Source organism: Columba livia, chromosome 4 (genome assembly GCF_036013475.1).
Source record: "Columba livia isolate bColLiv1 breed racing homer chromosome 4, bColLiv1.pat.W.v2, whole genome shotgun sequence".
Classification (NCBI taxonomy): Eukaryota; Metazoa; Chordata; class Aves; order Columbiformes; family Columbidae; genus Columba; species Columba livia.
This window is the reverse complement of record NC_088605.1, coordinates 2,365,613-2,883,119: the sequence shown is the minus strand read 5'-3', so window position 1 is coordinate 2,883,119 and position 517,507 is coordinate 2,365,613. Positions and strand designations below refer to the sequence as shown.

The following is a 517,507-nucleotide window of genomic DNA, read 5'->3' as shown; positions in this document are numbered from 1 at the left end:
AGAGGAAGACACAAGTTTATTTTCTCTTAAAGTTGGAATATTTATTTTATTCTATTGGATGAGTTTTGATATTCTTAGCAGGGAACCAGAGATAAACCACGTGCTGGGTGAGAGTTTCTATAAAGCATCTTTCATAAGGCAGCGAGGCAGACGTTAAACAGGAAGTGTTTATTGACTTTATACTCACTTCATAAAACATTTACATGTTCAGAGGAGAAACAGGAGCTCTCAACAACCCAGCCTGGGTTTCAGTTAAAACAAAGATGAGTTCATGCATTGTTCTGGCATGCAAGTGACCTCAAACACTGAGCGGTCTGAGCTTTAAAGTTGCAACATGCTGCTGGAAAAAGCAAGATAAACTGAGCTATCCCAGTCAGGGCTTCTTACTGCTCAGCCACTGAAGTGCCGTTATCTGCCATTATCCTTTCAATAACTTAAATCAGCATGGAAAAAAACCCCGCCATTATCGCAGTACTAAAGCGATAAATAAATATTGCAAAATGAGGTGAACTGAGAAGCAGAAAGGCAGCACAGCTGCCCATTTGCAGCTCCCCAAGCTCCCATCACACCAGTTATCCTGCAACTTCAGGCTTTGTGCTGGGCAATAAAGACCAGAATTCATTGCAGGGATTTGCCCCACCATCCTGAGATGACCAGCATCCTCCAGCCCCACATCAGTTGCCATCAAGCTCATGAGCAAAGAAGCAATAGTTGAAATTGTTTTATAAAGAAGACACATTAAGCACTTTTATGTGTCACTGGAGCAACTTCTTAGTTCAGAGCAGGTTCATGCAAGGTCAATTTTGGCTCATGACTCCAGAAAATCGGCACACATTGCAGCTCACACAAGGTCAGGCTGGTGGGACAGATAAACCAGATCCAGCACCATGTTCACCAGATGCAAGAACTGCAGGTCGCTCAGCTCTCAACCCCCTCATCCATCCATCCAACAGCAAGAAGAAACTCAGATACAGGAGCTGCGTTTCTCCAGCTGTGACATATCTACCCATTCACTTGAGGCTTTTCAAAGACTTTTGAGGGAAGATAAAGCTTCTGCTTTCCTTCTGCCCTACAAGCAAGCCAGGAAGGCAATTAAAGCCAGCCTCCATGCATTTTGGTATTGGATCAGCACTGTGTTTAACTGCCAGAACCTGAATCCTCAGCTGACATTAACCATTAAGTTGTCACAGCCTTCAGCCTCCTTTTATATTACTTACTCCAATATAAACCAACACTCTGGGTAGGAAAACCACCCTTCATCCTGCCCTCCTCAAAAATATGGATGCAGCAGCCTCATGCTGTAAACTACAGGGATTTTTTTCTTTTCATTTCCAATTATGAATGTATTCTTGCATTTTAAAGAAGATACCTTGGAATGAACCAGGAATACAGAAGGCCTTGCCAGGTAAGTGGTTTTTGTTTGTTTGTTTTTAATTAATTGGACAAAGGAGAGATTCCTTACTAGCATCAAGCTGAGCAACCCACTCCCAGTCTGGTGAGGAAGCATGGAAATATCCAAACCTAATTAAAAGCATTTCCCATGAAATATGACATTCTAGGAAATGCTTCAAATGCTCTTTCCTACCGCACAAATCGCATCCCTACCTCCTTCTGAGGTTGCTGACAGATGCCACATATCAGATGCCTCTTTGTTTCAATTAAATTAGGCAACGAGCTTGATTCGATTAGCATGAGGAAGCGAGCAATCAAGATGTTCTCGCAGCAGGAGCGGTGGGTTCTGACCAGTCCCTCTGCTGATGGGCTTGGACACACGTCGCATCGTCATCATAGGAGCAAGAGCAGGACAGCACGAGTCCTACCCGCAGAGTTACCATCGGCAAAGATGTTCCGCACACGCTGAGAAAGGGTGTTGAAGACAGAATACCTATAGGCTATTTTAGATTGGTCTTACAGGCACCACTCATAGCCACCATGTGTTATTAATATACCCCTCGCCTAGATGGATACAGCCACAAGCCCTAACACACCCATGTCAACATGCATTACGTTTTTAAAGACACATTCATTTCTTTATAACCCAGTGCAGATTTCTGCATTTTGTTCTATTCATTAGCCGCGAATTGTTAAGGAAGAGTTCCTATAGTCAAACAGAGATAAAAAAACCCCAATGCGTGACATCTGGAGGCTCTGGCCTTAATTCTGTTTATGGGAACGGCTGATGTCATTTTTTTTGTTCTGGGAACATACATCCATTAGTTCCAACTGCACAGAAGTTTTAGAAAGAGCCACACAGAGATCAGAAAACCCCAGAAGCAAGAATGACTCAGCCCCTTGCCAGGGCTTGGGGGAGATGCGAAGGGCTCTCTCCGAGCTCCAGCAGACCTTTCAAGCTGCTCTACCATAGAATTTACGCGACAGACTCAATTCCCAAAAGCACTACATCATCTTGTCTACACACCAAGCATGTGGCTGGAGGCTCCCACACCCACATCACTTCCTCACCAAGGACCAACCCACATAGCACTGGTGCTGCTGGGATGTGATACAAAGTCCCTCTGTCCCTGCTCAGGAGGTTGGTGGGGGACAGCAGGTGCTGGTTGCAACAGCCTATGACACAACAACCTTCCTTCCACAAAAAGATAACGCCCTCCTTGGGAGTAACCCACTTCAAAAAATTAAGAGACATCTGTGAACTCACTTCCCAGTGCTAAACAGTAGGATGTGGCTTGTTTTTCCCCTGAGAACCATCTATTTGAGGTCTCATGAGAGCATCATCTGCCATTTTTACCCATACAGGCCACCGATACCCCTGACCAGAGCCTATCAAGCGTTTCCCACTATATCCGGCAAGGCAAAACATCCTGCCCCAGTTTCCCCCAAGCTGATGTCAAGACACCACACATCAGTCCAAGGGATAACACCAAAGGTGTTAAGTGGACATGAGATAAATAAGAGTAGCCCCAGGTACTGTTTCCACATGATGGTAGCCTCTCTTGTCCTCTGTATTATGCAGTTCTGTCCCCTAACCAGACTAGGAAAAGCCTCTGGCTAAGCTGGAGTTTATCCCCATCCTGTCCCTCCGTTTCCTATGTTAGCATATGTATTGTATGGTTGAGGATATCAGCATGTCCCTTACCTCAATTCCTGCCATGAGCATGCAGCTGGGATAATTACATCATACTCCACCTACTTCTGACCCTGCACTGCACCAGAACAGCAAGACTCGGACAGTCAGTTCTATGTCAATACCAGCAAATTATGGAACTCCAGAAGGTTTGGCAAAGCAGCTCACTACAGCTCTTTCTGGGCAAGGCTTTAACCAAGCTGTATGTGGATGAAGACTCCAAGGCACTGTCTGACTAGGAATTATATTTTGGATTGGTCACCAGGATGAAGGGTGGGAAGCCCAGTTGCATGGTATTGCAGGAAAGAAGGGTCATAGCACCCACCCTTGGTTCTGCCAAGGGAAGGCTCCTTCCCTGGGTTTACAATCAAGAAAGAAACAGAGGAGCCAGCTCCACTTCCCTCCCCTTTGCTGACAGGTCTTGGGGATTAAAGATCCCCACTTTAGTAGAAATAATAATTACAGAAGTATTGGAATAAGTCATCACTGAATATGGCGGAACCCAAATGCCTTTGAGCTGTCTACTTCCATCAAATACAGTTAAGATTGACTGGTGGGTTAAATAACAGAGGATTTGTGATTTGGCTTTTTGGGGCTGAGTGACAATCATGAAAGCAGGAGTGGAACCAGCAGACAAATGATGCAGAGGCTTTATGCCATTGAGAAGGCAAAGATTATTTTAAGGTCTGAGTTTAAGTCTGTTTTTTTAAAAGAAAACTCTTACAGTAGGCTAGAGTTTAGCTAAGGTCACCCTCAAATACCATATAACTGTGAAGTTCAGAGTTGAAAGCCACCCTTTGAAGCGAGGCTTCTACAGGAAGGGGAACCCAGCTGGGCACTTAATTAGAAGGTTCCCAACCACTAAATCCCCAAAGGGAGCTCCTCTGTCACAGCCAATTGACTCATGAAAGGGAAATGTCTCCTTTGCTGCCCAGAGCCTCCCTTGGGGGTCCCCGTGACTCCCACCCCCCAGCTTGATCTGCTGGGACAGCACACAGCACCAGAGGAGACACGCGTTGGGATGGGTCATCCATCACAGGAGATAACAGGGACCTTCGGATTTTGAACTGTAGCACCTCTTCAGGGCAGGGACACAATTTAGCATCCTGGGTTAGTTCCATATATCATAGCTCTTCAGCAAATTAAATTGTTGCTTTGAAGATTAAACTGTGGGGAAGTTCAGTTTCACATTTTCTGCTAGGGCCATGCGGAGAGTTTATCGGCTCCTATTGGGAAGAAGATGGTTTTCTCCTCTATAGCCTCTCCCCAGCAAGAGTAGAAAACACATGGACAGAATGAGGTTCCCCAGGAAGGAGGGAAAGTGCCTCTTTTCACAGCAGTTATCCTTTAATCAAGTCCTAAGGAGCTGGTTTGCAGAATGTAACTGAACCACAGAGCAAGAGTGACAGGCAGGTGGGTGCAGCAGATAACTGAATTACACACTATTTGATAACACACACCTGAGTCTCTTCCCAAAGATCAGTCCACCAGCTACAACACACCCTTTTAGGGAGGAGAGCATCCCACATCACCAGTGGCTTCAGGGGTTGGAGACATTTTCCCAGACATCCAATTGCATGCCTGGGAACACCTTCCATTGAGCTCATCTCACCTGTCTGTACTTCAGACCTAATTCCTTAATTGAAAAAGGGACCAAACTTTCAATCTCCTTCATGTCTCCTACACACAAGTTCCCACCTGGTGGTTACCCACATCCTTCATTCTTTCCTTTCAGGAACAACCTGGTCCATTAAGATCAGTCAGAAGAAACCTTGAGTAAACTAAGAGAAATCACCTCTGGAACAACAAGTCTCCCCACTGCCACATTACCGGCATTTAAAGCTGGCATTGTAGCCAGAAGTAACAGGCAGAACTTAAAGCTGCTCTCATAAATGGATGGAGGAATAACCACTGCAGAGGGTCCATCCCTGCAGTTTCTTTGTCTCTCACACCATCTCCCAAGGCAGCTGTGCCAGCTTGCTCAGAGCAGCAGTACAGATGTTGTGGCCTCGTCCCTGCTGACAAAGGGACTTACAGCTCCTTTCACGCTCAGCTTATTTCATCCCCTTCCAGCCCAGGCTCTCATTAGGAATTAAGTGAAATCCCTAGACACTGTAATTGCCTGGTTTCATACCCATATGCTTCTCTTCTCCTGGGGAGGAGAAAATCTTCCTACATTAGCTCAAATAGCTCATACATCACCCTGTCCACAAGCCTATACTGCCACAGAAGGCAAAAGAACTTTCTTGGCTGTTTCTCTGGACAATAGCAAGGAAATTTCTTCCCAGGAACTATTGGTAGTAGCTGTCTTTCCTCCTGCCTCTTCTCCTGAAGAGCAGAGTTACAGATGCCACCACTTAAGGGAGAAGAAACACAGCCTTTCATCACCTTGGCTTCCCTACTACCCAGGCAGTGGTAGTGACTCTCTGCCAATAGCTTTTTATTAGCTAAAAGTACAACTTAGTTATGGGATGCATAATAAGTTGGTTTTTTTTAATAGCATCTTAATATTGGAAGACTTTTCAAGCAACATCCCCCCCTACATCAGCCATTGTATTCAATGGCAAAAGTTTATTCCTCAGCTCTGTCCTTTTCATTGTTCCACATCATCCCACAGCTTTGCTCATTCACCCTCTTCTCTTTACAGCAAGACCTCTACAGTCATCACCCCTGAGAATTGCTTTTTCTCAGGACAGGTACAAGACACAAACAGAACTCCTCAACAACAGATTAAAAAGCCAAAAACACAAATCCATTTAAAAAAATTAGAAATCCACCAAAGACTAAAACCAGATGCCTTTTAACCAAGCCCTTCAACAGCTTTCCACTTCACTTGCTTTACCAGCCCCACACAAAGCTCAACCACTCACTGCATCATTTGCATTCTCTCCCTTCAATACAAATAACCTCAAAAAGACAAAAAAACAAAAACAAAAAACCAAAAGACAAAATTCACAACTTACCTTGCTGGACAGAGAGCCCATTTTCATTATTCAGGACCTCCTTTGACTCAGAATTCATCTTCCCAGGGCTCAGGGAATGGAGGACACAGTCCCCTCCTTCTCCTCCCTTTCTGCTGGCTCCTGGAGGGGTTACCCCATTCATCACCCCCACCACAAACCCTAGAGAAACAGCTTCTCTCTACCACTAGAGAAGAAAACAGGGCACACAATAAGAAGGTCAGGTCTTCTAATGAGGGTGGGGAGGAAGACGACCTCCCCGCCCACTCTATCCTTTACCCTCAGCTATTTCCTATAAACTCATTTACACTTTGTGGTGGGAGATGCTCCTCTGCTCACTGAGTTAAAGCCAAGTGGTCCAGCAACCCAGGCTTGACCCACCTGGGGAGCTAAATATTTAGGACACCAGGCAGTGTCGCATCCAGGCAGGGAGATGGATCAATGAGGAGCAGCTGGAGATGTCCAACTTGGTGATCCATTGGTGCAACAGGGGTGATCATTTAGCTGCTGCTTCCAGGAATCTTCCTGCTGTTTGAAAACACAGCTGGTGCTGGGGTGGGGTGGGATAGAGGTATTGCACAGGTGATGCTGGGCAGCCTGATGAGGAAACTTGGTTCACTTCACAGAATCCCAGAATGTCAGGGGTTGGAAGGGACCTGGAAAGCTCATCCAGTGCAATCCCCCCATGGAGCAGGAACACCCAGATGAGGTTACACAGGAAGGTGTCCAGGCGGGTTGGAATGTCTGCACAGAAGGAGACTCCACAACCTCCCTGGGCAGCCTGGGCCAGGCTCTGACACCCTCACCAGTAAGACGTTTCTTCTCAAATTTAAGTGGAACCTTTTGTGTTCCAGTTTGAATCCATTACCCCTTGTCCTGTCATTGGTTGTCACTGAGAAGAGCCTGGCTCCATCCTCCTGGCACTCACCCTTCATAAATCTGTAAACATTAACGAGGTCATCCCTCAGTGTCCTCTTGTCCAGCTCCAGAGCCCCAGCTCCCTCAGCCTTTCCTCACACGGGAGATGCTCCACTCCCTTCAGCATCTTGGTGGCTGCGCTGGACTCTCTCCAGCAGTTCCCTGTCCTGCTGGAACTGAGGGGCCACAACTGGACACAATATTCCAGGTGTGGTCTCCCCAGGGCAGAGCAGAGGGGCAGGAGAACCTCTCTGACCTACTGACCACCCCCTTCTAACCCACCCCAGGTACCATTGGCCTTCCTGGCCACAAGGGCCCAGTGCTGGCTCATGGTCACCCTGCTGTCCCCAGGACCCCCAGGTCCCTTTCCCCTACATTGTTTTCTAATAAGTCATTCCCCAACTTACACTGCAACCTGGAGTTGTTCTGCCCAGATTCAAGACTCTACACTTGCCCTTGTTATATTTCATTAAATTTTTCCCCGCCCAACTCTCCAGCCTGTCCAGGTCTCTGATGGCAGCACAGCTTCCAGTGTCACCACTCCTCCCAGCTTGGTGCCACCAGCAAACTTGCTGATCGTGCACTCTTCCTCATCCAAGTTGTTGATGAATATATTGAATAATACCGGCCCCAGTACTGACCCCTGAGGCACTGCACTAGATACAGGCCCCACTTGGGGACAGGGAAGGGCGCTTCACCAAAAGTTCCTCCCAGTAGCATTCCATAGGGATTGGAGAGGCTTAGAGAAGCTGCAGTGAATGATAAGTAATGTGAAAGATCTCCAAAAGAATTGGGGTTTGTGTTTGTGAGATGTTTTGGACGGCCTGATAGTAGAGCTTAGATCACATGGCTGAGTTTGCTTTTGGTTCTTGCTCATTTCCCTGCTTTTTCAGTGTTATTCCTGTGATGTGTTTTTGTGGGTTATAACTAGGGTTCCTCATACGACCCCACAGTCCTGATACTTCTCCAGAACAACTGCTTGCCCTGGTATCAGAGCACTTTTCTTTATACTTTATCTCACAATGCTGTGCTCCTGATAGCGAAGATGGGAAATGTAAAGGAACCATCTAAAAAAAAAAAGAGATCGACTGCTCAGTATCATTCCAGACCTCTTATCTCAGACAGGGGCTTTAATCCCAGTTTCTGAGGAGAAACAAAAAATATACACCCAAGCACCCACTCAAGTGACAGTAAATGACACACTATCTCATTCTTTTGTATTAAATGACCTAGGGCTGTATTATGCAGCCCTCCTGTTACCAGGTGCAAGTGTTCATCACTTACTGCTTATGTTGGGTCTGAAAAAATAATCTAAAAACTTTATTAAAGTTGCAAAGTTGTGAGCTTTACCACAGCTGTATTTTCTTCTGTCTCTTCACTTTGATTTGCTCAGCTACAGATATTAGGGGTTCCTCCTCTCATCAGAGTCTTTCAGAAGAAGGGAAATTATTTGCTATTTCTTTGTATCTCCCATTCTTGGTGTGAAGCTTTTGGTCTTATTTAAAGCCCATCATTCAAATTTTGCTCTGAAGATGACACCACTTTTCTCGGAGAGCGAATTCCATGTTGGTTTTTATACAGTCGTACATATGGATTCGCAAAAAGCTCTGAAATGGGGAGACAATGTTATTGTCCCCTCTGCACAGCTGCTAAAGGGAGATGTTCGGTTTGAGCCCCTGTTTTCTGAAGGTGACCCAGTTTTGTGGCAATTTGATGCAGGGACTGATCTGTGCCTTGATGGGCTCAGTGCCCTGACTGCACCTCTCTGCCCTCCGGCCCAGGAATGGAGAGCGGACATCATCCAACCCATTTGCTTTGCAAAATAATCCATAATTAATGAAATGCAACAATTCCACTGTGAAAATAGTTTCCACCCAGCATGGAAATTACCTCAGCTCTCAAACATGTTGTCCCTGATGACTAGGTTATGCTATACATCACAACTGGTGCCAGCATTTCGCGGCAGCATGATTGGACTCAAATCAGAGATCAGGTCACCCATCAAGAGGGATTTCCTCTGGCTGGTCTCATTTATGAACACTAATTGGGATCTGTCTTGCAGTTTTCAATAGTAACATCAATAACTTCATGGAGAGGCTATTAGTGTGAAAGATGGAGCATCTTCCACTCAAGAGCCTCTTTAATGAGGACATGTAGCACCTCAGGAAGGCAGGATGATACCATCTCACACCTCTCAGTAACTGAGTACCTGAGCTGCTCTTGTGTGAGCATCTACATCCATAGCAAAGTCTTACAGCCTTAATCCCACTTTCTCACACAAAACCAGATTGAAAAATAAATAGTTGTGGCAGTAAATGAACACAGATATTTGCTTCCCTACAGGTTTGTGGGGGGAAGTGGTAGTTTCTATCCACATGGATGTGAGAATTTCTGTGGGAGGGAGGGTGGATAGGAGATTTCTGAGGTTTCTCACCTCTGCTCAGCTGCCTGTTTTCTTAAAAACTACAAGAAACCAGTAGTTTTGTGGCTCTGTCAATTTTGATTGGCATTAGCCAAAGGGGTAAAAAGCAACACCAGGGAGGAATGGGGTAAGAATAACATGTACATTCACACATGATGCTCCTATATGCCCCAATTGCATTAGAGAAGTAGGCTAATAATGTTTTCTATTTTCCATTTTTGACACCAGAAACACCATTGTCTCCTGCTGGAGATGCCTAGAAACTATTGATATTTGGTCCTGTGGTGTGGAGGAGAAAAACCATTGCTGCACAGAAATGGGGGTGAGGTGGAGGCACATTGTGCACCCCCAGCAGTCACCCTTAGGGGTGAATCCCAGCTCCAGCCCAGCCCAGCTCTCTGCAGGGACTCTGCCTTCATGAAACACTTTCTGCTGAGGCTGACATCATCCTTGCAGTGATTTAATCCAAAAAGTAAGGCAGGCTTTATGTTCATTACTATTTTTCATTTGGGTGGGGAGGAGTCCAATGGTTCGGCTCAAATCTGTGATCAGGGGAAAAATACACTTTTTTATTATCAAGGAAGGAGAGAAAAAAGTAGATTTTTTTTTTTTTTTTTCCTAGAAGCCAGTTTCCTAAGGAAATGAGGCTTATTCCATTGAGCTGAGTGTAGAGGGGGAGGTCAGACAGTCACGCCATGAGAGACTGACGTCTGCTCAATATTCCACATTTTTGAGGTGAATCTGGAAGCCTGCGGTCGTGATCTGAGGATGAGAACAGACAGGGTCTCACTTTCCTCTGCAGCTGAGGATTTGTGGGACATGGTCTGAGGGTATGGAGCCAAAGTTGTCTGAAACCTGTAGGTTTCAAAAATATAACATTCCATACAGACAAATAGGGGTGACCAAGATATTGAGGAGCTCAAGCCTTTTAGAGACACCCAAGAAGCCACACGGAGCAACGTTATTGTCAATCATAGGAAGAGCTTCCACTGTAGTTAGACATGAGAACTCAGCCATGAGAATAATCCATATGATGAGGACACAGGTTGATCTTTCTGCTCTTCTCTGAACTCCTCATTTTCTTCTTCGGTTTCACCATACTGCCCTGGAATGGATACACTGAGAGAGCTAACTGAAGGATAGGGACTCAAGCACTTAAGAGCAATGCACATTTACAATAACTGAATCATATAATAGCTACCCATGCATCCAGGGGCATATTCTCAAATGGCAACAACAGAAGACAAGATAATAATAGTCATTGTTACATGATTAAATTAGGTAGACAGGAATAATTTTTGCAGGATTCATAATGGTTTGAATGATCCTATTTAGTTACCAAGAACAATATATCTTCTCTATTCATAAGTTCCTGGAAATCAAGGATGTTGAGCTACAAACTTTGTTTTTAAAGACAAAGTTGTGAGTTACAGTCTGTCTGAAAGCTAGTTATACACTATATTGCAGTTCTACAGCTCTTGGATTGTCCTTATCCAGTAAGCAGGAATAAGACTTGCATGGAAACCCTGAGTCTGTGCATGACAGTTTGGGCAAGTTTAGCTTTTGAACCAGGCTCTATGGAGGGATTTCAGATTGGGTAAAAGCCTAGAGATCACCTGCATCCACCTTGTCTTCATGGCTTTAGAGGAAGTCATACCGTCATAACGCAGTTTGATATTGATGTCCTGCTGTATGGCTGCACCATATCCTGGACTGATCCAGCAGCTGACCAGCCCCATTTGGATCTCCCATGACATAATGTGGTTGTGTGGCTCTCAGAATACCTTACATGATGTGGAACAGCTCGGCTGGGAGGACAGGCTGAGAGAGCTGGGGTGTTCAGCCCAGAGAAGCTCCGGGGAGACCTTAGTGCGGCCTTTCTGTGCTTAAAAGGGGCTGCTAAGAAAGATGAGGACAGACTTTTCATCAGGGTCTGTTGTGATAGGACAAGGGGTGATGGTTTTAAACTGAAGGAGGGGAGATTGAGGCTGGACATGAGGAAGAAATTGTTGTCCCTGAGGGTGGTGAGAGCCTGGCCCAGGTTGGCCAGAGAAGTGGTGGATGAACCATCCCTGGAGACATCCCAGGCCAGGCTGGACGGGGCTCTGAGCAACCTGAGCTGGTGAAGATGTCCCTGCTCATGGCAGCATGGACTGGATGAGCTTTGAAGGTCACTTCTCACCTAAACTATTCTATGATTCTGTGACATTTCACCTCGGCTGATGTGGTGGCAAGATGGGCTCAAGGCTAGAAGTGAGAGAGGAGCCTGTTGCACACAAACTGGACTTGCTTTGGACCATGAAAACTGGGACATGCTGAGTACACTGCGCCCAATAAAACATTTATTTCTTGTGAATTGTCAACAGAGACATTTTCCTAGAAAGCGTTTTCAGTTTTGCAGTGTGCATTCTCTATGAACCACATAAAACACACAGAAAATCTCCAGCTGTAGCGACGCCGCTCTGTCACCGAGCTGGCATTTGTCAGCATCTTCACACTGCTGGGAATTATTCCACAGGGCAGTTTGCTGTGGAAGCACAAACTGAAATCAGGGAGGCCCACAACAACAACAAAAAAGTGGTTATTGAAGTATATTAAAATAGACCTGATAGCTTTTCCCTCACTCTGGTCCCAGTGAGAGCCAACAGCTGCATTCACGGTTGGCTTGAGCTGGACTGCACCAGCAGGCACAGGGGGTGTTTGTTGCTCCACCAGTATGAACCCAGTGGGGTGAGAGCAGAGAGAAAAAGCAATTGGGAAGCAGAACAGAAAGTGTGGAAGAGCAACTCATCATGTATCCCAAGAATGGGATCAACTCATGTCCCTTGATGGGACAACCAGGTCAACTTTGCGACCTGACTTCAGAAATGCTATCAGGAGGCCAAGATGACACTTGTGCTGAAAGACTAAGATTGTGCAGGTGAATTTGCTGCAGTAGATATATTTAAGCAGCTGAATATCCATTCTTAAAAATAAAAAAGAAAGAAAAAAGCAGAAGGGAAGCGAAAACTACAAGACTGACAATGGCCAAGGAGCACAGGAGACATACGTCATGATTTTGGAGTAAAGAAATAATATCTCCATGTGGTTTGGAGAAACAGTGAACGTCAGAGAAACATTTGTGGCTCCCAAAATCTCCCTTTCATCACCTTTTAGTAAGACTATATTTTTGACATTTGTCCCAGTTAGTAGCCCGGTCAAGGCTACGAGTGAATACACCGGGTTTTCAGCTCGTTATGTGAACTCATACCTTCTCCCAAGAGTAAAACCAACTTGCTTTTGTTATATTAACCCAAACAAACATTCTCTCATGGAGCAAGGCTGCTGACTGGATGTGTCAGTCTGGACATCTTCTCGTGGTGGCCTTCAATGGCAAACAGAAAGAAAGTCATATAAGGCTGTATGTAGATTTGTCATCAACTTCTAATTAGGATAACTGTTTTCCTAATTTCTTGATTAGATTTAAGCATGTCATTCCAAAGATGCTGATAGTAGGAAAAAAAAAATCAAAGGGAGGAAATGGCAATGAAAACGTTGTTCACAAACATTTGCAGACGTTTGTTGCACAGGAGGGTGTCACCCTCTCCCAGTGTCACCTGCAGAAGCTTATGAAGTAAAGGGTGAGATCCCATCAGCAACAGTTTGCAAATTAAGAGTATCCAAATACTGTTAGTTAATCAAGGTTACAACATAGAGCGTGGGGGCTTTTTTTTCTGCATTCAAGCATTCTGCATATTCTCAATAATCAAAAGATTCGTTTCTAAGAAAAAGAGAAGTAGCTGTAGCCATCAGCAGCGAAGTTCTTGCAGTATAGTCCAAACCAAGAAATTTCAGCTGTTTTTCTTTTTGACCGAATACCATTATCTGTGCATTTTAAGAGTTTCTGCTTTTCTCAATGACGAGTAAGCCCCCAGTTTCACCGGATAATGTTCTATTACATCGTAGAGAACACATAACAATTTACAAGGAGACAACAGTCAGTAAGCACTGGTGTGAATAGTCCTGTGATAACTCTGCCCCTGAGTTCACCGGTGCCTTTTGAAATGTTCGTATTGGAGAACGCACTGGAAAGGTGAAGGCTCTCATCCCAGAGAGGTTCACAGGGTGGATGGTAGAGGAGAAAATGGGAAAGCTGGCTAAATGTAACAAGCACCTTGTCCCACCACACTTGCCCCATCCCATACTGGCATGAACTGGGGACACAGCTGGAGCTGAACTTCCAACCTGAGCTCTGCAGCCATGACCTCTCTGTGCCAGATCCCTCTGTTATGCTGAATGAAGGTTATCGTGCATTGGGTCCATTAAGCGCTGTTGAAAGAAACCACTTATCCCTAGGAAAGAAAGAAAGAAAGAAAGAAAGAAAGAAAGAAAATAAAATAAAAGAAAGAAGCAGAATAAAGAAGAATTTGTCAGGCATTTTTGGATCAGTCATTGCAGTCCTTTCTTGAAGAGACAGCTGGAAACCCTTCAGGTGTTGATGACAAAAGCTCTTTTGTGATGTCCCAGAAAGCAGCTGCCACAAAAAATGTTACATAAGGTTTAGAAATCTGGCAGCTTTTCTGTTTGAAGATGTATTAATCTTTCTGCAAACAATAATGGCATTTCATTTCTCTCCACTACTTTTCTGTCCCTGTTAAGGCTCTTACTATGCTTTTCTTATCTTTATATTAATCTGGTCAACAAATAAAATCCAGTGTTGTCCTGTTGGGGATGGAAAAAAGCAGTGAACATTTCCAGCATGTGCTCTGGTGATAGAATCATAGTCTCATTTTGGTTGGAGAAGACCCTCAAGATCATTGAGTCCAACCATACCTAGCAGGTTAGCACAACCAGGTCTAACACCTACTGCCCTCCACAAGGTCATTTCATAGACTTTGGTGAGCTTTGGGTGAGCCCTTATTTTTGAGATAATGAAACATAACTGCTCAGTGATATGAGGATTACCCAGCTCCAGCGGGTCGGAGGAGTGAAAGCATCTTCTTGGGGCAAAACCCACAAGTTTGTCCTTGCTTTACACAGTCAGGCAATGAGGCAGTAGATGCTGTGCTGCATTTTGGGTTGTGTTTTAAACCCACTATCAGAACTAAGCTGGAGCAACCAGCCCTTGTGGCCATATTATGATTTTGGGTAAATCTAGGGCTTTCTCATTGATTCTGCTGGAGTTAAGTCATCTTCTGGAGTTTGGGGGCCATCAGCCCTTTGAAGGCACAAGACTGAACTTCAGCTTGAAGTTGTGGGTTTCTGTGCCAGAACTCTTCTTGGCCAATAAACAGGGTTGTTGTCATGCTCACTTTTGTGCTGATGTGAGAGCATGTTTTGTTGACATAATCACTTTTTGCCCTCTTTTGCTTTATCTTTACTAGCTCACCTAGGAAACACGTAGGAGAAAAGAGCTTCCCAGCAGCAGGGCCTAAGAAGACCAGAAGCAGCTTAAGTTGAAGGGAAATGACTTTGCAGCACTTACTGTCCCTTCAAATTTGGGCTTCCTTGTAGGGCACTTACATCTCTCCATTGTGGCATCCAAAAAGAGCCAAGGACAAGTTGTTATTCAACATCAACCCACAAAAACATCCTCTTGTACCTCCCAACCCCTTCACAACCTGCTTCATGGCCATCATGTGCAGGGTGAAGCTCTCCTCTCGAGACAGAGGACAATAATTTCTGTCGTGACTCACATTGTAGTTGGAGGTCACAGTGTCCGATGCAGTTCCCACACCACCGCCTCTGAAGCTCAGCAGGAACCACACTGTGTCTAGGAAATAATATCTCCACCCCCTCATTCTGAGGCCATCTCAGACGGAAAAATCACAAATGCCATAATGAATAACCACAGGGCTGAGGAAACCTCCCAGCTGAGGCAGGCTCCACTGCTTGTTAATTAGTCCAATCATTAGGGTGATGTTAATGCTGTTTCTGAAATTCTATTCCCTGATACTCCCAGCTTTGTTTAACTGAGAGCTCAACAAGACACGCTTCTCCAGATGAAGAAATTGAGATTAGGCTTCCTTACAAAGAAGTTTCCTATGTTAAGGCATATGTGCTAATTATGTTGTTTTGTGTTAATGGCCTTTGCAAGAGCTTTCTTACTGAGGGCAATCCCAAACATGCATATAGGCTGAGCGATGAGTGGATTGAGAGCAGCCCTGCGGAGAAGGACTTGAGGATACTGCTGGATGAAAATAAAAGAATAAAGGTTGCCAGTTTGGGGGGTTTTGTTGGAAATAGATATAGAATAGGCAGCTCTCAAAGAGCCTGGGCAGGTCTTGAACATAGTTTTAGAAATTAATGGAATCAGATTAATTTCACAGCAAAAGGTCATGGAGAGCCCAGGTGAGAAGAGAATCTGTCAGAGAAAATGTACCACTTCCCTTGTTTATCCACTGCCTCTTTGATGTACATCAGCCATCTTCAGGAAAGCTTGTGCAACCTTGACAACAGCGAACTGAGACTAGATGAAGAGGGTTAAAAGACCCTGCTTTTGATTGTGCTTGTTGTCAAGCCACTTTGATTTCCTAATGCATTAGCAGCGCCACTGACACTGAGCAGCTGATGCTGCTAGGGCTTCCCATCTCCAAGTCTGTCCAACCCTCCAGGGATGGTGACTCCAGCACTGCCCTGGGCAGCCTGTTCCAATGCCCCACAGCCCTTTGGGGAAGAAATTGTTCCCCAGATCCAACCTCAACCTCCCCTGGCGCAACTTGAGGCCGTTTCCTCTGCTCCTGGCGCTTGTTCCTGGGGAGCAGAGCCCGACCCCCCTGGCTCCAAGCTCCTTTCAGGCAGTTCAGAGATCAGAAGGTCTCCCCTCAGCTCCTGTTCTCCAGCTGAACCCCCAGGTCCCTCTCCTGCTCCTCTGAAGTCTTGTTGTCTAGACCTTTCACCAACTTTGTTGCTCATCTTGAGATCAGGGGGCCATTCTCTTTGCCTAAATTTAGGAACAACTCTGGAATACCTCATCTAGGAGGCTCAGACCCTCAACAATCACCAGAGAAAACAAAGGATTATCAGACAGCCCACTTTGTGGCCCACATTTGCTGAATGCCTGGAGTGCCAAAAGCATGAAAACTCCCTGTTTGTTCATTCAAAGTTGACATCCTGCAATCTCTGATGGTAAGGCATGTCTCCCGTGAATCATCGCATGACTCTACCAACCCTTTCCAGCTGTCAATGCTTTCTGCAAGCTGTGGCTCCCTGAACTGCAGGCCGTCTTTCAGTGCTGGTCCCAGGAGGACTGAGCCCATGGGAAGCACCGTCATCCCATTTCTACTTCATGTTTCCATACCACTTCTGCATACCACGGTCACATCAGTCCTCTGGTCACCGACCACCCATGGGAGCCCACATTCACATTATTTCCACCACACTCCAAAATTTCCAAAGCCCATGTCCATAGATCGTTGCTGTCTACCTTCATACTTGGCCACATTCACATGCATCCTGATTGTGTAGCAATAAAAGAATCAATTCTTTTTTTTTTTGTATTGCAGAATTCCTTCCATCATCTTTTATGACTTCCCTGCTCTTTGGGTCATCTGAAAGGTTTTATCAGCAGTGACTGTATGTTTTCTTCAGGTCGTTAATTCAAATGTTAAATAGCATGGAAATGTTTTCTGCCCAACCCCAGTGGAAACACAGCCAATACATTTATTACTGCATTTACAATTACCATTTGAATCATATTAATTAGCTAGTTTGAGAACTATTTAATGTCTTCTGTATGTGTTGCATACCATTGTAACACTAACTCAAACTAAAACCAGGACTAACTCGAAGCACCACTTTCTCTAACTATCTGACAAAACCTGTAAGATCAAGCCTGTTACAATTATGTAAAAACTGGTGATCTTATTTTAAAAAGGTACCAAATTCACTTGACAGGATTACTGCTTGGCCTTAGTTTTGTTACCCTCCTTTAATTTCCTTCCTCTATTAATTATCTTCCCTTAATTTATTGCGTCCTGTGTGAGATTCTGTATTATTTTGCCTGGGACTAATGCCAGACTAACGGACTTGCACTTTCCTAAGATATCCCATTTACCTTTTGAAAAACATCGTTATGACATTAGCCAGACTCTCATCTTTCAGAACCACCCAAACCTAGTGAAAAAAAAACATCATTAATGTTCCAGAGACCTCCTCAGGCGTCTCTTTTAAAACTCTTGGGTGCAGTTATCTAGACCCAGCCGTGTCAAGAATTAATAGCTGCTGCCCAAACCCCCCTTAGGGGGTTACTGTTGGAATGGAAAGCATTTCACCATCTAGGCGGTGATTACATTATCTGGCTATTCCCAACTACAGAGCAGAAATATTTAGGGAACTTTTCTGCCTTCATCAACACTTTATTTTTTTTTCTTTTTTCCATTTCAATCTGGTAATGGCTCAATACAATTGTGAAAATTCCTTTTGTTTTTAATGTCATTTTAAGACTCCCCATTGTCCTCAGCCTTCCTGGCCACAGATGTCTCCTCGCATCCTTTCTCTCTGTGACCATAGGACTTCCTCAGTTTACTCTGAATTTGCCGACCACAAGAATGATGTGCAAGGTATGTGAGTGGCATCAGGACTCCCATGAGGAGTCATAGAATCATTTTGGTTGGAAGAGACCCTTAAGATCATCAAGTCCAGCCATTAACCCTGTGCTGGCACTGCCCCATGTCCTGAGAACCTCATGTCCATCTGTCCAACCCTCCAGGGATGGTGACTCCAGCACTGCCCTGGGCAGCCTGTTCCAATGCCCCACAGCCCTTTGGGGAAGAAATTGTTCCCCAGATTCAACCTCAACCTCCCCTGGTGCAATTCTGGGATCCATAACAGAGGGGATCATTATTTGCTTTCACCACAGACACACACTGCATTTGTCACCTTGCCCTGACACCAGAAAACATTACCTAAGCTCCAGAAGCAACTGGGTAGCTCAATGTTAGAAGCTCCCTTACACATTATTAAATACAAAGACATCATGGCTGAATGAAGAAGTTAATTGCAAGTCACTGGATGCAGGAGAGCAGTATCTGTCCTTGGTGGCCCTGCTGTGATGGATGCACCTCCATAAACATCTGCTATGGAGCAGAGTTACCAGCTGGAGCATTGGACTTGCTGGGTGCTTGCTCTGCTCTCATGGAGCTGGTGTGCGTCTGGACCCAGAGTATCTGTCCAGAGTAAATACCTGAAATGATTACTTTTTTACATTCCAGTTTGGAAAGTGATATATCAGAAAGCAATCCGGTAGAACTGCTTCTCACTCATTGTTCAACACTTAAGTAGACACGCTATGAGTGAACAAGGTAAGACCACGCATGTTTAAAGGAAGGGTTTGTATGTGTTCAAGGAACATTTGATCAAACGAGCAACCAAATTTTCTTCAAAGTGCTTTGAAGAATTTGAAGTAAAAATCTCTTTTTATATTTGGACACTGTTCTCAAATAATAACTCAAATAAACAGATTAGCTGCGCTTAGTTCATATACATATTTTTTTAAATAATGAAGTACTCTAAGTAATATGTGATAAGCCAAATTCTTCATTTAGATTAGAATTCCCTAAAACTTTCACGAAAGGAAAAAGCACTACAAGCTCTTGTTTCAAATCCTGTTTATGGTTTTTTTAGCCTGTTAATGGTGCAGAGCAGCCTCACTTCTTGCACAAACACTTCAGCCTACTCATCCCCTCCCTGGCTTGCATTAAATCAGTCTAAAGCCTCCCCTAGCAGTATCCCTCACCCAATGCCTTTACTAACATAAAGGGAAGAGATGCTAAATAAAAGGAGAACAATACAATGGCCAAAGACAAAGTCACGTATCCCGCTAAGGGTTCTGAAGAGGTTGTTTGGCTGAAGCAGCTACCAAAATATTCCCTACAAACCTTAAGATGACTGATGCACAGGGAACTTCAGCTGGGTGAGAAAACAACCCTAGACACTTGAAAAATAAATAAAAATTAAAGAAAGGATAAGTAATGTTTAATTCCCTCTCATATTAATTTGGATGTATATAATATATTTTAAGTTTTTGTGACATTTTCTACATTTTGTTGCACTTGCTGCTCTTGCTGTTACTAGTACACAGTATGGGGCTTCTCAGCCTTGTTTTTGCTGTAGTTTCTTATAAATTAGGGCAGTTGTGAAATCACAACTGAAACAAGAGTGAAACTGTAATAAGAAATTAGAAGCAATTTCTCTTCAGAGTATTTATAAACCTTTGTTTCAGCTGGGCCTTCATTTGCTCGGAAGTCTCCTTTAGGAGAAAGAAGGCTTTTTTGGTAACATAACAGTTCTACTTTCACCTTAGGGACTAGAACACTTTCAGTCCACATCAAAGCTAGATAAGGTGACTGGAAATGTATTCTGGGTCCTGTTCCTAATGCTAAACAACCAACAGGGGAAAAAGAGATGCACAATACAAAACCAACAGAGAACAACAAACACAGTACTAATACCATACAAATAATGAACAATACAAAATGCAAAAATTCTGATCTTTGACTAAATAAGCAGAAAGGAAAATATGGAAGGGGAGGGAAGGCTTCAGCTCATCTCTCTTGAGGTCTTTGCAATGTATTTTCAATGCACTTGTAGAAGCTGCATATAAGAGCAGCCATGGCAGCTCAGAGCCGAGGTCCAAGTGACCCCATGTCTTATCTCCTGGCAGTGGCAATAGCAGCTGATGGTGAAGGATGAGCACAAGAAAAGGGACATTATGGAGCAAACCTTCCCCACAACACTCAGCCTGCAATTTGCAGGCCAGGGACTTCCTGAACCAAAAGTGAGGTCTTTGTGTTTAAGCCTTCAATGGATTTTTTAATTCTTCTATTAATTTGAACTTTTGTTCCCCCGCTCCCACCCACCCCAAAAAAAAGCTACAGGGCAAGTGGTGGAGATTAGCACTCTGTCAGGACCTCTTGCCCATGGGGAGAAGCTGACAGACAACCAAGTGGGAAAGTTTCTCAGTGGGAGAAGGTAAGTCAAGGAAAATATTTCTGTTGGCTGGCACAGTAATTGCTGCAAATCCCAGAGGGATGTTTGGTGGGGAGTCGGCTGAATGTGTCCAGGCCAGCCAGGCAGCAGAGAGAAGAGATGGGGAGGACGTCTCCATAAAGTGTAGATTTTGGTCTGCCTGTGAAGTCAGGCTGCAAAATAGATGGTCTGGTACAGGGAGTGACTGCCTGATGGACCAGACTGACCTGGTGACTCCTGCCCTCAGCATGTGGGATTCACCTCTGGTTGAACTAGACACACATCTGGACCTTCCTTTGCTGGGCAGGAAAACCCAGCAAGGAGAAGGGTTCAGGGATTCAAAGATGATGTGCAACCTGCACGTCTGCTGAGGGTATGGCGAAGTTTCCATCTGATTTAACTCCTTGACCCAGGGTGAGGATGTCTTGTGCATCCAGGAGGACCATGGTGACCAGCATCCTCCTATGCTTGTTTTCATACCTCTCCTAAAGGGAGCAGGCTGGACATGAGGAAGAAATTGTTGTCTCTGAGGGTGGTGAGAGCCTGGCTCAGGTTGGCCAGAGAGGTGGTAGATGAACCATCCCTGGAGACATCCCAGGCCAGGCTGGACGGGACTCTGAGCAACCTGAGCTGGTGAAGATGTCCCTGCTCATGGCAAGGGTGGCACTGGATGGGTTTTGAAGGTCTCTTCCCACCCAAACTATTCTATGATTTTATGATTCCATGGTTCTATGTAATTGCAGGCAAAAAGGATGTCCCTGGCAGACAGATGATGATTCAGCACTCTATCTACAAAGCTTTTCTAATGTAAAAGCAAATACTAGGCTGGTAAGAAACCCAGAGTACAGAGCAAGTTCTTCCTCCTTTTGACCTCACCACCAGAGAAGCTGAAAGAGTAAAACAAAACCACAGCTATGCAGGTGCTTGCTCCTTTTTTTAGTATATCAAGATGAAAGAGGCAGTGAGGCTGGAAACACAAAGCTTGGCAATGAGCTGGTTGCTTAGAGCAATGAGCAAAATCAGGAGACCTCATGCACATGGGTCTACCAGCCCGAAGAGTGAAAAAACCCCATGTAGATAAAACTCAGCCTCAGAAAATGGAGAATTGGTGTGCAATTGCCCCATGATATATCACTACCCACTCACTGCAAAGGGACAGCTGGGCTTGAAATGAATGGAAAGGATATTAATGCTCAAAACCCTTTGCAGTCTTTGACTGCCACGCTGTCTCCAAACCTCAACATTGATGACTCTGCAAACCCTTGTCAAGCCAAGCAACACTTACACTGTACCAATTATGCTTTTAAAGACTGGTCAGGGACAAAAGAAACTCGGAAGACCTACTTTTTCTCTGCTTCATACTATGAGAATCATTGGTGGGGCTGGAGCTCATTCCACCTCAGTTGAAGAAAGAGGGCTACATGGCAGGGCAATGTAGCCTTCACTGAGACTGTAAATCTTGGTTTTTCTGTGCTGTCCTCTGGATTTGAAACCCTCTGTGTTTGTGGATGTTCTGGGAAAGTGGCAAAAGACATTTATTCACAATGGGATTGCTGGAGACAGCTCAGGGGCTGTTTCCTGGAATGATGGAAAAGGCTTCTTTGTGGATATCTGGCTAGACTATTTCTATTTGAGTGATGATTTGATTGCTCCTGGGGTTTTGCTGAAATACTAGTTGTATATTAAGACATGCTGACCCTTGTATGAGCATGTTTTTAGTATTATTTGAATAGAAAGAAGCTGGTGAACACTTGGGCTGAATAAAAGCAGCAATATGTGGCTGAAGGCGAGTATATTTAGGTTGGGGAAGGGCCCAGATCAGAAGTATCCAGTCATTCTTCTAATGGTTGACTTATGAAGCTCCAGCCTAGGGTTTTGTTACAGTGATGTGTGTTCGAGATGTTGTTTTTGGGGTGAGATGGAAAATGCATCCCGAGCCTCCCTGAAGGACATATAGGCAGAGCCAACCCCCCAGGCAGGTGCTCTGTGTGTGTAGGTACTGACTGTGGTTTGGCCATTGGGGTTTCTCTCATCCCAGAGAGTTTCAAGCAGGCTGCTCAAAGCAGTAAACCTAAGTCTGAAATTGGGGAATTCTGTTTGCAGGGAAGATAGTCAAGTGCTCAGTTGTAGACTTTCCCATGCCACCTGCTTCCCTTTCTTTACCTTCCTTCCTTCCTTCCCTCACCCCATCTCTTGCTCGTCTCATCTTCACACACAAGTGTGTCACATCCTACCTCCCTGCTGCAAGCAGGTCTTGCACTGTTCCATCCTTCCCCTTGGCTCTCATTGAGCAGTTCAACCACCAAGCCAGGCCCAGCACAGCCAAACCCAACCTCAACAGGATCAGTCACTTCTCTGCAACCTGAGGTCACCACCCCAGCATCACCATACACCCAGTTCTCTCAACCACCCACTCAGGCTTTGTCCAAATCTTACCACTTCTACATCTAGCTACCTCAAAACAAAAACCTGAAAAAAACAACCAAACAAAAAAACAGACTTATCTTTATGTTTGCTTGAGGAAGTAGTCAAGGCCTTGCTGCAACCCTTCTCATCCTGCAATGCATCTGCTAGGAGTTGCTTCTTGTCTGGCCTCAATGGCAACATCTTGCTCCTCTCCACTTGGTCTTTCCAGGAACATGCTTTTCCCTCAGCCCTACCACTCCCTGTTTATGGCCCTCCATGGACCTCCTCAGCTCATGCTTCTTGCCTGGGATGACAAGAGCACTGTTGTCCATGTTGGGTTGGACAACCTCCAAGCTGTCCAGCTCTGTTCTGCCAAAGATGGCAGATTTGGGCATCATCCCCTCACTTGTCCATCTATGTTCTCCCCACCCATGTGTCCCCTCTTCCCTTCCCCACCACCTCGTCCACTAGGATCTAGCAAACAAACAACCCGTTTAGGAAAGCAAAGAGGGAAAGCCAACAGCAGCTGCTTTAAATCTGCTGTAATGCTGGCGGCAATTGCATAAGGCAGAGGTTTTGTTGATGTCTCCACCCCATTCCTGAGAAAATATTTGATTTATTTTAGTGTCACTATGCCCGCTGCCCATGCCCTCAGCACATTTGTGGCGCGGGAACCACCAGTCCACATTTGCAGCATGTTGCCAGCAAGTGGCAGCATCAAAGGCTATCTCTGGATTCACTTCTCCCCCGACACAATCCCACAAGAAAGAGGCAAGATTCAAAACAGCCTCCCCGACCCAACCCAGCCAAGTTCCTTGTCATACCCTGGACATGCAGAGCTCAGTAAACAGATGGGTCTTACCATGCCCAGGGGATTGGTGGCTCTAGGCCCTGACAGAACAGCAAGTTTCAAATTAAATGACCCTTCAGCAAGACGGACCAGCTCCCAGAAGTTCTCGTCTGCTAGCAAGACGCATCGCTCAGCCCGAGGCATGGCAGAGCACAGACCTGTCCCACAGCTCTGGTTTGCATTAAATATTTCAGAAGAAACATGCCTCCATTCGAAGGTCCTGCCCCGACCGCAAAGCCAGGTCTCACATCTCAGATCTGCTGCCTCCAAGACAAGCTCGCGCCTTGGCTTGCTCTCAGCAGACAGGAGTGGATCGAGATGCTGTCCCGGACGCGGCGCCTGGGCTTGGCCATGGCACCCCTCCACAGAGAGAAGGAACAAGCTGGCCATGTCGCGGTGGGAGAGCGGTCAGATTTTCCTTTGCTGTCCAACTTTGCAGATCATCTTTCTGCCCCAGAATATTTTTCCAGTATGCAAAAGCCACCACTGTAAAAAATAGTGGTAGCACTTAGAGCCTATCTGGTATTTTTATATATATATATATATGAGGGTGGTGGAATATTGGAACAGGCTCCCCAGGGAGGTGTCCCAGCCTCAAGCTTGACAGTGTTCAAGAAGAGACTGGACAACGTCCTCAGACACACGGTGTGAACTGTGGGGTGTCCTGTGCAGGGACAGGAGTTGGACTTGATGATCCAAAGCAAATGACATCCTAGGGTGTGTCAGAACGGGGTGGTCAGTAGGTCAGAGAGGTTCTCCTGCCCCTCTGCTCTGCCCTGGGGAGACCACACCTGGAATATTGTGTCCAGCTGTGGCCCCTCAGTTCCAGCAGGACAGGGAACTGCTGGAGAGAGTCCAGCGCAGCCACCAAGATGCTGAAGGGAGTGGAGCATCTCCCGTGTGAGGAAAGGCTGAGGGAGCTGGGGCTCTGGAGCTGGACAAGAGGACACTGAGGGGGGACTCATTCCTGGGGATCAAGATGGAAAGGGGGAGTGTCAGGAGGATGGAGCCAGGCTCTTCTCAGTGACAAGACAAGGGGCAATGGGTTCAAACTGGAACACAGGAGGTTCCACTTAAATATGAGAAGAAACTTCTTCCTGGTGAGGGTGGCAGAGCCTGACCCAGGCTGCCCAGGGGGGTTGTGGAGTCTCCTTCTCTGCAGACATTCCAACCCGCCTGGACACCTTCCTGTGTAACCTCATCTGGGTGTTCCTGCTCCATGGGGGGATTGCACTGGATGAGCTTTCCAGGTCCCTTCAACCCCTGACATTCTGGGATTCTGTGATCCTTGTGCATCCCTTCCAACTCAGGACATTCTATGATTCTAAGACAAGCCCAGGTACTGGGGACTTAAGTCTGACCAGGTCTTGTCTTAGTGTGTTGTGACCCCTTCTTTACAGTAAGGTGTCAGTTGGGCCAGTCTCAGACTGCCTGATCTCTATGATTTCTGTAGTGTGAGCTGCAGGGCTGAGTTTGTGTGTGCTGTCCTGTAACTATGTGTTACCTCCCTTTTGGTCTACAAACTGTCTACAGAGAGGTAGGACCCATATTCCTGCGACATTAGCGCAGGGAAAATCATTCCATCATGAAGTGTAGTTTGCAATTTTTTGAACTTGGAGTGGTGATACCTGCAGGAATCACAGAAGAAAGTCAACAAAAAGCCCCCAAACACTAAAAAATCCTATAGCAAAGACACTCGCAAGATTTTCTGTGTTTCAAACCCCATTACAACTGCAGGGCAAAACACTCTGTTCCAGCATCTCAAATCTCTGTGCACACACAGATTATACCTATCATTGCCATCTTAGAACAGATGAAGAATGCTCAAAGAGAAAATCTGGTATACTCTGCTGTTCCCATATGGAGGTTTTCCCTGACTTGCATCCCCTTTTCTCTGGGGACTTCAGTCCCATTGCAGGCACTAAACACCTCAAAAAAGGGTAATGAAGCGCTCAGGACTCTGATGCTTAAATCCATAGTCAGATTTATTTCCAAATGGCTTGTTCAGAGCTACAGAGGGGATCTGTAACCCTGCCAAGAAATAAATCCACATTCCCTGAGCCCCAATAAGTTTTCTTAACCGCAGTATAATTCATCCTATCTCCCGACAGGGATATTTGGAGGTTTTAGTCTGAGCTTCCTGAGCATGAGGGTATTTGTTACTCTAAAAAATTTAAACTCTCTATCAAACAAAATTAATTTCAAGCTGGAAGTTTGAAATGTCTCACAGATTTTTATTTTTTTTTAATCTTGTCAACTATTGGGATTTAAAAAAAAATATAAAAAATAAAAAATAAAAATCAGTTTTTAACTTCACAACATCTTGCTTCATCCTGTTTTAGCTCAGTTTAGCCCAGAAGTCAAAATAAAATAGGATGATGAATTCTGAATGCAGCTTCCCTCTCTCTCCTCCTTTTTCAAAGGAAAAAGCCGAAAGAAATGGTGAACACAGTCAAACCTGATGTGTCCCCATTAAAAAACACCACTCCTGCAGAACTCGTCCTGCTGAAGCACACTTCAGATATTTTCTCTGTTTTTCCCAGCATTCATGTCACTAACAAGAAAGGTGGATTTTTCTGCCTGTGTTTCAAAAGGATTTCAGATCAGAAAATAGAGAAAGGCTTTCCTCTGCCTCGGGGGATTCACAGCTCATTGAATGGAGAGGGAGAAGAGGTGACATCAAAGAATGGCACAGACTGATGGATGGTTCTGAGACACCGGGTTGGGAATCCCTTATTTCACTGTTTTCATCATAGCTAGGAAATAAAAAACGTACTCACTCAGTTAAAAGGCAAAGAGAGCACCTCGTCAATTTAAAATGCGTGATTACAATGCTTAATTAAGCTGTGGAACTCATCACCAAGAGCTGTTGTGCAAGCTCAGGGGTTAGAAAGATTGCAAAAAGAAAGCGGCATTTATCTGGCTAGTGGAGCATCTTCAGCTACGTTAGTTTGGTCTGGAAAAGGATATAAATTCTCATAGCGCGGAGTAAAAACAAGCTACCAACAGCCCATTAGGATGAAACTTCCCCGTGGGAAAATTGCATAATTTATCAAGCAATGCGCTTCTCACATCTTTCTTTGAAACAGCTGGAAATGATTACTGTCAAAAGCAAGATCTGGAGTAAGGCTGGCCACTGGTTCTGGCACACTCGGGCTATGTTTGCGTCGCTAATTAAAGCTCGGAGAACTTCAGGAGGCCAGGACAGAGTTAAATTGTTCTCCTATAGTTTAAGGACTTCCCATCTGTGCATGTAGAATTGCGTTCTGCAGAGGCTTATCCCAAAAAAACAGACCCTACTATGGAAGTTGATCGGAGGCAGTTTTACTAAATGTTTCAGAGCCAGAAGACAAAGCTAAAGCTACATGCACCCGGATTCCCAAAGTCAATGCTGAGGTTGCCTTGGTGACACGATGATGTGGTGATTACAACTCAAGAGGATTTTAACCCAAGGGAGCAATCTGACAGCAGAAGAGAGAGGTTGCTCTTAGTCATAAATATAAGGAACTGTGACCACCTTTGTGTTTTCCAGGCCATAAAAGCCCTATAAATTGGGTAAAGGAACCCGTGACATCTACCAACAAAGGTGCCATCCTCATTATCAGCGGTAGCAGTCAGGAACCTTGCTGGAAAACCATTTTAGTGTCTCTTGTCTTGCACATCACTTGTAAGCAATTTGGAACAAGGGCTGTCTTTCCATCCTACACACAGCACTTAGCACAGCTCTAGCTGGGTCCAAAAGTGGTACTTTTGAGTTTCTATAATAATACAAATAATAAAACTGGACACAATAAATTAACAACTCTTTCTCTTTTTACATTTCCTGGAAAAAAAGTCGTTTACTTTTCATTGCAAGGTCTTCAGATGGAGAAAAGGTTCCCTTATATACCCTGGCCACAGAAACTCATCATGCACCCTGAGGGGACCCAGCATGGGATGGGAAAAGTCGTGAGCCTCTGCAGTTGGATGGTTCAGAAGGCCCACAAAGGGACAACTTTCAGTGATAGTCCCAAAACTTCTGAGTTTTCCATTTAGAGTATTTTTTTAATGCAAAATATTAAGCTTTCCATGGGAGTAAAGTGTTACACTAAGCCATGAACAAGATACTACTGCCCTTGTTTTAGCTGGTTTTTGAAAACTAGGGTACATGTGGATTAAAGCTGCCTGCTATAGTTATTGATTCCAGTTGTCACAAACCTACATCTCATGGAACTGATCTTTTCCTCACATCTAAGTGAGAACACAGACCAGGAGCAACACATCAGGTTCACTACCAGAGCTGCAATGGATGTAGAAATCCATACCAACTTGCAGTCCTTAACCATGAACCAGTGTCATCTAATGCATAAGGGGGAAACATATGGACATGCACTCAGTTCTGGGACCACAACGACAGAAATAAAACAGTAAGTACCAAAACCCTTCCAGAATAAACAGAATGGTGCCCTTGTAGTGTTAGGGGAGATCAGTAATGCCTCCTCAAGTGACAAGTTGTCACCAGGAGTCATCCACCCAAGATGTAAGTCCACAGCAAAGTGGGCAAATGCTGGTTTAATTTTGTTCAAAGATGCTGAAAGTGCGACACTGAGCAAACAGACACGAGTCGATCACTATTTTCACGTAAAGTGTGCTGTGACCTGATGGAACTCAATGTCTTGGATGTTGAGGAGCACAATAGGCTCCTGGAGGGACTACCAAATTGCTGGAGGATAGATCGAATGCTGGCCATGAAACGTGATGCTCCAGCTGACATCTCCGACCCAGGAGCTCTGTTGGTTGCTGCAAACCTGAAGAGTGCAGCAGGGGATGGGCCTCTACTTGACATTTCCACTGCTTATCTATCTTATCTATCCTTGCTTCCTCTGTGCTATATGGACCTTGGGATAACCAAGATTTGACAGCCTTTTTTCCCTGACCCCTTTTTTGGTGCTACCCAAGACTTCCTCAGGTGTAGTAAGTGCTTTTTTCACATCCTCTTGCAACCTCCTCCAGCCCCCAAGTCATTCCTTCCACTTATCCCCAAAACTTTGATAATAAAGCCAAGTGTCACGAGCCTGCTGAAACCCCCATCCTTTTCTATCGCCTTTCAGTTTTCCAGAGCCACCACTGCTCCTTGAACATGAAGGCAAAGCCACATGAAAGCTTCTGGTGCCTGCAGGAAAGTCCAGTTACACATGGAATTTTGGACTCCTCAAGAAGGAGAGAATCACTCCAAGGTGCTGTTTCCCACTGAAGACCCCATGCTCAGAAACACCAAATGCAGCTGACTGCACTGAAAACATTAGCATGGGCACCTACTAGAGCTAAATAGGACACTTAATTCCCATTAATGCTGAACTAATTAGAGCATGGTGAACAACAAAAGAGAAAACACAATCTTTATATCTGTGTAGAACTATTCATGAACGTCATGCAATATATAGGCCATCTTTTCCTTCCTCAAACTCAAAGAAGGGTGTATATTCATTGATTAGAACAACCAGCAGCAATCCTCAAGATTTCATCTTTCATCTTTCATTTAGGGATAAATTTATCTACAAAGAAAAATCTGTAGATATTCATGAATGCAGGCAAAGACAGTCACATTAGTCAGAAAGGCTGCATTGCTAAATACAGTATGTGCACTGTGAGTGACCTAAATATCGGCAAAATTACCTTACCTAATTTCAAGCGAGAAAAAGCTACTCAGAATTACTTTAATTAGCTCAAAAGAACGCTGTCAGCCACTTTCTCAAAGCAAATTTAATGTTCTATGCTATTTGTTGCACACTGAGCATCCTACAGTAGGAAAACAAAATACTTGTCTACTCGTCATTGTTAATACTACCATTATTTATTCTTACCCAAATCTCCTTAGGAAATGCAGTTTGTGCTCCATGGTGTGCTACGTCTGTTTCCCCCAATGTATTTCAAAGCCACTTGTCAGTTCTAAGAAATGGGAGAGCTAGCGCTGATTGAATTCCACATTATCTTCCAGAAAAGTCTGGATCCTCTTGACCACTCAGCACCACAATGGATTAAACCTCAACATCCCAAGCTGTGTTCATCGGTGGCAAGAACCTGTGGGCAAAGCTTGGGCTTACTTGCCTGACATCGCTGAGGAAACCTATGGCAGATGTAGGGGCATAATTTGAACACTGCCGGTTTTCAAAATGTGTTGGGAGAAATTCAGGGAAGAAAAATGCATTATAAGATACAAAACATAAAGAGCCCCAGGGTTCAGAAAGACCTAAACAAATCATTAGAGGCTGGGAGAGTGTCTGGGGAAGTATCACTACAACCTCCCTGTATTTTCACTATTGTCCACTGTCAGAGAATGGGCAAAGTGACATTTTAGCTCAGGACAAATGACTAATTTTATGTCCTCATTTTCAAACATAGAATCAAAGAATCATTGGTTGGAATAGACCCTCAAGGTCATCTGGTCCAACCACAACCTAACTCTGGCACTAAACCATGTACCTGAGAACCTCATCCTTTAAACCCCTCCAGGGACGGTAACTCAACCACTGCCCTGGGCAGCCTGTTCCAGTGCTTAACAACCCTTTCTGTAAATAATTTTTTCCTAATATCCAATCTAAACATCCCCTGGTACAACTTGAGGCTGTTCCCTCTCATCCTATTGCTTGTTACTTGGGAGAAGAAACCAACACCCTCCATGCTACAATGTCTTTCATGCATTATTCCTTTTGCGTGTATTAATAGCATTTCAATAGGCTAGAGCTGGGCCTTTTTGGGGTGTCAACCCTTTTAGTAAGATCTGTGATCAAACCCAGTAGTTCTTCCTCAAAGAAATCCCTCAAGGAGGCAGCAGGTGTTTCAGCAGCTCCCAGCCTGTGATCTACATCATGAAGCTCTTGACAACTGTGGGCAAACAGGGAGAACCTCAATACCATCCACGATGTGTCATTTCTAGTTCAAGTGTGCAACAGCTCAGTTAGAAGCCTTTTCATTTTTGAGTTCTGGAAGGAGAAGGGATGGCATGTCCTGCTTTCCCCTCTGGCTAAGGAACGGATCAGAGAAATTCCTGAAGTGCGTTTGGTGGGGGAGATGAGATGTCACACTGATCAACAGCAAACTGGAAAAGGCTGGAAAAACAAGCCAGCTTCAAAGAGAAAACGTAGCCTTCAGTGCTCCAGAGATTTGGAGCATCCTTCCTATCTTGGGTCTGTTTCCTGAAGTCCAGCACGGTGAGGAAGGCAGAGAAACTGAGCTTGGAGCACACGAGGCAGCAGAGAGGCTGAGGAGGTGTAGATGCTGTTGAAAACAGCAGAAGTAATCTAGCCTGAGCCTCCCTCTTCGTCACTGGAGCTGCATTTCAGCCGAGAGAACAAGAGAAACCCAAACCACAGTCTCCGCCAACCGGACAGCCCAGCGGGACACGGCGGGGGAAGGAGGAGAACTTAATCTCGTTAATCACTCCCAACTGTGAGAGACGGGCTAAGTGCAGGCGCCTCGCCAAGGCATCGACGGGTTTCCCAATCTGATCCTCTTCTCCCCGCTCTTTCCTCCCTGCCAGCTCCCTCCTGCCCCGGGTTCAGACACAACAATGCCCAAAGTCAGACCCAAATAGGGGCAGAATTTGACCGTCAGAATAATCCAGACCAGTGGCTATCCTGGTCAGGGGCTGAGATAACGTCCTTCAAGCTTTCTAAAGGTGCTCGCTGGCAATTAAACCTGTCCCAGAGCTGATGTTAGGGATACACAACCCAGCAAGTCCCTGGGGAGCACAGTCATGGTGAAGACATGGGATCATGGCACTAAGCTCACCATGCAATATGCAGATGGAGGAGAGTTTCAATCCTGACATAAATAAATGAAATACCAGGTTGACATGCCCTGTCTGGGAGGGTAAGGGACTCACTTCTCTGCGTGCATACCAGACTGCTTGTTTCTTATTACACTTTAAGGACTAAAATGCATTTAAATGGGAAATAATCAACTTATATAGTTAAGGACAATGCTGTAATGAAGGGTGACTTTAAACATTGCATATCCCTATCACTTGAATCCTGAAGCTGGTTCGGTTCTTCTCCCATTCCCTAAATTTGGCTAAAAGCTCAGGAAATGGGAGAGGAGCTGTGAGACACAAGCGGGACCAGAGCCCCACAGAGCCACCCTGTACCCACAACATCCCTCCACTTCAGGATTAAACCTGATAAGGGCTCCTTGCAGCAAAATATGTAGTTTTAAAATAATAAATAACAACCCCATGCTTTGAAATCAAAGCTCCTCGCTCACCAAGACCGACACATGTTTTCCCTCTCACACCTGGTCTCTGTGACTTGACAGGAGCATCCAGCAGAGCTGGAACACCAAATGGGTCTGAAGTGTTTTTTGCCCCATTGCGAAGATGAGTTTGCCATAACCTAAGCACAACGCCTCTCTCGGGAAGGTTTTGGGGAACGACTCAATTCTCTACCAGTCCCCCTCATCCTTTGCTTTCCTACTGCTCCCTCCAGAATTAGGAAAACTTCCAAATGGAAATGTAAGGAATGTAAATTGATGTATTCTCTCCAACATGAATTATCTGACTCCTGCGGCTCTCTCTGCGAGATTATTTGAGCTGAACTTGACTGTTGCAATAATTAATTTCCAATCAAGCAAATTTGCGTAAATCTTCTCTTTAGAAATCTGCCTTAAATCAAGGGTTTAGGCACCACATTCCAGCTTGGTTTCATTAAAAATAGATTGCTATTGAAAGCTGCCAGCACTGTAAATACAGGCACCACGCCACCCTGCAGGACAGCTTGGATACACACTGGCCGCATAATGAAAACCTGCCTTGAAAGCCATGTCCACAGCAAATATCCCATGTAACTGGGGGTTGCTGCATTGCCATCAGCAGCCCTGACAGCCTCCTCTTGTTGACATATCTAGTCTTGCAAGGATGGCTTTCAAGCAACCAGAATAAGTGGAACAAGGGTTCTAGGAGAAGGAGACAAGAGAGAAATCTTCTCAGAGACATTTTGTGTATGACCCACAAGGCAGAGAGTCTACTGTTCTGAGAGAAAAGGAATCATAGAACAGTTTGTGTTGAAGGGACCTCCCCAGCTCCCCCAGTGCCCCCCCTGCCATGAGCAGGGACATCTTCACCAGCTCAGGTTGCTCAGAGCCCCGTCCAGCCTGGCCTGGGATGTCTCCAGGGATGGTTCATCCACCACCTCTCTGCCCAACCTGGGCCAGGCTCTCACCACCCTCAGGGACAACAATTTCTTCCTCATGCCCAGTCTGAATCTCCCCTCTTTTAGTGTAAAACTATCACGTCTTGTCCTATAACTACAGGCCCTGAGGAAAAGTTGGTCCCTGTCTTCCTTATAAGTCCCCTTTAAAGAAGAGAAACCCTTCTCTGTAGGACAGGAACACCATGAAGGCCAAGTGATGAAAGACATTGTCACCGGTGACACAGGCTGAAAGAGGAGAGACAGAACAGTAAAGCAAGAGCCCTCCAAAGTGGGGTGATTTGTGAAGGGTATGGAGTCACAGCTGCCCAGCATTGGGAGGAGAAAGGTGGAAACCAGCACCCCTGGCACCTATGCTGAGCTTGCAGCAGCCTCCATCTCAATAGGGTGCAGTTAGGGAATCTCATGTCCTTGGGAAGGAATGATAGAATTATTTTGGTTGGAAAAGACCCTTGAGATTATCAAGTCCAAACATAACCCACCCCGGCACTGCGCCATGTCCTGAGAACCTCATCTCCATCTGTTCAACCCCCCAGGGATGGTGACTCCAGCACTGCCCTGGGCAGCCTGTTCCAATGCCCCACAGCCCTTGGGGGTAGAAATTGTTCCCCACATCCAACCTCAACCTCCCTGGCGCAACTTGAGGCCGTTTCCTCTGCTCCTGGTGCTTGTTCCTGGGGAGCAGAGCCCGACCCCCCCTGGCTCCAAGCTCCTTTCAGGCAGTTCAGAAGGTCTCCCCTCAGCTCCTGTTCTCCAGCTGAACCCCCAGGTCCCTCAGCTGCTCCCATCACACTTGTGCTCCAGCCCCTCATCAGCCTCATCACCCTTTCTCTGGGTGGAAGATTTCTCTTTGTTCCCTATGCCTGACCCTACCTGTCCCAGGCTTTACCTGTATGCATTTCTCTTGGAAGACGTAATTCCCCAGAGGAGAAGGTGCTATTGACCAGCTCTGGTGGTTTTAAAGGACCGTGGGCATTCACAGCATACAAAATCGTCCTAGCAAAATGAAGTATCCATCCCAGCCATTTCTGGAGCCTGAGGCTTGAATCATAAAAAGATCCATTCCATGACACACCAAGCAAGGCCAGCTCTTTTTAGAAGTGCTGAACCATTCATAAGACCAGGCTGTTTTACATAAAAATTCAGCAAAATGCCCTGGAAAATAGAAATTCATTCTCCTATTGCTGTCCAAGTCTTCACCAAAGTTTTAGAGATGAGGTCTTCTTCTCCACACAAGCTGTCCAGCCAACACTGAGGCCCTCACCTCTGATTTATCTCCAACCAGCTCGGAGGGTTGTTGTCTCTAGTGATGGTGCTTTTTTTAAAGGAAGAGGTTGCTGCAGGAAAGGAATGGGAAGATTTGGAGCTGGGCAGAAGAATATCTAGTAATCGTGATTTCCAGCTTCCTCAGCCGCTAAAGCCGCAGGGAGGAATGAAAGCTTGACAGTACAAGCCTGGCTGGTGGTTAAAGCACGCTGTGTATTCTAGGCCTGTGAATAAATGAGAAATCTACCAGAGAAACTGGTGTCTCAGTGTGCTGTTCTGAGACCAACCACTGGTATTTCGTCAAGAGAAAGGATTTGTTGTCCTTTATCAACACTGGGATACAAGAGAGGAACCAGCTTGTTTCTGGAGTGGTCCTTCTTCTTTTTTTCTATTTTTTCCTCTCTTTTTTTTTTTTTTTTTGGTTGATAATTGAATGATCCTGTTGCTTCTGTGTTGTTTAAAAAATGGAGGAGAAACCAGGGAGAAAGGGAAAGGAAAGGAAAGGAAAGGAAAGGAAAGGAAAGGAAAGGAAAGGAAAGGAAAGGAAAGGAAAGGAAAGGAAAGGAAAGGAAAGGAAAGGAAAGGAAAGGAAAGGAAAGGAAAGGAAAGGAAAGGAAAGGAAAGGAAAGGAAAGGAAAGGAAAGGAAAGGAAAGGAAAGGAAAGGATGTCCTGGAAGAGGTTATTTTCCCAAAGTTATTCACCACATTCAACACTTCCCCAGAAGCAGCATTGCTCCAAAGAGATATTTAAATCACTGCTCTGAGAACCGGGACTTCTCCTCTGCCATGTGCTGCTCTAAACCCACTGTCAATACTTAATAAATAACGGAGATGTATATTGAAGACATTCCTGCCATTAATCACCAGCAAACCCACAATCCCAGTAAGTGCATTGATAGCACATCTACAATCCAATTTCTGTTTCAAGACACTAGAAAAAAAAAATCAAACTATAAGGTTTCTTATTTTTCTGGCTTCTGCCTGACTGGCTGGGTTAGGGGATGCTAAAGAGACTGCTGCAAAATTACTTTCATCAGCTACTGTTCAGTTGGTCTCAGAATCTATTTTCCAGACTCCAAAGCAAAATTACAGTCATTCAATATTAAAGTATTTGCAGAGTGGTATTAAGCAGGGGTGCTGCTGTATTATTTACCATGGCAACTCAGGATGCTAATTTATCTTTTCCTAAATGCGGAAGAGCCAAGACACTCAGAAATACTTTGCCCTTAATGTGACAAAAAAGCATTTGTGTTGCATAAAGCATTTTACTTCACCAGAGAAGCCTCTCTGTCACACCAGGACAGGCAGAGCTGGGGACGGGAAGGGTGTTTGTCCCCTGATTAGATGACACAGGACTGCCTGATGGAATCAGGCCATGTCATTCATTATCTTTGCTCTAGGACTAGGTGGAGAGGCCTCTAGGAGGTTCTGGATATCTTCTGCAGAATAACATGGGTCACTCCTGCAGGGAAACTCTCCCCAGGTTTTGCTTCAAACTGGGTCATTCTGAGTATTTTGCAGTGGGCAAAATGTTTTTATGAGTTCTCCTCAGCTCAGGCATGTCCCGAAACAACATGCTCCAATGCCTAAATTTCCTTTCATTTGATTTAGCTCTACCACCTTTCAATTGCACCAAATGATCTGCCGTTCTCCATGTTTGCTGTCATCGCTTGTGATGTACAGCAGGACTTGTACACATAGCAATGCTGACAGTCTCGCTGAAGGAGGCAGTAACGTCCGTGTTCTACTGAAGTGACAGAGCGTTAAATTATTTATTCAAGTTTGCATGAAGAAACCTTTGAGTTCCAGCCTGGTGGTGAACCAGCCTTGTGTTGTCTAAACATGATTTACAATTGGCCTATGCATTGTTTTGGACCCAACAAGCTTCCTATTACTTCTGCATCCTAAGCAGTCTTAGTATCTACAACATCTTCCCACGATGGGCTTTTCCCTGCTCTTGTCATTCTGGTTGCATCTATGTTACAGGACAGGAACACATCTCAGACGTGTCCCAAGCATCCTTTAGGTTATGTCCCTAGGTTCTCCCCCTAAAAAACCCTGCTGGAGGATGAACTGCAGTGCACTGTGTCTTGTTCCATATCCACACACCAAGATGTCACTTAAAAACTCATCCAGACAAGGCCCTGTCTTGTGACACAGAGTCAAAGTGTGGCCAAGATGCACTGAGGAGGCTGGGGACTTCCATGGACCACTGCTGCCCCGTAGAGTCAATTCAGTTTCTGTTCACCCCTCCCAAGGAAGGAGGTCAGGACAGCCTGTTCTGTGGGAGAGAAACACATTTTGCAAAAATAGCATGATAATATGTGCTTATTAGCAGAGATTTTGTCCATTCTAAATATTTGGTGTGGTTTGTGTGGTGTTCTCCTTCCCTTGGCCACTGGTGTCTGAGGATTAGGCTGACATGCTATTCTTAGCCTAATTCAACATTTACTTTGGATTTTCATTGTTTATTCAATGCATAGACAGACACGTATCTACAGCCAAACAGTTCATGGCACTGAACCTTGCATATTCCTCTGACAAAGCCCCTGCCAACTTCTCAGCCCTCCCTTGCTGTTTCAACCCAACATCATCTGCTGCTCTAATGATCCAACCACCACCACCATCTTGCAGCCTTCTGACCAGAAGCAAGACACACAGGAGCTGTCAAATCACATTGGCTTCACCAAATCTTGGCCTTACCCTTCAGCCAGGACCAACCACAGTTCCCTGACCAAAAGATGGTCCTTTGACTCTCCTGCAATGTTGGTGGAGTTCCTTGTGGTCATGGACACACTGGGCTCATCACACACTCTTGGGAAACTCATTATATCTTGTTCATCAACATAAAACTCAATCTCTTAAGAGTTGTTCAGCTAATTACCTGTCATCCTGCATTAACCCAAACACCTTATTCCTTCCCTGATGTCCTCAAAATTTTGAGATGTAGGGGAAAAAGAAAAAAAAAAGACCCTAGAGTTTACTTGTTCTGCAGTTGTGAAACACAGTCTGGGTCTGGAGGGTGGATGAGGGATGGGTTTGGACAGCTAAATGCCAAACAAATCAAGAGCCCATTGTCATTCTCCTGGCTTTGGAGAAAATCTTAAGGAGAGAGGAGGAGTAGGGTTGGTGTAGTAGTAAGGTCTACTGTGCACCAGAGCAACTGCTGTAGGCCCGAGCAGAAAGGACAACCTCTGCCCTGAGAGTGAAGGGCTGCTCTCTCCAGCTCTGCAGGAGGGAAGAAGTCTGAAAGCAGCATATCAGCAGTGCTTCTGCAGCATTCAACCCATCTGCTCTATTTAGATTCTGTCCCATGCTGGCCATGTCAAACACAGATGCTTCCCCAGCTCCGTTCTTTTTCCACTCTCCCTTCATTAGCCTCCAGCAACAAACAGCCCAGCCCTTCAACCTGGAGGAGAGAAGGCTCCAGGGAGACTTTATTGTGGCCTTTCAGTTCTCCATCCCTGGAGCCATCCCAGGCCAGGCTGGACAGGGCTTCGAGCAACCTGATCTGGTGAAGATGTCCCTGCTCATGGCAAGCGTTGGACTGGATGAACTTTGAAGGTCCCTTCCCACCCAAACTATTCTATAATTCTATGTTCTTCAACACTTCTCCTTCAGTCTCCACATCCATCTCTCATCCAGCTTTTCTCCTCTTCTCTGAGGACCTTCATCTCAAATTCATTCACCTCCCTCTCTTTGCTGTAACACCTATCACTTTGACATCACAGCCTCTCTCAAACCCTTCTCCTCTCCTTACTTCTCTTATCCTCTCTGGATCTTTACTCAGCTCTACTCACTTGCTCTTCTTCATTTAACAAGCAACCCTCCTTCTACTCTGCCTTTTACCATTACTTTCCCTGAAGGCCAAAGCACAGACCTTGTCTCCTGCTCTTCACTCCACAGATAGACCCTACGAGCCTGCAGTTCTTGGGAAACTGCATGGAGTCAGCTTTATCCTCCACTGGGCTCTAATTGCAGCTCCATACTTCAAATACACATAATCTAGCTGAGACTGGTACTTTTTGTCAGGCATGGGAATAGGTTGCCCAGAGAAGTGATGGAGCCACCATCCCGGGAGGTGTTTAAAAGACGTGTAGATGAGAGTCTCAGGGACATGGTTTAGTGACAGTGTTAGGTTAACAGTGTGATTCAATAATCTTAAAGGTCTTTTCCAACTAAAATAATTCTACTATTTTATGATTTCACTCGAGAGTTCTTCCCTGCTCCTTCTCCACCCATTTCTATTAGAGTCCTTCTTGGTCACACTTGGGCACATTAATGACATCTCCCCCACCACAAACCCGAGCCTTTGGCTCCTTTGACATTCTCAAGCATCACAATCAACTCAACCAGCCCTGTCTCACACCCCATATCCATCTCTCTGCTATTGCCTTCATGCCACCCTTATTGCCTTAATCCTGCCACCAACGTGGCTTTCTTCTCAGCAAATCCACCTTCCTTCCTCACTAGACTGCTCCTCTTCCAAAACTTCTTTTTCACAAGTCACACTTTAGACCCACTTCTTCACTAGCCTAAATAGCAACCACCTTTGCACTGCTCCTTCTCACTCTGTACTGCGTACCCACCTCATCCGTGCCCTTTTCAGTCTCAGCTGGAGCGTTCTTGCTGACAAGTAACACAAAGCCGTTTTACATCACTCCATGTGGTGGCCAGGAGGGACTTGCTTGGGAGAAAGGCAACAAAGTCCTTCTTTATGGGATCTGCATACACACGGCCCTCACAGCACTGCCAAGGGAGTGATCTGAATGGAGATGCCCCTCGCTGAATTACAACGGCACTACCAACCCCAACCCACAATGTATAATGTAGTATAAATGTAATCGTCTGTGCAGAATGAAAGGCATGTTGCCAGGCCGCACACGGCTTGGCCCTGGACAATAAAGACATAATTATGGCTTCAGTGGGTTTGCTTTGCTTTGAGGTTGCCACCAGTGGTGAAATGTTGTTCCATCCTAACCTTAGGGAAGAACATGATCTCATGAGTTGAAACTGCACAGGCCACACTTACCAGAGAGCCTATTGCAATGGGAGAGCTGGGAGCTCCAGTCCCCTTCCAGCGGGCTGGAGGAAGGCAGCCTGTGATACGCCTTGACCTATGGAGAAGCCTGTTTAGTCCTGGATTTCTTTGCTATGGTGCAGACTTCTGGCTGTGTTTTTTTATTATTCACCTACCTGAAAGGTCACAAAAGTCAACTTCCACTCTGCACAGGAATAAAATCAGAGCATGGCTGCAGTTTGCCAGCAGTGTCATTGTTAAGATATCTCTTTGAACATGTGTGCTTTCCCATAACAGTGGTCCCCTGACCATGATAGGACTGCGGTCCCATCAGATGATGTCTCCATTAAGCAGCAGGTCCATGCTCACACTGGGCAAGGCACCCAATTCTTGTCTCCGATTGCCCAGTATGTGTCCCTTTGCGTTTCTGTGCCCAGGCTTCCCTTCTCCATAGAAAGAAAGAAAACACACTCAGGATGCATCAGGAGCCAATCTTCATCTCCCAGGTTAAACAAAGACTCTCTGCTCAAAGTCAAACCCTGCTGATGAGGAACGGCATTGAGAAGTTTTTCCCTTTGGAGGGAACAGGGGAACGCACATCTGTGTCCACTCAAACTCTTTCCAGGCACCACTCAGATCAGCAGCCTGCTCACCACCTCATGGTCACGGTGTTAGGAAGTCACCTTGTAAACCTCATCCAGAATATACACCTCCACACTTCATAACACCAGTGCTTGTGCAGACAGCCTGTTATCTTCTATAACTCTTCTCCTTCCCAAACATGCCCTCTCAGTTCAACCCAAGCTCTATAAAAACAATACGTCAGGCAGGGCAAAATGTTGATTAGCAAATTAAACAGGGCCAAACCCTCGTCTCTGGCCCTGGAGACAGGTGGAGCATCAAGGCTCGTGATCATAGTCTTCCCCTTTATTGCAAAATGGAACAGCTTTTCCATATTTCCTACAGGTGACAACCCCTGACTCTTGTCCCTTGCAGTGTTTCCAGGCTTTGTTAGGGAGGGCACTAGCTGGCACAAACCTGACCAAAACCCATTGGGAAGATGAAACCATTTGGGTGGTCATTTGACAGTTTCTAGACCCATTGTCCATCCTATTTTATGATGCCTTCTTAGTGGTGCAGCACACCTTGCAGACCAGCCAGCTGCTGGGATCTCTCTCATGGCTTTCTGTTGGCCAGCAGATACTCTTGTCTTTTTTATTTGTGGAGGTTTTCTGAGCTTGGTTTCATAGAACAAGTTCCCTTTAATATCATCCTATTACTTCCTTTCTGTGCCTCTTTCCATTTCAGGTCATCTTCCTTGAACAGGGAGAGGAGGAAGAAAAAGGAGGAAGCCAAACTCTATCCAGACTGAATCTCTGCAGAGCTTTGCCAACTACCTGTCTTGGCCTGGTCAGCTCTCATTATCACTTAAATGCTGCAAATTATTTATGATTAATTGCTGTTCTCTGCAGACCTACCAATGTTTCAGGGAGTCTTAAACGTTTTCCCTGTGCTTCTCTTAGGTTTGCAAAGGGAGAAGTTATGAACTGATGGCTTGGAGAACTGTGAATTATGCTGTTTGTCTTTACCACAGCTCAGACTACATTTTGCACTGTCCCAACATATCATGGCGTTCAGCTGAGCTTGACTCCACTATATCACTGACACCTTGAGCTTTTGGTCCCTGCAGCTGCTGTGACCTGCCTTTCCACAGGGAACACTAGAGAAATTAGTTAGATTGTATTGCCTGATCCCTAAAGTGTTGCATGGAACTGATGTTTTGAGTCCAGAGTCTTCTGCTGTGTAAAGATCCTGAAAAGCACAACTGTGTGACATGCTGCATGACAAAAGTCATGGTTCTGTAATCCAGTCCAGGCAACTCCAGTTTATTTCTAAGCTCTACATTCATTTTCAACTCTGCCCTAAAAGATGTGTTTTGTTGTAGTAAAGCTCTTTTCTTTGTATGACATTCGAGGATTTTAAGAGACTACAATTAAACACAGCTTTTAACAACAGCAATCTATTTCCAACAGCGCATTTATATGCTCCAAACATTCCCCAGCTCCAGTCCTCTCTGGCTGCTTAAATTTGCTCTGAAAACAATGTATTTGCCATGGTCAACTATTCCCATGCTCTTCCCTTTCCACGGATTTCAATACTCAAAATAACAGCATCAAAAGCCCCAAACACAAAGTGGGCTGAACAGAACATTTTAAGACCATCAGTCTAATCAGTATATTTCCTAACAAGAAAATACCTTATTTATTTTATTTATTTTATTTATTTTTTCACAAAACTGACTTCACATCTAAACTACCTATGTTGGTGAGGAAGAAACCATGGTAACTGCACATTTTAATAGGATGTTTTTTGGCAAGAGAGAATGGGCAAGATTGTATAATTGGTGCTTGGGAGTCTACATAAACATGACATGGTTTGGAGAGCCGAAGGATTCTGCTAAAAGGGAATGCAATACAACACATCTGGCACTGGGGTATATTTATTCCATGTAACACAAAATCAGAGGGTGTCAGGAGTTCTGTACGGTTCCCGTGAAACAGCATGATGCCTGATGAGTCAAGCAGCCCTCACCACTCCATCAGCAGCCTAAGCCTGGAACCAGGCTGGGGAACAAAAAAACAGCAGCTTCTCCCAAGTCCTCTCCTCTGCTCTGGGCCCTACTAATTTCCCAGGGCAGGGAGGAATGGTACACTGGGCAGCCCCAGCACTTAAAATGCATTTTTGGGGGGAGTTTGATTTAAATGTGGCCAACAGACCTCAGATTTCCCACCTCTACAGGATGAACCAACAAACTTTGGGCTGCCTTAGTGCTCAGGATGACCATGAGCCAGCACTGGGCCCTTGTGGCCAGGAAGCCAATGGTACCTGGGGTGGGTTAGAAGGGGGTGGTCAGTAGGTCAGAGAGGTTCTCCTGCCCCTCTGCTCTGCCCTGGGGAGACTGCACCTGGAATATTGTGTCCAGTTGTGGCCCCTCAGTTCCAGCAGGACAGGGAACTGCTGGAGAGAGTCCAGCGCAGCCACCAAGATGCTGAAGGGAGTGGAGCATCTCCCGTGTGAGGAAAGGCTGAGGGAGCTGGGACTCTGGAGCTGGACAAGAGGAGACTGAGGGGGGACTCATTCATGGGGATCAATATGGAAAGGGGGAGTGTCAGGAGGATGGAGCCAGGCTCTTCTTGGTGACAACCAATGGTAGGACAAGGGGTAATGGGTACAAACTGGAACACAAAAGATTCCACTAAAATTCGAGAAGAAACTTGTTCCCAGTGAGGGTGACAGAACAATGGAACAGGCTGCCCAGGGAGGTTGTGGAGTCTCCTTCTCTAGAGGCATTCAAGACCTGCCTGGACACCTTCCCGTGTAACCTCATCTGGGTGTTCCTGCTCCATGGGGGGATTGCACTGGATGAGCTTTCCAGGTCCTTTCCAACTCCTGACATTCTGCGATTCTGTGATTCTGCGCTTGCTTCCTATGAATTTCTTTATTTCTTTTTCTCTCCCAAATTTCAGGCTTCAGCCCATATTTCTCATATTTGGCCCCTGAATAATATCTCATTGCCCACATGGCTAAAATACAGCATTTACCCATCACAGTAACAGTACTACTACAATTCTTCAGCAGGAGATGGCAGCATGTGGAGCTCATAATGGAGGAATGGGGGAGTGGATGGACTAGATGAGTAGATGACCTTTAGAGATCCCTTCCAACCCAAACTATTCTATGATTCTGATGTGATCCATTCATGCTGACCTTACATATCCATCTTGGTCTTCTCAGAACAACAGCCTTCACAACCTGAGCTGCTGTTTTGGCTCTCAGGGTCTTTACTGTAACACTTTGGTTGGACAATTGCAACCTAATGCTGACCCAGAAAAAGTAGAGAGAAGAGCAAAATGAAATGAGGTTTATATGAGTCAACAGATACCTCCAGAATTATAAGTGGAACTGACAAAGGGGAGTTGATCATAGAATTATAGAATAGTTTGGTTGGAAGGGACCTTCCAAGCTCATCCAGTGCCCCCCCTGCCATAATCAGGGACATCTTCACCAGCTCAGGTTGCTCAGAGCCCTGTCCAGCCTGGCCTGGGTTGTCTCCAGGGATGGTTGATCACACCAAGAAGATGAACTACACCACATCTCTGACCTTGACACAAGAATCAAGCCCATTCCAGGATATCTTGCATGCTCTCAACCACCCTTAAACCTGCTTGTGACTCTCCTACAGCTCTCGTTGTGCTCGAGAAACCGTCAGAAACAAGCCGGAGAGCTCATAGCCAAGCGTTGCGTGTTTGGGGAGTGAGCAAACCCTGCTAAGTGGAATCTGGCTGTGCTGTTTGTGTTGCTAAAGAGCAGCACATGGGCACGGATTTGCTCAGCTTCACCATTTGGTGAGGAAAGGCTGGAACCCAGCTGCATTTCGAAACATGAGACGTAAACAATGATTTGCCAATGAGAGTAAGAGTTACTGCCTCTCAGCAGAGGCCATAAACAGTCTTGCACATTGTATCTGGAACCATAGGGCCATTAGCCTTGCTATCGATACCCCAATAATGTGAACTGGGGAGAAATTGCTGCCAAACTGTTCTCCTCCACGGCTGTCCTTGTACACCTTTTCTTGTAAAGGCTGTGCTTCTCTTCCTTGCCATCAGCAGAAATTGCCCTTTTTTCTGCTTTCTCTGGTGCCTGCGGTTGGCTTCTCCAATGCAGTTAAAAACTCATTGCAAGGTCTTATTAGATATAAACTGAAACTGAACCAAGCAGAGGCACCCAATGTCTGTCAGTGGAAGATCTGTCTTATGTTGGAGAGGAGGGGGCTGAACACTTTCATGGCACAGCAGATTTTAAGACAAATTCTAGTCTTGCACAGATGTCCAGGTACCTCCTGCAGCAATCACACTTAAATCCCCACATTGCAGCCTTATTTATTCTTGCACTCAGCTGTACAGGACAGATGGGCTTCCCAAAACTCATTGATCTGTCCATGAGGGTAACAACATGGGAGGGGATTAAACAATCAGACATTTCTGGTTCATTTCATTACTTATCTTTTGCATCTGGTCCCGCATTTTGAGGCAGAACGGGGAGCAAATGAGGCAAGAGCTGCTGACGGGGAGATGTTTGGCTGACGGGAGACCACCAGCATGGTGCACCTCAAGGGATCCGGCTGTCCATCTCCTGCTCCTTCTCCAGCAGGTTCTCCATCAGAGCTGATGCGTTTCCAAGCCTGGCAAAGTGCACACAAAAACAAAGGGCTGAAGATGCTTTTAGGAGACAGAGGAGCAAAGACCAAACTTCTAATAAAGCAGCTCAGTGCAGAAAGACACACAACAGTAAATCCCAGAGCTCCGAGCAGTTCTGAAAGGGGTGGGTAAATCTCACACAGAGATTCAAAAAAGTTTGCATTTAATTCTTTACAGCAGGTCTTCAGTTAAAGAAGAAAGAAAAGTAAACAACAAACCTGAAATGTCTGAGGATTATCATCCAAGAAGAGGGAGAGCTGCACAAGTGCTTCACATCACTGCAAGCTTTAAGGCTCTTTTACCTAGCCTAGAGGGCAAAACCGATTACAGAGAAAAGCCACCTATTTCCCATGAGAGGAGAGGTGCTTACCCTTTGCTGAAATCCCATGGGCTTTGGTTGGTTCAGTCCCCTGGTGGCTCCTTTAAAGTCCTGTTTGGCAACAAAACGTTTATGTTGCATCAACTCTGAAAGTATAGGCCCTGCATTTTCTTGGAATTTATAACTCAAAATTAAGTTAACACAAGTGTTGCACTCACAACTGATACTCCAGGGAGATATGGACTGCATCTGCATGGGATGAAAAGAGTGTCCTTGAAGGCTGTTTGCATGATGAAGATACTTTCTGTCCACATTGCTTGGTCTGTCCTATAGATCTGTCTTGAAACAGCCATGTCAATCCCAGGAAGACCTTGGGATGCTGGTGGACAGTGAGGACCACCTATATGAGAATGACCTGCAAAGCTGGTCCTTCACATCCAGGCCATTGTATGTCCTTGTCACAGGACCATGTAGATGCTGACTGCCTGTGTGGCTCATAGGAAAAACAGACACATTTACAGAGGAAAAATTAAACGAGAACTGCTAAATGCACAAAGGCCGCTTTCAGCTCAAGAAGTGTCAAGACAATATGCCTGTGGACATTGGGGGATCTTCCTTGGAATCACATCCAGTCTGTTTAATGTCTTTATCAATTATCTTTATATTAAGAGTCTCTTCCAACCAAAACGTTTCTATGATTTTATGATCTCTAGTTCTGTTTAACATCTTTAATACCTTAATATCTACATCAATGATCTGGATGAAGTGAGTGACTGCACCCTTAATGAGTTTGCAGATGTCACCAAAGTAGGTGGGAGCGTTGATCTGCTCGAGAGTAGGAAGTTTCTACAGAGGGATCTGGACTGGCTGGATCATTGGGATGAGACCAGAGGAAATGGCCTCAAGTTGCACCAGGGGAGGTTGAGGTTGGATCTGAGGAACAATTTCTTCCCCAAAGGGCTGTGGGGCATTGGAACAGGCTGCCCAGGGCAGTGCTGGAGTCACCATCCCTGGAGGGTTGGACAGACGGACATGAGGTTCTCAGGAATGAGTGGTGGACTTGGCAGTGTGAGGTTAATGGTTGGACTTGATGATCTCAAGGGTCTTTTCCAACCTAAATGATTCCATGATTCTATGAAGCAGCAGGCTTAACTCTTCTATCTTTCCATAAGATCCTGCTTTTGGCCATGGTCAGACACAAGGCATGGAGTTAGATGAATGTTCTGTCTGACCCAGCACAGCCCCTCATATGCTCCTGCATTACATAGTCCTGTCCCTGACTGGATGGCTCAGGTAGGACAAATTAAAGTACAGATCTGCCTGGGCTTTGCTTCTACAGAAGTCTTCAGAGATTATAATACAGATAACAAACAGCAGGACAGAGAGAGGGCTTAGGACTGCGTTTATCCAGTAGCACAAACACAACCCCTAGGATTATGGTATTGAGAGGCCTCAGAGACAAAAGACAATTGCAAACGATCAGTCTTTGGCTGTTGGTCAGGAAGCAAGTCATTTGTCAGCTCAGTGAAGGCAGGAGCAGGCTCGATGCAGAGCACTCTTTGCCCAACAGATATTTTGCTATTAGCAGTGGCTGGGCCACGGGGAAGAGTAAAGCAAGAGGTTGGTTTGCAAAATGTTGGAGGTTTCCTTCAAAATCCACATGCAAAGAGAACTCTGTTCATTTGGAGGGTTATCTCTGTGTCTGCAGCACAAGGTGCCCTGTGTCCACTCCCCTGCCCCAACCCAACTCTGCTCACCCAGCTGCTGTCATAGAATCATAGAGTAGTTTGGGTGGGAATGGACCTTCAAAGGTCATTCAGTCCAACACTTACAATGAGCATGGACATCTTCACCCAGATCAGGTGTCCCTCAGCAGAGCTATAGTTCTGACTTTGGGCAGTGGTTTTTGGTCCGTAAATCAGGAGGAGAAGCCCTGAAGGGAGAGGGAGAGGGAGAGGGAGAGGGAGAGGGAGAGGGAGAGGGAGAGGGAGAGGGAGAGGGAGAAGAGAAGAGAAGAGAAGAGAAGAGAAGAGAAGAGAAGAAAAAGGAAAAGAAAAAAGGAAAAGAAAAAAGGAAAAAAAGAAAAAAGTAAAAAAAACAGTAAAAAAGAAAAAAGGAAGAAAAAAGAAAAAAGAAAAAAAAGAAAAAAGAAAAAAGAAAAAAGAAAAAAGAAAAAAGAAAAAAGAAAAAAGAAAAAAGAAAAAAGAAAAAAGAAGAAAAAAGGAAAAAGAAGAAAAAGGAAGAAAAAAGAAAAAAGGAGAAAAAAGAAAAAAGGAGAAAAAAGAAAAAAGAAAGAAAAAAAGAAAAAACAACTACAAAAAAACACCCATGTATCTGATGTATCTGAAAACTGCATTTTCAGATCTCCACTTCTTGAAGCGAGGATGACTCAAGCAATCCTTGGTCACCAACCTGATCCCACCTTCACACATGCAAAACCTTGCCAGCTTTTTTGGTCATAGCATCACATTGTGCACTGGGACTTAACAGCTCAAACCCCAAATCCTTTCAGCCCCTTCTTCCCAGGCAGCAGTCCTCACCACACAAGCATGGCTTACCTGATGTCTTGCTGAATGACCAACATCACAGCTGACGATGTGGAAATTCACATTTTTCAGCCATAACCTTGTATTTCAGTGGCTTTTCTGAGATCTCAGAAGCAAATCTTCTGCACAACTTCACCTACTGCTTTGCAGGACACCAAACTCTTCATTGAAAAAGCTTGTTTCACTCATTTTGTAGCATGCACCTTCTTAGGCTGGCACAGGAACCTCTTGGGAACAGTAGGACCACTACACAGATGCTATGGAAGTCCAAAATGCCTCATGGTCATTATATATTTCTTCTGATTTTTTCCTTCTGGAGTGGAAGTAAAGAGAACAAGATAGAGATATGCCCTTCAAATGGAAAAAAATGATGAATTAAGGGTTGGTTAATAGTGGAAAAAAAAATCAAATTAACAAAACAAAATAAACAAAAAACCAGCCCAAAACAACAACAAAACACCAAAACCTACCATAAATGGCAATTGCTTCTTTTATACCCGAGCTCAGATTATCTACTGCACATACAGAGCACGTGCTCACATTTCCTTCCCCTTCGACGTGTTTTCTCTTTGCTTATCCTTTAGCAAATGTACCTCCTGCTCATTGAGGGCTAAAAGGGTTTTCATTCCCAAAAACATGCAGCCAGAAAGAGATTTTCCCAAAGCCACAGCTATTCACAGAGAAGCCTGACATCTCCCGCTCACAACGGCCTTCTATTGCCAAACCCTGGGAGATGCTCATTTTGGTACCCCAGAAGAGTGAAAGGATTCCACAAGGAATGAAGGTCAGGGAAAATCCATTCATTTATTTCTCTGCCTGAAGTATTCAAACCTCTGTGGCAGCTGGGCTGTAGAAACTCACAGGAAAGGGAGAACTCCAAGTTCCACTTGCTGGAATCTTTAATCATTTGTTCACAGTAAAAGAAAAAAAAAAAAAAAAAAAATTTAAAAAAATGTTCTTTTCTTGTAAGTGTTCAACCTGAATGATTACAGCTCTGGTGTACGTGCAAGCCTGTCTGTCCTGAGCGGAGGCCAAGGAAGCATCCTGCCCTTTGTCAGGGCAACAAAGATGCTGAAGGGAGTGGAGCATCTCCCGTGTGAGGAAAGGCTGAGGGAGCTGGGGCTCTGGAGCTGGACAAGAGGACACTGAGGGGGGACTCATTCATGGGGATCAATATGGAAAGGGGGAGTGTCAGGAGGATGGAGCCAGGCTCTTCTCAGTGACAGCCAATGGCAGGACAAGGGGTAATGGGTTCAAACTGGAACACAGGAGGTTCCACTTAAATTTGAGAAGAAACTTGTTGAGGGTGAGGGTGGCAGAGCCTGGCCCAGGCTGCCCAGGGGGTTTGTGGAGTCTCCTTCTGTGCAGACATTCCAACCCGCCTGGACACCTTCCTGTGTAACCTCATCTGGGTGTTCCTGCTCCATGGGGGGATTGCACTGGATGAGCTTTCCAGGTCCCTTCCAACCCCTGACATTCTGGGATTCTGGGATTCTGTGGATTTTCTTCCATTGTTTTTTGATACCTGGGAGCAGCAACAGTGGTGGGGGAGTACAACCCTAGGGACAGCTCTCTCTCTAGCATGGATGCTGCAGAAAACTCTCTGTTCTCCACCTCCTGTTGACAGCAGGTGCCCAGGAGAGTGCTAACACCCCGCCGACAGTGGCACAAATTCATCAGCGGTCTGTTAATTAACTGACAACCAGCCAAATTCATTCCCTTATCTCGCAGCACACAAATGAGGCTGTTGGAGCAATTCTGCCTGGGAGTGGGTTTTGTTAATGCGAAACGAAGAAACCAGCCCCGGAAGGAAAGCATCCAAGGAAATAGAAAATATAAATTCTTAGTGGTGTCCGCATCCTTTCCACCTGAGGTGACAGAACACACCTCGGTTTGTGTCTGGAAGATTTTACAGTACAAGAGACTAGAGATATAGGAAAGTTCCTCTGTCCTGGGGACCCTCACAAAGATGTCATTGTGGAGAAAATGCCAATTAAAGAAAACTCAGTTCTCTGAGAAATTTAGCAAGTCTTCCCTAACTCTCATGTCACCTTTAGCAAGGGGGGTCTGACCCTATAAACTGGTTCATTCCCCAATGAACATTTTACCAGCATTTGACACACACGCTCAATATTTTCTTTCTGGGGGTACGGAGCCTTTTGGGCAACTTTATGTGGGACCTTTGTTTAAGTCTCGAATAGCAGTAGAAAGACAGAGGTAACATGTGGCTACAAACATTGAAATTCTGTGGGGATGCAGAAAAACATAAAACTACAGTACACATTTTATAGGCATTATGTTCGTTTGCAGTGGGCGTCAATAAAACCTACAGGGTTTTTAATTCCTTCATTCGGAAAATAGGCTGGATGAAGAATCTGAACAATTGGATGGCACAATTAATCCTCCTAACCATTAAAATGGGAATTGGTTCATGTGAAAAGAAGCCAGGGTTACAGAGAAGGCTCCATTTTGATAAGGACAGTGACACTGCATGGGCTAGGCTATGAATATCTCCAGCAGTATTAAACTCTGGTTTAGGGTCCAGGCAGGGCTTTTGCAGCACAGGTGTGATCTGCTGAAGAGGATGTGTTCTGTCAAAAAGACATCTCTGAGCATATAACAGCTGGGGAAGAGTCAGCCAGAAGACAGATGGCTGAGAAGTGGTAACACTGCACAAGCTTTTAGAGGAACTGCGAGATCATCACAACTCACAAAATAGAAATCACAGAATCCCAGAATATCAGGGGTTGAAGGGACCTGGAAAGCTCATCCAGTGCAATCCCCCCATGGAGCAGGAACACCCAGATGAGGTTACACAGGAAGGTGTCCAGGCGGGTTGGAATGTCTGCAGAGAAGGAGACTCCACAACCCCCCTGGGCAGCCTGTTCCAGTGTTCTGTCACCCTCACTGGGAACAAGTTTCTTCTCATATTTAAGTGGAAACTCCTGTGTTTCAGTTTGAACCCATTGCCCCTTGTCTTGTCACTGGTTGTCACCCAGAAGAGCCTGGCTCCATCCTCCTGACACTCCCCCTTTCCATCTTGATCCCCAGGAATGAGTCACCCCTCAGTGTCCTCTTGTCCAGCTCCAGAGCCCCAGCTCCCTCAGCCTTTCCTCACACGGGAGATGCTCCACTCCCTTCAGCATCTTGGTGGCTGCGCTGGACTCTCTCCAGCAGTTCCCTGTCCTGCTGGAACTGAGGGGCCACAACTGGACACAATATTCCAGGTGTGGTCTCCCCAGGGCAGAGCAGAGGGGCAGGAGAACCTCTCTGACCTGCTGACCGCCCCCTTCTAACCCACCCCAGGTACCATTGGCTTCCTGGCCACAAGGGCCCAGTGCTGGCTCATGGTCACCCTGCTGTCCCCAGGACCCCCAGGTCCCTTTCCCCTACGCTGCTCTCTAATAGGTCATTCCCCAACTTATACTGGAACCTGGGGTTGTTCCTGCCCAGATGCAAGAAGCTGGAGATCACTCTTTATTTTCCTCCTGCCTTGAAAGACAGATACCCAAAAGGGAAACCCTGTAAAAACCACTCAGAAGAACTTGTCAAAGCTTAAATCTGGGTAGCAGCTTCCAGAGGCAGAACCACAGCAGCAGACTCCACAGGAAAGACAACGAGATATCTCCCTAGGAGTGGCAGGGAAGAGAGATTACAGATATTTCCTTTGTTTGTTACTCAAACAATATAAAGAGAGTTGGTTTCACTCCCAGCAGCTATGCACAAGTGCCCTCTATTTATGTGTGGTGTGCACCCCGCTGTCCTCTGGTCCCCGGTTGTCCCTTGGGGACAACACTGAGCAGGGATGAAGATGGCTTAGTGGCTGCATGGTGACTTATGGCCATTGCTGATTCAGCAGGGAGGGACACAGAGCCCTCCGGTGATAACAGCTGCCCTGCAGACACCAGCACTCATGGGCTCAGCATCCTACAGCAAACCTGCCTATATCCGTCAGACCTGTAGGAGCTGTAAATATAATAAAGCCCACTCAAGGGAGGCAGGAAAACTCACCTCCTACAGAGGAAAGCTCTCCAGCTGGCATCCCAGCTTCTCACAGAACTTCCAGCCAAGCAAAACACATCTGTGCTGCTTCCTCCTACCTTTTTTTTTACCCAATCTGTGATGTTAAAAACCCTCTGACCCTTGCTGCCCACATCCCCTGCACACAAAGGTAGAAACTGTCACAGGTTGGAGTAGATCAGAAATCCCTGCAATAATTCTGGTTAGAAAACCATGGCTTGCCCAAGAATAATTACCTGGGAAAGTAGAGTGCTAAGCAGAAAGGTTGTCAGGCTGTGGGAGCATTTCTGAGCCTTGCTAAAGGTCCACCCTCCTTCTCTTTGGCAGGGTCAGCTGGGATAGGACAAGGGGTGATGGTTTAAAACTAAAGGAGGGAGATTCAGGCTGGACATGAGGAAGAAATTGTTGCCTTGAGGGTGGTGAGAGCCTGGCCCAGGTTGGGCAGAGAGGTGGTGGATGAACCATCCCTGGAGACATCCCAGGCCAGGCTGGACGGGGCTCTGAGCAACCTGAGCTGGTGAAGATGTCCCTGCTCATGGCAGGGGTGGCACTGGATGGGCTTTAACGGTCCCTTCCAACTCAAACCATTCTGTGATTCTATTCCATGTTTCTCTCAACTCAATCCAGAGCCATCTCTGATGGCTGGAGAAGTCCCTGGACACCAAGGTTCAAGCTCCATCTCCAGAGCAGGAGTCCAGGTCCACCTTAAACACACATCTAAGTTACTGTCTCAACACAGTCTCTACACTATTATCCTGTTTTACACATTTTCCACAGCTGTGTTCCAATAAGAATGGTGTCCTGCTTGTCACCTTAGTGACTGTGTGCAAGGTTTAGAGATACACTGACGTACCTAATTCAGGAATACCCCTCGAGTGTTAATTCATTTGCTTGCCCTCAGGGAATGATGCTGCTTTGTACACAAATTGTGCTTGATTTAATCCCTATGTCTAAACTCTAACTGGGATTTCTTTTTTAACAGTAGGGATTGTCCCTTTTGAGTGTTTAGAAGCTCATGTTCCATAGCAGGAACTGCAGTTGCTACAAGCCAGTGATTAAACATGGATGAAAATTTGGACCAAGTCACACCTGGCTTGTTTCTTTGTCCATAAAATGGGCAGAATATGGTCTTATCCATCTCCTGGGGATCTGCAGAGGATCTGCATGTACTCCACTGCAAATAGAGTTTTAGCCTTGGCTGCAGGTTTATCTGGACTGCAGCTGCTCAAGAAAACGTAGGTTTGGCAAGATTTAGATTTTCTCTTGGAAATCAATCAATTTGCCAGGAAAAAATAATAAAAGAGAAAAGAATTGCACCTAATGGTCTGTTTGGGAAAACGACTGGGTGCTAGCTTCATCTAGGATTTCTGCCTGCCCGCTAGTCTGGCTCCATATTTTTCTGCTTTTATTTTAGCCTGCGATCAGTTTTCCACAATACTGAAAGCAGCTACTAATGAAACATCTTATCTGCTTGTCCGAGGTGTGTCTTGCTGCTGGAAAGGAATTGTTTGACATTTTGAATTAGATGGTAAAAGAAGCTGGTTCACTCAGTGCTAATTAGAGTAGCAGCTGGTTTGCAGTTTGGGTGGTGTTTTTTTTTAATATAACACTAAGAGTAAATTAAAAGAAAAAGAGAGGCTGACCTCTCTTATAGAAGCTTAACATGCAGAAGGTTTTTGAAATAGCCAAGAAAGAAGATTCTGAACTTTTATTTCAGGGTTCCTATTTTCCTAAGAGCTGGTAATTCTGAATCACTGTTTTCCAGACAATTGGGCTTTCCAGCAAACAGGAATTTCTGAGTTTTGCCTGGTGGTAATTGTAATGCATAGGCACTGCTATTAATTTTCATGTTCTCCAGGGATCCTACAGATTACAATGGGGTTTAATGTGTCCGTGGAGATCCATGAAGAACAAGAGTTATGATCACAGTGCTTCTTGTTACACCAGCAACAATAATTAGCCCTATGAAAATAGTCCTGGGGTGTGTATATTGGATCCCCAGTCAATGCCAGCTGGAATCAGTCTACTGCCTTCAAGCACGAAGAACACACATAGTCCTTCTAAAGGGGGCAAAACCCCTGGAAAAAGTAAGCAACATCCATGGGTCCCTACAAATCTTGCATGACCCATGAGGAAAAAACAAGACACTATGATAAACTGAACCTTATGCCTGTATGAACAGTAAAAACACCCCTTTGCTTGGCTTGTTGGCCGCGAGTTCTCTGTCCTGTATCTCCTGGATGCTGGTGGGACCATCAGGAGAATGTTACTTTGAACACATTGCTGTCCTGCACCTCAGGCCCACATTGTCAGTAGCATGTATCCTGTCCTTGATCACCAAACCAGGAGAGGAGCAAGTCTCTGGTTTTTGACCAAACAACAGCCCCCAAACTGCTGAGCAGAATCAGCCATGGCCTTTGCTCTTCTCATTCAACCAGACACAGCACCAGCAAACCACCCACCACTAAGAATTTATTCTGTTTTGTTGCTCCATTCCCTGAGAGGGTTTGACTGAGATGATGTTTACATTGAACAACCCATACCACAGACATTGCCTTATTGCTGTACAACAGAGACAAGACGCTTTATTACCCACCTACTCAAGATGGAAGTGAATTTTTGAGCCAAAACAACCAGTCTGTTTGCCGTGGTGTATCACCCACGCAGATGAAGCCCGCTTGTCTTCTCCCTTCCTACACCTCTCCAATAGATGGCATCCAAGGTCCCTTCTTGGTTAATTTTGGACCACCAGGCCACGAAGGAAACTGTAAGTCAATGCCACAGTCCAAGCACGGCCCACACCTGCTGTGTTGATGGCCAAGCTCCTGGGGAAGGTGAATCTCTCTTCTTAACTCTTGGAGAAGGACTGGCTACCTGTCTCAGAGCTTTCTTCTGCTTGGCAGTCGTGCCAGGGACTGGAAGATGCCCGTTTTCTTAGCAAAGTCATCTCTGAGCCCAGTCAAGGACTAAAATCCAGGCTTGCTGGTTTTCAAGCACAATCTTGCATTACAATGTTGTTTATTTTCTCCCTCCCTTTGAATCTGCATGGATAGATCATTTGTTCTTCCCACACACTCCATCCTTGCAAAGCAGGGACGAGTAAAAATAAACAACAGCAGCACATTTCTGGGAGTTCGTCTCTTGTAACAGCCTACCCTGTCTGCTTTGACGCAAATATGACCCATAGCAGATGAAAAGGAGACAAGAACCAGTGCAAAACCAGAAGGCACAATACAGTAAATATTGCTAGTGCGATCTAGGACCTGGTGACATCGTGTGGCCTCTTCTGCTGACAGATCTGCTGCAGGTGGCAGTATGGGCAATTTTGTTTTACAGACTGTCACAGCCCACTACCGTGTTTGGAAACCGGCCGTGGGGTCTACATGGACGCCATGGACCCTCTGCCTTTGTCTGGCAAACAGACCTCAAGGACTCATAGGTTTGGTCCATAATTTTCCCCAACGCTCACAGTTAGAATCATAGAATCGTTTAGGTTGAAAAAGCCCCTCAAGATCAATGAGTCTAACCATTCCCCCACCCCTGGCACTGCCCCATGTCCCTGAGAACCTCATTTCCATCTGTCCAACCCTCCAGGGATGGTGACTCCAGCACTGCCCTGGGCAGCCTGTTCCAATGCCCCACAGCCCTTTGGGGAAGAAATTGTTCCCAGATCCAACCTCAACCTCCCCTGGTGCAACTTGAGGCCATTTCCTCTGGTCCTGGCGCTTGTTCCTTGGGAAAACAGACCAACATACTCCATGCTACAACCTCCTTTCAGGCAGTTGTGGAGAGTGATAAGGTCTCCTTTTAGGGGAATTTGGAAATTTTCCCAGTGCTGAGAGGGATCCCAGAACATCTCAAGTCTTTCGGGATTTGGTGTAATCATGAAGTCTTTCATGGTGTACCAGTTCCTGACTGGGACCTGCAGCCAGAGTTGAAGGACAGTCATTCTACCTGGCAGACCTACATGCAACCTCAGCATGTCCCTATGTGCCAGCTGAGCCACGAGGACTTTTCACATCACCAGGCAAACAACCACAGCCCAAAACAACCCACTTGCTGTGTGTATTACCAGATCATCAGGAAATCCTATGGGCCATGGTGTGCCCTGCGTGGTAAGACATGCTATAAGGTAGCAAAGCATGAAAATGCACCAGGGAGTGTTTTCTGTGATCCTTGGCTGTGCTTCCACACTACTCCAGCCCTTTCTAAACAAAAAAGTCACTTACATTGCTCCTTCACTTTGTTTGCAGCAGCCTAACAGTTTCAGCATGATGATACTAGGCCAGCTCAGGGATGTCAATTAAATTCTTGCCCAAGTTTCAAACGTTTTAGTGTCAGATTGATGCCAGGAGGTGGGCTTCAAGAGTGGACAACTCTTTGCAGTGTTTCTAGGAGCTCATCAAACACACCGTTGTTGTTGTGAGATGCCAGCGCCATGAGTTCAGAAAGCAGAATGTGCCCAGTCTCTGTGGGACATTTAGTGCTTTTGATTAAAAAAAAAGAGTTGACTCATTTCTGGTTCAAGTATTCACCTGAAAGAAATAACAAAACAACATAAAACAAAGAAAAGCAAACTATGATGGAAGGGAACTGTCAAAAGCCCTGTGTTCTTCCTCAGCCTGCGAAAAATAACTATTCATTAAAAGAAAGCACTTGAAAAAGGTCGTCAAAGACAGTGATGCATAAGATGAGGCAACTCAGTGACAGACCCAATATATTATTCCCCGTGTTGTTCCTTAAAACGTACCTTTGTGCCACAGCAGCTCCCTGCTGTGGATGGGTGAGCTCTATCAAGCAGGAGCTCCCATCGAGGGGTCTTTCCACAGCGCTGTAAATCTGTTCCTGTGCTGCAGCAGTGGGGAAAGGTCCCACCTGGGATCGAGGTCTCGGATGAGAAAGCAGGAATTCCACTTCTCCATTTCTTTTCTTTTTTTTCCCCTAACCTTCTAATCTCTTATTTTCATGAATTCTGAGGGAACAGATTGCACTATCAGCAAGTTTGCTGATGACATGTAGCTGGGAGGAGTGGTGACACTGGAAGCTGTGCTGCCATCCAGAGACCTGGACAGGCTGGAGAGCTGGGCAGGGAAAAATTTAATGAAATATAACAAGGGCAAGTGTAGAGTCTTGAATCTGGGCAGGAACAACCCCAGGTTCCAGTATAAGTTGGGGAACGACCTATTAGAGAGCAGCGTAGGGGAAAGGGACCTGGGGGTCCTGGGGACAGCAGGGTGACCATGAGCCAGCACTGGGCCCTTGTGGCCAGGAAGCCAATGGTACCTGGGGTGGGTTAGAAGGGGGTGGTCAGTAGGTCAGAGAGGTTCTCCTGCCCCTCTACTCTGCCCTGGGGAGACCACACCTGGAATATTGTGTCCAGTTGTGGCCCCTCAGTTCCAGCAGGACAGGGAACTGCTGCAGAGAGTCCAGCGCAGCCACCAAGATGCTGAAGGGAGTGGAGCATCTCCCGTGTGAGGAAAGGCTGAGGGAGCTGGGGCTCTGGAGCTGGACAAGAGGACACTGAGGGGTGACTCATTCATGTTTGCAGATATATAAAGGGTGAGTGTCAGGAGGATGGAGCCAGGCTCTTCTCAGTGACAACCAATGACAGGACAAGGGGCAATTGGTACAAACTGGAACACAAAAGGTTCCTCTGGAATTTGAGAAGAAACTTCTTCCTGGTGAGGGTGTCAGAGCCTGGCCCAGGCTGCCCAGGGAGGTTGTGGAGTCTCCTTCTGTGCAGACATTCCAACCCGCCTGGACACCTTCCTGTGTAACCTCATCTGGGTGTTCCTGCTCCATGGGGGGATTGCACTGGATGAGCTTTCCAGGGCCCTTCAACCCCTGACATTCCTGGATGCTTTGACTGGAGTTGGGTCTCCCTCCTGAAAGGCATGGTGTCCTTCAAACACAGCTCACCACGGGCTGAAAAGCCAACCTAGACCAGTGTTAGGTGAAGGTGCTTGTCTGGAAGGTTTTAAAATATTGCTTTTGCTTTATTTCTGTGTAATTCATCCCCTCTTTCCAGGGAAATAAACTGGAGGAGCGACTTGCTGCCAATATCTGAAGACTGAGCAATTCTCTCTTGTCTCTTAAATTCTGGATTCCTGCCGAGTGCTTTATGAAATAAAAAATAATAAAAGATAACCCAAAAACCAGCTCCTGGCTTTCGAGCCAAGAGACTCCCTGAGTCTGGAAGGCTTCACAAGTAAAACAAAAGATTACAATGAAAATTACTTTCTCAATCACACTCTGCATGAGAAGGCTGCAGAACTGTTGCCACGATCCGTACGCCGCGGTCGGGAGCCCACGGACAGCACTGCTTCGGATCCCCGTCCTGCAAATCCCAAGTTGCTCGTGGCTCTGCAGAACTGAAGCGAACAGCACGAGACAAGCCCCAGCTTAGAGTTTGATACTTGCCTGTCTGAAATTTCTCCTTACTCTGCAGTGTTAGTAATGTCACGGGATGGGTATGGTCTGGAGGCTGCATCCAACACAACGGGGTGGTTTTATCTGCTCTCCACCATGCCATGTAACCAAGGTGGGGACAGGACGGCTGGATTTACCTTGGTTGGATCTGCAAACGCCCACCTACAGCTACAACTGGATATAGAAACTGGCCTTTCGTGCCATACGTGGATAATTAGGATCAAATCAGTAGCAGCTTTAGTTGGTGTGGGCAGGTTTTCTCACTTTTCTGGAGCCTGTGTCACTCCCACCTGGCAATTTGAAGCATCCACACAGCCCACCAGCTCATCAAGGCCCTTGTCTCCGCACAGGGTTACTGCCACAGCCCTTCCTCTGGGCTCATCTGATGAAAATTTGCCTTCATTGCATATGCAACATACCTCTCTGCAAGAGTATCTTTAGCTCCTTGCACTGGTCAGGTCGACTGTTTCTTTATCTTGGTTTTCTTTGCGCTGTTTCTCTCTCTGGAAGGAGGAAATAAGTGATTTGCTTTTGTTATACAAGGTGTCTATGCCCCCTCTTGTCTCACCTTTGATCCCAACCCCATCTCCAGGCTCACCTGGTACATCCTCTGCTAGCTGCTGAATCTCCAAATGAGTGATCTGGTGCCATTTTACCTGTCTGTCTTCACACTGAGAAAAGCTCCCAAATACAAACCACAGCAACGCCTCATCCCTCTGCTTCAAACCTTCCCTGCAAGTTCCCCTTTTCCTACAACACCTGCAAAAACCTTGTTAGATGGTCAATAAAGCTGCTCAGCCATGATGAGTCATATGGGTTCATCACTTTTGGTGACTCCCTCAGTCTGTCTGGCATGGTTTTTTTCTAATATTTCAATTACAAAAGCTTTTATTTGCCCTTCAGATGTCATCTAGAGAAAGAGTTCCACAGCAAGGACAGCGACAACTTGCTGACCAATGTTCAATCTCATCTCCCTTGTCTCACAGATGAGATGAATCTCTTTCTGTAGCCAGTGGAAGGGATGTGGCCAGCACCCAGGTGAGATGTCACTGATTTCCTGGACTAAAGACCCAGGGTTCCATTGATGGTGAGCTCCACCATGGCCAGACTGCTGTCCATAAGCCTGCCTAGAGGCTTGAACTCATACCTTGCATCCAAAACTACCTTAGCCAGAGGGGTGTAATTCCTTCCAGAGTCTTTTGCAGTGTTACAGTTGATCTCTGGACTGGGTGGAGACCAGTACAGGGTCACTAATTGCAAAACAGACCTGTTAATGGCCACACACAACTGGAAACACCGTTGAGTTATGGCATCTCCTACTCTCTCCTCAAAGACTCACAGAGTTCCTTTGCCAGCCTCCCACCACCAAAATCTACTCACTGGGAATATTTCATCTTTAAACCATCTTCTATAAGTTTGGAAGGACTCATTGCGAGGACCCAACTGATAAGTTGTGCTCTCCCATAGCTGGGTCTGGTGTCTCCTGGTGTCCCAGGTAAAGGGACAGAGCCTGGCAGGGTAAGATCTGGGGGGGACTTTAAATGAAATGTTGCTTTTCTTTTCCAAAGTAATCTTCTTCTCCTTTATTTTTTTTTTCCCTTCCTACTTTCAGCCAAAAACTAGGAAAAATTCTTCCAAAAAATACATTTCCATTCAGTTGGCAAATACTTTTCCTCCCTTATTATTTCCTGTCTGTTTGATGGAGAAAATTTCCAATATTTGGAGACAGAGTTAAGATGAGTGAGCAGAAACAAGGGATATGATGCCACTTAGTGGAACACAGTTAGATAATAATAAAGAATGATACTCCAGCACCGGTGCTTCAAATTTTTTGGTTACCTCTATGAGATGGTGTTCTTAATCCTGATATGCACTGGGGACTTCCCAGGGTACTAGGCTAAGGACAAGGGCTTCCAAGTAGCCTGTGCTGTGCAAAGCCAAGATAAAATATTCCCCCTCCAATTCTGAAGATGCAGCCTCATGGCACAGGGAATTTTGCAGAAGAGTGGGAAAATCAAGGATGCAATAAGGTCGAGGCAGATGGAGATGATGCAGAGGAGCTGTGAATTGCTCCATGAGGATCTCACAAGCAAGCAAGACCTTGTGCTCTCCAAGCAGTGCTAATGAGAAGAAAGGGAGAGAAAAAATGCCACCAGCTTGCTGGATAACTCCGCTCTTGACACAAGCCAGCCGGGCAGAGCCAGGGCTGCCCTGCCAAAGCTTGGCTGCTGATAAGGGAAAGCCTCTTGTCTCTTCCCTACCCCTCCTGTAAATACAATCTAGCCTGGACGCTCTGCACAAGTGCCAGGTCTGCAGAGGCTTTGGTTGGCAGCAGCAATGTTAGCGTGTTCGCTTTGCAGTATTTTTAGCTCTCCTGACATTAGCAAGGTGCAAAAAAGAAAAAAGCAAAACCAGATGACCCTGATTTGGCCCATGTATAAAAGGGATGGGGGGATGCTGGGAGTTACCGGCCTTTCGCAAACATCGGAGAGCCACAGCTGTGTCGCGAGCAGGGTGAGTAGGAACAACCCCCAATTTCAAGGGCTTTGCTAGTTCTGCCGTTAGCACGAGATGCTGTGGGTCTCTCCAGGGACACCCGCCACCGCACAGACTCACTGGAGAGCTTCTCCCAGGGTTTTGTCATCCCTCTGCTCTTATTCCCTCAGCTCCTTCTACTCCCTTGTCTGTACCACAGCAGGACAAAGTGCCACATCCCCACGTGGGGTGGCCGGGGTCCAGTATGGCTTTACTTTGGTGACCTCTTTGTGGTCCTCCCCCAGTCTCCTTACCACCTCCACCTCCCTCACCCAACAGTTCTTTTGCCAACTCATCATTCCCCATGTAATTTCCCTTCTCCATCCCCTGCAAGGCTCTTTACCATGAGGGGGGATGCTGCAGAGATGTCAGATGTTATCTCTCTCTGCATGATCATCAGAGAGTCACTATCCCTGGAGAGGTTTAAAAGATGCATAGATGAGGTTCTTATGGACATAGTTTAGTGCCAATGTTAGGTTAATGGCTGGGCTCGATGATCTTGAGGGTCTCTTCCAACTGAAATAATTCTATGATTCTATGATCTTGTGGAGGTTTCCCATTTGACCCGTTACAGCTTATAGAGGTAAAGCAACTCCTCTACTCCCAACACTGAAACTGCACAGACCTGCCGGCGATAACGTTGCCTAGTGTACTTTAAAATTGCATTTATCTGCTCGGAGCGTGGTCAGGGCAGACTGAAATGCCTGCTCAAACAGGAGTCAAGAGCCTGCTGATAGCACAACCATCCCTGGGAAGGCACGGGGTGCTTCTCCTGTTCAAACTGCAGCAGGAGAAAAACCTTCTGGGATTTCATACATTAACATGCTACAATCTCCAGGGCACTCTGGGACATGGGGAAGGAGTTGACCACCCTGTGGGTGCAAGCAGGGATTGCACTAAGATCAATGTTCTAAAGACCTGTCCTCTACAACCACAGATGCAATTTTTTGGGGAAAGTAAGAAAGCAGCAGTCCTCCATTATCCTCTTCTCCAAGTGATTTAGGGGCTTCTGAGCTAGAGGTTGGGTATGAAGCATCGTGTTTAATGCATTGGGAGAGGAAACTGTTTAGGCTAAAAGTCTAAGTGATGCTTTTGCTTAAATTTCTTTTAAAGCCATAAAAGCAGAAGTGATATGGAATAGAAATCAAACATTCAGTTTGAACTCAAGAAAAAGTGCTCAGATTAAAAAAATAAAACCAGGCAAGGGAGCATTTTCGTATTTTAGTCACTTAGAGATAAATTAGTTTTTCCACTATTTCTAAGACCTAATCACCAAGGGACATCATCTTCCAGCCCATTCCCAGGCTACTCACCTCCCAAATGCAGGAGAGAAAAAACAGCTGTGGAAATCTTGGGCTTAGATCCCCCCCAATCCTTCTGAAATAAGGTGCATTTGGCAGGAGTAAGGCCAGCTGAAGCACATGGAGAAACGCTGGGGTTCCTGGCATCCGCTGGGATTTATTTATTTTTAAGTTACCATGCCCTGGTTCACATCAGGTAACGACTGTGAAGGATTCAGAAGTGGCCTCTTGTTGCTCACTTAGAAAGTGGCAGGAAAAATCCCTCTGTGCCTGTGACAGCGGGTGTCTGTGCCTCGGGATGGGAGAGGAGCCCAGCAGCGACTGTATCTCACATGCACAAGGACAACTTGAATGTATTTTCATCTCTTTGTGCTCAGGAGTAAATAGAGAACATGCAGCCTCAGTGGGATGTGCAAAACCCCCATGGCAGTAGGGTGGTTTGGGCTCTGGTTTGGTTGTCCCATAAAGAAAAACATCCTACAAGCTCAGGACCTATCTTGGGGGCACCTTCCATTGGGGCATCCTCTGATTATTTGAGCATCCAACACTGGATTAACTCATTGGTGCTGTTTGCATGCTCCCAGTGTTTGTATGTGCATGCATGAAAAATAAAATTGACAAGTCTGGAGTGGTCATGATCTATTATCCCTTCTGGATGAGGCTGTTCTACCTCTGCAAGCCTCAATCCCAAGCTGGGAGGGAAAAAATAGGGTAGCAGAGAGAGGGATGAGTGACATTTTCTCTCTTTCCTAGAAGACCGAGGCCAGTGCCCCAGTGCCACTGCTGAAAACCCAGTCTGCTCCACATGGGAGAGGGTGGAGGGATACAGAGAGTGACATTTCTGGGCTACGTTAAGTGGCTCTCAGCAGGATCTGCTATTTGCCTTGCACAAATAGTCATTTCATGATTAAAAACAACAACAGCAAATAGAAGCTTAACCAAGATAAAACTAGTGAGTGCTGTGTAGACATTAAGGGCATGCAAAAGTTGGGTCTACCAACAGCTTTGACCCCCAAAGCCTCATCAATCCTGGATTGCACCTTTCCTTCCACTTTTTCATGTATTTTCTCCTGAGGTTTTCTCACTCAACAGACCTACATTGCAAGTGTAAAGCAAGAATAGACAAAAAAATGACATTTTTTTCAACAGAACCTGAGTGGTAGAAGTGAATTTGAGCAAAAAAACCCCACACACTAGGTATGAGGTGGGAGTCCTCCTAAAGAAAACGTTTTCTGGCAGATGTACCTCTCTGGAGCAACAAAACATTAAATCTACTAAGACTGGATACTTTTAAGATTCAGCTGGACAGGGTGCTGGGCCACCTTGGCTAGACTGTGCTTTTGCCAAGAAAGGGTGGAAGAGATGATCCCTGGAGTCTCGTCTCGTCTCCTCTCGTCTCCTCTCTCCTCTTCTCTTCCTCTCCTCTTCCTCTCCTCTCCTCTTTGATACCTAGCTCTCAGGATGAGGAGAAATGCTAGGTGATTAGCCCTGGTTTCATACAGGAAAACTGAGGTGGCCACTCGTTCCCTGTGCCCACTTGCAGACCCTTCCAACACACACAAATGTCTCTTTGCCATTTCTTTGCAAAAGGAATAAGCCTGAGTTTTCCATTCCCTTCCAGTGCAGAGATGTAAGTGCTGATAACCCACCACTGAATCTCCAACAAACCAGAAAAAAACCCACCAACCTGTATTTGCACTTGGAAACTGGCCAAAGGCTTTTCTCTGTCATTGCCATCCCTCCTCACTTCTGGAATTAGGATAAAAAACAGTACTTTTGGCTAAACCCAGCCGAACAAATCCTGGTTTGCTGTAATTAACCATACAGATAAGAAGGCTCTGAAGTAATCAGTGCAGAGTACATTTTTCTTTTGAAAAAAATAATCTATCTTTCCATCAGCAGACCTCTGTGGTTTCTTCACCCCCTTATCCACTGCACGAATGAAGACCAGCTATGACAGAGACAAGCCATCCAAATCTCAGACTGTCAAAGCAAATGAGACAATTCCCTCCCATCGCCCCAAGAATGCCAACCACCATGAAAAACAAACCACTCAAAGCGTATCAAAAGCTCATCCCAGGAACCACAGAGAAAACGCAATGCAATCCCGAGCAGAAAATGTCTTGCCTGGCTGGAGGGGAGCTCAGATGTCAGATGTTTGTAATGGCAACTTTCCCCTGGAACATGTTTCTGAAGAAACTGGCTACAAGACCTCAGAGAAACTGTCTCACCAGGTCACTAACGTGAACAGGAACAAGGAGGGGGGGCTAAAGAAAGTCCCAACTACACAAAAAGTCAGAGATGAGCCCAAGGATTCCACCTCCAAGGCTGTTTTCACATTTTGGGCCAACAAAGTTAACAACAGCAGCAAAACGACTACCTTCCAAAAGCCACTGCAGAAGTCATCCATGACAGCGAGAAGCTCATTTCCAGCCCTCCTTCCCAATGAAGCGCTAAGCAGCTTGAAAGAAGAGAAGCAGGCTAAAAAATCCCAGAGAAAGACCAGGAGACATCTCTTCTCTGACTCGAATGTTTTCAGCCACGTAGACGCCCACGTCCTACATGTGAGCCAGCAGGTAGGTCCTGGTGTCCTTCAGCAGGAACAGATGGTGCTGTCAGCAAATGGTACCAACAGCAGATCCACATCCCAACATTCAACTTCTCACCATATGCTCTGCTGACAGCAGTGACAAGGTGTTGCCTTGCGGCAAAATCAGAGGATTTGCTTGTGAATTTGTCCTAACCATGGCCAAAGATCACTGTGCAACCTCTGAGGATCTGCTGCCCACCCAGGACCCACTGCTGCCTGTTTCCATCCCTCACTGGTGTGTAGCTGCAATATACAGCGTTTGTTGCAGCTCACCATGCAAAACTGGGAAGAAGGGTTGGTGTCATCATGGGACAGAATGATTTCGGGGTCTCAAACAAGATCTCAGTGGGGTAGAGGGATCCTGGAAACCCTTCTAGGAAAGGTGTGAGGGGGAGACAAAGGGACTCAGACCACAGGATGCCCCAAGGCAGCACGGTCTGTGTTTAGTTATCCTGCATACGTGCTGCCTGCATAAAAAACACATGGAGACAACCACACTGTCTGGCCATATTATACATTCAATACTTAAAAGGGGCCAATAAGAAAGATGGGACAGACTTTTGAGCAGGGCCTGTTGTGATAGGACAAGGGGTGATGGTTTTAAACTAAAGGAGGGAGATTCAGGCTGGACATGGGGGAGAAATTGTTGCCCTGAGGGTGGTGAGAGCCTGGCCCAGGTTGGCCAGAGAGGTGGTGGATGAACCATCCCTGGAGACATCCCAGGCCAGGCTGGACGGGGCTCTGAGCAACCTGAGCTGGTGAAGATGTCCCTGCTCATGGCAGGGGTGGCACTGGGGGAGCTGAGAAGGTCCTTCCAACGCAAAATATTCAATCATTTTATATCCATCAACCCCTTCATATCCATGCCAGCCCAAGTCCTGCTTTTTCTCAAGCAGGAGGCATCGGTTTTATCCTCTTTTCAGGCTGTCTGACATCATACGATGCTCAGAAGCCCAGAAGAGAAGCACTGAATTTTGTAAATCTTTCCTGTTACCTGAACCACACGCTGTCGGTGCAATTTCTCCCCCAGGCTCAGCACAATTTGCCTAAGCAGCGAATGCTGGACCAATGCAGCACTTCCAGCTTACACGTCAACTTGTTAGTGAGAGCAAAGAGGCAGAAGGAATAATTGTGCTCTCTGTTATTGTGGAAACCTGTAATTTGTACCTAGCCTGAGGCTAGTCTCTCTTGAGAAGAAGGTTGCTTGAGGATGTCAGAGTCTACCTAGTCTATTAAAAAGAGATGAGAGAGCGAGAAAGCTGGAAGATAGGAAAAATAGGGTGATAAACAACCAAAAATACCTCCAAGGCAATGGAGGAACATAAAAACAACTTGTTTCCCTGCTTATTCAAAGTGTTACCTGCGCTAAAACCAGGTGGGCTTCATCTTTTCCTCCTATCCGTGAATTACTGGTGTCAATAGCAGCAGTGGAGCAGTTTATTGACCCCCTGGTGAGTAGGTTATTGCACCTCCGGTGATGGATTCTGCTTGGCCAGTGGTGCTGTGGGGACACAGACAGGATTGTCCCCTCTCCCCATGCATCAAGCCCTGGTGACAGTCCCTGGGACAAGGTGGTTGATGGGAGAGCCCCAGGTAGTGCAGGCACAAACCCAAACCTGTTTACTGGCCGTTTAGTAGCAGCCTTGACAGGATGGTTTCCTGGGTGTTTTTGGAGAAAACGACTCCATCCATCACCTCCAAACCCTCCAGCAGAACCAGCAGCTACCACAACACAAGATGGTCCAACCCATTTCTCCAGGGTCCTTAGGAGGACCAGGATTACTTCGGAACATCACTACTCTCAATCCAAGTCCGACTTTTTACCATCCCTGACTTGAGCAAAGAATAGCACTGACTTAGGCTGAATTTGCACCAAGATGTGCCAGCAGCGAAGCAGGCAGCTAGATACTTAATGGCTATTATCTTTTTTCCATAGGAATAATTCACACTATTTGTTGGTCTTGCAGCTTCACGCTCGTAACAACTTCATGACAGAAAAGCAAGAGGCCAGCAGGGGCACCATCATTTTGAAATAGGTGCTTTCCTGGCTGCATCGTCGTTTTTAAACCCACACCCCAAGGAAAATCTTCAGCCATTGCAAATGCAACATTTTCCACAAGCAAAAAGAAAGAAATCTCCATCTGTGTGAAAATATCTTACAGATGGTTGGGGCAGGAAAGTCATTGAGGAATGAAAGAGTAAGGATGGGAGTTTGGAGAAATGAGCTGGGCTAAATTTAACTCGGTGAAAGAAAAGCCTGCTCCTAAAAATGCTTGTGCTGGCACAAAGGAGGGAAGAGCCCAGAAATGTGAATGTGTGAATGGGAGGAAAGGGGCAGAAAGGCTTTCTTTGGGGTCAGGGACAGATTAAAAAGTTAGGGAAGTTTTAGTGATGGGCCAAAAAACTTATTTCTACCTATTTTGGGACATGGGTTTTGAGTGAGGTTCTGGAACCTCAAGGTCTGAGCCACAAGTCTGGTCCTCTTCTGCATAAATACGTGGAGATGTTAATCATCCCGCTGTCCCTAGTGAAGTCTTGCAGAGTAACACTGCTGGAGACACCCACCTGTAGGACAAGACCTTCTGGGCCAGAGGACACATTGAACTGGACAGAGAGGACACCAGAGCAATGACGCTGTATGTCCCAACCAGCTGCTCCAAAGGAATGGGAAATGTCACCTTCGTTTCCTCCAGCTTTCAACTCCAGCCCTCAGGCTTTTACAAATCCATGCCTAGGAAAATGGGGAAAACACCCGGTTCTACCACAAACAGCATTTTTGCATTTTAAATTTGAGGCGGGGAGGAATGCAGCTTTGAGGTTTTTGTGGTGTACATTTTCTCTCCAGCAAGCCCACCATGTGGAGCAGTGGTCACCCAGTCACACAGCGGTGACTTCCAAATTCCCTTTAACTCACCTGTCCTCTCCATTGCAGCTGAAGCCTGGGCACGCCGGGTTGTCCATCCAGGCCATCGTCCCCCTGATCACGGCCAAATCCCAGAGCAAACTGGAGACAGTGCGGGCAATCTGGTTCTGGCTCTGCCACAACATCGGTAAGTCTGGTCCCGCTGTTTTGCAGAGACGTGAAAAGCCCTTTCTTCATATGCCATCTCCTGGATGTTGACTCTCCATGCCCTGCAGATTAAAGACTCCATACTACTCGTATTGCAGTCATAAAATCATAGAATAGAATCATTTTGGTTGAAAAAGACCCTCAGGATCTTCAAGTCCAACCTTCAACCCAAAACTGGCACTGCCCCATGTCCTGAGAACCTCATCTCCGCCTGTTCAACCCTCCAGGGATGGTGGCTCCACCACTGCCCTGGGCAGCCTGTTCCAATGCCCCACAGCCCTTTGGGGAAGAAATTGTTCCTAATATCTGATCTAAACCTTGAAATGTATCCTTTGACTTCATGAAAGTGCCTGCAGTAGGAACTGGTTCCCACCATGTGGCCCTCCATCCTGGAAATGACACCTGCTTCAGGCCAAACCTACACCAGCGCTGAGGTGGCCAGACCCCAAGGGACACTGGTGGAGCCCACCCACCTCCCGTGCATCAGTTGCAACACATCTGAGGCTATTTCCTTGATAATGTAAATTTGATGAGGCTGAGTCATGCCTGGCAGGAGTCATCTGGGGACACAGGAATCTCAGCACAATGCAGCTGCTTTACCCTACTACATCCATGTGTGTGAGACAATATGATTGTCCCTGTACCTCACTTGGATAGCACAAGGGCTGTTTACATGCACTGGGAACCCAACACCCCTAAGGCTTTGGCAATTCTTTCCCCATATGCAGAACTGTCAAACTCTACAATAATGATGGGTAGAAGAGCTGTCATGGGTTCCAGGGTGGGTAGGCAGAGAAAGAGGGTTGGGCAGGAAAAGGAATGGGATCAGTTTGGAAATAATAAGCCCTTACATTGGCCTGAAATTATATAATATTCTCCCTTTCCTAGAATATGATGTGGATGGCTTCTTGGGGCTGTCTCAGAAGATCCACATGCCGGAGCAGGTCCTACAAACGGGGAGGGCTGTGTGTTCCGGTTATGCCCATTTATGCCAGGAAATGTGCAGGTAAAACTCACCTTGGGCTTTCTCCTCTTGGCCCATCAAAGATCTGAGGTGGGGACATTCATCTGGCACGGGGCTTGCTACACAACCAGCATAGTTTACCCACCACATCCCTGGGCATAACAGTTGTGTACCTTCTCTTCTACTTGAATGGAGGAGTAGATATGGCTTTGACAGATCAACCAGAACCAGTGAGGGATGAGGGTTGGGAGTAGTTGTAGGGGGAGCAGGGGTGTAGATAAAAGCCGAATTTGGCAAAGAGCTTGCATGAGGACCTGGCTTTAAGGAGAAGGAAGTTCTGCGTACCATGCAGGTCGGGTTGCTCCCAAGCACAAAGGCTGGTCTGTGGTTATCTCCTCTGTTGGCTGTCCCTGGACAGGGAGGCGGGTTTGAGCTGCGTGGAGGTCCCGGGGTTTGGCCGGAGCCCATGCTCCCGGGGAGGCCGGTGGTGCCAGCAGCAGAAGAGCAGCCACATGTGGAACGCGGTGGAGCTGGAAGGACAGTGGTGCCTCCTGGATGCTTGCTGGGGTGCAGGGACCGTGGATGCAGAGAGCAGGTTGTTCCTGCCCAGGTGAGACACAACTTCCCCTGCCATCACTGGAAACATGGTTCCCAACACAAATGGACAAGGCTCAACTTTGAATACACAATGGAACACTCATCCCAACCATTCCCATATACTCCATAAAGACTGTTTTCACCCGACCTTGAGCCCCTATTTTCAGGTGCAGCCCCAGAGGCTACTTGCAGAAGGTCCAGATAACTGTTCTGCTCATCCTCAACCATGATGGGTTCTCTGGGACCTCATCCAAACGTGGGCCACCTACATGCACACATTTGCATTAAGTGCCTTATTCCCTGAGCTGGGGCAGTAACTTTTCAGATTATAACTTCCCCTTGCAGCTTATTTTTAATGTGCAATGAGTGTCACTTATGAAGTAACAACTCCTCATTTTCAGAGCAACTTTGCTCTTATGTGGTTCCATATGTAATTACTTGAGATTCCTCAGCCCATGCTAAGCAAAAAATGACTCTCATGAAAGTTATTTGTACAATTTAATTTCCATTAACTGCATTATGGGATGGCATTTTTATTTTTTTCTCTAATAATGCATAATGAAATAATTGTGGAATTTCTAATAGGTAATTATCTTGCTGAGAACAGTTTAAAACATCAGTGAGTGTGGGTTGTTTTTAGCTGAGCATGGGGAAGAGAGGAGAACGAGAATGAAAGCAACAGGCAGAGATAATAGCTGCTTGTGGGTCCAGCTCAGTGTCCTCAAATCCTTCAGGTCAACAGATGAAACAGGACTTCACAGGGTGACCCCAACACAAGGTTGAGTGTGTATCTGCAGGTTGACTCACACAGTAAACATCTAAGCAGGGGTGACGTTTAGAATGTCAGGTTAGGCACATTCAGATCGGAACCAAGATACATTTTGTTTCTTAAACCATCCATAAATTCTTGGAATAGCTTTAAACCAAGATCAGATGGCATATTGAAATAAATCCTCAAGTAACACAGGCCTTGGTAGAGGAACCACTCAGTAAAATTATCTTCTCTACAGCTCATAAGGTCATCTCAGGTGGTTGCTGGAAGAGGTTTGTGACAGGGCTGGGAACTGCAGATTCAGCTCTGGGCATCTCCACAGGAAAAAACAGAGAGAAAATGAGGGCTGCAGCAAACAAAATGCCAAATGAGAGCTCGGTCCTCCCATACTGAAGCTGGTGAAGCTCGGATGGTGTGGAGGAAGGTCCCTTCTCTTACCACTCAGGATGCTGAGGGCTTTCTTGCTCCTTCCATGGTGTCTTCTCCTCTTACCTTGCAGGCATGATGATTTTTTCTTCCTCACTGACCCCGAGCACTTCATCGAGACCCACTGGCCAGAGGACCCCCAATGGCAGCTCCTGCAGCCCCCCGTCTCACGGGAAGACTTTGAGCAGAGAGTTTTTAAAACTTCAGAGTTTTTCAGGCTTCAGCTCTCCCTCCTTTCTCCAAACACTTCCCTCCTCAAAACAGGTAAATGCGAAGTGAAGGCTAAATTCTAGTCATATAAAAGCTCACACTCTTTTGAGAAACAAGATTGGGTTGAGGAAAATATTTCTCCTCCACAAACGGTCCATCTGTCTAATTTTATGTACACGTTTAGAGTCTAGTAGAGCAGAGTCACATATTTAAGGAATTTCTGAAATGACAGCCATTGTGTGATACTGTGATTGGTAATCTGGGAATTAGGATTCATAACTTATGGTTAATGGAGCCAAATCACTTAAGCTCTTTTGTGCCTGACTTTTCCCATCTAAATCTACCAACAGTAGCAAAATAGCTTCAACGTACCTGAGACACAATCCTCATTGTGTTCATAAGCTTGGGAGGGAGACTCCCAGATAAAACATGGCTTGCAACGTTCATGTTCCATCTTTTGAAAATGAAGGGGGAAGGAGGGAGTGTGGAGTTGGTTTTCCTTGATTGTAGTTATATAATGATTTTTCGGGTTGGATACAACACGATCTTCTTTTTACCTGGATACACTTTGTACATCCGTTCCCCTGGGTGGACACCTTCCTGTGTAACCTCATCTGGGTGTTCCTGCTCCATGGGGGGATTGCACTGGATGAGCTTTCCAGGTCCCTTCCAACCTCTGACGTTCTAGGATTCAGTGATTCTGTGGTCCCAAGAGTATATGGATATATTATTGTATATTATTTTATCAAGACAGCAAGCTAGGAGATAAAGCAATCTCAGATTAAGGGGAGTTGTCAGGCTTACAGAAAATGGATGTATGGCAGACATCACCCAGTAAAGCTTTTGACTGAGAGAGGTTGTTACTTACTCAGAGGTGGGTTCTCATGCACCTTTTGAGCAGCAAGTAGCCTGTGCAAATCAAATTAAATTGGGAATAGCTGAGAGGTTGATGCTGTCTTTTATTCTGCCTTTGTGCATCTCCATCACAGCACCTCGGAGCATCTGCCACCCAAGGGCACACAGCACCTACGTGGCAAATGAAGGAATGGAGACTTGGAGAAGCCCTTTTCAGGTCCCGGCCACCAGGGAAGCTCCAAGTCATAAAGCCAAAAAGCACAATGTTTGCGGTCTGAGCAGAAAAAGAGGAGATCAATGGTCCAACCAGTCCCTTCATCTGTGTTGCAAAGCAATAAACTGCAAAACATTGACTCCTACCCAATATCATTAGTGGTGGTGCAAAAGCCCAAAGGGAAAAATGAAGAAAAAAAATAAGTAGTTCATTATTCTCTCCCCTCCTTCCCCCAGTTTTTGATAGCCAAAAGACACGGAGATAGAGCCCAGAGGTGGCTCAGGCTATTAGATCCTCACTGGCCATTAGCTGCCGTGAGCCAAAATGGACCTGGGGAGATGCTGGGGAACCAATTGCTCCTTCGCACCCCCTGGGCTGGAGGAACTCCTGTCGCTCAACCACAAAACTCACGGTGTGACTTGGGCTATAGGCACCGTTTTCTTTTTTCCTCCAAAACTGAGATGGAAGGAGATTTTCTCATTAGAAAATAAAAAAAAATGCTAACTTCCCCCCCCCCTTGTGAATTTCTCATCTTGTGGAGGGAAATAACTGTATTCTTGGACCCAATCTGAAGAGTTGAACCACTTCAGTTAGCCTCCACAGCCAGCCCCATATCAGAAGTGTGCTTAAAACACCAAATTGCAAACCCAGATTATGAACCAAACCAGATGTCTGGTTTTGTTGATGCAAAATTATGGTTATGTTGATCTAGGTTGATGGAAGTAAGCCATTGTTTTACAGGGTACACTTAAGCATCTAAGGCAAACTCAGTGCAAAAATACTCAAGATATATAGTGCAAAATCTGCCTATTTTCCTGCTTTGGTTACTGTGGATCTGTTCCTGCTCTATTATATTTAAGCAGCTCCCATCTGTTTAGAAGCTTTCAGCCAAGATTCCACCTACAAATCACTCTCTGGTGGGAGCTGAAGGAGGGATACCTTAAAAAGGGATCTGACTTTTAGGAAATACCTGGCAGTCACCCTCTGAAAACACAGCCCTTTTAATTGCTAACATGGCCCAGGCATTAGGGTTGGTAACCACAGCGATGAAGGGCATTCAGTCCTATGGAATTAGGACTTTATATGATTATTTTTTGTTGTTTTATAGAATGGCAGTCATTGGTGGCCTGTTGTAGACACAATGGCAAGGGTGGGAGAGGGAAAGGGAAGCATTTTAAACAAGGCTTTGGGAAATTGGAAACATGCCTGTACTTGACCGGTGGGGTTTTTTCCCCAAAAACAATTAACGCAACATGCATTGACCTCCTGTAGCACTGAACATGCTGACATGGGAACGCATCCCCAGCTTCACCTGGCCTCCCCGAAAACCAGCAATCGTTAATGCATGGCTTGAATTATCGCAATAAAACAAACAAATGTTTGTTTTAAACGTAGCCGTTAATTATCTCCTTGGGTCTCCCTTCCTGAAGCCAAATGCATTGCTGGCTTCCCTATCTCATCATCTCTGGCTCCGCTGCATACAATGTTCTGTTCTTTGCTTTCTTCCTAAAGATCCTAATACGATGCAGCCGGCCAGGCCAGCAGCTTCGGAAACTAGCATAGAGCAAATTTAATAACAAGCAAACCTGCAGTTAATAAAGCCTGTCATCAGTAATGTCTCCACTGAACGCTTGCCAGGAGAGAATTGTTTGCACTTACTGTGTGAGCCAAGTCACAACTTTAACAGGCAAGGCACAAATAAAACCCAGCCTTCCCATTCTTTTCACATCTCTGTTTCGACCTACCAACAAAAACTGCGGGGCAAACAATGAAAAAATCCAAATTCAAACGGGGTGGGGGGAAAAAGAAACTAATTCCCCCCATTATTCATTAGATTATGAAATGCATTTCATAATCTAATAATTAGCAACGGACAATTTTTTTCAGCATGAATCTGGAGTCTTTTGTCGTTTCACGTTAGCACCCGAAACAAATGGGCATTGTGCACAGCGCGGGTGCCGATACCAGCCGCGGGCTCCCATGGTGCCATTGCCTCCCCTCTTTCCAGCAAAAACGTGGTGAGGATGGGACGATGCAGAGCAGCCGCGCTCTGGACGTGGGACAAGCCACCCTTGGACACTTGGGAACCCTGGGTAATGAAGAGCAGGCTTAATTTCCACAGACCTTGAGTGTGGTGGGTTTAAGCACACACCTCAGGACATCGGTGTGCCGGCATCAGGCTGTGTGAAGCACCCTGAGATCCTTCAATGCCACCCTGAGATCCTTCAAGCTCCTCAAAGTCTTGCTCCCTGTGGCCATTTTTCTCATGCTTTCATCTATGCCTGGAGAAAAATAGGTATATTAGTAAAATACCATTAAACCAGGGTTTTCTAATCAGGCTGCCTCAGTACCTGTGGCCTCACATGGGATGATGCAGCTCACCACGTGTTGAGAGCAGCCTGCTGTCTGCTGGTTAGATGGTCCTGTCTTCTTCAGGGCCAAGACGTGAGGGATTGCAAAACCTTGCCATGCCTCCATTGCAAAATCAACCAACCATCCCCTTCTGTCCATGAGCAGATGGAAACCCTTTGGGTTCTTGCTGCACCGAGAAGTGCTCTGTCTTACTGCTACACGGGTTTACAAGCAGCAAGATGTGGCACATGGAGGGTGGGGGTGAAACCAAGGCCACCGTGACTCTTCTCCTCTATGGTGACCTGCCCCGGAGGTGCTTTGTTTCTAGGTGTGAAGGTGGGTTCACCCTGGCTTTAAAGCCACCTGCTGCAGCCTGCCTGGGGGAACAGGTTGGTTTGCTGCTGGGGAGGTGCTGAGTGGTGTATGGTAGCCCTGAGAAGGTCCACCAAGGAGTAAAAGTCATTGGGAAAGACCCTCAGCACTTATCCACCAACCATGGTACCACCACGAGATACCCATACCAATGTACATCTACTTTGGACCTCCTGCTCTCCCCAAGTCCCCAGTTAGTGCACAGTCCAAGCCAGAAACTTGTGGATTTTTCATGATTTGGTGAAGCCAAAATTTAAAAAAGAGATTTTAATAAAAATAATGGGAAGAACTCAATTAGTTCCTAAAATGTGGCAGTGATGTGGGAACTCCTAGCAGCCAGGCTGGGATATTTCAATCCTCCCAGCTGCTTTACTGGTTTGACACACCTGCAGCTCGGAGAAACGACTCCAGCTCAAGGAGCCATGTAACAATTACCCCCATATGCAACACCATTAGCTTAGTCTTGGGTGTCTCATGGCCCAAAGGATAAGTATTTGTACCTGTCCCCTTCCACTCTAGATCCAGCGGTATCATCCTTTCTCTTCCAGCAAGGGAAGAAGAATGGTAGAAGGTGAAGAAGGGTCTTCCTAAGGTCCTTCAGCAGGTAGAGGCAAAAAGAGAAGGAGAATCAGATCTCTGTCTCTCATATGACCGATCTGGGTCAACACTGCAAAAATGCATGCGTGACACTGATGATAAAAGGCTTCTAAAAGGTGTTTTATTCACCCTTCTGCAGCCCATGGGGAGGTATCAGTGATGCTGGGGACCACCCATCCAACAGAGTTCACCTACCAGCTTTCCAAACTCCAGGGTACCACAACCGGAGAGGATGTAGGAGCAGTTCATGGGATGATGACTGTGTCTGAGAACAACGTGACCATCAAGGTGACTCCACCAACCAAGGGCTTGTTCGACCTCATGATCTTCGCGCGCCACGCTGACTCTCAGGACCCTTACAACTGGGTGTGCTCCTACCAGATCCAATGTCTGGAACCACACAATGGAGAGAAACTGCCTGAAAACCCGTTTCATTTCTGGGGTCTTCATCAAAAGGTGAGAGATTTCGGTATCAGGGAGAGCAACCACAAAGAGGAGATGCTTGTTGCTCCACAGGGAACTTTGCTCTTGACTCTCCAGACATCCCAACGCTTGCTTGCCACGTATGAGCTGGTTAATAAAGATTTAGATGCCGTTCTGAGCAAGAAATGCCTGGCTGCTCAAGCTGAGGAGGAGAAGCTGAGTTGCCACGTGCTCTGTCCTTTCCAGGGTTATTACCGGCTGTCTGTGTTTGTGAAGGATTTAGGAGGGAACACCTTCAGGAATGCGGCCAATTTCCTCATTCATTGTTTGAAGCCCGTCAACCAGAACGAACTCTTCCCCTCAGGGCTGAGCATCCACTGCGGGAGCGGAATCAGCTCCAGCAGCCATGGCCTCTCCAACCCCAGCCACACTTCCCCCATCATCACCACCAAGGTGGGAAAGTGCAACATCACCTTCCACACACTCACCGATGTTGAGGTGATGGCCAACCTGAGTAAGGACAAAGTCATCAACGCCAAGTTCCCCTTGGAGAGGTACGTCCTGGTCACGCACCTGAGGACCAAAGTCAGCGTGTGCGTTGTGCTCCCTGAGTCGGGCATCTACAAAGTGGCGCTTTTTGGGAGATGCGAGGACCAGCAGGACTTTGTCCACATTTGTGACTATGTTATACGCTGCTTCTCCGACCCCAGCTGGCCTCCCTTCCCCAGGGTGTACAGCCTGTGGAGAAGAGGCTGCGTGTTGCTAGAACCGCGCACAGGGGTGCTCCAAGAGCAGAGCTGGGTCCGGTTTAGGGTCAAGGTGCCCAAAGCCTGCCAGGTTGTCGTCCTCGGGCAGGAGAAGATGGTGCTGCAGCAAACCCCGAACGCGGTCTGGGAAGGGGATGTGTTCACCGGGGTCGAAGGGACTCAGGTCAAGCTGGCAGCCAAGTTCAGCCAGCTCTGCTCCTCCATGGAGGTCATCCTGGCGTTCGAGGTGGAGGGTGGCTCACCTGCCACCATGGGGTGTTCAGGTTAAGCCACAGAGAAGTGCTGGGAAGGACTAAAAAAAGCCAGGGAAGGAAGCAAATGCTCTAAAACTGAAGGATACTGAGGAGACACAGAGAAAACTCCCATAACTTTATGGTATGTCGGGGGGGTCTGGGTGTTACCCACAGAGCTTTTCTTCCCGCAGGATATCCAGATACTTGCTGGGGCCTCTATCCACTTGGAGATGATGCCACTGTTTAAATCAGCACCAGCATATGGAAGGCTCCTAATACTTTGCTTCTGTCGAAGGAAACCATTGTTCAGCTTCTCTACAGGAAGGATGTCTCACTGCTTATTACCAGCTTGAATAATTGTTTGGAATGTTTTGTTTGACATTTATTCAAGAACTTGGAAACCCACATAGTTTCTTTCTCTTGAGAGGATAAAAACAACAACAACAAAATCCACAACCAAACTGGAGCCAACAGCTTCAGATCGTAGCAAGATATTTAAAATGTAAATGTATAGTACAGCAAGACAGACCTCCTTATAGAGGCCATGCTTGGGCAGAGGAAAGGGGAAAGGAAATAAAGATATGGTGTATTTTATAATCTATGTCTTTAAAATATCTTCCTGGACTTAATTATCAAGGATGACATGCAGTTATATACCTACAAGTATTGAGGTCTTGAAATGTAGAGAGGGAACTGTCAAGGAAGCATCTCTGTAGCCAAAGCATCTCACTGCTGAGCAAAAAGCACAAGCAGTTTTGCTCTTAAAACTCTGACACATGCTGCAAGGAACCACAAACATCAAATTATTGAAAGCAAAGTCAGCGTTCATACTTAGGTGGGCTCAAAGACACACAGTGCAAACACTTCCCCATGCCTGCACATGACTGTTGCTTGAAAGGGGTATTCTGTTCACAACAATGAAAAGAACAAGAACTGTGGATTATTCTTTGATGCTGTGCAAAAGATAGTAGGGGAACATGATCTACTTTCTTCCAATCTGCCAATTTAAATTTGACTCGTAGCAAAAATTCAAGATGATTTGAACTTTTTCTGAGCATGGAAATCAGTTAATGCAGCTAACATATAAAGGTCCACATTTCACACCAGGCTTGCCGGAACCATGCTGATGTGCTGGAAGATTCCCCTGAAGAACAAAGTACAGGGCTACCTTGCACTGAGGGAAGCACTTGCAGTGGCAAACATCAGCTTGACTCTTGTGTGTGGTGCTAGAAACAATTTAAGAAGTACAGATCCCCAGATCTTTCTCTTCTGAGCCATGTTCTGGCTAGTCCATATTGGGCCATACACTTGGATGGATGAAGGAAAGAGAAGCACGAGGTGACTCAGCTCCCTTGTGTGTCTTTCAGAATAACCATAGACAGAAAAACCTGCTCCCTGTGAGGCTGAGTAGATACTCAAGCCCAGCCTGCAAAGTCAGAGCCCATAACGCTGCTGGCAGTCAGTGTTGTCCTCCATACTGTCCCCATCATCTGAGCATCTTCCATGACCAAGGGTCTTCTGACCGCACTGTGCTCCTTGAGCAATGAGGATGTTGCTGTGCAGCTCTCCAGACCTCCTCGGCACTTCCCAACCCCTGTGTTGTCCACAGACAGCACCAGCAAAGAAATTATATCTGCAGACCCAGCAGGCTCCCAAAGACTATTTTTGTAAGTTTTTTTCACGGAAGGATTTTGGCTTTCCGAGCAAAAATGACTGACAAGTGAAACGACTCTCGGTTCCCACTGCCATATTCCCCTTCACATTTTTTTCCCTTCCAGTCAGTTTTGCCGTTAACTCTTCCCAGCTGTGCCCCTCCGACCCTCTTGAGCCACTCCACATACTTGTGTGTACACACACTTTGTTAAGCTGAAACTGTTCCACCTTTACCCAAATTTAAGCAGGCATTCATGATCACATCCCTCCAGGGAAAATCCAGCTTCCAGCTCAGTGATTAATTCTTCTTTATCCATCAGAATGAGGTCCAGATTAGCGTTATCTTGAGTTGGGGTCCAAACAACTTATGTCAGAGTATAATTACCTGGAGGTGCTGAGAACTTTCATGATACTCCCACGGGGGATTTTTTACTTCAAGGACCTGAAGTCAATCTGCTCGTGTTTCCTCTCTGTGCACACTCGGCTATAGCATGTACCTTATTTTAAATGTCATTCTTATTTACATTTACATATCTCAAAGCCTGTGCCCAGAGCTCTAGGAGCCTTCGCAATAAACACAAGCACCAGTGCTCCAAAAATAACAACCCTGGGCAAGCATCACTCACAAAAATACAAGGATAAACAGAAGAACAAACCTCTATGTCTCTCCTCCTCTCGCCCCCTCTGCCCAGTAGGATTAAATTAAGTACCTTCCTCCATGGACCCACACACAATGTCCACCAAATGTGGTGTCCAGACTCCTTGGCGTTATACATTTCCCTGTGCTACGTCTGTATTTGTCTTGTAATTAGCATAAATTATGTTAATATTTGTTTAGGTTGAGTTTATCCAATGAGTCTTTATCATTGAGATGTCCACATAATCTGTGTTTTCTTTGGCTTCTTCTTGCACTTCAGTGCTATTAAAACCTGAGATGACCATCCTTTCCAACCTATGCTTGGACTTCATTGAGTTTGTTGGCTGGGGAGCAAGGGTGTTGGAGTTTGCAGGAACAAATGAAGATGTGTAGTTAGCTGTCACACTGCAGCAAATGAACAGTAAGACAGGAGTTAAAGTTTTCCTGTTTACACGTCACATTTGGGATGAATTTAATACTCAGAGCACAGCCCTGTCCATGTATGTCCATGGGTTTTCTACACAAGGAGATCCTGCCAAGGCTGAAGTCCCACAAGGCACCATGGCAATATTGTTCTTGCACACCGTGCTGTTCTTACTGCTCAGGTTTCACCAGCTTTGAATCATAGAATCATTTTGGTTGGAAAACACCTTTAAAATCATTGAGACCAACCGTTGACCCATCACTAAACCATGTCCCTAAGAACATCATCTACATCTATGAAAGACCAGACCAGACCAAACCTTCCAATCCCTAACATGCTGTGATTCTGTGAAATGCCTGCATGTGGTCAAATAAGTCCCACAACAAGTATGAGAAGAGCACAAAAACTGCTGTACTTTGGTCAATCAGATCAGAGAATATGCCAGGAAAACCAGTTCTTACATTACCCAACTGTTTTCAAAATACAGAAAGATGGAAAAAAAAAAATCCTCTTCAAGTAGGAAATTAAGAAGATTTCAGACTTTTCTCCTTTGGTCTGACAACTGGGATTTCATGGCAAAGTTGTAAGAAAAAAATGGGTATAGACAAGAGGAGTATCTTTAAGAAACGTGTATCTGAAAGCAGAGCTAAGCTCTTTGGTGCAGTCAGAAGTGATGTGTAAGCAAGAACAATCTTGTGCAGTGAGTCCCTGGGGATCTGACAGGGAAGATGAGTGGGAGGGAGGAAGAGCAGTGTAGGGGAAAGGGACCTGGGGGTCCTGGGGACAGCAGGGTGACCATGAGCCAGCACTGGGCCCTTGTGGCCAGGAAGGCCAATGGTACCTGGGGTGGGTTAGAAGGGGGTGGTCAGTAGGTCAGAGAGGTTCTCCTGCCCCTCTGCTCTGCCCTGGGGAGACCACACCTGGAATATTGTGTCCAGTTGTGGCCCCTCAGTTCCAGCAGGACAGGGAACTGCTGGAGAGAGTCCAGCGCAGCCACCAAGATGCTGAAGGGAGTGGAGCATCTCCCGTGTGAGGAAAGGCTGAGGGAGCTGGGGCTCTGGAGCTGGACAAGAGGACACTGAGGGGTGATGTCATTCATGTTTATAGATACATAAAGGGTGAGCGTCAGGAGGATGGAGCCAGGCTCTTCTCAGTGACAACCAGTGACAGGACAAGGGGCAATGGGTTCAAACTGGAACACAGGAGGTTCCACTTAAATTTCAGAAGAAACTTGTTCCTGGTGAGGGTGGCAGAGCCTGGCCCAGGCTGCCCAGGGAGGTTGTGGAGTCTCCTTCTGTGCAGACATTCCAACCCGCCTGGACACCTTCCTGTGTAACCTCATCTGGGTGTTCCTGCTCCATGGGGGGATTGCACTGCATGAGCTTTCCAGGACCCTTCAACCCCTGACATTCTGGGATCCTGTCATTCTGTGATCTTTCAGAGAAAGCTTGGCTGTGGCTCATGTCTCCACAGGCTGTTGTACAAGAGGGACTGGAGATAGACACGTGCTGGAGGTAGTGCCGTCCGCTCCAGACCAGAGATGTAATAGTGATAATGCAAAAAAGATGAATAAAAAACAATCCTTAAAGAGGAATATGAGTATATAGCACGAGTTTGGTCGTGGGAGTCCTAATTTTCACAGAAAAAAAGGAGAAAATGATGAGTAGGCACTTCTGCACATGGCAAGAGAGACACCTTCAAGAGCCAAAGGCTGGTGGGAAAGCCTCAAAGGGCATTTCTAATAACAAGAGAACTCGGAGATTATCTCCTGGGTAGGCTAAGCACTGGGCAAACACATCTCCCAGATCCCACATTATTAAATGTTTAAGCCACAAACCCATTTAACGAAGCTACCCGACCATGGACACCTCGTTAGCGTTTTCATGACTGGAGCCAAAGATGTTTCATCTCCAGGGGCTGCAAAAACAAATCTCCACAGGATGTAAGCTGGGCAAGAATAAAAGAGAGAAGGAAAAGCTTCCTGTCATATTAAAGAGCCAACCTTAGGAGACACTTGCCAAGAGCACCGGAGTGGGGAGAAAACTGTGACATCACATTTACAATATTTTCCTTGTTTTACCAAAGTCTCCACTGTTTTCCATCCGTGGGTACACTGCGTCCTCAGTACCTACATAAGAAAAGGACTCGTGCTACCAGCCCTTCTGTTTACTGCGAATAGAAGCATGGTAACCAAGGTTACTTGGGTTTTGCTCCTGTGATTTTCTGTTCCCAGAGAAAGCGATGTTCCCCCTCCCTCTTTTGGTGGGTCACTGACAGCAGCTCCTCAGTGGAACAGGGCTCCATTGTGTTAAACCCCGAGTGCAGAAAGACGGGACCTCCCCAGCAGACCTTGGGGTCCTGGGACAGCAGGGTGACCATGAGCCAGCACTGGGCCCTTGTGGCCAGGAAGCCAATGGTACCTGGGGTGGGTTAGAAGGGGGTGGTCAGTAGGTCAGAGAGGTTCTCCTGCCCCTCTGCTCTGCCCTGGGGAGACCACACCTGGAATATTGTGTCCAGCTGTGGCCCCTCAGTTCCAGCAGGACAGGGAACTGCTGGAGAGAGTCCAGCGCAGCCACCAAGATGCTGCAGGGAGTGGAGCATCTCCCGTGTGAGGAAAGGCTGAGGGAGCTGGGGCTCTGGAGCTGGACAAGAGGACACTGAGGGCTGACTCATTAATGTTTACAGATATATAAAGGGGGAGCGTCAGGAGGATGGAGCCAGGCTCTTTTCAGTGACAACCAATGATAGGACAAGGGACAATGGGTACAAACTGGAACACAAAAGGTTCCACTTAAATTTGAGAAGAAACTTGTTCCTGGTGAGGGTGGCAGAGCCTGGCCCAGGCTGCCCAGGGAGGTTGTGGAGTCTCCTTCTGTGCAGACATTCCAACCCGCCTGGACACCTTCCTGTGTAACCTCATCTGGGTGTTCCTGCTCCATGGGGGGATTGCACTGGATGAGCTTTCCAGGTCCCTTCCAACCCCTGACATTCTGGGATTCTGTGAAGAAACAAGCAGGTACCCTGGGGTGAGATGATCCAGGGGCTGGCAGCTTTCACATGGTGGTTGTGGAGGCCAGTGCCTCCTGGGTAGAGTTACCTTCAGGAGAAGCTAAGCTGTCCCAGCTGTCACCCAGACCCTGCTGTGACATCTCTAGGAACAGTGTCACAGCCCTGGGAAAGTCTTCTCAGTTCCTCCCAGGACCTGCATTTGCAGGACACTTGGGCCATTACAGCCGTATCACTAATTAGCTTTTTGTCTGGAGGGGTTTTTGATGCTGCCTTGGATCAGACCAAGGGTCCATCAAAGCCAAGGCAGGAGCCAGAACCGGTGCCAGGGGAAAGCGATGGTCACCTTGCCTTACCCTTCCAGTTTCCAGCAATCTGCAGTCTCCATCCTGGCAGACACCAAATGAGAGTAAACGGCCTCAAGTTGCACCAGGGAAGGTTCAGATTGGGAACTAGGAAAAATTTCTTCCAGGAAAGGGCTGTGGGGCATTGGAACAGGCTGCCCAGGGCAGTGCTGGAGTCACCATCTCTGGAGGGGTTTCTAAGGCATATAGAAGAGGTTCTCAGGGACACGGGTTAATGCCAGTGTTACATTGTGGTTGGACTCGATGATCTTGAGGGTCTCTTCCAACTGAAATTATTCTATTTTTCTCTGATATTTGCCTCTACGCTGTTCTGCTTAATGGCTCTTGACGGAACATGTTTTCTGCAAAATGGGCTTTCTGGACCTAGTTACACTTTTGTAACGTCGTGAGTTGCTCCTGAGTTGAACCGCAAATTGCACAGAGGAGATCCCAAAGAGGATCCTGGTAGCTAAACCCAGCCTTGCTGGGAAACATTGCAGTGCTCGTACAGGCCATCTGCAGCAAGGCCTTCTGATCTGAAAGCATTCGTTCCGGCAAGGAACAGCAAGAGCTGGCTCAGTCCTTCTATATAATGATGGATTAATGACAATGTTGACTATCTGGCTGGAGAAGGGTATGTTGCATTCTCGTTGCTTGGCATAGCTTGGTTAGTGATGGCGTTTGGCTCTGCCCAGCCAAGTGTGATCAAGCAGCAAGGACCAAACAGCTGTGAACCTCATGAGAAGAAGCTGGTAGATCTCAAGTAGCAACGAGGGAGGCAGTGTTGAACAAACCTCCTCATTGCGTTCTTTGACCCCGATGGATCCTTTCTAAGCTCAGACTCCAAGGACATCCAAGCATACATTTGTTTTCCCCTTTCCAAGAGCTGAGAGAGGGCTTGAGGGAACATCCAGCCTCTGCCCATCGACCTTTGGTCCACCTGTGCTTTATAGACACAGAAGAAAGGACGTTTATTCTTTTTAATCATAGTTTTTCAGGTTTTCCTTCTTCAGAAATAATTCTTTCCTTGGAGAACTTGGTCCCCTGTGGTTAAGGTGGCATCACAAGATGGGGCAGCCAGGCTTGGGGGTCCATTTTCAGGCCATGTTATTGTCACAGTCCCAGCTCCTGTGTAATAACTTAAGTTCAGTTTTATTTCACTATCTCTTTGCTAGAAATGTGCTTAAACTCTATTTTCCCCCTGAGCCTTCCCCAAGGACAATCTGAATTGAAGATTTCAGGTCTCTCAAAATGGGAATAAAACGTAGCTCAGATCCCAAAAAATAGCTGCAAAGAAGGAGCACAGAAGCAAGGAACAGCTGTGTGCTTCGTTTTGTTTCTCCTTCCTTTTTTCTTTTATCATCACTCGGGAGAACAACAGAAGTAACCTCTGCTCTCGGCCTTGCGGTTTGGGGGAAGAGCTCCATGCAGGGATCTGCAGCCCCACATGAACTTCAGGGTCTCTCAGGTGCTTTGACCTGGTTTTATTACACGGGATCAAGGCTTCCCCCTCCTTACATCATCTGTAGAACTTCCCTTCAGGTAGTTCTAGAGAGTGCTGAGCTCACCTCTAAGCCTCCTCTTCTCCAGACTAAACAAGCCCAGCTCCCTCAGCCTCTCCCCATAGGGCTTGTGCCATAATGACCACTTAGCTTGGCAGCAGAGACCGAAAGGACTCAAAGCAATGCCCATCACTGCCTGCATGTTGGGTAAGACGAAAGACAAGGCACAGGGATGATGAGAAGGAGCACACCACGTTTCTTTCTGCATCCACCCCATCCTCTCACATTCCCCGCAGTGTCTCATCCACTGCTGCTGGCTTGTTCCTTCGCTCTGACCTCTCCGTGAGCCAGGAAATTTTATATTATCAGAGCTTGAACCCAAGTCACCAAACAAACAGCCACTAGCAGACAGGACACCCTTCCCAAACCAAGCCAGACCTGAAGTGTTTGTGTTTCATTTGCTTCGCAGCAGCAATTTTAGTCTGCAGAATGGACCAAGTGAGCGCAGCCACCCTTTTCCCGCTTCCCTCTCTCACTTTCATGGGACTTACTTATTCCTCCAGTCTGGTAGCCAGAGAGAGAAGAAACCCACAGGTCTTTGCTTTGAGAAATCAGCCCTATTCTAACATGACCATGTCCCACTGCCAGGAAACAGGTCCCTGGGCAGGTGGACAACACGGCCTTTTAGCAGATTTATTTTAGGGGAAAAAAAACATAAAAAGAAGGCATAATTCAAGGAGATTTATAACCCCATCTCTTGAAGAAACAAAGCTGCAGTGACCACCAGGAGCGGTCTGTGGTTTTGTCACCCTCCATTAACACCTTCTGAGCTTCTGGCTGACCTGAACTGGGTCTGAAGAGCTCAGGGTTCTTCCAGCTAAGCCGTTTCTGCAGAGGGAAGAGAACCAAGCCATGCTCACCACTTGGGACACACCGCTAAACATCAGAAAACCAGAACCGGCCACCTTTGCATCCCTGCCCCAGGCTGGACCAGCAGCCGGGATGCACAGGAAGACATGAAGATGTTTCTCTGCAAGGACGGCTCCTGCCTCCTCTTGTATCAGGACCAGCCAAGTCCAGGAACAGCAAGCAATTTCTTCATTTTCATCCTAAAATTAAAGCAGAAGTCTTCTGTGAGCATCTGTAGTCACTAGTGCACGTGAAGATGTGCGTTAGGTAGATGCACGTCATCCTGGTGAGCCATTCGGGATGGAATACGCTGAATAGGCACCACGTCTGGCAGCACAAGGCATGTAAGAGGCGCCATAACTTCTAATTCTGTTTTTGTGTTCTCCTTCTTGCCAACAAAGGGATGTGTCTGCTGGTACAGGATGAACTTCAGCCCTTAACTCAAGAGGTTCCACAGGGAAATACAACAGAATTCTGTATTGTTGCACAGGAAACACATATTTCAACAGGCTTCGGCATCAAACCTGCCCCTGGGACCGTCCCCGTCTGCTGGTGACATCCCTTCCGACCTCCAGAAAAGCCTCCCAGTTTACCCGCCATGTGGAGAAACCTGCAAATAGCCTCGGAACACTGGGAGGGCAAAATTCTGATTTGATGCCCACAAGCCACCTTAGATATTCTGCATCTCTCTCCAGAAGATCCTGCAGCCCATCCTTACCTTATGTCCCCTATAGCCTCTGCTCTTCGCCACTTCCTCAGTTATTTATTATTGGAGAAGCTGAGAGGGGATGTCATCAGTGGTGATAAATACCTCCAGGGTGGGTGTCAAGAGGATGGACCAGACTCTGTTCAGTGGTGCCCAATGACAGGATGAGGGGCAACGGGCACAGACTGAAACACAGGAGGTTCCATCTGAACATGAGGAGAAACTTGTTTCCTGTGAGGTGCCAGAGCCTGGCCCAGGCTGCCCAGAGAGGTTGTGGAGTCTCCTTCTCTGAGACATTCAAACCCCCCTGGACACGACCCTGTGTGATCTGCTCTGGTGACCCTGCGTGAGCAGGTGGGTTGGACTGGATGATCTCCAGAGGTCCCTTCAACCCCAACCAGGCTGGGATTGTGCGATTCTTTCTCCAGGGTTTCAAAAAGCAAGCGGAGACACGAGGAAAGTCCATGGACACCACCAGCTCTTGGACTGACAAGATAAAGAGTTAAAGCAAGCGAAGCAAAAGATTTGGAAGAAAAAAAAGGGTTATGTAATAAATCAGATATTAGAAGGCAGGAAGGTGCGCTGTATAGAGGAATCAAAGTCCGGAACAGGATGTATATAAAGCAAATATTGAACTAACTTTGATAACACAGAAAAATAGAAGATTCTTGGTGGGGTTAACCAAAGGCTCAATTTTAACTATTAGAAATTTCCTGTTTCACTCGTGTCGGGCGGTGTTGCAGTGATCTATACAATGCATTGTGTGCCTAATGATTTCCTAGCCATGAATGGGGCACTCCGATTTTACTTTCCATGCTTTTTTTTTTGTCTGTTCTGGAGCAACAAAGCTATTGAAATCCTCCAGGCCTTGCCCATTGGGTGTTTTCTTTCCTACCAAGACATCAAACTACCCTGAAGGTTTATTTTAAGCGAATTCAATAGGAGGGATCACACAAGCACCTTGTCGAAAGCGTACAATGGGAGCCGAACCCAGGGCTATTCAATTAACAAGTGCTCTATTTCCATGAAATTCCTGTTGTGAATTCATTACCTTAATTAGGTTAGCGATTTATGAAGCTAACAAGGCACCATTTGTCTGTGGGACACGTAGGCAGAGAAATTCCAGATTAATTCACACTGGAAGGAAGAGGAGCTCATGAGAAGCGAAGCAGAACTGGAAACCTTGGCAGATACCACCAGACTCCCCAAAATGAAAGAGATAATCAAGAGTAAGGAACAGGAATAAAAGCCCCTGACTCAAGGGATATGTTTGGATTTACCTAGGAAAACCCAGCGCATCTCCCTTAGGAATGAAACTCATACAGATCCATAGAACCATTTTGGTTGGAAAAGAACTTCAAGATCATGGAGTCCAACCATTCCTCACCCCTGGCACTGCCCCATGTCCTGAGAACCTCATGTCCGTCTGTCCAGCCCTCCAGGGATGGTGACTCCAGCACTGCCCTGGGCAGCCTGTTCCAATGCCCCACAGCCCTTTGGGGAAGAAATTGTTCCCCACATCCAACCTCAACCTCCCCTGGCGCAACTTGAGGCCGTTTCTTCTGGTCCTGGCGGTGCTTGTTACTCAGGAAAAGACAGCAGGGATCTCCACCATCTACTCCCTTTCAAAGCATTTTAAGCTTTACATTAGCTGAGGGCTTTGCTCTTCAAGTACTCCTGTTAGTAAGGGAGCACAATGTTCCCACCATTCAAGACCTTCCTCCCAGCATTTAATCTGCATTTTCCCTTGGCCACCAAGTGCCCTAAGTGTTGTCAGGCCAAAGCAAGGCTCCTTTTCAGCATCCCTGGATGAGATGGGAATCTCCATCCACCCTGGTCCCTCTTGCTTATGTGTTTTTAGAGTATCTATCTTGCGAGCACAAGTGAAGAGAAAGGCACAAGTTATCCCAGTGATCTGTGAGGTTATCTCCCACCACACTGGCAACATGAGTCCCTTTCACATCACAGAACCTACTTGCATTTTCAGATGTTTTCCCACCAGCCTCACATATAGCTTTTCTTCCCTGGTTCTTCAAGTGATAGGAGCTCAAATCCCTCCACAGTATCTTCATTATTTGATTTTCAGTGCTACCTCCAAGTCCTCCACACCATTCTCCACCATTTCTTGACCCTCCTCTGTACATAACACAGCTCTGCTTTAGATTCTTAGTGAATTTTCTCTATAAAAACTCTTGTAACTAAGACGATTTACATAAAACGTCCACTGTGCACGTTCCTCATGAGATCCACCAAATAACCTCCTCTCAGCCCAATTCTCTTTGCAACACTGACCGCTCTCATCAAACCTTCAGCCAACTCCTGACCGACCTCGTGACTCTTCCATCAACCCCCTTGGTCTCCAAATTAACCACTTCTCATCTTGAAAACACACCAGATATACCGCCCAAGTCCAGGTAGATGAGACCTTCCATGTCTCCTTTACCAACGTTATTGGAGAAACTCAGGTTTAAAGGAAGAGTCTGAATGATAAGGGGGACAAAACAGTCAACCCCATGTGGTCCTTCCCAACCGAGACTTTGCAGCTCCCAGGACACCCACCTGCATGTCCCTTCCATCCCTGTTGGCTGCAAGAAGTTATTTTGGACCAGAAGAAAACAACCAACCGATCAAAATGAAAAACCTCAAATAAAACACAGAAACAAACTGAAAAAAACCCAAATAAACGCTTAAATCTTATGACTTTTAAAGCAGAAAAGATTTTGAGAGTCCCTTTCATGGGAAGGGGAGGAAAGAAGTCCTCAAGGTTAATTGGACTGGAACCACGATTTGGGGAGGAATGGGACCCACACCTTGGAAGATAAATGGCAGTGAGAAAAGATGAAATATACATTAGCTGGAAAGTTTGATTCTGCTCCACAGGAAGAAGAGTTTGATGAATGGGAGCACAATAAGCCACTTAAAACAAGTCAAAAAGGACGCACCTTCCCAGCCGCTTACAGGAGTTGGATCAGAGAAACCTTCTGTCACCTTTGTATTTTATTCCTAAAAAAAGGAGATCATAAAAACGACAAGATTCTAAGAGTGCTCACAATATTTTAAACATGTTGCATACTCTCCTTCTCCAGTTTTGGCTGCTAAAAATAAATCGGCATTTCAACAGCCTCAGCCTGAAGAAGAGAGGTGGAGATCAGGGATCAACGTGAGGGCAACGGGGCTGGGCAGGGAGAGGAAAATGCAGCTGGTGAGATGAAACACCGAGTTTTGAGCACCACTGGTTTACCCAGAGCCTGGTCGAGGGGTTTAAAAACGGGAATAGATAAAACAATCACACCTCTGAGCAACCTGAGCTGGTGAAGATGTCCCTGCTCATGGCAGGGGTGGCACTGGATGAGCTGGGAAGGTCCCTTCAACCCAAACCATTCTGTGATTCCATGATCTGGAAGAGTCAGAGGATGCACAAAATTGGGGGAATCGGTAGCCTGCAGAGCACATACAGAATAAATAGAGTGTTTGCTTTAAAACTTCCCCACAAAAGTCTTATGGTACACTACAATAAAACTGTAAAGACAAAATAGTTATTGCGAAGAAAAACAAAGCCAAACCAACTTGCCTTGTATTTGTAGGTGATGTTTTCTGCATTTTCCCCCCTTTTTTGCAATGTGCCTTTGTTAGCCCAGGGCTGAGCCTGCAACGTGGACTTGGACAGAGGCAAAGAAAGCAACAGATTTGGGCTCTTTGCTTGGTGAAGGGCCCGGCACAGGTGACCGCACCTCCAGGGTGACACCAAAAGTGTGTCCAACATCACACGGACACACAAGGAAACCGTCATTCATGTCTTTCTGGAGGAGAACAGCCTGAATTCAGCCCCAAACGATTGCTTGATACTGTGTCGTGCTCATGGAGGGGATGATCACACAGAATCAACTGTGTTGGAAAAGAGCTCAGAGATCATCCAGTCCAACCCTTGGTCCAACTCCAGTCCATTGACTAGATCATGGCACTAAGTGCCATGGCCAATCTCAGTTTAAAAACCTCCAGGGCCGGTGAGTCCAGCACCTCCCTGGGCAGCCATTCCAATGCCTGACCACTCTCTCTGCAAAGAATTGCTTTCTAATCTCCAGCCTCAATTTCCCCTGGCAGAGTTGAAGCCCATGGCCCCTTGGCCTATTGCTGATGCCTGGGAGAAGAGACCAATCCCCACCTGGCTAGAACTGCCCTTCAGGTAGTTCTAGAGAGTGCTGAGCTCAGCTCTAAGCCTCCTCTTCTCCAGACTAAACAAGCCCAGCTCCCTCAGCCTCTCCCCATAGGGCTTGTGTTCAGGTCCCTTCCGCAGTCTTGTTGCTCTTCTCTGGACCCGCTCCAGCACTTCAATCTCTTTCCTGAGCTGAGGGGCCCAGAACTGAACACAATGATGGTTGAATCAGTGCTCTCCACTACCAGATTTTCCAGCAGGTCTGGTAAAGGACAGGTCTCACTTCTAGAAAAAAAATACTCCAACACTTTAGTATTGGAGTAGTTTCTAGAAATTCTCAAATGACAACAGCTCATCACGGCTCAGAGGTCTTCTGTTTGCACTCAAGCTAAAGGGCTGCTATGAACAGAGCTCTAGAAATGTTCTCCTGACCAGAGCTCCAAGGAACTCGAAGCACTGAGCTGACACACTTCAAATTCTGTAGCCGTTCTGTAATAACCATTTCATTACCAAAAAAATCTCTTAAAATCCTAACACTATGACAGCTTTTACATTTTAATAAGCTACCGCATACCGATCTTAGGCTAAGTCTTTGTCCAAAGTGAATGGAAGGTGCAGAAATCAGGGCACAAAGGCAGCAAAGAGCAAAAGTCTCACTTGGAAGATAATCCAGGCGGGCTTCAAGGGAAGTAATAAAGAAGTTCCTTTTCTTTCATTGACCTTCAGGAACTCAGCTGCATTCAAAGAGTGTTTTAAGAATAACCGTATGGTGAGACGCGTTACTCAATGGTTCAACAGCAGCCCAAGTGCATTTATAAGCGGAAGAATCTGCACTTTCCAAAACTAGTGGCATAGCGAGTGAAAAATCCTGGATTTCGGTCAAAATTCCATGTATCGGAGGCCGCTATATCCTGTGGGCACACCTGGTGAATGCAAAACAGGTTGAATTTAACACGGTTGCTTGCACATAAGCAGTTCATAGAAATCAATCGAGTGTAAAAACTTCCTACAAAAAAAAGGGAAAAGCATCATCAAACTAAGGCAGAAATAATCTGCAGGTTCCATTTAATCTGACCCATAAACAACCGCAGCAGAAGGAGAGTAAGGTAGGATTGCCCAGTTTTAGTTTAGCTGAAGCTGATCTCAAAAGAGCATCCTCCTTTGTATAAATACAAGGAGTAGGATTTAGCTCCTGCATTGGTGTCAATGCAACTATCAACTTACGGTTAAGTACAGTGATGGTAGAAGTGAAGCTGATGAAGATCCTTCATGTTACAACTGGTTTTAAATTCTACCCAATTGGAAGCCCACAGTCTAAATATAAAAGAGCAGCTTAAAAAAAACTCACCCAATTTCCTTAAATTTTTACATCTCAGTTTGGATATAAACCAACCACCTTTCCGCTAGGTTAGAAAACTAATACATTTTAAAAGAAAACCTCTCAATGCTTAAAAATTCCAGTTTAGGAAATAGGGGGCTTATTAAAGACGCCAAGGACAGACAGCAGATGGATACGGTTTATTGGTTCTTCCCATCACATCTGAGTTACAAGTGTAAAAGTCACACAAACTGCGGGTATAAACATGTAAAACAATACAAAAATAAATGGAAAGGTAATTTTCTATTTACTGAATCAAGTTGTGTAATAAATACAGTAGGCAAAAAGCTTCAATCACACCATTCAGCTTAACTGAAGTTACAGTAGTGTTCGAAAAGGTTTTAACTTCAAGTTGCAAATATTAAAGCGTTGAGAACTAGTATAAAAGTGAATTTTGGCACATTGTAAAGTGAGAAGTGTTACATTAGTTTCTGACCGTTGTGTAAAACGAAGCTGTTTCTCACTAGCTTGCTGAGGTACATTTTTAAACAATCTAAAATTAGATCAACAATGCGGTTCTAACGACTCACAGTTGACAATTCACTATACTAGTTACAATTTTTCCCTTTTAAGAATACCAAGGTATTCCAGAGCTTAAATCTGTGCAAATTCAGAAAAGTTTCAATTAAAAAATAACAATAAGAACAAAACAAACTTATTAGGGAACTTTTGCATGCAACTCCAATCCTCCCCACAATCCCTTGTGTTAATTGCAAAGTGTAAAATCGGACTAATTGCACGGCTTAATATAAAATACTCGGAGATCGCAGCGCGGGTCAAGTTGCAAACGTTCCTCTATGTTTGTCCCATTTTTCTCCCTATAACTTCAGTAACTTCTGATCACACTCATTCTCGGTGAGGAAAATACAAGAATCAAACCACCACCACAAGGTCAGCAAAGCACATAAACCCCTTGAGGACTCTCAGCACTTCGCAATATCACAAATGCCTGGATACAGAGCGACTCTTTTCCATTTTCAAAATACAGTAAAAGATAAAGCAACAGTGTAATGGCACTTTTTTATTTCTGTATCCAAACATTTGTGGTTTAGAAACGGTGCTTTTTTTCCAATAGGTTTTACAGTAGGTACAAAACTTTCAAAACTAGAAGTATCTTAATCCTCGTCTTAACAGCGAGAAACCAGATTCCCCTCCAGATGGGGTTTAATTCAGTATAAACATCTCTGACCAGAGTACAAAAGTTACGTTCAGCTCCTAAAAAAACCCCACAAAAGTGCTGCTGATTGTTAGAATTAACTCCAAAATAATCAGCAACTGCTATTAAACTATCAGCAGCATCGGGCATTTACACATTTCAGTCCTCAAAGAGTTTTCTTTTAAATGGTTTAACCATTTGTGCTAATATTCTTCACTAGGTTAAGTTTAAGTCCTTTCACCAAAACTGGTTTTCCTTTAAAACGCGACGCCCATTTATTTAATACTTGGTGAATAAATGGTGTCATCTGCAAGGCACTACTATGTTTAAAGGATTCCATCGTCACAGTTTCACTATTTCGGTATTTTTTCTTCTGTTTTAAAGTCACAGTTAAAAATTACCAAAATATATTAAAAAAAAAATTGAGGTAATCAAATTCTTTCAATACCAAAATATATTAATTGGAATAGTACCAGTATGGTGAAAGGTCTTGATAATACACAGCTATTTACCATATAGCATGCAGTACAGTATATAAGTATATACTAGGCCTTTGTTCTTTGTTCTGCTTCAGTTTTTAAGGAACAGCTCCATTTGCACAGTAACATGCCCATTTTGAATATCTATTTCCTTCTTGTTTGCAGGGCACCTCGTTCGTAATTACAACGTCACCCCAAAACGAATTCACCCCGTCGACACTTACTTTTGAGCGCTGCACAAACTGGAGTTCTTAAAGAGTTCAGCAGAGCAAAATAAGCTACAGTATCTTTATCTATCGTTCCATCAATTGCACTTCAATCTACTTTCGCTGTTGCCTCACAGCATCAACAAAGCTGATGTTGACAAAGCATCAACCAAGTGTCTGTTGTCTCAGCCACCGGTATTAATTCTGGTATTACACCGTCAGAACCACTAATCTAGAAATATGGCTTATGCATATCAGGGAATTTATAGTGACAAGGAGCACAGTGGGTTTACACTAAGTTTATTGGCTGAGAACTAAAATCTGTTACGAATTTTCTAATGCCCCTTTTTATTTATTGCAGCGTTATGACCAGAATTTTGTACTCTACTAAATTCTGGTTTGATAAGTAAGTTTCATGCAACCAACTATACTTAGTTTGTAAACCCCCGCTAGCCCCAAAAATCCACCGCTAGCTACGTTTAGTCTACCAGGCACTACAGTATATTAAGACTAAAGTATAGCCATGCATAGATAAACTCACGAGCCTTATCACGATGCTCTATACCTGTAAATACGGGTTACTTACCCCCAAAAGCCTAGAAACACAAACTAATCGCTGGCTTTTATTGTACTTTAACAGGATACAAGTAGTTTATAAAGTCTCGTGGTGTGCAAAAAGAAAAGAATATTAAATTCAGACAGCTTTTTTTAAATCTAGTAACGAAACCTTATCAACGTCTATATCCCAACCCGCAGCACCTGGAATTTCAGAGTCCAAAGGTAAAAAATATGTCTCTTAAGTAAGGCATAAACTATCTATAGCCTTAGGGTTGATGGCAGGGGTTAAACCTCATTTTCCTGCCACAGAAAGAGACCCCGTGGTCACATCCAAATTATTTTAAGTGTACTATAAGACATTATATATGTGATTTCTTACTGCATTAGATGCGTCTGATGGAAAAGAAAAGCTGCAGTTATATTCAAAATTAAGCTGTTCCTAAGGCAAAAGAGTGTGAGGATAAAGAATTCCTCCTGGACTGTCTTCACTTGACTAAAGTCTTCATGCTACAATAATCTGCTTATATAAATAAGCTTCAATAGGCATCATTTAAAGAGCTGCTGGGGTACCTTATAATCCTTCAGTCAGTGACCTATGGAGTCTCACTTAAAATTGTACTAAATTAAAGAATGACTTGCCAGAGTTCCTATTATGATATCATTTAGTAAATGTAAAGGTTTTGTTGCAAGTACTTTAAACCGGTGTATCGGTTCAGTGAAATGTTACGGCGTGCAAATTCTTCTGAAAGCTTCATCAATATTTCAAGTATATATTTTGATATTTTTTACCTTTGGAAATCAGTTGTTTTGAGGAAAAGGAATTCTTCGGCTAAAGAATCTCCCTCCTCTCTTGCTTTTCTAGTACTGAAATAAGAATCCTTCAGAGATCATCTTTTCAGCAACAGCAAGTTGCAGATCATCGCTATTCACGTCAGATATTTCCTAGAATACCACTAACAACGCTGGGAAGAAAGCAAGATATCTCTGATTATCTCGTTTCACCCTGAAATATATCAACATTAACCCATTTCTCACTTTGGGAACACCCTAAAAGCAGTAGGATTAGCTACCTATCCGAGTTTCTGTATTGTTCCCCCATTTCTCGCTTTGGGAACACCCCTAACAGCTGTGGGATTATTTATTCTTCCCAGGTTTTTAAATGCTCCCCCATTTCTTGCTTTGGGAACACCCCTAACAGATATAGGATTAGGTACTCATCTGAGTTATTGAAGCGTCCCCCCATTTCTCGCTTTAGGAACACTCTAAAAGCAGTAGGATTAATTACTCATCTGAGTTTCTCAATTGTTCCCCCATTTCTCACTTTGGGAACACCGTAATATCTGTGGGATTAGACACTCATCCAAGTTTTCAAAGAGTTCCCCCATTTCTCGCTTTGGGAACACCCTAAAAAGCAGTAGGATTAGCTACCTATCCGAGTTTCTGTATTGTTCCCCCATTTCTCGCTTTGGGAACAATCCTAACAGCCGTGGGATTAGTTACTCAACACAGATCTTTAAATGTTCCCCCATTTCTCGCTTTGGGAACACCCTAAAAAGCAGTAGGATTAGGCGCTTTTCAGAGTTTTTCCAGTGTTCCCCCATTTCTCGCTTTGGGAACACACCAACAGATACAGGATTAGGTTCTCATCCAAGTTTTTCCAGTGTTCCCCCATTTCTCGCTTTGGGAACACCCTAAGAGCAGTAGGATGAGGTACTCTTCTAATTTTCTTAATTGTTCCCCCATTTCTCGCTTTGGGAACACCCTAACAGCAGTAGGATTAGCTACCTATCCAAGTTGGTTTCTTTTTCCCCCGTTTCTTGCTTTAGAAACACCCCTAACAGCTGTGGGATTAGTTACTCAACACAGATTTTTAAATGTTCCCCCATATCTTGCTTTGGGAACACAGCAACAGATATAGGGTTAGACACTCATCCAAGTTTTTGAAGCATCCCCCCATTTCTCACTTTGGGAACACCCTAAAAGCAGTAGGAATAGGTACCTATCCGAGTTTCTTTATTGTTCCCCCATTTCTCGCTTTGGGAACACCGTAATATCTGTGGGATTAGACACTCATCCAAGTTTTCAAAGAGTTCCCCCATTTCTCACTTTGGGAACACCCTAATATCTGTGGGATTAGACACTCATCCAAGTTTTCAAAGAGTTCCCCCATTTCTCGCTTTGGGAACACCCTAAAAAGCAGTAGGATTAGCTACCTATCCGAGTTTCTGTATTGTTCCCCCATTTCTCGCTTTGGGAACACCCCTAACAGCCGTGGGATTAGTTACTCAACACAGATCTTTAAATGTTCCCCCATTTCTCGCTTTGGGAACACCCTAAAAAGCAGTAGGATTAGGCGCTTTTCGGAGTTTTTCCAGTGTTCCCCCATTTCTCGCTTTGGGAACACACCAACAGATACAGGATTAGGTTCTCATCCGAGTTTTTCCAGTGTTCCCCCATTTCTCGCTTTGGGAACACCCTAAGAGCAGTAGGATGAGGTACTCTTCTAATTTTCTTAATTGTTCCCCCATTTCTCGCTTTGGGAACACCCTAACAGCAATAGGATTAGCTACCTATCCAAGTTTGTTTATTTTTTCCCCGTTTCTTGCTTTAGAAACACCCCTAACAGCCGTGGGATTAGTTACTCAACACAGATTTTTAAATGTTCCCCCATTTCTTGCTTTGGGAACACAGCAACAGATATAGGGTTAGACACTCATCCAAGTTTTTGAAGCATCCCCCCATTTCTCACTTTAGGAACACCCTAAGAGCAGTAGGATTAGGTACTCTTCTAATTTTCTTAATTGTTCCCCCATTTCTCGCTTTGGGAACGCCCTAACATTAGTGGGATTAGGCACTCTTCCGAGTTATTTAAATGTTCCCCCATTTCTCGCTTTGGGAACACCCCCCAATCCCACACAGTGACATGCACCACTGTTCATCGGTTGCTCCTGTGCAAGAAATTCCAAGGGACACCGAGGGATTAAAGTGGTTTGATTATCTGCACGACGGACCAATTTCACCATCACATTCCAACCTGCCAGGAAACAATAGTTTTGCTTCTTTTCTTCTTTTAAATAAGTTTCCAGGTGACGTTTTTTTACAGTCTGGAATTAAGGTGAAGTGGAAACAAACCCAACAGTACAAACAGCTAAGCAGTTACCATATTAAAATGCCAACCTTACAGGAATGATCTTAGTTTTAAAAGGACTGCTGAAAACTTGAGTTAATTTTCTAGTTAACCAGCAAGGACAAGAGCATTTTTGGTTACTGACAGTAGGTGGTTCGGAAATGCAAAGAACGCACGTGCTTATGTCTTCTGCTCAAAGAGATCATGATATTCTTGTTCTTCTAGTTCTCTGTTGTACTTCTCTATTTCCCTGTTGGCTTCTTCCAAGTAATCGTTCATGAATTGGTCCATTACTGAGATTGAAAAGCTGAGGAAAACACATTTGTGCTTCATTAGGAAAGAACACAGGGGTGTGAAGGATTGAAACAGAGAAATGAACTTAACAGCAGAGTCAATTACACTGGTAAGCGGCATCCTTTTATTGTATCAGCACTGGGGATCATCCTCCATAAGTGCTCCAACAACTGGATGCTCCCACGTTGCTTATATTCAAATAATTATTACATATGCATTACAATTTTGGGAAATTTTGACATACAATACACCTATACTAAGAAATAACTGATGATGTTACTTATTACTGTTTAGTTTCTTACTTACAATACATCTATTAATTATTAGTTAAATATTAACTAAGCACTCTGCTTCCACCCAATGTATTAATTAACCTTTTGTCTCCCGCTTGTCACGTAGAAGGATCTAAAACTTGAAAAATACCCCCTCGTTTTGCAGGTGGTTAGAAAGCATTTACCTCATGTCAATTGGTTAATGATGGGTATGTCTTTTATAACTTAATCATGGTATAAATTAATTTGGCAGCTTCTCTTCAGGGTGTGCCAGTTCAGAGACACTTAGAGAAAGCAGAAATTCAGTATATAACCTTCTGGGGATCCCAAAGTCAGCGTTAATCACAACTACTCTGTTACTGGGGAATAAGGAGTTGCAAAATAGCCATTTCCCAGTCAAGAGGAAGAACATAAGATCATAAATATAAAAGAAAAAGAATATAAAATATAAAAATAAGAATATCATCTAAAATATAAAAAGAAGAATATAAAATCAGTGCTTTACCAGTGCTTGTATCTTTTATTGTCAAACACAAGATGCTGGTAAAGGTTCAGTGAATAGTCAAGTCCAAGTTTGTCATTAGGCTATTTTCTGCCAGTATAACTTAATGAGGAGCTGACCCTGCAGACACAAGTCTTGGTTTCAAATTGTCCCACAGGGGACAGAAAACAACTGTTCGTTCTTATTCCAAAAGAGAATCACAGAACCCACTTGGATTTTTGTAAAGTTTGTTAAGTTAAAGTGAAAAGTAAACTGGAAAGATCAAACCAAATTCGCAATTTTGGTAATAAAACAAGAAATGCAGAGGCCCCTACAGCACCTGCGGTTTGTGTTCTGTAAACTGACACCAAATAAGACGAGCAAGGATGGTGCGTTTATCAACGTGTCTGTGTCACAGTTTGATAGGCAAGTCGTACTGCTTGCGAAGCTGAAATAGTTTTAAAATAAGGTTTTACTTGCTTAAATGAGTTTTAAAAGCGATCACAAAAATGCACCTAATTCTGCACGCCCCGTTGACATTACTGCGATGCATTCAATGAGGTTTTTCTTATACCAAGTTAAGAAATGAGAGCAATCATTTAACATCAGCTTCACGGCAAAATATGTCACAGAAAAAAAACCTGTGATGTAGTAAAACCTAAACCAACCTCTGGTTGTTTTTCCTTGAGTGTGTGCACGCACATAAAATTCTATTCCTTTGGAAGTTTTATCAGTCATGACCAGGCATTAAGCAATATTACAGCACTGTTTGGTTTGAAAAACATTCCTTTGACAAGCTGTGACCCATAAATTATTCTCTCCGTGAGCTCACGCGCAGTTTTGGAATTGTTTTGTTGGTTCTATTCTGCTCCTTAGATCATATCTCTGAAAAAGGGTTTAAATAGTACGTTTTAAATGGCAAATAGCCATGCACAGATTTAAAGAACAACACTCTTCCCTTCACATTAATACCTGCAAATCAAACTGGCGCTTCACTACTTCATCTGCTTTGACAGTTGGCATTTCTGATTCGCATAGCATGTTGCCTACCTAAAACCTTCACCAAAAACACATATATTGTAAAGGATACATGGATGGTAATCCATTTTGTCACCAAAAAAGTTCACAAATTGTGTCCCGTTGTAAAAATAACCAGCTGGAAGTGGATCCAAGTGGCGCTTCACCTGCATTAAGAAAGAATATAGTGTTCATGAAATATTTTAAATTCAAAACTGATTGGAGACGATCCTAACAAGCTTAAAAAGATCCAAGAAAAATTCCTTGTGCTGAATTTAGCAGTTAGAGAGCAAGGTACAGCTTCTGGCTATAAAGGAGTGATCCAAAAAGCCAGTATGACAAAGGACATCCATATAGAGTAGGGGAGTTAGGAACAGCAACACTAATCATAATCACACCAAATTTTTAGGAACCCAACTCCACAGACAGCACTTAAAACCCAATGGTAGTTGATGAGGGCAGGATTAGACATTTGGGATGCTAAATCCTGGGGTGGGTTAGAAGGGGGTGGTCAGTAGGTCAGAGAGGTTCTCCTGCCCCTCTGCTCTGCCCTGGTGAGACCACACCTGGAATATTGTGTCCAGTTGTGGCCCCTCAGTTCCAGCAGGACAGGGAACTGCTGGAGAGAGTCCAGCGCAGCCACCAAGATGCTGAAGGGAGTGGAGCATCTCCCGTGTGAGGAAAGGCTGAGGGAGCTGGGGCTCTGGAGCTGGACAAGAGGACACTGAGGGGTGACCTCATTAATGTTTACAGATATATACAGGGGGAGTGTCAGGAGGATGGAGCCAGGCTCTTCTCGGTGACAACCAGTGCCATGACAAGGGGCAATGGGTGCAAACTGGAACACAAAAGGTTCCACTTAAATTTGAGAAGAAACTTGTTGGGGGTGAGGGTGTCAGAGCCTGGCCCAGGCTGCCCAGGGAGGTTGTGGAGTCTCCTTCTGTGCAGACATTCCAACCCGCCTGGACACCTTCCTGTGTAACCTCATCTGGGTGTTCCTGCTCCATGGGGGGATTGCACTGCATGAGCTTTCCAGGTCCCTTCCAACCCCTGACATCCTGGGATTCTGTGATTCTCTAATTTGCAAGTAACAACATGCACAGGACAGAGCAGGGAGAAAAAAAAAAAATGGGGAAAGGCCCTAATGGTACCCAAAATCTTGTCCAATATCTTACACTCCCCCCTGCTTTTTAGGGCTGAACAAGATTTATATCTCAAATCCCCTCTGGCCAACCTCAGTTATGTTTCAAGTATAGAAAAAGACACTAAGCACTTCAATATTTGAGTACTCAGCACACTTGTTATGGCAGGTATGGGAGATTCGCTATCAAACTAATGGATATTGAAGAAAATGAGGCAGAAGAAGGGCTTGTTATTAATTAATTATGAAATTAACTTACGTGAATGTTCTTTATCTCCTGAAGGGTCAGCATGCCTCGGGTTTTCAGGGCTTTCCTCTGAGGTTTCTGTATGAAGAATGAGAACACAGTTATAAACTGAGTGACGATGTGATTATCACAGTTTAGTGACATTAAAAAAACCCCAAACCATATAAAATAAATTCTTTCTTGAAAATGTGGGTAAAGGCTGTGAAATCTCTGATCACTTCTATCATACTCAAGCACAGCACAGCATGTATTTTAAAAATTAAATTCTGGATAGAATTATTCAATTATATTAAAGTACTCACAACTATGTTCTGAAAACAAAAGTAAAAATTAAGTGTTTTCAAAAAGGCACCATTAGAGAGGACAAATCTAAAAGGCTTTTAAAAATACAACTTTAATACAGCTCTGCTGAAAGGAAAAAAAAGAATAACAGTCTAGTTTATAGTCTGAAAGTCTTATAATTCATTTATTTCATGCAGCACCTCTCAGGATTCTCTCTCATGAGGAAAGGCTGAGGGAGCTGGGGCTCTTTAGCTTGGAGAAGAGGAGAACGAGGGGTGACTCGTTCATGGGGATCAATATGGAAAGGGGGAGTGTCAGAAGGATGGAGCCAGGCTCTTCTCGGTGACAACCAGTGACAGGACAAGGGGCAATGGGTGCAAACTGGAACACAGGAGGTTCCACTTAAATATGAGAAGAAACTTCTTCCTGGTGAGGGTGGCAGAGCCTGGCCCAGGCTGCCCAGGGGGGTTGTGGAGTCTCCTTCTGTGCAGACATTCCAACCTGCCTGGACACCTTCCTGTGTAACCTCATCTGGGTGTTCCTGCTCCATGGGGGATTGCACTGGATGAGCTTTCCAGGGCCCTTCCAACCCCTGACATTCTGGGATTCTGTGATTAGCCAAAATCCTAAATTCACCATGAGTAGTGAGATTGTACAAAGACTATTCATAGTTTTGAACTTCTCAAAGAGGAAGCACTTCACATGTGTGGTACGTATTTGATTTGAAGTTCCAAGTTTTCAAAAAAGCAAAATAATATTCCAGGGAGTTCTATTAGCTAGGTGATATATACAGTGCATAAGACATCACCACAGAAGTTGTCGTGAAATAACAACCTGCCAGGACAACAGAGGTGAGAACCAGAACACCTTGGAAATATTAATAGCTCCAAGAACAGACTCCAAGAAACATTTTTCCATTCCTACACAACTTTTTGGAGATACTATGCAAATCTTAAGCCACAAAGCAGTAACTGTGAGTATTTTTAACTAACAAACGTCCTAAAACAGGCATCACAAAAGAGCACAGTTGGAACCACAGGCTCAGGTTCCAACTGGAGTGCTAAAATATCTAATTGATATGGTTGAGCAGTTTCTGTTGAAGTCCATTTCCAAATCAAACCTCAAGATTCACTACCTAAGACAACATGTAGCGCGGCAAAAATAATATGTGCTGGCATTACTTGGTTGTATAGCACTGAACCATCTTGTCCCACATTCCTAGTCAGGTTGTGCCAGTCCCTGTGTAAAATTAGCAAGACGCCACAACTAAAAATTGTGCCTTCTGGGCTTCTTAAGATGCACATGTTCCCTGTTCCTTACTCCAGCTTCTACTGCATAGGAACATCAGCCATGGAGAAATACATGAAGTCTCACATAGCTGAGCACTTAAAAAAATAAGCAAGACAAAAGAACTGTACCCTCCATTTCAGTGGATTACTTCCAAAGAGGTTTAATTTAGTGAATCAAAACAAGTTTTCAGCTTTGCAGCATTCAGGTACTTCAAGAGGATTTATTTAATACTACATTTTAGCTTTTGGCAATCAGGTCTCAGCTAAATCATCTTGTGTTTATTCTGGACAAACTCCATTTGCTCAAGCGTTCAAGAGCAGATCAATCCATGAACAAGCTGTAGCAGATATTAAAACAATACACAAATTAACATAGGCATTTACAAACGGTTTGTCTGAAATACATTTACACCCTGCAGTGCTAATACCTTGGTAGAAGAGAAAGGAGATTAACAAAAAAAAGAGCCACTTGAGAAATTCAGATTCCTCCTTTTGTTGTTAAATGCCAAACAGGTCGCACTGAACAAAAATAAACATGCCCACGGACCTGTTTTGCAGTTTCTCGGAGCCAGTCTTTGATATCCTCTTCCTTAAGAGAGCAGCCCACAAAGACGAGGAAACATTCCTGCTGATTGCTGCCATCTCTGTGCTCACTTCTGGCATCAGGAGGAGTCGGCCCCTCTGGAACGGGCACGAGGCTCAGGGAATTCGATGATGTGTTGTGACAGACTTCAATCACTTTATCAGATTCTAACAATGAGAAGAAGAAAGGAGGAGGAAAAGGAGAGAGGAGGAGGAAAAGGAGAGAGGAGGAGGAAAAGGAGAGAGGAGGAGGAAAAGGAGAGAGGAGGAGGAAAAGGAGAGAGGAGGAGGAAAAGGAGAGAGGAGGAGGAAAAGGAGAGAGGAGGAGGAAAAGGAGAGAGGAGGAGGAAAAGGAGAGAGGAGGAGGAAAAGGAGAGAGGAGGAGGAAAAGGAGAGAGGAGGAGGAAAAGGAGAGAGGAGGAGGAAAAGGAGAGAGGAGGAGGAAAAGGAGAGAGGAGGAGGAAAAGGAGAGAGGAGGAGGAAAAGGAGAGAGGAGGAGGAAAAGGAGAGAGGAGGAGGAAAAGGAGAGAGGAGGAGGAAAAGGAGAGAGGAGGAGGAAAAGGAGAGAGGAGGAGGAAAAGGAGAGAGGAGGAGGAAAAGGAGAGAGGAGGAGGAAAAGGAGAGAGGAGGAGGAAAAGGAGAGAGGAGGAGGAAAAGGAGAGAGGAGGAGGAAAAGGAGAGAGGAGGAGGAAAAGGAGAGAGGAGGAGGAAAAGGAGAGAGGAGGAGGAAAAGGAGAGAGGAGGAGGAGGAGGAGGAGGAGGAGGAGGAAAAGGAGAGAGGAGGAGGAGGAGGAGGAGGAGGAAAAGGAGAGAGGAGGAGGAGGAGGAGGAGGAGGAAAAGGAGAGAGAAGGAGGAGGAGGAGGAGGAAAAGAGATATCCAAATAATTGTTAAGCTACTTTAACATCGATGCATTGGTGTATAAACAATACAGTACCTATAATAAGTTTTCCAATACAGTCATAAGTAGTAATTTGCCCTTACCTGAAAACTTCACTTTGCCCATGATGTGATAAATATTTCCAGAAAAAGGACTTGGCTTGAGCAATGACTTAATCGCTGTTTGAAACAGAAGGCAAACAGATTATCTCACTTATTGTTCTCATCCTTGGAGAAGTTTCTGGTCAGACCTACGCTACAGGTCTCTAATCCACATCCTAGTGCTTGGGGGAAGAAGCCGCAGGGTCCCCCGCAGCCCCGCTACGGAACATTTCTAGATGTTCTCATTTCTTTGCTATGGGGTAGGTGGGAAATAACATGCGTTTGGCATAATGAAGGCTTACAGTGTGTGGAAAGTAAAATGGTGCTCCTTAACACTGCTTTGCTAAGGAAAGAAGGAGAGGCATGATTATGTATCTACTCTAGAAGCCTAACACGGAGCTGAGCCTATTTTCTGGTAGCTACAAAGAATTATTTGGCATAAAAGTAGAAGCTGACCGTCACTTATAAGCTGTATTTCAACACTACTAAATAAAATCAAATGGAAAATAAAAAGCAAACATATGAAGATAAGTGTCTTGGTCTCTAGAAACCAAATATTAAATTGGATTTTCATCTGAATAAAATTATGGGTCAATTTTCCAGAGCAGACACTAAAGACGACAATTTACTGTACTTTAAGGAAGGAAGGCCGAATTCTCAATTAAAAGTTTACTTCAGCAGTAATTAAATAACTCTGCTTACATCAGAGCCTTCCTTCCCCTCTATTCCTCAGTATTTCAAACTGGGATTTAAATCAAGTCAGTCAAAGTTCACTTGTACCTTTGCACTTGGTCACAAATCGTGTTTTTTCTAGAGGACGATTAAACCACACACAGATCTGAACCATTGGAGGGAAGACGGGCCCAGCTCTGTATTTACCTTCATACCTTCAAACAAAAAACACACAGGTTCAACATCTAGAAAACACACGTGCTTGTGCTTTTCATCTAACAGCTGAAACATCTATTATTTCACCCCAGCTAAGTCTTGCTCATAGGAAGAAAAACACGATGCTTTCTTCTCTAAGACACCCATGAAAATGTGATACTAACAGTAGGAGGTTGTTCAAAGAGCTCAGGGCTCCTTTTGAGGCTCTTTCTGCTGCATTTCTTTTTTTCTTACATACTACCTACAAATTATCCTTTCGTGCTATTAACAACTGTCCAAAGGTTTTAAATACTTTCTTTTCCTGCTTTCTCTCCCTTTGGTTCCACAGGCAGCTCTGACATCCCAAGCTTTGTGCCAGTTGACTTCAGGAGCTTTACTTGCGTCCAATTTAGAGCAAGAATTATGAATAAAAAGCTATACATGCAGAACTGGCAAGGTACGGTAAATACATCCTGCTTCTAACACCAGAAATGTGAGTAGAAAACAGTCAGACAGCATTTAGAAGGGCTGACAGGTTTAGATTTTCTGCCAAGGAGGTGCAGAACAGATAAGTGCAACAAGATGTTGTAAAGAGCCCTGAACCATGAAAACTATCCCTCGCTATTAAAGACAAAGCTTGGTACCGTGTGTTATTGTGCCCTTCGCCTCTGCCAAGACTGTCAATAAAGTTGCTGGGTTTTATGAATAATTGTTCTGCTAATAGCTAGACTGACATAGTAAGTTCATTCCAGTAAGGCTGAGTAGCTGTCAAAGAAATTACTCCGCTCATTATTGACCTCACCCATCCCAATCCTTCCCAGTTCATTCCCAGAGGGCTCTTGTCTATTCTTCTAAAAAGCAACAGTAATCTCGCCATTGATTTAAATGGTGTCCAGAAAGGATCCTTTTCCCCATAAAAGGATGGCAATCGTGTATCTACTACAAATACTCATCAGCTCTCTCTTAAAAATGATTTACAAAGCTATGGCCTGTTCCAAATGAGTAGTCTTGAAAAAATACATATATAAATTAAGTTAGTGAGACTTTTTAATCTTCACGTTAATTAGAAAAACAGTTTTAATATTTCTCAGTCTAGATACTTGCCAGCCAGGATACATCAAATATCGAGCTCTCATCATCTGAGGATTTGAAAAGCTGCTTTCTGAGAGAATTAATTCAATATCCTCATTCCTATAAAAAGATGAAGACGAAGATATTTAATTTTATAAGTTCAATAAAATAGCTACTATCTGTATGCTACTTACACCAACCAGAATGCATTGGTCACAGTAAAATTAAGAGTATTTTTCCCTTAGTGTGACAGCTACCGTAACATAAGTCATACTCGGCAAACAAAAATATATATTTCCTAATGCCTGTATTTATATGACCATAAACATCAAGGGAAGATTTCTTTACATGAGAAGCAATTACGAAAAATCCGCATCTCCTTTGTGTAAGTTAACAAACAAGAGAATACGAGTTCCTAAGTGCCCGTGTCCCACGTGCCCAAAATGACAGGTACTGGCCATGCCGAACGTTACCTTGTCACAATCCCGTTCTCGGCCAGGATGAAGGAAACAGCCGGATTTGCCGCTCGGATGAGGCTCTGCAGCTGCACAAGCAGCGGATGCTTCTGATCAGTCGCGTGACTTGTGAAAACCACGTTACTCACCAGTCCTGTGTAAGGAATTCAGAGGATAATTTACACGTCAGGTACGCACCAGTGGCTAATTCATGGTTAAGTGATATAACAGCCAGGAAAACAAAAAGGTGAACAAAAAGAATCACAGAATCGACTGGGTTGGAAAAGACCTCAGAGATCATCCAGTCCAACCCTTGGTCCAACTCCAGTCCATTGACTAGATCATGGCACTAAGTGCCATGGCCAATCTCAGTTTAAAAACCTCCAGGGCCGGTGAGTCCAGCACCTCCCTGGGCAGCCATTCCAATGCCTGACCACTCTCTCTGCAAAGAATTGCTTTCTCATCTCCAGCCTCAATTTCCCCTGGCAGAGTTGAAGCCCATGGCCTCTTGTCCTATTGCTGACTGCCTGGGAGAAGAGACCAATCCCCACCTGGCTAGAACTGCCCTTCAGGTAGTTCTAGAGAGTGCTGAGCTCAGCTCTAAGCCTCCTCTTCTCCAGACTAAACAAGCCCAGCTCCCTCAGCCTCTCCCCATGGTTCTTGTGTTCCAGTCCCTTCCCCAGTCTTGTTGCTCTTCTCTGGACCCGCTCCAGCACTTCAATCTCTTTCCTGAGCTGAGGGGCTCAGAACTGAACACAATACTCCAGGTGTGGCCTCCCCAATGCAGAGCACAGGGGAAGGATCACTGCCCTTGTCCTGCTGACCACGCTGGTTTGGATACAGGACAGGACACCATTGGACTTCTTGGCCACCTGGGCACAAGAAAAAACCAAGCAAAGAACCTTTCCTCTTTTGCCTACCCAGAAGCCAACCTAACTTCACACTGTGGAACAACCAAAGGCAGAATTATCATTAACTAATTACTTTGCATGTAGAGGGCAGCCAGCACAGACACCTGTTATTTGTCACGACCCATAGACGTGCGTGAGTGACATATCCTAAAGCAGACAAACCTTACAAGTCACTGGAATGACTCAAAGGGAAAGAGGCAGGATCCTGTAACCTGGGGGTTCCAATGAATTAGTGAAAATACTATTAAAAATTAAACACATGAGCCTACTGGTACAGCACCGGTCACTGAGGATGACTGGACTACTGGGGAAGGGATGCCATGGCAAAACGAGCTACACCAGGGCAAGATATTTCTCTTTCAATTAGGTTGTGTAACAGAAGTCATTTAGACTCAGTTAATCAAAAGAATCAATTAATTAAAAGAATAAATTCACACAAGAATCAATTTGAGAAGGAGTTGTTTAACCAAATATAATAATGTTTAAAGCCTCTTGGCAAATTCAACGTGTAGAAAGATAAATAGGTAAAAATAGGTTTGGACTCTGCTGCTGCTTCCGAAAACAAGAGAAGTCTGAACCCACAAGGCATCAAGAAAGGTAACAAACAATGAGGTAACTGTTTGTCCCAAGCCCCAACTCCCCAAAAGACTCAGCTGTGTCACCAGAAAAGCAAATCCTTCCCCAGGCCTAACAGGATCCCTCCGCTTTGCACCTGAAACGGTTCCTCTTGTCAAGCAAAACCTGTCCCAGATCTGCCGGTGACAACGCAGCCGTCACGTTACACCTGCTGTCCTGCCAGCTACGAGACGAGTTCCGTGTTAAATCACAACTAAGTGCTGCTACAGCAGATGTCTCCGAAGGGAATCAGAAATAACACACTGACCATCGCAATGGGCACCGGGAGGATCCTCATTAAGGAAAAGAACACGAGACGACATCGCGCACTTATCACCGCACTCATTTCAGTGTTTCTGCTTTCCAATTATATCAAGATGTTACAGCAGAATGAAATTCAGCCCAGTTCCCCAGAGACTGACGCCCTGGGATGTCACTGGTGTCTCGAATGCCTTAGGAACGTCAGTTCTTCGCTCAAGCTTTGCAGCTCATTTCAGACCCTTTCCAGGTACAGAAAAAGAAACTCTTTACTATCCTTAAATGATTGAACCAGGATGCATTACCCTGCCCCCAGCTCAGCACTATTTAAAGCAGAATATGACGCTCACACCGTGATCTGCTGCCTACAGGGATTCCTGATCTTTACAGAGTCTTTAAAGCACATGAATCCTTGCAGAGGCATCTTTACACAGACATTTCTGCTTCCACTTCAGCTTCAGAAAGATTTAAGTTTTCTCCAATACACAGTTACTCTTCAGAGAGACTGAAGGGGAGTACACATTTAAAAACTTAAGTCACACGCATGCTTGAAATTATTATGTAGATCATGCAATTAAGATGAAAAGTACAAATAAGCTAATCAACAGCCACCACATTGTGGGTGTGCTATGCATAGGGGTTGTTTTTTTTTCCTTAATAATCCCAAACTTGATATTGATGTAAAAGTCAAGTTTAATTAAAACACAGTTATAATTCCTGTGAAGTTGGCACAGACCAATAAAAAGGCTGTATAATACAAATGCTATAAACCATACATTAGTTATAAGCACTGTGCCTTGGAGAGAAGTGATTGTCAAAGATGAACCTGCCAAAGCTTAAAATTAAGAACGATTGAAGAATAAAATATCTTGCAAATCGGAGCTCTGTGCATCTTGTCTCATCCTCCTCACCCATCCCCTTTCCCCAACAATCTCCGCTTCATTTGTGCTTGTCTAAGGGGAATAGTGTTGGGCACCAGCTGTCACTCCTGCCTGTAAACTCCCACGCAGCCTTGAAGTAGCGGAGCCTGCTCAGAGCCCAGGGAGACCCTGTGAGCTCTGGCACAGATCTTGTAGGTGCCAGCATCATGTAAAAATCGGCCCTGGGTTAGGAGGCAACCATCCGCGACACTGGACTGACCCACAGGTACTGGAATCCAGGGGAAAAGTAACTTTCTGAGCACTGAAGATGCCCACACAGCTTCAGTAAGAACGCATTTTGACCTTTTGAATTGTCACTGCCATCTCCCTGTCTATTGCATTTTAAAGACCACCCAGTTTTGTTTAATTTCTTATTAATACATCCATCTAAAGAAAAGAAAAGTTTTGCAGCCTGGGGCATAGCATGTATAATAGAAGCAATAAAGAATTACAGAATAGTTTGGGTTGAAGGGACCTTCCCAGCTTCCCCAGTGCCCCCCCTGCCATGAGCAGGGACATCTTCAGCAGCTCAGGTTGCTCAGAGCCCCGTCCAGCCTGGCCTGGGATGTCTCCAGGGATGGTTCATCTACCACCTCTCTGGCCAACCTGGGACAGTGTTTTACCACCCCTGGTGCCAAAAATCTCTTCCTCATGTCTAAAGAATGATGAAGAAACAGGGATAGACTAAAAGTCTCTATGCTTTACAGAAATAATGGATCCTCTTTGCTCCCGAACATACAATGGGCATATTTAACAATGGCGGCGTCTTAATCTGTAAAACAACTTCATATACAACACAAGAGATGCAAACATGCACTTAGACTGGTAAGGTGTCATCTTACAGCTTCTGTGCAAGAAATAAAAAGGTATATTTGGAAGGAGACAGAAGGAAATTACAGCACACAGATGGCAGCAAGATATATATATATATATATATTAAGTTCAAACAAGCACGCAAGGAAGAGACACAACAAAACTGCTAATGATGGTCACTTCACTCAAGGCTTTATCTGTTCTCTCTGATCCTCATCCTTTTCTGTTAGTTCTGTGATTTTCCAAGCAGAAAGTGTCACCCATGTAAAATGATGTGGTGTCGCTAACGTGCACAGCGCCCTCCGATCACAGAGAAAGCCACACAACAAACCTGGAGAGCAGTTAACCCCACTCACTCCCAAAATCTGGAAGGTAATTACGTGGACAAGGTGAGAATCCAAAAGTCTAATGAATTCCTACTTGCCTATATCCATATTCATCTTTTCTTACACCCGTACTGCAAGTTTCTGCTTTCATATTTGTACAATCCCCAGACTTGGCCCACTGATGCTACAATAACACGAATAATAATATTGGGCTGCACGACAGAAAAATAGGATTAATATCTCGGCAAAGAGAATGTCTTGTTAAATATTGCTATTGTTGAGCCAAAACCAAAGTCTCAGTTATGTAGAAGCAAATGATTATACAATTCTGCATCTGGCTGGGAAGTGTGAGACTGCACCACATCTCAGTTCCAAGCACACTTTTCCTTCTAAAACCTTTTACACAAAAAACTGCCCCTATTCCTGTGAAACGATTTGCTTCACACGAACAGACCTCTAGGCTATCTAATGTCATGTGTTGTGTCTCAAAACTAGATGACAAAACGTTGCAACATGCAGAAACATTCGCTGCCAGAATATTCTTCTAACCTCTGGTATTTTTCCTTCTTTCGGTGCTTGGGCCATAGGAAAATCAGCTGTGCTTGTCTTCAGCATTTTCTAGCTCCTCCTCAAACAACAAATTCTCACCCAATGAGGTCTGTACAAATATACTTAAAAAAATAACAGTTTTGAGCTTGGTTTTTAGTTTTGTCATGAAATAAAAATGTATGCTTGCACTCTTAACTGCTCAACAGTTATTAATATTTCATTATAGCCTTAATTTTGACATTCTCCTGCTCTCTTAAATTTCACAGAATCCCAGGATGTCAGGGGTTGAAGGGACCTGGAAAGCTCATCCAGTGCAATCCCCCCATGGAGCAGGAACACCCAGATGAGGTTACACAGGAAGGTGTCCAGGCGGGTTGGAATGTCTGCGGAGAAGGAGACTCCACAACCTCCCTGGGCAGCCTGGGCCAGGCTCTGCCACCCTCACCGGGAACAAGTTTCTTCTCAAATTCCAGTGGAACCTTTTGTGTTCCAGTTTGAACCCATTGCCCCTTGTCCTGTCACTGGTTGTCACCAGAAGAGCCTGGCTCCATCCTCCTGACACTCCCCCTTTCCATATTGATCCCCATGAATGAGTCCCCCCTCAGTGTCCTCTTGTCCAGCTCCAGAGCCCCAGCTCCCTCAGCCTTTCCTCACACGGGAGATGCTCCACTCCCTTCAGCATCTTTGTTGCCCATGGCTATAGTCTATTGTTCAGTTCGCCAATTTGTAGCACCAACAGTTTTCCAAATAAAAATAAAATACTGACTTTTTATAATAGCACCTCCATGCTTTCCCGTTTGTTCACAACTTCATTCTTTCAGATTTCAATCTTTTGGGCTCTCTTCGCATGTGGATAAGAGGCGGCATAATTCTGGCAACAAACAGAGCACTACAGCCTAAATAGCCATGAGAAAAGTGCAGCATCCTACTTTGACAAGTATTTTAGTAATTATAAGCAAAACTAGAGTCCTGCAGTTCACTCGGGAAGACAGCAGTGTAAGATCAGAAAGTCACGATGCAGTAACTGTGGTCTGACAGTGACTTAAAGAAAAGCCTCAACTGTCTTTGGTCTATCCAATTTGAGACTGAGCTTATAGTGTGCCTAAAATAAAGATTATCCGACAGTAGAGAACTGTTCTCATATATAAACACGCCACATGTACTGGTCTTAATGTTGTAAATCAGTTGTACATCTGATTAAAAACAATTTGTTAAAAACAACTGTAAAGGTGCTATAGCCAAATTTACTAGGTCAGGATGGATGGTAACGCTTCTATGTCAACAGCTGCTCTAAGTTCTGAGCCTGACACGGAGGACGATGCGTTTCAGAGTCAGGATATAAAATTAAATATATAGGTAAGAAACAGTTGCGCAAGTGAATGTTTTCATCTGCTGCAATGTCAAACAAACCCTGCAAGGATCCCTCACATGGCGGAAGAGGATATGAAAAACACAGTGACAAGTTCATTTTTCCCTGTCTATGATATTGAAAAGGTGACGGAACTCAAATCTAATTTTGCTCCTAAATTAACATGAGTGACTAGAGTTTAAGATAAGCAGTTTAACTCCTGGTCTTAGGAAACCCAACCTCCAGATGAGGAAAGCCATAATGCCTCATGATCCACATTATATCTTCTCTAGGTGCTTATGATGTTTAATAATGTAGGCAGAGATTGTTCTGCACAGATGGTTCTTACCTCCAAGAATTTATCACAAACCTTTGACTACACGCATTTACAGTGTATTTCTTTGGCCATATGGATCAGCTACTGTTCTGTATAGCTCAAAGTCAAGAAAAGGGACACATACCTTGTGAACACTGGTCCAAAAACTTTGGAAAAAGCAGCCTAGAAAAAAAACACAAACAGAAGTTAATATATTAAGAAGAGACATTATTATTAAGTAAAGCATTTACATCCATTTAGACAATGACAGCTAGCGTCTTATTATCCAAACCATTTTCATGTTTCCTTTCTTCAGCCCACACAACTGGAACATGCCCACAGGTTGTGTCTTTCAGGAGTTCTTCCCCAAAAATGAGTTTTGGAGATGGTTTTAATTCTTTAATGGATTTAAGAGCTAATTCCCACCACATGATTTCTTCTGTATTCTCGGAAGTCAGGAAGGCTTCAACATTGCTTTAATTCCTATAGAAACAATAGGAATTTTAAGCTTGTCCTAAAGAACTGTGCCTTCCAAACACAGTGGGGGCTCTTCATGGAAGAACTGTATGTCTGTAATGCTTTCTGTATATATCACACCAATTTCTGGTAATGTGTCAGACAAGCAACAATTATTTTTATGAGCTTTATCGTGCACACAAAAGCTCCAGAGATAGTACTTTATCCGTCCCCCTTCAACATGGAGAAAAGCTTCATTCTCAGCTCACAGAAGAGCCAGATTTCTGCAGTAACAAACTTTGAGATATGGAACCGTTTGGATTTTCTTGACTGCAAAAGTTTCACGTTGGACATTAAAAGCAAAATTGTCAAAGCTTCCCAAGCAAAAGCCTCGTCATTGGCAGCACGTGGCTACTCGGTAAGTTCTTATCAGGAGAAACTTCAAAGCAAAACACAAAGAGTCTACGGCACCGGCTAAACCTCTTCCTTCAATTGCTGCTGCACTTCAGTAGACAAACAATGTTAGTCAAAGAATTGCAGGCTCCTGCTGCTATAAATACTGCTCAACGCCATGATCAGGAACACTTACGTTTAAAAAACCCTCTAGAAATGGAATTGTCTTTCCTATAATTATGGAAAGAACAAGTTTAAACAGCATTCCGGCATCAAATCACCGATATTATGTGTAGTCTTGATTATTAATTTACAGTCTTTGTCATGGAGACAAAAAGAAGCAGTAAGAATGTCAATTTATTGACTAGTGCAAAGCACAAGAAGTATATTGGTTTGTGTTTTAAAAACAGTAAGGAAGTGGAAGGATTGTGATTTATAGAATGATTGGGCATTCACCTCTAAGCTGTGACACAGTTTTATCACAAACAGCAGCAATGCTAAGAACTCTGAAAACTGTACCTGCTTCAGCTTTTATCGAATCATCTGCAAGGCATAACTGCAAAATTTAAGTATTACAATTTTACACATAGGTCTATGAAATTAGTTCCATGTCGGTTAAAGTGTGGAACACACACAAATACTATGAAACAGCAACCAAACCACACGATTTAAAAATGTCAGTGACTTGGCTTTGCTACCGTTTCCTCCCCACCCTGTGTTTGCAGTAACCCAGGATATCACATTTTAATACTTGCAATGGTTTTGCTTCCGTGCTTTGTCATTCTCTTCCACTACACTTGGGGCTGTTTCCCATAAGCTCTGTATTTTAGATCTGTAAAGTCTTCATTTCATATCCAAAAGCAGTGGCATAATCAATAACCCAAACTGAGATACAAGTCTCAGTTTTTAGACGGACTTATAAAAAGATGGTAAGAAAAAGAATGACTCAAAAAGCACATGAGAGGACGGTTGACTGTCCGGTTTTTACGAAGTCCTTAGCCAGAGCACATATATTTAAGCAGCATGCTAATGACAATCTCTGTTTATTCTTCCACAAGCTAAATTTTATTAATATTACATATAATTATATACCCAGTGGAAACCAAGTGTCATCCTTATAAACCAAACACCACTTCGAAGTTCAACCAAGCTGGATTACCTAGGAGTTTTATGAGACTGAAGACAGTTCAATGGCATTTAGCCATTCTCTAACTAATTTTAAAGTGATCTCATAAAACTCACATATCTATTTTCAAACCTGTAAAAATATTTCAAATTATACCTATGTTCCATATAGCAACTCAGTGGCTCTACACAAGTATTAACTGCTCCAATGGTGAAAGAAGACTTCACATCTGGGTCAGGATGAGTCTGCAGAGCCTCCACGACATCAATAACATCAGTATATCTGTAAGAAAACACAAAGAAATATGGTTTCAGAGAAACAGAATGATGTATTTCAACATCTAGTGAGAAGTCAATTGCTTGTAGAATGTCAGATTTCTAAAAGAGCCTACCAAAATACTAATAAAGCAGTTCAAGTCTTGGCAAACCCAGACAAGTTAAGCTGACTGTAACATTACAGAATCACAGAATCCCAGAATGTCAGGGGTTGAAGGGCCCTGGAAAGCTCATCCAGTGCAATCCCCCCATGGAGCAGGAACACCCAGATGAGGTTACACAGGAAGGTGTCCAGGCGGGTTGGAATGTCTGCACAGAAGGAGACTCCACAACCTCCCTGGGCAGCCTGGGCCAGTGTTCTGTCACCCTTACCGAGAAGAAGTTCCTTCTCTAATTTAAGTGGAACCTCTTGTGTTCCAGTTTGAACCCATTACCCCTTGTCCTACCATTGGTTGTCACCGAGAAGAGCCTGGCTCCATCCTCCTGACACTCCCCCTTTCCATATTGATCCCCATGAAGGAGTCACCCCTCAGTGTCCTCTTGTCCAGCTCCAGAGCCCCAGCTCCCTCAGCCTTTCCTCACACGGGAGATGCTCCACTCCCTCCAGCATCTTGGTGGCTGCGCTGGACTCTCTCCAGCAGTTCCCTGTCCTGCTGGAACTGAGGGGCCACAACTGGACACAATATTCCAGGTGTGGTCTCCCCAGGGCAGAGCAGAGGGGCAGGAGAACCTCTCTGACCTACTGACCACCCCCTTCTAACCCACCCCAGGTACCATTGGCTTCCTGGCCACAAGGGCCCAGTGCTGGCTCATGGTCACTTATTAGAAATAAATTACTGAAAACTACAGAGAAAAGCAGTATAAAGTTTGCAAGGAGCAACTGTAAAGTCCGGCTTTTAGGATGCACAAAAAGCATAACGTAATAAAAACACGTTATGCCTACTCCCAAAGCATATTAAGTACTAAGTAAAGGAAAATAACTTAAAAAGCAACACTTGCTCCTTATCAGCATTCCAATTTAAACATGCTTCTATAATTAACACTTAGATTATTTATCAGTACTCCAGACACTGCTCAATTATACTTCTGTATGGTAGCAACGTTTGGGTGAACCTGAGTTTTCATTGCACATCTTTACTTCTCAGCCAGTTCCAATCTTCTCTCCAAACTGCACTGTCAGCTATCAAATTAATGGATTATTCAGAGAACTCCAGCTACTTTAATGCTGTCTATATCAACACTCAGCTACCCAGAAAGAACGGAAAGGCTATAACTGGTCATTCCGAAGACAGTGTTGCTACCAGAACATCATTTTGCACAACAGTTGACTTGAACCGCTCCTACTAACTTTAAGAAAAATAAATAATCTGACTAACATAGTGCTAAAAAGCATGATTTTTTCCTATCAGAACGGGTCATAATGAAAAGGCTAAGCTCCATATATATGCCCTTAGTGATTATAGTCTTTATGTCACACCATATCACACTTTCTACAATCCATCTATATTCTGAGCCAACTCTAATTAAAATTTATCAAAAGGTGCCCAGTCATCTAATGCCTTAAATACAACAGATCTTCCCCTGAAAGAAACGGGGAGCTGCTCCACCCACAGTTTACATCAAAACAATTTCAACCTTTTAGCAAACTTTCAAAGAAAATAATACATGAAAGGCAGGATGAGAACTTGGCTAACGTGCTTTTCCATGTTCTCTACAAGGTGGTGCATTTATTCCACAGGTTTTTTTTGTTTGTTAGCAGCAAGACACAGGTCTGTTCGGCAAAAAGGAGGAATAATTCATTTGTGTGCTAATGGACTAAAACATGCTACACTCCCTCTATATATTAAGTTGACGATGAGGAGGATGATGATGATGATTATCATCATTATCATCATCATGCTATATCACATAATATTCTGTAATATTAATCTGCAGCTCCAGAGTGCAACTTGCAACACAATCTCAAGCTGCCTCTGCTCTGTTGCCCCCATCTAAATCTACATCTTTCAAGACAACCAGTACAACACTGGTCTTTAAAGACAGAAAACCAGCATGAAGATGCCCATCCACTCTTTGAAGTACAAATATCTCTGTCTAGAACCTACCCAGAGGGGGAATAAAACAAACCACACACAGGTGCATCAATAAATAAAGAGCCATTTAAAAGGAGTCTAAAATGCAGCTGGAAAGAGCAAGAAAACTTCTTTTGAGAAGCCAAAAAATCACAGCCAGGCTCCTAAATAAGGAAGATGACTCAAATGTAGTTTCCTTTCATTGAAGGATGATTTTGGACACCATTGTTTCAACGGAGTGTCAAGCAACAAAATTAACAGGTTGCAGATCACACAGAATCACAGAATGGAGTGGGTTGGAAAAGACCTCAGAGATCCAACTCCAGTCCATTGACTAGATCATGGCACTAAGTGCCATGGCCAATCTCAGTTTAAAAACCTCCAGGGCCGGTGAGTCCAGCACCTCCCTGGGCAGCCATTCCAATGCCTGACCACTCTCTCTGCAAAGAATTGCTTTCTCATCTCCAGCCTCAATTTCCCCTGGCAGAGTTGAAGCCCATGGCCCCTTGGCCTATTGCTGATGCCTGGGAGAAGAGACCAATCCCCACCTGGCTAGAACTGCCCTTCAGGTAGTTCTAGAGAGTGCTGAGCTCAGCTCTAAGCCTCCTCTTCTCCAGACTAAACAAGCCCAGCTCCCTCAGCCTCTCCCCATGGTTCTTGTGTTCCAGTCCCTTCCCCAGTCTTGTTGCTCTTCTCTGGACCCGCTCCAGCACTTCAATCTCTTTCCTGAGCTGAGGGGCCCAGAACTGAACACAATACTCCAGGTGTGGCCTCCCCAGTGCAGAGCACAGGGGAAGGATCACTGCCCTTGTCCTGCAGACCACGCTGGTTTGGATACAGGACAGGACACCATTGGCCTTCTTGGCCACCTGGGCACACTGTTGGCTCATGTTGAGCGTCTGTCCATTAGCACCCCCAGGTCCCTTTCTGCCTGACTGCTCTCCAGCCACTCTGTGCCCAGCCTGGAGCGCTGCAGGGGGTTGTTGTGGCCAAAGTGCAGGACCCGGCACCTGGCCTTGTTGAACTTCACCCCATTGGAATCAGCCCATTGTTCCAGATACAAATGTAAAATAGAATTCACAGAGCACCACACTTCACGACTGCTACAGAGTGATGGGAAAAATTAAAAACTCCCCGGAAATGGGAAGGGAACAGAAAATTCCTTATTTTATGTGACAGTTCAAACTGTTTCAAACACTTACCCTTGCAAGACCACCAAGAGCCGCTTGTTCTTTTTAGCGTAGCTGGACTGCCGGGCGCTGAGGTTGTGCTGAGCCTCCAGGACACTGGAGAGGTAACGCTGGAAATGGGCTGCGCTGAAACACTCCGGACTGTCCAGGGTTTGCCGATAAACTATCCACCTAAGCAACAGAAAACAACAAGTTAGTGTTCTATGACATCACTTCCCTGTTTTCTTTCTATTTTGAACCGATGACCAGAATATCTATTGGGCAACCCCTGAGATTCCACAGCTCTCACACCACATGGGGAAGAGGGATGTGCTTGGTTTTCTATTATCTCCAGCACAAGCACATTCTTCACGTGGCAGCCAAAAGGTTTTGTGGGGTTTTCTCATTTGTTGTCTTTTAATAAAACAATGGTCGACAGCTTCTTCATTGTTAGAGTAATTCTGATCTTTGTTAGCAATGAAGTACAACAAAAATAATATGAATCCAATTCAAAAGACTCGGGGCATGAAAACATTTCACTGCAAAAATAAAATAACGATGATATTTGCAGGAAAACATGATTAAATGTATTATTACAGACCATTCAGAAGTCACCTTGCATCTTTGCCCTAAAAACAGAACCACAAAACGGTTCTGCATTAACTTGCTAATATCAAGACACTGAGTCAAAAGTAATAAACAAAAACCACTGCAGAACATCACAAAGATTAAATACGAAGGTGTTTGGCTGTAAGATTTAAAAGGACAAGAATTTATTTTTTGATTGTCCAGACACTAAATCAACACCCAGAACGGCAAATTCCTACAGTAGATTTATCTTACTGCCATGCAATAGAAGCCCTGAATATACCTCCTGCTATTGCAGAATAGAAACCAGGTCAGATTAAAACCAATGTTGTAGGAAGGACTGTCAGGGCAGTCTTTTCTGCAAGAAAAATGCATTTTAGACTCACTATCACAAGGCAACAAATGGAACCTCCTCCCCATTTCTGATGACTTCCAAGGCAGGATTCATTTGGCCCTTTTAAGATGATTTTTAACAGTTTGTAGCATCAGCGATTGTTCCAGACACACGTCAGAGATCTACAGCGATACTTGTGATATTCTTAATATGGAATAATGACAAAGAAATCTCCTGGGCTGTTTTTCTTGTCTAAATGTCTAAAATCTATGGGCAAACCTACCGGGCATAGCACAGTTAAATGAGATACCTGAAGTAATGGAACTGGAATAATATACTCTAGTCTGCTGTGGAGAACTACTTAAGGTTGCTCGTAATATTTCATAGAATCGTTGAATCATAGAATAGAATTTCTGACTTTATTGTTATAAATAGATATAAATATACCTTCCATGCTCCTTGTTAAAAGTGACAAGAAAGCCACACAGATCGCTGCAGCGGCATCCGGGAAGACCAGTTATAATGGTGATAACCACCTAAAAAATGGGGAACAGAAGAGAACGGGGGCGACTTGAGGACTAGAAATGAGCTACGACAATTGCACACACATCGGGTTCTCTGTCTTGATAAAATCTTAAGTCTAAACACAAACTTAAATGACACTTAAGCACAGACAGTGTGGAACTCTAATTGTGTTTATGCAATGACACAGATACGCATCATTTTAGAAAGAGGAGTTTCCTCTTGGTTTTCATACTTTAAATATAGCGGAAGGATAATTAACAAATGCAGCAAACAGTATCATCAAAACCTTGACATGAAAGTGGAAGTATTAACACAAACATCAGGAAAAACACTGGAAGAGACACCAAACAGGTTACACTTCCTATGACAAGTGTATATTTAAATACACAGAGCAGTATTTGAGCAAATTGGTTCAAAAAGTGACGGTGTACGTCACACACAAAGAGAAACTCAGTGTTTCTATAATGAAACGAGCACATTATACACAAAATCTATTGCAAAGTTGCATTTTGAGTAGGATTGGTAAGAGAGTGCACAAGAAAAGCTGTAACGTATCACCAGCTTTTCCACACAAAGCGCCTCTGTTTCTATTGCATTTGAAGGCAAACACCCGCATACTGTTCGTATCCTATCCTCAAATCACTTTAGGATGCTCACAGAAAACAAGTATTTGTGATAACAGAGAAGTAACCAAAACACAGACACTAAGTTCACATGAAATTATACAATTTGGTATGAATGTTATTAACAGATTTTTTTTAACATACACAAAGACACACTGACCTTACAATGTGATTTTAAGATATTAATAAGCTATTATTAATTAATATTTAATTTAAGCATCAGTATGGTCTCTGAACCAGAGCCCAGGAGATAAGGCCGTCACCGTATTGCATTATTCAAAGAGAAGGACTATACTCCTGCTGCTTTGACTTTGTTGCTTACAGCAGATTTCAAATGCTGGAAGGCTACAAAGCCATATCTTTTTGAAAATGCTATTTAAAGCACTCCTTCGGTTTGACAATTGTTATTGCTCCTATAGAGAACTGAGTGTTCTACAGATAATATCAGCAAATGTTAAATATCATGTGCTGCCTCTATGCTATTTAAAGTACTTCTATGTTCCAGAGAACAATTCAGTTACATTATTCAGCAATTCATAAAAACAAGCTCCTGTTTTAGGGCTCACTCTCTCTGGACATTAGAGAAAACCATTCGCTTGATGATCTACGCCTCATTTTCTGCCTCTGTTTTATCAGTCTGAAAGGCCATTAGCACTTCTAAAAGATTGTTTAAATGAAAAACAAATAAGGTAATATAATCAGAACAATTTAACCTAGAAAACAGACTTGAAGCCAGTTCAGTGTGAACTGGTGGTACTGGAAAGGAGGCAGAGAACACAGTTAAACATCCACCAGTACTTACTGCGTTACCTGCAACAGAACTCATGACAGGCGGAATATTTGCTAAATATCCTATATTAGGGATAGGAAGTATCGTGCAGTTGCTTCCTCACCTTATCGCTTTGTGCTTTGCTCTCGGGAATGATTTCTGCCTGTTGCAATAAAGCTGGAAGATGTGCTCTCATGACCGGCTCGTGACTGACGCTGCTGACAGCAAAATGCCGCACAAACCTGCCCAAAAAGAGTAGTTTTCATCGCTTATAATCAAGACCAAAAGACTTCACAGTTGGGAAATTACTAAAATGAGATGATTAAAAGGACAAACAGAAGCTGCCTGGAGAGGAAATAATCTCAGAATAAAAATACCGAGTGTGAACGGAGTTATTAAATAAGCAATTTTTAGACAAGTATTACATATACCAAAGTATTTTTGCATTATTGCTGACAAAAAGGATCCCTTGCAAACAAAAACCATTTCTCACCTCTCTAATTCTGGAAGGGCAGCAGATAGTTGCAGCTCCCTGTATCTTTCCCCAGAAGGAAAGGACGAGGCATTAAATAGCTTCTGAACAACGGAATGCCTAAAACAAGCAGATTAATTAATTGGTTAGTTAAAAGAGACCGAGACATTTACTTTCTTTAAACCAGATGGCTATGTAGTAACTAGTACAAAAAAACCAAAGTGAATGTTGCACTTGGAGGCAGCGATTCGTTTTTGCCTCATTATTGTACTCTTGAATAAGGAACAGCAGTTTTCTGATTGTAGCACACGATTAATAGATAGTTACACTGGAGTAAGCAGCACAAACTTACAGTCTCTTTTGTTCCACAGACAGGAATTCTTCCTGGACAACCTTTAAAGATAATCCTGAGTTGGTCTGGTTTTGCCACGAAGAGAAAACCTGCAACCAACCAGACCTATGCATAAGTGCCGTTATTTTGCAAAATTAATTTTCAATTGATTTAGGAATTTTGTTCATTAAAAAAATAATAAAAGGCATTTTAACTAGCCATTAAATATTGCACAATCACAGAATCACAGAATGGACTGGGTTGGAAAAGCCCTCAGAGATCATCCAGTCCAACCCTTGGTCCAACTCCAGTCCATTGACTAGATCATGGCACTAAGTGCCATGGCCAATCTCAGTTTAAAAACCTCCAGGGCCGGTGAGTCCAGCACCTCCCTGGGCAGCCATTCCAATGCCTGACCACTCTCTCTGCACAGAATTGCTTTCTCATCTCCAGCCTCAATTTCCCCTGGCAGAGTTGAAGCCCATGGCCCCTTGTCCTATTGCTGATGCCTGGGAGAAGAGACCAATCCCCACCTGGCTAGAACTGCCCTTCAGGTAGTTCTAGAGAGTGCTGAGCTCAGCTCTAAGCCTCCTCTTCTCCAGACTAAACAAGCCCAGCTCCCTCAGCCTCTCCCCATAGGGCTTGTGTTCCAGTCCCTTCCCCAGTCTTGTTGCTCTTCTCTGGACCCGCTCCAGCACTTCAATCTCTTTCCTGAGCTGAGGGGCCCAGAACTGAACACAACACTCCAGGTGTGGCCTCCCCAATGCAGAGTACAGGGGAAGGATCACTGCCCTTGTCCTGCTGACCACGCTGGTTTGGATACAGGACAGGACACCATTGGCCTTCTTGGCCACCTGGGCACACTGTTGGCTCATGTTGAGCTTCTGTCCATTAGTCCCCCCAGGTCCCTTTCTGTCTGACTGCTCTCCAGCCACTCTGTGCCCAGCCTGGAGCGCTGCAGGGGGTTGTTGTGACCAAAGTGCTGTGGCCAATACTGGGTTTGAAAGAATTCAAAATATGGAAGACAACTCCACAGATCAAATTTTCTAAGCTTCTCCTTGGCTTGTCTGGAACTGGTCTAACAAAACTTGACTGAAACGGTCTCGTTTTCCTCCATCTTCATAACTGGGAAAATAAAGCCTAGGAAAAACATTTTCCCACCAAAACAAGAGTAACATTCACATCTATCTTTTATTTACAATGTATTCTAGATACTTATAATTCATCTGCGCTACAGCAGGAACTGAATTAATCTAAGTGTCCTTTAAGTCGTATTGTGGTTTTCATGAGGTAAGATTGCAGCAATCGTTTCCAGAAATTTAAGAAAACCCTGTTCCTTTGCAACAGAGAAGGGAGCCCTCGGCTCCTCCAGGGAACGGCGTTTGGCTCAAATCCTGCTGCTCCAGCCAAGTCCCATTAATATGAATGGCGCTCTGAACCTAGAAATCAGATTCAGCTGAATCACACAGTCATTGGAGTGTTCGGTATTTCCCTTCTTTTAATAAGGAAAAGCAACAGCCATTGTCGTTTTTCACAATAACTCGCTGCAAGACAAAACAACTGGGGGGGGAAAGACTGCTTTCCATTAACGAATGGGCATCCCAAACGCAAGGGCACTGAGATAAAAACCATCAAAACAAAATAAACTTTGGATATTAACAAAGACAGTATTGCCGGTGTAGAAGGATCCACGCGACTAAACAGAGAACCACTTCAAAACATGTATAAGAGACTAAGGGAAATGCCTACGAGGGATGGAAAGGACTGGTCAAGAGAAAATGGTATTTTAATAAGTCAAAGGGCTGGGGGTAAAGTGAAAACATTGGTCAGACTGAGACAGAACTCAAAGGAAATTAACTGAATGAACATTTTAACATAAAGAGCTGTTATGGCATTAGAGAAGGTGAAGAAAACCACGTAAATCAACACACTCCAAAGCCAAAGCACATTTTCCTGCACTACCAATTAAAGTGAGGATGTGAACTGCACTGCCCTGTCTTGGCAGGATCTGCAAACCAGACTCCAGTTCTGTGGGCTCAAAGTCTTGCAAAATCTCAGTTATGCGGGATGTAACACACCGGGATGTGGAGGAACAGGGAATTGCCGCTCCCTGTTTCAAGGAGGGTTGGAATAATTAAAGCTTAGGTCCAGTGAACGAGGTATCACATCGTATGACTGTAGAAGAGTAAAACCAGTACCAATATTTTGTGAATCTTTGCAACTATAGGTCTGTAGAATGATTACTATGCCTGTGAGACTTAATAGCATGCAGAATTTTAGAAAATAGAAATATCAATACAAATATCAATAGAAAATCAATAAACTTGATGGTAAATGCTAACAAAATACAATAATATGTTTCCTTGGCTTACACAAGCAGGTGCACACGATCTTAAGAATCATTTTTGTTTGTGAGATAACGTCTTCAAGACAAGAGACACATTGCATCTACTTGAACTTGGTGAAAGTACCTGGTGTAGTGCCAGAGGAGCAACTACGAAAGTGAACTGCAGCTCAGTACAAAGCTGGTTGATAAAATGGAGGAAAGATCTAAAGAGCACCAAAAAAAAGCAGCAGAAGGTTGGGGACATCAACCAGAGAAGCTCAGGGAACATCCCTGTGACACCCTTTGCAATGAATCTGGCATAGACTGAAGTGAATCGACAGCATTTTGGGGAGTTAAGTCGGGAGACACTCTACACAGCACTGAGATGCTTCATAGAAAGAGAGATCTAACTGTAAGAATGGAAGAAATGGAAAGAAAAATCGGAGGAAGGTACAAGTGGAAGCAAGAATGAGCACACAAACACTTGTAGAGTGAGCCGGAACATCAGTGCGAAGCAAAAGAGAAAGGACTTGAAGGAGCTTCTTAAAAAATGAGCATGATCTATTAAGTCAAGGCAGCAGTGAAAAGTAAAGGCAAACCAAGGGTAGCGCTGAACATTTTCAAAAGAGAGAACTATTATTGCCTCTGTCCGAGAAACAAGGACCCTCAAGTCAGGTACTACACACAGCCTGGATATCTGCAGCCAAAAATTACATCAAAAGAAAAGTATTAGGATGATCAGAGGAAAAGTGAGTTTTTTATAAGCAGGGATTCAAAAGCATCTGGTTGCATTTGATCAGGCCAAATAAGGCAGAAAGAATACAAGTAGACCTAATGAAACAGGCTGAAAACTCAAACCCAACCAACCATTCAAATAGTGGAACAGTGGGAGGAATCTAAACACTCAAGATAAAAGAAGGAGAAATGTTATGGTAACGTTAATACTACAGTGGGGACTGTACTCACTGAGCTAGGCAGCCTTTTCCAGTCCAGTGTCATGATCGATTACTAAAACCCTTGTCAAGTCCTAAAATCTCCAAGCTCGTTTCCTCAAAAGTGCTATTGTTATAAAGTTTGGTTTATTAAAAGCCTCTGCATTGTAATGCGTGAAGCCAATCTACATACAGAATATACAAGGCCATATGGGATACTTAAAGATTTTAACAAAACTTCCCTAAGGATCACAATCCGAATGCGTCTAACCACAAAAAAAACACAATAGAACCTCTGCCACGACATACAGTCGCTGTAGCCAATTAGACACCAGTGCTACATTTAAAATGCAACGACGAGAAAACAAGATTTTAGAGCACCCACTGGCTTCAGAAGACTAAATAAGAGCACATGGTGAACATTAAACTTAACAAACAATAGGTAGTAATGCATACATAAGTTAAAGTTTCTCACACATGCAAGTTTCTAACATTAGGAGCAGTCAGGCTGGACATGAGGAAGAAATTGTTGGCCCTGAGGGTGGTGAGAGCCTGGCCCAGGTTGGGCAGAGAGGTGGTGGATGAACCATCCCTGGAGACATCCCAGGCCAGGCTGGATGGGGCTCTGAGCAACCTGAGCTGGTGAAGATGTCCCTGCTCATGGCAGGGGGGGCACTGGGGGAGCTGGGAAGCTCCCTTCCAACCCAACTGTTCTGTGTTTCTATGTTCCTGGGAAGGTCTGCGTAGCAGGGCAGTTTGTGACAATCTCGTATCTGCAAGATCGATGTCATCGGTTACAGAAAGAATCAGCTTCTGGTTGGAGAAGAACCTCTGGAGGGCTCCAGGCCCACCTCCTGCTCCAAGCAGGGCTACTGCTGGCAGTACAGATCGGCTCAGCCATCACGTCGTCCAGTCAAGTTTTCAACATCTTCAAAGGTGGGACTCACTGCTCGGGTGAGTTGTTCCTGTCACTGCACCAGCCCCCTACTGACATTCAGTCTGAGTCTTCAAAGCTGCGATCTACAGTCATTGCCTCTTTTTACGCTATCTGCCACCACCGAAAAAGTTGTCGTCTGTAACAGTCCTTCCCACTGCAACGCCCTGATTTTATATAAAGGGTAAGCAGCCTCAAAATCACATCCACCATCTCTCTCAGTGCCCATCCCATCAGCTTCATGGAAGAGGTTTTCAATGTATTTCCAAACTTGTTGCTCCCTCAGTACTAACTGTCCCTTCTCCTTTCTAAATTATGTTTATTCGCTAAGATATAGGAAAAGGTTTTGCTTGTGAAAACTGATGCAAGACCGATCTTGAACTTTAACCTTTCCTATATTTATAAGGTGACAGGCTTTAGTGGCTCAGCTAACGTGAGAAATAAACCCCTTCATCTTCCCTAATTTAAATAGTTAAAACAGACATCAACCACCTGACCCTTGCCTCTCATCTGAAACACAAAGAACAATCGCATGGTTTTCCCTCCACTCAACTCAGTATTTTTACCTTTACCTGTGAATAAAAAGCTTTATAAATCTTTGTTTTGGGGAAAAGTGCAATCATCAAAAAGTTGTCTTGGGTATGGAACTCAATTGGTAGATGAGCAAGGAAGGACCTTTTGACGTCTATGAAGAGAGCAGCAACAACACTGTTTGAATCCTAGAAAAAGAAGAAAGAGGACAAATTATAATTAAAAGTTATTGAAAGTGAAAAAAAGGCTCAATCTATTAAATAGCAGAGAGCAGAAGAGGATTACTCATAGCTAGGCATGTGTAAAGACCTGAACATTCATTATCTTGCATAGCGCAGCTATGGAACAGAAGGATCAACTGCAGCCACTTACAGTATTTCTCATTTTCTAGTTCGCAGCTATTAGTGATATAAGCTTTAAAAAAGCATTTGAGGTTGTTCTAAGCACCTCAGCTTTGTCTCGGCTAGAAAAGAAAAGCTTGTGTTTTAATACCTGCTCTTTTCCCTCCACCAAAAACCCGACATTAAGCACTTTCCTCTGCTAAGGCTTCACAACAAAGCCACTTTCATCCATACCCACACATCACCTCTGACACGGATATTCTGAAAGAATGAGTTAAATGGAAGCTAAAGAGATCAGAAGGATGGCATCATGCTATTACAAACATTTATTATACCATGTTTCTGACCTGAAAGGAACAATGCTGCAACTATCAGGCCTGGAATTTAAAGCGTAGGTCACTTGTATGTTGGAAGCATCTGTTTTTCTCTCTGATTCTTCAATAAGCGTAAAGTTCTACTAAATCTGTTGTTGCTTCACCTGAATTATGTCTTCAGCAAATCAAAGCTGAAGCCCTCAGATCAGCCTCCCTCAAACACACCCAAGTCAGGTTGTTCAATTTTGCTTCTCCTAAAACAACACTGACCCTTGGCTTTCTGCATTTCAAGAATAGACATCTATGTACAACTTTGCAGGATGCTGAAGCATTTTATGCTCAAGCTTTGACTTGTAACACTTTTCACACTAAAGTATAAGAAATACAGTAAAATTCAGCAGTGTAAAATAACCCTGGAAAATAGGGATTCCATTGCTTAGGGCTTGAATCGGAAACGGAGCAGCATTCATCTCCCTTTCAACAGGAAAAGTGGGCAGAGAACCTCTACTTACTAATTTTCAAGAAGAAAAAGCTCAATTTGGGAAACATATAAGAATGGGTAAAAATATACAGACACTTGCAAACAGAATCTCTGCTCTTTGTTGACCAAGGGATTAATGGTAAAATGATCCTCTCAAGTCACTGCGATTACTGAAGAACATACAAACACGCTCTCCTGAAAGAGAATAATTTCTCTGAAGAGAAAATGGCTCTTGGAACACGGTCCACAGACCCTGGATTCTGCAGGACAGATGGTGGCCAAGTCACATATGCTGCAACCTACATGTAAAGTGACCACCAGAATGTGCTTCTCCTTCTGGAAAATGTTTAGGGTTCTGCAAACTGAAAAAAGCTGATAAGAAGCTGCAATAATCCCCACAGACATAAAGTTAAAAAATGTCCATTTTAAAGTTTTACAGGGTGTTAATGTTGTGAAAACGTTTTACTTAATATTTGTTCGCTTGATTAATGGCCAAAATAAATGCTGGGCTTGGGTACTTACAAGCTGAAATACTTGGTCTTAAATAAGAGCTTAAACCCAAGCACATGGCGTCTTAAAAGATGCCTTGATACAGCTTGAGACACTGAATGGCTACAGATGAAAAATACACAAACCTGGGAGTTTGGAGACTGGGTGTCAGTTTTCTTTTAGTGCCAGGATGGCGGATACTAAGAAAGAATATCAAAAATAGCGTGGTCAGCAGGACAAGGGCAGTGATCCTTCCCCTGTGCTCTGCATTGGGGAGGCCACACCTGGAGTATTGTGTTCAGTTCTGGGCCCCTCAGCTCAGGAAAGAGATTGAAGTGCTGGAGCGGGTCCAGAGAAGAGCAACACGACTGGTGAAGGGACTGGAACACAAGCCCTATGGGGAGAGGCTGAGGGAGCTGGGCTTGTTTAGTCTGGAGAAGAGGAGGCTTAGAGCTGAGCTCAGCACTCTCTAGAACTACCTGAAGGGCAGTTCTAGCCAGGTGGGGATTGGTCTCTTCTCCCAGGCATCAGCAATAGGACAAGGGGCCATGGGCTTCAACTCTGCCAGGGGAAATTGAGGCTGGAGATGAGAAAGCAATTCTGTGCAGAGAGAGTGGTCAGGCATTGGAATGGCTGCCCAGGGAGGTGCTGGACTCACCGGCCCTGGAGGTTTTTAAACTGAGATTGGCCATGGCACTTAGTGCCATGATCTAGTCAATGGACTGGAGTTGGACCAAGGGTTGGACTCAATGATCTCTGAGGTCTTTTCCAACCCAGTTGATTCTGTGATTCTGTAATAGAGATGTCTTAGGAAATAGATGCCTGACTCTGCTAAGATTGGGACTGTTTTGGCTTTAGACCTTGACGATACAGTTTGTGAGTAACCTACCCTGTCCTCCATGCTAAGGAACTGTGCTTTTCATCACTTAAAGCCTCTGCTGCTTTTATTTTAATCCTAGTGTTAAATCATCCTTTCTTTTCCGTCAATATTGTTGTTGCAAATACTTTTGGAAAAAGCCTCCTAACAATTACCCTTCTTCTCCTGTCACTTCTGAACATTTAAAGCTCTCCACCCTCACATTATGCCAAGCCAGTCAAACAATAAAATGCTCCCTGTCAAGGTTTAGCTTTACACAAAAAATCTGGCACCGGCTCAAGAATGATCGCCAGGTCCCATAAATAGCCAGTTTCATGAAAGTGAGTGTCTTGAATCAAACAATAGAAGGAAGGTCAGTGTTAAAATAGCTTCTTAAACTACCAAGGGGCAATCCATACGATATACAAGGCAGCTAAGGTAAGATTCTCTTCACTGCTGTGTTTTCACCTTAATTGTATCACATACTTTTATTGTATTTTACTGGTTTCCTCCATTATATGATGAAATCATAGCAACACAATGCTTTCTGGAGGTCACTAAACAAATGGGGAATACTGTACCTGAAGAAAATAGAAACCGAAGGAAACAATAACCAACCAAAATAACCTTTTTCCATTCTGAAAAAGTGATAGTTAACACAGAGTGTCTGCCTTGAAGAGGAAATACAAAGCTGAGTTGCCATCGTTAACCTAAATCTTAATTCCCACTAAACCAGAAGACCAAACCATTAGCGTGGCAAGTTGGCCAAGTGAAATGATTCAAGCTGATCACAGGAATGGCGAAGCTCTACGCCTGATATTGTGTCTTTTACTGCAATTAGTCAGAAATGTGTGTAATTACAGTCAACACGCCTTTCATTCTCACTTCTAGGCTTGGGAAACGCAAACCCGTCGTTCCCTTCACCCTGACAGGAGACAGACACCGCTCGTGACCTCTGCAGAGATAAGTACGACACTGCCACCAACGTTTGACTCAAGGTTAAATCTATTTTGAATAGAAGGCGGCATTTCACCCCCCAATATACCACAAGACTTCACAATGCCTTGAACTTTTCTCTGTCTGGCACTTAAGGCTGCTGGATGTTTTATGAATGCGATGTTCTGCAATTTTCCACATTATGAAGACATATTGATAACTTGGTCTAATACAAAATTCTCCCCTCCTTGCAGCTTAGTTAACCAGTAATTTGTTAAGCCAACGAATACCAAAAATGTAGAGATCTGCGTCACTTATTGCAGTTTTACACATGCGCTTCCAAAACTGCAACTGAAATCGAAACTCCGCACTCGTACCCTACAGAAATATAGTTAAAAATGGATTAAAAGCTTATGACAGTAGGAACGAACCAAATACTCACCCCATCATAGAAAGCAATGGAAGTCATGTGCTTCTTTGGGATGGAAATGCTGCCGTGGTGGGGATCAGAAAAGAGAAGGCCGTCTGAAAAGAAGTGCACTTTGCCTAGGATTTGAAAGACAAAAATCGTATTAGGTCTAGATCAATATTTCAGTATCAGGTGATGAATGCCGATGCTTTCTGATGAAATCCATGCTCTTGCAGAATTCTGTTATATTTAAGCTGCAGCACATTTGAGTGAAGGTTTGGGATAGCACGTAGACAGCATTCAGAGCACAACCATTCCATCTTTCCTGGATGTCCCTATCAAGGGCAGGAATCATGACCCTGATTGCATTTGACTTAAATCTTATCCTCTGAAGTCAATATACTAACACATGCAATGCAGACAGTAAAAGAAAAGAAAGAGGAAAAATACAATGACAATTTTCCTTTCACTTCCTGACCAAGACAATGTTTAAAACAGAAAAACCCTTTATCTGCAGGCTTGGATTTTCTTTTGTGTACAGAGACAACTGTTACCGGGCCCACAAATTCCCTAGAGGCCAACAATCTAGTGACAGCCAAGAGAGACGTGGCATTCATTCCATCTCTGCTTTTCTTGCCATCTTACGGACATTTTGGTTCTTTACAAACCTGCACGACCAGGGAAAGCAGCTGGAAAATGAGAAACAGCAAGGCTAGAGGGTGTAATGGATAAAAACCAAAGCGACATCAGCAAAAAGCTGATTTTTGACAGGCATAAATCCGTGAACGAATGACTAAGTGGCTGCCAGCTGGATCTGTGCTACCAGCGCTGGGCCAGGTATTAAAAGCAGGAGCAGATCTCACACAGGGAAGCACATAAGTCAGCAAAAGGAAAAGGTTAAATACCTTTGTGAAGAAAAAAAACATAAAAGGAAAAAGTGACATTATTCAGAGTTACGTCCCGCAAAAGAAGCCAAGCAGCAAGGTAACTAAAACACTGAGCTAAGCGTGGCCACACATGTAACACAACCTGTCAAACAATGCTTGGGAGAAGTAATAAAGAAAGATGTTTTCATCTTGAAATGCAACTTAGAAGATTTTCAAAAAAGAACTTGATATGAAATCAAATCACCACACCTAGACATGATTTCAGGCCTGTATCTAGTGCAGTGTCTCAGGAGTCAGTGCTGGGGCCGGTATTATTCAATATATTCATCACTGACTTGGATGAGGCAATAGAGTGACTGTCAGCAAGTTTGCTGCTGACACCAAGCTGGGAGAAGTGGTGACACTGGAAGCTGTGCTGCCATCAGAGACCTGGACAGGCTGGAGAGTTGGGTGGGGAGAAATGTAATGAAATATAACAAGGGCAAGTGTAGAGTCTTGAATCTGGGCAGAAAAACCCCAGGTTGCAGTGTAAGTTGGGGAATGACCTATTAGAGAGCAGTGTAGGGGAAAGGGACCTGGGGGTCCTGGGGACAGCAGGGTGACCATGAGCCAGCACTGGGCCCTTGTGGCCAGGAAGGCCAATGGTACCTGGGGTGGGTTAGAAGGGGGTGGTCAGTAGGTCAGAGAGGTTCTCCTGCCCCTCTGCTCTGCCCTGGGGAGACCACACCTGGAATATTGTGTCCAGTTGTGGCCCCTCAGTTCCAGCAGGACAGGGAACTGCTGGAGAGAGTCCAGCGCAGCCACCAAGATGCTGAAGGGAGTGGAGCATCTCCCGTGTGAGGAAAGGCTGAGGGAGCTGGGGAAGAGGACACTGAGGGGTGACTCATTCATGGGGATCAATATGGAAAGGGTGAGTGTCAGGAGGATGGAGCCAGGCTCTTCTCAGTGACAACCAATGGTAGGACAAGGGGTAATGGGTACAAAGCGGAACACAAAAGGTTCCACTTAAATTTGAGAAGGAACTTCTTCCTGGTGAGGGTGGCAGAGCCTGGCCCAGGCTGCCCAGGGAGGTTGTGGAGTCTCCTTCTCTGCAGACATTCCAACCCGCCTGGACACCTTCCTGTGTAACCTCATCTGGGTGTTCCTGCTCCATGGGGGGATTGCACTGGATGAGCTTTCCAGGTCCCTTCAACCCCTGACATTCTGGGATTCTGTGACAGAAATGGCCAGTTCGTGCATACTTTCAAATTTTATCTATGGAAAAACACCTCCCGGGTCTGCAAATCCTCATTGTCAATCATGTCAGAGTCCCACGTGCCTCAAAAACAAGCTTAGAGCTCTGACAGCAATCCTGCTGCTATGGCTGGGAGTTTCAAGGTTGGGGACAAAAAAAGAAAGAAGAGAGTTGTAAAGGCAAATGGAAAGATAGCTTAAGACAATGGCATAGGTACACTCACCACATGCATAAATCCCAAAAACTATGCATCTCTCACATATTTAAAAAAAAAGTGGACCAACTCCTTAAGTAATTGCAAAACCACATCTCACCTTCTGCTGGTGTGGCCTGGGGGTGGCTGGAACAAATATACACCCCATCGCCTCCGGTGAGTAAAGTGCCCAGGAAAGATTTGTCTTCCTAAACAGGAAAAACAAACACTAATATCACAGACTGCATCAAGGACTGTAATCCAGGCAAGAAGAGTTTCTCATGGTTTTGCTTCAAAACTAAAGGTTTTTAAATAGCATCTGTCAGACCTTCTTTTTTACAAAGAGTTTTAAAGTGCATCGATACAGAAGAGCCAGTGAAAGATACAGCATGGCGAGGATCATGTTTAAAAGCACTTCCCCCCGTTTTGGTTTTGCTGGCGGCTATAAAGTTACAAGTTATTGTCACAACCACAGGGCATGGCTTTTTGTTTTCAGATTGTCAGTCTACTCAACTAAAAGTATATGACAGGAAAATAAATCTATTCGTAATGAAGATTTCTGGTAACCACAAATTAAACCACAAATGTGAAACTCATGTGGTTTAATATGTTCCCAGATCCCAATTTTATTATATTTTTTTTCACAGTGCTTAAAGTGTTTGTCCTTTAGACATTCAGCACACTAATTAAGTTTAAAGAAAGTTGCATGTAGAGTGGCATTGAGTTTTGAGGTTGGTTTTGAACCATATGAGCTCCATGGGTAATACCCAGTGAGACTTCCATGAAATCGTAGCTTTATTAGAACTCTTTTTGCTCTTGGGTTTTGTCATTCTTTGAAATAAAGAAAACCTCAAACTTTTACACACAATGTTTTGGGTTTTGTAGGTCAATGTTTGAAAAAGACAGGGCAGAAAAGGCAAATCTTTCATAGAAGAGGAGCAACAACAGCCAGTTTTGCCAGCAGCTCAGATTTTTTGCAATACTGGTTCTTGAGAGTTTAAGAACAACGTCTAGTTTTACCTTCAATATGTGCTGTGCCTTTTCAGAGAGTTTCACATCACTGTCTTCAACCTGTAGCCAGAAACAGTTCCCATTTGTATTGTTAGCAGATAAAGCAAGTCTAACGTGAAATAAAAAAGCACAACCACAAGGCAATCACAGATAATAAAGACCAGAGTGATTCTAAGACGGATTTGTGCTCTTCAGTTCTGTGTTACTGAAGTAATTCCTTGAAAGGCATTCAGGGATACTCCCCATTAAATTGTTTTATAGACTAAAATGATTTTGTATAGTCACAAAGCAGCGTATCCCATTCAATCTCATATTTTATTAACAGTTTAATGTCCAAAGTTAAAAATCAGAATAATATAAATCTACTAATATACTGTTTCAATCCACAAATTCCATGCTTTCCCCTCACACATCCACACCCTGACAACAAGTTTTTGTTTGTGAATCTATATTTGTAAGAAAAATCAAAGTAAGTTTGTGTACTAACCAGCCAAGAAGCGAATCTTGGGATGGCTGCAGTCAGGATTACGTGGCTGGTTTCTGAACTAATGCTGCCATCTGCAGGGAAGTAAATGGAAAGCAAAGTGGTCTAATAAAATCCATGTAATTCAGACTGTTCAATGAGATACTTTAACGACTTGAAATGTCTTTAGGAAATATGAACATTTCCTCATTATTTTAAGGAATGATTCGTGTTTAAGTGAAGCTTTCACAGCAGATTAGTTCTCAGTGCTCCAACATACACACAATTGTTAAATAACACCAAAATACATCCCTGCTTTTATTCTAGCTTAGGGTGTGCCTCTTACACTTCCTTAGCACATCTAATATCTTTGCCTAAAGCTACAGATTTCCCTTTCATCCAACTCTTGTCTGTGAACTACCCCAAATTAGTAGCCCATGACTCCCACTGTTGAGGTCGGACTGCTAAATTTAAGCTAAAATCCCTAATATTAGTGTTGGTGTCATTAGCTTCTTCCTTTGCTCCCAAGTGGTCTGACTCCCATGGTTAAAAACCCACAGCCTGTCTGGATACAAGAAATGATAAATATTGTCCAGACAGCATCAATATCTGCATTTCTTTGTCACATGTAAACGATGTGGAAAACATGCACTTGTCTAAAGTTCTGGAAACTCCTCGGTATCCTGCATTTTAAATGTCAGGCTGTTCCAAAAACAAGCTGTCTACATATCTTATCCTTTCTTAGTTTTCTTTCATCACTTCCAAAGAGCAACTGAAATTAAAGCGTATCATATAAAATCAGTGTTACAAAAGCGATGAGCACGAGCTGTTCCATTTTCTTCATGCAATAGAAAACATTCACTAAGGCTTACGATTGCACTTGAATTCTTACACCTCATCCCTGCTGTATCACAAGGCTGCCATAAACCCCAAGTCCTTTCCATGAGATTAGAGAAACTGTCTTGATACTTAAGATACTAATTACTAGACAAGCTAAAATTTTTTGGTCTTTTAATTAACCCAAAGGCTTCTACTGGAAACAGTAGAAGCTCTTTTGCTCTTCTGTCACAGCAAAGTTAACAGAACCACAACATCAGTGTTAGAATTGAAAGTTATTACCTTTCTCTTTGACTTGTATCTGTGATGTTAGAAATGACTCCGAAAAGACAACGGATCCCAAGCATCCTCTTCCCGTGAGCAAGTCTGGAATGTCAAATACCATCATAGACGCCTACAGCAAAGAACACAAAGGAAGGGAAAGCAGAACTTGAAATATTTCACTTGAAGCAGCAAACTTGGCATCTTTTAAACCTCCTCAAACACAACAGTTCAACATCACGGCAAAAGTCTGAGATCATAATTTTATGTTAAGGTTTCATTCCAAAATCCACTGTCTGGCTTCATGTTCAGACTCAGTCTTACCTCGGTTTCAGCAGCTGAAATCTGTCTCATCCCTGCCCTCCCATTTGTATTTGTGAAGATAAAAATCTCAGCATGCCCCATAAAAAAGCCACTCGAGCTCTATTTTCTAATAAAATGTATAATCAGAGGACTGAACAGCTTACTCACCGTTTTAATCAAACACAGGCTATCCTCATTATCTAATGGAGTGATTCTAGAACAACAAAGATAATTAAATATTTAAATGTTAGATCATTTTGAGCGACTTCCTAACAGCCAAAAAAAGCGATTTCATTTGAAAAATCAGCTCTTATTTTCTGTAGTCCTTTTCAGTCAATTAGACAGCGTGGGGATTAAAGAAGCGCAAGCTCGTGAGATCAACTCAATTAAAACCACAGTTTTAAAAGAACCTCCTAATGGGCTCACGCTGCTTCTGCTCATTAACAGTTCACAAAATTTGTCTGCCCCGTTGTTTTAGGGTTTTTATAAATCTTTTAGAGATTCCACAGAATCACAGTATCACAGCATGTTTGGGATTGGAAGGGACCTGGAAAGCTCATCCAGTGCAATCCCCCTGCTGGAGCAGGAACACCCAGGTGAGGTCGCACAGGAACATGTCCAGGCGGGTTGGAATGTCTGCAGAGAAGGAGACTCCACAACCTCCCTGGGCAGCCTGGGCCAGGCTCTGTCATCCTCACTGAGAAGAAGTTTCTTCTCAAATTTAAGCGGAACCTCTTGTGTTCCAGCTTGATCCCATTACCCCTTGTCCTATCATTGTTTGCCACCGAGAAGAGCCTGGCTCCATCCTCATGGCACTCACCCTTTATATATTTATAAACATCGATAAGGTCCACCCTTAGTCTCCTCTTCTCCAAACTAAAGAGACCCAGCTCCCTCAGCCTTTCTTCATAAGGGAGGTGCTCTACTCCCTTAATCATCTTTGTTGCCCTACGCTGGACTCTCTCCAGCAGTTCCCTGTCCTGCTGGAACTGAGGGGCCACAACTGGACACAATATTCCAGGTGTGGTCTCCCCAGGGCAGAGCAGAGGGGCAGGAGAACCTCTCTGACCTACTGACCACCCCCTTCTAACCCACCCCAGGTACCATTGGCTTCCTGGCCACAAGGGCCCAGTGCTGGCTCATGGTCACCCTGCTGTCCCCAGGACCCCCAGGTCCCTTTCCCCTACACTGCTCTCTAATATGTAACTTCCCAACCTATACTGGAACCTAGAATTACAGATACAAAACCATTAAATGCAAAAGCACTTAGTACGTCTTGTATGAAATAATCGAATGTTTTCTCAGAAGTTCTGACACAGGAAGAATACGCTTATTACTGTATTAAACCCACTAATTAATAACGAGAAGTGTAAGGCAGCGATACGCACCTTCCGTGATTATTCACGGCCTGAATTTGAAAAACGATTTTGGAGCTGTAGAACAGAAATTGTATTGGTGAAAAAAGTGTTTCGTACTTCTCCTACACATCGAAAAATATGCAATTTTAGACTTAAAGGTAAGTAACTGCTGAAGTGATTTAAAAAAGGCAAGAAAAGACAAATGAAATCATGATAATGATTTTAAAGGTGTATTATGAAGTCTTAGAATTCAGCAGCCAATCAAGTTCACTTTAAAATTAACATTTTGTGTATTTTTCCCCAAAGAAACTAATACATCAACACAATCCATCCATACTTGAAAATACATACCGTAATGCAGATTTAAGTTGAGTTAAATGAAGGGTGTCTAATGCAGACACGAGCACCTGCTCTGCTACCTCCTTGGCCTGTAAAAAGAATACAGAGACTAAAACCTCTTTTCCCATAGTCCAAAATCCCAGCAACTACAGGAGATAAACAGGAGACCAAACACTAAACACGAAACACCACCACACTGATGCACCAGGCTAAAATTTGTTTCATGCCATGTCTGATTTTCCTTATTATAAGTTTAGGAAAATTCATGAACGATGGAAAAACAGCTGTAAATGGATTACGATTATTCTCTGGATTTTTTTTCAACCTAATTCAGAAAGACTGATGGAAGCCACAATATTAACTTCATTAATGTTATGTAGTTGACCCAATTTTTTAAATTTTGGTTTGTAATCTTATATTTCAAGAAATCCAAACCGACAATGACAATGTACAGAATGCGTGCTTCATTTACCTTGGATTCAGTGGAAGTTTTAGCATAGCACTCAATGCCAGCAAGCACAGCCTCTACAACAGCAGCATAGATTTGCGACAACAGCACACTGAAGAGAAATACAAACACAATATTTACTAGACAGACAGAATTCCTTCCTCCTTTGTTTAAAGGAGTTTTTCCCTCTCATAACACAACTGCCTTACACAGAACAGATCCTTGTTCAAAAGAGCATAGAAATAGGTTTATACTTAACCCCTCAGTTTCAAAAAATAAATTAGAGCGAGTAAATTGCTCGGATTTGTCCTGGATTTGTTAAAAACAAGACCGGTTCTCTTTCAGTGATGTTTCTTTCAGCTCAGTCCTCCTAGGTGCCTGTACTTCTCTGAGTTTTAACCTGCATATTTTACCTCGGATGCTGCACTCGGTGCTGATAAGAGACCAATGTGATGCTGAAGAAGCTCATGTGTAGATTTATTACTATGGTAGCTAAGAAAGACTGAACAGTTTTCCCACGTTCCGTTGTGAGGGGACGTGTTTGAGGAGGGGTGGATTGAACAGGTGACTAGAGCTGACCAGCGGAAGTATTCCATCCCATCATCGTCACACCCTGTCCTGGTTTTGCTAAAAACAAGTTTCTCTTTTAGTGAATTTGCCTGTCAGCTAAAGCCTTCATATTAACTGCATTTTCCTGGAGCACCAGACACGTGTTTTGGTAAACCTAGCAATGGAATGCAAACTTATTGATAAGCACGGATGGACATCTCGCAAGAGGGGCGACGAGAAACAAAGAGACCAAGAAACTGACCAACTGTGTATAACATTCCATTCACGTGAATACTTCATATAAAGTGGGAGATCACGAGGATCTCGTCCCTTTTGCCTTCTTTTCCCTTCTGCTTATGGCCGACATTAGAAGAGGACCTTGCTAGTCGTCCCTGTGAACTGAGGCCTAGTGACAGGCTGAATCCAGCTCCGGTTGGCTGCAGAGTCCAGTCCAGGACTTCAGGTGCCGGCTCTGCAGTTGCTGAGACTTTCAAGATTGGTTTTGTATATTTTATATTATTTTCTCTATTCTTATTAGTAGCATTAGTAAAACATCTTTAATTTTTTCCAACTCTCTTCACTCTGTGCTTCTTTTCCTCCCAATCGCCTCTCCTTAGTGAAAAGGGGGGAGAGGGAGGGGGAAGTGTGTGGGGGGGAAGAGGGGGTTAACAATACATCTGCCAGGGTTTTATTGTCACCCCGCAATCTTAACCCTCGACACACCCCTATATAAGAGGGTGATCAGAGGGTCACGTTCTCTTCGCCCATGGCCGGCATCTGGAGAGGCCCCTGTCTGTCTGTCTGTCTGTCTGTGATCCTCAGGCCCTGCATCCTGCAGCCAGGTTCCGCTTTGCTGTGCAGTCCCGCCCGGGACTTCGGGGCCTGAGCTGCAGCTGCTGGAGCCGCCAGCCCCGCACCCCCAGCTCTGCTGCGCAGTGACGCAGCTCCACATCCAGCACTTGACATCGGCTTTGTATAGTTTGTATATATATTCTCTGTTTATCAGTAGCATTAGTAAAACCCTTTGAAACTCTCCAACTTGAAGTCTAAGTCTCTCTTCCTTTCCTCTTACCTCTCCAATCATCTTTCCGATCTAAAGGAAGGGGTGGCAGGAAATGAGGGGATAACAGGGGGCGTCTGCCACGGTTTATTGCCGCCTTGCCTTAAACCGTAACAGGATTACATAATATTTTGGGGGAAAAAAAACATCCCAGCTTGGTCCAAGTCCCTTCTTCAAAGGGAATTGAAAAAATTATACAGAAATAACCAAAGATTAGAAGTGACTTGTAGCTCCAGAACTATTGAAAACCCAACTGCGCCCAACTAAGAAACACCAGCTAAATTGGAGCAAAAAACCAAATACTTCACCAAAACAGCCCTGTACCCCCAAACTTTAACTCCTCTGCAACTGTGAGATGCGGAGGGAGGACAGAGAAGGATGTGGCATATGAGCAAAACGCAAAGCGCCCCCCAAGGATGGGAATAAAAGCACCTGAAGCTCCCAAACACAACCCAGTGTGGGGGAAGCTCAACATGCACCAGACACCAGGCAGCTTCAACAAGCCCTGTCAATGCTCTGTTCTTTGAACTTCAGCCCAAATAGCAGGAAGATATTTTAAAACCAAACCTTCGTACTACTTTTTGAGGTTTCTTCTCTGTCATTTCATGTACTAACAGATGCATTTAACTTATGTTTTCCATACACACTCGTTACAGGAAATGTATAATTCTTTCTGAGTCTGTAATCATCCCTGTCTTCACTTAAATTCACATATATGTCTGCAAGACAACACTTCACAGTGGGCTGTGCTTCAAATTAATATGCTCTTCTTCCCATTTTAAAATTATAACACTAACTATGCAACACAGAAAAAGGTGGGGTTTTTTAAGAAATAATAGTATAAACATATTAAATATTTTCTTAATATTTATTATTTAAGCTAATAAAAATACAAATTTACCCCGGGATGCTTAAAGTGACACAGTCACTTCATGCAATTCAGCCCATCTGTGCTCTAGGTCCCAGTTCTGCTTCCTAAACACAGGTTAATTTGTACTAATTTCCACCTTTTCTTTCATTGGAAAATCCTGAGAAGTCAACAAGATTCAACTGCAAACTAATCCTGAAATCATGAGGCCAAGTTTGCCCCAAAAAGCTCATTTTACTGTTGTTGAAACTACACAGAGACCCTTCTAAGAAATGGATATTCTTATCAAAATACTGCTTTATCAATAGACCCCTGCTTGACTTAGAAACCCTCTAAAAATCTCAGTTAAAACTGTATTTAGCAAAAAGTCTTGGAAGTAGGACAAGAAATATTCTATATGCTTGAGGAGAACATAGATCTACACAAAAAATGACCTGTCGAAAGCAACTTTACAATAAAAAGATGAAAAATGTGCTGCTCAGTCTAGTAACTTCATATCATAATTATCAAAAGTCAAGAGTGCTTATAATGAAAGGTGATCACTGCAACATCTTTAATATCTTGCTAACGTGTCATGCACGCTTGCAACATGCTCCACTGCCGAAGCAAAAACAAGCTACTAAAATTAAAGATCCCAATTAGCAAGGAGGACAAAACCTCTATGGAAAAGTCTGGTTGATGAAGCTGGAGAGCGCTACCCAAGCAGACCCTCCGCTGTGTTCTTCAAGCTCGACAGGTACGTACAACACGTGGAGAAGTGGACATCAAAATGGATAAACAGCGTTATTTTGCGAAGCTCAAAATGTGCCGAAGCTTTGCAGACAACTAATAACAAATTTCAGAAGTGAACTTGTATCTATCCTTTAATATCGGGAAATTTCTTTGCAACTTTGAGTGTCCCCATTGGCACTTTCACTAAATTTCACTAATCTCACATGCTGCTCAGCTTAATGAAACTAAGTTACTTTAACTTCTCTATGGAACATGCTCCCATTCAGTTATAAACACTTTCCCTCTCTGTTTAGGTATATAAAATACATTCTAATTCAAGTAAGTGTTAAGATAAAGCTTTAGTAAATATAGGTTGTACAGGAAAAGGGATGTCATGCTAACAACCCCTAGTTTGGGCATCATGTGAAACCCTTTCATATTCACTTTATTCTAAATAAAACCGTAGCTTTGCAAATGCCAACAGCCACTAAAAGCGCTTGTGACCTACTAGCAAAAGGTAGAAAGAGTGAAGAAATAAGAAAAAGTCGGCAGCTTACACTTGTTCAGCTTGCTTGTGCGTCTCATTGTCGTTTCCTGTATTAAAAACAACAAAACGAGTCTGTTTAAAGCACTTTCGGAAGCGTTTACACACAACTTCTTGGGTATAACATTTCTGCTGTGTATCTTACACACGTATTTTATAGAAGTGCGGCTTGTTTGTTGGTTTTAGAAAGGAGCAAAGAGGTTAACTGAGTGCATACATAAGCCAAAACTAAAAGCTGCATCCCCTAAAACCAGCTGCGTTGGGTCAGAATAAACATCTCTTGTGCTGTATCTTGTCTCCTAAATTGGCCATTCCTGGATGCCCAGGGAAAAGCACAACTAGAACAAGCACAAGCTGTGATCCCTTCTGTTTTGCAAGCTCCAACCATCCTCTCATCAGGTACTTTCTGAGCTGGATGTGGTTTCAAGATATACAGTAACCCTAAGGAGAGAGACTCATGCAGCTGTTTCAAATGGGTAGGAAAATCAAGATAAAGGATAGAAGTTAAATAATTTTATCAATAATTTTAAAAATCCTCAGTTATTTTGTAAAAAACAAACAAAAAAAAGGCTGGCTTATGTGACAACTACCACTTGAATTACTATAATTTTGGGGACCATTTTTCTATAAACCTGTATGGAACAGGGACTCTCTACCTTCCCACTGAATTTTGATGCAAACACAAACCCTTCTTGGCCTTTGAATCGTTCTTTGCGAATATCTGACAGATATTTGCACATGAACGCATGTAGGATGTGCAAGGGAACAATTCTGCTACAGTTTCACGCCCTGGCTACAGAATTACACAGCATCCACCTCTCTGTGGCTGAATATTTATAAAGGGAATCAAAGCCGTGTTTAATTGCTACAATTTTTAAATAACCAAAGAGAATTGTTTGAAATCACTGCTTGGTACTCTGGATTTTAAATAAACTTACCCAGGAAAGGAATGTGAGTGGTTCCAAAAAAATAGGTCCTTGAGCAAGCCAGAGGTCCCTTTGGAGACACACACTGCACTACCTGGTTGTCGGTATTAATGAGATATAAAAAGGCCTTAGTAAAAGCACTCGGTGCAATAATTAACAATAAGTTCCCCTGAAGCCTTCTAACCACTGCCATACTACAGAAGGGCACGACACAGACTGAAACGGCTTCGAAAAAAGCGACTTACGTTTTCAAAGGTACATTTCACTTTTGACTTGACCTGAGTGGTTGAAAGGCTTTGGAAAGGAGTTGAGCTCTGACTTCCATTAGCGTTAAGCATGTTTTCAATTTCCTACGTCAACTGCTCTTTTCATGAAGAGGAAAGTGTGTCAGGTTCCCATAACTATGCTCGCACTCGGTCTTATTTACTATTTTCAGGACACCCTATTAAAACAGTGTCACCTTTACCTGTAAATAAACCACCTTTTTAAGAACAACGTCAGCATCCAACAGGTGGAGCAAGTACCACCATCAGGAAAATAAAAGTTGTATTATGAAAGATATTGAATGGTCTTAAAACAGCAAGAAAAGAACACAAAATTGAAAGTGTTTTTACAGAAATAGGGTTATGGAGAATGAGCCTTTCTCAGGCTTTTGACCCACGTCCAGAATACTCACATCCAACCATTCCTACAGCAACTACGCATGAAATGTTATCACAAGACCATAAAAACTCATTCCCTCACTCATACGCTCACTCCACGATGACCTGGACTCCACCACATCCATCTCCTCAGCAGCACAACCAACTCGGCGCCCGCGGAAACGGGGCGAACTCCACCAGGCGATCCGCACGCTACCTCTGCTCCTTGGCCGCGACTCCCTCCTCGGATCACCCGGAGGATCTCAAGTCCCCCGTTACGTCCCCTGCGCGGCAGCCCAACAAGCCATCGACCTCATCATATGTTTTAAAACTTAAGGTTTTTTTACTTGAAAACGGAAACAAGTTAATCTTACAACTTGAGCGGAACATTCTCGGAACACCCAAAAGACTTTTCAGTTTCACTTGCTAAAATGTGGATACAACTAAATATCCTTTGTCTATTCGTAACTATCCATTTCTTTTTAAGAAACAGCTAAGCAATTCTGATTAAAATAAAGTCTGTGTGTCAGAGTTAAGTACATCATATACAACCATCAGGAAGATTTGCACTTTACGAATAGGACAAATGTCCTTGGAAACAACGTTTCCCTCTCCCCACCCCACACATAGCATGAGTGTTAAAATAATTGTCTTTTTAAAGGGGAAAAATATTATAACTCATTCAGCAACTCCTGATTAAACATCCAGTACAGTTTGACTTTGAAAGAGAGAGAAAAAGGAAATTTGTTCCTTAAACTTGCTCACTCTTAAGATATGTTTTCTGATGTTAAACATCAGGTATTTAGCTCATGGAAGGTGAGCATTTGCTTAAAAATGTCAGATATTACTTCAAAGTCTTACCATGTGCTTCGCGGTGCTCCCACCAAGGCCGGTGTTGCGAACCAGATGTCCTTCTGATGGAAAGTTGAAGTTCCCAGAGTTCAAGTTGTCCTTGGTTGAGTGGCTACCAAACAGAACGAAGGGCTGGCGGCTCGGGCTGAGGAGAAAAGAGGGGATCACCACCAAAATACCTGAAGAAAACTGGCGAGCAACAAATGAAATCCAAGCTTTCACGTCTGATGGACCAATTATTGAATTTCTGACTAAAAGAGCAGGACAAAAATAATTCACTACAGCTTCCCATTGAGTTCCAAAGGAAAAAAACTGCTTAAATTAACAAGACTATCGTTTCTTTTACATACAAGAACATGTCTCCAGGTTGTTTTCCAAATGATATTAGAAAAGTTTTTTCCTCTCTTTTCAAGTAAATTGCCTTGAAAAGCTGACTAGCTTAAACCCTGATATTACTATATTGGAATTAAACAAACTTATTTTGGTTTTAGTTCTGGCTTTAGGCCCAAGACTCAGCTGAAGAGGTCAAGGTTTTTCTTTTCATGATTTAAATCCAAACAACATAGGATGCTGAAAACAATAAAGGACATTGAACTCCACTGTTTAATTCCAAATAAAGAAGAATCTGCGGAGACATTCAAGTAGCTCAGCAACCTTTATTTAGCTCAAAACAGCAGAAGGTTTGGGTTTGCAACATATGCCAAACAACCTTCCTCTCTCAGAACTCTACGCTAAATAAAATCAAACTGATCTGTATTATCCAGCTTATATTGGCAAAGATTTGGGTTTTCAACCACTCTGCTTTAACTGTTGGTCTTGTGCATGTCATGATTCACAAAATTATAATGAGATGTATAACCGTTATATTTTAATTGGTTTTGAGTAGCATATAAATAGGACCAGCATTTTCAAACATAGGTGTCCTGTGCAGTAAGTTAATGAGTCTGTTTAGATATCTGGCTATGAAGAAGTTGACTATATTAGAATGCACAAGGTGGATGGTTTCAAACATATTGACATTGTATATGTACTAATTACAGCATTAAATCCCATGAAAATTCGGCTTATCCTTCCCAGAAGCACCTTCACTTTTTCTTTTAAGATGAGACGTGATACACTGAGATGGTCCCAAAAGGAACTGTAAGCATTACAGCAGAGAAATATGGAAATAATACACCGAAATATGGAAATAATACACCGAAATATGGAAATAATACACCGAAATATGGAAATAATACACTGAGGTACTAGTGACACCACAGTTTCACAGGGAATAACGAGTAATACCTGTTATCTGTTATATGGCTTGAGATCATTCCGTGACTGAAATAACTTCTGAAAGGCTGTGAAGAATTAAAAACAAAACCTAATTAACAAACAAATGAACAGAAAGTAATTTATCATTACCAAACCCAAATAATCCTTCTCAGAGAAAACTCCTATTCAAAAACTACTTCCAGCCTCCATAAAGAAACCCAAAAACCATCATGTCTTGTATATGCTTAAAGAGCAACAGCTACTACCAAAAGCACTGTGGTATTTTCACTCGTGCTGTGTGTTACCATCAATTATGTTTGAGATTTGATGTGTACGTACTGAAGCTACAACCAACATGAAAAGTCAACCTACCTACATATCGGGACCTGTTGTGCAGATGTAAATTAACTAAGTTTGATGATTAGTGAAGAAATACTCAATGAATTACACCAGGCAGTGCCAAGGATCATGCCATGGATAGGAAAGGTGGATGGTGAGCTTAAAAAGATAGGTTTCTACTCCTCAAACATATAAGGTGAGATGGGGCAGGGAGGAAAAATAATAAAAGACATATAAAAATTGCCAATGCTGAATACTTATTAGTTCTGCATGGAATGGCAGTAGCAGTTCAAAGAGTTAGTGAAGCAGACGTACCTCCCCGGCCTGAGATTCTGACAGCTCCAGAATGAAGGGAACTTCCGTATCGAAGTTAGCAAAAAACTTGGTCCACTGGTGTTCAAAAATCGCTAAATCCTACCAAAAAAATCACACATTATTAGTAAGGTGTTACACAAGGGAAAGGAAGTCACAGATGGTACTGAATGACCCAACATAATTTACATTTCGGTATGCAGTATAGAATCCAGCCTGCCCAATAAACAATAGATACGAGAAAATCAACATCTTTTAAAAGGTAATGACTGCAGGATTTTCGGGGGTCTTTTGGGGGTGTATTTTTTGTGTTTGTTAGACATTTGGGGTTCTTTGGAGGCAGGAGAAGGAAAAGGACCAGAGCCCTTTATCTGCCTTTAACCTGAGGAAGCACCGTTTTGAGATCGCTCGTCATTCAGACCTCATCTTTCCCATCAGGCTTCCAAAATCAACACTTGGACAGGTTTAATTGTCAAGTTTTAAATCTGTACATGGTTCTCCAGTAATTGGTATCTGACATGAAGTAAGATTACGGACAGAAAATGAGGAGCGGGGTGGGGAATTTGGGAAGCTCATGATGTGCAAGGGGCAGATGATCCCTTCTTTATCTCTATTTGTATAAGTGGAAAAGGAAACATCAGGAACACCTCATTAAAGCAGAATAAAAAAGGAAGATGACTACAGGTAAGTGTTGCATTAAAATTAATCGAAAATAAATCAGGGAATCAATAAAAAGAGTGTGTCACGCAGGTAAAGCAGGAACCTTACAGAACCAGGCGATTTTCAAATGCTCTCAAGATTGTTTTCAGTTACCTGTCACATACAAACTTGGAAATTTTAGAGAGTGTGGATCTTCAGAGATACAACAGGCAAAACCTGAACTACGATTTTAGCAGAGGTATGATACAGTATTTTACTTCAGCCACTTCATTAACGCAGCAATGAATGAAATTCAGGGAGTAAAAGTGGATGAAATCTTACAAGCTTTCCAAAATCCTAATAAAGCCTAGAGGTTTAAAATGAAGGTTTTACATTTAGAGGGAAAAAAACGATTGTTGGAGAATATTCCAGGCTCAAATAAGCTCTTCATAGAAGCTACGAACTAACAAGTGCTTCTGTCAGTGACAATGTTGTACAGAACATCCTTCTAAATCCCAGGTAGAGGTCAAGTCAGAATGTTCTAAAATCAAAGCTGTGTTAACAAAAAGGTATCAACATATACCAGCTTCAAATGCTCTTCAAGACCTCCTAACTTCAGCCTCACTGAGAACACCATTTACAACATCACCAATTTTACGATACCGGAGTTGGATGACAACCCCATTCTTGTATTTTTTTCAGAAAATCTACAGCAAATTTAACAACAACTTTCAGGTTTCAAACTACAAAATCTGATAAATAAGACAGTTACCAGATTAAGAAAAATCGAGACAATGTCTCTCATTTCCGCAGGCAGAGGGAAGTGAAGTATCAGTTACTATTTAGATTGACAGCCCGTATGACATTTTAATTTTCATTACAGCAGCTGATTAAACAACTAAATTTTATTAATAACAGATACATACTGCTGAACTTGCTACAAATTAGGAACCAATTTTGCTGCCAAGCTGGAAACTGATGAAAAAAATCAGCAACAAAATAATATCTACTGATGTGTTGCTTTCTTCTCCAGCACTGAGATCAGAACGCATTAAATTGAGAAATGACTTTATACTGTGTTTGTATTTCACGAAGCGCCAGAGCAGCCACTGTGTGTCACTGTTTCCCACCTAAAGTAGTTCCAGAGTATTCCCAAAAAGTGCTTTTTTATTTCTCCTGGAATTATGGCTGTAAATTAAAGTGGATTCTTTTTCCCTGCCTTCCTGCAAAAGGAGGATTTCATGGACTCTGTGGTAGATTTGAGGAAGGGAAAGAGGCCCTGAGAACAACAGTGAACAGTCAGTAGATGAATTCTGTAAATTCTGTTAAAAACAAACCAAAAATATCACAACAATTTTGCTCTGTGGCTACCCTAACAGACTAGTCCTTGAGGATATTTCATCCACATTACCTCAAACAGCAAGTCCTCCAAGGAAACCGGATCCATTTTGCTGTACGTCTTCCACAAATCAACGCTGACATCCATTAACTGAAAAAGATTTTAAATGCGAAAAACATAATGAAAAACACCACAGATTCAGGTTTAAGCCACACTGAATGTCTGGCTTCAGCACATCGCCCAATGCAACAGCCCTTAACTACGAATTTGGAATATTTTTACACTGCTGGTTACAAAGGAACGGACCAGATTCAAGTGTTGTGGATGCTTCAGAGCCTCATTTCCTCAAGCGAGGCTTCAAAGCATGTGCGAAGTTTTACTTGCATCTTTCAAACAAATGTGGTGAGACCACACCTGGAATATTGTGTCCAGTTGTGGCCCCTCAGTTCCAGCAGGACAGGGAACTGCTGGAGAGAGTCCAGCGCAGCCACCAAGATGCTGAAGGGAGTGGAGCATCTCCCGTGTGAGGAAAGGCTGAGGGAGCTGGGGCTCTGGAGCTGGACAAGAGGAGACTGAGGGGGGACTCATTCCTGGGGATCAATATGGAAAGGGGGAGTGTCAGGAGGATGGAGCCAGGCTCTTCTCGGTCACAACCAGTGACAAGACAAGGGGCAATGGGTTCAAACTGGAACACAGGAGGTTCCACTTAAATTTGAGAAGAAACTCCTTCGTGGTGAGGGTGGCAGAGCCTGGCCCAGGCTGCCCAGGGAGGCTGTGGAGTCTCCTTCTGTGCAGACATTCCAACCCGCCTGGACACCTTCCTGTGTAACCTCATCTGGGTGTTCCTGCTCCATGGGGGGATTGCACTGCATGAGCTTTCCAGGGCCCTTCAACCCCTGACATTCTGGGATTCTGTGATTCCGTGAAATCATTTCACAAAGTTTTTCAAAATGCAGTTAATAGGCAGGAACAGTATCGGCTGGTACGGCCAAAAGGGAAAGATGAATTTTCTGAGACAAGACAGACAAGCAGATTCCAAGGTTACTCATCCTACGCACCAGCCAATTCTTGCTCTGAGCGTAATGTAAATTTAGGCAAAACTTGTCTAACTTAGTATCTTCTTCCAAGTAATAAGATGATGAATGGTATTCAAAAATATATTCTTAAGGGATGCTTGTGTCTGAACAACTTTTGCATTGACAGGGCTCCCCACCACTCAATAGTGCAACGCTGAATTTTCTTCAAACCGCTGCTTTATAGTTATCCCAGTTATTCATATCATTAGATATGGCAGTAATTATTTCCCAGACATCTTGTGCATTCACCCGTCAGTAAATTCTCTGCACTACAGCATCCTGAGCACGTGTGAATTCTGTAGTAAGAGCAAACGCCCTTAAAACACCAAAAAAATATATTAATATGTTATCACCATTAGATTATCTTCAAATTTAACAGCACAGAATGCACTGCAGTGAGAAAGTGAGGTTGAGGAGATAAAAATGTACAAGAACACCCCCTTTTACTATAATAACAGCAGAAGTATTCATTGATAGATCACTTCCAGTGATTCCATATGTACTTCCTCCCATAGATCTGGTTTTTCCCTCCCCATCAGTGACATACAGCAGCTGCCTGACAGAATTACACATAAACAGTAATGTCAAAAGTTAAGAATGTCGCTTTCCACTTCAAATCCCCTTAAGACTTGAAGGAGGAAGAAATCAAGAACTCGGGTTGGAACTGGCTGAACCGCCAGAGCTTAACAGGCTTCAAAACAGATACTGAGAATTTCCAGTGCTCTTTTCTAAGGCTGCAAAAGTGCCATAAAATCGGTATTAACTCCCACAATGAAATAGGAAATCACAGAATGGACTGGGTTGGAAAAGACCTCAGAGATCATCCAGTCCAACCCTTGGTCCAACTCCAGTCCATTGACTAGATCATGGCACTAAGTGCCATGGCCAATCTCAGTTTAAAAACCTCCAGGGCCAGTGAGTCCAGCACCAGCCTGGGCAGCCATTCCAATGCCTGACCACTCTCTCTGCACAGAATTGCTTTCTCATCTCCAGCCTCAATTTCCCCTGGCAGAGTTGAAGCCCATGGCCCCTTGTCCTATTGCTGATGCCTGGGAGAAGAGACCAATCCCCACCTGGCTAGAACTGCCCTTCAGGTAGTTCTAGAGAGTGCTGAGCTCAGCTCTAAGCCTCCTCTTCTCCAGACTAAACAAGCCCAGCTCCCTCAGTCTCTCCCCATAGGGCTTGGCTCTGTCTTTACAAAGTCATTGCCACACTTTCATGAATCCGGAGGGGCTTTGAGAAATTAATTGGCAAGGGTAATTAAATAACCAAATAAATCTTAAATTCACAGTCATTGACTAATTTCAGACGTGAGCGAGGGCTGCTGATACCTCCACAAGGATGCTCATCTATTTGCACTTGTATTTAATGGTTTTGACAAGTTCACACAATAAGATGATTAGAGGACTAGTGATGGAATGAATAAAAAAAAGCATGAGGAAAGGTGTCGGTGAAAGCAGAGAGAAGCGCACTTGAACTCATATAATAAGTGTTTGAGCAAGATGTACAGTACTACATGTGATGAGACTTTAATAACGGTACAATTAATTCCTTGGGCTTTTTTCAGGTGTCAGAAGTCAGACAAAGAACGTTCTGGCTGTAAAAAGCAAGAAGAAAAATAGGACATCTGCATTTCTGTGGCAAAGGTCCAGGAAAATGAAATACAAAGCAGCTTCAAACGAGTACATAAATACAAAGCTGTGCTCTGAAGATGCTGCTAGAGTAAATTTAATAAATAAGCAAATCAAATTACACAAGTTGCTCAGAGTGGAACAGCAAATCATTAAAACTAGGAGCGCCATCCAGAATCTTGAATGTTGCCCTATTGATGACTCAAGAATATATAATGTCTGTGGGTAAAGTAGATGCATCTCTTGTGTCAAAACCAGTGACCCAAGAAATAAAGTCACTCCTGATTTTCTCAGTTCAGTTCAAGGCATTTGTCACTAACCGGCTTCTCTTGCACTACTCTTGAAAGTCTATATCCATCTAGCGGAGTTTAAAATAAGTGTTTTCTGCTCTTGGTAGATGAGGGTCTAGAAGATAAGGAAAAAGTTCTAAAACACAACAGGGGACCAAACAATCATGGTTTATCGAGACCAGAGTGCTGTGTGCTCCAAAGAGTCTCTTGGCAAGACTGTGGTGTCTCCGTCCTCACACATTCGGTTTCATAAGATCCTGAAAAACTTGATCCAACTTAGCAGCTCTTTTGAGCAGTGAATCAGCACTGCATGATCTCAAAAGGTACTTTCCAACCAAAATAATTCCATGATTCAATTTCTGCTTCAGAACGGAAACAGAAGGAAATGAGAAATGTAACTACTCACTTCATATTTCATCGTAAAGAAGCCATCGCCTCCAATTCCTTCCAGAGCAAAAGCCTGCACTATTGGCCACTTTTCAACAATGAACATGTCAAATATCTGTAGATGACCTGCAAAAGAAACGTTTCACGGAAACATTCTCACACCAATAGCTTTAGAAATTCTTTTCTCTACACCCCAAATTTTGTTCCTTTTTGTCCAGCTATTGCTTTAATAAAGGGTATTATGTCTCCTTCCAAATGTAATTCCAAGGCTATTAGCAAAACTGTGCCCGTTAAAATCCAAGATAATAAACAGGGAGCTTTGCTTACTCCAGTTTCTTCAAATATTTGCCCTGAAGTAAAATCCTGTCACCATTATCCCCACGTTAATCAGATTTTTAATCCGGGGGGAGGACTGTTCAGTCTGGCCCTCATGGGTGAAGCTGTGAGCCATCTCAAGCGTGATTATTATCCTTAAGCTACACACCTTCCTTAGATAATTCCTAACAAAGACCCGCCATCCTTCCCCCATTAATGATTTTCCGGGCATTTAGAGCACATCATCCTTTCCTCGAGGGAAGCAATGAAGAAATAGGAATTTAAAACAAAATAGCTTGGTTTGAACTTACATGGTTCAAAATTAGAAAGCAACTTTCGAGGGGTTTTTTTTGCCTTTTATCTACTGTACTATGGATCCAAAACCCCATGTGCTTGTGCACGGCATTGCCTTGACTTTAATCGCTATTTTGGATACTGCAAAATACACTCTGGTGAACAATGTGAGATGACACTGTCCAGGCTGCTGGGTTGGCTGCAGATCATAACAGGAAACCACGCAGCCCCGTTTCTGCAGCGCTAAAAAAGGAAACTTGCATAATGAAATGTTTGTTCTTTCCTTACAGAAGGGAGTATTTATCTGGAGCTCCCATGTGAATAGAGAACGTCTGGCACGGCAGGACACGCTCCTCTGAATGCAAATTATTTCTCACACTCGAGCATTCACTCTTCAGATCGAGTCTAAGGGCTTCCATTTTTCAGTAAGAAACCAAACTCTTAAGGAAAAAGAAGCTGAAAGGAAACTACTGACATATTAATCCTTATTCCTTACCAGAGAAACCTTCATTCCCTGAAGTGCATTGACTTGCATGCTGCAAAACTATTTGCATAAGATGAGCAAACCCACCTTGGCAGCTGTACGGAATACCAATGCGGCTGCAATCTCGAACCATGTCTACAAAGCTGGAAATCTTGAATTCCTCTGCAGCTTCTTCATCTTCATACTGAAAGAAGCCATTTAAAATAGAATCTGGTTAGGGCAGGCCTAATTCCATCGTTAGTTTTGCACAAAAGAGAATATGTATTGTACAGGTTTAATTCTACAGCAAATGTCATGTAATCCACTACAATATTACCTATGGCTTCCAGAAGCTAAAGCATCTCTTTAGTCTGCATATTTTCTAAACTATATCATGGCAGAGATATTTTCAATCCAATGGAAATTGTCCTTAAAAAATCAAACTTCGGAGCAAGGTTTTTAATAAGGTTCTATGAAGACATAACTATACACTTCATTTTCAGCTTTCACTGATGTCTTTCAACATCATCTACTAGATTCTGGACAATTTTAAAGGAATAGAAGACGCTTTGAGAAAGAGTCAACGAATGCGCCACAAAATAAAACTTGTCACTGAGGGAAAAATAACATAAAAATACCAGTTTAACAACACTAAACCAGAAAATCCAACTGACAAGATACGCCCTGGGTCACAGAATGAGAACAAGAGATGTATGTAGGAAAAGGAGGAGACACCACGGTGCAAACACTGTTTTGCTGTTGCACGCTCGTAATGGGTTGAAGTCGCCTGAAGAACAAATATCATCATTCCAGCTCGGAAAAGCATAAAACTGGACTGGTGAGACAAATGACACAAAAACCACTTTAAAGCAGAACAAAAACCTAAAAATGCCCTCTGATTCTTACCTGAACAGGTACAGTTTAGTACCAAGCCTAAAACCAACAGGCTGGGTAATTCAAGAGTCGCTTTCTGGAGAAAGATCAGTAGGCGGTAGTGGTTTATTTGATTCTATTTTTTTTTAATATACACCGCTCTGAACTTAGTATCAAGGTAAATTACATAATCATGAACCTTTTGTATATCGCTCTTGTAAGCTCCAGTTCCTTATTTTAAGAACAAGTTCTTTGAAGACAAGCCTGAATTTAAGACATAGCCCAAGTCCTTCCATGTTCTTCCATCCCAGGAAGCCAGATCAAAGCCTGGGTTCAAAGCCAAGCCTCAAACAACCGCTGGCTTCTCAAGACTTAAAATGCCATTAGAATAAGAACGTGGGTTTTGGCAGGGTGCTAAAGGCTTGCTCACTATGTGCTATTGCAGGTATCCGAGACCGTTCCATAAATGGTACAGTCTTGACACCCAGAAAGCTTATCAAGTATGCACCAAATTTTGATATTTTATCACATTTGGCCATTTTGGAAATAGGCATTCTTGAATAATATGGTTTTTTTCTTTTGATAACGAGGGTATTCACTTCAATTCGTATGGTCTAGCTAAAGGTAAGTAGGAAGGGAGGAGAGGCTTTGGGTTTGGCCAGATTTATCTAGAGCTGTGCAGAACCAGGCATGACGTGGCTTTTATTATTCATAAAGCGCTGGAGCTTTTTTTTATTTCCTCTTCCTAAAAGCAACGAAAAGTTATTTCTATCACTGCAAAAAATATATATATATGCTTAAAAGTCACTCCAGGCAACCCTCCTGTAAACAGGATGCGCTTAAAGCCCGACACGGCAATGTTATTTTTACTTCTCTTTCCGAGGTTATCTTGGAAATGGGCAATTCTTACAGATCAGCAATGTGGCTGGAAGCGCATCGCTCAGCTCATTCCCATGAAACAGCAACGAAGTCAACCTCGTCTTTTCAACTTCAGAAATCAAAGTTTTCCAGTCATTTCCACAAATAGCAAAGCACGTGGTTTACCTTTCCTGCTTCAACATCATTTCAAGCCAGCACTGTGCGATCCAGTTTACTACTTACCACCAGAAATCATACAAAAGCCCATTAAGCAGATGCAGCTTAAAATCTGAACAGCTGAGACTGCGGTTTAGCCACCAAAAGTGCGTTAAAACCCCTCCAGTCTTTGTCGCAAAACGTGTGTGTTTTAGCACCATCAGGTACGCGTCAAGATTTGCCCTTTCAGTAGGGATCTGGCAACAGAAAAGCCTTACAAAGCCAAGCTCTAGGTTTTGCTAAGACATGTTTTAACCTATAGCTCAGCTGTTTACATCTCAACGAGGATTATCCCCTCTGTGCAGCACTCACGGGGCTCTATCTAGACCATCGCATCCAGTTTTGGGACCCATGGACAGGACAAACTGGAGCCACCACAATGATCAGTGGGTTGGGGCACTTGTCCTACAAGGAGAGATCCATGGCTGGACCTCATAGTTGCCTTTCAACACCCCCAAAAACGTTCTTGAGATGCTGAAGCCCCGTTCTCCCGTCTGCAGTGGCGGGATGCACAATAAAGAACATGATTTCAAACAAGAGAGGTTCAGACTGGGTAAAAGGAAACACTTTTTCACCATTAGGACAGCCAGGTAATAGAGCAGAGAGCCAAGAGAAGTTCTGCAGTCATCACCCTTGGAGGCTTTTCAACATCTAACTGCAAAAAAACCTCGAGTAACCTGATCTGATCTCATGGCTAACGCTGCCTGAAACAGGAGGCTGGACGAGATCATCTACAGAGGTCACTTCTAACCTGAATTATTTCATAATTCTGTGATTTAAACTACCAAACAGCCACACAAAACCACAATCAATCATAGGCCTCATCACTTTCCAGCTGCAAACTCAAGGGAACAAGAGGTTTCTCTCCCTGACCTGCCCCATTCATTCTCCCACCAGTTTCACCCAGAGGCATCGCAGGCTAATTCACTCCCTTCAGATTTCAGTATAACTCTAATTTAGAAAAGGAATTTACACAGCACTGAACAGAGGGGGAAGCGTCCCATGATGGCATTTAGGAAAAACCATTCCCAGTCTCAACTGGAATAAAAAGGTTCTTATTCTGCACCTAGACAAGCAATATTTTCATGTTTTTACTCCTCTAACAGGACTTTGCTATGATAAACACAGCTTTTCTAAGAATACATTGATTTTAAAATGCAAGATCAAACTCAAATCTAGTAACCACAGTCCTATGAAAGTGAGTGACACAACTCAGCTTTTTTCCATACTGAGGATAACAGCTCTTGCAAGGAAGAGTTGAAAGTTAAAATGAAAAGACATAAGGAAATTGATTGAGTTTAAATGGCTTACTAAGCAAGTATTTACTAATATTCTAAAACTATTGGCAAGCAATGCATTAAAACACTGCTTTGGTAGCAAATAAGGCTACCACTGGAAATGCTGACTGTAGTACTTGATTCAGACTCGGCATTTCTCACATTAAAGGTTCTTCCTCATTAAAGGTTCATTGACTTATGTCCAAGCAACAGTCATTAGTGGAAGAAGGGAATAATTTGTCTTCATGATCCAAAAAATACAAAGTATTCAAAACATTTTTCTTCTTGCAAACATAAGAAAAAATATTAATACCCATATATATATACACAGATCACCCCCCTTCCTGAACATGAAACAGAAGAAAAGCTTCTGGAAGGAATGTAAAAACAAATTTCACTTTGAATATCAGTTCATTAGCAAGTCCATTAGCAATGCTCATCTGCATTCATTTCACACTTACCTCATTTTCAGTCAGACAGTGAAAATGGAGGTTCCTCCAGTGTGCCACATAGGGCAAAAGATGATTATAATTCACAGGGTTACAGTACAGATGGACGCTGTCAGGTTTTATTAATATGATTATATCTGCAACAAGCAGAACAGATATTATCTCAGCATCAAGACTCCACGCACAGAATTATATGGGCACAAAAGAAAAGAACAGAGAAACTGAACAGAAAACATTTTTCCTATATTGTGACTCAATCAAAGAAAATGTTTCCACTATTTGAATACACACTCATTCCCCACTTGTTTAAAAAAGAAACATTTGGCAGCCATACCCGGTTTCAAGTAGAACAGTACTTGTTGGTGTTCAGAACAACTGTGGGTTTATTGGGAATTCTTGCACAGAACTTGCATCAGCCCGTCCTTTGAGAAGCCAAGAGGGTCAGTGCCCAGTCCTTACAAAAACGCTAAACTAGAGCTTTTCTTGCCTGATATTACATCAGAACGTTAGGCCAACTAAAGACTAGCACTATGATCTATGGGACAGATATTCAAAGTTTCATGCAAATAAAGGAATAATAATCTATGATCACAGTGAGCGGCCACCTTTTAAATATTACAGAAGTGAGTTAGTATGTTAAAGAAGCGCTCTGGTATTTTAGAACTCCAGAAGTTTGATCACACAGTCATTTGGAACACATGTACATTGATCCCATGGCTGAAATATGGTAAACTGCATCAAATACCTCAGACTAAACTAGGAAGATATATAAGAAAATGTGCACATTTGTCCAGAGAAGAGGAGGGAGCACAAGGTCCACGGGTACTTAAACCATCTCCTTTTAATTTCCTGTGATTATGAACAGCTTGTGTTGAAAGGGCTACAACCAACTCCAATATTGCTCACCCTGTGATGCACAGAACTTATCCTACCTTTTCACGGAACGTTAATACTTATTATAGCCAACAAGCCCATAGTCTTTCTATTTGGCACATAGTCTTTCTATTTGGAACTAGAAGCAGCGGGTACTCGGGTAGCAGAGTACGTTGGACTAGAAGAAATACTGGAATGGCAGTCATGTTTTCACCACAAGGCAAAGGAAGACTGTGCAGTAATGTAGAAGGCCATCAAATCTGGAAAATCTCTCTGTGATTCTGTCTGCAGGTACATCAGCTGGAACAAGCTGAGATTTGAGGTCGTGAATTGGGAAATTAAGTCTTTTCCAGGACAGTTAGTTTGTAAAACGGGCTGTATTTTACTCCTGAAAAAGCTAAATTATTAACAAGAAAACCTACAAGCAAATAAACCCAAACAAAATCGGGTTTACTCTTTTAATCAAAGCATCTAACAAGGCCGTTGCTGTTTCTCTGATCCTGAACTAAGATATTTTTGTTTTCTGAGCACAGTATCCAATGAGAGACGGAAAGGGCTGTGGGGCATTGGAACAGGCTGCCCAGGGCAGTGCTGGAGTCACCATCCCTGGAGGGTTTAAAAGATGTTTCGATGAGGTTCTTAGGGACATGGGGTAGTACTAGAGTCAAGTTATGGTTGGACTGGATGATCCTGAGTGCTTCTTCCAACTGAAATGATTCTATGATAACGGGCTGCATTTGTCCAGGTTTAGAACATTAGAGGAACATTTTGGACGTCTGCCCCTTTTTCTTGCTCACCACCCTCCCTCCAAAGAGACCAAAGAAATAGCAAAAAATGTTGAATATGTTACTCACCATCAAGAACTTCTTCAGGAAAGCCAGTTCTTTCAAAGTCATTGTTACTCTGGTTGTACAAGCCGAAGAGCAGATAGTTTGCCAGTTCCCTGCAACCTTCATTGTATCGACTGTCTATTCCTGCAAAAGCAAAACCACATGTGAAGTGTTGTGTCCTAACATTGTGCACCTAAAAAGTCTGTTTTCTTCCCTAACAAGAAAACTTTAAAGCAGCAGTATTAACTTAACTCACATAATTGGTGGGCACTTACATCTGTTGAACATATTGTGGAAACGGGGAAGTTTTTTTCGAGTCCATTGCCACATGCTGACATTCCACTCTTGACCTAAATCCACAGGCCTTGCTTAAAAAGCATTAGGTAAGTCTAGTTTTCCACAGTGCTTTGCACCACCAAAGTTCAATTCCATCTAGTAATTCAATCTGAAACATCTGTCTGTATGCAGCATGCATTCTAATTAATATGTTCTTGATTGAAGCTTCCTAACAAACTAATCCTGTGACCTAAATCTCCTGCTTTAGGATACATGATTAAACATTATCAGTATTACAGTGCGGTCCCTGAGTCACCAGAAAGCCAGTGCGGATTTCTAACGAATCATTAAAAGATACTCTGATAAAACATACGGTATATGAGCAGCTTCCAATGAAAGCCTTTTCTGGTCCTTAGGAAAATGAAATTAAAATAACTGAAGATCTGGAGCATGAAGAGATGCAAGATGAATACAAGAAAAAAGGAAACAAGTCACAGATTTAGAAAGTGTTTTCATCTCACAGTCATAACTCCTAATTCTACTGTAATACATCAAGTTTTTTCCACAAGTAAAACTATGCACAAAACAACATCCTCAACATCTACACTTGACAGAGGTCAGACTCTCAACCGCTACAAAATTCCTCATAAACACTACGGTCAGGTTTTCCTACCATGTTATATTAGGATACAGGTAGACGGCTGCCAGCAAATGAAGATTTGTTACCACTGGCCAAAGGAGATCAGTACACTGATAATGTCAGAACTCAGCCTGGGCGTCTGGGTTTCAAAACTTGCATCGGAAATCAAAATGCGCAGGAGTCACCTGAACGCACCAGAAATTTGCACAAACCCTATATTTTCCTAATTATATCCCTTTTTTAAAGCTATATTTCAGCTTTAAAGTGCAAACCAGATGCTACATCTGCATCCAGCTACGGAATCCAACATCTTAATTAACTCTTTTGTTTAGTAACTGGCCTTTGGATATGTTTGGTATATTCCAAGGCATCAGATATTTGGGGTGAGGCTACAGAAGAGACAAATTCAGTCACTTCACGTTGTCCTGAAGCTATGGATCTCTGTAATATTGCTCCTTGCTGATGGCTCCATGGTTATTATTACCAATAAAACACAACAGTGTTGCATTCCTTGAACTGTGTTGGGAAAGGGGAAAGCTCCACCACACTTGCCCTGGCTTTCTCAGCCCTCAAGAATCCTTCCAGCCACAGTCTTTGAATCCTCATTCCTCTGCTATCGAGCTTCTGGCACCAATCTGTTCATATACAAGTCCTTGAAGCATGGTCTTCTTACAACAAGTCACAATTCTGTGTGTTAGGAGACATTCCTTGACAAAGGGAGTCTCAAGAGCCTTAGCAGTCAATCTGTAACTTGCGTCACAGCATCGATAAGACTCAGCTAAAGGCGGCTCAAGGCCAATCACTCATTTTTTCCCCTCTGCTGCAATGCTCCATCTTTGCTGTGCCGATAATTTTCTGCATAGATTGCCCTGGATCTGGGAACTCAGAAAGAAAGCACAAAACAGAGGAGAGAGAACACACTGTGTCTTCTTATTTTATTTACATTTCCAGCCCCATGAAAGCAGGTATACCAATGCAATCAAGAATTCAGTGGGACTGAACACACTAATATTGGTGCCAAATCCCTTGTCTCTAGGTGGGATTTTAGTTAAAATCAAGTACAGAGACTCCCTTCTTCCAGGAAGGAACCATCCCATTGTTCCAGGGACCTCCGTTTAAACTTAATCCGTCTCCTTGAAACCAGATCTAGCATTGGAAAGCCAGCACACACAATGTCCTGAAGATAATCTCTTTTACTTGCCTAACTTTTGAAGGCCACCAGATGAGCACTAATCAGGAGTTGGGACAGTCCCTTTCAGTGGCAGCAAGCTGGTGGATTAGTTGTTCTGCAAGCAGCATTACTTGTGTTTCACCAGCAAACATCACCTATCAGATCAAAAGTTAATCTAACAAAACACCCTCAACTATAAGCCAAACAGTCCCCAAAAAGGTGGTGTGCTCAAAGACAGGCTAACACAAGAGTGGAGCAGAAAAGGGAACAGAGGATTAAAAAGTCAGGAAGATCAGAAGGAAAATGAGAAACTGTCCTTATCTACTATCCAGGTGCATCAGCTCTTCTTCAGGCTTGACGCAGATCTGTCTTCAAAGCTAAATACCAAAAACCTGCTTTTACAGTTAATGACAAAAGGGAGGGAAGACAAAAATGTTAACAAGGGGGACAGCTCATGCATTTAACTCTTGTAAGAAAGGACATGGCTGAGTTTATTGCCTGCAGAGCATTGACAGACTAGTGGGGAAGGAATTAGCGTGTTATAAAAAACACCAACTCCGCATAATATCTGCTTTTGTGGAAGTGGGTTTTTTTTTTAGCATCCAGAGGCTTTAATATTATTCTACAGAAACATATGGAGTTAAATGAACAGATACAGTTAGCAGAAGATAAACAGGAAATGAAACAATGACCAAGATAAGATACCTCCAGAAAGCATATCAAGAGTCCTCAACAGAACAATGGTGAAGGCCATTAATTAGGAAACCCCCACGCCTGTCTCCAGCTGAGCTGAGTTTAGTAACTCCCAGCCTGTTCCTAACCCATCACAAGGGTGTAGTTAGACAATGACTCAGTCTAAGAGCTGCTGCCCATGGAGCCAACCCTGCTCCTTCTCCTGCACTCAGAGCTTATCTGGCCTCTCAACAAGCTGATTCAGTTGGCTAAATTGGTAGAAAAAGTCTGGACAAATACAGGGGGAAAAAAAACATATATATATATATATATATATATATATATATGTATATGTATATGTATGTGTCTGCTTGGTAGGATGAACCAGGTGCAAGATATCAACCAACCACCAGAACTGATGCAAAATGCGATTGAGTAGGAAACAGAGGAAAGGGAAGAAGAGCGGTCTAGGGACAGGCTGAGACTTCTGTTTTGCTCAGCAAAAGGTATTCAGCTCCGCCATCTCATATCTGTGATTTCACAGTTGCTAAGCTGACATAAACACAGCCTACAGGTAACAAAAGTCCTGGGTTTTGTCCCAGCCGTGCACTCCTGGCACGTCCTTAGATATCAAAACAAAGAAGAGCTGTTCCACAACACATTAAACAGCCACGGGAGCTCCAGGGACACCAGGGAGGGCGCAGGAAGGTGAAGCTGGAGAGGGTGGACAGGGCACCTTTGGACAGCTGCCCAAAACCAACATGCAGCTGTGGAACTGCCCTCTAAAAGTAGCACGATAAACATTAAAATAGTCTCCACTGGGAAAGGGAATGGGATGAATAATCAATGTTGGTGAGATTTCTCCCACATCCTACAAGCAAGAGCTCTCTGCAGGTTAGATATAAAAACCAAAGTAAAATAAACTAAACGATTTACTGGTACAGCCTCTAAAGTGTTCTTGTTCTCTTCAGAGAGGATAAAAAACAAATATCAATGTCTGTAAAAGTTTTCCTTAGCTGTGCTGAGCTGCAAACCAGTTTGATCTACAATTAGAACAGCTACAACTACAGTTGGATGCGCAGACATACCCTACCAAAATGAAACACGTGTCCTCAGAAATCAGATCAGCTTCACCGTGACCTTCAAATCTCTGTTGGAAGCTCAGAAGCGAGAAAAAACCGACGTCAAGAAAAAAATACAGTATAACGTAAGTAGTTTGAGATACTGTTTTCTGAGCAGCTTTAACAGCAACACGCCCCAGCTTTTTGAAGATATCTGACGTGCCAACCTCCAAATTCCTTCTCCCTGTCACTTGTGGTGTCTTCTCTCCCCAGCAAAAAATGTCAGAATGCCACCATTCAATCACTTTGAAATTAGGTACCAGTATCCTTTTTAAAAAATTGGCTGTAACTATATTTAAATAATTTTATCAATAATTAGCCAGTAGTCATCTCTCTTTGGAATCCTACGATGCTGGTTTTAATTTCAGTATAAATATTAACCTACCCAAAGTGAAGCTGTGAAAGTTTATATTGTTTTTATCTCACCACCCAGTGTGTAAAATTGAAGTTGGAGTGAGGGAAATGCATTAACTCCAGTTCATTAAAGGCAGCCAAGTGAAATACAACACTGTGAAAAACACAAAGTTATAAGAGTATCTACTTTCCATACAAGCCAACAGGACTCGAACTGTAAGACTACACATTTTTTGCCATCTGAAGCTTGTATTTGAAGACAGATTTAATGCATTTACAACAGAGTGACATGCCTGCTTAATCAGAAGTTATGTGAGAAATTCAGCAGGCTACATTAGACAGGTCAGATTAGACAACAACAGCCCCATTGTGGGTGTTGAAAGAGATTAGGGCAAAGCATGAGTCTAATAACAAAATACTCTTCCTATATTTCCATAACAGAAATGCTTGTTTATTAAGAGGTATGGGCTTATGCATGGACTTTAATACCCCACGTTACACTGCGGATTACACAAAGCAATTTCTTTTGCCTGTAGAGTTTTCCCTAAAGCCGTACAATGTTTTGAGTAACTATTCTTTGCTCGGGCCTTACTGCAGCATCAAAAATAAAACAGGTATGAAATACCACGGTGTCAATGGTGAGGAATGAGAGATGGCACAACTTGCTGTATTTTATGAAATTATATTAGTATCAAGGGAAAAAATACAAGGATTTTATCCTGTATGATTAAGTTTCACTGGAAGGTTGACACAGTGACCTTATTAATGTTACTACCTAGCTAAATACTTCTTAAACTCTTACCCTGGAGAATGTGGGATAGGAAGAGTCACGTTATGCAGTCAGCACAGACTAAAACAGAATTAGGTTACACACATTTACAACACTGTTGTCATTCAGTAAATGAGCTTCTTCAAGTTTTCTTGTTACACCATTAAAAAACCCAAGCTGTTGTATTATTTCCTAATGCAAGCCTGTTACTATACACAGTTTCTTTACAGATACATTAGACATCTCCATCTTTAATGTAATACATTAGTTAAACCATCACTCCTTGGTCCTATTGTCTAAGGAATTTCAACCATCATCCCTGAATTTTTCCTTTAATATCTTGATGCCGATTATATAATAAGAAAGAAGAGCCAATGTTACATACAAAAATGAAATTAAAGCGGTATAAAAAAACCTGTTCCCTTCCTACACCACACTCACACATGTGGCTTTATTACTTATTATCCTTTTCCCCCAGCCCCAGAAGAAATAAAGCACTGAAATCACATGCTGGTTTATGCCACTATTTAACTCGTAACTGCTTCCCAGATTTCTCATGTGACTCTTTAAATGCATTTCAAATTACTCCTCCTGAGGCAAGACCTCCCTCCCTGTAAATTCAGGTTTTTATTAATTGTGTCAGTTTTCTGATTATTCCCCCAGTCCCCACCAAGCCCATTCTCAACCCCCACGCTCCACAGCTCTGTGTATCATGATCCCTTAACCTCGGTGCTCCTCTGCTCTTCTCCAGCCCCTTAATCTCAGCACCTTCTAATCCTTCCCTGCCAGCTGCAACGCATGTGCCTTCAGCCTTGAGCTTTTCTGCCAAGAAAGCAAACACAGCCCACACAGCCGAATATTTACTCCAAAGAGATACAGATTAAATTATTCCCATCTTTCCTTCAATTTGGACATTAACAAAGATTCTCCCTTCTCTCCTCATACTGAATTTTCACAAGGCTTGCAAGAATGCTGATTGTATTATTACTATTGTAGCAAGTTGGCCTGAAATTAGTAAATAGGCTTAAGAATTTACTTAGGGAGAAGAGAGTGTAACGGTCAGACAGCTGTCCATTCACTGCGAAACAGGGCTGGGGCTCGGGCCAGGAAGAAGATCATAGAATCACAGAATGGTTTGGGTTGGGAGCTCTAAAAGTCACCCAGTGCCCCCCCTGCCATGAGCAGGGACATCTTCACCAGCTCAGGTTGCTCAGAGCCCCGTCCAGCCTGGCCTGGGATGTCTCCAGGGATGGTTCATCCACCACCTCTCTGGACAACCTGGGCCAGGCTCTCACCACCCTCATCATAAGTCAAATACTTCCTCATGTCTATCCTGAATCTCCCTCCTTTAATTTAAAACCATCACCCCTTGTCCTATCACAACAGGCCCTGCTGAAAAGTCTGTCCCCATCTTTCTTATAAACCCCCTTTAAGTATTGAAAGGCTGCAATGAAGTCCTCCCAGAGCCTCCTCTTCTCCAGGATGATTGACCATCCTTCTGAAACTCATATTATCAGTGCAATGAGAACAAGGCCGGGGGAGGAGAAGAAAAAAAAAAGAAGTAAAACTAACCTAAAATGCAAAGGATTCCATCAGGTTGAGATTTGCTGCTCTGAGTCAGGATACTCTGAATGTTTCGAAGGCGGCTGCAGCTGCAAAAGAAAGAGAATTCATCCTTAAGGTCAGTGGTTTTACGGTGCTCCAATTTGGTAGGCTCTAGAGTTGACCTAGCTTTTTTCTTTATTATATGAACTAAGTGGATGCAATTCAACTCGTGTATCTGTTGTTTGAAATACATTTGGATCTCATATCAAACAATCCCCAGATTATTTTTTTTGGTCAACTAAAAGATGAAGTACACAGCCATGAGAGAAGACCAGAACCCCTAACTACCCCTTCTAACCAAGTGCCCTGTTAATCTCTAACCTCTAGCAAACTTTTCTGCTCAAGTTTCCTCCCACCAAGCCAGTAACACGTTTTTCTCTACCACAGGAATAGCAAGAGAAGCAACATGGGCTGCTGATGGTAAAAAGTTGCCAAGGGAAGGGACTGCGGTGGGTCCTGCACCCCAAGAGGAGTTTGCCAAAGATGATTTTCAACACCCCCAGCACCATTGGACACTCGCACTCTGTGTAACTACACAACACAGACACATCCCAGCCTCTTATTTAAGCTTCAGGTGCTATAGTTCTTCCTGGCACAACTCTCTAGAATTGTATTTAGTCCATAATGGGAAAATAAAGAGCCAATACTCTCATGGAACAAAAGAACAGCTCAACTCCAGAAGGGTATCACTTTTTAAACAGGGATTCTTTTCCTCTGCAAGACAAATTAACAAACTGAACTTATATTCGTGTGTTTCCAGTCAAAAAGCAAACCACAGCCCAAACCAACTCTAAACGAGTAATACTTCATGCCAACTATAAAAGCAGTAACGTTTTTCCCCTCTATACCCAAAGAAGTATCTAGATCATTTTCATGAGATGCATCTTACCTTTCTCACGACTTCTGTACTAAAACAATTTTTTCTAAAATGAACGGTTAGGGAAAATTGTAAGGCTAAAGTATAATTTTTGATAAGCCACATTAAAAAGAAATGAAATAGTACCAAGTCGTGCCAAAATTTTAATAAACTTTATAGAAGAATTCATTTTGTTTAATTTAGTTGTCCAACATACATCTTAAAGCCAGGCAAAAAATTCAGCTACAAGAGCCACACAGAGAGTAACAGAATTTGTGCTTCTAGGCAACATTTTGTGAGCTTGTTTTAATAGATAGATGGCAAGAAATGTCACCATGTTACTGAATGTGACTCCTTGTTTATATAACTACGAGCTGTTCAGCTCTAGGAAACAAATGCCTCCTCCAGCAGCACTGCAACACAGCTACATTTATCATCTCAAATAAACAAGAATTCCTCTGATTGTAGCTTCTTAAGCCAAGTAAAAACCAGATAGATCTACAATACTACAATTATCATGCTCTACTTTCTCTGAAAGACAGAATGAACACGAAAGGTTCACATTATAGCTAATGTAAGTACAATTCGAGCATCCGCAATAGAAGACAGAAAACATTTGAAGATGCTTTCACGGGAAGCACAAAATCAGTGCAAAACACTCCCGTTTTATTTTTCCCAATATTAGGTTCCCTAATTGAGTCTCAACCCCTCAACTATTTTTTTCCAGAAACTTTCCAATCCATTTTATATGTTGCACTGTATCACAGACCACCATCTGAATAAATAGATGTTTCAATCCATCCTGAAATACCAAAACAGAAATTAAACCCACCGATGACAGCAAAGACAACTAAACCAGGTACAACCAGATGTTGTTGCCCATGCAGGTGATGCTATGAAGTCCATGAAAGAAACACTGAACTTCATGTTGCACATTTTTCCAACTTCTAATTATTTGTTCTCTAAAACACAACCTAAAACTGAATTACACGGGTATCTGATCTTAAGATTCTGGATCTTATTGTGGAAGATTTTCATGCCGTCATTAAACAGGACCCCAGACCAGCTGGGCAAGATATTATCTCCTATGGTAAGATAAGCAATGCTCATATTTTTATACTTCCCAAGTCACAAGATCAAGAGGAGAAAAAAGATTCTAGATGCTTCACTGTGGGCACAAACAAATTTGCCTTATTTCATGTGTCAGTATGCAAACAAACCCACTGTTATTTAAGGAGCAGCTGCAGGCATGAAGAATTGCTAGAGCCCTGTAAAACACTAGGGAATGGAAGCGCTTCATGTATAGACAACGCCCGAATGATAACAAAACAGCTTCTTAATCTATTAATTCAAGAGAAATTCACGTTTCCCGAGACTATGTGAAGGACAGACAGAAAGCAGGACAGACACAAGCCCAAGGACTTGTGCAGTGACACAACAGCAGCTTCCAGACTGACTCCTATTAAAACATTGACCATATCAGAGGAGGCATCTTCCCAATGCTGCTCAGAGTGGGAAAAGAAACTGTCATTCAAAATAAATATGTTAGGAATGCTTCCAATCCAAAGGCACAAGAGGTAGAGCTTTTTAATCAACTCCTCTCATAAACAAGATGCAAAAATCCCTCTTCTACTTCTCTTCAGCTTTTACTCTCAAGGCAAATTTAAGCAATTCTCCAGGCAAAGACAGGTTTGTCTGCATTGTAAAATATTCTTTAAACCTCTTATGCATTACAAACACAGCATGAAAACATACCTTGATTTGGTTATGATTTTTTTCCCCTTCACCGATCAGTTTTGAAGGAATGGTTAGAACTAAATTTGACAAAGAACAAGTGCGAAACTCATGAGGAAAGATATTCCCATTCATTAACACATTCTTATCACACCAGGTAAGTCATTCCCAAAATCTTGAAATTTCACACTAACAGCTCTAATGAAAGGGAAACATTATCAAATATATTTATAATTAAAAAAAAATAGTGGTATGAGCCTGTCAAACGAGACCAGAGCAAAGTAAAATACACAAGGTTTTTGTCTTCTTGAGCTCCATGAGAGTTGTTTTCTGATCTGTAACAGTAAATTGAGGTGGTGAGAAAAGTTCTCAAATGAAGCTGCTACGAAATTTCTGCCAAGCAAAGCTGATTGTCAGTGTTACATTATCTTCAAGAGACAGTCCTGGCATAAAAGGAAAAAGCACAGGGCAAATTAAATGTTCATTATTTCATAATGAGATGTTTGACCATAAAGATGTTTATTTACATCTCAATATTAAACAGCCTCGAGCAGAATATTTTCCTCGCCTCATGTAAAGAAGTGGTTTCTATGAAAGAAAACTCTGAAAAAACTTCTTCATAGAAATATCTTCCATGTCATTCCAAGTGTGTATAAATCATGACATTCAAAGGCTGACATTAAAAAGAGAAGACTTCTGTGTCGGAAGAAAGATGTTATTCACAAGTTGTGAAGAGAATAATTAGAATTCTTACTACATGCTTTTAAACAATGCAAGTAAACTGTGTATAAAGGATTTATTTAAAAAATGGCATTTTCTGGCATTTTCTTGCATTTTGCATTAAAGAGTCATCTGACAAAAACAAAGAAACCACCCTGGGAACGACATTCCATGACTTTTCCTGCCTCCAAAGCCAGTGCTCTAGCACGGGGACTGAGTTCTGCTCCTTTTCATTTGACCATAGGAACACAATTTCAAACAGAAGCAATAAAGAACGCCGGTATAACCCTCCGGGCTTCAATACACTCTCCTGGAAGATGTGGCTCTGGATGCACCCACATGTGTAACTACAGCTGGATTTTAATAACTCGAGCCTGAAAAAAATCAGCATGAGGTGTGTTGAAAAAAACACAAAGCCTTTTTCTAAGGAAATGCCACATGTCTGAACTTCAGTGGGACTTGAAGATAGGAAATACTTAAACGAGGTCTATTCCAACCATATCCAACAAGGCAACCATAACCAGGCTGCTTGAGAAGTGGATAAGGAGTTAAAGTGTGAATTTTTTGAACTGTTGAGCAGAAGATGCGATTTCTACATCAGCTTCAGCCACTACAGGAGCCCACGGTGCCGCAAGGGACAATCCCACACTTCTCACTGCCTTTGTATCTACATTAACAGTCTCGAAGCCACGTGTCAAGGCACATCAGCTTATGGATCCAAACGAACGCTGGCCCAGGAATTAAAGAAGAAAATAATAATGCTTTCAAACAGCAGCAAGCTGACGTGACTGCTGACAAAGGCAGGTCAGAAGGCAATGCTGCATTTTGGGCTGGCATCTGCCAATAAAGCGCGCTCGGGCCAATTAAGAAACTATACATTGAGGTACTTGATATTCTGCTAAGCTTGGACTAGATCCAAAAAGAAGAAAAAGGAGGGGAAGATAATTGACAATCATTAACTTCTAAGAATTAGTGCTCGTCTGTTCACGTCTTCATACTAATTATGCAAAGCACCTCGCTTTACAACAGCCTGGCCTGTCACACTTTGGTAACAGACACGGCGCTGCAAGCCATGTGTGTTGGCAAATAAAGAGAATATTAACAACTCTGCCTTTCTCAATTGCAAAGAATAAAGATTTTTAAATAGCGCCACGCAGTATTTTAATTCTCATTTTACACGTTTCTGCAGCACGCTGCCTTTTTCTGCATCTTTTGTTGCTCGCTGAATTTATTCTGCGCACAAGCTTGTTGTAATCCAGTAGTACTAAAGCAGAGACAATATTAGCATTGATCGCTGATTGATTCCCGATGGATTCCCGCAGGCTGGGTCACCATATGTCTGGGATGGCCGTAGCTGTGGTTTAACGTGCAATTCAGCTGACAAAGGAGGCGATCTCACTGCATTGAGTAGGTTTTGCTTCATATTGGCAGATGTCACGCTCCTCCCCCACAAAGGCTGGGCAGCCTTAAAAACCCACATGGGGTAAAGCTTTGGTAGCAGGGAAATAAGGGGAAAGAATCTGAGACACCCGTGGCAGAGCTTGTGCAAATCCTCGTATGAATAAGGTTCGTCTTCAGGCAATGGCTTGAGGAGATTCATGCTGTCTACTTAAGACGCTGGTATTTAACATTAAGCACTTCATTTTTTAATAATAAATAAAGAGACCGGAAAGATATACCAGTCTATACTTCTTTCTAAATCTCATTTCTTCTTAACTTGCTGCTACCACCATCTGTTTCCACTCTAACCCCCAAAAAATCAAGCTTATTTTTCATGGGCCTTTTGTTGACCTGACAATTTCTAGCAGAAACATTATTATGGTCTGCTTATATTAGAGCATGGGGTTTCCCTGGATTTCCCATAGTCTGACATTATCACCGTCTTAACATATTTGTGAAAACAGAACCAGAAGTCAGACTAAGTTAAAGAGTCTCAAGATTTCATTAATTTCAAAAGCTGTTTATTTGAAATTTAGTATCTAGCTTAAGAGTAATATGCTTTCTCCATTTTATGTTTTCTTAGCTCATTCAAATAACTCTGTTTTGCTGCTTGGCACTCACAAAAGACAACGGCCCTCACCCATCTTAGAATACATGACAATTTTCCAGCTATTTTTGAAATTATTCTAGAATGAACAGAGGGAACTTCACTGAGAAAAGGAGATTAACGCCTTTAAAATCACTTAGCATGTTGAGGAACAGCGAGTAGCAAATATTAAAAGTGGACATAAATGAAGAAATTTCAACTCTGCGTGCATTTTACAAGACCAAAGTCCTCGCTTTGTGACTTGAAATGGACAGTAATTTTCAATTCTGCAATTCAGAGAGCTCAGCACACACAGGAACAGGCACAAATCTCTCCTTACCAAACATTTGGAACTACCCAATGCCGTTTGCAAACCACGAGCTTGTTCAGGATCTTCAGCATATCCAAACAGCAGCACTATTTATTAAAAATTCACATCGCTGTTCACGTTGGTATTTTCTACAACCGTAGCCCTTCCGCATAGTCGTTTACTGTAAGTAACCCACAGACTGAACCTCAACATTAGCGAATGGGCTGGAAACGAAGTCCTTCCGTGGAGGCAATTAAATTATAGGTTGCCCATCACCTCCACACACACGTGCCCGTTAGACCCACAGCCTCAACGCACTCTCTGTTTAACAGGCTGATTTACCAACACTTCACTTTATTAAATGGCAGCATGTTATAGAAGACGCCAACGATTCCCCCTCAAAAAACATTATCGCCTGAGAAAATGTTAATATTTGAAGAACTAGGAAAGAGTAGCAGCTTGAGTGTAATTATTCTGCCATCAGTCAGTTCCTGATTAGAAAGACAAGACAAGTGGCTGGAACTTGAGCAGAAAACAGAAGTTAAGCTACGGTGCCTAAATCTACTTTCAGAATCCATTACTGGACCACAGCCCCCACCACAGCCAACAAGACAGACAATTTACCAATAAACATAATAGCTCTGCTCCTCTCCTTGGCAACTTTCCCTTCTCAAGCACTTATTCTACCTTTTACACAGAATCCCAGAATGTCAGGGGTTGAAGGGACCTGGAAAGCTCATCCAGTGCAATCCCCCCATGGAGCAGGAACACCCAGATGAGGTTACACAGGAAGGTGTCCAGGCGGGTTGGAATGTCTGCAGAGAAGGAGACTCCACAACCTCCCTGGGCAGCCTATTTCAGGCTGGTAAGAAGTTTCTTCTGATGTTTAAGTGGAACATCTTGAGTTCCAGTTTGAACCCATTGCCGCTTGTCCCATCATTGGTTGTCACCGAGAAGAGCCTGGCTCCATCCTCCTGACACTCACCCTTTATATATCTGTAAACATGAATGAGTCACCCCTCAGTGTCCTCTTGTCCAGCTCCAGAGCCCCAGCTCCCTCAGCCTTTCCTCACACGGGAGATGCTCCACTCCCTCCAGCATCTTGGTGGCTGCGCTGGACTCCCTCCAGCAGTTCCCTGTCCTGCTGGAACTGAGGGGCCACAACTGGACACAATATTCCAGGTGTGGTCTCCCCAGGGCAGAGCAGAGGGGCAGGAGAACCTCTCTGACCTACTGACCACCCCCTTCTAACCCACCCCAGGTACCATTGGCTTCCTGGCCACACGGGCCCAGTGCTGGCTCATGGTCACCCTGCTGTCCCCAGGACCCCCAGGTCCCTTTCCCCTACACTGCTCTCTAACAGCTCGTTCCCCAACTTATACTGGGTTGTTCCTGCCCAGATTCAAGACTCTACACTTGCCCTTGTTCTATTTCATTAAATTTCTCCCCGCCCAGCTCTCCAGCCTGTCCAGGTCTCTGATGGCAGCACAGCTTCCAGTGTCACCACTCCTCCCAGCTTGGTGCCACCAGCAAACTGGCTGACAGTCAATCTAGTCCTTCATCCAAGTTGTTGATGAATACATTGAATAGTACTTGTTTCTATTCCTACCAACACTGTAGTCCCCCATCCCTCTTAAGTTTGGCCACAGCATAACACCCAATAGACCCTAAGCCATTTTACTTCCCTAACATGGTAGAAAAACATCCACATTTGTGGAATGGGCTTTGTTTCTTTTTTCCCCTCCTGTACTGCAGCAAGTTCAATTAGCTCCCTCTTTGCAGAGCTAAAATACAGTGCATTCCTTAAAAAAAAAAAAAAAAGAGAAAAATAAAATCAGTGAAACTGTGCTATTATAAAAACCTGAACCTCAGCATAATTACACAAGGAACACATGGCCGCAAACTGCTAATCTTTCAACACAGATACGTCCCCTGTTAAAACTGGTTGGGAAACCACAACAACTCTTTCGTCCCTGCACCACCATGTTCTCCAACTCCCCACTGACTGCTCCTCTGAAGCCAGAGGAAAAAAGCCACATACTTAACCACTACGTGATTAAAAACAGAATGCTTTAGAGGATGAGAATATTAGGCATATAGGCAGAGACAACATAAAAATGAACCCAAGTACTCATTTTGCACTTCCCCACATAGACACACAGTGAGAATATCTGTATTATGTTATCAACATGAGTAATTAATAATGAGGATTTGCCTACTCTATTTTACATAAAGGTAATGCAAAATTGGGTGAGTCCAGGGCCCTACTGAATAAAACAAATTTGCATTGATTTTTGATGGTGATATTTAACAAAAGCATTTTGTATTCTTAAGGAAAACACTCGTTCGCCACTAAACGCAGACACATGAAACATGACATCACCTTCTAAAAAGGCATATACTTTTCTGGGCTATACTCATCTCTTGCTTCGAGGATTTTTTGCTTTTCATTTACACAACTATTCTTTACATTCGTTGCTACAACGCGGAGGGTCGCTGTGGTTAACTCCAGCTCCCAACACACCACAGGACAGAGCGAAACTCTGAAGCATGTGGAAGAACTCCAAGAATTATCTCAGGCCGTTTCTCTCTTCTTTATATAGTCTTAAGAATTTTTCCATTCCTGTTTGGGACTTGGGGGTGGGGGAGGAGGGTAATGGATTGCTTTGTTTTAAGTTATTTTTATTAACTGCCCAGTATCTGCTGACTGCTTGGGAAATTTATTGCAAACACTGGCCTCCTTGCCTCCATCTGGCCTGAAAAAAAATGAAACTGCACCAGAACGAATGTTGAGGAGGAATAAAATTAACGGATGACATGGCTCCTGCAAACACGCCAAATTACAGATGCTGTCTGGATCTCCCAGTGGAGCTGGAAAGCTTGCAGATGTTCACAGAGAGTCTGAATGTTCTCATGACAACTCTAAACCGGGATCTCAGATTACAAAAATCACTCATACAGAGGCTTGAGTGGAAACCATTTTCTCTTTCAGCTCTTTCTTTTTACCATCTTGGTACTTGTTCCTATTCACGAATATTTAGATACTTTCCAGCTATAAATAAATACTAAGCTCTTCCTAAACAAGTAAGATTATTTACTCAGTGAAACAAATATTTCTAAAGGTCACTTTTCCTTTCCCCTTATGATTAATTTCATTTCTAACTGCAGGCAGGGAGGGAACACAAGCATCACCGAACAGCCATGTTCCTGTATTTCAAGCAAACACAACGACCTCCATTTCTCTCTCACAGCGCAGAATTTCTCATTTCACACACATGCTGCCTGAAAAGCAAAATTCCTTTTATTCCCTCCTTGAACAAAATATCAATTTATTTTTTTTTAATATGAAAGCTATGGCAAACATAACCATACCCAGGCAGCTCAGCCGTTTGTTTGCAATTTACATGCAATTCTGCAATTTACATGCAACGTCCCGGTTACTCTATTGTCCAACCGCACTGGTGAATACTTCCATGTATTGTGCTATGACTATTGAAAGCATCAGGCACTTCAGTTCCTGCTTGTTCTTTGTGATATTCGGACACTCCAGCTAATACGCCGTAGCCTAATACACACACGGGTGCACCTTAAGTCTTTAAAAGGAACTGGAGCTTTAGCAACCTGACGATACCTGAGCTGACACCCGAGCTCCCACAGAGCCCACGCTATCATCTCACATGTCCCCACGCCTCATTTCTTGTCAAGTTCCATCCTCCATATTTTCAAAGCTCAAAGAATGTTATTGCCTTTATGTCCTCGAGCAGGACGAGCCACCCAGCAGGTCCCCACACAAATACACCATCTCCTTTCTCTCCACAATCCCTCAGCCCCTCCCAAATCACTGCTGTCCCCATCCTAATTCAGGTTTCCCACTTCTCTCAAGCCCTTTTTCCCCGACTTCCAAGGTAACCCCACATTCATCCCTTTCCAAACCAGACCCAGGCTCAGTTTCCTGCAGTGACACTGCCCCAAACCCACCCCCTCCAGAGGATCCTCTCTCCAACGTCCCCAGATCTCTTTTTGTCCCCCAGTCCATCACAGCCTCCCACCCACCCTCCTCCAGCAGGACCCAGGATTCACCCACCCCTCCACCCAGAAGATCAAGCCAGACCCTGCCTGTCGTCCCATCAAGGCCATCAACGCTTCTCACCTGCAAAATCAACCACCCGAATGATGCTCCATCCCTTCCACCCACAGCCCCTCAAATTCTGCCCCTAACGCTCCAGCCTCCCAAAACCACCCCAGTGGCTCCAAATCCTCCTGAAATACCCTGCAAAACCTTGCACACTATAAAACCTCCCCTTAACGTCCTCAACCTTTTCCAGCCTGCCCCAGCACCTTCAAAGCCATTAGAATCATTTTGGTTGGTAAAGCCCCTCAAGATCATTAAGTCCAACCACAACCCAGCCCTGGCACTGCCCCATGTCCTGAGAACCTCATCTTTGCATATTTTAAACCCCTCCAGGGATGGTGACTCCAGCACTGCCCTGGGCAGCCTGTTCCAATGCCCCACAGCCCTTTGGGGAAGAAATTGTTCCCACATCCAACCTCAACCTCCCTGGCGCAACTTGAGGCCACTTCCTCTCATTCTGTTGCTGAAACATCATCACTCTGTCCGTGTGCTCATCCTCCACTGTTCATTAATTTGTGATTTTTTACGTCTTAACCTCCCCCCCTACACACCCCCCTCCACTTCCCAATGTCCTTAATGTCTTATTTTCTTCCCAGTCACCACCTCCAGTGTCCACAGCTCCTCCCCATCAACCCTTTGGGAAGGGGTTGCATAGGGGGTGCAATGCTGAAGGAGTGATGGGGGGGGGGGGGGGGGATGTCCAGGGCGTTTGGGGGGACAACGCTTTGGGGAGGCCAGGGGACATTAGCCCCGTGAGGTTTCGGGGTGGGGGCGGGCCGGGGTACATCGGCCCCGTGGGGCTCCGGAGTGGGGGTTTCAAGGGCACATCACCCCGTGGGGCTCCGAGGTGGGGGGGTCCTTGTCACAACGCCCCGTGGGGCTCCGGGGGGTCCCTGTCACACCCCCCCCCCCCCCGTGGAGCTCCGAGGTGAGGGGTCCCTGTCACAGCTCCACGGGGGGCTCCGACGTGGGGGGGGTCCTTGTCACATCGCCCCGTGGGGCTCCGACGTGGGGGGGTCCTTGTCACAACGCCCCGTGGGGCTCCGGGGGGTCCCTGTCACACCCCCCCCCCCCCCCCCCCCCCCGCCGAGCTCCGAGGTGAGGGGTCCCTGTCACAGCTCCACGGGGGGCTCCGAGGTGGGGGGACCCTTGTCACATCACTCCGTGGGGCTCCACGGGGTCCCCCCACAACCTCTGCATCACCCTCAGTGCCTCAGCTCCCTTAACGCCCCAGCCCCTCAGTGCCCGCCGGCCCCTCCCTGTCAGCTCCTCAGCGTCCACCCCTCAGCCCCTTCCACACCCGCCGCCTCCTCCCCGCTCCCCGTTACCTGACGAAGGCCTGGGCGGCCCGGGGGCGGCGCGGCTCGGGGCGCTGTGGCGGCAGGAGCAGCGGGGAGCGGCCGCACAGCGCCATGGCGACGGCGAAGCGAGCGCGGCAGGAGGGAGCCGGCAGCTCTGCAGCCGCTGCGCCCCGCCCCGCGCAGAACGCACCACTGCTGGGGGGGGGGGAGGGGGGGGGGCGCGCACCACCTACCCTCACTCTCCGCCTTCCCGGCCGAGCAGAACTCAACCTGGCTTTCTCATTACCTCACACGGAGCGGGGCCGGAAAGGTTTCTACCGTCAGCAACAGCTGTGTGCAAACACTGCGGCGGGTGCAGATGGTTTCCCCCTCCAGAATGAGTGGGCTCGTCCAACTCCTGCCCCCGCGCACACACCCCCGGCGCAGACCTCATTCCACACCACCACCCCCCTCCCCGCTCATGGGAGCGTCCAATCCACACTACAGCCCCCCCCTACCCGCCGTGGCGTGGGCTCGTCCGACCCCACGGAGCCCAACGCGTGGGGGTGATGTTTCGATCTTTTGCTTCCTGTCCTTTTATTTGAAATTCATAGAGAAAAGGAAAAATGGAGATGGAAGGGAGAAACAAAACAAACTTACCAACCGTAACGTTTATGTTTTCATGGTCCAGCTACACTAAAAGACGACATTTCGAAAGACCAATTTATTTTCATGTGGTGGATTTTTAAGGCTCCAAATAATTCTTATTGAGAACTGCCGGTGAAGTCCTAGAGACACATTTTTCTCTTATCACCAAATCACTTTCGGAGGCTGGGTGGTTGCAGGTATAAAAGTAATTATTTTGACAGTGTCTATTATAATGATGTGCATGTATGTTCATATATATATGTCTGTATGTTCCTGTCACACACCCACTCCCCTTACCTCGGAGCCCCGAGGGGGGTTGTGACAAGGACCCCTCCACCCCAGAGCCCCATGGGGCCGATGTACCCTGGACCCCCCACACTGAAACCCCATGGGGTGATGTCCCCATGCCTCCTCAAAGCATAGTCCCCCCAGACACCCCCCCCATCACCCCCTCAGCACTGTACCCCCATGCAACTCCTTCCCAAATTACCATTCCCCCCACCACCGTGCCCCAAAAAGACAGCAGCCGAGTCCAGGCGTCCCTTTGCGGTGAGTCCTCAGCAACCCCCTATCTCCTACGGTCCCTTTGTGCTACCCCCCAAAATAACCTCCCCAAAATCCCCCCATTTCTGCTAAGCATATCTGTGCCAGCCGTGTCCTGGGACCAGCACAACCACTCTCACAGACACCTTTTATTCCCTTTACACCAGAAATTGGGGGTGCGAGGAGAGCAGAGCCTGCGGTCCCCCCTGCAGACTGTCCTGCCCAGCTTGCCACAGGCTCTGCATTTTGACCCCCCCTCCCCAGTCTTTCCCATTTTACTGTTATTGCGTCTTTCCACCATCCCCTTGGGTCAGCGTGTTGCATCATCGCAGAAAAACTAAAAACACCCAGCACATCCAGCTTCCAGCACCGTGATACCAGAGCAGGGAGTCTAGGTCCCGCATACAAACACCCCCAAATACTCATAATTAAAGGACGAAGGTCAACACGATGTGGAGACAGGGTTTAATGAACCGTGGAGGGGCACATAGCTCGGAACCTATTAATCACGCATCCCCCGGCTGCGGGGAATGCGTCTTTCTCCCCGTCATCAAACCCTGGGGGAAAGGAAAGCTGCCCATGGCATGACAAACGGTTGAGGAAGCATTAAGGAAAACTGAATTTGCTGCTCTCATCCCCCATGCCGTGCGTTCCCCCCCTCCAGAAAGCCCAACGTCGATCTGTGATGACCAAACCCTTGTTGTCGTCCTTGCTAATCACCCTGGCTACTCATCCCTAGTGGAGAACGAGATAACGCCGCTTGTCTGCATCATATTTTGATTGTATTGCTATTTGCCAAGAGCAGTGTGAAGCCCTAAACCTGCAGCCGTTGGGTGTGATGGGGACACGGGCTGCTAAGAGCAACCTCCTTTTTGCTTTGCGATGGACCCCCCGATGCAAACGGGGAGCGATCAAGGACGCTTGTGCTCCACACGCACCTCGTTCTTAACTCGGTGCAAGTGAGAACATGTTGCAACGTGTTCTTTCTTTTTCCCCAAAAACTAAATTGGACTTTGCTCACTGCTGTGGAGCAGAGAAGACAAGATAAATACACTGGGCCATGACCCAGCTGCCCTGGGGCAACTGGGAAGTGTTTTAGCTGGTCTAACCAATAAACTCAGATGGGTGCGATGTACAGATGTCCCTAAGCCATGGGTTACACCACCCAGCCCCATCCCATGTGTTGGCACCACCTCCATTCTGAGCTCTCCCTGCTTTTTGAGCCCCTGGACTTGTTTTGAAATGAACTCGCTAAGGCAACATCAGCAGTGGGAAATGAAGCAGCGAGAGGAAAAGCAGATACCTCCAGTGCTTGTCAGCATTGCTAAAACCTCTTGGCTTCCCTCCAGAAAGCCCCTAAAATGTGGCCCTCACGCATTTCTGGTTGTATGCTGAACGGGGCAATCTCCTGCTGGTTGTGCCATCCTAGTCCATGGACCTCCAGCTTCCAGAAGGTTCTCCCAGGCTCCTTCCATATCCAGCACTCAGGTAGGGAAGGGGACATGTCCTAACAGAGTGTCTCTGTTGTCCTTTCCCTGCAATGAACATCATCCTCACCCTTTAGATGCTGTGTTGGCTCCTTCCAACTTCTCCTTGGCAGGCAACCAAACCCCTGATGGCCACGATCCATCACCACAGGGGTGTTCGTGTGCCTGCAGAGCTCCAGAAACACAGCAAGGACATGGTGAGAGACGAGAGGGGACAAGGATCTTTTCAGGACAGGGTTTAGTGCAATTTTGACCCCCAAATCTCTTCTTTCAGCCGAGAAGAGAAGGCACTTTACACTATAGGTGCATAGCACCAGGCTGTTACATGCAACCTGGCATTTCCCTTGGGTGCAGGATGATGCAAAAGCAAATCAACAGCCTGGAAAACACCCAAGAGAGAGGTCAGACTTCCTGGAGAAGGAGGAAAGTGGAAGGGGAAAGGGAAGGAGAAGGGGTGTCTGGCAGCGCGGCTGGGAAAGGACACAATGTCAACTGTTGTTCCTGCTCCCGGGCTTCCTGAGCTTTGCTGTCCCACTATTGTTCCATGGTTTGAAGGCTGCAAAAGCTGAATGAGATCCACAACAACTGCTGAAGAAAGGAAGAGGAAAGCAGAGTGCTCTGGAAGAGGGGGAAAGCTGCTGCTGATGTTCCTTGCTGAGTCCTCCTGACCTAGATCTTGTCCAACAGTAAACCACCAAATCTGGGTTAAGTCTCAGTTCACCTGACCTGGTAGAGCTCTCTCTCGCTGTGCTTTCAGCTTGGGTACCTCAACGTTGGCATCGCCTGTGGAAACAGCTGCCTTTTCATGCTCTGCCGTGAATACCTTTTTATTTTTAGCAAATCCCTGCTGCACTGATGGAGAAAACAATGTTGGATACACAGAGGCCAAAAATAGATGTTGTTCGCCCCAAGACATGCACCTGGAGAGCTTCTCCATTTCCCCACCCATGAGGGACACCTAAACTTCTCACTCTGGGCCAGCAGCTGTATTTTATTAAAAATTTAAAGTATTCATTCTATACTACTGACACACACATGTCAGCTGCGGGAAGGCTTTGACATCCTGGTACATGCTGAAGAGCCATCCATGAGCCATCCTGGAGGACTTTCCAGGATGGTGAAACCCCAGTTTACCAACAGGAAGACCCATCTCCATCCCTTGTGTTTGGTCAAGTTGGGGCAACCCCAGAAATAAACTCAGAGGTCCCAGCTCCAGCTCTCGTGATGGTGCCAAGCGCGGCTGAGATGCAGCTGGTCACAGCTACAAATTAAAACAAACAAAACAGCTTCAGGGCTCACACAAACCCCACACTCAGCTTCCTATGAGCCAATGATCCACCTTTTGGGGCTTCCATTTATATTTTCTTAGCCTGATGTATCATCAAAAATACAACAAGCCATTTTCCTACTGTAACAGGACTTTTAAGGAAATAATTCAGACTTATTAGAAAGAAACAAAACATGCCATACTTGCATTGTAAACAAACAAAACCTGCTGTGTATTGTAAGGGTTGTTTTTCCTCCCTTCTGCTCAGATTTATGGGATCCTGTTGTGTTTATGGGATCCTATAAATGTTTCAGCAGAGTCCACCCTGCGGGCAGTGTCCCCAGAGCAGCGGATGTTCATACCAGGGACAAACCTGCTGCCTACAGAGTTCTATGAAAAAGTTATGAATAGCACCGGACAGGGTTAAAACAAGACTGCAGGAAAAGTTTCCTACTTCTGACTTCAGGAGGGAAAACTGAATAATAAACGAGGGTGGTGATAAAACCCGCCTACTCCATTTATCCAAGTTCTCCAGGCTAAAAGATCTTATTCTCAAGTGCTATTTTGGGAGGAGAGATATCAAGATTTCCTCTACTCTTAAATTAGTTTTATCCTCATTGCAAAAGGCAGCCCCCAAGTCAAAGAAAATACAAAGGCAAGTGAGTTCTCCAGCAAGCTGAGGTCTGCACGTTTATACCACCATGAATCTGGCACGGTGCACCCATGAAACACAGGGTGGAGATGCAGGAGATGATGGAGACATGACAACGTGACACACCGAGATCCTTCAAGCACAGGAAACATATCGCAAAACCAGCAGTGCTGACCCCGAGTTATAGTCACTGGCCTTTGTAAGTGAAGAGTTTAGCTAAGAGGGAGAGGGTGACTATGAACTGGAAGGGGTTTATTAGATGTTCCGTTTGCAATAGCAAACCTCATGCAGGCAGGGAAATCTGAATTTGGGGCTGCTGGTGGTCATTGCTGAAGATGTCTTTGATTTCTTCAGCAGTGGTTGGGGCAGAGAGGTGTTTGCTGCCAGATGGGGGAACCGCCATCCCTGATAATAATGTAGCGTCGTTGCTTCCTAATCCCAATCGTGGCTTCTTAATCCCAACACAGTCCAAGACATCTCCAGGAGCTACAGTATCACGCTGCCTGATGAAAAAAGAAATATTATTCTATTCTAAATTTTTACCCAGCATCATTTCCACGGTGTCGCTCTGGCTGGCTCCATGGAGTAAAACTCAGATTTCATCAACCCACTCACCATGTGAGCTTGGAGGTTAAAAGCAGCATTTTCTAAAGCTGTTTGACAATGTCAAGTTGACCGGTGTGGGATTTTGTCTGATGAAAGACAGGCAATAATTGTCTGGAGTGACATGTTGGCTTCTCTCCTCTAACCCCCTGGATGTTCCGGAAAGGCTCTGCAAAGGGGGAACATCCTGGATATGCCTTAGGATCACAGAATCACAGAATGTTAGGGATTGGAAGGGACCTCAAAATCATCTCGTCCAAATTCAGGTGGGAGGGGACCTCAGGAGGTCTCCGATCCAACCTCCTGCTCAAAGCAGGGTCAGCCATGAGGTCAGACAGGTTGCTCAGGGTCCTCCAAGAATGCAGACAGTGCAAATGCCCTGGACCACACATCCCAGACCCCAAAGGTTTCCTTGAGACCTGCTCCTCACCATCTTTTTTCCCTCCCTTGGATAGAGTAATTTCAGCCTCAGATGCCTGGAGGAAGCCAGGACCTACAGCACTTGCTGTGTGGCCTCTCCTGCATCTTCTTATCTCTAGAAATACCTTCCCATCTCTCCCATCTCGCTTCCTCCGGGGCTCAAATCCCTCACCTCACTGTGCTTCACCCTTCCAGGAGCCTCCTCTCAACGCTGCCTGGGGATACACGTCTTAAAACATGATTTAAGCAAACAGCATCTGATTTTACAGCTCTCCAACTCTCTCTCAAGTCTCTACCTGTCAACCTCGACCATCAGGCTGAAACTCAGGCAATGCAACGTCTTCAAAGGCTGGATGTGTTGGCGAAGAGCATCTCTGAGGTTGAGCAGAGCTCCTCAGCTGGTGGTCCTGGAGAGCTCTGGGCTCCTCCTGAGGGGTTCACAGAAAGTGACTAAGATAGCAGATCTGCCATCATGCCTGTATTCACTTTAATTCCATTGCATCCCACTGGAAAATGTGCAGGGGTGCTATGAAGGTGTGAATGAGTCATGTTGCACTGGTGTACCTCTCCTCGCAGCTTTCCTCTCATAAATAGACTCCCAGAAGATGGTTTTCTCCCTCTCTGAGACCATTTTCCTTCCTCTCTCGCTCACCACTTTTCCCAGAAGGCAGCCAGAATTTCTGCTTATCTAGAGCTTTCACGCTCTTGGGCTCCTCGTTTCCAGCTCAAAGGGTTCCTGGCTCTGAAAGGCTGCGAGCCGGCAAGGCCAGGGATGCCAGGAAGGGAAAATCCACCTAACATTTTCATCTCCTTTCGCCAACATTCCCTTCAAGCAAGATATTCCTGCTGCCGATGCCAACGTCTTCAATGGCTTCACACTCACCTCCATGCTCAACCCAGTGTTGTCCACCTTCTTTGCAAGAGGAAGGAACCACCAACGGTGCAGCTGGAATTGGGACTTCATTCCTCTTAATTCCTTTCTCTCGTTTTTCTCCAAAGAAGGAGATTTATATCCTCAGACTCCATCACTAATTTCCATCCCGCAGAGTCACCAATGCCTTTCAGTCACCTTTCGAACCCCTAGCATAGCAAAATGCAGCTCCTGACCAGGTTCCCCATGGAATTTCCTGAACCTCTGATGAAGCAGTTACCTTGCTGACCATTTCACCGTGCACTCTGCTTGTTGGATCCAGGGGAAGGAAACAGCAGCGAGATCATTTGGAAAGCTATATTTTTCTGATTTGCTTTGCCCAGCTGTAAGCCAGGAGTCTGATCAGTGAACACCGATTACACTCATTTTTTTTCATTAAAATGAAGGTGATAATTAAAACAAGCATCACCCCATCCTCCTCTTCCATTCAGAGCAAGGAAGGCTGAGCCCTATTCGGCCAAGGGGCTGTGGGACATGTTGGGGACCCGCAGGTGGGACAAAACCAGTAGCCAAAGGACCACTCTGGGCTCAACTCCCAGGTTTTGTTCAGTGACGGATGGGGACAAACACATTGTCCTCCAAGCTGCTTATTCATGCATTTGATGTTCGGCACGGGGATGCGCTCAGCAAGCATCTCTGCGTGGCAGCATTCAGGGCTCGCGAGCCGCCGCGTCCCTCCGTTACCAAGACAAATTAGAGGGATACAGTTAATTTTATGGCTTGCTTTGAAGCCACTAGGCAAAAGGATCCTTTGCAAATCACATACATGATTACGGAGGTTTGGAAGGGGACGTGCAGGGAAAAATAATGTCAATTCATTGCCCTTCAGCATGTGGGATTTTTGCATCTGGAAGAGAGAAAAAGAAAACCACTCGCTTATGAAACAAGAAGCAGAGCTTAAAAGCCACCCTTGGGAAGGAAATCTGCTGAGAGCTTCCCTGTTCCCAATTATTATTGAGAAATACGCAGCTTGGCAAAGCACGCAGGCATAACCAGCTGTAATCTTGATTTACTAATAAACTCTTTCCTCTCTACCGCTAGAACAGTTACGGCTGGAAAGTCAAATGCTAAAGCCTGCTGCTTAACAGCTGGGGAAATCTCCACTGAAAACCAGAGCTGGCAGGCAGGCTTCACAAAAACCCTGTTCCAATACTGCTGAGCCACCTTTGCTGTGTTCCATGAGCTAAAAGAGTCTTAAGAGACTTAAGGGGAAGACTAGGACCTAGAAGTACGACCTGGCCGTGAAGAGCTTATGGAGAAGACACAACATTGATGATATGGACAGCCAGCTGCTGAGGCTCCCTGTAAGCTATGCTTTTGGCTCCATGTCTTAAGAGATAACGGCTAAAAATCTGCTTGTTGACCGCTCTCCGCTGCAGGACTAAACGCCAAGCGCCGGAGAGGTTGGGCTTTGCTGGATCTGACTTCTTCATGACTCAAGAAACTCCATGTCTTGCATCACCGCAGCCTCGTTCAGCAGCTCCCATGGGTTTTCTTCCCAGTTTACTGCAGAAAGGACAAGCACGAAGCGTTTGGGTAGAGATTATTTCAGATTATTTCACCTTTGCCAACATCATCGTGTTGCGTCAGGAGGATGGAGCCAGGCTCTTCTCAGTGACAACCAGTGACAGGACAAGGGGCAATGGGTTCAAACTGGAACACAAGAGGTTCCACTTAAATATGAGAAGAAACTTGTTTGGGGTGAGGGTGTCAGAGCCTGGCCCAGGCTGCCCAGGGGGGTTGTGGAGTCTCCTTCTGTGCAGACATTCCAACCCGCCTGGACACCTTCCTGTGTAACCTCATCTGGGTGTTCCTGCTCCATGGGGGGATTGCACTGGGTGAGCTTTCCAGGTCCCTTCCAACCCCTGACATTCTGGGATTCTGTGATTCTGAGACCAAAGATCAAACCTGTGTCTTTCACAAGAAAAAAAATCCCGATTTAATAGGGACAGCAGCCTTGATTTCTCATCCCTGGCCATGGGCAGGAACTGCGTCACTCCAATCCGGAGCATAAAAGCCTTTGTGGGCTCTTTATCCCTTGCACTAAACCCACACCAGCCTCTACAAGACCGTGATTTACTACTTTCTACCCACCCCAAGGGCTGTCCCGGCTGGCACAACAGCCGTTTGAGCACCAACGGCTTTCTCAGCGGGTGTTTGTAAAGCATTAGACGCAACGGGGCGATATCTCAGCAGGGAAGCCCATAGGCCTTAATTTATTGATTATCATTAGCAGTAATAATACTAATAGAGAAACAGAGAGATTAAACCTTTCCAGAGCTTGGTCAGCTGGCTAACGGGCTTGCTGGGAAGCGGTGCCACCAGTTCTTTAACCACACGGCATTGTCCGGGGTTTTTTGTGCGTGTATTTCGCCCCCAAGACGGCATCCATCTCATCGCCCTCACAAGAGGGGCGGTTAAATCCCACGGAGCGCACAGCGCTTGTCGCCGTCACCTCGGGTCACTCGGCTTGACGGGCGGCGTTGAAAAGAGGCGGCTGGTTTTCTGGTTCCCCCGAGAAACGCAGCGCCGAGCCAGCCGGGCAGCCTCTTCCCAAGGGGTTTTCCCACCGCTTCGGTTCACCCTTTGCCAGCTTTCCTTTGGGAAGGGGCATTGTCAGCCTGTTCCTGGAAGTCATGCGTGACACCCGGCGGTAGCAGCAGCTGGGTTATTTATGTTAGCTCTGCTTGTCAGCTGGAAATACAATGCGCGACAAGGGTCCCCGGTAGCCGCTCGCATAGGGATGCAGAGCACATAAGCAGAACTGAAATCACGGCTTTCATTTAAGGAAAGGATCTGCGTGCCTCCAAATACCAGGAGAGAAAGCAAACAACAAACACCTCTTTAAAAAAATCACATGCTTTTCTACGCAGCGTCTTATGAGCCTCCTTTAATGGGAGAGGGCAGTGAGTCAACTATAACCATTCCGCATGGAAAAGCTGCCATTCCTGTGGATATTTTAAATGAAAGCACAAAATTAATCTACCAATCTTTATTTTTTCCCCAACCATCCGATGCAGCTGCATCTGAGATGAAACATGCCAGCGTGCAGCCACCAGCTAAAAGTCCCCCAAAACACAGAATACAGCTTTTATCGGCTATTAGGTTCGGGGCTCTCTATGCAAGTACTATAGGGGAGATTCGTGGTGTCAAAGCACCTTTTGAGGTGCTTTTGGGGCAAAATCTGGCCAAGATTATGTGGATATGTTAAAATTGGTCTGAGAGGACAGAAAGGAGGAGGATGCCTGTGTGCCAGACCACAGATACATCTCCAGGTAGGTCAGGAAGGAACATCACAGTATCACACAGTATCACAGTGTGTTTGGGATTGATCCATCATCACAGGCTGATGAGAGCACAGCAGGGACATGAGTCCCCATGCTCTGGTGCAAAAGGCTCCGGATGCTCAAGCAGAGAGGCTGGTAACAGATTTTGGACGGGAAACAGTGTCCTATATGCTTCATTTGATACAGGGAATTGACAATTAACTAATTAACACTTAAAAAACTAACACTTGACACTTAAAGAACTAACCCTACCCCACATCACTAAAGACATTTAGAGAACTGACCCTTTAACCCACATCACTACTGCCTAGCCTTGCTTAGCTCTGTGTAACTTATTCTATGAAAAACAGGACTTCACTGATGCCTTGCAAGGATAATAATCCTTGGGTACATCCTTGATGCATCCTTGGGTGAACTAGATTACAGAAACTTGGGCACAGGACAGGAGATACGCCAGTTTTAACCAACTCAGAAGTCTGAGACCCAAACAACTCATCACACTGGACCAAAGGTGACCGTGTACAGAGAAAGAGGACCCGGGGTCACAATCACTCAGCTGCAACCAGGAGGAGACAGAAGTGGAGACTATGGAAATGGTCTCTTGAACTCATTGTAATAAGAACCACCTTCTCGGGGACAGGTTATGAATATGTACAGGCCTTCCTAAAACTTTCATGAATATGTAACACTTTACTGCATTTAACCAAGCTCACAGGTATTTTACACACGCATCAGGTGAAATGATTCCCCGTGTGGCCGGCGTCGTAAATAAATGCATACCTTCCTTATAACTTCAAGGGTTGTAAGGTCATTCCGCGCCTCACATTAGCCCACTGAACCTCTACGGTTTGCTGCCATGAATGAAAATCAGCTTTCTGCAGCTCCCATGTTTCCAGGGCAGTTCTGCTTCCAGCCCGTAGCCCCTCAGCACCCAGTGCAGAAAGGATGTTTAGTCCGTAATCCTGTTAAATATGTAACAAAATTTCTTAGTTTTACTGTACAGTAGGTTTTCTCCTCCTCCACTCACAAGGGGTAGAGCACGAGCCCTTTGTGAACATCTGTTGGCTCCAAAACTCATGGGGGGGTTGCAGCTGCAAATCAACACACAGAGCTATTAGCAAGCGATGTCTCCATTCCCTCTTCACCCTAAAATGGACTTATTTACTTCAATACTCACCACGGCACATGAATCACAGTCATGAGAACCGTCTGAGTCCCAGCATTTTAGGAAGAGACATTAACCAAAGCAGCCGGCTCAGCCCCCTGGGTCCACGAGCAGGATCGGGGAAAAGCCCCACGTTTGCCTTCCCCAAGAAACCAATTGCCCATCCGGGCTGTTAACTGGCACCTGGAAGCCACATGAGAAAGATATGAGTCCCCAAAAGACGGGCCAATATCTGTGCGCATCGCAGCCGGTGTGACGATGCTGCTCCTGTATCCCAGCGATGAGGACGGGGCTCAGCCAGGCTGGCATCTCATTTTTTAATGTGGAGATAATGAACATCATCCAGGAGAGCTGAGATGGAGCTGCAGCAGATTCCTGAAGAAAAAGAGCCAATTTTTGCACAAACCGACATCCAGGTTCCCATCTCGCCTGGTGTGAACATGTGGCACAGGCCGCACAAACCATATGGGGACGGAGAGACAACCCCGAGTGTCATTAACTGGGAAAATAAATACACGCTAGGTGTCTCGCCTCCGCTGTCCGGTTTTCTATCTGGAACTAATTTTGTTGTCACTCTGATGAGTGACGAGATAATTGCTGCAGCTGGGCTATTCAGCTTCTTCCAAAGAAACCCTTTTTTCATTAATTCGGGCGGTGATTACACACTCCCAGCCAAATTTCTGCTGCGTGTAACCCCATTAAGGCAGCGCCTTTACCCTGGGGATGGGCTTAGCCCTCGCTGTTTAAATAGCGTGTTCGCTTCTCTTTGTTCTACGGGAGACAAAGGAAAAGCTTTTTTCCTAAACAGAAAAAAAATAAGGAAATCTGATGTCTTCCTGAGCAGAACAGGATGCTTAAGATGATAATTAAGATAATTAGAAATTTGCCATTCTTGCCCCAATATCAGGAAAATGGGCAAAATATTGTTTTGTAGATAGCGCTGAGCAGGGGGAAGGAGGAGCGGAGATGCCGCCCTTGCATGGCGGATTTGGGGACAATAACCAGAAACTATTCCCTGAGCAGCTGGGACAGATTTTGAGTGGAGGAATGAGTTATGCAGAGGAGGGGAACTGCATAAAAACGAGGCAAGAGCTGAAAAGGGAGGAGGGGGGAAAGACATTTGCTGCGATGGCATCTGCAGCATCATCCGCAAACCCCTTGTGTTGATGCTCTGTGTTTTATTTCCATGCAAACAGTGCGATGCTCCTCCGATCTGCACTGGCAATATCATATAAAAATATGAAATAAAATAGAAGGTTTGAGGTCCAGTGATACAAAACGACGTTTCATTGCTGCTTCTGTTCACCAATTAATAACATGAGGAAATAGGACTGTGTGTTGAATAGGAAGTGTCTGCAAAATGCAAGTGAGGTTTGTGTGGGTACAATTCCTATTTAGCCAGCACAATAATACCCACTGTTCACTAGCTAAAGGAAGCTAAAATTGGGATATAAACCAGCATCCTCCACTGACAGCACAGAAAGCAAATTGCCTATTTGTCAAGGGAAGGGCGTGGGGAATGGCCCGTCTTTGACCTTGACTTTGACCTTGTCTGCCTTTCCCTTGTGTTACCCTCAGCTTCTCATCTGGCGTTTTACCTTGTCCCATCTTTATAAAGGGAATAATAGGAACCGAGCTGTCAAGTTCAATGGCAATTCATAGCTGTCGCCCACATGGGAAACAAAGGAGTTGGGCTTTTATGCTGCAGCCTCCCAGCAACACTAATTTCAAGTACAGCCCTTCAGCAAAGTGCTCTCTTGCAGCCCATTAAATGGAAACGAACCACTGATCTCATTAGCGAACGCGCTGGCAAGGTTCGGCCCTTCGGCTGCCGCGGGCTGACAGCTTTGGGATGCTCTGAAGGCAAAAGATACGAAGTTCTGCGAAGGCAAAGTGTCTTGTCTTTTATCAAAAGGGGTGTTTTCACAATCAGATGGCTCATTGGAGATGGGTTGTATTGTCACAGAGATGCGTGTAGCCCCACGGGTGAGGAAGGGTAATGCTCACGTCATGCTGATATTCGGTACAGAGGTACCTGCCTCTGCCTTGTCTCCATCAGGACTTTATCATAGAATCATAGAATCATTTCAGTTGGAAAAGACCCACAGGATCATCGAGTCCAATCATAACCTAACTCTGGCACTAACCCATGGCCCTAACAACCTCGTCTAAACGCCTTTTAAACCCCTCCAGGGATGGTGTCTCCACCATTGCCCTGGGCAGCCTGTTCCAATGTCCCACAGCCCTTTCCATGAATAACTTGGGAAGGAGGACATTTCATGATGCTCATTTAATTTTCAACACATACCTTACAGTTACCTCTGCAGCATCTCCACGGGCAGTAGGAGTGAGTTCTGTGTCATCCCAAGTCCCCTTGTGACAATCCCATCATTGCAAATGAGCATCTCCATGAAGGAGGTGGCATGGTGTCCGTGTCTCCATGAGAGCTTTGGGATGTGCTAGTTAGAGCAAGCGAGGTCACTTGGTGTAAAAGCATCCACTGATTTAGGAAACCCTTGGAGTTTTTAAAGCCTGGAGCTTTGCCTTTCCTGTGTGCTGTGGGGTCCAGTATATCTGTCACAACGTGGCGTCCTGGAAGAAACCTTTGCCAGAGTTCAAGATAACTTTGTTGTCATGGGTTTAAGAGTTAAACCAGAAATATAAAACAAATTGTTTCATTGAAGCATAGAACAGTTTGGGTGGGAATGGACCTTCCCAACTCATCCAGTGCCCCCCTGCCATGAGCAGGGACATCTTCACCAGCTCAGGTTGCTCAGAGCCCCGTCCAGCCTGGCCTGGGATGTCTCCAGGGATGGTTCATCCACCACCTCTCTGCCCAACCTGGGCCAGGCTCTCACCACCCTCAGGGACAACAATTTCTTCCTTATACCCAGACTTTCTAGTTTCATATGGGAAGATCTCACTGCTGTTGCTGAGCTCAGACAGAGGAGCGAGGCTGAGGAGATGGGATTTCAGTCCTACCATCTTGCTTCAGGGAAGAAGTCACGAAATCACCACACCTCGCTTAACCCACGCTAAAATACAATGAAGACGCATCAGCTTTTGTAAAGCTCTTGATGCAGATGAGTTAAAATTATCCAAGAGCATGTTGCTTGTGTTGGAATTGCATTGCAAACCTTCTCGCAACCAAACTGCCACAAAGAACATCCCCAAATTCCTCCTGGTATTCAAAAGCAGTTAGAAAACTTCCCTTGGATTAAAAGACAAAACAAAACAAAACAATAAAGAAACCCAAAACAAACCACAACAGACAAACGTAACATACATAAGGATTTTCTTAGGAAGAAGTCCCAAGGGAACACCATGATCCATGTCTTGGCCACAGAGAGGGGACTGCAGCAGTGAGAGGTGAGGACAACCCGATGGCACGATGGGGCATTCAAGAGCAGATCCAGAGGAGGTGGGGAGGCTTCAGGAGCAGATTACACCAGCCTGCCTGTTCCTCCATTTAATCGGGGGCAAGATTTCTCTCCGAATTTTTACTTTCCCAAAAACCACATTGCTAGGGGATGCACCTTTTAAATATCAGCAGTTTTGAAGGTGGCGACCGGTCATTTCTAGACCATGTTTATAATCTGAAGAAGACTCAGCCAGAGCACACGCCAGGGCAGAAAACGGTTCAGCAGGATGAGACTCGGATGCCCATCACATGTGCAAAACTTCTGCTGTGTAATTTTCCCCCCACCTGTGGCTGTGGGGAAGACGGGCTGCAAAAGACTCCTGAAATTCTTAGTAACATTCTTATTAACTTAGGCGTATCAGGTTGCTATTAGCTTAAATAACACCTCAGAAACATTTACACGCTTGAGAAAACTTTGCGAATGTAGGAAATGCTCTGCACTGGGAAGGTTTTGCCACCCACTATCGGAATTTATAGAATAATCCTTTGTCTGTAGCTGCACCTATATGTGCATAGGTGGGTGCGCTCCTGGTTTCTAAGAGCAACAACAACAGAGGCTGCCCCAAATTTGCTATTAAATAGCACAAAATATATTAGGCTGGATGTGTGTTGGGTCGTGAGCTGATGTTTCTATCTCCAGAGGCTTCGTGCCTCTCACCTTTGCTGCCTGCACCGAGATGTGCTGATCCAGCTCCTTGCTTTGCAGGCACCAGGAGGCAGCAAATACACAATAAAGGTGCAAAGCCAAAGAGAAAAATACATCCCGGCTGTTGATTTGCCTCCTGTCCTTGTTGCTGAGCTGGGGAAGTAGCAAAATGGATCACCATGTTCCTGGTTTTAATTGCGGCAGCTTCTTCTTTCTGGGTCTGCAGAGTTTTGCTGGCTCAGGCCATTCCCTTCCCTTCACCTCCAGGCAAAATCTGACATTTGCTTCTACCTGCAGCGTGAGGTGCAGCCAGATCCTGAAAGCAGCCCTTATGTCACGGTGCCAGGGCTGGAAACTGCAGGAAGGTAACTGCTCTCCTGGCTTCTGCATGGAAACAGAGCTTGCTTTGGGGGCAGAAAATACAGTGGCTGTTGTGTCGTTTCACGCTTTAAAATTTGGTGATTTGGTGTAACACAAGGCCTGTGATTTAATCCTGGGAATGCACGAATGGCTGCTCTGGACCAGGGGAGATTACAGAATCCCAGCCTGGTTGGGGTTGAAGGGACCTTTGGAGATCATCCAGTCCAACCCACCTGCTCACGCAGGGTCACCAGAGCAGATCACACAGGGTCGTGTCCAGGCGGGTTTGAATGTCTCAGAGAAGGAGACTCCACAACCTCTCTGGGCAGCCTGGGCCAGGCTCTGGCACCTCACAGGGAAGAAGTTTCTTCTCATATTCAGATGGAACCTCCTGTGTTTCAGTCTGTGCCCGTTGCCCCTCATCCTGTCACTGGGCACCACTGAACAGAGTCTGGTCCATCCTCTTGACACCCACCCTGGAGATATTCATCAGCATTGATAAGATCCCCTCTCAGCTTCTCTTCTCCAGACTGAACAGCCCCAGCTCTCTCAGTCTCTCCTCATAAGAAAGATGCTCCAGACCCCTGAGCATCTTTTTAGCCCTTTGAGAAGCTCTCAAATTAAGTCGAGGGCTAAGGAGCCTGTGCAAAGGAATCACCATGGCCAGCAAAACACAGCTGCAGCAGGAGAGATCCCTGGGGAAAAATCACCTTCCTGTGATGGCTGCATCTGCAAAGCAAGACGTGGTCATTTCTGAGGACACCAACACCAGGGCCTTGCAGCAGACTGTGGGGACCAGGAGATTAATTCTCTCTGCTATGTGTGAAAAGCATTTTTCCTGCCTCCTCCCCACGCCAAAGAAATACCCGGTTATAGCCGAAAAGCCAAAAGCGTGAGTCTAACCCCAGATGGGAAACCAGGATTCTTGAGAGATTGCCATGGAGAAGAGCACACCCATCTAGAGAAGAAAGAACTCACACCGCCAGGTTGTTTTCTTCAAAACTTCCTCTGAAGCGATATATATTTTGGGATGTTATAGTCCCTGCAGAAATGCAACAGTGGATTAGACGTATGAATTACCTGCACAGCAGATCTTTGATGTTGCGCAGCTCTTCCATAAGCCAGAGAAAGACACAACCAACACCTAATAAATAGTCAGAAGTTAATGACGCAATATTTATATGGCAAATAAAAAGGGGGTTTAACACATTTTCTTAAATGGAAAATGACATTAATTATCTGAACAGGTTGCTGAGGGGTGCATGGGGATATTGCAGCATCGGTTCTGTTCATTGAGATGCCTCCAACCACATGTGCTCTGGTTCCACCACCTGTCACTGCACTTGGTGGAGGGTTCCCACCTCCAGGTCTAGAGCAGAAGGGCACCAAGACGTGCTCTGTGCTCCCAGCCTTGCAACCTCTTCCCTGCTGTCCAAGAAAACCAGCTGGGGATATTTTGTGTCTTGGTTGGATTGGAAAGTGATGCAGCAAAGCAGCTATGCTCCTGAAAACCTCACAGTGAATCAGCTTATCCATGTTTTTATTGCTTCTCCAATGTCTCTGTGTTGTGTCATACTCTCTTGGACAGACTTTGGAGGTGCCGGGGCTGACAAGGTTGAGACAAATTCTTTAGGGCACTCCTTTGGCAAACAGTTAGACTGAGTCCTAAAAGTTGGTAGTGGAATAAAGAGACACAACTAAGCCATTGCACTTGCAAAGCGAAGTTCAGCTTCATGGCGTGATGACCATCCTCTCCAGAAATGGTCACGGTGACTTGACAATCAGTGAGCAAACCATCTAGAGGAACACAGACATAGGCATTTCAGCTGGTTGTCTAGAATCAGAGAATCAGAGAATGGTTTGGGTTGGGGGGGATCTTGAAGATTATCTAGTTCCAATCCCCATGCCATGGGCAGGGGCACTAGACCAGGTTGCTCAAAGCCCTGTCCAGCCCAGCCTTGGACACTTCCAGGGATGGGGCATCCACAATTTCTCTGGGCAGCTTGTTCCAGCACCTCACTACATGATACTGGATGGGCATGATTTGATGCCTATTGCATTTCTGAGTAGGAAACAGCTTGTCATCGGTAAAGGTAAAGAAAGAAATGTGAACGCCAAGTGGGTGACCTCCCCAAACTTTGTGGGCACACCTCACTGTAAGTTCAGCTTGATTTCCAAGGTTGTTTCTGAACCACTGGTGAAACCTAGGACTTAGAAAAGTAGGTGGCTACACTGGGTTTGGTTCTTGTATTTATTTTGAGGTGCATATTTAAGGAGGTTTTCACTTCTGGAAGGGCTGACCGTGCAGCACAAGACATACAGCAACACTTCGTGCCACATGTCCCCAACACGAAATCCTGCACTCCAGGTCCAGGTGCCGAGCTCCCTGTGAGTGATCGTGACATTTATGATGGGCTTCGTCAGCTACATGGGAACTGTGGCAGAAAAGGCATTTCCAAGAAAGATGGGAAGTCATGAACCTGGAGCAGAAGCTGCAAGTGCATCACTCCATCATGGCCACCGGGACTGTTCCTTCACACTGGTACCAGCAGGCAGGTGTGAATAAATCACTGGTGATCCAGAGGGCAGCGACCTGGCGTTTTCTTTTTTCTGCAGGAGATCCTGGGGCCCCTCTCTGAAATGTGCACAGCAAACGCACACCTGAGTGAGACCATACCTGGAATATTGTGTCCAGTTGTGGCCCCTCAGTTCCAGCAGGACAGGGAACTGCTGGAGAGAGTCCAGCGCAGCCACCAAGATGCTGAAGGGAGTGGAGCATCTCCCGTGTGAGGAAAGGCTGAGGGAGCTGGGGCTCTGGAGCTGGACAAGAGGACACTGAGGGGTGACTCATTCATGGGGATCAATATGGAAAGGGGGAGTGTCAGGAGGATGGAGCCAGGCTCTTCTCGGTGACAACCAGTGATAGGACAAGGGGCAATGGGTGCAAACTGGAACACAAGAGGTGTTAAATTTGAGAAGAAACTTGTTCCTGGTGAGGGTGGCAGAGCCTGGCCCAGGCTGCCCAGGGGGGTTGTGGAGTCTCCTTCTGTGCAGACATTCCAACCCGCCTGGACACCTTCCTGTGTAACCTCATCTGGGTGTTCCTGCTCCATGGGGGGATTGCACTGGATGAGCTTTCCAGGGCCCTTCAACCCCTGACATCCTGGGATTCTGTGAGATCTCTGGGTATTTGCAATTTATAGCGCTGGGACATTTGCTCTGAGCAGAGGATCAAGCTCCTTCTTCATCTCTCTCTCTAGGGATGTAACTTAACAGGTATTGACTCGGTAAAGCACAACATGAACTCAATGGCAGTGCTGTGACAGATTGGTTATTCCTCTCTGTACTCCTTGGTCTCACTGTGGACCTTGAGTGATGCCAACTGCAAACAACAGCATTGAAATCATGTCCGCTCACTCCCCAAATCTCCCTGCAGCACGTGCAAAAGCCCCATTGACCCAATCCCTTTCTTCTTTTGCTAATTTACATCCTCTCTCCTCCCCAGGAAAATGATTATCCTTCCAAGCCAAGAGCTGAGCACAGCTCTGGGGATCCCATCAGGATGGCTGAGTCCATGGCCAGAGTTAAGCAGGGCAGAAACTCTTTAGGATTCTGCCTGAATTCTCCCACCATGTAATTCAGCTTGTCGGCACAGGATAATACGAGTTGCACTAACTTGATGAATGTCTTAGATCATCTGCAGACTAAACAGATGCTGTGCGGAATAAATACACCTATAACTTATTAATTTCAGTAGACTGAATGACATCCTTCGTGCAGCCATGGAGGAGGAAAGCGGAGATGCAGCTTGAACAGGGCTGCCCTAATATTGATGCTGGATATTGCAGCTAGGCACACTGCATTTTTTTATCTCTTTAATATTTCAGCCCCGCTTCCAAAGCACAACACCTCACTGGGATAAATTACATCAAGAGGCAGAATTGAAAGCTAAAGGTGCAGGGAAGAACAACTTGCATTCATGACTCTGTTTCTAATATTTCTGAGGTCCTTGCAATGAGCTGGATTTGTCTACCCAATGAAGATGTGGTAGAGATGCTGTCACCCCCACCTTTCAGAGCTGGCTCAAAAGCTTTTGAAATAAATACTAAGTTTATTTACACTTCAATCTCTCACAGATTCCCTTAGTTTTGTACCCAAATACTTTAAAGCATTAGTGCTAAATGACCTGCTGCAGCTGGATTTTCATCCCTGGACTAGTTAGAGAACGAAATCATCTGTGCTGGAGCCATACCTCTGTAAAAGTGTTTCAGGGACTGAAAATCCCATTTCAAGTTATTCAAGCACTGTGAAGCCTTTAATGCTTGCAAAATTCAAGGTTAAAAAATAAATAAGAAAGAAAAAGAAATAAGAGCAACACACCATCAGCTTCTCTACCGGTGTGACAGGATAAACAAATCCAGCAAGGTGAAGTGATCAGGTACGTGTCTGACGGGTCACAGAGCACAGCATGCCAGAAATGCTCAGAAACTCACTTTTTGCATGGATTCCCCACAATTCCCTCAGGATTAGAGAAGCTTTTTGCTATTTTTGAGTCACAAGCCGTGGCACAGACACGCTTGTAGGGTTCAGAGAGGTGGGAACACCATGGGGTGGGCCGGAAGAGACGCGACCCAGGGTAGTCGGTTTGGGCGATCAAACGAGTAAACGATTGGACTGGTTGGAAATAACATGGGCATGCTTTTGAAAAGCACAAGTTCACCGGCGAGTTTTGTTGGGCCTTTCATCTGACACTCATAGTGAGTCAACTCTGAAGCGAAGGACCATGTTTCTGTAGAGCAAGACCAAGGGTTTTGGGAGCTGCCAAGTCTAGGGGCTTCAGCTTTCCAAGGGAGAGGAAGGGGAAAGTGGTTTCTGGTTTGGAATGAAAACTCAAGAAAACAGAAGTTCTCCACTTCTCAAAAAACAACCACGTTGCAGCCAGCCCAGCTAAATGATGTCAGCCTGGATTCTGGCTCTGCATGGACCTTCTTGCATTGGAGCTGCTCCTCTCTGCTGGATGACAGGCAGAGAGTCAGACCTCATGTTTGCGTCTCTTCTTCTCTCTGTCACGTTGGACTGGACCTCCATGGTGGCTGATCTGAGCTATCCTGGTGACTCCTGCACATCCATCTCCAGACTGATCCAAGAGGGACACCATTCTCTTGAAGCAGGAGAGTCTGCAGTTGCATCCCTCCACTTGGGAATGAATTTCTGATGGGTAGTGCCAGACAGCAGAAGGACAATGCAAGATCAGTTGTTCTCCACCTTGGTTCATTTGTATAGTTCCAAGATTATTTGTTATAGCTATTCCTGCAAAACAACATACAGGCACCTTGTCCGTGTCCTCAGCCACCCGGCCAGAAGGGACAACCCAACTATGCCTTGTCCCACAGCATCCCACAGACTGTGCTGAACACTTTCATTCCCACCGAGATGTGTAAAGGCCCCATAAAGCCTGGAAAGATACGATAGATTCAGGATTTGGTTCTGAAGCTCTGCTTTTAACAGGACATTGGATTCTTGCCTTATTCGCACTGGAGTTATCAGCGTTATGGTGGTTAATTCAGAGTTCCGCTGTGTTGGCTGGTTGTCACATCTACACATTTCTCACAGATGCTTTCCTTGCCACTCAAGCTCATGAAAAAGGGGATATCATTTTGAGGTTCAAATCACCTGATCCTGAGGACACTCCAAGAGCTTGTGCTTCGAGGTTTTTATCTTGATCTTGATGTCTCTTTGGGACCATCTTTCTGCAGAGATTTGCTGCATCTCCTCCTTAAACTACTTCTCTACAACAATGGTCCCACAGAGAGCCTTGGGCTGATTGCAAAGGTTGGGATAAGGCGGAGAAGCTCTGCTTTGAGCAGCCAAGTTCAGACCTGAGCTTCTGCACTGAGGCTTTGTCAGGAAGCACGAGCATCTGAGCAGAAAACGATCCACCACTGCAAAACACTCAGTCGGATTGCAGATACCTGGGGGTGGAAACCAAAACCACCCTCAGCGCAATGCAGAGTCCATCGATCCCATCTCGCGCTGCCGCGAGCTGAGTCCATGTCCCAACCTGCCAGACCTCTTTAGCCTCGTCACGGTGGTTAATGGAGACAATACTTCTGGCTAGCTTCCCTCTTGTGTTCTCCTCGGGCATCTCTGATTCCTATCGCACCACCTGGGTGCTTGACAAACCCCCGTGCGCTCTTAGAAGTTCCACGGTAGGCTTGTGCAGGAATCTTCAGCTTCTGCTGGTGATACCTGGATCCTGAAGAAAGGTTTGGTCTCTGCTGGACCTGCAGAGAAGGGATTGACTGTACCCTTTTCCTTCTGTGGGCTCAGGCAGTTCTTCTGCTTGGCCTTTGTCATCTGCCCATGCATTTCCCTTCTCTTCTGCTGCCAGGGTCTGTGCACCAATTACACCCAGGCTGCTGTAAGCTCTGTTCACAACTGACAAAACCAAAACAGGCTTCCCCTAGGAAAACAAAAGTCGTTAATAATAACCTGCCAGGAACTCATGATCCAGTGAATCAGCATTTAAACTCAGATCTTGCTAGGCTCTCTGCAGCCTGGCCGCGTAGGGCTTGGAAGCTGGAAGAAACAAGTTTCAAATAATTGTGTGTTCATGCCTGGATTTTAATTATATCCACATGCAGACACCATTTGACATTTTACGAGAATTTCTTTTAAAGGCATGGGTTTGGGATAACCACAAAATCCAAGGGAGGCAGTGAGTGAATTACACACTTTGCTTCAACAAGGCGTAATTACACCTATTTATTTCACATGCAGATGTGTTTAATGCTCTTTGTTTATCCAGCCAGCCAGCCAGCCATATATAAATTATGTTTGAACATGATTTCAAGACCCTGTCTCTCTCTTTCTCAGAGCCAGTTCACCCCAGCATAGTAAATCCTGCGTAAAGGCAACAGGAGAAAAGCCAGGCCTAAACTGCAAGGTCTGTAACCAGCTCCCCGACAGCTGCTCTGTAAATCAGGGGACTTGCATGACCCCATAAATCACAACCCCGGTTAGGGTCAGGGGTTGAACGTACTACACAAAATAATGCCCAGGACTGCTCGGATCACTGGGCTCCTGCAAGAATAAAGCCAGAGTTTCTCTCCACGGCAAATTGCAAATTACTGGGGTCCGCAAAGTCCTTGTCTCAGCACCGAGCGGCATAAATCTTGGTCTTGTAGGGATTCTGCTCTCACCTGATCTGCATGTCTGTCTCCAGAGGAGGAAGAGAAAGAGTTGCACTGCCAGACTTAATATCTTATAATGGCTCCACTTGGAAGCTGCTCAGAGATTTGCAATATAACAAGCAGTTCTGGAGGAGACGGATGAGCAGTCAGAGTGCGGGTGAAAGGGGTCAGCCACACAAAAGAAAAGTAGTTTATCCACATTTCTGAGCCCCAATAACTAAACAGAGCCATAAACCATAATCACTTCCACGTTAGCATCAGCCACCAAGAGCCTCAGCACGCTCGTCACGCAGCAAGTCACCGACACAAGGCCCCCTTGTCTGTCAGATAGAAATCACTTGGTTCATTTGAAGCCAAGGAAAGACGAATAATACAAGATTAAGTCAACTTCAGTCAGGCTCTCATTTGCTCAGCATCGTTTTCATGTCACTGTTTCTCTGCAGGTCACCAAACACGTCGGTGAACGTCGCCCATCTGAAGGCACAACCCGGAGGGCACAGACAACCAGAGATGCTGATGGTCCAGCGGAGAAGGGAATATGCAGCTGGACTTCACTTATTTGCACAAACACCGAGCGGGCACAGCTGGTGCAGCTGTGTTTCTGGTTATACTCATCTGCAGGGTTATCCTTGGGCCAGGCTTCATAGGCTACATGTGAATCAGAAACGTGCAGCTTGTTTAATATCTTTACTTTCTTGCTTGTTCAACACTCTACCAGAGGCAGCTGCAACTCCCTACATTTAATGTGCAGCAGGTTACATCCAGCAGTGTAATTTCATTAGCTTCTTCGGGTACGTGGAGCATGAATTTGATCGGTTTGAAGCTGCACTGTGTTTTGCCAACCACATAAACAAGGAGCGAAAAATCGATCCATAAGGTAGCACTGAATTTGCTGTGGCTGAATGCAAACTGATGCAAACAGTCTCTTAATTAGCTAGGGAGATAATTAAATCATTTGGTCATGGAAGCATGCGCTCATACACACACATATACACAAGTCATCTTTGGGAAGGTCTACCAAGGGCCAACAGTGAAAAACGTGGGGTACTCTACAGATCTGCTGTATAGGGGGCTAATTTTGGAGGAAGGAAGGTCCATAGGAGCTGCATATGGAGTTTCATAGACTCATAGAATCATAGAATGGTCTGGGTTGAAGGGACCTTCCCAGCTCCCCCAGTGCCCCCCCTGCCATGAGCAGGGACATCTTCACCAGCTCAGGTTGCTCAGAGCCCCGTCCAGCCTGGCCTGGGATGTCTCCAGGGATGGTTCATCCACCACTTCTCTGGCCAACCTGGGCCAGGCTCTCACCACCCTCAGGGACAACAATTTCTTCCTCATGTTCAGCCTGAATCTCCTTTCGTTTAGTTTAAAACCATCACCCCTTGTCCTATCGCAACAGGCCCTGCTCAAAAGTCTGTCCACATCTTGCTTATAGTCTCCTTTTAAGTACTGAAAGGCTGTAACAAGTTTAGCCCCTTCCAGTGCTTCCTAGGAGTAGCCGCTGGTGCTCCGATCCCTACTGAGCATGTGGGACCAAGCTGGAGGTTTGCAGAGGACCTGGGAGCAGCAGAAACTTCATCCAGACTCTCAGGACCTGCCTTGTTTATGTGCTACCAGCCCTCCTCAGCCTTTCATGTTTTCCTGCTCATAGTTCAGGATCTGCAGCCTCATGCGACAGCGCCGTGTCCCTGCACAGCTGAGCTGTGACCCAGTCGGTCCCATCCTGCCATCTGTCTCTCCTCTCAACCAGTCTCTCCCAGCCATGCCCATCTGGCAGCACTGTAAGCTGTTAGCTGGTGGAGACAGCTCAGCCTCACACCCTTTAACCATGGCCCGGCAGCTTTTACAGTGACATATATGACTGTATATTTACACATCAATCCTAAAATGAAAGGTGAAATCCCCTACAACTCCATGGGTCAATCCCACAGGTCTAAATTTCACCCTTTTCAAGCTCAACCCGTGTAAACTCTCTGCAACCCCAGCAGCGTGGCTTGGTGTATCAGTGCATGAACAGTGCAGACAGTGACCTGAGCAGATGTTTTGCCTCAGAAAAGCTTTGCAAAGCCAGCAGGTACCTTACACAGCTCCCCATCTGTGGATTTCAGCTCAGGAAACCTGGGTTGCTTCCTCTGGGGACGGGCACATCCCACATCAGGTCCTGTTCACACAGAGGTTGTCCCATAGCGATTTACAGCTCTTGGGTCTGCTTTTTGGGGAAGACCACTGAACCCTGCAAATATAATCAGAGTCCTGGAAAACAAGCAGAAATTCCCCATGTTTTGCATGGACAATGTACTAATTTTCTAATTAAGGTTAAGCGTTGAAAAAGTAGACTCATGGATGGAGGTTTGCCTGGGAGATGAAAAGGCAGAGCAGCAGCAGGGATAGGATGTTATTCTTAATTTCACCTGTTGCATAAAGAGTTACCACACATGGCACTGGGGAGGCCAAACCTCGAATCCTGGGGGCAGTTTTGGGCCCCTCACGCCAAGAAAGGCCTTGAGGTGCTGGAGCGAGTGGAGAGAAGGGAACGGAGCTGGTGAGGGGCTGGAGCACAAGTGTGATGGAGCGGCTGAGGGACCTGGGGGGTTCAGCTGGAGAACAGGAGCTGAGGGGAGACCTTCTGATCTCTGAACTGCCTGAAAGGAGCTTGGAGCCAGGGGGTCGGGCTCTGCTCCCCAGGAACAAGCGCCAGGAGCAGAGGAAACGGCCTCAAGTTGCACCAGGGGAGGTTGAGGTTGGATGTGGGGAACAATTTCTTCCCCAAAGGGCTGTGGGGCATTGGAACAGGCTGCCCAGGCCAGTGCTGGAGTCACCATCCCTGGAGGGTTGGACAGATGGAGATGAGGTTCTCAGGACATGAGGCAGGGACAGGGGTGGGTTAAAGGTTGGACTTGATGATCCTGAGTGTCTTTTCCAAACAAAATGAACTGATTCTATAATGATTCTACAACATAGTGGCATCATACAGGAGTAATCTCTTGTGACAGACATTGCAGGGTGTTATGTTGTGACATTAAGAAGAGATCATTCATAGTCATGATGAAAAGTACACTATCCAAATGAAGACACAAATGCAATTTATATCAAAGTTTTTCAGGATCTGAAATTTAAATTTAATATGTGAAATCAGTAAATTGGAGTGCCTGGGGTTTTCTGTACAGTGATAGCATAGTTTGTGTTGAAGGGACCTTCCCAGCTTCCTCAGTGCCCCCCCTGCCATGAGCAGGGACATCTTCACCAGCTCAGGTTGCTCAGAGCCCCGTCCAGCCTGGCCTGGGGTGTCTCCAGGGATGGTTCATCCACCACCTCTCTGGCCAACCTGGGCCAGGATCTCACCACCCTCAGGGACAACAATTTCTTCCTCATGTCCAGCCTGAATCTCCCTCCTTTAGTTTAAAACCATCACCCCTTGTCCTATCACAACAGGCCCTGCTGAAAAGTCTGTCCCCATCTTTCTTATCTGCCCCTTTTAAGTACAGAAAGGTGTCCACAGACCTTCTCTTCTCCAGGCTGAGATCTGATATTTTTCACCAATCTCAGCCAGATTCGGGTTATTCCGATGCAGATCATGCTCATCATGAGGGTTGTGTTGCAGGGGGCAAGAGGAGGAGGAGGAGGGTGGAACACAAACTGCCTCCCAGGAGGACGATGCATCACTCATTGCAAATGCCTCACTTCAAATGTCGATAGCGCAGTCAATTGGATGGGTGGTTTTATAAAACAAGAATTGCGCAGAGGAACAGACAGCATAAATGAGCAAGGAGAAGGCTTTTAGCAGAATTTGTGGATGAAGCAGGAGGGGGTGTATGCACAATCTGTATGACCCGAGAAGAGAATGGATAGTGTGTGGTCCAGAACCCTTGGAGGTGGCCAGCTATTAAAAATATCAGTAGTCTCCAAGGTTTCAGGTGATGGGACGCCTTCAAATCCCTCTGCTATTACTCATAGGCCAAGGTTTTGGTGTCCCACATCTACTTGATTTTCTAGGCAAAAAGGGAGCAAACTGTGACGGGTGGCACTTAATCACCCACACTGGGAAAGTTGTCAGGTTTGATGTAACAGTGGATGGAGGAGAAGACCAGATGAGGGAGGGTTTTTGGAGGACCTGCCTCTTTGCCAAAAGCACCGCGAAACACAGAAGACAGAAAATGAAACAAATACCTCTGCAAGGTCGGAGAAGTTTTTAAAACTTATTGTTTGGAGAGGGGGAATAAACCAGATCTTGTTTGGTTTGACTCATGCCGGGACCATCTGGGATCTGAGCACACCACCCTGAGCCACCACACACTTCGCATCGCCGGTGCCTACGGCTGTGAGAGGCTCCGGTAGCTTTGGAGACAGGTTGTTCCCGTGAGGCTAAAAGCTCTGGTAAACTGGGACAGCAGCTGAGAAGCCAGCACCTGTGCTTCAAGCAAAAAATAGTTCAAAACAGTCACAGTCCTATCGGGATGAGAGAGGGAAATGAAAAGGAAAAATGGCTTTTCCAGGCTCACAAACAAAACGGAGGTGGGCAGCACACTGCTTTCCCGAAGGAGGCTTGAAAAGGTGTTGCATATGACACCCACCCTCCTGAATGGTTCTTAGCAATTTAAAAGAAAACCTCCTCCCTAGCACCTTCTGTGTTATCCCCTTTGCTCCTTCCCATCCCTCAAAGCCTCTGTGCAATTTTGCTGGGCTTGCAGCATCTGTGGTCCAAGGAGGTTTGAGTGAGGGTGCAGTTCCTGGGCAGATTTAGGGAGGACCAGCTATTTATCATTCTTCTGGTGCTTATGAAACACAGACAAATCCACCCTCCAGTCAGGTTTATTCACAGCCTTTTATGTTGCATTGTGGAATGTGTCATTATGTATTTTTGCGGGAACAAGAGCAATCTTAAAGAAGCATTCAATAATGAATTGCCCTAAATAATAGCCCTGCTGATACTACTAATGACTGGAAATCCTGTTGTCTTTGGTCAGAGCTACAATAATACATGAGTTACTTGGGGATATTTTAAGCACACATCAACAAAACATCTGGATTTAAGTTAGTGATAAAATAAACTGCTGTGTGTCTTTTAGGGTGGTAGTTTTACAGAGTTACTGTTTGGGTAAATAACCCACAGACACAAAATAATGTTACATAAATAAACATACTTAATCTTTCATCTGCTGCTTTTTATGCCTCTTTCACTAGCTGTCATCTGCAAAAGCAAAACCACAGTTTTTTCATTCTCCCATTAATAACAGAGCATAAAACATGAAGGAAAAATAACTCCAGCGTCTGCTGCGTATGGAGGGACTGATGCCAGTGTGGAATCTGGGTCGATTTACATGTACTGAGATTATTTTGAGTGACAGATTAATTGGCTTGATAATAATCCACTGACAGCAGGGAGAGCTGGAGATGTCGCACTCCCCATACTCCTCCTTCTACGCATGAATGCCAAGGGCTGTTCCGATCACTTTGCTCAGGTGATTTCTGGGCTTGTCCCACCAGCTTTGGAGAAATAAAGGGGTTTGATATCACAGAATCACAGAATTGACTGGCTTGGAAAAGACCTCAGAGATCATCCAGTCCAACCCTCGGTCCAACTCCAGTCCATTGACTAGATCATGGCACTAAGTGCCATGGCCAATCTCAGTTTCAAAACCTCCAGGGCCGGTGAGTCCAGCACCTCCCTGGGCAGCCATTCCAATGCCTGACCACTCTCTCTGCACAGAATTGCTTTCTCATCTCCAGCCTAAATTTCCCCTGGCAGAGTTGAAGCCCATGGCCCCTTGGCCTATTGCTGATGCCTGGGAGAAGAGACCAATCCCCACCTGGCTAGAACTGCCCTTCAGGTAGTTCTAGAGAGTGCTGAGCTCAGCTCTAAGCCTCCTCTTCTCCAGACTAAACAAGCCCAGCTCCCTCAGCCTCTCCCCATGGTTCTTGTGTTCCAGTCCCTTCCCCAGTCTTGTTGCTCTTCTCTGGACCCGCTCCAGCACTTCAATCTCTTTCCTGAGCTGAGGGGCCCAGAACTGAACACAACACTCCAGGTGTGGCCTCCCCAGTGCAGAGTACAGGGGAAGGATCACTGCCCTTGTCCTGCTGACCACGCTATTTTTGATACACCTTCTGAGCACAGATTGCTTGGTTTCTCCCCAAGCCACTTAAATCCAGGAGTGCGGGTGCCTTCTACAGCAACCTCCCTTCCAAACTGCAGAGAATAAACGCTGGTAGCAATTATAAGAAGAAAACAGCACAGGAAAGCAGAGAAGCAACTGTGAAATGAAAATCAGTTGCTTTTTTTTGATTTACGTTTGCACAGACCCCCCAAAAAAATTGTGCCTGGTTGAGAACATGCAAAGGAAGATCCATCACAGAGCCACCGTCATTAGCTTGTGATGTTGAAATGCAGGTCGCACGATGACAGTAGCAAGATAAGCAGAACATAAATAATGATGTGCCCTATAAATAATCGGCAGGAAGCTCTGCTTCCCCAGCTCTGCGCAAGCTGCAGAGAGGAGATCTGGGCTGTCAGCATTAAACACACCAAAGAACCAGCAAGACTGGTCTGGCTGGTGGAGACACTGGCTTGTGGTCCAGCAGATGCCAACCCTGGCCATCATTGCATCCAGATTTGGATGCAGGGTGGATTTGGGCGAGTAGAACATGGACAGAAGGTAGAGGGGCGAGGCCAACAGTCCCCTTGGCTCCTCTTCCCCATCCTGAATAATTCACAGGTTGTCCCATGTAGGCAGTCTGGTGGCTCTTAGGGAAAACAAGTGTTGACAACTTCCCAACATTGTGTTACTTGCAATCACATTGACAGGAACCACAGGAAAAATAAAACAAATCACGAAGTTCTAGACTTCCAAGTTGGTGTCTGGGGTGTTCAGTTAATTCAAGTGAAATTGGGTGGGTTTTTAGAATAAGAATAGAATAGAATAGAATAGAATAGAATAGAATAGAATAGAATAGAATAGAATAGAATAGAATAGAATAGAATAGAATAGAATAGAATAGAATAGAACAGGAGTAGAATTATTTAGGTTGGAAGAGACCCTCAGAATCATCGAGTCCAACCATAACTTAACTCTAGCGCTAAACCATGTCCCTGAGAACCTCATCTACGTGTCTGTCCAACCCCTCCAGGGATGGTGACTCCAGCACTGCCCTGGGCAGCCTGTTCCAACGCTTTACAACCATTTCCATGAAGAAATTTTTCCTAGTATCCAATCCAAACCTTCCCTGGTGCAACTTGGGGCCGCTTCCTCTTGTCCTATCACTTGCTTCTTGGGAGAAGAGACCAACATGCTCCATGCTCCAACCTCATTTCAGGTGATTGTAGAGAATGAGAAAGTCTCCCCTGAGGGAGATCTTCATGTCTCTAGGTTTTGACTGAGTCTCTGATGTCTTTTAATGGAGGAGCTCTATCACATTTGTCTTCTGCTTCCCCAAGGCTGTTGGAGGACATGGGTGTGAGGACTGGTCCCTTTAGACCTTAGTGCTGAGCCCTCAGCTGAACTCTCCAAGGAGATCCAAGGTAGGAAGGCAGAAAGGTGCACACATGACATGGTGACTTCTGCTGCAACGCTTGTAGATATTAGCCCTTATGCACCACCCAGCATTGTCTCTAATATGTTCATTCCTTACTACATGGGGATTTTTGACCATGGGAAGCAGTATCTCCTTCAATTCCTTTCTTTGAACCTGATCTAATAGCAATCCTGACCACCTCCCCAGCCCCATTGCTGTGGTGCCTCCCCACAGCTGATTTTCCCATGGCCATCCTGATGAGAGATCCCTGGCATTCTTCCCCACACAATCATGCCTCCAAAAAAGATCAACCCACCTTTTTAATTTCCTTTGGTGCCAGCTCCACAGATTTCATTTTCACCGGCAGATCAATATCCAAATGTCTGTGTGATTATTGCAGCTTCACGAGTCTACAGCTGGAGGTCACCTCCAGGCTCGTTCATAAATAAATCATAAAATGCTATTATTTATATAGTGTCAACAGTGTGATAAGTGCAACATAAGGCAAATTCGACGTGGCAGCCAACTTCCAATCTGTTTTCTTCCCGCAGATTTCTGATCCAGCTAAATGGAGTGTTCTCTGTGCTTGGCTCCTCTGGGGAATGAGATTTAACCCCTGCCAGTCACTGGGGTCTCACCATTGATTTCCAGCCCACCCAGGATTCACCTTTTGTGCCTCATCTCCCTCTCATCTGTGAATGGACTGAGAGCACCTTTGCAATCTCATTTTCTCCCCTTCAGCCATCCAGCCACTGATGTCTATGATCACGGCATTGACTGATGGTCAATTTGCCTGTCTCAGACCACCACGCTGCAGCTGCGAGGATGTGCCAGTGATGGGAATGAGGGTTAGAAATAGTTTGAGACAGAATCACAGAATCCCAGAATGTCAGGGATCGGAAGGGACCTCAAAAGCTCACCCAGCCCAAAACCCCACCGGAGCAGGAACACCCAGATGAGGTTACACAGGAAGGTGTCCAGGCAGGTTGGAATGTCTGCAGAGAAGGAGACTCCACAACCTCCCTGGGCAGCCTGGGCCAGGCTCTGCCACCCTCACCCCCAACAAGTTTCTTCTCAAATTTAAGTGGAACCTCCTGTGTTCCAGTTTGCACCCATTGCCCCTTGTCCTATCACTGGTTGTCACTGAGAAGAGCCTGGCTCCATCCTCCTGACACTCACCCTTTCCATATTGATCCCCATGAATGAGTCACCCCTCAGTCTCCTCTTGTCCAGCTCCAGAGCCCCAGCTCCCTCAGCCTTTCCTCACACGGGAGATGCTCCACTCCCTTCAGCATCTTGGTGGCTGCGCTGGACTCTCTCCAGCAGTTCCCTGTCCTGCTGGAACTGAGGGGCCACAACTGGACACAATATTCCAGGTGTGGTCTCCCCAGGGCAGAGCAGAGGGGCAGGAGAACCTCTCTGACCTACTGACCACCCCCTTCTAACCCACCCCAGGTACCATTGGCTTCCTGGGCACAAGGACCCAGTGCTGGCTCATGGTCATCCTGCTGACCCCAGGAGCCCCAGGTCCCTTTTCTCCTATGAAAGGAAGTCTGCAGGCAGCTTCTTGCCCCTAGCATTGTATGGGAATGTCCAAACCCTCTGAGTTTGCACAGGCAGTGGAGCAACCCTGGAGAACCAGGGTTCAAAAGAGCATTTTTCTTCGTCTGCACCAGAAATGTCAGCAAAAATAGAGGTTCCAATTAGGCAGGGCCTCAGCTGGCCAATTAAACAGGCACTTCCAAGGAGGTTTTTTCCCACTGAATAAGTTATTTCCACTGCTGGGACAGTCTCCTGTGAGAGATAAGGGCAGCAGATTGCTTATTTTAATTGCTTCATTTAGTCTGTGTAAATATTATCAGAATGTGACCTTTAGCATCTACCAGCATGGTATGAAATTCTTCCCTGCCCCAGAAAAACCCATTTCACAGAGCCTCTGAACCATTTACCTTATCTTTAAATCACCCAGGAGATATTTCACCCTAAAAGGGCAAGCTGGGCACTTTGAAATAACTCACAACCAAACGTGTAATTTATCATAGAATCCTAGAATCATAGAATATTTTGGGTTGAAGGGACCTTAAAGCTCATCCAGTGCCACCCCTGCCATGAGCAGGGACACCTTCACCAGCTCAGGTTGCTCAGAGCCCCGTCCAGCCTGGTACTGAGAGACCCAGGCCATGCTTCACCTCCATTTTGGGTTTGCACCAAGAAATGAACCCAAAGAGTGGCTTGTACCCTGGATTTCATTACTCCAGCACCTCCCATGAGCAAACTTGTTGAATATCCCAGTAGCCCACTTGCTTCAAGTCCCAGTTGACTGATATCAAGAGCTGTTCTTCCTCCGTGCCTGCTCACATACAGCTCCACTTGCCCTCTGGCATTTGAAGGCACCAACCTCTGAAGGCACCAGGACCTTCAAGCAAGATGCGAGCATCTCTGGAGCAGAGTTTGCTTTGGTCCTGTTGCCTTTGGAGGGAGGACGGGTCTGTGCAGAGAAACTCTGCCTACGATGGCCTTGCCCGCAATTTGGAGGAATGGAAAAGCAGCCTATATCTGCAGGATGCAAGGCAAATCCTTCAGATCCGTATTCTCTACAGACAGTAGTTCTTAGAGGTCCAGGGTGAAATAATTACCGATGCATATCAAAGAGGTAAGCTTCCCTGAGCCTGAAGATTTAATTAAAACACAGCTTAAAAATACATATATATATAAGCAGCTTACGAGCGTTTTAAAGGTATCAAACCAGAACATTTTAACATTCAAGAGTGAAGCCTTTTCATTTTTCATTTCAGGAGGGTTTTTTATTTCAGTGTCTTACCTACCGAAATAAAAAAAAAGGAGTCAAAACAGAAACAGAACATTTTGACTGACCAGAAGGTTTGGGGGATTTTCAGTGGTTCTCTCCAGGAGCAGTTGCAATGTTTTCTCTGACTCAGAGCAAGAACCTGATTTGGAAGTGTGGCATTTTTCATGCTGAAATTGTCCCCTCCCTGTAACCACTGGTGATTAGAGATGATTTACATACTGGGCTTGAGTGAAACACAGTGGAGGAGCACCGCCCGGTCATTTAGGGCAGGAAACAAAGAATATTTAGACTAATTGAGAAAATGATGGGCTGGGAAGTGAGCTGAAAAATTGAGCTTCTCATCTATCCAGCTTTCGGAAATAACACGGAGATCTGTCAGTGCTGCCAAGTCATTGAGTCCTCAGCTTCATCCCCAACCAGTTCATCCCACCATGTTCCCTAACGTGACACCGAAGCAATGGTCCTGTATGGGCTGAGGGGACACAGTGTAAAATATCTGGTATCCCAGACTGGGTTAATGGGACAGCAAGTGTCCTCCCCTCTTCTCTCCATTGACTTGCTCCTTGGGCTGTTGGCAGCCACAGGATGATCCCGATGCCCTTTCTTTATAGAATCATTGAATAGTTTGGGCTGAAATCTAAATTTAACATCTGAAATTAGTAAACTGGAGTGCCTGGGGTTTTCTGTACAGTCATAGAATAGTTTGGGTTGAAAGGACCTTCCCAGCTCCCCAGTGCCCCCCCTGCCATGAGCAGGGACATCTTCACCAGCTCAGGTTGCTCAGAGCCCCGTCCAGCCTGGCCTGGGATGTCTCCAGGGATGGTTCATCTACCACCTCTCTGCCCAACCTGGGCCAGGCTTTCACCACCCTCAGGGGCAACAATTCCTTCCTCATGTCCAGCCTGAATCTCCCCCTTTAGTTTAAAACTATTAAAAACCATCTTCCTAAAAGACTGAGCTGGTAAGAAAAACAATTCTACAGTTCAGCAGCCCTAACATTTTTCTAGAACAATCTCATCGCTACCTGCATTGCAGTTCTGCAAATTAATCTGGTGGATGCTCACACACACACATCAGTATTGGTACCATCAGCACATTAAAACAAACCCGCCGTGCAGACGGCTGGTAGGAAGGGAGGCTCAGGGGGAAAAAATACAGCCAGAGAGATCGATATGCTTCAGTCAGTATATCAAAAGCACTGGAGAGAGAATCCCATCAATAAGATACAAATCAACCCACAAAACACCTTTATCTCCCCCCCTCCCTCCTTGCTCAAACATTTGATCAGTGGATATAAAAGTATTCAAAGGTCACGGAAGAAAAGCAGCTGGAAAAGGTGGCTGTGTGGTTGTTAGCAGGAAAGAGGAGAAACAAATAAAGCAGCAATAGGGAAGAAAACAGGGACGTCAAAGGGCCTTTGGATAAAAGAGAACGGCATTGGCGTTCTTAATGACAAAGAATTACAGTTTACACTTGCAGGGAGGCACCTACAGATGTGAGTGGGCACCTTCATCACTTGCGCTTCAGCTTTGTGCCTCCTGTTCTCCAGGAATATGATCCTTCCAAAATGTGGGGTGCCACAGAATCCCAGAATGTCAGGGGTTGAAGGGCCCTGGAAAGCTCATCCAGTGCAATCCCCCCATGGAGCAGGAACACCCAGATGAGGTTACACAGGAAGGTGTCCAGGCGGGTTGGAATGTCTGCACAGAAGGAGACTCCACAACCAGCCTGGGCCAGGCTCTGCCACCCTCACCCCCAACAAGTTTCTTCTCAAATTTAAGTGGAACCTCCTGTGTTCCAATTTGAACCCATTGCCCCTTGTCCTACCATTGGTTGTCACCGAGAAGAGCCTGGCTCCATCCTCCTGACACTCCCCCTTTATATATCTGTAAACATTAATGAGGTCACCCCTCAGTCTCCTCTTCTCCAAGAGGAGGCCAGAAACACAGAGGGGCTACAAACTTGGTGGTTGCGAAAAGAAGGTAGGGAAGGAAAAAGCAAGAGGTCTGTATTGTTGGGCTAAAAGAGGGTGAGCGTTTTTGAATCTTGATCACCCAAGAGAGAACGGTTGGGTTGAAATCCGCCTGTTGAATCCGCCCTGCCTAACGAGCTGATCACAGCCAACACCAATGAAAATTCAATTGCTTCCCATTGTTGACACTGCTTGTCTGCTGCTTGGCACATCGTTCAGCAGGGACACAGAATAGACACAAGAGTTTTTGAGCCTCGGTGCCTCTTCATCAATGCTATGAGGAGGCTTTCAGCCATGGATGGGACTCCCTTTGGTTTAACGTGGAGCAGAGCCCTTGGGCGCTACAAGCAACATTCACATCCACTGAGACTGGAGGAGGAATGACCTGAGGTGTGACAGGTGGCAAAGAAGGACCCGTGAAAGATTTGCTGCTGAAAGATGAGCAAGAAATACCAAAAGTGATAAACAAAGAAGGAAAAAGCTGATGAGCTGGGTGACGTATTTGGGTGAAAACCACAGCAACAATCTCTGTCTGTGTGTCAGGCATCAGACAGTCTCTAGGTGAGAAAAAAGGGATTGAAATGGAACTCGAACCAAGTAATTGCATATTTTATCTCCTGTCTTCAGTCTTGTTAGTTCAAAATGAAAAAAACAACACCAAAAAGTAACAACGACCTCCTTTGTCTTCCTGTGCTAAATATTTTGCCTCTCCAAATCAATGACAATGAAATTCCTCTTGCTCTTTCAGTCCAGTACCAGCTATTTTGTCTCCCGGGCAAGAAAGGCCTGTGAATACATTAACATATAGATGCACCTGATCCCTGCCTGAGCTAAAGACAAGGAGCTTTCTCTGGAGCAGACTGCGTGTTGCAGCTGGAGCAATTATCACTTTGCCAGTCTTGGAGACAGTAAAATTAGTCTGGGATATAAAAAAGGAGAAGGAAAAAAAGAGATTCATGTCTTTCATTTTAACTGGGTGGTGGCTCGCAATTAACGCACAATAAAGGTTTCTAGGGATTTCAGCTTTATCCTCCCCACCTCCCCAGTGCAGAGAGTGAGCAGAAGAGAAAAATCCAAGACACACATTTCTTGTTGTCCAGGTGTTTTTTGTTCCTCTTTGATGCTTGAGACTGGGGTGGTGTTTTTTTACCCAGGTAGTTAAATGAGAATATCTCAGGTTTGACTGCGTTTTATACGAAGATGTCTCATCTTCGTGGTAGCTTGTTCTTTTCCCCACCATGGGAGGACCATGGTTACATCAGTATCACAGATGCTACGCTAAGAGATACCGATGCTATGAGTGCTTGGGCACTGCTCCAGCAGCCAGGCACAAGGTTGGAGCCAGCAGCCCATAGAGCAGATTTAATGAAGATCTAATGATCTCACACGCAAGGGAGCGGACTTGAGCTGCAAAGTCAAGCGGACAGGAATGAAACCAACTTTGGCATCATCCCCTTGTGCATCCTACCTGGATATTGAATAAGGATGCTGCCAGGTAGAACAGGTTTTTTGCAAGATCCCTGTGAGTTTTCTCCTGTCCTGTCCCCACTCCGTTTCTTCCTCTCCTTGGGCCACAAAGGTTTCTTCCATGGCCAGTGGCCTCAAGATGCTCCTTAATCCTCCTCATGTCCTTGCTAGATGGGGGATTCAGCTTGTAGCCTGTATTAGGGGTTTTCAAGAAAGAAAACCCACAAAAATTAGCAAGGAATTGTATTTTAAGCCCTCCTGTGCTGACACAATTTGTACCAAGGGAGTTTGCAGATCTGGACAAAACAAAGGTGGTTTAAAGAAAGACTGAGCAAGAGCCACCTATGTTTCAACAAACAGGCGTCAGAGATGCTGCGGAATCGGACTAATTGATCAAATCAATTAAATGACTGCAAGATAGGCTGGTAGCATGACTCAGTTAAGGGAAGAGGAAGAGGGACAAGATGGAAATCGTGTGTCCTCTTTATAGAAAGATGCTGAATTTAGTTCCCCGTGCCTTGGTTCAGCCAGCCAGGTTTTAAATGCGACCTGCTCAGACCCGACCAGAAATCCTCGTACAGCCTATCTTTATTTACCCAGAAGTATCTATAATACACAAACTCTCTGGGAAGCCCTTCTTTAGGATTTAAGCCTTATTTTTAATGAGGGTTTGAATGCGGGCTGCAGAGATATCACACTGACGTTTCCTTTCACTTGTGGAAACAAGCAAGGCAGTGTGTCATAAATTAGTTAATTTTCCTTCACAAAGAGGACATTTACTATTAACTGTCCCTGCTAATATCCTGCACTGCCTGGTAATGAAATATTTAATGCCAAGGTCTTTATGCCGCCCTCCGTCTTGCCAAGACCACGAGGATGTGAATGAGGATATTAATTGCAGCAGAAGAAAGAAAAGGCCTGGAGAGGTCAGGGAAGCATCTCAGGAGCCCAGGAGCAGCAATAGCGAAACACTTGTGATGAGCACGGTATTTCCATGGAAATGAGGCAGCTCGCTGGAATAGTGAATAGATTCATAACCCAGCTTTACTGACTGTGTGCTGAGACCTGGGGAGCCCATTGATCCCTGGGGGACGTGGGAGAGACACCTCCAAACCAGCTCAACTGCAACAGCTGGTGCTCAATGGCATCAATGCTCTGGTGAGGGGCTGGAGCACAAGTGTGATGGGAGCAGCTGAGGGACCTGGGGGGTTCAGCTGGAGAACAGGAGCTGAGGGGAGACCTTCTGATCTCTGAACTGCCTGAAAGGAGCTTGGAGCCAGGGGGGTCGGGCTCTGCTCCCCAGGAACAAGCGCCAGGAGCAGAGGAAACGGCCTCAAGTTGCGCCAGGGGAGGTTGAGGTTGGATGTGGGAACAATTTCTTCCCCAAAGGGCTGTGGGGCATTGGAACAGGTTGCCCAGGGCAGTGCTGGAGTCACCATCCCTGGAGGGCTGGACAGACAGACATGAGGTTCTCAGGGACATGGGGCAGTGCCAGGGGTGGGTTATGGTTGGACTTGATGATATGAGGGTCTATTCCAACCAAAATGATTCTATGATTCCATGATTTGGCCACTCTTTTTTTCTCAAGCCACTCTACATGGCAGTGTGAGGCTCCAAGGCAGCCTTTCCTGGCTCTGCAGATACAGCAGCCAAAGAAGGGATGGCCTCTTGCTCTTGCTCTGCCCTCCAGCACTAAAAGCATCAGCTTGGACAGAGCTACACTTAAATAAGTTGATATGTAGGTGCAAAGTCTAAGGATTGCTTTTCCTATAGGTTTCTGCCCATGGAAGGAATGCTATTAAATTTTTTTCCATTGACCTAATCTGTCTGGTTTCCCCCCAGTCAGCTGAGCTTCTGAGTCACTCGTAACTTGGCAGAGGCAGTTGTGACCAGACATGCCAACCCAAGCCCAGCTTCAAAAAAACCCGACCTAACCTTCCTCCCAGACACTTCAATCTCCCTTCATTAAGAGAAGCCTCGCTCTTTGCCTCTTCCACTGGCAAGTGGGTTTGGGGAAAAATAATCATAGTTTTTTTCCCCTCCAAGTCCTGTTTAGTTTAATAAATTATTAATATAATTTCAGGCTTCTCTGAGCTGAAGCTGGCTCAATTTAAAGCAGTTATTACTCTCTGTGGGCCAGATCTTCGAGAAATAAAAGGGTGGTTCTTGTTGGCTTTATTCACAGATTTTGAGGCTGAAAGGGGTGGTTGTGTTTGTGTAATTGGACTCCCAGAACAATTCAAACCATGGCATTTGGCTGAATTAATTTGCAATTCATACCTGGAGATTCCAGAATGGAAGATGCTACAAATGGCCATAGTGGATCATCCTCCTGGGTAGTCAACCGCGTGCCCATGGGCTCCACAGTTTCTACTCCATAAGTGGCAAAAGGGATCCTTGTGTGTGCAAGCTGCCATCCCCCTCTGCCTGCAGGCTGTCACTTCAGGTCCTTCCTTATCTCTCAACTTGGATAAAACTGGACAAAATGTGGTGGTGGCACCTAAGGCTCAGTATGGAAACTGCTCCCATCTCCAGGAGCCGTGTTCAGCTTGGTCTTCCCACAGTACCTTCATCACCCCTGCCCGAGCCCTTGGCCCTCACACCCCTTCCTGCTTCTCATTAATTTTAGTTTCATTTTCTCCTAAAAAGAGGACAACAGACCCCTTTTCCTTGCCCAGCCCTGCTCTGTGCCTGCTGCTCTTGAGCACAATCGCAGACATCAAACAGGACCTCACCAGACCACTGGTGCCCCAACAAAACCCCATCTGCAGATCCCCTGTATGACAAGTGATGCTGCAGCATCACCAGCTGAGCCGGGATGACCAACTTACCCCACGCACATTCAGACCAAGATAATTTCTTCACAGCAATATCCTGCTCTCCACTTCACAGCCAGGATAATATTTTTGAAGGAAATGCCTCCAAACAACACAAAATGCAAATGGAAGGTGCTCTAGGCTTATTCATAGGACACATCTATTTTTCTCCCCACCTTTTGAACCCAGTATCTTCCCCTCCTACTCCTCCATCCGTCTAGGAAAGCTTTTCTTGTCTTTTGTGGTAAATCATCAGGTTTGTGGCATTGCAACATGGAGTGTGTTGGTCCCTTCGCCCAAGGAACAAGCGCCAGGAGCAGAGGAAACAGCCTCAAATTGTGCCAAGGAGGTTGAGGTTGGATCTGGGGAACAATTTCTTCCCCAAAGGGCTGTGGGGCATTGGAACAGGCTGCCCAGGGCAGTGCTGGATTCACCATCCCTGGAGGGCTGGACAGACGGACATGAGGTTCTCAGGGACATGGGGCAGGGACAGGGGTGGGTTATGGTTGGACTTGACGATCTTGAGGGGCTTTTCTGACCAAAATGCTTCTATAGCTGTAAGCAAACAGGATCGTATTGAAGAAACCAAATGCCCTGTCGCAGGAACTGCCCGTAAGGCACTGACATCCCAAGGGGCAACCCCAGACAGATGTCCATCCTTGTCGGTGCCAAAGGCCTCTGTAGCAGAGTCCTGCAGCGCTGCGGTGTGCAGCATTTTGGGCTCCGTTTCAGGAATCACTTAGGTACGTGTTTAGTTTTAAAGACGTGCTTCACTCCTTCCCCTGAGCAGGTTTTCCTTCCCTAGTGAGAGCCGAGGCAAACACCATCTTCGATTTCTAGGGTATTCACCTGGAATTTTTCATGAGCCCTGAACTCAGTAAAAGTGCTTTTAATTTCTTACCAGCAAGCAAGTTTCGTTGGTTAATAAAATATAACTTCACCTAGAAGGATTCAAAACCTCCTTTGATTTGCACTCCTTGAGCAGGAATGGAGGTGCTGTAAGTCATCCTTGAAGAGCAGCAGTGGAAGGGGACAGAATAACTCCATACAGCTGCTGGCAATAAATTATTAAAACCTTTATGAATACAACATATTATCTGTCCCAGTGCCTTCAGGCATTTTCTGTTCCTTTTGTGCTTTCAAAGCAATTAATCTCGCAACTGCTCATCACTTTCGGAGCCAGTCTTACAAGTCTGGAGAATGTGTGAAAATCGGAAAGATTGCAAGTAGCAAGAGGCAGAGGAGCCCAGGGTTTGCCAATGGGAGCATCCTCAGCGCGCTGTTTTCTGGGGTTGTGCCTATCAGAAATTGCAAGTTCCCCATGCTGGGACTCACGTCCCTTTCTCAGAAAGCTGCTCCCAGCTGTTAGAAAATGCATCTTCCTCACCAGCCTGTTCTTATATTAATCACATTACTCCCAGCTCTCTCATCTGTGCGCCCCCTGAATCGTTGATTTCTTGTTGGCAGTCTCTGGCTACTTCCCCAGTGCCAAAGAGAAAATTGTGCTGGTTTCTTTATTTCTTGTTGTGATCCAAAAAGTTAAAATCTTCATTTATTCCTACGCTTGTCAGGAATGTTTCACTTTGATATAAAATCACATGGGCCCCTATACAGCACGTAAAGAGCTCCATTCTCTGTAGAGTCCCTGCTCATGCAGGATCTCCCGCTGGGAGACATGGACCAGGGTGATGCTCCAGACCCCCACCCAGGGAGATCTGATGGCATCAGGCAATTTGGTGTAAGGAAGGAAAGAGAAAAGAGGACGATGCTTCAATTTTCTCTTTTCTGGGTGCACATCCTGCACTATCAGCTAGAGCTGCTCCCAGCACCGCCTCGGGAAATACTTCAGTGCTTCATACTCGGCTGAACAGTTCGATCAGGACAGACCACGAGAGCCCTGATCCATGTCAAGATTCAGGCTGGACACGAGGAAGAAATTGTTGCTCTGAGGGTGGTGAGAGCCTGGCCCAGGTTGGGCAGAGAGGTGGTGGATGAACCATCCCTGGAGACATCCCAGGCCAGGCTGGACGGGGCTCTGAGCAACCTGAGCTGCTGAAGATGTCCCTGCTCATGGCAGGGGTGGCACTGGATGAACTGTAAAGGTTCTTTCCAACCCAAATTTTTTTCTATAACTCTATGAGTCGATGACACCAGCCAGCCTTGTGGTTAGGGCAAAGGAGAAGTGGTTTAAATTAAACGGGTTGTTGGGACTCTAAGGCTGCCCCTTCAGACTGTAGCGTGGGGTTGATGGAACCCTATAGACCCACAATGTCAGTCCCAAGGACAGGCTGGTGCAGCCACCGCTGTCTGTACCAGTAAAACAGGGCTTCACCAGTCGCTCCAGCAACATCCCTGCCCAGATCCTGCAGTGGTTTCACCTGCCAAAATAATTTGGCTTGAATAATCTGAGATCCTAACTTTGGCAAGTTTAACCTTGCTGAGAAAGCTTCTCCTGGCTCCAGCACAGCACAGTGAGAGTTGGGCTTCTCCAAATGCTGTCACGGTGGGTTGCAAAGCCTCCTCCCGCCAGCATGGGAGGAGAGGCAGGGCTTCCCACCGCTGGAAGGCTGGAGCTGTCAGCCAAATCTTCTGGGGAACTGAAGGTCGGTTCAGCTGGAAGGTGCTACAGACCCATCCTGAGCAGTGAAGTATGGGGTGATAATATCCACCTACGAAAGGAAGGTCAGAAGGGGATGAGGGGGAGCTGATTGGTTTGCAACAGAAGCGCATCCAGGGGAAACCCCTGGCAACTGGGATGTGGTTCAACAGATATTTAGGGAAGGGACCAGCTGCAAAGCACGGCTGCGTGGAGCAGTGTCCAGGAGGGAGCGGAGAAGGTGGTGGTGGCAGCGCCTGCCCAGCTGGTCCTGTCCTTATTGGGATCCCGATAGTGCACAGCAGCAGGGCTGGGGCAGCGGGGTTTGCAGAGCAGCCAGGAGATGGAGCCCACAGACAACACACCAGGGATGGAGCCTCCTCTCACCCCTGCCAGGCCATGGTGACCAGCAGCTGGGTCTGGGATTGCTCTGGTGAGCGGTGGCCCTGAGCATCCTCACACAAAGGGGCTTGCGGGATGGCTCATGCCACCTCCCCATCTTCATAGAGTCACAGAATCAGAGAATAGCTTGGGTTGAAGGGACCTTCCCAGCTCCCCAAGTGCCACCCCTGCCATGAGCAGGGACATCTTCACCAGCTCAGGTTGCTCAGAGCCCCGTCCAGCCTGGCCTGGGATGTCTCCAGGGATGGTTCATCCACCACCTCTCTGGCCAACCTGGGCCAGGCTCTCACCACCCTCAGGGCCAACAATTTCTTCCTCATGTGTGGCCTGAATTTCCCCTCCTTTACTTAAAAAAAACATCACCCCACGTTTCTCAAGGTTCCCTCCAGGTACAAGCAAAGAGCCACTGATGGCCTCTGCTTATTAAGGTCTCAACACCCCTGACTGTCACATGCACCAAATGACCCAGACGTAGCCCCTTTGCATGGTGTGACAGGCCCACGCCGGGCCATGGATGGGCCCAGCCAGCACATCCGAGGAGAAGGACAAAACAGAAAGTCCCGCATTGTGTGGCCACATCCCACTTGTCTTGTGACAAGAGGGCTGGCATTGAGGTAGATATTGTCACGAAATCAAGGGAAGGAGGAGGAAGAGAACCCTTCCTCAGAGGCACTATGGGTTTTGTGGCCTCACCCTGGAGGGTTTGTGGTCCAGCACAGCTGGAAGATTCCCCACTGTGGTCACCTCCATCAAATGTACCCAAGGTTGGCATTGGCTTAATATTTATTTCTAGCAGTAAGTAGGAGTGTCTCTGCTTCTGCTGTGAGTTTGTCTGCAGAAGGAGCAGTTCTGGCTGTGGCTGCCACGTCAACCAACCTCCTCCTCCTCCTGAGAGGCTTGTTTGTTTGCACCACTGGCATGGAGAAAGGTCCTTCTGGTGTGACAAGCACACGGGCAGGTTTTGGGACTTTCTACATTATTACCTCCTGTCTGCGTTCCTTGGCTCAATGGGACACTCTGAGATACAGAGACAGAAGAACAGCCCTGACTTTTAGACCATCCTTCCTGAGGAGACCTGCAGGTGGGGTACAGAGCTGCCCTGTGTCTGCATCTCGGGCAGCTGGTCCTCCAGCCAGAGCGCCAAAAGCGGGGAATCCTCTCACAGTCTCACAGGTGCAAGTCTGGGATGAAGCCATCTGTATTTTATCATCTATAGCACAGTCATCCTTCCCTCCAGAGAGCAGCACTTCTTGTCTATTAGACCTTAGTCGTGGTGTCAAGTGACCAAAGGTAAGAAAAACCCTTTCCTCAGCCCATAGACCTGATTTAGGGTTGGGATACAGGTGCTAATATCCCATTAAGCAACAAGGACTGGATTTCACCTGGTGGTCTTTTTCCATTCTCTCAGGAAAGTGGGGTTTTCATGGTCCAGAACATCTGATGAATGCTGCTGAGATGTTCTGCAGAGGACCCAAACCCCTTCACCCCCATTCCAGCCGTTCCATGGTTGTGCTGTGAAGGGTTTCAGTGAAACTGTGCAAGTTGGGTCGCCCACATTGATTGCTCAGCTTCACAAACAGCTTCTCTATTGACCGGGAGGGTGTTGAGCAGGGAAGTGGGAGCAATGGTCCCAACCTCAGCACACGGGAGTCTGGGTCCAGACTGGATCCAGTATCAAACATCTCCTGGTGATTCCTGGGAGGATCGCCCAGGCACATCCCGCCTGTGAGGCCCCCGCTCATAATGCCCTTTTATAAAGCTTCACAAAGCCCTTCTTGGTTCATCTCCAGGCTGCTAAGAAAGGTTGCCAAGGGTGTCTCTGAAAACAATAAGGGGCCTCTGTTTGTAAGGCGGCTGTGGTCACAAACGCGCTTTTTTTCTCTGACCTCCAAACGAAAATAGCTTCTTCTTTCCCAGCAGATCTCCTTCTTCTGTGTCTTCAAGTCACATCTGATTGCTGAAGCACACAAGGGCCTTCCTGATAGCAGCAACAACACTCCCCAAGGGAAGCAAGTTCTCTCCCTTTGTGAACATCCTCGCCAACTGCATCCTTGCTGCAAGCTTTTTCATTGCTCGCGGAGCCCGAGAGCCTCAAAGCATGGTTGGCATGACCTGGAAATTCTCTTCACAATGTAATTCTGTCGAGTGATTCAGCAAGCCAGACGGAAATGTGGCTGGATTCCTTGTGATGGGGCTCCTCCCCATGAACACCAGCGGACCAGGCTGCACGTGTGCCAGGAGAGCTCCTCCCAGTTAAAGGTTCTCAGAAGATGCTCAGATAAATCTCACAGTTAAGGGAGGTTGCTCAGAGTCACATCCAGCCTGGCGTGGATGGGGCTCTGAGCAACCTGATATGCTTGAAATCATCCATGGATGATTTTAGGAGCTGCACCCAGCAGAAACGTAGTGTGCACTCAGCTGCAGCAAATTGATGCCACCTAAAGGATACTGGGTCCCCAAGCCTCTGACAGTGCTGGGAGGTATCAGAACTGTCTCAAACTAAGATGATGTACTATGCAAATGCATTTTAGTTGTATGCAATAAATGAAAGATTTACTATTAAATTCTTCACTGTGAGTGTTATGAGAGTCTGGCCCAGGTTCCCAGAGAGGTGGTGGATGAACCATCCCTGGAGACATCCCAGGCCAGGCTGGACGGGGCTCTGAGCAACCTGAGCTGGTGAAGATGTCCCTGTCATGGCAGGGGTGGCACTCGGGGAGCTGGGAAGGTCCCTTCAACCCAAACCATTCTGTGATTTCATAAGTTCCGTCTCCTAGAGGCCAGTAGTAAAAGAGTCTTGTACAAGTCGCATTTCTCCTTCCAACTCAAGCAGTTACGTGTGAAGTAAATTCTGAAAACTCACTATTATTTATTCTTTTATCTTAAAAAGCCCAAACACTTTTGGGGTGGGGCAGAAGGAGACCTGGTGTTGGGCTGGACTTAAGAACCCTCATTGTCACAGGCAATCCACCTTAAGAGCTCTGAGAACCAGGGTGAAGCCTGCACAGACGCGGCTTCTTCTCTAACCACAGCCTGACAGAGACTCCTCTGCCTAATCGCTGCCCTGCTTTGAAGGTGGTTGTTAGCATTTATTAAGCCACCTACAGCCAGTGCAGCACTTTTTGTTAAATTTGCTAAATGGCCCCTCGAAACATCTCTAGATAAGACTGTAGTTTCCATTGTGGCTGCAGAGGAGCTTCCCATCAGTGTCTCTTTGTTTGCCGTTGCCCTGTGGTCCATCAGAGGCCAGAGGGTCCCCCGATCCCGACAGATGAGTCCTGCTCTTGAAATCCCAGCTTTGCAGCAGGGATGGGTTTGCTGGGAAGAGTTTTGCCCTTGGGCTTTGAGGGAAGGACATCGGGGTTGCTCAGACATGGAAAAGGTCCCACTTGGAGCAGGAGGGTGTCCAGCTATCTGCTACTGTGCACCATTGACGTTTTGCCAACGCAGACTCACACGGTGGATTTGAGATAAACTCAGGGGTTTTATTTCCTTAGTTGAACTGCTAAAGCCCGGGAGAGTTGAGAACACCACCCTGCAGGCAGCGAGATCCGGGGATGTAAAATTGATGAGCACATGTTGTTGTACACTCGTCTGACTGATACTTCTCAACCCGGTGTGTATTTTCCCTGTCCCACTCCCCTGAGGAGCAACATCATCTATTAATTAACCTAAATGGCTGAACAGATGCTTTCCTCTTAGTGAACGATAAACAAAACCAGATGACCCGTGAATGAAAAATCAAGTGGTGACACTCCGAGCAGCATTGTTCCGTGATAAAGAGATGCCATCAAGGCAGGATGGATTGCGCTACCATAAAAAATTAGGCCCAGGGGTGATGGACTTGGCTTGTAGACCTGGCTCTTGAGCAACCCTGATATAGGCTTAAATAGATCACTGCAAGAAATCATCAGGGCTGAGAATGGATCAGATTCCACAAGGGCTGGGCAGTGACCAAGCATCATTCCCACCAGGTGACCATTAGCTTTGTGTGACGAGTTTAGTGGCCTTCCTGGACTGGACAGGCTGCTTCAGTGAAGCTGTTATGAGTAATTTTCTCCTTTCCTGCTAATATCAGGATGATTTGGTGGTAGAGACTAAACCCCCTCCTGATAAAGCACAGAGCTATGTTAGGCCAGGTGTGGGATGAACTGCTCGGGCTGAGACTTGTCCTTCAGGGACTCATATATAGATAATATAAACTCATTTATATTGGGAATATTCCCTCCTGACCCACGGCAAGGGGTGGCTGGTTTTCAGCACATAGAAGAGCACTGAGGCACAACAGGTTTTGTGCAAACCCTGGGAGCTCAGATGTGCCATATGTTCATTATCTTCAAGCTGGTCTGGCATGGAGAACTTACAGAGGAATTGGAAAGATTTTGGAGGAAAAAAGATCATCTGCCTAAGGAATTATATCCCAGCACTGTCAGCAGACATGGCAGTCCTTTCCTTCCCACTCTCCATAGTTACTTGAGATATGGATTTTTTGCTCAGGGTTCATGATGTTCCTTTGATGGACAGTCAGCAGGAGAAAGTCTGGGACGATGCAACTGCTCCTCATAAACTTTGAGTCACCTCTAAACTGTGCATGGAGGTCATGGATGACCACAGCGACCCAAAAATGTGCAGGTTGCCTTATCAACCCCCGTGCGACAGCCCCATGGGAGGGACACCCCTCTTCAGAGTGGCACAGCCAGCCCAGACCCGCCCGGATTCCATAGTTGCAGCCTCAGATGCTGCTGCAAAGCCAGTTAAATATTATTATTAATATAACTAATAACAAGTAAGAGAGATCAAGCTGCCCTTAAAGACAGAAATAGCCTCGCCCAGGGTAACCATCCTCCTCCTGGGTAAATTACAACCATTTGCTTTCATGCCAATGGTCCCCTCTGGCCACCTCACTAGCAGGGGTTCTTTACCAGCCCCCGAAAATCTGAAAATCTCAGCCCCTGCATTATTCTTTGCAGCTGTGTCCTAAATCTGGGCTCATCAGCCAGAGCCCCAAGGGTCTGTGCAGCTCAGCTGCGAGACAGGATAAACATCCCATCATTTCTATCAAATTTCAGAGCCCCCAGGGCTGAGACTGGGCTATTAGGAGAGACTACGCTTGGAGATAAGAAGTAAGAAGACCAAAAAAAATGTGGCCTCAGGGAGATGCAGAGAATAATGAGGGAAAATAGCGATATGGCTGAGGTGTCTGCAACACAGGGTCCTGCTGGCATCGTCAAACTAATCATAGGCACAGATGATAACAGCTCTGCATGCTGGAGATAAATCCCCATCTGTGGGCTGTGTTGATGTGAGACTGGATGTGGGACACACGCATAAGGGCAGGAGAGAGGAACTGTGCCCTTTTAGCAGTGCCAGGACAAAACTATGTGCAAGAACATCTCCAGTGAGAGGTCACAGGAGGTCACTCATCAGGACAGTCCTTGGTATCACCTACCACCATCTGATTCAAACCAAAAACCTGGGTATTGTGCTTAGAAAGGTCTATCTATATCTGTTGTCAGACATCATAAAGGATGCTTATCACTTCTGCACGGCTGAACAGGCCATAGGTGCCATCATTGCTACGTGGGTCTCCATCACGGCACAGAATCATCTGTGGGTATTTCAGGCCCCAGGCATCACGGGTGGCCCCAGTGACACCCTGTCACTGCCTCTTGCAAGACCTTCAGCACAACTGTGGGATGTCCTGGCAGCAGCCACTGCTGCTCCGTGGAGAAGAATCTCTGCTGGTGATGTCATTGGGACAAACATCCCAGAAACTCATTATATCCCCACCAGTTTTCTTTGGCCTCCTGGAGAACATAAGGCTGCAGGGAGACCTTATTGAGGCCTTTCCGTACTTAAAAGGGGCCAATAAGAAAGATGGGGACAGACTTTTCAGCAGGGCCTGTTGTGATAGGACAAGGGGTGATGGTTTTAAACTAAAGGAGGGAGATTCAGGCTGGACATGAGGAAGAAATTGTTGGCCCTGAGGGTGGTGAGAGCCTGTCCCAGGTTGGGCAGAGAGGTGGTGGATGAACCATCCCTGGAGACATCCCAGGCCAGGCTGGACGGGGCTCTGAGCAACCTGAGCTGGTGAAGATGTCCCTGTCATGGCAGGGGGGGCACTGGGGGAGCTGGGGAGGTCCCTTCCAACCCAAATATTCTATGATTCTGTGTTGCTATGTGAAATACACTCAATTCTGATGGTCAAGGATGCCAAGAGCAGTGTGGGTACAGGAGATGGGGAGGAGGATGGAGTCACGAGCACTTGCAGACACTTGAGGTTGGGAGAAACACATGGTCTCTTCTCCCAAGTGGCAAGTGATAGGACAAGAGGAAATGGCCTTAAGTTGCACCAGGGGAGGTTTAGATTGGATACTAGGAAAAAATTATTCAATGAAAGGGCTGTCAGGCGTTGGAACAGGCTGCCCAGGGCAGTGGTGGAGTCACCATCCCTGGAGGTGTTTAAAAGGCATTTAGACATGGTTCTTAGGAACACGGTTTAGTGCTAGAGTTAGGTTAGGTTATGGTTGGACTCGATGGTCCTGAGGGTCTCTTCCAACTGAAATGATTCTGCGATTCTATGATCTCTAAGACAAGGGATTAAAAAAACAAATGCACAAGTCTCCTGTTAATCCTGTAGTTAAGCTTTGGAAATACCTGACTCCAGGGTAGGAGAGGGTTAAGAGAAAGCTCTGAGCCAGGCCTGCGCTCTCTGACTACACCGGCTGCTCTGAAGGACAAGCTGAAATCTTCCTGAAAGGCCTCCTACCCTTTTGACCGGACTCAAAAGACAACGTCTGTCATCATTAAAGTCAATTCTTCCAGGATGGCAAGGAGGGGCATTTTCATGGCTGATTAGCTTTGTAAAGCTCAGTCCAGTTTAGCTGTTATGGGGAGATTTATTGTGCTCCTGCCTTGCGCTATCCAGCCCGTTCGCAATCAGCGGCGCTCAGCGCGATGCATGGAGCAGGAGCCACCACACCAAAAACAGATCCGGCTGGGGACTGAAGAACGTAACAAAGCTTCAAAGCCAGATTTAAAGCCCTGAAGTTTCTTGCTTCCTGTCCCGGCCGTGGCCGCGCATTAGATGTCTACATCCAGCTGAAGCCGAGGCCGGAGGCGGGCAAATGCTCTGAGAGTGGGGCAGAGAGGTGAGGTACTGAGAAAATGTGCTCTGGAAAGCAAACTGATTACAATAAGCTTTCCCTTGTCATTCCCTTCTTCTGATTTTTCTTCCAGCTATGCCAGAGTACTGTATATAGCTCTGGGTCCTCAGCACAGGACACACACGGACCTGCTGGAGAGGGGCCAGAGGAGCCACAGGAATGATCCAAGGCTGGAACAGCTCTGCTGTGGGACAGGCTGAGAGAGTTGGGGTGTTCAGCTGGAGAAGAGAAGCTCCGGGGAGACCTTAGTGCAGCCTTTCCGGACTTAAAAGGGGTCAATAAGAAAGATGGGGACAGGCTTTTCAGCAAGACCTGTTGTGATAGGACAAGGGGTGATGGGTTTGAACTAAAAGAGGAGAGATTCAAGACTTAGACATGAGGAAGGAATTTTTGACACTGAAACATTGGCCCAGGTTGGCCAGAGAGGTGGTGGATGAACCATCCCTGAGACATCCCAGGCCAGGCTGGACGGGGCTCTGAGCAACCTGAGCTGGTGAAGATGTCCCTGCTCATGGCAGGGGTGGCACTGGGGAGACTAAGAAGGTCCCTTCAACCCAAACTGTTCTATGATTCTATGCCAGAAGGGAACCAAATCCCATACAATACATTTCCCCTGGCCTCCCCGTATCACCTCTTTCATCCTAGAGTCAAACACCAGAAGCAGATTTATAAGAAAAGCTGTGGGACTCGGTACAGAAACAGAGCAATGCTGGTGGGGTGGACAATCTTCTGGGTAATTACAGAAGATGCGAGGGACACAGAAGATGCCAGGAGGTCATTTGTAAATGCTGGGTGCCAGCAGAGCCATTGGGATACTCCCCGTGTATCTGCTCTCACGTAGCTTGGTTTGACTCAGCAGAGAGAAGCTGGAAGGCAGAGAACTTCACAGGCCAGTTTCTGGACACCTCCATGTTCCCAGTCCCAATTCTGTCACCCTGTAGTGAGGGCAGGTCAAAGTGATGATGACCTGAACTGTGTCTGGGTTGAACTATCCCAACTCTGTGGCCTGTGTGCAATGGCTCAAAGTAGCAAACATACTAGTCAGGGAATCCCGAGCTGAGGATCTCAAGATGAATGCATTCAAAGCAGGTCTTCTTCTCCAGCACTGATTCACAGACCTAGTGAAGAAGACCACAGGAACTGTGGAGACCTTTTCCAGGCCGTACTTTGAGCCTTCCCCACAAGCGGTTGTCAACCCTGCACTTGGTCACCTCCAGGGATGTTGCTTTGGTGGCTTCTCCACCCACCAGCTTCATTATCCTGGCCGTGCCCTAAGAAATACTCTTCCACTGACTAACTCTAATGTAATTCATCTCAGTTAAAGTCTGCGTTTGTCCTGTTGTCTGGGGCACAGAGGAGAGTTTCTCTCTGGGGACAATGGGTGGCCATTGATTCACTGAATCCCATGGCTTTCCCCCAAAGGGATCGTGTCCACTACTGTCTCCTAAGTGGAGTTTGCGCTCACTTAACAGAACTAACTCCTGGATGACAGAGGTTAAAATAAGTTCATTATCTCAGTGTCTACAAAGAGACTTAACGTCCCTGAGAGCACCTGTCTCCTGAGTCACCCTCATCCAACCTCCTGCCTTGCCCTTTATCAGCCATCAGCACTTTCTAGGTAGACGGGTGACTTTTAGAGCATCATCTCGCACAAGGCAAATCCTCTGAAAATAGTCAGCGGAGCATTTAATCGCCGTCTCCGAAGTGTTGCTCATCCAAACACAAGACAAGCTCCCCTCCCTAAGCCTTTTTAATCCTTCTGCCTCTAATGTGAGATACCAGGCTGAGGAAAATAACATCAGCGGTCCCAAATCTTGGATTAGGTGTCCCCCATTGCCTTCTGAAACTTTTCTAACTATCAGCCAGGAGATCTATGGGCTTGTGCAGAAGAAAGTTATTATCACACCAGGAAAAAAATCATATAGAAATAGGAACAATATATTAATATCCTTCACAGAACAGCTTTTGCAGAAATATTCACTCTCCAGGGCAGAGGGTTCCCTAAAATGATGGCAGACACTCATTGATCATAGCACAGTACATGTGGGCAAATTAAGCAGTTTGGGGTGTTAAAGCTATGGCAAAAGATGTGGAAAAGAGGTTTGCTGAAAAATGTGTACCCTTTACCTCTACTCTGACATTTTGATAAAACAATTTAATAATTTTTATATTCAACAATGCCATTTGCTGTTTACTTAAGTAATAACAATCGTGTTCGCAAGCATTTTCTGGAGGAAACCTTCTGGCGGGGAGCTTTCGTCTTTTAATTGCTCATTAGTCCCCCAGTGAACATCCCGGCTTGACGCCATTATCAAGACAGCTATATGATCACTGTTGAGACTATAATGCGATCGCTTAATGGCAGGTTGTTATTTTTTTAGCACTTAATTATAACGGAGTGCTTGTTGTGTGTCGCTAAAATTACTCCAGCGTAAAACTCCTCATTCCGAACCCCCTGTTCCCACCCATAAGTCCCCATGTCACCAGCTGAGCTGTTTCCCCCTCGCGCTCCTCATTCCTTAGCGGGAGATTTGGGTACAGCTGAATCATCTATTTTTTTGCTCTTTTTGCCCCAAAGGCAACCTATTCATTCCTGAGCAAGGGATGAATGAATGAGATAATATAAGTAAAAATAATTCATGTGGCTCATTACAAAAAACGAGCCACTTCAGACGGTCATGAGGTTCCCATGCAAGCCAACGGGATGAAAGCTGGCCTGCGGGACAGGGTTATTTTTGGCACTTCTCCATAAGCATGTTGGGACTCCTCCACAAAGCATCGCTGCTGGAATCGTCTTCCCTGCTCGCCCCCCAAACACACGGCCCTCGTGACTCCATCCTTCCACGGCCCCGCGGTCTGAGGTGACGCCAAACAGCTCCTTCTTTTCAACCTGAATTCCTTTCTCCATGTAGCTGCACCCTTTGCAACCCCCAGAGTTTGATGGTTTTGCCTGATTTCTGCTCAACTCTCTCCCCAGTCTTGCCTGCGGGACTCCTCTCCAATGCCTGCAAGGACACTTTGTGCTGAAGTCTACAAAAAACAGGCTGAAAGTCACAGCTTTTCAATTTTATGCTCTTCATCTTGCTCACCTGCTTTGCTTGGCTCCTCCATTTGCTAAAGTCCTGCTCGCCAGTTGATTAAGAGCTTTCTGCAGAAGAGACGCTCTGTTTTGCTTCACATCCCACCCACCAAACCTCTAATCCTCACCCGAAGCCCTGCTGACATATACGTTACTTAATTGACACAGGAAAACAATTGAGATTTGTTATAAAAATGGAAGTGAAGACAAAGAAAACGTGTGAAAATTTTGAAATACCTGTATGGTAATATTGAAAAATATGGAAAAAACACAAAATTCAGCATATACTGTGTTCCCTACACTTGGTATATGCTGAAACATAGGAATATAGGAATATATAGGAAACTCAGCATATGCTGAAACATAGGAATATTTTGGCCCCTAAGTATACACACAAATCATGCTTGGTAACAGAGAAATTGAATACTCTGTTTACCAATAGATTCCACATAGAATCATAGAATCATTTTGGTTGGAAAAGACCCTCAAGATCATTGAGTCCAACCATTCCCCCACCCCTGTCCCTGCCCCATGTCCTGAGAACCTCGTGTCCGTCTGTCCAACCCTCCAGGGCTGGTGACTCCAGCACTGCCCTGGGCAGCCTGTTCCAATGCCCCACAGCCCTTTGGGGAAGAAATTGTTCCCCACATCCAACCTCAACCTCCCCTGGCGCAACTTGAGGCCGTTTCCTCTGCTCCTGGCGCTTGTTCCTGGGGAGCAGAGCCCGACCCCCCTGGCTCCAAGCTCCTTTCAGGCAGTTCAGAGATCAGAAGGTCTCCCCTCAGCTCCTGTTCTCCAGCTGAACCCCCCAGGTCCCTCAGCCGCTCCCATCACACTTGTGCTCCAGCCCCTACTTGTTCTCAGCACATATAGACCCAGAGCAGCGATGGTGCTTTATAGGTAGACACCTGTACTGGAGACAGCACGCTCAAGAAAGTGTTCCTCAATGTCCCCTGTTGCACAGGTAGAAGTTTCCACTGCCGCAGTAGTGAGACATCTCACTGCCAAAGCACCGAGCAACATAATCCAAGCCCAAACCCACCAGAATGGATTTAAGGACGGCAGAGAGGATTTTCCTCCAGCGAAGAGGACTCATTGCCAGCCCCTCAAGGCATCGCGGTGCTGAGACCTGAATCAGGAGATCGGGAGCTTGGGCTGTGCCGTGGGAAAGATGTAACCTCTGTCCTCATATAGGAATGAGTATTGCTGTCTGAAAGCAAAATTCTGCCATGCATGTAGATGCCTGTGATTGGGATCCAGGTTCCTGCTGTGTTTGCACAGCCTTTACAGTCCCAGGGCTGCGATGTACATGTCCCTGTGAACCAGCTCAAGAAAATCCCATGCTGAAACGTTCTCTGCACAGAGAAAACCTCTGGGATCAGCTCAGACGCAGACATCTGTGCTGTCAATGCCTCGGGCCAGCTGACATGACTCCCACCCTTTGAGACAGAGGCAGCGCTATTGAAAAACTATCAAATAACCTGGGCCCGACGCAGCATTTCTGCGCTGGAGCAGGGACGGGGTTTGTGGCTTCGCAAAGGCCGTCACCGCCTCCTCATCACTGGAACACAGCTCAGCCAAGGAATGCGTTTTCTTGGCTCTCCCCGACTGTTCAGGGCTTAACCACAACAACTCCTTGACGCTGATCTCTGCACGCCGTTAGCACAATGCGCTGGCCGTATCGATTTTCTGAGTCTCAAAGTCGTTCCTTCGAGACTGGTATTATTCTATGTGCTTAAATAGCATATTTATCTCCCAGCACCAAACGTAAACTGACTCACAGATCCCCAGATAGCACCTCTATCCAATGTTGTTCTTAAAACACACAATACTGCTATCAAGACACCTCTTGGGAGCATTTTGTTGCTGAAGAGCCCGCTCTATTTTTCATTTGCATTGTCAAACGCAACCGCAGCAGCAGCTGCCTCTGTGTGTGCAGGGCAGATCAGATCGTTTCTGCACACGGTTGCTGCACAAGACAGTTTCACTCTTTCCAAACCAATATTTCTTGTTTTGGCAGGTGTCTCTTCACCTCCCTACAGTTTTGAACCTGCACGTTGTAGAGTCATAGAATGGTTTGGGTTGGAAGGGACCTTAAAGCTGATCCAGTGCCCCCCCTGCCATGAGCAGGGACATGCTGCTCATGGTTGCTCAGAGCCCCGTCCAGCCTGGCCTGGGATGTCTCCAGGGATGGTTCATCCACCACCTCTCTGCCCAACCTGGGCCAGGCTCTCACCACCCTCACAGGGACAAATTTCTCCTTTCTATCTTTAATCTAAATCCGTAGTGCCCATAAGCCACGGCCGAGCCTGCAGCCTGTGCCAGCAGAGCATCCATCAGCATCCCTGTGCTGGGATGTGCAACAAATAACTTGCTGAACAGGGGTTTTATTTTCCCATTCCTCTGCCCCTTACATTTCTGCCTCAGACAGGACACTCACACAATAATGATGCCAGGTAGAGCTCAAAGCAGTAGAAGCAGAAAAGCCTTTTCATACTTATATAAACCACAACGGATTTTATATTTTAGCAATATTAAACTGGGAAAAAAAATAAACTAACACCAACTCACCCCCAATCCCAGACCTTTTTGGATCATAATGAGACACTGTTTCTTCCCAAGAAGCCCAAGGGATTATCTAGCAATATCCTTCTGGAGCCAAACGTGACGCTTCCTCGAACAGCTGCACGGGGCTCACATTGCGGCGGCGATCGCCCGAATTGTGCCACATTGCTGAGCTTTTCCTGCAGCTCCTGTTGGCACAGACATGCCAGACCCTCTGGGGATGCAGATGGGGCGGGAGGACAATTTGCACCCCGGGCAGGGGTGACAGGATGAAGCCAGGTCACCGTGGATGCAGGTGGCCAATCTTGATCTGACGGTCCATCCTTGCCTCTGACTCTATGAACCGTATCCCATAAATGCCCCACAAAACTGATTCCCGTAGTCCCATATGTTCTCTTTTCACCTTCCCACACAACCCCCCTGCCCTGGCAGCCCAGACTTTTACAACGCTGAGCAAAGGCTGTTTGTTGCAGGTCTGCTCCCAGCAGTTTATTCCTCCTCCTCCTCTGGAAAACCATGCCCTGGTGATACTCCTTTTGATGGAATTATGCCGATTTAAACAAGCGAGGAGCGAGCATTCTTCCTTCCAAGTTTCTTTCGCTCATAAAATTGGTTTAATCCTTTGTTAAGCCCCATAATATGTAGGTATCTGCGGCTGTACTGCAGTTAAGTAGCATGAAACTATTAATCTTGCTTTAGTGGTCAGAGGTGTTGACTAGTCATTTCTTTTCAAGCCCCAAATATCGCCCCGAGGTGGTTTGAGCTGCTTGAAAGGAGGATGAGGGGGTTTGGACCGGGTGATTTCTTCCAGCTTCATGTTTTTTCTGTGATTCCATGTTTCTGCTTGTTCCATCCGTAAGACAACACATCCCTGTATTTTGTATGTGAACTGTACATAATCGTGCATCCTCCTCTTTCAGGTATTTCTGACTTTCTAGCGCTGTTCATGCAACCTCTAGCAAAAAATACCAGCTCCAATGTTGTTATTATCCTGGGCTTTATTATCCCAATTATCCTCTGCACAACCATTTTGCACCAGGGTGCAAGAGGCATTTGGAAAACTGGTTTCCATTTAAAATCAGTGAGTCCTTACTGGTTTGGCCTGTCATGATAGGAGGAAGCAAAACGTCTTGATGTAATCTAGAAACCAAGTTCCTTCTGTGCTGTTTCAACATGGCACGGACAAGCCCATGGGGAAGTTTCACTCTTGTTAAGCTGCAGGCACCAGTTTAACTACAGGTCCAGCCACTCCCACGGAAGCCAACTGGACCATTCACCCTCTTAATTACAAGTCCAGGTGTAAAAGTTTGAGTAAAGCGTAGCTTAATAAACTTGGTTTAAATGCTAGGCTCCAGATCCCAGAGGACCTACGTTTGCTGAAACCAAATTAGCCTGAGGTGGCTGAACAACAGGGTTTACATCTGTTCTGCAAACGTGGTCCCCAGCCTATTATTAAGTTGATTTAGACCAGCTTAATTTCACCCAGGGAAGCCAGCAGCCTAGCCCATGTCATACTTAGCACTGAATGCCACAGCCCCAGTTTTCTTTTTGCTTATACAATGAAAAGATGAGTAGCTGTCACGTAGCTGGTGGTGTTAGACTGGCGTGAAACAGGAGCTGTCTTCAGGTGGGCTCACCCAAAGCTGAGCAGGTAACGCTCCAAAACCTGGAGCCTTGCTGGTGCCGGAGTGCTGTGCAGTTTGCAAAGCAGCTCAAGGATGAGACCTATAGAATCACAGAAAAGAATCTTAGAATCATTTTGGTAGGAAGAGACCCTCAAGATCATCGAGGCCAACTGTTAACCCACCCCTGGCACTGCCCCATGTCCTGAGAACCTCATGTCCGTCTGTCCAGCCCTCCGGGGCTGGTGACTCCAGCACTGCCCTGGGCAGCCTGTTCCAATGCCCCACAGCCCTTTGGGGAAGAAATTGTTCCCACATCCAACCTCAACCTCCCCTGGTGCAACATGAGGCCGTTTGCTGTCATCCTGTATCACTTGCTGCTAAGAAGGGACCAACACCCTCCATGCTACAATCTCCTTTCAGATAGTTTTAACTATGAAACCCAAGACAACATAATTTAATGCAGAATTTAACTCCATTCCTCAGCCATGAAAATATAGTGAAGTCCTGCTACAGCAGCCCGCAGTGTAAATCTGGCTGCGGGCGAGCAAGGTGCAAGAGGACGGAAAATAAACTTCAGGGTCATTACTACTAAAGGTGTAGTATTAAAAAAATATATAATGAAGGTTGGAGATTAAAGGTGCTGCTGATGTAGAAGAAAGCCCAAGTGCTAGTACTCATCTGTTTCTCTTCATATGAAAGTCAGGACGAGGGCACTTGCTCTTTCAGAGACTTTATTTGTTTAACGGTCTCTTTTTTCTTCATAGTATAATAATTCCTACCAGCCCTGCATGAGAGCTAATGGAGAGCTTGCGGGTCAGCAACCCCCGCATGGCACAGAAATGTCACCAGACCGAGCACGACGGAGCCGTGGAGCCCTGGGGGTTGTTTTTGTCGGGAATACGGAGGAGGCAGCTGTGGAAAGGGCTTTGCACCGGCTGGCTCTTTAGCGGGGTGTTTTCACATACAGTCACATCAGGCCTTCAGCAGGAATGACTCTCCTGAGAGCTACTAACGAACGTGCTGCCTCGTTAGCCTCAGCCAAGGGCCAGGTGCCTAAACAAGCACAGCCAGCCCTGCTGTGTCCCCTGGGGAGCCCCAGCACAGAGGTGTGAGCATGCAAGAGGTGTAAACCTGAGCTGTGATTTTTGACAGGGGGTCACCAAAACAGCCCTGAAGTCCAAGGCGGGTGCCTCCTGCAGCTGCTGCTTTCCTGGTCACAGCCAGGGAAGGTGGTTAAAGCTTCAAGCAGCTGAGCAAATGGAGATAAGCATATTCTCCCAGATGGTGAATAACCTACAGTCGTTTTTCCCAAGAGCTAGAAGGGGTTGGCTTGGTGTGTGAGCTGGAGGAAGAGGGAGAACTGGTAGCAGAGCTGAGAGACCTAAATAAAGCCAACCAGTCTCTACAGGTACGTTTACAATTCAATGCATAGTTAATTGCTGCCTGCTGGTGGCATTGCACCCAGCAGAGGTTGGGCAGAGCACCGGGTCTGTCTGTGCAGTGTCTGCATCCGCGGAGTGGTGCCTGACCTCCCCGTAATCCCTGTGCCAGGTGACCCTGGCTCCTGGGCGGTGAAAGCCGTCACGGGGACGGTGCTGCCAGGGGCTGATTAGGGAAGGTGTTTCCAGCCCGGGTACATGAGTCAGCCACAGCCAGGCTGCACGTCAAGGGCAGAAATCGCATTTCCTTGTAGCAGCGTCGATGAGGGTTGGGCAGCACCGTTCAACTCGCTCCAGGAAGGGCAAAGGTGAGGAAACAATGTGCAAACAAGCTGGGGGAGAGGAGATGTTGGGGAGGCACCAAAGCAAGAGCATCTCCCCGCCTTGCTCCCTCCTCTTCCTCACCTATTTGATCTCTCTACAGGGGGCAAGACCTTTTTTACAGAGCCTGTAGCGACAGGACAAGGGGTGATGGTTTTAAACTCAAGGAGGGAGATTCAGGCTGGACATGAGGAAGGAATTGTTGGCCTGAGGGTGGTGAGAGCCTGGCCCAGGTTGGCCAGAGAGGTGGTAGATGAACCATCCCTGAGACATCCCAGGCCAGGCTGGACGGGGCTCTGAGCAACCTGAGCTGGTGAAGATGTCCCTGCTCATGGCAGGGGGGGCACTGGGGGAGCTGGGAAGGTCCCTTCAACCCAAACCCTTAGGTGATTCTATGACCTCCTCAGACACCCAGCGCTGTCTGCCACCCTTGGGACGGTGTTTCTAGCAGGGTCAGAAACTGGTTCCCATCAAAGAACTACAGAGGCTTCACTTTACCAAACCACCCTGGTCACCAGCTGCTTCGCCAGCCCCAACATCAGCGGAAAGAGTCACCAAGGTCAGGTGCAGCAAAGATGCTTCCCCGCCAGAAACACGAAGCATCTGGCGCGGCCCTTAAGAATATGCAGCCTGTCTTTGCCGTTTTGTTCAGCTTTTTTGTTTCAAGCATACAAAACTGCCTCGCCTCCCTTTATTCCACCCAAGAATACCCCGCATAATCGCGGCAGCTCCTCGCTTTTCAGCTCCTGCCCTCCATCTGAATGTGCCAAGGGTCGTATTGTACCCGGCTTCATCGGGATCTCTCAGTGCCTTTCGTTATCCCCTCGCTGGGCTCGGTTTCAGCAGGGCCGAGGGAAGATAGAGGTATTTTTATAGCATCGAGGCTCTCCCCAGACTGCATCTAACTTGCTGTCGTTGGTCAATGATCTTTCAATTACTTGCTACACTCTGGACTTTGCTCTGTTCTTGCAAAAGGGCTGATGCATTCAACACACTCTTTGCAAAGAGCAGGCTGCAATCGGCGATTAGTAGACGGAGAAGGGTTGCTCGCAAACAAAGCCTTTATTTTTATAAATATCAGAGTTTAAAAGCGCAGTTGGCTTCTTTTTTTCCTGCAGCAAATCCACCTTTCAAAAAATGTCACAGAAGGCATGCTAAAGTGATTTTTCTGTTCCCAATAAGCACAAGTAACTTTCTATTGATTCTTTTTTCCTCTTTATTCTTCATATAATACTCTGATTTTTCGTTATGGAGCTAAAGGTTATCTCAGAATAAGCCAGGATTTCAGAGGAGTGGCTTTACAGGGATTATGGCTCTGGGTTGGGAGCCACGCTTTCCAGGTTTGGACCGAACTTTAGTCCCAGGTCTATACAACAAATCAACTTTTTTCCCAAACAAACCCTCTGTTTTCATAGTGACCCGACTTGAGGCAATCAGATGCTGGTCTTCAGAGCCTGTGCATCTTCACGCTAAAATCAGAGATATATGGGTCAAATCTTGCCATAAAGCTCTTTCAAGACGTGGCTTGAAAGGAGAAAATCTACAAGAAAAGCAGAAGCAGAGCAGATATACTGTTACTCGGCCGTGTGATGCTTTTTGCTGAGCCTGGATGGACCCGGCAGCCTTTGTGGTGCTAGAGAGTTGTACAGTGCGAAATCATGTTTCTTTTGAACTAGATATAAAATCAAAGTCTGAGCATTTGTAATTGCTCGAGCTCTTACAGGGCTCTGTGCGGAGACCGGTGGTATAAGCCAGGTCTATGCAGGTTTGTTACCGTCTCGCTAACCACCATTTCCACGATTACCTTTGAAAGGGTGTAAGGTTCTTCATTTTCTCATTTCTTCATTAGTTTTCCCCTACCCTAAAAATGAAGGATCTAAAGCAACTGAGCAGATGTATTTTTCATCATTACCATGCCTGCAAATCTATCAGACCTTTGCTCCCGGCAGCACTTTATAGTAACTATATAGTTACTATATTTCATTCCTTATTAAGCATATTTTTGAAAGACTTTTGGTCATTACGTCCACATCTAAATGGAGGGAAAAAAAGAGGTCAAACTAGACCTCCAGCAAACGCGGAGTTTATGCTCAAATGTGCTTAATAATTGGATGTGTGTTGTCAAACGTGCTCACAGCAGGATTTCCAGGTGCGTGGGTGGAAAATAGAGGGTTTCTGTGCTCACTCCTGCTGTTCTGACACTTGGATCAGCTGGGGAGCTTTGGTGGGAAAGCTCCTTATTTGCAGGAGAGAAGGAGGAATTGTGCCGGTGTGAGATCTGGGACACGATCACAGAAAACAGAGGAAAACGGGTGAGTTGTTTGCAGGGAGTCTGAATTCTGCAGAGGGAATAACAATATAAATATTGAAGCAAGCCCTTCAAATGACCCAGAGAGTGTTTGGAAGGAAGATCACGTGGTGGTTAAGTGTAGGGTTGGCTCACACACCTTCCCAGACAGTGACCGAGCATCTCATGTGAATACATCTCGTTCCGGGCTCAATCCTGCTCTCATTCAGACTTCAGAGGTGAAGCACTGAGGGAAAAGAGGCTTTGGGGAAAACGTTTCTTTTGTTTTGAGCCATTCCAGTTGCTTGGCCTGAAGTTGCGTCTAATGAGAAAGGCTTTAGTGCTGGGCGTGAGCTGCTTTTTGCCGTAGCAGGAATTTCTTTCTTGCTGTTTCCTTTGGCCTGGGAAGGTGAGGAATTTGTGGTGGGGTGTGAGGGATGATCTCAGTGCTGGATGGTGGGACATCCTTTCCCTTTCTCCCGCTGTTCGTAGAGCAAGGAGGATGCTTTGGATGGGCAACTAGGACAAGTGTGATGGAGCGGCTGAGGGACCTGGGGGGTTCAGCTGGAGAACAGGAGCTGAGGGGAGACCTTCTGATCTCTGAACTGCCTGAAAGGAGCTTGGAGCCAGGGGGGTCGGGCTCTGCTCCCCAGGAACAAGCGCCAGGAGCAGAGGAAACGGCCTCAAGTTGCGCCAGGGGAGGCTGAGGTTGGATCTGGGAACAATTTCTTCCCCAAAGGGCTGTGGGGCATTGGAACAGGCTGCCCAGGGCAGTGCTGGAGTCACCATCCCTGGAGGGTTGGACAGACACACAGATGGGGTTCTTGGGGAGATGGGTTAGTGCCAGAGTTAGGTTATAGTTGGATTCCATGATCTTGAGGGGCTTTTCCAGCCAAACTGATTCTATGATCTATGACCCGCTGCTGGAGCCAGACTGCTCCGTGTCATCTAGATACGGGCAGAGCAGCTGCAAGGACCTTAAAGAGAAGGGACAGGGCTGGGAGACACTGAGGGTTTGGGAATGTGGGCAGAGGTTGCAATGGGTGGAAACAGCAGGTCAGGCGAGGAACAGAAAAACTGGCGACGCTGGGTTGTGAGCTAATAGGAAATAGCCGGTTCCAGGCCCTTGGGAAGGGAGTTATTTCTGGAGTTTAGGGGTTCTGTGAAGCAGCTCAGGCTCAACGGAAGGAAAGAACCATGTAGAATGTAGCGTTATGGTTATGGCTTCATGTGATTTTTGACCTCAGATCACCATGACTTGATCCATTTTGAGTCGCTCAGATAAACAGGCCAAGCGACCAGCTTCCCAGGGCAGCCCCATTGTTTACACATCCGAGATACCCAGCTCAGCCGTGACTCAGCCATCAGCAATGATGTTCTGACCTTATTAATATCAATGGGATCCTTCTTAACGAGGACATAATTTCACCCCAGAGGCCAATTCATTAATTAGCATCTCCGGCTAGTCTGTCATTGGGCAGATGAAGAGAGTAGCAACTCGACTTATATACTGAGCAAATATGTGCTGAGTAAAATACACTCAATTGCACATACAACGGCAACACGCGGGGTGAGAAAAGTTTGGCAGCGAAAGCGAAAAGAAGCAAGTGCAGCTCGTCACTCCAAACATAACTCAGTGCTGGTGGCACTTGCTCATCATAGACTCTTGTCTAAAATCAATGCCCAAGGAAATCCTTGCTTAATAATTAATTGTTGGTGTGTCACATGCTGCATGAAATTGTGAGAGAGTCACTAAGTGACTGATGATGATGATGATGATGATGATATCAGGGTCTCTTCTGCCCCTCCATGCAACGTCCTCACTATGTGTGGTTTGCAAAAACACCATTGTCCTGCTGCGCCTGTGACCAGGAAAGGGTGTTTTAATCGTTCTAGTACGTCTATTATGAAATATTTCTGTTTTCCGAAATAAAAATAGCCTGGCCTGCACTCTGGGCTAACCTAACTAACTCCTCCCATTCCAAACTGTGTTTTAAAAGCTGCTTGCTAATAAAAAAAAAAGCATTTTTGAGCATTCTTTGCATGTTAAAATTGAACAGATCCAACTTAATTTAACAATAATGATCTCCCGCGGTTAATGTTTCATGCAGACAGCGACAGGGCACAGCGTGATCACTCGGAAGGTCAGGAAAGGATTTTGTTCTGCTGTGCATCATTCACAGATTTAATCTTCTCTGCAGCATTTGAGATCGGCCACTGGAGCTGATGAGGAACCGAACTCCCATTTGCTGGATGAGCTTTCTTAACTCTTCATTTAAGAGAGGTGAAGTTTGCTTGATAAAAACCAACCACCAACCGCCGCACGGATCTGATTATTTTAGTCATTTGGTAGAAAACCTTTCAGTTTTAAGGAACTACTATGGGAACAAAAAGTGGGGGGAGATATAAGGAGAGATGGCACCTTGTGTTTTTCCACTTGGTTGGAAAAAGCTATATAAATGTTGAACACACAAGCTGTTCCTCAAGTTGACACCGATGCTGAGAAGTTCAGCTGAAGACCAGGATGGGCACAGTTTCTCCTAGTTCATAATCAATGTTTTTAATTTCAAGCTCTTGTGCAATGACAAGCTATGTTCGGCCAGAAAGGGGGGGAGCCGGTGTTGTGAAATAGAAGTATTGTCGCCTCTGATAACTGCAAGTGAATACAAACAGTTGTGGGGACAGAGAGAGCAGAGCATGGAGGCGATATCTGGCAGCAGATGCCAACCCCAGGCCTGAGCTGGCAGTATCTAATTAACACATGTGGCACAGAAAACAGAGACGTTTCTGCTGGATCAGCCCAGAGCAGCGTTTTTAAACCGAACCCACAATTCCATTATCTTTCCTGGAGCCTGAAGGAGAAAATACATGAAAAATGGCTTTCTTAGAGAGAAGCTTGGCTGACAAGGAGGCACAAACTGGTCTTTACACTGTTTTCTTGCCTATAGCTGCACAACCATTATCCTGGTAACTCACTTAGAAACCACTGAGGCTCCCACCAAAGAACTTCCTTCAGCTCAGACAGGTAACTCATATTTTGATTTCTGAATACAACTGAACTATTTAAATACAATTAGTTTGCCTTTTCCATCCAGTCTGTCATCTGTCTTTGCATTACTGTACCTAACCCCAGTCACTCTCTTCTATAGGGAAAAATGTGAATAGTGTATTATTTTTGCCTTTCATTAAAATATATATATATATATATTTATTACCTGTTGACATCTTTCTACATTTGAGACAAGGTATTAAATTACTCAGACAACTCCAGGCACAATGAAACAGGTTAACAGAGACAGACCAAGGGCGACATTTACTCAAGAACTTCACCATTGTCAACTTTCTCGCCCCTTCACTGAAAATGGAAGGTCTGATACTTTTGAAACATCAGCGCTTCAGCTCCACCTTTCCTGCCGCGAATGACATCCTTGCTACTGTGTTTAGAGGAGAGTTTGCTGCTTTGCCCACGAACTCAGGAGAGGAACAGAGATTTAACTGCTTTACTTCTTCCTCCCTCAGCCCTTTGCTGTTATGAATTAAGGCCTAGAAATCGTCAAGCAACTAAACTGGCGCTTGAAAAACCCCAAAATATAACCTGAGCATGAACAAGTCCAGCTTTAATTGTTCAGACTTCCAGCTGCAAAATCGAAAAATGGTTTCGGCTGGCGAAGACCTCTAAGATCAACAAATCCAACTATGAACCGAACAGTGCATCGCTTCCCACTGCCTGAATCTCTGCAGGAAACCAAGCCCGGCCAGCAGAGATGGACAACAGAAGTGATCTGAGGCGGAACAGCTCTGCTGTGGGACAGGCTGAGAGAGTTGGGGTGTTCAGCTGGAGAAGAGACGCTCCGGGGAGACCTTAGTGCGGCCTTTCTGGACTTAAAAGGGGCCAATAAGAAAGATGGGGACAGACTTTTGAGCAGGGCCTGTTGTGATAGGACAAGGGGTGATGGTTTTAAACTAAAGGAGGGAGATGCAGGCTGGACACAAGGAAATAATTGTTGTCCCTGAGGGTGGTGAGAGCCTGGCCCAGGTTGGCCAGAGAGGTGGTGAATGAACCATCCCTGGAGACATCCCAGGCCAGGCTGGACGGGGCTCTGAGCAACCTGAGCTGGTGAAGATGTCCCTGCTCATGGCAGGGGGGGCACTGGGGGAGCTGGGAAGGTCCCTTCAACACCAACTATTTGATGAGTCTGTGATCCTGAAAGTTTGGGGTCCCCCTCTCTACAGGGCAGTTGCCGCCTCAGCTGTGTGTGGGGACACCCATGGGGGTGACACATCTCCTCACCGACACCCCCTGCCTGAGGAGCTGGTGGTGTGTGCACCGTGCCCCATGGCCATGGGTGGAAGATCCTGCAGCAAACGAAGCAGAAGGAGCGGCTGAGGGACCTGGGGGGTTCAGCTGGAGAACAGGAGCTGAGGGGAGACCTTCTGATCTCTGAACTGCCTGAAAGGAGCTTGGAGCCAGGGGGGTCGGGCTCTGCTCCCCAGGAACAAGCACCAGGAGCAGAGGAAACGGCCTCAAGTTGCGCCAGGGGAGGTTGAGGTTGGGTGTGGGGAACAATTTCTTCCCCAAAGGGCTGTGGGGCATTGGAACAGGCTGCCCAGGGCAGTGCTGGAGTCACCATCCCTGGAGGGCTGGACAGACGGACATGAGGTTCTCAGGACATGGGGCAGGTGGGTTAATGGTTGGAGTCGATGATCTTGAGGTGCTTTTCCAACCAAAATGATTCTATGATTCCAACAGCAATCATTTAAAAACCAAAAAAAACCTCGTGGGATTTTTCTACTTTTTACTCCGCTTCACCTTCGAGGCCTCGCACATGCCTCAGTGCCACCTGATCCCCACATCTGCCTCAGGGGCCGGGTTTTGGGGGCAGCACCCCCCTTGGGGTGTCACCCCCCCCGGGCGCCCTGTGCCCGGTGGCCCCGCAGCGCGGGACCCAGCAGAGTCCGCCACGCTCTGTGCTCCGCAGGGCCAGACGCGCCCGGCGCGGGGCCACTCTGTCCGCCCCACTCGCTGGCAGGGGGCGGGGCGCAGGCGGGGTAACCCCGCTGCTATTCGTTGTCTGCGGGTGACGTCACCGACCGCGGCACCTCCTCCGCGCCTCTCCCGCCTCCCTCGGCCGCCCCTCCCTCCTCCCCGCACCTCCCGGCCACCGTAGCGGGAGCGGCGGGTCCCCCCCCTGCCGGCCACCGTCCCGGGAGGCGCCGCGGTGGATGGTCCGCGTTGTCCCGCCGCCCCCCCCCGCCCGCTCCTCTCGGAGTCGGCGGCGTCGTCGGCGGCAGATGGCGCGGGAGCGCACGGCGTGGCGGGGCCCGGGCTGGCGGGGCGGGAGGCCGCCGCCGCGCCGGTTGCTGTTGGCGCTGCTGCTGTTATTAATGCCGGCGGTGCCGGGGTTCGGGCCCGCCGCCGCCGCCGCTGAGGAGGCGGTGAAGGAATGCGACAAGCCGTGCGCCAACGGCGGGCGGTGCCAGCCGGCCAGCGGGCAGTGCGAGTGCCAGCCCGGCTGGGTGGGCGACCAGTGCCAGCACTGCGGGGGCCGCTTCAGGTGAGTCCCCGAGCGGGCCGTGTCACCCGGTTAGGGACAATATGGCCGTGGGTGTGAGGGGCAGCTGCGGGCGGCGGGAGCGGGTTTGGGGGCGCCGGCGCTGGGAGGAACTTGGGGTGTGTGGAGGGACACAACGGGGTGGCCTTGGGTCGGGCTGCGTAAGGGGACACTGGGGTGTGAGGGGGTTTGGGGTTCAGGGGGCGTTTGGGGCTTCCAAAGGGGTGGGAGCACCGGGAAGCTGAGGCTGCCCAGGGTGACGATAAGGTGACAATAGGTATAAGATTTGGGTGGGAGCGTGTGGAGGAGGTTTGGGGCTTCCAAAAGGCTGGGAGCCCCGGGGGCTGAGGCTGCCCAGGGTGACAATAAGGTGACAATAGGTATAAGGTTTGGGTAGGAGCGTGTGGAGGTGACAAGGGGGGGTTTGGGTGACCCCGGCTGAGTTTGTGCGGGGTCAAGTCTGAAGACAACAGAGGTGGGGGTGTGAGGGGCCGTGTGGGGGCTGAGAGGGGGGACAACAGAGATTTGGGGGCGGAGGGGACATCTGGGGACATGTGGCTGCGAAGGGACAGGTGACAAGAGATGACACAAAGCCAGGTCTGGGGGTGTAGGTGGCTGGGGCTGCATGGGGGAGATTTGGGGGGGCGGGTGTGGGTATGGGGTGCCCCACTGAGCAGGGTCAGGGGGTATGGGGTGTTTGTGCCGCAGAGACACGCCGCGGAGGGGACAGAATTTGGGGTGTCGGTTGCTGGGGTTGCACAGGGGTGATGGGGTGCGAGTCGAAGGGGCTGTGGCTGTGCTGGAGCAGGGATGTGGGTGCAATAGGCTGAACCTGGGGTGTGACCACGAGTAACTGGGTTTATATTGTAGAGAGAAGGTAAAGCTGGTAAGGGGACATATTTGGGCAGCAGAGGGAGGTTTGGGGGCTGTGTAAGTAGTAGGATGGTGGGTGAACGAGGGCTGGTTTTGGGTGCCTGTGGCCAGTGTCCTGGGCAGACAGGAGCAGCGAGGGTGTCTGGGTGGGAGGACACTGTGGCTGTGGGACCAGTTCCTGGGTGGGGGCAGATGTGGGAGAGAAACAGTGACAGCTGAGCTGGCTGGGAGCAGGATCGGTGGAGGAAATAGGGTGTTTGGGGGGGTTTAAACGATCTTATCTTGGCAGGGGTTGGTTTTGGTGAAGGGTGAATTTGGGAGGGTATGCGGGGGGGAGAGAGAAGCAGCATGTGGAAGAGGGTGGTTGGCACTGGGGGAGGTTCAGCTCTTGGGGCAGAGGGGTGCTGGCTTTTGGGGGACGGACAGAGGGAATAACAACCTGATGGAAGGAAGCACCTGGGTTTGCTGGGGACGAGGCCAGTGCTGGGTGGGTGGAGGGGATGGAGTGGGACAGGGGCTGGTGTGATGGTCTTGCCTTGTTTTTGAGAAAACAAGGGCTTAAGGGTTGTTTTGGGCAGGAGGATGGAGATTCCCCCTGTGGCTCTGTGCTTGTCCAGACTGTGTGCTGTGTGTGGGGGCGTGAAGGGTGTCTGCATGGAAAGGAGGCGATTTTTGGGCTGTGCAATACTGGAAAGCACGTTGCCTGCAGCGCTGAGGCCAGTTCTGGCCGTGACGGGATACTCGGCTGCGTTGTGTGTCTCAGGTCTATCCCACAGGACGCAAAACTGGACATCTTCACGGGAATAGGCTGGAAACGCGCCCTGGCTTCTCTCTAAACTTACATTTTCGGTGGAAGGGGTTTCTCTAAGATGGTTACCTGCCTTGGTTTTATCAGCGTGTGTGTCTGCGTGTGTTAGGTGAATTCCCCGGGCAGAGCTGATTCTTGGAAAAGAAAGCAATGAAAAAAGGGATGATGATTCTAGGCAGGGCTTGTGTTCTCAGGGAGCTCCTTATGGAAAGTACCAAACACCCTTTGACGATGCTCCCTGTAGATTTAGAAGTGGAGCTCCCTGTGTGAGCCGAACTCATGGAGGACAAACACTTCGTGTGCTTTAGGAGTTGAAGCTTCCAGTTTTTAGTTCTTATTTATTTTGACAGGCTGTTGATGGGGATGTGATGCAGCTAATTTGAAAGGGGTTTTGTGTGGAAACGATGCCGGGCTGGGCAAGCTCTGGATGTCAAAAGCTTCCTTTTTTATATGTTTTTTGCCACTGTTATGATAAGAATTTGCTTCTCCTCGACAAAGAGCCTTGTGAAGTAGACACGTGCTTGTTACTTTCCTCAAGTCGTTTAGGATATTGTCGATTTGAAGGGGGCTGGGTTTAAATAAAGGCAGAGTCTTTTCTGAATGGCAAAACTGGTTCTGCTGAGTAAAGAAAAAAAACCTAATGGATCTATAACTATAACCGTATATATGGATATATATTGTAACCTCATCTGGGTGTTCCTGCTCCATGGGGGGATTGCACTGGATGAGCTTTCCAGGTCCCTTCAACCCCTGACATTCTGGGGTTCTGTGATATATCCACTGCTAATGGCCTTTGTTTTTTTAGGCTCTTATCTGTTCTTGTGTCTTTTTCGCATATAATTCCGGTCTAAAATTTCGACTGAAAACGTAACGCGTGGTTTTTTTTCCCCTCTATGTGTTTTGTTAAGCTCTATTTATTTCCCAGTGGGTTGCAGTTTCTAGTAATGTTTGTAAACTTGGAGCTCTGAGAAAAGTACAAACAAGTGGTTTGAGCAATATTTACAGCTTTGCCGTCCCCACTTTCACATGCCTGGCGTTTACCTTGTCTCCTGTCAGAAGTGACATTGCAGGGTATGGTATTTCGCTTTAAAAGACTCACCGTGTTATTATGTAGGTACAAATAGGAAGTAGGAGGGCAGGTGAATGTTATTTTCTAAGTGTGGTCTATTCCACAGGCTTATCTGCTTGACTGAGGGCTGTAATTACGTTCAGCATGTTCGTCTTCCTGTCCTTATCTAGATGTAAATGATGACTGTATCTGTGGCCGGGACTTTTCTGTTCACGTTGAGCATGATACAACTTGTGCTTCGCTGACCTACTAATCTTTCACATTGAAGAACGAACATCGCAGCTTCGTGTCCGCTCGTATTCTACTTGCCTTTTTCCTTGGGAAAGTCTGTTTATTTAGGTAACAAAACCGGGCTGGACCATTTCTTTTTTGTTTCACCCAAACCACGGAACGGGGGGATGATGTTTTACTGTTCTTACACGGATGTGTGGTTTGGTTTTTTTTGTCTTTTAAGGATGTTTGACATTCTGTGACTTCTTAAAAAGAAAAAGGCATAGCAGAAATGCCTGCGTGTGGTTTCGTTAGGTTCTGGACTCGCTTCTGAGAAAACACCGACCTCCGCACAGATAAGTGATGCTCTTGTGAAGGCAGAAGATTGAGTTATGAAGTGCTTCACGTGGCTTTTTTTTCCTTAAGAAGCAACCACTTCAAGATCTTAGTGTTTCTCCTTAAAGAACCGCTTTCGTGGGAAGCTGAAATAGAAAATACAGGACGTGCCTGATGCGCTTGTGTCTTCTATTTCTGTCCAAGCCTCCAGTGGGTTTCCGTGCTGGCTGGAGCCTTCGAGATGCTGGAGCCTGGGGAGGAGAGAACTTGTTGGGAGAGATGAGAAATCCCGCAGTCTCACAGCTCCAGCAGCACGACCGAGAGAAGATTTACAAGCAGTGAGGCCTCAGGAGCACCAAACTGAGGGGGAACTTGCCAGCGTTGGGTGCTGTACGGTCACAAGGATGCTGCGAGCTGCAAACACGGAGCCACAGATGCTTCTGAGAACTTTTGCGGCTCAGTGACACGACCTCTTGTCCTATGTGGATGGAATTATTTCAACTGGCTTCCTAACTGGCAGGGCTGCTAAGGGAGGTAAAGCCCAGCTTAAGAAATTATCGCTATTTTAAATAAATGTATCATTCAGAGATTGCAGAGGATTGGGTTAACAAATTCAGGATAGCGTTTGGCTTCTCAAACAGCGACTGTATGCGAATCGTGCCTATAGGCACAGCGATGGATGATTGTAGCTGATAATATGGACTGACTATATTTTGACTTATGTAATGAAACACCAAATGATTCTAGAAAAGTGGTTTTTGTGTGTTCTTTCACGGTAATACTCGTTGGAGGTGGGAGATTGGAAATGCTAAGCAGTGCTCAGCAATGCAACGTGACAGTTGGAGGGATAAAAGAAAAGAGATTAGAGTGTATCTTTTAAACTACCTTTTTATTAATTTAACGGAGGCGGTTATGGGCTGCTGATTGAAGATTGTTAAGGAGTCGGTGGTTATACAATGTCCTTGGCCAAAGAATATTACAGTGAAGGGGAATTTTATCTCTAGGTGATTTGGGTAAATCGTAACCTGAGGGAGTTGCTAGCGGGCAAAGGACTTTCACAGCTCCCATTCTTAAATAAATGGGAACTTTTGCTCAAAAGCTAGTTTAAAAAAAAACCAAACGCTACCTGATGCAGTTTAAAGCTTTAGAAAAGTCAGGAAACTATTTAATATATCTAAGGATGCTGGCGATTTGAATCACATCAGTTTAAGCGCTTCTTTTAGGTTTGGGTGCTGATTTTGTGGCCGATCCCCGTTCTGTTTCTCTTTTCATTAGTGCTTTGTCGTGCTTTAAAATGATTTTCTCCTCCCTGTTGCCGTGTGAAAGGCTCGCTCAGATGTGCGCTGGTAATAAAAGAATAAGCTATTCAAGTAGGAAATACTTAAGCATTATCACTTTTGAAGAATTCACTGGGGAAAAATGAACCTTTACACGCTTTTATTTAGTTCTTGGAGGCGTTATTTCTAACTCTGGATTTATAATTTTGCTAGGAGGTGTGTGTATATCTGTGTCTACAAATGCGTATCTATAAATGCATTCAAATGGTCTGTTCATTGAGAGAGCAACTCACGGCTCATATTTCATCTGGATCCTCCCTGTTTTATTGGGCAGGTTGATGTTTTACTAGGGCTGTTTGAAGAGCAAAAATTCATCCGTGAAATAATTCAGTATTTTTGAAATATCTGAGATGTTCTATGCTTCTTGCCTTGCACCGAGCAGCCGGCATAAATATTTGACTTGCGTGAGGCTTTGTTAATGTTTGCAATACCCTCACTTCTTATCGTTACCATTCAGTCTGGTTTATATTGTTTGTTAACAAAACCAGGACATTAGCAAGGAGGAAACAGTGGAAAATTCAGAACCGTGAGGCAGTTCAGTGCACGCTGGAGCTTTCTTGTCATCTCTGCTTCATCAACCTGTTCTGTTTAATCTCTTTATCAATGATCTGGATGAGGGGATCAAGTGCACCCTCAATCAGTTTGCAGATGACACCAAGTTGCGTGGGAGTGTTGATGTGCTGGAGGGTGGGAAGGCCATTTAGGGGGATCTGGACTGGCTGGATCGTTGGGATGAGGACAATTGTCTGAGGTTCAACAAGGCCAAGTGCTGGGTCCTGCACTTGGGTCACAACAACCCCATGAACGCTGCAGACTCAGGGAAGAGCGGCTGGAAAGGAAAAGGACCTGGGGGTGCTGGTGACAGCAGCTGAACATGAACCAGTGTGTGACGAGGTAGCCAAAAAGGGCAACAGTATCCTGGCTTGTGTCAGCAATAGTGTGGCCAGCAGGACTGGAGAAGTGATTGTGCCACTGTGCTGGGCACTGAGGAGGCCGAACCTCGAATCCTGGAGTCAGTTTTGGGCCCCTCAGGCCAAGAAAGGCCTTGAGGTGCTGGAGCGAGTTGAGAGAAGGGAACGGAGCTGGTGAGGGGCTGGAGCACAAGTGTGATGGAGCGGCTGAGGGACCTGGGGGGTTCAGCTGGAGAACAGGAGCTGAGGGGAGACCTTCTGATCTCTGAACTGCCTGAAAGGAGCTTGGAGCCAGGGGGGGTCGGGCTCTGCTCCCCAGGAACAAGCACCAGGAGCAGAGGAAACGGCCTCAAGTTGCGCCAGGGGAGGTTGAGGTTGGATGTGGGGAACAATTTGTTCCCCAAAGGGCTGTGGGGCATTGGAACAGGCTGCCCAGGGCAGTGCTGGAGTCACCATCCCTGGAGGGCTGGACAGACGGACATGAGGTTCTTAGGGACATGGTTTGGTGCTAGAGTTGGGTTATGGTTGGACTCGATGATCCTGAGGGTCTTTTCCAACTGAAATGATTCTATGATTCTCATCACCATTGGAGCGTTAATTATTCGAATTATCCAACAGGTCATGGTTTCAACCTGTGAGTGAGCTGAATACGTAACATCCAGCGTCTCTTTTCCTGCAAAGCATCGAGACCTCTGGAATGGTGCAAGTAGAGGGTAACAATCAATCCCAGGAACATGTCAGTACCTCAGATTTCATTGCAAATACGCCCTTTTCTGCAGTGGTCAACACAAAAGGTGTTTCTGTCTCACTTCTTTACGTCTCTGAATATCACGGAATAGCTGCCTGAGACACTTTAGCACAAGTTGTCTGACACCGCTTTGGATTCTTCCATTATTTCCCGGTCTCATTTGCTTCTTTCATTACCGATCCAAAATAAGCTCATGTCCAACTGGGTGTTCGTTACCATCGCAGTCAATTTACATTTAACATAGCGACTTCTGTTGAAATATATCAACAAACGACTGAGTTTAGCGCCGCTTTCACAGAAATGGCTTTTTTTCTTTAGGCTTTTAAAAGCTCTAGGACCAGTTTTGCTTTCATTGTGTGTCCCGATCAAGTTAAATAACGTTTGGGATGCACGTTCCTCTGAAGCTTTCGTGAGCAATCAAATTTAAACCCACGAGCTTCCTGCACTGAACATAAGTGTCTATGAAGACCTGTGCTGAAAATCCTCTATATATTCAGATAATGCTGCTGCTGACCGAACTATTGTATTATTGTGTTGATTTATGATACCCTTGGGTGCTCTTTTGTTAAACAGCCGCTCTCCTTGAAGACTCTTTTTTCCCATTTGAAGTTCCAAGCGTAGCGCTTGGAACGAGCGTCTTGATCTGGTAGAGCTTCAAAATGTTCTCAGTGAGTAGTTCTTTAAATCACATCTTCTAAAGCGTAGGGAAAAGATAGAGTAAAAAATGCAGCAGAAGGGATTGAGAACGATGTGATTTTTATTAGGGACAGTGGTTTTGGTGGAGGAGTGGAATTCACCCAAAGGACCGCAATGATTTTACCCCCGTACTTTGTTCTTGTGTTGCCGTGCGCCTGGAAAATTTGCTAATGGATTTTCCAGCCCGGAACAGAGATGATGTTGCACGTGGCTTTGGATCGAATCCTTGTTGTGCTGCCGAAACTCCGAACCCAGTCACGATGTTTTGCTTTTCGTTTCCTGCTTTTGTTCCCTTGCTTTGTTTGCGGCTGCTCCACGTGGGATACCTTCAGAATCTACTTGAGACTCCCACTAATGCGCTTCCCTCCCTTTGCTTAAAGTAAATATTTGATAGAGACGCAGGTCGCTGGGAGGGTTCTGATGGACTTGCTATGATTAAGGGCTTGGTTTTGGCTTGAAGAACTTGAAATCCTTGGGATTCTCCAAGGGGAAAAGCTCTGTCCTGATTGCGGTGGCATGAAATCATTAGACCTTAATTGCAGAGAGAACAGTCTTCGTGTGAAAATCTGATAAGCTAAATTGGGTACGTGAGGATAGTGGGGGTTTTTAGAATGATGTTTTAAAGCAAATGGTTGATAATAGTGAGTCTCAGATGATGATGAAGGATTTAAATGGTTTACTGTTTGGCTGAGAAGTGTCCCTCCTAAATTAGGGCAGCTGATCCCGATATCAGATTGTATGACATACCCCAGAATCGGAGTTAACGTTCCCGGTTGTGGCTTAATTCAGTAAAACAGTTTTCCTGCAGTATCGTCAGGTTGGGAATGTTCAGTTCTCTGAACACGCAGCAGCACAGTTGAGCGGGTTTAAGGGAGATCTCGGTATCGAGCTGGTCTGGGCGTTTGAAACGTGGGTTTCCAGTGTGTAAACTCCCTTTATTTCCTGCTGTACCTACCGAGCTCGTGGCTACGCAATAATTAGACTTTCTATACGCGACGCTCATCTCGAGCGGCTTATTGCAATAAGTCGAATAGGGGTTGTTGCTTCGTATAGGGACGGGGTGTTATATGTCCTGTTAGGGGTGAAAATGATCTGTAATGTCTTTTACCATCATTATCTGTAATGTATTTTACCATTAGCCAGTGCCGCTCAGCTTTCTAATGCAAAATATATGAATGTAGCTGTGGAAAAATCTCAGTTTTTCTATTATTTGTCTTCTCTATTGCCCATTTTTCAGAAATATATGTATCTTTCTTTCTTTGCTATGAGTTCTTAATAGTTTCTGCAATCTGAAAGGACACAAAATAAGGATGCTACGCTAGGAAAACACCCTTTTGAAGACTTTCTTATTAGTCAGTGTTTGTATTGCATGAAAATGTAATACCCATCTCCAAGGTGGTGCTTGTCTGCTCAAACTATAAGAAGCTTGGCGCAGGTGAATTAGCATTTTATGTAAACTCCTTTGGTGAGAGCTATTTTTTCCATTCAGAAAATTTCGGTTGGATTTAATGTTATTTCATCATGAAGTGAGGGAATAACCGTGGCTTCAATGACTCTGCTTTCCAAGCTGTGGTAGTTTGTCATCCCTGCTGTTTTGCAGTCATTAATACAGCTATAAGAAACCAATAAATTATACCTTCCCTGCGTTTAGCTTTGAGTTGCTGCTGTTATAATGTATAGCTCAGAATTAAGTCTGTTTTTCTCTTCTTTCTCCCCAATGTCTTTGTGAGTATGTTGTTAAATCCTTCCTTTCACAGTTTGCTTGTGCTCCGGGTGTTCGTATTGTGGCACTATTACCAGATATTTGAATGAAATTGCCTTATCTGGTGAAAATCCATGATTGAGGTTCACCCCATGCACAACTTTTGCATTTCATTGCTTGTTCTGATCCAGACCATGTTTGAGTTCTTCTAAAATAACCTTTAAGATGGCTTTGTGAAGGTTTTTTGTAGCGACGTGCGCCACGTTTCCCGCCCAAGTTGTGCACCTGCTGTTTAATGATTAATTTCCACAACCGAAACCCAATTAATGCTGAGCGGAGGGTGTCACATGGATTTTACAGCTATTTCAGAGCTCAGCGTTTCTCTGTTACAACTTTGATCTCGTGTGGAATCGGCAAAGGCGACCCCAGGAAGACAAATTTCCAGCCATTGCAAGACCTGAGATGCGAAGTCGTGTGGGGCTGAAATGCTGCCAGATAAAAATGGGGGAAAAATGCATTATTATGATTGTGTAGTGAGATGGACTGTGAACTGGCTGAAGGGAAGAAGCCAGAGAGTCCTGGTCAATGGGGCAGAGTCCAGTTAGGCCTGGATCTAGTGCAGTGCCTCAGGGGGCAGTGCTGGGGCCGGTGTTATTCAATATATTCATCAATGACTTGGATGAGGGAATAGAGTGACTGTCAGCAAGTTTGCTGATGACACCAAGCTGGGAGGAGTGGTGACACTGGAAGCTGTGCTGCCATCAGAGACCTGGACAGGCGGGAGAGTTGGGCGGGGAGAAAATTAATGAACTAGAACAAGGGCAAGTGTAGAGTCTTGAATCTGGGCAGGAACAACCCCAGGTTCCAGTGTAAGTTGGGGAATGACCTATTAGAGAGCAGTGTAGGGGAAAGGGACCTGGGGGTCCTGGGGACAGCAGGGTGACCATGAGCCAGCACTGGGCCCTTGTGGCCAGGAAGCCAATGGTACCTGGGGTGGGTTAGAAGGGGTGGTCAGTAGGTCAGAGAGGTTCTCCTGCCCCTCTGCTCTGCCCTGGGGAGACCACACCTGGAATATTGTGTCCAGTTGTGGCCCCTCAGTTCCAGCAGGACAGGGAACTGCTGGAGAGAGTCCAGCGCAGCCACCAAGATGCTGAAGGGAGTGGAGCATCTCCCGTGTGAGGAAAGGCTGAGGGAGCTGGGGCTCTGGAGCTGGACAAGAGGACACCGAGGGGTGACTCATTCATGGGGATCAATATGGAAAGGGGGAGTGTAGGACAAGGGGTAATGGGTTAAAAATGGAACACAAAAGGTTCCACTAAATTTGAGAAGCAACTTGTTGGGGGTGAGGGTGTCAGAGCCTGGCCCAGGCTGCCCAGGGAGGTTGTGGAGTCTTCTTCTGTGCAGACATTCCAACCCGCCTGGACACCTTCCTGTGTAACCTCATCTGGGTGTTCCTGCTCCATGGGGGGATTGCACTGGATGAGCTTTCCAGGGCCCTTCAACCCCTGACATTCTGGGATCCTGTGATTCTGTGAAGTGCTTCTGTGGTGCTAGAAAAAACAATATCCTACTGTATCTGAGTCGTCCACTGGAAGACAAGTATTGAATCCCAAATAATATATTGGGAAATAATGACTTTTGAGGTCAGTTGGTGTCTGCTTCTCCTAATGCTTTGCAATGCTTTAAAGTCAATGCTTTTCACTTTGGGTAATGGGTGTTTAAATATGCCCTTGTTCAACTTTTGGAGTATGAATCATTTTGAGAGGTGGTGAAGTGGTTCAAAGTAAAACAGAACTTGACGTCTCTGCCATGGGCATATTTTCTAAAACATCCATTCTAATGGTGCTAGAGATGTATTATTTTCCTAGTGGACATCGCTAATATTCTGTTAACTTGTTTTATTTGAACGTGACAAGCCCAGAGATAACTCGGTGCCCTGTAAAACGTAATAGCGTTAAAATAGTAATTCTTGGGTCATTTGCAGCTACTCTCAGTAACCTGAACTGTTGAAGAGTCTGGGACAGCAGGGAGATGTTGGCTCAATAGGCGCATAATTCCAAACGTGAACAGCGTAATAACAGTTTCTATGCAGGTTTGGTGTTTAAATGTGAAAAGATCTGGAACAAGACTGTTGAAAGAGCTATGGGGAGAGGCTGAGGGAGCTGGGCTTGTTTAGTCTGGAGAAGAGGAGGCTTAGAGCTGAGCTCAGCACTCTCTAGAACTACCTGAAGGGCAGTTCTAGCCAGGGGGGGATTGGTCTCTTCTCCCAGGCATCAGCAATAGGACAAGGGGCCATGGGCTTCAACTCCGCCAGGGGAAATTGAGGCTGGAGATGAGAAAGCAATTCTGTGCAGAGAGAGTGGTCAGGCATTGGAATGGCTGCCCAGGGAGGTGCTGGACTCACCGGCCCTGGAGGTTTTTAAACTGAGATTGGCCATGGCACTTAGTGCCATGATCTAGTCAATGGACTGGAGTTGGACCAAGGGTTGGACTGGATGATCTCTGAGGGCTTTTCCAACCCAGTCGATTCTGTGATTCTGGGTTTCTTCTGGAGAACAGGAGCGTGTGATCCACCTGGAAAAGCTCTTGGGACTTTGTAGCCTGTAACTTTTCTAACAGCACCTAAAGAAGAATAAAAACGAGACAAGTGGACTTCAGTCCTGAGAAGACAAAGAGAATGAATAAACAAAGAACTGCAGAGATTACTCAGGTTTTATGTTGCTATAACTTGTGGGAGTGTTTCCTGAAATAAAAGGGTGGTATCACAGCCATTGTTGCTTTATTTCTTTCCCCTTTGCTCTCTAGTTTTGTCACCACATCCCTTTGTGTTTTACTTTGAAAAACTTTGGGGTTTGGCCATAGAGCGCAATTCCCTTGATAACCGGGATCAAACAGACATACAATTCGTCATCGAATCTTCTTGATTCAGTTTCCCTATCTATGAAACAAAGACAAGTTATTTATTGTTTTAAAGATATTCTGATGATGATGCTGTTTACATAGGGGCTTTAGAATCCATACTTTAAGGTACATTTTGCGTGGCAACTGGTAACCAACTTGCCTATTCTGAGATTAATACTGTCCTATAGAGGAAATATGGTTAATGTTACTATAAATATGCCTAAGTCATCTCCAGCGAGGCTTATGAAGAAGGATATTGTGTGTTGAAGTTTAAATGTGATCTTAATTTCTCTAATCACTGCTGATGGGAATTTGTCATGGAATTAAAAGGAGAAAGAAATGACTGTGAATAGAGTGTTATCTGGTCAAGGCATCAAGAATATCTTATGCCTGAGGTTTGCTTGTGCTCAGAACAAGATGTGTCTGTGTGAGAGCTTGCAGGAGATGGGACACCGTGCAGAAGATGACATCTCTTCAGCCTCCTGAAACCCACTCATCGCGCAGCATCTCCCACAGCAAGGACAGGAACACAAGGTTCACCAAAGCTGGGGAGATATTGCAGAAGGTGCACGGCTGGTGATAAGGGCTCATGGACCTTCTGTGCTGGAGAACAAGGAGCATCCTCCAGAGCTGGGTTGGAGGTTCTCCCAGGGAACGTGGAGGGAGATTGTTCCTTTTTTTTTTTTTTGTAGGTTGATGTGAATTCATGCGTCTTGTTCTGGTGTGAACAGACTGAAACACAGGAGGTTCTGTCTGAATATGAGGAGAAACTTGGTTTTTTTTGAGGTGCCAGAGCCTGGCCCAGGCTGCCCAGAGAGGTTGTGGAGTCTCCTTCTCTGAGACATTCAAACCCGCCTGGACACGACCCTGTGTGATCTGCTCTGGTGACCCTGCGTGAGCAGGTGGGTTGGGCTGGATGATCTCCAGAGGTCCCTTCAACCCCAGCCAGGCTGGGATCCTGCGTAAAAACACAGCTACTGGGCCAAGAAACAGAGATTGTCCCCTGGAACTCGGGACATGCACCACTTGTGTGATACAAGTACTTCTGCTCTTCCCAGTTTTTTCTAGACTTTGCGTTCCTCGGTCCCTGGATCTTTCTCTATGTGCCGGTTTTATGCAGCTCCCAGGAAGGAGCTGTGCTTCCGTAATCTCCTGAGGAAGGATTTGAGATCTTCCCTTTCCACCGTATGTGGGGAGGTGGGGAGGATGCTCTGCCCTGCTGCTTTGCACACCCACCGTGGTTTGGAAACTGTAGTATGGAATAAACTTTCCCTCTTCTCTTCAAACCCCGATTCTCTGGCATTACCAGAAGAAGAAATTTACTTCCCCTCTGTTGAACCTGGAGAAGGCAGCTCTTAGAAAGCGATTCTTTGCTTTTACCTGTGGATTTGAAGAAGAAAGTCTATAGGAGACAACTGTATATGTGTCCGTTGATTTCTGTTTACACATCAATTCTTTGTACATGTCCTGTTGATTTAAAGCTGTGATGGACAAGAGCAGATTTGCAGAAGCCCAAGCACTTCATGGCCAGGTTTCTCTTTGGGCATCAAGGCTGTCTTGCTTTTCTGTAGCAAGGTCAGTAAATAAGGGAACTCCGACATCCGCTGAAGGAAATCTTACTGTTCAGGTTCAGGAAGATGCTGTAGACATGACTAGAATGCTGATTTCTGTAGCGTTTTGTGATCGGTGCAGCCAGAAGCAACAAATTCACGCTGAAAAATGAAGAGGAGCTGGAGGAAGGTCACGGTGCATCGATACCGGAGCAGATAAACCACTGTGAGGAGCAGATAAACCACTGTGAGTGACGTCTGTGGTGTCTTCGACATACATTAAGGAAAAAAGCCACTCGTTTTGAGGCCAGAAAGTATCGTGGAGACTTAAGATCTATTTTACACATGTGCTAAGAGTTGTGCAAGGTGTTGCGCTTGATGAACGGGCTCAGTGTAGGAAGCTCTTTGGGACTGGGCTGTTGATGGGCTAAAGATTTACTGCTGGTCAGGACTGAGACTTGGCATAAGTTGCTTTCCCTTTAATCTCCAATTAAATGAAATAAACCCCTGATAGCTATAATTTTAATGGGGTTAAATATACACACGCACACATATATATATATCTATATCTATACAGATATATAGATATATATTCCTACAGAGACTATCTGGCATTTTGACAGAGCTTCTCCTTTCTGCTCATGACTCGGAGAGGAAATCACTCTATAGCTAAGAGTCTTTTTATAAGCTTTTTGCTTCATTATTAGCTCTTGGATACGTAGGCAGAGTCTTTAAACCCAAACTCTGGAAAAATTTGGCCCTAATTAGTCTTGAGTTGCTCTAACCTCTGCGTGGAGTGAAAATAGTAGAAGTGGTAACTTTGGAAATGTTGCCATTGTAATGTTCTTCTTTTGGCAGTTACCTCTGTGCCTCCTATGTGTAAAGCACTTGTAGTGTAGGTGAAGCTGTACAATTACGTAGGTGTTGAATTTAAAGTAATTATTGTGCAGCACACTTATATTACTTCACATATAAGGGATGCAGCTAAGGAAGAAAGAAGAGCAGTCAGCAAGGTAACAGTTTGTCCAAAGTGGTTTTGATACGTAATACACTTCAAATTATCTGTCTGTCTATCTATCTATCTATATCTATGTGTATATATATTTTCTCATCATAATCTTGTTAGCAAAGGTCTTACGGGTTATATAATAAAATATTGAAAGGACACATTTGCAGACTATATTTTCTTAGACATTCACTTGCATGTACTGGAAATTAAACTGAACCATTTTACACGTGGTATTGTGAAATTAAACCCTGTTTTGGATCTAGAAATGTAAGTAAAATACTGTTGTGAGTTGCCTTTTGAGGAACATTGTCCATGGACTGCACTGTGTCCTTTAGGTGACTAAAGAGTGACGGTGTCGATGTGCAGATATTAAACTTATGGCAGCAAATTCCAACAGGATTGAAAATGGGGAAAGGAAATCTCTGGGATGTGGTCTTTTTTAAACACTGTTTTTCTGTTGTGCACTTGTGGTTTGTACCGTGATTCCTTCCCCGTGTTTCAAGCGAAGTTCCAACCGAGACGGGTGTCACGCGCTCCCCTCTCCAAGTGAATTAATGCAGCGTAGAGCTACAGAATTGATTTATGAAGTGGTTAAATGCCTGGATGCCTAATTGATTCAGTACTTTGCAGCCCTTGTGGGCCGAGGCTGGGGTGTTGTCAGACTTATGATGCAAATCTGAGGCTTCGCTGTCAGTCTAAAGCTGGTCTCAAAGAGCCATTTTCCACACAGGTGTTTTGGAGAATGCAAAGTCCTTTCTCAAGCCGACTGTTAAACTGCAGAGGCCTGTATCCAGTGCAGTGCCTCAGGGGGCAGTACTGCGACCAGTATTATTCAATATATTCATCAATGATTTGGATGAGGGAATAGAGTGACTGTCAGCAAGTTTGCTGCTGACACCAAGCTGGGAGGAGTGGTGACACTGGAAGCTGTGCTGCCATCAGAGACCTGGACAGGCTGGAGAGCTGGGTGGGGAAAATTTAATGAAATAGAAAAAGGGCAAGTGTGGAGTCTTGAATCTGGGCAGGAACAACCCCAGGTTCCAGTGTAAGTTGGGGAACGAGCTGTTAGAGAGCAGTGTAGGGGAAAGGGACCTGGGGGTCCTGGGGACAGCAGGATGACCATGAGCCAGCACTGGGCCCTTGTGGCCAGGAAGCCAATGGTACCTGGGGTGGGTTAGAAGGGGGTGGTCAGTAGGTCAGAGAGGTTCTCCTGCCCCTCTGCTCTGCCCTGGGGAGACCACACCTGGAATATTGTGTCCAGTTGTGGCCCCTCAGTTCCAGCAGGACAGGGAACTGCTGCAGAGAGTCCAGCGCAGCCACCAAGATGCTGAAGGGAGTGGAGCATCTCCCGTGTGAGGAAAGGCTGAGGGAGCTGGGGCTCTGGAGCTGGACAAGAGGACACTGAGGGGTGACTCACTCATGGGGATCAATATGGAAAGGGGCAGTGTCAGGAGGATGGAGCCAGGCTCTTCTCGGTGACAACCAATGGTAGGACAAGGGGTAATGGGTTCAAACTGGAACACAGGAGGTTCCACTTAAATTTGAGAAGAACCTTCTTCATGGTGAGGGTGGCAGAGCCTGGCCCAGGCTGCCCAGGGAGGTTGTGGAGTCTCCTTCTGTGCAGACATTCCAACCCGCCTGGACACCTTCCTGTGTAACCTCATCTGGGTGTTCCTGCTCCATGGGGGGATTGCACTGGATGAGCTTTCCAGGGCCCTTCCAACCCCTGACGTTCTGGGATCATGAGCACTGAATATGAGAGCAGGGTACATGTAGATACATATCATATTACTTATTTGTAGTAAGGGACTATGTAGAAGTCATACCCATAACATTTACCCCCTAAAATAGCCCGTGTTGTATGTTGTCTTGATTATTTTTACTCATGGGCTTCATGTTCATTGCTGCTCTTTTTATCTTAATGCTCTGCAAAGATTTGTGGAATTTGTGTTATGTCTTTATCCTTAATTCACTTTAAAAATGTTTTCTCCATGTAATTATAATTGAATTTTGCCCTTGGGCCGGTGTACTCATAATCTTTTAAGAGCAGCTTTAAAAATAGTGGAGAGCTGGTTGTAGAAAGTAACGTTAGTTTAGTCTTTGGACTGTGGAATAGCTATGTGCAGTGTCTATACTTTAAAAACAATGTGGGAAAGATGATCTGTATATCCACAGACCCATCAATCTGACCGTAGCTTTGCTGTTTGTAAATGACACTATTTTAAACAAAATGTGTATTTGGTATGAGTGCTAATGATATATGTGTGGGGGGGTTGTTTTTAATGCAGCACTTAGGATGGAGGCATCTTAAGAGATAAATATTATCTGAGTGTTGGAAACCTGTTGGATTCAATGTCACCTGGAGAATTATTGAGATGCAGGAGCTGGATGTGACACCTCAAGAACTTCTTGCCATTGGTGTGGTAGCCAGAAAAGCTGAACTAAGCTTACAACTGAGCTTTATATCCGTTTGGTCATTTCTATTGGCATAAAATTAATCAGGCACCTCCTCAAACGATCGCAATTGAAGGGCAGTGATTGATTAGGTGATAAACAGGCGGAGTCTAAAGGGGGAATGTTTGTTTGGTAAGAAGCTGAAGCCAGAATGGGATTAAATGTCGTTTCTGAGCTGGGTGGAGGGCACAGATGTGCACTGTTGACATCACTTGTGACATCACTTGTGATGTCATTGGAGATTCTGGGTCCTTTCATCCTGAAAAAACAGGGAGAATGAAGTGACAGAATGGGGATGGAACGACATTCCGCTTGCCGTGATTTACAGAAAAAGGCCTGTTTAGATGAAGTTACACAAAAAAAAAGACCCAGAAACACTAATTGCCCTTTGAATGGTTGTTATTTGTCAGCGTGATGCATTTCGAAAGACAAAAGTAAAAAGGCAATAAGGAGAAGGAGGGAAAATTATATTACGGTTCAAAGCACCGGTGAGAGCGTCTCCTGGGTAATATCATCACCCCCGATCAGATTGCTTTTCTTTTAATCTCCTGTTAGCAGAGAGGATTCCTCTGCTCTTGTTTTTAGGGGGTCTGGTTATCATTTCTGCTCATATCAGTTCTTTATTGATCAGCAAATGCTCTTGCCTGCAGCTGTTTCTTATCAGCATAAGAAATGGGTAATATTCATTCAATACCTGCTAAATGTAAACTATTATTTCAATTACTGAAGGTGCACTTTGCCAAGTGTAAAACACTCATGTTGTCATTTGGAAAAATTGACGAAATAATAATTTTTTTAAATTATTTTTTTTTTAATGAAACAAGTCACAGAATCCCAGAATGTCAGGGGTTGGAAAGGACCTGGAAAGCTCATCCAGTGCAATCCCCCCATGGAGCAGGAACACCCAGATGAGGTTACACAGGAAGGTGTCCAGGCGGGTTGGAATGTCTGCAGAGAAGGAGACTCCACAACCCCCCTGGGCAGCCTGGGCCAGGCTCTGCCACCCTCACTGGGAACAAGTTTCTTCTCAAATTTAAGTGGAACCTCCTGTGTTCCAGTTTGCACCCATTGCCCCTTGTCCTATCATTGGTTGTCACCAGAAGAGCCTGGCTCCATCCTCCTGACACTCCCCCTTTCCATATTGATCCCCATGAATGAGTCACCCCTCAGTCTCCTCTTGTCCAGCTCCAGAGCCCCAGCTCCCTCAGCCTTTCCTCACACGGGAGATGCTCCACTCCCTTCAGCATCTTGGTGGCTGCGCTGGACTCTCTCCAGCAGTTCCCTGTCCTGCTGGAACTGAGGGGCCACAACTGGACACAATATTCCAGGTGTGGTCTCCCCAGGGCAGAGCAGAGGGGCAGGAGAACCTCTCTGACCTACTGACCACCCCCTTCTAACCCACCCCAGGTACCATTGGCCTTCCTGGCCACAAGGGCCAGTGCTGGCTCATGGTCACCCTGCTGTCCCTATGACCCCCAATCCTGACATTTAATCCCAGGAGTCTGATGGTTCACTTGAGGACCAGTCATTGGATGGTCCTGGTGGCATCAGGGACAGATGCGTCACGACCTGGAAACCAATAATTGCAGAAGCTATTCATTTATATTAGAAATATTTTACATGTTGTTCTCCAGCTCACAGCTCGGACTGGGAGCATATGCACGTGATTTATTTTGTTATTACTGTGTCAGTATTTCCCCAAATGGAAAAAAAATAATGAATTCTATTCAAATTTAACTGTGTAAAAAGTTATCTAAAGGCCTGTAATACTCTTAATATAGAACAACAGCCTTGAATGGAAACAATTAAAGCAAAATAATGTGTTTATGTCATCGCTCAGAGTTGTTTGGCTCGGTGAACTCCTGACAGCGCGGGCTGGACATTCTCACCAACTGTGTTTTCCAACTGGGGTTGAATTTTAACCCCAAAAATGAAAGTTGAGGAAACCTGAACTTTTGGGAGCCTCACTACAGGTATTGGGTGCTCCTCTGTATAGAAAAATAATTTGCAGGAAGTCAATTTTCTTAAAATTCAAGGTTTTATGCTTCCAGCTTTGTGTTTGGAGTTGTATTCTTCCAGTTGTAGCTGCTTGTGCGACCGACCCAACTCTACATGCGGTTGCTGTTCTTGTGATAAAATTAATGTGCATAAGCACTCATAGGATTGAAATGTTAATTTAACTCTTTTTAGTTTTGAGTGGTTTGGAAGATTCAAACAAAATCCCACGTTGGAAGGGGTGTTATTGGTGAGGAACGGTTGGGGGATTGGACTGGATGATCTTTTGAGGTCCCTTCCAATCTTTGGTTCTGTGAACCTGGGCAACAGCAATTATATGTGTTATAGTTTTTAAGTAGACTTTCTGTAGTGACTGTCACGGAGGCACCCCAAAGTTACTTAGGGGACAACAGGGTCCAAAACGAACTTCTATGTGGTAAAAGAAAGTCCAGCAGATTGACTGGTGGAAGATTGGGTTTTAGCTCTCCAAAGTGACTTGAGTACAGGTTCAAATATCAGCTGAGGTAAAGGTGCAGTAACTAATACCACTAGAGATCCACAGCGTGCATAGACTTGGTTTCACCAAAAACAATGCCAGAGCCACCCCTGAGTCCAGGAAAAATATATACTTGCCTGAATCTGGCAAGGTGTCCTGGATTTGTTAAAAACAAGTTTCTCTTTCAGTGAATTTTGCCTGTCAGCTAAAGCCTTCGTATTAACTGCATTTTCCTGGAGATCCAGACACATGTTTTGGTAAACCTAGGTATGGAATGCAAACTTAACAATAAGCGTGGATGGACATCTCGCGAGAGGGGCAACGAGAAACCGGTGACCAAGAAACTGACCAACTGTGTATAACATTCCATTCACGTGAATACTTCATATAAAAGTGGGAGATCACGAGGACCTTGTCCCTTTTCCCTTTTGCCTTTGCTTTTTCCCTTCTGCTTATGGCCAACACTAGGAGAGGACCTTGCTAGTCGTCCCTGCGAACTGAGGCCAGTGACAGACTGAATCCAGCTCCGGTTGGCTGCAGAGTCCAGTCCAGGACTTTGGGTGCCAGCTCTGCAGTTGCTGAGACTTTCAAGATTGGTTTTGTATATTTTGTATTATTTTCTCTATTCTTACTAGTAGCATTAGTAAAACATTGTTAATTTTTCCAACTCTCTTCTCTCTGTCCTTCTTTCCCTCCCGATCACCTGTCCTGAGTGGGAAGGGGGAAGAGGGAAGGTCAAAAGGGGGAAGTGGGGGGGGAAGAGGGGGTTTACAATACATCTGCCAGGGTTTTATTGTCACCCCGCAATCTTAACCCTTGACACAAGGAATTATTAAAGAAAATACTCGTGCTTATATTGAAGCACGGAGTAAGTAAGGGACTCCTCGGTGCCTCTGTGCTCCCTTTTCCTCTCTCTTAATGACTCTGACCAGGCTCTGAGGTCAAACAAAAGAAGCTGTTAGAGATGTGTCTACACCTTCCATATGGAAGGAAGGGAGGGGGAGAGAGGGGGGGTTTGCATTCTGTCACAGTTACAAATTACTCTTCCCCCCCTTTAGATTTATTTATATCAGTGATTTTTCATTTATTGGAACCATCCTCCTTGGGTCAAAACGTGATTATTTTGAACGCAATTCTGAAATGACGTTGCGCTAGTTTTGCGCTAATGTGTAATTTTTATGTGATGCCCAAGACTTTGATAGAAACGTACCCGCGTTTGGTATGTGTGCAAATGCGACTATTGCAGGATACAAAATGTTTTGCGGCAAATTAGCGGCCGAGGGGGGTTTTGGAGTATCGGGGCTCGTTTGGCAGAGCAGGAGATGCTTGTTGACAAGTCACAGCACTGCTCATGTAGAAATAATTCTGTCTTCGGAGAAAAAAGAACTAAGAGCCACAGGAAAACATCTGCTTTTTTGGTTCATATTAAAGTGACGATGATCACCTTCTCTCTAAATTATGTATTGATTATTACGCCAGCCAACGTTCACAGTATGGAACCCTGTGTCCCGCTGAGGTGTAGTAAACCTGCCGTGCAAATAGTAACTCAATTCGTTTGGGTTTGGAAGCGGTAGGAAATTTTGTACGGACTCTGTTAAATGCCCTGTTTGCTTTCCGAGGTTAAAAGCGGCTGTTGTGAAAGGTCCTGCCTTGGATGGGTGAGTTTAATAATTGTCTTTGGCCAGAGCCCCGTTTACTTTCAAGGATTTTCTGTGTTTGCTGTTCGGGAAACGCGTTTGGATTCTGTGGTAAAACTGTCGGTGGCTCAAGTTAAGCCTTTAAATTAATGGCCCAGCTCTTAAAGACGCTGAGCATTCAATATTTATTAATTCTGGCTTTAAATACCTGCCCTTTCACACACTCACTTGGGAGGGCAAAAGGAAAACAACTCCACAACAAATTACATAATTATAGAATAATTTTGGTTGGAAAAGGGCTTTTAAGACCATCAAGTCCAGTCGTTGCAAGGGTTTAAATGCTGCTGATCCTTTATGTTTTTGTGGTGTTATTGCCCATTAACCTTCACTTGAAATGGGTGGCAGCTGCTGCATTCTCACCTGTAATGTTTAAATAATGCTGAGCAGTTAAAATGCTTTAATTTGACAGCAAAAGTTTATATCTCCTTATTTCTTGGGAAGTGCCATTTCACGGCTTGAGATTTGTCGGGTGCTTCAAACTCTGCTTGTTAAACTTGCCGAGATGAGAAACTCACCCCCAAAGTGAAGAGTGGAGGATGTAATGGATTAATTCCACTTTCTCTACGATAGGGATTGTAATTAGTGGAACAATTTGACCGGGAGCCAGTTTGAACAGCCTTGCTTGATCTAAACAAAACCCAAATGCTCTGAGCAAGTTTTGTCTCCCTCTTCCCAATTCGGGCTTTAATAAATAGATTTAATAACAAGAAGTGAAAAGCTCAAAACAGTACTAGAGAAGGTGAGAAAGTGTCTGTTTCTGCAGGTGGGATAAGAGGGAAACCCAAGTTGGATTTCCAGTGAGACCTGGACAGGCTGTAGAGTTGGGCAGGGAAATATTTAATGAAATAGAACAAGGGCAATTGTAGAGTCTTGAATCTGGGCAGGAACAACCCCAGGTTCCAGTGTAAGTTGGGGAATGACCTATTAGAGAACAGTGTAGGGGAAAGGGACCTGGGGGTCCTGGAGACAGCAGGGTGACCATGAGCCAGCACTGGGCCCTTGTGGCCAGGAAGCCAATGGTACCTGGGGTGGGTTAGAAGGGGGTGGTCAGTAGGTCAGAGAGGTTCTCCTGCCCCTCTGCTCTGCCCTGGGGAGACCACACCTGGAATATTGTGTCCAGCTGTGGCCCCTCAGTTCCAGCAGGACAGGGAACTGCTGGAGAGAGTCCAGCGCAGCCACCAAGATGCTGAAGGGAGTGGAGCATCTCCCGTGTGAGGAAAGGCTGAGGGAGCTGGGGCTCTGGAGCTGGACAAGAGGACACTGAGGGGTGACCTCATTAATGTTTACCGATATATAAAGGGTGAGTGTCAGGAGGATGGAGCCAGGCTCTTCTCGGTGACAACCAATGGTAGGACAAGGGGCAATGGGTTCAAACTGGAACACAAGAGGTTCCACTTAAATTTGAGAAGAAACTTCTTCATGGTGAGGGTGGCAGAGCCTGGCCCAGGCTGCCCAGGGGGTTGTGGAGTCTCCTTCTGTGCAGACATTCCAACCCGCCTGGACACCTTCCTGTGTAACCTCATCTGGGTGTTCCTGCTCCATGGGGGGATTGCACTGCATGAGCTTTCCGGGTCCCTTCCGATCCCTGACATTCTGTGTTGCTCTGATTCAATCCTTGGCTTGCTTGGTCTCAGCGCCGCCTGCTGTGACATTTCTCCGTTGTCCCACATTTATTTTTTGAGATTGCAGCTCCATACATTAATATATAAAGGCCTCTGCTGTGACCTGTGCTATGGGAACCGCAAAGGGTCCAGTGTTGAATGGTCCTGATGCCTGGGATGCTCATGCGGGCTCTGGAATTGGATGAGAAACTTTGAAGGTACTGAGGAAATGTTCAGTAGCCATAATTCTTTTATTCAATCTTTTTTTTTTTTTTTGTCTGTGAACCCACTGTGTGCGAATCTTTTGCAGCTCATTTTTTAAATAAGTCTATAGGGTCCACTATGGAACTTCTCCACTGTATCAGCACTGATTGCAAGTCCGTTAAATACATCCAGCTGCCTCGGAACTTAAAAAGACCAACCGCCTGATTTTTTATTTACACCTTTGCACAGGTAATTTTAGCGCAAGGACAAAGTGGTTCCTGAAAACTGTTACATCCAGTGACTGGTACCTTTGTATTTTTCGGGTGTCAAAGGGAAATTTATTTCCATGATTGCTTCACTTCTTGTTCCTTGCTCTATAAATTACATCTGACAGATTAATTTAAAGCACAGCAGATAAGAAGAAGCTGCTGACCTTATGATGCATTGATAAGTCTGGAAAGCATTCAGCATGGAATTTCTGCCTTTTAATAACCTGGAGCTTGGTATTTATTGTGTTAAATAGCAGATGTGGGTACAAAGACACTTAGGTATCACGTCTTGGTTTCATCAATTTTAAGGCAGGAATGAGCTTTTTCTTACAGGGCGTAAAGGTGCTTGCAGTAGATGGTCAGTGTTTCATAACTAATGTTTTAATAATCTTTGGTATAAGTAGAGGTGACCGAAGAAGAAATTGGAACGAGACAAAGTAATTTCTTAATTAAAAATAAAAAGAAGCGATCAGAGCAGAATTTTGTGCAGAATTTCTTGTTGGTGCAAACGTGCCCTGAGCCACATGGTGTGAATTTTGGGGGTGTCCTGTGCTGGGCCAGGAGTTGGACTCAAAGATCCTTGTGGGTCCCTTCCAATTCAGGACATTGTGTGATTCTCTGCTTTTTGTATAGGTGTTAATGGAGTGAGGAAAGTGTGTGATGACTAAATCCTGGGTAAGGAGGTGGGACTTTTATTTTAGAGATGTTTAGTTGAGAGGTGGCCTGTAAATAAATCTCAGCTCTGTAGTGAAGCGACGGGTTATTTCGACACTTTACATAAGTAGCGTTGAGCTTCCGTCTTTGTTTTGTTGTTACGAATCTGTCGGGAGCAGATGGAATTTCATATTTTGTCCTGCTCCTGTCCAAGAATAACTCCTTTCTAAGGCATTTTAGAGGGAATAGGAAAGGTGCAGATGGCAGACGTGGAGATGGAAGCGAGAATTTTTGCAGCGATGCTTTGACTCTTTGGGCCTGCAAGTTCTGCCCCAACTCCTACACACGAAGGACGCCCGTAATTGCCTTCATTTTCTGGATTGACCCCAGTGTTGGTTAAACAGTTAATCTATTGGGTTTGTGTTGGCTTGGTTTTGGTTTTCTTATTTATATTTTTTCTTCGTAGTGATACCAAGAGAGCGTAACTACCAGAAAAGAGGGACAATAAAAATAAACACATGTGCGTCTCCACCTCCACAATGAGAAATCAGTAGGCTGGCGGTTGTGACCTTCTCCCCACCGAGCTATTTCATAGACAAACACTCCTGAGCTACTTACGTGTCAAGAAACGCGAGCGGATCTTGGATTAGAAAGATCTTGCGCTGGGTCTGTTGCTAAGGCTGCGTTGACACAAGCCGTAAATCCTGCCTTACGTGCCAGTGAGGGCGTTGTCGCCAAATTTTCAGCATTTATTCCAAAAATAAAGCGGTTCCTTGTGGTCTTTGCTTGATTAAAATGCGCTTAAAATGTCTATTATTTGGAAGGATTTTATTTCAAAGCGAGTTTTCTTGCTGCTTCATCCATCCTGGTAAGGAATCAAGGCTCGCTGCTTTAATAACTGCGAGTCTGTCTTAATGCTTTAGGTGATTTTGGATATGGATTGTAAAAGTTATAGTGCAGATGCCTTTAATAAAGCGGCTAAAAACGCCTCTTTCCCAAGGGATTTATACTTGTTGGCCCCAGCGAGGCCGACGAACACGCTCCGGTATTTGGGAATGAGTTCAGTTCTTCACCTCCTCGGCTCGGAGCTGTTGAATTGCTGGATGCCTTTCGCATTTGGTTTGTTTTCTCGGGCTCTTAAATAAATATTGTGGCGGTTCGAGTGGCGTGAGTTGACTTGGTTGTTGCAAGAAGCCAGTGGAAAAGCTTAGACGGGCTCGTGGAATAATCCAAGTGTGGTTAAACTGATCCGTGCCGGTTTTTATTGAAGGGATTAAGATGATTTAACCAAATCTATGGCAAGTCCGGCCTTTTCTATTCACCAAGCCGGGATTCTGGCTCCGTATTTGAGTGGAAACCGCTACAAGTGACTTCTCAATTCATAGATGTGAACAGTATAAAAAAACTGGATTTCCGTACAACGGCAACTACACGAGGGATTTGTAGAACATTTATAGAATTGATCAAATTAGTTGGAGGAATTTCAGCAGCGATTTAACTTCCCCTGATAAAAATCAGTTCACTGGTGGGTTTGCATAGGTGGATTTTTGGGTTTGCATAGGTGGATTTTTAAGTTTGCTGAACATATGGTTGTTGCTGAGTTGAACATACAGGTCAGTGCTAATCTTAATATATAGATGCAAGTTTTGATAGCAAACTAGGTCTTGAAGAACCTTAGAGTTATACATATACATATTTGATTTTTTTTCCTGCCTCTTGTTTACCATCTTCATGCCAGATTTTTTCATGTGGGTATGTAACCTGTTTTGGAGCAGTGCGACTTTTTGGGGGTGTATTGTGTAGATGTAGAATGATGTAGATGGAGAATCATCAGGCTCTTTCGTTATTTTTGAGTTTTGTTCTACTTAACAAAGGGAAACTTCTCAAGGAGGCTGCGCACATCTGCCTTCATTAAATACGTGAAAAATCCCAGAATGTCAGGGGTTGAAGGGCCCTGGAAAGCTCATCCAGTGCAATCCCCCCATGGAGCAGGAACACCCAGATGAGGTTACACAGGAAGGTGTCCAGGCGGGTTGGAATGTCTGCACAGAAGGAGACTCCACAACCCCCCTGGGCAGCCTGGGTCAGTGTTCTGTCACCCTCACCCCCAACAAGTTTCTTCTCAAATTTAAGTGGAACCTCTTGTATTCCAGTTTGAACCCATTGCCCCTTGTCCTGTCATTGGTTGTCACTGAGAAGAGCCTGGCTCCATCCTCCTGACACTCCCGCTTTCCATATTGATCCCCATGAATGAGTCCCCCCTCGGTGTCCTCTTGTCCAGCTCCAGAGCCCCAGCTCCCTCAGCCTTTCCTCACACGGGAGATGCTCCACTCCCTTCAGCATCTTGGTGGCTGCGCTGGACTCTCTCCAGCAGTTCCCTGTCCTGCTGGAACTGAGGGGCCACAACTGGACACAATATTCCAGGTGTGGTCTCCCCAGGGCAGAGCAGAGGGGCAGGAGAACCTCTCTGACCTACTGACCACCCCCTTCTAACCCACCCCAGGTACCATTGGCTTCCTGGCCACAAGGGCCCAGTGCTGGCTCATGGTCACCCTGCTGTCCCCAGGACCCCCAGGTCCCTTTCCCCTACGCTGCTCTCTAATAGGTCATTCCCCAACTTATACTGGAACCTGGGGTTTTTCTGCCCAGATTCAAGACTCTACACTTGCCCTTGTTCTAGTTCATTAATTTTCTCCCCGCCCAACTCTCCAGCCTGTCCAGGTCTCTGATGGCAGCACAGCTTCCAGTGTCACCACTCCTCCCAGCTTGGTGTCATCAGCAAACTTGCTGACAGTCACTCTGTTCCCTCCTCCAAGTCATTGATGAATACATTGAATAGTACCGGTCCCAGCACTGCCCCCTGAGGCACTGCACTAGATCCAGGCCTAACTGGACTCTGCCCCATTGACCACGACTCTCTGGCTTCTTCCCTTCAGCCAGTTCACAGTCCATCTCACTACCCGATCATCCAGACCACACTCCCTCAGTTCAGCTGTGAGGATGCTGTGGGAGCCTGTGTCAAATGCCTTACTCAAGTCAAGGTAGATGACATCAATCAAGGTAGACCACATCAAGTATTCAATGTTTAGCTTAATTTAGCTCAAGGGATCAGGATTTACTGGAATGAGCTACAAAATGGAACATTTTAATCAGAATTTTAGAAGATAGTACTGATCAAAAAGGCTGGGCTATTTTTATTATTGGTGTTCTATGGGCTTTTCCGTCTCCTCCGAATTAATTCCTTCTCTGTCCTCTCCTTAAAGCCAAATAACATTTACTCACCTTTCAGTCTTTGAGGTAACACACGTCAGCAAAAGGACGTTTTAGGGGCAGACAGTATGTCCTTATAAGATACAAGCATATACACTTTATTTTTGTTCTCTCAAGTTTAAATGTAAAGTTCAATGCTCACAAGGGCTCCTATGGATGCTGCATTGTTTGTACGAGTGGCATCCTGGAGAACAGTTTCCTTATTGGCATGTTTATCAAGATATAATTAAATTGCTATCTTGTCTGAAAATCTGTTCAATTAATAAAGACATTTTCTTCCATATTTGTTTAGGGATCCGTAATTATTACACTTGATATGTCACTGGTGTTGAGAAGCAGGACAAAATACTGTGTGACTTGTGGCATTGAATTGGGCGTAGGAGCTCCTGTGAATATTCAGTAAAAAGTCTAAGTCCTTTCTTTAGGCCGAGACCAAATTAAATTGAACATTCACACAAAGCTGTTTTTGATCTCCTTTTATAGTTTATTTTTTAGGGAACACTTTTCCCAGCAGGTAACTCCGATACCTCATAGCTTAGACATTTTTCTGTATCAAGAGGGAAATAAAAGGAATTATTTCTCTCGCTGTTAGGAAAGTGGGTCAGGCTGTGAGATTTATTTATAGGATGTCTCGATATTTTCATTTTCCTTGATTTTTGGCTGCGAAACAGACTGGTCTTTGGCTTGAGCCTTTCCAGCAGGTACTGTGGAAATTAGTGGTGATGGAGGCGGCAAGTTTGCAGCTAAAATAGATTTTAAACACACTTCTTGGGGGTTCACATGGAGTATTTTGGTCTGCATTGCGACGGTTCTCTGCTCCGTGAGCATGGTCTTAAATTCCACTTATTTCCAGTTCTGTTGGCTCGAGGTTTAAGTCAGCAGCTCAACCTCCTTTATTTGCAACACAACCAACTGACTCTTTTTGCCTGGGTTTAAATGCGGGATAACTCCAAAGCTGATCAATTGAAGTGCTCTCCAATGGAGGAGAATATTGACGTATCTGTCAATTCTGAGCATCTGCTTGAAAAATTTTAATTATGCTTTATTTACAAAGTACACAGGTGTGTACTGCAATTTAAATGCTTGTACGTATACTTAAGGTACATTTTTGACTAATGGAATGTTTCTAATTTTGGGAGAAGTGCTGGAAAATTATCTGCTAAGCTTTGGGTGTCATTTGAACTGAGTGCGAATCACAGATAACTTGTCAGGGCAAAATAACGAGAGCAAAGATGTTGACTACTACAAAAATAGATTCAAATTGGTAGGATCCGAAGTGTAGACTGTATCTTAAAATGTCTAAAATAGCTCATGTGTAACTTCTTTTTAAATTATTATTAAGCCTTTGTGGCTGTGAGATCTTTTGAAAATGTTTGTCTAAATCTGTGTTTTGTTTAAGGTTCTGAGTAGACTCTGTTAAAATTACACCGAGTGTATTTTATCCTAATGGGAGTTGGAAATCTTGCATGTGTGAATACAAATGATATAAGCAGACATTATTCAACTAGAATCTTGCATAGGATTATGTTATATTTTGAATTTCTAACTGGAATTGAAGTAATGCAGCACTTTGTTTTTTTTAAAAAGAGACTCTCCGACCTTACGGAATGGGATGATGGATTTAGATAGTAAAGGATTCTGCCATCCCTCAGGAAAACTGATCAAAAACTCAATGATTCGAGCTAAAGTTTGATACGTGAGCTTGGACACAAATTAAGAAAAAAAATAGATGACATTGGGCTTTTAAAATCCTGCTTGATTATATTTAGAATCATTTTTTTCATAGAAGATATAATTCATTTAAGGCAACAGTGTGCCCAGGTGGCCAAGAAGGCCAATGGTGTCCTGTCCTGTATCCAAACCAGCGTGGTCAGCAGGACAAGGGCAGTGATCCTTCCCCTGTGCTCTGCACTGGGGAGGCCACACCTGGAGTGTTGTGTTCAGTTCTGGGCCCCTCAGTTCAGGAAAGAGATTGAAGTGCTGGAGCGGGTCCAGAGAAGAGCAACAAGACTGGGGAAGGGACTGGAACACAAGAACCATGGGGAGAGGCTGAGGGAGCTGGGCTTGTTTAGTCTGGAGAAGAGGAGGCTTAGAGGTGAGCTCAGCACTCTCTAGAACTACCTGAAGGGCAGTTCTAGCCAGGTGGGGATTGGTCTCTTCTCCCAGGCATCAGCAATAGGACAAGGGGCCATGGGCTTCAACTCTGCCAGGGGAAATTGAGGCTGGAGATGAGAAAGCAATTCTTTGCAGAGAGAGTGGTCAGGCATTGGAATGGCTGCCCAGGGAGGTGCTGGACTCACCGGCCCTGGAGGTTTTTAAACTGAGATTGGACATGGCACTTAGTGCCATGATCTAGTCAATGGACTGGAGTTGGACCAGGGGTTGGACTGGATGATCTCTGAGGGCTTTTCCAACACAGTCAATTCTGTGATTCTCTGATAGTGTTTTATATATTACCTGGAGTTAAGTTGGATCATCTAACACAATTAATTATGAGCTTGATGGAAGCAGTCTGGCTCTGGAAATATTTCATCATCATGGTGATTGTCTCTGATCGCAATAACGTGGGTTCCTCTTGCGGGGTGGTGACTTTTGGCTATTTGCGCCTTGTAAGAGTGTTTGCAAGGGCTCTTGGCCAAATGTTGCAAGGGTTTATTGCGTGCAAGGGAAAGAGAGTTTGATATATTCCTTTTTCTACTGTAAAGTTAGATATTTTATGGTGTTTAAGCATTATTTACTTCTGTTGTCTCCTTCCCGGTGTGAAACAGAGAACTTACTGCTATAAACTCCAGGACTGTTTCAGAAGGATTAGAATTGTGTTTTTCTAGGCATTCCGAACACTTGCAGCTAAACGATCTTTGTTTCAAAGAACTAGGTCAAGATCCAATAAATGGATTTGCGAACAGATGGGGAAGCGTCATGCAACTGTTGGATCAGCTTCACAGTCAACTGGTGGAGCACACACCATTGCTTGGCCTTCATTTCAGGTTGGATCAAGATGGCCTTCAAGGGGACATTGTGGTGGCCTTTTGTCCCGGTGACGTTTCTGTATATAATACAGGCTCTAGGGAAAGTGTTTTGAAGAAAAAAGTAATTAAAAAAAAGATTAGTAATCGAGCTTGGAGTCGTTGCAGTGCGAAGCCAAAGATCAACGATAATACAGAGATAGAGCGAAGCCACAGAAATCTCTACTTACAAAATAGGCTTTGTGTGAAGAAGACGTTCCTGCGGTGCGATTATAATAATAATATCTTTGATTCTTTGTTTTCTCTGGTGAATTTGAACGGGGGAAGAATTTGTGGTTGTCGAGGTAGGGAATAATGTTTATATTGACAGTGCAGCTTGGATGTTTGGTTGGCCAGAGATAAAGCTGAGGTTACGTGGTGAACGGTGCTGGGAGATAGGGCTGGAAACAAAGACATGGGAGGGAGACAAGGATCTAACTTTGAATATTGTTTTCAGTTTCAATTTGAATAGCTGGAGAAGCTTAAAGGCGAGAACATCAGGTGTTTGTGGTGTGTCCCAACGCGGGTGTTGTTCCAAGGCAACATCTCGAACTGGGGAAACTGCTGAAACGCCAATGTCTTGTGGGATCCAGATCCAACACAGGCTTGTGGGTTTTATGTGAGAAAATACGTTTGGAGGAGAAAAATCTGCTTTTCCTTCTTCGTTTCTGTTGTCTGAGAGTTGAGGTTGGGTCATTTGGTGTCTTGTCAAATGGTTTCTCCATGGATATAATTCGCTTATTGTTATTATAACTTCTGTGTGTGTAAGGTAAGGGAGGACACACTCCTGTTCCATAAAGAGGAGCTGAAGTGTGTTTTTTAGATTAAATATCCTTGAAATTCCTCTCCTTCCCCCACAGGAAAGCTGGTTGGGCAAGTGAAACTTGAAAGGAGTAACTCGAGAAGCTGGAGGAGCTCCAAGAGCGGCTTCAGCTTATTTAAGCCGAGGAGGGGACGTGTTTCGAGATTGTCGCTGATGCTGAAAGCAGCTGGAAGCACCAGCCGGCCCCAAAAGAGATAATTTTAGTGGCATTTATTTTTAAAAAGCAGGAGCTGGGACAGCATGTAAGAGTCGGGAGTCTGATGGAGATAAGTGGCCAACTGGAGAAGGGCAATGCTTGAAAATACTTGGTTCTAGCTTGTTGACGTAATGATTTTTGGGAACATTTGTACCTTCTGAGCTCTCTCCAGCTGTCGACGGTCATTCCGGCTTCCTTGGAGCACGGCAGCTCGTCAGATCAGGGCGTATTTTCCAGGAGCAAAGAGGGATCCAGCAGGTTCACGAGCGTTGGTGCTGCAGGTCGTGAGTCAGGTGGGAGAGGCCGCGTCGATACGTTGGACCTGATGCAATTCCTTTGAGCATCCTCTCTCAGGCCTCAGAGGACTCTCCAGGCTCTGCCCTTATCTCTGATCAGCAGCCAGGAAATCACTTTCCATATTTTTACATATCTCACACAGAAGGACAAAGCTTATCTCTTCCTTTGAAGAACCAGTGTTTCCCTTATCAAATTAACCGTCAGTCAAATTTTATTGTTTTATGAAGCCAGAGAGCCCTTTAGCATCAATTCAGCTGTACAATGGAAAGTGGGATGGAAGGAAAAACCCTCCAGCATGGAGGGTGATCATCGCTCCTCTCTGACTTCTTTACATAGTGAGATTAGATACAGGGTGACCTTGAATTACCTGATTCTCTTTGGGAGGAAAACCCCGATGAAGGCAACGCACAGGATGGTTTGCAGGCGCTGGAATAGCAGCACGGTGCTGTGAGAGTGGTTGAAGATGCTCTTAGATTGCAAAGCCATCAGATCTTGAAGGGATTTCATGGCTCTGTCCCTCTCTGGTGTGGAGTATGGCAGTAAATGGCTTTATTGTGGGAATTTTTAGCTCTCATGTTGAGTGTTCAGATTGCCTGGGGTTGTAACAAACTACTGGGAGGCACCTTCACATCCGCTTTGTGCAGCTCGTGGCTTGGTGGGAATTGCTTGAGTGCTCTTTGTTGGAACTGTTGAGTGTCCACCTGGAGGGTGGGACCTTTATTCAGATCATACATCAATCCACCACCACCCACGGGTGGAGAACATGAGCTGAGCTGCCCCCTGAAGAATGAGGGTCCCACCATCCAGAAGCTCATACCCCAAAGGTTTGGAAGTCACAGGGTAGAGGTGACTTCAAGCCATTACAGAAATCAGTGCAATAGCACTGGGGAGGAGTAACTGAAGAAAGGTTTGGCAACAGGCACAGACTGAAACACAGGAGGTTCCATCTGAATATGAGGAGAAACTTCTTTCCTGTGAGGTGCCAGAGCCTGGCCCAGGCTGCCCAGAGAGGTTGTGGAGTCTCCTTCTCTGGGACATTCAAACCCGCCTGGACACGACCCTGTGTGATCTGCTCTGTGACCCTGCGGGAGCAGGTGGGTTGGTCTGGATGATCTCCAGAGGTCCCTTCAACCCCAATCAGGCTGGGATTCTGTGGATGACAAAGCAGTGATCCTCACTTAAGATGATGGGTTATGGCACTTCTGGGATTACAGTGGCAGCAGTGACTTTTGCATGAGTTTATATCTTGGTTGCTCTGGAGGCTTTGGATGTGGGAGGGAATCTCTATATATACTGAAAGTCATAGTCTTTGGTTAGGTACCTGTTGCTGTATAGGTTAAATCTTTATCAAACTTGATTCTGCAGTGATGTCATTACCTTAATGTGTGTGAGACCTGGAGTGTAACTAGAATAATAGAATCATTTTGGTTGGGAAAGACCTTTATGGTCATTAAGTCCAACCATTCCCCACCCCTGGCACTGCCCCATGTCCTGAGAACCTCATGTCCGTCTGTCCAGCCCTCCAGGGATGGTGACTCCAGCACTGCCCTGGGCAGCCTGTTCCAGTGCCCCACAGCCCTTTGGGGAAGAAATTGTTCCCACATCCAACCTCAACCTCCCCTGGTGCAACTTGAGGCCGTTTCCTCCTCAGTTAATTAAACCTTCCCAGCTGTACCTGTGGTATGGCCCTTAGCAGGCAGAAGAAGGGATTCAGCTGTTCAATGTGAGAAATTAATGAAATAGATGCACAGATTTTATCTCCTTCTCTCCTCCCCTATTCCATGCCTATAAATTAGGGCATTTGCTTATAGCAAACCCCTAAAGCCTATATCCTTTAACCTCAGTGTACTTATTGAGAGAATGAACAAAGCTAAATTGTTAATCAATTGAGGTTAGAATGCCATTGTTCTGGTAATAGGCTGTAACAGCCCTTTCTTTATTGGCTTCAGCTTCAAATTTACCCCATACAAAGGCCTTTAATTGTGTTGTGCTTGAGGCAGCGCAGCCACACTTGGGGAGGAGAGAGGAGGAAAACTCATTGTTTGCATCAGTCTCTAGATTTAGCAGCTCCAAAATTAGGATGAACAACGGGGCTTTGGGTTCGTGGTTGGCTTTGTGTTTGTTTCTTATTTCTTTTAGTGGAAAGGCTGTGCTAAAACTCTCCAGTCAATATGCTCATAAGTCTCTGGGGCATTAAAAGTGTCTCTGGAGCCTTCCTGAAAGCAGTTCTGTGATTCAATACTACCCGATTTTGTGACCCATTGATGCCTCTTAAAAATGAAGCTTTAATATGTTTTATAAACCATCCCATCCTGCTTATTTTTACTGGTGACTAATGAAGAAAAAGCAATTTGCATTTCCTTTTTTGTACTTCTAATGAAAACAAATACATTCAAACACCCCGTTGCCAGCGTATAATGTACCTTTAATGTAAAGCTTTGGAAGTAAGCGCCACAAAATTATTGAGTCCTGAGTTCTAAGCTGCTCTCGACTTTGTGACTTTTTGCACTCAACTATAAGTGAGAGGACGGTTTTAGATTCATTAGATGGTAATTAGATGACAGCCTGGTTGTGCAATTCTTGTCTCTGTAGGAGTTTTCTCAGCGTATACTCATTTGTGTTGGAGAAATCCACACTGCGAGTAGTACTCGTGGTATTATTGAAAACACGTGCATTTCTCTGGTGTGCTCCAGTACTCAGGTTTGGCTTTTACCCAGGAGATGCCGTTGCTTGCTGATTTTTCTTGGCTTGGTGCTGCGCTTTTTGGGGCTCCCAGAATTACATGGGATTCTTTTATGTGAAATATTTCTCTTTGAAGTGAAACGGAGAAATAAACTTAACAGCAGAGTCAATGGTGGTTTTAAGCAGCATTCTTTATTTTATCAGCACAGAGGATCATCCTCCATAAGTGCTCCAATGACTGGTTGCTCTCACATTGCTTATATTAACATAATTATTACAGATACATTACAATTTCTAAGAATCTTGACTTACATCTATACTAAGAAATAATTGATGATATTAGTTATAATTGTTTAATTCCTTACAAGACATCTATTAATTATTAGTTAAATGTAAACTAAGCACTCTGCTTCTAAACAATGTTATTACTTAATCTTCTCTCTCCCTCTTGTCATGCAGAAGGATCTAAAACTTGAAAAATAACCCATTTTGCAGGTGGTTAGAAAGCATTATCATGCCCATTGCTTGATGATGGGTACGTCTTTTATAACTTAATTACAGTATACGTTAATTTAGCAGCTTCTCTTCAGAAAGTAGGCTCTTTTTTGGGTGAAATATTCATCCTTTTCATTGCTTTCCCTTTTGTATTTGTCTTACAAAAAGCTGAAATAAGCAGCATCAAGTTTGGAACCCTTTGAATATGTTCTGTAGGTTCAATCCCCCAACTCCCTTTTTTCCCTTTAATTCATAAGTATTTAAGTCCACTATTAAATGATTGCAGAATTTACACCAGCTGTACGTAAGTGTTTCCACCTGGTGTAGTTTGACCCAAGCCCCAAGCAGTGTGTGTATGCACATGAGTATACGTATATATTTTTAAATCTTGAGCTTTGTAAACAGATCCTCACAATTGTTTTTCCACCCGGGAGGTTATAAAGTCAATGTTGGAGCTTTGTAGGCACTACCTGTGCTTTGTGTGTGTTTTTTTCACCTGGGCGTACTTGTGTTTATGCGTCACAGAGAATGAGACTTGAAGGAGTTTGCTTCTGTGGCCTACCTTGACCGATCTATTATACCTTGACTTGAGTAAGGCATTTGACAGGGTCTCCCACAGCATCCTCACAGCTGAACTGAGCGAGTGCGGTCTGGATGATCGGGTAGTGAGATGGACTGTGAACTGGCTGAAGGGAAGAAGCCAGAGAGTCGTGGTCAATGGGGCAGAGTCCAGTTAGGCCTGGATCTAGTGCAGTGCCTCAGGGGGCAGTGCTGGGGCCGGTGTTATTCAATATATTCATCAATGACTTGGATGAGGGAATAGAGTGACTGTCAGCAAGTTTGCTGCTGACACCAAGCTGGGAGGAGTGGTGACACTGGAAGCTGTGCTGCCATCAGAGACCTGGACAGGCTGGAGAGCTGGGTGGGGAAAATTTAATGAAATAGAACAAGGGCAAGTGTAGAGTCTTGAATCTGGGCAGGAACAACCCCAGGTTCAGTGTAAGTTGGGGAATGACCTATTAGAGAGCAGCGTAGGGAAAGGGACCTGGGGGTCCTGGGACAGCAGGGTGACCATGAGCCAGCACTGGGCCCTTGTGGCCAGGAAGCCAATGGTACCTGGGGTGGGTTAGAAGGGGGTGGTCAGTAGGTCAGAGAGGTTCTCCTGCCCCTCTGCTCTGCCCTGGGGAGACCACACCTGGAACATTGTGTCCAGTTGTGGCCCCTCAGTTCCAGCAGGACAGGGAACTGCTGGAGAGAGTCCAGCGCAGCCACCAAGATGCTGAAGGGAGTGGAGCATCTCCCATGTGAGGAAAGGCTGAGGGAGCTGGGGCTCTGGAGCTGGACAAGAGGACACTGAGGGGGGACTCATTCATGGGGATCAATATGGAAAGGGGGAGTGTCAGGAGGATGGAGCCAGGCTCTTCTCAGTGACAACCAATGGGGTTGGATAAGGGGTAATGGGTTCAAACTGGAACACAGGAGGTTCCACTTAAATTTGAGAAGAAACTTGTTCCTGGTGAGGGTGGCAGAGCCTGGCCCAGGCTGCCCAGGGAGGTTGTGGAGTCTCCTTCTCTGCAGACATTCCAACCCGCCTGGACACCTTCCTGTGTAACCTCATCTGGGTGTTCCTGCTCCATGGGGGGATTGCACTGGATGAGCTTTCCAGGTCCTTTCCAACCCCTGACATTCTGGGATCCTGTGATTCTGTTTTCTTAGGGTGTAGCAACCACTTCTTGCAGAGTATTAAGTGTAAAACCTGAGTAGTGCAGAAGAGCTTTTTGCAGTGCTTTACGGAGCCTGATTTTTACGTCTGAGTGATATAAATACGTATAAAACATTTAGTAGGGCAAAGGACCTCAGAGCCTGGTGACGGTAGCGGGTTACTCAGGGACTTCTCGTGTGAGTAGTTGTAGTGTGTAGGAAGATGTCCCCCATTGAAGTAATTCGTTCCTGGAGTGTTTTTCCTCCTGTTGATCCATTCCTGAGCCTTTAATAACAGAAAAAGCCAAAACACCGTGTAGGACACGTCCTGGGTATCGGTGCCCGGCAGGACCAGACCCCGTCACATACGGTGCAACCAGGACTTGGAAGGGACAAGGGCTTTGGTTTAATTTGCTGTTTTTACTGGAGCTGGGACATCACTTTAGATTCCTCTATAGAATGTAAAGCTAAAATTCCAGCCGCAGTTTGCATTCAGTGCTTAGGATTTATTGCTGTCTCAGAATGTTTATAGAGTAATGTGGATTTGTGGATGTCCTGCCGGTGCCAGACAGGACGTGAGATGAGAACTTAGTTACTATTTCTTTTGCTTTCGGAGCCGTCAACTCTGATTTTTAATGTTTTTTAACATTCTGTAGTTGTTTATAATGGCAGCAGCTTCTTAGCGAAGAATCTGAGCAACTTACAGATAAGTATTTAACTAATAGCACATCGAAAGAATTTGACTTTGGTTGCTTTTTGGAAACTAAATCCCGTGTTTTGTTTTGACGTTGCTGAAATATGATTAAATTATAGCATGTTGATGTTGAAATGCTCTTTCTTTCCCCTGGGATGTGACATAGTTGGAGCTACACAACTAACAGGATTCTTATGTTTTTCCTATCGCTCTCGATAGCGTTTCTGTGGCGAACGACTTAGTAATTGTTTCCAGAGAGAGGTATTTGCAGGGTTTTCCGAGCAGAAGCTCTTGGAGAGCTTGGCGGGTTGCACAAGGTTGGTTTTAACTTGTGAGACCTGCTCAGCTTTCCAGAGCCTGTTGACTTTTATTTACATGCAAAGTGCTGAAGCCTTTCCAGTTTGATTCCTGGTGTAATTTACAAAAGGATGCATTTTTAGACAAAATAATCTAGATGTTATTGCCTGGAACTTGGAATTTGCATCTGTTATTTGCAAATTCCTGGCCAGTAGATAATTAATTTGAGTTTTCAAAGCTGTTGGAGGCTTAAAATACATGTTTGTTTTTCTACATCTTTATCTGCATCTGTCTGTGTCTCCATAGAAGGTACAGAATTCTTGCTGTGCTCCTGAAAAGTGGTTTCTTCACTTGTTTGAATGTAGATCTGCAGAACTTCACTAACTGGCTTTTAAAAAGTTTAAGCTGAATTTCTGAGGTTGAAAAGGATGATAATAAATCAATTGAATTAATTGGAGGAAGAGAAAGGTGGTTTTGAAATATATTTTTAAATTTTTTTCCTTTTTAATTCGCATCAGAAATAAAAGTGCTCTATGGAAAAGATTGTGTGAAACCATTCTGACTCAGCTGCAATATTTACCAAAGATCAGGTGGTAACGTGAACAGATCCCTAAGGAAAGGCACAGCAAAACCTTCCAAGAATTGAATTTTGAGAGCTTCTGATCTTTCTTCCTTCTCCTTTCTACCAAATTTCATTTTGCGGAGTGTTTTTGTTTTACTGAAACTGCGTTTTAAGTGGGACGGTTGAATTCTGTCTTCTGCCTGTGCATGTTCGACCAGTCTCTGTGCTCAGGCAGAAGATGTGGAATCTCTGTACCTGTTTTTTGGGTGCCCAAGTGATGTAGCGATCTGCTGCCTCAAATTCCTGCTGGATCCATCTCCGCCTTGATGAATCATAGAGTCGTTTTGGTTGGAAAAGACCTTTGAGATCATCGAGTCCAACCGTTAACCCAACACTGTCAAGTCCAACTCTAAACCGTGTCCCTTAGAAACTCAACTCCGCATCAAGTGTGATTATGGTCTTCTCTGTGGGTCATCCCCACGTCAAGTGTGATTATTGACTTCTCTGTTGTCCATGGTCTTTGAAGAAACGTGCCCTGATAAAATCTGTGGAAAGGAGAAGTTCCAGATGCAGCCAGTGGATCATGACCCTCGTCCATCTTGCAGCATGGATGGGTTTGATTGTCCAGTTTCAAGTAGGAGCAATGGAAACGTGAAAGTAGGATTTGCACGGCTCTGCTCACTCTTTCCAATACCTGTATTCATGCTCGTTACAAGTAATGAGCATTACAAGTAATTAGCATGAATATCAAGCATTGTTCTGAAATACATAATGATCATCACAACATCCTTCTGAGCTCCAGACTGAATTTGCTGCTGCTTATTTGGCTATCCCTGCAAGCCATGTCTGGACAAATGCGGTGGTCTAGAATCTGCACTCTGCAATGTTTTAGAATCATAGAATCATTTTGGTTGGAAGAGACCATCAAGGTCATTGAGTCCAACCATTAACCCACTCCTGGCACTGCCCCATGTCCTGAGAACCTCATGTCCGTCTGTCCAACCCTCCAGGGATGGTGACTCCAGCACTGGCCTGGGCAGCCTGTTCCAATGCCCTGAACCTTCCCTGGTACAACGTGAGGCCAAAACTTCATCCCACGACACGCAGTGAATTTCAATAGTTAAAATCATTAAAAATTTGAGATTCCATTGAAAGAGAGAAGGAAACAAAGCCAGCAAAGGGCTCATTTTTGTCAGCAATTGCTGTTTACAGCTGCCTGAAAGGAGGCTGTGGCATGGAGGGTGTTGGTGTCTGCTCCTCAGGAACAAGCACCAGGAGCAGAGGAAATGGCCTCAAGTTGCACCAGGGGAGGTTGAGGTTGGATTTGGGGAACAATTTCTTCCCCAAAGGGCTGTGGGGCATTGGAACAGGCTGCCCAGGGCAGTGCTGGAGTCACCAGCCCTGGAGGGTTGGACAGACAGACATGACATGTCTCCTGACATGGGGCAGTGCCAGGGGTGGATTATGGTCGGACTCCATGATCTTGAGGGTCTTTTCCAACCAGAATGATTCTGTTGATTCTCTGAATGATTCCGACTGTATTTCCTGCTTTTCCATCCTCTTCCAGAGACTTTTGCTACTCTCAAGTTGTCAGTCCTGTTCCCAGGCTCAGCGGGGACGGGATGTCCGTAGGGTTGTCCTGGTACCATCCCAGCAGTGGGGACCGCTCAGCTCTTTGACTCCTGTCCCTTAACACAGGATGATGTGGGGATGGGATCGTTCTACCCAAGGTGGGGGATTCCTGGACCAGCCGCACTCTGGCGTTATTCTCAGTTATCCTGGGTTATGCAGCCCTTGATGAATGAGGAGTGAAGGTTTTATTTTGCACTTAGAGGGTTATGGGTATCAGTCCTTTGTTCAAGAGGCTGTAAGAGATTTGTGAAGAATGGGCAAGAGGTTGTGCCATGAACTGCGCCTCAATTTCTTGCAAGAATTGTGTGGTTTGTATAAATAAATAGTTTAGGAATAGCTTTTTTATTAAGGAATTCCTTTTACCGTCTGCATGGTATTAAACTGTGTATTAGTCTGTGTTTGTGGGGTTTGTTTTAATTTTCTTAGGGTGCTGATTTGAAACAATACCATCAATCTAACAGAGAAACCATCAATCTAACAGAGAAACCATCACTCTCGACTGTCATTCTTTAAGGATAATAATCAGAAAACACAAACAGAGTTAAACAGGAGAATCCCAATTGTCTGATTTTTTTTGTTGCATTGTGTTTGGTTTGTTTGGAGCGAATTAAATCTAACGGTGGATCTTCTAAATTCAGGAAATCCTTTAGGAATGTTCAGTACCATTGGAGGCTAATGCTTATTTTTTGCTTTACAGGCTCACTGGACCTTCGGGGTACGTGACGGATGGGCCTGGCAATTACAAATACAAAACAAAATGCACCTGGCTTATCGAAGGAAGGTGAGTGTGGTAAACATCTTGGCTTTTAGTCAAGCTTTTTGTGACTTTTAGGTGAGGTTTGTCTTCATTGACTGTTTTCAGATCTCGCGATTCTTGTTTTGCACTTAGTAATTGGTAAATAAGTTGTTTTCTGTGCAGCTGAGCCCTCCACACTGACTCGTGAATAGGAGGTTTGCTGTGTAAATCGCCCTTCGCTTTGAGACTGTGTGTAGAACATGAGAATAAATGCATCCCAGGTGGCCAAGAAGGCCAATGGTATCCTGTCCTGTATCAAAAATAGCGTGGTCAGCAGGACAAGGGCAGTGATCCTTCCCCTGTACTCTGCATTGGGGAGGCCACACCTGGAGTGTTGTGTTCAGTTCTGGGCCCCTCAGCTCAGGAAAGAGATTGAAGTGCTGGAGCGGGTCCAGAGAAGAGCAACAAGACTGGGGAAGGGACTGGAACACAAGAACCATGGGGAGAGGCTGAGGGAGCTGTGCTTGTTTAGTCTGGAGGAGGCTTAGAGCTGAGCTCAGCACTCTCTAGAACTACCTGAAGGGCAGTTCTAGCCAGGTGGGGATTGGTCTCTTCTCCCAGGCATCAGCAATAGGACAAGGGGCCATGGGCTTCAACTCTGCCAGGGGAAATTGAGGCTGGAGATGAGAAAGCAATTCTGTGCAGAGAGAGTGGTCAGGCATTGGAATGGCTGCCCAGGGAGGTGCTGGACTCACCGGCCCTGGAGGTTTTGAAACTGAGATTGGACATGGCACTTAGTGCCATGATCTAGTCAATGGACTGGAGTTGGACCAAGGGTTGGACTGGATGATCTCTGAGCTCTTTTCCAACCCAGTTGATTCTGTGATTCTGTGATCTGCGTAAATAAATTAAGAACTAAAGATCATTTAACTGGTGGAGCGTTCAGATGTTGGGGTTCACTGTGTATGGGACTTTTTGGCAGATAGAGCGAACTCTATGAATGTCTTTATTCATGAAGAATCCCTTCCTGTCATGATGCTCTTCAGCTACTGATTTAAGGGCCATAAGGACTGTTGGCTTTTTTAGGGAAAGGTCTTCTAAACTACAAGAAGTCCCTTAGGCCTCTTCTCCTTCTCTACCCTTCTTGTATTTGATCTTTATATTGTTCACAGTGGTTTCTTGCACAGATTTTAGGCACAGCCCATTTCGTGCATATCCTCTGGTTGATGGTCTAGCGCTTCAGAGCCTCTGACTTGTTAAAATAGGTTTTCACAGTCCCAGGCTGACGTCAGGACCGTAAAATCAATTTGTATCGTGTCTAAAACTTTGTGTGGGCGGTTAGGATGCTGTGTGTTAACGGCTATGAATTAAGTTACATTCTATACTATTCCCTAAATCTATAGAGAGCTATGTGGGTAGGAACAAGTTATGTGTGAGCACGAACTCACGTTGAACCCCTGTGAGCTGAGTTCTCTTGGAGTGGAGAAATCACTAAAAGGTCAGGATACACGTTTTTCTTTAATCTTCTCTCTATGTTTGGGAAGCCTGATGGGTGGAGGAGGATTGGAATTCACATCATCTGCTACAGACATTTATTTTGGATGAGTAATGCAAATACCTGAGCTCCCAGGATACAGAGAGCCGTCCGGAACAGCGAAATTGGGAGCCTACCACTATTAACTTTAAGGAGCTCGGTTTTTAATGTGGTTGAGATCAAAGGCAGATGCTTTAAGTGGCAACACCATTTCAGTCGGTAATAAAAATACAAGTGCAGAGAGTTTGGAATTGCAAATAATTAAAAAAAAAGAGTTTTGCAAGGATGTTATTACAGACAAACCAGCCTCAGCAATTCCAGTATGACCAGCTTAACCCTCATAACTTCTTTTTCCCAAGTGTAACGTGACTCGTGTGTTTATCAGAAGTGAAGTGCTGCTCAGGGGTCCCCGATAATGTCACCGTAACTGCTCCTTCAGCCTTTGTTTGCTGGTGCTGAGAGAGAATTCTCTCTTAGAGAATTATCGCTTTGTGGGGTTTGAAGTGAGATCTTAAAGAGGTGGGCAAAAGGTAGCTGGGTGTTTAAGTCTGTGTCCTTTTCCTGCTCGTGATGGTGTGTGCCCTGCTGTCAGAGGATGGCAGTGAACAGCAGGGGTGTAATCCCGCTGATTAAAACAGCTGAAACATGCACCCTCCTGAAAATAACCTGAGCTCTCTGCCCAATGTGAAGTTCCCGGAGAGATCTGGGCTTGGCAAACAGCGTCTGCAAAGCTGTGAAACTCCAGCTCACCTCGGTGTGTGCTGGGTCGTGGAGGGTTTTTGAGGCGAAGCAGGAAAAGGTACCATCCAAACGTGTAACTGAAGACACTAGATAGACTCAGGTTTAAAATGAGCCGTGTATTGCTTACGGTATTGATGTCCTTTTTGCACAGTTCCTGACTTTCTGTGTCTGGGCTGTGTCCTCATCCTGGGGATGTTCTTTCCATTTTTCCCCAGGAGCAGAAGGCAGAGCAGCTGAGATCCAGCCTGAGCATCTCAGCAGAACATGTAGCCGTGTGCCTCGCAATTCTGCAAACGAGCGCTGTCTGTTAATAAGTTATTAGTTGCAGCAAATACAATATCTTTCTTTTTGTTCTTGGTCTGAAGCTTTTATTGATTAAACATTTTTTTCCGCTCTGCAGCTGCCAGACCATTAAAATAGAAGCAAACCCCCTACAATTTAATAGGCTGCTCGGTTTTGAAATGACGAATACTCTTTGTACCTTTTCTTTAAGCAAGACATTATCCTTGAGTGACACCTGCTGCTCTTTTCCAAAGGCCTGGGGTAGATCCATGTGCCTATCAAAACTTATTCTTTCAAGAGAATAACTCCCTAAAGAATTCCCCTTTGCTGGGAAGGGTGGACTCTATGGCAGGCTGACATTTTATTAATTCATTTGATTAGGTTGAACATGGATTTCATCTGAACCCGAGGGCAATGCTGTTGAAAAGACCGTGATCGCTTGCATTTATCCTTTCAACGGCTGCAGCTGTGGGCAGGAAAAAGCAGTTCTGCTATAGACACGCAGCCAAAAAGAGAGTAAATCCATCAGAACACTGGTGGTGTTTTCACCTTCCTTGAGCTGAACCCTAAATTAGATATCCACTGTGACTTGGCTGTGATTTTTTTCGGTGTATCTTTGCACATTAGCCACACAAATAACAACATTTAAATATGCATTACTTGGTTATAGCATAGAGGGCATCTTCTGTGGATGGGGCGAGAGAAATGCTGATGTGTTTTGGTGTCTGAATGACTTTTTCCATCCCCATGTCAAGTAAATAAAACCTCTTAGAACAGGGGCATCAAACTCATTTTCACTGGGGCCACATCAGCCTCGCGGTTGCCGTCAAAGGGCCAAATGTAATTTTAGGACTGTATAAATGTAACTGCTCCTGCATCTGTACAGCCCTAAAATTGCATTTGGCTCTTTGATGGCAATGAAAATGAGTCTGACACCCCTGACTTAGAAGATCAGGCCCCTCGATGGCCTTCTCTTGACTTAGTAAGTCAACAGAGCAGTATTTTTGTAACTCCTTTCCAGAAGAAAACCAAGCAACCTGGTTAGTGTTGGAAGGACAGTGGTTAGTGCACCTAGACATGCCAAGAAATAACCAAAAACCTTCCTTTTGGCAAAAGGTGAAGCCCCAGGGCCTCCTGTCCTGTAGAAGACAGGTCTCCTGTATCTCTTGACGTGTTCTCTCCGGCTCCCAGAAGCTGGTGAGCAAGACTGAGAATTCCTTCAGTTTAGCATCCAGTGAGACGCGTTTCCAACTTCAGCTTGGAGGAGAGTCCCTCAGGAGGGTCATCCTGCAGTACCAACCAAATTATAAAGTAGTAGAAGAAACATTTCTGCTGCTTCTGGGCAAGTAAATCAGGAGCTTGGAGCCAGGGGGGTCGGGCTCTGCTCCCCAGGAACAAGCGCCAGGAGCAGAGGAAACGGCCTCAAGTTGCACCAGGGGAGGTTGAGGTTGGATCTGGGGAACAATTTCTTCCCCAAAGGGCTGTGGGGCATTGGAACAGGCTGCCCAGGGCAGTGCTGGAGTCACCATCCCTGGAGGGGTTTAAAATACACGGAGATGAGGTTCTCAGGGACACGGGGCAATGCCAGGGGTGGGGGAACGCTTGGACTCGATGATCTTGAGGGGCTTTTCCAACCAAAATGATTCTACGATTCTATGATTTAGATTGGAAATGACCTTTAAGATCATCGAGTCCAACCATAAACCTCACACCGCCAAGCCCGCCACTAAACCGTGTCCCCAAGTGCCACATCTACACATGGGTGTATTATCCGTGTAGATTTTCCATGCTCACCCCTACCAGACCCTGTCATTAGAGCAGTCGGTGCTGGTACGGAGCGGAGGAATTGACAGCGCCTGCTCTTTAATTTCTGCTTTGTTGGTGTGGAAAGGTTTAAGGACACAGTTTTTCTGACCATAAAGCATCTGTTGCTTAATATTAATACCAGGGGATTGTGCACACCGAAAAAACCACAGCATGTTTGATGCATCTGCAGTTACACTAAGTCACGCGGTTCTAGTCTTGTCTACAGAGCGACTATTCCCCGTGTTGAGTGCCTAATTGCAAACCTTTTGTTATTATTATTATTTTTTACAGGCCAAACACAATCCTCAGGCTTCGGTTCAATCACTTTGCCACAGAGTGCAGTTGGGACCACTTGTATGTGTATGATGGAGATTCAATTTACGCTCCCTTACTGGCGGCTTTTAGGTAAGTTCCCCTTGGTAAGGATTTAATTGCACGCAAAGATATTTAACTTGGAGCCTGAATCAAATGTGGCTTGTGGCAGTCGGACAAAATACATAATACTGCAAATACAGCACATCCAGCAAGTGTCCTTTTGTGCACTCATCGTCAGCACTGACAATTAAGGACTTGTTCTTGCTTTTAAAATGAACAAGATCATGTTACTCCACTGTAGCGTCTAAGGATTATGTTTTCATTTCCAAATCATGATGGTTTGAGAGACAAAAACAATATTGTCATCTGGTGGAGCTTGAGATGATTCAGTACATGGGCTCTGCCTAAAGTAGGAAAGTGCCCCATGTATCAAGTTTGAACATGGCTTAAGTTTAACTCATAGTCTGTCAATGCTGACAGAAAGCAAAAAAACAAGTAATCAGCATTGCAGGCATACAGGTCTCATGGAAATATGTATATATCCTTATATACCTTATATGCAGCTTGGAGAAGAGGAGACTGAGGGGTGACCTCATTCCTGGGGATCAATATGGAAAGGGGGAGTGTCAGGAGGATGGAGCCAGGCTCTTCTGGTGACAACCAGTGACAGGACAAGGGGCAGTCGGTTAAAACTGGAACACAGGAGGTTCCACTTAAATTTGAGGAGAACCTTCTTACTGGTGAGGGTGCCAGAGCCTGGCCCAGGCTGCCCAGGGGGTTGTGGAGTCTCCTTCTGTGCAGACATTCCAACCTGCCTGGACACCTTCCTGTGTAACCTCATCTGGGTGTTCCTGCTCCATGGGGGGATTGCACTGGATGAGCTTTCCAGGGCCCTTCAACCCCTGACATTCTGGGATCCTGTGATACCTTAAATGTTTTCAACTCTTTGGGACACGTTCAGAAACGGCAACGATGGGTCAGACAACCTTGTCAAAACTTGTGTAAAAATATCTGTTCTTCTGATGAATAACTGGTATTTTGCTTGTCTGTCTGTGCTCAGAGACTGATTTGTGGGTGGTGTTAACAGTCGACGTTTGACAAAGAGGCCTAAATAGAACTTGTGCGTTTGGTCTTGCAGTGACAAGCGCCGCGTTGTGGTTTTTATTCTTTTAGCTGAAATTAGAAAACTAATCCCAAGTTGTGTATGAAGAAAACAAATGGTTCCCTTTGGACTCCGCTTGTTCCAAGTGGCTGATTAACCATTTCCAGGATTAAGCTTTGGCTGTGCTGCCTTTCATTTGTGAAATGAAGTTCTAAAAATACTTCATGTTTATTCTAAAAACTCCGTGAGTGAAGATCGGCATAGGAACAAAAAGTTGATGAAAAGAAATTAAAACCAGCAGATTTCTTTTGTCATTTTCAGCTTAAAACGCAGAGTTGTTTTGTAGGGAAAGGACGGATTCTGTGAGCAGTCAGACAAACCTCAGGTCAAAACAAGTAAATTATGATGTTATTCTCACCCCATCTGAAGAAGAATCACAGAATCACAGAATGGACTGGGTTGGAAAAGCCCTCAGAGATCATCCAGTCCAACCCTTGGTCCAACTCCAGTCCATTGACTAGATCATGGCAATAAGTGCCATGTCCAGTCTCAGTTTAAAAACCTCCAGGGCCGGTGAGTCCAGCACCTCCCTGGGCAGCCATTCCAATGCCTGACCACTCTCTCTGCACAGAATTGCTTTCTAATCTCCAGCCTCAATTTCCCCTGGCAGAGTTGAAGCCCATGGCCCCTTGTCCTATTGCTGATGCCTGGGAGAAGAGCCCAATCCCCACCTGGCTAGAACTGCCCTTCAGGTAGTTCTAGAGAGTGCTGAGCTCAGCTCTAAGCCTCCTCTTCTCCAGACTAAACAAGCCCAGCTCCCTCAGCCTCTCCCCATGGTTCTTGTGTTCCAGTCCCTTCCCCAGTCTTGTTGCTCTTCTCTGGACCCGCTCCAGCACTTCAATCTCTTTCCTGACCTGAGGGGCCCAGAACTGAACACAATACTCCAGGTGTGGCCTCCCCAATGCAGAGTACAGGGGAAGGATCACTGCCCTTGTCCTGCTGACCACGCTGGTTTGGATACAGGACAGAAGAAACCTTCTCTCTTCTAAAATCCTCCCAAAACCTGCAAGCACTCTCCTGGTACCACACACTGAATTGGTATGCAGGAGAAGAAAGAAATGTCATCTTGAGTCATAGTAATTTTGCTCTAATCGAGCTCATTTTTAATATGCTGTTGAAAAGGTGAAATGATCATGATTTGTGCCTGCAGTTTCTTGTGTGTTTTCCAAAAATTAATAGGCTTTTTAAATTGAGGTTAGAAGTAGTTCACAGCATTAACAATTATGGTTCAGACTTGAAAATCATCTGTAAATCACTAGGAAGCCAGTGCCTGAGGACAGGCAAGCGTGAGCTTAATACAGGAACATTTTGGAGGTAGGAAACAAGATCGATTATTTTTTTAATTGCTTCTTTAGATGACATTTGAATTTCATCTTCATTAGGAGTGAGCTGTGTTGTTCAGTAAACCAAGTTCAGGAAATAGCAGATGCTTCTCATTTTGATGAAGTGCAAAAAAGCATCTGTTGAAATAGACCTTCCCCTGATATAAAAATAAATGCACTACAAGTTTTCAAGAGCACTGTTCATATTTTTCCCCTTTGCTTGGCTTATGTTAAATTTTAATATCAACCATAACCATATTTCACTCCTCGCTATTTTTACACCTCGCCAGGAGATTTGCAGGATTGAGCTTGGTACATTTACACACTAAACTTTTGGAGTTTGTTGGTAAACACGGTAAATTCCTTTCTCTCTCAAGCTCAGTTCCTTCACTGCTCTTGTTTTCTTGGCCTTCTCATGTTTGTTCACAATACATTATTTACCCAGAATGTAAGATTATGTTGGAAATCCTCAGCACCGTGCTATGGATAAACTTTAAATTGGTTTTATCAATTTTTAACTGCGATAAATATTTGCATAATGAAACATTTACACGGTGGAAGTGTCTGCATAAACTATTGACTAAACTCATAGTCTGAGTGCCCCCAGGGCAGTCTAGTCCTGTATATTAAGCTTGTTTTCTATTAAGCAGGGTTAAAAATAACTTTGCTGGTTTGTATTTGTGATCATAGACAACATGAGACTGTATAAATGTGCTGCTTCAAAAGCACAATAAAAGAACATGGAAGAAGCAGAAATCCAGCATGTTTGCCTGAACAGAATGAAGAAATCTGAACAACATAAATTACACTCACTATGAACTTCATTGGTTGAGTTTTTAACTTTATTCCACGTTAAACATACACTAGAGCTGCTTCTGCACCTTGATTTTTGTGCTGATTATCGGGGGGTGTTTTCATCTTCAAAACCGCTCGTTATTTTGGAAATGGTGACAGGTGGCTGTCCCACCGTCACCTGCTCAGCTCTTTGCTCTGAGGTTCCTCCACGTGAGCTCTCGTAGCCTCAGAAAACAGGAGCACCTCGCCTTGCTTGCCCCTGAATGTGGCGCTTGCAGACCCGAATTGAAGTCTAGGCACAGAGCATGGGGTGAGTTGGGTTTAAGGGACCCCGGTCAGATCACAGAATCCCAGAATGTCAGGGGTTGAAGGGCACTGGAAAGCACATCCAGTGCAATCCCCCCATGGAGCAGGAACACCCAGATGAGGTTACACAGGAAGATTTCATCCCATCTCTTCTCCAGGATAATAAAACCTTGCTCCTTCCGCCTCTCCTTGTACATCGTGGGGTTGTTCCCCTTCTATTTCTTTTTCATGGTCATGTTGGACCAAGGCTCTGAGCAACCTGAGCTGGTGAAGATGTCCCTGCTCATGGCAGGGGGGGCACTGGGGGAGCTGGGAAGGTCCCTTCAGCCCAAACTGTTTTGTGATTCTATGAAAGATGACGAAGGGATCATTTAATGCTTAATTACACTCATCGTGCACATACTCGGGTCATGGAGAGTCCAGTTGACTCTTGGTTCTAGCAGCCTGTTGTCTAACTATTTATCATTTTGCTCTATTTGTTTTTATGGATCCATGTTAACTTTTAGACTATTGATTATTAAAGAAGAAAAATCAGTGTGAGGAGCAAATGTATTTGGGATTTTGTTGGAAATGTACCCATTGAATGATGTTCCCCTGTTTACATGGACTCGTGGGCCTGTTGCTGGGCCAGTCGAGAACTGATTAATCAAAATGTCTCTATGGTGGAAAGTCAGATTTCATTGGGAAATGTAAATGCATTGTATCAAAGTTGCTTTTGTTCACTAAACCTGTAATCCCCTCCTAAAACGTCAAATCATTGTGACAAGGTGGACAAAGAGAGTTTCTATTTTAGAGGTTTGAAAGGATAAATCCTCCGGAGTTAAATTGAGGCCTATACAGGAAGTTTAGAGCACCTTTTCTCTTAAACTCTTTCTGATGCACTGAGGAATAAAAATCTGATTATTTTTTATTAATTCATATATCCTCGCCTGAACTTCACAGGTATTAAAGAGCCAACAGGCTTTAGGTTTTAAAACATGAAAAGGCATTCACACTGTGGCCAATACCATTGACTGTCTCTCCAGGACTAGATACTAAAATAATTCCTTAACTTTTCAAGTATTTCTTCACCGTAACGGCAGAAAAAAGGTGTTATATCTTTTGAGTCAGTCTGCGTTCTCTTGAAATACGGTTTTTAAACTCACTGACACAATCATTAAAATTTACCGGATGGCTCATGAGACACATTTTAATGTGTTTATGGTTTGGCCTTGTTTTGCTCTTTCTGGAAGGAAGAACATCACTTAAGAACTGAGGAGGTTTTTGGGGTGAATTCCCTCGATCTGGATGGCTTTTCGGGCTCTCAGTAACGAGTCCCTTTTTATTTTTATAAGCATCATTGTAATTGATTTGTTTCCTTAATAGTCTATGTCTGGAAGTCATCTTGCCGCACAAGAATCTTAGCTTTTCCTTTAAGAAAACCAATTTGAGACGTATCCTTATTTTAACCCTCCTCTTCCCCCTTTATTATTTTTGGCATTGATTTATTTGTAGTCTATTGTGATTTCTGGTTTTGCTTTGTTTATTATTTGTTTATGACTCTTTGAGTAGGATGTGCAGACTGTTGTTTAAGGAAGAAACAGCATTGTTTCCCATACGTGTGTGTCCACATGGGTCTAAGAGATAAGAGAATGGTTTCTCATTGCATTTTGATAGATTGAGAAGCCAATGTACTACCAGTGCTTTGGTATCATTATCTTTTCGGTTCTCTGTGATCTGTACTCTATATTTTCTCCCTTTTTTGACTGTTTTCTGCTCCCTTGAGCTCCTTGTGCTTTTGATCTCTGCTGAACTGGCAGCTTGTGTCCCAGGAGAAAATGATGACTTCACCATCACCGCGATGCTCGCATAGCAAATCAAGGAGAAATAAGAGAGGAGGTGGCTTGTGTTTTAAATAATTCCCATTTTCCTAGGGTGTAGATCAAGTGGTGTGCAGGCGATAGAGGAATCGGCTCTCCTGGATGTTGTTTTTCACTCTGCCGCTGACTTTACAGAATCACAGAATGGACTGGGTTGGAAAAGACCTCAGAGATCATCCAGTCCAACCCTTGGTCCAACTCCAGTCCATTGACTAGATCATGGCACTAAGTGCCATGTCCAATCTCAGTTTCAAAACCTCCAGGGCCGGTGAGTCCAGCACCTCCCTGGGCAGCCATTCCAATGCCTGACCACTCTCTCTGCACAGAATTGCTTTCTCATCTCCAGCCTCAGTTTCCCCTGGCAGAGTTGAAGCCCATGGCCCCTTGTCCTATTGCTGACTGCAAATCCAGCGTAGGAAAAATAGAAGTTATTTCAGGGCAAAACAGAGGTTTGCCTTTCAATGCCAAAGAAATAGTGTCATTGGAGAGCGTAGCTGAGTAGGAGTATTTATTTGCTTTGGAGTAGTGATGATTGCGAAATGTTTTGAAACCTTATTAAAAGAACTCGAAGCGGTACGTTGTGCAATAGGCTCATCTTGGCCAGAATCGAGTTTCTGAGACGTTCTGGGTTGTAGTTTAAAGGAAGTTTTGCATAATCCTCCATCATTCTCATTCTGCTTACTGGATTGCTTTTCTTCCATGGCAGATAATTTGAATTCTGGTTGTGCTGGTTTATTCCAAGTGATGCTATGCACGGAGTTTTTGACCTTTAAAGGGCCTGATCCTTATCATTGTGTCGTGTTCTCTTCGTGGCTTTCTCGGAACAAAATGACAATCCATCTATTGAAGTTTCATCAGGCTGTTTTAAAATTGTGTAGGTGGGATAATGGCCTTTTTAGTGTATCTACATACAAGTCATCAGAAAAAGATGGACAGAAAGGAGCAAATGGTGAGAGCATCTACTCCGGACATACCTGCATTCTCCCCAAATAAATTCCAAAATCGAGATTTCTAAGGGAAAACAAATAATTGTCCTCTGGTAATCCTTTTATTATTATTAGGAAAGGTTATAGGGGGGATTTTTGTATTTTCAACACCACTGTTCTCTCTGTACTTTTATTCTTTGCAGCTGTTATTTTCCCTCGCCAGGGCCTTCCGGTTATCAGTGACAACCATAGTATCAGTAATAAGTGCTTCAAGAATAAGACCAAATAAGAATAAGCCAGGACAAAGGAATTTTGTCTTGTCCCTGAGCTGCAGTTTGCTGAATCTGGGCAGGAACAACCCCAGGTTCCAGTATCGGTTGGGGAATGAGCTATTAGAGAGCAGTGTAGGGGAAAGGGACCTGGGGGTCCTGGGGACAGCAGGGTGACCATGAGCCAGCACTGGGCCCTTGTGGCCAGGAAGGCCAATGGTACCTGGGGTGGGTTAGAAGGGGGTGGTCAGTAGGTCAGAGAGGTTCTCCTGCCCCTCTGCTCTGCCCTGGGGAGACCACACCTGGAATATTGTGTCCAGTTGTGGCCCCTCAGTTCCAGCAGGACAGGGAACTGCTGGAGAGAGTCCAGCGCAGCCACCAAGATGCTGAAGGGAGTGGAGCATCTCCCGTGTGAGGAAAGGCTGAGGGAGCTGGGGCTCTGGAGCTGGACAAGAGGAGACTGAGGGGGGACTCATTCCTGGGGATCAATATGGAAAGGGGGAGTGTCAGGAGGATGGAGCCAGGCTCTTCTCGGTGACAACCAGTGACAGGACAAGGGGCAATGGATGCAAACTGGAACACAGGAGGTTCCATTTAAATTTGAGAAGAAACTTGTTTGGGGTGAGGGTGGCAGAGCCTGGCCCAGGCTGCCCAGGGAGGTTGTGGAGTCTCCTTCTGTGCAGACATTCCAACCCGCCTGGACACCTTCCTGTGTAACCTCATCTGGGTGTTCCTGCTCCATGGGGGGATTGCACTGGATGAGCTTTCCAGGTCCCTTCCAACCCCTGATGTTCTGGGATTCTGTTAATTATCTTCAGGTGCCTGTTTTCCTGTGACGGGGACACAACACCCCACAGTTTGCATTGCAGAGGAAAACCGTGAACCAAATATTAATAGCACAAAGTTGATCAGACTTTTTGTTCTTTGCTTTTGTTGGAGACTTTTGGGAGACATGATCATCAGATCAGAAGGCTCCAGTTTTGGAGTGACACAGGCAGCTGTTACATGTGGAGAAAAACACCCTGAATTTTCACTTTTGATCCCGTATCCTTGAGATCTGAAAGAAGAGAAGAAACCAATTGGCTTTCTCACAAGGAAATATTTATTGAGCTTCGTGTCAGCAAATGCACTGGAGTTGTTTAGCCAAAACATGGGATCACGTTACTGCGGTTTTATGGCCTGTTGGTAAAATAAAGGGTGTATTTTTGTCCACAACAAAACTTGATGTGCAGGAAGGGCTGTTGTACAGTTTGCCAACTTACCCTGCTGCAGGTAACGCGTTCATCTGTTAATCTTACTGCAGATATCACTGATTTATACAGCAAAAGCCTTTGGAAAGGATCCCTGGGTTATCCTACCGGATTATACGGCGGGGACAGGCAAATTCAGGCCACACAAAAGCGCTCTGAATGGGTTGCTGGGGCTGGCTGTGAGGGTTTTCCTGGGGTGTACAAGCTCGTTCACCCCATCCTAGGAACCGCTTTCAAATGCTTTCTGTTCTGAATAGGTCTGAAAAGAGGAAACGTTCTTTTCAGAGGGGGGGAAATTCTTTTCATCGCTGCTTTTCAGTCAATGGATCTCGGATATTCAGCATTCGCGGGGCACGAAGCTGGGTCCCTGCCCGACACGCTTGGGCTTGGAGTCTCCTTGTCAAAAAGCTTCATCTTAACCCCCGGAAATAAAACTGAAATTGGGGAAAAAAGATGATTCCCTACAAGCAAATAACAGCTGACTGCGAATACGACATGATAGACAATGCGCTTTGCTTAGATAAAGGCTTTTAAAAGCATCAATTTGACAGATTTCAAATTTAAACCTGCCCTTGTGTCTTTAGTATGAGGGAGGAATTGACTTGTTGTCAGGCTTCTGTTAAAAGAAGAATAAATATTTCAGGTACAAACTGTTTTGTGCAATAGGTAAGGAGGTAGTTACTCCTTTGTTTAGTCTCCTTTTCAGCTTTATTCCAGGTATTTTGGCAGATCATTATAGAAATCTGTAATATAGTGTAAATTGTCTTGCCCACCATCCTCCCTTCTCTCCACCACCCCTGGGAAACTAAAAGGCTGAAGGATGTTGCAGAACCTGGAGAGTTATAGAGAAACAACCAGAAGCCTGAAGCGATGGATGAGGTGGGAATAGTGAGCAAATTTAGGCCAGAAAAGACAATAAATGTGGATGTGATGAGTTGGATGGAGCTTTATAATAAAGAGTGGGTGGTAGGAAGGTGGTGAGTAAAGGCCATTTGTAAAGCCCGAGAGGCGGCGGTGGATGAGGCAACAAATATAAAGCAAGCGTAATAAGTCCTTTCTCCACCGTTGCAGGGTTAAATTGTCAGCCTCTCTGCTGCAGATTTTCCAGGTGAAACGGGTATAATATGGTTGAGAAATGAATTTAGAAGCCTGGATGAATGGTTTATTTCAATATACTGGTTTGGGTGCATTCTCCAGGTCAAAGCACCTGACGTGCGGGTGTTTGGAAGCCTGATAACACGCCACCAAAATGCTCTGTATTTACTTTATTTGGGAGATACTGAGCTCAACAGCGGTTTAGTTTGGCTTGGGACAGCAGGTTTTATGCTTTCGAGACACATTAATTCCTGTTTTAAAACAGTCTTATATGAAATACAACCAGCTGCAGCACTGACAGCACATGCCAACTTGTTTTGGGGATGGGTCTTGTTTAAATCACAGCAAAATAACATGGGAGGGGAAGTAGGTGTTTGATAAGAATAAGGGAATTCTAGGCAGCTTCAGGTTTACTCCGGTTAAACACTTTTAAGATATTAATCTTTCAGAAGAGCCAAGTTGATTAGTTTGGGGTTTTCTATTTGCATTCATTTCTGTGGCCGTTTCTTGTTGTGTATGTTGAGGGCAGCAGAAATGCTGCTCTCAATAGCCTTACTATCCTAATTTATCTGCACTCCTTGGTTGGTGACACTGTCACTATATTGCAGATAATTAAGCCAAGCAGGAGGGTTTGGTAAAGTCGTCCCTGAAGAACGTGGTTTTATCTTTGAGCGGGACTTGAGGGTTCTTAGGCCTTTGAGAACGGGGTTGGTTTGTATTTGTACTCACAATGCCGAGACGTTTTGTGACTATTTTAAGGAGTTCTGTTGAAATAAAACAACCTGTGCTATGAAAACACCCCTCGCACAAATTCATTATACTTCCAGTAGATGCAAAGCTTGAAGTTCAATTATTTATTGTAATACCCATGCGCTTATTATTGTTTCTCTCCCTTTTATTTCACTTCTAACGTAGTTTTGTGTGTTGTTCTGTTGTTCTTTTCCAGTGGTCTCATTGTTCCTGAGAAAGACAGCAACGAAACGGTACCAGAAGTTGTAGCTACTTCTGGATATGCCCTTCTGCATTTCTTCAGTGACGCTGCCTACAATTTAACAGGCTTCAACATCACATATAAGTGAGTAGCGCTGCTCCCAAGTGACGCTGCAGGTTGAGCAAAAGGAGCTTTCCTCTTTTCTCAGTTTTATCTTGAAATAAGCAGCTGCCATTGAGGCATGTAATTATGAATAGACGCTTCAATTTAGATCTTTACCTTTATTATACCCTTGCAACGGCTGATAACTGTAATGCGCTTGGCGTTAACTTCAGGTGTCAATTTTAAGTGCGGGCAAATATTTGCTGGAAAAGACATATTTATTTTATGCTATTAGACTTATTTGATCGCTTTCAGTCAACCAGAAGTGATGCCTTTTGTGCAGGTGGGTGCCCTTATGCATTCTACGGAGAGATTTCTGCACAAACACACTTGTTGCACAAGCCCACGTGTCTCAATTGGGACACTGGTCTGTACCTGCTCTTGAGGATCCTCAAGCAGTTTTCTTCAGGATACTCTTATTCTTGGATTGAATCACTGAATCCAGCTCCTTCTTAGTCTGGAATGCTTTTATTATGTTCTTAAGTTCATATTTTAAATATTATGTGTGGGTGCTTTCTAACATATATTTAGCCCACATTGCTAAGCTTTTTAAAAATGATTCTTTATTACTCCCTAATTCATCGGCTGCTCTTAGGAAGGTTTTGTTTTGAAGTAAATGATCTTGGTCTGGACACACTGGCAGAGATGGAATTTTTTTGCTCCTGCACATACAATTTATGTTTGTGCTGCCGTGGGAGATTTCAGTTGGGGTGTAACTGGCAGAAGTTCTCACCTTTCAAAAAAATGAGCTGCGAAATCCTCGGGCATAACCAACTCTTTTGCAAAAGTTGAAAGTTTTCCTTACAATGAGCTGCTTAGTTTTTGAATATCCCAGAATCCCAGAATGTCAGGGGTTGGAGGGCCCTGTAAAGCTCATCCAGTGCAATCCCCCCATGGAGCAGGAACACCCAGATGAGGTTACACAGGAAGGTGTCCAGGCGGGTTGGAATGTCTGCACAGAAGGAGACTCCACAACCTCCCTGGGCAGCCTGGGCCAGGCTCTGCCACCCTCACCATGAAGAAGTTTCTTCTCAAATTTAAGTGGAACCTCTTGTGTTCCAATTTGAACCCATTGCCCCTTGTCCTGTCACTGGTTGTCACCCAGAAGAGCCTGGCTCCATCCTCCTGACACTCCCCCTTTCCATATTGATCCCCATGAATGAGTCCCCCCTCAGTGTCCTCTTGTCCAGCTCCAGAGCCCCAGCTCCCTCAGCCTTTCCTCACACGGGAGATGCTCCACTCCCTTAATCATACTATATTAGTCTTGGTGCTTTCATCCTCATGAAGCACTTAAATACACTGTGGATTTGTTGAAAAATACGGAATATTCAGCAACCCTTGAAAGCTTCGGAAGAAAATGAGGAGCCTTTGCAAAGTTACTTGAAACAGCAGCTGATACCATAAACCATGACACCATCTACTGCCAGTTGTCAGTATTGCACCGTCACAATACAAAGGAGCCGTTCTCTTAAATAATAACTTGCCTTTTTAAAGTTCCTTTAAGGTATTTTCATATTTCTTTAACTCTTCAGTTTCTCATTTCAAACAGTTTTCAGGTACTATTTTGTGTTTTGTTTCTTCTGTCGTTAGGTTTCCTCCCACAGTTTTGCGTAGAGTAGATAAAAGGGGATATTTATTTCTTCTCAGTTTAACAGTCTTTATAGTTACTACAGGATGTAGTTACTCGACAGACACTTGTGAAATTATGGTCTTGGTGCCAATGAATCCACCGATGAGAATATGGGGTCGTAATCCATGTGTGGGTTGATACAGAGGCCAAAACGGGACTTTGGAAATTAATAGTATCACGGAATAGTTTGGGTTGGAAGGAACCTTCAAAGTCATCCAGTCCAACCCCAAATAGAGTCTCTGAATTTGGATCTTCACCACAGATGTAGCTGGTTTTGCCTCAGCTGCGTTACAGATATAAAATCAGAAATGAGTCGAGACAGGCACATCTTTGGCTCGGGATTCATCTCAAGCGTGTTCCCTTGGTGAGCAGATCCCAGAAAAGCACTTAATTGGGAGTAGTTTAAGTTTAAATTGCACAGACACCACAAAAGCCTTAAGCACTGATTAAATTCTTCGCTTACTGTCGGGTGTTTTAGGGCAATTCGTTTGCATTACAAATGGCTAAAAATCATATCAATGATTTTTTGGGGGGAGTTGTAAGTTTAACACATTAAGTGAAGCAGCTCCGTAGTTGGTGAGCAGAGGACAAATCTCTCCAGGTCCATCACATCAGGTTGTCGATGTTGCTTTGCTCGTTAACAGACAGCCGGATTAACTTTTGATCAGCATCACTCCTTGTTAATTAGCAGCACGGCTTGGGAATTTGCTTCATTACTGACAAACCTTTTTTCCCCCTATATTTGCAGTTTCAATATGTGTCCCAATAATTGCTCTGGCCGGGGAGAGTGCAGGCTCAACAACAGCAGCAACGCTCTGGAATGTGAATGTGCCAAGTATTGGAAGGGAGAAGCTTGTGATATCCCCTACTGCACAGAGGACTGCGGGGCACCCGAGAGAGGGTTCTGCAGCTTCAATGATACCAAGGCCTGTGTGTGCTCTGCTGGCTGGCAAGGTGAGTCTCCTGCTTAATACAGACAAGCTCTTGGTGCCTTTGCTGTGGCTCTTGCAGTTTAATTCGGAGTATTTGAGGAATGTTCTGCTTGAGAGATATTAGGGTTTTGACTGGAAACAGCGAATCGACCTTTTTATATCAAGCGATCATACTTGATTTGTAAGAAATGCTTTTATAAGCAGCTGTGCTACCATACAGAGCAGTACCGACCTGCGGTGTGCTGGCATTGGGTTGAAACTTGTTCCTGTGCTCCTAGAGCAAATTTGAGCCTGGTGGCTGGAGTCAGTCTGTTTGAACACACAAAATGTTCTCATGGCCATGTATGCTCATCAGCCATAGAATAGTTTTGATTGGAAAAGACCCTCAAGATCAAGGAGTCCAACCATAACCCACCCCTGGCACTGCCCCATGTCCTGAGAACCTCATGTCTGTCTGTCCAGCCCTCCAGGGATGGTGACTCCAGCACTGCCCTGGGCAGCCTGTTCCAATGCCCCACAGCCCTTTGGGGAAGAAATTGTTCCCACATCCAACCTCAACCTCCCCTGGTGCAACTTGAGGCCGTTTCCTCTGCTCCTGGCGCTTGTTCCTGGGGAGCAGAGCCCGACCCCCCTGGCTCCAACCTCCTCTCCGTGTCAGTCTTAACAACAGTTTGCACTAAACATACATATTTTCTTTGCAAAGACACACTGACCTGGAGGAATTAGTCTTATATGAAATACAACCAGCTGCAGCACTGACAGCACCTGCTACCACCACTCAGCTGTGCTGCAAAACCAGAGTGTTAGGAGAGAATTCAGGTGAGCAAAATGGAGAACGCAGCCAGTTCTGAGGTTGGCACATGTGCCTCTCAGATAGAAAACCAGCCACACGTAATATAATTCAGGACTGGAAGACCATGTCCCCTTGTTCAGTGTGGCCTGATGCTGTTCTGCAGTCTGGTTGTGCACTGACAGAGAAGCTGCTTTGCTCTTGGTGTTTTTCCTCTGTCTTCGATTTCTTTCTATACCAAAACAACTCACCAAAAAGAAAACAAACCCAAAAGCCCCAAAACAAATCATAGCAGAATGAGATGAGAGTTACTTTCATATTCTGAAGTTTTTTTGCATCTGGAAACAGACACTCTGCCTCAAAAACCAGGAGTTGCAGGGTGATAAATGACATTCCAGTCTCCTTTCCTGAACTGGAGATTATTGCTGATAGAAACTCTTAAGAATGAGGAGACGCTGTCTCTTCTGGCCAAGACCTTATCTCTGTTACACAGTGATTCACTTTTAGGACTTGCCTAAAGGCTGTTTTGATAAACCTGTTCCCTTTCCAAGGCTCGAGCCTCTTCAGCAGGTTCTGTGTTCTCTGTTGTAACCGTGTCTGTGTGGGTTGCTCACGGAGAGAAGGGAGAGCAGCAGAAATACAGGAACAAAGGGGACAATTCACAAAAGGGTGTTGCTGAGAAGGGGAGGAATGAAAACAGGAAAGCAAGCTGTAGACCCTTGGGGTTTTGCTGAGCAGATCTGAAGCTTTCGCAGGTTGTGTCGATGCTTCTGTGGGCACGTGGTAGATAGAAAACATCTTCATAGTGTGGGGTGGGAAGGGATCTGCACCGTGCCCCTGAAATACAACCAACTTTACCTTTTAAAACCTAATTTTCCCAGGTCCTGGCTGTTCAATTCCTGTTCCTGCCAACCAGTCGTTTTGGACCCGGGAGGAATATTCTCTTCCAAAACTTCCTAGAGCGTCTCACAAAACCGTGATCCATGACAACAAAATGTGGATCGTTGGAGGCTATGTCTTCAATCATTCCGACTCTCAAAAGGTTTTAGCGTGAGTATAAACCTAGATAATAAACTCTAAGGAGAGGAACTTAGATTTGAGAAGTACTTTTAGAAAGTGCCGCCTGACTATGCTCCATCTCCGTTGGAAAACAGCAGTAAGAGAAACCTGAGATGTAGGAAAACGTTGCTAATTTTGGAAAGGTGAAAGCGTGATGTTCCTGATGTTCAGTGTATTTTGGATTTATCTGCTTCTGCAGCATTTAACCATTCCCTGGGTATTTCCAGACTCGCTTCTAAATTCTATCTGGCCTCGTATTCAGAGAGGGCAGTTTTGCTGCTGTGTTATTATCCCTTCCTTATATCTGTGTGACTTCAGAGCGTGCGGCTCGTTAATGCATACGTACTGATTACTGTGGGTGTTTGTGCATGGTGGATGGGATACCAAGCAGGGAGTGGCATTTCAGATGATGACGTTTATGCAATTAGTTGAGGAGATTTAACAGGAATTAAGGTATCGGATAATAATTGTGTACCTCATGCAAATCCCCCATTAAAAAACCATTTCAGGCTTCCTCTTGAGCTTGATAGTGGAGATCTAGGCAAAAGCTGGATGTTTTTCCCAGTGTTTCTTGCATAACTGGCTTTCCTGGACCTAAGTGAGAGCTCTGTGTTCTGCACTCACCTCCAGAGCTAATAATTCTTACAGGGGAACTTAAAAACCAGCTGAAAATGCACGTTTAATTGTAAAACATTTTCTGATTAGATGCACATTTTACTCTTTCTAAGTCACGTCTGATTTATCCACCGACAGCCTGTGGCTTCACGGCACAACTTCCTCAGAGCTGATGGTATCTGATAAGGCTGTGAGCCTGGCGAGTGTACTTCATTCCTTTATCTAAAAAGCCACAGGGCATTTTCAGGGCAGAGGGTTTATCTCCTTTCAAGTTCACAGAAGAAATACGATGGGATGACAAAGACTTAATTAAAAAGTGCCTTTTAAACACCGGCAGGTTGTTGGGGTTTTTTCTAAGCAAGTAGTTGGAACTTAGGGGAGCTTAGTGTAAACTTTTGCTGCTCTTTTGGGTGGATCAAGTTGTCATAGTGTAATAGACAACACATTAGCTCTTGGTTTTGCATGAGGAAGAAAACTCAGGGTAAAGCAAATCAATATGTGAACATTAAATAACAGAGCAGGCTTGACTGGGTTTTTTAATCCATAAGTGCTTAGTGCATGGTGAAATCTTGGTAGGACTTATGTTAAATAATTTCCCACAAATCCTGGAAAGGACAAGCAATAATTTTCTCAACTTTATTATCGACTTCTCTGACAATTAATTCAATTTTTCTGATGCAGGTATGATCTTATTTCTGAAGAGTGGCTTCCACTGCAGAACACTGTCAACTCAGTAGAGATGAGATACGGTCACTCGCTGGCATTGCATAAGGTGAGTTCTGTGCTGCAGACTCATTTCCCAGCTGATTTTCCTCTTTCTTGCCCCTACACCCACCACTTTCCACAGATGGGTTTTGCATTAGGAGTGTTTTTCATTCAAAGGCTTCTCCATGGTCAGCCCAGTCTGTGTACTGGTACTCCAGGGAATCCTTGGACTGGTAGTCCAGCGTAGGGCAACAGAGATGCTGAAGGGAGTGGAGCATCTCCCGTGTGAGGAAAGGCTGAGGGAGCTGGGGCTCTGGAGCTGGACAAGAGGAGACTGAGGGGGGACTCATTCATGTTTACAGATATATAAAGGGTGAGTGTCAGGAGGATGGAGCCAGGCTCTTCTCGGTGACAACCAGTGACAGGACAAGGGGTAATGGGTTCAAACTGGAACACAGGAGGTTCCACTTAAATTTGAGAAGAAACTTCATCTCAGTGAGGGTGGCAGAGCCTGGCCCAGGCTGCCCAGGGAGGTTGTGGAGTCTCCTTCTCCGCAGACATTCCAACCCGCCTGGACACCTTCCTGTGTAACCTCATCTGGGTGTTCCTGCTCCATGGGGAGATTGCACTGGATGAGCTTTCCAGGTCCCTTCCAACCCCTGACACTCTGGGATTCTGGTATCCTCAGAAATCTGCAGCGCCTTGGCTTGTGTGTTCCTTCTTTGCCCTTTTCTCAGAGATTTTAAGGCTGAGGTCGGTGAGTCCATTATTTCCTTCTTCACGTCCGTGCTTGCAAGACATACCCGACGGCTACAGTTTGCTGGAATTCATCTGATTCCTCAATTGCCCTTTGTAGACCACATAAATATTTTTATGAGCTCCGTTGTCCAAAGCACCGAAGCAGAGCTGGTGAGTTTAGGGACTTTTGGAGCCTGCTCTTCTTCTGCAGTAGATTCATCAATCTGTTCTTCCAGCGTCTGAAACAACAAGTGGATTTAACTGTTTCTCACCCCGTTTCTCACCCGCATGCCTTGCTGTGGGCGCAGGCCACGTCAGAGCAGAACGGCCAAGTCGCTGAGAAGGAAATGAGCTAATCCTTCACTGACCTTTTGGGTTTGGAATTTTAATTAGCTCGTCACAGCGCAAGCTTATATCAAGCGTAATTATGAACACTTGAAAGACTCACACAGTGCCGTTCACAAACAGAACACTTGAAGAACCTCGGAAGGATGGAAATTCCTACCTGCGAGGGCTCGATGCGTATTCTGCAAATAAATAAGTGAGTTTACGGTCAGTGGTTCTCAGGAATTTCCCAAGAAGCACCAGCTGTAGTAGAGAATTTCCCTTTCCAAGGTTGCTGCCTTGTCAGTAGGGAAACGGAGCCCCACTGCACACTTCACTGGATTCGTGGCTGATTCAGAATCGTTTTGGTTGGAAAAGACCCTCAAGATCATCGAGTGCAACCGCTAACCTAACACTGTCACTAAACCATGTTCCTAAGAACCTCTTCTATGTGTCTTTTAAACACCTCCACAAAGGAAACTGGATAGAGTTTTGGAACTTAGTTCTTACAGGATGATTAATAAAACCCTGTCTAACTATTCTGGCTCCCTTCTTTCCAAAGGGTCCTTGTTTTCTGTCAGTGCATTAATCTGGAAGACAAAGCTTTTAGTGTATAGACACAGAGGTGTTTTCATCAAAACTGCCTTTATTCCCGGCTATCTTCTGCTGTTTATATTTGCACACTATGGGAGGGATTCTGCTTGCATAATACACAGAATCCCAGACTGGTTGGGGTTGAAGGGACCTCTGGAGATCATCCAGTCCAACCCACCTGCTCACGCAGGGTCACCAGAGCAGATCACACAGGGTCGTGTCCAGGCGGGTTTGAATGTCTCAGAGAAGGAGACTCCACAACCTCTCTGGGCAGCCTGGGCCAGGCTCTGGCACCTCACAGGAAACAAGTTTCTCCCCATATTCAGATGGACCCTCCTGTGTTTCAGTCTGTGCCCGTTGCCCCTCATCCTGTTGCTGGGCACCACTGTACAGAGTGTGGTCCATCCTCTTGACACCCACCCTGGAGATATTGATCAGCATTGATGAGATCCCCTCTCAGCTTCTTTTCTCCAGGCAGAACAGCCCCAGCTCTCTCAGTCTCTCCTCATAAGAAATATTAAATCACCAGACTTCAGGTACCTCATTTTGGGTTCGTCTGGGAGCCTCTGAGCTCCATTTCTAGTGGAAACAGACCTAGTCAGTACAGGCAGTGAAATCTGGAGAGCAAGTCAACTCACCCAAAAGCAGACCCACCTTCCCTGCCTTTCATCAGCTGAGTTCTTCTCCATGCTCCACTATATCTTATATTGAATGCTTAGACACTCAGCAAGCATGCCAGCCCCTAAATTTTGATGTCTGTCATCTGAAGGTCAGTCCTGCCCCATGTACCCCTTTTCTCCATACCCTGATTTAGGGTGAATTGTGTGTTGAAGGTATTTTGACGTTACCAGCTTGGGTACAAACCTTGGCAGTCGCGATTGCTTTTGTACCAAATGGGAGTGGTCTAAGAGATGAGTTTCTCCTTGAGAGAGGAGAAAAACTTAGACTGAGAGAAGACAGAATGTAATAACTTCATTATTTAGAATCATAGAATCATTTTGATTGGAAAAGAACTTTAAGATCCTCGAGTCCAACTGTCAACCCACCACATTCAAGTCTACCTCTACCTCATGTCCTGAGAACCTCATGTCCGTCTGTCCAGCCCTCCAGGGATGGTGACTCCAGCACTGCCCTGGGCAGCCTGTTCCAATGCCCCACAGCCCTTTGGGGAAGAAATTGTTCCCAGATCCAACCTCAACCTCCCCTGGTACAACTTGAGGCCGTTTCCTCTGCTCCTGGCGCTTGTTCCTGGGGAGCAGAGCCCGACCCCCCTGGCTCCAAGCTCCTTTCAGGCAGTTCAGAGATCAGAAGGTCTCCCCTCAGCTCCTGTTCTCCAGGTGAACCCCCCAGGTCCCTCAGCCGCTCCCATCACACTTGTGCTCCAGCCCCTCACCAGCTCCGTTCCCTTCTCTCCACTCACTCCAGCACCTCAAGGCCTTTCTTGGCATGAGGGGCCCAGAACTGCCCCCAGGATTCAAGGTTTGGCCTCCCCAGGTCCCAGCACAGGGACAGTCACTGCCCTGGGCCTGCTGGCCACACCAGTGCTCATACAACCAGGATCCTGGTGGCCTCTTGGCTACATCAACTCCTATTCAGCTGTTGTCGACCAACACTCCCAGGTCCATGTTAGCTGTTTCCTAAATACCAAACTCATTGACCTCATTTTAAACCTCACTTCTTTCAGGATGACATCTACATGTATGGTGGAAAAATCGATGCGACGGGGAACGTGACCAGCCAGCTCTGGGTGTTCCACATTTCCAACCAGACCTGGTCTCAAGCGGTGCCGAAAGCCAAGGAGCAGTACGCTGTTGTCGGCCACTCGGCGCACATCGTCACCCTGAAGGACAACAACACCGTCATGCTCGTCATCTTCGGGCACTGCCCTCTGTACGGGTACATCAGCAACGTTCAGGAATACAACCTGGGTGAGTGGGGCCCTACCTGCCATTCGTTTCAATTTTAATTTCTGCTTGAAAATTATTTAAATGATCCACATTCAGGTAGAAAACCAAAGAGATTTATGTCCTCCTATTTGTATTTACAAGCAGTTCAATCTGACTTCTAGTATTTGTTCGGCACAGTGAGCAGGGAGCCATGTGCCTCCAGCTTTGCACAGCTCGTTAGGTCCCAAAGACAAAGAAGCTGTAATTGCGAGACAAAGCACGATAACTGTGGGACAATTAAAATTAATTTTCCTCTCTCCTTCTGACAAAGCAAACACTTCTGTAATTAGTTTTTATATCTTGCAAATACAAGAATGGCTTTAGCAATTCAAACCAAGTATCCACTTAAGCTTGTGCCCAGTAGCGAGCGACTGGGGGAACAGACAGTGGATATCTAGACTCCCGTATCTCTATTATGATCTGTTCCCCATGTTTCTGGGAATAGTCCAAACTCTGATTTAGGAACGAGAGATTTCCAGTGTCGTCAATGAAGTGTAGGAAGCTCTCCAGGTGAACTGAACTTGTAATTTAGCAGCTCTGAAATGCCCCTCTGGGGTCACATCCCTTTGCTCCACTGACCAGGCAGCGAACAGAGTTAATCCCATGAAGTTCACAACGTCAGTTATTGTCAGAAATAGTGGCCCGACCTTCACTCATCCTGATCCAGAGAATCTACTGCAGAAAACTACAGAAAACCAGGACATGTGGGGCAGTGATTTGTTTTTCTACTGTTGTATTTTTCCCACGTGTGGTCTTGCAGGATGCTAAATTCCTTTGCCTTTTGTGTTCCTGATCTGCCCTGCGGTTAGGAAACCTGTGTAGGGTTTCATTCTGCGCTTGCTCCGCAGATTTGGTGTATAATTTGGCGTTTTTATTGCAGTTGCCATTATATTATGTCTAGAGCGCTTCAAACCAATGTTATTTTAGTGAGTGAGATACAGGGCCATTAATCACGTATTAGTTTTTAACTGCAGTGTTCTTCACAGTCATACTTAATTTGGCTTCAGTGCTGTCTGGCTTTATATATATATATAAAATAAAAGCGCTCTTGGGTGCCATTCCAAATCAAGCCATGGTGCTGGCATTTTCATGTCATTGAAATGCAGTATATATTATTTCTGTGCTTTTTATGTCTCATTTACTTAGCCTGTCTGCAAAATATAATGTGACTGTAGAAGAGATGTTTCTGCTCTACTTAAAAATACTCGACAATACTTCTCGACAACAAACTCCTTGAAAAGGAATATTTTTGGAGGTGAAGTGATAGCGACAGTGTCTAGATCAGAGTCAAGGCAAACCCAGTTTGTTTCCCCACCAGATTTGTCGATAAGTTATTATTGAAGATAAATTAACCATGTTTTGTCACTCATATTTTGTCATTTCTCAGACACAAAGACGTGGAGCATTTTACAGACCAGCGGAGCTTTGGTGCAGGGAGGGTACGGTCACAGTAGCGTTTACGACCCAAATACAAGATCAATTTATATCCACGGAGGTTACAAAGCATTCAGTGCCAACAAATACAGGCTAGCGGATGACTTGTACAAATATGAGGTTGATTCCCGTATGTGGTAAGTACTTCTTCCTCCTGTGTATCACCCCATTATTTTCACTTTTAGTGGACAAAAGATACGGTAGTTTTAAGGGCACAGCAGTACAAAGTTACCTGCGTTCAGTATAGACCCTGTGCTCTTGTATCTGTTATTTTTACGTCCTTTTATGAATAGAGAATCGCATAATAACATGTAATCAAGGCTGTGAACAAGCCAAGAAATCCATTTTAATTTCGTATTGTTATTCAAGTTGAAATTAAAAATATTTGACGGGATTTTGTTGCCAGCAGTACAGGCTGCACATGTGAGGGCAGTTACTGCAGTCAAGTGAGCGATAATTCATTCTGCAGTTAAGACCGTGAAAGAATTTCTATTATAACCCCATTTTCTTCTGGCTCTGTAACTGCTGCAAACGCTCATTTCTTAAGCTGAAATCTTCTGTGATTTGTTTCTGCCCAGAGGTGGGTTTCATTAAAAAGCTGTAGCACAACTTGGAGCGACCAAGTGAAATACATTTTCCTTAATTTTGTGTGTTTCTTGAAGGTTTTTTTTAAAGGAGACAAAAAGCAGACTGATCTTTTGAACGAGCGCATGTAAATTTGACTCATCTTGCCTTTTTATGCGAGTTTAAAATAGTTTGTATTTCTGCAACAGCAGGTTGTGAGTCTATACGGACGAGTGAAGTAACTAATGACTAATTCCACAAACCTTCCTTCCTGCTCTGTTGTATAATACACCCGGTATTAACCACGCTTCCCTTCTTGCTTCATTTGTTCCTCCGCTTCACCGTGGAGCCGGCAAATCTGCCTGAACAGGCAGAAAGTGTCACAAACGTGACAATGTTCTTCCAAACTGCTGCGGCACCAACTTCCTTTCATCGCATTTATTATGTCAGTCTCGAGGGAGCTGTTAGACCAGGCGAGCAGCCTCATGTCTGCTCATCTTTTTTGGGTGTCAATGCCTCCTTTTTTAATTTTTTGCTAATTGAGGCCTTCTATCCCTTTTGTGATTTCATGGAAGGGCAAAAATGCAATCCTATGGCCTTTGTTTTGGCAAACATCCTTCTCCACGTTCCCACCGATGTTTCGATGGGTACGGGCAGGATAACACTCAGAAAACCCGTGTGCTGTGATATCACAGCTCATGCCTTAATAACAGGTCCCTGGGCCGGGTCCTTGATGAATATTTCTTTGGGAAATTCTAGGCTTTAGTGCAGCTTTTCTGCAAATTTGGGGTGACAACCTGCAAAAGTGACGCCACGCAGATGTGGCCACGTTAGGAATTTCCTGCCATCCCACCCTCTCCAAACAGGGAAATTCTGCAAAGGGCTTGACCCTTTGTGTTCAGTTCTGATTAAAGGTGAGGTCAGTGATGAGTTTAATGGTCCCGTGATTTAGTCATGGGCGAAATGTTGAGCTTTGCAGGTGTTAAGCTGCAGAGCTCCATTGTAGACAGCTGCATGTATTTCCTTAAAATAAGTTTATTAGTTTTGAGAGACAGTGCCTCATTTGGAAGAATTCTTTAGGTTCCTATAAAATCAGAGTTACTATAAAATATTGCTACTATAAAATATTACTATAAAAATTTTTCAGGCAGAAAGGGACCTGGGGGTGCTAATGGACAGAAGCTCAACATGAGCCAACAGTGTGCCCAGGTGGCCAAGAAGGCCAATGGTGTCCTGTCCTGGATCCAAACCAGCGTGGTCAGCAGGACAAGGGCAGTGATCCTTCCCCTGTGCTCTGCATTGGGGAGGCCACACCTGGAGTGTTGTGTTCAGTTCTGGGCCCCTCAGCTCAGGAAAGAGATTGAAGTGCTGGAGCGGGTCCAGAGAAGAGCAACAAGACTGGGGAAGGGACTGGAACACAAGAACCATGGGGAGAGGCTGAGGGAGCTGGGGTTGTTTAGTCTGGAGAAGAGGAGGCTTAGAGCTGAGCTCAGCACTCTCTAGAACTACCTGAAGGGCAGTTCTAGCCAGGTGGGGATTGGTCTCTTCTCCCAGGCAGTCAGCAATAGGCCAAGGGGCCATGGGCTTCAACTCTGCCAGGGGAAATTGAGGCTGGAGATGAGAAAGCAATTCTTTGCAGAGAGAGTGGTCAGGCATTGGAATGGCTGCCCAGGGAGGTGCTGGACTCACCGGCCCTGGAGGTTTTTAAACTGAGATTGGCCATGGCACTTAGTGCCATGATCTAGTCAATGGACTGGAGTTGGACCAAGGGTTGGACTTGATGATCTTTGAGGTCTTTTCCAACCCAATTCTGTGATTCTGTGTGATTCTGTGATTGGAGCGTCCATATCACCAGGTTGAGCTCTGACTATGCTCAAAAATCCAGTTAGTATGAAAACCTGATAATCCCTAGGGAAGGAATTGATTATTTTAAGATCTATAGCTTAGGAAAGAGGCTTTTGTAGGTATATTTCTCCTATAAATGGGTAAACAGATGGGAAGATGAGAGAATGTAATTACAGGAGGAACTGAGCAGTCTGGAAAGGAAGCTGTTAAATATTTCATTAGAAAATGTAGTTAAATACTATCCCCTCTCCTCATCTCCATGCCCCAAAACCTTCGTCAACTTGGATTTACGGATTGTTTCGTCTCTGCCAGGTACTGCTCAGTTTGCTTAACACACGTATTTTTATTTCTGAAGGACTATTCTTAAAGACAGTCGATTTTTCCGCTATTTGCACACGGCGGTGATAATGAGCGGAACCATGCTGGTGTTTGGAGGAAACACGCACAACGACACCTCCATGAGCCACGGCGCCAAGTGCTTCTCTTCGGATTTCATGGCATATGATATTGGTGAGTCCTTGCAGAAACAATAATAATAAAAGAAATATTCTTGGGTATTCAGAAGAGCTGTCTTTCGAATGACTAATTTACATGCTGGCGATATTCTACCAAGTGCTACTGAGCACGCTGCAGAAGAATGTGTAATCAGGAGAGGCTCATTAACTTGCTACACATTTACCAAGCAAATGAGCTGGTGCAGTGATTTCTGGGCAAATACAGCAGCGGTTGTTTGGTCAACAGTTTATACACAACCTTGGGTGTTAAAAATTATTCCTTAAACAGAAAACATATTGTTCTAGCATCTCGGCTATAAAGCTGTCCTGCTATTTTGAGTGTGATTTAATATCATTTCTCAAAAATGTGGCGCGTTAGGACAGTTACAAGCGCCGACCACTGCTGAAGCTCAACTTACATGTTGCTCACTCTTATAACTGTGGGCTGGCTGACTTGTTTGGCTGCGCTGTTTGTAATGTCATTTTGGTTTATATTGATGCTTTATGATCATAAATATCCCCATAAGCACTATTGAACAATAAAGCCAAACAATTAAGATTTTATTTGGAAGGACCGGGTTTTGAATAGCCAGAAGAGGGCAGCATTTATTTGTGAATGTGGAGTCCAGGTGCATTGAAGAAGAAGAAGAGATTAAATTATGCACAAGCAGGTGCATACACATCCAGGTAATTCATGCTGGAGAAAACCACCATTCTGTGTTCATAGCACATTGTGCCTTTTGCTCTTAGAAATCCTTAAATGTGGGTTTCCGTGATTGATTCCCTGAAAGAATCACGTCAACCTGATCACGTCCACTCCCGGTTTATCAAAGGAATATGCAAGTGAATGGATTTGGTATTAATGAGTCATTTTGCTGACTTGGGGGGATCCTTCCCTTCCGCTCCCTGTGATTTCAAGTCATATCTCTGTGGAATTTATTGTGTGCGCCCAGCTAGGTTTAGTTCTTTTCTCTAAGAATTAAAATGAGGTATTTTGACAGTCATGGACAAAGTAATTTTTTAAAGCTTTGATAGCAATAATGTTAGATTTTTCTTGCTGTGTTTTGCTGTCTTTCCCGACCCATTGAACTATTAGGTGTAAAACAAAATTACACTGATTTTTTGAAGAAGCAATTTTATACTATGGGGGTGGTGAGAGCCTGGCCCAGGTTGGGCAGAGAGGTGGTAGATGAACCATCCCTGGAGACATCCCAGGCCAGGCTGGACGGGGCTCTGAGCAACCTGAGCTGGTGAAGATGTCCCTGTCATGGCAGGGGGGGCACTGGGGGAGCTGGGAAGGACCCTTCCCACCCAAACCATTCTGTGATTCTATGATTCTATGGTCATTTTGATTCAGTTTAGTTCCTGTTACATGAAATGAAATTATATTTGGCTTGGTCAACCTTAACCAGTTTTATACTGAGGATTAGAGCTTGCATTGATTGCACACATGACAGGAATGGGAGATGTGATGCTCTTGGGTACCCTCATTCCTTAGGGCAAATACCCTCAGGCTGTAAAGGGAAAAAGAAGTCCACTTGTTCTATAATTTTCATGGCAGGGCACCTTATCCATGATTTACCTTGTCCTACTGGACCAGGAGCACTCCCAGGACTACGTTGGGATGTTGGCTGATCATCCGTGTCACAGCAGAAGCACCAGCTTGGTGGTTCTTTATGCACGATCTCTGCAGGAATTGCATTGAGCATGTCAATTTCCATGGGAATAATCCCATATGGTGTGAGGTGGTATTGTAAATATGCCACCATATGTGAATATGGCCATCACAACTTCAATATTAACATGCTTATTGGTTTGTTATCTATCCCTTGATGGTCCAAAGATCAAGCTACCCAGGAGAAGACCGAGCAGCAAGGTCAATTGTTACTGACTGTCATCAAAGAAGAGGTTTAATAATTGGCTATCTCAGCATACTGTGTAATTAGAGAGTATCTGGCTAATTTGCTCATTCTTAGCATCTTGTTGGTGTAGGTAATACCTCACTGATCATAGCGATGACTGGAAGACTGGAGAAGAACGCAAGTTAAAACGCAGTCAAAAACAAAGGCTTCAAAACCAAGTCTTCTCTTGAACCTTTGCCATTCCAATTTATTTCTCGTTTTATTCACCTCACCAAATTTTTCTTGTTGTTTTCTCCTCAAATCTCTTAAGTAATCAGACCACTTGTATGGAGTGTTGCGAGGACATATTACCTTCATTTTTTTGTGCGTGTAGGATGCAAAGAGCCGTCGCTGAGATGTGTGCTGAGATGCTCTGGAGGTTTAGTGAATTAGGTAGATCTGAGGATGCGTTAATGCTCCTTGTCCTTTCATCCTCCACTTGACCAAGGTGGGGCTTTTTCCTCCCAAACTGTCCAGGTAATGCCCGATTTTGGAATGTTTCAGGATAACAACCAAGAAGACTAAAAACTTCACAGGCAGGTTGTATCAAAATGCAGTTGCTGTAGGTTAAGACACCATTCTTCTACTTACCCCATTGACAGTTCAGTTCTGATGACAAACACAGGACTCTGGATGTTTTCATGTGTGTTCTATTTGAACACTGTGTTTAATAAAGCCTGTGAATTGTAAGTTTTAGGCTTGGCTTAACTCCTAAGTCAGGAAGGAGAGGGTTCTTTGTAGCGTTAGCATCATTCATTTTTTCCAATACTTGATCCTCAGTTTGAGATGGGAAAGAAGCTTAGAAAGCAAAACATTCCAGGCCTTCTATTAATCTAGGAAAATATATTTCTTGGCCTCACATAACTCACAATTTGCTGGAGAAAAGATGGCAAATTGCTCTGCAGTTTTGCTGAAGTCTCCTGTTAACAACTAGAACCGCGGCTGCTCGTATCAGGAGTGGGGCTGCGCTACGTTGGATTCTTAGAAAATCGAGCAAATGACATTGAAAAATAAACTTCAAAATCACAATTTATCAAAGTATTGAATCTAATCTACTGCGATTTATGTCTTTGTTTTATCAGCGCTCTTGAACTAAAGTTGTTGCTGGAGCAGAGGTTGGTATGTCTTGAAGAACAAAGTATAACAAGGCAGGACACAGACCCCGCTCCCTTGCCCCATAGCGTGAATTGCCACCCAACTATTTTCCAATTAAATTTATTAAAACATTAATAAAGTGGGTTTTAATTGCTTTCTCATAGTTATATACTAGTTTTAGTTTGTGGAATATAAGTTTTGTTTTCCAGAGGCTCAGTCCGTGGCACAAGAGTTTTATCTCGTATTAAAGAATCTGCAAGTGTTTGAGGCCTCTCTAGGTTGATTTTTCTTGCTTAATTGTATAAATTGCACATGAAGTGCCCGTGGGGCCTCAGCCCCAAGGTGATCCCATCAAAGTTCAAGTGATAGGAACTGAACCGACTTGTTCTGCTTTCGTTGCTTTGGTTGCTCAGTGGGTTCCATGTTTCTCAGGTGGTTTGATTTATTTTCATGCTGCCTAAAGGAAGAAATTACCTGAGAAACCGAGTAAAAAATGAAGCAGAACTTAAACGTTATGCTAATAGAAAAAAAAAGAAGATGGAATAATCTCACATTATATTAAAAGAGGAAAAACAACCACAAATCCTTAAGCTACGACGAGTTTTTAAAACCATGGATATCTACCCTCTAGGAAGATAATTGCAACGGGGGAAAAGAAAATAAAAGATAAGTCTCTGTTCTCGGTGATTCTGGTTTGGGGCAAAACTGCAAATAATTCACATATAAATAGATAAAAACTGAACTCCTTACGCGATGAAAAATTCCACTATAAAGGAGAAAAGGCAACTCAAGCCACCGCTCTTTAATTTCAGGTGATTGCCAAAAACTCACAACCCCTTCAAGACAATACACTGACATTTCCTTTTTATGGTGCAATGTTTAGATGATCGAGCCGAACCGTTCCATCCTTCCATCGCTTTCTTATTCACGCCAAGAAGATTAAGTCTTGCAAAAAAGAGAAAATACAGCACATTGTGAACTCGAGAGGTTTTGGTGTTGGGCGGAACATTCTCTCTATGGTTATTAAACTACTTAGGGATCTTGTAGGAAGAAACGTGCTACTTAAGTCATGTCATTAATTAAACGTGATATTTCCTTAATTGCAGCTTGTGATCGATGGTCTGTTCTCCCCCGCCCGGGTCTCCAGCACGACGTGAACAGGTTTGGACATTCTGCCGTGCTCTATAACAGGTAAAGCCGTGAACAAGCTGCGGGCTGTTGGCATTTTTATTACTTTAATAAATGTACACGTGTAGATCAGTCACACAGACCAGAGGGTTGAGGATCTGTTGCAGACTTCTCAAAGTTTCAGATTTTTCCTCTCGTGATGTCTTCGGTGTCACCTGTTTCACAGGATCCCAGAATGTCAGGGGTTGGAGGGACCTGGAAAGCTCATCCAGTGCAATCCCCCCATGGAGCAGGAACACCCAGATGAGGTTACACAGGAAGGTGTCCAGGCGGGTTGGAATGTCTGCAGAGAAGGAGACTCCACAACCTCCCTGGGCAGCCTGGGCCAGGCTCTGCCACCCTCACTGAGAAGGAGTTTCTTCTCAAATTTAAGTGGAACCTCCTGTGTTCCAGTTTGAACCCATTACCCCTTGTCCTGTCACTGGTTGTCACCGAGAAGAGCCTGGCTCCATCCTCCTGACACTCCCCCTTTCCATATTGATCCCCATGAATGAGTCACCCCTCAGTCTCCTCCTGTCCAGCTCCAGAGCCCCAGCTCCCTCAGCCTTTCCTCACACGGGAGATGCTCCACTCCCTTCAGCATCTTGGTGGCTGCGCTGGACTCTCTGCAGCAGTTCCCTGTCCTGCTGGAACTGAGGGGCCACAGCTGGACACAATATTCCAGGTGTGGTCTCCCCAGGGCAGAGCAGAGGGGCAGGAGAACCTCTCTGACCTACTGACCACCCCCTTCTAACCCACCCCAGGTACCATTGGCTTCCTGGCCACAAGGGCCCAGTGCTGGCTCATGGTCACCCTGCTGTCCCCAGGACCCCCAGGTCCCTTTCCCCTGCACTGCTCTCTAACAGGTGTTTCCCCAACCTATACTGGAACCTTTCAGCCTCACTTCTTCACTGGACTAAACTGTCTCAGCTCACTTTCAAAAATTCCATTTTTTCATATTTTATTCCTTTTTCTTATTTCTAGTTCTATTTCTTATCTATTTCACAATGTTGCGATTTCATTTATTTCATATTTCTATTTCTTATTTAGCCACGCTGACAACTTTTATCTCCAAATTGTGCTTTTCCCCTCATGATTTCTAAACTTGGCCACGTTTCAGTTTTCGTAGCTTATCCTGTTTGGCTCTTCCTTGCCATTCATATGATGTGCAGTTTTTAGATGAAATCATAGGTGATATTTCTGCTGTTAAGCGTTGTATCAGTATAATATCTGCGCTCTCAGCTTAACATCTGTTATTGTATTTGAGTTTATGGAACCCAGTTTGATAAATGATATTTCTTAAGAGTCTTTCATTCTGGATCCTTTATCCTTTAAGGATACTTCTTGTAAATCAGTAACATTATTGAAAGCTCAGTTTAAACCAGGCAGAGAAGTGTCATGGCCTTTAAAACGAAAGTGTGCTTCTCGGTATTCTTTTTGTCTCTAAAATATCACTCACAACCTATTTATTTCAGTATATACTGAATACCAGCCTTGTGTTTGCTCCCATGAAGAACAATTAGACCTGTGCTTGAGTTCTTTCCTAAAATAAGCTGAAAATCACATTAAAACCACTTATTATTCAGCTAAAACTTTCATTCTGTTTCATTGACTCTTCTACATTGTCTTTTTAAACGTACATCTACGAACATGGGTGCACAGGTTTCCTTGGGTGGCATTTTGGTGTAGCTAATGAAATGTGATGTTTTGCCTGAAGCGGTTGTGCTGATAATGAACGTTATTAAAAAGACCATTTCCCAGCCCCCTAAATATTATTTTGTTTTGTGGTTTTGGTTTGATTTTTAGTTGACACAATGACTCTGCTCAGTTTCTAACAGTAGCTGTAGGGAGATGTGACAACACTGAATTGTTTTGTCACGCTTTCCGAACGCCGGTTTCATGGTGTGAATCCATCTCCCCGACTTTTCGCCTCTTCTTGCCGCTGTTCTTTCCAGAAGGACCCCACGTTTCTGCAGCTTTTCACCTACAGTCACGTCAATCAGGTGTCACCCAGAGTTGTGGCTGAAGGGGAAAGTCGGTTCGTGACCTCGGGTACAATCACAGAATCATTTTGGTTGGAAAAGACCCTCAAGACCATTGAGTCCAACCATTAACCCACCCCTGACACTATAACCCATGTCCCAAAATTTAGGCTCTATCTCAACACCCACGCGTTGCGATTCTGAAGCCGTAGAGCTTGACTGACCTTTTCTTTAGCGCCTTCTGAGACTAAAAGCTATTTATATGGATTTATACGTGCTGGAACTTCCTCAACCGCCTTGCTCGCGCCTTGAATCACATCAACTCCCAGCAGCGCATGGTCTGGAAACGCCAACGCAAATCTGTATCTTTTTATTATGCTTTTTGTTTTTCTAGCACCATGTATATATTTGGAGGCTTCAACAGCCTCCTCCTGAGCGACATACTCAAGTATACGCCCGAGAGATGCGAAGCTTTTGACAACGAAACGTCGTGTTTGCGAGCGGGTCCCGGGCTCAGGTGCGTGTGGGCATCCCCCCCGTCCCGCTGTGTCCCCTGGGAGATGGCAACGCTGGAGCAGCAGCAAAAAGTCTTTGAAGACTGTCCTCCCAGGCCAGGTACGTGTCGCGTTCTCCCCGTTTCCCTTTCCAAAAGGCGCATAGGGTCGTTGTCTTTTCCATATTCCGCCTCGTGTTAGTTGTGTGTTGTGATCAGATAGAATTTAAGGTGGGGATGGGGCTGTAATTCTCCTTCCATACATGCCCTGGGAGACCTTCCTCTGACCAAGTGGCTTGGAGATGTTTCCATCTCTCGCTCCTCCTGAAGCTACTTGCTCATTAGATGTTTTTATTTCATATTTTACTGCTTATACGTACTTTCCTATCTCACGCAGACGTCACCAGTGGGGAATCAGGCCTGGACCATTGCTCTGTAGATGTTTCCTCCAAAAATTGACCTTTTGAGAGCCAGCAATTCACACCATGGGGCAAGGGAGGGGGGTCTGTGTCCTGCCTTGTTATACTTTGTTCTTCAAGACACACAGCAGGAAAAGTGCTTTAAAAAAAGCTATTTAATTTCTCCTTCTACAGTATTATATGTATAGGGACGTATGATAATCCTTAAACAACTTTTCAATGCTTTATCCCAGCGCATTGAATTTATGCTAACCTTGATTCTGTAATAGATGGCAGCCTTTAATTATTTAAAAGAAATTGATGTGAAGTGACATTGCTTTGATGGGTTCTCAATGTACAATAAATTTTCGCAAAACACAGGCCATAAGCAATTGGAAAGATGAAGGAGAAAGTTCAAGCTTTGCATGAAAATGCTGCGTGTCATTGAAAGGCAGGAGCAAAATGGGCCGGTGGTGGGAGATGTGAAATGTCCTTGGGTCTCGTTTGCACGGGCGTGGACTGAACATTCACACCCGGTCTTAGTTCATGCGCTTCCGTGTCTTGGCGCATTTTCTGGTGGTGTGTTTTATGGCTCCTTGGGCACTAAAGATGAGTGATGCTGCAAATGAATGCGATTTTCTATCACTTCAATCGCACGAAAGTATCTGATTTACTAAGTAGTCGATAACGGAAAATCTCCAGGCACTGCTGTTTGGTTATATCTTTTGCTATATATAATCAAGTTCTTAGAGCTCTGTCAGGAAATGCCTGTTTTTGGTCATGCAGGTTTTTTTCTTTAATAGCTGTAGACAATGAAAAATGTGATCAGATTACAGACTGCTATAGCTGTACAGCCAACACAAACAACTGTCAGTGGTGCACTAACCAGTGTATCTCAATGCAGAACAACTGCACGGAGGAACAGGTAAAGACTCTCTACTACTTTTGTAGTTTAAATTTAGCCTTTAGAATACCTAATGTCCGTATGACTCCATCAGTCGCTGTTATGACCCCTGTTGTTGCATTATTTCTGGTGTTTGTGTAACTCTGAGCTGCTAATGTGCTCGAATTTGGTTTTTTTGACTTGGTCCAAGGGCTTTTTATCACAAAATCCCAGAATGTGAGGGGTCTGAAGAGACCTGTAAAGCTCATCCAGTGCAATCCCCCCATGGAGCAGGAACACCCAGATGAGGTTACACAGGAAGGTGTCCAGGCGGGTTGGAATGTCTGCACAGAAGGAGACTCCACAACCTCCCTGGGCAGCCTGGGCCAGGCTCTGCCACCCTCACCAGGAACAAGTTTCTTCTCACATTTAAGTGGAACCTTTTGTGTTCCAGTTTGAACCCATTACCCCTTGTCCTATCATTGGTTGTCACCGAGAAGAGCCTGGCTCCATCCTCCTGACACTCCCCCTTTCCATATTGATCCCCAGGAATGAGTCCCCCCTCAGTGTCCTCTTGTCCAGCTCCAGAGCCCCAGCTCCCTCAGCCTTTCCTCACACGGGAGATGCTCCACTCCCTTCAGCATCTTGGTGGCTGCGCTGGACTCTCTCCAGCAGTTCCCTGTCCTGCTGGAACTGAGGGGCCACAACTGGACACAATATTCCAGGTGTGGTCTCCCCAGGGCAGAGCAGAGGGGCAGGAGAACCTCTCTGACCTACTGACCACCCCCTTCTAATCCACCCCAGGATGCCATTGGTGATGGTGATTCTCCAGTTAAGTGAAGAGGATGACCAAGGCCAGGGGAAGAGAATAATATAATCACAGAACAGTTTGTGTTGGAGGGCCCTCCCCAGCTCCCCCAGTGCCCCCCCTGCCATGACAGGGACATCTCCACCAGCTCAGGTTGCTCAGAGCCCCATCCAGCCTGGCCTGGGATGTCTCCAGGGATGGTTCATCCACCACCTCTCTGCCCAACCTGGGCCAGGCTCTTACCACCTTCAGGGTCAACAATATCTTCCTTGTGTCCAGCCTGAATCTCCCTCCTTGAGTTTAAAACCATCACCCCTTGTCCTATCACAACAGGCCCTGCTCAAAAGTCTGTCCCCATCTTTCTTATCTACCCTTTTTAAGTACAGTAAGCTCTAGTAAGGAAAAGGTGTCAGATGGTGGCCTGAGGGAATATCTTGAACACGCAGAACAGGTCATGTCCAGTGTCACAGCTTTGCAATATATAGTTGGTTCATAGGTCTGAACTGTAAATTTTAGTGTGGTAATAATTACACCTGCTCTAAACCACCATTAGTTGGATGAGAAAAAGCCTCATCTCTGCTCTTTATTTTAGGTTCCTATTACTACGTATGACAATTGTCCGAAGGATAACCCCGCCTATTACTGTAACAAAAAGACAAGTTGTAAAAGCTGTGCCATGGATCAAAACTGCCAGTGGGAACCTCGGAATCAGGAGTGCATCGCTTTGCCAGGTCAGTATTGGTTGTATTTGTGTAAGAAAAACCCCTAATTCAGCCAGTCTGAAAATTGTACCAAATTCACCCAGTCCAAAAATCCAAAAATTGCCTTTTTTTTAGATATTATCTTATTTTCCATGATCTTTTAGTGCAAAGCTGGAGTGAATAACATTGTTTAATCACACCAGCTTTGACATGTAACTTTATTTCTAGTAAATTCAGAGAGTCTGATGGAATATTTTTCAGCCCCAGTTGTCTGAAGAGGAGCGTTATCATTTGTATAATTATTAGGCTGTATATCATCTCTCTCTTTTCATTCGATAGAAGCAGTGCTGTTGATATAATAGGCTTCTGCAAGATATTAGATTTAATAATGCATGCTATTTAATTTTAGAAACTAGAATTGTGCAAAGGCGTAATGGCACATGCTGGACGAATTAGGCAAATAACACTGAAGTGTATAAGGAAAATTCTCTTATTAGAGTGTTTCCAGTGGGAGCTCATAGGAGTTGATTGTTAGTCCCCCTGTAGTCATGTGGTGTTTCTTTTTTTCCCAGTGCTTGGGACAGAAATTATAGCATCTTGATTGACATTTGCAGTTAATACAATAGAGAGAAAGGGAAGAAAACAGAGACAGAAGCTTTAACTTGCTTTGGAAAACCTTCCCCTAGTCGCTCTGATAGGTCTGGGTTGTCTGGGTCTGGTGTTCACTAGTCTGGAAGAGGGAAAAAGTCTTCAGAGAAGAACCACGCGAGCGACTAAAACATCTTTTAATGAGGCAGCTAAAGAGCTTGGTCAGTTTAATTTGGTGTAGAGAAGAATGGGGTGAATTGATCATACATGTAAAAAGCCCATCTGAAAAAACTCGAGAGTTTCTCAATCTGTTGGATTAAATCTAAACCAAGATGCTGGAGTTTGAGATTGGCTCTGCAGAACTTCATGCTGAACATGTCCGTTGGGTTTTTTTGTAAGGCTGGTTATGAGTGGGGAAATAATTTCAATGAAGTAGGAGGAGATTTTCAGTAGTGGGCAAGGCTGTGATGAAAGGAAACGGAGATTAATCCTGGAAATTGGGTGCTGTGGACAAGATTAGCGCAGCAACCCTCTGCTGTTGAAGGTATCCCAACAACCACAACTGTGTAAGCGGCTTTAAGCCATCAGCAAAACACTCACACAGAATCCCAGAGTGTCAGGGGTTGGAGGGCCCTGGAAAGCTCACCCAGTGCAATCCCCCATGGAGCAGGAACACCCAGATGAGGTTACACAGGAAGGTGTCCAGGCGGGTTGGAATGTCTGCACAGAAGGAGACTCCACAACCTCCCTGGGCAGCCTGGGCCAGGCTCTGCCACCCTCACCCCCAACAAGTTTCTTCTCAAATTTAAGTGGAACCTGTTGTGTTCCAGTTTGCACCCATTGCCCCTTGTCCTGTCATTGGTTGTCACTGAGAAGAGCCTGGCTCCATCCTCCTGACTCATCCTCCACTCATTTGCTTTCTTTTACTCTTTCTTCTACAATGATTTAATATATGACATTGTAAGAAGTGCTTTGACTACCTGCTGCAGGTAACTAAAGGGTAACGTCGCGCTTCATCTCCCTTAATCAGCTTTCTTTCTCCTCCAGTATTTTTATAGATAGAGACTTCTGAGCATGTCAGTAAGTCGTGCTGGTTTGTGATGAGGCGGTAGGATTTATTTTGGTGGAAAAGCTCTTGCACTACTTGGAATATTGTGAAGGTCACTTGCATCTACAAGTACCTGAAAGGAGGTTGGGGCATGGAGGGAGTTGGTCTCTTCTCCCAAGTAGCAAGTGATAGGACAAGAGGAAACGGCCTCAAGTTGCGCCAGGGGAGGTTGGGGTTGGATCTGGGGAACAATTCCTTCCCCAAAGGGTTGTGGGGCATTGGAACAGGCTGCCCAGGGCAGTGGTGGAATCACCGTCCCTGGAGGGGTTTAAAAGGCATTTAGATGAGGTTCTTAGGAACATGGTTTAGTGACAGTGTTAGGTTAGTGGTTGGGCTCGATGATCTTGAGGGTCTCTTCCTACCAAAATGATCTTGCGATTCTACGATCTCTGATTTAAATGTCTTTTCCCTCCACAGAAAACATTTGCGGGACGAACTGGCACTTGGTTGGCAACTCCTGCTTGAAAATCACCAACGCGAAGGAGAACTATGATCATGCCAAGCTCTCCTGCAGGTCGAATGGGGCTTTGCTGGCTTCCCTCACGACCCAGAAGAAGGTAGAATTTGTTGTCAAGGAGCTGGAGAAGATGCAGTCTGCGGTGAGTGCTTTGCTTTTATATCCCCCGAGTAATTAAACCCTGACTGTGGAAAAGTCCTTGCTGTGCAACTGTAGGCTCGGTACAGCATAGACATGCCTCTTAACTGAAAAAGACTGCTTTTTCTTTTGAAATTCAACATACCCTATGGGTGCTTTTGAAGCGCAATTGTAGAGAATGTAAATGGGAAAGATAAATACAAACATACACGGTGCCTCAAAGGTATCGCTTTCTGTAATGAAATGGCACGTGCGTTTCTCTTGTGGGGTACGTGAGTGCAGCAGGAGTCCTCTTGTGACTTGTACACAATATTTTATAAATAGGGGTCCCTTTGGGGCGCCGGAGGTGTTTAATGTAAAGCATTTAAAGTTATTCATTTCTCTCAGAATAGCGGCTGGTTAAAACGTCGACTTCTTACTCCATAGAGCTGCTTGGCTTATTTGGAGTTCTTTATGTTTGATTTAGTGGCAGGTGCTTTTCTGTCGGAGACAACGAGGAGTGAATTGGAATCTGTCCCTCTTCACGCGTCAATAAAATAAATGTATTTGTTTTTTCCAGTCTCTGGAGGTTTTCAGGGCCGGTTTGTGTAGGTGGAGCTAAAGCCCCAACGAAGAACGATGCTGCGAAGATACTGGGGTTTGATGGCCTGATGGTTTCATTGACCCCTCTTGGGTCCCAGAGGCCACTGTGGGCAGGTTTCATATAGGAGAAAATGAGACTGCAGGCAATAGGATTGCTCCTTTTCACAGGAGAACGTTATTCAATACTAAATATTCCCTTGCTTAAACAAGAGCATTCCCTGCTTTGAGTCGCTTTGTAAAATTTAAGCATCATTTCAATAATTACAGGGTTTTAGAGGGGAGACAATTAAGCTAAGAAAAGGTGTAATTCAAGCGAGGTTCTTTGTTAAGTCTTTTGTGAAGAGGGGAAGGCAAGCCTGGGATATTGTAAAAGTACATGTTTCAAACAGCTCCGGGTGTTTCTGGGTGTCCCAGTTGTTAAGTAGAACATAAATTCCTAAAGACACGTGGCAACCACAGAATCATAGAATCCTTTTGGTTACGAGAGACCCTCAAGATGGTCGCTTGAACCCTTACACCAGGGAGGAAAAAACTGATCATTCCCAGGCTTATTTTCATCTACGGTATCATTTTAAAAGTGAGCCTTAGGAACCTAAAGAGACTCTTAGCCCTTTTTAGTGGATATTAGTAGTGAGTGCTTGTAATGTGGGGAAAATACCTTTGCTAACGCCCAGCCTGTGTCTGCTCCTTGAACTTTTGCCACTCCGTGATACGCTGCAGCTGTGCTGGAGGAGCCTGTACTTTGCAGTTACTCATTTATTTTTTAAGTAAGTAGTGTATAGATGTTTTGTAATACGAAGAAAATCTGTTGGCGTTGGCACATAGCGCTGTGTAACCCTGTTGCTGTTAGAGGTTGCAGCTCAGGTTTAGGAGTGTGGCGGATCAGTTTAAAGGAGGTGATGGTTATATATAGCAGGAAGGGAAGATGTATGGCGTCAAGCTTTGGAGAAAATATCTTAACTGTAAAATAACATATTGTACCAGTTGGCTGATTCCCAATGGGATGAAGTTCAACAAGGCCAAGTGCCGGGTCCTGCACTTTGGCCACAACAACCCCCTGCAGCGCTCCAGGCTGGGCACAGAGTGGCTGGAGAGCAGTCAGGCAGAAAGGGACCTGGGGGTGCTAATGGACAGAAGGTCAACATGAGCCAACAGTGTGCCCAGGTGGCCAAGAAGGCCAATGGTGTCCTGTCCTGTATCCAAACCAGCGTGGTCAGCAGGACAAGGGCAGTGATCCTTCCCCTGTGCTCTGCACTGGGGAGGCCACACCTGGAGTATTGTGTTCAGTTCTGGGCCCCTCAGCTCAGGAAAGAGATTGAAGTGCTGGAGCGGGTCCAGAGAAGAGCAACAAGACTGGGGAAGGGACTGGAACACAAGAACTATGGGGAGAGGCTGAGGGAGCTGGGCTTGTTTAGTCTGGAGAAGAGGAGGCTTAGAGCTGAGCTCAGCACTCTCTAGAACTACCTGAAGGGCAGTTCTAGCCAGGTGGGGATTGGTCTCTTCTCCCAGGCATCAGCAATAGGACAAGGGGGCATGGGCTTCAACTCTGCCAGGGGAAATTGAGGCTGGAGATGAGAAAGCAATTCTTTGCAGAGAGAGTGGTCAGGCATTGGAATGGCTGCCCAGGGAGGTGCTGGACTCACCGGCCCTGGAGGTTTTTAAACTGAGATTGGCCATGGCACTTAGTGCCATGATCTAGTCAATGGACTGGAGTTGGACCAAGGGTTGGACTGGATGATCTCTGAGGTCTTTTCCAACCCAGTCAATTCTGTGTGATTCTGTATAATACCGTTTAAGTACCTCTCATCAAAATAAAAGTGTGCCAAAAAATAAATTGCCAGTAGAAACACTTGTGTTGTGGGCTCTTCATATTGAGGATTTTATTGCCAGCAACACTCATTTAGATGTGACCTGTCCTGTCTCTCCACCTCTCCATACATACACGCTGTTAAACAGCAGAGGTTTCTAGCCAGGCTCCAGGTTCATTTTATCATATAAATTCTATTCTATATTCTAGTTTTCCAGAGCACTTTTTCCTTGTGTCTAGCCATTTATAGGAGTGACAAAAATCTAAAGAACAACTTAATTTCGTAGTCAGCCAGCGTGAATGCTTGATTTGTTCTCCTAGTTTAGGTAACTAGAAATGCGGTTTGAAAGAAAAATGATAGATAATTGCTATTTCCGGAAGGATTTCTCTGTTTCTGATAGCACTGAGAAACAAATGTTCCCCTTATTACATTTTTGCAACACCTAACCTGGCAAAGTTGTTACGAGCGCTATATGGAGATGTGTATTTTCTCTTAATACTTCCGGTAACCAAACTAAATATTAAACCTACCGTTTTCCTTTATTTCTAGCCCAAAACTTTGACCCCGTGGGTTGGACTGAGGAAAATCAACGTGTCGTATTGGTGCTGGGAAGACATGTCCCCCTTCACCAACACCCTGCTGCAGTGGCTCCCCGAAGAACCCAGCGACGCCGGGTTTTGCGGCTATTTAGCCGAACCTTCCCAACAGGGACTTAAGGCAGCGACCTGCATCAACGAGGTGAACGGCAGCGTCTGCGAGAGGCCAGGTGATGATATCTACAACTTCTGGGGCTCAAGAGGGGTGTGTTGGCTGAAAATTATTGAATTATCCCAGGGAGTGGAGAACATCCCGTTCATCACATTTAAAAGTAGCCACATCACGCCTTTGCCCAAGAAAAATGGTCCTGAAAAAGCATCACCTGCAGTTATTTCACACAGGGATTAGAGATTTTAAAAGTAGCTTCTCATTGATGCTGTTAAGTGTAAAATGCTTGAAGTGCATTATAGTTTAATTATTTTTTCTCTAAGTTGCATACCTGAATGTGACAGTTAGGTTAATTATGGTATGGAGCAATCCCCTAATTAAAACAAAAACATAAAATAATGAAAGCTGCTTTCCAATTGAACTCCCATTTCTCCCCTCCTCTGCTCCATAGCCAGAGGAGGATTTTATCAAAGCCTGAAACTAATTGGGCAAGACGCTTTGGACATATGATAACTTCCAAAAAGAAGCTATTTGCTTTTGGGAGAACTCTTGTAGCTTTGTTGGAACTGCATCTCTTTTAAAACGTCTTGGTCTGTTAACTCTTCATTATAACTGATTATTTCTGAATGCCAATTAGTGCCACGGGAAGTTTTCAGAAAGATGGCTGGTTACATAAAATTTCAATGGAAGCCACACCACTTTAAATCAATCTTTGTGCAAGTGCAGGATGCAGATCATTAATGTGGAACCTGAACTCAAAATTGTGTATATTTTAACTTGCTGCACTTAGAATTGGTTTAAGATTTAACTTGTTTTATTTAATAGTATGAGAACAGTCACTTGAAACAGGTGATAAAGCATTGGCTCACACCCCAAACTCCTGAGTTAGTTCTGTTTCAATACTCATTTTATGTGTGAAACTGATCAAATAACTTAAAACACGTCGTGATGTGCTCACACAAAATATGGTTTTTTTCACAACACTTGGTTTGGGGGAATAGAATCATAGAATCGTTTGGGTTGGAAAAGGGCCTGAAGAGCATTGAGTCCAACCATAACCCACCCCTGGCACTGCCCCATGTCCTGAGAACCTCATGTCCGTCTGTCCAACCCTCCAGGGATGGTGACTCCAGCACTGCCCTGGGCAGCCTGTTCCAATGCCCCACAGCCCTTTGGGGAAGAAATTGTTCCCCAGATCCAACCTCAACCTCCCCTGGCGCAACTTGAGGCCGTTTCCTCTGCTTCTGGCGCTTGTTCCTGGGGAGCAGAGCCCGACCCCCCTGGCTCCAAGCTCCTTTCAGGCAGTTCAGAGATCAGAAGGTCTCCCCTCAGCTCCTGTTCTCCAGCTGAACCCCCCAGGTCCCTCAGCCGCTCCATCACACTTGTGCTCCAGCCCCTCACCAGCTCCGTTCCCTTCTCTCAACTCACTCCAGCACCTCAAGGCCTTTCTTGGTGTGAGGGGCCCAAAACTGGCCCCAGGATTCGAGGTTTGGCCTCCCCAGTGCCCAGCACAGGGATGGTCACTGCCCTGGCCCTGCTGGCCACACCAGTGCTGGTACTAGCCAGAATAACTGAGGAACACATCAACAGACCTGCAGAGAGATAAAAACCACTTTCATAGAATCAGAGAATAGTTTGGAATTAAGGGACCTTCCCAGCTCCCCCAGTGCCCCCCCTGCCATGACAGGGACATCTTCACCAGCTCAGGTTGCTCAGAGCCCCGTCCAGCCTGGCCTGGGATGTCTCCAGGGATGGTTCATCCACCACCTCTCTGGCCAACCTGAGCCAGGCTCTCACCACCCTCAGGGACAACAATTCCTTCCTCATGTCCAGCCTGAATCTCCCTCCTTTAGTTTAAAACCATCACCCCTTGTCCTATCACAACAGGCCCTGCTGAAAAAAAAACTGTCCCCTGCTAAGGAGTCTGGCCATTTCAATTGTTTTTAAGGTGGACATCTTAAAAAACATTGGCAGCCATGAAGGTTATGTAATAGGAGAAATATTTTTATAGCATGTACTGCATTTCTCTTAATATACATACAGCTCCATCCCGCAATACTGCACTGCAATTCAACTTGGTGAGACCAAGCTTTCAGGGCTTTTTGTCACAGAATCCCAGAGTGTCAGGGATTGGAAGGGACCTGTAAAGCTCATCCAGTGCAATCTCCCCATGGAGCAGGAACACCCAGATGAGGTTACACAGGAAGGTGTCCAGGCGGGTTGGAATGTCTGCAGAGAAGGAGACTCCACAACCCCCTGGGCAGCCTGGGCCAGTCTCTGCCACCCTCACCAGGAACAAGTTTCTTCTCAAGTTTAAGTGGAACCTCCTGTGTTCCAGTTTGCACCCATTGCCCCTTGTCCTGTCACTGGTTGTCACCCAGAAGAGCCTGGCTCCATCCTCCTGACACTTCCCCTTTCCATATTGATCCCCATGAACGAGTCCCCCCTCAGTCTCCTCTTGTCCAGCTCCAGAGCCCCAGCTCCCTCAGCCTTTCCTCACACGGGAGATGCTCCACTACCTTCAGCATCTTGGTGGCTGCGCTGGACTCTCTCCAGCAGTTCCCTGTCCTGCTGGAACTGAGGGGCCACAACTAGACACAATATTCCAGCTGTGGTCTCCCCAGGGCAGAGCAGAGGGGCAGGAGAACCTCTCTGACCTACTGACCACCCCCTTCTAACCCACCCCAGGTACCATTGGCCTTCCTGGCCACAAGGGCCCAGTGCTGGCTCATGCTCACGTCCACTTCTGTTTTTCCGTCTCGGGACTCGTTGCCTGTATATTTGGGCAGAAAACTGAGTTTTCTCCTCCCTCCCGCAGCCAACCACAGTGCCAAGCAGTGCCGGACGCCCTGTGCCCTGCGGACGCTGTGCGGGGAGTGCACGAGCGGCAGCTCCGAGTGCATGTGGTGCAGCAACATGAAGCAGTGCGTGGACTCCAACGCCTACGTGGCCTCCTTCCCCTACGGGCAGTGCATGGAGTGGTACACCATGAGCAGCTGTCCGCGTGAGTAATCCGTCTGTGGAGTCTTGTGTTTGTCAGTAAAAGTCATCAAATTCTGTGCATGGGTTATCCTGAAAATCCCCTGTGTAAAGGTTACAAGGACCTGGATCTTCGTGTCTGCGTTTCTGTCCTGCACGGTGGTCTGCCTTGTATGAAGTGTTAAACAGAATTAGGTCTTGGTTATTATTAAACTAAATGGCAGATGGTCATGGCTTTCAATTGAGATGATGGAATCTCCACTTTTTTTTCAGATGGAGAGGTACTTGTTTCATTATTCATCATTCCTACCCTTCAAATTAATTGTTCCGTAATTTCATGTGATTAACTTATTTTTCCTCTCCTTTCTGTATCTCTTTTATTCATATATGGAGCCATGTAATTTAACATTACATTATCAAATCCCAATTAGGGTTTACATGAGTGTTTTATTCTCAAGTATCATCTACATATATCCCACAGCAGGCATTGATAACTCTAAAAATCATGGAATCATGGAAGGGACCCACAAGGATCGAGTCCAACTCCTGTCCCTGCACAGGACAACCCCAAAATTCACACCATGTGTCTGAGGATGTTTTATAGTTCATTATTTTTATCCTTTATTTTTATTTGCAAGATGCAAAAGTTTTCTGGTGCTTTGGACTATTGTTTTCAAACTGGGGTGAAATAGTCCAGGAATTTAAAAGGTGATCAAACAGTTTTAGCGGATCTTTTTGTTCACGTTGGATTCTTTAGGAGCTGAGTTGTGGGCAGGGCGGTCAGGATAGTTGGGCAGTTTGAGTCGCTGCAGTTGCTCCAGGAGCTTTTGGAAGCTGATGAGAATCATTGTTGCAAAATAAGAGATGGGGAAATTAATTTCAAGGGAACTGTCAAATGTGAGGGTGTGAACTTCCCGTTGTCAAGGTTTAAGGCAAGGCGGCAATAAACCGTGGCAGACGCTCCTTGTTATCCCCTTTACCTCCTGCCACCCTTTCATTTAGATCAGAAAGATTATTGGAAAGGTAAGAGGAAAGGAAGAGAGACTTAGACTTCACGTTGGGGAGTTTCAAAGGGTTTTACTAATGCTACTAATAAACAGAGAATATATATACAAACTATACAAAGCCGATGTCAAGTGCTGGATGTGGAGCTGCGTCACTCCGCAGCAGAGCTGGGGGTGCGGGGCTGGCGGCTCCAGCAGCTGCAGCTCAGGCCCTGAAGTCCCGGGCGGGACTGCACAGCAAAGCGGAACCTGGGTGCGGGATGCAGGGCCTGAGGATCACAGACAGACAGACAGGGGCCTCTCAGATGCTGGCCAGGGGCGAAGAGAGAGTGACCCTGTGATCACCCTCTTATATAGGGGTATGACGATGATGGGATGGAATACTTCCACTGGACAGTTCTAGTCACCTGTTCACAGAATGGACTGGATTGGAAAAGACCTCAGAGATCATCAAGTCCAACCCTTGGTCCAACTCCAGTCCATTGACTAGATCATGGCACTAAGTGCCATGGCCAATCTCAGTTTCAAAACCTCCAGGGCCGGTGAGTCCAGCACCTCCCTGGGCAGCCATTCCAATGCCTGACCACTCTCTCTGCACAGAATTGCTTTCTCATCTCCAGCCTCAATTTCCCCTGGCAGAGTTGAAGCCCATGGCCCCTTGTCCTATTGCTGATGCCTGGAGAAGAGCCCAATCCCCACCTGGCTAGAACTGCCCTTCAGGTAGTTCTAGAGAGTGCTGAGCTCAGCTCTAAGCCTCCTCTTCTCCAGACTAAACAAGCCCAGCTCCCTCAGCCTCTCCCCATGGTTCTTGTGTTCCAGTCCCTTCACCAGTCTTGTTGCTCTTCTCTGGACCCGCTCCAGCACTTCAATCTCTTTCCTGAGCTGAGGGGCCCAGAACTGAACACAACACTCCAGGTGTGGCTTCACCATCCACCCCTCCTCAAACACGTCCCCTCACAACGGAATGTGGGAAAACTTGTCAGTCTTTCTTGGCTACCATAGTAATAAATCTACACATGAGCTTCTTCAGCATCCCGTTGGTCTCTTATCAGCGCCGAGTGCAGCATCAGAGGAAAAATATGCAGGCTAAAATTCAGAAAAGTGCAGCCACCTAGAAGGACTGAGCTGAAAGAAAAATCGCTAAAAAGAACCGGTCTTGTTTTTAACAAAACCAGGTCACCCGTATTTCCAGAAGTCAAAAGGTGGAGGAAGCACCGGGCAGGAGATGAGGAAGCTGAAATAATGGAAAACAAGGTTTTTTTCTACTACTTGTGCGTTTTTTTTCAGGGCAGATGTTGTCAATTTAAACATCGAGATAGACAGACTGCTCATCATAGAATGCCAAGAATCTACAAAATATTTTTATAGATGCTATTAGGGAAGGAATAGAGATATTTTCCTACATATGAAGAGTTTGGCGCGTTTGAAATACAATCACATTTGAGAAAGGAACAATTAAAGGGTGGTGATGATTTCTCCCTGATTTAGTTAATTTTTGGCCTCGGGGGATCCGCATGTGGTGCCCTGAGCATCCCAAGATGACAAATTCTCTTCTGTATTTGTATTCGGGGCTTTTTGACTCAGATAAAGATTAGAAATAGTTGCGTGTGATGTTAAAACGTGTGGTAAGAAGAGACTCGAAGGAAGTCAAGAAGCAGCTTTTTAGCCTTTGCTCCCAGATGGCTCATTTTATAATTTGATCCATTGTAAATCAATGGAAGATCTTTTGTAGTTGGGACCATTAACCTCTGGCTTTAGTGGGTTGTGTTTAATGGTTAGAAAAACATGTGTATCGTGTTAATATTGTGTTAATAATTACCTTAGGTTCTACAATAAATGTACCGATAGGAATGAATTTATATGTGTGTTACTGTGAATATCGGAATAAATATTGACAGATTGGGTGGGATAAATACTTAATGTCACAAAAGATACAAGGACTTCAGTGTTATCAGCTGCTTTGGGACAGTGGGGTTTCTTTAATTTTGTTTTGTTTGTGTGCGTGTGGTTTTTATCTTGACTTTATACATTTTTGCTGGTTTTGTGTATTTGAATTTTAAATTTAATGTTAAATTTAATTTAAATTTAATGTCAAATTTAATTTTCAATTTCTAATTTAATGTTAAATTTCATCTTCAATTTTTAGCTTGATGTGAAATTTAATCTTTAATTTAACGTGAAATTTAATTTTCAGTTTTTAATGGAATGCGAAATTTAATTTTTGTTTTTTAATTGAATGTGAAATTTAACATTAAACTTGAAATTAACATTAAATTTCACGTTCATCTAAAAATTGAAAATTAATGTTGATTTCAGATTTAATGATAATTACAAATTGTATGTTAAACTTAACGTTAATTTCGAATTCAACGTTAATTTCGAATTCAGCGTTAATTTCGAATTCAGCGTTAATTTCGAATTCAGCGTTAATTTCGAATTCAGCGTTAATTTCGAATTCAGCGTTAATTTCGAATTCAACGTTAATTTCGAATTCAACGTTAATTTCCAGTTCAACGTTAATTTCCAGTTCAACGTTAATTTCCAGTTCAACGTTAATTTCCAGTTCAACGTTAATTTCCAGTTCAGTGTTAAATGGGTTTTCAAGTTAATTTCAAGTTCAATGTTAAATGGGTTTTCAGGTTAATTTCAAGTTCAGTGTTAAATGGGTTTTCAGGTTAGTTTCAAGTTCAGTGTTAAATGGGTTTTCAGGTTAGTTTCAAATTCAATGTTGAATGGGTTTTCAAGATAATTTCAAATTCAATGTTGAATTGATTTTCAAATTTAAAGTTGATTTGATTTTTTTCTTTCTTTCTATAGCCGAAAACTGTTCGGGCTACTGCACTTGTGCCCACTGCTTGGACCAGCCCGGCTGCGGCTGGTGCACCGACCCCAGCAACACCGGCAAGGGCAAGTGCATCGAAGGCTTGTACCGAGGGCCGGTCAAGATGCCGACGCCGTCCACAACAGGGAAACAGGGGCTGGAGCCCGTCCTCAACGTCAGCATGTGTGCTGCGGAGAGCAGCTACAACTGGTCCTTCATTCAGTGTCCAGGTAAACGAGCAACGTGGAATTGTGGGAGCATTTCAACCGTAGCGACGGTTCAATGCAAAGGGAGAGAGTTTCACAGAATTACAGAATCACAGGATGTCAGGGGCTGGAAGGGACCTGGAAAGCTCATCCAGTGCAATCCCCCCATGGAGCAGGAACACCCAGATGAGGTTACACAGGAAGGTGTCCAGGCGGGTTGGAATGTCTGCAGAGAAGGAGACTCCACAACCCCCTGGGCAGCCTGGGCCAGGCTCTGCCACCCTCACCGGGAAGAACGTTCTACTCCTATTTAAGCGGAACCTCCTGTGTTCCAGTTTGAACACATTACCCCTTGTCCTGTCACTGGTTGTCACTGAGAAGAGCCTGGCTCCATCCTCCTGACGCTCACCTTTATATATCTGTAAACATGAATGAGTCCCCCCTCAGTCTCCTCTTCTCCAAGCTCCAGAGCCCCAGCTCCCTCAGCCTTTCCTCACACGGGAGATGCTCCACTCCCTTCAGCATCTTGGTGGCTGCGCTGGACTCTCTCCAGCAGTTCCCTGTCCTGCTGGAACTGAGGGGCCACAACTGGACACAAGATTCCAGGTGTGGTCTCCCCAGGGCAGAGCAGAGGGGCAGGAGAACCTCTCTGACCTACTGACCACCCCCTTCTAACCCACCCCAGGTACCATTGGCCTTCCTGGCCACAAGGGCCCAGTGCTGGCTCATGGTCACCCTGCTGTCCCCAGGACCCCCAGATCCCTTTCCCCTACACTGCTCTCTAATAGCTCATTCCCCAACTTATACTGGATCCTGGGGTTGTTCCTGCCCAGATTCAAGACTCTACACTTGCCCTTGTTCTATTTCATTAAATTTTCCCCGCTCAACTCTCCAGCCTGTCCAGGTCTCTGGATGGCAGCACAGCTTCCAGTGTCACCACTCCTCCCAGCTTGGTGTCAGCAGCAAAGTTGCTGACAGACACTCTATTGCCTCATCCAAATCACTGTAAGTTTGCAAGGTTATAGTGATGTAAGTTTGTAAGGTTATAGTTATGTCTGTTCCCTGTTTTTAATGGAGGGAGGAGAAGAGCTTGGAAGACACAGAAATGACACATGTAGAGGTGGCAGGAGTTGTGCAGGTGTCTCCAGGTTTTGCTGCGTCAAGACTTATCTGTCTGTTGCTCTTGGGATTTTTTTTATCCTTTCCCCACAAACCTTTACCAAATTTTTAACTTTTCTTAGTTTTGAGGCTATGTGAAAGAAAGGCAATTATTTTTTGGAAGGTCGATTTAATGATTTGTAATGTTCAGGGTGATTCTGAAATAATGCTTTTGACACCACACATACAGAAAAAAATTACATTTACTGCTGCTAAACTCTGTCACCCCCAATTTTCTTTGTAAATTCATCCCACCAGCTTCCAGTTACAGAATCACAGAATTGACTGGGTTGGAAAAGACCTCAGAGATCATCCAGTCCAACCCTTGGTCCAACTCCAATCCATTGACTAGATCATGGCACTAAGTGCCATGGCCAATCTCAGTTTCAAAACCTCCAGGGCCGGTGAGTCCAGCACCTCCCTGGGCAGCCATTCCAATGCCTGACCACTCTCTCTGCACAGAATTGCTTTCTCATCTCCAGCCTCAGTTTCCCCTGGCAGAGTTGAAGCCCATGGCCCCTTGTCCTATTGCTGATGCCTGGGAGAAGAGACCAATCCCCACCTGGCTAGAACTGCCCTTCAGGTAGTTCTAGAGAGTGCTGAGCTCAGCTCTAAGCCTCCTCTTCTCCAGACTAAACAAGCCCAGCTCCCTCAGCCTCTCCCCATGGTTCTTGTGTTCCAGTCCCTTCTCCAGTCTTGTTGCTCTTCTCTGGACCCGCTCCAGCACTTCAATCTCTTTCCTGACCTGAGGGGCCCAGAACTGAACACAACACTCCAGGTGTGGCCTCCCCAGTGCAGAGCACAGGGGAAGGATCACTGCCCTTGTCCTGCTGACCACGCTGGTTTGGATCCAGGACAGGATCCCATTGGCCTTGGCCATCTGGGCACACTGTTGGCTCATGTTGAGCTTCTCTCCATTAGTCCCTTTCTGTCCTCTCTGTCCAATCTGCAGCTGATGTTTCGGAGTTCAGTTTTCCCCGTGTTGCTTTAAATTTCAGCTTTTCAATGCACACCTCTCTTGGCGTTCATGTATTGCCAACAAAAACTTATCTGGAATGTGCATGAGATGTTGTCATTCAGCCTCTGCAGAGCTCAGGCTTGTGAGGTGCTATATTTGAGCTCAAATACTCATTACTTTCTGGTTTTCCTTCAGCCTGCCAGTGCAATGGGCACAGTAAGTGTATCAACGACAGCATCTGCGAGAAGTGTGAAAATCTGACAACCGGCAAACACTGTGAAACTTGTATCTCGGGCTACTACGGGGACCCTACGAACGGAGGAACATGTCAGCGTAAGTGATGCTTTAAACCTTCCTGCGCTCAACTCTTGGATGTTTTTTGCTCTTTGCTCATTCCTCTGGTATCCAACTGAAATTATATCCTGATAATATATCTTTTCTTTCCTGCAAGCAAGGCCCAATCCTTGTTTCTTCAAATGAAAGGTGCGGAAACTGCTTGATAAAATCCTTTGACATTCATTGCACAATATAAAGATGATTTTTTTACCCTTCTTTGCAAACGTTAAATGACCACAGTGAAAAGTGGGTGCGTTTTAGCGTTTGGTGATCCTGATTTGAAAAGAAACAGTGTTAATCCCAATGTCTTGAACAAATTTCTGCTCATCGAAATTTCACCTTTTATTACATTTGGTTGATTGCGTTGTGCGTCCATTGTTATAATTGTCCTCTTCATAAACAACTTGCCGTATTTCCGTTGAGGAGTTGGTTGGATTTCAATTGAGAATTAGGTGATCCCTGTTAAAATTGCATTTAAAGTTTATAAAGTTGTTTGGCACAAAGGATGTTTTTCAGTTGCGCAAGATCCACTGAACAAACCAGGGGAAAAAATCTTTCTTGCGAGACAAATACAGGTTAAAACTGAGAAATGAACACGTAAGATTTAAAGTTTTGACCTTGAACCTTGTAAAATGATTCTGAATTACTGCCAATTCTGTATTGTAGCACGGGGAGAAGAGTTGTAAATCAGAGTTGAGCTGTGCTGGGTGATACACAAATGTAAGGGAAGGGGCTTCTTGCTCCGAAAAGCTTTTATGGAATATATTTAGAATTAGATAAAGCAATGGAAAAGGTAGTACAGAAATAAAATGGTTTGATGTTAGTGGCAATAAAATGAATGTGGGTGGTTTGTAGGCATCCCAGAAGAAATAAGTGAAGGTGATTGATGAAGAGACGTTGAAGACTTTGAGTTACTCCTTCCAAGAATGGAAATAATCTGGGAGAAAATACTGGAAATTCTTTTAGTATGTTTACTGGAAGCAGCATCAACCTTTTGGATGAAGATGGGAGTCAGTAGCGGGAGAACCAATGTCCTGTTTCCTAAAGCAAGAACAACTTGGTGATGTTTGTGGCTGTGAAGAAGATGATGATTTGAGGGAAGATTTGAAAAATCAGTGCCGCAGTAGCTTGGATACGAAATTACGACAGCATAACAACACGGGTGCAAAGGAAAACGTGCATCTCCGACGCTTTATTTCAGAACATTATCTGCGAGATTAAATACCACTGATATTCGTAAACTTATTTTGTGTGGAGATAATTTGAAGTGCAGGGATGAATAAATTGAGGCTGAGGTGGCCTGAGAACACGTATAATTCTGCTCTGAGCATTCGGGTTTAATCACTGGATCACTAAGTGCCTTTTGGTGTTTGTTGCTTTTCTGTGCGTGTGGAAATCAAGACTAAGTTACTTTGGACCCTTTCGTGTGAGGATTGTCCAGATATAGTTTATTGTAGAGATAATGAATGACAAACGAAAAGTCAGCCAGATGCCTGAAAAAGAAATTAGAAAATGTGTTGAGAGAGCTGTGGAACGGCATTCACTCGTTATCTGATGAAACCAGTAGCTCATGTCAAAAGTGTTTTGCTCTCAAGTGCTTTGGGCGCAGGTTTTTAATTTGCTGTGATTTAACGTTATTTACTGTGAAGGCGACAGTAGGAGGGAAGCGGGAAACAGGGCAGAATGAGCGATGCGGCTCGGAAGACGGAAAGCGAGAGGAAATCGTCCTGTCTGATGCAGCCAGAGCGAATATTTGCTCAGTGGGAAGGTTTGCAGAGGGGAATTGTTCAGATCAAGATGTGCTGATGGGCAATAGAGCCAACTCCTGCTTTTTCCCCTCCTCTGGCCGCCATTCCTCCTTCCTTTCCCTTTAATAATGTGCCAATTCCACTCTTTTTTGTGCATTTATGTGCAGTGTTGTATACGATTTTGTTTCTTAGACCCTGTGGTGATGTCCGTGCATGGCGACATCCATTGTGATGCACAAGCATCTGTGCGTTTGCACACTTAGTACCTAGTGTGAGTCCTTGCACTTCCCTGGGCAGATCTGCAGCGTCAGCCCAATGGCCCCAGCAGCATGGGGACTATAAATATCCTCAAAATGGCAAATATTCAGTGCAAATATCCTCAAAATGGCAAACATTCAGTGCCGGAAAAAATGTCAGTGTTTAGTATTTCCTATTCTGCTGATCCATCCGGAGTTTGAGCGACATTATTAGGATTGTAGTTGCCTGTTAAACGGGTAAGTCTAAGCAGAGCTGGAAGAGGTAACGATGGGGTTCAAAAACCAAGGAGGAATAAAAAGAACGGATGGAATAAGATGCTTTTCCTCCTGCTCGGTGCCACCAGGGCAGGTGAATGTTGCTCTGTCGCTTGCGTTGGAAAAATCTTGACAAACTGCAGTTCTTTTTCTGAAAGAATTGTTTGCATATCATCACGGGCATTGGTGTTTTCAGAGCTGGGCAGATAATAATGAAATGGCGGCTAAATCACTCCTCAGCGATTGCTTTTAGGAAGTGTCCAACGTGGAGAAGTGTTAATCGGGAAGGGCAAGAAATGCAGCACATCAAATGTAAAAATAGCTGCAAGGTGCTTTCTCCGCATTCAGGATCTTTTGAATTTTCTGATTAAACTTTCGCATGAAAATATGCTCGCCGTAGATAAGGGAGTTATTTGCGAGAGGACGGAAGGCGCTGTTATGCCTGGAATCAGATGGCCGAGGTGGCAGCGGTTCTGAACGGAGTGTTTGCTGGTGGCTCCAGATGAGCTGCTGGTGCTGCAGTCCTGCCCGCTCCCCCCTCCCAGGGCTGCACGGGGACATTGGAGGACAACAGAGCACTTGACGTGGAAGGAACGGTGTTGGGAGGTGAGATCTGGACAAACTGAAGGGCTGGGCAGAGAAGAACCTCATGAACTTCAACAAGGGTCCTGCTCCTGGGGAGGAACAACCCCCGGCACCAGTACAGGTTGGGGTTGATCTGCTGGAAAGTAACATCATGGAGAAAGACCTGGTGGTTCTGGGGGGCAGCACGTTGACCATGAACCAGCAATGTGACCCTATGTCCAAGAAGGTCAATGGTACCTGAGGTGCATTAAGAAGAATGTGAGCAGCAGGTGGAAGGAGGTTGTTCCTCCTGCTCTGCTCTGCCCTGGTGAGGCAACAGCTGGAATTGTGGGTCCAGTTCTATGCTCCCCAGTTCAAGAATGACAAGGAATTACCAGAGGCAGTCCAGCAGTGGGCTACGAGGACCATGAGGGATCTGGAGCATCTTTCTGATCAGGAGGGACTGAGAGAGCTGAGGCTGTTCAGCCTGGAGAAGAGAAGCTGAGAGGGATCTTATTTATGGTGATAAATATCTCCAGGGTGGGTGTCAAGAGGATGGACCAGACTCTGTTCAGTGGTGCCCAATGACAGGGTGAGGGGCAATGGGCACAGACCGAAACTCAGGAGGTTCCGTCTGAATATGAGGAGAAACTTGTTTCCTGTGAGGTGCCAGAGCCTGGCCCAGGCTGCCCAGAGAGGTTGTGGAGTCTCCTTCTCTGAGACATTCAAACCCACGTGGACACGACCCTGTGTGATCTGCTCTGGTGACCCTGCGTGAGCAGGTGGGTTGGACTGGATGATCTCCAGAGGTCCCTTCAACCCCAACCAGGCTGGGATTGTGTGGTGATGCAGTTGTCATTGGGAAGCTGGACCATCACAGACGCGGGAAGAGGAGTGGAGATCCCTGTGACCATCTCCGAATGAGTCCGTGACCCCTGGTTTGTGCAGAAGGTGGAAGGAGACTCACTGCAAGGTGGTTCATCATCAGAATGTTCCATGCTTCACAGTCAAAAAACCCTTTCCAGTAATTTTGACTTTCTGCTCTAGCGTCAAACTCTGGAGGAAAATTTTAAACTCCAGCAAGGGTGTCAATGGTTTGTTTCCAAACTTCGTGTTATCTGAAAAGACACAAGCTCATTTCTCTTCTTTGTGCGTGTTCCAGTCCTTTAGTGGATGATCTCCAGTTATGGGGCTCATGGAAAAATGGATAAATAAGTAACATAGAGATATTTGAGTGTTCAGCCTTCTGTGGCTAAAGAGCAGGGTGAGAAAACATTAATGTTAGCGCTCAAGATACTGTGATCTGCATCTAAACAACATGAATTTCTCCTAATTTTTATGAATGTTAGCATTCAATATTGATCAAATTTCACTTTGCTTACCTTTGGCAGAGCATAAGGAAGACACTACAAGGCATTCTCAATAGTATTAAAAACTATTCTTTTTTAAGTACCACTAATGAGAAGTGTGTTTGCTTCACAGGCTACAATTATTTTGTCAAATCTTCATTCAGTCTGCTCGTTCCCACAATAGGCCTCTATGCTTCTTCATATTTTATTCCGTGTTGCTGCTAGGAAACAGCTCATCCACATCTGAGAAGCACAATTAAGTGTCCCTGATACATTATAGCTTCCCTTACGTGCCAATATAAAGAAGGCATCAAAAGGATTTATAAAATAAGGTCTGGGGTTGGCGCGGATATTCAGAATGCCCAAAAATCTACTGGTAAATTAAATGGCTCATGTCGTCTTAACGAGAAGGCGAATGTCATCTTAATGAGGAGGCCTTTAAAACGCATTATTTCCAGCAAACTCATGGACCACAAATGAGGGATCTTTCTGTCCTGTTTCCCCTCTCACATTGTACAGCTCCAGGTGAACGTGTCTTCATTTGTACAACAACTTCTAGAAGGCACCTGCCTTCCAGGAGAAGTTATTCTATCCATTCTTCTAGTCATAGTGAACATTATAACCGCTTGTGTTGGATTTATTGTTAGTTGTTGGTTTCGCTTTGGGCTTTTTTTGCATGTACCTTTGTTTTTTTATGAATAGACGTCTCAAAGCGTGTCGACGTTAACACTTTAATTTGCATCGAGAGGAACTTTTGAAGCAAATCTCCTGGACGTCCCCACTGCGACGCCTTGGTTTGCATCTCGAGCGGGCTCGGGGTGGCTGAGCTCCTCTATTTTGAGCGTCCCACAAACCTGAGGTAGTTTGGGGACATTCCTGATCTTCTCCAACCCCAACTCAGTGTCATTCAGCTCATGCTCTTCTAAAATATATTGGGGCATGTACCCCAAACCACTTGCAGAACGGGCATCACGTTCTTGGCACTAACTGCTCTACGCTTCAGATACATTTATGGTGTTGATCATGACGTATTTTCCTCAAAGGTCTATTTATTTCTAGAAAACGCCCTAAAAGCACCATGAGCTTGGCTTTATTTGCAGAAAACTCTTCTCTTAAGAGTTTTGAGTTTGGCTGAAATGTGTTAGCAAGCCCAAAACTATTCCAAACATTGTCTTTTTCCTACCAGTTATGACATCCCTAGTGCTATCTGAAAACAAGAGAGGAATTAAAATACATTTTTGAGGCTAAAAAGCACAGTCTAATCATGATTTCACATGAAACATCAGTCCTGGAGCCTGCAGTCACTCCGTTTTGACGCAGGGTTCTATTTTTGGCTGCCTTCTGTATCACAAAGAAACCAAAAGAGAACCAAATGGGTTTTCAGACGCACTTTAATTGTTGATATATCTCAGTTTGGCAACTGAGGGATTTAATTGCTATCGATTCTCTGTTTCTCTTGCTTCATTCAACAGCTTGCAAGTGCAACGGCCACGCGTCTGTCTGCAACACAAACACCGGGAAATGTTTCTGCACTACCAAGGGGATCAAAGGAGACGAGTGTCAACTGTGAGTTCGTTTCACTTTGCTATTTGAAATCAAAAGGCCGCATGCACACACCGACACAGAACCCCTACATGTTTTAATGACTGTATTTATGATCTCTCCCCTCATCTTTCCTACTGACGGCTGCATAACTTCGTTGACGTGTTTCCCTCGAGGGGATAACGCCAACAAAATTATTTTCCTCAAGATTTCCATTTTTAAGAGCATTTTGACTGCGAATGTCACGCAGAAGGGCTGGGATTAAAAAGTAATGCCCCCACCTCCAAGCTGTGCAAACCACTTTGCTTTATCCCTCCATAGTTTCTTTTTAATTGGTAGATTTTTACTGTCTGTTCACCCTGATGCTGAAATAAGACTTTGACATTCGAGCATTTTAATAGAGCAGTTCCAGGGCAGCAAATTTGCTGGAGGTTTCTCTGTAACATGAACAGAAATGCTTTTAGTGGAATGTTAGTGGAATTAATTTCATTGCGAATAATTCCATTGCCGGGTTTATTTTTCAAGTGCTGCTCGCATGAGTAAACGTTTATAGGACTAGATCCTGGAATAGCCATAAATGTAAATGGAAACTTCAGTTTTTCTTGTAGTAATCCAGTTCCATGCATTGTCAAGAGCTAATAAATACATTCCAAGTGGATGCAAAGGTTAATATCCAGAATTTAATATTTCATTTTTATTGTGTGCTACTTCGACTTGCAAGGTTCATAGAATTTCTCCAGCAGCCCAGTATAGCTTAGACTTGCATCTTTTATTTGTAGTTTTGTACCATTATCAGCACAGGTTGTATTTTCTGCCTTTTAGTGGCTGGAAATAATACTGAAAAACATACCTGTTTATTGAAAATATGTATTCTTTTTAGGTGCGAAGTTGAAAACAGATATCAGGGAAATCCACTTAAAGGAACGTGTTACTGTGAGTACTCGTAGAATTTTGTTTGGAGATAAAAAATGTGCTTGAAGTTGATCTGATTTTAAACTAGTTTTAGTTGCCTCAGCGTCTGTTTTAAATAGAGTGGATTATGTATTTAAAATACATGGGGAGGACTAAAAAGTAGATTAAAAACGCTTCAGTTTTCATGAAAGTATTGTTTAAAGAGAACCAAAATATACTCTTTAAGGTCCGTGTGATGATTTGTTTCTTACATGACTTGGAGATGAAATCTGGTCTTCTGGAAAACAAGCTAAAATATACGCTTTGTAAGTCAAAGGCAAAGCACATCTTTAGAATTTTTGTTAGCGCAAAATAACTGTTTTGTTTCTAAATTCTTTTCCGTGTTAGAATGGGTAAGGTTTCAAAACTGCCACGTTTCCCCCGAAGTGAACAGTTGGATTGCCGTGCAATTGGAGGAGATGCTTTGCCAAGATTCAGATTACTTCATGGAAACTCTCCAGCTTCTATTTGCAAATATTGGCAATCAGCACATTGGCAGGCACAGAGAGATGTAATCTTAAATTACATAAAGGTGCAAGTCTCAAGTAGTATTTTTGGGCAATACAAAATATCAACGTGGTGTATTTAGCAAAATTGAACTCTTCTCATGGGATTCTTTGCAAGGATGACCTAATTCATTGCCGCCAGTGGCGGGGGTGATAAAGTGGGCAAAAATGGGGAAAAGACAGAACTTTACAGCTTTTATAGGATCAACCTCATGCTATACGCATTCAGTCTTATTTGGTTTTCTTCTTCCCTGGTAATTTCTGTCTTAGTGGCGTTGTGGGGAGGCGTCAGAAGGTTGTCTTGCTTGTCTCTGTGTAACAAGGGCTCTCCAGAAGGCAATAAAAGTGGCGCCCGGTGGATCACTTTGTGTTTGTTAGTGCTTGGGATACCTCCACAAGGGATTTTGGAATATGTACAAGTCATAATAATGTGTTATAATAAAAGGTTACTGAGGTTGGTGGATGTATCTGCAAAACCGGCTGTGCCCTGTTGATTAGCAGAGAAGTGCTAGCCCAGCCCTAGGGAGACATGAGCACAGGAGGAGGAGAAGGGAGACCTTATTGTGGCCTTGCTGTACTTCAAAAGGGACGTTAAGAAAGATGGGGACAGACGTTTCAGCAGGGCCTGTTGCGGTAGGACAAGGGGTGATGGTTTTAAACTAAAGGAGGGAGATTCAGGCTGGACATGAGGAAGAAATTGTTGCCCTGAGGGTGGTGAGAGCCTGGCCCAGGTTGCCCAGAGAGGTGGTGGATGAACCATCCCTGGAGACATCCCAGGCCAGGCTGGACGGGGCTCTGAGCAACCTGAGCTGGTGAAGATGTCCCTGCTCATGGCAGGGGGGGCACTGGGGGAGCTGGGAAAGTCCCTTCAAGCCAAACTGTTCTCTGATTCTGTGGGTACAGGTAGACCAAGAACTGTTCCTGGCATGATGAGACTCAGGGCCGGGTGGCAGCCGTGTCCCTTAACAAGCAGCTGCTCCGTAGAAATCCTCCCTGTGGAGTCCACTGATGTACAGAAACCTACAACATGTGGAACTTTGTCCCCTCCCAATTGGTGTTTCCACATCGATTTCACTTTCCTAGTATTCCCTTAGAACACAGGAGTCTTGAAGTGCGGAAAATAAATATCTTGGCTTGTTTTTTACAACATACAGCTATGAACATTCACTTAGATTAAGGTTGGAGGCTATTGCGTGGAAAATATGTCTCCTCTTTTCCCCCTCTAGGCACAACTTAAAGATGGGAATGCGTTCCTTTTGTGTGGGATCATACGTAGGTTGGAGTAATTTGTCACAGCACGTTGTGCCCTCAGCAGCATCGTGCCTCGCTTTGCAGAACTTTGTTTTATTCCAAGACAAGGGGTGACTTTCTCCATGCTTTCCTTACAGATACTCTGCTCATTGACTATCAGTTCACCTTCAGCCTTTCTCAAGAGGATGATCGCTATTACACAGCAATCAACTTCGTTGCGACACCCGAAGAGGTAAATTTTCTGCTTTCCCTTCCAGCCTCACCCTTTGGGTATATATTTGTCTTCTCTTGGCCGTGAAGGTGATGAATTATTACAGTTCTGCAGGTCTCCCTTGACACAGCATGTTTGTCCAGTTCCACAAAGCAACCAGACATTTTGAGCTTGCTTTGGCGATGCGGTTTCAAATCTTCATGGTAGAACTTCATCAGGAACCACAGTTGATTCTTCACAGTTCAAACAACTGCTGAGCAACTCTAGTTTTGCAAGTTGTTCAACCCATACGTTGTGTCACCGTTCTTCCAGTTTTGTTCTACGCATGCGACTTGTTTTGTTCTTTATTGACAAGTTGACTTTCAGGAAACTAAATAATTTTTTGCTTCGTGTGTATCCTGATGTAAATAACAAATCCAAAGTGTTTTTTCAGTGAAGATTTGCTGGCAAACAGTACAATAAAATTGCTTATCCTAAAAATGGTTTTTCCTTTTCTCCCCTTAGCAAAACAGAGACCTGGACATGTTTATCAACGCATCTAAAAACTTCAACCTCAACATTACTTGGTCCACAAGTTTTGCAGGTAAGAGGACTGTGATCTAAGTTGCTTGGTACCTTGTTTCAGTTACCACTTTTTTACAAATGCAAATTTAATTGGGGAAAGATTTAGGGTTTTTTTAATCTATGAACTTGTTCTATAACGATTTTAAATGTTAGACCCACAGGGCAGAATTAAAATATTAAAAATAACCATGTTTTTCCATCTTAATAGTGTGTTTTGTAATCATGAAAGGTGCAAATTCGATTTTTAGTAATGCAGTATTTTGGCATACAGTGATTTTGATAACACAATGCAGCTTAAAATAGCAGCGTTCAGATGAATCGTTAATTCTATAACATTAAAATCCATGATGCTTTTCCCTTTTTGTTTGGCACTTAAAATGTGTGTTGTAACATCTTTTCTTGCTACTTGTTAACATCTGCAAACAGCTGGCACGCAGGCTGGAGAGGAAATACCAGTTGTTTCAAGAACCAACATAAAGGAATACAAGGATAGTTTCTCCAATGAGAAATTTGATTTCCGCAACAATCCGAACATCACTTTCTTCGTTTACGTCAGCAATTTCACCTGGCCGATCAAAATACAGGTAGGAGCAATTAATGTGTAATTATTTAAAGATACATTTTTCTTTCTCTCAAGCAACGTGTGCTTTGTGTCCGAGCTGAACCAACTGATTGGCATCCAAGGGGTTTGATGTTCCTGATTAGATTAAAAAGTTGCCGTCACCTTCTGATGTTGCCTCAGCCTGGTGGATCTTAAAATGTTTTGTGATGTAAAGCAGGGTGCTCGCTAATTAACAGGGCTACCTTCTAATGAGATCTCTGGCTTTAAATGAATAGGTGTTGATGTTGAAGAAAACAAAGTGTGATATAGCCCAGGATGAGAAAAGAGAGATGATGTTCTTAGTGTCTGTATTTAATGTCTTGTTCTCACAAGACACAGCTAAAGGACAATCCTCCTTTCTTCTTGTGCTGCCCAGGACTGGTGGTACCTGCAGAATAAGATGAAGCTCATTGTTTCCCTTAATTCAGTGCAGTCACAACACACATAACACACTCAGATGTCGGACTGACTGTGACAGTAAAGCTGGAGCTGAAGAAGCGGTGGGTGAAGGTTGGTGGATCATGAAAGCGGTTGTAGATCAGACTGCAGTCACAGAGACTCTGTAGCTACACGGTTGCAGATAATTAATAGAAACTTTGGTCACCTTCTTGTTCTGGGCTAAGTCAAGTAACGGCCCGCAGTGTGTGTACTTACTCAGGGTGGTATGGGGGCCCTTTGAAGGATAAATGTACTCCCAGGTCTGGAACAGAGATCTCAAATGAGGCTCTGGATATCTGAAGAATGTTTGTGGAGGATCTTTCTGAAGAGGAGCAACTGAGAGAGCTGAGTCTGTTCAGAGTGGAGAAGAAAAGCTGAGAGGGATCTTATTTATGGTGATAAATATCTCCAGGGTGGGTGTCAGAGGATGGACCAGACTCCTTTCAGTGGTGCCCAATGACAGGGTGAGGGGCAATGGGCACAGAATGAAACGCAGGAGGCTCCATCTGAACATGAGGAGAAACTTCTTCACTTTGAGGTGCCAGAGCCTGGCCCAGGCTGCCCAGAGAGGTTGTGGAGTCTCCTTCTCTGAGACATTCAAACCCCCCTGGACACGACCCTGTGTGATCTGCTCTGGTGACCCTGCGTGAGCAGGTGGGTTGGACTGGATGATCTCCAGAGGTCACGTCAACCCCAATCAGGCTGGGATTCTGTGAATTCTGCCTTTTTTTAATCTTTCTCAAATGCAGGAACCCAAATTCTTCCATTTTCACCCTTATTCAACCAATTATTACGTGAAAGCTGACAACTTCACAGTGATTTACGTGGTATTTCACACAAACTCACCATGGGGGTCACTTGCAGCAAAGATGATGCACATGATAATATTGAGCAAGGAAATGAGATTCACCTGGGAAAAAAGGTCCTTTAAGCTATAGTGATATTTTTCAAGGTATTTCCTGAAGTTTGAAGAAAATCTTAGGAATACCTGTGAAACTGTGAAATGTACACGTCACCTCTTGGTGAACATGGTGGTTATTAAGCTCTCAGGAAACTTCATCCTGTTGGTAGCAGATGGGTAGATTTGATAGACTGACTTTGGACTGTGTTTTGGTTCTTTTTAATATCAGTTACGACGTTGGTGATCATTTTCCATCTGGAGAGTTTTTACTCTACAAAATGATAAAGTTTTAGTTCATCATCAAGTCCTAATTTTTAAATAGAGAGGGGTTTGCAAGAGCTGCCAGGTAAAACCTTTATATCGCTGGATAGACAAGCAGCAGTTACTAAGCCTCGTTGTTTTCATTTAATGTAAATTCTGCTTTCAGGAGAGAAAGTCATGTCCTGTGTACAAAGGTGGGCACTTGTGTAATGATTTGTTTAAATGTTCAGGCTTTTCTTTTATCAAATTGATAATCACAGGAGACAGAAAATATGTGTATTTTATTTTTTAACTTACGGGTTATTTGCTGACTGATAGTTTGCCTTCCGTAATCAGTGCTGGACTGTACCTACCCTCAATTATTTGCTTTGCTATTTCTGGATGCAGAGCTGTGTGTCAGGACTTTGTAGGTGTTTAAGAGCAGTTTTGTCTCCTGTCCCTTAAGCTCCGCTGTGTTTATTCCCATCTCACCCCTACCTGTATTCACAGTGAGTTCCTGCCAGCTTTTCCTATACCGGTGTTGTCATCGAGCTTCAATGTCCCCTCCATCTCCTTGTTTGGCAGCTGGGATTTCCGCTTTTCCCGGATGAATTTGGACAAGTTGTATCCTCTCTCAGCCTTTCGTGTTTGTTTTTTGGCTTAAGCAAGACAAACCCTCATCTTTTTGTCCTGCGAAACAGGTTATTCAGGTTCAGTTGCCTCATTTCTTTTTCCTCTGCGCTCACTTGTATTGATATCGTACAGTTTTGGTCGGCCATGGAGATCAGGTCTTTGTACAACGGTGTCTCTGGGTTCTTCGTGGACCTTTTTGGGTGCTTTTATGGCAGGGTTTTGCTGCATTCATTCTCCTGGCTGCAGCAGTTAGTAGTTCTTATTCATTTTAATATGGACTAATATACCCTGTTCTTTCACGTCCTTGGTTTCCAGCTGATGAGCTCCCAGTCTTGACAATGAGCATTCTTCTCCGTCGCTAACAGCGTCGTAAGGTGTTATCCTGCTGCTGTTCCTGGGCCACATTGCTGCTCCTGAACGCTTGTCCTTCTGTGTTGTTCTTTTGCATGTTTTTATTGATGATCCCCTTCAACTTTGTCAACAGATTGCGCAATTAGGACCCTTCCTTTTTATGTCTGTGTCATTGAAGGAGATGTCGAACTCTGTCAAAATGCCATCCTTGAGCCGACTTCTGTCCCCTTAACCTCTGTGATTCTTGAAATAATCTTTATCTCCACCCAGGAACTTGCAATGTATTGAAAGCTGTGATAAACTTCAGATTAGCTCAGCTGTAGTTCCTGTGTCTGTACAACTAATTATTTTCACAGGCAAAAAATACTGACATAATAGAGTTTAGTGCTCTCAGCTCTATTGTTTAACTCAGTTTTTAATTTACTACTTCAGTTCTTTTACACTATCACAGTATGTTTGAGATTGGAAGGGACCTCAGAAGATCATCCAGTGCAATCCCCCTGCCAGAGCAGGAACACCCAGATGAGGTTACACAGGAAGGTGTCCAGGCGGGTTGGAATGTCTGCACAGAAGGAGACTCCACAACCTCCCTGGGCAGCCTGGGCCAGGCTCTGCCACCCTTACTGAGAAGAGGCTTCTTCTCAAATTTAAGTGGAACCTCTTGTGTTCCAGCTTGATCCCATTACCCCTTGTCCTATCATTGTTTGCCACCGAGAAGAGCCTGGCTCCATTCTCATGGCACTCACCTTTTATATACTCATAGACATTAATAAGGTCCCCCCTTAGTCTCCTCTTCTCCAAACTAAAGAGCCCCAGCTCCCTCAGCCTTTCCTCACACAGGAGATGCTCCACTCCCTTCAGCATCTTGGTGGCTGCGCTGGACTCTCTCCAGCAGTTCCCTGTCCTGCTGGAACTGAGGGGCCACAACTGGACACAATATTCCAGGTGTGGTCTCCCCAGGGCAGAGCAGAGGGGCAGGAGAACCTCTCTGACCTACTGACCACCCCCTTCTAACCCACCCCAGGTACCATTGGCTTCCTGGCCACAAGGGCCAGTGGTGGCTCATGGTCACCCTGCTGTCCCCAGGACCCCCAGGTCCCTTTCCCTACACTGCTCTCTAATAGGTTATTCCCCAGCTTATACTGGAACCTGGGGTTCCAGTTCAGATTGCAGCCCAGATGCAGGACTCTACACTTGTCCTTGTTAAATTTCATCAGGTTATTCCCCACCCAACTCTCCAGCCTGTCCAGATCCCACTGGATGGGGATCAAATCCTGTCCTGAAACTTTGCGTACTGTTGAGTTCTTGGCGTTATTTCGTGGGCCTTTTCTTAGGGAATGATGGGATTTCTGGTCTCTGCTCTCACCGACTTCAAACACATCGAAACATTTGAGTTTTGTCTCCACCTTAGTTGTGCGTCTTTCTAACCTTGTTCCCATTTTGCCGTGCGCTCATGTTCAGCGTCCTTGTCCTAAATGAAAACTCTAATTTAGTTTTAGCGATGTAGCTGATTGTTTTGATCTCTTGTCTCCTTACAGCAAACCCTTTTCCCTTTCTGGTCTCCTTCTCTTGTCTGGCGGAAACATCTCTTATGATTTTGTTTATCGTTTGCTGAGGTCTAGCGCAGCTTGACATTTGGCAGTTCCTTTTTTATCTCTATATTACTTTCTGGCTTCTAAGATATTGCTAATGAATCCTTTCCTCTCCATGATACGTAGACTCTTTAATTGTTCCTAATGTGCTTTTTGAGGTTAGTTCTGAAGATACAGCTTTCAAATAGTTTTGCATCTTTGTCCTGAAAGAAATACTTAGATGGCTGCTTTCCCATTCCTTATCTCTTTAGTCCACTTTATGTTACTGTCTTATTTAATGTCTCATAGATAAAAAGAGTGAATTTTGATTCTCTTACAACTCTTACCTTGTTTTATCCTTAATTTAATATGACTTTACTTGTGTGCACTCAATCCAAGGTAATTTTACATCACCAGCGCTTCTTAATGTCCTTGTTACTTGCCAAAACAAAGTCTAAAATAGCATCAGCTCTTACTGGTTGGGAGACTTCTTTTATGAAGAAGAAGCCTGGCAGCAATATCACATCCAGGAATCACAAAATCGCAGAATCCCAGAGTGTCAGGGGTTGAAGGGCCCTGGAAAGCTCATCCAGTGCAATCCCCCCATGGAGCAGGAACACCCAGATGAGGTTACACAGGAAGGTGTCCAGGCGGGTTGGAATGTCTGCAGAGAAGGAGACTCCACAACCTCCCTGGGCAGCCTGGGCCAGGCTCTGCCACCCTCACCAGGAAGAAGTTCCTTCTCAAATTTAAGTGGAACCTCCTGTGTTCCAGTTTATACCCATTGCCCCCTGTCTTAACTTTGGTTGTCACCCAGAAGAGCCTGGCTCCATCCTCCTGACACTCCCCCTTTCCATATTGATCCCCATGAATGAGTCCCCCCTCAGTGTCCTCTTGTCCAGCTCCAGAGCCCCAGCTCCCTCAGCCTTTCCTCACACGGGAGATGCTCCACTCCCTTCAGCATCTTGGTGGCTGCGCTGGACTCTCTCCAGCAGTTCCCTGTCCTGCTGGAACTGAGGGGCCACAGCTGGACACCATATTCCAGGTGTGGTCTCCCAGGGCAGAGCAGAGGGGCAGGAGAACCTCTCTGACCTACTGACCACCCCCTTCTAACCCACCCCAGGTACCATTGGCCTTCCTGGCCACAAGGGCCCAGTGCTGGCTCATGGTCACCCTGCTGTCCCCAGGACCCCCAGGTCCCTTTCCCCTACACTGCTCTCTAATAGGTTGTTCCACAACCTATGGTGCAACCTAGGGGAGAGAAAGCTCTGGGCAGACCTTATTGCAGCCTTTCTGTGCTTAATAAGGGGCCGATAAGAAAGATGGGGACAGACTTTTGGGCAGGGCCTGTTGTGATAGGACAAGGGGTGATGGTTTTAAACTAAAGGTGGGAGATTCAGGCCAGACGTGAGGAAGAAATTGTTGTCCCTGAGGGTGGTGAGAGCCTGGCCCAGGTTGGGCAGAGAGGTGGTGGATGAACCATCCCTGGAGACATCCCAGGCCAGGCTGGACGGGGCTCTGAGCAACCTGAGCTGGTGAAGATGTCCCTGCTCATGGCAGGGGGGCACTCTGGGAGACCTGAAGGTCCCTTCAACCCAAACTGTTCCGTGATTCCTTATTTCACTGCATAGAAGTTCCTGTGCTGTTTGGTTTAGTCCTTTAGGGCAAACTGTCTCGTTAATTAAAACTCTATGTTGCGCTACCACCAGGATGCAGAACTGCTTTTCTTATCTCAGAGACCGAACCTCCTACAGTTCTGCTCGTTGCAGTTACACTATTAAACTTCTTCTGCAGCTACAGAACATGCTTCCATTTCCCTCTTGCAATCAGTGTGTTTTTAATATTAGAAGTCTGATGAAGTCAGTGAAACTGCTGCTGCCAGATGGCTGGAAAATATTCTCTCCTTTTGTTCGTGTGCGTCACCTTGCAGCTTATGCATGTTTGGTCTGATCCTGCGCAGTGCAGCACGTTTAACTGGTGTTTTGGGTTTTTTTGTTTGAATATCATAATAAAAAGTCAGTGGAGCTACACACTCTCATCCTGGCTTACTTTCAGTTTAGATACAGTGGAGGTCTCTAAACAGAAGTCTATGTATATATGAAACAGAGAACTTAAGAACTGTGGAGTCTTTACTGCAGAGCAATTCATCTACAATCCACATTATTTCTTTTTTATATCAGAAACTTGATTCTGAAGTCCTTGATTGAAATCCGTCTCGCTTTCCCTCTCTTCTTGCCTGTTAAAATCTGGGCTTGGAGAGTATAAGTGCTCTTTGTGTTACAGATACCCATGTCGCTGCCAATGCTGAATTCTGGCTTGTTTTTATTCCTTCTCGCTCCACCTCTCTTCAAAACCACTTCAGTTAGGTTGGTTTTTATTTTTCCTGAAGTACATTGGTTTAGAATGTCTTTCCCTGCCTGCTCTAATGACTCAAAATGATTATTTTGTGAAAGAAAAAGCTACAAAATGCAGAAAGCCTTCAAAACACACCAAACTGCTTCCTGATACCTCTCGTCTGGGTAGCCGGGTATGAAATGTGCGTCGTGGAGTTCACTTAACACCTTAACTTGCCAGGCTTTCCATAAACCCCAGGTAAGGTCCTGTTGGAAACGCGGTGATTTCCATTCTCTCTGTTGACAAACTTCATCTGGCATGGCCGCAGTGACTTTATAAGTGTCATGCAAGCCACAACTCTTCCCCTTTTCTCCTTTCCCTCTTTTACTTTTCTTATGTTTTGTCGGACGTTTGCTTTGTTATTCACTGAAAATACATCTCACCTTAGAAAAGAGCTGATTATTTACAATCTATTGCTATATGATATCACAATAAGACGCAAGGAAATTCAGTGCAGAAGCTTTCGGAGGGCGACTTTTCCCGGGTTTCAGTCCAGCCCAAAGTCAGCTCGCTTTAATTAACGGTGAGAATTTGAAACTCTCTTTGCTGCTTGTGTAAACGTCAGCAGTTTTTAACACCATTTAAATGAATGTGTTTGTACCTGGAGCACATTCCAGTGAGTCCCTCTCCTGAATGCTCAGGGGATGAAAATTAGAGTTGCTAATATAGCTAAATTCACCCCTTTTTAATGGTTTTCTGCTCCCTTCCGGCTTGCTGTTGACTGTGTTTTCTACCACTCACTAAATAGAAACTTGTTTTCTTGTCTTGTTTCATACCCAAACTATTGTTTTCATTAACATTCTGTCCCATTTGAGTTTAGGGTTTTTTTCTCCCAGATTCAAAGCCCTCGCTACAAAGCCTTTTGCATTGATCTCTACTTTCCCAGTATATATAAGATGCCTAGAAGCTGATTAAGGGAAAAAAACACAGTTTGTAATTGTATCATTAACTGGCGATTGCCTCCTCTCTTTCCCCTCGCGTTGGTTGAAGTATTTTAATTTGAATGTGCTTAAACGTTAATTATGAGCCAAATGCTTCAAGGAACAGAAAGAGGCGAACGGATTTTGCAGCCTCTTGCATACAAAATACACCATTTGCAAAAATCCTGCTAAGATATTCACCATATAATGTTTGCTCAGCGATTTGTCGTCGTTTTTGGCTTCACAAAAGCATCACGGTGACTACGTAGCATCTCCACACGTGCTAACGCAGCATCAGGCAACGTATACACTTGGAAAGCTGGAAGTATTTGATAACCGATGGGGAAATTTTGTGTCACTGAAACTGCTGCTTTCAACTCTCATTTCTTAAAGGCTATAGTGGAAAATCGCTAAAATTGCTTCTCCTGTCCACGTTTTTTAGTTTCTCAAGCTCCTGTTGCGGGTTTTTTCTGGGTTCCTCCAGCTGATTTATGTCCGGACTGGGGGTCTGTGTAGTCTCTCCCAAAGCTTCATTATTCCTTTCTGCACAGAACGTTAATGCGCTGCGGACAGCTTCATTCAGTCACATAATGCCTTGTCATAATTATTCTCGATATTTCAAAATACGCTGTTTATCGTGGTGGGAAGATACGTTGAATGTTGAATTGTTGAAATGCCGCTTAATTCATGTGCTGAAGCTGAGAAGGGTGAACCCAAAGATGGAGATAATTCATCTTCCTTCCACTGATCGCTGCTTCCCGAAGAGCTGCCAAAAGTTCAAGCGCAGGAACCGTAATATACAGGAATCCTGCAAATTGAGGACGGCCTCAAATTGTGCTTTTATTAAATCAGCGTTCTGTTGGGTGCAGGAAGGGGTGACTGTCACTAACCCGCTGCTTGTACAGAAACCGTCCCGGGGAATGAAATGTAAACGTTTACGTGCAAACCTCTTGGCCGATGTTCTCTTTAATGAACTCCCTTCATTGGGGCCCTCCCGTCGCTGCCATATGTTGCTTTATGTGAACTTCCCGCCGGCGCAGACATTGCCAGGACGGCTGTGGCCAAGATTTGAAGCACAAATGCACATTTTTAGTGCTCCGGTTAAGAGCTGCAACTGCTGCAACCGAGTAAGATTTCAAATAGATGTGGGAGTGCAAGTCTGCTCTGAATAAAGGTTTCAGAAACGACGCTTCTTGGATTCAAATGCTTCATATATTAGACCCGTGACTACTAATTTTGATACGTTTTTATGACCTTTTCTTTGTTCCTTAGTCGTTAGTCTAAGGGAACAGCTTGAGCTCTGTTTATTCCCATGCATCAAGGGATTTGTGCTCTGTCTCTCGTTGCAACCGAAGGGTTTGCTCTGGGATTGTATTATTTTCACTAATGGTCTCCTTTGGCCTTTAAACCACTGATTTACAATGATACGCTGAAAGTCTATGTAGGAATGTAGGGGGAACCTCTTGCGTTCCAGTTTGAACCCATTGCCCCTTGTCCTACCATTGGTTGTCACTGAGAAGAGCCTGGCTCCATCCTCCTGACACTCCCCCTTTCCATATTGATCCCCATGAATGAGTCCCCCCTCAGTGTCCTCTTGTCCAGCTCCAGAGCCCCAGCTCCCTCAGCCTTTCCTCACACGGGAGATGCTCCACTCCCTTCAGCATCTTGGTGGCTGCGCTGGACTCTCTGCAGCAGTTCCCTGTCCTGCTGGAACTGAGGGGCCACAGCTGGACACAATATTCCAGGTGTGGTCTCCCCAGGGCAGAGCAGAGGGGCAGGAGAACCTCTCTGACCTACTGACCACCCCCTTCTAACCCACCCCAGGCACCATTGGCTTCCTGGCCACAAGGGCCCAGTGCTGGCTCATGGTCACCCTGCTGTCCCCAGGACCCCCAGGTCCCTTTCCCCTACACTGCTCTCTAATAGGTCATTCCCCAACTTATACTGGAACCTGGGGTTGTTCCTGCCCAGATTCAAGACTCTACACTTGCCCTTGTTCTATTTCATTACATTTTTCCCTGCCCAACTCTCCAGCCTGTCCAGGTCTCTGATGGCAGCACAGCTTCCAGTGTCACCACTCCTCCCAGCTTGGTGTCAGCAGCAAACTTGCTGATAGTGCACTTCTTTGCATCGATTTGGCTTCGTGGAACTGGCAAAAAACCTTGTAAATGTGGATTTTCCTTAAGCCAGTAGGTATTTCTTGGGTTAGTTCATATGGAACCCTCTGGTGCTGCTGTCAGCTGTATTTCGGAGTGGAGATGAATTCTCAACTAGACTGAGATTCTTCTAAGGAATGGCTGATCAAAGCAATTTTATTTTCTCTTATACCGAACGTGGCTCTTTAAGTGGGAAATAGCAGCCAGAATTTTGTGAAGTGCCGGGAATTACATTCCTAAGAAGGCTTCACAATCCTCAGACAGAGCTCTTGCTCTGATCTTTGTCATCATCACTTCAGTGTTTCATGGTTCTTGTGTCCAGCAGTGTGCCAATACAGAAATTCTCCCCAGTTCTCATTTTTCAAAGGAAACCTCCTCCATTCAAGCCGTTTTGGATTAAATTTCTTCTTCTAATACTCTTTGCCCGTCCTGCTATTTTCATTGGCAACATTACCCATAAAACAGGTGGTCTCCGTTAGCGTGAATCTTAATACCAGCTTCAATTAAGCTTTAATTTTACTCGATGTTTGACATGGTTCGGGAGGTGGTTGTCTTCTTGCCGGTCTCAGCGATGGACGACACTTGGATATGGCCAAGGAAAGCTTTGGGGTGCCCTTAACTCCTGCCAACTGAAGAAGACAATACCCTTCCACTTCAAGACAGAGCTGGAGAGATGCCAGACCCCACACTTCACTTTCTTCCTTTGTAATTTTAGGCTTTGGACCTCTTTAAGGTGCCATGAATCTTGGGGTGATGTTCTCTAGGGTCATCTCTTTGAGGTTCACGGCTAAACTGAAAAGCTTTGATAATGCACGGGGTAAGAAAGAGCGGAGAAACCGTATCACGGTTACAAAGCAGAGTCTGTAACCGCCTCTAATACCCTGATTTGTCTCTGGAGGAAACATTAAGGCATTTGATCCTGGGCATAAATATCCCAGAGGACTGGACACGGCCCCTGGAGGTTTCCAGCCTTTCTCTAAATTAATGTCATTCTGTAATCAAAAGCCGCTGGCTAATTGAATGAAAGCTCTCAGGAAGGGTAAAGGGAAAGAAAATATGTCTTTGTTGTGAGCCAAGGAGAATAAAATACATATAGATAGGTAGTGATTGCTTTGATAGAAATAATTACATAGGCTTGAAAGCGATCAGAGGATGCCGATCTCACTAGTTTTCCTGCCAGGTCCTCAGTGTGCCTTTAATGAGGAATAGGTGTAGGTGTGGAGATGGAATCACCCTGAGCTCTCTGGGACCCTTCTGCTCCAAAAACGTTCTTTTCTTTTGCTTCTGAAAGCCGCGGAATGCCAAAGTTGTTTGCTAATGATGTCCCTTGCCTTTATTTAGATATAACTGCAGGTGTTTTTGAGCTTCTCTTTCCACAGTGAGAGGTTTGCTTTAAACCCAACAATGAAACGTAAATCAATTTGTTAATCTGCTGAAATTTGAAGGTAATTAGCTTTAGAGACGTGCAATTACAGGCTGTTTTTTTTCAGCATAGGCAAACTGACGTCTTCTGCTGGGGGTGGCGAGATTGGGAACACAACAGTTAAATGAGACTTTAAAACATGAAACAGCTGCTTCCTTTTTATCTGCTCCTGCCGCCTTCTTTTTGGCATCAACTGATGACATTTTTCTCCTTTTAGAAGCCAGTCCCTTTCATATTAAGCAGTATTTTTGTTCACAGCTTCTTAAATCATTAAAAAGTAGAATTTCTCTCAAAGACAATTAACCCTTGCAAGGATGTGTCACCACTTGGGTGCCTTTTTACTGGAGGTGTTAGTTTCTGCGACCTTAAAAATCACTCGTGCTAAATTGTCCCCAAGTGCTCTATTTATTCTTGCATGGGATTTTTATCCTTTTGCCCAACCGCTGGAATCTTGGGGGTTTACATCTACAATTTGAGCTACACTTGGGACGAACGGTCGTAACTCACGTGTCTTGGTTGGCGAGGTTTATTGTAATGTGTTCGTATAGCATTGGAAATCTGCTCGTGCGGCCGCTCCAAAACTTCAGCTGCATATATAAGCGAAGTTATAGGAGAGCAGAGAGATGTAAACTGAGGCTCAGGTTTAATAATACCAGGCGGATTTGTTAGGATGAGGCTTTTTTTGGATACGAGGCCAAGATGCGTATGGTTTGTCTTCCTTTTAAAGAAGCCACTCTCTTTTTCTTTTAAGATGCCGGGCTGGAAAGCATCATATAAAACAAAATCGCAAAATTAATTTTCTATGGAAGCAAAGTCCACATTAGGTAATTAATTCCTCCTGAGTGAGGCTGGAGGTGACGATGTGCCCATAGCTTATAGCTGCAGTGCTTGTGTGCTGAATTCCTCTTGAAATAGAACGTGCCACCGCCGCATGTGAACGTGAAGCTCGAGTTCAAATATATTTCAGCAAACGAGCGACGTGGGCCATTGCTGGGAAGCTTTTACAGCCACCAAAAGAGCCAGATATATTTCCTTAGACGGAAGCTTATTTAAAGAGTCAAAAGAACAGCAAGCAGAGTTAATGAAGAGGAGAAAAGTGCAGTGCCAATAAAATATCAGTATGTTCAAATGTAATGGTAGGTACACGCTGGCTAAAGCACAGAGGGGGAATATCTCCTGTACTAATGCAGAGTGACAAAACTTAAACTCTGGCCTTCAACTCTGCCAGGGGAAACTGAGGCTGGAGATGAGAAAGCAATTCTGTGCAGAGAGAGTGGTCAGGCATTGGAATGGCTGCCCAGGGAGGTGCTGGACTCACCGGCCCTGGAGGTTTTTAAACTGAGATTGGCCATGGCACTTAGTGCCATGATCTAGTCAATGGACTGGAGCTGGACCAAGGGTTGGACTGGATGATCTCTGAGGGCTTTTCCAACCCAGTCCCTTCTGTGAACCCAAAAGCCTCTGGTGTATTTAACTGACAGACGTGAAGACAGAGCCGCCAATAACAGCTCTCCGAGTTGAAAAGAGAAGAATAATATCCTGGAATGTCTAAAACTTCTTTTTCTCTCACTTCGTTTCCTGACTTTGTATTATTAAGATTTATTATTTTAGCAGATTGGCACGTTTGCTCACAGAATGTGTTGGCAGGAGTGCGGAGAGTTGGGGTCAGAGCTTATTGCAGCCCTAGGAAATAAGACATTTCTGGGATGATTGGGGTTTTTATTTGCTGTTTTTTCTAAATCAGTTTATGCATTTTCTTTTTTTCCTTTATTGCAACTGTCACGTGTAGTTATTTCTTAAAACGCTCTGTTTTGCATCCAAGATTAACACCATCCCGGTTCCTACGCCTGGACCCAAAGTCTCTTGAAATGACGTGTGTATTTTGACCATTGGGGATTGAAATAAATCACAACATATCGGTTTGTCACTTCACTTCTTTTACTGGCAAGTTCTTCATGACAAAATGACAAAATCCATGTTCTGGGAAACCTTCAGCAATAGATGGTAGCTATTTGTCCTTTTTTAAATGCTAATATACGAGCTTATGTATAGATTGCTCATTTTGCCCTCTCCAGCAACACTGTTTTTCCATGTTGAGATTTCTCTAACACAAAGTCATCACTCAGGCTCTCAACAAATAAAACCTTGATGAGGAAAACAGCCCAGCCCATGATTTCTGACTTCGTAGCCCTTTCAAAACGGATTCCACATAAGGATCAACCCTTTGATCAACCCTTATATTCCCTCGCACCCCCACGCTCCACTGCATAAAGTTTCCTTCCGAAATACATGATGTTTATGTTGGAAACACAAATCAGGCTGCCAGTTCCTCAGCTCACGGAGAGAACCGCATTTATTAACGCTTTTTATTTCATAACTACCCAACTTCATTTAAAATAATCCTAAAATGGGGTAAACTTGGAATTATTGTGCAAATCTTCGGTTCTTTTTTGTCTCCTTTGTTGAAAGTTAAGAGGTTTTAAATGGATTTATTTATTCCTGCCACCTGACGTAGTGACACCAGATTTGAAACATGTGGCTTCGGTATGCACGGTAATGCGAGAAATGTTGTCGCTAAAAGGCAATTTTATTTGATTATTCATATATATACATATTTTACTTTGAGCTATAGTTTCTCTATATATAATATATAAATATATATATTTATTTTACCACTTTATTTCGTTAGGGATGAAATTAGACCTTTTGCGATACAGGTTGGTACACGTTTGAAATCTTTCATCCCCTATGATCCTTAGAAATCGCGGTTTCCTCGGCGAGGGAGACGGAGCTTTTTCTCCACTAACACCATTGCAACACCCAACTCCGTCTTGCATATTTTCCCAGTGTTTTGTCTGATCAGAAGTGATGCAAGACATAAGGTTTTGCCCGTTTCCATCTGTCAGCTATTTTACAGCCTTAAAAAACAAATTGCTAATATGGATTTAGCTGCTTTTCTCTTTATTCGCGATTCCCGCTTGTGTGCTTACATTGTAGACTCTTTAGGAAAACAACTTTTGGCACACAAGTGGTTGCATAAATCTCATCTTTCTGCTGGACTTTTAGGGTCTGAGAGAGCGTTTGAGCTGTTGTGTGCCAAAGCTTTAATTATTTCCATGCCCGAAACTCTCTGTAAATAGTCGGTATGCTGAGGAACGTAACTTATCCTGCACGCAGATGGTGCCGGAGCGAAGCCCATGACCTGGATCCTTCACAAACACAGCTGAATTCCTCTTAACAGAGTGAATCCCTTACCTGCATTTCGTTTAATAAGCAAAATCTCTTAGCAAAGAGTTATTTTTGCTCCGGTTAAACATTTCAAGGAGAAATGGCATGAAGTTTTTGTGCTGTGCTGGAGAAGGTAACTTGCTTAGAGGTTGTGGAATAAGAACAGGCAACACGCAGAATTGCTCCAAGAATCCCTTTCCGGGTAATTTCAACCAAACCGTGGGTGGGACTGGATGAACTGAGAAGGTACCTTCCCACCCAAACTATTCTATGATCACTTTCCTATGTTATTTTACCACTTTCTTATGAATTCCAAGCATAAAATTTGCATTCCAAGATATGCAGCTGGACCTCAACAATACTTAGATTTGGAGATCCTAGTAAGTAAAGGTTTCTGTCTGCCATCAGTACTCAAGCTTGGGAGTCTTGACCATCCAATTCTGTTTCCAAACCCTTAAAATAGTGTGAAGGAGTTTCTTTTCTGTCACTGAATCTGTGGTGCTGTTTACTGCTAGAAGTGATTAATGTTGTTAGTCTTTGTCTCCAGTTGATGATAGTAATTTGCCTGAACTTAATTGCCGTTATCATCAAATACACTATTTTTAACACCAGTCTTAACAGTGAGTTATTATCTGAAAATTCATCAGAATTCAACAGCAAGAAGATGAAACAAGCGAACAGCTGTTTTTAGGGACATGGTTTAGCGGTGGACTTTGCAGCGTTGGTTTAACAGTTGAACTCAATGATTCTAAAGGTCTTTCCCAACCTAAACGATTCTAGGATTCTACGAACCCACATGAGGCAGGATTATTTGTGTACCGTGCTCTCTACTTTGGGGAGTTGAAGCTTGGGGGAGTTGAAATGGACCTTAGAGGTCTTCTTCCCCATGGAAGTCCACCTTACTGAGCTTTTAATGATAACTTGGCAATCTTAGCTTGTTGGTTCTTCTCATACTCTGGAATGCTTCCTCTCCATTACATCTTAGAATCATAGGATAGTTTGGGTTGAAGTGACCTTCCCAGCTCCCCCAGTGCCCCCCCTGCCATGACAGGGACATCTTCACCAGCTCAGGTTGCTCAGAGCCCCGTCCAGCCTGGCCTGGGATGTCTCCAGGGATGCTTCATCCACCACCTCTCTGCCCAACCTGGGCCAGGCTCTCACCACCCTCAGCGACAACAATTTCTTCCTCGTGTCCAGCCTAAATCTCCCTCCTTTAGTTGGGCAGAAGGTCAGGGTTGAGGAGATGGGATTTCATTGTATTTATTTTTGCATTTTAATTTGCTTTCACGTTTTTATTCTTGTATTTATTTTTCTCTCCTGCAAAACGGCTCCAGTAGCCTCCAGTTACCTTCCCACTCTTGCGTGGCCGTTGCCACCTTCAGTGTGTGGACAGGATGGAGAGTGGATCCAGCAGAGATCTATGGGAATGGATAATCTTTAGTTCTACGGCATTTTCCTGACATTCAGAACTGAGTTTTATCCAGCCGTGCCTCAGCTTTCTTGTGGCGTTCGTTAGTGCGTTACTGTAACGAGTAGATACGCGGGGTCTGATCTGAGATCCCTATTCCAATTATGGGAATTTCCTGTACATTGTTTGCTACCACACTTTAAATTTTGGTGAGCATCGCTATTCAACACCTGGCTCTTTATTGAACCAGCACCTCCCGTTTGTCAAGTTTGTGTGGTAATTTTTTCTGATGCAGAGAAATGAGGGACTAAATCTTCAGCGCTATTTTTAATTTAGAGGCAGCTATGCCCGTGTTTCCTCTGCACAACAACCCAAGAGCTCGCGCGAGGAGTCTAAACGTATATATATAATTGGCATTTGTGAACCAACTGCTGACTGCAGCCAATTAGCTGAAAAGTGACAATTTGTGACTGCTGCAGTAAGGTGGCACAGTATTGGAATATAAATCCATTTCCATCTCGGTATAAGTTCCGAAGTGAACTAGTTTTTATATTTGCACACTTATCAAGTGTTTGTGCCATAAAGCTCAACGGCTTAGTTAGTATAGCAGTGAGTGAGGAGCAGGTCGTTTATCTCTTTCATTGGTCCTTCACGCAGGAGCAACGTGGCTCATAGTAGTAGGTGTGAAAAATCAGATTTTAGTGGGGATTTTTATTGTTACTTGTTGTAGGATGTAAATCTGAGGATGTGAACCTCTTAAGCTGCACCGAGTTGGCCAGAAGTTTTTCTTCTACAAAATAGAAACCAGCAGCCTGAGTGTGTTCAGATGCAAATTGGGTTTTGAGCTTCTGATGAGCAACAAGTAATTCTTCCAATGCAAGCGGGAACAGATCAATCTGGGCTTATTTCTGGGACTTCTCGTTGATCTGGACCTTTAGCTGTCAGATCAGCTGGTGTTGCAGCAATGGATGGTTGTCCCCTACTCAAATCTGTCATCTTTCAAAAGAGCATCACATCTCCTGATATCCACATCTACACCATCACATGTATTACAAACTCTCTGGGGTCTCCCACCTCCAAATGTTCCACTTCAACATGCTGTGGGTCAGAGCTTTGCAAGTTACAAGTAATTGCTGTACAACCCTTCCTTTTTTCAAACTTGTGGTCTAACTTTTCCGTCTAGAAGATCATTCTCTGTGGAACATGATGTCCCTGGAGCTTTTGAAGACTTAGGGGTATCAAGACACCTTAAGTTTTCCTCCTAACCTCAAAATTTGTGGTGCAGTTTTGCTGTTCGTTTAAGATAGATCCATGGTGCCTCTAAAAAGGGAATGTCCTGATGTCTCCATGGTGTGGCATCACGTTGCCCATCAGTGCCATGACTGTCACCAGGTTATGGATCCACCTTAAGTTTGGCTCAGCAAAGATGAGTTTTCACCTACACTGGGTTGTGTGAGCTGGTTTACTACAGGAAATACGGGTACAAGGGGTTAAAAGGAGGGTGTGGAGGCACATTTGGGCACCAGCAGCACTTACGGAAGGGTTAAAATGTTGGTGTCATCATGGTCTGTAACAAGCTTTGCTTCGTTCCCTTCAAGATGCAAATATCCTTTGTTTTGTTCAATGTATGTGTCTTGTTCTGCATTTAACATAAACCCTGCACAGAGGCAAGGAGATGTAAAGCTTCTGTTCCCTTTTGGAGATTCACCATCCACATTTCACTCTCAAATGTCTTCATTCACTAAAACTTGTATTCCGTTATCCATTTGATTAAATTGACAAACTGTACTTAGTGCATCTGAATGCAAATGGAATCATAGAATCATTTTGTTTGGAAGACACCCTTGAGATCGAGTCCAACCATTAACCCAACACTGGCACTAAGCCACCTCCCTAAAAAACTTACCTACATGTCTTTTAAACCCCTCCAGAGATGGTGACTCCACCACTGCCCTGGGCAGCCTGTTGCAATGCCCGACAGCCCTTTCCATTAAGAGTTTTTTCCTAATACTCAGTCTAAACCTTCCCTGGTACATCTGAAGGCCATCGGTGTCTTCGTCCACTGTAGGTGTTTAAGGTCATATGGTGGAGATGATGGAGACTTAGTAGAGCTGTAACTGTTCAGGTGATCCTGTAAGAGACACGTACAATATCCAGCTGAATCACAGTGTGTCCAGTGTAAAGGAACAGTAGGCACGTATCACAGAATCCCAGGATGTCAGGGGTTGGAAGGGACCTGGAAAGCTCATCCAGTGCAATCCCCCCATGGAGCAGGAACACCCAGATGAGGTTACACAGGAAGGTGTCCAGGCGGGTTGGAATGTCTGCACAGAAGGAGACTCCACAACCTCCCTGGGCAGCCTGGGCCAGGCTCTGCCACCCTCACCATGAAGAAGTTCCTTCTCCTATTTAAGTGGAACCTCCTGTGTTCCAGTTTATACCCATTGCCCCTTGTCCTGTCACTGGTTGTCACCCAGAAGAGCCTGGCTCCATCCTCCTGACACTCCCCCTTTCCATATTGATCCCCATGAATGAGTCACCCCTCAGTGTCCTCTTGTCCAGCTCCAGAGCCCCAGCTCCCTCAGCCTTTCCTCACACGGGAGATGCTCCACTCCCTTCAGCATCTTTGTTGCCCTGCGCTGGACTCTCTATTCCTGTATTTTCATGTCCTAATCTGTGACTGAATCCATAAATTCTATCTGCAGAAGTAAACAAATGCTTCTTTCTGAAAAGTTGCCACAGGAGCTAATGTTGCCAAGTTAAGTTGAGAGGCACCAGCCCAAAAAGGGTCACCATGTTCTGCTCCTTCTTTCATTTGCCTCATCCCTCGGTGAGCTGGGTCAGCTCAGAAATAGCACCAAAAAGCCCTTTGTTGCTACGGTGAGCTCTCTGCTGGCTGAACAACTTGTCTTGACTCATGAACGATGTTCACAGACCCCATGAAACAACAGCAGTAGCACATGGCAACGCCACGACCACCTTTAGGTAGTGGAGCTGGATGCCAGATGGGCTCGTTTTTTCCTGAAGCTTCACCACTGATGCTGTTGGAGTTGGCTTGTTGCTCCTGTTGAGTGGAGAGCACCAAAACTGGGTGTTGTGCCGTGTGTTTCACCAGGGCATGTTGTGTTTAAAGGCGAATTGAACCCAGGAACAACGTTTCTTTTGAGCAGAAGAGCACTCTTCCCCATCCATCACTACTGCAGACGGCAAAATGAATGTTTTGATGACTTTGGTATCACTCAAGAAGACTTAAAAGCCATGGGGGATTGGACTGGATGATCTTTCGAGGTCCCTTCCCCTCCCTGGTGTTCTGTGATTTGTTTTTCAGCAGGTGCTTTGAAGGAAGCGCAGGCACTCGGCATTCAGGCCACGGCATCTTGTTACTGTTGTCTGTGTTCTCCAAGGTCAGATCGAATCCTTGCCTCTAACCATAAAAATAAATAAAAAAGAAGAGAAAGCGGAGGTGCTGAGGAAGAAATAGAGTAAGATGTACATAAAAGTCTTGTTTGGCTGTTGGCTTTATCTCCTCGGAGTTCCCAGCCTTTCCGTCTTTTTTGTTCGTTACCTTGGGCGCTGGGACTGTATTTAAATAAAAAGCAAAGCGGCCTGAAATCTCTGCAATTCCCCTGTTTTTCGGTGCTATGTGGTCCCGTAGACTTGTAAAACACGAGCGCCGTAGCGTTCTCCCCCCTGCTAGGGGAGGTTAATTAATTTAGCAGTGGGGACCATTTTGCTATCGTCTGAATTCACAGCGAGCTCCCAACTCCAGCAGCCGGCTTCACGTTGCTCCTTCTCTCTTGTAGTTCTCCAGCTTCCTGAGTTAATTAGGCTGTTATTTCTCTCTCCTTTACAGTTCTATTCTAGGAGCGTGTCCCGCTCAAACTATAATTTCCAATTTCACTTTTTAATATGAAGCAGGGTTGAAAAGGAAGGCAGCACTCGTGTGGATTGAGTCGCTTTGTGCAGGTTCCAGTATAGGTTGGGAAATTACATATTAGAGAGCAGTGTAGGGGAAAGGGACCTGGGGGTCCTGGGGGCAGCAGGATGACCATGAGCCAGCACTGGGCCCTTGTGGCCAGGAAGCCAATGGTACCTGGGGTGGGTTAGAAGGGGGTGGTCAGTAGGTCAGAGAGGTTCTCCTGCCCCTCTGCTCTGCCCTGGGGAGACCACACCTCGAATATTGTGTCCAGCTGTGGCCCCTCAGTTCCAGCAGGACAGGGAACTGCTGGAGAGAGTCCAGCGCAGCCACCAAGATGCTGAAGGGAGTGGAGCATCTCCCGTGTGAGGAAAGGCTGAGGGAGCTGGGTCTATTTAGTTTGGAGAAGAGGAGACTGAGGGGTGACCTTATTAATGTTTATAAATATATAAAGGGTGAGTGCCACGAGGATGGAGCCAGGCTCTTCTTGGTGACAACCAATGATAGACAAGGGGTAATGGGATCAAGCTGGAACACAAGAGGTTCCACTTAAATTTGAGAATAAACATCTTCCCGGTGATGGTGGCAGAGCCTGGCCCAGGCTGCCCAGGGGGTTGTGGAGTCTCCTTCTGTGCAGACATTCCAACCCGCCTGGACACCTTCCTGTGTAACCTCATCTGGGTGTTCCTGCTCCATGGGGGGATTGCACTGGATGAGCTTTCCAGGTCCCTTCCAACCCCTGACATTCTGGGATTCTCTGTGGTTCTGTACTGATTGCAAAACTCTTGCACTTTTAAGATATTCTTGGGTCGATAGAGGTAACCAGATTTTCTTCTTGGCTTAATATTTTATGCTAATCAACTGATAAAGAGAGTAAAGCTCTTAATTATACATTTTTATCAGTCCAGCTGTTTTTATTCATCTGGAAAGCGGCCAAATTTCTTTGATGCTTCAAATGATGCGGCATTAGGAAAAGGATAATAGGCCGGGATGATTTTTCAGGTGCCTTTTCGGTTCAGATAAACAGCAGCTTTACAATCGTCTCTGGAATCGACAGAATTAATTCTCTCATCTGTTCTAATCTCAACTACTTAAGTTATTGTGAAGAACTTTGAAGGACATGTATGTTCAGAAAGATTGATTTAGTGGCTGAGCCGAAGTTCTGCTCAGGACCTGGAAGTGCATCTCCCAAGGGTTTTCCTACACTTTTACTGCTTATTCCTTTGGTATAAAATGAGGCTTTTTGAGAATGGATAAATGAATCTTCTGCTGTCATTTAAACTTAATTAAAAATCCGTACCGCTAAGAAATTTGTGCCGTATCTTTCCTGTATCCAGAGTGAACATTCTGCTTTTAACAGCTATTTCTAACCAAGCTTTCTATGTAACTGAATTAATTAAATCCTGGGAACAGATTATATTAGGGGAAATTAAGCTCTAAGTAAGCAAACCATTAACAATTACGATACTAAATTGGCTGTGACACAGATTGGTCAGGTTTAATAGCATAAAGTGTTTTCAGCTCGTGAGAAGTAAATTGCAGAATCCAACCTTGGCTTTTCTGCTTTTAATCCATATATGAGGTACAAATCCTCAGTTGGGCTTTGCAAGAGAAGAGCTGCAATCCCCCACTGGTAAAACATTCATAGTGAAACAAACCCACATTTCCTTCTCTGTTTTAATTCTGTCCCCCACTTATATCATCAAAACAGGCAGCTCTTTGGTAACAATTTAGAGATGAGTTTGCAGTCTCATTAATCTTTCATGGAATCTGTCCTTTTTTAGACTTTTGACTTTATTTTAATTTCTTCTTATATCCTAATTAGAACAAGCTTTGCTTTCCATCACAAGCTGGTCCTAATGCTGGTCTGCACAGAACCGGCTCATTGATGGTTTCTTTGTGCTTCTGATACATAATAAGGACTTTATTTTGAAATGCATCTTTTTTAGTCAGCCAGCATCAGAGTTATTCTCACACCGTATTTCTATATACTCGATATATTACATGTTCATATTTCAGAATGTAATATTTTAGTAAGTGAATTATTTGCCTTAAAGAACTGCCAGAATAGTTACGTGAATATAAAACCACCTCAGTTACCATACACTGAGTTCTAAATCACGCTCACTCTCTTATTTTTCTCCTCAGAAGCGCTTTATAAGGACAAAAATCAGCAAGAAACTGTGTTTTCTTGTCTTGAGCACTATTGAGGTCACGAGCATCTGGTCTGCAGGTTTCAAGTTGTGCTTTCCAGCGAAACAGAATTAAAGAGCTTTCAACTTAAGAGCATTTCAATATATTTATAAGGAAATTGTTGTAGCTTCTGTACCGACTTCCAATGGATATTTAAAGCGAATGTGATAATAGAGGTGTTCTCAAGCAGCGGAAATCCAAGGAATAATTGATTTTTGCATATATTCATGATTTTTGGCATGTGGCTGTTGCCGCGAGGAGAGATTTGTAGTTATACTAATGCTACCGCAACATGTAGTTTATTAAGGAAAAAACAATATGCCTTAAGTGAATTTATTATCCATGGGAAGCCTTTATAAGACGTGCAGATTTTGGTTTAGCTTCCAAATAAATTCATGAAAGAGTTAAAATCTGGTGTGGGGCTGAGATTGATAGTCAGAGGAAATAGGAGGTACCTGGAAAGAACCGATTCCCGATCTGCGAAGCCGCCGTCCCCTCGGCCGCCCCCGTTCCGCTGCGTTATTTCCAACCAGGCTCCCTAATCTTCCTCCAACCACCTCCCACTTTCCTGTTCGCTTCTTCCCTCTGTTTTCCGTCCAAAATGTTGGGTTGTTTTTCGCTTTTCCCTGCGCTTGGAGCTGGATTGCAGGGCAGCGAGTTAACATGAATGCCACAGCTGTTTTTACAGTATCTATTATCTTCTGTGTCTCGTGCCTTTTTGCTGCTCTTGGTGTAAGTTACTTATCCGAGGAGATTTTGTTGTATGATTATTGTTGGGATGGGAGCATATATTTGAACTTCTAAATGTTTTACTGTGGGTTGCTGCATCTACAATAACTAAAATGCTTTATTTTTAGCTCCGTGAAACTTTGCGATTGAATTTTTTCAACTAGTGTTTTCTCCAAGCGCACCGAAGACTTTTCCTTGAACATTATTGGGATAGAGAGATGTTACTTATTTAGCTTTAATTTTTGGGTATATGATTTCAAAATAATGTGACATTTTAGTTTGTTTTCTTTGCCCTCGGAATATCTTTTAAAAACAGTGTTCAAAACTGTGAATTGACCACTTATCTCATTGTGATTTTCTAATCCCAGCAACAGTGCGTCTTATATATGAAGTTTCTTTTCAGTAAGTAATAGAAAGCATTTGCTTTTGTTTTGCAGATTGCATTCTCGCAGCACAGCAACTTTATGGACCTGGTACAGTTCTTTGTGACTTTTTTCAGGTACTTTTCATTTAAAACAGATAAATGTTTGTCCTTTAGGAAAGATGTTTGTTTTCTTGTTGTTCAGTATAGTGTTTGGTGGGTTTGTGGTTTTGTTTTCTTTAATTAAACATCCTGTATACATCACAGCCTAGAAAATGGAAATCATTATGGTGTTTAAAGTCTTTAATTAGGAATTATGTTAAGAAAATTGCCTGTCCGTCTTTGCAGATGCATCTTGTCCTGTATATGCAGGGAAAGGAGCGGGGGGAAAAGGCTTTTTGAAATGGAGAGATTACTTTTAAAGTGCTATAGAGGACACATTTTGAGCTACCACATCATACATATAACATACAACTTAGAGGAACTGCGGATATTCACACATCGTCAGACACAAATCATAAATTAAGTGATTTTGCAAAGAGTTAAGCGTGGACTTATTTCAGAGTCTTTAGGTAGCGCCTTTTGATTTTAAACTGAAGTCAAATACGTCAAGTTAAATACAAACGTGTTCCAACACAATTGAAGCCGTATACCCATCCATCGCTTCTGAACTGCTTGGTAAAGTGAATTTCTTAGTGTGAAGCAACCCGATGGTTCCCCAGGAGTTGGAACCAACAGAAGCAATTGCAATACTTTTTTCCTCCTCCATCCTCCAAAAAGAATAGCCCTAAAAAGAGGTGAAATGTCTCCCGAAGCACAGCAGGCCATCTCTTCAAGTTTCAAAATTTAATGTATTAGTCTCTACTTTAGGAACTGCTAATAGTCCATAAATATAAAACAATAGTTGATCAATAGGGAGAACTCCCACAAGCGGGGTATACGTGTCTGTTTACTTCAGATTTTACAACCTGTTTTAAAGCAAGCAATAATATGCTCCTTTGGAAATGAACAGTGGGAATAGTATCTTGCTTTAGATTCCATGCTGAATTTAATGAAAGCAAGGAGCTCCAGATGGGTCCTTCAGACAAGTGGCTTGTATCATATATTTTTTTAGTATGTAGCTTTTACGGAGTGGAGTGTGGTTTAATAAATCCCAGGTAAACACCAGGCTTGAACCAGCACATTGTTTCCGTTGATGTGGAGTAAGTGTTTACTACTGGATCAGACTTAAGCATTTGTTGTGCTGAATCCATCGCAGTCAAGGTCTTCCCTAAAAATCTTTGTGGTGGGTAATTACTTACAAGGAGGATAAATAGGGGAACAGTTGGTTCCTTTTTAACAGCATAAGGTCAATCTGCACTTCAAAAATTATCCATTAGTTCTTTACAGACCCAGATCCACCTGCGTATGAGAGTGGGAAACTCTTCAATTTGAGTGATTCTTCCAATTCCATTATTGGAAGAGAATCAGTTTGAAGCAGAAGAAGAGCCCAATTCTGGAAACACATAGACTTTTAAAATAGGTATAGATCTTAAGGCATGATAAATAACAAATTAACCAATGGATGAGCAGTGGAAGATGAGCACAAACTGATGATGTTTGAGCAATGGGAGCAGAGGAAACGGCCTCAAGTTGCACCAGGGGAGGTTGAGGTTGGATGTGGGGAACAATTTCTTCCCCAAAGGGCTGTGGGGCATTGGAACAGGCTGCCCAGGGCAGTGCTGGAGTCACCAGCCCTGGAGGGTTGCACAGACAGAGATGAGGTTCTCAGGACATGGGGCAGTGCCAGGGCTGGGTTATGGTTGGACTCGATGATCTTGAGGGGCTTTTCTAACCAAAATGATTCCATGATTCTGTATCTCAATGAACACATGCAGCTGAAAACACATGTCCAAAATTGAGGCAGACTGAAGATGATCAGCAGTGATTCTCCCTCGCTGCTATCACATGGATCTCCTTGCAAAGTAACATAATATTATTTAACCTCCTAAAATGCCAAAGGAATAAGAATGTGTCTCTTTGGAAGAAGACAGTTTATTGGTGTTTTCCAACCAATCGTTTATAACGCTTTAAAAATTCTCCGATTCTTTAAGTGTAACTACTGCTAAGTTCCTCTCCTAGGATTTTCTTTTACAGTCACTATAATTCGCTAAATAACCAGTGTGTTAACAGCATGATTCATCTCTGCTGTTTGTATTGAAACGCTTGCATTTTTAATGCTCTAGGGTGCATTTCATAATTACAGTTGAATCCAAGTTAGACCGTAAATAAGTAATATCTGATAGCCCCGTGATGTTAATGAGATCGAGTTGGCTGAAAATTTGCACACTAAGTAGAGGCAATGAAAACGCTTTCTGCAAAGCCCAAAGATAGTTGGTAAAACCACCTTTGAGGTATAGGCCACCTCTAAGCCAAAAACTGAGACATATCTCAATTCTTTGAGTGTCACGGATACAAAAAAAAGGACTTCTTTCTGGAAAATGGGTGTTTAGAGTGATCTTCTCCTATCATGTTCAAGGGTCTTGCTTTAGCCATTCTGTGGGAAATGTTGGAAAATGTTCTACGCTGGTGATGCTGTAGCACGTTGCCGTCTTCTAGAAGTTGCTCTTAGACTTTGCAGCCCCATCCCAAACGTGTTCTTCTGCCCTGCTACTGGATCAAAAGGCTGTGCCTTGGGCTGTGTGGCGAATTAGATTAGATTGGGCATTAGGAAAATGTTATTTATGGTTGTCGGGCATTGGAAAAGTGCCCAGGGCAGTGGTGGAGTCACCATCCCTGGAGGGTTGAACAGGCGGAGGTGAGGTTCTTAGGGTCATGTTGCAGTGCCAGGGGTGGGTTGTGGTTGGACTCCATGATCCTGAGGGTCTATTCCAACCAAAGTCATTCTATGATTCTATTCTATGAACTATACAGGGAAACAGGGTTGGATCCTCATTTAGGGTTTCTGTTAAGACTCTTGAATCTCCTTGTGGAGTTGGTGTTCAGCACAACGTCAGGTGTGCGGCTCTGCCTGACCTTTATTTATTTTGCAGCATGTTCACATTTTGTTTTAAGCCAAGAAAATGTCAGTGGATAAAGGTTGGGTAGAACGGTGAAGTTACAGGCTCCTTAATATTGCATTATAATTGGAGCTGCAGGAGAAATGATATCCTAACCGTTGTTAACCTTTGCAAAGCTAAATGAATTGCAAGCAAACTGTGGGGTTTTTCTGTTTCCTCCTCTGCCTTTCATAACATAGCTCTTCAATTTACAAACCTTGCTGTTGTCTTTTGGCAGGTAGTTTGAGCTATTTTGACAGCCTCTAGTAAACATTTCTATTAGTATCTGTGCTTCCTTATCTTCCAAAAAACCTGTGTATGCCACCACACCTATATATAATGTATTTCTTGCCAGTGTACTCTTGCATATAGAAGATGTGAAGATATTTATTACTTTGAATATTTTGCCTTCTAAACTCATCTTGCCCACCAATGATGCTGTTTCTTTATTTAACCAAAAAAAGAAGTGCATATGTATTTCTTGTGTGCTTCTCTGCTTTATTCACCAGTTCTGTAGAGATTTATGGGAGTATTAAGAACTTTTCCTAGTGTAACAGCCCTAAGAAACTCAAAGTGAGGAGGTGAAAGTGTTGGCCAACAGACTTACCTAAAAGGGCAGAAGTCTGAAGTGGACAACACTGAAGCCAAAGAAGCTGTTGAGCTCTACAGGGTATAAAAGGCCTTTAAACCCTATAAACCAGGTTTGCTGCCTTCAGAAAAGAAGCCGGGAGATGTGGTGGGGACCTGACAGACAACATCACTTGTCCTCTGGGTGTGACGTGAGTGACATTGGCCAGCTGGCCAATACATTTAGAATTTGTGGCTGTGGGACTGTGAATGGATGTAATTGATTTTTCTCTGGGGTTTATTAAGTATAATCACCTTCATCCTGGAGAAGAGACGCTCCGGGGAGACCTTATTGTGACTTTTCCAGACTTAAAAGGGGCCCATAAGAAAGATGGGGACAGACTTTTGAGCAGGGCCTGTAGTGATAGGACAAGGGGTGATGGTTTTAAACTCAAGGAGGGAGATTCAGGCTGGACATGAGTATGAAATTGTTGTCCCTGAGGGTGGTGAGAGCCTGGCCCAGGTTGGGCAGAGAGGTGGTGGATGAACCATCCCTGGAGACATCCCAGGCCAGGCTGGACGGGGCTCTGAGCAACCTGAGCTGGTGAAGATGTCCCTGCTCATGGCAGGGGGGGCACTTGGGGAGCTTTAAGGTCCCATCAACCCAAACTGTTCTGTGATTCTATTCTACAGTCTCATGCTGACCTTTGTTACACTGATTTACCATAGACCTCTGATGTCTTCTCCTGCCCCTCTGTTGTGTCTCATGTGCACAGTTAACGCTATTCCTCGGCTGCTGCATGTCTCATCTTTCATATCTGCCCAAGAAACGTCCTCCTCGGGGTGTTCAACGCTGACTCTCGTCCCCTCATAGTCTTGCAGTGACTATTAGAGACATGGATATATCTCACAAATGCAGCAGAAGTTGCAAGTTTTGTGTTTTCATGGTCACACATGAAACCTCATTTGCCTCTAGTAAGGGCTGAATATCAAATATCGTAATTCTACTTTGGTGCAAATAGTTGGACTCATTTCTCAGAAAAACTTCAGAGCGAGCAGTATTTATCCCCATACAACAGATGGTTTAATGTGCTGGATATTGTTTTTCCTGGCTGTGAACATTTTGAAATATTTTGTGAACATTTGCCCAGCTTTTTCAATAGTGGGAATGGCCTATTGAAAACTATTTAGGACTCAACAGTTCACCATCCACGACTTCCTTCTTTCCATCTTGTCCTCATCACTCTTCACTTTGTCCTCCACAATGGTCACACGTGGGTAAGCGCAGTGAAGACCGTTTGGTCTCTCCTTCATTAATTAGTCCCATCATTATCAGTGCCCATTTATGCCTTTGGCCTTTAAAGTTTTATGTGGTGTGTTATAACCACTTTGGGTTTTAAAAGCTTTATTGAGTGGGATTTCATTTATAGCTTTGACACGTTAATTTACATTATTGTGTGTGTTGTGAAGCTCTTCTACTCGGTGCAGCTGATGGACACCAAAGAGCAGTTGGGTTACCAGATATAGGTGTCTATGTCAGGATGAACCAAGTAAGAACCAAGTGTAGAGTCTTACATCTGGGCAGGAACAATCCCAGGTTCCAGTGTAAGTTGGGGAATGACCTATTAGAGAGCAGCGTAGGGGAAAGGGACCTGGGGGTCCTGGGGACAGCAGGGTGACCATGAGCCAGCACTGGGCCCTTGTGGCCAGGAAGCCAATGGTACCTGGGGTGGGTTAGAAGGGGGTGGTCAGTAGGTCAGAGAGGTTCTCCTGCCCCTCTGCTCTGCCCTGGGGAGACCACACCTGGAATATTGTGTCCAGTTGTGGCCCCTCAGTTCCAGCAGGACAGGGAACTGCTGGAGAGAGTCCAGCGCAGCCACCAAGATGCTGAAGGGAGTGGAGCATCTCCCGTGTGAGGAAAGGCTGAGGGAGCTGGGGCTCTGGAGCTGGACAAGAGGACACTGAGGGGGTGACTCATTCATGGGGATCAATATGGAAAGGGGGAGTGTCAGGAGGATGGAGCCAGGCTCTTCTCGGTGACAACCAATGATAGGACAAGGGGTAATGGGTACAAACTGGAACACAAAAGGTTCCACTTAAATAGGAGAAGGAACTTGTTCCCGGTGAGGGTGGCAGAGCCTGGCCCAGGCTGCCCAGGGAGGTTGTGGAGTCTCCTTCTCTGCAGACATTCCAACCCGCCTGGACACCTTCCTGTGTAACCTCATCTGGGTGTTCCTGCTCCATGGGGGGATTGCACTGGATGAGCTTTCCAGGGCCCTTCAACCCCTGACATTCTGGGATTCTGTGAACTCTCCATGGATGTCAGACTGTGATTTGTTTGGGTGTTTCTCCTGAGTTGAGTTGACAAGGTGACCGGGTTAGTGCAGAGACCGCAGAAGAGGAGAACTGAGAGTGGAAGGAGTCTACAGGACCAACACTGTGCTTGGTCCCTCTCATAGCTGCAGCCTGCTCAGACATCCCTACCTTCAGAGTAGCTTGTTCTCCTGCCTAAAAACAATATGAGGGGGAAAAAACTTCAAAACAAAGGTCAAAATAACACTGATTTCCCTTCTAGTTTCATTGTGCATCCCATGGTGTGTTCACTTAAAGCTTCTAGATCCACAACATGACTTTTTCCCCTTATTTCACGTTATGCCCTTTGTGGTTCTACTGGTCTTTTTGTCCATGGAAGCTGCCGCTGTTCTGCAGGGTATTAGATTGGTTATGCTGGCCAATAATTAGAGTTTTCTAGAACAGACAGAAAAATCAGCACTGCATGCCGCAAATAAGGTGGGTTGTTGCTTGTTAAACTTTGGTGCCACCTTTAGCAGAAATATAAGGTCATTTATCTGCAGATGAGACCTGTTGGTTTGCCGTTGGCTGCAGAGAGTTGTTTGGTAAAGACCAACTGTGCAACACGTGCACTCCTGGCTTATGTACTCGTTCCAATTATTTTTGAGGTTTAATGCATTGAGTACTTTAAAATGTGTCCTGTAACTCTCCGGCATATTAAAATTTGCTTTTAAATAGCTTCCAATTCATCAGAATAATTTGGGATGTGTGTCTGGTAATCATTGCAGTGCTTGCTGAAATTATGAAGTGACCTATATATGTTAAAGCATATTAGTATTGAAGCCGCTATATATTTTGGCATTTAAAACTGCCATTTTTACTAGCAATTCCGGTGTTGATAAATATCATAGGCGAGTTTAATAATTGGGCCCTAATATGCCAGATGGATTTTCTTTTTCCCTCATGAGAATGCGTCGTATCAAAGTGCTGATGAAGTTTTTCCAGCAATTTAAAATGAAAGCGTTCTTGTTTGAAGAGTTTTAAGGGCACCTGGAGTGGAGAGAATATTCTTTCTTCTCTGAAAAGGAGCTCAGAGCACAGAATAAAACCACACAGGGTGTTTAAGTTCAGATTTTTATTCCAGGGGTGGAATACTCTGTGGTGTAATGAAGGTTTGTCACCTAACAATTATGCATGTGTTGAGGCCAACTGAGGGGCATTACTTAGAACCATATTGCTCATTTATACTTAAATAAGCTAATAATAATTAAGAATTACTTAATTAAGCCCCAAATATTCAAGAATAGACTGGACAACGCCCTCAGACACACGGTGTGAACTGTGGGGTTGTCATATGCTGGGGCAGGAGTTGGACTCAATGATCCTTGTGGGTCCCTTCACGCTCGGGACATTCAATGATTCTAAGCTGTTTATCAAATAGAATATTGTCCGCAAAATCTAAGTGTAACTCCTGCCTGTATTGCGATATTTATGCTGCGTACACATAAACTTTTGTAACTTGTACAGGCCAATAAAAGCTGCATTGGGTAGAACCTCACCCACATGCGGAGTCATATTCAGATTTCCCTGGGGAGAAAAGCTCTCTAGATGGCTCTTTTTCCTTTCAATCTGGCTTCACATCTGAGTTTTCTGGTTTCCTCTTTTCTTTCTGTTGGAAAAATTGAACTGCTTTTAAACTGGGCTTAAGAAAACTGAAACCCAGCAGCTGATGATCCAGGTACAGCCGCTTCGCCTGGACATGATATTCCCAGTGCTGCCTATGGACCGTGCTGGGATGTTCCCAGCCCAAGAACATTTCTGTGCCTGTTCCCTTCTATTCAGAGAGGAGAAAGGCCCCAAAAGCATTTTTGGAGATGGAAGGATGTGTAGACTTGAATTAACAGCGAATTTCAGGGATGAAGGAGGCTCTGGGTAGGCTGTTATTTTTGGAGTTGAAAGAAAAAGAAGGTAAAGCAAGTCCTGCAGCAAAGCTTTATCTTCAAAACCACTTGGAAATGAGTGGGTATTTGCAGCTGGCAGAGCTGCACTCTCACTCCAGATCATTTTCCGACACGACTCTCGTTCCATGCAGCTGTTTCTTTGCATCGCTTCCATATTGACACAGTTGCTTTCCAAGAGAAGGCATGGGAGGAAAAAAAAAACCCACCTTCTTTAAAGCTACTGAGGTGAAGACAGGTCTTTTTAACTTATTTCAGATGGTTTAGGCTGAGTAAACCCAGCAGATAGATCTTGACTTTGCTCTACCCCGGGGGCTCTTCCAGCAGGTGATGAACGGCAGCCCCACAAACCGGCGCTGCCTTTTATTGCTCCCCAAATGCTGCCAAGGGGAGGTGGTGCAAGGGGGAAAACATATTTCCGTAGTGATTTTATGGCTTTTGTGGCTATTTGCTGCCTCCTTGTGACGGTACGGAGACGTATGGTGCTGTTACTTTGAAATAGAAGGTACTGTGGTGAGCGTTTCGGAAGGAGTTTTTGTTAGTCTTTAATTGTTAATTCTGCCTTTCTTCACAAAGTCTTGGCTGTGGTGCCAGAAGTGAGGCAGGAAAGAGAAATCCATGAAAGGCTCAGGCTGTACTGTCTTGTGCAATGTTGCATTTTGGAAAGGGGATTTAATATAAGGATGGAAGTGATCCTCTTAGTTCCCCCCTCTGGCTTTGTCCTCCAAGGCAGTAAATGAATATGTACAGAGATGCCACGTTCAAATCAACCAAAACTAAGTCCATACCTGACATTTACAACTGGCTGAGGTCATATTTTTCCTAAAAATGAACCATCCTCATAGAAGTTTAGCGTGTTTTGATGTGTATCTTCAGTGCATGTGTTCCTGGCGCTGTCTGATAGAAACATGAATGGAACGCGATACATCCTTGTCGGGGTCACCTCCAGGAGGGTGGACATGCCATTCGCTTTACTGGCACAAAGCAGCCTCATCGTTATGCTTGACCTCCCAAAAACTCCTCCTGAAGGTAAAAACTCTCAGAAATGAGCCTTATAGGAGAGATTGATGGAGCATCTTTGCCCTTTTCCTCTGCCCTTTGGACTTCCATCTCCTTTCCCCAAATAAAGGGGTATAAAGCGGGTAGACTCGGATAAACCACGGCAGTACCTGTTGCCCGTAAACCACATCTATTAATCAAATACTTTAACCTGAGATGAAACTTCTCACTGGAGTCACGACGTGAACACCATTGCCCGGCAGACATGGAGTTTGGTGGCCTGTCTTGGGGAATATTTTAAATATTGTTAATTTTGTATATGAAATTACACGTGGAGACAGGAACAGTTTTCCCTGCCGCCTTGAAGATTTCATTTCCACCCTCCATTTGTACAATGATGTTAAAATGTTACTGAAAGGGAAAGCTGGAGGGATGAAAACATCAGTCATCAGTTATGTGTGTTATCTTAGTTACCAAAATAGCAATTAAAGATTGAATGTATGTTAATGGGGGCAGATTGTTTCTTAGTGCAAAAGCCGGTAGTAATCCAGTACCTCTCAAAAAGGAAAAAGAAAATAGCCATTAAAGATGCTTCTAAACCGCTTGTGTTTGGAGAAGAATGGCCAGGCTGCTACAGTGAAATAATGTCAGATTTTAATATTTAGAGAAAATGTGGGGGAAGTGATTTGGAATGTGTAACTCCTAAAATGAAAAAGGCCAAACAAATCTCTCTGTGATCCTGCTTAACTTTATAATAAAATAGGCACCATAGGAGTCTTTAAAAGCCATACAGGCGTTTTAATGCTGAAGTCACACAAGTGCAAATTTTTTCCTGTCGTATACTAAATGATAGTAAAATGTATTTCTGTACGTATCTAAGCTTGAAAATTCAATGACATTGTCTATTGGCTGCCCCTTGAGTGTTCAGTGCCCGATCACGTGCAGCTTTCATCATATATAAGGCTATGGATAGTGAGATATATAATCAGGACCAGGCTCCTCTTCTGCATCTCAGGGTTTGGTTCCTGCCGTGCATCCTTTTTTTTAGTGATAAATATTTCCAAGTCTTTGCGCTATTCTCTGCTAAAGAACGTGAAGCTGTAGAGCAGGACTCCCAGTTGCCGAAGTGGTTTTTGAAAGACAAAATGTGCAGTTCCTGGCAGCTCAGACGAGGTGAATGGCATCAAGAGAGGGGACAACATGGAACCATGAGGCACCATCTGTCATCATCACGAGTGGTGGGTTTTTTGTCAACAGTGCAACTGTGGCTTCACATCCAAGTAGAAGAATTTATCATAGACTCATAGAGTCATTTTAGATGGGAAGAGACCCTCAGGATCACTGAGTCCAACCATAACCTTACTCTAGCACTAAACTGTGTTCCTAAGAACCTCATCTAAAGGAATGGGGAAGAGCAGGTTGCCCTTTAGGACGATGATGGGATCGATTGGGGGCTTGTTGGGCTTTGTAGGCATTAGCAAACCTTATAACCATAAGGTGTGTTGCTGCAAGCAACCCCTGAAAATTGTTTTCATTAGATTGCCTGGAATTTCTCTATTTGACTGGAAATCTTGTCCCCTTTTTGTGATGATTTAGGATGCTAATTGCAGGGAAAAAATGAATGAAATGTCCTGAGACCCAGACAAGGAACCTCCTCTAGGATCCAGCCTTGTGGAGCTCTCCTGCTGTTCCGGGGAAAAGATCAGGAATTGTGTTAAACTTGCAACATGAGACTTCTCCATCAGGGCCAGAAGGTGTGGGAAGGGAACAGTGGAGAAGGTCCCGAGCTGATTCTGGTCTGGAGGTGGGAAGTGGAGGAGAAAGGGTTCCTGAGAGGCTGGACTGAAGATGCAGACAGAATTATAGAATCACTTTGGTTGCAAAAGATCCTCAAGATCGAGTCCAACCATAACCCAGCCCTGGCACTACCCCATGTCCTGAGAACCTCATGTCCATCTGTCCAACCCTCCAGGGATGGTGACTCCAGCACTGCCCTGGGCAGCCTGTTCCAATGCCCCACAGCCCTTTGGGGAAGAAATTGTTCCCAGATCCAACCTCAACCTCCCCTGGTGCAACTTGAGGCTGTTTCCTCTGGTCCTGGCGCTTGTTCCTGGGGAGCAGAGCCCGACCCCCCTGGCTCCAAGCTCCTTTCAGGCAGTTGTGGAGAGCGATATCATTGGGGTCATGGATTTTTTTATGAGTAGGATGGGAGAGCATAGTGGAAACCACGACATTGTTTGCAAATAGGAGGTTTGGGGATGTGCAAAAAGGATGGATTTCTGCAAGCCGAGCTGAGTTTGCATTCGAAGGCAGAAAGTATTGGGTGGTCGTGGTCTTTCTCCCACCACAGTCTTTCTTGGGTGGCTGTGGGTCTTCATTGGGACCCCCAGAATGGCAAGAACCGCTCTGTGCCCAGAGGTGGGGAGAGGCGCACGCAGGTTCCCCCTTCAACGGGATCAAAGAAACACAGAATAATTTTGCTTGGAAAAGCCCCTTAAGATCATGGAGTCCAACCATTAACCCACCCCTGTCCCTGCCCCATGTCCTGAGAACCTCATCTCCGTCTGTCCAACCCTCCAGGGATGGTGACGCCAGCACTGCCCTGGGAAATAATGCACTTTAGGAAATAAATCATCCATTCTGGTTAATCCTCCTTTAAATGTTCTCTTGAAATATACACCAGAGCAAGGGAAAAGAGGTTTGGAGACGTTTTCTCTTGCCCATCAGTGCGGTAATTGAGACGTTCACTGGCGTTCGGATGCACAAAAGGAGAAATTGTCATCTTAGAAAGCTCGTGAAGCTGCTCATTATTCAGTTTGATAAGATCATAACTGTCAATAAAGTCGGCTTTTCTTAATATAACAGTTTTTTGTTAAATCTACTTCCTCGCATTTTCCCTAGAAGTTGTTCAATCTATTCATCCTCTTCTTCTCTTTAGATTTAAGAAAAGCAACACAGATTTGGGGAAATCAAGAAATGCCGGTAGTTCTCCAGCAGCTCGTTAGAAAGAATCCAACTGCTATACAATTTATTTTATTTCTGTAATTTGGAAAAGAAAAAATAATCATTGTTTTCCCAAGCTTTTATTTTTTGGCTTATCATCTCACTTTAAATAACGTCAAAGATAGTCAATAATGGCTCTGACAATACGATTAAATGTTTTGGCCTTACTGTTCTGATTCCATGGTAAAAATTGCTGCGTGTCATCTAAGGAGGTCAAATAGGTAACTTTGAAACAACAGTTTCCTCTGAAAATAATGTACATTGTTCCAGGCATCATGAGCGCCGAACTGTGCGAAACACTTTGCGCTGCTCCATTATGTCCCATCCAAGTACCTCTCCGTACCATAGGAACTTTTAGCCTGCTTTGTTTGATTCGCTCGAGTTTTTCAGTTACGAGCAAGGACAAGAAGGTATTTATCGTTCTTTTCTTTGTTTCCTTTACAGTTGTTTCCTGTCTTTGCTCCTGGTGGCCGCCGTGGTTTGGAAGATTAAGCAAAGTTGCTGGGCATCGCGGCGAAGAGAGGTTGGAACGACAAAACCAATTGCTGTCTCTTAAACGCCCTTTTGTATAGTTCTTCCCTCTCGTATTTATTCACATATGCATAGCATTAACCTTCAGTTCAGGATAAGCTCCACTAATCTATAAATGCTTCTGTTGAGGGATTTATAATATTGCGTTTTCGATTGCAGTTTCAGTGACAAATGATGCTATTTTAGTGTCCTGATGCTGCAGTTTCTGTGAAGTACAAAATAATAATAATAATAGGGTTGAATGTCCTGAGTTCCCAGAACTCGGGTTCTGAACAGCACGAATATGAAACCGCCGCAAAGTAGGAAATTCATTACAGGTGTTTTAAAAGGGATGTTTTTGTGCTCAGGCCCTGAACCACATTAGCCCTCACTTCAATATGTTAAAAGAACGGCTGATCCCTAGTTTCAAATGAAAAGCTTATCTAAATATTTTGGGGTGTTTTGTTATTTTTGGTTTGCTTTTATTTTGATTTTGTGGGGGGTTTTTTGGGGTTGGTTTTGTTGGTTTGATTTTTTTGTTTAGTTGGTTTTGTGATTTTTCTTTATTGGGGTTTTTTTGATGTTTTTTGCGGTTTTTGTCTTTGTTTTGTTGTTTGTTCATTGTTTTTTGGTTTGGGTTTATTTTCCCCTGGAACACAGTAGCATAAGAAGCCACCCACAGTTTGAAGAGCTATAGAGTACTAATTAAAAAAGCAATTTCTAGAGCCAGAGCTTCCCCCTCTTCACCTCACTATGGACTGAACCAGCTCCAGAAGCTGTGCTGCCATCCAGAGACCTGGGCAGGCGGGAGAGGTGGACGGGGAAAATTTAATGAAATAGAACAAGGGCAAGTGTAGAGTCTTGAATCTGGGCAGAAACAATCCCAGGTTCCAGTATAAGTTGGGGAATGACCTATTAGAGAGCAGTGCAGGGGAAAGGGACCTGGGGGTCCTGGGGACAGCAGGGTGACCATGAGCCAGCACTGGGCCCTTGTGGCCAGGAAGCCAATGGTACCTGGGGTGGGTTAGAAGGGGGTGGTCAGTAGGTCCGAGAGGTTCTCCTGCCCCTCTGCTCTGCCCTGGGGAGACCACACCTGGAATATTGTGTCCAGTTGTGGCCCCTCAGTTCCAGCAGGACAGGGAACTGCTGGAGAGAGTCCAGCGCAGCCACCAAGATGCTGAAGGGAGTGGAGCATCTCCCGTGTGAGGAAAGGCTGAGGGAGCTGGGGCTCTGGAGCTGGACAAGAGGACACTGAGGGGGGACTCATTCCTGTGGATCAATATGGAAAGGGGGAGTGTCAGGAGGATGGAGCCAGGCTCTTCTCGGTGACAACCAGTGACAGGACAAGGGGCAATGGGTTCAAACTGGAACACGGGAGGTTCCACTTAAATTTGAGAAGAAACTTCTTCCCGGTGAGGGTGGCAGAGCCTGGCCCAGGCTGCCCAGGGGGTTGTGGAGTCTCCTTCTGTGCAGACATTCCAACCCGCCTGGACACCTTCCTGTGTAACCTCATCTGGGTGTTCCTGCTCCATGGGGGGATTGCACTGGATGAGCTTTCCAGGGCCCTTCCAACCCCTGATATTCTGAGATTCTGTGGTTCCCTAAATTTTGTTGTTTGCAACATGTAAAAAAATATTGGACTTTTACACCCCCCAAAATATCCTCCTTGTTTATCCCTGATGCATTTGGTGGGGTTTTTTTTTAAACAAACTTTTTTTCTTGCTTCTCAATTGAAACCAATTTAATTTTACACCCTAAGCACTCAGGGTGACAGGACAGCAAACATATTGCTGAGTTATAAGAAGAATGTCTCCTTATTTCCAATTTTTGAGCATAAATGCTGAACTGTATAGAGTGGTGAGTCCTGTGTGGTAAAAGGGAGACAACAACACATTCCTGGGCTTTTCTTGCCCTAAACCCATGGAAAGCAGAGCCCTGTATGATGTACAGATATAGCAGAGTTAGGCTGGACTGCATCTGGGATTATTTTTAGGAGTTTAGTCTTGTGCAATCTGCTCTTTTTGTAAGCAAAATGAGATAAGCCAGGCTTTATTCAAATGAGTCTGCATGTGTTTTCTATACATAAGTGTCTATACGTTGTCACCAAGTAACTTTCCCTAAGGGATGTGGTGTTTTTTTCCCCATCTTTTGTATTTTTGGGGTGAAATCCTCCCATTCCCATGGATTTTCCTCCCTGCTGGGATGAAGCTCTTGGCAGCTGCAGGCACCCAAGCTTGTAATTATTCTATTCAAGTGTGGTTTATTCACATGGAGTAGCCGATGAAGAGTATTCTGGGGATTAATTTTTACCGTGCTGAAGTTCTTTGCAAGTGCGTGTTTCTTGCATATCTTCAAAAAGCCGTATCTGGTTGTACTTTCCAGTGCAGTAGTGGGAATAATATAAATTTATTCAATCTGAGGATCTCTTTTGTTATAATAAAGCAGGATGGTGTCTGATAACTCTTCTCCTTTCTGCCTCAGATGTTTTTTGCTCTTACCAATGAACTCAAATGCATAATATAATGGGTGGTTTTCAAACAGATAACCCTTAGTCTTTGAAATAATTTGTCTTTAAGGTTTTCTGTATTCTCTGAAGGTAGATAAATTTGTACTAAGGCTTATTTTATCCTTCTCGCTTTCTTGGCAAGAAAGGAAACTGGAGTCAGCCTAACACTCCCCGTTGGCTCCTGGGGTTACATGTTATCTAGGAATGTATAAGGAATATAGACTGAGAAGTAAAGACTGAGCTTAGGAGCTCACTTAAAATACTTTAGCAGTGGCCTAAATGAGAAACGTCTCTATAAATTAAGTTGCTTTCAGTCTGATGGGTGTTTTAAGGGGCAAAAATAATGGAGTGTTAGCAACATATTGGCGTGTTTTTGTGTAAATTCAGTTTATTTGACAGGTGGTTCTTTTCGTGGCAGATTCCTGTCTTTACCTGCTGCTTGTCTTGCTCCTTCTTTCCATCTAGTGACTTGATCTTGTTGTTCATAGATCTCTGCTATTCCATCCCGCTCTTGTTAGAAATACTTGCAAAACTTGAGGGAAGTGTTTTAAATATTGGCCATGCCATTATTAGGTATATAAAGGTATATAAAGTATGTCTCCAGAAACAAAAATCTGCCCCAAAGTTGGTATTATCTGATTCTATAGCTTGCAGGATTTCTACTATACAGACTCTCAATAAATCCTGTCAAGGCTCCCTTTAAACAGTCGTCGTTAAAATAATGATTAATACAATACTGGTTTAAGTGTACACAAGTTTATCCAGCTAGCATATTGGAAGCTTTAAATTAATATATGCTGCAGCCCTGGAGGAAGATAATTCTCTGGTTTGGGCTGTATTTTTAGAAATAGTTGAGTTACAGTCACCCGCTTCCCATGGGCTTTGCTGTAGTAATTCTGCGCTTGTTCTCTAATCTTAACCCAAAAGTAAGTAAAATATAATGCAATCTGCAGGTAATTCCCAGCTATCAATCACTTCTGCTTCCAATATGAGCATTGCGAGTGCCTCACTTCTTATCACAGTGCAAAGTAGGTAGCTGAAGCTTAATCTGAGATACATAGAGGACAGAAAAGAACCAGCTGCTTGCACATCACAGAATCCCCGAATGTCAGGGGTTGGAGGGACCTGGAAAGCTCACCCAGTGCAATCCCCCCATGGAGCAGGAACACCCAGATGAGGTTACACAGGAAGGCGTCCAGGCGGGTTGGAATGTCTGCACAGAAGGAGACTCCACAACCCCCCTGGGCAGCCTGGGCCAGGCTCTGCCACCCTCATCGGGAAGAAGTTTCTTCTCATATTTAAGTGGAACCTCCTGTGTTCCAAGTTTGAACCCATTACCCCTTGTCCTGTCACTGGTTGTCACCGAGAAGAGCCTGGCTCCATCCTCCTGACACTCCCCCTTTCCATCTTGATCCCCAGGAATGAGTCCCCCCTCAGTCTCCTCTTGTCCAGCTCCAGAGCCCCAGCTCCCTCAGCCTTTCCTCACACGGGAGATGCTCCACTCCCTTCAGCATCTTGGTGGCTGCGCTGGACTCTCTCCAGCAGTTCCCTGTCCTGCTGGAACTGAGGGGCCACAACTGGACACAATATTCCAGGTGTGGTCTCCCCAGGGCAGAGCAGAGGGGCAGGAGAACCTCTGACCTACTGACCACCCCCTTCTAATCCACCCCAGGATGCCATTGGCACATGTTGGTGCTGATGTTCCTCAGCCTCCTAAAGGCTCTTTCGGGTGTGCAAACAAATGTGGAGTTGTAGGAAAATTACTTTGGAGCGCTGAACACAAGTTGAGGCCTCGCAGAATATAAAACTTGACCTGAAGTAAAAATGGGAACGATTTGTGTCATATCAGGCAGGGAGGAGATGGGACTGTAAATTGTGTGTTTATTCCCCCTCCAGTGAGCACCAAGTTTAAGTATCTTCAGACATCTTAAAGAGGGAAAATGGAAATAAAAAGACAGCTTTTATAGGAGGCTTAGGATGAGGTGAATGACATTAGGAAATAGGGATAGGAAACCTTTAGATCTTGTCTCTAGAAAATGACACGTTAAATGTATCAAGGTGGTGATAGAGAATAATGCACAAGGTACGAGACTGGCATTAGAAATCCAATATGCCCATCTGCTGTCGTGAATTTTCTGCCCTGTTGTTTTATTTTAGCATCCAGATCCTCTTCTCTTCACCCTCAGTCTGCTGCTTCTCCTCCACATTGAGCCAGAAATAGCTCTTCTTACCATTTGTAGCCAATTAAGCATATGTTATTGATTGGATTGACTCGGTGTAACTATCAGCTGGATCACCCTCTGTGTCCCCTTGGGGCGCATTGGGAACATCAGCACTAAGTACACGTGGACATCACTAAATTTGGGTGTCTAGAGCTCAACCGCACACTCAACATACATAAAACTGTGTATGTTTCACTGTCTTTCTTGCCAAGACTATCCAGGACTGAGCATTTTTACTCCCAGCTTATTCAGGATGGGTTTTGTGTATTGATTTACCGCAAGGATTATTCTTTTCCATCCTGACCTCAGTGCTGAAACCTTTTTCCCTCCCAAGTGTATTCAAAATGTAGAAGCCATTCTTTTTTCACTCACATCCTTGGCTGTAACATCCCTGAACACCAAATACTTTTTATGCGGAGGGTTTTCTGTGTTCATTTTTACAGCAAAGACTTTCTCAGGGATGTGTGCTGTGGATTATTTATTGCTCTGCCTTCATTTGCTTCCCCTTCCTACTCTCACCTGTTAGTATTTCGTTCATCTCATGTGTTTTCTCTCTTAGACTGTGATTTAGGGCATCCTTTGTCAAAGAAAAGGGTTTGGGTTTGGAATGTTTTCAAACTGTAACTGTAGATCAGGATCTTTGTCACTGTCCAGAGTCTCCAGTGGTGCCTTGGAAGGATCTGGTGTTTGCCTTAAAAGGTCAGACTACAAATGTCCCTAAAAAATTACACCTAAAAAGGGTTGTCGGGCATTGGAACAGGCTGCCCAGGCCAGTGGTGGAGTCACCATCCCTGGAGGTGTTTAAATGGCATTTAGACGAGGTTTTTAGCAACGTGGTTTAGTCCTAGAATTAGGTTATGGTTGGGCTCAATGATCTTGAGGGTCTCTTCCAACCAAAATGATTCTGTGATTCTATGAATATATTGAATTTGGGCAGTCCCAGGTGCTTGTGAGAAATGGGATGTGCTGATCTTGAACTTCCTGCCGAGTTCTCCAGGCTCCCAGCAGCCGTTTGGCACGTTGGACCTGCTTGTTCAACAGCACCAACAGTGCTATTCAGTGTCTGTCAGCGAGAAGAAAATATTAAATCATTGATGGTGTAGTTTGTAGAGGAAACATGAATTGGAGGAGTGAGATATCATGGCAAGCAGATAACGGAGATCCAGATTTACGTGGCCAACACACTCTGTTGTCTCATTAAGGTGAAACTTAAGCCTGTATATGTATTTTTTAAATAGGGTCGGTTTACTTCCCCGAATACCTATCTGCTGGACAATAGACTGAAATGGTGGCCGTGGTGACTTACTAAGCCAACATAAATTCCCAATTCCTAGATTTGTGAGTAGAGTAATAAATTAAGAGTGTAATGTTACCATTGTGTGCAACTGGTTATTGGAGCGCTGTGTCCATTGCGATCCCAGCAACGTCTTGGGTGTTGCAGATGGTACAGAACAACACTGCGAGATTAATATGTTGTCTGGAAGATAAGCGAGAGACTAAAGCGTCACAAATTACTCATTTTATCCAAGGAAGAACATATTGAGATTCGATGATGTTGAGTCATTGTCTGCGAAGAGGAATTGTAGAAGATTCATGATGGGATGAGGGTCTTCTAAATGATCTGCCCAAGGCGTAAAACCCAGTATCTGCAACTGGGGGTAAAAAAGGCAACGGCTGTTTTGCTTTTCTCCTCTTTTTAATGGTAAGAGTAGCAATGCCAACAATTTTTTTTTTTAGAAACATGGTGCTTAGGTCAGAATTTGATTGCTTTTAGAAGATACGTCTGGAATATTGTGTCCAGTTGTGGCCCCTCAGTTCCAGCAGGACAGGGAACTGCTGGAGAGAGTCCAGCGCAGCCACCAAGATGCTGAAGGGAGTGGAGCATCTCCCGTGTGAGGAAAGGCTGAGGGAGCTGGGGCTCTGGAGCTGGACAAGAGGACACTGAGGGGGGACTCATTCATGGGGATCAATATGGAAAGGGGGAGTGTCAGGAGGATGGAGCCAGGCTCTTCTCGGTGACAACCAATGGTAGGACAAGGGGTAATGGGTTCAAACTGGAACACAAAAGGTTCCGCTGGAATTTGAGAAGAAACTTCTTCCTGGTGAGGGTGGCAGAGCCTGGCCCAGGCTGCCCAGGGGGTTGTGGAGTCTCCTTCTGTGCAGACATTCCAACCCGCCTGGACACCTTCCTGTGTAACCTCATCTGGGTGTTCCTGCTCCATGGGGGGATTGCACTGGATGAGCTTTCCAGGTCCCTTCAACCCCTGACATTCTGGGGTTCTGTGATTCTGTGATCTTTTCTAGGCCAAGCCCGTGGTGCAGTTCACTGTCTTGTACTATGCAGGAGGTCAGATCAAATAATCGTAACTTTTGTTCCGCTACCCCTAAATTTAAAATCTATGAATTGGAACCAACTCATAGTGCCTGTAGGCTTTTTCCAAAATACAAACGTTGCACGCTGTCTGCAGTGATCTATGTGGCTTTGGTCACCAACTGAAGGAAATTATAGCAGAAATAAGAGATGTTCTGAGGAGGAAAAACATCCCAAAATATTAATTTTGACAAGAGATTCCGGCTCGGGGGGAAATTGATGGTCCGATTTTGTTTGAACATGCTCCTGTCACTTCTGTGCCTAATTGAGCTTGTCTCTGTCTGAACTCGCAGATGGCCAGTTACAGCCAACTGTTTGTAGCTTTAATATCTCTGCGTAGGACACCAAAATATCAGGTTGGCAATCACATACACAACGTTGGAATCCAACTGGGTTCTTCTTACATAGTCTTTAGTGGTTCTATAGTTATAGAATCATTTCAGTTGGAAGAGACCCCCAGGATCATCAAGTCCAACCACTACCTGACTTTGGCACTAATAAACCATGGCCCTAAGAACCTCGTCTAAACGCCTTTTAAACCCCTCCAGGGATGGTGACTCCAGCACTGCCCTGGGCAGCCTGTTCCAATGCCCAACAGCCCTTTGGGGAAGAAATTGTTCCCACATCCAACCTCAACCTCCCCTGGCGCAACTTGAGGCCGTTTCCTCTGCTCCTTTCTCTTGCTACTTGGAAGAAGAGACCGACAACCTCCTTTGTTTGTGTTGCCGCTAAAGAATTAACTTGCTTTTAGTATAACCCCCAAAAAGACCGGTTGGCCGGTATTTGAGATGATGAAGCTAGACTTACCAAGTCTGGCTCTAGGGGAGTTCAGCCTTGTTTAAAAAAAACCCACAACTGAAGCTGTTGTTGTGCAAACTCCTGGGTCTCTCTGCAATGATAGGAATTGGTGGCACAGGTATCTAATGTAGCCATTTGGAAAAATCAGGGAGAGAAACAGTGTTGTGTAATTCCACCAGAAGACCGAAGTCCATCAAAGGTGCGCTCTGACATTGTGTAATTATCTGGTACTGGTGTATATTTTAGTCCGCGTGGGTTATATACTCCTGGTCTTTTAAAAAGAAATAATATCTTATTCTTCTTATTAAAGGTCAGGTTTTCTGTGCCCTCCTACTGGGCATGATTATGATGAATAACTTGCTTATCTTAATCAGCCCTGAATTAAATATCTTCTGTCGTTTCAGCATGAGGCAACTTCCCAGCAGCTTTGCTTTCTGGTTTGTTATAGTTTTGAAGTGTGGAAATGCCTGTTGAGAAGCATTTGAACATTAATTCTCTCCTCTTCTCTCTTTCAACAAAGCCTGCAAAGTCAGTTACAAAACTAATTAGCTAACATTAATATGTGCACTGCTCTAGGGGCTTAAAAACTTAATTTTCAGTGATGATGGAGGTGTCAGAGGAAATTGTTTGTTTGTTGACTTACATGGTAGTTAATGTAATTGTAGCTGAATGCTTTAAATCACTTATTTCTGAGACAATGTGGCCCATCTTCGTGCAGTGTTTCTATCTTGTACGTTTATTTCTTTGCTGACGCCCCTTTTTGTTTTGTAGGCAGCTCCATTGATTCCTCCCTTTCCCCACAAGGTCACCAAGTAACTCTAAGGTGAAGCAAAGGTTCCCACACCAGGATATATATGTTACTTCAAAGTAATGCATAGCAATGTCTGAGTACCCATCATTGGTGGCCGTGTAGACATGCAGCTCCATCTAGCTGCCGTTGCCACCACCACCAGAAGGGACAACTCCTCCAAAGGTGGTTGGAAGAGACCCTTAAGATCATCGAGTCCAACCGTTCCCCCACCCCTTGGGCAGCCCCATGTCCTGAGAACCTCATCTCCCATCTGTTCAACCCTCCAGGGATGGTGACTCCACCACTGCCCTGGGCAGCCTGTTCCAATGCCCCACAACCCTTTCCTAGTAACTCTTTCCTGATATCCAATCTAAATGTCATTACAGGAGAGCTCTAAGACAAGTTCTCTAAGCAAGGTTTTCTAGGTTAGTCACGCAGCGATACCTGGAAATAAGTAGTTGATGGTTTATGTGCAGGCACAAAAGGGATGAGCCACCATCTGAATTCAAATGAAGCCCTTAGAGCAATCCAGGATGTGCAGGAATAAGCTCCAAATGCCTGTCTCCCAGTGCAACCACTCTACCCAGTATGTTTTAGAAGAACAGGAGTGCTCTCTGTCCTGTGACCCCAACAAAATTGCCATGACTTCGGTCAGTAAGTGGTCAAGTCAGAGCTGATAAGCTGCGCTGGGAGAGTTTTGTTACCCTTTGCTCAGTACCTATAGGTTTTTGATTGGATTGTGTGTTCCATACGTTGTGCAGAGCCATGGAGGGAACATATAAGGGGACTGGCACACTCGAATAACTTTGCAGAACTGATACTAGACATGAGGAAGAAATCGTTGGCCCTGAGGGTGGTGAGAGCCTGGCCCATGTTGGCCAGAGAGGTGGTGGATGAACCATCCCTGGAGACATCCCAGGCCAGGCTGGACGGGGCTCTGAGCAACCTGAGCTGGTGAAGATGTCCCTGTCATGGCAGGGGGGGCACTGGGGGAGCTGGGAAGGTCCCTCCAACCCAAACTGTTCTGTGATTCTACGATTCCATTTAAAAGGGTGGTCAGGAAGAAGGAGACAACTTTGTTCTGCTTCCTTATCACCCTCTGTTTAACTTGGGGTTGGGGGGATGAACAGCAACTGGAGTTGGAGAACACCATCTTTACAGTTTGTGTGGTGGAGCTCCACGCTTCGGCTCAATGCAGGAAAATCCCAAATATTCTGTTCTGCCCCAATTTTTTTTTTCTAAACATCTTAACAAGAGTACAAATTGGTTTGTTTCCTTATCTTTATCTCTTTTCTCTTACCATGTCACTGGAGCTGTTACTTTCTTCAGATTCGCTGTTGGTTGGATTTTGGCCCATTGAACCAGTTTATCTTTGCAATAGAGACAGGGAAGTGGTTCCATACGCGCTGCTGATTTCAGAGTATCCTGGTATTGAAAGCCGGCTGTGGACAGCATGGACAACACAGCACAGCTGTTGATTTTCCTTGTTCTTTGCAGAATGGAGCTTGATATTTTCCATGTTGATACAGAAATACAGACCCAGTTCAGCAGGAGGCTGATCGTAGCCTTAGCTTGGGAGCCCCGTCCCAAATTCATTGCAACCTCCAAGGCTGCGGTCTGAATCCTCAACGGATGGTCTTTAGTTGTACTTGTCTCATCAAAACTTTGCTCTGTTGAAGTATTTTCAGCAAAACTTCCTCCAAAACCAAAATGTTAGGGGATTGGGCTCTTCTCCCAGGCAGTCAGCAATAGGACAAGGGGCCATGGGCTTCAACTCTGCCAGGGGAAACTGAGGCTGGAGATGAGAAAGCAATTCTTTGCAGAGAGAGTGGTCAGGCATTGGAATGGCTGCCCAGGGAGGTGCTGGACTCACCAGCCCCGGAGGTTTTTAAACTGAGACTGGACATGGCACTTAGTGCCATGATCTAGTCAATGGACTGGAGTTGGACCAAGGGTTGGACTGGATGATCTCTGAGGTCTTTTCCAACCCAGTCGATTCTGTGTGTGATTCTGTTATCTCCTCTGCATGCCCAGAGTATCTATGCATCTAAAACCAAGTTATAGATCCAGAAGGATCTGAATTTTGAAGGGTTAGATCTACAAATTCCTGGGAGGTTGGGAACAAGAAGAAAACCTGTTCATAAGACTGTTGCTCTTTTCTAGCTCCTGTTTTCAAAGTTCACCTCCTTAGACTGGTATAATGGTACCCGCTGATACCCTGCCTCAATATGACCTGTCTGCTGGAAATATTCATTAATATATTCATTAATATATTAATATTCGTAACTTTACTCCCTTTCCTGCTTGCTTTGCTTTTACTCTGCCTTAAAATGGAACTTCATCCATGCCCGTTGTTTGCTTAGCACACCCATATTTTTTTCATCCCTGTTTCTTCTTCTCATCTCCATTGAAAATTGAGATGAAATACTAATGTAAGAACTTGAGTTTGTTACAGGTTCTGGTGTTGCTTAGATTTTTCTAAAGCCATTCTTTATAAGGAGCAAATAAAAGCCAAAACTCTTGGCTTTCTTCTGGAAAAAATTGGCTGGAAATATCAGAGCCCTATCCCAAAAAAGTACCATAGCCCTGTGCTCGTAAAGGAGACCGTGCAGGGGGCAATTGCTGAGATGGATGGTGGCGGGATGGTTATACAGAGACCGGTGACTGCTTTATTATGGTGAATAAAATGTTCAGGCTTTTCTTGTCAGAAAACACAGCATAGGTTATATTAGTCAATTAACCCGGTAACCTGAAAAGCTGTTTTTCTTCTGCGTGAGAGCCCGTGCTCCTGCACCAAAAGCTTCTCCTGAATTCCTCTGGCGGTTTTTCTCCTGTCAGTTACACACTATTCACTTTGGCTTATCCATTACTCAACAGACGCGAATTCAAAGAATGAAAACCCTGCATTTCTGCAGATTTTGCTCCTGGATCAGCACCTCTAGTCCTGGGCACTACGCGCTCTCATCCTCCCTCCTGGTTTTCTCCTCCACCATCTATTTATTGAATTTGTTGGTTTTCAGGTTTTCTTAGTGGCTGGTTGCACCAAAACCTTCAGATATTGTTTCAAATAATCACAGAATCCCAGAGTGTCAGGGGTTGAAGGGCCCTGGAAAGCTCATCCAGTGCAATCCCCCCATGGAGCAGGAACACCCAGATGAGGTTACACAGGAAGGTGTCCAGGCGGGTTGGAATGTCTGCACAGAAGGAGACTCCACAACCCCCCTGGGCAGCCTGGGCCAGGCTCTGCCACCCTCACCACGAAGAAGTTTCTTCTCAAATTTAAGTGGAACCTCCTGTGTTCCAGTTTGCACCCATTGCCCCTTGTCCTGTCACTGGTTGTCACCGAGAAGAGCCTGGCTCCATCCTCCTGACACTCCCCCTTTATATATTGATAACCATGAATGAGTTCACCCCTCAGTCTCCTCTTCTTTCAACACTTCCCATTCTGCAATTGATTTAACTTGTGCTTTTTTTTTGGAAGGAGTTTTTCTACTGATAGAGGAAGAAAAAAGAAAATCAATGCAAATGCAAGTTGTGCAGGTTCTCACACTTTGCGGTTGCTTAAGTATTAAAGGCCACTGGTGCGTTCCAACACACACTTTTTGATGTGTTTTCATTGTAAGCCTGTCAAATGTTTTGACTTTAATAATCCTCTTCAGACCTAAGTGATTGAATGTATTCCCAGGTTGTCCTATTAATTGTGTGATCTAGAAACCAAAGGTTTGCTCGAAAGAGCATTGAGGTTCATTATTTTAAATCTCAGAAAGCCAATCATTAGGAAGGAGCCTAAGCCAGGTTCTGCAGGATCTTGATGTTAATTGCTGCTGATTTCTGACTACACGCTCGGCGTCTTGGCTGGGGAAATGCCACAATTTCTCCCTTACAACATAACAAAATCTTCTTAATTAAAATTTTGACACGCCAAACGGATATCGATGGCTACATCCATGCACTGGTTAAACACGCGCAGTGCGTGCCTGGGGGGAAAGAGCGACATTCTGCTTACAGAACAATTATTTCTCAGATTTATTCTTAATTTGGGGAAGGGGAATTGGTTTTGTGACCTGACTCGTGCTACAGCAGCAACTGGTGTTGAGAAAGGGACATTCTTTAGGTATTTGCTGCTTTGCTTGGAGTTTGGACCTTTAGCTTTACCCGTTTTGGCTGAGAATCCACTGACTTGGGGACAACCCCAAAAACATTGTGAACAACCCAACCCCTAAAATTATGGCTTTTCTTGGCCAGTTCAGCAAATAAAGGCAATAATGATACTGTCAACATCACTTTTCCCATCACTTTTGTCGTAGTAAATCTCTGTGGCGCTCAAGCTTTTATTTCTCGAAGCTAGTATTTGACTTCAATAGGAGCCGTGTTGCCAAATTGCACATTTTCTTGAGCGAACGAAACTTCTTTAAAGAGCTAATCGCTTTTAGTTCATGAGGCTCTTGGACGTCTTCATCAGGACAGCTTGTTCTTTGATTTTATAGCCATTAAACAAAGCGCTTTACGATAGCTGAAGGGGACAATTGCGGGAACAACAACCCGGCAATCTGTTTCACACTTGCTTTAGTCTGCAATCTGCTGGTGTGCTTTAAATATTCGAGAACTCCTCGCCTTCTTTTACCCGCGTGCGAGTTACACCCAAGTTCACTTGCAAACGCTTGTACAGCTCCGCTTGTGTGAATTTGTTGGGGTTTTTTAATTGGTGACAGTATCTACAATCTGCTTCAAAATGCTTTTTGTTTCTTTTTATTTTTCTATTTCAGAAATTAAGGAAAACTTTGTCACTTGCCTTTTATGGCAGTGAAAATATATATATATAAATATATATATTTAATTAGACTGAGAACCACACGTTTATGTAGCCCCCAAGCTTAGTTGCATCGCCCATCGTGCCTCCTGCCACCTTATGGGAATCCCAAGCTTACCGAGACATTCCAGTTTTCTACACAGAAAACCCCAAAACTAAAAGGTTTATGAGTTCAAAAAACCTTTGAATTATTTAGTTTTGTTGCACACTGAATAGCAGCATCTTCCTTTTGTTTGTGTGCTGTGTCCTCTTGTCTTCTGCTGGATGTGGACAGTATATTTTCCTGGGTTATTTGGGGCACGATGCGTTTTGTGGTGTTTTCTTTAGCGCTTTTTGAGTGCTGGAAATAATCAGTTAGGGCTTAGATTGGCCAGAATTAGTGGGGAAATGCAAGTGGTGATGGTGGGAAGTACAGAGGGCATTTGGTAGCGGCTAAATCTTCCTTAAAAATAGAATATAACCAGTATTGCTGCAGTTAAGTAGTGATGCTAAATGTGTAAAGCTGCCTACAACAAGTGGTTTTAGGCAGTTGCTGCAGTTAAAGGTCAAACTGCTGGGTTTTTATTAATACATGTTCTACATGCCTGTTCCCATTGCTTCTGGGAACTGGAGTTATGACTTCTGCATCCATTTACCCTGTTTCCCTACCCCCAAAAATAAGACGTACCCAAAAAATAAGACCTACCCCAAAAAGTAAGACCTACCCCAAAAATAAGACCTACCCCGAAAATAAGCCCTAGCATGATTTTTCAGCATTTTTGGGGATGCTCCAAATATAAGCCCTACTCCAAAAATAAGCCCTAGAAACACTTTATTAACAAGTCACTTTAAATAGTGTCCAGGCAGCTATACAGGTTAAAAAAGTAAAATTAATGGGGAATAGAATGCAGCAGGACAGATGTGACAGAATGTGATGACGTGACTATATTTGAATAAATGTTGATATTATTATTATTATTATTATTATTATTATTATCATCATTATTAGTAGTAGTAGTAGTAGTAAAGAATAAATGTAGAGTGTTGTTCATGGAAAAATAAGACAGCCCCTTGAAATTAGACCCTGATGCATCTTGTTTCCAGCCCAGCCACATAAAGTGTATTTGTTTGTTTGTTTTAAAAAAAAAGGGAGCTGCATCAAAATGCTTCAAAGTGCTTAAGAGTACAATAAAAAGACGTCTTGTGTCTTGACGGCTTGCAGAGATTTGCCCAGGAAAAGGGTTTTCTATTTTAATAAAACGTATTGCAACGAGGACATGATACATTTCCCGCATTCAGCAAGGAAACAAGCAATAAGAAAGGAGATTATTCAATGGGCGCCTGACAGCGTTTTGCTGGTGGTGTTATAAAAAATACCGAATTCTTCCTTACAGTAGTTACATAGGGCTGCTGGTTTAATTTTAAAGTGTTTCCCACAAGTCCTATGGAGTCCGGTTCAGACAGGTGATGACAAACAGCTTAAAAAGTAAATAAGTGCTTTAGGGAAGCTTAAGAAGATGCATTTTCCCTCACGAACATCTCAGGTTAAGGCCATGTGTATAGCTTTACTTGCAATAACACATAAACTTGTAGTAATGTGAATATTTACAATGATCTGTCTGTACCCTTAAGCCCTTTACAACAAGACGTTGTTTTTCTATATTCATTGATAGCCCTTTGTATTGCATAAAACCTCTCTGATACATGGGGGTTTTTTTTTTATCTTTGTGTTGGAACAATATGATAATAATATTTTTCTGTTTATTAAATTAGCAACTACTCCGCGAGATGCAACAGATGGCGAGTCGCCCCTTCGCCTCCATCAACGTTGCCTTAGAAACAGATGAAGAACCGCCAGATCTCATCGGGGGAAGCATAAAGGTGAGAGCTGCTGCTTTAGGATGGGCCTTCACAATTAATCACGGTTCCTTGTTTTAAACTCATGGTCAATGTGGCAGAGTCCAGTTGAGGCCTGTATCCAGTGCAGTGCCTCAGGGGGCAGTGCTGGGGCCGGTATTATTCAATATATTCATCAATGACTTGATGAGAGAATCGAGTGACTGTCAGCAAGTTTGCTGATGACACCAAGCTGGGAAGAGTGGTGACACTGGAAGCTGTGCTGCCATCAGAGACCTGGACAGGCTGGAGAGTTGGGCGGGGAGAAATTTAATTAAATAGAACAAGGGCAAGTGTAGAGTCTTGAATCTGGGCAGAAACAACCCCAGGTTCCAGTGTAAGTTGGGGAATGACCTGTTAGAGAGCAGTGTAGGGGAAAGGGACCTGGGGGTCCTGGGGACAGCAGGGTGACCATGAGCCAGCACTGGGCCCTTGTGGCCAGGAAGCCAATGGTACCTGGGGTGGGTTAGAAGGGGGTGGTCAGTAGGTCAGAGAGGTTCTCCTGCCCCTCTGCTCTGCCCTGGGGAGACCACACCTGGAATATTGTGTCCAGTTGTGGCCCCTCAGTTCCAGCAGGACAGGGAACTGCTGGAGAGAGTCCAGCGCAGCCACCAAGATGCTGAAGGGAGTGGAGCATCTCCCGTGTGAGGAAAGGCTGAGGGAGCTGGGGCTCTGGAGCTGGACAAGAGGACACTGACGGGGGGACTCATTCCTGGGGATCAATATGGAAAGGGGGAGTGTCAGGAGGATGGAGCCAGGCTCTTCTTGGTGACAACCAGTGACAGGACAAGGGGTAATGGGTTCAAACTGGAACACAAAAGGTTCCACTTAAATTTGAGAAGAAACTTGTTCCTGGTGAGGGTGGCAGAGCCTGGCCCAGGCTGCCCAGGGGGGTTGTGGAGTCTCCTTCTCTGCAGACATTCCAACCCGCCTGGACACCTTCCTGTGTAACCTCATCTGGGTGTTCCTGCTCCATGGGGGGATTGCACTGGATGAGCTTTCCAGGTCCCTTCAACCCCTGACACTCTGGGATTCTGTGATATACCTACAAGGAACCCTGAGTCCCTTCAGTTTTGCGTTTGGGCTGGTTTAGATAAAAGTTATACTGTTAGTAGGGTATGAAATTTCTGTATTTGCCCTGTTAGTTTTTATGGCTTGTAATAGAGAAGAATGGAGCTTTTCACAGTAGAACATTTGGCTAGAAATAGCTAAAGGTGCTGCAAATAGAAACCATTTTCCTGTGATATTGCAAAGCAAACAGGAATATAATCATATCTGTGCGCTGTAAAAGTATTAACCTATTTCTGATTATAAATATATGTTTAAATACGTCTTGTGATGTGCAAATAGGAGTGTGGAGGAATCATTGTCTTAGAGCAGGCTGGATACTCTCAGACATGACATGTTGTATTTTTAGGAGAAGGATGATTGAAAGGAGACTTATGAATCAAAAGATCTTTGTAATGTGACACTTTGACTGGTGGGCTTGTATACAAAAAGAAAAAATTATGAACCTGAGAGCAATGATTATTTTTATTTTGTGTTTGAGATAGCTGTTTATTTTATTTAGACTTCAGTTTTTTTGGAAATCTTCCTCCTTAGTCCAGGCACAAAGTTTCTCACTTTCTATTTCTGTGACAAGAAAGCAGGTTATGCTCTTCTATTACAAAAAGTGTGTATTGTAATTATTGTAACACACAGGAAGACAATCCAACTCCAGGTATGGTAAGTAACAATATTTCAATCTTGGCCTTAGTATCAGGGAGTACTATAATTAAGGTTGCCTGTATAGCTTTACTCTTATTATGTGTGAGTATCATCTTTCATGGCAAGTTGTAACACTTTTTCCACTTGATTAGTGTCTAGGAGCAGGTTTTGGGTGGACAATATGCAGAAGGAGCTTTTCAATATATTGTCTTAGTTTCATTATTCGTTCTGGTTATTTACCGTGTTCCATCCACAGCTGGAATGATTCTGGTGATCACCCCGTGTTTGAGTCCTTCATGAACTAATCGTTACCTTTCTCCGAAGTCAGGGATTATTGTCCCTGTTTTGCAGCGATGAGCCTTGGAGTATAGTGATAATAAAGTGAAATTTGTGAAGGCATTCTGTAATTTGGAGTAATTGAGCTGACCGGTGTCTGGGACCTCTCCATGGAGGCTCTGAGTGCTTCTGCTCCCCATTGACTTCAGATCATTCCATTTTTCTGAGTTTTTACCATTTCAGTATTTGTGTGATGAGGATGGTGAGCACTGGAAGTCATTAATCACTTATAGCTCTCCAAGACTTTAAAATACATGCTTGCAAATTTGGATTGTCACTCAAGAAATTAGAATGAGCCTTTTGGTTCCGTTGCTTCACGGAAGAAGCTGTGGGGTGGGTCTGGATGCTCCCATCGGGCTGGGGGCGGATTTGTGAGGTTGCTGATGGGTTTGAGTTGCAGTTTGTCCGTCTGGGGGTCAGTTCCCTTCCCCTCTTTCTGTTTTCTGTAAACAAGTTGACAAAAAGCTGTAAGATCAAGCCAGAACAAAGCTATCCCACACTTTTTGCTCTCTCTTGCAAACTACAGAGAAGATGGTAAACTTTGGATCTCTTATGTTCCGATTAGTGTTTTATTTCTCCTCTTATTCAGCTGGCAGCGCCTTTTCCTTTATCATTTGGGCTTTGTTGTTCGCATTCTCCTTCATACCCCTCTACTTTTTGTTTTCTTCTCGCTTTCTTCTTTGATTATAGGACTGTTGAACTCTTCTCCTTTGAAGTGCTTCCATAGGCAGCACCACGGGCCAGAGTTTCATCTTTCACTCACAGATAAGCGTCTTTGCTTTCCCAAATCTCCCATCACCTTCCACATCTCGCTTTTTTGACCTCCTCGGGTTACTCAAGAATGGATGGAAAAGCCGATTTTAAGCATAATAAGACTGTGGACAAACGTCCTTTTTCCGACCCAGAACTTAACAACTGCTAATTACCCTCAGTGCTGATAACTCATACGGATGTTTCTTGATTATAAATTAGTCTGATTCAGGCAAATGGTGCAAATAGTGTTCAATAACCTGGAGCCAAGTAGAGAACGTGGACGTGGATGTTTGTGCGAGCAGGTAGCTTCATCTGCTGGACCATCTGCAAAACAAGGATGCTTTTCCATGACAAGGAGAGTTGCTAAATTTTTGGGGGCGATTTATACAATTTTTTTATCATCTTGGAGAATTTGGACAGGGGATAAAGTACATGTAGAAGACTGGAGCGTTTCAGCAAGTTGAAATCATGCGTAAAGGAGAGGAAGGCTCAGGAAACCTGTGGGTTGTGAGTAATTTGGGGAATGACCCTTCTGAGATCATCTGGCCTGTTGGCATATAAATAATACAAATAAATTAATAAATTTAATAATACATTTAAATAGAAGTGGAGAAGCAGTCTCAGCATCCTTGGGGTCAGCTTTGGTGTTTCTCCTCATCCCTTTTGCGTGGGGAAGAAGCTCTTAGCAGGAGGAGCTGCAGGAAGATGTGCTGAGACGGTACAAAACTGTAGAGCGCATTTTTCTTTGTGTTTTGTCTGTTCTTTAATTATTAGCCCAGAAAAGAGTGGGGAGAACTGTTGCTCCGCTGTTGAACTCCAGGCCATTCTCCAACTGCTCTGCTTTCGCTGTGTCAAGATTTGAGAGTCGTCCTTTTAACGCAAGAAATCCAGACTTGCGCGATCATAAATGCACCGATGTTTTTCTTTCCCCGTGCGAATCGAAGCCTTTGGTTAATAACGAGTTTATTGGAGGGTTACAGAAGAGAAGTGGAAAATGGGACATCTTGTCAGCAAGAGATTAATTTCCTTTTCCATTGTGCATAGCCAATTGGCAGCTAGTGTCAAGCCAGTTCCATCCTAAGCTAATGTTTTCCAGCTGGACTCTATTAGAACCGTATTTTCAATTAGTATTTTTCCTGGGGTACTTAGAAGTAATAGAAAGTGATTTACCTGCAGGGAGACTATTCATATTACAGTCCGCAGCTAAGCAACACGTAACCAGCCGCTTTGGTTCATTCTCATTCTCACTCAACAAATACCCAGTGGATCGCAAATCTACCACTGAATTTGCTTAGTTATTACAAAATCCGTTGGATTTTCTTTTTTTGTGCATTCTGAGGTGCTGCCTATTGTGTTGTTTTTTTTTTTTCTAAGAGTATTTAGCATCTCTGGGTATTTGGGACTCATCCAAGTGTCTGAACCGGTGCTACTGTAACACTTTTTTAATTTTAGGTCTTGTTATCTAATTAATATAAGTCTTGTAGTCCTCTGCAGTGATTTTTAGAAGCTTTCCTGAAACAATTTGAAAGCTCAAGCTCAACATGAGCCAACAGTGTGCCCAGGTGGCCAAGAAGGCCAATGGTATCCTGTCCTGTATCCAAACCAGCGTGGTCAGCAGGACAAGGGCAGTGATCCTTCCCCTGTGCTCTGCACTGGGGAGGCCACACCTGGAGTATTGTGTTCAGTTCTGGGCCCCTCAGCTCAGGAAAGAGATTGAAGTGCTGGAGCGGGTCCAGAGAAGAGCAACAAGACTGGGGAAGGGACTTGAACACAAGAACCATGGGGAGAGGCTGAGGGAGCTGGGCTTGTTTAGTCTGGAGAAGAGGAGGCTTAGAGCTGAGCTCAGCACTCTCTAGAACTACCTGAAGGGCAGTTCTAGCCAGGTGGGGATTGGTCTCTTCTCCCAGGCATCAGCAATAGGACAAGGGGCCATGGGCTTCAACTCTGCCAGGGGAAATTGAGGCTGGAGATGAGAAAGCAATTCTTTGCAGAGAGAGTGGTCAGGATTGGATTGGCTGCCCAGGGAGGTGCTGGACTCACCGGCCCTGGAGGTTTTGAAACTGAGATTGGCCATGGCACTTAGTGCCATGATCTAGTCAATGGACTGGAGTTGGACCAAGGGTTGGACTGGATGATCTCTGAGGTCTTTTCCAACCCAGTCCATTCTGTGATTCTGTGAAAAATTTATAATTTGCCATTGATTTCCAGGTGTCTTGAAGCTGGTAAAGGCATGAAGCTACGCCTTGTAGATCTTTGGGAAAAACAAATACACAGCATCGCAGCAAGCTGATGCTTGAGGAAAACACCTACAGGATCAACAAGAAAATTGTTGCATTAGAAAAATTTATCCTCAGGTTGGAAAAAAAAATATCTTGGAAGCTTTTAAAGCATTTGAAAAACACTCTTGTATAATGGAGCGGTTGTCTGGTAGAGCTGGTTTTGCTGTGTTGTATTTAGGGATTCAACATGTGAAACCAGTGCTAAGAGGTGGTTATTTTTGTGTCCGTGATCAACAGGCTGTCCACATTTATAGTTGTTTAAATGGAGTGAGAGAGGTATTTGGTGAACTAAATCCTTCTGAAGTTCATTTAGTGTGGTCTGTACCTTCACGCCGAGCCACGGTTAATTCTGCTGCGTTGAGCTTCTGAGGGCAAAAGAGCTTCCATTAAAATCCTTCATCAGACATGAGCTTAGCAAGCTCGCCGGTTCCTTAAAATAGCAGAAAAAATGATGGAAAATAGCACCTCACTCTAGTAATTAGTTTGTTTTCTTATGGAAGAAAGTGCTGCTGAGTGGTTTGAAGGCTGCCTGGAGGTCCCGTCTGTTCCAGAAGTACAGATTTGAAGTGGTGGGCTGATGTAGGAGCAGGCAAGGGATACCACACATTTATATTTCCCGTTTACTTGTATTTCACATGTGAGTGGTGCCCTTGTGAAATTCCTTGTACATTGTAATGAAGATGAGCAGACAAGTGAGGGGTAAAAATCCTGTGCCACAGGGCAGCGGGTTCGTGGGTACCAGTGGTGAGGAATGATTGGAAATGAAGCATCGTCCAGCTCCAGCACCTCTCCAGAGCAACTTCATCTTAATTTTTATGTGTAGCTCTGAGCCCTGCTATGCTGAGCTGTTTCATATGAGGGAAGTTCAGTGAAGAATGACCAAGGGCCAAGGAACTGACTGTTTTTAGGGCTGTTACCATGTTCTGCTTGTCACTCTTGGTGACTCATTTCCCCACTTAGTTCACCTTATTGACCCGCTATTAATCCATCAAGTTTACTGATGGACAAGCTTCTGTGAACCCCGCAACCCGCTTCACTTAAAATAAACCAGGTTATCACACGCGTAGTGACCACTAAGTCTCCCATGTCACCAAGATGAGATGGGGGATCCTTGTCCAAGGAGGGAATGGCAGGCTTGAGCTGTGATATATAAAAGTATTCTTAAGTAGAAATGACCAGGCTATCCAGATGCTTTGGAGGGCAATAGAGCAGGTTAGGGTTTCACAAATAAGCTGAAAAGGAGAGTCATTCATTATCCTCCGAAGGTAAATGGTTGGAGGAAGGAGGTGAAATTGAGGGGCGAAAACATAAACTGAAGAATCTTAACCCGATGTGGCAGTTGCTGGAGAAGGTTCATGTGCAAGTGGGTTGTGTTTCGCCTGACCTGCCTAAGCCAGACTGCTCGGGCTCGTTAGCTTGCCTTTTGAAATGCAATTTAATGTCTAATGTATTATTTCTGGGGTTTCAAGCATTTGCTGGTTCTGGGAGCTTTTCCCTGTGTTAACACTAAGGCGTTCAGAGCTTGTCAGCATGTAGTTGTCTCCTTGTCTTTAGCAAAAGCACCTCGACTCGTGAGACTCGGTCCGTGTGCGCGAGCAGACAGCAGGAGCCCTTCCCTAGCATCGGGGTGACGAGGGATGCGCAGTGACAAGTGACATCCCAGCTTGGACTTCATATTTGCTGTTAATTCTACTGAAGCTGGCCCACTTTCTAATTCATGGAAAAGTATATGATCCACTTCGAAGGAGTGTTGTGCTAGATGGGGTTGCCAGTGGTAAGAAGGGAGTGTTATCTGGGCAGCCCAGGTGTGTAAATGGAATAGAATGGTTTGGGTTGGAAGGGACATTCAGATCTCCCCCAGTGCCCCCCCTGCCATGACAGGGACATCTTCACCAGCTCAGGTTGCTCAGAGCCCCGTCCAGCCTGGCCTGGGATGTCTCCAGGGATGGTTCATCCACCACCTCTCTGCCCAACCTGGGCCAGGCTCTCACCACCCTCAGGGACAACAATTTCTTCCTCATGTCCAGCCTGAATCTCCCTCCTTTAGTTTAAAACCATCGCCCTTTGTCCTATCGCAACAGGCCCTGCTCAAAAGTCTGTCCCCATCTTTCTTATTGGCCCCTTTTAAGTCCAGAAAGGCCACACTGAGGTCTCCCCGGAGCTTCTCTTCTCCAGCTGAACACCCCAACTCTCTCAGCCTGTCCCACAGCAGAGCTGTTCCAGCCTCGGGTCATTCCTGTGGCTCCTCTGGCCCCTCTCCAGCAGGTCCATGTGTGTCCTGTGCTGAGGACCCAGAGCTGGACCAGCACTGCAGGGGGGTCTCACCAGAGTGGAGCAGAGGGGCAGAATCCCCTCCCTCCACCTGCTGCCCACGGGGCTGGGGATGCAGCCCAGGATACGATTTGGCTTCTGGGCTGCAAGCGCACGTTGTGGCTCATGTCTCATCTTTCACCCCCAGAACCCCCAAGTCCTTCTCCTGGGGGCTGCTCTCCATCCCTCCATCCCCAGCCTGTGTTGATACCGGGGTTGTCCTGACCCAGGCGCAGGACCTTGCACTTGGCCTTGTTGAACCTCATGAGTTTCATATGGACCCACTTCTCGAGCTTGTCCAGGTCCCTCTGGATGGATCCCATCCCTCAGGTGTGTCACCTGCACCTCTCAGCTTGGTGTCATCTGCAAATTTGCTGTCATTGATGAAGACATTAATCAGTACTGGTCCCAGTACCAACCCCTGATTAGCTGCACTGGAGTTGCGTATAGTCTGACTGTGATCTGTACTGTGAAAGCAACAACAAGAATACCTGATAAAACCTTCACTTAAAGAATTCTTTCCATTTAACTAGTTCTGGGTATCATGTTTTGATTTCTGCTGCAAAATCAGAGACTTGCAGGGAAACTTTTGCCACTTCCATAATATGATATGGAATATAAATATTTGGAAGGGAGCGATCATGAGATGAATGGAGACATCTGTTAATCCTGCATTGTATTTAGGGAATATTTGGCTGATAATTGAGATTGAACTAGTTTTAAATTTGAAGACTATAAGTTTTTCTGCAGGCTGGACCCTGATTTTAGCTGATAAGAGTTTGCTGGAGGGAGAGGAAGGAGCGTGAAGCTTCTTCCCATGGGAGAGGGGTTTTCTAAGCTCTTTTTGCCCTCTAGTGCAAACGAGTGTCTCTTCTGATTGAAGTACTAACACCAGCAGCTTCTCAAAACCGTTGTCGGGGGCCTATTTGCATTCCTTTATGCCAAGCAGTTGTTTTGTGTGTCTGGGGTTTGCAGCCTTCACCCAACTCTCCTGTTCCATTGCACTTTTTTACTGACACTTTCTCATGTGCAAAAACCAGCCAAGTGGTCAAAAAGAACCAGAAAAAACCTGCCTCTCCACCCGTGCAAAATCAAAATATATATATACCCTTGGCCCTATATATTCTGCCCAGATTTGCTGCCCGTGGCCTCATCCATCCCATCCCCTCCCCGAGGCATCAGCAGGGAATTGAAGAAGGGCGAGCGTTGCCTTACCCAAAACCCAAAGCTGCGACGTGAGATGTTGTCATTTCAGGGTGACTGCTTTTGAAATACAAACTTCTGCAGCGAAACCCTTCCCTCCACCAAGAGATGGCTCTGGTTTTTAGCTGGGTTGACAGTGCGCACTTGAAAATATAAAGCAATTGTTTAACACATAGGGCGCAAACTCGCTGCCCATGGGGCTGGTTTGCGTATGCGCTCCCAGTAACACGGGATGCTCAGAGCTGTATTTCCAATTTCAGGCTGTTAGCATTCATCTAAAGGCTTGAATATGGTTTTTATGTAGTTTCTCGCATGCAGAAACCCAGTGTTGGGGACAAGTCGTGAGCAATTCATCCCCCAGCCCCTGTGTCACTTCCAAGGTAGAAATCAGGGACAAGGTAAATGTAAATTTTTAATCTAGACTCATTTACTGGAAATTATTGCTGGAAGTTCATTCATCTTTATCTTGGAGGACATACATATTACCCTGAGAATATGATTTTTAAAACTTAATATTCTATTTTTTATAGAAAATTGCTTGTAACGTATTTTACAAACGTTCAGTCAGCTTTTAATGGCACAATTTAAAAACTTGCAAATGGAATTTGACCCTTTTTCTATGGAGTGAAATCATCTGAAGAAGTGGAATCAAATAATAAAGTTGAGCTGTCTCAGTAATGTTCCTCTCTTCCCCCACCGTAAGATTTCTTCCTTTATTTTAATTTCCTTACTGGAAATTGAAAACCATGTAAGAGTTATTTGATCAAACCACAGAAAAATGTTTTCTTGTTAAGGCAAAAAAAAACATCTCTGCGGTATTTATTTTATACATTTTGAAAAGCAATATGCTGGCAGTCTATTACAGAACCTAGATGAAATTGATGCTGTGTTTTTTTAAATTACACAGAATATTTATTGTTCTAGCCATTAGTTTTATGTGACACATTATTAACCTTTAGAATTTGTCGAATAGAAGCAGCGTAAATAGAAATAATGAGGCAAAATAAAAGAGAAATGTTTAGGTTGAACATCGCGCCGTGCGGCTTCATTGGGGAAAGCACTTGGCTGTGAAATTGTCTCCCAAGGGAACTGGTGGTGAAATCCACACCTGGGTCACCTAGAAATAGCCCAAAGTCCTGCAAAATGTCCTGTTTGTGTAGAGCATCCTGCTGGGGAAACCAAGCCATTTAGATGATCTAATAGGTCTCTTACTGCTTTATAATTGTTTAAGCTTTGCTCATACTCAGTACATATCAAAACTCATAAACAACTGAATTTTTTATGCTTTTTAATGCTTGTTTTGGCCAGTAAAGTCCTTATGGAAAAATAACGGAGAACGGATTTTGTTGCCTCCAGGAACAATGGGCTCGTGTCACCGCTTAGTAAAATACCATCAGCTTCATATTTTCATCCAAGAAAAGGGTCGTCCCTGTTTCCAAAGCACCGCTCAACACAAGATGTATGATAGTGCTTCGTGGTTAAAAAGCAAATGCTGCCGGTGCACATTGCCCAGCAAAGCGCGTTTGAATCCGCGCGCCAGGCCGGGAGGTCTGTGCTGCTTTCTTGGTCTTTGATTGACATTTGCACTGTCCTGATTCATAATTGTTGGGGTTTTTTATCCCCATTGTTTCCACTGATTGTGGCTTTGCAGGTGTAGATGGGCAAAGACCATTGCAGAAGAAAGGTTCAGGCTGCATAGAGCCTGGACCTGCTGGAGAGGGGCCAGAGGAGCCACAGGAATGACCCGAGGCTGGAACAGCTCTGCTGTGGGACAGGCTGAGAGAGTTGGGGTGTTCAGCTGGAGAAGAGAAGCTCCGGGGAGATCTGATTGTGGCCTTTCTGGACTTAAAAGGGGCCCATAAGAAAGATGGGGACAGACTTTTGAGCAGGGCCTGTTGTGATAGGACAAGGCGTGATGGTTTTAAACTAAAGGAGGCAGATTCAGGCTGGACATGAGGAAGAAATTGCTGTCCCTGAGGGTGGTGAGAGCCTGGCCCAGGTTGGCCAGAGAGGTGGTGGATGAACCATCCCTGGAGACATCCCAGGCCAGGCTGGACGGGGCTCTGAGCAACCTGAGCTGGTGAAGATGTCCCTGCTCATGGCAGGGGGGGCACTGGGGGAGCTTGGGAGGTCCCTTCAACCCAAACCATTCTACGTTTCTGTACCATTGTCACTCCAGCTCACTCATAATATTTCGTTGAGGACCAGGAGGAGCTTTAGGGAAGGTTCCTGACAGCCAGACCAGCTGCAGTTGTCTATTTGTAGCACAGATACCACACAGCATCCCTTTTCCTGACCTCCATCCTGGTTGCAACCAGAAGGGAGATGATCTTCCAGCCCCACATTTCTTACTACCGCTGTGCATGTTGGCTGGGTACAACCACTCTCTGTGTTTCATACTCAAGGGCGCAGCTTCTCTCTCATGGGCTCCTGGATGGCTCGTAGGGATTGACCCAGTCCACCAAAGGCGAGATCATCCTCTATTGACTGTTGTCCCCTTCCACCCGCTCCAGCCGCTGGGCTCTGCTGTCCCCTCTGTGCCTCTCCTGGTGTGGGGCTCTGCTGTTCAGGCACCGCGCGAAGCAGTCGTCGTGTGCCGAGTGTCTGAGGGATGCACCCAATTTGCATAGATTTGAATAATGTCTACTTTATTGTGCCATTAAGCTTTCAATAAAAAGCAATCGCTTCTATAATTCCACAATGGGTTTATCAAAACACTCTAAATGAAAGTCTCTGACAGAGGCTGGTTTTAACCATCTGATGAAAGGTGTTGCAAAGTTTGGAGCTCTCTGTATTTTATGGGGTTTTGTTGTGGTTTTTTTTAAGTGGGCCATGAAAAGCCACCTGTCAGACTGAAGCACAAGCATTTAGAATGACCTCATCTCTGGTTGCCAACTCCACTTCAAACCTTCTTGCAGAAAAGCAGCTTGGATCTTCAATAGGAGCCTTCAGAAACCATGCAGGAGACAGAGGTGGGGAAGGAGACATGAGCTCTTAGAGTCATAGAAGAGTTTGGAGTGGAGTGGACCTTCCCAGCTCCCCCAGTGCCCCCCCTGCCATGAGCAGGGACATCTTCACCAGCTCAGGTTGCTCAGAGCCCCGTCCAGCCTGGCCTGGGATGTCTCCAGGGATGGTTCATCCACCACCTCTCTGCCCAACCTGGGCCAGGCTCTCACCACCCTCAGAGCCAACAATTTCTCCCTCGTTTTACGAATCTTGTTAGATCTCCCCACAAATATTCAACCTGAAGCCAGCCAGCTTCTTCTCAGCTGCTCTGCACCATGATAGCACCTACATAGGTCAACATCAAAACACAAGCGGGCTCACAGCAGGACCAGCCATGGTGAGTTCCACAGTCAGGATCTCCATTAAGCTGCTGGTTGAATTACCCACGTATTTTCCTCTGTATCTGCAGAATACAGTCCCCGGGCTCCACCGCCGGGTTGCTCTGTATCTCTCGGAGGGGACAGAATGCCCTTCACTCCCGGCTGACCTCGTGCTTGCATCCAATTCATCATTCCCGTCACTGGGCGCGTGAGTCATTTCATCAGGCTGCGCTTTGTCTCTCGGCCCGGCGAGCGCACGCTTGGCGCTGAGACGCAGGATGAGTCACAGTTCACAAAGCAGGTGCCTCAACTGGTGCTGTCAAAAATAAATTTGCAGCACTTGATTCTTTATGCTGGTTTGTTGGCTTGTTTTTGGTTTTCTGTTATTAACTGCCGCTTGTCTCGGGAAAACGTCTAATTTTGGTGGACAATAGACCATTTTTTTCCCTTTTAGACTGAAGATCAAGACTGACTGCAGCAAGATGACCTTGCGCTTAGTTCTGTCAAAATGAGCCTGACAGATTTTGGTTGCATCATTATAGAAAGTATAGTCCCTTGCTTTGTATGGTTAATAGAAACAAAGTTCCCTATGTGGTGAAATATTAACAGTTTTTTTACTAACCCTGAGCTTTTCTGAGCAGGTTGGCGAGGGGAAGAAGGAGGCGCAGGGTATGTCCTCTGCCCTCAGCTGTCTCTGGTACATCAGATAGGTTAAAAATTCACTGCAGCACAAGGGTCAGGTTCATCGCCATGGAATAAAGCTGAGTTGGAGGTATTGGCGTGGCTGGGGACAGCACTGGCTGCCTCTTTGGGGGCTCTTTCAACACCAGTGACACCTGCATAGGAGCTCCTCGTGGTTCAGAGTGGCATTGGGAGAGCAAAGGGAAGATGTGAGACCTTGAAAAATGAAATAAAAATCCCACGGAAATTGCGAGATCGTGCCCATGGGGACTCATCTGAGAGTTTCTGCTGCACGCCCAGGGTTCGTTAGTTGGAAAGGGCAGAGGAGGAGAAAGGGTCTTGCTTGCGGCTGAGACGTGAGCTGAATTACCCTCCAAGTCCCTTCAACTCTGTGATTGAGAGCTCTATAACCAACTACGCCTGTTCCTTACCGGTTTATGATGTGCAGGAGAATCAGGGTGGTTTTGATACCGTCACCAAGGCCGTGTCAAAGCCTGAAATGCCTCAGGTGGTCCAGAGCAGCAGACGAGGTTCAGAGAGGGATTGTTGGATGAGCGTTTATGTTTAGAAAAGAAATTCAGAGTGTTGCTCATTGTGATGAGCAAAACAAAGGCCGAGATGTACAGTAAAGTAAAGCACAGGGAGGGGGTTAAGGCACAGAAGAACATCAGGTGGATTAGTAATTTTAGATTTGAGGTTAGAAGAAAATTTCTGGTACCAGAGCGGTGAGATCCAGGAGCAGGAGCATCTGGGAAGGTCTCACAGGGGTGATGACACAGGCTGTAAGTGTAACTTTTAAAGCAGAACATTGCACTTTTATGTACGGTCACCTGCATTAGTGAAGAGCTGGATTCGGTGACCGTGAGAAGTATCTTTCAGCCTTCTGTCTCTGTGTATTGGCTGGAGGATGATGGGCCTGCTGCCGAGTGTCCCCGTGACGTTATGAAGCGTATTGGAGTAGAGTTGCACTGAACAATTTATGGTGGGGAAGGAATGGAGTTTCAGAAGCATATTGATTGAAACTGTAGAATGTTTTGGGTTGGAAGGGACCTTCCCAGCTCCCCCAGTGCCCCCCCTGCCATGAGCAGGGACATCTTCACCAGCTCAGGTTGCTCAGAGCCCCGTCCAGCCTGGCCTGGGATGTCTCCAGGGATGGTTCATCCACCACCTCTCTGGCCAACCTGGGCCAGGCTCTCACCACCCTCAGGGCAACAATTTCTTCCTCATGTCCAGCTTGCATCTCCCTCCTTTAGTTTAAAACCATCACCCCTTGTCCTTTCACAACAGGCCCTGCTCAAAAGTCTGTCCCCATCTTTCTGATTGGCCCCTTTTAAGTCCGGAAAGGCCGCACTAAGGTCTCCCCGGAGCTTCTCTTCTCCATCTGAACACTCCAACTCTCTCAGTCTGTCCTCCCAGCAGAGCTGTTCCAGCCTCAGATCATCTTCGTGGCCATTAATCCAGCAGGAGTTATAAGCAAATACATTGAAAAGGGATTAGGAAACATAATCTTTTAGCTTGTTCAGTTGCTTCTTCATCTTTCTCTTCCTCCCACCACCACTTCTCTGCGTGGTCTCTGCTGCTCCCTCTGCTCAGTGCTGAGGATGAGCAGAGTTCTCGCTGTAACACCCTGGCACTGACCTCTGGGATTCAGCAGGACTGTTCTGTTATCAGTGGGATAAGTAAGGTCCTTGGCTTTCTCCTAAAGAAAAATAAACGCTGTGTTCGGTGCACGCTCCCACTTGTACCCCAGAAGTCCGTGGGCTCTATTTCTGCAGTTGCCTTCTTCGTGCTCTCTCCATTACCTCTGGTAATTGAGTCGCCTGTGGGATATAGCACCAGGGTGTGCTTGGTTGATTGTGGGAAAAGCTTTATTCTGAGTTTGATCCTTTTGTGGGAAAGGAGAAGATGAAGAAATCTGCAGTCGTAAAGCAGGCAGACGGCAGCCGCCGTTGTTACAGCCTGTAGAATGCGCATTTATCTACCTTGCACAGACTAACAAATTGTTGTTGCAGTCATTACGGTAAATATGAGATATGAAAACAATTTTAAGTTTCATTTTGCTTTCTGTCATCTCTTTTTTTTTCCCTCTTTTATTGAGCAGCAGTAATTTAATAGCATTGTTTGACTCCTCTTCATTTTTTCGGTGTCTTGCATTGCGTTGAGTGTCTGTTGAACGTTTAAGTACAGTTGTACAATTTTTTTATGCCTAATGGAAAAAGCAATAATTATTTCATTAGTACCAGGGTACTATTTGTCCATACTAAACAAGAAATCAGAAAGCACAGAGTGTACCAGGCAGAATAGTGTTTCTTAGCTGTTTGTGTTTATGCGGAACAAAAGAAGACGCTCTTTTGTGCCTCTACTCATAGGTGTAGACTTGAATCCTCATTTTACTATTGTGTCATCCCACAATAACGCTGATCGCGTGCAATTGTGTGCGAGATCAGGGCCCAGCTTATGTAAGAACATATTTGAGTTTCTGGGCTGTGCTGTTGCATTTTGTCTTTCTAATGATATATTGAAATGAGCTGTTGATCATTCAAATAAAACCTTTACTTGGATATAACGGGAAGATGAAGTTTGAAGACTCTGAGGGTCAGCAAGGGATCCAGTCCCCTGTTCCTTGGGTGGGAACCCCTTCTATTTTCATAGTTAATAATTCACATTTTATCTGAAAATGTTATTTCATATCCACATTTGCAATGTAAGCATGAAGCATCTGTATTCAAAGTAAGTGGGCTTCAATAAAGCATGTAAAGAGCAGTCCATCTAAAGATAGGACAGGTCCTAAGAGCCAGGATCACAAAGTGGTCCTCTGCTCTACTGAATCTTTTGCTTTTCAGTTTTAAAAAGGCCAATAGAGTCCAAGAGACTTGTAAAGCACTTTCAGCCCCCAGAGCAACCAGAGAACATTGTCCAGAGTGGTCAAGGAACCCACTGGAAAATGAACAATGGTCAAGGAGATGGACCATTGGAAATTAATGTCATGGGAAAGAACAGAAGTGAAGGACAAAATTGGGGCGGGGGGGGGGACACACAGCTTAAAGCAAAAAGCAGTGAAAAAGGGAATGGTTTGGGGGTGAGTTTCTTTACGATGTTAATGCAGACAGTGCTGCGAAGGCGTCACATAGAGTTAAACTTTGGAAATGGAAGTTGAACCACCAAATCACAGTGGTCAGGTGTTTGCGATGGGTTCAAAGGGAAAAAAGAACCTTCAATCCTGTTTTTTAGCATAAGCTGCTCCTTTGTTATTGCATTTAGGGAGGAGAACAAGCCTTGTGTGGTCCTTGACTTTTTAATCGCTAGATTTTTATTAAGTAAATGTGGGTTTTTTGCGACAAGTCAGAGTTTTGATTGTTACTAACGATTGTTGCTTTGCTTGCTACGTGCTGGAAATTTGCCCAGCACAGAAACGTGGTTCATGCCCTGAATCTGGTGCGATCTGAAAGCAGAGACGCCGCTGGGGAAGAGGGAGGGTGCGATGCGCTGTCTGACAGTTGTTTTCTCCTCTTCCTTCCCTCGCTGCAGACCGTACCAAAGCCAATAGCGCTGGAGCCCTGTTTTGGGAACAAAGCAGCCGTTCTCTCTGTATTTGTGAGGTTGCCTCGAGGACTGGGGGGTATCCCGCCGCCAGGACAGTCAGGTGAGGAATATTGGCTTGGTATTAACTCTCTGCTCCTTCCCCAACCTCACAGTCACCTCACACTTTCGGATTTGATCCCGTATCCTGTATCCACACAGTGGCCGAGGATGCGCTCGGGTTATTTTAGGCTTGCTAACTCGGGCCCTGCCAGCTTCTGACCTGGTGTTTGAATCAATTTCTTGGGTCAGTTGATGGATTATTGGATTGGTCAGTTGATGGATATTAGGATTACAATTTAATTTGTGGCTGGGGTGAAAGGGGGATCTGGTACAGACAGGTTTGCAGGACTTACGAAAGTAACTTATCTCCCAGGCTATTCCCTTCATTCCCAGCTCTGTTTATATAGAGACGTGAAGTCATAGAACCATTTTGGTTGGAAAAGCCCCTCAAGATCATTGAGTCCAACCATAACCCACCCCTGGCACTGCCCCATGTCCCTGAGAACCTCATGTCCGTCTGTCCAACCCTCCAGGGATGGTGACTCCAGCACTGCCCTGGGCAGCCTGTTCCAATGCCCCACAGCCCTTTGGGGAAGAAATTGTTCCCAGATCCAACCTCAACCTCCCCTGGCGCAACTTGAGGCCGTTTCCTCTGCTCCTGGCACTTGTTCCTGGGGAGCAGAGCCCGACCCCCCTGGCTCCAAGCTCCTTTCAGGCAGTTCAGAGATCAGAAGGTCTCCCCTCAGCTCCTGTTCTCCAGCTGAACCCCCAGGTCCCTCAGCCGCTCCCATCACACTTGTGTCCTTTCAGAGCATCCCTGCCCTCCTCTTAGCAGCTCTCAACAAAGAAGTTTTCGGCATCCACCCTGAGGTTTCCTTCTTCTCAACCCCTTCTCACTTGAACCTCCTTGTAGGGCACTGAGACATCGTCTCCTGAGCAGTTTGTGGTTTAACTGGGTTTTCTCCAGCACCCAGTGAGCACGGTGAAGCAGAGGGTTAATAGAAGAGTGTGAGCTGGGATGGGATGGTTTGGTTGTGAGCTGGGTTGAGATAAATCCCAGATGGCCAGCGGTGGTTTGTCTGTGGATCCACCAGGAGATGGTGGGTGTTGGGGACGCTCAGTGAAACCTCCTTGCACATGTGCTTTGAGGATTTATTCCAGCCCATCTTCTGGTGCAGGGAAAGACACCCCCCTTCAATATTATGGGTTTTACATCCATTAATACCCACACTTCTTATTTCCAGCTTTTTCAACTGCAGTTGCTTTCGATAAAACATGCAATATTTAAAAGCTTATTTCAGAATAGCCGCTAGAGTTTAATCTCTTAAGCCAAAATTCCTTTCTAGTTTGCTTTTTCTTTTAAGAAGAACTCAAAAACTGATATTGATGTTGTGGCTCGGAGGGTTTTTCTCCGCTGCGGTGGGAGGATTTGCGGCTGTGGCTGTTTCATTCCGTGACTTATGTTGTTCTGTCGCCCCAGGTCTCGCGGTGGCCAGCGCGCTGGTGGACATTTCACAACAGATGCCAATTGCCTACAAAGAGAAATCGGGCGCCATACGAAATCGGAAACAGCAGCCCCCTGCACAGCCAGGAACCTGTATTTGATGCATGGACATCAGAAACTGTAGCGGGTTTTAAACAAAACAGAAAAGTAATACCTAGGAGGAGAAGGAGGAAGATTCCCAAGTTGTGTCGGAAGAGACTAGAAGCGCTCGGAAAAAGAAACACAACTTCCTTGAACCCAAGTTTTTCTCTCATCTGCGTGATAGTCGGCTTGATTTGACAACTGCTCCACTTAAGTTTTACTGACACGTGGCTTCAGATTGCTCCTTTGTTTTCTTCAGGTTTAAAGTAAAATGGTTTTCTCGCAGGTCCCGTAACATCCGATCGCCACCACTCATGGTCAGTTGTAAATAGAACCGTAGTCCAATATGAATGACACTCAGGTTTATACATGGAAAGTGCTTTGTAGTTCATGTATTTATCAAACTGTACAAAAAAAGAAAAAGATGCAGTGTTTACAGGTGTCAGCTCTCAACACATAAACACTACTATTAATCTTCAAAGCATCTTCATCCTTTGTTTTCATTTAATATTATATGTTTATTCCCACATTATTTAAGTGGAACTCTCTTCAAGATACAGCATTTTTGTAGATGTCATGGTCTGGAACATCAGGAACACAGAAGCGGGGATGGTTTAAAGGTTGATGTCGTGTGTTGCTCAGACCATGTGAAATACCTGGAGAAGTTGAATTTCGCTTTTGAAGGACTCGGCGTTTACATCGTCTTAACCTGCTTGGCGTACACCACACACAAGTGCCTAGACTGGAACAGATCTAGGGAGTGAGGAACCTGCTACACACCTTCTTTTTAACATAATTATATTCCTTTTAAATATATGTATACACACATACATATAGTCACCCACAGCAATCTGTGTTGTTTGTGCGGTCAGGAGAAAATGGCATTTTCCTCACCAAAAACTACTCGACCAAATGGAAATATCTGGAGGGAAAGCAGAGTTTAGTATCTCATAGGAAACAACTGGTTTCACCAGCACTTCTAATAGCAGCGGTTTGTGTTCCAGGTCCTATACATCGTATTTCTTCTGATTTTCTTAGCCCGTTCGGCCTCTTTGCCTCCCTTGTACCTCCTGGATGAGTAAGATTTGCTCCATCTCCTTACAGGGTGTAAAAAGCAACACTCTGGGTACCAGATCATTTGAAGATGAAGTAAAATAGAACTTTAAATAAAAAGCAAGCAGAGCAGCTTCGTCTGGCCCCAGGTTTGAGCGTTACAGGATCAGTTACTGGTCATTCCCATTTGGGTTGAGCTCAGATGTTGAAGAAGGTGGTTTGTTGGTGAAAGGGAGGGACTTGCAAACAGCAAAGGGAAAGTTTGGCTATTGGGGGCTGTACCAAACCCTCTGAATTACTCTGATTAGTTGGGATTGTGGTTTTGAGGTTCACGGTTGGGTTGAACTCAACGCTGTGTGTGCCGGTACCCAACGTCTCCCTTGATTCTGGAACGTGAGTGAAGGAATTTGCTCTTGAATCTTCTGTCGAGGTATTAACGCGCCCTTTTCCAAAATGAACCCAAGTAACTGCATCTTCTTGTGCGCACATTTGGGTGATCGATCACGTATCAACCACTTGTTCTTTTCTCCTTTTTTAATTAATTTTTTGTTATTTTAAGCAGTTTGGAGAAGCTCTTTGGAGCAGCATCACGATAAAGATGCGAATTGCTGTACGTGTCCGGACAGTGGTGATGGGCGACAGCCTGCAGGTTTAAACACCGCGGTGGACTAGGATTATAATTTAATGTATCATTTAACAAATACATATATGTGTGTGTACATATATATAATGCATCTGTTTCTAAACCAGAAGTCTAAATGTTCTCTTGGGGAAAGAAATTAGGAGGGCGAAAGAAATTATGGGAGGGAAAGGGGGGAGCTTTGTCTTACAGAGTGAATGGGTTTAGGCAGTTTAAGTTTTGACTAATGCACAGATTACCTCAGACAGATTCATCTCCTCAACTACGTGTATAGGGTAAGTCTGAACTAGAGAAATAATACTGGACTAAAATGCCTCTCCTGTTATTCATGTCCCTGTTTTCGGTCGTGATGCACATCCCCGTGTTCAGAGATGTCTTCTTGCTTCTCCAAGGTGATTATTTGGCAGAACTGTCAACCCAAATTGAGAAAGCTCTTGTGCTTAAGTCTCCATATTTAGGACAGCGCTTAAGCAGGTGTTTAAAGTTGTTGCTTAGGTTTTCCTAGGCAGAAACAGCTTTCAGGACAATAGGCCTGGAGGGGTGATAGATTTTAACTGAAAGACCTAAACGGGCTTTTTACCCCTTCAAAAAGTTGGTTTCTCTGGTCTCCAAAGCTTAGAGAAGTGCAGCCACAAAAGTGACATGTTAGATATTGCAAAAACGAGTAAAAATAATCAAACTTTGAGGTTTAGCCAAACCAGAAAAAATATATATAAATAAAGGAATGAGACTTATTTATATAAAGAAAATGAAACAGCTCCTTTATGACATAGCTCTGTTCTGCATCTTATCTCCATACTGATGAGGGAAAAAGAGGATTCTCATACATATCTTTGCTGTGAACAGTTTCATCCCAGCTTGAAGGTAAAATAAAGGCGGTGGGGGGAGGAAGAATTGCGGTTGTTTATCACCGGGCCAATATGAAAAGTGAAGGATTTGTGGGTTTATTTCTTTTGGAGGTGATGGGGGGGAAGAGGAACCTCATTTCATGGGAGAACCTGTAAATAAATGACAAATAACACACCGATTTTGCACTTGTACATAAACTATACAGTAGCGTGCAGACCATGGAAAGATTGAAAGTGTATATAAACCAGGAAAAAAAAAATATTGAATGTATTTTTGATGCATTTTAAACGATGTATGAGTTTTGTCTTAATAACTTCTTCATCTGATGAGTATTAGGTGACTTCCCAGAGCTTTAAAGAAACATCAAATTATATTCGTGGTATCTTGCAGCATAAAGCAGGGAGGTATAACTTTATTTTTATGTATTCAAATGCATTTCACTTAAATGTGTAAGAGAAGGAAAATACGACTCTTCCATTTGAAAGGGGGAAAATAACGACGCTTGAAGACAGGTAATAAAAGTACTTAAAGTAGTAATTACTTGGAGGATTAAGTCAGCAGTTTAAGCCTCTGCCATTAAGACTGTGCCAGTGATTTCCATTCAAAATCACTGTTTTCAAGTGCTTATATCTGGCTGAAGTTCAGCATTTGAGGTCTCAACCCCCAGAACATTTTTATTCTTTGAGAGCAGCCTTTAAAACCAAATTAATAAAGAATCAGAAATGCTGTAGCCCTTTTATTCTAGAAAGCAACAGTTCTGTTGTTGTTGTTCAACGTTTTCCATGTTTTTTAGCCCAGACTTTCTTTGGACTGTTTGTAGCACGACAGGAGACCCGGACACGTTATGGGTCAAGATGTTGGATACGAGAAGATTTATGAGACACAACTTTTGAGTTATTGCCGCTTTCCCTGGGCTTAAATGCTCTGTGTTGAAATTGCCAAAATAAAGCTATCCGCGGTGCGGTAATACCTGCGATTAGCTTAAATTCATAGTCTATAATGTACCAAAATGTGATGGTATGGCATCATAAAGCGTGACGGCCCCTGTTGGCAGGTACACGCTCCATAGGGGTAGTTTGTGTTCTAAATACTGATCAGAAACATCGTTTTCTCTCCAGTCAACATTTACCAAACTACGTAGTCCCTGGGTTTACAAATGGCAGCTTGGCCCTAAATTGGCTGAACTGATGAGATAAATAAAAGGCTGAGATAAAACTTGGGGCTTTCCCCACAACCCGCTGGACGTCCAGCGCTGATTCTCCATCCGTGACAGCTCCAGATGTTCACAGCTGCTGCTTTGCCTTTTCTGCAAGACCCCGAGTTAGGGACAGAGCATCACCTGCATCTCTGAGCCTGCAAAAACCACAAAAACGAGGGGTTTTCCAGTCCTGAGCTTGCGAGAAAGCAAAGAACGGACCCGACGTGCCAGGAGCAGCTTTTTGACCCATCGATAAGCTGCAGACGCCGCCTCTTTCCTCCTTTTTCTTTAGATCTTCATTTGGGAATAGTCCATGGGAAGGGCAAGGAGAGGGTCGGACCTTTTGGAATCCGAACGAAGCTGCAGAGCAGGTTTGGGAGGGAAAGTCGTTGGTGTTTTGAATGCAAAGACAAGATGCTTGCGGAGCGTTGGGGATGCGGGAGCAAAGGGACGGGCAGGTTTCTCATTTTCGGACGCGGTCTTGGCAATTTTAGCCAAATCCACACTTTTTCTGTCAATAGCTGCTTAAATCAGAGGAGTTTCCCATGTTAGGAATACTACAATGACGTGTATACGCTGATTTCTTTTCTGCTCGGTTTACCACTTTGTTCCACCACTACTCACGGACTATCTTTGTGCGTCTTCCAGGTACTACAGTTCTTTATACATTTCTTCTCCATTTATCTTTGACTCCACAAACCTCACCAGAAGAAAGAAGGAACAATATAATGTGGACAAATGTAACATATGTCAGTCCATATTTTTATTTAAAAAAAAAAAGGCAAAAAGAAAATAAAAACAGAGTTTTCTATTACTCTAGAATTTGTGCACAATAAATATCCTTTACACCAGGATCCTTGAATTAATTTTATTCTGGATTGGTTTGTTTCCTTTATTCTGTAATTATTTACGATTCTTCTCTGTGTTCAGACCTGAGCTTAGTTTGTTAATATGTATAATTTAGCATTTATTGCATTCGTATGTAAATATGAGCAAGCATTGTAAACTATTTCATTGCTGGGGACTGTGGGTGTTATACATACACACATTTAGGACTGCAGGTTTTGGTATAATTTTTTGTATTGTAAAATAACAGCTAATTTAAAGCAGGAACGAGGAAATTATTGGGAGGTCTGTGCATTTTAAATAAAAAATGTGAAGTACATGTATATAAATAAGAGTAAATAATGCAAATCTTTCCTCTGAAATAAAAAGTAGATGATCTGGTTAAATATTTCTTTTCAACACTTTTTTTTTTCTCTTTTTTTCCCCCCTTTTTTTCAAATACAGGGAACAAAAGAGGTGTTTAAGAGTCATGGTGAGGATGAGGTTTTACCATGGTGGTGGTGCCCTAAGGTGCCTGATAGAAGCTCTGGTCACTGGTCTTGGAGGTGCAGAAGAACTTTTTGCAAGGGCAAATAGTGACAGGACAAGGGGTGATGGCTTGAAACTGAAAAGAGGGGAGATTGAGGTTAGATATAAGGAAGGAATTGTTGTCCCTGAGGGTGGTGAGAGCCTGGCCCAGGTTGGCCAGAGAGGTGGTGGATGAATCACAAAATCGACGGGGTTGGAAAAGACCTCAGAGATCATCCAGTCCAACCCTTGGTCCAACTCCAGTCCATTCACTAGATCATGGCACTAAGTGCCATGGCCAATCTCAGTTTAAAAACCTCCAGGGCCGGTGAGTCCAGCACCTCCCTGGGCAGCCATTCCAATGCCTGACCACTCTCTCTGCACAGAATTGCTTTCTAATCTCCAGCCTCAATTTCCCCTGGCAGAGTTGAAGCCCATGGCCCCTTGTCCTATTGCTGATGCCTGGGAGAAGAGACCAATCCCCACCTGGCTAGAACTGCCCTTCAGGTAGTTCTAGAGAGTGCTGAGCTCAGCTCTAAGCCTCCTCTTCTCCAGACTAAACAAGCCCAGCTCCCTCAGCCTCTCCCCATAGGGCTTGTGTTCCAGTCCCTTCCCCAGTCTTGTTGCTCTTCTCTGGACCCGCTCCAGCACTTCAATGAACCATCCCTGGAGACATCCCAGGCCAGGCTGGACGGGGCTCTGAGCAACCTGAGCTGGTGAAGATGTCCCTGCTCATGGCAGGGGGGGCACTGGCTGAACTTTGAAGGTCCCTTCAACCCAAACCATTTGATGATTCTATTATCTTCTCCAAGGTTGCCTCTGAATGGTGCTGGAAAGGACAAGCACCCTAACGACGTGTCAAAGTCATCACTAGAGGAAAAGGGATCATCCTCCTTGCAGGTCACCCAGGATGGTCAGGGCTGAAGCAGGGATTTATTTGCTCCAACCTCCTCAACACTGGGGTTATAAGCCCTTCCTGCTAGGATAGAACTGGTCTTTATTTGGTTTGGCGACTGTTTTACTGTCCTGAAGTTCAGGCTTTCTGCATTCAGTGTTTAAATAAGCCCAGCAGAACTTAAAAATCTCAGCCTGTTTCCATTCCTGCTCTCGCTGCTGATTTTCCCACTAAATCGCTCCTTCCTTTGAATCAGAAGAAAAAAACTTGACAACCCTGGAGGCTGCATGACCAAAAGTTTTTGCGAATGAGTTTGCAACCTTATCAAACGTTGGTGCCAACTGATGCTTCAGAGGAGCACAAGAGCCAGGAGAATTAAATCGGGGGTGACCGCTCCCACCCTTTGGAAGTCCAAGTGTGCCTACCTGGCATCCAGGAAAAACGAGACGCAATCTGTTGTTCTCCATTTATTTTTATGTCGCTCCTCAGCTTTGAAATTAAGCACTGCTGAGATGAAGCGGAGTTGAACCTGGTGTTTATGAGCCATGAAGGTTTCAGTCACCGCCGTCTCCTGGGACCGTCGCGCTGCTCCATCCTGCTGCATTAAACCTGGATGCCAAATTGCTGCCGAGAACACGCCAGCCTGAAATCACAGCGTGGTGTGTCCAGACTGGAAATGGAGTGGGCAGGGGGTTGTGGGTTTAAAGCCAGTTTAAGCTCATTTTGGTCAGCGGGAGAAAACGTAGATGAACAGGACCGTATTTCATCCCTGCTCTGATTCTTTTCTTCTTGTTTTGTAGCAAAGAAAAGAGGTTTGCAGGAAATGAATGGAAGAGTGTGTGGAGGTTCTCCAAAGCTCTGCCTACCATCAGGACAACGCTCTTTGCAGTCACCCATCATTGCTAAACGCACTTGGGTAAGGAGTCAGAGAGGTATTTGTCATGCAGCTTTCATTTCCACAAGACTTAAATACCCATCGTTTACAGAAAGAGGGGAAGCAATTTTAAGTGTTTTTTACCAAGCAACCAGTTTAATTCAACCACCCTACAGAAAGCCTGAATTTGGGGTTGGATTGGGTGTTTTTTCGCCTTACCCAAGTAAAAGGTGGCGTTTGGGGCAAGTCTCGGGTTGGTTACACATTGCTGGTTGGTAGTAAAATCAGCTGTTGGTGTGATGGAAGCATGAACACTTGCTTTTTGTTCCCCGTTAGTGGGAAGAAGGGAGGAAAGAGAAATACAGTCAGTCCAGCCACAGCTCCACAGCCAGCACAATGTACCATTTTGGAAAAAGAGCATTTGCACAAGTTTTTTGGTGTTTCTCCTTGTGGGCTTCGGTTTCTGAACTAACTGAGTAGCAACAAAGCAGGGGATGGAGTCACAAAATGAAAATCCTGAGATATTGCAGAGGCATAAGGTGGGGGGATCTTTTAATAAGATATAACTGGTGGGACCTCCTGATGAGTTTATGGGCTGTTGCCCCAGGACTCAGATGTCTCCATCAGCTGGAGATGGGCTGGTGGGCTTTAATCTCCCCCGAGCCCTCACGCCAACCCCTGAATTTATTTCAGAAGCAGAGCTTTAGTAGGGAGGTCTGGATTGTGACAGCCCGTCACAAAGCATCGTTATGATGGGGAATGAAAGCAGAGAGCGTGGAGATAACCGCGGTGTCCGCCTTTCTCCATCCATCCCACCGACAGCTCGCCGACTGTTTTATCAGGTGTGCAGCCACAACGTGCCCCCGACAGCGTGACTGGCACTATCGCCATCCACACCATCCCTGCTCCCACCAGAAATCATTTCCATTACTCCTTAGGAAATAAATATAAAAAGAAGCAGCGCTTAGAACATTTTTCATGTCAGAGCTAATTCCGCAGCGCTTCCCTTTGGCTGACATCCACCGTTTCTGCGCTCAGCACAGAAAGACAACATTTTAATAACCGAAGCGAGATGCACCCACCCCTATCAGCACATTAGCGCCATTCGCGTGGAGATAACGGATGGTAAATCGTTGTTTCTGCTTTAACCGTCCCCTCGCAGCGGTTGTACATTGGCTGTAGGATTTTGCTTGTGCTGTGTCTGCGGTCACAGCGCAATGGGGGGGTGGTTGTTCCCCATTCAGGTCCTGCCCGCAGGTTTTATAATCAAACCTCCAGAGATGCCCCAGGCTCATCTGGGCCCCCAGGGAATCCAGAGGTTTTGGGTCATGTTTCTCTGGGGTCTGGGGAAAGTCACTTCACCAAAAAACCACATCCAGCCCTGGAGATGTGATAAATTGAGGGTCAGACAAAGCCCCCTCTAGCTATTAGTGATGCTCCCACTCCAAAACCTCCTCACCCTAAATGCAGGGTGATTTCCAGGCTTGCTGGAAGCCAGTTGCAGTGATCCAGAACAGGGATGCTCTTACTGTGCTTCACCCCGAATCGATCAAACCAGCACACAGGAGTCTCCTTCAAGACCAAGTCCCCCAAAACCCAGCAGCTGCTGGCACCCCCATCTGGCCCTGGACCGTCCCCCACCAGCTTTTTGGGTGCTGACCTTGGTCGAACAGCCGCCCGCCAAGAAACAGGGAAAATACATCAAACCTGCGGTGTTTTCACAGCACATTTCAGGTTCAACCAGCTGCAACTTTCCCAGGAAATTTCCTTTATGTCGGCAAAACCCCAGACGCTGAAACAGCCATCATGGGGAAGGAAACGACTTCGTCGAGGGTCCCGAGTGTGGCCCCAACCCTCAGGCTTTGCTGCCCCTCTGCATCCTCAGCTGCTTCGTACGTGCATGAAAACAAACAGGGTTTTCGGGAGGAAAAGATGCAACCTTGAACTCACTTTGTGTTTAGGACCCGACTTGAATTTCACTCGGTATTTTTATATAAATTTTATATACATTTGTTTTCTAGATATTTTTTTTTTCACCCACAATTGGCAAGAAAACATTCAATTTGCCTCTAATCAATTTCCCTGTGATTTTTTTTTTTTTTGTAGGCGCCAAAAATAACTCACAGATGTTTGTGGCGTGAACAAAAGTCTCCCCGGCTGGCGTGAAGCGCCACCCTCCTCCTCCTCCTCCTCGTCCCCTCCCCTGTGCCCTGCGGGAGGGCGCAGCTCCAGCCGCCCCTGTTAGTTCCACACTCCCCGCTCCGGGTTGCACGGTGACACCTCAGCATCAGTAGCTCCACATGCCACTAATTGCGGGTGTGCAATTATTCCCATTGCTGCTATGCCTTGGAATGCCTCCCTCCTCCTGCACTGGCAGAGCTTTGAGCTAAATCTCCCCAAAATTGTTCCCAAAGCTTTGCGTATGTAACCCTCATGTAAAGCAGAAGCAGGCTCAGGGCTCGGGTGGATGCGTGTCCCTTTCCCAGTGGCATTGGCAGCTCTCATAGAATTGTTTAGGTTGGAAAAGACTCTCAAGATCATCGAGTCCAACCCATAACCCAGCCCTGGCACTGCCCCATGTCCCTGAGAACCTCATGTCCGTCTGTCCAGCCCTCCAGGGATCGTGACTCCAGCACTGCCCTGGGCAGCCTGTTCCAATGCCCCACAGCCCTTTGGGGAAGAAATTGTTCCTAAATCCAACCTCAACCTGAGGCCGTTTCCTCTCGTCCTCTGTCAGGCTGTCTCAGCAGAGTTGGTTTCTCATCCATCACCCCTCCCTGCTGATAGGCAGCTAATCAGAGCTGGGTTTCCAGCCTAGCACGGAGCATCTGATCCCCAATCTCCCCCAGGACATCCCCTCCATTTCTTCCAGCTGCCCTTAATGGTGTGGGACCACTGAGCTTGACGGGTGCACCAGCCTGGCCATATGGGCACGGCCAGCCCCGCATCGCAGACAAGAGCAAGGAGGGATCAGGAAAATGCATGTGTGCTTTATTCATGGATATGTTTGAATATTGACATGTACAGAAGAGATAAGTACAGGTTATACCCCGGTAGCAGAGGCAGACATAACCATCCTCCCCATGCACACACAGCCTTTAGCATCCCCCACCACCCGCGGGGTTATTGCTCCAGCATCTGCTCCCCAGCAAGGTGTCTCCTTCCCTGCTCATGCTCTCGCTTTGGCAATGATGTGGTATTTGTACATACGCAATATTTTATGGGCTTTCAGGACGGCCAAACCACTGGGAACGACGCTGAGCAGCCAAAAAATAAAGTTCAGTGGCTACAGAAAGTTTGGCTACAGAAAACTTGGCTGCTTCTTTTTTCATGACTCTTCTTTGTGCTTTTGAAAGTCCCCAGGTATGGAGTAATTCCTAAAAGGAAATTGTCTTCCTTTCTCTGTTCTGCTTCTCACAGTCCTTTGCCTTTACAAAGCAGCCGCTATGACTTTGGTGGTTAATCAAGAGACTTAAAAATGAAGTTCCGTGGTTCATTTCACAGAATTCAACAGAGATGAAATTTCATTAAGAAAAAGAATCGCTGACTTTTCGCAAGGGAAAAGAAACGGCCTGTGCACGCCTGTGTTTGTGGGCGAGGGGGAATGGAATTGGGTTTTTTGCCTTCAAAAGCACCGCTCAAAAGCCATCATTACTTGCAAAGTTTGATTCATGAATGAGCTTGGAGGGAGAATTGACATTAAATATCGGCAAAAAAGGTGAAATGATCAGGAAAAAGTCATGCAGGTTTGAAGATATATATATATATATATTATTTTTTAAAATTCTGTGTAATATGACTGCCCATCCCAAGCCCCTGGCTCTTTCTTGCTGGGCAAGAGGCTCATTGCTCTGAGCTTTATCCTCTTCATTTTGTAGCATCCCCAGGCCACGGGGAACCCCAGGAGTGCAGGACCTGGCCTTGGACGGTGCTCGAAAGGTGCTGTTTGCAAACTCACCACGTAGGACAAAGGCTGCGGACCGGGAATGCACTTTCGAACCTTCAGCCTCCACTCCACAGATATTTTTGAGGTCCCTCAATCAAGGGCATGAGGAGGAAACCCCTCCAGCAGACACCCATTTAAATTAACTCACTGCATGGGTTTTTTTCACAGATCCCAGCAGACTGTCTCCATGTTTTTTGGCCTTTTCATGCAATGCCTCTGTGGTATGATCTGTGGTAGTTGGCTGTCACCTTACACAGCCTCCCAAAAAATGAAGCCTGAGAGGATACCACAATCGAGGGTCTCTTTGACCCACGACTCTTAGAGACAACTAACACCCTAAGGAGTCTTTAAATTAAGATCTAAATCCAGGGGAGATGACAATGTCTGTCACTGAAATTGTGAAAAATCATTTAAGATAAATCTGCCAGAAAGTGTAACCAGACCATTGGTCTGGCTGTGGGACATGCTAATGGCCTCGGTGACCTCTGCAGGTCTCCTCCATCCCCTTTAGTTTTTGAGTAGGATTCTCTACATCTATTATTTTTCTAGTCCAACCCCTGCCATGAGCAGGGACATCTTCACCAGCTCAGGTTGCTCAGAGCCCCGTCCAGCCTGGCCTGGGATGTCTCCAGGGATGGTTCATCCACCACCTCTCTGCCCAACCTGGGCCAGGCTCTCACCACCCTCAGGAGCAACAATTCCTTCCTTATATCTAACCTCAATCTCCCCTCTTTTCAGTTTCAAGCCATCACCCCTCGTCCTGTCACTATTTGCCCTTGCAAAAAGTTCCTCTGCACCTCCAAGACCAGTGACCAGAGCTTCCATCAGGCACCTTAGGGCACCACCACCATGGTAGAACCTCATCCTCGCCATGAGTCTTAAAAAACATTCTTCCAGGTATTTGAAAAAAAAGGGGGGAAAAAAAAAGAGAAGAAAAAGCATTGAGAAAAATATTTAACCAGATCATCTACTTTTTATTTCAGAGGAAAGATTTGCATTATTTACTCTTTTTTATATACCTTGGCCAGGCTCTCACCACCTTCAGGGTCAACAATTTCTTCCTCATGTCCAGCCTGAATCTCCCTCCTTTAGTTTAAAACCATCACCCCTTGTCCTATCACAACAGGCCCTGCTCAAAAGTCTGTCCCCATCTTTCTGATTGGCCCCTTTTAAGTCCAGAAAGGCCACAATAAGGTCTCCCCGGAGCTTCTCTTCTCCAGCTGAACACCCCAACTCTCAGCCTGTCCTCCCAGCAGAGCTGTTCCAGCCTTGGATCATTTCTAGGGCTCCTCTGGCCCCTCTCCAGCAGGTCCATGTGTGTCCTGCGCTGTTTTCCTGCACAGGTTTTACAGAGTTGCAGTTAGTAGCTGTGTCACCTGGTGCACAGAGGGCTCCATGTTCTCCCAGAGGGCACCAATGCCCTTCATAAAGGGGAGATGTTCACAGCAACTCAGCGCATGGTCATGGCACTTTGAAGGGAGACTTTCCTGCCCACAGCCCTGACTCCCTGCCTGCTTTTTCTGATCCACATGAGCCTCTTGGTAGTAAAGACTCCACATGCACAGGTGTGACACGTGTGACTTGGATCTCGGCATGTTCCTCTGCACAGCCCTGGATTAGGAGAACCAGGTGCTACAGCCCTGAGGACCTCGAGGAGCAGAACTTTGGATAGGATGCAGCCAGGATGATTTCTGTGCATGTCTTACACATCCGCAGGTGTTCATTTGAAAACAAGAGTGGTTTCTTATTGGACCAAAACCCAAGAAAGTTGCCGCACTTTCTCAGCAAAACCCGAAGCTATTAAGCAATGGAAGGTGTTCTGCAGGAAATGTGAATAAAAAGTGCTGGACTTTGCTGCATCCAAACACCATGGAACTGATGATGTTCTTTGGAGGAGCACAAACCAAGGAATAAATGGGCTGCTGCAAAACCCAGGGCTGAATAATTAAGGAGAATCTGAAGTTATTCCTGTGCCTCTTGTGGTGGGACAGCCTGGGTAAGCATTTTTCCTGGGAAACCTTCTCACCCTTCCTTGCCATCTTCTTTCTTGATGTGATCTAACAAGGGGTTCAGCCCCACAAGAAGGTGCTGGGAGTCCCCAGCTCACCTTCTTGAGGGAAGACCCTTGAATGTTCACGTCATGCATCTGCTTCTCTGTGCTCTCGGAGAGACAAGAGAGATATTTGTCCTCACTCTCCAGCTGGGTCCAGCTCAGTAGAGTAGGTCACTTCACCAGCCTTTGCTTAAAACACCTCTTAGCTGAGTAATTAGCACTTGGCAGGAGGCAATGACCTTCGTGTGCTATCCTGGACACAAACAATTGCCTCCACCAGCTCTTCAAGGAAGGGAACTGTAGCCATTAACTCCCTACTCATGACATGACTCATGACATGGCCTTTCCACAAATTGGCTGGATATTTATGTCCCCAGGGTGGTATTTAGCAAACCTTTCTATCCCACCTCTTCCTTGCATGACTAATTAACCCTCTTGACTGAAGACTCTCTTGGTCTCTGCAAGACTGGCAGATGCACAGGTATCACGTGGGAATGGGTTGAATTGAACTCAAACTGAGTCCTGCCCATGGGTTCACACATTCATCCTGCACAGAGAAAGGTTATCTTGGAGTGGGACATCACTGGCTTCTGGTTGTTTGGATGTGACCAAAAAAATAACCCAACCTACCTCAAGCACTTTACAGGACTGAATAGAGATGCCAGGGTTGGGACACAAAGAAAGCCAGCTGCAAACAGAACGCAACACACGTGTTTCTTCCTGAACACCATCAATACATGACACATGTTTCTCTAAAATGGAGGGCCCGAGGGGTAGATGACAGCTTGGAGATGCACGTCGGTCATGGTTTTAAGGAGATGGATAATCCCAGTGAACCAGTTTGTAGTGTGGTCACTTGGTCCACCCCAGAGGTGCTTCAGGATCCTCTCTCATGAACAAAAGCAACCACCTCCTCACCAGGGCTCTGGTTTCATCCCTTTGAACCAGGTGAGCTGCCCTTTGGTCCTGAGCAACCCTGGAGACAGTCTGAACTCCGCATCGCTTGATGTGTCCTTTCAAGAGCCTCTCAACATGAGTCAGAGCTTCAGGAAATCTCCTAACAGCTCATCCATCAAAAGTCTTTCCCCTCTTGGCTGGGGCAGGCAAAAGTATTTCCTTTGCTGCTCTTGTTTCTTGGCTCAACTCTTTCCTTCAGCTTTTCCAAGGAAATTGTCCATGGCTCTGATCCCATCCAGAGAGAACTGGAGAGACAACAACCAAGCTGTGGGGTAGAAAGGTATCCAGGACCAAGAATGAGCTGGTTGTCAATGATGCTGATTGTATAAAATCAAATAAACTGGCAGACGGATGAGGAGGAGGAAAGGATGCCCGTAAGCTCACCTCTCCTTCCCATTCCCACCCTCCTCCCTCACCTTCCCCCAAAAAAAGTTACTGGTCTGGTTGTTTGGTAAAGAAACTGACACAAAGAGAGTCTCTGCTTGGCATGTGCCCACCCCGCTTCACATCGCGAAGAAGCTCAGCACAGCAAGCGCTGGGAGAAGCCACATCTGCTGTGGAGAGGCTGCCCAGAGGGAGGGAGCTGCTGGGCTGGAGGTTCCTGATGACAGACGAGTGGAGCCCCGCAGGAGCCTCTCCTCTCCGGCCACCTGCAAGAGAGAGGACACAGCACACGGTGAGTGGTGTGGGCGTTCCTCACCTTGGTCCTTCTGAGGACTGAGGGCTTGGGGACCATGCAACCCTCCAATGTGTGTGCATGGTCAGAGGGATCCAGGGCTGGTCTCAACACCTCAACTCTAGTCTGGAGGTCACCTCCACTCTGTTGGAGGTGGTGGTAGTAGGGTCACCTCATGGGCAAAACACTGGGCATGCAGCCTGCAGGTTTGGACACTAGTTGGAGGTGCCATTGTCTGAGGTGGGTGCCTGGACACCCTCCCCAGTCAAAGGAGATCCATGCAGCCCATGGAGCCATTGCTGGCCAGGGCTTGACCCAATCGCCTCTCCAGGTTGATGTCCCTTGGGTCTTGAAGACACCTCCATGGGGCTGGCAGCCATATTAATAGAATCATTTTAGTTGGAGGACACCCTCTCAAGATCATCGAGTCCAACTATTAACCCAACACAGTCACTAAACCATGTCCTTAAGAACCTCATCTACACATCTTTTAAACACTTCCAGGGATGATGATTCCACCAAGCAGTAGCTGGGAGCCAGATGGCTTACTCCAAAAATATAGTGCATGTGTTTGCATGACTGACTTCCACCCTGGGTTCCTACATCTTGCAGACAAACTGTACCCTTGTCCTTTTACAGCGCGTTGACATTTGTGGCTGAAAATTTACTTTACTAGAGTCTTCTATTTGCATTAGCTGATAACTGAGATAATTTAAAGCCAAGGCTCTGCACTGCTATGAAGACAGGAAGCAGGTGGACTAATTGAACCATAGTAGCTTCCCTCCTCAAGTCAAGGGGCATGAAACTCATTAAACATTGAACAAAATCTGGGTTTGGAGTTGAGTCCCAAGTCAAGACCCAACGCCTCAGCTTCCCTTGCAGTGTCCACACTCCAGCAGCACTCACACTTCAGCAGAGGGATGTGCTGCTGTCACATGGAAGTTGGCAATGTGGTAGAGCCATCCCTCACTACAGTTGCTTTCTCCAGCTCTCCACTTGCTGGTGGCAGCAGCATTTGTCTATCTGGGCTGGACTGACAATTATGAGAAAGGTTCATAGCTTCTCCATCACTTCCAGGATGAAGTTCTTAGTGCAAGGTCTGGACCTCAGGCCACTACTTGGACTACTCGAAGGTCTGGGGAACACTGGCTAGAAGCAAACCTTCCAAATCTCCTGGATGCAGAGCTTATGGCCTGATGAAATTATGTCTGTCCTGTGCATGGCCACCAATGCCCTGAAAAGCAGTGAGGGATGCTGAGGCCACATTTCTGCACCTCCCATCCCACTGCTCTGTGAAAACAGAGTATAGGGAGTTAAATTTGGTGTTTGGCCAGCAAAAGAAAGAGGGAAGAGGCTGAAAAAAATTCATGTGTGGAAGCTCTCTGAAGGTATCGTCTAGCCCAGCGCAAAGCCCACGCTCAGTCCTTGGAGTCTAGTTAACTGACAGCTTCTGTTACCTGAATGTTCAACAACTCAGGGTCGCTGTTAATTATTTAATAGTAAAATAATTCAATCTGAAAATTACTCTGGTGGGTGTCAAATCAAGGTCATTGCTTTTCATTTAAAAATAAAATACTTAATGCCTACTACTGCCATCACCAGTGAATTAATCTGTTACTTGTTTTAAAATAATTTCAGTTAAATATTACTTTGATACTAACAATTTGCTGATGACTAAAACCCTTTCAGGTGAAATTTTTCAATGCTTAGCAAACCTTAGTTGGTTAAGCCTTGACATTATGACCTCCAGGATCCTCATTTAACACAGAAGGAACCTGCACCCCAGGCAGCTGAAATGCTGGTCTGAAGCTCTGGGGCTGCCTTGCAGGAGGGTGAGGAGCCAAATCAGTGGTCCTGGCTCCCCTTCTACACTCCGGAAAAGCCCATGGATGTTCTTAGTACTTCTAAAAAACCCATATCACTCTGTAGCACCCATGAAAGAAAAGCGATGGTGACCAACAGGCAGAAGGGCAAAGTGAGGCATAGGAGCATGTAGCCCTGTGCTTGATGTTGGGGAAGATGTCAGGGCATCTATGACTATCTGACTCTTGAGTAACAACCTTCCCAAGGACCTAAGCCTTCATTTTGGGACGGATTTGCTGAAAGAATCACTCTGGTCCAGTTTATCTCTCTTCAAAGGCTGTGTTCTAAATGTAGCTGAGGTCATCCTAAGACTAAGGGAAATGTCCAAAGGCTCAGATATGAAATGGAGAATGAAGAAAAGGGTGAATCAGGGACTGTAGGAGGTGGAGGGGAGGTTGGATGTCTGGACAAAGCTGAAAAGACACAGATGGAAGAGGGAGAGGAATTGAGGAGGGCTGGAGGGCATGGAGGAGGTATAGACACCTCCAAGCATCTCTTAGGGCCAAGTCAACCCTCTCCTACCTTGGTTGGCTGGAGGTGCTCGAAGATGTTCTCTCTGAGGGTCGCCACGGCTCTGTTGGCGTTTCGCTCCTGCTTGTACATCTGTGTGGTGGGGGGGATAGATGGGGCCATGGCTGCGTTCAGGTAGGTCCCATTGCCAAAGGCCAGAATGGCATTTTCTTTGTGCGGTAAAGAGATGGAAAAAAATGTTGTCAGGGCAATATTTCAAAAAAAAAAGCGTATGTATCCCTCCTTTGGCCTCTTTTGGCTGCATCAGCCAAATACATGCCTGAAAGAATTCAGAGCTACTATGCTGAAAGCACAGGGAGCTGGACACCTACAGACTCTTGAAGACCAGGGCATCTTCATACCCTCACTCACAAGAAGCCTCACCAGCTTGAGGGCAATTCTGCCAGAGCATAACATGCCAGGTGATACTTACGGAGACAGATATTGTCGGTGAAGAGATGCAGAAAGCTCTCACACTCTTCCTGCCGGTTCCCGCTGGCGTTGCACGTGCACCAGGGAGCGATGTTGGAAGTTGAGTTGTCAATGTAGTTGGGTGTGATGGGACTGCCTGCCAGGAAAGATGGAGAAGGGTTAACCACAAGGTTGGTACTTCAAGAAGGGACAATGATTTCTCCCTTTGTTCCTCTCTTACAGTCTCAGCTGAGCCCCCCTGTGATGGGAGGATGAGAAAACCCTTCAAACACTGGTGTCACAGGTCTGTTTTGCTTCCAGGGAGGAGAAGAGGGGCAGCTGCAGCCCTTTTGCTCAGCCCACCACCAGTAAAGCCATCAGTCAATTAAAATGTCCAAGGAATGGGAGGCTCCTGGGAACTTAAGTTCCCTAATAACATTCAAAACCTGTATGTGAATGTGTGTTAAGTTTTCCGCACTGTCATTGAAAAAGCAAAGCTTGGTCTCCAGAGTGGTCAGAGGCAACAAAAGAAAGATTAAACCAGAAGGAAATCTTGACCCAAAAGAATTGCCCATTTATCTCGTCCATCATGATGGACCAAGTTCTGTGGCCATTGAGTCTTGTCTTCGGACTCTGGTTGTGCTTTTACTAACAGGTGACAGCTGGGTCCCTGCACTCCCAGTCTCTCAGCCTCTGAAGTTAGCAAGATGGCAATAGACAGTGATTTCTGGTGGCATCAGTGGTGATGGCATCAGGGAACCCCTGACAGAGCAGATGTCCTGGGATGGCCCATCTATTTCCACCTGAGAGAATGAGAGAGTTGGGGTGTTCAGCCTGGAGAAGAGAAGGCTCTGGGAGACCTTATTGTGGCCTTTCTGTATTTAAAAGGGGACAATAAGAAAGATGGGGGCAGACTTTTGGCAGGGCCTATTGTGATAGGACAAGGGGTGATGGTTTTAAACTAAAGGAGTGGAGATTCAGGCTGGACATGAGAAATAAATTGTTGGCCCTGAGGGTGGTGAGAGCCTGTCCCAGGTTGGCCAGAGAGGTGGTAGATGAACCATCCCTGGAGACATCCCAGGCCAGGCTGGATGGGGCTGGATGAGCTGGTGAAGATGTCCCTGCTCATGGCAGGGGTGGCACTAGAGGAGCTGGGAAGGTCCCTTCCAAACCAAACTGTCCTATGATTCTGTGACGCAGCATCTCACCAATGATGCCCGTGTACGCCAGCAGACAGGCAGCATAACTTTCCCTCCGGCAGCCGCTCGCAGACTGCAGGGACGGCTGGCAATTAAACTGGAACTCCGCATAGCGTGACCTGATGGAACAAGAGCACAAAATGGGACACACTAGCACAGATAATAGCACGCTGGTCGTGTTTACAGAAGGCAAGGCATTTGTAAAAATCCTTTGCTGCAGTAGGTGTTGCTAATCCAGTTTGAATTAATATCATTTTACACTCTCCTGCGCCCCACAACAAACCCAGAAGTGAATTTGAGATGACACATGAATAGGTGCTGTAGCTAATGTTTTACAGGCTTCCTCTGGGACTGCAGCAATGGTGCAATCTTGGAAGAAATATTTGTTTTCTGGTGTGTGAAGCTGGTTTTCAAGGCAAGAGCTGCTGCAGGCAGTGAGGGAATTCATTCTGTATTGCCACTATCTGACTCTTGGGTAATAACCTCCCCAAGGACCTAAGCCTTCATTTTGGGACTGATTTGCTGAAAGAATCACTCTGGTCCAGTTTCTCTCTCTTCAAAGGCTGTGTTCTAAATGTAGCTGAGGTCATCCTAAGATTAAGGGAAATGCCCAAAGGCTCAGATATGAAATGTTCTACCCATTATCAGAGCTGCTGTTACATCCTCTGCTTCAGGTGCTCATACTTAGGAGAAGTTTGGACTTTCTGAAGCTTCTGGAGCAAGAGTTGTACGGCCCACAGGTCTGACTGTGGACCACCGTGCTTGGGTTTTCACGTTGTGTGGGTCAAAGCACTTAGCACAAAGCTCCTCTGAGTCACATGCTGGGCTTGTTGGGACCGTCTGGGCCATGCAGGGAAGTTGGGGCATCATTCAGACAGATTGTCAGGTTGCTCTTTGCATGTGGCTCCCTTGCTGGCTTGGTTGGATAAACTTTGCAAATCATGCTGACAAACAGATATTTGCCACCTAATTCTTTAGGGGAGAGTCAGTTGTTGACTCATAGGCATCTAGTGGGATTTGGACATTGTAGGATTTCTAAGACATCTATATGGGGCTTACAGGTAGAACACAGGACCTACCAGAGATTCAGATCCATCCAAACAAGAGTCCCATGGCCAGGTAAGAAGACATCTCACATAGCATTTGAGCTGCTTAGGAAACTCCAGCAAGCACTAGAACTGCAGTGTCTGAACTGGGCATCTCAAATGTTTGCTTTGCCTGGGTAATCTCAAAAAACTGAGCATTTTGCTCCTTCCAACCAGCCTCTTTCTTCCAAACATGTTGTCAGCGCTCCTGGTCAGTGTCAGCACTCCGACTTGCACTTTCCTGCCCATTTGTCTCCTCCTCCCCAGTCCTCTCCTTTTCTTCTCTTCTTTGTTCCCATGATTTGTCCAATATAAACCCCTTTCTCCTGTGCCACGATCAGGAAAGCTCTTCTTGCCCAGATTTTTGCTGCATTATTTAAGAAAGGGAGGTAGTGATTGCAGGTTCTGTATTATTCATGTTAGTAAACCCCAGCCCTCCAAGCTGGGAAATTCAAGGTTTTACAGCTGTGGAGAAGCTGCAGGAGGACTAAGCAGTGTGGGCAGGATTAGCCCTGGAGTATTTTACTCTATCTCTTTAAAGTGCCATGATTTGTTACTGGTTCTCCCTGTGGTTTCTGCACTGCTAGCTTTGACCGGGTCAGACGCCAACCCCTTGCTCCCACTGTGTCTCTAGAGGATATTTTATATTATATATTCAGAGACCAAGGAACCAGATAATTAACAGCTGTGCCGCTTGCAGGAAATATTTTCCTGCCTCCTGGGAAGCAACACCAGGAGACCCTCTGAACCTCTTCTTCCCTGCTGGGCCTGCTTGTCTTGTTAGGGAGAGGGCAGTACCCCTCTATTTTGGATTCCATGGGTATCTTCAGATGTATAGCTCAGTTGTTCTCCTTATTCCATGTTTCTGGGGTGCAGAGGGGTGAGGGTATTAGTACCGGTCCATCCTTTCAAGAGGATGAGGCTGCTCTCACCTCCCTTTGTGAAAAGACATTATTTTAAAATTGTAATTTAAAGATGATGTGCTAGTAGGGGGTGGCTGCTGGAAGGTCAGCTCAGGAGGTCCCAAAGCCTACAATAATTAGATACTCGGACAATACTGGGAGATTTTCAGCCTGGAAAAGGGAAGGTTCTAGGGAGACCTTGTTACGGCCTTTCTGTACTTAAAAGGAGTTGATAAGAAAGATGGGGACAGACTTTTCAGCAGGGTCTGTTGTGATAGGACAAGGGGTGATGGTTTTAAACTAAAGGAGGGAGATTCAGGCTGGACATGAGGAAGAAATTGTTGTCCCTGATGGTGGTGAGAGCCTGGCCCAGGTTGGCCAGAGAGGTGGTAGATGAACCATCCCTGGAGACATCCCAGGCCAGGCTGGACGGGGCTCTGAGCAACCTGAGCTGGTGAAGATGTCCCTGCTCATGGCAGGGGGCACTGGGGGGCTGGGAAGTTCCCTTCAACCCAAACTATTCTGTGATTGATTGTGTGACTCTGTGATTCTATGTGCCCTGCACTTGTCGTTCTGCTCTTCTCTAGGTGTCTGCTCATGGCCACAGCTGCACACAGGACACTGGGCTGGGATCACCACATTTGGTGCAGTACGGCTGATGTTGGGGTCTTTCATCTCTTACTGACAGATGGGCTCCACTCCTGAGAGCTGTATGCAGATTAACCTTCTGGAGACTTTTTTGAGAAATAGAGGGCTGAAAATAGTACAACTGGGTGAAAAAACACTCAAGGGGTATGTATGTGAGTGTGCATATGGGATGGGTCTGTGGATGTGTGCATGCACAGGGCTTGAGTAGAAACAGAGGAACGAACCACCCTGGCCACATACTGCATGACAGATCTGGAGTGACAACTGTGACTCTGAGGCTGCTATTGCAATCCCTAGAACACCCAGCCTTACAGCAGAAGGGTATATTTTTTATATATATATATGGTTAATTTTTCTTATTAAAAAAAAAATAAAGCCATGGTTTTAGGGTATCTACATGTGCCTGTCACTGTTGGGATACCTTGGGTGCTCCTGTAGGATGCTCTTGGCTAGGGAAGACAGACAGTGAGGAGACAGGTTGGTGGAAGTGGCTGCAAGCACTACACACCACATCCCTGATAGCCTGCACCCTTCTGGAACTATTTCCATAGCACATCTGCCAAAAACCCATAGAAAAGATCTAAAGAACTCCAGCAAAAATATTTCAAATCTTCTCCTATTTGTTAACACCGTCCATATAAAGCGTGAGACAAGGACATGGGTCACAAGAAGGAGACACTCAGGCAATGGCCCATCAGTGGGTTGTGGTGGGATATGTGTCCCCAGAGGGGACCCTTCAGATGAGTGTGTTGGCTCACAGGGCTGTCACTGGTGCATAGTCCCCAGGCTTGTTTGAGGGACAGCTCTCCATGTTGGCCACCCCGCTGTGCAAGCCTTACCTGCAGACGTAGTTTTCCCGGCAGGAGTCCAGAGGCGCCAGGCAGTTGGGTTTCTCCTTGGACTCGTAGGAGCAGGCAGGAACGATGGTCTGCCGCCGGCGTTCGGCACAGGCCGTGTCATCGCAGGGGCAGAAGAGCAGCTCATGGGTGTACTCTGGTGGCACGCGGTCAAAGAACTTGCGCAGAGCCTTGTGGCACTTGGAGCGGTTGCAGGTGTCGGCCCGGGCCAGGCGCCGGATGCAGAAGGAGACGTACTCCGTCCGCAGCCGCTGGCACATCTCATCCACGTTGCAGGCTTTGGCAGCGTCCAGGCATCTGTTCACCTGAGTCACTTCATTCTCGGACCCTGCAAGGTAGTGGAAAATGGTGATGGGGTTTTGCGCTGACCTCCCCGCCAGCTTCACCGCCCTGTGCTCAGACCTTCATCCCTGTCCTGCTCCCATCCATAGAATCATATAATGGTTTGGGTTGGAAGGGACCTTCAAAGCTTATCCAGTCCAACCCCTGCAATGAGCAGGGACATCTTCACCCAGCTCAGGCTGCTCAGAGCCCCGTCCAGCCTGACCTTGAATGTTCCCAGGGATGGGGCATCTACCACCTCGTGTACCACCATGGCCACTTCAGCGATGCTAATACCCCTCTAGGAAGGCAGTGGCCAGGGTGAAGTTCACACTTGCTCTCTGCATCCCAGCAGGGTTAAATCCCTTTTCCCTATTCAACTTTTCCAAGAGGTGCCAGGGACACACAACAAACCTCACAGCTCAGAGCCTGCTCCACCAAGCTCCTACATCTACTGAAATGAAGTTTTATTCTACCCTGGGTGTCTTATAACACTCTAGCAACATGAATAAACCAACTTGAGGCCTGGGAAGACAGAAGTCATTAGAAAGCGCATCTACTCATGGCCAAGACTGGATCCACCAGTATGACGGGATCTCTTCTAATGAACCTTATCTTTAAAAAAAATTTGTTTCAAGATCAAACACTGTCAGTGGCTGTGCCAGGTTTCATGATACATGGGTGGTCTTCACCAACCCTTTCACCCCAGAATCTCTACCCTGTGCAATGAGTTTCCCTAGGCCTTCGGAGGGTCAAGTTGGGCTTTGGCAGCACCTGCATTATGTTCATCCCAGGATCTGCCCAACTAAGTGAGAGCTGTCTGGATCTCAGAGCCCCCCAGCAGTGCCCTGGCTTCCCCCATCCAGACCAGTCCTGCCCAGTATGGCCATCTTCTTGATGGGATGGGGATCGGAGCTACAATCCAACCTTATGCTCTGGGACCTTGATGCTGCCTACACATGAGCACACATGGGTCTCTCACTGCAGCCTTTGCAAGGTCACCCCTTTGGTAAAACCACTCGGCATTTCCATCCTCTTAAAGAAGAGGGGAACAAAAGTCCAGGATAATAAAGCAAAAACTGTGCTGACAAATGAGAACCACATTGTCTTTGGTAGGCAAATAGGGGTCCCACGAGTTTACATGCCAACAACCTCCTCTGCAAACTGGGGAATAGGAAAGAGTGAAAAATACTTGTATAACACTCATTCTATGGCTCCTTCAAAGATAGTTGGGGCTCTTTTCATAGAGAGGGGAAATGCTACAGGGTCCCTGGTAGGAGCTGGTTGAGAAATTAGGCTCTGCCTCATCAGAGAGATAAGATCAGGGTCCTCCAAGCATGAAAGAGAAAATTAATTTGAAGCTGTGTTTCACTTCTCTGAATAAAGCCCATGACCTGAAGCACAGTAGAAGGACTTTTTCCTGAGCAAAGAAGGATTTTTCACAGAGGAAAAATCCCCAGAATGATAAATTTCCAGGGCAGAGTCAAGCCCTATCTTTGGCCTGGAGTTAAAACCAGCCAGTCACTGCTGACAAATGTAAAAACGTTGACAGTCTCTCTGAGCACTTAAAAGCTGGCTGCCCTCCTTCATTTTCACTGACGTTATCAGATTCTCCTTCTCCAAGCATTTATTTTTCCCTTCTTCTTGTCCCAACTGCTTGCAGCGAACTGGAAGTAAAATTCCAAGTTTTTGCAGTTATTTTATGACGGGTGAAACTGCTGCTCGGTGTGTTCCTACCACGTAGGTAATTCCCTTTAAAAATGCCCAGAGATCAATATTGTTAGAGCAACAGTTTACGCTGGGGAGCTGCCAGGAAAAGTGTAGGAAACTGTTACTTGGAAGGGTTTCATTACCCATTCAGTTAATGAACCATGGGGAACGCGCTCCCTTTTCTCCTCTTCCCACTCAACAATGAAGGATGTGCTTTTTTAAATCGCCACTACAATTAGAGTGGAGGGATATAATTCCACTTGTACATCTTTAATAGTGACTATTCTTTATTTATTTTTTAAATTGGGTTAAAAACATCTGTTGATCTGACATAGGTCATGGGAATGTCTTATGTTTCAACAAGTTATTGGGAGCTATTTTTTCGGTAGATTTGAAAGAGGGTCCTTTGGCGATGCTGACTGGGCACTGGACAGGCATGAGGTGGCAGGTTGTAAGATGTGTTATAGAAGGTGTTGATGAGTATAAATAGTAAAAAAACGGTTAAACCAAGAAATGTCACATCCCTAGATGGATGTTGAGTCCTTTGGTACATATCCCCGCTGCTCCGCTCCCATTCGCTTTGCTGCCCAACCAGTTTCAGTCTGCTTTAAAAACCTGACAATGTGTTAACCATGCATAAAAATCCCCATCCCTGGATTTTGCCGTGCTCTGAAGAGCCATGTAGGACTTCTAGTGAAAGAGGAAAAACTCGAGCAAAGAAGGCCATGACCCGGCAAACGGCTCTGTGCATGCTTCACTTTCCATGCTCAAATCAGTCAAGTGGAGTCAATAAGAAGATGTGAGGTCAGGGAGAGCCCTCCCTCTTCCCCTTGCTGCTCAGATTGTTGATGGCTGATGGGTTAATTGGCTCCTGGATGTTTTCACCTAACAAGTGCCTTGCCATCTCAGGGACTGCAGACATCCACCGGCTGCAGGGATGTGCTTCTCCTGACTCACTTGGGTGCATCCAGCTGTGGATGCCACCCCAAAGTCAGGTGCAGGTTTGGGAAGAGCAGTAACAGGATTGCTGTGCTGTCGCATCTGACAGAGACACAAGGAAGAAGTTTTTTTACACTGATGGTGGTGAGAGCCTGGCCCAGGTTGGGCAGAGAGGTGGTGGATGAACCACCCCTGGAGACATCCCAGGCCAGGCTGGACGGGGCTCTGAGCAACCTGAGCTGGTGAAGATGTCCCTGACATGGCAGGGGAGGCACTGGGGAAGCTTTGCAGGTCCCTTCCAACACAAACTGTTCTATGATTCTATTATTACCTGCTCCCAGATGGGTAGTTTGGTAAAAAAAATCACTGTTGGTAAAGCTTCCCCATGGCTGTTGGTGCATAAGCAGAGCTGAATGCTCGTTGTGGTGGCAGCTGTGATGTTGGTGATGGATGGCTTAAGAGCCACCGCACTGACCTTTTAACTGCTGAGCAGGGGTTCATGTCCTCGGAGAGGTTAAAAGGTGTCAGGCAGCTCTGCTCGTGTTATTAAGCGGATTACATGATGCAGATCAGAACATGGGTCTGAGTCCTGAGGTCGCCCTCAGGGCATGAGGTTAAAGGCTGTGGCTAGGATCAAACAGGAGGCTGGGTTATTGACATTTCGCCTGCAGAGTTTGACCCTGTGACTGATGTGGATGTACATTCTCGTACCTAGAGATACCCAAGCAGCCTGTGCTCAGCAAGGTGTCTGCATGGCAGAGATCATCCACCTGCTATGGAGAATCAGCCCACCTGTGATGGCTCATTGGAAGAGGCCTTCCTACCACACCCATCAGTCCCAGCCCTTCACAGGACAGGAAAAGGCAAAGAATGAAAATCACAAGTGATTTTTTTCCTGTGTTCTTCTACCAACAGTTTAGCACAGGAATCATAAGCAGCTCCTTGGAAAAATGATTGCAAGACCCCAGCAATGCTTTGTGAAGAGCCCACAAAGGACCGCCTTGTCCATAGCGCTTGATCCCACAGCCAGTTCCCCCCTGTTTGGACCACTCAATGTAGGAGCATCTTCCCACCTGCCCACCTACCTACCTGCGGTGATGGATGCCAGACGGACGTAATCAAAGCCTCTGATGAACGGCTCGTAGGGGGAACTCTCCAGTACATTCATGCCTGGGTTGAAAAGAGAAGTTGGTAAGAAGGCAACTGAGATTCCTGAGGGATGTCCAAGATGTACAAGGTTCTACAGATGCAGTACAGGTTTGCTTCGTGGGTCCAAGGGGATGTGTGCTCTAAAGACCATAAGTAAATGGATACTCAGAGTCACAGGAACTGATGAATGTTGGGCATTCATCAGTTCCTGTGACTCTGAGTATCCATTTACCTTAGAGAAGGGAATAGGATGTAACTGGCTTTTAAAAGGTACATCACAGGTTTGGAGTGTGACAGCCTCTTAGGGAACTGTTGAGTTGCAATTCTCTACAGCTTGAGTCTTGGGTCCCTTGACAGGGGTTGCCACTGAGGACACCAGACTGTAGCACAGGTTCTCCCTCATGAGCAGAGTTCAAAGCACCAGCTCCATACATGGGGTTTCCATCACAATCCTTGCTGTTTCCTATACGTCCCTCCCTGGGTCGATGGTCCTCACCTGTTTCTAGGACACAACCAGGGCTGTTTGTGTGGCAAGACACACACCTTCATATTTACTAACACCTTCTCCCCTTCTCACTCAGCATAGAGCTAATGACCCACAGCTCCCGCAGAAACTTCTCCTCTTCATTTTTAACTTGCTGGGAAGTTAATTTTATTCAAACGGTGCATTCCTTTCTTCTGCTCAATGGTCTGTAATGCCCCATCATCCTGACAGATACCACAGAATATTATTGAAGCAAACAGCTCAGTATCACTTTTTTTTTTTTTCTTCTTGTTCTTTTTTTTATTAGACATTTAGATGGATATGGACAGCAGCAGATGTACTGGCTGGGATAAAAGGACTATCAAACTTCATGCTTGGGGCATATGCTGATCACCAGCTGCGGTCAGGAAGAAATAGCTCCCAGGGTACACAGCCCTGTGCAATTACCACAGGTGCATTACAAGGCAGCTTTACACCTTCATTGAAATATCTTGCATCGTTACTGACTGGAGAGGGGACCATTTGTATGTTCAGTGTAGCAGTTTTATGTCCTGATGATATAGCACCTTATCAGAGAATTGTTATCGGGTTGTCATCATGTTATTGTGTCTCCAAATGGGAAGGTGGCTAAACACAGGCGCACTCATGAGAAGCTGAGTAAATAGGATGCTTTGTAAATTCCCTGAGCACACACTTCCACAATTGATTTTATAAGAGGGTTTCTAGGAAGCTTTTTACAGCCTCCTGGGTATGTATGACAGAGACAAAGCCCTACACAGAGCATGTAGATCAGCTTCCTTTCTCAGTCAATTAAACATGTGTAAGGACTCTAAAACATGTGACTATTATGAAATATATTTCCCCGGGGAAATTAAGGCAAGGAAATCAAAGGTTTGGGAGTGTGAATCTGCATTGCAAGTAAACTCGGTGCTTGAAAAAAATGGAACATGACAGCAGATGAGAGTAGGGCAGAGTCTTGGCAGTCTCTGACAGCAGCCCTCTCACAGTCATCCCCAGGATGAAGGTCCCAAGCAGGAAGCCCACCCAACCTGGCCATCCAGCACCCAACTCCTGCTCAGCATCTGGAGACCCACACCTGTCCCCAGCACTCCCTGCCATCTTCTTCCCTCTCCTCCAGCAGCGGTCCCAGAGCTGGGAGTCCTCCTGACACCCTTGTCCTGCACAACTACATCACTGATGGACCATGTCCAAAGCTTCAGGCCATGAAGCTTGCAACTCAGCCTGTGAAGATGAATGGAGGGGCTGGATTTTCACCACTTCCCCAGGCTTCATTTCAATGCAAAATACAGGCTTACCTGGCAGGTAACTATGGAAAAGGTTGGATCCTGGAGAGCACAGAGGTCTCTTATTTCCCCAGGCAGCTCATGTCACCATGCTCGGCATCCTGCAAGCTGTGGTGCCCAAAAGCTTTCCATGAAGTTGATGAAGCAGTTCCCTTTCTGGCAAGCCTGTGCATTATAGTCTCCATCCTCTTTGTTTTGCTTGGCCCTTTGGCCTGTGTTATCACCCTGCACCTTTCCTTTCAGCTTTCAGCCAGCAGTGTTTTATTAATCTATTTTGCAGCCCATGGCTGGAAGGTTCTGGTTTATTCCCCATTTTAATTTTCATGGTGCATAAAATACTCACCAGCCTGACAAGGAAGAGTTATGGCCGCTGAGGCGTGCTTTTATGATGACTCTTAAAAAATGTCAAAACCCAAACTTACTAAATACCGGCTGTGGGAACACTTTAAATTCCAACTTGCTGTCATCAGCCCCAAATCTTCACTAACCCAAAGACACTGGTGCATTTGAAAGCCTCTGAGAGGGTGATTTTTTTAAGCTAATTCTGTTTTTTCCTCAATGTCCGTGCTTCCTATAGTGTTTCTGTAAAATCCACAGCTTTCACGGTCTTGGCTAGCATACTTAGATGCTAAACATACCATGCATTTCCCCAGCAAAAGATCTCAAGGTATACTGGGAATGTTATAAAAAGAACAGGAGACCAGGTTAAAACAAAAAAGGAGGAGGTGTCTGAGGTTCTTAGGATTGCTTTCCCCAAAATGCCATTGCCATGGGGGTCAGTAGGTCTTGAGAGGGAACAGAATACTACAGGAGTGACCTTTTTGCAGCCACTTTGGTGCTGGGGGACTCTGCACAAAGCCCCAGTAGTAAAGTAGTAATTCCCTTGCAAGAAGAACATCGGAAGTGAGCACCTTGCTCAACTGACCTTCCATCAACGTGTGGTGGATGCTCCAGTAGACGCTCAAGCAGTGCTTCTCCTTTTTCATGCCTCGCTTGCACTTGCAGCCATAGAGCTGGCTGGAGAGCAGGGCTGTCACGGTGCTCCGGCACTGGTTCTTGGCGTCGGGGCCCAGCTTGTTGGCTCCATTGCCTGCGATGCATTGCCGGAGGGTCCTGAATTTGGCACTGCAGATGGGGTCGTTGGTGCAGGACTCGCCTGCTTGAAGGCAGTCCCTGCTTGAGCTGACAGCTTCCGCCATACCTTCTGCAAGAAAAATGGAGATGGGGCATGAGGGTGGTGGAGCAACCCTCATAGGGAAATTAATCATACATCCCATCACAGAATCCCAGAGTGTCAGGGGTTGGAAGGGCCCTGGAAAGCTCATCCAGTGCAATCCCCCCATGGAGCAGGAACACCCAGATGAGGTTACACAGGAAGGTGTCCAGGCGGGTTGGAATGTCTGCACAGAAGGAGACTCCACAACCTCCCTGGGCAGCCTGGGCCAGGCTCTGCCACCCTCACTATGAAGAAGTTTCTTCTCAAATTTAAGTGGAACCTCCTGTGTTCCAGTTTGAAACCATTACCCCTTGTCCTACTATCCCATGAGCTAAACCAGGCTGGAACACCCATCTTCATATGCAAAGATGGAAATCCTTCTCATCACCACCCACTCTACAAGCAATGACCTTGTTTCTGAAGTCATCAAGTAGGCAGATCCCTCCCCAACAGGTCAGCTGGGGTGTTTAAATCCCAGATCTCACCACTCCTGCTCATGAATTACCCCTATGATATGGCTGACACACATTGGGTGCTCAAGTGTGCTACAGAACTTCTCAGCAGTGTTGCAAATAAGAGTGGGTGAAACGACATTAAAGGGATGTTAAGGATCCATGGCACAACCTGAGGTTCAACTCCTCAAACCAACCCTCTCTTATGTTACTGGGCTATCAGTAGCAGTGCCCTCTTTCTCCTTGAACCAGGGTCCTCCTGATTTCAGAAAGTGGCCCTGAATGGGATCAGTCTGGAAACAGGATGTGGTGGGTTGACCTTGGCTGGAGATCAGGTGCCCACAAAAGCTGCTCAATCAGTCCCTTCCTTAGCTGAACACAGGAGAGAAAATATGATGAAAGGCTTGTGGGTCAAGATAAGGACAGGGAGATCACTCAGCAATTACTGTCATGGGCAAAACAGACTCAACTGAGAGAAATGAATTTAATTTATTACCAATCATATCAGAGTAGGATAATGAGAAATAAAAACTAAATCTTAAAACACCTTCCTCCCAGGCTCAATTTCTTTACCTCCACCCCTGAATCGATACAGATGGACAGGGAACAAGGGTTGTGGTAAGTTTATCACACACTGTCTCTGCTGCTCCTGCCTCCTCAGGGGAGGACTCCTCGCGATCTTCTATGTTCCAGCATGGGAGAAAGTTTTCTATGAACTTCTCCAACATGAGTCCTTCCCACAGGTTGTAGGTTTTCACAAACTACTCCAGCATGGATCCCTTCAGGAACAGAATGCTTCAGTACAGTTCTCCCATAGATCACAAGTCCTGCCAGAAAACCTGTTTCACCCTGGACTCCTCTTACTACAGATCCTGCAAGGATCTTGCTTCAGCATGGACTTACCCACAGGGCAACAGCCTCCTTTGAACATCCACCTGCGGTCCTTTATGGGCTGCAGGCAAATACCGGCTCCACCATTAACTTCCATGGGCTGCAGCTAGGTATCTGCTCCTCCTTTAACCTCCATGGGATGCTCCACCCTTAACTTTTATAGCCTGTAGGTGGAGATCTGCTCCATCATGGAGCATTATGGACTGCAGGGGACAGGCTGCCTCACTGTAGCCTGTGACATGGGCTGCATGAGTGCATGGTGGCACCTAGGGGGTGAAAGGCAAGGTGAATTGCACCACCTTCCATTTGGTGGGGTGCTCTGGAGCATGCTGACCTAGGTCAGGCATGGCTTGGGGGAGAGATGAAGAGGGAAAACTGGTTTATGGAAGGGGAGAATCAGTCCCCATGCCTATAACATAATTTCAGATCCTATAAAAACAGAAACTGCTGCCATGACCTTGAAGGAGGACTTCTCAAATGCTTCCCGAAGGAACTCTTTGTTCCTAACAGAACTTGTCTTCCTGCTGGATAGAAAGCAGAAAGGTAAGGATACTTTCCCCTTCATGGGGTAGGTAAGGTGGGAGCACCTTTTGGTTTTTGAGCCCCTCCAGGGTCTGCTCCTGCTAGGACTCAACTCAGACAACATTAGAAAATACTCTCTCCTGGGAAAAATGTGTGGCCCCAATTTCCATCTCTGAGGGCTTCATGAGATCTCTCCTCCCACCAAGAGTCTATTGATCTCTCCATAAAGTCCTTTTTTTCCTCCTTCCACCTGCTACCTCTCCTGCCCTGAATTTCTGCACCTGTCTTTGATGCTCCCCATGTTCACCACTTGAGCCCAATATATCTATTTCTCTTCCCTCAGAAGTCTCAGGGTGTTTGCTAAGAAGGACCTGTTTCTGTTGTAGAAGGTAGCAGCTGGTGTTCAGGTATTTCAATTACATTTATTACAAACTTTGAGTAAACCCACCAGGAGGTTTCCTCCTGAAACATCCCAATGGCATCTCAAATGCAAAACCTTCCACCAAACTCCAGACTATTTCAAAGTGCCTCATGGCCAACGTGAAGCTTTTGGGTATCTCAAATCTCGCAACACCTCAAATTTGAATTCTCCTACCCCTGATTTATTCATAGACCTGGTTTATTTAGCACTCAAGGCTTGTTTGGATCTGCCAAATGTGGAGAGAGAAGTGATTTCCAACATATAGGAAACTCTGCCTTGGGCTATCATATCTTGAAGAACTCTGAACACAAGGAAACAGTTTCCTTGAAATATCATTTGGTCTGCAATTTCACTAAGATCTATAAAACGAGCCAGAGCTGCTTATAGTCTCTGCTTCCAGACACCACTGAATTTTCTGTGCACATATCTGAGCTGAATCTATAGGGGTAAAAACTATATATTTGTTTTTGACTTATTTTGCCCTGGCTTTCTCCAAAGGATCTCCTCTGGACAAGGATAAAGAATGGCAGTTTTTATTCTGGAAGAGATGACTTTGTCAGTGTCAAGTCAGATGCTAGAAAAGTAGGTTAAAATAGAAATTATGACCCTCCTTCCCCTCTCCGCTACATGAATTGCAGAAGATACTCCCCAGGATGGTTATAAACACAGTTAGCCCATAAAAGCTGTAAAACATTTTGGGATCCCACTTTAAATAAATCAAGCAGATTGAGCATTTGAGAAATTTTCCTGCAAAATTTTAAGTAAATATATCCTCAAGCTGAGACTTGCTTCATAGAACAAAGGCCAGGGGTGAATATTTACAGCCCAAGCCCAAAGCATAAAACACCCCCGTTCAGACTTTATGACAGAGCTGCTTGAAGAAACCTGAAGTGGAGCGTCACGAATGACCTGTTCCATAATCACGTCACTTAAAACCCAAATCATTCAGGGGCTTTTATTGTTAGCGATGTCTTTGCAACTGAGACAACATAACACCACGTTTTCCTCTTCACACTGCCCCTGAGAGAGTAATTTTCTGCAACATTAAGAGAGCACCTCTTAGGAAAAAAAAGAAATAATCTCTGTGACTTATAAAATAGATGCTGCTTCCTAACCGACAGGGACAAAAGCAATATCAGGTCTTCTTTCCCAAAGATGGAGTGACATTCCTGGTTTTGCCTTCAAAACTTGCACCTCATGGACTCTCCACTGCAGGATTTTCCTCCACCTCCGCCTCTGCCTGACCTGGGGGGTTTGATATGCCCTGGGTTGTGCATGGCTTGGGCTTCCCATATCTCTGCTTTTCTAATAGCACAACTTCCAGCTCCCTCTGCTCTCTTTAAAAGGCCATTTGTCTGGGCTTTTATTCCTCACTTGCTGCTAATTTCACGCTGTTTACGGTGGGCAGATGGAGTAATGAGTTTATTTTCACATCCTGTTTGTAGCTATGTTCCACATCTGTCTCTGCTCTTGCCTACCTCAGTGACACTTATATAAGGTTACTCCTAATGTACAGACATAAGAGAAAAATCTAGTTCTTCCCACTCACTTAACAGACCCTCAGTTCTTCTTATACAGGTGTTTCAAAGGGCATTTTGTTCAACAAGGAGGTCTGACTCTCCTCCAAGGGGATAATTTCACTCACTAAGAAAATGCAGCTGCGTCTGGGGTAGGAAAGGGTGACACTGACCCCATGTGCCAGTTGGGAAATGGGGAACAAAATACCTGGAGAGCACCAACATGGGGTTCTGCCATTCTGATCCAACCAACACTTGGGTTTCAGATGTTTTGGTAGCAACAACACCATTCCTCCTGGTGCTGTTCAGCCTGGGGCTTTGGGGTACATCCCCCTCCCCTCTGTTTTTTGTATGTATGAGGTGTTAATCCTTTCACACCTCTGATTCACACACAGTCCTATGGAGCAATGAACATTGTTATTATTTGCATGACAAACAGTTGACTCCAGAACATTTGGCATTTACAATATTTGCTGCTAAGAGAATAACTATCCGACATCTCCAACAGAGCAACAGGGGTGGTTTATTATCCCTTCAGGTTAGTTGGCCATCTTTTACATAATTCTTCCTAAATTAGGCCTGCCAAATCTTGCATAATGAGTACAGGTACAATGCAGAAGGCTCCTGCCTCTCACTCCCCTCATGCTCAGGCTGGATGGACTTCCTGTGCTTTTTCATCTTCCATGCTGTGGGATCCCTTCTGCTCTGTCACCTCGTGTGCCTGCTGCACTTCAGAGGTCTTCTGCTGACTAGGACACGTCACATACAATGTGTCATGTTGTGTGAGAGGTGTCTGTTTACAAGCCTTGTTTTGCCTGTAAAGCTGGATAGGTGTCCTCATAGAATCACAGAATAGTTTGGGTTGGAAGGACCTTCCCAGCTCCCCCAGTGGCCCCTGCCATGAGCAGGGACATCTTCACCAGCTCAGGTTGCTCAGAGCCCCGTCCAGCCCAGCCTGGGATGTCTCCAGGGATGGGGCATCCACCACCCCTCTGGCCAACCTGGGCTGGTGTTTTACCACCCAGAATCAGTCTACCAGCCCACCTGTGTAAATGGCTGGGAGATTTTGCAGTGCCCAGCAATTCCTTTCGGGATGCTGTTCTCCAGGCAAGGGAAAGTTCCATCCATCTCGCTCTGAGCTTAGTGCATGCTCTGTGCTCCAACACCATGAACACTCGAAGTGCTGGCTCACTGTTTTGCTGGATTAGATCAGAGCAGCTCATACGATCAGAATGACACCATTCATTGCTATCAGCTCTCTGCGGACTTAAGATACTTTTACAAACATAACACATACACATCATGAACTCCCACAGTGCAAACTGATCTTCTTTCACTGGTGATTCTTTCCAGTCAGCACTGAGATGGTGGAATTTGCTGAGAACAGCTCAGGAATGTAATGTCTGAGGGTGTCAAAGCAATACTGGAAAGTTCAACATGCTGCATGTCTCGAGCAGATATTAAAAATATGCCTTGTACCTACAACTCTGACCTTTCCCCCCTTACTTTCAGGTTATAAGCAATCTTTTGTCTGTGTTTGCTCTGTGCCTTCAAGCAGGGCTTTACAGGCACTACAGAAATACAAATAAATACAATAACATTCACTTAGTGGTTCCTTCTCTTCTAATAGCTGATCTGAGTAGAAGATAATTTACCCCAGCGTGGATTCAAAACCAAAAGAAACCACATTCTTCTGATCTCTCTAGCTGCTTAACACAGACTAATACGTGACACCTAGATACCTTCAGAGAAGCCTGAAAACTTGAGTTGTCCTGTTGGTCAAGATCCCTCCCGTGGCAGGAGGTTTATTGAGCAAGCCATCCTTTGGCATGATGGATTTGCACAAGTGGGGACTTAACACTGCAAAGTGAGAGTGAAACGTGGTCACAAGTGTTAAGTGAAAGCCAAAGAGAGCTCGGTGAGTTGGATTTTAGACATCTGGCAAGATGAACTCAATAATCCCCAACTTGTCTTTGACTGCTTTTCACATCTGTAGCTCTCTTAGCTATTTGCCAAGGAGGCAAGTGTTACTCTGATGAAGCCTGAAAAGATGAAGCAATTTATTTGTCCTCTACCAAGACAATGACTAGAACCTGACTGAAAAAAAAAAAAAGAAGGGGGATAAAGCATTAATTGTTGGACTGTGTCCGCAAACTTTAAAGTGGGATGAAAATCTGGAGCCCTCTAATTGTCTGTGGTCTGGTGAAGTTGCACCGTAACTCTACTAGCCTTAAGAAGAAAATAATTCCTCATGAAATCTCTCACAATGACTTGGGGTGAAGTCTCTCTAGATGTCATTACTTTCCTACACTAACACATCCTTTTTGACAAGGCTTCAGCTTTTGTTGTCTACAGATGCCTCTGGAATGCCCCATCCTGCTGGACTAGACTCAGCCAGACTAACCACCAAATCAGCTACAAACAATATTCTTATGAAACGAAAATGCAAATCAGACCATCACGCTCAGTTCATGACCTGGTTGCAAATAGTTGTGTACATATTCCGAATAAGATTAACCCATCTGACCAGAAAGAAGGCTTAAGGCTCTTGAGCATCCATGAAATCTCAAACGTTATTCTGAAATGTGTTCTCTGAAACCTGTATCATGCAACAAGACACAAGTTTTGGCAGTGAATGTGATCCATGTCACATTCATTGCTTGCCAAAATTTGGGGACACTATGATATTGATATATTGGGTGGCTTCAGTCCCTGATTTCTGGTGTAACAGAGGTGTTTTCCCATCCCAAAGCAAACCAGCTATGCCACCAACAGGAGATGGTGGTTAGTGGGGCTTGTGGTCACTAGAACCTTAACACAGGTGCCTAAAAATAAGCATCCCATCCTGTGCGATGAGCCCACCTAGCAGGGATCTCTAAGGACAATTGTATTGAAGATTGTGAGGTCTCAAGTGCTGGAGGAGATCTCTAAGTGCTTAAAGAAGATATGTATAAAACCAGAAGTTCCATGTAAGTTTGGCTTTAAAATGTCCTGGACAGATGGTAGTGACATGAAGATTCTCTGCTGAGGCATAACAAAGAAAATTTAGACCCAAGATCACTCCCTTTCAGGTCTAACTCTGGCTGGGTCTGCTTGATCATATGAGCTTGTGTTCTATCTGCTTTCTGACCTCTGATGTCCCTTGTCCAGAGATGTTCTATGTCCTGGACAGGACTCAGACATACCCGTATTCACCTAAAATATGATGGTGAGCAAGAGCTCTGATTGCATGTTTTCCTGTTAATCCAAGTCTGGTATTTCACCTTCGTATGCTGTAAAAAGCACATCCCAAGGAAGGTGACTCAATAAGAATATCGAGGACTCTTGCTATTCGGAATGATCTTTATTCTTCCTATGAGGTTGATCCCAGGAAGACATCATTGGCATCTTGTCTGTAAGAAAATAATCTATTATGGATTTTCTCTGAGAGACATGGCACAGTGTGGAAAATGCAGGGAGTATTGTTCATGCCTAGCATCTATTCAGTCAAAAATACAGCTGATGAGACCATGTACAGACTTTACAGCTGAGGCACTAAGTGTATGGCTTTGAACGTGTATTTATTGCTGGTGTTTTAACATAACTCTTACTGGCATATCAAAGTACTCCGAATGAAAGCTGCCATTGAAAGAGGCGTCATTATAACTTCAATTAGCGCTGCATTCGGATGAACTGAGAGTGACCTAAAAAGGATAGAAATCGTCTGTAATGCTCCACACGTGGGTGACTTCCATTTGCCATGTCCAGTGCTGTGACATTTTCTCTTCCTCTTTGATGTCCTTGAGAAAAGTGTGTGACACGTCAGAGCTCTCCACTGCAATGGTGAAAGCAGCAATCCTCATGTTTTTAATGTTATTAAGCATGTTGTGACCCTGAATTGAGGTGAAAAGGGGCAATTTTATATGGGAAGCCAGAGACTCCTAAAAGTCATAGAATCATAGAGCAGTTTGGGTTGAAGGGACCTTCAGGTCTCCCCCAGTGCCCCCCCTGCCATGACAGGGACATCTTCACCAGCTCAGGGTGCTCAGAGCCCCGTCCAGCCTGGCCTGGGATGTCTCCAGGGTTGGTTCATCCACCACCTCTCTGGCCAACCAATTACAACTGCAACGTTGATGACTTGCTTTGCACCATCGTCAAGAAACTGATGACCTTGGTCGTAACTGGGTTTGACACACATAAAGGAAATCAAAAGTCCCTGTCCCACATATAAGTCTAAGGTAAGATGCAGGAAACATGGGGCAAGGGTGGGACAATCCCGTGCAGAGACATGCAAAGACAAATGGAGGTCTATATATGGGGGAACTGGGACAACTAAAGAATAATTCAATCAAAGTAGTATTCATTATGTCAGCTACATGCTAGACATTCACAATAGTCTCCCCTACTTGGTTTACATGCTCAAGTTCATTATCAGCAATTTCAATGGCGCTGATTCTCCAGTCATCAGAGGAAAGGAAGTGCTATGTGAGCCAACTGTTAGTACAGACATTTCTCTTTTGCTTCTAATGGCTACATTTACTCTTCTCAAGGCAGCGCAATGAGAAGTGTGTACTCCCCAAATACAGTCACTGAGCTGTGAGATTCCCCAAAGAGCTTAATACTGTGGTGTTTGGGTTCCTCAACAGTCTAGACCTATAGCAAGATTAATATATATTTAAAAAATAAGTTTCACAAGCCTGTATTTCAGTAGGAGATTTTGAGAACGTGCTGTTAACGTGTTCTCTATTTCCTGAGCATAAGCCCTTTGCATCTCCCCCTTTTGCAAAGAGAAATTACTCTCTCATTGCAGCTTATGCTCAGCTGCCTCTAAAACAGCGTTCAGGGGTCATCAGCTACAGAGCCTGTAGTAGCTGAGCTGCTCAGCTATCATTTGATTTTGCACATGTATTTTTATACATCTTTATATCTATCTGTGCCTCGAGATCAGCCCAGCTTGCCAGGCCAGATTTAAATAAGCAAGGCAGTCTGATTCTCAGCTTTCTGAGCAAAATTGCAGCTAGCAGTGATCAGTGCCTTACAGGCAGCTTTCGTAAGTCCAGCAGAGTGAGATACGGATCTTTTTCACAGCCTGTAATGGTTTTATACACATATATAAATAATATATGTATTTTTTTTTAACTCTCTTAACTCCACTTTGCTTCATATCATTTAACTGAAGAATGCTGGCATTCGCCACTCTTCGAAATCTTGCCAAGTCCTGTCAATTAAATAAGGACCGCTGTAAAACATGACCATTTCTGGAATCCCATACCTGCCAATAAAAAGTTTACTGTTTCCTACAAGATGCCATAATAGAAGAGTCTCTAATAATGCAGTCTCAGAGTACCCTGGGTAATCCAACACATCCACTATATCTGACCCATCATCATAGTTTTTTCTCTCTAAGGTAGAAATTATTGACACATTTCACACATATCCATTTAACCCTCTTCTTCTTCTCTGTGTTCATTTGTGGCCACTGCAATACATTTTTAGGATCTCACAGGTTCTATAGAATACCTCAGGGCTGAAGTATTTTTGGCACTACTAATTTTTGCGTCGGTACACAACACTATCAATTACAGAAAGCTCTGATCTGAATTGATTTGTAATTCCCAAACCTTCTTTCAGTGACAGTGTTAACAGCTTTCTGCAATGCCTTGTCTTTCACCATGGCCTCCAGAAGTTTGTTCCCTCCTGTGTTTGAGATGAGAGAAATCTCTTCCAACAGATTTGCATGTGTTACGCTGTTCTCCACATAGTCCTCAAGAACAGACTCCTCACTCTCAGGGCTGTGGTTTGCAGATGATTCAAATCATGGATGCAGCAGAAAAAATTAACACTAAACACCCTGTTGCTTTCTGACAGGTCAGTGAGCTTTTTGATTTGGGAACAATGAACTTGGAGTCCATTTTTTGTTGGGATCCCTCTTCCCTACCTGAATATATTCCTTTAGCATCTCCTGAAGCACAACCACCCCTCTGTGCATTAAGATGTTGTTTCCAGAGTATTTCTGAAAACCAATGCCATTGGTCTGCAAAATGCAGAAGAGTTTTGTCATACCGTCTTGTGTCATTCACAGAGGGACTAAATGTCCAGGAGGTTCATCTTCAGGTGGCACAGATTGCCAAAACTCAGGTGTTTGCTTTCTTTTCCCTTTGACTTTCAAATCTCCCTGTCCAGGTTTTCAGTCCTGTTTCATTCGGAGTCTTTCTGAATAACATCCCAGTAAGAAGAATTGTCATCTTGTTTTATTCCAGGAACCAAACTCTGTAAATCTTTCTTATCTGTTGAAGCAGCATTTCTGTAATCGCCTGGCTTTGGCCAGAGTCTGTGCGTATGCCAATTCACTTATACTTTCTCCCCAATATCTCACGTTTCTGATTTTAAATTAGATTAGTCTTGCCATGTCCCATTTCCTGACACATTTCTGCAGCTTTTTGTTCTCATCCCCTTTTTCTCTTCCCCTCGCGGTTATTCAGCATATCATCTATGTGCATTGCAATGCCCTGATTTCCTTCAAATAATTCTTGCACTTTCCTGTCGAAAGTCTCAGCAGCAAGCTAAAACCCAGAGGGAAATTTGTACAAGCAACATCTCCCATCAGGGGCACTGAAAATGCAGAGTCTTGAAGTCTTCTCAGTCAGGTCAATTTGCAAGGACCCAAGAGGGGCAGCTAACGGCATAAAACAAAACACATCTCCAGCCATTGTCTTGGAAACATCTCCCTTGGCAGGCAAAGGAAAATGTTTTCTCTGAATATTCCTATTGAGTTCTTTGGGATCTCATCTCAGTCCGAGGGACTTGTCCTTCTTTCCTCTGTTCCCAGGGGCAGGCAGTTTGCAGTGGCTTCTATTTCTAAAAATGATTTACAGTGCTAGTAGATAGTCCAAACTCCTTAATTTCCATCTCATGAACAGAAGAGCATTTCTGGAGGCCGAAGCACTGAGCTCTTAGGATCTGACAGCTCAGATTTCCATGCCTTGTTCACCAATGCCATTAAAGACATCTGAATACTGTTTCATTTTTTCCTTTGTTTCTTCTTTTAAACCAGATTCCCTCTTTTAATGACCTTACTTATAAGTCAGAACTTCATCTATTTCTTGACTGTGACCCATCTGCTCTGCTGATGAATTTTGTTTTTCAGTTTATTAAAGTTTTAGCTTGACTTAACCCTCCTGCATACCATCACTCCTCTTTCCTGGTCTACACTTGTTTGCAGTGTATCACTTTCCTGCTCCTGATACCATCTGGTGTTTCAGATTTTTTTAAAGATGTAAACCTGAAAAAGCATTTATGCTGAGGACAAAAAAAGAAAAGAAAAAAACAAGTAAAAAAGCTTTCCATCTGTCCTGGTCTCTTAGTGCAGCTGATTCAATGGAAGAGCTGTTAACTGCAAAACACTTGATGGGGCAAGGCTGCGGGTGCGGAGGGGGATGTTTGTGTTGGTGATCCATTGATGGACAGATACATACTCATAAATCAGGAACAGAAATGTATCTGCCATGAATGTTATGGGTTTCTCCTTTTCTGATAAAATGATGTGCAAGACCCTGAACTTCTGCTGTTGGCCAAGCCAGGACGTGTGGTGAGTGATGAGATGGGCAACAGTTCCAAGGAAATAAAACACTTTGAGGACCCATTTGGGTAAGACGTTCAGAATAACATCCAGGCTGCTTCTTGTTACATCCCACCACACTCTTCATACAATAAGAGATTTTCCTTTCAAATACTCTTTTAAAATCCCCCCATGCTGCAGAACTGCTTATACAGTAATATGTTCTCCCATGGGTTGCCGGTACCTGTCATTGGGTCTCTGTATATCAGCTGCAAGTAATGGCAGAGAAATAACATCTTTATCTTCCCAACCCTCATTGAGAACAAGATCCCAAAGGAGTGGACAAAGAAATGCCATTTTTAAAGAAGCAGCAGAAAAAAACAGATAAATTATAGAGGAATCACGTGGTTAAGGCTGGCCAGGAAAGTAAGGAGGTGACAAGGTATGATTTTACTTTTGCAAGCTTTTTGGCACAGGTCCACATGATGCACCCGTAAAAATGGCCTCTGAGCAACCATGTAATGTGGGTGCTCATGAATACTGTGCTCCAAGAAGAGCAGCAATGGCACATTTTCAGACTAAGAAGGTCTCCAAAGGTCTGTCTTGAGCCTGGTACTGCTCAATATTCTTATAATTACTCGGATGATGGAATAAAGAATAGATTTATGTAATTTGTGGCTGAGAGAAGACAAGGAGGGGGTCACAAGCGATGTGCAGGACAAGACTGGAATTCAAAATTATCTTGATATGCTAAAGGCAGTGTCTGAAATCAGGAGGATGACGCTGAACAGAAGCAAAAGTGGCACTGGGCGATGGAAGCCTGAGAGACCAGGAGGGAGAAGTACACCTGGGAAATGCTCCACATCTGGACTTGTACAAAGCATTTGACACTGTCCCGCATGACATCTTTGTCTCTGAATTGGAGAGACGAGGATTTGATGGGTGGACCACTTGGTGGGTAAGGATAAGGAATTGGCTGGATGTCTGCACTCAAAGAGTTGTGGTCAACAGCTCAATGTCCAAGTGGAGACCCATGATGTGTGGTGTTACTCAAGGGCTGGTTCTGGGACTGGCACTGTTTTACGTGCTAAGGAAGATTACAAGATCCCAAAGGAATTCCATTAAAATTATAAGTAGTTTTACAGGGTGAGGAAAGTCTGCAAGAACTCGATTTGTTTAGTTTTAGAAGAAGGCTGTGGAGAAACAAAATCAGAGTACTGGAATATGTAAACAAGATGGCCCAGAAGTGGACAGTGATAGGCAGCCCTTCACTGTCATGGGATGTAAGATGAGAAGTAATTTTGAGTAAATGTGCAGCAAGGAAGATTTAGTTAGATATTAAGAAAAATGTTATATGGGAAGTTAAAAAGTGGAACATATTATGGAGGGTCTGTTTAATCCCCAACAGTGGAATAATTTACAGAGGCACCTGTCAGAGATGGCTCTTGCATCCCCCCTTCTCCACTGGAGCACCAGACTGTGTACGTGTCATTCGTTCCCGCTCTGTGTCCCTATGACAGTGTCCAGTTGTGATTATTGAACATCCTGTGGCTGATATGGACTTGCAAAGTGAGAACATCCACTTCAAAATCAATGAAACCACGCTGGAGTCAGACCCAAATGAAAAGTGAATAAAGTCCATGTGAAATCTCACTCTCCTAGAAAAGGCATCTCCCTCTTCTCATGGTCTGCTAGGGGTGGGGGTGAGCCCTGTGTTGGGTAAACTGACCAAGCCCCAGAGAACATCGAGGTCCTATGAGAGATATTAGGGTGTTTTCCTATTTATATTAAATTTTCAGATCCATGAGTACCTCTATTTGTTCAGCAAATAGATCTGGCCATCACTCCATATGTATCAGGTGCCCATCTGTGTAATGAAGAGACAGCTACTGAAGCTCCATAGCTATCCATTAGCTACCACCAAAGCAGCAGAAAGGTGGAAGTCATTTTTAAAGGACATTTCAGCACACACTGGAGGTTCGTGTCCTTCTTTTCCATCCTTGCCAGAATGCTGAGGGAACCGCTGGTCAAGGATAAGCCAAGCCTATTTCACAGTATCACAGTATGTTTGGGATTGGAAGGGACCTCAAAAGATCTTCTAGTCCAATCCCCCTGCTGGAGCAGGAACACCCAGGTGAGGTCGCACAGGAACATGTCCAGCTGGGTTTGAATGTCTCCAGAGAAGGAGACTCCACAACCTCCCTGGGAAGCCTGGTCCAGTTTGTTCACTCCATACCCTCCTTCACCCCAGCATCATCTCTGCAGGGCTCCTGGTAAGGCAGAGCACACAGTGTCCCTTTGTTCACTGCTGCCAACAACAAAATAAGTTCAATGTCTTCAAAGACAGAACATGGAGTTCACCAAGCTCTCCGAGGTAGCCATGATGCCCATTGCATCAAACAGTCCTAAAAGCACATCAACATTGTTGGTTCAGCGGGGGACAGGACTTATTTTCAGGTTACCATTCTTACTGCAGAGAAGCAAGGAGAAAATTACATTTTCTTTGTTTTATCTCTGTCATTTTTTGGATCAGGAAAGTCCATGAGTGTTGAGTTTGAGTGACTGCCAGGCTAGCAGCTCTTAGCAGAAATGGACAGCGTTTGGATCATGCCTTCAGCAGTTTCAACACACTCTTTTTTATCCTGTACATCATTATATACTGCAAAGCACTGCAAAACCTTCCAGCCCTGCCTGCAAAACACAAAAACATCCAAGATGGGCCAAGACAACTCTGCAGACCTTGAACATTCATTGGTAAGGAGAGACTCTCACCCATTTTTAAAGGGTCATTTATCAATGAACTCTCTTCTTAATGTACCTCTTTAAAACATTTAAATGACAGTGCATCCTGCACTGCACTGTTATGATAGAGAACCCAGTCATATGTCAACAGGAACTGTGACCCCTTTTTCTGTGATTAAGTTCATTTTTGTTCCATCCACTATTTTTTTTTTACATGATTAACTAGTGAACAAAAAGGCTCTTTTTTTATTTTTCTTTGCAAGGTCTGAAGCAGTTTTAATCATATATAATTCAACACTTGCTATTCGATTTGCATTCCTTGCTTTAAGATGAATTTGGCACTAAACAAGCTCTCAATTATACTCCCCTGCCTCTGTTTTCTCTGGAAGTCACAAAATTCATTCAAACAAAAGCTAAACCCCCCTGAAGTTTTATGGAGATGGATGATGATTAAAATCAAGGAACAGAGATCCTTCTCCTGACTTTACAAAACCACAGGGTTCCAATATATGTTCTCCAGTGGCACTTTTCCAGGCAACCTTGGATTCAAAGACAAAATTGTGTACATGTCTGTACCAGCCCAGGTCATTGCATCTATCTATCATCCCTTCTTCTCATGCCAACCTTTTTTTTTTTGCTTCTGACACTAGATATTAAATATGAAGGCTGGATTTTGCAAGCTCAAAGCATAAGTGAGGACAAATAAGACAGAAAGTGAGATTACAGGAGGAAGCCAAGTTGGAAAAACAGGATGAAATTCTAGCTGGAAAAGAGAAGAGAAAAGACGGTGAGAAATGAGCACTAATTCAAGACAGCTGGAATTTAGGTATGCAGTTATATATATGTATTTATGTATATATAGGTATGTATTTAAATGTAAGTATGTATGTAGGTAGAGAATATATATTGTAGCATCACTGCAGAGTCAGTCAACATAGAACCAATTAAGAATTAGGCACTAACTTTAGGTTAGAGGAACCTAAATTAGGTGCTTGCAGTTACTCTCTAGAAATACTTCCATGTCTTCATCGGATACAGGAGAGACTAGGGAGACTCATTAACTGTGATCACCCTCATAGCTAACCAGGCTGATATGGGGAGACAGACAACAATCATGGGGTGGAAGGTCATGCAAGTGAAAAGGCAGGCTGTGTTGGAAGAGCAAAAAAGACAAAACCATGAGAACTTATACTGAAAGAAACAAAACTCCACAGTAAAAGGACACTGAGGCTGTAAATTCAAGGATTCACAAGGAAGGACATGCTGTGAGTAATCTAGAAGGAGATGAAATCCACCCTTCTCATCCCAAACCAACATGATGGTATAGTCTCTACCAATACAGTCACATAATAACTCCAGTCTATGCATTAATACAACTTTACACACAGGAGTGTGCTTTATTATGTACATCTACATTGCCCAGAACATCAAGGGCTGACTGCAAGCTATACCAAGAGGTGCTATTTTAATCATCAAACTTGGGTTTAAAACCTACCTTTGGAAGCAGTGCAAGCATTTGTACCTCGTGTAATATTTTGAGTGCTGTGCAGAGCTGTAAGGAGCAGCACTGGAAGATCTAAGCCACTTTGGCAAGTCTTTTCAACTACATCTCATAAAAAGGAGAGTGAAATAGATATTTCACCCAGCTAACTGTTAGTAATAAAAGGCATAAAACCAATGTCGAGGCCACAGAATGGGAAAACACAGTGGAAACTATATGAGAGAAAGAGAAAATCATGGAATCATAGAGAATAAAAACTGACCATATCTTGGGGTTGTTCCAAAACCGAGATGACAGATTGGCTTCCTCTACAGATGCTGAGTTGAGGCACTGGGCAGCAGGCAGGAAGAAATGGGCAGGTAATGAACCATGGAGGCAATGTGTTAAAAAAGTAAAGTAGAAAATATAGAATAAAAGGCAAATATTTAATTATTTGTCATAGGAGGGCTGTACAGAAGAAGAAAGATGGGAATTGTCTTGTGTCCATTTAGTCATTCCTATCTGAGCTAAGTGTCTAAGTTTCTATAATACTAGAGGAGCTGGCTGCCCATGTGTGGGCACTTAGAGCCATCCCAGATGCTATAGGGTACCTGAGACATGAACGGGACTGCAGATGTGACACAGTCCCATGGGAAGGCTTCACATTTCTGGAGAAGCAACTGGAAACCAAGAAGAGTGTTACAAAGAGCAGTCAGCTCAGCTTTAGGTAGACATTTATATGAAATCAGAGGGATATGACCCTTGGAGCTTAATGTTGGTCACATAGGAACGGGATGTTCACTGGAGGTGCACTGAAACAAAGAGAGATGGCAATGAAAATGTAAGTCCCGAGTGTCAAATGAGGCCAAAGCAGGGATCATTAACTTCATTGTCGGAAAAAGTAGCAAGCTGATTAAAGAGAAGACCCATGGCTTGTGTCAGGAATTAATAGATAGAATCAGAGCTTGCTGAAGGTGGGGTGGGATTTCATAGTATAACACAGCAGCAAAGTGCCAGCAAGTGTCATCGTCTATAAACACAGGGTCCCCTGGAAAGCAACACTTCTGAAACAGCGATGAAGTAAACAGCATCCTAAAGTCATGATATCTTCACCTGAGTTAGACCCGCATCTATGGCAATTACGTGTTCTTTCCATCCTACAGGTCCCAGGGGATGGAAGAAAATTAAATAATAATAAGTTATTAAGCAAGGTTTGAACCTAGATGCTGAACTTTCTCCTTATGCCCTCTCTGTTTCTGTCCTGGAAATCTGTTTTGAGTCTCAGCTCAAATAACCAAAGAATTTTGCTGTAAGGAATGATCTTATAATCCAAGACAACTTGATCCAGAAGCTCAAAAGCTTTTCTTGCCCTTGTAAAGCAAGAGTCCACCCAAGAACAGGAGCATAATCCTAAAATTTAATTACATGCAATTATTTATAACACAGTTCTAATGATTATTCATAGGTTTCATATTGGGGGGGAGTGGAGGGGAAGGTCACCAGGTTGCAAACAAGCCTAAAATTCAGAATTGCTTGCTGATGAGAGCTGGGGGAAGATGATTATGATGGATAATACAAGAGAAGAGCATAAGGAAAATTGATTATGAAGGTTTACCAGGAACATGTGGACTATTAAAAACTCTATTGCACATCAGTGAATTTCAGACATTTAAATCGACGGGACCTTTAAAGGGAAATTGCATTTTCTATCATCTAATCAATGCAAGTAGCAGTGTGTTTGGTCTCTCTTCTCTGCTCTCTGTTGACTCCAATTGGCCAGTTTAAAAAAGTTTAATGTTTATTCTGATATTAAGTGTCGTGAAGTCTGAACAGACCAGAGGCAGCTGAAAAAGCCAGAAGCAATAAAGTTCAGCTTTCCCCTTAGCTGTCTGTATAAAGTCCAGCTAATCATAGCTTTCCTTGAATGGCATTTGTTTTTCCAATAACCTCTTTTTTCCCCCACACAGCACGTTTAGGCTGCTCTCAGCCCTGTGCTGCGCTGCTGAAAACAACACAAAATTGTGCCAGCGTCTGTCTGGGAGGACCCCCTTCCTCCATCACACAGTGGAAAGTAATTCAGAGCTCTTTGAGACCTGGCCAGGGACAACACTACCAGTCAAGTCCAGCTCCTCTGCTGCCTTTCACCTTATAGAGTCAGACTTCAGTTCTCAAGTGCTATTGCAGTTGGGGGCCGGCGTTCCTGGCTGTTTGCGGGGATAAATAATAAGGCAAAGGGCGGCAGCGGCTGCTTTTCATCTTTAAAGTGTTTTCTCAGCTGTGGATGAACTAGAGGTTCCAAGTACCCGAGGAAGAATTAAGCTCCTACAGTGTTTCCCCATGGTGCCCTCTTCAATAGCAGAAAGGTCCCGATGCAGAATAAGGTTGAGAATCACCAAACAAGGAAGAAAACACAGAGCCCTTGGGAAAGGAGGATTGCTATACTCTTTTAAAACCACCGAATGAGAGCCAGGAGAGAACAGGCATGAGCCCATCTCCAGACCAGACCCACCCATGAAGAGCTGGTACAACCTCAGAGGAGAATCCTGCTTGAAATGCAGAAGATGGGCACTTTTAGGATGTGAGTGCGATCTCCCTTGCTTGTGTGGTCTCGTATTGAGTTGTTAGCAGCTGTTATGGAGCAAAAGAGGCCAAGGAGAGGCAGCAAATTAGGGTAGGCGTTGGGATCGTAGGAATTAAGAGTCTGTGTTGGATGAACAGAGGATGGATGTGGTTGTGGATCGGAATGAAGCTACTATACCACATGTAGAAGTGAGTCACTGTGAGGTTATTTAGAGGAAAAAACACCCATGGGTGGAAGAGGGGAAAGGTCTGAAGGGCTTGGCTGCTCCTCTATGGGGACCTGCATTGCAGCTGGGATGTGCGAGCATCACTGTTCTGCTGTGGTCAGCAAGCAGTTGATTAAATCCCTCAGCACTGCCTGCGTGAGCAAGGCAGGAACCCTTCAGAAAGCAAAATGACTGTATGATTCACAAGTTCAGAGGCCAGGTGGTCAGAGCTGACCTGCTCCCTTACACAGGCCAGAGGATTGCATCTACTTACAGTGGTAACGACTCCTATAATTTCTCTTTGGCTCAAGTGTGTTTTCAAGAGAGCCCACCATTGCTTAGAAAAGCTCAAGACACAAAGAAATCTGTTGTCATTCTGAGTATTTTTTGCCAATGGTTGATCATCCTTCTTGCCAAAATGTGTTTCTTTTGGCTCCTTTCTTTTGCTGTAAATTCTTCCCCCTCTTGTTACTTCTTTCCCTGTGAGGATTTTTTCCCCTCTTGTTGAAAACACTTTGATAACAGAATCACTGCACCACTCATCTCCCTTTTGTAACAACTTCTTTCTTTTAAATCTCTGTTCCTGGAAGGTCTTTGCAGAATTACGAATTATTTCTGCAGCTCTTTACTCCGCTGATCCAATGGTCCAGAATCTGGATGGGCAGTAGGGTGTCTGTCCTCACTTTTTTGGCATCCACCCCAGCTGTGCTGGTCTGCTCCAGTGTGGAGTTTTCATTTCTGTGTCCAAGAAGCATTGAGTCCTGCATAGAACATCATCTCAGCAGATCATCAGGACTGCTTGTCCACCATGGCCCCTAACTCCTCCTCTCTCTGCCAAAATATCATAATTCTGTCACAAGGGATTGTGGTTTTCCTCCCTTTATAGAAGCCTGGACCCTGCATTCAGCTGAAGAAAAAGCTCCTTGCATCTGCCTTGCTTATGTACCAATGAGGAGGATTTGTGTCTTTAGTTACTCAATACCTCCACACTACAGATCATTATCTTGTCCAAGAACATTATCAATATTTTTAATCATGCAATTAAAGACCATATCAGAATGGATATGCACCAGGGGAAAGGAATTAAACTGCACAGACAGCCTTGGATCTGTCATCATCTGTCTTTTGACTGCTTGGCTTTTCTACCTTAACCTTCTCTAATAAGATCAGACCATTCTCCCTTTCCTCCCCCACAAGATATTATCAGGTGTAATGTACCTGTGCTGACCTCCCACTGTCCTCAGTATCTCCAAAATAAGCATTTCACAGCTTTGCAGATTACCCTAGAGAGGGGAACAGGCACCTCATCTCCAGGCATTGCTGAACCTCCTCCCTCCCCAAATCATCTACACCTAAAGAACACATGTGGGATCAGCAGTGAACACTACGCTGTATGCTTTATGCCTCATGAGGCACAAATGGCGGTAAAATACTGGCCCAGGTTGGGCAGAGAGGTGGTGGATGAACCATCCCTGGAGACATCCCAGGCCAGGCTGGACGGGGCTCTGAGCACCCTGAGCTGGTGAAGATGTCCCTGCTCATGGCAGGAGGGCACTGGATGAACTTTGAAGGTACATTCAAACCAAACCATTCTTGTATTCCATGATTCTACGATTCTGAGAGGACACGTAGCCTGTTTTGGAGAGGTGGCACGTGTGCCTGGTGGATTGGTGTGGTCTACACAAAACACAAGAGCCTCAGATAAGAGCTCCTGCCCTAGTTCCTAGCAATCACAGTGGAAGTCCCTCAACCTTTCCATGGCTTGGTTTCCCCAGCTGGGAGGTGGGTTTGGAGATGCTGGCTTCTGCACATGGAGCTTTGAGACCCCAGGTTTACTGCCAGGTAAGTGATACCCATGGCATGTTTATTTCTAGTGGTTTCAGAGGGACCCTGGAGCACTCCAAAACTAGGTCCAGGCACGGCAGAGGTGCCTATGCATGGCTGGTTTGCCTGGCCAAGGTGACTTCCTCACATGGCTTGACTGTTGCCCAGGAGGAGATGATGGCTCATTAAGGCAAAAAGAGCCTCCAGTGTTGAAGAAGGAGCCAATTCAGAAGTGTCTGATTAAATAAGGATGGATCTCCTAAATCCTTGAGAGGGTTTTGATCATTTTAGCCTAGTTTTAAGTGTTTTCTGAAGCTGGATCCACTTACTTTCAAGGTGCCTCTGTGTCATCAGTGACCACAGCCATCCCCCTTGAAGTTCTCATTTCGTACTTTACCCAGTTCCAGTTTTCTTGCAGATTTTGTGAGGCACTTTTCAGGGACAAATATAATGGGAACAGGTCAAAAATAATGGGAACAGGTTTGAGGTGGGTTGAGCTTCTCTCTGGCCTGTGAAGCTCACCTGGCTTCAGCAAGCATTGTGTTCCCTCAGGTCTCCTCTATCTCCTGTAAGTCTAGGCTTATGTTTGGGGCCAGATATTTAACTAGGTGATCTCGCTAGTGATGCAAGTTGCAAACTTAGTTGTCTATCTACTCCCCACTTCAGACAGTCCCTCTTTAGGTTGCTTTTGTGAGCTGGGAATTTTGTGCCGCACATTCCCAGCTCGTTGCAATGTCATTCTCTACAGAGAAATCCCCGATTTCATGAAATCAGAAGCTGGCACAACTGAGTGAAGACACAGCTGACTCAGACAACCGTACTGAAGTTATGTTGATTTACATCAGCCCAGGGGAAAGCCACAATAATTTGTCTCTCCTTTGACTGAGTAGCCACAGTGACAAGAGACTAAATAGATGACAAAATAAAACACATCATGGATCTAGAACATGCAGCTGGAATTTCCCCAGTGGAGTCACAATGTGAAAGATCCAAAACAAGGGCCTGTGAAATATGAATTAATGTAAAGACGGAGTTGTAATCACAGTTACGCAACTTTAAAGCCACAATAATTCCAGAGAGCTCAGTCTGTTGAGTCTGGATTTTTGCTAATATCATAGACACCTCTATTGCATGGGGAACAGACCTTGGTCTTAGTTTTGGTGGTGTTGATTCTGCAGTGAAGTCAGTGGTGTATGAGAGTATGAGATGATAGGTAAGTTTCATGGGCTGGAAGACTGCTGGTGTGACTGGTCATCTCTGTGTCTTCTTCTGGAGGTACAAATGTCCATACTGCAGAGGCTCTGACCCCACCAGTGGTCAGCAAGGCTGTTGAAGAGCCTATGTTCTGAAGTTTCAGTGGGGCCCTCGTTGTGGTGTGAATCAGGAGTAAAAGATATGAAAATGAAAATCAGGACACTTGGTTTTCATCTGCCACTTGCTTACGTAGGGCTGTATCAAATTGAGCACCATAGATTGACCTTCTCCTGAGCACAGTAGGTCTTTGGCTGCTCTGGGAGCAGAGTGAAGTCCTCCAGGCCACATTCAGCAGCAGAAAATCATGTGATGAATGTGTCTGTCACATCCCTCGCCTTGTAGAACAAGGTACACGTGAGAGTCATATGGGACTTGCATCCTGCAAGCCACACTCTTACCTGGTGTCACCATAGTAAGGCCGTTGGTCTGCATGTGGGGTCATAGAATCATAGAATCACAGAATAGAATAATTTTGTTTGGAAGAGACACTCATGATCACTGAGTGCAACCATTACCCAACACTGGCACTACCCCATGTCCCTGAGAACCTCATCTCCGTCTGCTCAACCCTCCAGGGATGGTGACTCCAGCACTGCCCTGGGCAGCCTGTTCCAATGCCCCACAGCCCTTTGGGGAAGAAATTGTTCCCAGATCCAACCTCAACCTCCCCTGGTGCAACTTGAGGCCATTTCCTCTGCTCCTGGCGCTTGTTCCTGGGGAGCAGAGCCCGACCCCCCCTGGCTCCAAGCTCCTTTCAGGCAGTTCAGAGATCAGAAGGTCTCCCCTCAGCTCCTGTTCTCCAGGATGAACCCCCCCAGGTCCCTCAGCTGCTCCTCATGAGAACCATCAAGCACTTTGGCTTGGGAGTGGAGGAAGTAGCAGCTTGAGCTTGATCTGTCCTGCTACTCTCTAAGTGATAATGTAGGGACATCTTATGTCTGTGTTGTCTCTCGTTAGAGCTCTAATAATACACAGATATGCACACACATCAGGACTGTCTTCATACCATGGTTGCTCATACCCATGACTAATCCCAGCAGCCATTACTCAAGGTAACCCCAGTGAAGACAGGCTCATACACATATATGCTGCTAACTAACTCATACTTCAAGAGAGAAGAAGAAGAGTCACAGAAATAAGCAGCCCTGGCCTGCATGTTCCCTTGGTCCTTCCAGGTTGTGAATCCAGGTTTCCTTCCTATGGACACCAAAGCATACATCAAAGTAGAGCCCGGTGTGTCCTGAACCCTTAATGTAGTGTTGGGCCAGGGCCATGATACACCAATGGGCACAGGAATGAGAGATTTCTCTTGAACTTTTAGTCTGGAAGACACGCTCCTAAAATTGTAACCCACTTCTGGAAATGAGGTTCCCACACCACATAAGTGCTTCTGAATAACGGGCTCATTATGTGAAAAACGCCACAGTGCTCAGGTCCAGAAGAACAGCAGATCAAGCAGGAAATCAATGTCACTTTTAGTAAATTAAGGAAAATACTGTATTGACATTGTATGTGCATGGCTGGGTAGAGGCACTGTCTCATGGCTACCCACAGAGAGAATAAGAGACACCCTGTTAGCAGGAGAGAGCTTGTTGCTCATGCCATAAGCTGAGCAGTGAGTTTAAGGTATTTAATATCAAATTTAGCTATGGAGTTATGCTACAAGGTGATAATGGCTAGAAACCTCATTTAGACCATAAAGGAGGGATTTTTCTCAAATTATCCAACCAACCTTTCCCTCCCTCAAATGAAACAACCTCTTCCTTATATTTTGCTTTGGGCAAGGACTATTTTGAGGAAAATGTTGTCCCAAATGGCAATTTACTTTTTAGGAAACTCTGTTACATTAATAACAATTTAATCGGCATATTCACAGCAGCTCTGACCACTGAATTCATTCTTAAGCATGGATTAGGATAGTCTAGGGTCAAAAAAAAAGACATTTTTTAATGGAAAGTGGAGGTACTCTGGAGATAACAGGACTCTTTCAGATGGTGATTTAAGGAAAACTGGAGACAGTGGGATGCCAAGAGAAACAGACAGTGAAGGCTGCTTGTCACTTAAAAGGTGTCCCCTTTCCCCAGCCCAGCCTCATTGCATGAATTCAAACCCAAGGCCAGCACAGGGATTTTGGCAGAGGGAGTCTCTGTGTTCAGGGGGTGCAGAAGCAGCAGTGGGAGACATAAAACCAACCTCAGGCTCCACATCAGCATTGCTAAGGACACTTGTGAAGCTCAGTGTCTGATGCTGCTTATCTGAAACACAGCTTTTTGTCCAGGTGACTTCAACTGCTTCCTTTTCCAGTTTGGGGGAGATACTCAAAAATAATGTCTCCAAGCACTGTCTCCCAAGCTGCTGTGGGATCAAGCATTTATTTTTGCCCACCCAAAGCTCTGGCTATGCACAGAGCAAATGGAGACACATGGGCAAACAGAAGATTATAGATAATTTTGCATCTAAATCGAAAACCTGAATGTCCCCAAACTAAGACAAATGTGGCCTCTGAACTGTGACCATGGTGTGTCCTGCAATCTGGCTCGCTTCTGCTCCGAGCTTCGCAGCTGGAGTTCATCTCCCAGCATGCATTACAGACACAGCTCGGGATCCAAATCACCTCCTTTTTGGCCAAAAGCATTTTCTCTTTTGCCAAAAATTCAGCAGGCTGCCGGGACTGTCTTTCTTGCCTCTGGTTTTGTCAATATTTCCCACAGAGGGGGAAACAAACTCCAAAGGTTTTGCAACCTGCTCTGCTGGGTTAGAATAACTGCCTGCTCGGTGGGTTTTGTTTTAAGCCCGAGGCTGCCCTGTGGCCGCTGTCTGGATTATCCCACAGCAAGATCTTGCTTGGTTTTTGAAGTGAGTCGTAAGTTGCCCGGGTGGCGTTTAGATGCAGCTTACGAAAGGCTCTTTAATCAGACCGACCACACAGGGCTGCAGCCAAAATGTTCTTTGGTCGTGCACATGCAATGGTGCAAAAATGCATTATGCAGCATATGCAACACAATGTATGGAATGCCCATATGCAATACAATGCGATATAGCCCCTGGAGTGTTTGGTGGTTGTAGTGTCTGGTCACAGGCTCTACAGAGATGCTGTTTGTTTGTCCAGTCCCTGGTATGTTGGAAGGGTATTCCAGTCCTTTTCTTATGCAGGCAAGCTTGGTTTTGTGGTCACCGAGATCCAGGCAGGAGAAACTTTTGGTTTTCCAAAGACAAGAAAAGGTTGAAAACTTTACTGGAGTCTGGGCAGTTTGGAAACCTTGTACCTGCGTTTCTCTGAGGCCTGAGTCAAAAACAAGGGTTTTGACCTGCCAGATGTGTATCCGGCCTGCACTTTATACACATCCATGATGTCTGCAGCTCCAGTGATTTCCTTTCCCAGTGCTTAGAAAGTGTTTCCTAGCTCCCAATCCTGCCTCATGTTAAGCACATGACTTCTTGCCCTTGATAACAGGATGCAAGGGATGGATTATCTCTTCCGCTGCTTGAGGCTGTATCCCCTGCACCTCTTCTCCAGATTAAATGAGCCCCACTTCACCAATACTCCTTTTGGCCTTTGACAAGAGCTGCGGCCCTATGATAGACAAGGATGTCCAAACATACTGAAAATGTGTGTTTCTTCTTGCAGCCCTAGATATTTGGATTATTCCCCCATTTTACTAGTGCCACTGAGACCCATTTCCAATCACAAATCAACACCAGAAGGAAAAACCAGGAGCTGTAACTTTGGTTTTGTGGAACTACCCAGTATAAGAAAAATAAAGCTGATGCAAGGCAAGGTTTAGCATGGCATAAGAATAGCTACAGCTTCTCACTTTTCACCATCATTTTAGCCCAGGAAAGATCTAGGAAAGGGTCCCTATCTTGACAAATTATTCCAAAATGAGCAAAGCAAAGAGTTGCTTGCTTTCAAAAGAAAATCCCTCTTTTCACAACAAATACCAGATTCTCACAAATGCCCGAATCTCCTTTGCTCCCCAGCTAACCCACAGTAAGAGTTCAGAGCATCTTGCATAGAGAATTTGGTAAGGCAGAGCTTGCTGAAAGCAACTTTGTGCTCCCTTCCCCCCTTGGTCATGTACACTTAGTAAATGTGCTTTTAATCTCATTAATGTTGTTTGAAAGAAGCGGTGGTGGATGAATCATTTGATGCAAATGGAATAGTTTAGGGAATACATGCATTTTCATTAGCCTAACTTCTCCTCCAGCACTCTGTATTAGCACAGAATTAACCCATTAATTCTATTGATTTCTATTAATATTGTGTATTCCATCAGTGCTCGGATCCCCATGGACTCCTTTCCAACCACCTATAGGAACTGGCTTGTTTAATCAACATTGCACAACTAATCAAGGCAACTGTTTGGGTCAGGAAGTGAAGAAGAAAATTGTTTCTAATTGAGAGTATGGGAGGAATTTGGGGAGGCGGGATATAATTATTACTGCTGGAACAGGGCCAGGATTCCTGCGATCACACTCTGCTGATCTTGCTGAAAGTTGTAAGCACAATCAGTGGAGGTAAAAACAGATCATTTCATCTGTTCTTCTGTCCCAAAATCCAGCCAGCACCACACTGGTGGGAAACCTGGATCTTCTCAAACAGCACCTGTCCCAGACATTCATCAAACTCCACCACAGCAGGATCTGATTACCTTGTTGTACTCCCTATATCTATCTTCACAACACACCCTTCCCATCATGGTGGCATTGATGGACGTTGTCTGGGATGGAGCCACCAAAAGTAGCAGTGTCTCCTACACAGTGGTGAGAGGAGGTGGTCAAAGTGCCACGTCCCACGTAGGACAAGGAAATCTTCCCATATCTCTGCAATGCCAAACGTCTCCCTGCCAGTTCAGTGCGGTTACACAAAGGGATAGATAGCATCACTCAGAGAAGTGCAGCAATCAAGGGATGGGAAGGATCTCCAAAGACTGTCAAAGTACGGTCACAAAGATGGTCTTTTATGTTTCTAGCTCAAAGCCGCTGGGTTTTCCTTCCTGCTCAGGTAGCAGGATGGCTCTGCCTCTTATAGCCTTTTGCTTGAAGGAGAGGATAAATGAGGTGTTTGATGTAAAAACCCAAATGAAAGCAAACACAACAAAGTTGCTCTTTAAACTTATCTTATTCACCAACATCTAGTTCTGACGGTCTCCTCCCTGGGCAATCAGTGCAGCGAGCTTGCCCTCCTGTTGACTATGCATGCTGAGACCATATCCACGACATTTTTCAAAGTACTTTTCCAGCAATATTTTGTCTCAAATTGCCTTTGCAAAAGACTCTCTTTATTCCTCTCATCATAAGCCCTGCCTCATTTTCAGCAGCAAGCCGAATCCTATCTGTTGCATCCTGGCCTAATTATTAAACAACCCTGTCAAAGTATTCAGTCATTTGCTGCTATTTTACTCAGAATTAGAATATGAATGTGCTCCATTAGGTTTCTAATATCCTTTATGCTCAGCCTGACATTTGGGGAGCTGTTTTATTGCAGCTGACACTCTGGGAAATGGGGTTGCCGTAGTTAGCGTCAGTAATGGTGTTATTGACCCCAATTTTATGAATGCAGGAGGATGTCTGAACGTTACACACTCAGGTATCCAGAGGGTTATCACTGTCTCACACTGATGTCTGCTCTGGGAATTCATATCCCTATCTTTCTGTGAAAGCGTTGTTGTTTTTTGGGTTATTTTCTCACTCCCATAAAGCTCAGAGACACTTTTCTGACCAAGTGTTTGGCAACTAGTTAACACCAAAAAAGTCCATCGAGATAGTGAGGATGAAGGTTGAGTTTCTCATTTAAAAACCTGCTGGTGTGTTGATAGGCATCAAACATAACCGGGAATCCTCAGGGTTTTTCCCACTTCTGAACCAGGCTGGTGGCACCGTCCTGGGCAAGTTCCTTCACTTCTCGGTTATTTCGCTCCCTGTCTGATTGTGGTGGTATCACTATTTTTGTAGCCCAGGATGCTGTGAAGTTCCCCTCCATGTCACCACCTCTCTCTCAAGCATACAGAGAGATGGTCCCTGCTGTGAAGGTCTTCAAGACCAAGGCAGAAAGCCCTGATCCTAACAAAAAGGGTAATTTAAAAACTGAGATTAGGACATGGGTATTCTGAGCCACAGTTTACAGCTGCAAACCTCTCATATCTAATTCTTGCCACAGAGATTTAGCTAGAAACTCATTAAACAGATGTCAGTCAACAGTAGGTGATCATGGGGCTTTTCTGGTGCCCATCATGCAGCAATCCCAGAGCATTACCAGCCAGAATAAAGCTGTGGAAAGGGAAGTATCAATGAGTTTGAGTTGAAGGGACCTTCAAAGCTCATCCAATGCCACCCCTGCCATGAGCAGGAACATCTTTACCCAGACCGGGTTGCTCAGAGCCCCATCCAGCCTGGCCTTGATGAAGGGTCTATGTCATTAGGACCTCCCATCTCTTCCCAATAAGGGAATGAAGATTTCAGACCAAATCACTATCCAAAAAACCACACAATTATTTATCTTTTTTCCAGGCTGGGTCTCCTTCTGGCTGACTGCACAGATCCAGCCCTGTACCACCCCACGCTGATACTGAGACAAGTTTAAACACCTCTCCTGCTCGCCATAGCCTTCTCCTAACACACACGCACACACACTTTACTGCAACAACAAAGCTCCTGTTTCTGCCTCTGAAAATTAAATCTTATCTCCTCAAACCACTCTAGCTCTGCACACCTAGGATCCCATCTCTCCCTCTCATCTGACTTTAATAACAACACCATTCCCCCTCAGAAGGAGGAGGATGGAGTCCAAATTAAAAGAAGCTGTTTAGCTGGCAGCAATATTGCCTTCCTTTGCCCTTTGATTTTTGATTGTTGTTGTTGTTGTTGCTCTTGCATTTTTTATTGAGCACCCGGGCTGAATGGTTGAATAAAATCGAACTTCCCAGCTGAGACCACAGATGCTCAGCTGTGCATACCTTAGGGAAAAATGTGTACAATTTCCATTTTGGCCAATTATTATGCAGGGGAATCTTTTATCCTGGTGGGAAGGTGGACAGGAGGAACAAAGCCTTTGGAGGTTCCAAATACCTTTTAAAGTAACGCTGGCCATTTAAAACTGTTGAGCAAGAGCTTCAGCAGACATGAATCAGCAGAGATCTTTCATAAATACGGGGATGAAAAACTAAGAATTTAGCTGGAAATCTGAGGATTTGGGTGTGGATATGCTTATGTTTATTTACGTATCACTGTAATTCTCTTTGGTGGGTGTATTTGGGTTTAGTACTTTTTGTTATTTCTTTCTCCCGCCAGACATTGGAAATCAACTGGTTGGCCTGGGAATCACATTTCAGCGAGTTAAATAAATCCCAGTAGAGCAAGAATCCTTCCTTCCACCCTTGCCAAGTGTGCATATGTCCTGTACTGCTGCTCTTCGACCAAGCACAAACACCAGACTCACAAAGCGAAGCTTTATTATGTTGTTTGTGCTCAGTTAGGCTTTCCAGACCAACTCCTTTTCCTGCTTTCCCTCTCACCCTTCCTTATTCTCTTATCTCCCAATTGAGTCTCACCCTTGGAACCTGTTTGAGGTCCATGGTCTCATCTTGAGATGGGTTAATTCCCTGCATATTCAGTGATTAAAGGAAAACTCTTGTCAAACACAAACCACTACATGATGCAGCTTTGCAAAGCTGGGATTTCACAAAGCTACTATGATTTCCCCTGTTTGAGTCAGCAAACACAGATGATGTCTGGGTCCTGAGAAAATCAGTTAATTTGGGGTAGGAAATGGTGCTCTTGATCTCCTGCAAGACCTGGGATAATTTTGAACACTGTAGGAGAAACCAGGAGTAACTTGTCATGTTGTGCTTTTTCCCTGTTGGATTTCAAAGGCTTCAGAGGTAAGTTGACAGAGCTTTTTTGGGAACAAAATAATAATCTTCCCCCACCTGGGACCAAAACTAAAATAATATCAAAATAATTCTACAGAAGTTTATAAAAGCCCTTTTACATCCACTCTAGCCTCAACCATTCAAGCACTATTGCATCCATCCCTGCACACACACGTTGGGAAAAGTCCTTCCCAGTGCTGCCATGAGGTCCTGGGGCATCTCACCATCCTGAGCATGTTCACAGAGCCAGACTCCTCCATCATTCCACCTCCATCCTTACACGGAGCTGACACAGCCCAGCAAGAACCAGTCCGTACCTTGGCAGGGACTGAGCAGCCAGACTGGGGTGGGAGTGGAACAACACAGGGCTGGTGGGTTCAGAGGGGATTCATTATCTTTGCCCTAGAGGAATGGGTGAAAAGCTTATCCTTAACTTTGGTCAGAGCGACTCAGAAGTGTTTTGACTCCAGGTGTATAAATGAGCTCTTCTAAACCTTCCCCTCCATCACTCCTGCCCTGGGTTATTGACTCAGGGCTCCACGCTGTGAATTCAGGTAGCAGAGATTTTCCTCCCTCCTCACTTCACAAGGATAACACATCTCTTCTTACCCTAGGAGAGAGGCTTATATATATCTTCCTTCTTCCCTCACCCGCCTGATTAGCATCAGAAAGCACCCTGGGCATGAATACCCCCAAGGACTAATCCCAGCAAACCGTGTCTTCTGCTAATAGACTGAAGCATTCCCCCTTGTTTGCATTTTTTTTCTTCCTTCCTCCTCCCTCTTCTCAAAACATTTTCTCCTCCTGCTGGGTTCATCTCTCCATCTGTTGTCCATCCATTTCCCCTCCTTGCTGTGCTGGGAAGACGCTGCAGGGTTGTGGCACAAGACCTGGCTTGTGCTCAAGCCGAGCCTATCCTGCTAGCATCACCGAGCCCTCTTCCCCCAGCATCTGCCCTGGGGAGCGTGGGTGCTTCACTGCTGGCAATTAATTTCTTATAAAGGCAAAGCGGCAGCCGCAGAGGAAGTCTGAGTCCGGGGAGGCTGATGTTTTCTGTTCGGTGTTTTGGGGTTTGCTGTTTCAGCTCCTCTGTAACTGAAACACAGGCTTAACTCTGTCCATCCTTGGACTGAAAGTGCACAGAAAGCAAACAGCAAAGCAAGAGTCCTGGATCGGACACCTGTCCTCAAGGGATGAATCACAGAATCACAGAAGGGTTTGGGTTTGAAGGGACCCTCACGGCACCCCCGGTGCCACCCCTGCCACCCAGCCTGGCCTGGGATGTCTCCAGGGATGGTTCATCCACCACCTCTCTGGCCAACCTGGGCCAGGCTCTCACCACCCTCAGGGACAACAATTTCTTCCTCATGCCCATCCTGAATCTCCCCTCCTTCAGTTTAAAACCATCACCCCTTATCCTATCCCAACAGGCCCTGCTAAAAAGTCTGTCCCCATCTTTCTAAAAGATGGAGTATCCCCTAGGGCCATCAAACAGGAGGGACTGGACGCAACCTCTGAGTTAGGAAGTTTTTAAGCTCCTGAAAATGTTAACCTGGGAGCACAAGGAAGGACTGAGCTAGACAGACCTTTGCTCTGTGGTCATTAAATCACACATTGACCTCACAAAGTGGTATTTAACCACCTCTAACCCAGATTTACATAGCAACCACTGTTCAAAGTTGCATCTCACCCAGGAGCCTGTGAGCAGCAGTGACCAACAGGAGGTGCCTGGGTAGGACTATGAAAATGGGACCAGTACATGATACTCTGCTCTGATAGCCTTCCAGCCTTCAGCTACCCTGTGGATATCCTGAGCAAAAAGTGCATCCTATACAAGGCAGTGAGTCTCAGCAGATTTCTCCTCAGGGAATCTGTCCAGTTTCCCCACAGATCCAAGTAAACATCCAAAATATCCTGCCACGAGCAGTTCCAGAGGTTGCCTACCTGATATCTGCATCACACCATCTTGAACCACTTCAGAAGACCCAGGGGGCCTTAAAAATGCAGAAAGTGATCCTCCTTGGAGTAACAAGGAGAATAAACATTAATTTTAGGCATAGGAGGAGGATTCATCCCTATAACTTTTGACAGATATTTTATACTGAAATCTGCATCAGGGATCTTCCACCTGGGGTGGTCTTGCTATGGCAGCAGGGTTTCATCTAGCATGTCCCTCCTCTGTACATCCAGTTTCCTAGAAAATGGCCTCAAGTTGCACCAGGAGAGGTTGAGGTTGGATGTGGGGAACCATTTCTTCCCCAAAGGGCTGTGGGGCATTGGAACAGGCTGCCCAGGGCAGTGCTGGAGTCACCTGGAGGGGTTGAACAGATGGAGATGAGGTTCTTAGGGACATGGGGTAGTGCCAGGGGTTGGACTCAACTACTACTACAGGGCTTGAATGGTTGGACTCAACTACTCAACTACAATTATTCTATGTTTCTATTATTCTATGTCACTTGGCAACCAAGTGGATGGATTACCAACCTGAAAACCTTCTCCTTGGGCAGGGGTTAAATAATAAGGTTTTTCAGGTGTGGAGTTATTCTTGAAAAGCAATGTTGCAAGAACCTCCACCTCCTTCTCCATAGATATTGCAGAGGTATCTGCTTCTGACCCTGTTCTTCACCTCTAGCACGAGAACTGTACCACAAACATCCCTCGACCAGGATGGGTATCATTGCATGTCATGGAAAAACACCAGAATGAAGCAGGACTACGACCAGAAATCGTGCTCAGCCTCATCAACACCACTGCCACTTTCAGATACACAGCACACTGTTCATATTAAAATCAAAATCATCTGACCCCAGGGCTGTTCCTATTGAAAGGTTGTACAGGAGGATAAAATATCCCCTGACTTGCTAAGTAATAGAAATACAACACTAATAGGTATTTGATACAACGTGCAAAACAAATGCTGTATAATGGAGACTGTAAAAGCCTCCTTAAAAATCTTAAATAAAGCAAAAATATGGAAAGGCTGAAAAAGGAAATAATGTTTTGTGATGCCAACAGAGTTGTCATGTGTAAACAGGAGGAAAACAGAGGAAAGTTGGGTGATTTAACTATTTGGCTTTGGTTACTAGATCTTGTCTGCAAAACTTTGGAAAAAATGAACATAGAGGGGAAAAAATCAAGAGAGATTTGGAGTGGCCACATAAGAACAGCCTTGGGTCAGAGGATAACTGCAACCATCAGCAAAATTTTCAACATCACTCTCTCTGCCCTAAGATCAGACCTTCGAGGGGAAAAGGACTGAAAATTAGAGTGCAAATATAAGGGAACACATCACAAATATGTTGAAACACAAAAGCTGCGTGCTTTTGGATTTGAGGAGAGACTGACCCAGAGCAGCCTCTGCTTCCTATCAGGACATGGGGACCAGGGGACAAATGGACAAGAAAACAACCTGGAGAGCAAAACCCCAGACTCAAGCAACCCCAAGGAAAACTGCAAAAAGTCACATTGCTCAGGGCGGTGGTGGAGTCACCATCCCTGGAGGGCTGGACAGAAGGACATGAGGTTCTCAGGACATGGGGCAGTGCCAGGGGTGGGAGAATGGTTGGACTTGATGAGCTTGAGAGGCTTTTCCAACCAAAATTATTCTATGATTTGTGCACTGTCACAAAAGACATTAGACCCAGAGTCCCTTACATGAGAAACCATGAGAGTCTTTTGCTCATCCCACCCCCTCATCATTGTCTTCACCAAGGTTAGAAATCCCAGTGACTGCTCCACCACCACCATGGTCCCTGGTGCAGAGGGACCAGCTGTATTATAAAGGATTTCCCTTTTGCTGGAGCATAGGGATGTTCCTTTTCCTTTCAAATATAATTAAGTTTCTAGTCTTGGGATGGCTGAGAAAATCTGCATTAAATACACTCTGACAGGCCCCCTGGGAATAACCTTGAAAACAGTGGCTTCTCTCCAGCATTTACTTGCTATTAAAGGAGTGCGAAGAGTTTATTTTTGTTTTTAAATGAGGGGGTGATGCTTTCCCAGATTCTCAGAAATGGTGGAAGATGAGGGGTCTCTGAGATGTCCCCCAATAACCCTGTGCCCATTTCTGCCCATTAACTGCTGTGTGCTCCCTTGAACTGGGTTTTCAGTTTAGCTCAGTAGCTGAGCTTAAAATCCCTGCTTTCAACTCATTTGTTCCTCTGCCCAACCCGAACCTCCCAGAGTGAATAGCTGCTCCTGCTACAGCCCTGGAATAGCCATAACCATTATTATAACTCAGTTTGCACACACAGCACTTGGGTTTTGCATGGATTGGCCTCTGCTAACCGAAGTTCCTGTCTTTGCCTACAGAGCACATAAAAACCTCCTTTTAGCAGTAGCTTGCAAGGAATTGTGCAAGGCAGCATTTTTAGGGTCATAGAAAGAAAATTGCGAACTATTTCAAACACAAAGAATAAAATATTTGCACATTAAGGTCTAAATACAAGCAAAGAAAACCCACAAAGACAGACGCCACCTGCATCTCAGATCCTGCATTAAGAGACCCAGCTCATACAAACATTCATGGGTGTTTGGATCAGGTGAGTCAGGGGTGTGCAAGGTTTTCTCTGCTCTTTGGGGTTTTGGTGGGAAGGAGCTGTATGTTTTAAAGGAAAACTTACAACCTTGTCAAATTGCATGCTGATAACTTACACTATCATTTCAATTAATTTGGAGTAATTCATCTGTCCTGGCATAGCTACACCAGAAGCACACTTGGGTACTAATACATTTAAATGAAAAATCCTCCTAAAAGAACTTTTTTTTTCCAGGTTGATGAAAAAGAGAGATATTATACAGACTGGTGTTCCAAAAGTGTTGTGGGTTTAGCAGCAAGCGGGGCTGAGGAAAGTTAAAGACTTTCCATAACACCCCTGATTTGTGCTGTCGTGTTCCTCTTCACTGCCCACAATTTATGCTGGGGAAGGAACACAGTTGCAGAAGCATTTTGATTAGAATCATAGAATAGTTTAGGTGGGAAGGGACCTTCAAAGCTCGTCTAGTCCAGCCCCTGCCATGAGCAGGGACATTGGGCAACTTGGGCCAGGCTCTCACCACCCTCAGGGCCAACAATTTCTTCCTCATGTCCAGCCTCAATCAACCTTCTTTAGTTTAAAACCATCACCCCTTGTCCCATTGCTATAGGCCTTGCTGAAAAGTCTGTCCCCATCTTTCTTAAAGTCCCCATTAAGCATTGAGAATTGTAAATACTGAATGTTGAAATGGTTCAAGTTGAAAGAGTTTAACCCAAGGAGACTGCCCTTCCTTCTTGACTCTTCCTTCTGTTTGCTTTTCCACACACAGCCAGTTTTACAGCTCCCAGCCTTGTTTTCGAAAGCTGGCAATCTGTTACCTCATTCACATTTCCCTGCTCCCAGCCAACGCACGAAGAAAATCTCATCTGTAAACATGTGCTCTGACCCTCTCCAAAGGCACCTTTGCTTTCAGACACCCTGCTACCTCCTCTGTGCAACAGCATCTTTGATTTGAAAAGGGGTCACCCAAAATGACCCTCTGTCCCTCCAGGGACCAGGTGGGTTCACAAGCTCAGGGAGGCAGGTACAATTCTGTGAAGGCTGATAATAAGCCAGTGCAGCCAAAGTTACTTCAGCCATAAAATGTCACTGTACCATAAAATATAAAGTTTGGTTTGAACTTTTGCACAGCTTTCGTGGCTGTATGAGCAACAAAACAGCCACTGTGTTGTTTTAATTAGCACCTCAGACTTCATTTCTTTTGCCAGTTCTGTCTGTAATTTTTGGAGGACTCATCCTTAATTAAAATTTAAAAATCTCAAAGACTTGGGAGCGTGCAACTCCGTTTTGGTATAGCTGAAGATCAAGGCTCAGGCATTTTAAGCATACTGCCACTAAAACACACTTAAAACTGGCTCTCCCTGTGTATCAGTCAGCACAGTCTTCTCCATCCACTTCTAAAGCAGTGGTTTTGATCCTCTCTCAACATCTTTGAGCCAGTCTGTGTGCTTGCTTTCTGCTCACATCCTTAGGATGTTGGGGTTTTTGGCCGGTCTTGAAATGCAGCAGGACCAGAGGTGGTTGATCATCCTTCCTCAAAATTTCCCTTTAGCTGTGTTTTCTTACAGCATTTTGAAAAATCTCTCAACTCATCTACCCAGCCTCCAAGGAGATGTAGAAATCATCTCTCTGTGCTTCGCTTATTTAGGAAATATATTGAGTTGTCCCATGTTTTGAAGGAGGTGTTCTTGATGGGATAGGCTTGAGAGAAGAATCTTCTTACAGGACAGCAGAGATTCAACAGGAGAAGAAAAGGCACTTTGGGCATACCTAGAAAGGGGATCAGCACAAAGGAAGGGCTGTTTGCATCCCAAAAGGGACAGGGGGAGAGTCTACTACATTATTTTTTCTGTCATCTTTCCATGAGTATGACAGATGACCGCTCACAGAAAAGAAATGAAATTAAATTCTTTTGCAAGCACCTGATTCTAGGAGATGAGGTGATCAAGGAGAAATGCTGAGTCTCAAGGCTTGAGAAGGAGGAACACATCGAGGTACCAGGGCAACCCAAAAACAGTGCAGCAGGTGAGGCTTTGATCTGTCTCAGGCACCCAGGGTCAGTCTCTGACTCATGGCAGAGTGATACATACCCCCTATTTGATAATATTTTTGGGGGAAAAGGTGGGTAAAATTCCTGGGAAATAGACTGGCATGTACTGAGGCTCAAAGAAACAGCTTGATGTATTTATGAAAATAAACAGACAAATCAAGACCTTTTTTTTTGTAACAAAGGGATTTTCCGTTGTTATTTGATTTATTGTTTTTAAGTTTGATCAACTTGAGTGCTATAGTACTTCTCTTGTGTCCATCCTGTTCAATCAAGAAGCAGCAAAATGGGGAAGACAAGGATTTCTTCCTCCCACACACATTGGGGATGAGGTATTGCCCCACCTGGGGATGAGGTATTGCCCCACTTGTCTTTGCAACTCAATCTCACTAAAACTCAGGGTGAGACTAAAGTTTTGCCTGTATCCCCATGATAAAGCACTGAGTTACTCTGGGTGTAAGCTGCAGTGACTCTGACAGGTATCTACCCTGCTATTTAGTGACTGTAAAGAAGAAGAACAATTGATGTTATTGTAAACTGCCCTGAACCTGTTTTCCATCAGGAGATGGAGTCAGAGGAATTCAGACTGCAATGAACATGGGATGGGGATGTCGGTGCTTGACAAGAATTGTGAGGCTCTGAGTGATGTACTGGGTAGTTAATGAAGCCACCTAGAAAGGCTGACGTATTTGCATTCATGTTAAAAGAAAATAATAATAATAATTTGAGGCTGTTGAAAAGTGCTGCTCTGACAGCCCTGGAGCACACATCACATTCACTCGCAGACACAAAGCAGATTCTGCTCCTGCTGTGCCACCACTGTTTTGAGACAGATCAGCCTGGTTTTGGACAAGGTTGCTCCCTTCTGAGGACAAAGCCCAGACCACCCTCCAGCCCATGTCTCTGCCACCTTCAGTCTCATTTCCCAAGCTCAGGGGCAGCCAGGGCTCCTGTGAGCTGTGTGTCCAGATGTTGCTTCACCACCAACTCATGGCCATGGCTCATGCATAGGGTAGCTCTGGGGTGGGAGCTGAGGGAAAGGGACTTTCCTGGTCTTGGGGTGTCCCAGTACCTTCCTGCTAAGCCAGGGAGCAAACCAAGCCCCAGCACATGCCCTCAATCAAGCAGCATCTCATGACAGGCAGGGCAGGTGGGGGATCTTGCCACCCCCATCTTCAGAGCATAACCCCAGTCCTTCTTCCCTTGGCATCATGTACGATCCCTAAGGACTATGCACTGTCCTGCCCACACCTTGGTATCTTCCAAAATGTCGAAAAAACAAGGTGAAGAATTCTGCAGCAGCCATGGCTGGTGATACAAAACCAAACACCATTTCTATTCTTCAGGATGTGTCTTGGCTTTGAGTGTGTTGGGTTTGGGTTTTGGCCTTCCTTCCTTCCTTCCTTCCTTCCTTCCTTCCTTCCTTCCTTCCTTCCTTCCTTCCTTCCTTCCTTCCTTCCTTCCTTCCCTCCCTCCCTCCCTCCCTCCCTCCCTCCCTCCTTCCTTTCCTCCCTCCTTCCTTTCCTCCTTCCTTCCTTCCTTCCTTCCTTCCTTCCATCCTTCCTTCCTTTCTTCCTTCCTTCCTTCCCTCCCTCCCTCCTTCCTTCCTTCCTGCCTCCCTTCCTTCCTTCCCTCCCTCCCTCCCTCCTTCCTTCCCTCCCTCCCTCCCTCCTTCCTTCCCTCCCTCCCTCCCTCCTTCCTTCCCTCCTTCCTTCCGTTCCTCCTCCCTTCCTTCCTTCCCTCCCTCCCTCCCTCCTTCCTTCCCTCCTTCCTTCCTTTCCTCCTTCCTTCCTTCCTTCCTTCCGTCCTTCCTTCCTTCCTTCCCTCCCTCCTTCCTTCCCTCCTTCTTCCCTCCCTCCCTCCCTCCCTTCCTTCCTTCCTTCCCTCCCTCCCTCCCTCCCTCCCTCCCTCCTTCCTTTGCAGCCTTAGAGCCTCTCAAGACAAATCCCAATCAGCCCCGAGGGTTTTCAGCACTTCCAGGACTCAGTGGTCCCCACCACAGAGGCTTTTTGGGGTCACTTTCTCACTTTTCTCACAGAAATAGCTCACTGCTATTCCACCAATGTCAACTTTGAGATGACAGAACACCCCCTGGGACTCTGACTGCTGTAACCTGCTGCCACCCAGCCTAAGCTGGCTGCACCATTCCTGACCGAGATGTGCTAAGATCTGCTTGGGAACCTTGACTTCTGCAGGGCTTTGGGCAAGGAGGGGGGATGAACTTCCACTACACACTCAAGAAGCTCCCACTCAACATCAGGCTCTGTCAGGACACGCTTTGCTGGCGAGAAAGGCATTGCGGGGGAAAGCAACAGTGAGAAACAACAAGGAGAAAAGCAAAGAGAACCCAGGACTGGGTAATTGCTGGCCAACGATTGTCTCTAATAAGGTTTGACTGTATTAATTAATTGAGATGTGCCTTGGAGAGCTGGAGCTGCTGCTGATGGAAGTCAGCCAGGAAGAAAAAAAAATCTCATTTTCTCTGCAAACCTGCTGATTAGACCAGGTCTCTGAGGTTCACCGTAGCAGGCTTTGGGGAGAGGGGCGGTTTTTCAGGGCCTGTGACACAGCCACAGGTAGAAATTGGCTGTCATGAACTGCCAGGAAAGGCGGCCAGAGGCGGAGGAAGACAAAGCTTTGCAGTGGGACTGAGCGGGGTCATTCCTTTGCATAAGCTTATGATTCATTTCCTACAAGAAACCAAATTGCATGTGTTTTCCCTGCCTGTTAGGGAAGAAAACATAAATAAGGATATTGAATCGTAGAATCATTTTGGCTGAAGAGACCCTCAAGATCACAGAGTGCAACCATAACCCACCCCTGGCACTGCCCCATGTCCTGAGAACCTCATGTCCGTCTGTCCAACCCTCCAGGGATGGTGACTCCACTACTGCCCTGGGCAGCCTGTTCCAATGCCCCACAGCCCTTTGGGCAAGAAATTGTTCCCCACATCCAACCTCAACCTCCCCTGGCGCAACTTGAGGCTGTTTCCTCTGCTTCTGGCGCTTGTTCCTGGGGAGCAGAGCCCGACCCCCCTGGCTCCAAGCTCCTTTCAGGCAGTTCAGAGATCAGAAGGTCTCCCCTCAGCTCCTGTTCTCCAGCTGAACCCCCCAGGTCCCTCAGCTGCTCTCATCACATTTGTGCTCCAGATACTTCACCAGCTTCATTGCCCTTTTCTGAACATCATTCATCAGAAGTTCAGGTCACTGGTGGTACTAAGTGGGTTCCTATTCACCCACTGTCCGTGCTGTCAGTCATAGTAACAAGTCCAAGGTGGATCAGTCCTTGAGTTCTCTGGGATGCAGAGACATTGGTGGACTGGATGGACCAGGACCATGAAAGTTGACCTCCTGATCTCAAACAAGCTCTTCCAAATCACTGTGCAGATGTTGTAGACCTGTGCTCCTGCTGGGTGACAGCCAGCAAGTCGGGTGCAAGGTGTCCAGGGAAGAAAATGCTTCAGTCTATTCTTGACTGAACCGACTGAAGGGGACAAGCAGCATGTGCAGGAATAGTCACCTCATGTCGAAGGGTCCAGAGACCATGTGTTTACAGTTTGCACTGCAGAGTTTTCCTACGTCTTGGGAAGCTGGAAAAGATGGTCTGTGAATCTTTCCAGTCTAAATGCCAGTTATGAACTAGCAGGGAGAGCACAAACAGTCCTTTCCAACTTTGCTTTTCCACAACACAGAGAAACTTTCCTCTTTGCTTTGCACAGTTTGGAGCAATCAGCAAGTAGTCTTTGTGCCCTCAGTCTCTCCATGGGCTCCTGTACATCTCCAAGAACAACCCTCCCACTGCCACCATGAGCAGTCATGGAGGTCAAGAAACATCCTGCAGCCCTGTTGACCTGACAGCAGCAGCACAATCTGAGGTTTAAACACAGTTATATTGACCCAAACAAACAAAAAAAAATCACTAGAATAGAGACATGTCTGTATTTGACTCAGTGGGTCACGGTTGCTTTTTCATGTGATTTTTTCTCTTGGGTGTTTCTATATAGGAGCAGAAGGAACCCCTCATGTAGCTGTTCAGTATTTCTGTTTTTTTTCTAAAAAATATAACTTCCATGGCTTGGATATTAGGGGCTGGGTTTAGACCAGAGAGAGTAAAAATGCTGCTTGTAATTCCTGCTATAGTTTCTATAGCCAGGACTTGAGAAGATGTTGGACAGAGGTGGGTACTGGATGGCAGAGAGTTTAGATGTGCAGGAATAAGAGATGTCGGGCCAATGTTGGGATTCCCTCATTTTCCCTTTGGATATGATTTCAACAAACTTGGAAAGAAACTGTCCCAATTTTCCATGGATTCTTTTTTTCTGCCATATGAGGGAAATAATAGAGACTGAAACTACTTCCACTAATTGTTGTGCTATTTAAAACCAGAAATGCTGCCAAGTTGCTGTTTGGGAATTGTTCAAACAGCTTGAGTTCTCCTTTTCTCCTGAGGGCCAGGCTCCTCAGCAGGACTTTGGCACACCAGGAGGTCATCACCCACCTTGGGTGACGAAGCCTGGTCACACAGCCCAGCCCAGCTACAGCCTCAAGTCAATCAAACCGCTGTGTCCCAAGTGCTGTTATGCTATCTGCTCATTGAAAATTTTGAGGTCAGTAAAGGCTATTACATTTCTTAAACCTCAAAATAAAAGCTATTATGGTAGAAGGCACATATAGTCCACTAAAAGACAAATTATTCTAAGTGGCTTCAGATGATTAAAAGATGTATTTTTGAAGAGGAAGAAGTGGGATGAAATGTTCTCAAGCACCTTTGCTGAACTCAAGAGAAAAGCAGCTGACACGTTCTTTGCTTGCTTCAACCATAGGTGGTTCTTACCATGTTGTCTGGAGTCATTTGACTGCTGTCTACACTGATGTCTTGAGCAGGTAAGGTCACAAACCTTAGAGAGACCAAGCTGGAGAAAAAGCATCTTTATGGGCTCAAGTCAAGCAAACTCACTGAAGATTTAGACGTACACTAGATACATGGTTCCAGGCCCATAGGCGTTCATGACCTACCTTCTTCCAAGGTACCTGACTTTCCCAGAAACCTGTGGGAAGCTCAGTGCCCTAATATGATGAAAGCATCTCAATATTTTGGAAGATATTGTCCAAGCCCTGATGGGTAAGTCAACCCAAGCATCAGTTAATAATCTCATGTAATATCAAAGTGATTGTTTTACCTCTGAATGCTTTGTGTTTACAAATTGAGTACTTTTGGTTAGTTACCCAGAGTGGCTTGTCCATTGTCCCTCCTGGCTACCACATATCAGTCTTGATCATCAATGCCCTCCCTATTGATATGTCAGTCACTTGCTTGTTCCAGGAAACCCTTTTGAAAGCATTGGGTTTATGGTCTTCAGGTTCCTGAATTGCATATTTCTGAACTGCACTGGCTCACAACAAATGTAGTACAGGTAAAACAAATAGCAGTTCAGCCAGGAGAAAGGAAGACAAAGTCCCTGTCCTCGTCAACGCTTGTGAAGAAGCAAGAGATCAAACATGGACTTACCCAAGCAAAGCTCTGCACCCCATACATTTCCTATTCACATTGTTGGCTGCTGACCCAGTTGTAACTTGGCCTCAGACCACCCACAGTGTGCTGAGGAATAGCTGGGAAATGGCTGATTTCTCATGGGAAGTATTTATCTGGAAACTGAGGGCAGCCCCTTGCTTTTGATGCCATCTTGGTTTTTATCTGTGCTACCACACACAACAAGCTCGAACAAAATCTTTGGCCCTGAGGTCAAATGACACATTCTTAAACTATCCCCCACCAGTGCAGGACACCTTTACACATGTGTCCTTGGTCTACGACACCTCCTAAGTGTCCCAGAACACTGGTTAGGAGGAGTCAAAATTACACCATTGAACTGATAGATAACCAGACTGGACAAAAGTAGGACAGGGCTTAAGGATGTCTGGAATGACAGAATTATAGAATAATTTGGGTTGGAATGGACCTTCAAAGCTCATCTAGTTCAACCCCCTGCCATGAGCAGGGACATCTTCACCAGCTCAGGTTGCTCAGAGCCCTGTCCAGCCTGGCCTGGGATGTCTCCAGGGATGGTTCATCCACCACCTCTCTGGCAAACCTGTCCCTTTCCCTAACAACTATTTCACATTGACAGATGTGGCTTTTGCCTCCTTTCATGTTTACACACGCTTAACTTCAGACACGTGAGCCATGTGAATGTGAGAACGTTGTGAGAATGTGCTTGAATGTACCTACAGCCATACATTGATGTGTATGTGCTTACTGTGCATCTGCCATCCCCATGGGGAACCTGTTTTGTACTAAAGATGTTTTCACATTAGTGTGTAAATTAAAGTATGAATGCAATAAGAGTCAAAAGGGAGCCCAAAAGAGAATGTAGAAGATTAATTATGTGCATATTTTAAGTGTTTTACGTCTGTGAATGTTTATTTGAAAAATAAGGGTGAAAGAGAAACACTGACACTACAAATAAAAATAATATAGAGAAATACATCTCTTTTATTATTAAATTATAGATTAAAATAGGAAACATCGGGTAATATAGAAACATATATCTCTTTGTGGAGGCTTTCTATAACAATCAGCATAAAATAACATAGCAGTACCTGACAGCTTAAATAAAGATAGGAGCCTCAGCTCCTATCTACGCATTTATCTCCTCTGATCCAGACAGGGTAAAGAGGCATAAAAGGCTCAGATAATAGCATCTTTTCTGCACACCAGCTCCCAAACGATAGGCAGATTTTATACTTGGTTACTCCACATAATGTCAACATTGTTAGAAAACAAAAGCACCATGAAGGAACATTTTTTTTGTGCCCCCTCCTTCTCTTTCACCTTTTTTTTTTTTTCCCCTCCCTTCAGATTTTTTACATTACGATTTCTGTATAAAATACTACGGGGCAGATCCAAAGCTCCGTGCCCTCTGGACCAGCCCCTGAATTTGTGGGACAGCAGGACCAGGGATGATGGGAATGAGAGGTGCAGATGGGTGCACACAAATCATACGCACAGAAGCACAGAAAGCGCCAGCCAATACGCTTAATCCCTGTCCCTTCCTCGCTGCAAACTGCCACAATATCTATTGTAGTCGACAGCTATCGACCATTGCCTGCCATGCCATTAACCTTTGCCACCCAGCGCGTCAGAGGACAAAGCTGTGTGTCACATCTGGGCCGAGCAGCACGTGGAAGGCGCCCGCAGAGCCACAGCACACGCTGAACAGGGTGGTGAAGCTGCTGAAAAGTCTTAGTACAACCAGGTGTTCCTAGTTGGTGACAGGGGACAGACTTTCTAGCAGGGTTTGTTGTGACAGGACAAGGGGTGGTGGTTTTAAACTAAAGGAGGGAGATTCAGGCTAGACATGAGGAAGGAATTGTTGGCCCTGAGGGTGGTGAGAGCCTGGCCCAGGTTGGCCAGAGAGGTGGTGGATGAACCATCCCTGAGACATCCCAGGCCAGGCTGGACGGGGCTCTGAGCAACCTGAGCTGGTGAAGATGTCCCTGCTCATGGCAGGGGGGGCACTGGGGAGCTTTGAAAGTCCCTTCCAACCCAAAGCGTTCTATGATTCTCTGCTTGCTTGTCCAGCAAGGTGGACTTCATCTTGAGAGGCTTTATCCTGTACCCATGTACAGTATGAAGACCTGTCTACTCTTTCCCCAATTCCCTTCATCACCAACAGTTACCCACTGCCCGCTGGGCTCTTCTCCTGCATCCTTGGCATCTTTAAGGTGATACCACATCAATAAAACCCAACCTGGAAGTGTTCCTGCAAATTTCCATGCTAATATCCATCTCTTGGAAAATGCAACCCTCCTTGAAAGGTGCAGATGGCACAGGACCAAGGTCTTGGGCAGTGCTCAAGAGAAAACATGTCACATTATTGTCCACAACTATTCTACTTTGTGGTGGTTTGTGTCCACAAGACCATACTTCCCATTTGACATTGCTCAGCTGCTTTCACCTCCAAGGACTAGTCTTGAACTCATCTAAAGTTCCTACTTTGCCTTTTCTCCCTGGGCTTGTGCTTACTGCCTTTATGGTCCCAGGAACCTGTTTCTTTGGCTCTATAGAGATCTGTATCAAACACTTTACTGCTTAGCTGGGAAAAAATAAGTAGCAGAACAAAAGGAGCCTGGATATCCTTTCACTTGACCCTTTTCTACTATGAACTTCACTAACTTTTCCACCAGTGGGCAACACTAGGAGCTCATTCCCTCTTCCACCACCAATTTCACATCAACCTGTGAGATACAAACATCTGAGACTTCTATCACAACTACCTGACCCAGCCATGAGACTCAAGAATTATTTGGGGTGGACAGACTGACACACATACACAAGATTCTTTTTCTCAGGAAACCACAGGCTGAAGTACAGTGTGATTAGCTTGTTTACCTTGAGTTTGACCAGCTCATTAACTCTTAATAGCCGGAAGGGTTTTCTCCAGGGACACTTATATTGGGCTAGTTGATTTGTTATGAGAAGAAAGAGTTCCTGGCACTTGCTTGATAGGACAGGGAAAAATATTGGCAGCAGCTACACACATTTTTTGGAAAATGCTCACTTTTGAGTCCCAGCTTAATGGAAGGTGACAGTAAGAATAATTGTCCAAGCCTGACTTGGAGCCAGCCCTCAGGGAGGTTACATCGAAGTTCCTGCCTTCCCCATCTCCATTTCCAGGGAGGATGGTGCCAGGTCTGAGGGCAGGAGGTCTTGTGTTCTGGGAGCAGGGTGAGTTTTGGACATGGAGATGGTGAGGCCAGGTCTAAGGCACCAAGAGCAAGGCTGGTTTAGCGGAGAGGAGGAGGAGCCACCTCATCACCCATTAACAAGAGCCAAGACTCTTGACTGACCCAGACTCATCATCCAACACTGAGCCACCTCTCAGCTCTACTGCCAAATGACCATTAAGACCCTTGGTTGAGCAGCATCATCTTTCCATGGCACCTTCAACATGAGGGTGGGATATATGGGGTGCAGGAAAAAGGGGGGGGTGAAAGAACTTTGGCCAACCCTCACTTCCAAGTGTTCAAGGCAGAAGGATGACCCTACACCTAGTGACGTTGTCTTGGATATACAGGCTCCTTTTTTAGCACATGAATGCACCTAGGATCTACAGACCCTGCACGTAAATGCATCGTTTAATCCTCATGCCCAAAACCTTTCTGAAGAAATTGCATTGAACCTCAATCTTACCCCAAACTGAGGCCTTTCAATTCCTTTTTCCAGTAAAAATGAGAAAGAAAAATAGACTAAACATTTTTCTCCTAATACTCAAAACTTTTCCTTTCTCTGCTTCATGCTGTTGCTCTCTCGTCTCCCCTCGCTGTCTTACAGAAGTGTGACTAATCCTCTTCCTTCCCTTGCACTGCTACCTTGAAGGTATTTATAGAGTGTGATCATGTTCTCTCCTGTGTCTTTCTTCCCTTTTCAACTTTGGATAAATCAAGCTTCCTCAGACTCCTCTCATGTGTCTTATCTTTCACGAGGTCATGCTAACTGCAATGGCAAGCCAATAAAGGCTTTGCCTGTTGGAGAGGACACTTCAGAGCTCATACAGGCTCTGCAAGAAACTTCTGATGGACTCACTCTGTGTATGCACATCTCCGGTTCCTTGCCGGGTCTACGCTCATGTGGGTTTGAGTGGACCTGCATGCATTAGGAACAGGGGAATTTATCTGTTCTGGATCAAATTAGGCAGCGCTATCACTTATTTTATATTATCTCATGTCATTGTTAGTATTCTGCCTTCTGATCTGGAAACAGCCAAAAGGAAGATGAATGCAGGGGATTGAAACAGATGAAGCTGAAACATATTTGTCCAATGTTTGCAGGTTGTCTGAGAAATGGAGGGTGTCTGAGAGGGTAAGGGTGGTGTCTTGTGCTGTGCCTGGGTTAGTTAATTGAGGACTGGTTTAAATGGCCCAGAACTCCCTCATTCATGCTATTAAACTCTCTTCCCCTTCAAAACAGAGCAACCACATTCAAACCCACCAGGATTGGTCCTTGGCTTGTGCTAGCTCGTGACCAGTCCCCAGGAGATGGCCATGGCCATGGCCAAAACCGCTTCAGGGATTTTGATAGGTTTGGCAACCAAACTCCCATGGCTCAAAAGGCTCCTGGGAACAGTGAGTGGCTTGTGTGACCCCTAACAGAGTCACCAACTCCAGGTACTTCTGATCATCAGTGTGACCAGAGCCAGCAGGTCTATGAAACAGTTGGAGATTTCCCATTAGATTCCTGTCCTTCTCTTTTAACCATGGGAAAATGTATTCCCTGGGAAAATCTGGGGTTTGCAAGTAGAAAAACAAAGTTCTAAATTAATATTTCTTTCTTTTTTTTTCCTTTTTGTTTTTGGGGTTTTTCTGGTGGCGGGGGGGTGGTAGTGGTGAGCACATTGAAATGATGGCTCCTCAACTGCTCCCTCCATCCTCAGCTGCTCTCTTGGAGAACAAGAAACCTTGGTGGCTTAGGTGGGGTTCATTTCACTGAATGCAAAGCACAATCAAGGAAAGGTCTAAAATTGTTACCTTGATTTGCTTCATCCTCCTTGGAGACAACACAAATCTGGAGATGATAAATGTCCATCTAGACCTGTCAACCTCTTTCCACTAATTTCAAGGAAAAGTTCAGAAAACCAGGTGAAAACCAAGTGGGAAACACATCTCCTGCAGCCTCCTGGGACCATCCCTGTCTGGTGCCCGGGCAGGGGACAAGTGAGAAACAGGGTCCATTTCTCTTCTTGTCCAGTGTCCCCCTGGGAGGAACAACTCCTGCTTTCTTGATAAAAGCAAGTAAAAGAACAAGAACATCTGAGGCTTTGTTTTAGTCCTTGTTTTTATTCCTCTTGAATTACCCTCAATAAGCATTTTATTTTCCACTCGCTATATTTTATTGCAATTTTTACTATTCCTGATTTGTCACTGTTGTTCAGAAACCAAATTGTACCAAAAGCCCAGTATTTTTCTGTGGAAACAAGCTCCTGTTTTCCAGCCTGCTCTTCTATTGAAGGCCTTTTACTTTTTGCACCTCAGGGCTGCTCCTGTCCTATGGCACATCGCTAAATTCAGCCCTGTCTCTTTAGCCCCGCGCATCTCTAATCCCAGCGCAAAGCAGGATCACTGATCCCTGCGTAGGGGATATGGGAAGATTTTCAGAGCAGATTAGTCAGCTACTGCACTTGAATTCGGTTCCTGCCTGAGTTCCAAAATAAGAGCTCAGTAGATTGTGTGCACAGCAGGTGCAGCGAAAAGACATTGTTCCTCATACGCCAATAAGAAATGTTGATCCCAGCTTGTAGTTAGCTGCTTCACACAAGCACCAATATCCCAGGTCAAATACTGTGCTGTCACCTGGTTCTGCCTCACAATAATTCCCCTACCTTAAAAATATCCTCATTTTATACTGAAACATTTTCCAAAACCTGAGAGATATACAGAAACAGATGCCGTGATTCCTAATCCCATGGGACAGCATTCAACCTGCTGATTAGGCACTTTTGGGGGAGTTTGCTGCATTTCTTTTTGTTATTTGGGTTTTTTTGCTCATTTGTTTGTTAGGTTGTTGTCGTTGTGGGTTTTTTGTTTGTTTGGGTTTTTTGTTTGTTGGCTTTTTTTTTCTGGATCTTTCAATTTAAATTGATGCTTATTGGCAATGCGATAGCATATAGCAAACTCAACTAGAGATCTGGACCCCCTTGAGTCAGGTACTTAATTACTAACAGGCTTTCCAGCACACATTCAGGACTGGCCAAGCTGGGTCTGTAGGGAGGAAGAATGAAGCAATATCAGGAGAGGGAGATAAATTCCCTTGCATTAGTCCCAGGAGGGTGGTAACTCTGAAGCTGCTTTACCCAGCACGTGTGCCTCCACACTCCTCACTGATGGATGGGTCCCTGAACTGTCACTTCACATGCACTTTGCCTGCAGAGACTCACATCATCTTTAGTAGAGAGGGGAAATCCAACCTTTAGGGCTTCCCCAGCTCCAGAATAGCTCTCAGACCTTCATGGTCCCACACTTTCCTCCTCCCAGCTCCTGCGTCTCCTGTTTAGGTTCATTTAGCCTGGAGAACAGGAGCTGAGGGGAGACCTTCTGATCTCTGAACTGCTTGAAAGGAGCTTGGAGCCAGGGGGGTCGGGCTCTGCTCCCCAGGAACAAGAGCCAGGAGCAGAGGAAACAGCCTCAAGTTGCACCAGGGGAGGTTGAGGTTGGATGTGGGGAACAATTTCTTCCCCAAAGGGCTGTGGGGCATTGGAACAGGCTGCCCAGGGCAGTGCTGGAGTCACCAGCCCTGGAGGGTTGGACAGATGGAGATGAGGTTCTCAGGGACATGGGGCAGTGCCAGGGCTGGGTTATGGTTGGACTCGATGATCCTGAGGATCTTTTGCAACCAAAGTGATTCTATGATTCTGTCTGCATCTTCAGTCCAGCCTCTCAGGAACCCTTTCTCCTCCACTTCCCACCTCCAGACCAGAATCAGCTCGGGACCTTCTCCACTGTTCCCTTCCCACACCTTCTGGCCCTGATGGAGAAGTCTCATGTTGCAAGTTTAACACAATTCCTGATCTTTCCCCAGAACAGCAGGAGAGCTCCACAAGGCTGGATCCTAGAGGAGGTTCCTTGTCTGGGTCTCAGGACATTTCATTCATTTTTTCTCTGCAATTAGCATCCTAAATCATCACAAAAAAGGGGACAAGATTTCCAGTCAAATAGGGAAATTCCAGGCAATCTAATGAAACCACCTTTCAGGGGTTGCTTGGGGCAACACACCTTATGGTTATAAGGTTTGCTAATGCCTACAAAGCCCAACAAGCCCCCAATCGATCCCATCATTGTCCTAAAGGGCAACCTGCTCTTCCCCATTCCTTTAGATGAGGTTCTTAGGAACATAGTTTAGTGCTGGAGTAAGGTTATGGTTGGACTCAGTGATCCTGAGGGTCTCTTCCAGTCGAAATGATTCTACGATTCTGTGATTTAACTAATCAGATGTTTTCCTGGTTCACAGCAAAGCTTTTCTTCATAATGCACAGCTCAAGTTCCTCTTCTCTCTGCCTCATTCCAGCTCCTTGCAAGGTGGAGAATGAATTCTTTACATTACCCTGAAGGTATTTATAGGTTGTGAGCACCATGACCCTCTTGAGCATTTTTTCGCACACTGGAATGGAAGCTCAGCTGAGATGACCCTGACCGTGCCCTCTGTCCAAAAGATGATGTGGCAGTGACAGCCAGACCAAGGTGTGCAGGTTGTTTCTCAAGCAGCTTCACTGGGTAATGTTATCTTACCAAGAGGAAGGGAAAAAAAAGAAAGAAAAAGAAAAAAGACCTACCGTGAAATTGCTATAACTCATGTGTCAGATCTGGGGCATAAATCAACTAACCCTTGCAAGGAGGAGTGTAATTCCTCACCGTGCAGAGGAAACACTTAGGCAAACTGAGCCTTGTCTGGGGCTTTACACAAACAGGTCAACTGGCTTTGATTCATTCCAAGCCCTGTCTAATAATTCAGCATGCTGGTTTGCTCTCCTCTCCATTAGTAGATGGCAAACACGTCGTCCTCACCCGCAGCCTTTATTACAGAAGATTCTGTGTACATGGATTTATGTCGCCTCATGCCTTGCAATGTCTTTTTAAGGTGCCTTCTGCTGTACATGCCGAACATCAAAGGAAAACACAGACACCAACAAAAGAAAAAATGCACGGTGCTACAGGAGACATCTGCTACCTATTTCCACATTGCAGGTAACCGAGTCAGCTGTAAAATATCTGAGAGATATTGCTGTGAAAGGCTGTCATGGGGAGATGCGTTTTTCTTTGCATGCACAGAAGTTAAAATCTCAGAAGCAATACCCAGCCTGTTATTAAGACTTGTTTATCTAACACCACAGAGACAGGTTACTCTGAGAAGTTTCCTCCCAGCTTTTCTCCCTGGGGCAAGTCTGAAGAAGGGGAGATGTAAACTGCAAGTTAAACAATTGCATCTACAGCCAACACTTGGGGAGTCGGTTTTCAGGTCCTGGACACCAATTAGGGGGGATATACATGAGCAATGGACAGAAAGAAAATTCAAGTTATAATCGTGGTGAAGGTTATAGTTGTAAAGGGTCCAGTATGGGTGGCACAAGGAAAAAAAAAATAAAGAAGAGCAAAGTGTTCAATAAAGGCTGCCACAGTAAGAGATTAATTAAGAAATTCAAAATAATTTACGATTGATTTGACTGTTCATGCAAAACTCTCACGGACAGGGTAACACAAACCCTGCACAAGTGGTGGTCCAGACACCAGGTTTGCTCCCAAAAATTCACAGCCATCATCCAAATGAAGGCTCCTGTCCCAGGAGGCTGTAGCTGCCCTGTGTTTCCTTTGCTCTGATTAATCAAGGATGATGGGATTTCCCAGGTGGCTGTTGCAGAGGCATCAGAGAGCCTTGTTTGATGCAGAGCTTGAAGGAAAAACTGATATTTTGCAGAGATGGTGTACAATTTGCCCTCTCTGAAGGCACCCTGGAGCTCTCCATAGACCTGTCCTGAGCATTTTCTGGGTCCAGTCCAGCTCTGAGTCTCCAGAAACCTCACATCATTCAGACAGGGACTCTACAGCATGGACTGCTTACAGTCAAAGTCTACAGCTCGGACAGAAACATTAAGTCTTGACTTGAATAATGTGTTTGGCTTTTTTCTTCATTGTACAAGTAACAGGCAGAGAGGAGGAAAGCAAAACCCACCAGTTTCTCTGGTCTTAACTTGCAGCCTTTTAGAAACAGAACAGTTTGGGTTGAAGGGACCTACCCAGCTCCCCCAGTGCCCCCCCTGCCATGAGCAGGGACATCTTCAGCAGCTCAGGTTGCTCAGAGCCCCGTCCAGCCTGGCCTGGGATGTCTCCAGGGATGGTTCATCCACCACCTCTCTGGCCAACCTGGGCCAGGCTCTCACCACCCTCAGGGACAACAATTTCTTACGTCTAACCTGAATCTCCCTCCTTTAGTTTACAACCATCACCCCTTGTCCTTTCACAACAGGTCCTGCTCAATCAGATCTCCCCAGAGCTTCTCATGGCAGGGGTGCTCATGGCAGGGGTGGCACTGGGGGAGCTCTCAAGGTCCTTTCCAACCCAAACTAGTCTATGATTCTATGCAATGACAGTCAAGCAGTGGGCCAGGGCCGCAGGGTGGTTTATTCAGTCTCCAGCTCTTGGGGGTCATTTATTCCTCTTCACAACAGGTCCTGTTCGATCAGATCTCCCCAGAGCTTCTCTTCTCCATCTGAACACTCCAGCTCTCTCAGCCTGTCCTCCCAGCAGAGCTGTTTCAGCCTCGGGTCATTTTTGTTACCCTCCTCTCATCTGGATCTGTTTAAAATCCCATCCCAAAGTGGACTGTCATCCCCTTGGCAGCAAAGAATAGATGGCTTAGCCTGGTGATGTATGAAAGACGAGCAATTCGATCCTGCTTTTGGAAGAAGCACCAGAAAACCTGCCCCAGTCCTTTCTCCTCAATAAACTGGACCCATAAACTTCAAACCAGCTGCCTGCACTTGTGTGTCAAAACGACCCTCCCAACCCATATGTCAGCAGTAGCTTGGGGAGTGCTGTGAATAACTCTGTCAAAACACTCAGCAAGAAAAGGTATCACAGACAGGATTTTCCAGTTGGATTCAGTAAATCAAAACCACAGCACAACCCTTTTTACTACATCTTTCATGCAAACTGCTTCCCAGATGGTTTTGGGCAGAAAGAGGAACATGTGCACTGTGGAGGAAGAAGAGAGATTTGCATGAAGGGAGGTGAAAGGAGAGAAGACTCAAGAGTGACAGGATATGGCCAATGCAGTTTTGAACTGAGGAATACACATCTAGTCTGATGGAATACAGAAAAACACTTTTTCCCCGTGAGGACAGAAGAGTTGAATTTGTTCAGCCTGGGGAGCTCTGGGGAGACCTTATTATGGCCTTTCTGTACTTAAAAGGGGGTGATAAGAAAGACGGGGACAGACTTATCAGCAGGGCCTGTTGTGATAGGACAAGGGGTGATGGTTTTAAACTAAAGGAGGGAGATTCAGGCTGGACATGAGGAAGAAATTGTTGTCTCTGAGGGTGGTGAGAGCCTGGCCCAGGTTGGCCAGAGAGGTGGTGGATGAACCATCCCTGGAGACATCCCAGGCCAGGCTGGACGGGGCTCTGAGCAACCTGAGCTGGTGAAGATGTCCCTGCTCATGGCAGGGGTGGCACTGGTGGAGTTCTGAAGGTCCTTTCCAACCCAAAGTATTCTATGATTCTATTCTATGACAATCAAGCAGTGGGCCAGGGCCGCAGGGACGTTTATTCAGGCTCCATCTCGTGAGGTCATTTATTCCTTCAAGCCACCTGCTGCAGGCAGCTGAATCCCAGTCAGGGATGGGCCAGAGAGTGCATGAGATGACCAGGCTCTGAGGACACACCAAAGGTCTGGCCATGTCCTGCACCTTCCATGGACACCATTCCCAGTGGCAGGGAAAGATGTGTCACCGCTAAGTCCCCGAAGGACCCTCAAGACACATCTGCAGCTGGGGTAGAGCTTCTTACCAGCTCAGATTCTGTAAGATGCAGAGAGATACTTGGAAATATTCATAGAGATAGCAACCTTTCTTAACACCTACCAAGCTCACTACAACTCAGCAACAGCCAGGTGTGGCATCACGTATTATTAGACCTAAATCCTGGAGAAGTCATGGGTATTTTAAATGTGATGTGATTTTAGAAGATGTCTATCCTTCCTCTATACTCGTTTTTCTTCCCTGTGGCAGCCTCGGGTTCTCGTTACCCCATGAAAAATGGTGGCTTCACCTTCTGGAAACCGTTTCTGCTCTCCATAAAACAGGCCTTGGTCCTTGTCCTCTAACAGCTTGACTACCACAACCCACTCCTGGACGCACTCCCCTCCAGGTCACACCAAACTTGGTTTTCCTCCTTTTCCATCTCCAGGACATAACGCCCACCTGTGGCTCCACTTGCCATCTATGTCCTCAAACTCACCCTCTCAACCATTTATTTCCACTCTGCTTTCACCAGGAGTCCAGCCCAAACATCCCTATATTTGAACCTTTAAAGCTGTGATGGCCAAAAGAGATGAAGGAAGTCCACGTGAAATGGTGGCAATATCTTCTCAGCCCTACTCCCCCACCAACTATGACACAGCTCCCACCAGCAGTCCATACAGGCTTGAAGTTCACTGCCAGGAGGTGTAACCAGAGGGGATTTTGACAGATGCATTTGAAACAAGGGAGCTGTACCGAACTGAAGATTGACAGGAACAAGCTTTTCATAGTTTTGTTCCTTTTTATTTTTTCAATGAAATGTGTCCTTCTAAAAAAGATGTTTTAGCAGGAGAACTTCATTTGAATTTGTCCTCTTCCACTTTTACGTTGAGAAGAAAGAGGTGATTTTTTTTTTAAGGAAGCAAACTGAATATAAAGTCCACTGGAAGGAAAAAGAAATAATGGGTATCTTTGTGACAGAGTATTTTGATTGAAGGGTGGAAAACTTTAGCGACATTAAGAGTCACGTTTAAAAATGACCAAGTGGAAAGTCAGGAAAATGAACAAGTCTCATGTGAAAATGATGAAGGGAATTTCAGGCACAATAGAAGACATCTGTGAAAATTGCCAGGAGAGCAGAGAAGACATTTCTGTCTCCAAAGGCAAAATAAAACACTATTCACAGTAATTCATACTAATTATTAGACTTAACTAGTACTAATTTTTACCCAGCAGTAATTACTATTTAAGTCTCCAGAGCTCTGCAAAAAATGTTTTTGGGCGGGACGAGATCCTTGAGAGGAATTTCACAGTGTTTTAGGACAGCCTGTTGAGGGGCAAGTTTTATTCTTCTCTGCACTGGTACAGAGAGACATAAATATCACATTCTTATTGATGCAAATAACGGATTGTTCCTGTCAGAACTGACAAAGGCACTAATTTAAGGAGCACTTTCCCCTCTCATACACAGAGATGCATTTTTCAAGAGATATTTTTTTGCTCTCCCCCTGGGATCTGAGTTCCCAAACCAGGTGAAAAATCCACCAGACGATCTCTTGTGTTTGATTGCACCTGTGAAGAGCCTGTGGGAAACATATGCCAGAAATTATGCTAACGACTAAGCACAGTAAAACCTGCCAGGTAGATGTGGCAGTTGGTGGCAGAAGACAACCCAGATGCCATCGCAGGGTCCTGCCCTCCATCGCTATGGGCCAGAAATGACTCTTGGTCCCATGGGGAATTCACAGAAAACTTATTGCTTTCAACCTCAGCCCAGATTTTAATTTCCATCTTTTAATTATTATATTGTTAGCGGAGGGACTGATGTGTCCTCTGAAAGCTGCACGGGGATAGGTGATGCTTTGGGGGCTGCTTACACGTGTAACCTAGTGTCCTTGTAAAATTAATTATATTCTTTATATTTAATTATATCAGTGCTTTCTAGAGCATTGATTTTCCATAAAGTCTTCCTGAATGCATCACCACAGTCCTGTGGGTGGGATTTCTAGCCAACATCACAGGTGCAAGCAAACACCAGGAGACATTGAGGCAGCAATGAACTTCCCCAAGGCCATGTCCCTGTCCCCAGCTGTGTGCTCCTTTTCTATCCTTTTCTCTGACACTGGTATCCATGTGGCTGCCAGTGAGACAGATGAGGGTGTTGATCTGTCTGAAAAGTGGTTGAGGGGAAAGAAAAAACGTGTTTGACTGTATCAGTTGTCTGTTCTGGTTCAGCCTGTGCCACCAGGGAGCTGGGTATGAAGTGACAGCAGGAGCTCTCTGACCAGGCTGGATGATGGTGATGCTGCCTAGTTCCACCTCAGAGAGCTCTGATTTCTCCAAACCTGCTTCTTCCACCCGGGATCATCACCAAAAATGTCACAGAGGACACACACACAAAACAAAGCGCTCACACTGCAGCCCACGTTCTGTGCAACCATCATGGATGAAGCTGGGAATTATAGAATTATTTTGGTTGGAAGAGACACTCAAGATCATTGAGTCCAACCATTCCCCCACCCCTGGCACTGCCCCATGTCCCTGAGAACCTCATCTCCATGTCTGTCGAACCCCTCCAGGGATGGTGACTCCACCACTGCCCTGGACAGCCTGTTCCAATGCTGTGCTTGCAGCTGCAGAGGCTGCTGTCTCCATCCCAGCATCCTCGATCCCTGCAGGGGATCTCCCCAGACACATCTCAATGAGCAGCCCTCATCCATCCATGACACAAACATCTAAAAAACACCTACAGTGCAAGCTGAAGACACTGGATGGCATCTGCCGGGATGGTGCTGAGCCTGCAGGGGGTCAGATGCCAGTTTGGAGATAAAAAGGTCCTGCTGGAGCCCTCAAGATCAGAAAACCAAAAGGTGAATACTAGCTGATGGCTTTGCTCTGGCTCGGACCAGAGGCGATGAGAGTACCCTTAGCACCTGCCTGCTATTCCCAATTGCATTGCTGACAAGGGAAAGCTGGCCATTTGCTCTTTTCTTTAAGTCCACTTTCTCTAGAGAAAAATCAATCAGTCCAGCAGTCAGTCAATCAGACAGTCAATCAGCGAGTCAGTCAATCTGAACCATTTGGAAAATGGACCCTGCAGAGACCTGGGCTCCCACTCAGAAGCCCTGTGAGCCTTGTAGGAAAAATCTCTGGCTCTGAGAGAGGCTGAGACCTTCCCCAGCCCAGGGCACAACTCCAGCCTCTCCAAAGCAGGAACCATCCCAGCGTGGGACATGTCCAGGTCCCAGTGTTCCTCCAAATCCCTGGAGCAAAGCACTCCCTGGCGGGAGGCGGTCCCTCTTGGGGGGTCGAATTACCCCCCTACTTCCCCCGCCTTTGGGACTTGCAAGAGTTGCAGCTGCTGACATCTAGTGACAAGGAGAGCCGGCAAAAGGAGTTACCTGGAGCTCATACAAAGCCTTCCCCACCGAGGGAAGAACCTGCTGGGGGGCTTCCCCAGGGGGTGGGTGCACAGCAGGGATGCTCGGGGTGCAGAGGAGGCAGGGCCCGACCATACCGGGTGGACCGGGATGTCCCAGACACTTCCATACACCCCAAGACCTTTTCCTCCCCCAGTGCCTACCCGAAGAGGACCGCTGCATCCTCCCCCGTTTCCCCACAGCCTTTGCTATTTAAACACAGACTCATTCTTGGGTTTGCTCTCTCAAAGAAACACAAGGAAGGGCACAAAGATACCCTAAAGGGAGCTGTCGGGGTTGCATGCAGGCAAGGGCAGGCAGAGAGGCCGCTCCCAGCCGGGCTGCAGCCCCTTCACTAGCGGTTCTCCCCGGGTACGTGGGGACCCCCGGGAATTGCGGGCAGGAGAACCGTCTGCTCCGGAGCTCGGGAGAAGCGGGATGCGAGAGGGATGCTGCAAACCACATCCCCGCGGATAGGGCGGCATCCCACGGGGGATGGCATCTCCCACCCGTGGCAGTGGGCGAGGGCTGCCTTTAGAGCTCGCAGAGGGATGGGGGGAGACACCTGGGGTGCTTAGCCCTCCACTCCCCGTGGGGAACAAAAAAAAGCCCTGAGGACAGCCGAGTTTTGGGTGGGTGAGAAGAAATCTGCAGCTGGAAGCGCTGAGCACACAGACTGACAGACACACCGCTCAGGACACGGTGCTACACAGAACAGAGGGAGAGCTGGGGCTGCCAGCCCAGTCCCACCAACCCCGAAACCCCGACATTTTCCAGCTTCACCACCACCCTGGCTTTCCCGACGCCGTGCAAAATCTGCCTCCCCCCTTCCCAAACACATCCCTCCAAGCTCCTCTTCACCAACAAGAAGTGCCTTAATTCCCTGGGTTAATTTAGCCATTTCCGCGGCAAACAGGACTATCCGGAGTGACAGCAGGAAAAGATCCCAGCGCTTGGGTCCAGAGCAAAGGAGACAACGGAAAGCTGGGTGAAGCCACCCAAAGGGTGATGCTACCCCAGGGGTGATGCTGCCCAAGGGGTTGCCCGTGCTCCTGGGGTGCTAAGGAGGGGGAGACCTTCCGTGCCCGGGAGTGGCCGAAATGTCCCCGCAAGCAAGCCCCAGCATAAAGTTGTGTCCCCCCCTCACCGTTCCCCGTCCCGCCGCGCTACTCACCCAGGAGGATCAGGGTGCAGAAGTAGAGGATGCCCCTCATCCTACCGCTCGACAACGGTTCGGATCACACCGACTCAGCACGGCTCGGACCCACCGGCCCGGCACGGCTCGGCACGGCGGTGCCGGAGGATGCGCGGAGGCTGGGCAGGGCGGGAGGCGTCCCCGCCGGCCCGGCCCGGCCCTCCCCGGGCCGATCGCTCACACCGCAGCCGGCTCAGCCCCGCTCCGGCCCCGGGTCGTGCCCGCAGCCGGGCTCCCGCCGGCCGCTCTTCGCCTCATCCCTCCTGGAAGCAGCTGCGGAGGGGGCCTCTCCTTTGCTTTTTTATTATTATTATTTTATTTTTTATTCTTATTATTAATTTTTCTCCTCCTTTTTTTTTTTTTTAATTTTTTTTTCTTTTTTTCAGCAGCAAACTTCTGTCCGCCGGGGCGCAGGTTCCGCCGTACCCGAGCGGCCGGGCAGCCCTCGCTGCCTTCCCCGGGCTGGCTCCGCTGCCGCCCCCGCCTCTCCGCGGCCGCGGCCCCGCGGGGAGGGGCTTGGCGGCCCGGCCCCACTCCTCCCCGCCTCCCCGGCCCCGCAGCCCAGGCCCCGAGGGTGGGGGAATCTCCCCCAGCCCGGAGCAACTCGTCTTGGGCACCCCAGGGCATGACCCCGTTCATCTCTTCCAGCCGCAGGATGTTTTCTTTCTCCCCGCGTTGTCCTCCTGGAGGGTCTCAGCATCCCACACACCCCCATCTCTTGGCGGCCTCAGACAGGGCGCTCCCCCTGGGATCTGTATCCTGGTCTTGACCGTTCGATAATATAGACACAGCCCTGAAGTGCTGGGCTACATCCTAGCACCCTTCCCAGCCATGATGCCTTCCATTAATCCCCGATCACCTTCTAAATCCTCAGGCTAGACATGAGAAAGACATTTTTGACATTGAGGGTGCTGAGAGCCTGGCCCAGGTTGTCCAGAGAGGTGGTGGATGAAACATCCCTGGAGACATCCCAGGCCAGGCTGGACGGGGCTCTGAGCAACCTGAGCTGGTGAAGATGTCCCTGCTCTTGGCAGGGGTGGGACTACGTGAGCTTTGAATGTCCCTTCCAACTCAAACTATTCTATAATTCTATAACCCTCCAGCCAGGTCCCCACACCTCCTTCCACATGGCACACTGAATCCATACAGCCCCTGCAAGAGGTGCCTCAGCATTGTCCCCTTGTGCTTCTCACACCTCCTGGCCTCTTGCATCTTTAATCCCCATGTCCCAGCAGCTGACCCTCTTTTAGCAAGCCAAACAGCAGAGCTTGGCTTCTTAATCTTTATGATGGTTGAGCATCATTTTCCACTACCTCCATTTCATGCATGGAGTAGCTGAGACACAAAATGCGAAGCGATGTCTTCAGGTTCACCCGGCAAGTAAAAGACCAGTGGACTTAGAAGCCTCATTCCCAAGTCAGGACCCCATAAACATGGCAACCTCTGTCCCTGCTCATAATGCAGGCTTGACCTTTCCTTTCCTTTCCTTTCCTTTCCTTTCCTTTCCTTTCCTTTCCTTTCCTTTCCTTTCCTTTCCTTTCCTTTCCTTTCCTTTCCTTTCCTTTCCTTTCCTTTCCTTTCCTTTCCTTTCCTTTCCTTTCCTTTCCTTTCCTTTCCTTTCCTTTCCTTTCCTTTCCTTTCCTTTCCTTCTCTCTTCTCATTGTCCTTCCATGTCTCCTCTGTCTCTTTTGTTAACACAGAGGCTCCTCTGATGATTCGGGGAAGCACGGGGGCACTTTTCCCACACCAAAAGCTCAGCCATTGCTTTTGAACATTTGCAGTGAGAGATTTTCTCCACTGCCGGGTCAGGTGTTTTAGCTAAACAGGTATTTAAACACTCTGGGAAGGGTTTTCTTTTTGCTGGAGCTGTTCAGGGTTCTTAACTTGCACTTCATCATGGCATCACCTCATTAATCCTCCAGCCAGTTCTTCTAGAAAACCAGAGGAACTGCACATTTGTATTTTTCATGAGCAAAACAGAGAAGGGAAATAATTCATGCAGCCATTTCTAGGTGTTCTATAAGAAGCATAACGAAATCAGGAAAATACCCCTTTTATTTATTTACTTACTTATTCTTTCCTCCTCTTGGCAAATCAAAAGGAAAGTGTGATCCCTGGCCTTCCTCTCCTTTGGAAAGTTTTGTCCATATTTCAGTCTGGAGCTGTTAATTTAGCAAGTTTTCTAGTCCTCTGTCAGAATTGGAAGGTGGCAAATAAATTAAAGTCTTTAATAACTGTATTTCACATCTGAAATGAGCATTTCCTGGGCTACTCAGTGGGGAAATAGAAAGTGTTAATACAAGCTTATTTGGAGTAAAAAAGCATTACTCTTGAGTTGGGGTTTTTTTAACTTCTTTAAGAAGAGTATGATTATGTTTAAGCAAATTTCATAATGAAATTGCAGTGAGATGCAATTGAAACATCTAGCTGAGAAACTGGGGAAATGATTGGATTTTTCTGCTTATTATTATTTTTAATTATTTTGCAGGTTCTTTTTTAGTGTTCTATTTTTGAAGTAGCTATTTGCCGAGGAATAAAAAAAGTATCACTGGAACACATGTGAGGTTTCGGGGGTTTTTTAACAAATTATTTTTTTTTTCTTGGAAAACCTCTGCTCTCCCTTTAGTAATGAGATATTCTGCTGCCCTTGGACTGAAGGACTTGAGACCCATCACTTCATGTATTAAAGAAAGGATGGGTTTGGTGTCCCAGTTAACAGAAAGATGCTGAGAGCAGGAATATGGGGACTTAAAACAAGAAAGGCCTTGAGGTGCTGGAGCGAGTGGAGAGAAGGTAACGGAGCTGGTGAGGGGCTGGAGCAGAAGTGTGATGGAGCGGCTGAGGGACCTGGGGGGTTCAGCTGGAGAACAGGAGCTGAGGGGAGACCTTCTGATCTCTGAAGTGCCTGAAAGGAGCTTGGAGCCAGGGGGGTCGGGCTCTGCTCCCCAGGAACAAGCGCCAGGAGCAGAGGAAACGGCCTCAAGTTGTGCCAGGGGAGGTTGAGGTTGGATGTGGGGAACAATTTCTTGCCCAAAGGGCTGTGGGGCATTGGAACAGGCTGCCCAGGGCAGTGCTGGAGTCACCATCCCTGGAGGGTTGGACAGACGGACATGAGGTTCTCAGGACATGGGGCAGGGACAGGGGTGGGTTATGGTTGGACTCCATGATCCTGAGGGTCTTTTTCAATCAAAATGATTCCACGATTCTATGACTTGCTTTCCCTGCCACAGTGTCTTGTCCTTTCATTGAGGTTTGAGCTGCAAGAAAATCTTCCTTTTGGTTGAATCAGGGAAGCTGCATCAACCTCCTCTACCCGCACAGCTGGAGCTGCAGGAGATGTCATGCAGGCAGCCCTGCTGTCCCCTCTTGGGCGAAGAACAGGCTACAACCTCTCCCTCCAGACAAGGGGAAGTTCTCAAGGAATCAGTGCTATGAAAGCAGCATTTCTTCCTAAGTTTGAAGGAAAAAAAATACCAGGGGATTTCAGGGACAGGGAAAATCCAGGCATAGACAACCCCCACTATTTGTCCCAAAAGGGAGGCATTTCCTGCCTTTTCTGTAATTACTTGTATGCCAGGGTGAGGGACACCCATGCACTGGGAAAAGACACCCAGAAGAGACATACTGCAAATACTGTGAAGAAAGAGGGATCATTGTTCTTTGCTGCTTTATTTATGAGATCTGGGCTTCTCCTCATCACTGGGTGGACACTGAGAGGAGTAGAGTTCAGTAAAAATCATTCCTTCTATGCACATGCACACACCCCTCCTAAAACTACCTGCTACCTTCCCTTACAAATGAATTAAGGTATTGATCAGTCAGGTGTAAAAAAATCCCATTGTTACTCGTGTTAGACCTATCCCAAAAAGCTGCTCCCCAGAGCTCCACACAACAGATTTAGCAAAGCCAATGAAAGAAAGAATTGTTTGGGTAGGTCCACGGGGAAATCACTGGGCAGGGAAGGCAGATAAAATATACCGATTAAAAGAAATGCGCTTGTGAGAGTAAAACTGGTTACAATGGAAATTGGAACAGAACTTTTGCCTGTCGTCCCCAAGTGAGATTACTGTGGGGGACCCTACCATGCACACTCTCATGACAATAGATGGTCCCTAATAAAAAAATAGCCAGAGAAACAAGCTAAGAGATCTATAGTAATCTCTTTTTATGACTGGTGAAGTGATGACTGAGAGAACAAGGGATTAATGCAACTCAGAAAAGTTGGAAACAGACTGTTCCAGAACTATCTTGATCTCCAAAACTGGGAAAGACCATTGAGGGTTTCTCTGCCTCAAACATTTCCAGACCACACTGCTTGGAACCATTTGGAAAATCTCAAAATTTGAACTAAGACAGGCCAAAACAAAAAAATATAACATACTTTTAGGTCAGCTCTTCAAGTTTCCTTGATGTGGCTTCAAAAAAGCCTGCTGCTGATTAAATGATTGATGGGATTTTGTTGTCATGGCTCAAAACTTCTGGAAACCCATCCAGCCTCATGTCAGCTCAATATAAAAAGAATAAAGCAAATGACTGTAGAAATCCAGAAAGCCAGTTCTCCTTCACTTTAGCAATAATGGGAGTTTCCAAACCAATAACTTACTGCTAGCATTTTGATGGTGCTAGACCTTTTCTGAACAACCTCCTTCAAAAACCGTTTCCACCTGCGGAGTCAGGAGAGATGTTCTCACTCCATGTATACCATATGATCCAAGATGCGGACGAGCTTCTGTAGATGGGTCACCGTAGCCTATGTTGTCTCTTCAGCCTGAAGAAGACACACATGTGGGCAGACAGGACAGACACCTATTTGGGAAAAGTGGATGGAGATCACCTGTCTTCTGCCTCATCCCATACCAGAGTGAGGACCAAGAAATTAAATGAGAAGGAAGCAGATCCAAAACAGATTGGAAAAAGTGGCTCTTTAGTGTGTTGTTGCCTTGACACAGGATTTTCTGACTGTTAAAAGCTAACACAGTTCCAAAAATTAAGCTGGACAATTGCACAGAAGAGCAGTCCAGCAGGGGTAAGTTAAATACAGAGACCTCACCTGTGGCTCAGGAACTCCCAGGGCTGCAAGGCTTGAGGTTAGGGGAGTATTTGGGAAAGGTTTTACCCCATGATGTCCCCATTCTTATCCTTTTCCTTAGCTATTCATTACTGGCCACTGTCAGAAACAGATTGACCCCTTCCCAATCTGGAACAGCTGCTGTGATGTTCATCCTCAGCTGCTGTGCTTGGGCACCAGCTTCCATCACCTGCATCACCTCTGCAATCAGGGGTGGTCTCTGCTGGTTTTAAGAAGCAGAGGGCAGGAAAAAGAGCTTGGCTGTGTCTTATCAGCTGTTTGTGAGAGTGTAAGAGCCGTGAATTGGAAAATTGGCTGGGATTTGCCAGTTTAGGAAGCATTTCCCTCACTTCTCTTTATTGCTTGCAGATGTGTTGTTATGGGACTCATTGCTGAACTTCTGGGATAATGTCACACAAAGCTATTTAAATTGGGCTAGTGGAAAAGTAGGATACCATTTAGGAGCGAATTTAAAACAAATACAAAACAAAAAAAAACAATAACTCTGGTTGCTGTCAAATCTTTTTAGGCAGATCTTAATTCTTCCAAGGGTTCCAGAGCATCTCAGCACCTGTAGGGTGTTTAAAGCCAGCAGGTTTAATTTCCAGGAAAACACAAGGATGTTGGGAACACTCCTATGTTTTTCAAACTCTGCTCCTTTGGTGAGATCCTGGGAAACCTGAGCTCCCACCTGGGTCAGTTTGGGGACCACATTACCTTGTAGAGTTACGCCATCAATAAACACAGAAAATCACACTCCTCACCTTGCTGGAGTGCAGCTAACCCTTGGGTGGGATACAGCAGGATTAATTTGCGATATTTTGCAATTATTTTGAGGTAAACTAGGGGAAAAGGTAATCTGAGTGATGTAATGTCCCCAATGTCCGCTGTACTCTTCATATGTCCGTTGATGTAATACATTGAAAAGAAAACACAGAAGAAGGGCAGATATTACACAGCAAAGTGAGGGAAGGGATTATGGCTGATATCCAGCTATATGTTTTGTCGTAATGTAGGTAAAATCCCTTGGAAGGAAAAAAAAATCACTTTTGCTTTCAGTTATGATGAACCACTGAAAAGGGTGGCAAAAGCAAAGTTCACTGAGAAAGAAAATGTATCAAGAAATGAGAAGTAAAGGGAAGGTATGTCCTAAAAGCACCTTATCAGGAGGACTGGCTACTCTCCATCACCAGATCTCCAAGGACTAGCAAGCACAACTGGATCTGGAGGTAAGGATGAGGAAAAAACCTATCAAGTCAAGGTGCAGCCTCTGTGCTGGGGACCTTCTGAAACAGGGCTTATATTTGAAAAAGAGACGTAATGCAAGAGATACCAGAGATGCTTGTTGCTGCTCCAAACTTTGCTGGGCTTTATAATATGGAGGGAAAGGGGCACTAAAGATGTAGGGAATGGTTAAGATATCACAGCATGCACACCTGGTATTTTCTTGGATAAAAAAATCGCCTTCCTTTGGATTTTAAATGAGAAATTGATGCAGTGCCATGGGGTAACTTTGTTATTCCAGCAGGAAAAGGTGAAGCTTGATGAGGGAACCATGTCAAAAGTAAGGAAGTGGCTAACGGGGAAATTCTATTGAACTGTGCTGGACCAGGGAGCCCATCTATTAGTGTAGTTTCTCCTGAGTCTGTCTTGCAATCGATTTGTTTAAGGTTTGCAATAACAATTTTGACCCCCAAGGTGGAAATGAAGTGCTAATGAAGTCTGTTGATGGAACAAAGCTGAGGAACTTCCATGAAATGTAGGAGGAGGTGAATATCGCAGAGTAGACCTTGAGAATGAGCAGAAACAGGATGAAATAGTACAAAATGTAAAGTCACAAACCTGAAAGTAAGGATTTCTTTAAACAGGGCACTTGTTTAGCCATTTCTCTGTTGGAAATCATTCCCAGCTTGATCCACGGTGATATAAACTGGTAATGGACACCAACACATAGACTGAGGGGCAACATTTCTGGGTTCCTGGACTAAAACCAGACACATGGTGCATGTGAAAAAGCTGGAGGTATCATGCCAAAGTGCAGAAGGTGACTTTAATTAGCTCATAAGTATCTCAAAAACCCAAATATCCTGCTGCTGGGGGCTTCGTATTCATTGTACCATCACCTCCTTCACAAAATGTGGGGGATGAAGGACTATTTTGGGAAAAATCCCTAGAACAGACGGACCCAACCAGGTCTTGTGTGACACAGTGTCTGGTCCAGCTTCTGACTCCTGAGATGGAACTGCTTCTCCTAAATCCACTTAAGACATGCAACAGTGCTGTTGACAGCAGCTCGCCAAGCTGTGCTGAACTGTGGCTTTCCCTGGGCTGCAGTAGCCTTGGTAACTCTCAGGGAAAATAATAACCTAATTTTCTCTTTCATCCATAAGCCGAACCCTTTAATTTGCTTTCAAGTGAATTAAACATAAGCCTCCATTTTTCTAATTCCTTTGTCCCAATTTAAAAGTACTGACATTTATCAAAGGAGATTTCCCGATTTCATGTTTTCAGCTCATTGTTTTAGTATTTTTTAAGTAAACCGCAGATTGACATTTTCATTGCTGAAATGCTTTCCTCCTTTTCTTAATAACATGGTCATATTGTGTTCATTTCTAAACTTTTTCTAAGAAGAAGGAGAACAGCCTGTGTCCTGCCGCATAATTAACGTGACCATGTTTTATAACCGAGCTACGCTTTGACTTGTGTAATGCAAGAAGGTGTCTGAAGCCAAACAACCTCATTCAGATGTCCTGAATGCCACCTTAGTCCCTTTAATGTTCAATAGTCATGGTTCATCCCATAAGGTTATTAGAGATACCAGGTACCAGAGAATAATCACGATGCTACAAAAACAGTTCTATACCAGTGCCAATTTGTTTTCATTTCCACAAGCACAAGCTGCCTGAATAACTTTCATCCTGCAAAGTGGGTTTGGTGCCCTTGACCCAGCTGCTCAGGTTTTTTGAGAAAGGCATTTCTCTTGTTGAGTGTTTGCATGATATTGTGCACATTGTGGCCATTCTCTCGAAATCAGTAAAATCATAAATGCAGAATAAAATACATCCTGGGGCAAAGAATCTTCTTCCTTGTGGTTGGGGGCCTTCTTGGAAAGTTTGTGCATTTGCTTTCCAAACTTGTTTTTCTTGTAGTGGGTCATAGGGTTGGTGGAATGGCCTCAAAGCTGATGGACAGCCCTTGGAGACTAAAGCTCTCTGTTTATCCACTGTCATGGAGGTTTGATGCTGGAAATATTTCCCACACAGCTTGGCTAGCATGTCTAAGAGCTTTCTCAGAAGGACAAGAGGACAAAATTCACCCATCTCGAGATGACAGCTCTTCTTCAGACAATGTTATTCTTCATTCCAGCACCAGGCTGTGTTTCAGTGGTTCATGCCAAATCTCCATTTTCCCTCAGAATTTTGAGTTGTATTTTCTTTTGCTTTCTGACACTGATAGCCATTCCACCACGCATGAAGTGATCTAAGAGCATATGATCTTCCATCAGTGTCAATCCTGGGTCTTGACATTTGGGGAAAAATTATGGGAAGTTCTTAACACTAGACCTAACTCAAAATTTCTCATTATTTGGTCCAGGCAAGGTCAAATCCTGGAGCTCACACTCAGGCGACATTCCCATCTACTTAGAGAGCTCCCTGTCTGAGCTGAGAACTAAAGAGATCACCATTATAACAAAGTATATGTAATAATGTATATATACTTTCAACACATGGCGCATGTAGGGGTTTACTAAGCTTAGGAAGAGATGCCAGCAGAAGATAGGTTGTTTGCAGAGAAGAATGAATTTGAAAGCAAGTTTAGGCTAAGATTTTCTTATCCTTTTGCTGGGATTTGGGAGCATCTGCCATGGAAGCTTCTCCTTCGTACACAATGTCCTGACTGGCCCAGTACGGGACATAACCTCAGTCTCTTGCAGACACCCCATGGTGTCCAGTCTTGCATATAGTACCTCCTGTTCTGGATGGATTAATGGAGTTGGGCCAGTATGTGTAGGGTTGGACTACTGTCAGATGGTGGGTTAAGACCAGGAGTAAAGACGGTTGCCCAGAGCCAGAATCTCATACCATAAATCAAAGTGGAGAAATAAGCTTGAGGGCAAACATAAGCATTAAGAGTCCCATAATTTCCTGATTTCCAGTGACAGTAGCTTGGGTCAAACCCTTCACTGCAAAGGAATGGAAGAGCAACTGAGCACTGGACCTCTGATCACTGTGGCTCTGTTGCTGCTGATTCCAAGTTGCCTATTGCCAGGAGTTGAACTCTAAAAGGAAAAAACCTGTGTGTTGTTTTTCAGTGGACTTCTGTCTCTCATCCCCTGATGGGCATTTCCTATGGAAATGCTGAGCAAATAAAAAAGTTTTATTTTTTGAGTTGGAAAATACCTTTTTAAAAGTAAAGTAAGGTTACAGTCTCTTCTGGTAGCAACTAGGAGTACAGGGTGCCTTTGAAAACTGAGCCTCTTATTTAACTGTCTAAATACAGATTTAATTTTCCTGCTTTTGGCACCTAAGCTTGAAAATTTTCTTCTTGCAGATGAAAACAGAACATTATAGAAATTGAATCTGTGCCATTTTTTTCCTGCTTTGTGAGAAATAAATAAAAAAAAAAAATGAAGAGGATAATTTATCAGTATTTGCACCTCTCTCTTTCATTCTAACCACTTCGAACTGAAATCCCTCATGGATATCAGCTCTGGGCCATTCTGGATATACAAAAAACACTTCTTTTTTTTTCCTCAGAGTTAGGCAACCAATGGCAAGTGGGCGAGTGTTAGTTGAGCTGTTTACGTCCAGGATCTCAGCTGGGTTGTGCTGAGAAGGTGACCTTCTGGTGAGAGAGAGAGGTGCAGAAAATGGACTCAGTAAATGCACTGTAAATGCTTGCGGAAGACACAAAACCTTAGCAGAATCCTGTTGCAACACAGGATGCTGTGCAAAATAGTCTTTGGGAGGTTTGTGCTTCCCTAAGTGCTGTTTTCCAGCCCACTTCAGGTCTGGGGATGTCACCTGCTCAGCATAGCTCCATCACCCTTCATGGTCACTGTCCTAGCAACTGATGTGCTCTTTGTAGCACCGTCTGACACATCAACTCTTGCAGCTCCAGCCTCAGTAGTCCACACAGCAACCAATTCAAGCCCAGGTCCTGCAAACCATCCATCAACATCTCATCAGAGGTGTGCAGCAGATATAGAGCAATTGATGTGGTTTCTCCATACCATAGCAGGGCCTGTTACAATAGGACAAGGGGTGATGGTTTTAAACTAAGAGAGGGGAGATTCAGGCTGGACATGAGGAAGAAATTGTTGCCCTGAGAGTGGTGAGAGCCTGGCCCAGGTTGGGCAGAGAGGTGGTGGATGAACCATCCCTGGAGACACCCCAGGCCAGGCTGGACGGGGCTCTGAGCAACCTGAGCTGCTGCAGATGTCCCTGCTCATGGCAGGGGGGGCACTGGATGAGCTTTGCCAAACCATTCTATGATTCTAAATCTTGCAAAGCTCTTTCTGATATCTCCTATGTTTGCAGGCAAAATGAATCAATGTATTAGAAGAAGCCACAGGAAATTATTCAGAAGAAGGGATGGGAGATGTACTCCTCACTCTACTCCAGCCTTCGGGAGCCAGGGCAAGACACTTTTCTCTTCAGCCCACCCTTTTCCCCACTCAGATCAGCAGTTCTGCAGGTCAGGCTCTACTTACTTTTCCATTGATGTGCCTACTAAAGCTTTGATCTCAGTGATAGTCTCTAGACAGCCCTGGAATTTTTAATAAAGCGAGTGCAAAGTGGAAGCATGGTGAGATTCACATCTACATCCCTTCAGCCCCTTGCTTTTCCTCCATTTCTCGTGGGGGTGTTTTCCCCAGGGTGCTGCATGGGGCAAGAGGGACCAGCTCGAGGAGCAGAGGAGAAATCCCTCAGGGGCTGTCACTGCAATGGTGGCTCCAGGGTCTCCGTCTGATGGATCATCTTTCCAGCCAAACTGTTTGCTTGAGAGGTGAATGAGGCAGAGGGGGTGGTAGGGGATGGGGGTGTTACAGAAATCCCATAAGGATATCTTCGTTAACTTCGGTGCTAATGGGGAAAACAGAGCATCCGGGGCTGCCTCTGGTAAATGCGTTCTGGAGGAGTGATGGGCTGCTGTGTCAGGATGTTGTATTTGGTTTTGTTCCCAAAGGCTGATTTAATGAAGAAGAATTCAGCAGGGAAAAAGGGAATGCACACACCAAGGGAAATGCCTTTGCGGCTGGAGGGGCTGTGAGTGCAGCGGGGATGCAGGATTGGGTGGTCCTCAGAAGTGTTTCCACATTTCAGGTTAATTGGACAGGTCCAGGCAGGTGGATTTGCCAAAAATCATTAACGAGCTGAGTCGTGGGGACCTTTGAGGTTCCTCCAACCAGGTGGCCCCCGGACCTCAGATCCTTTTCACTACTTTTTATAGAAAGATTCAGCCTCAAGTTGGCCCTTTTTCTATACATTTACGACATCTACCCCCCCTCGCTCCCATTCCCACTGGTTGGTACACCTTCCCAGCTGTGATTTCATGTCTTAAGGAGCACTTTTCCATGCAGAAGCTCTGCCCTGCCTGTGCTACCTGACAAAAACCTGTCCATTTGTCCCTGGAGCCAAACCTCCAGCTTCCCATACCAGCAAATTCGCTGTAATTGCCGTAATCTGCTGCTTATTAAATCTGATAGCTCTGTTATCACTGTTAATAACAACTAATTAGTGAGGCTGTCACAGGGAGTGGTTCTGTAAGGGAAGGTATTTATCCTTAACTTCACATAAAGACTCTATATTAAATCAGAGGAAGGCAAACGGCTTCAAGGGCATCGACACTTGTAGTCCCTAGCAGTGAAATGGAAATGCTCTGCAGAGTTTTCCCCAAAGACCTGGCTATGTACATTTGCCAAAATGAAAAATTGGCTGGAAATGAGTTACCAAAACTCCTAAAAGGCAGAAAAACATAAATAAAAAATAAAGGGGCAAACTGCAAAATTACCAGCAAGGCAGGAAAACAGGAGCTGGGATGGAGAAGGCAGCAGGGCGCAGGTAGCTCTGGGGAGATGTGGGGCAGGAGGGGAGGATGTGATTAGGAGGTGGGATAAAAGGGGAAAGGACTATCTTTTCTTGACATCATTGGAAGTACCAGACACCCCACACCTCAAAAGATTTGTGGAAATCTAACAGAAGTTGCCAGTGAAGAGTGAAGGATGTTTTCAGTTTTGGTGATGAAATGTGAACACTTTTCCTACAGTCGGTTTTTTAGCTGGTGAAAACCTGCTCAGTAACAAGGTAAAAAATAACCCACCTTTCTTTCTTAATTCTGTGATTTCTTACACATTCCAAAACCTCCATAAACCAGAACCTAAACAGCTGCTTTGTCAAGAGAGGGAAAGCATTTGAAAGGAGATGATTGCTCACCCAAAACCCTGAAGTGTGTGGCTTTGCAACGGAATTGTCCCAGGACTTGCCCAGGTTTCTAGTTTAGAGAAACACACAGAGCTGCTACAGCGGGAATGGGGATTGAGAACATAGAGGTGGTCAGAGGAACAGGCGACAAGTAAATCACAGAATCATTTTGGTTGGAAGAAACCCTTAAGATCAGGGCAACGAAGATGTTTAAGGGAGTGGAGCATCTCCCTTATGAAGAAAGGCTGAGGGAGCTGGGGCGCTTTAGCTTGAAAAAGAGGAGACTGAGGGGTGACCTCATTAATGTTTACAGATATATAAAGGGTGAGTGTCAGGAGGATGGAGCCAGGCTCTTCTCAGTCACAACCAATGGTAGGACAAGGGGCAATGGGTACAAACTGGAGCACAAAAGGTTCCACCTAAATTTCAGAAGGAACTTCTTCATTATGAGGGTGGCAGAGCCTGGCCCAGGCTGCCCAGGGAGGTTGTGGAGTCTCCTTCTCTGCAGACATTCCAACCCGCCTGGACACCTTCCTGTGTAACCTCATCTGGGTGTTCCTGCTCCATGGGGGGATTGCACTGGATGAGCTTTCCAGGTCCCTTCAACCCCTGACATTCTGGGATTCTATGATTCTGTGATCACTGAGTCCAAACATTAACCCAATGCTGGCACTAAACCATGTCCCTAAGATCCTTATCTAAATACACCCCTGAACCCTTTTTTCATGTGAAAGGACATATTTAGGGTCTGTTTCATATCACAGCTAGATGAGAAGTGGGCATCCCTTCCCACAAGCCATTGTTGAACTAGAATAAATTCTTCTAAAATGAAACCACTTCCACACTCTGATCCATGCAGAATCAGTTCCCTTTGCTCCTGAGCAGAAACAACCCTCCATCACTCCTCACAGACACTTATTGAGTGAAACTCCTAATTATGAATAGCAACGAAGATCTTAATCACTTTGGCAGTGAGTGCCTTGGCTTTACAATATTTGATACAAAAATCTAAATCTTTACAGTCTGTCTTTAATTAGAGCAGACGTAATTTTGTGAGATGATGGATGGTCCCATGATGACTCTGCGAAGTCGGCCTCATGCTGCTGGCAGGTTCAGGAGGTGAATCTGCTGGTTTAGTTTGTTTTACTGCTGCTGCTACTTCTGGGGTTTTTGCATCTTGTTTCATTTGTAAGACAAAAAAGGGTTGGTCCTAAAAGCTTCTTTAATGGATGTTTGGGACGTTGTAAAGGGAAATGGCTGTGTAAAAGACGCCACAAGGGAGGAGCTTTGGGTTCTGTCCTTTAATCTTCCTCCTTTTCTCTTTCCCCTTAAAACTGCTGCCAGAAGTCACCTGCAGCCAATATTCTCCCTCCCAAACTGGAGAGGGAGTGATATCACATCTAGGAAGAAAATATTTTCTAACGTTTAAAACAGTGACCTATGCATTCAGATATACAGGTTCATCTATTTCCTTTCGCACACAGTCATTAATATACTTTGAACACTCACTTGCACTACCACAGCCCCAATTATCAAACATCAGTAGTGCTTAGGAAAGGTGCCACAGACTTTAAGAATTATTTGAGGGTAAGAAGCCATAACATGAAACATGCTGTACAACTGTCATGTTGGTTTTGGACCCTTTTGCTTCCCAGGACTCATTGGAGATCTTCCCTTCAAAAGCCACTGCTGTCAGCACATACAGATGTTTGTGAAAGAGGCAGATGTTGGCAGTCCCTGCAGATGCTGAGCCAACTGACAGCAAGGTCCCTCATTGCCAGGACTTTTCCTTCCCCACATACCTCAGTTTTGCCCTGACTCGTCTCAGGGGAATGCCCAGTGGTGTGTCTTCCCTGCTAAACATGGAAAACAAGGCTGAAACTCCAAATATGTGACAGGATGATTACCGGAGACAATCACTGAGATTTCCCTTAGAGTCGAAGGGGAGAAACAGGTGTTTTTAGGGTGCAACTCTTTTTGTCTCAAGGTACATTTCTACATATCCTCACATGAATCATATCTTCTTAGCTCCACTAACTCTGAAGAGCTATAGCTATGAATGGGTACCTGCACTGCAAACATCTGAAGCCTGATGAGATGAACCTCATTTTCTAGGTCCATAATGGCAGATAATCTCTATAACAAATGGATTCCACTTCTAGAGGGTGGTGAGTCTACATAACAAGACAGCAGCGCCACATATCTTTGACATTCAGGGCTCTTTGACCCTGTCCTGCCAGGCAAACCCCACTGCAAAAGTTGTTCCTGAGGTGTGACACTTGTTTTCAGCCTCAAAACACCAGGTTACTGCAAAAGTGATCGGTGACGTTGTGTGTCCTGTTCACATAGGACTACGAAAATAAAAATAAGATGAGGGGTAAAGGTTTTAAACTAAAAGGGAGGAGATCCAGGACAGACTTGGGTAAGAAATGCTTTACACTAAGCTGGTAAAACACTGGCCCAGGTTGGGCAGAGAGGTGGTGGATGAACCATCCCTGGAGACATCCCAGGCCAGGCTGGACGGGGCTCTGAGCAACCTGAGCTGCTGAAGATGTCCCTGCTCATGGCAGGGGGGGCACTGGGTGAGCTCTCAAGGTCCTTTCCAACCCAGACTAGTCTATGATTCTATTCTATGACAGTCAAGCAGTGGGCCAGGGCCACGGGGAGGTTTATTCAGGCTCCAACTATTGAGGTCATTTATTCCTTCAAGCCACCTGCTGCAGGCAGCTGAATCCCAGTCAGGGATGGACCAGAGAGTGCCTGAGATGACCAGGCTCTGAGGACACACCGAAGGTCTGGCCATGTCCTGCACCTTCCATGGACACCATTCCCAGCGGCAAGGAAAGATGTGTCACCGCTGCGTGCCTGAAGGGCCCTCAAGACACATCTGGGTGGGACTGGATGAGCTTGGAAGGTCCATTCCAACCCAAACTGTTCTATGATTCTATGAAAACAGCAGCTCCAACAGGAACAGGAGTCTACAAAGTCATGGCTCCACTGCACTACATACATATAGACGGTGCACACGGTGCACTGCGTATATATAGATACCCCTCTCCCAGAAAACAGCAAAGCAGATTGCTGTCTCAGTTGCCACAATGTAAATCAAGATTGGCTTGAACTGTGGTGGAGTTTGCTGCTGGGAGCACACAGGCAGATGTTCCGCCTGCAGAGTTAGCAGCCGCAGTCAGCAAACTGTGCCCCACGTGGCAACGGGGAAGGAGAGATTTCCCTGGGAAAATAAAATTCTCCATCCTAATATAGCTAGATATATACTTCCAATTGCAGCCTACAACGTGAGTGGTTTTAGGTGCTGCATTTTGATATCATGATGTGCCCTATTTTCCGTCCTTTGGGCATGAATAATGGAGTGTTGTGTCTGCGAACGCGACAGTCTGTCAGGATGCTGGCAAAGGATGTGCAAATCTCCGGAGCTCTCCTGCCACCGCTCTCCTTTCAGCTAATCCTGCGGCCAGGCAATTGCTAGAAATGCATCCAGTGGCCAGCAAAGAGCTGGCCTTTCTCCTGACAGGGGAGAAAGCAGCAGGTGGGTCGTGCTAAGGTGCTGCATTTAAATATAAATGTCTGGAGCTGTTCTGGAGTTCAGTATAAGCTTGATCCAGTTACAATCCCATCCCTGCCCAGTGTTCAGGAGCATCCTCACTGGGCAAGCAAATCTCCAGGCAAGTGGGGTGTTTTTGTGCAAAGAAACTCATAGAATGTCCTGAGTTGGAAGGGACCCAGAAGGATCATCAAATCCAACTCCTGTCCCTGCACAGGACACCCCACAGTTCACACCGTGTGTCTGAGGATGTTGTCCAGTCTCTTCTTGAACACTGTCGGGCTTGGGGCTGTGACATCTCCCTGAGGAGCCTGTTCAGTGTTCAGCACCTCTGGGTGAAGAACCTTTTTTGACTGTCCAACCTAAACCTCCCCTGGCACATCTTCCTGCCATTCACAGAATCAGAATCACAGAATCACAGAGTGGTTGGGGTTGGAAAGGACCTCTGAAGATCATCTAGTCCAACACACCTGCTAAAGCAGGTACATCTAGAGTAGATTGCATAGGAATGTGTCCAGGTAGGTCTTGAATGTCTCCAGAGAATGAGGTCCTATCATTGGATCCTATCATTGGTTGCTAAAGAGATCAGTGTCTGTCCCTCCTCCTCCTCTTGTGAGGAAGCTGTAGACTGCGATAAGGCACCAGCCATCGTTCAGTGACACCCGTCATCTCTTGAGCCTAACCATGGAGAAATATGCCACGGGATCCAAGCTGACCATTTTCTTGGGTTAAAAAGAGCTGAGATGAATGAGCTGTAGTGATCACTTCCTTGGATACTCTTACTCAAAGCTGAAAAGGTGACTATATGCTTGTCTGGGTGGGGAGAAAACATTTGGGAGAGTCACTCGTCTGTCAAAAAAGCAATGACTTCAACAAGATGATATTTTTCCTGGGCTTCTTCACTAATGCCCCTGCCCAAGGAGCTCTTGGGTTTTTCCCTGGTGATGATCACTTTCATGTATTGTGCAAGAATAAATTGACCCTTCCATCTCCACTCCTGGAGATGAGTAGAAGGACAAGCAGGTTCTCAAGCTGGAATTCAAGATCCCTAAAACCTTGGAGGACACCAGCCCCACATGGGCCTTTCATGGGGGACAACTGTAACTTGTGCAGCCTGAAACATATCATGCTGGCACATGAACTTGTCACAGAGGGCTCCATGCAATGGAGGGTCGAATCTTGGTTGTCCTCCTGTTTGCACATTGCCCGTGGCCACATTTCTCCTACATCGCGGTGAGGAGCATTGCAACGTAGTCTCAACTCTGTGCTTGGAAGTGATTAATCTACGCTCTGGCAAAGTCTTTGTAGGGTACAAAACAGCAGGAAACCAACCTCCATTCTCATTTGGATTTTGGAAGGGTCATATTCTGCACCTGAGAGCTCTCTAGGGTCAAGTCTTTGTCTAGCCTCAGTCTGACCTCCAGTCATTGAAGAGTTTGATATCCTAGGGGTTGTGGCATGGAGGTGCAAACCAACAAGACCATCACAGAACAGACAGCCTTCTTGCGTGTGCTACTCTTGTTAGGCATATTGTCCTTCCTTTTGCTAACCAACATGAAAAATAAAAATTAATTAACATAATAATAACAACCCCAAACTAAAAACAACAAAACAAACCAAAAAAAACAAACACTCTGCTGCACAAGTTGAATTTCTCCTGATTGGGTGTTGTGGTGCCTCTGATGCTTATTGAAGGTATTGCTGGATAGGAGGGAGGTGCTTCCATTAGTATTCAGATCCAGGCTTCGAACTGAGTTACATTTCAAAGTGCTCAGATCTTGTCTTGGATTAGGAGGAATCTGGATCTGTCTCTACAATTTGGAGAATTCAGAGCCATAAATTGGCATTGATTTCAAAGCTCTTTTTCATGACTCTTCAGGGCCTTGATGTTGCTATCATCCATTGATTCATCAGCTCAAATGATGTGTTTGAACTGAAACTTAAGAGACCTCTTCCAAGTTTTCTAAGATATTCCGAGACTTTGACCTTACCAGACTTTAAGGTGATTGTGGCTGGGAAATGTTTTGTTCTTTCCTGAAAAGAGAGATAAATCCAAAACAGAAAAGCTTCTGTTCTTTCAAGAATTAGAAACCAAACAATCACAAAACAAAACAAAACAAAACAAACAACCACAAACAAACAAACAAAAGCCTTTCACTGTACTCAGTGTTTCGTGAGGTTTTGGCAAAAAGCTTCCTTGAGGTCAGTCTTCTGTGAGAAATATGAGCATTTTCAAAGGAAGCAGACATTTTACACACACACACAAATAAATAAAAATGTTTCATTCCCCTCAAATCACTCTTAAAAACGGTGTAATTGTGAACACTTTAACAGCTACCGTCTGGATGCAATGCTGCTTTTTACTGTATTGAATCACCTTCTAGGAGAAAACCTGCCAAATTCCGATTTTCTGAAATCCTTACTGTCCAGACTTCTTCATCCTGAATCAAGTGCTTGATGGATGTTGCATCTACTTCCATTCAGCCTTATGTATCTGACAGCATTGCACACCATGATTATTCCCTTCGGCACTCCACACTTTCCGCCAAGCCAGCGCACAGATAATTGTTCCTTTACTCATTTCCCATCCAACTGTCGGGCCAAATACTTCTACCACAGAGGAAGACCCTTCCCAGAGCATAACTTGTTGTGTTACTACTTTGGAGAGTGCTTTCCATCTTATTAGATGGGAATCTCCTGTTTGATTAACCAGCGAGTCTTTTGTGTTTGGGTTTTTTTAAGCATGTTTTTTCATCGCATGCTAGTTCTTACCCTGCACTCCCCAATTATTAATTCCAATAAGCACTCCAATACTGAGGGAAAACATTCTTTTAAAGACCTGTGTTCTCCCACATCTTTTTGGTGTTTTAAAATTAGAACCATGGGCTTTGCTTCTTAGCTGGTGTAAATGAATGTATATCCACCAGCTCCACTAAAACCACCAGCCCCCTTTCCCCCAGTCCACTTTGGTCCTCGCCGTAATGCTATAAAATAAAATGCACATAAAAAGATGTCTTTTTCCTCTTTTTTCCTGACAGACATGACAGAAGAGCAATTTCCCCAAAGTGTTCTCTAGAAGCAGCATAAAGTACGGCTTGATTAGTTTGCAAGCTTTTTTTTGTTGTGCAGCTGCCCAGAAATCAGGCTGAGAGCAAGGGGTGGGAAACTGGGCAGCTCACAACCTCAGTGCAAAGAATTTCTGCCTGTTTAGCTGGTCTTTTGCCTCCAAAGATCCTCTTTTCCTGTGTTTTCCCCCTGCGACTCCAGAAGCAACTGTTTCCTTAATGGTATTTCTTCGGGCTTTTGGTTGTTTGTGGGTATTTTGTTGTTTGGTTTTGGTTTGGGGCTTTGGTTGGTTGGTTTGTTTTGGTTTTAGTTTTGTTGGTTTATTTTTTCTCTGTGTGTGTGTGTGTTTGTTTCCCCCCCCCCCTTTCTGTCTTTCTTTTTATACATACAGAATGGTACATGTAGAGAGGGAGAGGTTTCGAGCATAGATTCAACACTGAGTTGACAAGACACAGAGCAGAGTCACCTCTCAGGAGTATAAAAATGTGTCAGGAAAGGAAATCCCAGATTGAATTTCAGTGCTAACAGCCCCAACATATGTCTGAGTCTTCAAGGGAGATTTATAGGGGAGATTTCCATTGAGGTGGCTGGAAATCTCTTTCCACCTTCCCACTACCACTGCTGAGAGCCACCAGCTCCTCATTTGTGTGATGGGGGAAAATATTTGCACCATCACATCTCCATGGCATCATGCCACATGCTGCTTTGGATTTGGTCCAGATCAGATCTGGTGTCAGGAGGACATTTTGGACATCCTCAAGCTCCTTAGGTCCTGACAATAGACTAAGTGAGGTCCTGTGGAGCTCGGCAGTGAAGTGTGTCCTGTGCTGGAATATACTGAGCAGGGATGAGGCAAAGTCCAGAGCCAGAAAAGCCAATACAGCCTTGTACTTCAGAGAGGATCCTAAATAATTTCCTAAGTGTCTGAAAACTAGGCTAAGCTGTGTTGTTGAACTGTGTGAGCAGGAAAGTGCAGAAGCTCAAGGTTGTAAAATGTGAACACCTTTCCTCAGTCAACGACATCCTTCATAAGTATTCATAAATCATTGTGTTTGAGAACAAAACCCACTTCCTCTCTTTCTTTACAACTATGAAGACAAGGACCTTTGTCCACAGGCGTTGCCCAATCTCTTTCTCATGGCTGACTGTGTTTTTTTCATATCTTTGGAATAGACTTAAGGTCTCTTGCCTGCTGTGGATTGTCTGCTGTCTAATACAGGAGGCCATGTTTTGCTCATCCATTCTGAGCTTATCAGTGTATCTCACTCACCTTGCTGCTTTTCCCAAAATTTGTTAGCTCTGAGAACTCAACCTCTGCTGGTGAGGGGCTGGAGCACAAGTGTGATGGAGCGGCTGAGGGACCTGGGGGGTTCAGCTGGAGAACAGGAGCTGAGGGGAGACCTTCTGATCTCTGAACTGCCTGAAAGGAGCTTGGAGCCAGGGGCGTCGGGCTCTGCTCCCCAGGAACAAGCGCCAGCAGCAGAGGAAACGGCCTCAAGTTGCGCCAGGGGAGGTTGAGGTTGGATGTGGGGAACAATTTCTTGCCCAAAGGGCTGTGGGGCATTGGAACAG

At 45.2% G+C, this 517,507-nt stretch overlaps 4 protein-coding genes across 4 annotated transcripts; 2 read left to right on the top strand and 2 right to left on the bottom strand.

The window, feature by feature from the left end:
- The first annotated feature begins 63,100 nt into the window (after positions 1 to 63,100).
- Positions 63,101 to 75,941, top strand: LOC102088440 (kyphoscoliosis peptidase-like). Its single transcript, XM_005506436.2, has 6 exons — positions 63,101 to 64,040; positions 66,987 to 67,104; positions 68,013 to 68,130; positions 68,507 to 68,698; positions 69,957 to 70,147; positions 74,623 to 75,941. The coding sequence occupies exons 1-6, from the start codon at positions 63,405 to 63,407 to the stop codon at positions 75,939 to 75,941; spliced, it is 2,574 nt and encodes an 857-aa protein (XP_005506493.2). The 5' UTR covers positions 63,101 to 63,404.
- A 19,811-nt stretch (positions 75,942 to 95,752) lies between these two features.
- Positions 95,753 to 173,946, bottom strand: DNAAF9 (dynein axonemal assembly factor 9). Its single transcript, XM_021292872.2, has 37 exons — positions 173,778 to 173,946; positions 162,639 to 162,718; positions 156,088 to 156,207; positions 154,373 to 154,497; positions 150,796 to 150,892; positions 149,635 to 149,741; positions 146,304 to 146,381; positions 144,257 to 144,355; positions 143,633 to 143,688; positions 142,355 to 142,490; positions 140,865 to 140,946; positions 139,940 to 139,976; positions 136,219 to 136,306; positions 135,759 to 135,835; positions 135,438 to 135,482; positions 134,218 to 134,263; positions 133,768 to 133,879; positions 132,673 to 132,743; positions 132,195 to 132,245; positions 131,296 to 131,383; positions 128,894 to 128,997; positions 125,076 to 125,222; positions 120,333 to 120,421; positions 120,002 to 120,100; positions 119,633 to 119,750; positions 118,039 to 118,127; positions 116,703 to 116,861; positions 113,310 to 113,435; positions 111,324 to 111,361; positions 105,141 to 105,276; positions 104,701 to 104,787; positions 103,510 to 103,616; positions 102,733 to 102,807; positions 101,715 to 101,917; positions 99,609 to 99,674; positions 98,282 to 98,375; positions 95,753 to 96,437 (listed from the first exon to the last, which is right to left on the bottom strand). The coding sequence occupies exons 1-37, from the start codon at positions 173,861 to 173,863 to the stop codon at positions 96,325 to 96,327; spliced, it is 3,531 nt and encodes a 1,176-aa protein (XP_021148547.2). The 5' UTR covers positions 173,864 to 173,946; the 3' UTR covers positions 95,753 to 96,324.
- A 65,664-nt stretch (positions 173,947 to 239,610) lies between these two features.
- ATRN (attractin) lies at positions 239,611 to 415,699 on the top strand. The gene is made up of 29 exons (XM_065060197.1): positions 239,611 to 239,957; positions 279,826 to 279,909; positions 284,519 to 284,632; positions 294,473 to 294,601; positions 296,998 to 297,203; positions 298,853 to 299,021; positions 300,327 to 300,417; positions 303,691 to 303,934; positions 305,340 to 305,523; positions 308,151 to 308,305; positions 312,392 to 312,476; positions 314,829 to 315,049; positions 316,129 to 316,250; positions 317,609 to 317,747; positions 319,831 to 320,012; positions 322,948 to 323,164; positions 325,922 to 326,107; positions 329,904 to 330,137; positions 332,425 to 332,562; positions 338,211 to 338,304; positions 339,161 to 339,213; positions 341,126 to 341,220; positions 341,704 to 341,782; positions 342,190 to 342,347; positions 365,303 to 365,364; positions 377,528 to 377,606; positions 392,843 to 392,950; positions 409,089 to 409,203; positions 410,623 to 415,699. The coding sequence occupies exons 1-29, from the start codon at positions 239,626 to 239,628 to the stop codon at positions 410,745 to 410,747; spliced, it is 4,200 nt and encodes a 1,399-aa protein (XP_064916269.1). The 5' UTR covers positions 239,611 to 239,625; the 3' UTR covers positions 410,748 to 415,699.
- Positions 415,700 to 420,559: 4,860 nt separating this feature from the next.
- On the bottom strand, positions 420,560 to 497,063 carry GFRA4 (GDNF family receptor alpha 4). Its single transcript, XM_005506442.3, has 8 exons — positions 496,795 to 497,063; positions 439,529 to 439,807; positions 436,756 to 436,836; positions 432,679 to 433,024; positions 429,214 to 429,323; positions 428,028 to 428,162; positions 427,607 to 427,764; positions 420,560 to 425,195 (listed from the first exon to the last, which is right to left on the bottom strand). The coding sequence occupies exons 1-8, from the start codon at positions 496,832 to 496,834 to the stop codon at positions 425,049 to 425,051; spliced, it is 1,296 nt and encodes a 431-aa protein (XP_005506499.3). The 5' UTR covers positions 496,835 to 497,063; the 3' UTR covers positions 420,560 to 425,048.
- Between the last annotated feature and the right edge of the window lie 20,444 nt (positions 497,064 to 517,507).

Coding starts and splice junctions, on each gene's coding strand:
- LOC102088440 (XM_005506436.2), top strand. CDS start 63,405: ATGAAGACCAGCTATGACAGAGACAAGCCATCCAAATCTCAGACTGTC. Junction 64,041..66,986: donor TCCTACATGTGAGCCAGCAG/GTAGGTCCTGGT, acceptor TCTCCATTGCAG/CTGAAGCCTGGGCACGCCGG. Junction 68,699..69,956: donor AGCAGGTTGTTCCTGCCCAG/GTGAGACACAAC, acceptor CTTACCTTGCAG/GCATGATGATTTTTTCTTCC.
- DNAAF9 (XM_021292872.2), bottom strand. CDS start 173,863: ATGGCGCTGTGCGGCCGCTCCCCGCTGCTCCTGCCGCCACAGCGCCCC. Junction 149,742..150,795: donor TATTCCGTACAGCTGCCAAG/GTGGGTTTGCTC, acceptor TTTCTTTTGCAG/GTCATCTACAGATATTTGAC. Junction 132,246..132,672: donor CAAGATTCGCTTCTTGGCTG/GTTAGTACACAA, acceptor TTCTGGCTACAG/GTTGAAGACAGTGATGTGAA.
- ATRN (XM_065060197.1), top strand. CDS start 239,626: ATGGTCCGCGTTGTCCCGCCGCCCCCCCCCGCCCGCTCCTCTCGGAGT. Junction 323,165..325,921: donor CAGCGTCTGCGAGAGGCCAG/GTGATGATATCT, acceptor TCCCTCCCGCAG/CCAACCACAGTGCCAAGCAG. Junction 341,783..342,189: donor TTGGTCCACAAGTTTTGCAG/GTAAGAGGACTG, acceptor ATCTGCAAACAG/CTGGCACGCAGGCTGGAGAG.
- GFRA4 (XM_005506442.3), bottom strand. CDS start 496,834: ATGAGGGGCATCCTCTACTTCTGCACCCTGATCCTCCTGG. Junction 436,837..439,528: donor CCACCACACGTTGATGGAAG/GTCAGTTGAGCA, acceptor TTTTCAACCCAG/GCATGAATGTACTGGAGAGT. Junction 429,324..432,678: donor CGGGAAAACTACGTCTGCAG/GTAAGGCTTGCA, acceptor TTGTTCCATCAG/GTCACGCTATGCGGAGTTCC.